The 576,716-nt window shown below is 40.5% G+C and overlaps 2 protein-coding genes, 2 long non-coding RNA genes and 4 pseudogenes across 7 annotated transcripts; 3 read left to right on the top strand and 5 right to left on the bottom strand.

Moving 5' to 3' along the window:
- Window positions 1-66,637: 66,637 nt before the first annotated feature.
- LOC102555832 (uncharacterized) lies at window positions 66,638-71,888 on the bottom strand (annotated as a pseudogene).
- A 9,429-nt stretch (window positions 71,889-81,317) lies between these two features.
- Window positions 81,318-93,957, top strand: LOC120100095 (uncharacterized). The gene is made up of 3 exons (XM_063276779.1): window positions 81,318-82,623; window positions 83,290-83,512; window positions 93,200-93,957. The coding sequence occupies exons 1-3, from the start codon at window positions 82,380-82,382 to the stop codon at window positions 93,219-93,221; spliced, it is 489 nt and encodes a 162-aa protein (XP_063132849.1). The 5' UTR covers window positions 81,318-82,379; the 3' UTR covers window positions 93,222-93,957.
- An 18,582-nt stretch (window positions 93,958-112,539) lies between these two features.
- On the bottom strand, window positions 112,540-136,916 carry LOC120100087 (uncharacterized). 2 transcript variants are annotated; one of them, XR_010058962.1, is made up of 8 exons: window positions 136,780-136,916; window positions 132,069-132,175; window positions 126,947-130,768; window positions 121,743-121,877; window positions 117,919-118,028; window positions 116,640-116,826; window positions 113,511-113,748; window positions 112,540-112,733 (listed from the first exon to the last, which is right to left on the bottom strand). It is a non-coding gene; the product is annotated as an uncharacterized LOC120100087 (long non-coding RNA). The 2 variants fall into 2 exon arrangements; XR_010058957.1 differs by having other exon boundaries at window positions 126,947-132,175.
- Window positions 129,663-137,981, top strand: LOC134482598 (uncharacterized). 3 transcript variants are annotated; one of them, XR_010058970.1, is made up of 3 exons: window positions 129,663-129,775; window positions 131,780-131,868; window positions 136,953-137,981. It is a non-coding gene; the product is annotated as an uncharacterized LOC134482598 (long non-coding RNA). The 3 variants fall into 3 exon arrangements; XR_010058967.1 differs by having other exon boundaries at window positions 135,697-137,981; XR_010058966.1 differs by having other exon boundaries at window positions 131,780-137,981.
- A 10,848-nt stretch (window positions 137,982-148,829) lies between these two features.
- Window positions 148,830-436,127, bottom strand: Cd99l3 (CD99 molecule like 3). Its single transcript, XM_039095378.2, has 7 exons — window positions 436,022-436,127; window positions 429,024-429,080; window positions 428,643-428,729; window positions 426,656-426,721; window positions 155,341-155,412; window positions 154,885-154,971; window positions 148,830-153,033 (listed from the first exon to the last, which is right to left on the bottom strand). Exons 1-7 carry the CDS (start codon window positions 436,125-436,127, stop codon window positions 152,543-152,545), a joined length of 966 nt encoding a protein of 321 aa, XP_038951306.1. The 3' UTR covers window positions 148,830-152,542.
- Hnrnpa1-ps47 (heterogeneous nuclear ribonucleoprotein A1, pseudogene 47) lies at window positions 148,872-150,426 on the top strand (annotated as a pseudogene).
- On the bottom strand, window positions 189,029-203,179 carry Nid2-ps6 (nidogen 2, pseudogene 6; annotated as a pseudogene).
- On the bottom strand, window positions 429,200-437,464 carry LOC134478896 (nidogen-2-like; annotated as a pseudogene).
- Window positions 437,465-576,716: the final 139,252 nt, after the last annotated feature.

Genomic DNA, 576,716 nt, shown 5'->3' with positions numbered 1-576,716 from the left:
AATGTCTTATTGTAAGAAAAAGGATCCTAGGTGGTTCCGATTCAGGAGGTAGTGTCTGTGTCTTTGTGTCTTTGTGTTTTGTGCCGGCTAAACTCTGGGTCTGTATTTGCTCTCGAGTTCTGGAGTTCTGGAGTTCTGGTTTTGCAGCTGCTCCCATCTCAGGCTGAGAGGGAGGATCGTGTCTCAGGAGAGACGCAAATGTGAGCGGTAGATGTGCCAGGGACTCACCGATTGCGCTGCCCTGGGAGACGTCCCAGGAGGTAAGAAGGGACCCCAGGGACGCCTGGGAGATTCCCGTCTGGGTGCCGGTGAGGATTCGGCGATTCTCATGGATTGGAGAAAAGACCCGCATTTCTGGCTGTCTGTATTTCCAGAGTGGCCCTTGTCTGTGTTTCTTAGGTCTTTGTTTTGTGTTACTTGTGACTTTGACAATGGGAAGATTCTGGTTGGGAAGGAGGAGTGGTGTGGAATCTGCTCCCGTTCATCTGTCTTTGCTGAGCTCATGGAAGCTCCCATCTGAATCAGCTCAGTTTTGTGGCAATCTTGTGGCGGCCGCTTGTTTTTGTTTTGTGCGCACTTTTGTTTTTTTGTCTGTTAATCTTTTGATTGTCTTTCTATGTGACTAAATGCTTTTGCCCTCTTCAGCAGACCTCTATTTTCTGGACTCTCTTCTTGTTTTCTCATCATCCCACTTGGGATGCTTGTTAGTGGCTGTTACAGGAAATCTATAATGTTCACTTGAGTGTGCTTGAGAAACAAGAATTTCAGGTTTGCCCTGGGTTCCTTTGGGATAGGTGTGGGGATAGGCTTGATTTCTATTGCAAATGATATAACATTGCATATGTTAGTACTCCTAACACTTCTTGGGACTGTGCCTCTGGGATCACAACCTGTATAAGTTTAGAAGTTCTAAAAGGCAGTCATGACCTTTGTGTGTAGGTTCAGATAGTGTCCAGATTGGAATCCTGATGCTAAAGACTTAGTAAGACACAAAAGAGAGTTGAGAATTACTTAGGGCTATCTTAAGGCAGAGTTCAGCTAGGTGCTGCAAGGGCATCTGCTGTTTCCCTGTTGCAGAGAGACCCTTACTCAAGTCTTGGGAAATCGCGGACCCCAGACACAGAGAGACCATTTTGGATGTAATAAGCAAAGGCGAGGTTTATTACGGAGACCTATTACAGAGATCTCCGGGCGACACATATCCCACGCAGGAGACAGAGGTGTCGGCCCCGAGAGGCTGGGAAAAGGAGTATTTAAAGGCAGAGGCTGTGAGCACCAGGGGATGGGGGATGTCAAAGGGGAATGCACCTCAAGTTACAAGATTGTTTTATGGCTCCAGGAGATAAGGGGACACCAGAAGGTTTTATGGCCCCCTGGTTCCTGGAACAGAGCTACTAAATCAGGAGAAGGGTAGGGTCTTCAGGTCCTCAATGTTTTTAAAAGTTTGTCAAAATTGATGGAGCATTTGTATTTGAAACACCTCTGGTTAGGCTTGGGCTGCCCGGTTTCTTGGAGTGCTCTCTGCAGGACACAATGGCTGAAAAGCACAAGTAGGGGCTTATCAGGGTCTGGAGGACATCTGGTTAAAGTATGACTCTGAGTAAGCTGGGGGGATGTCTTTGGATGGTTTATGGGTCAGTCCTCGATAGCCTGAGCTGGTTTTTGCATTCCTTTTCTTTATCTTTATGGCCTGCTATTCCTGGCGGCAGGGCTTAGCCCTGAGTTTGTGGCTTTTGGGGCTTACTCTTTTAATTTTATATTTCTAAACCTAGAATTCGTATAATTCTCCTTTCACCTGCAACACAAGGCTTATGGAGATAAAGCTTCAGTTGTGTTAATACAGAATTGTATGCTAGAGTCTTGAAAGTATTTAAAAAAAAAAAAAAGAAAGAAAGAAACCTGGTAAAACATATCTTATTCCAAACAGCAATTAAGTTGGTTATTACAAAATACTGATATTTGGCCTATCACATACAAATTTTTCAGGCGAAGTTGATAATTTTACTCTTTGCATGCTTTTGTATTTCATATAAATTTGTGCATGCAACCCATAGAAAATGCGCTTACTGTATTATAGGTGGTTCATCTAATGAAAAGGCTACATGTATGATTGGATCACTTGTTTATTCTCTTGAGTTTCTGCTGCTTCAGCACAGATTATTAAATTCCGTGCTTTAGCCACTGTTTTTAAAATGTTAAAAAAAAAATCAAGCTTTCAATTCATATACTGATACCCAATGTGCTGCTTGTGGTTTACAATTGATTTCAATTACTTAATGCTTTATTTTTTTTTCAGTTACTACTGTACTTTATTGTGTTCAATCAAATCACCATGTTACAAAAATAGCAAGCTGCCATAATAAAAAATAAGGCTCCTCTATTCAGCACCAGATAGCATCATTTTACTTTCAAGCCTAGAAATTGCACACTTGTATATAAACCAACCGAAGATGAGGATTGATAGTTCATCTTGGTGGATTTTTCCTTTGAATATGAAGTGTCCTTCCTTATCTTTTTTGATGACTTTTAGTTGAAAATTGATTTTATTTGATATTAGAATGGCTACTCCAGCTTGCGTCTTCTGACCATTTGCTTGGAAAATTGTTTTCCAGCCTTTCACTCTGAGGTAGTGTCTGTCTTTGTCTCTGAGGTGTGTTTCCTGTAGGCAGCAGAATGCAGGGTCCTCATTGCGTATCCAGTTTGTTAATCTATGTCTTTTTATTGGGGAGTTAAGGCCATTGATGTTGAGAGATATTAAGGAATAGTGATTATTGCTTCCTGTTATATTCATATTTGGATGTGAGGTTATGTTTGTGTGCTTTTCTTCTCTTTGTTTTGTTGCCAAGACGATTAGTTTCTTGCTTCTTCTAGGGTATAGCTTGCCTCCTTATGTTGGGCTTTACCCTTTATTATCCTTTGTAGGGCTGGATTTGTAGAAAGATATTTTGTAAATTTGGTTTTGTCATGGAATATCTTGGTTTCTCCATCTATGTTAATTGAGAGTTTTGCAGGATACAGTAACCTGGGCTGGCATTTGGGTTCTCTTAGGGTCTGTATGACATCTGTCCAGGATCTTCTGGCCTTCATAGTTTCTGGCGAAAAGTCTGGTGTGATTCTGATAGGTCTGCCTTTATATGTTACTTGACCTTTTTCCCTTACTGCTTTTAATATTCTTTCTTTATTTTGTGCGTTTGGTGTTTTGACAATTATGTGACGGGAGGTGTTTCTTTTCTGGTCCAATCTATTTGGAGTTCTGTAGGCTTCTTGTATGCCTATGGGTATCTCTTTTTTTAGGTTAGGGAAGTTTTCTTCTATGATTTTGTTGAAGATACTTACTGGTCCTTTGAGCTGGGAGTCTTCACTCTCTTCTATACCTATTATCCTTAGGTTTGATCTTCTCATTGAGTCCTGGATTTCCTGTATGTTTTGGACCAGTAGCCTTTTCTGCTTTACATTATCTTTGACAGTTGAGTCAATGATTTCTATGGAATCTTCTGCTCCCGAGATTCTCTCTTCCATCTCTTGTATTCTGTTGGTGAAGCTTGTATCTACAGCTCCTTGTCTTTTCTTTTGATTTTCTATGTCCAGGGTTGTTTCCATGTGTTCTTTCTTGATTGCTTCTATTTCCATTTTTAATTCCTTCAACTGTTTGATTGTGTTTTCCTGGAATTCTTTCAGGGATTTTTGAGATTCCTCTCTGTAGGCTTCTACTTGTTCTCTAAGGGAGTTCTTTATGTCTTTCTTGAAGTCCTCCAGCATCATGATCAAATATGATTTTGAAACTAGATCTCGCTTTTCTGGTGTGTTTGGATATTCCTTGTTTGCTTTGGTGGGAGAATTGGGCTCCGATGATGCCATGTAGTCTTGGTTTCTGTTGCTTGGGTTCCTGCGCTTGCCTCTCGCCATCAGATTATCTCTAGTGTTACTTTGTTCTGCTATTTCTGACAGTGGCTAGACTGTCCTATAAGCCTGTGTGTCAGGAGTGCTGTAGACCTGTTTTCCTGTTTTCTTTCAGCCAGTTATGGGGACAGAGTGTTCTGCTTTCGGGCGTGTTGTTTTTCCTCTCTACAGGTCTTCAGCTGTTCCTGTGGGCCTGTGTCTTGAGTTCACCAGGCAGGTTTCTTGCAGGGGAAAAGTTGGTCCTACCTATGGTTCCAAGGCTCAAGTTTGCTCGTGGGGTACTGCCTAAGTCCTCTCCGCGGCGGCAGCAACCGGGAAGATCTGCGCCGCTCTTTCCGGGAGCCTCTGTGCACCAGGGTTCCAGATGACGTTTGGTGTTTTCCTCTGGCGTCTGGATGTGCACAGAGTGCAGTCTCTTCTGGTTTCCCAGGCATGTCTGCCTCTCTGAAGGTTTAGCTCTCCCTCCCACGGGATTTGGGTGCAGAGAACTGTTTATGCGGTCTGTTTCCTTCAGGTTCCGGCGGTGTCTCAGGCGCAGGGGTCCTGCCGCTCCTGGGCCCTCCCCTACGGGAACCCAGAGGCCTTATACAGTTGCCTCTTGGGCCAGGGATGTGGGCAGGGGTGGGCAGTGTTGGTGGTCTCCTCCGCTCTGCAGCCTCAGGAGTGCCCACCTGATCAGGCGGTGAGGTCTCTCTACTTAATGCTTTATTAAAGGCAGGTTTTCTACATAAAATCAGTGAGTGATGATTTCAGTGTGAATGTCTGACAACTCACTGTCCTTTCCGTGCTCTGACTCAGACAACTAAACAAAACCATAGACCCAGCTCTTTGAAAATGATAATGGAGTTGATAACACTCCCTCCCAAATAGAGGAAGACTCCATTTGCTTACTTTCAACTCCCATCCTCACCTTACCAGCTCAGGGATTTCTATTATGACTGAATCTGGATGCTTATGTTTAGGTAAATAAAGCTGGTGAGGGGCTGGAGTGATGGCTTAGTGGTTAAGAGCACTAAGTACTGTTCCTTTATAGGCCATTTAAGAACTCAAACTGGATTGCCTGGACCCCTTAGCAATAATACCAGGCAGATTATAGGCCTTACATAGGAACAATTAGTCAAAAAATCTCATTCTTTATATCACCAAAACAATAATTTGGTATAAAAGTCAATTTATAAATACAAGTGCTCAATGTCCTCAATTTAATCCTCAAGGACTTATCTTAATAAATAATATTTTAACAATATTTTAATAAATAAAAAAGGGGAGTTTTCCCTGTATGCTAAAATATGCTCCTTTTATTTCAATTTTAAAATTTGAATGCCAAGGAATACTCTGAGTTTATGGCATACTACAACTAGGCATACTTCTGCCTAGGTGAAATAGAAAGATCCACATATTGGCATGATCCTGTTCAGATATTTTATATGGGGAAGAGGGAATCTTTGTGTTTTTTCTACAGGATGCTACAGGAGTGTGCCAGCTGCCTGAGTGGCTGGTGAGACTTGCTGATCCTGGGAGCATGAAGAATCAGCTCTCCTGGTTCGGGTCCCTGGAGTCATTCCTGTGTCCTTGGAGGAATATGGAGGATTCCCACTCATCTTTTGTCATCACAGAAATTCTGGCATTGCTGCAGTCATTGTGTCCCGTCCCACCGCAGCCTGCGCTCCGACCCTCTGTGCACTGCTGCTTGCTGGAAGCTGCTGTGGACTGGGGAACTCTGCCCTGGTTCTGCAGATCTCAGACATGGTTCCATTGCCTGTTGCTTGTTCCAGACAAGAATGACCGACCCTGAACTGTCCTGGGAAAGACCTTGGCACTTTTGCTGCTATTGTAGCAGCCATTACTGCTGCAGCCATTGTGTCTGCAGTGTCTGGAGTTACCCTCCCCCCAATCTATTGTTAGGCAAGCACAGTGGGTGAACTTTCTGGAGTAGTTGCTAACAATTGGGAATTCTAAATTTTATTACAGGAGAGGCTTGACTAGGCCCTTGGTGGTATGGCCATAGCAGCTGAGGAGAACCAGATGAGGTGCCCACTACTTATCGGGAGAGGCTCAATTTCCACAATCTCTTAAATTAATGCCATCTGGCTCCTACTCTTTCGCCCCTGGGCTCAAGTAAGAGGAATGAGAAGATGATCCAATGTAGCTATCCTCAGGGACGGGCAACTTCCTCTGACCCTTGACCAATCTAAGACAGGAACCTTGGGGGCGACAAGGTGATCCTATGACAGATAAGGCTGGGGTTTGAGAGGTCGATCCTAAGACAGAGGTGGCTACACCCCGTTTAAACGTGCGGGCCGGTCAAATGCTCCTCTGCCCAGTTTCTCCCCCAATAACACACACGTATAGCCCAGAATGGTGTGTTACACCATAAGTTCATTCCTAGCCATTGGGGTGCAGTCCTAACTGCAAGAGTGGCTCGCCATGGCCGAGCTGGGCACTCTGTGAGGCATGTCTGATCTCTCTCAGACCACTACTTCCACCTAATGGTCTTTTATAAAAGAAAAATGGGGGAGATGCACGGAGCCATATTGGATTTGGGCCTAGCCGCTTTTTGACTGCATGGTTCAAAGTGACTCTGGGCTGTTTGGCCACAGAGACTCACCCCTAAGATGACTGCCATAAGCCTTAAGATTGTTAGACAAAGCCTCTCCCATGAATTTATGGCACAGGAAGATAACATTCAAGGGATGCCTCAGCTCCCTTAGCAGATACCAGTTATCTCCTCAGTCTACACCCAGTGTCTCCACCACCTGACCTCATCGCCTGACTTCTTTGCCTCCAGCTATCACTGCCTATACCCTCATCTCCCCCTCCTTCATGTTTCACAAAGGTCACTCCCCCTACCTGAAAGCCTTAAAAGGTGTAACGTTCATCCCAATAAATGAGACCTTGACAACAGAATCTTGCTTGGTCTCCTTCTTCTCTCGCCCCCCATTTAGGCCCAAGGGTAGCGCCCCTTCGGGACCCTGAATAACTGGGTCCCTGCTGGCAGGGACACTTTCAATGACTAAATAATCATTTTGGTCAATAATACTTGTCACCATAAAGTTTTTAACTTCTATATTCTCTAAATTGTATATATTCGTGACAGAAGTTTTCCCTGAAAGATAACTTGTGTTTGTAAGTATTTTGCAGTAAAGATGTATTTAGGTTTACCATTTTAGACTTTCTAAAATAAAATAATCACTTTTTTCATTCTGTCTTGCCCAATGTAGATTCCTCACAATTTAGCTAAGGTCTAGATAGATAACTATATAGAAGTGTAAGGAGTTATGTGTAGGTGTGCACATGTGTAAAGGGGGAGGGAGTATAGAGGGGGTGGAGAGAAGGAGGAGGAGGAATTAAAAAGTTACAAGAAAGGCAAGAGAAAGCTGAGTGAGTAGGGAAGGGGTGGGTCTGAGGAAAGTGGGAGGAGGGAGTATGATATGAACACATGGCAGGGCTGTAGAGATGGCTCAGTGGTTAAAAGCCTTGACTGCTCTTCCAGAGGTTCTGAGTTCAATTCCCAGCAACCACATGGTTGCTCACATCCATTTGTAATGAGATCTGATGCCCTCTTCTGGTGGGTCTGAAGAGAGTGACATTGTATTCATATACACAAGATACATTAATTTTAAAAACTACACCTTCTCAAAGAACTAATAAAAATTCTTAAAAAGAAGACTATTGTGGCAGAAGCCCTTGCTAAAATCCGCAGGACTGGATGAAGCATCTTTTCTCTTGGCCATGAGGGAGCAAAGACAAAGCAGTTTAAGTCAAGTTATGGGGGCTGCCAGGTGTACTCATCAAAACACTCCCCAGTGTGATGGTTAGCTTCACCAGCCTTTACACTTAGGCAGAGAGTCTCTATGAGGGATGTCTTGATCAGGTTGGCCTATAGGCATTTCTGAGAGTTTATTGTCTTGCCTGTGAAGGTATGAAGTCTAGCCCTTTGTGAGGGACACTGTTCCCTGGGGTTGGGTCCTGGACTTATGTAAGTATAGAAAGGGGACTGGGTACAGAAGCAAGCATGCCTTTATTTCTCACTGCTCCTGTCTGTGGATGTGATGGGAGTAGCTGCTGCAAGTTCCTACCTTGATGTCCCTAAAACAATGGACTGTGACCTGTATGGTTGTTGTTGCTGTTGTTATTGCAACAACAGAAATAAAATAGGGACGCTCAGCTACATTATCATCCACATCTCCCACCAGGCACTTTGATGATCCACTTGCTCATTCAGATCATGGGCACCAAGGAGGTATTTCTCATGGAGCCATCTGGACTCCAGAGTTGGTTTGTGAAGAATAGCTCACTGGTCCACATTCTTTCTCAGAGTCAAGTGGGCATCGATATCCCAGCCCTCTCTTCTAGTGTCTGATACTTCAATGTCTTAAAGAAAGACTTAGCCTCTTCCATGACTTTACACCAAGTATTCAATGTGCTGTCTTTTCCTAATGAGGACCGATGAGGGAAATACCTCACAAAGTATTACCAAGTCATGTCTTCCCATGATTGCTGTGAGGCACTTGAAAGAATCAAGGTTCCATGTTGCTTTGGGATGACTGAGTACATAAGAAGCTGAAGATCAAGATATGCCTCTGAGTCCTCACTCAAATTCTAGTTCACTCTGCAAGGGATGCTGCAAGGGTAGCTGGGATGAGGGAGTGAAAACAAGGCCCATGAGGAGCAGGTGAGCCAAACATGTCCTAGAGTAGTTCTGAACGTCTAAACACAATGGAAGAAACTGAGGCTAGGCTGAGCATGTAACCAAATTATGGTGACTTTCTCTTAAAAGACCCACTTTCCATATTGCCTATAATCTAGCAGAACTAAAATGCAAAACTATTTCTTTATGTAGAACCCATCAGAGCAAGTTTAGGGACTGGGAAGATGGGTCACTCAGTAAAATCCCTGCTATGTAAGAATGGGGGCAGAGATTTGTATTCTAAGAGCTCAAATAAAAGGTCAGACATGACAATGTACCTTTGTAATTCCTGTACTGAAGGGAAAGGGTGGAGACAAATGGATCCCTGAAGCCTATTGGCCAAGCAGCCTAGCCAATAAGTGAGCTCTGGGTTTCATGAGTGACCTTGTTATAAATAATAAAATGTGGAGAGTTTCTAAATGTTTTTATTCCCGAACAAAGCATCATGACCAAGAAGCAAGTTGGGAAGAAAAGGGTTTATTCAGCTAACACTTCCACATTGCTGTTTAGCACCAGAGGAAATCAGGACAGGAACTCACACAGGGCAGAAATTTGGAGACAGGAGCTGATGCAGAGGCCATGACGGTGTGTTACTTACCGGCTTGCTTCTCCTGGCTTGCTCAGCTTGCTTTCTTATAGAACCCAAGACTATCAGCCCATGGATGGCACTACCCACAATGGGCCCTCTCACCCTTGATCACTAATTGAGAAAATGTCTTACAGCTGGATCTCATGGAGGCTTTTCCTCAAGGAAGACTCCTTTCTCTGTGATAACTCCAGCTTGTGTCAAGTTGATACACAAAACCAGCCAGTACAGAGAGTAATTAAAGACACCCCAGATCAATCTCTAGCCTCCATAGGCACACAAACACATGTGCCCTTGTACTCACACTAACATATACCACACACAATGCACATAACACACACAAAACACACATACTTTGTGTCATGATATTAGTGACTTAGGCTCCACAAAAAAATCATCCAAGAATTGCTTAATAAAATATAAACATTTATCATTTCATACTATCTGAAGATCAGAGAGTTGGGAGCAGTTTGGCTGTTTTAACTTGTCTCCAGCTGCCCATGAATTACAAAAGAACCATGGAACCCATACCACCAGATATGGCCACAATCACTAGAAGGCTCAATTGGACTACAGTGTCTACTTTCAGAATGGTTAACTCACATAGTTACCAAGTTTGTACTAGCTGGCAGGTCTGCCAAGTGACACACAGACCTCTCTCAAAGGTGTTTCTCTCCAAGAGCAATTTATCTGACAGAACATGCTAGAAGCCATAGTGTTTAATACAATATACCCTTAGAATGAGTTGAGTCACACGTTATCCTTTCCTCAATACTTTATTGTTTACACAAAAGAGTTTTCCTATTTGACACAGGACAATAAAGATGTGAGGATCTTGGAGGGCAATGATTGTGGTGGCTTGAGTAGGAACAACCCCTATATACTCATGTGTGTGACCTTGTTGGAATGGGTGTGGCCTTGTTGGAATGGGTGTGGCCTTGTTGCAGGAAGTGTGTCACTGTGGAGGCAGGCCTTGAGGTTTCATATGCTCAAGCTACACCTAGTGTAGCACACCATCTCCTATTATTGCCTGAGGATCAAGATGTGGAACTCCTAGTTCCTTCTCCAACACCATATCTGCCTACATACTGTCATGCTTCTTGCTATGACTAAACCTCTAAACCTATAAGCCAGCCACAATGAAATATTTTCCTTTATAAAAGTTGCTATGGTCATGGTGTCTCTTCACAGCATTGAAACCCTAACTAATACAATGACCATACCACAGAAAATTTAAACCTGTGTGGAAACACAGTTCACTCATTCTTGGGAAAGGAGATTGATTGAAATCCTCAGAAAGTCCAGTCTCACCCAAGTTTCAAATCCATCATCCTGTATTTGAGCCACAATAGCAATGACTGGACTACCATCTTTTGGTTCTCTGCACATCACTGCCAACAAAACTTCTGAGTGTGCTCCAAGCTGAGACTGGCAAGAACATGAAGCAAAGCAAGACCACAGCCCTTCCCTCCATCTTTCCTTTGACTCGTGGGGAGCATGTGGCAGCACATGCAATAGGACCACAAGGTTAAGACTGCTCCTAATCAATAAATCAATCAATCAAAGCTAAGGGATAATGGAAGCTCAGTGAAGTCCAGCTCTCATACAAAGACCAAAGGCCCAATTTGCCAGCATGTCATAGAAGATAAAGGATGGCACCAGCCTCAGAGACTTGAATCTAGACAGTGGCATGCAGAAAAACTGTCTGGTAATGACAAAGTCACTCTCACACTGTGGTGGCCAAGGTCAGAGGTGGTACTTGCCCCATCTCCTGTCAAGAAGCAAGTCTTTGTATTAACTGGAGTCAACATCTGTAGAGCAAAGACTATACTCATCAGTTGTTATCTCCAGTTGTCAAAACTTCCTCTTTTAAAGATACCAGGTGATTGGATTAGGGTCCACCATAATGACCTCACTTGACCTTAATCAGCCTTGGCCTGCCTTAATGTACCTGTTCATATTCTGAGGTACTGGGGGTTAAGGCCTCAACATCTGGATTTGGATGAAGAGAGATAATTCAGATGTCTTGGATCTGTTATAACTGAAAGAACCATCAAACATTTGTCTTCAAAGTAGTTCATCTTTTTACACTGTGTGTGTGTGTGTGTGTGTGTGTGTGTGTGTGTGTGTGTGTGTGTCTGCAGAAGCCAAAAGATGGGTATCAGATCCCCTGGAGCTAGAGTAACAGGCAGTTTTTAGACACCCATGAGGGCCCTGAAAACCAAGTCAGGATCCTCTAGAAGAACAATAAGCACTTATAATCCCTTAGCCATCTCTCTGGTCCCAGTCATCACTGTTAAACATTGTAAAGTTTTGTCCTTGGTCAACTAAATCTGCCAACTTAAGCAGCAATGGTTGTATGGTTGTGAACATTATTTCTTTTCAGCTTTTGATAAGACCAACAATTTCTTTTTTTTCTAAACACAAAATAAAAGGGAAAACGCCTCTAATTTAAAAAAATGGTTCTGATAAGTACAAGATATGAATATTAATAAGAATGAGATTTATTCACAGCTATGATATAAATAATGGACTTAACCTGGCACTCATTAAAGAATCGAGGCGACAATCCTGGTCCTAATTAAAATAAAATAGATCCCAGTGTCCTTCTGTAAACACTGGCAGAAGGCAGTGTGTCCATGATTATTTTCTTATGACTCTCATTAACCCCGGATTAGACCTCCTATCATCTTCCATGGCTCAGTCTAAAACCGCTAACAATTGGAAGAATAATTTAAAATTCAATTTCATGAAGTAAGCAAAAATGAGATGGAATTCCTTGTGCTCATGTGTGTGCATCTGGGAGAATCTTGAGAACTATAATGACAAGAAATCAGCTTATGAGCTTTCAGTGATGTTCCATTGGCTCAAAATATTTTCTCACCATAGTACTTCCAAAAGGGCACACAGATAAAGATGTACAATGTATTGTGAGTTACACTTTCTAAGTGATCTCTGGCTTCCTTTGATTTTTTTTCCTATGACACACTCTCAAGGTTGTAATCAAACCTTCCTTAGAGCCTCTCCCCTGCCCTATTCAATTCTCCACTCTCATATTAACATGTGTGGAAGTTACAACCCTCCATTTTTGAACTAAAACATGTCTTTTATCTTTCAGGATGCCTGTCCTCTGGACAATGAGAAATGGTACCTTGAACTGTTTCAGGAATCCACTGTGGGTGTTGAAACATTCCCAGAAGGTCCTCTCTCTCTCTCTCTCTCTCTCTCTCTCTCTCTCTCTCTCTCTCTCTCTCTCTCTCATTTGACCAGAATTATTTCCTTCTTTAGATGAGTCATAAAATTAAGAAGAGGCTAAGAGCCAGGCTACCAGAGACTGAGACACCAACCAAAGAGCAAGTAGGCATGAATTGTACCTAGCCCCACCCCATGCACATATGTAGCAGATACGCAATTTGATCTTCATGTGGGTCCCCCAACAACCAGAGCAGGGGCTTACCCTGACTCGGTTGCCTGTTTGGGAATCCCGGTTCCCTAACTGGGCTACCTTGTCTGGCCTTAGTGGGAGACGATATTCCTAGTCCTATAAAGACTTGATATGTCAGGGTAAGGGAATGCCCAGGGGTTCCACTTCTCAGAGAAGGGGAAGGGGTGGGAGAAGGAACTTTGGAAGGGGGAATTTGGAGGAAGGAGGCAGATATTAGCATGTAAAGTGAGTGAATGAATAAATAAATAAATAAATAAATAAATAAATAAATAAATAAATAAATAAATAAATTTGTGGAAAAAAGCAGTATGGAGAGTCCAAAAACCACCTTCTATACAGGTACAGGAAGCAAGAATGAAGTCACATGGCACACACTGCACTTTCCGGCTGGACTTGAGAACACACTAGAGGCAGCTTGGGAAACCAGGATAAAAACTTCAGGTCCCACCTACCTAACGACTTTATCTCCTGGATTGAGGAATCAACAGATCCTGTGACTTCTCTATCATCCCTGGTCTCTGGAGAGTCAGAAGATCTCTGCCACAGGCCTGGCAGAAGGCAAGAGTGAAGGCAGATTAGAACACTATTTGCAGGAACACACCCAGTAAGAGGAGCTGAGCCTCTGAATGAAGTCACTGCACAGGCAGAAAGGTCAAACTTGCAGATAATCTGTGACAGAGCTGGTTGGATGTGGGGAGAGATACGGTGACTCCAGCCCAGCTGTCTGTGCTTCTGTTTGGCACACAGACTGAAAAGGGAAGAGGGAGGGATTTGGAGATTGATTTCTGACTTAGGTTGTATTAGAAGCTCCTTTTAGCGAATGCAGCTGAGCTAAAACTGTAGAGGCAGGCATGATCCAGACAGTGCTGGAGCCAGGCCACCCATGCCTTGCCAAGCTCTATTTTGGGGCAGCATCCAGGAGTGAGTTCTGTTAGTAATTCATCACACAACTGAATCCCTATCTCTGCCTTTGGATCTTTGAATGCATACTTTCCGTTCTGGGGTCTTATCGTGTCATTGTCTATCAGAGCGATGTCCCCAGGAATAGCTGTGCTGTCCCTGTTTCATCATCTATTCTAGATATCTCTAATGTTCAATCTCTGCTGTCTCAAATTTCAATCTCCAGGCATATGAGTTCTGGGAAGTCTGCACTGTCACTTTTACCATGCAAACCAGTGCTGGTCATAGAACTGTACAGAATGAAGTGCCTTGGGAGTCTGCTAGGCACCCGCATACCCAACTTGGAAAATTTCGAAGTTAACACTTTATGAAACATAGCTAGGGTCTTTGGTTACAGACATTGGTAGTTAGATGGTTCTCTCTCCAGTCCTCCCTGGCTAGTGGACAGTCTCTCCATCTCACGTGGCTGCTCAAGTGACCAACAGTTAGCAACTGCTGCAGTCAACTTGACAACAGAGCCTTCACCCTTCCCCCAGGTGCCACTCCACAGCAAGACCTTCCTGTGTGCTTTTTGCTTAACTCTGCTCTCTGCAGAATGTAGGCCAGGACACAATGGGAATGAGCAGGTAAAGAAACAGAACTGTCAGTTTGCTTTTAATTATTTGAGTGTGTAGGAAAACCAGGAAGGCAGCATCCCTTTGGGAAGATGTATACCAACTCATACTGGTTGTACAGACTAGGTAGCATTATTTCCACAAGAGCCAACAAGGAGTTATACAGCATGTATAATTTTAGCATTTGAATTTTAAAATTCATGATCAGGCAAGCAATTCAACATATACTACTTTTAATGGCCTTGTTTACAGATTTTTAATATAATTCAGCTACTTTTAGAAAATATTCACTTCATACTTCATTTACAATTCATTGATAAGAATTCACTGGTCATTCATAGACACACTCTTCTTTTCCTCCAACTTTATCCTGTTTATTATCTCTCCATTGATTGCCTCCTTTCTTTGACTAGCTGTACTAAAAGCCAACACTTTCTATAGCATCCTGAAAATAGGGTCCAGTTAAGCCTCTTGAGGGACCCAGTCAAAATATAACACCCCTTCCCCCCATAACATGGCAGTAAGTTCAACAGAAATTATTGCCCTTGGTCATTTGGAGAGAGTGTATTAATAAAGACACCAAGTACCAGAGAGATGAGCTACCAGTCAGCTATGGGTTGGGCTCTGACATGTCTGCAGATGTAGAGATGACTTTGTGTAGAGGGACACACATAGGAATCCATTATTGTACAGAATGGGACATTTATTTACTTAACACTATAGCCTACCCACTATCTATCCATGTATCTGGGGATGCATCCTACAACAAGAAGGTGCTTTCTTGTCTCCATGGATCCTCTCAAGCTGTGAGTTCATGAGCCTCTGCTTCTCAGGGCCAGTAGCTCCAAGAAGACACAGGCCCACAGATGACCTAACGGACCTATCGCTGATGGAGATACCTGCTTCCACCCTGCCATTGGCCCCTGCCTTCCACATGCTGACTACACTCTAATCATTGGATCTAAGGCCACTCAGCACGTCTATGTGTAGCTCGGCTCCCAGGTGACAGATGGCCCACTAGAAGTCCTGTTACCCCATCCCTAGAAGCAGCTGTAGATCTCTGGGTGATCTCCTGGGGTTCCCATCTTCAAGGTATCATCTCTACATGAGAACCTGGTTACCCCAGTTCTGCCTACAGCTGAAGAGAGCTGGAGTTAGCCCAGAACTGCCCCTCCCTCCTTAAATGAGCAGTCTTAGTTTTTTTGGTTATTTTTTTTAAATTGCAAACTACAGGAAGAAATATGTTGTACACCATTTCAATTTTTTAATATAAAGATAAGTATGAAAACATTTCAGGGGCAGTGTAATGATTCAGTGAGTAAAGGTGTTAGCTGTCAATCATGAGGACCTGGTCCCAGGCAACCACTGGTAGGAGGAGAGAACAGAATCTGACCAGCGTTTGATCATGCCACACTTTATGTATATGCACATAAACAAATCAATTTAACTTAAAAAAAAAAACTAGAGATGAACCTGTGTCAAAGTTCCTGTGTTGTAAGTGCCTTTAATCCCAGCACTTGAGAGACAGAGGAAGGCAGATCTCTGTGGATGCAAAGCCAGCCTGGGATACATAGTAAGAACTTGTCTCAAAAAAAAAGTTATTTTATGGGCTTAATATAAAGAAAAAAAACCTATAATGAATTAGTTTCAAAGATTTATTTGTGGTAATCATAGTTACAGGGAAAGAAAATGGGTATTTCTTCATTTTATTGGCATATAATAAGTGTATAAAACAATGGATTTTATTATGGCATTTTCATAATATTATATAATCCTGTCATTATCAACACCAAGTATGGGGCTGGAGAGATGGCTCAGCAGTTAAGAGCACTGACTGCTCTTCCAGAGGTCCTGAGTTCAATTCCCAATGACCACATAGTGGCTCACAACTATTTGTAATGGGATCAGATGCCCTCTTCTGGTGTGTCTTTGGGAGTGACAGTGTACTCACATATACATAGAATAAATAAATAAATAAATCTTAGAAAAACACAAAACAGCAAGCTTCTTTCTTGTGCCTCCCCTTTCCTGTTGGTCATTTTCTTTCCAAATAATACCTCCCCACCTTGTATTTCCATGTTTTGTTTTTTGTAAATCTAGCATCCACACATGAGTGAAAATGTGCAATATTGGTTACTCTGAGTGTGACTCATATCACTTACCATGGGAGGGTCCAGTGTCATCTTTGGACACCTATGTGGAATCTGTCTCTTGGTTACTAGGCACAATGCTATGATGGACATCAGGACTCAGCTATCCCCACGATATGTGACTTACATCCCTCCATGTTACATCCGAGGCAGTGGCATAACTGGGTGGTAGGTAGTTTCACTTTCAGTTTTGAGAACTCTTCATAATTATTTCCATAGGGTCTGTACTAATTTACATCCCTAAGAAGGTTACTCTTTAACTCTGGTAAATGTTTGGTTAAAGGTCACTAGAGTGCTAACTCAGCTAACAGTCAACTAGTGGTTAGGCAACCGGCTTCCTTGATCAAGTCTTAATCCCTTAAAAGTGTATCAGACAATCACGTAGATGTTTTTCTTGGGAACAGTTTCTTTCTAGAAAGATGTTTTGAATCATTTAGCACACCAAGGCTTCCATCTCAGTGGAGACTGGGGACAATTTTCTCAATATAATTATGAGAGACCAAATCTTTTGGGTTCAGACTCCATCTTAGAGAACCTCAACTCGAGTTAACTAACAGGCTGGTACCTAGCACCAGTTTCCAAGTTACTCCCCAACAAATCTTTACCCTCAGGATACAAGCCCAGCTCCGCCCCCGGCACTTCACTTCCTAACAACCACCAGTCAGGAGGAAAGCAGAAGTTACGTTTATGGTTTGGCTCTCAGCGCCAGCCAATTATGTTAAAGGCCATAATGCCAACCCCCCCCCCCCCCGACAGTTGTGTATCAGGCTAGATACCCACTTCTTGTCTTTATAAATGCTTGCCTAAAACTAGGCTCAGGGCTCCACCTCCTTGCTGTGTCAGGGTTGGCAGGGGAATAAAGAGACTCTGATACTATTGCATCGGAATCGGCTCCGTGGTGGTCTTTTGTGTTTCACGAACATTTCCTGGCACAATCACAACTGAGAAACAAATATTTGTATTGTTGAAATAGATGTCACAAGAAATATTTGTCCAATGCAAAGAACTGGTTTTTTTTTCTCTCACTTTCTAATGCTTAAAATATGGCTTTAAGGTTGGGGAGATGGTCCAGTGGGTACAAGCAGTTGTCACACAAAACCGACAACCGGAGGGAGTTTGGTCCCTGGATCCCACAGTGGAGGACAAGAATGGACTCCTGAAAGTTGTTATCTGACTTCGTGTGCACTGTGCCACACAACAATGGTACCAATAGTAATAAAGCAACATAAAGCTTTAAAAATTTAAATATCTTTTGCTTATGAACATGAAGATGCCTTATTTGCAGTAAGAGAAAACACACCTGTGAGTGATCCTGTTTGTAAAAGCTAAGGTGGGGGCTTGCTCTCAAATGTCATCTTTGTACCCCAATAATGCCCTTTGAACTTGCTATCCTTTAGTTTGGAGGTTTTAAAGTGCCTCCCAGCCTGATGTCATATTATTTGGCTGTCAAATGGCTTCTAGGAAGCATACTTGAGAGCTTATAATAGAGGTCAATATTTAAAGACAAGGAAGTTCATGGCAGCTCTGCGCATAATCCCTGGAAACCAGAAGTAACCAAAATGATCACCATTAGGAGAGTGATTGGTACAGAGAGAACCGTGAGACGGTGGTAGAAAGGAAGGCTAACTCGGGATTGTCAAAAGATCAGGCTTCAGATACACAAACCAGAAAGACTCGCAGTCGGGCTGAGAACAAAAGAAGCTGTACCCGAGCAAAGATACGCTGCTTGAGTCAATTTACATGAAGCCAAAGAGCAGACAAAACCAAATCGATGGTGACAGGGTTAAGAATGGGGGTTGCCAGGGCTGGAGAGATGGCTTAGCCTGCAGGAGTCATCCACTCTTTCTAGCAACCTGGGTTCAATTGCCAGAACCTAAATGGCGGTTCCCTACTCCAGTTCCAGAGGACAGAGTGCCCTCTTCTGGCCTCTGTGGGCATTGCATGCATTTGACACATCTATACATGCAGGCAAAATACCCATGCACATAAAATAAAATTTTATTGAAAACAAAAATAAAAAAGAATAGAGGTTACCTCTGGGTAGTGGAAGGACAGGATGATATCTTATGGAAGTTATGGTCCTTGCTTTAGTGTGACGTAATCCCACTTGACTATTTTTTGCTTTTATTTCCTGGACTTTTGTGGTCATGCACAAAACAGTCTTTTCCAAAGCCAATGCTGAAAGGGCCTTCTTTGTGCTTTCTCTCAGAACTCTTAGAGTTTCAAATCTTACATTTCACTCTAATACACTCTGAGTCAGTGTTTCGTAGGATGCGGGATGAGACTCTGACTTCCTCACCTATCCAGTGATATCCCCAATGACATTAGGTCAGGTTTTTATCACTGTGAACCAACACCAGAAGAAAACAAGTCAAATGGGTGCAAGCTTAACCTTAGTTTATATCTTTATAGGTTTTAGTCCAAGGTCAGATGGCTTCATCCCTTTGAGCTTGAAGTGAGGCAGAGTATCATGGTGCATAGAAGACACTGTTCACCTCAAGGAAGCAGAGAGAGAGAGAGAGAGAGAGAGAGAGAGAGAGAGAGAGAGAGAGAGAGAGAGAGAGAGAGAGAGAGAGAAGAGGACAAGATACAACCTTCAAAGGTCCACATTCCCAGCATGTTTCCCTTAGTAAATCTCAGCCCCTGATAGATTGTTCATCTATAAATCCATTTTGGACTGTTCTTCATTAGAGTTAGTGCCTGACTGATCCAACTATCTCTCAACAGAATCACCAAGTCCATGACCACCGGGATTGTCACCCAATCAATATATGGGAGGTGTGTGTGTGTGTGTGTGTGTGTGTGTGTGTGTGTGTGTTTGGAAGTCCCGTGAGTATGTATGGTGAATGATGGCACCAGGACCAGCTGCAGGGAGGTAGATCAACTTTACTTGGGGTGATTCAAGGCTTATATAATCTTGGAGACTGGGGGTAAAAACATCCAGAATGGGCAAAAGTCCTTGGCTGAAGGCTCATGGTATCAAAATGCCTCATTAGCATGGGGAAGCATTTTAGGAATTTCAGATACTTACTGATAGGGTTCTTATTGGGAGAAAGGAAGTTGAACCTGTAATCTAATTAAGGTTATGTGACATTCTGCAGGTAGAGGAGTATGGGGTTTATTAATTTCACAGATAGGGTCAGAGAAGGGAAGTCCTGCCATTGAAAGGAATTTTCCATTATGTGCTGAGTCAATGGTAGACTTAATTAGCAGTGTTTTCCGACACAAGTCTTCAAAGCATGATCCTGTTGGGCTAATGAGAGAGGACTTGCCATGTGTTCCTACCACTGCCCTGTCGCTGGTGCGTGTTGCTGCTGCTGACCTCTAAGTGTGTAAGCTTACAAGTTTATGTCTGGGCTCCCTGCTCTATCCCACTGGCCTGTAGGTCTTTGAGCAGTGCACTACTCTTGTGGTCAGCATGGCTTTGCAATGGACTTTGAGGTCAGATAGTGAGACAGCCTTAACCTTACTTATTTTGCTTGATAGCTTTGGCTCTCTGAGGTCTTTTGAGGTTTCATATGAATTTTGGGGTCTTTATTTTTTCTATTTCTGTGAAAAAGATTTGATTTTCATAGAAATTTCATCCAAGCTGTAGCTTGTTTTAGGTTAATGAACACTTCAATGATATGAATCCTTCCACCCTGTGAACACAAGAGTAGAGTTTCACATACCTGCATTTCCTTCATCAGTGTTTTATATTCTTTTACTTCTTTTTTAAAAAATTATTCTTCTCACTGAGATAGAATTATATCATTCTCCCCTGATTCTTTTCTCCCTCCAGCCCTTCCCAGCTACTTTCCCTCTAACCACCTGCATCTCACTCACGTTGATAGCCTTTTCTCTTCCAGTATGACTGTAACAAGCCATCTTAGTTAGGGTTTTATTGCTGTAAACAGACAGCATGACCAATGCAAGTTTTATAAAGGACACCACTTAACTTGGGGCTGGCTTACAGGTTCAGAGATTCAGTCCATTGATCATCAAGACAGGAACATGGCAACATCCAGACAGGCATGGTACAGGCAGAGCTGAGAGTTCTACATCTTCATCCAAAGGAAGCCAAGAACAGACTGTGTATCCTCAGGCAGCTAGGAGGAGGGTCTCCAAGCCCACACCCGTAGTTACCCACTTCCTCCAACAAGGTCATGCCTTCTAATGGTGCCACTCCCTGGGCCAAGCATATGCAAACCATTACACATGTATAGGTGTGTGTGCACAAATATAAATACAAGCTGCTTAGTCCATTTTTACTGTTTGTGTGCACATGATTTCAAGGCTGATCACTCTGCATTAAACAACCAATAGCCGGGCTCATCCTTGGGAGAGGCTAATTCTTCTCTCAGAAGTCATTACTTGCCTATAATTCTTTGTCTAGGGGTGTGACCCCATGAATTTTTCCTCTTCCAGAGTAGCATGTCTGTAGATGTTGTCATTGTTCTGGTCTTACCTATGTACTCACTTCTGGGAGAGACTGTTTCACAGCAGACTTCCTGGTCCTTTGGCTCTTACAATCTTTCTACACCCCCCTCCCCACTTCCTTGATGCTCCCTAAGCTTTGAAGCCTTTGAGGGATTGTTATAGATGTCCCTAGGACTGAACATTCTATAGTCACTTATCAGGATTTTTGATCAGTTATAAGTGTGCATGGTTGTTTTCTCTATTTCCTTTTTGGACAGTTCACTGTCAGGATGCAATACGAGAAAGCCGGTGATTTTTGTGTATTGTTTCCAATGAATGTGTGCAAGAGTTTCAAAAGCTTTTTATGAAACCTTCAGAGAATGAATAGATGATAGATCATACATACCATATATACATACATACATACATACATACATACATACATACATACACACACAACTGTGTATAGCTGTTTTGTATGTATACATACATATGACATGTCATCTGCAAACAGAAAGCAGCATTTCTGCTTTAGAAACTTTTAATTTAAATTGATGTCATCTACATGGAACTAAACACAGAAAAAGGTGGTACTTTTTATATTATATGTCAAGAAACAAAAGGAAATTCTTTATTGATATATATTTATGAACAACTTTTAGGACTGTAAGTATAGTGAGTTGACTGTTGAGTTTACTTGATAGAGTGTAGAATTTCAGTCCTTGCCCCCAACCCCATACTTCCAGAAATAAGACTTGAAATATATTTACAAATACCTTGGCCATGTAGCTAGGCTCTTTTTTGACTAGAATCATAACTAAAATAACCCATTTATTTTAATCTACATTCTGTCACATGTGCTCAGAAACCATGAATCTGTCTCATTACATCTTTCCAGGTGAGTCCCCCATTCTCGGCTCTATCCCAGAATTCTTTCTGCCTCCTGGATGTCTCACCTCCCATTTCCTGCCTAAACCATAGGCTATAGGTTTTTTAATTGACAGCTGATACAACACACAAGATATTCTCTCTACAATAGAGTTTTCCAATCCATCATGTTAGGAACTTTTATAAGAACCCCTTGCATGAGGTTTTATCATGTGAATACTTGCTGACTGTATTTACTCACTTCATTTTCACAAAAGATCTGGTGGAGCAAAGGTTCTGACACGATTATTCTGGTTTTAGACATAAACAAATATAGGCTAAAAAAATACAAGAAAAAGGTTCAGAGTTGATAATAGATTCATGAATGTGTCAGGACTAGCACTCAAATCTTCTAAATTCAAGTTCAAGTTTCTCCCATAGCAACTGTCATTACCTCCCTCCCCAGTGACAATCTCTCATGGGGTCTCCCTTTGGCTCTTCTTCCTTGGGGAAATGTCTTCCTGGTGGGAGTCATGCCACATTACATGTGAGACAACACGTTTCTTCTCCATTGTCACAGTTGGTTCCTTCCTCTCAACAAACTCAGGAAAAGAATATCTAGCTCTCTTTACATGTGCAATAACTGATCCTTGGGGAAATGTCATAACCTCCCTGGGTCACATGGCAAATAAATAGGGTGACTCAACCCCAGGCTGCCTGTCACCTGTGTCCTGCAATGATATGTGTCTGACTCCTTTCCCCAAACTTTATAGAAAGGTATCTTCCATAAGTCCATAAGACTATGGTCCACCTGCCTGTTTCATTCCTGTTCTTCAGCCTACGACCATAATTGTTACCTGTCATAGCTAGTCTTCAGATCCAAGGAAAGGAAATTCCCGAGAGATTTCCTTTGCCACCCAGATGCTTCTGGATTCAGGGGAAACAGAGTTTAAAGACTAGAGACTAGACTCAAATAAGCCCAGACAGATTTATCTGCAGAATTAGAAGGGAGAACGTGCCATATTTCCACACAAACAGGACAAACTAAAGTGCAAATTTCACCTTCATAGTAGGATGACATGTGTTAGAAATTGAATCTACACTTCGGGACCAAGTGTTCTGAAATGGAAAATTCAACTGACAGTCCAAGTGTCACTTTCTCACCTGTGGCAGAAGCAGCTCAAGACTGAGGTCTCACTGGCTCTCCACAATCTACTGGTGAGAAAAGAAAGTTCCTTCTAGTCAGGAGATAGCTTGGTACCCATTGCTCAAGATCAGGAGGAGTTTGGAGTCAAAGCTAATCTGTGACCACTACCAGCTCAGCTGGAATCAGGTGGTTTCGTACCATTCCTGAACACAGCCAGTAACAATAGCACCAAGTAAGTTGCTATGAACAACTCCCCACCCCATTTCACGGTTAGGATGAGAACTTACTCTTCCTTTGTCCGTCTGGATCTTCTCCCAACCCTTCACTTCTAGTTGGGACCAAGATATCCAGTCATGGCTTCTCTCTACAGCCTGACAATGTCCAAAACAGAACAAAGCCAGCCAGCCTAAAAAGTCCTCACTCCAAGGACTTAAAAGTCCAAGCAAAAATCCCGCATTTTTTCCCTCATACTCTGAAATTAGCACATCCTAGGGTCCCCCACTATAAGGAAGTTTTTTTAAATCAGTCTATCAACTATTAGAGTGTTCTTGAAGGCCTTTGTGTAAAGAATAATGTCCCCAGCCACCTGCCATTCTGTTGCTAGGTCACTGAGATGCCTATTGAGTTTAGAAAAATGAAATGAACCACATGAATTCAAACTTAACAACTGAGAATTCTATGTAATGTCACACAAAACAAAGTCAGAATGTCAGTGAAAAAGGCAAGAGCCTTTTTCTACAATTATGAATATTTTACTTTTTAAAGATTTTTTTATTGGGCTGAGAGATGGCTCAGTGGTTAAGAGCACTGACTGTTCTTCCAAAGGTCCTGAGTTCAAATCCCAGCAACCACAAGGTGGTTCACAAACATCTGTAATAATATCTGATGCTCCCTTCTGGTGTATCTGAAGATAGCTACAGTGTACTTATATATAAGAAATAAATAAATCTTCTTTTAAAAAAAGATTTTTATTTCAACTATGTTTATGTAAGCATGTGTGCACCTGAACACAGTACCGTTGGAATCCTCTAGAGGGAGCTGGGTCCTGTGGAGCTAGAGTTACAAGTGGCTGTGAGCCAGAAATAATAGTCAGCTGGAGTCAGCTGGAATGACTTACCGTTTCACCATTAGGATGAAAACCTGCTGCTTCTTTGTCAGTCTAGGTCTCTTCCCACTGCTTTACCTCTGGGTAGAAATTACCAAGATGTCCAATCATGGTATTGTCCCTATTGGCTGACAGTATCTAAAACAGAGCAAAGCTAGACAGCCGTTACCCCTCCCAGAGAGTCATCACTTGGCCCAAGCAAAAGTCCTGCAATTTCTCTCTCACACTCTCTAATTAACACACCCGATGGTATGTCTCCTCCATTACTATAAGGAGGTTTTCGTTTTTGCTTTTGTTTTTTGAAATAAGTCCTTCACCTACTGGAGCGTTCTGGAATCAAACTCCTGGGAGCTACTATTGTGGGTTCTGGTAATCAAACAGGGCTCTGCAAAAGCAATATGGGCTCTGAATTGTTGAGCCATCACGTCATTCTCTCACGAGCGCCTCCATAAAGCATAGTTTATTTCCAGCTTCTATACCATTAGAAACTTAAGATAAAGCTGAAGAGTGTCCAGACTGTAGGGAGGAGCAGCAGAAACCCTGACCCAACACAGGTAAGGAAGGAAAAGCTAGGCTGCCCACTGTTCCAGGCAGGTCGCAGTGAGTAGGCAGGCAGACAGGATTCTTGCCTCCCAGAGAAGACAGAAAGCAAAAACACAGGATAGGAATAAGCAAGAAAGAACAAGACTAGAGAATTGTGTGGGAGGAACTCACTGAGAACATTCCAAAGAGTTCAGTCAATGAAAAATGAGCTGTCATTGGGTCTGTGAATCATATGTGAGTAGCAATTTAGTTAGCACTTGGAATTGACTGCTGATGGAACGTTACATGGTATCATCAGCTGGAATTCAAGCTATGCCATCTTTTGACCACAGTTCTAAACAAAGGTGCTGACTCCCCTCCTCAGGGAAATGTAGGAAATTTCTCAAGAAAGTGGACTTCTGAACTGCCAACATTTCTGGAAAATATTATTTAGTGGCTTATAGGACTGTACACTTCTAAAGACAATATTTAAGAATATAAATGATTTAGGTGCCACTCTCTGAGGTGGTAATTTTCCATGTAGTCAGTCAAAATCACCTCACTTTGTGCCCTAGAATTGCACAATATGGAGGGTCAGTGTGGTTACTCACTCGTTGCCACCACAGCAAGAATGCTTACATATGTTAGAGGCATTTCTGCTGCCTGAGGAGACTGTAAAACATAACTGTAGTGTCTTCATGACAACAGCTTTAAATAACAGTGTCACAACAAATAAGCTGGAATAGAGGGTTCAGAGGAAATCGATACTAGGAAGCAGTCTGTGGGATCAGGGGGATCCTTTAGTCATTGCAGTGAAAGCCTGGCAGTGTCCCCAACGTTAATAAGCTGATGTTCATCCATTGCCCTTTGCTCACAAACAGGAGCACTGGGGCCTGAAATGGACCGGGGTTGCCTAGTAAAGTCAGCTTTAGCTTACTGTAACAAAGAGCAGAGATAAGTCACTTAATACAGAGGAGAACCAGGCACGGAGGAGACAGGAAAGCTCGAGATTTCCCCACGACCCACATACCAACACCAGGCATGGTGGTGTACATTTGAAATGTCAGCTCTACACCAGCAGACAAAGGGGATCCCTGGGACTTGCTGGCCAGCCAGGTTAGTCTAATTGGTGAGTTCTACCTTTAGAGAGAGATTCTGACTCAAAAAACAAAACAAAACAAACAAACAAACAAAACACCCCAAACAAAAAACAACAACAAAACAAAACAAAAAAAAAAGAGGCTGAATAATGTGACGCTTAACTAGAGAGAGACACCCAGACCTGTGTTTAGTTTAGGGTTGTATATTATGAACTTAGTAGGACATGAGAGTGGTGAGTGAGTTTTAAGGGAAAACTGCTACAGTCAAAAATGACATGTTTGCAAAAATAGCTCTCGCAAGCAAAATCTATTAATCTCAAAGACATCAGGATGCTGTGGTCAAACTGCCCTGCTGAAATAAGCATCGGGTGACTTCTGGGAAATGCAGAACAGAATATCTACATCCGTATTCCCAAAGGAGCTGGTTTCCATATACATTGTTTATTTTGATCTCTTAGGTGACTCCATCTTGGGGCAGGTTTACAGCTCAGTCTTCCAATGAATGCATCGATAGTCTATAGCTATTTGTTACTGGACCAGGGCTTGAATCAGGAGACAGAAAGACTAGATGTGGCTGACTGGCATTATACAGTAGTTTGAACTTCAGGAGAGCCTGAGGGCTGATGTGGGGAAACTCAGACAAGAGGAGTATGGCTTGGTTACCTGGTCTTGAACACATTTGAGATTGTTAAGTTTATGGGATCAATAATTGTTTCTGTTGTAACTGTAAAGCTGTGTATGATTTTTAGCTTAAACAGAAGGGGAAGATTTAGAGGAACGTGACTGCTCTGGCAAGGGATCATATCCAAAGACCCAGTTCTCCATAATCTGGCTGGAATGCAGACATGCCACATACCTTTAATTCCTCTGACTGGAATACGGACACACCCTAAGTGCACACCTTTAAGTTAAAATTAGTTTGTAGAACAATGCAGCTGTGCTTGAAAGGGACATCTAAATGAGGGGCAGATGAATAAAAGAAAGAAAGGGACATCTAAATGAGGGGCAGATGAATAAAAGAAAGATTAGACAGAATGAATCAGAGGTGGGATATGCCCACTCTCATGAGAACAGCATAGGAAAGAAGCTATTTAAGAGCATCATAGGGGAAATCAGTCAGTGAGGGTGGTTCACTTGAGTCCAGAACAGTCAGTTGGGGGGTCAGTGCAGTGAGTGCAGTACAGTGTAGTTGAGTTTCTTTATGGGTTTATGCAGTTCAGTGCAGGTCAGCAAAGGCAGTTGGAACTAGAGAATAACAAGGAGCCAGAAGATCCCAAAGACCATTTTTGACATCACAGGATAAATCAAGGCAGGCATCAAGGTGTGGTGTCAGCTATTGGGATCAGTGCAGATGACCTTTGACAATTTAACTCTCTCTTGCTATTATGGGAACAAAAGCTGATGGCTTCTGACAGTTTAATCCCTGCTGATAGTAGCAGGGACTAAGAAAAGATCTTAGTTATTTGGGCTCTATACTTTGGCTCATGGAGCTCCCATTGATCAGGTAAGTAGCTTGGAGTTTGTTAATCCTTCATGAGTCAGAGAGAAGGGAAAAGAAACAGTCAGGCACAGAGACATGCACATTGGATCAAGCAGAAAAGGGCTACACCAAAACTTTATTATTGTTTTCAGTTTTTTATATCTGTTAAGCCAAAAGGTTCTTTATGTATGGAAAAGTTACCTCATAGTTAAAATGTTACACAAAACGGGAGTTAGAGAGGGATGTTGATAGCAAGGTCAAAGCAGTGTTTCATTCTACAAGCTCATTGTAAGTTCAATGCAACAGTTTCACATGTCTTTGTTTTATAATAATGCATACCATTGGCTTTATCTGACCAAGAATGAATGTTTTTCCTTAATCACAAATCTCTTCCAAGCCTTTTAGTGCTCTTTTTAGTGTATTTACAATGAAAGCTCATTGTATTCCTTATTATGCAGCTTTTACTTCTTATTCCACAAGTACAGGGCACATTCTATTCTTGATTCTAACTTTATTACATCATTCTGGCAAAACAACTAAATCTATCCCCCTAAACTTTCATCATAAAATTCTCTGAAACAAATTAGAGATTTTATAAAGTCATTAATTCATATAAACAGCATAAAATGCATAAAAGTTCATCTTCATGTCAATCTGCAGGAAATTTACCCAATAGAGTGGGATATCACCCAGGAAAAGTAATCACACCAGGCTATAGGCAGTGAGGGTCTCCCAGTGTCCACTCATGCCAATGAGTACGGCAATGACAAACATGAGAAAGCACATCAGTAGCAAGAAGCAATTCTGAGACAAAGTCTTTGGGGCCATGCATCACCAGAGCTCAACCATCACAACTGAGCATTTTAGTGGGCCATCTCCAGGGAGCTTACTTGCCCACAGCAGCTGTTCCTGCATGGTGTCCATTAAGAAGATCGCAACAGATTGCCAGAGTGAGTTTGAGAACAAGCAAAGAAATTCACTCAGAAGCCAAGAGAAGCAAATTTGAATCAGTCAGCTTGGAGAGGAGTTTGAGCCTGAACAGTTGAATTGGACCAGCCAGCCAGGGTTCAGAAAGAACTAGAATGAGCTTATTCAGCAGTATGTCTCCAAGACTATAATTACATAAGATGAATAAAAGTTACTTTTATATTGGGGTATTGGTTGTGGAGCTAGGGGAACACCAGAGAGGACAAAGTGTCTGACTGTAAGAAAAGTGGAAGAGTTTTTGCTTGAGATCTCAGTCTAAAAGGGGAGTAGGGCTAGTTATTACTAGAAAATAAATGGGTGAGAGAAATGCTGTTGATAACACCTAGTAAAGGAGCAGGAATCCTGGGGATATGGCATTGGCCATTAATATCACTATGGAGATCTGTGGGGGAAAGGTTTTATCATAGTAATATGTCCACCTGGCTCAATATCTAAAACAAATGAAATAGGTTTACCACCTGGACTGTTGCCTTAGGCTCTTCTCCATTGTGGTGGGAAGAGCATTATTGGGACAAGTTCTAGGGAACTATCAGTCTTTAGCCACCAGGCCCAGAAGATCTCCCATAGTATTCTGTGAGGGGGGTTTAGGGAGGGGCTGGCCAACCTTTCATGGCAAGGATGGACAGTTGATCATCCAGTGTTTCTCTGCTCTGCCTTGTGAACAAGATTTTGGCAGTGGGTGAGGTGAAGGACAGGGATTGAACAGGTGTCCCTACCTGAGGGCTAGGATCTCTTAGGGTGAGGAGCTCCACCTGGCATGACAGCATGACCTTTGGCTGAAGGTAAGGTCCTGAAAACAGGTTAGCCCAGAAAGGACACAGACAAAGAACAGACTAGCTGGAGATAAACAATTACCAAAAAGGAGATGAGATCAGAGACTCAAGGAAGCAGGACGGGAGAATTCCAAATCAGTGTTGAGTAAAGAAGACAGCCACTAGCAGGAGGTCTGTGGTAGTCAGAGGCCCCATTGGTAGTTTGCTAGTCAAATCGGAAATGTTGGAGAGTAAAAGTGACCTGGGGGCAATCATGTACATACTCTATCTGATTCACCACACCATATGTGAGGCTTCAGGAGAGAAGACTACCAGAGCCATGCTGAAGCCAAAAGACAAAGCTTTAATTTAGGCATGAATTGCTGGGCTGTCTCCAAGTAAATGGAAAGCAGCCCTGAATAAAGAAAGTTTGCATTTTATGGGGTGATTTTTTTTTCTTTTTTTCGGAGCTAGGGACCGAACCCAGGGCCTTGCTAGGGCCTTGCTCTTGCTAGGCAAGCGCTCTACCACTGAGCTAAATCCCCAACCCCTTATGGGGTGATTTTATTGGAAGGGGAAAGTGCTGGGGAACATTAAGGGAACAAGAAAAATAGCTGTAGGGAGTAAACATCTGATATGAGGAGACTTCAATTGGTTAAGATGGCAGAATGCTATGATCAAGGCATTCCACTGAGATAATGGTCAAATGACTTCTGAAAATAACAGAATGTTCACCTCCTGCTTCCCCAAAGGAACTGGTTCCAACACTGGTCATCTACCTTGGTGACTCCATCTTGGGTCAGCCTAAGTGATTAAGGCTTGTTAGAAGGCAGGGTAACTCTATGGAAAAAAAGTAGGTCATCAGAAGTTGTTTGCCTTCAGAGCTTTCAGGGTCTAGATTAGTATATTGTAATAGGGCCTTTGGAAGGCACTCTAAAAGTTGAGATGGGTTTTCTTGTTTGTCCTGGATGACCTCCTGAAGTTTTTCAAAATTTACTGGTTTTAAGGCTGCCCCATGGAGACCAGCCAGGAGGCAGGTTATGAATCTGTCTCTGAGTAAACTGTTACCTGTGGAGTTATAATTCCATCGACGATTTTGGTCAGGTACTGTCTCAGATTCGATTGGATGTGTTCTCTATCTGTTTGATGAGTCTTCTCTGCTGTATTTTTGCCTCCTCCCAAACAAGCCTGTGTTCATCAGGAAATGAATTATTAGTACGGATTATATGTACATTGTGGGAAGTCAAGCTATAAGATTGGGTAATGTACTGAAACTCTTTAATAAAGGCAGAGGAGTTAGAGGTATAGAATCCCAGCCTGTTTTCTACTTGAGAAAGTTCACTTAGTAAGAAAGGAACATGTACTCTGATTAGACCATCTGCCCCAGCAACTTCCCTTGTGGGGTTTGGTTGTGGTAAATATTTGGGCATAAGCGACCTCTTTCCATTTTCCAGACTGCTGGTGGTGTCTATGAAGATCCCTTAAAATAATTGAATCTGGGGCTAGAGAGATGGTTCAGGGATTAAGAGCAGACTGCTGTTCCAGAGGTCCTGAGTTCAATTCCCAGCAACCACATGGTGGCTCATAACCATCTGTAATGGGATCTGATGCCCTCTTCTGGTGTGTCTGAAGACAACACTGTACTCACCTACATAAAATAATGGATCTAGAATACCATTAGCCAGCCATTTAGACCCATCATCTAATGGGTCCTGAATCCAAACCTTATTGCAGAGGCATACCAGCTCTGATGCCCCTCAAGTCAGGTATTAACTTTAGAGATTGGAGATTTTTCAGGAGACATCCCAGTGGGGAGCCTGGAGGCATGGTCAAAGATGATGATGAGGCACCCATTGGGTGATGAGGATGGGATGTTATTGAACTGTTCACACCAGAGCATGAGAAAGAGTTCAACAATGAATTACAAATGCACAGCCAGACTAGATGTCCACGTCATCACGTGAACACCTAGAGGCTTTGATGACTACTTTTAAGAGGGGAGTTACTCAAGGATCAAAGTCCTATTTTGTACCTCAGATAGGAGGTTGGTCACACGGACCACGAAACACCAACCCCCTAAGTCCATAGAGGTTGGTCAGATCTTTCGGGGGAATGGACCCTCCTTGCCGACTGGAAGGAGAAACTTACCAATTCACCAATGCTTGTGTGATAAAGTCTGGTGATCTGTTAGCAGGAAGAGTGAGGCTATGAGATTGGTGAACCTGTTCGAATGAGGTTCAGCCCGTGGGGCTTAAACCACGTGGCAGTAGCTAGCCCACATGGTGGAGGTCTGTGTGCCCCAAGGTTACAGCGGCTTACATGGTGGAAATTCATGTGCCCCGTGACAGTGGCAGCAGTGGGTGGTGGCCTGTGGCAGCAGTGGCAGAAACCCATACATTGGTGGTGACAGTGACAGCCCATGTGGAAGTGGCGGTGGTGGCAGCAGCCCACTTGGCAGGGGCAGCAGTGATCGGGTCAGTCGAGGTCACCACCCATGGGCATGGCAGCAGACACTGCGGTCATACCTGGGTGGTCTGTTAGAAGACTGCTCTTATCCGGACAGATCACACTATGTAGACATAGCTCTACAAGAGTTTTATTGGAGGGAATCGGGGAAAAGAAGGAAGAAAGAAGGTGGTGAAGAAAAAGAGGCAAGGAGATTGGGTCCCTGCCTTTTATTCGGGCTGTGATGCAATCACCTGCACCACCTTGCACAGGTGAGGTAAACAGGTGAGGCGAGCAGGTCAGGTGCAAGTTGGGAATGTGTGGTGGTTGCTGTGGCAACAGACGCATGAAGTTCCTTGTTACCTAGGGATGACATCATTGCTGGATTTGTGGGCAACTGTAGACAGCTTCTGATGCCAACACAAAGGAAGTACCTCGGTTGACCTCTGGCCTCTATGTGCTTTTGCACATACATCAGTACAATAAGAAATCTTTTATCTTGCTTCACAATTTCAGAGTTTTCAATCTATAACAAATTGCCTCCTTTACTTTGGGGTCTGTGTGAGTTAGAACAAAGCTGCTCACCTCCTAGATGCCAGGAAACAAAAGGAAGAGAGAAGAAGACAACAAAGCCCCAAGCTCCCCTATTTGGGCATGCTCCCAATAACCTAAAGCCTCCTACCAGACCCCATCTCTTAACTTCCCAAGAGCATATCACAAAGCTTCATGACTCTAACACAAGGAACTCCTGTGGGGATAGCCCCATCCCAGGTGCAAAGCCTGGCTTTGACAATTTTTATTAGAATAAGAAAACAGACTTTTGTAATGGAAAAGAAATCCCAGCTAATGTAACTTGAGAATCACCTAGGGCTGCTGCTCAGCTTCCTTTGTTTAGCTATCCAGGATGCCAGCCAAGGAATAGAACTGCTGTGCATGGGCAGGTCTTCTTTCTCACTGAAGGAAATCAAGATAACGCATACCGGCACACCCTAAGGCCCATGTCCAAGAGGTTAGATTGCTAAATTGACATTCAACAGTAATTATTGCATGAACCATCTGTTCTGAGAAATCTGTTTCACCTTTCTTTTTTCAAAGTCTTATGCATTCCAGTCTAACTTTGATCTCACTGTGTAGCTGAGGATGACCATGAATTTCTTATCCTCTGGTCTCCACCTTCTTATATCAAATATAGCCAAATCTAATTTATGTGGTCCTAGGATGAAACTTAGGCACTCTACCAACTGAGTTACATTCCTTAGGCTCCTTCATTCACCCCACTGTTCCCACCTCACCTCCCATTTGTTTTCTTCCCCTAATTGCAATCTACCTCGTAGAAATTAAAATTAAAATATTTATGTATCCCAGTCTCACTATCAGACTATTGAAAAAAATGGTCCCCAAGTAAATGGGAACATTACCAGGGATCTAATGCTGGGAAAAAGAAAAGGTGCTAATCACAGAGGTAACTTTCTGTTTTCACAGAGTTCTAACAACTTATCAGACTTCCCTGAAGGTTGAGACTGAAGCCCAGGCAATGGTGAGTTCTTGGGACCACACCTTGACTTTAAGTTTGATCCCACTCAGCCCCCAGTAAGTGGACTGGACTTCCTTGTCTCTCTTTCCCATAGGATGACACCAAATAATTATTTCACTTTTAGCCCCCTCTTCATTCTTTCTACTGTCAGTTTGGCTTTTTTCCTCCCTTGCTTTTTGAGGATGGTTGACCAAACTTGACTTCTTAGAGTAAAGATAGTAACCCTAAGTTCAGTAACTCCCTGTACTGGCTGGCTTTGTGTGTCAACCTGACACAGCCTAGAGTCTTCATAGAGAAGGGAGCCTCAGTTGGGGAAAGGTCTCCATAAGATCCAGCTGTAGGCACTTTCTGAATTAGTGATCAATGGAAAAGGATCCAGCCCACTGTGGGTGATGCCATCCCCTGAGCTGGTGGTCTTTGGTTTTATAAGAACACAGGCTGAGCACACCATGGAAAGCAAGACATTATGCAACACCCTCTATGGCCTCTGCCTCACTTCCAGCCGTCAGGTTCCAGCCTTGTTTGCGTTCCTGTCATGACGTCCTTCAATGATGGATTGTGATGTGGAAGTGTAAGCCAAATAAACCCTTTCCTCTCCAATTTGCATTTTGGTCATGGTGTTTCAAGAAAACCCTGACTAAGACATCACCACTCCACTTTGTCCCCACCCCCCATATATATTTCCATAAATAATAGTCTTTGGCAGGTACAGAAAACACCAGAGCCCAGGAGGTGACATGTTTTTACCAGAATGAAGTCAATGATGTGAATTTTCATGATCCTTTGAAAGCATCTTAGATCATGTCACAATTTATACCAAGTGTGACAGGGGCTCCATATTAAGATTGTTGGTGTTTAAATCTTAGCCTGCATCCAGACAGAACACACTAAACCAACGTGGTTCCACGTGGAAAGGTTTAATGAGAGAAGAAGAGTAGAAGCGGGGATAAGTAAAGGAGGCTGACTATGGGCATGTGGAGGGAAGGGGGGATGGGGAGAGAAGGGACAGGGACAAAGAGGGCATGAGAACAGAGAAGAGGAAAGAGCAAGAGCAAGAGAGAGCAAGAGGGAGAGGAGGGGGCAAGCAGCCCCCTTTAGAGTCAGGCACAGCTGGCTGTTGCTAGGCAACTGTGGGGGTGGAGCTTAGACAGAATACCAACAAGGATCCTTTCTGAGACTCCACAAAATCAAGACAACTCCATGCTTTTCTGTGTTTTTCAGTTCAGAGCAGCATAAGTCAACATTGCTCAATCTACATCCTCCCCAATATGTTGGCATTACAATGTCAGCCCCACTCACAGACTTTGTTTTTTGTGTTCTCCCTGGAGTCAAAAATCACCCTTCAACTGCTTCTTCCTATTCTTCATTTTTTTTTTTTTGTGGGAGTGGTATACAGTGAATGGATCTTAGGGCCTTCCTTGCATACAGAGGTAAGCACTTTGCCATTGAGTTGTATCCTTAGCCCTAGAACTTTTCCTTTCTACATATTTTTACAAAAGAGACACAAGTTAGACAAACACACAACATTTATGGAGACCCTAGAATCTCTAACAGTCACAGTTTATGGAGAACATTGTGGAGTTGGCCTTTCACTTACCCTGAATTCCATGCAACCGTCTCTTACCCTCAGCTCATCCAGGGAAGCAGTGAGTCCCTTCCTACACTCAGTCCCTCTTCTCTGGCAGAGCAATGTGGCTCTCAGTTAAGTGGATGATCTTTTCACCTAAGGAGAATAATGATACCTGAGTTCAAGACTGTCAGCCATGAAATTATTTGAATTATAGTCTAGAAGTGGTCAGACAACTTTTCCATGGTGGTTACAGTGAACAATTACATCTCCTTGTCTAGGAAGCTGCTTATACTAGGAGAATTTCATCTGTCTGGATGCATGCCCAAATCCAGGAAAATAAATAATCCAGAATTTACTGTTGCTTGTAGTTTTATGGCACGTACATTTTCCTGGTACCAAGGCCAAGCAACCAGCCCACTCTAGGCTCCATTTTGTTCCATCTGGCTTACCTGGATCAGCACCACCAGCACTGGCCTGATCTCTTCCTCTACTGGCCTTTGCTCTGGGAGAAGTCGCTTTACCCTTCCACTCCCAAGACACTAGAATCTGTGGATAAAGGACACATAGACAGCTTTATTATTTTAGAACTTGCCAGCTAGCACACTTGCTGGGCTCAGATATATCCTGCCTGAAAAGGCATGCCCTTATTAATTATTATCTGTTTCTCCTTTTGCCCTAAACTTAGTGACTTGTATCAGACAGCCTCCACCAATATCCTTGGCCATCCACCCACAGAGGAGGGCTGGTTCTAGCTGCCCCCAAGATCTTACATGAGTATTGCATACTCCTTGTTCCAAAACATGACAGAAAAGCCCCTCTCCTTCCTTGTGTCTCTTTTTCCTCCTGGGATCTGGAAGTCACACCTGTAGCTTCAACACAGCAATTGACTCCTTGCCTTCTTTATTGACAAGATCAAGAACCAATTAGGGAAATAGGTCTAGTAGAAGCACCTCCCCTTACAATTTGCACCACATAGACAATGCCCCTGTGTTCTACCTTGTCTCTTTCTTTGGCTGTTCATTCCTTCTAACTCAAGAAAGGATGTTCTTGAGCTAATTTGTCATAATCTGTGTCAGTCAGGAACACCATTGAGAAGTGTTGACACGAAGCCATGGATTTGCTGGCAGAGGGGCCTGCTGTAGAATCATCCATCCCAGCTGTCAGCTACTAAGGAAACAACTTTTCCTGGAGAACTGCCAAGAATGGTAATTTCACCACCACTGAAATATATTTTCAACACTCATCTATGCCTAGATGAAAGAAGAGAAGAGCCTTTCCCCCAGATAACTAGTTTGCTCCCTCTTGAGCAAACACCTGCATGTTACTTAAAGATTATTAGATACTACTAGGTATGAAAATTTTTTTCTAGAAGGGAGAATATATAGGAGGTGATGACACATGCCTATCTCAATTTTGTGGGATGAACTATGATCCCTAGCATGTGTCAGCTTGAGGCAAGAGGATAGTCTTGAGGTAAAGGACTACATAAAGAGATCTTGCCTCGAAACAAACAACAAACAAAAGAGACAAGGTGGCTCTTTATTGTAATCAATACCAGCCAGGCCTTGGGATCCAACAGTCTTGGCTTAAAGAGTAGCTTGTGCACTATAAATTTCCTTGTCCAAGTTTTTAGCCTCTGTACATATGATGCCAGTCATCATTAAGAACAAATAGATAGATATTCAACTCAAGTTGGAAGAGGTGAGTTTAGACTCAAAATAGATGACAGTGTTGAAACTTAGAGACACTGATGCTGTTCCTGTGTAGTCTGCCAGTCTTCTCCCCCAGCCCCACTTAGGACTCATTTTTTGGTCACTACACAGGTTTTAGTTCCTATCATCTTGACATATATAATTGGATGTATATATAAAAAGGAAATATCAATTCAGAAATTATTGTCCTGGCAGGAAGCATGGAGGCAGACAAGGCAATGGAGAAGTTGAGAGTTCTACATCTTGATTTACAAGCAGCAGAAATGAATGCCACACTAGGCCTAATCTGAGCATCTGAGACCTCAAAGACCACTCCCACAGCAAGTCAGTTCCTCCAACAAGGCCATCTCAACTTCAGGAAAGCTATATCTTGTAATAACACCACTCCTTATGGACCTATGAGGGCCATTTTTATTCAACTCACCACAGTGGCAATGGACCAGGATATGGAAAGATGGTGGATTTAGTAGTGGAGGAGGATATGGAGGTTACAATAAAGGAGAAAATTTTAGTGGATGTAATTATGATGCTGGTGGGAATGGTGAAAAATTTGTAAATTATAGAGGAAAGCAACAGTCAAATTATGGACTCATGAAGAAGGTGCAGTTTTGGTTGAAGAGCTGTCAGGAAAGCTCCAGGTTACTTTGAGTCATTTTAAAGGCATTAGAGGAATTGGAAAAATCTGCTACAGAGGAAACAATTGTCCATAGTGAGAAAGACTACTGCAGCTTAAACAGGAAACCCTTCTTGTTCAGGACTATCGTAGCCATATTTTGGAAAAAAATAGTGCAGCTCCTGATTCATGCAATATAGTAACAATATTAAGTGTGTCTTCCTAAGGTTTTATTTTGTGTGTGTGTAGCTTTGTCTTTTTTCTTTTCATTATGTCAGATACATTGCCATGTGAATTGAGATAGTGGTACTGGGAATTTTAAAAGTAAGAATTTTTTAACTTAAAAAAAAAAGAACAAAATTGCACCCACTTTCCTGACACAAAAGAAATCCAGACAAGTGTTTAGTGTTTTGCAATATATCAAGGTGCATAAATGCTGGCCTATGGCAGGCTCATTCCAAGAATCTTGGCATATATGTGATGCTCAGAGGAAGTTGTATCTCTTGAATGTAAAAGGAAAGAAGGATTTGTATTTGTCCCCAGATTAAATTCAGAGGTGCTCTGTAGCAGAAACAGCAGGACTGCCTCTATATAAATGCCAGGGGATGCACAGCTGCAAACCCATCTCCTGCAGGAGGACCTAATTGAGGACTGCCTGAGAGACCAAGGATTGCTGGTGCAGACAATGCCAATCAATCGGGAACTGCTGTTTAGAAGAGATGCTTTCTTGGGACAAATGGAGTGTGGATGGAGGGTATTAAAGGAGTTAATTAGCAGCTGTTCATATGAGCTTACTGTGGCATTTCTTACCTGCTCCCAAAGTCTGTGTCATTGATTCTGCACCAACTTACCCCCAACCCACAAGGGCAGGCAGGTAGGGCTGGGAGGCAAGTATTTCAGGGCATAGGCAACATCTATGCCCAGTGTGGTCGATGGACTACTTCATCATCCTCATTTTGTGGATGCTTGTGAACCTCCTTTTCTGGGGCCTCGTTTTTGCCTCCTGCAGCAAGAACAATGCTTGTGGTTCGACATGATCTGCTCTTCTCTTTGCAGTGCTGCTGTTATGCCCCCTTCCATTGCTTCTTCAGTGAGGTGGCCCCTTAGTGTTTTATGTTGTGGGTCCCTTGAAGGTGAGTACGTGGACCTCATTTTTGTTTTCTTTGTCTTTTCTGTCTGTCCGCCCCAGTGACCTTACTTTTGGTCTCGGTTCTGTTCGAGGGTGAGCATGTGGCAGCCATCTTTTTGCTTTTCTTTGTCTTTGGGTGAGTGTGCTGTGGTGAGCATGCAGCAGCCATCTTTTCTGTCTTCTTTATCTTTGTCTGCTCATTTTCACTTTTAGTCTGGATTCATCCTGGAATCTGACACAGGGGCTGCTTTCCTAGGTGGCGATAGAAGGGTTCGCCTCCCAAATGCCTTTTCCTTCATGGGTACACCGTCCAGGCATAAGGCCTATGAGCTGTACCTGAGGGAGTCCCTGGCTTAGCACACCATGACTTTTGTTGCCTTTTTCTGTCATATTTGTCACATCTGTTTCTTGTTTCTGTTGTGCCTGTCATCATGGGTTCCCTCCCCTCTACCATCAAGGAAACCCAGATTAGGGCTTTGAAAACCCTTCTAGTTACTCGTGGTCTCAAGGTTAGGACTCACGACCTGGACCAATTTTGGGAGGAGGCTGCTATTTTGGTCCCATGGTCACTGGAGAACATGTGGGATCCTGACCTCTGGATGTGTGTTCTCTTCCTTCTCAAAAGCTCCAGGTACAGCCTCGGATTACCCCTCCCTTGTCCTTTGTCCCCATACTCCTTGCAGTCATGGCCAGTCTTAAGAATTCTTCCTCAGAGAATCACTGCCAGGATCAGGCTAATATTCACCTTTCCTTTACTGACCCTGTGCCACTCTTTCCCAGCAAACAGGTTGATTTTAGTGATGAGGATAAGGGTACTTCTACTCCAGCCCTCCAGTCATCAGGCTCTAAGCCATCCTTTAGCACCACTACCCAAGGGTCCCTTAACTGCCCTTGTGAGACTTCCTATCCCTTGGGAGCACCGTCAGCCTACACTAGTAATTCCAACATGAGGTTGACATCAGCCAAATAATGTTACCTTGATCAGTTCCCAGCAAATCTTGAAAAATTTGCCACCTATGCCCATTGGTGCTACTCACTGAGTGGTCCAAAAATTGAACCTCTTTTCCTCAAATCTTTGCTTCTGTTTGAGAATGAGCTCATTTAACAAGAAATTAGGATAGAGATGATCAGTATTGTCCACAACATAATTACACTTGGGACATCTATTATTTTCCTCCAAGCTCTGATGAGTACACTTTGTAGAGCAAAAGCTGCAGCCACATTTTGTCATGTATGTCTTCTCAATCATATCAAATCAGATGGGGGCTGTGTGATGGAGAGGTGTAAAATTTGCTGGGGACTACCCAATATTATCATCTAACCTCACACTTGTTATGTAGAGGTTTGCCTCACATGTTGCTTCCAATATTACTATATTAACAGAGATCCCATTATATTCCAATATGACCTCATTATGAGCTATTGGGATTATATGGCCCCTCTAATTGTCTTGATTTATGCCCCCTTACTCTCCTAAAGGTTGGCCATCTTTTTAATGGGACAGTATTAAGAAGGAGGATGTTTGATCCCTCATGGATAGCCACTTATGATGGGAGGAATTGTCATACTATAATTATTTTGTTTAAGTGTCTCACACAGCATATCTCCAGGCAGAGTTCCATAAATAAGGTGATCCTCCAGGTGCTGATGGCTTTTGGAAATTGCGATTGCAGCCCTCCTAAGGAAGTAATCAAAGCATGGATGGTAGAGATCTGAGAGATCACTATGCAGACTGTTCTTTGTCTCCCCCTTGTGTGACATGCCTCTGGAGTGATATCTCCTTGAGGGCTGGTAGCCAATGACAGGTAAGACCCTGGAAGACAGGACAATCTAAGACAGGCAGTGTCTAGTATACTGGGAATCCTTTGAGGTACGGTGAATAATGTTGAAACAATGGCACCCTGGATTCCACTAGGCTTTCAAAATGTAAAAGCAAAAGGGTGGAAATGTAGTGGTGTTTCCTCTATGTAAAAACACTGGAGACCAAGTAGCTGCAAAAGTATCTCCTGCAGGAGGACCTAATTGAGAACTGCCTGAGAGAACAAGGATTGCTGGTGCAGACAATCCCCATCAATAGGGAACTGCTGTTTAGAAGAGATGCTTTCTTGGGACCAGTGGGGTGCAGATGGGTATTCAAGGAGCTTGCAGCAGTTCATATGAGCTTACTGTGGCATTTCTTACCTGCTCCCAGAGTCTGTGTCATTGACTTTGCACCAACTCACCCCCAACCCCCAAGGGTAGATAGAGTCAGGCTGCGAATTGTCCAAAGCACAGGCAACCATGCTCATTAGCTAAGAAGCATGAAAGAGGAAACACTTTTAGCATATATAGTGCCAAAAGGTGTTTTTCAGACTACCTGGAGGAAAAAAGGTCTTTCCTAGCACTGGACCCTGAATCTTATAATACTGACCAGCTGGCAAGATGTGCCCTGACAGTAGGGACAATAGTGGCCCAACATTTACTGGGTAATCAACTGCTTCCTCATATGAAGCTTGTTCCACATGAAGTATTTTGTGCCTTTTACTATAAACCTGGTCAACCACCTATGACTGGAGAGATTATAAGCCTTAAGGGAAGAACCTACTGTTAATGTTTTTCTAAATGGTTGTGAATTATAAATATTTATGTTTATACCTGTAGGCTTGTATTGCTCACAATTTTACAGAAATTTTCTTTTCTGCAGTGGGTAAAAGATAATGACAGAGGCCCATTGGTGATGGCCCAAGCCTTTAATCGCCATCCTGGTCTACAGAGCAAGCTCTACAATAGCCATGACTACACAAGCAAACCCTGTCTTGAAAAACCAACAAAACCAAAAGTAGATAATGCAGAGACTATAACTAGTCAAAGAGTAAGTATAAATGACTGAGTGCCCAGCTATGAGTGAACTATCTTATCAGCCTCCACCACTTACTGGGATTTCTGGGACATGGCTCTACTTGGAACATCATTTTCAACAGGTTTACCACATAGTGTGTGGGTAGACTGAAGCGGAAACCCAGAATTGGCTCACCTCCAAAGAAAATTTACCTAAATTAGAAACTTGAATATAGCTATTCACTCTCTGGACTTGGGGTCTAAATGGATCATTAATTAGAGCCAAAACCCATGACACTGCCTCAGACATGATGTCTAAGAGAGGCCCTTCCTGACAAGGAACTATGTTCCTGGGTGCCAGCCCAGCTTCTAGTACACCAAATGTAAGCCACGAAGGAGAGAAGAAGGGATAGATGCAAGACTGGAGTCAGACTCTGGTCTGAGGCCCCATGCTCCTCCTCTCCCAGACAGTACTGCCTAGGAAGATTCTTCCCAAATTCCAGATTCACATCTATCTCTATTCCGAGTCTCTTTGTAAAGTGGATTGCACCTAACCCAACTCAGAATCACTGTGGAACATACTAAAACCAATTTAGATGAAAATGTCATAAAAAGCCACAGGAAGAGTTTGTATAAGAAAGGAAATTAACATTTTCCTAGTATCTGTTATAAGCCTAGAAGACAAAATCCTTTCACATAATCTACTTAGTGTAATAGAGATTATTGTGAAGTATTCAGCAGTGAATTACTCTTTTCGTTTATTGCATTTTGCTTTTTATTTTACTCTTTAGTTTGTTGAGACAGGGTCTCAGGCTAGCCCCCAATTGCTGTGCAACCCAGAACAATTTTCCTGATCTTTATGCCTCTGCCTCCCTTATGCTGGGTTTACCCACGCTCCATCACATCTGGACTTGTTTATCTTGTTGATGAAACAGTTGCATCCTACGAAGCTGTCATTCCTTAACTGGCCAAATGGCTACTCAAAGCCTGTGTCTGGGAAGGACAACATTAGAGTTTGGAGTTGGGTGTGAACATTTACAATGTCCAGCCTTTCATCACCTAGCTGAATGTCAGGAGCCCAAAGACAGCATGATTAACCCAGCACTGGGTAATCTTGTATCAGTTTAGTATCAAGGATGAGAGTTCTTGACTTATAACAGGCTCTTTGAGAGGCAGAAGCAGGCAGATCTCTGTGAATCCGAGGCCATCTTAGTCTACACAGTGAGTTCTAGGACAGCCAGAGCTATACAGTGAGACCTTGTACCAAAAAAGAAAAGAAAAAAATCAACATTTTTATTTATCTTAAAATTGAAACCATCATCATCATCATAGTTTGCAAACAGGTTCTGTTCCAAGGTTCTTTGGCAAGACTCATAGGTTATTTCTATATCTGTGAAATGAGCCAATTCAAGTCAGATTAGATTGTATATAGGCAGGCTTATTGGGAAGCTATTCTTTGGAGAATTCACTGTCCCGTAAGATTGAGGTCAGGGGTGTAGCCATGGGGAGAAGGTGGGGAAGAAAAAGAGAGAAAGGGTTCTTGGGCAGACAGAGAAGAGGAGGAGGAGGGAGGAGGAGGAGGAAGAAGGAGGAAAGGAGAAGGAGGAGAGGAGGAGAAGGAAGAGTACAAATTGTCTGGATTACATAGGGAGGAGACTGGGGAAAGGAGACCCCAGTCCTCAGTCTGAAAAGTTTAGGATCAGAGGACAGGGTATACCAGGTAGGGACTGAAGGATCCTGGGAGAAACTGGAGGCCAGGTCTGCTTTGGTATGTAAAATATGCACTTCAGTCCCTTGTACCAGAGTCTGAAACCAAACAAAGATATTTTCTGAAGCTGTTTACCATCAAAAAGGATCCTAAAAATGGGAGCCTTGGGCCTAGCTAGCTCTTCCAGGGATATACCTCAGAGTGCCCACAAACTCATGCACCTAGAGTGCTAAGCACTTAGGACCCTAGAATCTGAGGCTCTCCTTCTCTCTCCTCTGCCAACTTACACACACACGCACACACACACACACACACACACACACACACACACACACACACACACACACACACACCAAGAGACCAAGCCTGAAACTTGAGAAGGTCTCCAATTTAATAATAAAGAGCCAATTTGCACTGTCTGTGTGCCAAATTTTCTACCAGTGGAGCCTCCTTATGTTGCCTCTCCCACAGGTATTTCTTGCACTCACCAATTGGCTGTGGGCCATTTGCATTAGAAATCCAGAAAAGATGTGAATTACAAATTGAATTGAAAACGAAGGTTTCCTAAGTTTGCCACATTCCTCCCAATTATGGAGAATTTCATTAAACAGTTCACACAGACCTCCCAGCCATTCCTGAAGATACTGCTAAAGACAAACAACATCAGGCAAAAATGTCAAGGAATTTACAGAAGAGACTGACGGTCGCTGACCTCTGAAGGCTGCACATCCACCTAAGGAGTTTGCTAAACCACTCATCTATTAGATTCATCAAGCTTCATACGTGGTCATCGAAAACTGAAGGGACTTCTGCAAGGGGCAACGTACAAAATACTTGATTTAGGACACTTGGTTGATCAGGTAATCTCAGACTATGCCATCTGCCAGGCTATGAACCCCTCAGACCCCAATCCAAGAGCTGCTCTAGGAACAAGAATCAGAGGTCAACAGACAGGGGCTAATTGGGAAATAGACTATATAGAAATTGTGATGGTTTACATGTGTTTGGCCCAGGGAGTGGCACGATTAGAAGGTGTGACCTTGTTGGAAGAAGTGTGTCACTGTGGGGGTGGGCTTGGAGACCCTCCTTCTAGCTGCCTGAGGATGCTCAGTCTGTTCCTGGCTTTCTTCAGGTGAAGATGTAGAACTCAGCTCCTCCTGTACCATGCCTGCCTGGATGCTGCAATGCTTCCATGCTCCTGCCTTGATGCTAATGAACTGAACCTGTAATCCAGCCCAGATTAAATGGTGTCCTTTATAAAACTTACATTGGCCATGGTGTCTGTTCACAGCAATGAGACCCTAACTAAGACAGAAATAAAACCAGGAACATATGGATACAAGTATTGGCTAGTTTTATAGTTAACTTTTCAAGAGGGGTAGAAGAATCCTACCCTACAAATAAGGAGACTACCAACATAGTGACAAAGAAGCTTCTGGAAGACATCTTACCCAGGTGTGGTTTGCCTACCCTGCTTGAGTTGGACAAGGGCACAGGTTCTGGGGACCAATTGGAAATACATTGTGCATACAGGCCCCAGAGTTCAGGGCACATAGAGAGGATGAACTGGACCCTGAAGGAAGTCTTGATCAAATTAACCCCTGAAACTGGTGGTGGCTGGGAGTCTCTCATACCTTATGCCTTGTATAGGGCTAGGAACAACCTATATATACTTTAGGTTCCCTCTCTTTGAGATCCTATATGGTAGGCCCCCTTCCATGCTGCCTAACTTCCAGTCTGATATTTTAGCTGAATACATTTAGCTGAATACAACCAATATATGTTTTTTGTTTTTGTTTTTGTTTTTTTTTGGGGGGGGGGACAAATACCAAGTTTATTTCACAAACACTAGGAAGATGGGCTGGATGGGGGTTGGGAGGGCATGGGTGCACAGCTGTACACAGTCATCATCAGTAGCCCACTCCCCACACTGGGGTTCAGTCTGGACTGCAATGCCCCCAAAGTCAACAGGCAACAAGAAGTGAGTGCAGGAGGGCCCTGAACACCTGGCCCCAGTTTTTAAAATCCTTGGATGCCCTCCATAGGGTCCAGAAGCAACTCTAGCCTGCTATCTGCCAGGTTTATGAGTCTGCTCCTCCCCTAACCCCCATTGTTTTGAACCAGGTGAAGTCTGGATTAAGAGATTAAGAGACATAACCACAAGACTCTGAAACCTCACTGGAAAGGACCTCACACCGTAATCCTGACCACACCCATGGCTGTTAAGGTAGACAGAATCAGGACATGGATATACCACTCCCATGTTAAACCTGCCAAGAGAGAGGACATCCAGCAGTTGAGGTCCCAGTAGAGAAGACTCCCATACAAACTGACACAGGAAGGATGGAAGGTCACCCCACACACTATCAATCGCTGAAACTGCTACTCTAGTGCTCCTGATCATGCTTGCTTGCTGCTTACATCTTGCTGCACCAGTCCCCTTACTATTAGGGTACCTGTAAGGCATGATGCAACAAGTTCACAGTGGCTGGCAAGAGGTCTGGTTGGATTGCCAGTTTTTAATTCCTCTTTCCATGGTTATCAGACATGGACTCTGCAATAGAAGTAAGGTAGCCATAGCCTATTCCCATTTCTGCAATCATACTGTAACCCCTGTTGTTATAGGATACATGCTGCCCCAGAGAATGCTAGATGGGCTTGTTGTACCTTGGGGCTTACTCCATGAATTTATGGCCTGGTTGTAAATGCAACTGAGGATTGTTTTTGTTCTAATAGAGCTTTTACCCAGAGTGATTTATTACTCTGGGGAGGATGTCATCAACCAGCTAGTACCTCCAAACAACTGGGTTAAAAGGGTGGCCATTTCTGCTGTGTACCTATGTTCTCTTCTTGGCATAGAGCTGGCTGGAGATGCTAGTGTAGGGACCTAAGCCTAATACTCCAAGATACAAATTACAAAGCCCCACAAATGATGATAGAATCAGACATACAGGAGATAGAAAAGTCCTTCTCAGCCCTGCAGGATTCCATGTCCTCCCTGGCAGAAATAGTCTTACAGAAGAGGCCTAGACTTGCTGTTCCTCCAGCAGGGAGGACTCGATGGAACCTTAGGTGAGGAATGTTGTTTCTACACTGACCACTTAGGAGTGGTCAAAGAAATCCATGGCCTTAGTCAGAAAGAGACTACAAGACAGATCCTATTAGTGTTTGCTTTGACTTGTGTGGTCCCTTTACTTAGGTTTGCTAAGGAACAAATTTATTAAACATCTCAAGGATTTGAGATGGCCCAAAACTGAAGGGGGAACTGAGAAGGCTAGGCTGATTCCATGATAGGCTTCCAATTGGCAGTTTAAGAGACCAGGCCAAAGAACCTGGCAAGTCCAGGCAAGTCAATTACTGATAGAAAAAGCCCCAGGATCCAGGCTCCATACCCAATAATAGTTCTAGAATGCCTAGAGATAGAGCAAACTAAGGCCACCTACTCAGGCATTCCTCAACCACAGTTACCAGCTTCCACACCCAGGTAATGATTCCAGAATGCCTAGAGATCTTAGTCTATGTAAGATTAAACTCATCCACTCCAGACTCCAATGTGCTTTAAAACAAGTCTGCAAGCTCACTTGGTTGTCTTTCTATCTATCCAGTTGGACTTCTGCAGAATAAAACACTCTACATTTACATATTATTTCAGTCTGGGGTATCATTCTCCAGGGAATCATGGACCCTTACACCTCGAGATGCTCATCAAAGGAATGGCACTCTTCCCAGTGGTTATGTAGTTCATTTTATACCTCCATAAGAGAATGCTTGAAGATAAGGAAACTTTTTTCTCCTTTGAGACAATATCTCACTATATAGTACTGCTAGCCTGGAACTCAATGTGCCCACACCTGGCGGGCCTTGACTCACAGACATCTGCCTGCCTTTCCTTCCTAAGTACTAGAAGTAAAGCTATGTACAATAAAAACCACTGTGTTTATTTATTTACTTAATTGTGTGATGATGTATGTATGTATGTATGTATGTATGTATGTATGTGGGGAGGAGCCCCACACTAGTCCTAGGAAATGAGTAATCTATAAAAAATGGACATTGAATTCCTATAGTTGTATAAGATAAGAAAGCAAGTTCAACATGGTTCCTATGGTACAGGACAGGAAGACAAGTGAACATGAACACTAAGGAGAACTTGCACTCATAGCCTCAAGCCTCCTCTAATCAACATGAATACATTCATGAAGGCTCCATGCTAATGTTGTAAATGCCTCTTAACTACCACCTCCCACACTGCTGAACCAGGAATAAAATCTCCAGTAGATGTGGAGCTGTGTTCACACTGTGGCAGATGGTAGAGAAGGATGGCTCTTGACCATCTTTCCTGTCAAAATAAAGGAATAAAGGAAAGACTGGTGCTACTGTCCCACCCTGATCTGACACTCCCTGCTGCATACCTTAGGAAGGTTTCCCAAGGGAAGGAAGTGTCACACATACATCAGAATATAAGACCCTTAGAAGATATGAAATTAGCCTAAACTCATGCTGCTATTGAGCTACTTATACAAATGAGGGATTTCCTTGTGCCATTTGGGCACATAGATCTTAGTCACACACAGTTGACCCAGAGAACCATTCATTCACTTCATCTTCTGGCAAAACCACTTTGTTTACAAGCATTCACCTCCATTCCACAGAGCTGTGAAGGTCTGTAGGGTTGAATTTTTTAAAGCCTACTTTTAATGGGGGATTTTTAATCGCTTTAACCTCCCTTCTAGCCCACCACCCATCAGAGGTAATGGAGAAGAAAGGTTATTAGGATACAGGGAAGTGGACTTGTTTAGAAATTGTTCTTTGGAGCAAATCCAATTTGCTTTGTCTGGAAACCAGCAGTTCAGTTTACAGGATTCAGTAGCTGCAGCTCGGTCCACTCACAAATACTTCAGGAATATATCAGTAGGCCAGTTTTATAGTGTTGGGATAGAAAACATGATTCAGCAGTGGTGACAAGGCCAAGTAGAAACAGCCAGGTTTAACCGAATTGGCAATAGTGAGCAGGAGTGACCAGGACCAACAGGGACACCGAGAGAAGGTCTTTGTCATGCTTCTTTCAATGAAGTGCAAATCAGTGAAGGTACAAGACCAACAATGTGCTGTAAGGCTTTCTATGTAAGTCCTTGTCACTGTCCCTTGAGTCCTAAGGGTCTGTTGTCTGCTGTGTGGTGTGGGATGACTGCTGAGAGTAACATACATGACACCACCCTCATGGAGCTCCTGGCTAGTAAGAGGTGATGCAGAGAGACTAAACCTTGAGATCAGAATCAGAGCAGCCTTTGAGGCAGTGATATCTAGAGCTGCCTCCATATTATGCTCATCATAATAGTGAACAGTCTGGTCTTAGTCAATGTGATGCAGACTAGAGTAATTGGAGAAGAGGAAATCTCAATTGAGGAAATGACTTTGTAAGATAAGGCTCTAGTCAAACCGGTATGGTATTTTCATTATTAGTGATTGGTGTGGGAGGGCCTAGTTTCTATTAACCTGGTCCTGAGTTCTAATAAAAAAAGCAGGTTAGGCAGAACACTAAGCAGCACTCCTGCATGGCATCTGCATCAGTTCCTGTCTCCAGGTTCCTGACTTTCTTCTATGATGAACAGCGATGTGGACTCATAAGCCAAAGCAACCATTCCTTCTCCAATTTGCTTCTGCTCACAGTATTTTATCACAGCAATAGTGACTCTCACAAGCTTATCACAGATATTTGGAACTGTGGGGTCATTCAGCTCACATTGGTCAGCTATAAGAACATGTATTATCAAGGCTGGCATGCAGCCATACCAAGTAAGTGCTTGTAAGGAATGAACCAACACTCTGGCCCAGCCCTGTGATAGAGTGGATACTGATCACATTGGAAGTTCAAGCCTCAACACATTGTTTCCCACCCACACCTAAGAGGTGGTGATTACCCATGGTAACCATGCCAAGGATATTACGAATTGGCCCTTCATAATTTACCAACTGGTAGAGGTGAACTTGCAGCCCTTTTGCTGTTGGCTATCAGCCTCTCCTCCTCGTGCAGGTGAAATCATGACACAGGTTAGGGAAATTAATGACAGGCACACCCTGAGTTTGGATTTAAAAGAAGTCCATAACTTAAAAGCATCACAGTGATGCACCCTAGCACAGTGGTTCTCAACCTGTGGGTCGTGACCACTTTGGTAAATTTCTATCTTCAAAAATATTTACATTATAATTCAAAACAGGAGATACCGCCCAGGCCTGAAGGGACCCGATCAACAGCTCCCTGCACCCAAATCCCGTGGGAGGGAGAACTAAACCTTCAGAGGTACAGACACGCCTGGGAAGCCAGAAGAGACTACACTCTGCCCACATTTCTGACTCCAGAGGAAAACACCTAATGCCATCTGAGACCCCGGTGAACAGGGGCCACCGGGAAAGGCAGCGCAGGCCCTCCTGATTGCTGCCCTCACGGAGAGCTCAAAAGCAGCCCCCAAGGTGCAACTTCAGCCTTGGGACCACAGGTAAGACCAACTTTTCTGCTCCAAGCGACCTGCCTGGTAGACTCAGGACACATGCCCACTGGAACAGCTGAAGACCAGTAGACAGGAAAGAGTACATGCCTGAAAGCAGAACACTCGGTTCCCACAACTGGCTGAAAGAGAACAGGAAAACAGGTCTACAGCACTCCTGACACACAGGCCTATAGGAAGGTCTAGCCACTGTGAGAAATAGCAGAGCAAGGTAACACCAGAGAAAACCTGAAGGTGAGAGGCAAGTGCAGGAACCCAAGCAACAGAAACCAAGACTACATGGCATCATCGGAGACCAATTCTCCCACCAAAGTAAATACTGAATATGCAAACACACCAGAAAAGCAAGATCTAGATTTAAAATCACATTTGATCATGATGCTGGAGGACTTCAAGAGAGACATGAAGAACTCCCTTAGAGAAATGCAGGAAAACATAAATAAACAACTAGAAACCTATAGAGAGGAATCACAAAAATCCCTGAAAGAATTCCAGGAAAACACAATCAAATAGGTGAAAGAATTAAAAATGGAAATAGAAGCAATAAAGAAAGCACAAAGGGAAACAACCCTGGATATAGAAAACCAAAGGAAGAGACAAGGAGCCACAGATACAAGCATCACCAACAGAATACAAGAGATAGAAGAGAGAATCTCAGGAACAGAAGATTCCATAAAAATCATCAACACAAATGTCAAAGATAATGTGAAACGGAAAAAGCTACTGGCCCAAAAAATACAGGAAATCCAGGACTCAATGAAAAGATCAAACCTAAAGCTAATAGGTATAGAAGAGAGTGAAGACTCCCAGCTCAAAGGACGAGTAAATATCTTCAACAAAATAAATAGAAGAAAACTTCCCTAACCTAAAGAAAGAGATGCTCATAAACATACAAGAAACCTACAGAATTCCAAATAGATTGGACCAGAAAAGAAACTCCTCCGGTCACAAAATAGTCAAAACACCAAATGCACAAAACAAAGGAAGAATATTAAAAGCAATAAGAGAAAAAGGTCAAGTAACATATAAAGGCAGACCTCTCAGAATCACACCAGACTTCTCACCAGAGACTATGAAAGCCAGAGGATCCTGGACAGATGTCATACAGACCTTAAGAGAACACAAATGACAGCCCAGGTTACTGTATCCAGCAAAACTCTCAATTAACATAGATGGAGAAACCAAGATATTCCATGACAAAATCAAATTTACACAATATCTTTCTACAAATCCAGCACTACAAAGGATAATAAATGGTAAAGCCCAACACAAGGAGGAAAGCTACACCCTAGAAAAAGCAAGAAACTAATCGTCTTGGCAACAAAATAAAGAGAAGAAAAACACACAAACATAATCTCACATCCAAATACGAATATAACAGGAAGAAACAATCACTATTCCTTAATATCTCTCAACATCAATGGACTCAAATCCCCAATAAAAAAACATAGATTAACAAACTGGATATGCAATAAGGACCTACATGCTGCTGCCTACAGGAAACACACTCAGGGACAAAGACAGACACTACCTCAGAGGGAAAGGCTGGAAAACAACTTTCCAAGCAAATGGTCTGAAGAAGCAAGCTGGAGTAGCCATTCTAATATCGGATAAAATTGATTTTCAACCAAAACTCATCAAAAAAGATAAGGAAGGACACTTCATATTCATCAAAGGAAAAATCCACCAAGTTGAACTCTCAATCCTAAATATATATGCTCCAAATAGAAAGGCACCTACATACATAAAAGAAACCTTACTAAAGCTCAAAGCACACATTGCACCTCACACAATAATAGTAGAAGATTTCAACACCCCACTCTCATCAACGGACAGATCATGGAAACAGAAATTAAACAGAGACATAGACAGACTAAGAGTCATGAAGCAAATGGACTTAACAGATATTTATAGAACATTCTATCCTAAAACAAAAAAATATACCTTCTTCTCACCACCTCAAGGTACTTTCTTCAAAATTGACCATATAATTGGTCATAAAACAGGCCTCAATAGATACAGAAAAATAGAAATAATCCCATGCGTCCTATCAGGCCATCACAGGCTAAAGCTGGTCTTCAACCACAATAAGGGAAGAACGCCCACATATACATGGAAATTGAACAATGCTCTGCTCAATGATAACCTGGTCAAGGAAGAAATAAAGAAAGAAATTATGGACTTCTTAGAATTTAATGAAAATGAAGGTACAACATACCCAAACTTATGGGACACAATGAAAGCTGTGCTAAGAGGAAAACTCATTGCACTGAGTGCCTACAGAAAGAAACAGGAGAAAGCATATATCAGCAGCTTGACAGCATAGCAAAAAGCTCTAGAACAAAAAGAAGCAAATACACCCAGGAGGAATAGAAGGCAGGAAATAATCAAACTCAGAGCCGAAATCAACCAAGTAGAAACAAAAAGGACCATAGAAAGAATCAACAGAACCAAAAGTTGGTTCTTTGAGAAAGTCAACAAGATAGATGAACCTTTAGCCAGACTAACCAGAGGACACAGAGAGTCTGTCCAAATTAACAAAATCAGAAATGAAAAAGGAGACATAACTACAGAATCAGAGGAAATTCAAAAACTATCAGATCCTACTACAAAAGCCTATATTCAACAAAACTTGAAAATCTGCAGGAAATGGACAATTTCCTAGACAGATACCAGGTACTGAAGTCAAATCAGGAAGAGATAAACCATTTAAACAACCCCATAACTCCTAACGAAATAGAAGCAGTCTGGACCAAAAAGAGCCCAGGTCCAGATGGGTTCAGTGCAGAATTAAACTAAACATTAAACTAAATGGAGAGAAACTTAAAGCAATCCCACTAAAATCAGGGAGTAGACAAGGCTGCCCACTCTCTCCCTACTTATTTAATATAGTTCTTGAAGTTCTAGCCAGAGCAATCAGACAACAAGAGATCAAAAGGATACAGATTGGAAAAGAGGAAGTCAAAATATCACTATTTGCAGATGATATGATAGTATACTTAAGCGATCCCAAAAGTTCCACCAGAGAACTACTAAACCTGATAAACACCTTCAGCAAAGTGGGTGGGTATAAAATTAACTCAAATAAATCAGTAACCTTTCTCTACACAAAAGAGAAACAAGCCAAGAAAGAAATTAGGGAAATGACACCCTTCATAATAGTCCCAAATAATATAAAATACCTCGGTGTGACTTTAACCAAGCAAGTAAAAGATCTCTATGATAATAACTTCAAGCCTCTGAAAAAAGAAATTAAAGATCTCAGAAGATGGAATGATCTCCCATGCTCATTGATTGGCAGGATTAACATAGTAAAAATGGCCATTTTACCAAAAGCAATCTACAGATTCAATGCAATCCCCATCAAAATACCAATCCAATTCTTCAGAGAGTTAGACAGAACAATTTGCAAATTCATCTGGAATAACAAAAAACCCAGGATAGCTAAAACTATCCTCAACAATAAAAGGACTCCCGGGGGAATCACTATCCCTGAACTCAAGCAGTATTACAGAGCAATAGTGATAAAAGCTGCATGGTATTGGTACAGAGACAGACAGATAGACCAGTGGAATAGATTTGAAGACCCAGAAATGAACCCACACACCTATGGTCATTTGATTTTGACAAAGGAGCCAAAACCATCCAATGGAAAAAAGATAGCGTTTTCAGCAAATGGTGCTGGTTCAACTGGAGGTCAGCATGTAGAAGAATGCAGATTGGTCCACGCTTATCACCCTGTACAAAGCTTAAGTCCAAGTGGATCAAGGACCTCCACATCAAACCAAATACACTCAAACTAATAGAAGAAAAAGTGGGGAAGCATCTCGAACACATGGGCACTGGAGAAAATTTCCTGAACAAAACACCAATGGCTTAAGATCAAGAATTGACAAATGGGATCTCATAAAACTGCAAAGCTTCTGTAAGGCAAAGGATACTGTTGTTAGGACAAAATGGCAACCAACAGATTGGGAAACAATCTTTACCAAGCTTACAACTGATAGAGGCCTTATATCCAAAATATGCAAAGAACTCAAGAAGTTAGACTGCAGGGAGAGAAATAACCTTATTAAAAAATGGGGTTCAGAACTAAACAAAGAATTCACAGCTGAGGAATGCCGAATGGCTGAGAAACACCTAAAGAAATGTTCAATATCTTTAGTAATAAGTGAAATGAATATCAAAACAACCCTGAGATTTCATCTCACCAGTGAGAATAGCTAAGATCAAGCACTCAGGTGACAGCAAATGCTGGCGAAGATGTGGAGAAAGAGGAACACTCCTCCATTGTTGGTGGGATTACAGACTGGTACAACCATTCTGGAGGTTCCTCAGAAAATTGGACATTGAACTACCTGAAGACCCAGCTATACCTCTCTTGGGCACATACCCAAAAGGTGCCCCAACCTATAACAAAGACACATGCTCCAATATGTTCATAGCAACCTTATTTTTAATTGCCAGAAGCTGGAAAGAACCCAGATGCCCTTCAACAGAGGAATGGATACAGAAAATTTGGTACATCTACACAATGGAATATTACTCAGCTATCAAAAACAATGACTTTATGAAATTCATAGGCAAATGGATGGAACTGGAAAATATCATCCTGAATGAGGTAACCCAATCACAGAAAAATACACATGGTATGCACTCATTGATACGTGGCTATTAGCCCAAATGCTCAAATTACCTAGATGCAGAGAGCACATGAAACTCAGGAAGGATCACCAAAATGGGAATGCTTCACTCCTTCTTTAAATGGGGAACAAGAATACCTCTGGGAGGGAATAGAGAGGGAAAGTTTAGAACAGAGGCTGAAGCAATGTCCATTCAGAGCCTGCCCCACATGTGGCCCATACATATACAGCCACCAAACTAGATAAGATGGATGAAGCAAAGAATTGTGGGCGGACAGGAACCAGATGTAGATCTCTCCCGAGAGACACAGCCAGAATACAGCAAATAAATAGGTGAATGCCATCATTAAACCACTGAACTGAGAACGGGACCCCCGTTGAAGGACGTAGACAAAGGACTGAAAGAGCTTGAAGGGGCTTGAGACCTCACATGAACAACAATGCCAAGCAACCAGATCTTCCAGGGACTAAGCCGCTACCCAAAGACTGTACATGAACTGACCCTGGGCTCCAACTTCATAGGTAGCAATCAATAGCGTCGTAAGAGGTCCAGTGGAAGGGGAAGCCCTTGGTCCTGCTACGACTGAACCCCCAGTGAAGGTTATTGTTGGGGGGAAGGTGGTAATGTCAGGAGGATGGCGAGGGGAACACCCATAGAGAAGGGGAGGGGCAGGGGGACGGGTTAGGGTGATGTTGGCCTGGAAACCAGGAAAGGGAACAACAATAGAAATGTAAATAAGAAATACCCAAGTTAATAAAGATAAAAAAATTCAAAACAGTAGTAAGTTAGCTACTAGTTACAAAGTGGTAACAAGAATAATTTTATGAGTGATTATGACCCTCCCTCATGGATCGTCAGCTGATATTGGTCCACAAATCAAAGGGAGCACAGACACTGGGACCAACTGCAGGGAGACAGTTCCACTTTACTTGGGATAATTCAAGGCTTATATCAGGATATATAGGATGGGCAAAGGTCATTGGCTGAAGGCTTACAGTGCCAAAATGCCTCATTAGCGTGGGGAAGCATTTCAGAAATGTCAGGTACTAACTGATCGTGTACTTATCAGGAGAAAGGAAATAGACCCTGTAATCTTAACCAAGGCTACACCACATTCTGCAAGTAGAGGTGTCTGTGTGCCAAGGTAGAGGGTTGAACTCCCCAGACAACATCAATGAATGGGTAGTCCTTCCACTGACGGGAGTCCTCTATAATTCGCAAGCTCAGAAGGCTATCTGGTCAATGGTAGATTTCAGCCTTTATTACCATGGCAACAGGTAAGGATCACCACAGCATGAGGAACTAACTTAATTCAAGGGTCACAGCATTAGAAGGTTGAGAACTATTGTCCTAGCACATGCTTTCCTGAACGACTGTCTTCAGCTAAGCACCCAGAATTCAGTTAAGTGTTATTTTCTCCTGGCCTGTGGTGTTGAGACAGTAACTGTCCCAGTTGACCTTGAAATCCATGCCCTAGCATAAGAATTGTATTTGACCTTTCTAAAAGAAAGGACAAGCCAGAAAAGAATGCTTCAGGATCCATCAAAAGCTTTTCTAAGATGGGCACAGCTTGCAGAGTATTTGATGATTCTGTAGAGAGCATTTAGGACTCACTAGTAAGAAATTAGCTATGGGAGAATGGAAAGCAATCACCAAGAGATGAGCTGATTTTAGCTCATAGGTTCCGACTCAAATTACATTGTCTTCACGAGACACTGGTCTACCACAGAGTTTCTCAGAGTGAGGCTCAACTATGATCTCAACAGGGTGAACTGGGCCAGAGCCAAGAGAGTCTGAATAAATTTCCCTTTCAAATTTTTCTTTTCTCAGTGATATTTGGCCCTTGTCTAGGTGGGAGGAGCTTAATGATTTGCTAAGAAGCTGTAGGGAGTCACAAGACAAGGTGAACTGTCATCTGAAGACTTGCTGTTTTTAAAAGTTATTAACCTTTTCACTCCTGTATTTGTTCATTCTCCTATTCAAATATACCATGGCATTTCAAATGTCCAACCACACAGAGGTAAAATAAATAGCCCCTTTCCTCATGGTGTTTTCAATCCATCAAAAAATATTTTTGTCAACAATACAGATTCTAGAGCCTACTGAAGAAATCTCATGTAACCAAAGAATCGTTTGGGAGAGGTCTCTAAACCTCTTGGGATAGGTGACTATCCTACTTGCTTTCTATTGCTTTGTACCCATGACCAAAAACAACTTAGTGAGAAAAGGGTTATTCAGTTCATGCATCCTGATAATTATCCATCATGGAGAGATGATGGGCAGGAGCAGAGGCAGGAAACATGGAGGGAAGTTTGCTTACTGATCTCCTCTTCATACTTAGCTCAGCTTGCTTTCTTACACAAATCCTGGACCATCTGACCAAGGGTGGCATCACCCACAATGAGCTGGGCAACCAATAATCAAGGAAATACCCCCATAGACATGCTCACAGGATAATCAGATAGAGTCAATTACTTAATTAATATTCCCACTTTATATACAAGTCTATGATTATTTCAAGTTGATAGGAACTAGCCAGCATAGTGACCAGAAAAAACTGAGTCATAAGTTGGGCTGGGGTAGAAGATTGGCAGACTACACAAGAGACAGCATCAGTGTCTCTAAGCTTTAACACTGTCTTCCATAAATTGGGAGAAGGCATATGTCCACCATTCCTGATGTCATCCCAGTGACATGCCTAGGAATGTTAGGGAGCAAACGGCTAGCACAGCACCCAACACTCACATCCCACTCTGGTTGCTCACACTGGCAGGCTTGACTTTCCTCATGGTGTCTGCTGGATTTCAGAAGAGTCCTTCCTGTTCTTACCCATTCTCCTTGACAACAAGAAGAATGTCATCCAACAGCCTGAATTAGAAGGGAGCCAGCAGCCAAGCAAAAGTGCAAAGCTCAGCAGTGGTGATACAAATAGGAATGGCCCCCGTAGACTCATGTGTTCGAATGTTTGGCTATAGGGACTGGCACTATTAGGAGGTGTGGCCTCGTTGGAGTTGATGTGGTTTGTTGGAGGAAGTGTCAATGTGGGGTGGGTTTTGAAGTCTCAGAAGTTCTTCCATTTACTTCCTGCTGTCTGCAGGTCAAGGACTCTCAGCTCCTACTCTAGCACCATGTCTGCCTGCCTGACGCCATGCTTCCCAACATAATAATAATAGACTAAAACTCTGAACTGTATACTCAAATAAATGTTTTCTTTTATAAGAGGTACTGTGGTAATGATGTCTCTTTACAGCAATAGAAACCTTAACTAAGACAAATAGCTTGATAAGTCTCAGGGCATATCAATAAGTAGAACAGTCCACAAGCTTCAAATTAGATTTCTTCATCCCTATGCCAGCCTTTCAATCACCAATGTGTTTTGAAGGGCTGGATTCTAGTCTTTGTTTCTACCGTCCTGTCCATCACTTCACAGTTCTCTGCACAGCCTTTACTATGTTTAGTCTTTCCAATAACTTGAGAGGCAAGCAAGGTGGCTATTCATAGTTCCTCCTTTTTTCTTTGAAAATGCATTTGTGATGGCTGATGAAATGGCTCAACAAAGGTAAAGCAATTGCTGCAAACACCCGACAAGCTGAGTTCCATCCCTGAGACCCACATAAAGGTAGGAGAGAACTGACCCCACAGAGTTTTTCTTGATCTCCACACACTTGCCATGGCATGCATATGCACACACACACACACACACACACACACACACACACACACACACTCATACACACATACACACAAGCACACACATAAACAAAAATGTACTCATACAAACACATACTCATATATACACACACACACACTCTCGCACACACAAGCACCATCACCACCACCATACCATGCACACATATAAAAATATGTAACTAATATTAAAAATATGTTTCTATATTGTCAAGGGGCAGAGACTAACTCTCTTGCTTGGGTCACATGTTGATTGGTTATAACAAAAATGCTAGGGTCATAGACCATCCTAGGCTTTTCCCTGGTTAAGAAGCATCCAAAATTAAACTGAAGAAGATGAATGAATCCAAACCAGATGTCATTTCCCCCCTTTAGTTATCAAATGAGACTCTAAGTGTTTCTCTGGTGTTGCCAAGATTGACAGAATGCACAACTGAGCACTTTTTTTAACTCTTAAAAAGCCAAGAATTACAGCCCAAAGAAGCCATCTGCGAGAGAAAAATTCCTTTAATGTTTTTAGTTCTTGTATTCACAATCATTTTACTCCATAGTCCAGCTAAATTCGTTTTCATATAAATATGATTTAGAAATTTAGTTAATTCACAAAAATATGAATTAGTTAATTTAGCCTACACTTCTTTTTCACTGAAATTGACCTTCTACACTAATGCATCAGGTCAGTGCAGCTTCCTGCGTGCTTGTCACTCAGCAGAGAACAAACTGATATGCAGCATTTATACATCACTTATATCTCTAGCCACACACTTCCTGAACTGACACATATGTCTCAAAGAGAAAGTTGTAACGCCACACATAGGGTTCACAATGAGCACCAAGAAGAGAATTATTTAAAGCACTGACTTTATATATATATATATATATATATATATATATATATATATATATATATATATACACATATTATCCCTTTTGATATATGTAGTACATATATCTGGCAGGATCTCACGTATCCCAGCTCATTATATGAGCTGAAACTGGACTGGAACTCATGCTTCTGCCTCCCCTTCTCAGAATGCCGGGATGGGATTACAGGCACGCATCACCACCACCAGGAAAAACATAGTGATTGTTTGTGCTCCCTAAGGGGAAGGCCTTTTATGGCGGCCAGTTGGCACTAGATCCAAGAGTTCCCAGAAAGATCAGACAGGTACCAAGCAAAAAAACTGCCAGCCAAAAAGGAAAACAGGAGATTCATCTGCTCTGTGCTTTAACAACTGTGTGAATTTTCCCAATAGCATGGAAGGATGAGGAATTTACTGTATGCCTCCAACACATCCAATCACGTAGCAACCACTGTGCACGTCCACTGGTGATTTGTAAGAGGCATTGAAAAAGCATCCTTGCTGTTTTCAGTAGCTGTATCTTCTCAGGTTTGTGAAATCTTTTCTGTGTTTGAGTTGCCCCCCCCCTTTCCTTCTACCCTTATATCAGCTGGTTGTAGCTAATAAAAATCTCTAATTTCCTGAACATGAGGGGTGGAGATCAAAATAGGACCCAAGAGATTGCTCAAGAGGTAAAGATTCTTGACACCAGGACCAATGACCTGGATTCAATCCCTGGGAATCCACATGATAAAAGAGAGAACTGACTCCTCTGACCTGCACATTTATACCATGCCAGGCACACACACACACACACACACACACACACACACACACACACACACACACACACAGAGAGAGAGAGAGAGAGAGAGAGAGAGAGAGAAACACACAGATACACACACACACAGAAACACACATACACACACACAACTGCAACTTTTTAAAGACTGGGAGAACAGTTGATGGAAACTTCTGTCATCTATGAGAGGCTCCATTTGCATTTATTTGCTTCACTTTTGAGACATTACATAATTTATCCCATTATAAAAGGTCACCTTCAAAATCTCTTTATTCCCTTTATGTAATTTCAATGGAAAACAGCATATATCAACATAAGTTATTATTCTATAGACAGACATGTATAGGAAGCAAGAGTCACAGGCATAATTTCGGGATCATGAGGTTATTTTTTCTATAAAAGTTGATTATAGTTCTGCTTTTCAAACAGTATCATCTCTCACAGTTTAAAATGGTTCAGATATTCTTTTATCTACAATGGTGACCTGTCTGTAAGATACAATGGCTCAGTAGTGACACACAAGTTGTGGGAGCAACCAACCAATTGTCTGGAATTAAGACCCACTCCACGACATAGAACTCATAGCCAATATTACTTTATAGCCAAGCACCTGGGACTATTTGGTTTTCTGTTAGATTCATGGCCTACATAGTCTCAGGTTATTGGCTACCAAGCAGTGTTGGAGATGTGTTCAATATCACCCAGCCATGGACCAAAGGGAAAACCAAATACTACTACTCTGCTAAAAGAATGCACCAATATAGCCAGGTATAATGACACATGCATTGAATTCCAGCACTTGGGAGGGCAGAAGAAGACTGATCTCTGTGAGTTCAAGGACAGCCTGGTTTACAAATCAAGTTCCATAGCAGTCAGGGCTGTTACACAGAGAAACCCTATCTCACTTAAAAAATAAAAAAGACTTCTAATGGCATTCTGTTATACTTATAGAATAGTTTTACACTTAGTCATCATCAGAGAGACTGGGTTGGAGAGATGGCTCAGTGGTTAAGAGCACTGGCTGCTCTTCTAAAGGTCCTGAGTTTCAATTCCCAGCAAACACATGGTGGCTCACAGCATCAGAGAGACTTCCTTCTGCAGCATATGGGAAGAAATACATAGACCTACAACTGGATAATGTGCAGAGTAAGAGACCTTGCAAGTCTCAATTTTACTTGGGATGTCTTCATCAAATCCCTCCCCTCAGGGCTCAGAGAATTCTGCAGGAGACAGAAAGATTGTAAGAGCCAGGCAAAATCCAAGGCCTTCTAGACATATGTAAGAACTTAGGAAGACTGTAGCAGCTTGCACAGGGCCTACATAAGTCTAAGTCAGATGGGGTTCCAGTGCTGAGAGGGGAAGTAGACACAAGCCTCCATCCCTTACCTGGAAGCTCCCTCCAACCTTTAACCACTAAAAGAGGAAAAATTAGTTCCCTCTAATGGAATCTCATTGGGTACACAACACCACACTTAAGGGCAGGCCCCATGCCCAGCAGTAGATGACTTAAACAAAATGAGTTCAGTGGTAATGTGGGAGGATCCTAGGTTTTGTTTTGCCTTAGAATGCATTGTCTGGGTTGTTGTTGTTGTTGTTGTTGTTGTTGTTGTTGTTGTTATTGTTGTATTGTTATTGCTGCTGCTGTTGTTATTCTGGGACTTGTTTGTTTTCTTCTTATGATTTTTTTTTTGCTTATATATTATGGTTTCTGACTTTGTTTCTATAGGTTCTCTCTCTCTCTGTCTCTCTCTCTGTCTCTCTGTCTCTCCCCCCCCCGTGTGTGTGTGTGTGTGTGTGTGTGTGTGTGTCTGCATCTGTATTTCTTGTGTTTTTTGTGTGGCTTTCTTTTTTGGACCTGAGCCCAGGTCCAAAATAAAATAAATAAATAAATAAATCAAACAATTAACCTAGGCTGGCAGGAGAAGTAGCTGATACTAAAATCTAGGTCCTTAATTGTTCTTGATTTGGTCAATAAAGAAGGCGAAAGCCAACTGCTGGGAGAAGGTAAAGGTGGGACTTCCAGGTCCCAGGAGGAACAGAAGGGAAACAGGGAAGGAGGGGCTTTTGGGGAGGTTTTGGAACAGGAGGCAGGTTACAGCCATGTAAGATCTTGGGAGGCTGGAAACGGTTGGCTGAAATAGGTTAACTGATTAAGAGCTCAGCAATTGTGCCATTTGGTTAGTTTTGAAATAATAAGCTGTCTAGTGTTTTTCTTCCATGGAGCTAAGGTAGGCAGGAAAAGGAAGGAAGCTGGAACAATAGCTGGTGGATTGGAGAAGCTAACCTAAAGGGGCTGGTGGAGTACTGGACAGCAGCTCTGGGGTTGGGGCTAGGGGAACTGGGAGAGATCAGAGGGAGGGCCAAGGCACCAGGCAAGAAGGAAGCATGTTTTAAAAATTACATGCAATACATAACTCAGCAGATCATTCACTCCCCAGGACTTACATTGAAGAAGGAAAAAAAATGACTCTCACAAGTTATCTTCTGACTGCCACATATTGTGCAGTGGCACAATTAAGTCAACATATGTATACACACACACACACACACACACACACACACACAATCTGAACGTTTTAAATAATTGATCTCAAAGCGTAGCTATAACCATTTGTTCCATGCCTGCCAGTTATTTCATATAGTTGCTCAATAAGCCCGCCAGTCATTGACACAGAGAAATAACTTGACTCAGAGCAAGGTCATACTGATCACATTCCTTGATATGATTGACAATCTTAAGAAATCCCACAAAGCCTTTATGAACTGTTATGTCTCAAATGACTTGAGTCAGAGTCAACCACCAGGCAGCACTTCCTGCATCTGAAAATGAGCTTGGTTTTTGTGGATTTTTATTCCTTTAAAAGCTGATAAAGAAGGATGTTCAGTGCCATGGCTCAGTGCCTGAATTCTGAGCTAGGATCCTGATCTCTCAGCATTAAGCTTGGCGTTCAATAAACTATCCGTGTCTGATTGAGATTGGTATTTCTATGGTTTCTGCGATGACTCCTGAACCCCAACATGACTGGAGAGATGGCTCAGATTGCTCAACAGTTCAGAGCACTTTCTCTTGTTTTGGCTCAGTTCCCAGTACCCACAATGAATGGCTCACAACTGCCTATGGTTCCAGCTCCATGTGTCTGTTGCCTTCTTCTGCCCAACCCCAGGTACCCACACATGTATGACATACACACACACCCATAAATTAGAATAAAATAGATAGTTTTTAAGATTGAAATAGTGAATAACTCTTGAGGAACAACACCCAAAATTATCCTTTGGCTTCCATGCATGCCAACAGACACACACACACACACACACACACACACACACACACCCCTAAGTAACTTTTTTTGTGATGCATTTTCTCCATGAATGTACTTGGAAGACTATAACTTTACAAACTCACATTGTAGATTAGGTTTTATCTAAAAAGACAACAAATCAATACCAGAAAAATGGTCTGACTCTCCAAGATCATACAAGATCATACTGACCTTACCAAGTAGATCTTCTGCTACCACAAAACAAAAAGAGCAATGACTTAGTAAATAGCTATCACAAGCCAAGCACTATGCTAAGTCTAGTTCATGCACTGTCTGATTCAGGCTTCACAACAATGTTTTGAGGGAAGTGTTCTCACATTTACTTTCTAGGTGGGAGCGATCTCTGAGAGATGTGTAGGAACACATACCCCACATCACATGAACAGAGGTTTTGACCATAGCCCAATTCTAGAACCCATGCTTGAAATCACTATTAATTTTACTGTCTTTATAAGATTATGTACACATATACACTACTGCAGACATATGGCCATATATGTAGACACGATAAACCAAAAAGCAAGATAAAGTATTTTTTACACACTTTGAGATAATAATAATGCCATTCTAGTTGTACATACTGAGGGTGGGAGAGGCAAGGTGAGTAGGTGCCTGTTATTCACGTTGTCTTCTTAATGCTATCTCTTTCTATGTTACAAAAACGGTGAAGCTAAAACTGCATTTTCCAGGTTCCTTTGCCATCAAACTCCTGGATAAGATTCAGATTCCATCAAACAAATACAGTAGAATAGGAGCAAGGCCAGGCACTGGTTTCCCTGGTGGGCACACATGGTTATAGAGACATGGGATTTCCCCCACAATAACATTGGCAGTCATCCTAGGCTGTGGTCACAGCATTGAGGTTCTCAGTATCAGTTACAGGCAGATTCTCATAGACACAATGTGAGTCCAGAACATCGGCAGCTGTGGCTTCTGGCTGTGGGGACTACTTGACCACTGTGGTTTCCTAGTCTTGCTTGGTGGTTTTCTGTAACTGGTAGAAGTAGTTGGGAGGGATTTGTAAGATGGTAGAAGACACTCAGGTATAGTTTGTTAGAGCTGCTAGGAAATCATCTGTGGGAAATTGAAAAATAAAAAGGCAGTTACTAGGAGAAGAAAATGGTACCCATATATTTCTGCTTTAATTAGAAAACTGAGGCTGGATGGTGGTGGTGTGTACCTTTAATACCAGCACTCAGGAGGCAGAGGAAGAGGCATCTCTGTGAGTTAGGCCAGCCTGGTCTACAGAGTTCCAGGACAGCCAAGGCTACACAGAGAAACTCCGTTTCAAAATAAAGCAAAGGAAAGCAAAGCAAAGCAAAGCAAAAAAAACGAAAAGTGAAATAGAGAAGTTGATAAAATAGGATAAAACAGTGTGGAGAGCTTTTGGTGCCTCTCATAGAAATTTTGGCAAGTACCTGTCACTGGGCTCAAGAAGCAGGCTCAGATAAGAATATTCACATTTGGGCTATTGCAAGGATCAAGGTAAACACAGCTAAGGAATGTGTGACTTTCCTTTTGTCTTGGTAATCCTGATAATCCCCAGAACCAGGGACTCCAGGGGCTTTGCTTATTGCTCTGTTTGATTACTACCTGGTGTGATCTCTTTCTACTTTGCCTTGCTTGAACACTGTGTCTTTGATCTGAGAACTGAATGTACCTAGATTGATATAAAAGCAGACAGAGAAAAAGTAAAGCTTCTTCAGCCTCAGCACTAGCTGGAGTCATGTTATAGTTTTGTCTAATTGTCTTTTATTTTCAATCCCTACTCTCTCCCTCAAGACCCTGTTGACTGACTGAGCTAACTTGGTCAAAACAGAAAGTCAAATTCAGAACTACAAGAGACAAGTGCATTTGAGGCAGCACTCTGCTCCCACTAAGAGGGAACTTATTATAGACTGCAGGAAACAGAGGCTTAGAAAATTTTCACTGTACTTTCAATAACAGACATTCTAAAGAACTGGAAGAAGTGCTGGACCCAAGACAGTAGTAGAGCCCAAAGAGGGAGAAAGATGCTGGGTAACCTCTCTCCCTTTGGTACTGTGTGATTATTACTTCCACACGGGACCAAAAGGCCCCACAGCGTTATCATTTCAGGAGCCCGAGATTCTCTGGGAGTCATATTCTTGGGAAACTGAGGGAAGGTGTCATAGGACAGACCATACACTGAAACTGGCCTCATGAATATAGCCAGGCTATTGGAAAGAAACTTTAAATGGGGACCATGCACACTCCGGGAGTTGAATATTTTCTGGTATGAAATAGAGTCTACGAAGGGACTTTTGCACAGGCTCCAAGCAGAGCATTTCTCTGGACGCTGGGGAGGACCCACTGAAAGAGCGTACCCCTAAACGGGGAGCTGCGTCTCTCGCTCCGATCGCAGGATGAGGTGCCCCCAGGAATCACGAGTAGCCGGTCTTGATGTAACAGCAAGAGGTAGCTTTATTAGCGGGATCCTGGGTCGATACAGGAGACAGAGGAATCGACCCCGAGCCTCCAAACTCGGGGGTTTATATAGGGGAGGTTAGGGGCATTCTCGATGTTACACATGATTGGCCAATTCAAATGGTGCACAGTTACTTTCGGTGTGAAATTACATCAGCAAGGAGTACGTGCGATCTAGCAGCCCAGCAGCACGGGCAGGGGGGCTTATCTCACTCAGGGGGGTGAAGGAAGAGGAGGGGGTGGCTACAGATGGCTGATAGCTGGTTTGGCAAGTCCGGCCCTGCACATCCGGACTCTGACAATGAGTAACCTTTATGAAACTCTAATTCTACATTCCTCTCTTCTTCTTGTGAGTAGTTCAAATCTTGGAACTACATAACAGGCTCAGCATCTAGGGGCTCGTCACCTCGTACAGCCTGATATTGTTGTCTTAGCATAAGGACATGTACAGCACTAATCCGCTCTCTTACAAAGGTCAAGATTAATAATGCAGGGCCCTAAAGTGAACAGGAGGAGCAGAATCATCAAGGGACCTGCTAAGGCAGACAACAGGGTGGTGAGCCATGGGGACTTATTGAACCAACTTTGGAACCAGCTATCAGTGGCTTCTCGTTCTCGTCATCTCTTATCTAACCTTTCTCTAAGTTTAGCCATAGAGTCTTTAATAATCCCCGAATGATCAATATAAAAGCAACACTCTTCCCTCAGGGCAGCACACAATCCTCCTTCTTTTAGGAATAATAAATCTAACCCTCTTCTGTTCTGGAGCACGACCTCTGACAAGGAGGTTAGGGATTCTTCTAGATGACTAATGGACTTTTCCAGGGCCTCAATGTCCTCAGAGATAGCAGAATTTAGGGCTGTTAGGCCTTGCTGTAATTGTTGTGGCCCAGTGATTAAAGCAGCAGAGCCGGTGCCTACCCCAGCAGCCACCCCCAAGCCTAGGAGTACAGCCACAGTCAACGAGATAGGCTCTCTTTTGATTCTAGGGGTATGTTCATATAAAGACAGGAATTCTCCGGGAGGATGATAATAGATCCTCGGGACCAACTGGACCATAACACAGTAATCTGAAATGTTATTGATCACTGAATCAGCCAGGCAGGGAGTGAGGCCAGAGCTGCGGGCCCACCAATACCCTGGGGGAGGAATTAAGTAAGAGGTCATGCTGGGGGAAATGTTGACGGGGAATACATATCGACATAGATGGCTGTGGGTGGAAGGAACCTTACCTACGCAGGTCCCTTCTCCTGATAGTTCAGTCAAGGTTAATCTGGGCTTGTCGGTGTGGAGGCAGGCTTCTGGGTTTGTTTCCTTTGTAAAATTGGCGTAGGTTGCTATTCCCTCATAGTAAGGGGGCTTGTTGAAAGACAGAGCCAGCATTCTGTAGTCAAGTTAGGGTTGGAGTGGTTCAAAGCCTGGAAAGTCCCCTGGATCAACTTAAACATACGTTCTTGGGCACTGGGTAAGTGGGAGGCCAGGTGATCTTGTGTGGTTGTATCCCCAGTGGGCGCAAAAGTCTCAGGTTTTAGCGTAGTAGTAACTTTAGATCTGGCCCTAGCGAGAGGTCTCTGGTTCTTGAGGACGGGGTTAGGACCTATAACTTTGGGGCTAACAGGCTCCACCTTGAGTCTAATATCTAGTAGGACTCCAGGATCTGGCCCAGCCGCGTAGAGATGCAGCCCCCAGCGTCGGGCCTGGAGCCAGTGTTTGGTATACTTTCTCCCCACTTCAGTAAAGGTAATGTTAAGGGTGGCGACCTTGTTCTTAGCCCACTTGACATCTATAGAACCCCAGGTAGACGTGGGATTCCAATCTGTCTGCCCGGTAGTCTCACAGCCCCAATAATAGCAGAAAAAACGTGATTCGTCCCCACACTTCCACATATCAGATCTAAGGGGCCTGTTCTTTGGGCAAACATAGAAGGGGGTCTTAGTTAGTTCTGTCCTAGCCCCAGGAGTCCGACAGCCGGCATCGGGTTTCGGGGGTGGAGCGCGCGCGGCTCCTGGTCCTCCGAACCGTGGGGAGGTGTACATGTGTGGTGAAAAATCTAGCATGTCATTTACCTCGTCAGGGGCCAGAGCCTCTAAGCCCCACCCTGGTGCCCCCGCAGCCAGCTTACACCAGGACGGGTACAGTGGTGGCCACCAGGTCCGGAGGGGATGTTTACCGGTGACGGACCACACCAGGTTTCCGGTTGAAGAGAAAACCTGCCAAGTTAGTTGCTGGGGAGAATGTGGATCCTTATTCGATGTCCCCACCCGGGACGAGACGGCGGCGAAGGCGAAGCTTAAGAGGGTGAGGAGTCTTTTCCACAGTCCATTCATCTTCAGGAGTCTTGGGAGCTCTTTTGGCGTGCGATGCGTGAATCCACGCGGCTATTCCGTCAACCTTTATAGCGGTTGGGGTGGTGAGTAGAACCGAGTAGGGTCCTTTCCAGCGAGGTTCAAGGTTGCCGACTCGATGACGTCTGACCAGAACCAGATCTCCAACCTGGAAACCGTGGGGGATCTCGGGGCTCTCCGTCCAGTAGGTCTCCTTCAGCAAGTCCCACACCTGGAGCCTGACAATCTCAAGAGCCCTGAGGCGGGTAAGGAGGGGTTGAGAAAGAGGGGGGTCAGGATCGTGTACTCCCCCCAACTTCACCTATAGGGGGCGGGCTGCCCCATAGGATCTCATATGGTATCAGCTTAAACCTCCCAGGAGTGTTCCGAGCACGGAATAAGGCGAAGGGGAGGAGGGCTGTCCTATCTTTCCCGCCGGTCTCCAAGGCCAATTTAGTTAAGGTCTCTTTTAGGGTTGTATTCATTCTTTCTACCTGTCCTGAGCTCTGGGGTCTGTAAGCACAATGTAATTTCCAATTAATCCCCAGTTGACTGGCCAGCCCCTGACTTACCTGGGCAACAAAAGCAGGTCCATTGTCAGACCCGATTACCTTAGGGAGTCCAAACCGCGGAAAGATCTCTTCCAGTATCTTCTTAGCCACCACTTGAGCTGTTTCCGAGCGGGTAGGGAATGCTTCCGCCCAACCTGAGAAGGTGTCTATGAACACTAATAGATATTTGTTACCATATCTGGCTGGAGTTATTTCTGTAAAGTCAATTTCCCAATGAGCCCCCGGCCTATCTCCCCTGAGCCTCTTGCCATGGAGAGACGGGGGTCTATTGGAGTTGACAAGGGCACATGCTTGACAACTCTGTACAACCTCTTGAACTATGTCTGGCAGTCTCTGGACGTGGTATTCAGAGGACTTCACGAGCTCTATCAGTTTTCTCGTACCTAAGTGGGTCAGACGATGGAGATTAGCAACGAACTCACGTCCTTGCTGGTCTGGAAGAACTTGTTTGCCGTCTGTTGTCTCTGCCACACCGTAAGGAGAGAAGCCTTGGATCCAGTCTGAACGGTGAAACTCTTCTAATTCTTCTGGGGTATATTGAAAACTGGAGTCTCTCAGGTTTGGAGGGAGCTCTTTACCTACTACCGGCAGGATCACAGCCCCAAGTGCGGCCTGTTTGGCAGTGGCGTCCTCCATACGGTTGCCCTTTGCCACAGCATCCTGTCCCCTCTGGTGCCCGGGACAGTGAATGATGGCCACCTTTCTTGGGAGGTGTACAGCCTCTAGGAGGCTGAGGATATCGTCTTTATTTTTGACCTCTTTTCCTGTGGACGTCAAGAGTCCTCTCTGCCGGTTGATGGCCCCGTGTACATGGGCAGTGGCAAAGGCGTAGCGGCTGTCAGTATAGATGTTAATATTTTTTCCTTCAGCCAGTCTCAATGCCTGAGTGAGGGCTATTAATTCTGCCTTCTGGGCTGAGGTGCCTTCTGGTAGTCCACTGGACCAAATAGTCCTTTTCCCATCTACCACTGCCACTCCAGCCCTTCTTTTTCCTTCCACCAGAAAACTGCTGCCATCTGTGTACCAGGAAGGGCAGCCTGGCAGGGGGACATCAGTCAAATCCTCCCTGACACCAGAGGCCTCAGCCAGGATGTCAGCACACACATGTATTGGTTTCTGCTCTGTTGCCTCAGGGAGCAACGTGGCTGGGTTCAGGATGACGGGGGCCCCAAACAAGACCCTATCATTTAACAGGAGGCTCTGGTAGTGAGTCAGGCGGGCATTGGTTATCCACCTGTCAGGGGGCTGTCGGATGACACTCTCTAAGGCGTGTGGGGCTATGATCGTCACTGGCTGGCCTAATGTTAGTTTATCAGAGTCTTTTACCAGAATGGCTACTGTCGCGATGATCTTGAGGCAGGATGGCCAGCCACTAGCCACTGGGTCCAGTTTCTTAGAGAGGTATGCCACGGGCCGCCTCCAGGGGCCCAAGGTCTGGGTCAACACTCCCTTCGCCACCCCCGCCTTCTCGTCCACAAACAACATAAAAGGTTTGGTTAAGTCCGGTAGGACCAGAGTGGGTGCGGTCAATAAGGCCTGTTTGATGGCATCAAAAGCCGCTTGGTGCTCACGCTTCCACTGGAACTCAGTCTCTGACCTGGTCAAGGAGTGGAGTGGGGCAGCCAGTGCAGTGAACCCAGGAATCCATAGTCGGCAGAACCCGGCAGTGCCTAGGAATTCTCTCACCTGTCGAGGTGTTTGAGGTGTTGGTATCTGGAGCACAGTCTTCTTCCGGGCCTCAGTGAGCCACCGCTTTCCATCTCGGAGGATGTAGCCCAGGTAGGTCACTTCGGTGCGACGCAGCTGTGCCTTCTTTGCTGACGCCCGGTATCCCAAACGGCCTAATTCAGATAGTAATTGTTCAGCTCCTTTTTGGCACTCACCTTGGGTTTCAGCACTCAGAAGTAGATCATCAACGTATTGAAGAAGAGTCAGGTGTGGGTTATTGGTCCTGAAAATCGTCAGGTCCCAATGTAGGGCCTCATCAAAGAGGGTAGGTGAATTCTTGAAGCCCTGTGGCAGTCTGGTCCAGGTCAATTGTCCAGAATGTCCCGTCTCTGGATCCTTCCATTCGAAGGCAAACAGGTGTTGGCTAGAGGAATGTAATCTCAGACTGAAGAAAGCATCCTTAAGATCTAGGACGGTATAGCATGTCCTCTTCGGTGGCAGAGAGCTAAGGAGGGTATAGGGATTAGGCACTATAGGATGTACATCTTCTACCCGTTTATTAACTTCCCTCAGGTCCTGGACAGGTCGGTAGTCTTGTGTTCCCGGCTTCTTCACTGGGAGCAGTGGGGTGTTCCAGGGGGACCGGCATGTGGTTAGGATGCCCAACTGTAAAAATTTGTTTATGTGGGGCCGGATCCCTTCCCTCACCTCCTTGCTCATAGGGTACTGGGATACGGTGATAGGGGTGACACCTGACTTGACGGTAATCACTATGGGGGGTACTTGGGAAGCCATCCCAACTCCCCCTGTTTCCGCCCAGGCCTCAGGGAACCTTGAAAGCCACCATTGGGGGTTGTCCATCTTGTTACCTTTTTCATGTATTCGATATTCATCAGCCAGGTTAAAAGTTAGAGTCCATACTGGCCTGGAGGGGTGCCATTTCACTTGGGGTCCGTCTGGAGAGAACTGTATTTCGGCATTCATCTTGGTCAGCAAATCTCTTCCGAGCAAGGGGGTGGGACACTCAGGGATCACTAGAAAAGAATGTGATACTCGGCCGGTCCCTAGGTAAACTCGGCGGGCTGTTGTCCATTTGTGTATTTTCGTGCTGGTTGCCCCCACTACTATACTGGTCTTGTTTGTAAGTTTCCCCATAGGGTGTTGTAGAACTGAAAACTTCGCCCCCGTATCAACTAGGAAATCCACGGGGGTTCCCTCCACATCTAAAGTTATCCTAGGCTCGGGGAGGGAATACGAGCCCCGACTATCCTAGTCATCTTCATTTCTCAGGGCTAGGGTCTTAGGACCTCGCATTTTTTTCTTCGAGTTTGGGCAATCCCTGGCCCAATGTCCTTTCATCTTGCAGAGGCGACATTGGTCTTTGTCCAACATCCTGTTCCAGTTCGGTGTGGCCCATTTATCTCGGTTGTGTGGGTTGCCCAGGTTCTCTGTCTTCCTTCCTACATTTCTGTTTCCTTCAGGTACTACCGCGGCCAGTATATGAGTCAAATTCTGGTCCCTGCGTCTATCTCTCTCATCCTCTCTCTCTTCCCTTTCCTTTTTCTCTCTCTCTCTCTTCTCTTCTTCCGTCTCTCTCTTATGGCACACTTTCTCTGCCTCTTTGACTAAATCTCTTACAGTAAGATCTTGCAAGCCCTCTAATCTTTGTAACTTACGCTTGATATCTGGATAGGACTGGCCTATAAAGGACATAGCTACTGCTGCCTGTTGTCCCTCTGACATAGGGTCAAAGGGGGTGTATCTCCGGTATGCCTCTAGAAGTCTCTCTAGAAACAAAGAAGGGGCCTCTGTGGGTCCCTGGAGTACCTCTCTTACCTTAGCCAAATTGGTGGGGCGACGAGCTGCCCCCTTGAGACCTGCCACCAGAGCCCGGCGGTATGTGGTCAGCCACTCCCTATCTTCAGCTGTGTTGTAGTCCCAAGGTGGGCGGTCAAGGGGAAAGGCGGCATCAATGAGGTTGGGCATCTGGGTAGGGGTCCCATCTGGCCCTGGGACATGTTTCCGGGCCTCGAGGAGGATCCGCTCCTTCTCCTCTGTGGTGAAAAGAACCTGTAGAAGCTGTTCACAGTCGTCCCACGTGGGCTGATGGGAGAACATCAGAGACTCTATGAGGTTAATTAAGCTAGAAGGATTCTCAGAGAAGGGATCATGGTTAGTTTTCCAGTTATAAAGGTCAGCAGAGGAAAAAGGCCAATACTGCAAGGGTTGTAGATCTGGGGGATCGACAGGGGGGCCATAAGCTCGGAGCGGGAAGGTGGGGACGGAAGAAGGCCCCTCTGGGCTGGCCCCTCGGTGACTTCTGGTCCCTGCGGCGGGGCCTTCCGGTTTGTCAGTGTCATGTTGATAAGGAGGGGGTGCACTGGGTGTCGACGGGGTGGCCTATCTTCTTCAGGAGGGCCCTCGATGTCGGGGTAAATCTTAGGGACTGTCTTCTTCTCCGTCCGGGACTCCTGCGCTACCAATATGTGAGAGGACGAAGGGGACGAAGAGGGGGGTGGCCGGGACCAAGACCTCAGCCACGAGGGAGGATCGGAAGCTAGATTCTCCCATACTACGATATAAGGGACCTGGTCCGGATGAGATCCGGGCCCCGGCTGAAAAACAATTCTTCTGATGGACGAAATAATTGCCTGGTCTAGAGTGCCCTCTGGTGGCCAGCCTACTCCAAATGTTGGCCATTCAGAGGTGCAGTAAGTCTGCCACTGTCCCTTTTTCACAGCCACAGACAAATTTTGGGCTCTTGTTTTTACTTCTGACCAATGATTCAAAGTTTGGCTCAACGGAGTGGACTTGGACTGTCCCATGGTAAAGAAGAAAAGAACCAAACCAAAAAATGAAATTAAAAAAAGAAAAAATAGTGCGTGTATGCACACGTGCCCGAGTTTGGACTTATATATCCAGCCAAACGCAACCTCGGACGGCGTTGGGTCTTGAATCCACCGCCCGGGCAGGAGAAGTTCTCCGTCCCCTTGATTATAGAAGGTCACAGTCTGATCTCCTTGACTCCCAACTGCCGGGTCCTCCCAACAAAATTTGGCTCGCGGAACGTCTCCCAGAGCCTGCGCAATCGGGGCATCCCCTTGTGCGCTATCTAGAAAGAAAAAGGGAGGAAAAGAAAAGAGAAAAAAGAAAGCTGTTTGGAGTAGAAAACCTCTTCTACTCCCAGACGCCCCGCGCCGGATAGGAATACTCTTCTACCCCGGAGTAGGAAACATCTTCTACTCCCAGGCGTCTGTGCTGGGTAGGGAACCTCTTCTACCCGAGTGCACCCTCAAGCTAGCCTTTACACTGGGTGGGGATACTCATCCACCCGACTGTTCGGAGTAGGAAACCTCTTCTACCCCCAGACGTTTGTACCGGTACCGAGAAATGCAAAATCCGTAACATGCAACTCACATCCACATGCGCTCACACACTCAGCGGCCGCTTTCTAGCACTCACACCAACGTACCTCCAAGTGGCATTCGGGGCTCCAGGGGGTCACACTCCAATCTCGCTGGGGCCTCCAAATGAAAGAGCGTACCCCTAAACGGGGAGCCGCGTCTCTCGCTCCGATCGCGGGATGAGGTGCCCCCAGGAATCACGAGTAGCCGGTCTTGATGTAACAGCAAGAGGTAGCTTTATTAGCGGGATCCTGGGTCGATACGTGTCCCACACAGGAGACAGAGGAATCGACCCCGAGCCTCCAAACTCGGGGGTTTATATAAGGGAGGTTAGGGGCATTCTCGAGGTTACACATGATTGGCCAATTCAAATGGTGCACAGTTACTTTCGGTGTGAAATTACATCAGCAAGGAGTACGTGCGATCTAGCAGCCCAGCAGCACGGGCAGGGGGGCTTATCTCACTCAGGGGGGTGAAGGAAGAGGAGGGGGTGGCTACAGATGGCTGATAGCTGGTTTGGCAAGTCTGGCCCTGCACATCCGGACTCTGACAATGAGTAACCTTTATGAAACTCTAATTCTACACCACCTGCAGGACAGAACCTGCACTTACAACTAGAATGCTTAAGGAACAATCAGAGAAATGAGCAGCCTCTGAGACTCCTCCAAAGGCCTAGATCAGCATCTGTAATACAGTCTCTCAAAAAAAGGCCCTGGGGGAGAAAATAAGTGTCCACTGCACAGGAATTCTCACACAACAGAGAAATTTCTAGAAGCCAGGCAAGGAACTCTAAGAGACCTGAGACTAAATCCAGTAATCAGGCTCACTAGTTCTTTCCTGCCTTGCTTCACATCTGTTTCTCCTTTGTCTAACCGCCAAGGTCAATTTGGCTCTGTTATCACCCTATATCATATTTTACACTCCCTTTTTATCCCTTTCCCCCCCATTTCCCTTAAAAACAAAAGCAAAAAGCAAACAAAATGAAAACAAACCAAAACCAAAACCAAAACAAAACCCAAAAAACAACAAAACCAAACAGACACTGGCATGGTTTGCCAGCTCTCTGTATCAAAGACTCTTCAAAGATGGGACCATTCTTACATAATCTGATTGTATGGTTTTCTCTTTCTTTTCTCCATCTATCTTCAGCCAAAACTCACTGATATCTCCCTGATATTGATCACTATCATTTTTGTTTCCACTCATAAACACACAGGATTGCAGGTGTAAAATAATATCAACTGGACACAATTTGTAATACCAGGAAAGCAAGTCTTTTTTCTCTCTCTCTCCCTATTGTGCAGCCTTGTCTGTCCTGGACCTTGTTACATAATAGACAAAGCTGGCTTCAAACTCACAGAGATCTGCCTGCCTCAGTCTTCCATGTGCTGTGCTTAAAGGTGTATGCCACCACACCTAAGACAGTCCAAATTGAGGAACTGACTATAGCAGATTGGTTTGTGGGCATGTCTGTGAGGGGATTGTTCTGATTGTTAATTGATGTTGGAAACCCCCTCCCTCAGCGTGGGCAGCATCATTCCCAAGTCAGGGTCTGTAGGTGTGACGTCACTAGCTGGTTTAAGTTAAAAGCTAAGATGTTTTATGTTGGGATATTTTTTATTACAATCGCGGAAATGAAACTAGAACAAGAGGTGGCTATTTTCAGTTCTTAGTGTTTTCATAGTTGGCATACCCCTAGATCATGGCTGTCAGCACAGACAGCATTCTATCATCAGGGGAGCATGGGGGACAGAAATGAGAAAAAGAGAATTCAAATTGTGGGAGATATGAATGTTCTGCAAGTTGAAGTTGAACAGAAGAAGGCAAGAGCATTCCTTTGAGATAAAGATTGCCAACACAAAGAAATATGAAATATCTTGACAGTAATGAGGATGGATGGCACTCTCTAGAAGAGCAATTTTACCATTTACCATTGTGAGAGACAGAAAAAAAATGAATGTAAAGGAGAGGAAAATTAACATCATTAACTCCTTAGTTAAATACAAATCAAACAATAATTATCACATGCCTGCCCTTCAGGCAAAGCAATTTCATTAAAATGCCCATTGTTAGCCTTTTGTCTTGTGTTCATACACTCTCAGGTAATAAGAAATCCAGTCTGTGTAAAATGATCATCCAGTACACACACGGCAAGAGAAGTATATGCTATTTATCATTGTTACTTGTTTATTAGTTTGTTAGGAGGAAAGGACATCTTCACCAAAATGTTTTAGAAAAAACACTCAAATAAGTTTATTTCTAGCAGAAATATCTCCTGGCTCTCTTCCTTTGCTGTTGCTAGGTCACGTGGTGTCTGCCAGCCAGAGCTGAATTATGCCATTTCTAAGCAAAAAAAAAAAAAAAAATGCTCCCCTGGCATGTAAACAGCCAGTCATCCCATGAGGTGACTCTGGTAATAAGGGTTTCACTGTTTGGTTGGGCTTTTAAAGGTACAATTCTCCTGACTCTTTGCGTGTGTCCCTAACATTTGCTTTTGCATATTAGCATCAAAGTCAGCAACTTACACCCCCCCCCCAAACAAAGTGTTACTATAATTCACACAGACTAGGCATATTAAATATTCAGGTCTATTTAAAATTATTAAGTTTCTGCTAGAATCATGAAGATGTCTCATAACATCTGATGAGTTCAGTGGGGAGCAGCTTTTAAAAGGGGGCTGTTCTGAAAACTCGATTAAGCTTCTTTGTTGGCTTCTGTTTGTGGAGCCTGAGAGCCAACCCAGGCATTTGTGCGTGCCAGACAAGTGCTCTGGCACTAAACTCCAGCCTCAGATCAATTGTTCATAAAGACTAAAATTAATATGTATGTCTAATTGTGAAAGGCACTAAATGGTTTATTTATCTACTATAATTACAATCTAGGATCACAAGAGCTGACTTCCTGAAATCTATAAAACACAGAAAGGATAAAAAATGAAAGAGAACTTGATGTGGTTCTGACATTCATTTTGTCTAAAGTACAATGCGTGTTCACCAAAACCATGGTTTTTCTGCTTCATACCTAAAAATAGTACAACTTGGAAATAATTCTACTTTTAGGTATGTAAACCCTAAACTACAGGGTTTACAGGCTATTAGGTAACTCATAGCTGAAGCAATGCCGGTCACCTGCTTTGACTTCTGTACTGTCCATTTATTATTTTCCTCATCTTTTCTTTCTTTTTTACTTACTGACACAGATTCTTTTTATATAACCCTGGCCATTCTGGAACTCACTATGTAGACCAGGCTGTCCTTGAGCACTCAGAGATCCACCTGCCTTAGTCACCCCTTTTAAGGCTAGGGTTACAGAAGTACCACCACACCTTCCTCGATGTTTCTAATGATGCTTCCTCAAATAAAATATTGTTAGAGTATTGTCTGCATGTTATACTTCTATAATTTCAAGCTTTATAAAATGTAAGACCTGACGAGATAAGAATAGTTGAATTAAAGAAAAAGAATCAACTAGCCACACCCACAAGCACCAGCAATGAAAACTGGGGGTAGGTGACTAACTTTTCCTCTGACTCTATGATTGGCTGCTAAGCAGAGTAGAAACCAATTAACTGAGATGCAACCACATATCTGAGTCACTGTTCTGTTACTGTGAAGAGACACCATGACCACAGCAACTCTTAAAAAGGAAAGTATTTAACTGGGGCTGGATTACAGTTTCAGAAGTATAGCCCATTATCAGCATAGCAGGAAGCATGGTGGCACATAGGCAGACATGGTCCCAAAGAAGGGGTTCTACATCCAAATTCACAAGCAGCAGGAAGAGAGAGCTACTGGACCTGGGCTTGAGCTTGTAGAAATGCAGAGCCTACTCCCCAACCCCCAGTGACATACATTCTCCTGATCCTTTCAACTAGTACCACTCTCTGGTGACCAAACATTCAAATCTATGGCCTATGGGTTTATTCTTATTCAACCTACCATAAGGCAGTTTTCTGGATTGCAGCCCCCAATTTGCTTGTTTGTGTTTGTGAAACCAGGGATTGAACCCAGGCATTTGAGCATATGAGACAAGTGTTCTACTATTGAACTGTAGTCCTAGTCCAATTATTTTTAAAGCCTAAAACTAGGTTCTCTGACAGCAAAATTATAAAGTCTTTTTAAAATGGAAAGACTTTTATATCTAGTAAAATTTTCCCTTGGTTAGTAATCTGTAGTCATTCTTATTTATGGTCATGGCAAACTATAGTAAACTTAGCTGTCTGTCCATGTTAGGTTCTGTCAACTTGACACAGCTAGAGTTATCTCAGAAGAGGAACTTTGATCAAGAAATTTCTCCATTGGATTGGTCTGTAGACAGACACTCTACAAGGCATCTTCTTGATTAATGACTGGTACGGGAGGACTAGCCCATTGTGAATAATGCTAGCCCTGGCAGATATCCTGAGTGATATAAGAAAGCAGGCTGAGCAAGCCATGTGGAAGCAAGAGCCAGGAATCAGTCTTCTTCTGTGGCTTCTGCTTCAGTTCCTGCATTCAGGTTCCTGCCATGAGTTCCTTCCTTGACTTCCCTTCATGATGGACTGTGTGTTATAAGATGAAATAAACTATTTCCTTCCCAACTTGACCTGGCCTTTTATCACAGCAATAGAAATATCTAACTGATGTACTGTCTAAATCACACGTTCTAGTTTGCTTTCTGATGTTGAGATAAAATACCAGAGTAGGATGGAGATGGGAGATGGGGGTGAATCAATTTAGTTAGGATTTTATTGCTGTGAACAGACACCATGACCAAGGCAAGTCTGGTAAAGGACAACATTTAATTGGGTCTGACTTACAAGTTCAGAGTTTCAGTTCATTATCATTAAGGTGGGAGCATGTCTGCAAGTGACCTGCCTGGTGAACTCAAGACACAGGCCCACAGGAACAGCTGAAGACCTGTACAGAGGAAAAACTACATGCACGAAAGCAGAACACTCTGTCCCCATAACTGGCTGAAAGAAAACAGTAAAACAGGTCTACAGCACTCCTGACACACAGGCTTATAGGGACAGTCTAGCCACTGTCAGAAATAGCAGAACAAAGTAACACTAGAGATATTCCGATGGCGAGAGGCAAGCGCAGGAACCCAAGCAACAGAAACCAAGACTACATGGCATCATCGGAGACCAATTCTCCCACCAAAACAAACATGGAATGTCCAAACACACCAGAAAAGCAAGATCTAGTTTCAAAATCATATTTGATCATGATGCTGGAGGACTTCAAGAAAGACGTGAAGAACTCCCTTAGAGAAACACAGGAAAACATTAATAAACAAGTAGAAGCCTACAGAGAGGAATCGCAAAAATGCCTGAAAGAATTCCAGGAAAACATAAATAAACAAGTAGAAGCCCATAGAGAGGAGACACAAAAATCCCTGAAAGAATATCAGGAAATCATAAATAAACAAGTAGAAGCCCATAGAGAGGAGTCACAAAAATCCCTGAAAGAATTCCAGGAAAACACAAACAGTTGAAGGAATTAAAAATGGAAATAGAAGCAATCAAGAAAGAACACATGGAAACAACCCTGGATATAGAAAACCAAAAGAAGAGACAAGGAGCTGTAGATACAAGCTTCACCAACAGAATACAAGAGATGGAAGAGAGAATCTCGGGAGCAGAAGATTCCATAGAAATCATTGACTCAACTGTCAAAGATAATGTAAAGCAGAAAAAGCTACTGGTCCAAAACATACAGGAAATCCAGGACTCAATGAGAAGATCAAACCTAAGGATAATAGGTATAGAACAGAGTGAAGACTCCCAGCTCAAAGGACCAGTAAATATCTTCAACAAAATCATAGAAGAAAACTTCCCTAACCTAAAAAAAGAGATACCCATAGACATACAAGAAGCCTACAGAACTCCAAATAGATTGGACCAGAAAACAAACACCTCCCGTCACATAATAGTCAAAACACCAAACGCACAAAATAAAGAAAGAATATTAAAAGCAGTAAGGGAAAAAGGTCAGGTAACATATAAAGGCAGACCTATCAGAATCACACCAGACTTCTCGCCAGAAACTATGAAGGCCAGAAGATCCTGGACAGATGTCATACAGACCCTAAGAGAACACAAATGCCAGCCCAGGTTACTGTATCCTGCAAAACTCTCAATTAACATAGATGGAGAAACCAAGATATTCCATGACAAAACCAAATTTACACAATATCTTTCTACAAATCCAGCACTACAAAGGATAATAAATGGTAAAGCCCAACATAAGGAGGCAAGCTATACCCTAGAAGAAGCAAGAAACTAATCGTCTTGGCAACAAAACAAAGAGAATGAAAGCACACAAACATAACCTCACATCAAAATATGAATATAACGGGAAGCAATAATCACTATTCCTTAATATCTCTCAACATCAATGGCCTCAACTCCCCAATAAAAAGACACAGATTAACAAACTGGATACGCAACGAGAACCCTGCATTCTGCTGCCTACAGGAAACACACCTCAGAGACAAAGACAGACATTACCTCAGAGTGAAAGGCTGGAAAACAATTTTCCAAGCAAATGGTCAGAAGAAGCAAGCTGGAGTAGCCATTCTAATATCAAATAAAATCAATTTTCAACTAAAAGTCATCAAAAAAGATAAGGAAGGACACTTCATATTCATCAAAGGAAAAATCCACCAAGATGAACTCTCAATCCTAAATATCTATGCCCCAAATACAAGGGCACCTACATATGTAAAAGAAACCTTATTAAACCTCAAAACACACATTGCACCTCACACAATAATAGTGGGAGATTTCAACACCCCACTCTCATCAATGGACAGATCATGGAAACAGAAATTAAACAGAGATGTAGACAGACTAAGAGAAGTCATGAGCCAAATGGACTTAACGATATTTATAGAACATTCTATCCTAAAGCAAAAGGATATACCTTCTTCTCAGCTCCTCATGGTACTTTCTCCAAAATTGACCATATAATTGGTCAAAAAACGGGCCTCAACAGGTACAGAAAGATAGAAATAATCCCATGCGTGCTATCAGACCACCACGGCCTAAAACTGGTCTTCAATAACAGTCAAGGAAGAATGCCCACATATACTTGGAAATTGAACAATGCTCTACTCAATGATAACCTGGTCAAGGAAGAAATAAAGAAAGAAATTAAAAACTTTTTAGAATTTAATGAAAATGAAGGTACAACATACCCAAACTTATGGGACACAATGAAAGCTGTGCTAAGAGGAAAACTTATAGCGCTGAGTGCCTGCAGAAAGAAACAGGAAAGAGCATATGTCAGCAGCTTGACAGCACACCTAAAAGCTCTAGAACAAAAAGAAGCAAATACACCCAGGAGGAGTAGAAGGCAGGAAATAATCAAACTCAGAGCTGAAATCAACCAAGTAGAAACAAAAAGGACCATAGAAAGAATCAACAGAACCAAAAGTTGGTTCTTTGAGAATATCAACAAGATAGATGAACCCTTAGCCAGACTAACGAGAGGACACAGAGAGTGCGTCCAAATTAACAAAATCAGAAATGAAAAGGGAGATATAACAACAGATTCAGAGGAAATTCAAAAAATCATCAGATCTTACTACAAAAACCTATATTCAACAAAACTTGAAAATCTTCAGGAAATGGACAATTTCCTAGACAGATACCAGGTACCGAAGTTAAATCAGGAACAGATAAACCAGTTAAACAACCCCATAACTCCTAAGGAAATAGAAGCAGTCATTAAAGGTCTCCCAACCAAAAAGAGCCCAGGTCCAGACGGGTTTAGTGCAGAATTCTATCAAACCTTCATAGAAGACCTCATACCAATATTATCCAAACTATTCCACAAAATTGAAACGGATGGATCACTACCGAATACCTTCTACCAAGCCACAATTACTCTTATACCTAAACCACACAAAGACACAACAAAGAAAGAGAACTTCAGACCAATTTCCCTTATGAATATCGACGCAAAAATACTCAACAAAATTCTGGCAAACCGAATCCAAGAGCACATCAAAACAATCATCCACCATGACCAAGTAGGCTTCATCCCAGGCATGCAGGGATGGTTTAGTATACGGAAAACCATCAACGTGATCCATTATATAAACAAACTGAAAGAACAAAACCACATGATCATTTCATTAGACGCTGAGAAAGCATTTGACAAAATTCAACACCCCTTCATGATAAAAGTCCTGGAAAGAATAGGAATTCAAGGCCCATACCTGAACATAGTAAAAGCCATATACAGCAAACCACTTGCTAACATTAAACTAAATGGAGAGAAACTTGAAGCAATCCGACTAAAATCAGGGACTAGACAAGGCTGCCCACTCTCTCCCTACTTATTATATAGTTCTTGAAGTTCTAGCCAGAGCAATCAGACAACAAAAGGAGGTCAAGGGGATACAGATCGGAAAAGAAAAAGTCAAAATATCACTATTTGCAGATGATATGATAGTATATTTAAGTGATCCCAAAAGTTCCACCAGAGAACTACTAAAGCTGATAAACAACTTCAGCAAAGTGGCTGGGTATAAAATTAACTCAAATAAATCAGTTGCCTTCCTCTATACAAAAGAGAAACAAGCCGAGAAAGAAATTAGGGAAACGACACCCTTCATAATAGACCCAAATAATATAAAGTACCTCGGTGTGACTTTAACAAAGCAAGTAAAAGATCTGTACAATAAGAACTTCAAGACACTGAAGAAGGAAATTGAAGAAGACCTCAGAAGATGGAAAGATCTCCCATGCTCATGGATTGGCAGGATTAATATACAAAAAATGGCCATTTTACCAAAAGCAATCTACAGATTCAATGCAATCCCCATCAAAATACCAATCCAATTCTTCAAAGAGTTAGACAGAACAATTTGCAAATTCATCTGGAATAACAAAAAACCCAGGATAGCTAAAGCTATCCTCAACAATAAAAGGACTTCAGGGGGAATCACTATCCCTGAACTCAAGCAGTATTACAGAGCAATAGTGATAAAAACTGCATGGTATTGGTACAGAGACAGACAGATAGACGAATGGAATAGATTTGAAGACCCAGAAATGAACCCACACACCTTTGGTCACTCCAGGAGTCTTCCTGAACACCTATATTAAGTTTTACCATGTTCTATGATCTCTCCCTCCCCCTATGTTTTGAGCCAGATTTTAAGTCTAATCACATGAACATGAATACTATCTGGTACATTTTATACTTCAACACTTTATAAAAGTCAATAAAAGTACTTGTGAGATAAATCCTCCTGCTGACATTATGTGTATCTGAGTATCCTACCAACCTAAGACAGTCAAAGATGGTGCAGAATTGAGGATCCAAAGCCGGTGGACCTCTTGATTAGAGGCTTCTCTTTCTAACCTTTGCCTTTCAAAGGGATTCTGATTGTCACAGAATTATGAGTCTTATGGCTCACTGCTCCCATTTTGAACTTACCACCATGTTTCTCTTATAGATACACACTCTCTTAGTTGCAAACTAAATATCAAGACTCCTACTACACATGAATTGCCCTGGTATAAAGGAGAGTGCTCAGAGGATGAAGTGCCTTTCCTTGTATTTGATAATATAAACAAGGCCACACCTTTGAATGACATAGAAAAGAAGGTAAATTACACTATTCCAAGTACAGAATTCACACAAAGCCTGAAAAACATTTCAGAAGAGTTGCAGAAACAGCTATATAACATGGAACCAGAGAACAGAGGTAAGTATGGGGCACTATGAAATGATAAAGGCTATTAATAAGCTCCAGGAAGGGTGTAGCACATATAAGAAGTGAGCTGTGGATGCGTAAAAGAGCTGAACATTGATCAAAGCTGTAAGTACATGGTACTTAATGTTAAGAAACAGCAAGCCAAGAAAGTAAAGAATATAGGTCTCTAAATATGCAGAGAAAGACTTGATCATTGAAGGGGTTGATGGCTATATAAAAGGGAAGAAGATGATGATTATGTTTGCCATTTGCAGGACATCGAACCTTGAAGGCCATTATGATGTCTCTATATAATCAAGGCCAACTCAGTAAAGCATTCTGGGAAATCACCTGTGGTGAAAAGCATCACTTCATGTTCGATTCAAATAGCATTACTTGGATTATGCCTCCAACTGAGGACAGAGGCACCATAGAAAAATGGAAGACTAACAGAGAATTAGAACAAGGTCTCTGGAAGTTCTCCATGGGAGATTCCCCTCACTGGTTCAAGAACTTCTTTAAAAACTGCAAGGAAATGCCAAGTAAGTAGGTACATTTCCACAAGGAAACATGCAGAGAACAGGCAGTTTTCTTGAAAAGTTTGATGACTTCCCTATGTGGATGTCACATGTGCATAATGGAAAATCTGAAAAACTGAATACTAATTTGTTGGTGGTATTTCTGTCTGTGGATCCAGTGATGAGCACAAAGATTTCTCTTTGCCATCTTAACCCCCAATGTTTTTCATTCCCTATTAACCAGTGATCCAGGCTCTACATGGCCTGCCAGTGAGCTCCTCGTCTGTGTGCATCATTGTATACTTCCAGCCTTTTCTTGCTCCACTGTAGCTGCCCTTCTACCAGCCCTAACATCACTTTTGAAGGCTTTATTATCTTTTTTGGCTCAATTAAACACAAAAAAATTGTGACACAGTACAATTATGTCACATTGTCTGATGTTTCAGTAGACATTTGCTTTCTTTGATAGTGAAACAAACTCTGAAAGACTGAGTATTAATTTGTTGGTGGTTTTTTGTCTGTGGAGCCAAACTCTGTAAGGACATCTTACACACACATTCTACTCATCTTTCTAGCCAGGGTCTGGGAAAATAGTTATCACACATGAGTTCCTTGTGCTACCCAGAGAGAAGTTGCTGATGGAGGTGTAATGTCAGCATCATTTATATTTTTTTCTGATTTTTTTTACAGGATCAACAGTAAAGGTCCCAGATACCACCCAGCCTACATTTGCCACCCAGATTCCACCTACAGGGAATAGCATCCAAGTCATGGCTTACCCCCAGATTCCATCTATAGAAATAAGCACCCAGCCTACATTTACCACCCATGGTCAAAGTATTATGTTTTGGGTGACTGTAGTTCTAGCAATCTTCACTGCATTGCCTAGGGTTGCTACAATAGTGAAAAAAAGGTAAGAAAAGGGCTGGGCTCATTCTTCTTGGTTTATTAATCAGGTAAGGACATAGGAGCCCATTTCCAATGGTCTAATCCAAGCCACTCTCTATCACAGTCTATTTGTTGCAGTTTAGTGGAATTTAATTACCTATGTGACCACATTTCTTTTTGTGTGTTGTCACTGATGGCCACAAACTACAGCCAAATATGCTAACTCACTAAGTACCACAAAAGGGAGATTGAAGTGAAATATTAATTACTGTGTCTTGGGTACTTGGACAGCAAAAGGGATGCAGTATGATAATATCTATCTATAAGACCACCTCATATACAGATCTGTTAATTCTTTTTCTCCAGCAAAATTCTCATATTTTTGAACCAGTTAATGTCACAGCAGAAGCAGGAGAAATTGCCAGAAGTTGTGATTTGCTATCACATAGCATTGTGACCACAAGAACACAGATCCACAGTTTTGCTCAACAATAGGGACTTTGAGTGGACTTGTAAGATAATGCTTTATCAAGTAATTTCTCAATGCAGCTCATCAACTTTGTCGTCAGATGTTTAGAGTTCAGTTTTCCTTTACCTAATGGACACATGAGTAAACACAAGTAGAAGCAATTTTCAAAATTTTGTCTTTTGGAGGCTGGAGTAGTGGCACATCTGTTAGGAATACTGACTGCTCTAGCAAAAGACCCACATTCAATGCCCAGCATCTACATGGTAGCTCACAACCACATGTAACTCCATTGCTACAAATCAACAACCTTTCCTGGCTTCTATGTATTCTGTACACACATGTTGCATGGTTGTACACTCAGGCATTTGAACATACATACAAAATATAATCTTTTAAAAGGCATTTAGATTTTTGACATTGGGATTGATGTCTGACACTGGACATTCAGGACTTGTAGCAACTATGTTCCTTTTTTAAAAAATTAGTGATATGTTTCATTTAACCAACTACCTCTAAAATGTTACATCAACATGGAACCAATATAAAGCATGAAGGAGATATTTTAGATCCTTTTCCCTCTTCAGGATCAGCTCTTTAAATAATAATGGAATTAGATTAAACTCAGGTCAAATGTTGACAAGCCCTCTTACAAAAATGCCATCTTGGTATCCTATACTTTATATAAAATAATTTAGCTTATTCTTTGAGATGGTCATGCGAATATATAATATATTTTCATCATATTTGTTACTCATTCATGCTCTCTTTCTCTCAATTCTACTCTGAAATGTCCCCTTCCTACTTTATGCCTCTTCTTCTTTTGTTTTTGATTTGAAATTTTTTTAAGATTTTTTTTAATTAACTTGAGTATTTCTTATTTACATTTCAAGTGTTATTCCCTTTCCCTGTTTCCGGGCAAACATCCCCCTAATCCCTCCCCCTCCCTTTCTTGATAGATGTTCCCCTCCCCATCCTCCCCCAATTGCTGCCCTACCCCCAACAATCTAGTTCACTGGGGGTTCAGTCTTAGCAGGACCCAGGGCTTCCCCTTCCACTGGTGCTCTTACTAGGATATTCATTGCTACCTATGGGGTCAGAGTCCAGGGTCAGTCCATGTATAGTCTTTAGGTAGTGGCTTAGTCCCTGGAAGCTCTGGTTGCTTGGCATTGTTGTACATATGGGGTCTCGAGCCCCTTCAAGCTCTTCTAGTTCTTTCTCTGATTCCTTCAACGGGGGTCCTATTCTCAGTTCAGTGGTTAGCTGCTGGCATTCGCCTATGTATTTGCTGTATTCTGGCTGTGTCTCTCAGGAGAGATCTACATCCAGCTCCTGTCGGCCTGCACTTCTTTGCTTCATCCATCTTGTCTAATTGGGTGGCTGTATATGTATGGGCCACATGTGGGGCAGGCTCTGAATGGGTGTTCCTTCTATGTCTGTTTTAATCTTTGCCTCTCTATTCCCTGTCAAGGGTATTCTTGTTGCCCTTTTAAAGAAGGAGTGAAGCATTCACATTTTGATCATCCATTTTGAGTTTCATTTGTTCTAGGCATCTAGGGTAATTCAAGCATTTGGGCTAATAGCCACTTATCAATGAGTGCATACCATGTGTGTTTTTCTGTGATTGGGTTACCTCACTCAGGATGATATTTTCCAGTTCCAACCATTTGCCTACGAATTTCATAAACTCGTTGTTTTTGATAGCTGAGTAATATTCCATTGTGTAGATGTACCATATTTTCTGTATCCATTCCTCTGTTGAAGGGCATCTGGGTTCTTTCCAGCTTCTGGCTGTTATAAATAAGGCTGCGATGAACATAGTGGAGCACGTGTCCTTTTTATATGTTGGGGCATCTTTTGGGTATATGCCCAAGAGAGGTATAGCTGGAACCTCAGGCAGTTCAATGTCCAATTTTCTGAGGAACCTCCAGACTGATTTTCAGAATGGTTTTACCAGTCTGCAATCCCACCAACAATGGAGGAGTGTTCCTCTTTCTCCACATCCTCGCCAGCAACTGCTGTCACCTGAGTTTTTTAACTTAGCCATTCTCACTGGTGTGAGGTGAAATCTCAGGGTTGTTTTGATTTGCATTTCCCTTATGACTAAAGATGTTGAACATTTCTCTAGGTGTTTCTCAGCCATTCGGCATTCCTCAGCTGTGAATTCTTTCTTTATCTCTGAACCCCATTTTTAATAGGGTTATTTTTCTCCCTGCGGTCTAACTTCTTGAGTTCTTTGTATATTTTGGATATAGGCCTCTATCTGTTGTAGGATTGGTAAAGATCCTTTCCCAATCTGTTGGTTGCCGTTTTGTCCTAACCACAGTGTCCTTTGCCTTACAGAAGCTTTGCAGTTTTATGAGATCTCATTTGTCGATTCTTGATCTTAGAGCATAAGCCATTGGTATTTTGTTCAGGAAATTTTTTCCAGTGCCCATGTGTTCGAGATGCTGCCCTAGTTTTTCTTCTATTAGTTTGAGTGTATCGGGTTTGATGGGGAGGTCCTTGATCCACTTGGACTTAAGCTTTGTACAGGGTGATAAGCATGGATCAATCTGCATTCTTCTATATGTTGACCTCCAGTTGAACCAGCACCATTTGCTGAAAATGCTACCTTTTTTCCATTGGATGGTTTTGGCTCCTTCGTCAAAAATCAAGTGACCATAGGTGTGTGGGTTTATTTCTGGGTCTTCAATTCTGTTCCATTGGTCTATCTGTCTGTCTCTGTACCAATACCATGCAGTTTTTATCACTATTGCTCTGTAATACTGCTTGAGTTCAGGGATAGTGATTCCCCCTGAAGTCCTTTTATTGTTGAGGATAGTTTTAGCTATCCTGGGTTTTTTGTTATTCCAGATGAATTTGCAAATTGTTCTGTCTAACTCTTTGAAGAAATGAATTGGTATTTTGATGGGGATTTCATTGAATCTGTAGATCGCTTTTGGTAAAATGGCCATTTTTATTATATTAATCCTGCCAATCCATGAGCATGGGAGATCTTTCCATCTTCTGAGGTCTTCTAAAATTTCTTTCTTCAGAGGCTTGAAGTTCTTATTGTACAGATCTTTTACTTGCTTGGTTAAAGTCACACCGAGGTACTTTATATTATTTGGGTCTATTATGAAGGGTGTCGTTTCCCTAATTTCTTTCTCGGCTTGTTTCTCTTTAGTGTAGAGGAAGGCTACTTACTGATTTATTTGAGTTAATTTTATACCCAGCCACTTTGCTGAAGTTGTTTATCAGCTTTAGTAGTTCTCTAGTGGAACGTTTGGGATCACTTAAATATACTATCATATCATCTGCAAATAGTGATATTTTGACTTCTTCTTTTCCGATCTGTATCCCTTTGACCTCCTTTTGTTGTCTGATTGCTGTGGCTAGAACTTCAAGAACTATATTGAATAAGTAGGGAGAGAGTGGGCAGCCTTGTCTAGTCCCTGATTTTAGTGGGATTGCTTCAAGTTTCTCTCTATTTAGTTTAATGTTAGCAAGTGGTTTGCTGTATATGGCTTTTACTATGTTTAGGTATGGGCCTTGAATTCCTATTCTTTCCAGGACTTTTATCATGAAGGGGTGTTGAATTTTGTCAAATGCTTTCTCAGCATCTAATGAAATGATCATGTGGTTTTGTTCTTTCAGTTTGTTTATATAATGGATCACGTTGATGGTTTTCCGTATATTAAACCATCCCTGCATGCCTGGGATGAAGCCTACTTGATCATGGTGGATGATTGTTTTGATGTGCTCTTGGATTCTGTTTGCCAGAATTTTATTGAATATTTTTGCGTCGATATTCATAAGGGAAATTGGTCTGAAGTTCTCTTTCTTTGTTGGGTCTTTGTGTGGTTTAGGTATAAGAGTAATTGTGGCTTCATAGAAGGAATTCGGTAGTGCTCCATCTGTTTCAAATTTGTGGAATAGTTTGGATAGTATTGGTATGAGGTCTTCTATGAAGGTCTGATAGAATTCTGCACTAAACCCGTCTGGACCTGGGCTCTTTTTGGTTGGGAGACCTTTAATGACTGCTTCTATTTCCTTAGGAGTTATGGGGTTGTTTAAATGGTTTATCTGTTCCTGATTTAACTTTGGTACCTGGTATCTGTCTAGGAAATTGTCCATTTCCTGCAGATTTTCAAGTTTTGTTGAATATAGGCTTTTATAGTAAGATCTGATTATTTTTTGAATTTCCTCTGAATCTGTAGTTTTGTCTCCCTTTTCATTTCTGATTTTGTTAATTTGGACACACTCTCTGTGTCCTCTCGTTAGTCTGGCTAAGGGTTTATCTATCTTGTTGATTTTCTCAAAGAACCATCTTTTGGTTCTGTTGATTCTTTCTATGGTCCTTTTTGTTTCTAGTTGGTTGACTTCAGCTCTGAGTTTGATTATTTCCTGCCTTCTACTCCTCCTGGGTGTATTTGCTTCTTTTTGTTCTAGAGCTTTTACGTGTTCTGTCAAGCTGGTGACATATGCTCTCTCCTGTTTCTTTCTGCAGGCACTCAGAGCTATGAGTTTTCCTCTTAGCACAGCTTTCATTGTGTCCCATAAGTTTGGATATGTTGTACCTTCATTTTCATTAAATTCTAAAAAGTCTTTAATTTCTTTCTTTATTTCTTCCTTGACCAGGTTATCATTGAGTAGAGCATTGTTCAATTTCCATGTATATGTGGACATTCTTCCCTTATTGTTATTGAAGACCAGTTTTAGGCCGTGGTGGTCTGATAGCACGCATGGGATTATTTCTATCTTTCTGCAATTGTTGAGTCCCGTTTTTTGACCAATTATATGGTCAATTTTCTAGAAAGTACCATGAGGAGCTGAGAAGAAGGTATATCCTTTTGCTTTAGGATAGAATGTTCTATAAATATCTGTTAAGTCCAGTTGGCTCATGACTTCTCTTAATCTGTCTAAGTCTCTGTTTAACTTCTGTTTCCATGATCTGTCCATTGATGAGAGTGGGGTGTTGAGATCTCCTACTATTATTGTGTGAGGTTCAATGTGTGTTTTGAGCTTTATTAAGGTTTCTTTTACGTATGTAGTGCCCTTGTATTTGGAGCATAGATATTTAGGATTGAGAGTTCATCTTGGTGGATTTTTCCTTTGATGAATATGAAGTGTCCTTCCTTATCTTTTTTGATGACTTTTAGTTGAAAATTGATTTTATTTGATATTAGAATGGCTACTCCAGCTTGCTTCTTCTGACCATTTGCTTGGAAAGTTGTTTTCCAGCCTTTCACTCTGAGGTAGTGTCTGTCTTTGTCTCTGAGGTGTGTTTCCTGTAGGTAGCAGAATGCCGGGTCCTCGTTGCGTATCCAATTTGTTAATCTATGCCTTTTTATTGTGGAGTTGAGGCCATTGATGTTGAGAGATATTAAGGAATAGTGATTATTGCTTCCTGTTACATTCATATTTGGATATGAGGTTATGTTTGTGTGCTTTTCTTCTCTTTGTTTTGTTGCCAAGACGATTAGTTTCTTGCTTCTTCTAGGATATAGCTTGCCTCCTTATGTTGGGCTTTACCATTTATTATCCTTGTAGTGCTGGATTTGTAGAAAGATATTGTGTAAATTTGGTTTTGTCATGGAATATCTTGGTTTCTCCATCTATGTTAAATGAGAGTTTTGCAGGATACAGTAACCTGGGCTGGCATTTGTGTTCTCTTAGGGTCTGTATGACATCTGTCCAAGATCTTCTGCCTTCATAGTCTCTGGCGAAAAGTCTGGTGTGATTCTGATAGGTCTGCCTTTATATGTTACCTGACCTTTTTCCCTTACTGCTTTTAATATTCTTTCTTTATTTTGTGCGTTTGGTGTTTTGAATATTATGTGACGGGAGGAGTTTCTTTTCTGGTCCAATCTATTTGGAGTTCTGTAGGCTTCTTGTATGCCTATGGGTATCTCTTTCTTTAGGTTAGGGAAGTTTTGTTCTATGATTTTGTTGAAGATATTTACTGGTCCTTTGAGCTGGGAGTCTTCACTCTCGTCTATACCTATTACCTTTAGGTTTGATCTTCTCATTGAGTCCTGGATTTCCTTTATGTTTTGGACCAGTAGCTTTTTCCGTTTTACATTATCTTTCACAGTTGAGTCGATGATTTCTATGGAATCTTCTGCTCCTGAGATTCTCTCTTCCATCTCTTGTAATCTGTTGGTGAAGCTCGTATCTACGGCTCCTTGTCTCTGCTTTTGGTTTTCTATATCCAGGGTTGTTTCCATGTGTTCTTTCTTGATTGCTTCTATTTCCGTTTTTAATTCCTTCAACTGTTTGATTGTGTTTTCCTGGAATTCTTTCAGGGATTTTTGTGACTGCTCTCTATGGGCTTCTACTTGTTTATTTATGTTTTCCTGGAATTCTTTCAGGGATTTTTGTGACTCCTCTCTGTAGGCTTCTACTTGTTTATTAATGTTTTCCTGTGTTTCTCTAAGGGAGGTCTTCATGTCTTTCTTGAAGTCCTCCAGCATCATGATCAAATATGATTTTGAAACTACATCTTGCTTTTCTGGTGTGTTTGGATATTCCGTGTTTGCTTTGGTGGGAGAATTGGGCTCCGATGATGCCATGTAGTCTTGGTTTCTGTTGCTTGGATTCCCGCGTTTGCCTCTCGCCATCAGATTATCTCTAATGTTACTTTGTTCTTCTATTTCTGACAGAGGCTAGATTGTCCTATAAGCCTGTGTGTCAGGGGTGCTGTAGACCTGTTTTCCTGTTTTCTGTCAGCCAATTATGGGAACAGAGTGTTCTGCTTTCAGGCGTGTAGTTTTTCCTCTCTACAGGTCTTCAGCTGTTCCTGTGGGCCTGCATCTTGAGATCACCCGGCAGGTCGCTTGGAGCAGAAAAGTTGGTCTTACCTGTGGTCCCGAGGCTCAAGTTTGCTCTTGGGGTGTTGCCTACGAGCTCTCCGCGGGGGTAGCAACCAGGAAGATCTGCGCCGCCTTTTCTGGGAGCTTCCGTGCACCAGGGTTCCAGATGGCGTTTGGTGTTTTCCTCTGGAATCAGTAATGTGTGCAGAGTGCAGTCTCTTCTGGTTTCCCAGGCATGTCTGCCTCTCTGAAGGTTTAGCTCTCCCTCCCACAGGATTTGGGTGCAGAGAACTGTTTATCTGGTCGGTTCCTTCAGGTTCCGGCGGTGTCTCAGACGCAGGGGACCCGCTGCTGCTGTGCCCTTATCCAAGGGAACCCAGAGGCCGTATACAGTTTCCTCTTGGGCCAGGGATGTGGGCAGGGGTGGGCAGTGTTAGTGGTCTCTTCCGCTCTGCAGTCTCAGGAGTGCCCACCTGTCCAGGCGGTGAGGGCTCTCTCCCACGGGGTTTGGGAGCAGAGAGCTGCTTTGGGCAGGGATCCGTGGGTCTGCTCTATTTCTTATATTTGTTCCGTAGATGTGGGGGAAACGGCTCATGCGGTACAAACACCAGCCCGGGTGTGAGAAATGCTCATTGCTAAGAACAAAGTTGGAAACGACTTTCAAATCTGAATGTATACCTCTCTGCTAGGCTGCCCTTCAATACTTCTTTGGCTCTTATGAGCCTGGGTTCTTCCCAGGTGGAGAGGAGAGCTTACGCAAAAGCTTTAATCGATTTGAATTTTTTATAACACATTAGTGCTGCTAGAATATGCACATTGGTGTAGAGACATCTTCTGGAGTATGAACAACCTATCACTGGCCATACCCCAAAAGAAAAATGACACTCAATCTCTAGCAGTCACCAGGGGCCAATTGTTCCCCAGCTAAATGTCAGGTCTGCTCACCCCTCCCTTATCCATAGTGGAATTTTAACTGGCCTGAGCTTCTGCAGGTAACTGTGAGTTCAAAGTGTAATGTCCATTTTATGTCCAGAGGACATTTTGCCACACTCCTCTCCATCCTCTGGCTCTCAAATTTTATCAGTTCCCTTTATTGAAGTCTTGCCGACTCATGAAGCTGAAGTTAATATCAATGTCTCATGTAGGGTAAGCATCCATAGTTACTTTTTCTCAGCATTGTGAATAATTCTGAGGCATACATTAACTGCTCCCCACTGCAAAAATAGAACCCTTGGAGGAGAGCAGCCAGAGACCATGGTTATAAACATAAATATTTAGAAGTCAGTTTGATTGTGTGACAATTTCTAGGACAATAGAGGGTTTACCACTAGGGCCTATAACAGCTCAGCCATGGGTTTCTGCAGGTTTACAGAACCAAGCATGGATTCCCCTTTTGTGGACCAGGCCTCAGATCCAATGAGAAAGCAATTACCTAAACCATAACAGTCACAGTGTTTATTTATAATTTTACATCACAGAGACTAGATATATAGATTATAGCTATAGACAATAATTGCAAGTTTTTTAGTGGAATTTATTTTAGAAGTTCCAAATCTGGGGCAGGTGAGATGACTCAGCAAGTAGAGGCATTTGCTATCAAAGACTGACAACCTGAGCTCACTCCTGAGGACACACGAATACATGTGGATGGAAAGAACTGACTCTGGGGTGGTGGTAGTACCTACCTTTAATCCCAGCCTTAGAGAGGCAAATCTCTGAATTCAAAGTTTGTCTGGTCTATAGAATGAGTTTTAGGATAGCCAGGACTAAATAGAAAAACTGTCTCTAAATAAAAACAGACAAAAAAATAGAACTACCATGTGACCCAACTATATCATTCCAGGGTTATATACCTGAAATTCTGTAAGTCAACAATCACACATAATATTATTAAAGATTACAGAAGTTTCTGGTATCATCTGAGATGGTCTTGGGCACCTTCCTGTTATCCTAGCACTTGAGAGATGGAAGCAAGAAGATTGCTTGGGTGTGTGTTTAGATATAACACTCACTGAATAACAATAGCAAATCTTATACCTAGAGCCCATCAGTACATTAGTAGCTGCAGGCTTAGGACCGCCCTTAAGACAAAATGATTGAAATAATTAGACTATTCAAGGAGTTGTCATTGTGGAACTGACCTGTAATCTCAGCACTCAGGAGGCCGATGCAGAAGGAACACCAAGTTCAAGGTCACCCTGGGCTTCATAGTCACATCTTGTCAAAAGAACAAACAAAACCATATCAGAAACTAGGTCTAAGGATTTAACTTATTCTCATCTGGATACCTGAAGAGGCCACCTAACCTTGAAATGGTTATGGCCCCTACAAACTTGACCCTGGGTTGTTTGTGTCTCAGGGAACCTGCAAGCAGAGGACTCCTAACCATCTTAAGGCTTCAGCTCCATCCACACTGCTAATGTCTCCTCCTTTAATCACTGTCTGACAGGTCATATGCTGCTTCATGGTAATGTGGATCTGCATCTCATCTGCTGGATCCTGGGTCCTACACCTCACCTCTGCAGTTCACTCAGTCCTGAGGCCTGGTGCAGCCCTGCAGCTCTTCAGTTCTCCACAAACTTCCTTAACCTCTAATCACCTGCATTGAGTCTGTGTGATGAGAATCCCTCTGTCTCTACCTCAAGTCTAGACTCTGTGAACGCTAATGGCAACTCCTTCACTCTTTAAAGACATTCTGTGATCTAAGTACATATGATAACTTTGTGGTGTTCAATGTGATATCAGAGTTTATATTAGTAATTAACACTAGAGTAAAAAACCCATGTTGGCTAGGTACCAGTTGTCAAAGATAATTAGGACTACTTGGCAATTACAGCCAGTGAATTGGATGGAGCTGGTAAATTAAGACAAATATGTGAACGTGTGTTTTCCTGGCAAAGCTCACTGATTCGGAATTTCACATATATATAATATAAAAATTCAGTGAGCAAATAGTCTATTGGCAAAGAAGTTGGAAATACACAAATATTTTTCAAACAAATGAAATGTCTAATGATAGAAAATTCAGCATCCTTCCAAAACCCTGGTCAACAGAGACAAAGTTTGCTCCACTGACCCAATGCCTGCCTCATACTGCAGTGCAACCTCACACCGTTCAGGATGAGATGTGACCAAGGTGTTAGAAACAGCCTCTCAGGAGGAGTGGGTTAGCAAATTTAATTGTAAGACAGAAAATAAAAGCAAACATCAGATCACACATCTATGATTATTACTGTATACGATAGGTATAGATTTATACCATACTTCAAATTTATACTTTTCAAAAGAAAATTAAGGAAATATTAACTTGGGTAAGAAAAATGAGTAATGGACTAAAGAGAAGACAAATCCTCAAATAGTGCTGCCTCTAGGGATGCACAGGATCACAGACCTGAGCAGGAACACATGACAGTAACAGTCCTAGACTAGCTGGCACTGCCATGCCACGAACTACAAGGGGGTATGGCATAGGCATAGCAATGTCACATTCAGTGGCTGAAAATGATATAAACGTTTTAGTGAGGAATGGGAGACAAAGAGACAACTCAGTCATACAGTGCTTGCTCTTGACAAGCATGCGGACCTGAATTCCCGCCTCAGACCCCATGCACACTGTGGGGCCACATGCTTGTAATAACACTGTAGGGAACAGAGAGAGACAAGTGCATCTCTAGGGCTTCCTCCTCAGCCAGAGTAGTTGAGTTGGTCAGTTGCAATAAACACTAGCTCACAATTCAGTGCATTGTGAGTGGTGTCCTGAGGAGTGACATCTGAAGGTCATGTGCAGCCTCCATATATATGAGTATATGAACAAGCATGCACACATGTGTATATATACACAGGAAAAAGATAGACTCTGGACAAAATCACAGCTAGTGACTTCTCCAGAGGCAATATTTCTGATATGGAATGGTGAGTTTTAATACTATTTATAAGATATTACCCAGCCTCATCTTCAGGGCCATTTTTATGTTCATATTGGACCAAATAAGAGGGAAAGAGCTCCCATCTTCTTAGATAATAAGTTTCACAGCACCATTGTTCAACCACTGGCCTGAGGTGCCAGGGTTGGTATAATTCACTGTCTACTTGTAGGATTTATTGCAAGGAACTGAGTCAGACTCCAAGCAATAGACTCTGGGTACTAAAAGAGGATATTTTGATTTTATTTTCATTGGAGGTATTCTTTGAATCTACACTTCTGCCTTGAAATATGAGCAGAGTATTTCATGGATAAATGATGCAGATGTTTCCTGTTGGAAGAGCTGTATTGCTGAGAATGGACACTGAGAGCTCTGGTTGGGGTTGCAGAGTGGGTACAGGGTATGGTCAAAAGACCATAAAATTTAAGAAGGGATTGACCTACATTTTGGAGAGGGGAAGAGTTGTTGCATGAGGTTGAAGGCCAGGCTCTGATGTCACTCAGAGGTCAAGTGGTCCTCGCTGCTGACAGTAGTGTTGGTGTAAATGGCAGGGATGGATGGCCCTTCCACAGCACTATCTTAGTGACTTCTAATCTAGACAATAGACATCATACTGGAGGATTAAGTGAGATCAGCCAAAGACACCACAAGTTTAAAACTAGAAGTAGGTTGTGAGCAGGAATAAATAGTTGTAACCCACAGTGATTAAAGGGGAAAACTACCCTTTGGTGGTTTCAGTACAGGGAGGAGGTATGACAGTAGAGACTGAGGAGGAGAAGAAAATCCAGAAATGTAGAAGTAAGGACTTCATAAGTGAATATAAAGACCTCAGATTAAATCTTTTTTTCTTTATTAACTTGAGTATTTCTTATTTACATTTCGATTGTTATTCCCTTTCCCAGCTTCTGGGCCAACATCCCCCTAGCCTCTCCCCCTCCCCTTCTATATAGGTGTTCCCCTCCCCATCCTCCCCCCATTACCACCCTCCCCCCAACAATCACGTTCACTGGGGGTTCAGTCTTAGCAGGACCCAGGGCTTCCCCTTCCACTGGTGCTCTTACTAGGATATTCATTGCTACCTATGAGGTCAGAGTCCAGGGTCAGTCCATGTATAGTCTTTAGGTAGTGGCTTAGTCCCTGGAAGCTCTGGTTGCTTGGCATTGTTGTTCATAAGGGGTCTCGAGCCCCTTCAAGCTCTTCCAGTCCTTTCTCTGATTCCTTCAATGGGGGTCCCATTCTCAGTTCAGTGGTTTGCTGCTGGCATTCGCCTATGTATTTGCTGTATTCTGGCTGTGTCTCTCAGGAGAGATCTACATCTGGTTCCTGTCAGCCTGCACTTCTTTGCTTCATCCATCTTGTCTAATTGGGTGGCTGTATATGTATGGGCTACATGTGGGGCAGGCTCTGAATGGGTGTTCCTTCTGCCTCTGTTTTAATCTTTGCCTCCCTATTCCCTGCCAAGGGTATTCTTGTTCCCCTTTTAAAAGTGAAGAATTAGCTTCTTGTTTTCCTGGAAGGTATAAAACCTTGAACACAGAAAACCTCTCCATGCTTTGTGTTTTGCAAAGTGGGTTTAGATGCACAGCATTATCAAGTCACACTGTCATTGTTTAATGCACCTTTTCACACCGAGCTTCAATACCCTGGTGACATTGTTTGTATAATGCAATAGTTCATGTTTTCCTCACAAATTTAAAATAATTCAGTATGTTAGATTTGCTTGTATATTATGAATTAAAAGAAATTTGAGCTAAGATTGTACATTTTCTTACTTCTCAGTAAATTTAAGTTAAACCTTTTGCAGGAAGGACGTTAATATGTAGACATTACCACAGAGCATCTATCTGAAGGTGGAACACAAATGTACTGAATCAAAGACACAGGCTAAAGCTGAGACAGGCCACAGAACGACACAAAAACAACATTACATGTGTGAAAAGGGGTTCTCAGGAAGACCTCAACCCACAAAAGCTAATTGACTAAGTAGAACCTTAGAACTGTGAGATGCTGGAATGACACAGGTCCCAAGATATACTGTCTTTGGCCATCTTTAGCCCACTTAGGGGACATTATAGCCTACCCCGGTTGGCGCCCTAACATTATTGTGACTATTAGATATATTTCTAGAATGTATGAACCGACCCTCTAGACTCACCCTAACCAAAAGCTAAGAATTTTATTAAATAATATCAGTGGTGGCAGGCGTATTTTTTAATATATGGGCAGGGCAAATTAACTTGATTACAAGTGCAACTCAGATGTAGCAGGCATAGTTTTCACAATATAGGCAGTGCAAGTTTTCTCAAATGAAGCTGCTTTTTCTAAGCCAATTCTCTTCGTTCCAAGTGGGACTCCTCTGTAGCAAATGTAGTTTTCAAGACATAGTTTAAGGAAGGGTTGGTGAATGGAATTGCAGTTCCTTGGCGATTTAACTTCATTCCAAGTGGGACTCAGTTGTAGCAGGCGTAGTTTTCAAGATATAGGCAGGGCAAGTTTTCTACAATGGAGCTGCAGTGTTAAGCAAATAATCTTCGTTACTAGCGGGACTCATTTGTAGCAGGTAGAATTTTCACGACATAGACTAAGGAAGCTTTTGGCGAATGGAATCGTAGTTTCTTGGTAAATTAACTTCGTTCCATGTGGGACTCAGTTGCTGCAGGCATAGTTTTCAAGATTTAAGCAGTGGAAATTTTCTCAAATGAAGCTTTGTTTCTAAGTGAATTTTCTTCTTTCCAAGGGGGACTCATTTGTAGCATGCATAGTTTTCAAGATATAGACTAAGGAAGCGTTTGATGAATGGAATCATAGTTTCTTAGCGAATTAACTTCGTTACAAGTGGGACACAGATGCTGAGGGGTAGTTTTCAAGATATAGGCAGGGCACCTTTACACGAATGTAGCTGGAGTTTCTACGCCAAGTCTCTTCGTTCCAAGCGGGACTCATTTATAGCAGGTGTAGTTTTCAAGATATAGAGTAAGGAAGGGTTCGGCGAATGGAATCGTAGTTTCTTAGCGAATTAACTTCGTTACAAGTTGACATAGTTGTTGCAGGCGTAGTTTTCAAGATTTAGGCAGTTAAAGTTTTCTGGAATGGAGGTGGAGTATCTAATCGAATTCTCTTTGTTCCAAGAGGGACTCATTTGTAGAGGGCGTAGTTTTCAAGATGTAGACTACAGAAGCTTTTGGCGAATGGAGCTGCAGTTTCTTTGCGAATTAACTCTTTCCAAGCGGGAGTCATTTGTAGCACGCGTAGTTTTCCAGTAATAGTGTAGGGAAGGGTTTGGCAAATGGAATGTCAGTTTCTTGTAGAATTAACTTCATTCCATGCGGGACTCATTTGTAGCAGGCGTAGTTTTCAAGATATAGACTAAGCAAGCATTGGACGAATGAAATCGCAGTTTCTTGGCGAATTAACTTCGATCCAACTGGGACTCAGTGGTGGCAGGCATAGTTTTCAAATATAGTCAGAGCAAGATTTCACGAATGGAGCCGCAGTTTCTAAGCAAATTCTGTTCCTTCCAAGGGGGACTCATTTGTAGCAGGCATAGTTTTCAAGATATAGACTAAGGAAGCGTTTGTCGAATGGAATCAGTTTCTTAGCGAATTAACTTTTTTACAAGTGGGACACAGATGCTGCAGGTGTAGTTTTCAAGATATAGGCAGGGCAAGTTTACACCAATGTAGATTGAGTTTCTACGCCAATTCTCTTCGTTGCAAGCGGGACTCATTTGTAGCAGGTGTAGTTTTCAAGATATAGAATAAGGAAGGGTTCGGTGAATGGAATCGTAGTTTCTTAGCGAATTAACTTCGTTACAAGTTGACACAGTTATTGCAGGCGTAGTTTTCAAGATTTAGGCAGCTAAAGTTTTCTGGAATGGAGCTCGAGTTTCTAATTGAATTCTCTTTATTCCAAGCGGCATTCATTTGTAGTGGGCATAGTTTTCAAGATATAGACTACAGAAGCTTTTGGCGAATGGAGCTGCAATTTCTTTTCGAATTAACTTTGTTCCAAGCGCGAGTCATTTGTAGCACGCGTAGTTTTCAAGGAATAGTGTAGGGAAGGGTTTGGCGAATGGAAGGGCAGTTTCTTGGCTTATTAACTTAGTTCCATGCGGGACTCATTTGTAGCAGGCTTAGATTTCATGATATAGACTAAGCAAGCATTGGACGAATGAAATCGCAGTTTCTTGTGGAATTAACTTCGTTACAAGTTGACACAGTTGTTGCAGGCGTAGTTTTCAAGATTTAGGCAGTTAAAGTTTTCTGCAATGGAGCTGGGGTTGCTAATTGAATTCTCTTTTTTCCAAGCGGGACTCATTTGTAGCGGGCCTAGTTTTCAAGATATAGACTACAGAAGTGTTTGGCGAATAGAGCTCCAGTTTCTTGGCGAATTAACTTCATTCCAAGTGGGACTCATTTGTAGCAGGTATAGTTTTCAAGATATAGCCAGGGTTAGTTTTCGCGAATGGAGCTGCAGTTTCTTGTCGAATTCTCTTTGTGCCAAGCAGGACTCAAGTGTAGCTCACGTAGTTTTCAAGATATAGAATAAGAAAGGGTTTGGCCAATGGAATGGCATGTTCTTTACGAATTAAATTGGCTCCAAGCAGGAATCTTTTGTACCAGGCGTAGTTTTCAAGATTCGGCAGTTAAAGCTTTCTGGAATGGAGCTGGAGTTTCTAATCTAATTCTCTTTGTTCCATGCGGGCTCATTTGTAGCAGGCATAGTTTCAAGATATAAACTACAGAAGCTTTTGGCGAATGAAGCTGCAGTTTCTTTGCGAATTAACTTCGTTCCATGCAGGACTCATTTGTAGCAGGCGTAGTTTTCAAGATATAGACTAAGCAAGTATTGGACGAATGAAATCGCAGTTTTGTGTGGAATTAACTTCGTTCCAAGTGGGACTCAGTTGTAGTGGGTATAATTTTCAAGATATGGCCAGGGTTAGTTTTGGCAAATGGAGCCACAGTTTCTAAGCGAATTCTCTTCGTTCCAAGCGGGACTCATTTGTAGCACGCGGAGTTTTCAAGATATGGAGTAAGAAAGGGTTTGGCGATTGGAATGGCAGTTTCTTGGCGAATTAATTTCATTCCAACTGGTACTCAGTGGTGGCAGGCATAGTTTTCAAGATATAGTCAGAGCAAGATTTCGCGAATGGAGCAGCCGTTTCTAAGCAAATTCTCTTCGTTACAAGCGGGACTCATTTTAAGCAGGCGTAGTTTTCAAGATATAAACTAAGGAAGCGTTTGGCGAATGGAATTGCAGTTTCTTGGTGAATTAACGTGTTTCCATGTGGGACTCAGTTGTAGCAGGTACAGTTTTCAAGATATAGCCAGGGTTAGTTTTTACGAATGGAGCCGCAGTTCCTAAGCGAATTCTCTTCGTTCCAAGCGGGACTCATTTATAGCAGGTGTAGTTTTCAAGACATAGAGTAAGGAAGGGTTCGGCGAATGGAATCGTAGTTTCTTAGCGAATTAACTTCGTTACAAGTTGTAACAGTTGTTGCGGGCATAGTTTTCAAGATTTAGGCAGTTAAAATTTTTTGGAACGGAGCTGGAATTTCTAATCGAATTCTCTTTGTTCCAAGCGTGACTCATTTGTAGCGGGCATAGTTTTCAAGATGTAGACTACAGAAGCTTTTGGCGAATGGAACTGCAGTTTCTTTGCGAATTAACTTCGTTCCAAGCGGGAATCATTTGTACCACACGTAGTTTTCAAGAAATAGTGTTTGGCGAATGGAATGGCAGTTTCTTGGCGATTAACTTGGTTCCATGCGGGATTCATTTGTAGCAGGCATAGTTTTCAAGACATAGACTAAGGAAGCGTTTTGAGAATGGTATTACAGTTTCTTGGTGAATTAACTTGTTTCCAAGTGTGATTCACTTGTAGTAGGCATAGTTTTCAAGATATAGGCATTGTAAGTTTACCCAAATGGAGCTGCATTGTTTAAGCGAATTCTCTTTGTTCTAAGCGGGACTCATTTGTAGCAAGTGTAGTTTTCAAGATATATAGTAAGAAAGGGTTCTGGCAATTGGAATGGCAGTTGCTTGGCGAATTAACTTCGTTCCATGCGGGACTCATTTGTAGCAGGCGTAGTTTTCAAGATATAGACTAAGGAAGCATTGGATGAATGAATTCGCAGTTTCTTGTCGAATTAACTTCATTCCAAGTGGGACTCAGTTGAAGCAGGCATAGTTTTCAAGCTATAGCCAGGGTTAGTTTTCGCCAGTGGAGCCGCAGTTTCTAAGCAAATTCTCTTCCTTCCAAGGGGGACTTATTTATAGCAGGTGTAGTTTTCAAGATATAGAGTAAGGAAGGGTTCGGCGAATGGAATCGTAGTTTCTTAGCGAATTACCTTCGTTAAAAGTTGACACAGTTGTTGCAGGTGTAGTTTTCAAGATTTAGGCAGTTAAAGTTTTCTGGAATGGAGCTGGAGTTTCTAATCGAATTCTATTTTTTTCCAAGCAGGACTCATTTGTAGCGGGCGTAGTTTTCAAGATATAGACTACAGAAGGTTTTGGCGAATGGAGCTGCAGTTTCTTGGTGAATTAACTCTTTCCAAGCGGGAGTCATTTGTAGCACGCGTAGTCTTCAAGACATAGAGTGAGGAAGCATTGGATGAATGAAATCGCAGTTTCTTGTCGAATTAACTTCGTTCCAAGTGGGAGACAGTTGTAGCAGGTATAGTTTTCAAGACATAGCCAGGGTTAGTTTTCGCGAATGGAGCCGCAGTTTCTAAGCGAATTCTCTTCGTTCCAAGAGGTACTCATTTGTAGCACGCATAGTTTTCAAGATATAGAGTAAGAAAAGGTTTGGCCAATGGAATGGCATGTTCTTTACGAATTAATTTGGCTCCAAGCGGGAATCATTTGTACCAGGCGTAGTTTTCAAGAAATAGGCAGGGGTAGTTTTCGTGAATGGAGCTGCAATTTCTAGCAAATTCACTTTCTTTCACGTGGCACTCATTTGTAGCAGGCGTAGTTTTCAAGACACAAACTAAGGAAGCTTTTGGTGAACGGAATCGTAGTTTCTTAGTGAATTAACTTCGTCACAAGTGGGACACAGTTGCTGCAGGCATAGTTTTCAAGAGTTAGGCAGCGCACATTTTCTCGAATGGAGTTGGATTTCTATTCGAATTCTTTTCGTTCCAAACGGGACTCATTTGTAGCAAGCGTAATTTTCAAGATATACTGTTGGAAGAATTTGGCGAATGGAATCGCAGTATCTTGGCGAACTAACTTCGTTCCAAGAGTTACTCAGTTGTAGCAGGCATAGTTTTCTAGATATAGAATAAGGAAGCATTTGACAAATGAAATCAGTTTCTTGTCGAATTAACTTCGTTCCAAGTGGGACTCACTTGTAGCACGCATAGTTTTCAATATATAGGTTAAGGAAGGGTTTGGCGAATGGAAGAGCTGTTTGTAAGCTAATTCTCTTTGTTCTAAGTGGGACTCATTTGTAGCAGGCATAGTTTTTTAGATGTAGACTAAGGAAGCATTTGACAAATGGAATTGCAGTTTCTTGGCGAATTAACTGCGTTCCAAGTGTGACTCAGTTGTAGCAGTTGTAGTTTTCAATATAGGCAGTGCAAATTTTCGCAAATGTAGCTGCAGTGTTTAAGCAAATTCTTGTCGTTCCAAGTGTGATGCTTTTGTAGCAGGCGTAGTTTACAAGACATAGACTAAGGGAGCGTTTGGCGAATGGAATCGCAGTATCTTGGCGAACTAACTTCGTTCCAAGAGTTACTCAGTTGTAGCAGGCGTAGTTTTCATGATGTAGGCAGTGACAGTTTTTGCAAATGGAGCTCCTGTTTCTAAGCGAATTCTCTTCATTCCAAGCGGGACTCATTTGTAGCAGGAGTAGTTTTCACGATCGAGACGAAAGAAGGGTTTGGCGAATGGAATCACAGTTTCTTGGCGATTATCTTTGTTCCAAGTGTTAGTTATAGCAGGTATAGTTTTCAAGACATAGGCAGGGCAAGTTTTCACGAATGGAGCTGCTTTTTCTAAGCGAATTCTCTACATTCCAAGTGGGACTCATTTGTAGCAGGCATAGTTTTCAAGACATAGACTAAGGAAGCTTTTGGCGAACGGAATCATAGTTTCTTAGCGAACTAACTTCATTACCAGTGGGACACAGATGCTTCAGGCGTAGTTTTCAAGATATAGGCAGTGCGAGTTTTCTTGAATGCATCTGGTGTTTCTAAGCCAATTGTCTTCGTTCCAAGCAGGACTCATTTGTAGCAGGTGTAGTTTTCAAGATAAACACTAAGGAAGCATTTGAGGAATGAAATCACAGTTTCTTGTCAAATTAACTTCGTTCCAAGTGGGAGTAAGTAGCTGCAGGCGTAGTTTTCAAGATTTAGGCAGTTCAAGTTTTCTCGAATGGAGCTGGAGTTTCTAAGCCAATTCTCTTCGTTCCAAGCGGGACTCATTTGTAGCAGGCGTAGTTTTCAAGATATAGACTAAGGAAGCATTTAGCGAATGCAATTGCAGTTTCTTGGCGAAATAACTTCGTTCAGTTGCAGTAGGTGTAGTTTTCAAGACATAGGCAGGGCAAGTTTTTGCAAATGGAGCTGCTGTTTCTAAGCGAATTGTCTTCGTTTCAAACGGGACTCAGTTGTAGCACGCGTAGTTTTCAAGATATAGAGTAAGGAAGGGTTTGGCGAATGCAATGGCAGTTTCTTGGTGAATTAACTTCGTTCCAACTGGGACTCAGTTGTAGCTGGCATAGATTTCAAGATATAGGCAGGGCAAGTTTTCGCAAATGGAGCTGAAGTTTTAAACGAATTCTCTTCATTCCAAGCGGGACTCTTTTGTAGCACGCGTAGTTTTAAAGATATATAGTAAAGAAGGCTTTAGCGAATGGAATCGCAGTTTCTTGGCAAATTAACTTTGTTCCAACTGGGACTCTTTTGTAGCAGACAGAGTTTTCAAGATATAGACTAAGGAAGCGTTTGGCAAATGGAATCGCATTTTGTTGGCAAAGTAACTCCATTCCAAGTGGGACTCAGTTGTAATAGGCATAGTTTTCAACATATAGGCAGTGCCAGTTTTCGCAAATGGAGCTGCACTTTCTATGCGAATTCTCTTAGTTCAAAGCAGAACTCATTTGTAGGAGGCGTAGTTTTCAAGATATAAACGAAGGAAGTGATGGCGAATGAATTTGCAGTTTCTTGGTGAATTAACTTCGTTCCAAGTGAAACTCAGTTGTAGCAGGCGTAGTTTTCAAATTATAGGCAGGACAAGTTTTCTCGACTGGAGCTGCAGTTTCTTTTTTTCCCCATCTCCCGAGCTGCAGTTTCTAAGTGAATTCTCTTTGTTCGAAGCGGGACTCATTTGTAGCATGCGTAGCTTTCAAGATATAGACTAAGGAAGCATTTTGAAAGGAAGGGTTTGGAGAATGGAATCACAGGTTCTTGACGAATTAACTTTGTTGCAAGCGGACTCATAGGTAGCAGGCGTAGGTTTAAAGATATATACTAAGGAAGTGTTTGGCAAATGGAATCGCAGTTTCATTGCAAATTAACTTCGTTCCAATTGGAACTCAGTTTTAGCAGGCATAGTTTTCAAGATATAGACTAAGGAAGCGTTTCGCGAATAGAATAGCAGACTCATGGCATATTAACTTCGTTCCCAGTGGGAGTTAGTTGTAGTGGGCATAGTTTTCAAGATATAGATTAAGAAAGCGTTTTGTGAATGAAATCGCAGTTTCTTGGTGAATTAACTTTGTTCCAACATGGACTCAGTTGCAGCAGGCATAGTTTTCAAGATATAGGCTGTGCAACATTTCGCAAATTGAGCTGCAGTTTTAAGCGAATTCTCTTCTCCAAGAAATGTCGATTCCATTTGCCAAACGCTTCCTTAGTTTATATCTTGAAAAGTATGCCTGCTACAAATGAGTCCCACTTGGAACAAAGAAAATACCTTTAGAAACTCCAGTTCCATTCGAGTAAAATTGCCCAACCTATTCTTTGAAAACAACTCCTGCTACAACTGAGTTCCACCTCGACCGAAGTTAATTGGCCAAGAAACTGTGATTCCATTCGCCAAACGATTCCTTACTCTATATCTTGAAAACAATGCCTGCTAAAAATGAGTCCCGCTTGGAACGAAGAGAATTCGCTTAAACACTGCTGCTCAATTCGCGAAAACTTGCCCTGCCTATATTTTGAAAACTATGCCTCCTACAACTGAGTTCCAGTTGCAACGAAATTAATTCACCAAGAAATTGCGATTCCTTCGCCAAGTGCTTCCTTAGTCTATATCTTGAAAACTACACCTGCGACAAATGAGTCCTGCTTGGAACGAAGAGAATTCGCTTAGAAACTGCAGTTCCAATTGAGCAAACTTGCACTGACTAAATCTTGTAAATTATGCCTGCAGCAACTGAGTCCCACTTCAAATGAAGTTAATTGGCCAAGAAACTGCGATTCCATTCACCAAACGCTTCCTTAAACTATGTCTTGAAAACAATGCCTGCTAAAATGAGTCCCGCTTGGAACGAAGAGAATTCCCTTAAACACTGCTGCTCAATTCGCGAAAACTTGCCCTGCCTATATTTTGAAAACTATGCCTCCTACAACTGAGTTCCAGTTGCAACGAAATTAATTCACCAAGAAATTGCGATTCCTTCGCCAAGTGCTTCCTTAGTCTATATCTTGAAAACTACACCTGCAACAAATGAGTCCTGCTTGGAACGAAGAGAATTCGCTTAGAAACTGCAGTTCCAATTGAGCAAACTTGCACTGACTAAATCTTGTAAATTATGCCTGCAGCAACTGAGTCCCACTTCAAATGAAGTTAATTGGCCAAGAAACTGCGATTCCATTCACCAAACGCTTCCTTAAACTATGTCTTGAAAACAATGCCTGCTAAAATGAGTCCCGCTTGGAACGAAGAGAATTCCCTTAAACACTGCTGCTCCATTCGCGAAAACTTGCACTGCCTATATTTTGAAAACTATGCCTGCTCCTACTGAGTCCCAGTTGGAAAGAAGTTAATTTGCCAAGAAACTGTGATTCCATTCACCAAATGCTTCCTTAGTATATATCTTGAAATTATACCTGTTAAAATGAGTCCCGCTTGGAATGAAGAGAATTTGCTTAGAAACTGCAGCTCCATTCAAGAAAACATGCCCCGCCTATCTCTTGAAAAGTATGCCTACTACAATTGAGTTCCACTTGGAACTAAGTTAATTCGCCATGAAACTGTGATTCCATTTGCAAAACGCTTCCTTAGTCTACATCTTGAAACTACACATGCTACAACTGAGTCCCACTTGTAACCAAGTTAATTCACCAAGAAATTGCGAATCCATTCGCAAAACACTTCCTTAGTCTATATCCTCAAAACTATGCCTGCTACAAAAGAAACCCACTTGGAACGAAGAGAATTTGCTTAGAAACAACTGCTCCATTCGCGAAAAAATTGCCCTGCCTATATTTTGAAAAGTATGTCTGCTACCACTGAGTCCTAGTTGGAACCAAGTTAGTTCGCCACGAAACTGCGATTCCATTCGTCAAATGCTTCCTTAGACTATATCTTGAAAACTACGCATGCTACAAATGAGTCCTCCTTGGAACGAAGAGAATTCGCTTAGAAACTGCAGCTCCATTCGCGAAAACTTGCCCTGCTTATATCTTGAAAACTACGCCTGCTAACATTGAGTCCCAGATGGAACGAAGTTAAATCGCCAAGAAACGGTGATTCCATTCGCCAAATGATTCCTTAGTGTATATATTGAAAACGACGCCTGCTACAAAAGATTCCCGCTTGGAACGAAGAGCATTCTCTCAGAAACTGCAGCTCCATTCGCGAAAAATACCCCTGCCTATATTCTGAAACTACGCCTGCTACAACTGAGTCACACTTGGAAAGGTGTTAATTTGCCAAGAAACTGTGATTCCATTCGCCAAACGCTTCCTTAGTCTATATCTTGAAAACTACACCTGCGACAAAGGAGTCCCACCTGGAATGAAGAGAAGTTGCTTAGAAACTGGAGCTCCAATCAAGAAAACTTGCCCTGCCTATATCTTGAAAACTATGCCTGCTTCAATTGAGTCCCATTTGGAACGATGTCAATTCCCCAAGAAACATGCGATTCCATTCGCCAAACACTTCCTTATTCTATATCTTAAAAACTACACGTGCTACAAATTAGTCCCGCTTTGAACGAAGAGAATTTTCTTAGAAACAGCAGCTCCAGTTGCAAAAATTTGTACTGCCTATATTGTGAAAACTATGCCTGCTACAACTGAGTCGCACTTGTAACCAAGTTAATTCACCAAGAAACTGCGATTCCTTTCGCCAAATGCTTCCTTAGTATATATCCTCAAAATTACGCCTGCTACAAATGAATCCTTCTTGGAATGAAGATTTTCGCTTAAACACTGCAGCTCCATTGGCAAAAACTTGCCCTGCTTACATATTGAAAACTACACCTGCTGCGATTGGCTCCCACTTGAAACGAAGTTAATTCGCCAAGAAACTGCGATTCCATTTGTCACAAGCTTCCTTAGTGTATTTCTTGAAAACCTCGAGTGCTACAAATTACTCCCGCTTGGAACGAAGAGAGTTCGCTTAGAAACAGCAGCTCCATTCGCTAAAACTTGCACTGCCTAAATCTTGAAAACTAAGCCTGCAGCAACTGAATGCCACTTGTAACGAATTTAATACGCCAAGAAACTGCGATTCCATTTTTCAAACGCTTCCTCAGGCTATATCCTGAAAACTACGCGTGCTACAAATGAGTCCCGCTTGGAACAAAGAGAATTCGCTTAAGCACTTCAGCTCCATTTGCAAAAACTACCCCTGCCTATATCTTGAAAACTATGCCTGATACAACTGAGGCCCACTTGGAACGAAGTTAATTCGCCAAGAAATTGCGATTCCATTCGCCAAACGCTTTCTTAGTCTATATCTTGAATACTTCACCTGCTACAAATTAATCCCGCTCGGAACAAAGAGAATTCTTTAAGAAACTCTAGCTCCATTTGAGAAAATTTGCCCTGCCTATATCTTGAAAACTACACCTGCTACAACTGACTTCCACTTGGAATGAAGTAAATTTGCCAAGCACTGCGATTCCATTCCACAAACGCTTCATTAGTGTATATCTTGAAAAGTACACCTGTGACAAATGAGTCCCGCTGGAACGAAGAGAATTCTCTTAGAAACAGCAGTTTCATTTGGCAAAAATAGCCCTGCCTATATGTTGAAATCTACGCCTGCTACAACAGAGTCCCACTTGAAACCAAGTTAATTCGCCAGGAAACTTTGATTCCATTCGCCAAACGCTTCCTTAATCTATGTCTTGAAAACTACGCCTGACACAAATGACTCCCGCTTGGAACGAAGAGAATTCGCTTAAACACTACAGCTCCATTTGGGAAAACTTGCACTTCCTATATCTTGAAAACTACGCCTGCTACAAGTGGTTCCACTTGGAACGAAGAGAATTCGCCTAGAAACTGTGATTCCATTTACAAAAACTTTCCCTACTTATATCTTGAAAACTACGTGTGCTACAAGTGAGTCCTGCTTGGAACGAAGAGAATTTGCTTACAAACTGCAGCTCCATTTGTGAAAACTTTCCCTGCCTATATCTTGAAAACTACGCCTGCTACAAGTGGTTCCCAGTTGGAATGAAGAGAACTTGCCAAGAAACTGCGATTCCGTTCACTAAATGCTTGCTTTGTCTTTATCTTGAATTCTACGCCTTCTACAAGCGAGTCCCGCTTGTAACGAAGAGCTTTCGCTTAGAAACTGCAGTTCCATTCACGAACACTTGCCCTGCCTATTTCTTGAATACTACACCTGCTACAAGTGATTCCCACTTGGAACGAAGTTAATTCTCTAAGAAACTGTGATTCTGTTCGCCAAACGCTTGATTTGTCTATATCTTGAAAAGTACGGCTGCAACAAGTGAGGTCCGCATATCACGAAGAGACTCGGCTTAGAAACTGCAGCTCCATTCGCTAAAACTTGCCCTGCCTATGTGTTGAAAACTACGCCTGCTACATGTGAGTTACACTTGGAACAGAGAGAATTCACTTAGAAACTGCAGCTAAATTCGCAAAAAATTTCCCTGCTTATATCTTGAAAACTGCGCTTGCTACAAGTCAGGCACGTTTGGATGGAAGAGAAATGCTTGGAAACAGCAGGTCCTTTCGTGAAAACTTGCCCTGCCTATAACTTGAGAATTATGCCTGCTACAAGTGAGTACTGCTTGGAACGAAGAGAATTCATTTCGAAACTGCAGCTCCATTCGAGAAAACTTGCTCTGCCTATATCTTGAAAACTACGCCTGCTACAAGTGGTTCCCACTCGGAACGAAGACGGTTTGCCAAGAAACTGCGCTTCCGTATGCTAAATGCTTGCTTTGTCTATATCTTGAAATTATGCCTGCTACAAGTGAGTCCCGCTTGTAACGAAGAGCATTCACTTAGAAACTGCAGCTCCATTCGCGAAAACTTTCCCTGCCTATATCTTGAAAACTACGCCTGCTACAAGTAAGTCCCCGCTTGGAGTGAAGAGAATTCGCTTAGAAACTGCAGCTCCAGTCGCGAAAACTTTCCTTGCCTATATCTTGAGAACTATGCCTGCTACAAGTGAGTACTGCTTGGAACAAAGAGAATTCTCTTACAAACTGCAGCTCCATTCGCGAAAACTTTCCCTACCTATATCTTGAAAACTACGCCTGCTACAAGTGGTTCCCAGTTGGAATGAAGAGAATTTGCCAAGAAACTGCGATTCCATTCACTAAATGCTTGCTTTGTCTATATCTTGAATACTACGCCTTCTACAAGCGAGTCCCGCTTGTAATGAAGAGCTTTTGCTTAGAAACTGCAGCTCCATTTGTGAAAACTTTCCCTGCCTATATCTTGAAAACTACGCTTGCTACAAGTGAGTCCCGCTTGGAACAAAGGAGAATTTGCTTAGAAAGTGCAGCTCCATTCGTGAAAACTTGCCCTGCCTATATTTTTCTAGGGTGTAGCTTGCTTCCTTATGTTGGGCTTTACCATTTATTTTCCTTTGTAGGGCTGGATTTGTAGAAAGATATTGTGTAAATTTGATTTTTTCATGAAATATCTTGGTTTCCCCATCTATGTTAATTGAGAGTTTTGTAGGATATAGTAACCTGGCCTGGCATTTGTGTTCTCTTAGGGTCTGTATGACATCTGTCCAAGATCTTCTGGCTTGTCCCCTTCGATTCATTCCATTGTAATATTTCCTACTTGTTTAGAAATGTGGTACAAAACAAGAGTCCATTGAGTATGACCAAAGACGAGCACGGCAAGTCATTGGTTCGATAATAGTTGATAAGTAACTAGATGTTGGGCAGCACACACTGCAAGGAATTCTAGGTTATAGAATGATTGTCATCCTTGTAGATATAAGGCACTGATTGCTAAATATTCTTCACTTAACTCAGTATGGTAAGCATTCTCTTAATACTACAAATTTCAACTTTTAATGTTTCAGACTATAGTCAATTAAGGCTAATTGCAGGTGTGGAAAGAAGAAAAATTAAGTAGTCAAAAATGAAGGAATTAAATATTTATATTTAATTTATTTTACATTATACTATGAAAATGAATTTACCTTGTCAGAGAGGAGTGAAAATGTATGACTTGGACAAGTCAAAGGACTTGCACTGACAATCCTAAAGAGAAATAATAAGACATAATATGTTGAATTTTAAAAGAGTCCTTAGGTTTCTGAGAAACCAAATGAAGACCCAGAACTATGTTCAATTCTGTGGTAAAAAAAATCCACTTAAGTCTAATCAAAGGACAGTTGTTTACAACTGAGCTGTTAGTGTCACTTATTGCAACTATTCTGATATCTTGGCCATACTGGTTATTGTCATATTTCATAGGTGTTGCAGGTGAGTAAAACTATCATTTGCTTCCTTAACATGTCAACCTTCCTACTATTTTATCTACCTTAAAACAGTGACGTATAGATAGAGCCTTCTAAGACATATCCATCTACAATCAGTTGATTGCTGAGACATCCCTGTAAGATTTATTTAGGAACAGGCACTTAAGCCGCCAAATTTGACAGAAATCCAAGTGCTACCTAAAGCATTTATATATTGGAAAAAGTCACATGAAATACTTTAATAATTGGAAGAATTTCTCTCAAAATTAATGAAATGATGGCTGGTGCAAGAAATCTAGTCAGATTTATGGAACTAGTGATGTCATAAACCTTAAAATTTATCACATTAATTTACTAAATCTGCCACGCTTCTTACAGGATTCTAAATATTAGTATTATATCTACCAACAAGTGGGGCCATCATCCCTCATCAAAGAAGCCTCTTTGTACAGAAAATGGAGACCATTACAGAAAAGAAAAACTGGACACAAAGTGCTTTGTGTAAAATGCAGCACCTGTGAGTACATGCACATTATAGAGAAAATCTCTACAGCTCAGGGAACATTGTAAAAGAGGGATTACAAATACTTTAAGAGCCACCATACTTGAAAGTCTGTTTTCAAATTGCCTGTCATAAAAATGGGTGCAAAAACACAATGTTAGCGATATCAATGCACTAGTAAAACCGTGGAAAAAATTCATGTGTCAAAAGTTATAGGCATCTAAAGATGACCGTCAGAAGGTTAATTTTTATGGAAATGACCTGCATATGGATTGTCTAATACACACTGTACATCATGGAAACTAAATCACAAACACAAGAAAATGGACTCAAGATGTATCCATATTTTTAGGATACAAATGTACATAAATAAACACATATATAAAACAATATTGATGAGTTTGAGATTGCAGTGACTGAAGGGAGAAAAGTCAGCCTATAGTGCTATAATTCATTTTTTAATAATGCATAGGTGAAACACCTGTGTGGGGGGAAGGGGAGGAAATGGGGGCTTATGGACAGGAAACCAGGAGGGGGATAACCTTTGAAATGTAAGTAAAGAAATATATCTAATAAAAATATTTTAAAAATTTAAAATAATAATAGGAATAAATGAAAACATTTTGAAATTATTATAGTTGGGAGTTCAGGAGGGACCAAGAAAGAGTAAATATGGAAATTATCAATTATATTACTGGAGGTTTTCTCTAAGATTTGCATATCTCAAAATTGTATTTCAGACCATTTCCACATAGACAATGAATAAAGAATATTTCATGCTGAGGTCTCAGGTTATGCAGAGAGATAAAACATATGTACTGTATGCTTCTGTATATTTCTGAGTGTATGTAATGTATAAGGATGAATATATGTGTGTATGAGTGCATGTGTGTGTGTAAAGCATGTTTATTTACATTTGAAAAGAACATCCAGTATTGGTCTTTCTCAGTTTGGTTTTTTTTTTTTTTTTTTTTTTTTTTTTTTTTTGGCATAAGGTCTCTTTTGATCATTGCTGAACAACATGTCAGGAATATCTGGCCAATAAGCTTTTGTTAACTACTGTCTCCAACTCCCACCTCCATCCAGGTAGAAGCTTCTGGTCTAGAGATGCTTGTGCAACAATACTCAGTTTTGTTTGTGTTCTAAAGTATGTTTCGCTGACCCAAATTCATGTCACAAAGCCTGTATCTCAGTTGCTTAAGCACTGATCTTTTCAGGTGATTTTGTATAATCTAACAACTGTGATCCATCTCTAACTTCATCATGTGTGATGATTAAATTTGATTCGTAATGGAATTTTATTTAGAACTTTGTATGGCACAGAATTCTGGGCACAATTCTGAGGGGTTATTTAACGTCATTAGTTTTGGCTGCACTTTAGAAACTGAGGTGGGAAAGCAAGTACTATAACTGGGCTGTAGAGGCAGAGACAGAAAAATGCCACTTTCCAAAGACTATGGAGAATCATGAACAAGGCACATTGGAGTGTAAACAATAACACTTTTATTTATTATAACATTTATTATGATAGCATATGAATGCTGAAGCAGGATCTTGTAATAATTGTTCTGCTATGATTAAGGGGAAGGTAGAAGGGAACATTAAAATAGAATGACCTTATAATGTCTTCAGTCACCTTCTATCACTTATATGTGGTAGTTGTTCTGTTCTGTCCTGTTAAATGAAACATAAAATGTTATTGTTAGACAAACATTCTCAGATGATAGATTCACTTCACTTCAGATAAGAGTAATCTTTCAGTATATTTTCTTAACTCTATACAAATAATTACTTGCATTATCAATGTATAGGAATTTGAGTGGTACTACCATATTAATCAGGTGCGTTTTAGCCTCCTTATATTTCTTCACATAGGTTTTGTAATGGATCCTGTGCATTTTAATATTTATGCCAATGCTAAGCATTTGGCAAGATTGTCTCTCATAGGAAATTAAACAAACATTATTATTTTTGCATTAAAATCAAAAAGCATGTTGACAGTGGTACAGGACTTAAACATGCAGAATCTCTAGTGGATGTATAAATTAAAACATTGTTTCTAAATGATCTTATCAAAAATAATAATTTCATATGCATGAATCCTCTATGACTTAAAGACCATAGGAAGAACGGCAATATTGTGGGATTCTTACAAAGGCTGAATAAATAGTCTGTCATACTTACATGTGGTATATATAGTACATAAGTATTTGTGTGTGTGTCTGTCTGTCTGTTTGTGTGTGTACATATAAATTATATATACATATATATTGGTTTGTATATACATATGCATAAATTTAAGTATAATTTAATTAAAGTGGTGTTTAAAAAGTTTTTCCATACTCTAATATCATTTTGGGTCCAAAACTGCTCTCATATTTACAAATTTATGAAATAAGTGAATGATGTCATCCTTCCATTTATATGATGACTAAATAAATCTTGACTCACCTGTAGGACCTTCCTCCTGCAGAGCAATGGATGAAATTTTTAATTTTTCACCATTATCTCATGTTTTCTTATTGTGGCCAGCTAGGAATTCTTTCATAATAGGTGATTTGCCAGAAGAGTTTATTGAATCTGCACAGGTCTTTAAATCCTCAGATCTTCTGTCAATATGTTTATTAAATATATTATCATTTCCAAATATTTGATGATAGTTGTTGATCATGATTTGTATAATGGACATCTGTAACAACACAAGGCAAAACAAGATTGTCATTTCACATGGGTTACAAAATTGAAATTTAAAAATGAAATCCAAAACTATGAGGAAAATAACAGTTGCCACAGATAGGAACGCATGATATGAAGTTTCTGAAATGGAGACTCTAAGTTCTCTGCATTTTACCAAAACTTGTCAAAATTTAAGGCATACTGCAAAGAATAGAAGAACTACTTAACCAAAGCAACATTTCAAACCTGATGTGCTGCCAAACACTGTGAGTTAATCTAATTAATGACTGTCTTTTGTTGACATTTTTAGGGGGTAGGGGGATTGGGGGTTTCTGTTGGGATGTTTTGAATGGGATACCATTCTAGTTCCAGGCATGGCAATACCCTCTTTGTGACAACTTTCTGGTGGCTTAAGTCCCTTGGCCCTCCTGATAAAAGTATGCCATTGCCTATAATTTGGAATTACAAAATACAGGTGCCCATTTTCAATGTACTTTCTCTGCTACATTTTTGCTTCCCAAGACAAGAGATACCAGGTTTCAGCCTGCTTTTTGTTTTTTTGTTTTTTGTTTTTTTTTTTTTCTTTCTGCAGACATGCTCCTCTGTCATGACATTGAAGTGCTATGCTCTCTTGGCATTTCTTTTTTTTTTGGTTTAATATTCTTTTTTTTTTTTATTAACTTGAGTATTTCTTATACACATTTCGAGTGTTATTCCCTTTCCCGGTTTCTGGGCGAACATCCCCCTAATCCCTCCCCCTCCCCTTCTTTATGGGTGCTCCCCTCCCAATCCTTCCCCCATTGCCGCCCTCCCCCCAACAATCTAGTTCACTGGGGGTTCAGTCTTAGCAGGACCAAGGGCTTCCCCTACCACTGGTGCTCTTACTAGGCTATTCATTGCTACCTATGAGTTTGGAGCCCAGGGTCAGTCCATGTATAGTATTTGGGTAGTGGCTTAGTCCCTGGAAGCTCTGGTTGGTTGGCATTTTTGTTCATATGGGGTCTCGAACCCCTTCAAGCTCTTCCAGTCCTTTCTCTTATTCCTTCAATGGGAGTCCCTGTCTCAGTTCAGTGGTTTGCTGCTGGCATTCGCCTCTGTATTTGCTGTATTCTGGCTGTGTCTCTCAGGAGCGATCTACATCCGGCTCCTGTCGGCCTGCACTTCTTTGCTGCATCCATGTAGTCTAATTGGGTGGCTGTATATGTATGGGCCACATGTGTGGCAAGCTCTGAATGGGTGTTCCATCTGCCTCTGTTTTAATCTTTGCCTCCCTATTCCCTGCCAAGAGTATTCTTGTTCCGCTTTTAAAGAAGGAGTGAAGCATTCGCATTTTGATCATCGGTCTTGAGTTTCATATGCTCTGTGCATCTAGCGTAATTCAAGAATTTTGGCTAATAGCCACTTATCAATGAGTGCATACCATGTGTGTTTTTCTGTGATTGGTTTACCTCACTCAGGATGATATTTTCCAGTTCCCTCCATTTGTCTATGAATTTCATAGTCATTGTTTTTGATAGCTGAGTAGTATTCCATTGTGTAGATGTACCACATTTTCTGTATCCATTTCTTTGTTGAAGGGCATCTGGGTTCTTTCCAGCTTCTGGTTATTATAAATAAGGCTGCTATGAACATAGTGGAGCATGTGTCTTTTTTATATGTTGGGGCATCTTTTGGGTATATGCCCAAGAGAGGTATAGCTGGGTCCTCAGGTAGTTCAATGTCCAATTATCTGAGGAACCTCTAGACTGATTTCCTGAATGGCTTTACCAGTCTGCAATCCCACCATCAATGGAGGAGTGTTCCTCTTTCTCCACATCCTCACCAGCATTTGCTGTCACCTGAGTTTTTGATCTTAGCCATTCTCACTGGTGTGAGGTGAAATTTCAGGATTGTTTTGATTTGCATTTCCCTTACGAATAAAAATGTTGAACATTTCTTTAGGTGTTTCTCAGCCATTCGGCATTCCTCAGCTGTGAATTCTTTGTTTAGCTCTGAACCCCATTTTTTAATAGGGTTATTTGACTCCCTGCGGTCTAACTTCTTGAGTTCTTTGTATTTTTTCGATATAAGCCCTCTATCAGTTGTAGGATTGGTAAAGATCTTTTCCCAATCTGTTGGTTGCCATTTTTTCCTAACCACAGCGTCCTTTTCCTTACAGAAGCTTTGCAGTTTTATGAGATCCCATTTGTCGATTCTTGAACTTAGAGCATAAGCCACTGGTGTTTTGTTCAGGAAATTTTCTACAGTGCCCATGTGTTCGAGATGCTTCCCCACTTTTTCTTCTATTAGTTTGAGTGTATATGGTTTGATGTGGAGGTCCTTGAGACCTGAGGAACTTAAAACTGCACCTGAATACATTAGTGGTAAAGTAATTGAAAGTATACAAAATAATATACACCAATTTGTCAGCTACATATACACACACAAATATCCACACACATTTGAAATATATATATATGATATGTACTTTTATATGACTATTATTTCACTTGATGTGAATATTTAATAATATAATAGTCTAATTACTGTGAAACACAACTATTATATACTCCAAAAATAGGACTGGAATGAAAAAAAAAACAAGCAAAACATGGGTAAATAGGATTTTTTTAAACTTCACTCTAGTCTTCTTTGACTACCATTATATGTGAAGCATTCTGTTGGCCAAAATCAATATCTATGAAGAAAGAACAAAAGAAAGACTGAAATGATTCACTCATTTTAAACTACATTAACCATCTTTCTTCCCAAATCTTCCTGAAACAGAACAATATATATTCCACTCCACTCCAGAAAATGGAATCCTAGGGTTTCCTTTTACAGAAATGATCTTTCCAAAGTGTTCCTACTTCCTGCATTACAATGAGAATTTTGTTCCCAAAGGCAAAAGTCAGATTCCCTTACCTTTCTTGATACATCACTCCCAAACCATGCGTCCTTTGTAGTCTGATCCCACAAAACATAAGGAGCTATCCGGATAGATAACCTGTTAGTGTCTAAATTATTCGTGGATGAGTCTCTTACTATGACTAATATGCAAATGAGATGCTTTAGAAGGATAAAGTTTGCCTGAGGAATTTTCAGTAGAAGTCTAAACAAAGAAAAGGGATAATTTTATTTTAGACCATCTGAAAACTAATGTTAGTTACAAAACTAACTATGAAGAAAACAGGGAAAATGTAGACCAACTCATAGTATAACCAGAATTCAAAAGAGGTATAATATACAGCTAGAGTACTACATAAAATATTTTCTGCAAATCATTGTACTGTATAAAATCATGGGAACATTTTAAAAGTATGAATGATTTTCTATGTAATAGATATTTGACTGCTTCCTACAGAAGCCAGAGGAAGGTGTCGGGATATTGGTATTAGAATGAATGAGATTGATGCAGACCATGTGTGTTCTGTGTATGAAAACATCTAGTGTTATTAAACATCAATCCATCTTCCCAAGCACCATGGAGTGGAGACACATTTAATATCTAATGTAGTATAAATCCATGTAACATTCTTGTGACACTCTAGAACATAAGGAGCAGAAAGCCCTCTAGTGACCTCACACAATGCGATTATAAAAGCTTCACTACAGCAAGACAGAGATGCATTGCGCCTGGGTAGCATGTGGAGCTCAATGCTCCTGTTACACACAAAATCATTCTCTGAAGTATTGCACAGAAAAAAGATTCAAAGAAGTCAGAGCTATACCTGACCTAGACTATTCGAGGTAGTTATATCTGAGAAAGAAGTATTCACTAATAGCTTCATGTTCTAACCAATGACATATATTTAGCATCTGGTATATTCACAGTAACATGGTAATAATACTAGGATGCAAATAATACACAGGTATTATACACACCTCCTTCTTTTAATTTGTTTCACACAGGAACTAAACCAATACTCTAGGCTGACCTGCACACAAGGTGTTGCATAGACTGTCTTCTAAACTGTGACAGTTATAAAGGAGAAGACACCCAGGAGGGATTACAGACATGATTCAACACTCTAGTTTGAGAAATGAACGTGTTTAAAAAGTGACAATACGTGTCTGTGCTAAGGAAACCTCTTGGCATGGGACATCACTCCAGCTTATAATACTGTAAACACAAGCCTATGACCTTACAAAAAACACTGCTTCTATATTGGTACAGTTCCCCAAGTGCTTTCTGTATCATTACCTTTGGATGGCATTGATTTTTCCAACCAGAGTTCCTTCATCTGGGATGTTAAGTCAATTCTCATATAAGTCAGAAGTAAGTAAACTTCCTTCAGTGTTTGCAATGAAGTCCTTTTTTAAAATGAAAATAAAAAAGTAATGGTCAATATACACTTTAGAAAGAACATGAAAAGCATTTTTGTTTAAAATTAACAGTTTAGACAAGTGATTCTCAACTTGGGAGTTATAATCCATTAGGGGTTCACATATCATATATCTTCCATGTCATAAATTCTCTCCATTTTTCTTTATAATTCTTACCAATAGCAAAATTTTAATTGTGAGAAAGCAGCAAAATGATGTAGTGGTTAGTAATCACCAAACCATAAGGAAATATATTAGTGTTACAGTATTAGGATGGCTGAGAATCATTGGTTGAAAGCATATTACATAAAAGACTCCCAAACTTCTATCTCCCCAGAATCTTGGATCAAATGTGGAACCTATATGCAGGACCTTGTGTTTTCTTCCCTAAGACTAGAATCAATGAAGCAGTGTCCTAGTTGCTATAGCAATGAAATAAACCTATGGTCTGTTCAAATTGCCTCTCCTGACTTCTAGTCCACACCATGACTTGCAATCATAGATCTGCACTCCACTTCCCAGCCCAAAGCTCTCTCTGCCTTGAAAAATGCCAGATGCTATGTGGAATATCCAGACAGGAACCTATCATAACTACCCTCTGAGAGGCTCCACCCAGCAGCTGACTGAAACAGGCTCAAGGGCTTGTATGGAAGAAATGGGGGAGAGATTCCATGACCTGGAGGAGATAGGAACTCCACAGGAAGAGCTACAGAATCAACTGAGCAGCACCACTGGGAGCTGTCAAAGGCTGAATTAACATCTAAATATCCTGCAGAAGCTGTAGCATGACCTACAGCACAATTTCTAGCAAATGTAAAGCTTAGTCTCCTTGTGGGTCCCCGAACTTGTGGAGCAGGGGCTATCTGTAAGCTGTTGACTGTGAAAACCTGTCCCCACCTGGCCTTAGGGGGAGAAGATGTGCTAAACCTGAAGAGAGTTGATGTGCCTGGGTAGGAGGACAACCCAAGGGTCCCAATGCAGCTCACAGAAGGGGAGAGACCCTGTGAGGGGAGAATAGGTAGGGGGCAGTATACAAGACATAAAATGAACAAACAAAAAAATGTAAAATGATGACGACGATGACGATGACGACGATGATGATGATAATGGTTTAAAAATCCACCAAAACAATCAAACCAAAACCAAAGTCCTCTTCTTGGAATAGGCAACTATCAAAAAATGACAGCACCCAAAATTAACTCATCCTGACGGTATAATTGTTGAATCTGTACTTTAGGCTCACACAGCGTAAAGCTGTTGTATACACGTACACCTTGCTTACAGACCCAGCAGGAATAGTGGTGAAGCTTACTTATTTTCCATGTGAGAAGGTCTCACAGTTTCATGTCTTTTTCCTAAAGACATTAAAAAATGCTGAGAAAGCATTTGACAAAATTCAACACCCCTTCATGATAAAAGTCCTGGAAAGAATAGGAATTCAAGGCCCATACCTAAACATACTAAAAGACATATACAGCAAACCAGTTACTAACATTAAACTAAATGGAGAGAAACTTGAAGCAATCCCACTAAAATCAGGGACTAGACAAGGCTGCCCACTCTCTCCCTACTTATTCAATATAGTTCTTGAAGTTCTAGCCAGAGCAATCAGACAACAAAAGGAGATCAAGGGGATACAGATTGGAAAAGAAGAAGTCAAAATATCACTATTTGCAGATGATATGATAGTTTATTTAAGTGATCCAAAAAGTTCCACCAGAGAACTACTAAAGCTGATAAACAACTTCACCAAAGTGGCTGGGTATAAAATTAACTCAAAGAAATCAGTAGCCTTCCTCTACACAAAAGAGAAACTAGCCGAGAAAGAAATTAGAGAAACGACACCCTTCATAATAGACCCAAATAATATAAAGTACCTCGGTGTGACTTTAACCAAGCAAGTTAAAGATCTGTATGATAAGAACTTCAAGCCTCTGAAGAAAGAAATTGAAGACTTCAGAAGATGGAAAGATCTCCCATGCTCATGGATTGGCAGGATTAATATAGTAAAAATGGCCATTTTACCAAAAGCGATCTACAGATTCAATGCAATCCCCATCAAAATACCAATCCAATTCTTCAAAGAGTTAGACAGAACAATTTGCAAATTCATCTGGAATAACAAAAAACCCAGGATAGCTAAAACTATCCTCAACAATAAAAGGACTTCAGGGGGAATCACTATCCCTGAACTCAAGCAGTATTACAGAGCAATAGTGATAAAAACTGCATGGTATTGGTACAGAGACAGACAGTGGACTAGAATTGAAGACCCAGAAATGAACCCACACACCTATGGACACTTGATTTTTGACAAAGGAGCCAAAACCATCAAATGGAAAAAAGATAGCATTTTCAGCAAATGGTGCTGGTTCAACTGGAGGTTAGCATGTAGAAGAATGCAGATCGATCCATTCTTATCACCCTGTACAAAACTTAAGTCCAAGTGGATCAAGGACCTCCACATCAAACCAGATACACTCAAACTAATAGAAGAAAAACTAGGGCAGGATCTTGAACACATGGGCACTGGAAAAAATTTCCTGAACAAAACACCAATGGCCTAGGCTCTAAGTTCAAGAATCGACAAATGGGATCTCATAAAACTGCAAAGCTTCTGTAAGGCAAAGGACACTGTGGTTAGGAAAAACAGCAAGCAACAGATTGGGAAAAGATCTTTACCAATCCTACAACAGATAGAGGGCTTATATCGAAAATATACAAAGAACTCAAGAAGTTAGACCGCAGGGAAACAAATAACCCTATTAAAAATGGGGTTCAGAGCTAAACAAAGAATTCACAGCTGTGGAATGCCGAATGGCTGAGAAACACCTAAAGAAATGTTCAACATTTTTATTCATAAGGGAAATGCAAATCAAAACAACCCTGAGATTTCACCTCACACCAGTGAGAATGGCTAAGATCAAAAACTCAGGTGACAGCAAATGCTGGTGAGGATGTGGAGAAAGAGGAACACTCCTCCATTGTTGGTGGGATTGCAGACTGGTAAAACCATTCTGGAAATCAGACTGGAGGTTCTGCTCTAAAATACCTAAGAAATTGGCAGTAATGCTCATGTGTCAGACAGGATAAATTTGTTCACAAACAGCATAAATTCCTATCACAGCTATAGTGCTAAAAGTGATGTTGGATACTAAAGATGTTTCCAAAGAAGTTTAATAACTCATTTAAAATAGATTAAGCCATATTATATGGCATTTAAATATACTCCACTAGGATAAATGATGTTAATATATATATATATATATATATATATATATATATATATATATATATATATATAAGTGTGTTCATCTAATTCATTGATCATTTAAAGGAAGAGCCTACAGATATTTTTAAGTATTGAGTAATTTCAGAGGCAATGATATTAAGGGAGATTCCAGAGAAATGTGGAGTCTTAAAGAAGCTGCAAGACTTTACAGTTGGGTAATTAGTGGGGCACTTCCATAGAATTATTTCCTCCAACATACTGGTGGGTTTGAATCTCTGATGCAGTCAGTGCAAAACATGGGAATGGTATTTCTTCTCTTTTTCTTTCAATTACATTATTCAAAATACAGTAGAACTTATTTCTGTTTTAAAAAGATGTTACTCTCATAGATTGGTTATCTAAACATTCCTCAGTTTGATTAAAAGCTTACTGAGGAAAAAGGTGCTATAGAAAGCCAAAATGATACTCACAAGTATTGGAGCAGGCAGCTTTCTGTCGACATAAATGCTTGTAAGATTTTTGCCAAATAAGCATTTCTTTCTTGGTGGTGTTGTATCAGAAAAAACTGGTGGCTAGGTATATATATATATAGCCTTTCTGTTTCTCTGCATATAAGAAAGAAGGGAAATCATTTTTGAAACTGAACTCTCTTTAACCTTGTATATCCTTTGCATTTATCACACCAAATCAAAAAGAGATATGTGTTAAAGTACTAGAAGCATAGAAAACATCAAGAAGACACATAATAGTCAAAGGCTAACTGAACATAGAAATAAAAATATGAAAAGCTATGAATGAAAAAGACAAAGTCACACATAACATTAACTACATTAGACTAATACCTGAATTTTCAATGGATATTCTAAAATATAGTGGGCCTGCATCAACGTTCTCCATGGTTTCAAAGAATACAGATACTAGACTAGACTTTATTACTGAGCAAAAGCATCATTCATATCAACAAAAGAGGAGAAACATTACATAGTTTAAGCACCACTAAGTCATTTCTCATCATCAATCTTGGTCTACAAAAGGCAAACAGCAGGCTGAATATAACGTACATATACACAAGAGGACAGAAATGATAAATAACCCTGTAGTCATTCGAAAAAGAGGGGGAAAAGTATGTGTCAACAAAAAAATAACAAAGAACCATAAATACTGCTCATTAATAACTCTAAGCATTAACTGTCTCACACCAATAATATACAGACTATCAGTTTGGGTCAGAAAGCAGGTTTCATCATTCTCCTGCATCCACAAAATACACTTGTTTTAGATAAAATCGCATACTCGTGTTTACGATGCAATTGACTATATTCCTTTGTCTAGGTTTCAGGTGCCATTTAGTTTTCCATGTTCATTGGTGTTGCCTTGTTCAGTTAATGTTTAGGAAGTGATGTTGGTGAGGCTTTATGGGTGAGGTCAAGGGAACATGGCAGAAGACTGGGAGGAAAGAAGTTTAAAAAATCACTTCTACAATATTGTTTCTCCTAATAACATCAAGACTGTTATAAATTTTATCAAGCTTTCAAAGGATAGAATCAAAATGTTACTACAGGATGGTCTAGAATTTTAATTTTTAAATCTCATTGATTCATGAACATGTGGGAATCTTTCCATTATCTGATATCTGCTCAATTTATAAGACATTTTGCCTTGTTTTGGGTTGAATTTTTTTTCATTTTTTTCTTTTGTTTTTGGTTTTGTTTTTTTAATCATAAAAGCCTTTTATTTCTTGGTTAGAATTTTCCCAAGAAACTTAATAATTTTAAAAGTTACTGTTAATGACAGGTTTTCATTGATTTACTTTTCGGTAAGTTTGTGATTTTTACAAAGAAGGAGTACTCACTTTGTGTGTTAATCTTGTATGTTACTACTTTTGAAAGAATTTACAAGATATCTGATTATTCTTATGGAATATTTAGGCTCACTTATGTATACTATCATATTATTTTCAAAAAGACATACTTTGAATTCTGCATTTCTAATATATGTCCCCTTGGTCATATGCAGTTTTAATATTATCTTATTTGTTTACATATGCTCTATGAAACAAGAGTAAATTGAGTATGACCAAAGATCAGCAAAGGAAGCCATTGGTGTCATAATATTTCATAAATAACTTGATGAGGAGCAGCACACACTATAAGGAAATTCTAGGTGATAGAATCATTATCATCCTTTCAGACATAAGGCACTCACTGTTAATTATTCTTCAATTAACTCAATATGGTAAGCACTCTTATTGCTAGAAATTTCAACTTTTGATGTTTTAGACTATTGTCAATTAAGGCTACTTGCAGATGTGGAAAGAAGAAAACTAAAATAACCAAAAAGAAGGAATTGTATATTTATATAACATTTATATCATATTACTTTAGGAAAATGAATTTATCTTGTCAGAGAGGAGTGAAAATGTGTGACTTGGACAAGTCAAAGGACCTGCACGGATGATCCTAAAGAGAAATAACAAGATACCAAATGTTGAACTTTAAAAGCATACTTAGGAATAACATTTTTTTCTGAGAAACCAAATGAAAGACCCAGAACCATGTTCAATTCTATGGTAAAGAAAATACATTTAAGTCTAAACAAAGAACAGTTGTTTTGAACTGAGCTCTTAGTGTCACTTATTGAACCTATTCTGCTATCTTGCCATACTGGTTATCATCGTACTTTATAGGTATTACAGGTGGGTACCACTATCAATTGCTTCCCTAACGTGTCAACTTGCCTACTGTTTTATCTACCTTAGAACTTTGACTTAAACCTAGAGGCTTCTAAGACATATCCAGGTAGATTGCTGAGATGCCTTGTAAGATTTATTTGGCAACTGGCACTCAAGCCACCAACCTTGAGAGAAATCCAAGTGCTACCTGACGCATCCATATTTTGGGGGAAAGCCACAGGAAGTACTTTAACAATTTGTAGAATTTCTCTCACCAAGATTGAAATCATGGCTGGAGCTAGAAATCTAGTCCGATTTATGTATCTAGTTTGGTCATAAACTTTAAAATTGATGACATTAATTTAATAAATTAGCGACGTTCCTTACAGCATTAAATATTAGTCTTATATGACCAACAATTGGGGCCATCATCCTACACCAAAGAAGCCTCTTTGTATAGAAAATGGAGACCATTACAGAAAACAAAAACTTGGACACAATGAAGAGATAATTGCATTACAAAAAATCTAGCACCAGTGAATACATGTACACTAGAGCTAAATGCTCTGTAGCTCAGGGACTATTGTAGAGGCCTTACAAATACTGTAAGACCCAGCATACTTGAAAGTCTGTTTTGAAATTGCCTCTCATAAAAATAGGTGCAAAATCAGAATAATAGCAATGTCAATGCAGTGTTAAGGCAATGGTCAAAATTTTGCTTGTCAAAAGTTATAGGCAGCTAATTATGACTGACAGAATATTAATTTTTCCAGAAATGACCTGCATATGGATTGTCTAATACACACTGTATATCATGGAAACCATATTCACAAACAGAACAAAATGAACTCAAGTAATATTCATATTGGTAAAGATAAATATATACCTACATACATATATATATAAACATGTACAAAACAATATTGAAATGAATATGAAAGTACAGTGACTGTGATGGACTTAAGGGAGAAAAGTCAGGCTACAGTGCTATAATTCAATTTTTGATAAAAATTTAAAATAATACTAGTAATAAATGAAAACATTGTAAACTTATAGTAATGGGAGTTCAGGAAAGACCAAGAACAGCAAATATGGAAATTATCAATTTCTTTACTGGAGGTTTTCTCTAAGATTTCCATTTCTCACATTTGGATTACAGACACTTTTGAGATAGACAAACCATGAATAAACAATATTTCATGTTGAGGCCTCAGGTGATGAAGAGAGATATAACAAATATGCTGTATGCTTCTGTGCATTTCTCAGTGCACGTAATGCATGCATGTGTGTGTGTGTGTAAAAAAAAAGCAGATCACATCACTGGTGATGTATATTTAGAGATTAATTAGAGCTTTGAGCTTATTAACATATGAGGAGCCTCCAGTATTGGCCTTTCTCTCTGTCTCTTTTTTTTGGGGGGGGGAGTGTCTTTTTTTTTTTTTTTTGGTCTTTTTTTTTCGGAGCTGGGGACCGAACCCAGGGCCTTGTGCTTCCTAGGCAAGCGCTCTACCACTGAGCTAAATCCCCAACCCCTGGGGGGGGGAGTGTCTTTTGATCATTACTGAACAATATGTCAGAAATATCTGTCCAATAAGCTTCTGTTACTGTATCTGACTGCCATCTTTATTGAGGTAGAAACTTCTCGTTTAGAGATGATTGTGCTACAATACCTACTTTTGTTTGTTTTTTAATGTATGTTTTGATGACCCAAATTCATGTCACAAAGTCTAAATCTCAATTGCTTTAGACACTGGATTATCTTTTCAGGTCATTTTGTATATCCTAAAACCATGATCCACCTCTAAGTTCATCATGTGTGATGATTAATTTTGATTGTTAATGGAATTTTATTCATAACTTTCTATGGCACGGGATTCTATGCAGAATTCTGAGGGATTATTCAGTGTCATTAGCTTCTGGCCACACATTGATAACTGAGGTGGGAAAATTAGTATTATAACTGGGCTGTAGAGGCAGAGACTGAAAATTTTTCCAAAGACTGTGTAGGACCATGAACAAGGCACATTGGAGTGTAAGCAATAACCCAATTTACTAACATTTGTTATAATAGCAAACAATATGAAATATGCAGCATAAAATAAGTACAATGAGTGGAAACTATTTGTAACTAATACGGTGAAATATAAAACTAACATAGGATCTTGGAATAATTCTTCTAATATGATTAAATGGGAGGTAGAAGGGAACATTAAAATACAATGACCTTAGACCATCTTAAATCACCCACTACCACTTATATGTGGTAGTTGTTCTGTTTTGTCCTACTAAATGAAACATAAAGTGTCATCATCAGACAAATATTCTCAGATGATAGATTCACATCACTTAAGATAAGGGTAATATTTGGGTGTATTTTCTTAACTCTATAGAAAGAATTACTTCAGTTAAAAATGTATTTGAATTTGTGTGCTGCCACCTGATAATCAGGTGAGTTTAACCTCTTTATCATACCTCTCATAGGTTTTGTAGTGGATCCTGTGCAAATATTTTTACCAATGATAAGATTTTGACAAATATTGTTTCTCATAGGAAATTAAACAAACATTAGTATTTTCATGCTAGGAAACCAAAGCATGTTTACAGTGATGCAGGGCTTAATCTTGCAGAATGTTTAATCAATTTTTAAATCAAATCATTGTTTCTAAATGATCTTATCAAACATAATAATTTCATATGCAAGAAATTCTCTAACTTAAGGAGCATGGGAAGAAAGAGGGGAAAATATAGCAGACAATATTGGTGGATACTCTAAATAAAGAATGTGTCATACATACCTGAATGATGTATCCAGATGTATTTCAGTATATGTGTATATATATACATACATATATATATATATGATGTTTAAAAACTTTTCCCATACTCTCTCAAATAATCATTTTGTGTCCCAAAGCTTCTCTGATATACACAAATTTATGACATCATGAAATGATTTGATCAAATGATTCCATTCATTTGATGAATAAATAAATCTTGTCTTACCTGTAGGACCTTCTTCCTACAGTGCAGCATATGAAATATTAAATTTTTCATCAATATCATTGGTTTTCCAGTTGTGGCCAGCTATGGCTTTTATCATAATAGGAGATTTTCCAGAATAATTTATTAATTCTTTGTATGTCTTTAAGTCTTCAGACCTTTTGTCAATGTGTTTACTAAATATATCATCATTTCCAAATATTGGATCATAGTTGTCAATCATAATTTGTATGAGACATCTGTAACACCACAAGGCATAAACAAGATTGTCATTTCACATAGTTTACAAAATAAATTTAAAAATGAAAAGAAATACTAGGAGGAAAATTACAGATAGGAACCCATGCAATGAAGTCTTGAAATGGAGACCCTAAGTCTTTTGCATTTTTATACAACTTGTTAAAATTTCATGCATATTGCAAAGAACAGAAGAATTACTTAACCAAAGCAACATTTCAGAACTGATATGCTGCAAAAAAACTGTGAGTGTACCAAATTAATGACTGCTGTGTGTTACTCTTTTGTGTGTGGGTGGGGGTAGCTGTTTATTGTGATGTTTTGAATGGGATGCCTCTCTAGTTCCAGGCATCGCAATACCCTCTCATTGACAATTTTCTGGTGCCTTGGTCTGCCTGGTGAAGAGTGCCACTGCTTAGAATTTGTAGTTACAAAAGGTAGGTGCCCATTTTCAATGTACTTTCTCTGCTACATTTTTGCTTCCCAAGATAAGAACCATCAGGTCTCAGCTTCCTGTTTGTTTTTTCTTCTTTTCTGCAGTCGTGCTCCTCTGTCATGACACTGAGGTGCTATACTCGCTCAGCATTTGTAGGTCCCAAATAACCACCTACTTCAATAAGTTTCCCTGGTCATGTAGTTTTATTTTTTATTGTTTATTTCATTCATTTACATTTCAAAACTTATCCCCCTTCACAGTTCCCTTCCACAAATCCTATATCTCCTCCCCTGCCTCTATTGCAGTTTTCTCTCACTTGACTACACACTCCTGCCCCAACAACCTAGCATTCCCCTACCCTAGGCCATCAAGCCCCTCAGGACTAAGCAGCTCCCCTCCTAGTGATGCCAAATAAGACAATCCTCTGGTACATATCCAGCTGGAGCCATGGTCCCCCCATGTGCACTCTTTGGTTGGTCTTTTAAATCCTGATGTTTTATTAAGGCAATAGAAATGTGACTGAGAGAAGTTGGTGAGAAGAGGGAGTCTTAATTGAGAAAATGCCTCCATCAGATGGACCTATTGTATAGTGAAGCCTAAGGGATATTGTCCTGATTAACCTTGGAATTTGTAGGGCCCAGATCTCCAGGATGGTGCCACCCTTGAGTTATTAGTCAGAAAAGGAAAGATATGAGATACAAGGTAGGAGGCAGTGCTCCTACTAGGCTTCTGCTTCAGTTCTTGCCTCCCTGTTTTATTTTTGGCTCTGACATTTCTCAGTATTTAACTGGTAACTGCAAGTATATTGTGGAGTGTAACCTGTCTTCCATTAGTTGCTTTTCATCAGTGTTTTGTCACAGCAATTGTAGAAAATTATGACACTTCCTAAATTGAACAACGCTGGTAAGTTACTTTTCTTCTGAGATGATGACTTAGGTTAGGCAAACTCTATTCATCACATATGTTTCTTCTCACCATGCACCTGTTTATTTTTGAGCACTCCTGCACAGGATAGTCTTATTTTATATGCAGATTGTACAGGATAGTTTTGCTTCTTTGTTTTCATACCTGACCACACAGAAGAATATTTGAAAAGAACTGTCCATAAAGGAAGAATCTTTAATAGTTATTAAGAGTGAAAAATACATTTTATTGTTTCATTTGGACTAAACATGCAGTTTGATATAGTCTTGGATTTTAGGTTTCCAGTACCTTGGTAATTAGAAATTAACTAAACAAGCTACGTTTCTAGTTCAAGCCAAGTACAGTCCTGAGCAAGAATCTTATTCAAGCTATCCCTTGGGCTATCATCCTCCATTGTGAGTAACATCATGGTATCTTCTTTCCTGTGGACCTAATACCTGGGAGCTACTAGTTAACATGTACCTTGCTTTCTGTCATATTTACATTTTCTTTATCTTTTATCCTTTTCAAAATATGTGTCCTTTATTAATTCTCTGAAATTTCTAATCATGCTACCAAGTAACTCTCATTTCATTTTTCAATCCTTCCATATATCCTTTGGAAACAATCCCCCCTCACTAAATTTCAAAAATTAAAATTAAATAAAAATTTAAATTTAATTTTAAAAAATTAAACTAAAATTTAAAAAATTAAAAATACAGTGTGTGAGATGTGTTGTGCTGTAAGTGGTCACACATTATACCCTCTTGTCCAAACAGATTTTCTTGCAAATGTATAGTGAAATAAGTCTGGTTTAAGCTCTCTGCATTTTTCTATACTCTCAATACTGGAACGTCCTGGAGATGCCTCTCCCTCTATATCCTGGTATCTTGCTGTAGCCTTTAATCATTGTGATCCTTCAGCTTTGAATCTGCAGGATCTCCCCCATCATATGCTCCAGCAGCAGGATCTAGGGCCCCTATATATATGTAGCAGATATGCAGCTTGATCTTCAGGTATGTCCCCTACCAGTTGTATGTACACATGCAAACTCACACTCATACACACACTCACACACACACACACATGTCCCCTAGCCAGTATGCAGACTGGCTCTGACTCTGTAGTCTACAACTGGATTGCTTTCTTTTATCAGTGCTGCTTGTATGGCTTCAGTGGAAGGTGATTCACTTATTCCTGTTGTGAACTGATGTATGAGAGTGGGTTGGTGTCAATGGAAGGTCTACACTACTGAGGTAAAGAAGAATGGAGGGAAAAACAGGTTGTAAAGATGGGACTTGGAGGAAGGGACTACAATCAGGATATAAAGTAAATAAATGAGTGAAGAATATTGATGTATATGCGTTTATAATAAAATTAACAGCTACAGTATACTTGAGGATCATAAAACTGTACCTGAAATAGGTTAGTGCTAAAATAATGGAAAGCATACAAAATAATATACACCAATTATTCATCATTACATATGTATATACATATACTAATACATGCACATGTACAAGTACACTTACACGTATATGTACACATGCAAAAACACTCATACACACACATATATGTATATACATACACACACACATATGCAATGTGCTTTAATATGACCAGCAATTCACATGATGTGAATATTTAGTGATATCATGGTCTCACCACTGTGAAACACAACTATTCTATACTCCAAAAATAGGGCTACAGTGGAAAAAACAAACAAAACCTAGGTAATCCAGATCTTTTAAAATTTCACTCTAGTCTTCTTGGATTACCATTATATGTACAGATTATTGTTGGCTAAAACATCAATATCTAAATCAATACCTAAGAAGAAAGAAGGAAAGAACAGTAGAAAGAAATGATTAACTTACTTTAAACTACATTAAAAATCTCCCTTCCCAAATCTTCCTGAAATAGATCAATACATATTCTACTCCACTCCATAAGAATGCAATCCTAGGGTTTCCTGTTAGAGAAATCATCTTTGTAAAGTATTCTCAATTATTGAATAATAATTAGACTTTTGTTCCCAAAGGCAAATTTCAGATCCTCTTACCTTTCTTAAGACGTCACTCCCAAATAATGAATCTCTCGAAGTCTGACCCCACAGTACATGTGGAGCTATGCGCAGAGATAACCTGTAACTGTCTAAATTATTCATGGAAGAATCTTTTATTATTACTAATACACATATGAGATGTTTTAATACTATAAAGTTTGGTTCTAGGATCTGTTGCAATAGGCTAAACAAAGAAAAAAGGAGAATTTTAGGTTAGACCAACTTGAAAATAATGTAAGTTAGAAATCTAACTACAAAGAACAAATAGGGTAAATGTTTTGTAGACCAACTCACAGTATAATCAGAATTCAAAAGAAGGAAGAATATATAGCTAGAGTATTACATAAAATATTTTCTGCAAATCACTTTTCTGTACAGAATCACAGAAAAAACATTTTTCAAATTATTTATGAATTTCATTGTACTAGAAGAATTTCATTCTACCCACAGAAGCCAGAGGAACATGTCAGGATCCCTCGTAACAGAATGAATGAATATTGTTGCAAACCATGTATATTCTCTGTGTGAAACCATCCAGTGTTATCAAACAGCAAACCATCTTTCTTGCCACCATGGGGACACATTTAATATCTAATGTATTATGAATCGATGACACACCCTTATAACAATCTAGAACATAAGGAGCAAAATCACACTCTGGACTCTACTCAATGTCCTGGTATTAGAATGAATGAAGATTTTTGAAAACCATGTGTATTCTGTGTATGAAAACATCCAGTGTTATTAAACAGCAAACCATCTTTCCAACCATAATGGAGTGGAGACACATTTAATATCTAATGTAGTATAAGTCCATGTAACACTCTTGGGACACTCTAGAACATAAGGAGCAGAAAGCACACTTGTGACCCTACAAAATGCAATTATAAAAGCTTTGCTACAGCAAGCCAGAGATGCAGGGCTCCTGGGTTGCAATGGGAGCTCAAAGCTCTGGTTAAGTATGAAATCATTCTATGTATCACAGAAAAATGATTCAAAAAGTCAAAGCTATACCTGATCTAGACTTCTCTAGGTAGTTATAGTTGAGAAAGAAGAATTCAGTAAGAGATTCCTGTTCTAATCAATGACACATATTGACCATGTGAACTATTCATAATACCATGGTAACAATTCTAGGATGCAAGTAACCCACAGGTATTATACACACTTACTTCTTTTAATTTGTCTCACACAGGAACTAAACCAATACTCTAAACTGACCTGAACACGTGTTACATAGACTGTCTTCTAAATCATGACATTTATAAAGGAGAAGGCTCCCAGGTAAGATTATAGACATGGTTCAACATGCTAGCTTGAGAAATGGGTATGTTTAAAAAGTGACAATACATGTGTGACCTAAGGAAACCTCTTGGCATAGAACATCATTCCAGTTTGTAATCCTGTAAACACAAGCCTATGTACCTTACAAAAGCATTGCTTATATATTGGTGCAGTTCCCCAAGTGTTTACTGTATCATTACCTTTGAATGCCATTAATTTTTCCAGCCAGAGTTCCATCTGGGATGCTAAGCCAATTTTCATAAAAATCCAAGGTTAGTAAGCTTCCATCGATGTTAATAATAAAATCCTTTTTTATTGAAAATAAAACAAAAATAGTAATGGTCAATGTACATTGTAGAAAGTACTTGAAAAACATTTTTGTTTAAAATTAGCAGTTTAGACCAGTGATTCTCAACTTGTGGGTCATAATCAATACGGGGTCACATATATTTTTCGTATCAGATATTCCATCCATTTTTCTTTATAATCAAATCAGGAGCAAAATTTGAATTATGAAGAGAAGCAAAATGAAGTAATGGTTAAGAGTCACAAAGCCATGAGAAAATATATTAGTGTTACAGGATTAGGGAGGCTGAGAATCATTAGTTGAGATCATGCAGGATCTTATTTTTCTTCTTCCCTAAGACTAGAATCAATGAAGCAGAGTCCTAGTTGCTATAGCAATGAAGTAAACCTACCATCTGTTCAAATTGCCTCTCCTGGCTTCTAGACTACAACACTCCTTGCAATCATAGATCTCCACTCCACTTCCCAGCTTATGTAGTCCTGGCTGACCCAAACTCACAGAGATCCTCCTCCTTCATCTTCCCAGTGTCGGGATTACACACATGTGCCACCATGACTAGAATGTCTCTCCTTGAAATCTGGATATGTTTTACATGTTAATGTTGGTGTTGTACATACAGTATACTTAAAGACTGCAATTTGGAGATTTTCTTGTTTATGAAGCTTTCTCTGGAGCCTTTCCCTATTTTTAACATGCCTGCCTGTTCACACGGATTTGTAGATGTCCTACCACATGAGTTCCTTCCCCATTACTAAATCACATGCCTGAGAATCAACTTAATGAAGTGGTGTATGTTGGCCAAAAATTGGAGGCCACAGTCCACCATGGCAGGTTGAGCAGCTGTCTATATTTTATCCTCTCTGAGAGTGCAGAAAGCAATGAATACTTATGCTCCACCCCCTTTCTCTTTATATACAGTCAAGGCCTATTGATTGATCAGTGCTGTTCACTGTTAAGATTTATTGTCCAACTAGCCTGACCCCAGTAATCTCTCAGGGTATCCAGAAGGTTATGTAATCAAGGTATGGTACATTTCTTCAGGCTCTTCTTTTTTTGTTTTTCTTTGTGGGTTTTTTTTTTTTTTTTTTTTTTGAGACAGTGTCTCACTCTGGGCTGAAGTTGGTCTTCACCTTGACTTATTCTGTGCCTCCAGGTTGTTAGAATTACAGGGCCTAACCACCACATTTGCCTGGAAATCTCCACAGACCTAAATCTATTTGTTTCTTGGTGATCAAAAAGAGAATGTAACAATGGTCAAGCTAGGCCCAATGTCTTTGCTCCCTTCCTACTGCCTGCTGATTGGAATGTAGAAGTCTCAGCTATCTCTCTAGTACCATGGCTTCCTGTGTTCCCACCCACCCCATGACAATAATAGACTAGACCCCTAAATATGTTAAGCCAGTCCCAATTAAAACTTTTCCTCTGTAAGAGTTGTCATGGTCACGGTGTCTCTTCATAGCAATAGAACATTGACTACGACACTGGTACTATGTCTGATCTTAAACAACTGTAAACTCAACCAGGCATGATATTAGTAGAACATCCAGGTGAGATGATGTTGGGGCTACAAGCTCACAGAGAACCCCAACCAACAGATACCTGTAAGGTCTCATGGGCAGGTCTCTGTTTTCTTTAGTGTCCTCTTTCCGTCTATCTTACTGATTTTTATTCTCCCCATGAACAGTGTAAAAATACATTGCCTTTACTTCTAAGTCATCCTTAGCGTTCTCTTTAAGTCCTGAGTTTATGGGACAAGGTTTCTTACTAGAATCTTCACCTTTCGTGTATTTCTAATCTCTGGACACTTGGGCCCTGAAGAACAAAATAAGAACCAGGTTCTCAGAGACTCAAAGAGAAGAAATGAAGTCCATGAACTCAGTGAAAATTTTTACCAACCCAAAGTCAAACTGATTCAAATCAACGCTGGCCCACTAAATTATCAGAGCATCTTCAAGAGAGAAAGCTCCCAGGACTGGGGACAAAAGTTGAAACTTGAACTTTTAATCTCATTTCAGATGAAAGTGATGTGGTCTGGGAGTCAGAGGCAGGAGGGTCTCTAGGTTGTGTTAAGTCTGAGCTGTGCATTGAGAGCCTTTCTCAAAAGAACAGCCATAAGGAAGTGACATGGAAACAAGCTGTCATCTCAGGGGATGTGACTTTACATGATTTGGTAACTTAATCCTAGGAAAAGAAACTCAGATATGGGGTGACAGTCTAATGGCAGAACCTTGTCTAGCACAGACAAATAGAAGGACAGGAAGGAGGGAGGAAGAAGGGCCAAAGATGAGCGATGCTACAGGCATTCAAATGTTAAGAATGCTATCCCTAAGAACTGGAGGAAAGCTAGCTTTCCCACACTGTAGCAGTGCTTACAGTTTACTGCAGTTCAGAAACTGGAGATGATTGTCCCTGTGTTGCTGTACAGAAAGGACTGGAACAGTAGCAAAGACAGTGGCTGTGCCCATTTCATGGGTGCTTTAGAGCAAGACACCTTCTGGAGAGGTTTCCAAATAAAAATGTCCAAGTGGTACTTCTGAGCTTAAAATTTCATAGCTTAGGTAAAAATCAGATTTTTCTTATTTCCAAATGAAGTTTTGAAGGTTTTCAAGTTGTTCCTCTAGAGGGTGCCCAAGTGCTTGAATATTCTGACAGTGAACCTCCACAGGCATCTCCCCAGTGGTCAAGGTTTAATATGGAAACAGTTAGTTATTTTTACACAGTTCTTTTTGCTTGTGTGTGTGAGCTGTCCCTTGTCGACAATAGCTTTCTGTTTTCCTCAATGAGGAGTGTTGCTCATTTGTGAGCCTTCATTAACTCAAAATGAAATGGTTAAAAATATTTATCCTGTTAGAATAGGCTGCATCTTTTACACAACCCATTAAAAAACAACAACAACGATAACAAGACTCTGGCTTTTGAGATGACGTATACTAATTCACATTGTTTACCTAGCTGTAGTGCTATATGAACACTACTTAAAAGGCAAAATAAACTTGGTTTGTATTTAAAAAAAAAGGTTTCAGAGCTGCAGAGGAACAGCCTTGAAAGATGCTACTGACATGGAGACTCCAGGCTCAGCCTCAGCCCATGAAGAAGATAACAGAACACAGAAAGCTTCCTGTTCCTGCTAGCGCTGTGGCAGCGCATACGTGCCCTCCTGATGCATGGGGAACTGAGATAGGAGAGCCTGGAGTTTGAGGCTACAAAGGGAGGCACTGTGCTTTCTCATTACCAAGCCTAGTATAGGACAAATCAGCACAACTCAGAAATCGGTCTCTCCCGCTCTTGCAGTTGCAAAGGGAAATGGGATGTAGCTTTGGACAGTTCTCAAGTTCCATCTGGGTCTCCCCTCTCCAGCTCTGAGTCCAGTCTCGCCAGTTTGTTGGATGTGAATTCTATGATCCCAAATTAATGTGCAAAATCTTTTTTCCTATAATTCAGCTTTTCATCAAAGCCACTAAGAACCAGAAGCTAAACAAAAAGCCACAGCTTCTTAAGAACTTTTTACTTTTGTTTTCAAGGGCCCAGGTCACCATCAAGGAGACTAAAGCTGGGGTAGGAAGAGCATGAGAATATCTCAGAGGTATTGGGCCTGTACTGGGAAGATCTTTTCAGATACCCCTGGAATGCTCTGAACTCACAGGCAGGGGATTTAGAGGTGGGACTCTTTATCCTAGTAGCTAGATGTGGAAATGGCACTTCCAAGTCCTATTTGGGGATGGCTTGCCCAGGGAGCTTGGCTCAGTGGAGTGTAGAATGAATGCCAACATTAACAATAATTCTGGTCCAAGTGCAAATGTCTGCATCAAGTCCTCAAAAAAATCCTTTTATGGTCCATTTGTTTGGACACACCCTGGTTCCAAACCTTGTTTTGCCTCAGGACCCACATTCTTAGAAACATGCTAGCTTGCTGAAGACATGGACTGCTTCTGCCTTCTGTCCTGCAACACTGACTAGATGCTAAGATTCATTCTTAGGCACTGTGACATTTGAGCCTTTGCAAAATGTATTATGTTTATTCATGCCCCCCCTCTCTTTGTGTGTGTGTGTGTGTGTGTGTGTGTGTGTGTGCGTGCACTTGTGCACATGAATTCCACTGTTCACTGTGTGGCATCAGTGGATAACTTTTGGGAGGAGTTCTGTCCTTTGGACCTGATTCCAGAGATCACACTCAAGTCACCAAGCTTGGTAGCAAGTTCCTTTACCTGATGAGCTTGTTGGTCCAGTCTGAGCTTTCACTGAACCCTTAGCCCCTCTTTCCCCATCAGCCACAGGAAAGCAATCTCTGCAGTGTTACTTTTGGTCCTACGTGACTTTCTTAGGTCCCAACAACTAAACATTTTACTTAGAATTCAACATAGTAACTAAATTGCTAAATTTAATAGGAATTACAGAATGTGGGCTTTTCTGATTCTGTATTGCTTTCCATATTCTTAATTATACAGTATAGAAGACAGTAAAACAGTCATCATTAGGACCTATTTGGCTTCCTTAAGATATATTTTCAGGAAGATTTTACAAAGTTTGGATGTTTAATTTGCTCCTCAAATACCAATTTTCAAACTAGGAAGTGAGTGTTCTATGAACTTCACATGAGAACTTACGCAATAGATTTTTTTAAAAACGCTTTTCAGTCATTTGAAAGCTGTTTCTACCTCCTTCTTTGCAGGTCTCCGAATTCCTGGGAGGCCTTTTGTTTTCCTAATGAGAAATCAGACTGTGGTGGAGCAGTGGATGCACTGACACTGTCTCTCCTCTTGCTGTGCCTTCCATGCAGATGCCTGAAGCCTTGGAGGAGCTGAATGGTTCAGTTTCCTTGTATCTTCCAGAGGAGAAAAAAACACCATCCAGAATCCTTGTGACAAGCACTTGTTTGCGATTGAGCAAGTGTCATGTTGCCTGTCATCTGAAAAGCAGCAGAGAAGCATCATCATTGTGTCCCCACTCTAAAAACAAAATGCAAGTCTCTGGGCATGCTGGTGGCATCCCACACTCCCCCTGACCTGCTGGCTCATCCTGCTGCATAGAACATCATCTGCACTTGGAACTCCTCGGTCTCCACCAATGGTTCTTCAAGTCTCAAGTCATGTACATTTTCGGATCGTTGAGCTCCTCTGCAGGATACTGGTGCTACTAAGGCTGGAGACGGTAAGACATGTGCACATCCAGTGTATCCTCAAAGGCTTCAGTCCTTCATGAGTTCTAGGTTACCTTCATGGTTCTCATTTTTCTTGCTATTCTCTATGACCAGAGATCTACTCAGACTGCCTTTCTAGCAGGTCCTCAATGAGGTTCAGGCTCAAAACAAAAACCAAGAATAGTGACTGATGGTGCTGGAGGATAGCAAACATCCAATAGCCAGCAACATAGAAACTTCACAGAACTCTGTGGACTGTGTGGATGACAGTGCACATCCTTTAAATCTAATCTCCAGGTTTCAGTGACTTCTGTTTGCTACAGTGAATGGTGTGAGCCTTGTCTAGTTTACTACCAGGCACAGATGGAGTTCTTAGAACTCCTTTTGAAAACATTTAGACATGTGTAGAAATCAGGAAGTAAAGATTGAGTGTTTTGAAAGACACGAGTCCTGCCAATGTAACTATGCAAGCCCAGTGTTAACTTCCTCCATGACGTTCACCTTTCCTTCATGTTTACCTTCGCCTTCCTTTGAAGAATGACCTACAGCAAGTAACTTGCCTTCCAAAGCCTCTGACTTACAGATCCATAAAGAAAACTATGAATTTTAGATTTCAAGTACTAAGTATTAGTCAGAGTTCTTCAAAGAAATAAAAGAAATAGAACCAATTGTATATGTCTCTCTCTGCATGTGTGTTCTGTATACATAGTCATATGATGCACAAATGTTTTTTTTCAATAGTGTATTTCACACTCAAGCTACAAAACTGCCTAGGAACAGTTTTCTCAGTCTGTATTCCAGCCCTTGACTTACATGTGGCTCTCTATGTGTGTCTACTTGTAAAGTCAGTGTTATGTTTGAAAGAAATCTCAAAACTGTAGAGCTCACAGTTGAGATCTAGTCAGCCTGACAGCCTGAGAATTAAAAATGTCACTGACAGATCAATCCCCCAAATCAAGCTAGGAATCAACCTTCACCTATATTCCTCTTTCTATTCAGCCAGCAACTGGCCAGATGTCACACATACATACACACATACACACACACATACACACACACACACACACACACACACACACACACACACAGAGGAGGAGTTATGTCCTTTAGTCCACCAGTGTGGATGCTAAGTTCTTTAGAACACTCTTCCAGATACTGTAAGACATACTATTTAGTCAGCTCCTGGGCATCCCATGTCTGACCAAGTTGATGTGCAATTACTAATCACATGATGTTCCCCAAATACAATGGCCTCAAGAACAGGAACTGAAAATTAGCAAAGCTTTATGTCTCAGTTCTAAAGCTGAGGGTATCAATATATTTTCTGTTAAGAAATCCTAGACTATGTATAAACTAAACTTGTACTGAGATGCTGATGCTACAACGAGAAGTGGTAAGAAGTCACTTTTGAACTACAAAATGAGGATTCCAATTTACTAATCCAGCCTGATGGTCTACCTGGAGAAGTAGAGACAGAAAGTCAACCATCCAGTCATATGTCTGAAACACAGAACACAGTAGAACTGCTACCTCTCTCTGTCCAATACTGGAAACAAACAAACAAATAAACAAACAAAACTGGTGACTTGAATATGTGGCGACTGAAAGCACGAAGCCCAGAAGTGTAATTGATAAGATATGAAGTTCTAAGAATGTAAGACTCGGGGTTGGGGATTTGGCTCAGTGGCAGAGCGCTTGCCTAGGAAGCGCAAGGCCCTGGGTCCGGTCCCCAGCTCCGAAAAAAAGAACCAAAAAAAAAAAAAAAAAAAGAATGTAAGACTCAGCTCTGTGACAAGTCCACCTTTAAGTAGGGATTACTCACGGAGACCCAAAGCCACCTGTCAGGCAGACAAACTTCCCTGAACCTGATATCAGGATATGCCCTGCTTAAATGTTTGCCGTAAGCAAAAGTCAGGGGCTTCATACTGGCTGTCTCACATTACTAGGATGCATATCCTAGGGTTTGAGGGGTTGTCATTGAGGAAGTGATGTAGACAGAGCTTGTTCATCAGAAACTAGACTGTCCACACACCTCTGTGAGAATCCTCTCACGATGCACTACTGAGCTGGGGTGGAGACTAGCAAGATAAAGGCAGAGGGGGTTGGGGGGGGATCTCAAATTTTCTCTGGTATCTATTAAAGTCAGCAGAGTCTGGCCACCATGTAGTCATGTAGTGACAAGCTAGAGACAATTACATAGAAATAGTGCCACAGAGGCTTTTGTTATAAGGGGAACATGAAAACAGCAAGGATATAAAAGCATTTGGAAAGTAAACACAGGGGAAACAGCATCAGAGCCTGCATATCCTCCTCATTCCCCCAACCACATGGGATGAGATGGTATGAGATGAAGATGCCACTTTGGGAGGCAGCATTGAGGATGATACTGGCCTGCAGTTTACAGCTTGAAGGAAAACTAGAGAAGTTTCATACCCACTCCGTCCATGCTCTGCAGAGTTTAGCAGTGGGGTGGATAGAACTGCTGTGGGAAATGAGCCTGCAGGGTTCATAAGTAAATTCTGCTTGCTTTATTTTGCTAGAAAACCCTCTGCACTCCAGTCCCCAAGCAAAGAAACATATAAACATATAATCCAAACATTTTAAATAAATTGGTTCTTCCTCTCTCTCTCTCTCTCTCTCTCTCTCTCTCTCTCTCTCTCTCTCTCTCTCTCTCTCTCTTTCTCCTTTTCTTGGAGGCTGGATTTTTCAGTGATGCACAAACTTTTCCTGAGTAACCTATAGATCAGCCTGGTTTGAAAGTCAAGTGATCTGCCCACCTACCTCTGTCTCCAGAGTGCTGGGATTAAAGGTGTGCTACCATTTCTTGTTCTCTGACACTTTTCATTGTTGTCAAAAGATAAAATAGAATTCATTTTTATTTATTTTTTGAGTGAAATTTTGCTGCCTACCAAAACTTGTTTGCCTTTCGAAGTAGTTTATCGGTAAGTCTAGAATGAAATAAAAATGAATTGCTGAGAATGGGAAAGCTACAGATGGCTTTCCTAGGTTTTGCTTTGATGTTCTACTGGAAATACGATTGTGGTGACGAAAGAACTTACTGGGGCTTCCTTTATCCAGACAGGAAAACCCAAGAAGATCTCAGGCAATTCTGTTTCTTTTGTGTTCAGGAAGGAGAGGTGTCTTATTATCTTTAGTGTGATGTTTTCTACCATTTTGTACAAGGAGCTTTCCTACATGTTGTATTTTGGTTCTCAAGTTGGAGCATATTTTTACTTAGCATTTGTCCTTGGCAAATGGTGTTTTGTAATTCCTTTTATATATCACTCTCAACCTTGTGTCATAGGATTGTAAGCCTTGTGCCTGACACTTAAAAATGAACATGAAACCCTACTTGTTTTTTAACATTTGTTCTAAAACTTAATAATAATTGGTGAATTCCATAGTATGGACTATGCTCCAGGACTCTTTGCTAAGTGGTTTCCCATTTAATATCCCAAAGCACTATTTAAATTTGGCGTAAGGACAAAGGAACAGGTTTGTAGAGATAACAGTACTTGATTGGCTCACATGGTATAAAAGGAACCAGAATTTTTACTTCCCTTTGATTCATAACCCAGGTCCTAACACTTTTGTGAGCTACATTTTAAAAGGACAACTTTTGCATTTTTGCCATATATTTGTAAGTGTGTGTTCCTCCAAATTACTGGCAGTATTTCATTATTTCTGCCCAAGAGGATGTTGTCTGATTCCTGGCAGATGTAGTGGCTGGTGTTTGCAGGATGATGGGATTTGGACTCCAAGCCTTATGATCGCACAGCAAGTTCTTTTAACCAGGAAACCATGTGTCTAGCCACCAGATCTGTAGTTTATAAACAAGTGAATATAGAGTTAAACATGGACACTAAGAGAGGAGAAACACACATGCAAGCATGAAAGGCATGTGAGAAGGAGAGGCAGATGTGGGGAAACGAACCAAACAGAAGTGAGCGGGGGCCAAAAACAGATGATTTGAAAAACCTTTAATTAATTTATTAATCCGTTAATTGATACATTATCATATTCTGTGTGCATATGCCTATATGTCTTAGTGTGCATATATGGAGGTCAGAGGACAATGAGTGAGGATGTCATCCAACTACCACATGGGTTTTAGTGATAGAACTTGGATCCCCATGGTTGATGACAAGTTCCTTATCCCCCTTTTTAAAATTATACTTATTTTGTGTGTGTGTGTGTGTGTGTGTGTGTGTGTGTGTGTGTGTGTGTAGAGGGGCAGGAGTTGTGAGGGTAGATGTTGTAGAAATTATTTAATCCCAACCCAGGTTTTCTCCCCTGCCTCTGACCACTTAGTTCCCAGATAAAAGACACCCACAAGCTTTATATTTACATTAAGCCTTAATCAGCACAGGAGCTGGGCAGATATGGATCCTCTGGCTGTTATGTCTGTTTCCCAGCTAATAATCCCACTATATAATTTGCTGTGCTTCATCTGGGCTGCTCTTAACTCCAATTAGCCAACCCACCTGACCCATGGTGTCTTCCTCCTCCCTTCACCTTCTTTATTCCTCATGGTTCTTCTTGGATGCCTCAAGTCCTGGGATGCTAAACCCTCCCTGTGCCCAGCTGTTGACTGTTGGGATCCTTCTTCGTCTATCAGAAATAATTTGGGGACACAAGTTTACATCACTTGGGTCTACATGTGGACTCTCTTGTCTCTGGGACAATCAGGCCGTGGAGGCCTACAGTTAGCATTACAATACAGAGCAACAGACCAAACCACAAAGCATGGAGGTCAGGGCCATCTGGTAGGAGTCAGGTTTCTGAGTAGGTCCCAGGTATTGAACTGATTATGTCAGGCTTGGCCACACAAGAACCTTTATCCATTGAGCTATCTTCCTGGCTCATGATAAACCTTTTACAGGCTAGTTTGGTCCTGTGGCTCTGCATATGTGAGCTTGCATGTGTGCAGGCCAGAGGACAACCTTGGGGTTTACTCTTCAGGTGCCATCCACCAGATTTTATAAAATGGGAGTTTTCATTTGACTAGGAATAGGACAGGTCAGCCTGGCTGACTGGCTAGGGATATGGAGTCTGTGTTCCCCCAGCAAAAGTGTGTGCCATCAAACCAGGTTTCTTTATTGTTGTTGTTATTTTAATTGGCTTCTTGTGTTTGGACTGAAGTTTATCATCTGAGTTTCTGGCTCCATTGCTTTCCATGTAAGCAGGAGAGGACAAAAGAAAATGTCTGTGATTGATGTGTGTATTCTATATGATTGTCCTTGAGTCTAGTATAAAAGTGAACCAGAATGTTGCTTTCTGGCTCAGTCTTGCTTGGTTACACTCAAGGTTTAAGAGGAACTTCTTGAAGGTTTAGTTATACAACAAAGGCTCTACAATTCTCTAAAGTCCCTGATTCTTACATCTGAGATTACTAAGAATTTACTTAATTTCATTTTTCCCATTTTAGGCACAGTCTGAATTATGTAGCTGAAATGTGGAATAAATTATTAATAGTAAAATTATTAAGTGTTTTTAAGTTAATTAGGACACAGGCCAAACTATTGGAAAAGACTGGATCTGGTGCAAATATTGAGAGTTTTCCCTTGCCTGTGATAGCCAATCCACAGAGGGCAGCATTTCTCTGGCTATTCAGGGCCACAGGTCCCTCTGTCTGCTTAGCCATTCTCTAGGGATTAGGGTTGACACTATTTTTCTTTAATTTAGAGAAATGTCATGAGGCGACTGCTCCTAGCTTGCCAGCTGCAGGGCACCCTAGGATGGCTCGGCCACTCTCAGCACACTGAGATACAGAGGAGGCAATTCCTCAAGCAGAGGATCCTGGTGCTCTGTCTCCCAAATAAGCTGGGAATCTGAGGACGTGGACTTCATGGTCATTTTCTCATGAGAAAGTAACTTTGTTTATACCTTAATTAGACAGCAGCACCTCTAACACGTCTAAGAGTTGGACTGCTGACAGATTCTGCAAGGAGGTTTGGGTCACTTTGATCCAGTATGTGCTATTGCTAGAGAAATAGCAGCTGGTGAGAACTAGAAACGGTGGGAAACTTTTATCCTGCTTTGCCTTTAAAAGAAGTTGAAACTGAATAAACTGTGCATTGGCTGACTGGGCTGTGTAACTCTTGTCCAGGTTAATGCGACCCTCACTTGGGACTTCAATGTACCAGACTATAGCAGTGAATTAATTAAACAACTTTGGCTCCTTAGTACAGTCATGGCACCTGCCCAAGTGTTCTCTGGTTTCGAGAATGAAAGACACATTTCTAATTCTCCTCACAGCTACCATACATCTCCCTTCTACCCAGCATCCCAGGTTTAACACCTTTTAAATCTATGTTTTATCTTTGCTGCCCTGTTACCTTCTGGGAAACACCCCACTCCCCCAATAGGGTCCAGTTCCCTTCTACCAACATCATAGGATGCTTTCTCTCCCGTAGCTCTTAAATCTGATCCTTCTAACTCTGGATCATGGTGACTCTCTTCATCCTCTCCTCTCTCCCAATCCCTTGACCTGTTTATCTTTCTGCTCAGCCATTGGCTATGGCAACTCTTTATTATCAGTTGAAGCCCTCAGGGGCACTCAGGTCTAGAAGTGAGGCTTTTTGGGGACAAAATAAGAGAATTCCCAACACCAGATGTTGACAGTTTACACATACATTCTTGATATTGAATAAAGCAACTATCTTTGAGAATATAGGAATTTGATCCTCAGTACTAGGGAGGGTAAACATAAAAGAAGAAAATGGCAGACATTTTGCCTATGGACTCTGTTCATGTTTCTGGCTAGAACTTAGTCACATGCAAACTCTTGGTTTGAGAGACACCTAGGAAATATAATTCATAGTTGCCAACTCTGTACTCTATTAAAGATGTAGGAAATGTGAAGGGAAGATAGAAAATAATAGGACAGACTCTCTCAAAATTCTCTGTGGCCTGTGGGTTTGTACTCCAGGGACCCTGGAGGCCTGCTCTAACCAGAGACACAGGAGGCCCACAATAAACAGAGACAGTACTACCTGACTCCCAGGAGACCAGCTGTCACCCAGCTCACAGAGCTCTACATTCCTCCAGTCAGGCTGGATCCAGTCAGAGACATGAATGACAGTTAACACCAGAGATAAACATAGGGAAGAGGCAAACTCCAGGTCATAAACAACAGAACCCAATGCAAAATCTGCTGCTCACTCAGAGGACCTATAGTGTGCTTAACCATCATCTGTAAGAGGGTATCTAGTGGCGTCTGCTGGCCACTGAGGGAACTGCATGCAGAGGGACCACAGACAAAAGTCAGCCAAAGAACAATTCATCAAAATAAATAAGAGTGGATACACTTTTCTTTCAAAAAGTCATACAAATGTATGGTCAAGGCAAACAACACCCAAGAGAACACAATAATGCAATATTTCATAACAACCCCAGAGTGCAAAGAAACAGCATAAAAACAATCTCTAAAACCTATAATAATTCTATATGTATTTCTTGAAATAGCAGTTGGAGTAAGCAACCAGGCTGTAGTGTTCTTATAAGTTCCATAGTCTCATCAACCCTTTGTAAAAATCTCCACCTGTTTGATTTTTCCTTAATCACAAATATGTGTGAGTTAGAATCCTGTGTCTCTCTGTGATCGAACTGTAAACAGTAGTCAATGTAACACTGGCAATCATTAACCACAATCTTTAAGTTTCCCTTGTAACACAAGAGCACAGCCATAACTTTGGAAAGCAGAACTCACCCTCCAACAAACAATCTATTCTCTAAAATCCAGTCTCTCCAAAACTCCAAGTCCATTCCTCGAGCTATAAAGTATGACTGCCAAGTCTTGCATATGAACGAGCAATGGTGCAGGCTCTAATACCTCACCAAAGAGACATTGTCCTAAATTCTTTTATAAGTCTTGTTTCCATGATAAGAGTTATATTAAAATATGATCCCAATCTAGACCTGTTTCCCTATGTTGGCTCATGCCACGTGTTGTCTAGAATGACTCCAGTTTTAAGCCAACTTTCTGTTACCAATGTTACAAATTTTTAACCATACCCAATAACTTAAAAGCCAGTCACCTATAGCCAAGACATGTAGAGCGCATTATACATTTAAAACCAAACAGAAAAAAATGAAGTGACAACACATATCTTTAGTATTTAGATCAAACATCATTTTTACTTTTTCTAGCTGTCATTTTAAAAGAAGCACCTTGTTACCTGTTGAATCCAATAATCACAGTCAAAGATTTCTCTAAGAGAGACAGCTAACAGCTCCATTACCATAGAAGCTTTGAAGCTGCTGGCACCTTTAAGATCAGCTAGTGTAAACATTTAGCCAGCCCCCTGGGGAGCTTCCCCAGTGGACAGACCTAGACTCCCAGCTACATTCCTCCATTGATGCCAGATCCAGTCAGAGACAAGCATGACTGTGACACCAGAGATAACCAGTTATCTATGATGCAGGTCTCCAAAGGTCAATTTAAACTGCTTTTTATTTATTTGTTCCTTTCTTGAAAGGACTTAAAACTAAATCAAGGGAGGAATCAACCAGCATTTAAAGTTTTAACCATGTTTTTCTTTTAAACATGAAACACAAAACATTCAAGCAACTAGAAGCAAAACCCAGCCATAAACTGACATACATGGACAGCTTGGAGCACCAAGGACAGACAATAGATATAGAGGGAAGGAGTTAGATGGTGTTCCACCAAACGGTCCCAGATATCGTACTTAAAGGAAATAAGAGCCAGAAATAAGTGGGTGTGGCTGTGGCCCTGCTGGAATGGGTGTGTCCCTGGCTGGAGTGGGTGTGACCCTGGCTGGAGTGGGTTTGGCCCTGCTGGAGAGGGTTTGGCCCTGCTGGGGTGGGCATAGCCCTGTGGGTGTGGGTTGTCTCTCAGTGCTCTGCTAGCAGCCTTCAGATGAGGATGGAGAACTCTCACCTCCTCCTGCACCATCCTGCCTGGACACTGCCCTGCTCCTGCCATGATGATGATGGAATGAACTTCTGACCCTGTAAGCCAGCCCCAGTCACATGTTGTCCCTGTGAGAGCTGCCTCGGTCATGCTGTCTGTCCGCAGCAGTAAAACCCTAAGTAAGTCAGAAGTTGATACCAAGGCCTGGGTATTACTGATACGCCTCACCATACTTTATTTGGAAGAATGTGAATTTTGGGACTTCGGATTTGGAAAGCCACGAAATGGTTTGAGTGGGGCCCAATGAGCTATCCTGGCAGGAAGACTTTGTGGCTGTGAGTGATTTTAACTGCATAGACCTGGCACAGGCTTCAGGGAGAATAATTTCAGTGTGTGGCCTGGAGATTGTTTTTGTGGTGTTTTGGTGAAGAATGTGGCTGCTTTTTGCCCCTGTCTGAAGAGTCTGCCTGAGGCTAAGGTGAAGACTCAGATTCATTGCACAGTCAAAGGACGTCTCAGAAAAGCCCAGCAGAGACTGTGTTCTCTGGTTAAGTCTCAGGAGGAGAATTTTGCGCAAGTGCAGTGAGATTAGTAAAGAAACAATATATAATATATTGTTCGGGTATTAAAGGGGCACCCACAAGTTAAACAAAGCCATGTCTGGACCCAGCACAGAGGCCCTAGCAGATGCTGAGCGGATGCCAATGCCCACAAGTACTCAAGACAGTTAAAAACTATGACTGTGTGAAATCTTCTATACGCCCATATACAAGCGTTCACAGCAGCACAGTTCTTTCATGAAGCCTTCGGTCTGGCAGTCCATCCACTGAAAATTAGGGAAGTAAAATGTTTGGTAATATATGGAAAAGGGCTCGGTGATATGAATTATTATAGAACGATGAGGAGAAACTTGGTCAAGGGCATGAACATGAGATCACGATGTATACGGACTTTCTAAAAACACATATATTCAAAGACATGAAACTGTGACCAGGACAAATCCCCTGTTCTGATTGAATTTGCAAAGATTACAAAACTATGATGCTTGCCCGATTGAGGCTACAGGGACCTTGTCGCTATAGCAACCACCTTTACTTGGATGGGCCACATAGAATAAGAGGAATTACTTCAGTGAGGAAGTTGTGCTCTGTGGTTTGAATAAATCTTGTCCCCACAGAACCTTGGGGTAAAAACCGTGATGCTTCTGTTCGGTGCCACAAGAGCAGGCTGTGTTGCCTTATGGGTCTGTGCCCATTTACCCTTTTGTTTTTCTGCCATGTTAGGCTGCAACGTGAGTCCTTCACCAGATATAGCCACCCATCTTGGTCACCCGGCTCCCAGAACTTGGAGGTAAATAAACATCTTTCCTTTATTAATGTTACTATTAATTATTAATTATCTATTATTCTTATAGGGAAAGACAATGGGTTAAGAAATTATGAGTAAGCTCTGCTGTTAACAGAAGTGTCAGACTTTCAGCAGCTCAGAAACAAAGACGACAATGCACACACACACACACACACACACAGACACACACACAGACACACACACACACACACACACACACACACACACACACACACACACGTCAGCCTCGAGTCTTGTGGAGCCACTTCCTGGGAGAGGCAGGGACATGAGGCAGGAGTCTGCCCCTCTCTGAGGGCCACCTAGGTTGTGCCTCCCATAGAGTGCCTGACACATCTGGTTATCAAGGACACAGAGAATCATGGGATGGTGGAGTGATTATGTCGACAACTGCTGGGGATGTTGTGAGTGTCCCAGGCTTCCAGCAAGAAACAGCAAGGGCTTCTAACTATTTTTAAAATGTGCTCTTATTGTCTCAAAAAATAGCAAGAGAGTTATGATGTTTTTAAAGTCAATAAATAAAGCTACGCCAGGTGGCGCCACCCTTTAACCTAGAGAGCTAAGTCAAAAACCTGTGACATCCAGGCAAGCTGGGGCTGTAAAACAAAATCCTGCTGAGAAAAAAAGTAATAAGAACAGAAAAAAAGTAATAAAAAGGGGGAAAATATTGCTGTAAAAAACTTATAATTACTAAAAAAAAGTAATAGAGAAAATACTGCGGCAAAAACAACCTTATAATTGCTAAATAAGATCAAACAGAAAAATTACTCCAAAATGTACCATCTGGGTTAACGACCAGGGAATATAGTATTCCTGCAGTTGCAAAATCTCTCACAGCCATGTTCATCCATTTCATACCACAAAACTGAGAGTATTCTGTAGGTAATGCGCTGTTATCTACATCAAAACACGCAATGTTATACATGAAGAGCAGCTCAACAACTTCCCTATGTTCATGCTGCACTCCCTGATCTGTTGGAGCGACTGTGGGTGTCCGATATGTCTCCTCACCATGGAACAGTATTTCCCCACGTTAAAGCCAGAAATATTGTGGAAACAACTCCAAAGAAACCTCTTTGGACCTTCTCTAATCCACACTAACAAAAGAACAAGGCCATTTGCAAAAAATGGCAACAGTGTGAGTCCTGAAAATTCAGAGGAGGAAGAACAGAGGGTTTGCAAGCCACTCACTTCAAGAAATGCTGGAGGGGCGTGACCCCGCCCCGATGGGCGGGCGGCGCGTGGATAGAACATCACGTGGTTACTAGCCCCGCCTCTTCCTCTCGGTCCCATATTGAACTCGAGTTGGAAGAGGCGAGTCCGGTCTCAAAATGGAGGTAAAACCGCCGCCAGGTCGCCCCCAGCCTGACTCCGGCCGTCGCCGCCGCCGCCGGGGGGGAGGAGGGCCATGATCCAAAGGAACTAGAGCAGCTGAGGAAGCTGTTTATTGGTGGTCTGAGCTTTGAAACAACAGATGACAGCTTAAGAGAACATTTTGAGAAATGGGGCACACTTACAGACTGTGTGGTAATGAGAGATCCTCAAACAAAACGTTCCAGAGGCTTTGGTTTTGTGACCTACTCTTGTGTCGAAGAGGTGGATGCTGCAATGTGTGCTCGGCCACACAAGGTTGATGGACGTGTGGTGGAACCAAAGAGAGCTGTTTCTAGAGAGGATTCTCTAAAGCCTGGTGCCCATTTAACGGTGAAGAAGATTTTTGTTGGTGGTATTAAAGAGGATACAGAAGAATATTATCTGAGAGACTACTTTGAAAAGTATGGCAAGATTGAAACCATAGAAGTTATGGAAGATAGGCAGAGTGGGAAAAAGAGAGGATTTGCTTTTGTAACTTTTGATGATCATGACACAGTTGATAAAATTGTTCAGAAATACCACACTATTAATGGGCATAATTGTGAAGTGAAAAAGGCCCTTTCTAAACAAGAGATGCAGTCTGCTGGATCACAGAGAGGTCGTGGAGGTGGATCTGGCAACTTTATGGGACGTGGAGGAAACTTTGGTGGTGGCGGAGGAAACTTTGGGCGTGGAGGAAACTTTGGTGGAAGAGGAGGCTATGGTGGTGGAGGTGGTGGCAGCAGAGGCAGTTATGGAGGTCGTGATGGTGGATATAATGGATTTGGAGGTGATGGTGGCAACTATGGTGGTGGTCCTGGTTACAGTAGTAGAGGAGGTTATGGAGGTGGTGGACCAGGATATGGAAACCAAGGTGGTGGATATGGTGGTGGAGGAGGAGGATATGATGGTTACAATGAAGGAGGAAATTTTGGTGGAGGTAACTATGGTGGTGGTGGGAACTATAATGACTTTGGAAATTATAGTGGACAGCAACAATCTAATTATGGACCCATGAAGGGGGGCAGTTTTGGTGGAAGAAGCTCAGGCAGTCCCTATGGTGGTGGCTATGGATCTGGAGGTGGAAGTGGTGGATATGGTAGCAGAAGGTTTTAAAATAAAACAAACAAACGGCTACAGTTCTTAGCAGGAGAGAGAGCGAGGAGTTGTCAGGAAAGTTGCAGGTTACTTTGAGACAGTCGTCCTAAATGCATTAGAGGAACTGTAAAAATCTGCCACAGAAGGAACGATGATCCATAGTCAGAAAAGTTACTGCAGCTTAAACAGGAAGCCCTCCTTGTTCAGGACTGTCATAGCCACAGTTTGCAAAAGTGCAGCTATCGATTAATGCAATGTAGTGTCAATTAGATGTACATTCCTGAGGTCTTTTATCTGTTGTAGCTTTGTCTTTTTCTTTTTCTTTTCATTACATCAGGTATATTGCCCTGTAAATTGTGGTAGTGGTACCAGGAATAAAAAATTAAGGAATTTTTAACTTTAAAAAAAAAAAAAAAGAAATGCTGGAGGACTCAGGTACACACTCGCAGTGTGTCAACAATGTTGTCTTGAGGAAAAAATACACAACGGATAACATATTACTTGACAAATCCACCCCAGAACGACTGAAGCTACGTTGTAAAGACTTGAGTCGAGGAAGTTTGCTAATTGAGTTTATAATGTATGGAAATTATGTGACGCTTCCCCTTCCCTCCCCATCATGAGCTTGGTTTTCAGTGGAAGGGACGGTGTCTGTGAATGTCACCCGTGCTCCCGTGTCGCCCTTTGATCTTCTTTTCCGACACTTACAGTGATGGGTGACGGAGGGAGTAACCGTAGCCAACAATTAATTATTCTTTACAAGATGAGCTCCAATGTGAGCCCAATTAAAGAATTTCCGGACACCTCTTCCTTGCTAAAACAAGTACATTTAATGAAGAGAAGCCCCCAGCCTGTCACTCAGGCTTTCATTCCCGTGCACACTTACAGAGGTAACCCCTGCCCTTCTCTCCCCATCTGGAAATACCAATTGTCACCCTTTAAATGCTCCATGTCCTCCTGACCCCTGGAAGTTTAACTTAGAGGCTTTTATGGCTTTTTCCTCGAGATGACACTATCTGGAAAGGTGTTTCTGGGGACAAACATGACTGCAGGCCATTTTAAGCAACAGAACACTGTTCCCATATGCAAGGCACAGCGCTTGCAAGAATGAAGCAAATGCTCAACTTCAGCCTGGACTTGGAAAGAGGGGTCTTGATGGACTCAAAGCTTGAATTCTCTGGACCCTGCTACAATTTGTCCATCATAACATTGAATAATAAACAAAGCGTTTCAAACGTCACAACATTCCAAAATCTTGTCAAAAGTGATTATTTGAAAGGTCACAACTGTGGCATGTGACACCTATGGGTTCCAACAGGATGAACTTCACCACACAAGCCTCAGACATCTCACCCCATCCAAGCTTAAGATCCCATCTGACAGATGTGTGAAGAAAGGTTTCAGTCACAAACAGCTGTGGAAACTGCAAACATGAGGCTTGGGAAGGACATGACTGTTCTTGGGGCAGCATGCAGAAGAGATTTTCTGATAATCTCTCCCTGGTTGTGTTAAGAGCTATTGAAATCTACACATGTGATAAAATTTCACACACACACACACACACACACAGACACAGACACACATACACACACAGGCACACATGCACATAGATACACACAGAGGCACACACTCACACAGACACACAGACATACACACACACACATAGGCACACACACAGACATAGACACACACACACACACACACAGACACACATTCACATAGGTGCACACACAGAGACATAGATACACACAGACACACACACAGACACACAGACATACACACACATGCATACACACACACACACACACACACACACACACACAAACAATGAGATCTAACATAATTTCCAAAATGTCAATAGGTGACTTTATTTCACAGATAACAACTTCAATAGGTGACTTTATTTCACAGATAAGAACTTCCGATTTAGAACAACCATCTCTATAGTTCTACAATGGAGGCTCCTTGGGGGAGGCTGGGTGAAGATTCTGTAGGAGTCTTCCTGAACCATTTTAAAACTCTGACCGGTGCTACATTATTTTTTTAATATTAAGGACTTTTGGTTTGTTTTTTTTTTCAGTTGGTTGTTTTTGTTTTGTGTTTTGTTTTGTGTGTCAGACTGGATTGAAAATTCTAGACAGTCTGATCCTGTGGTTTAATTTTCCTACACATTTAAACACAGTTAAACCTCAGGGATGGCTACCTTGAAATTCTGTTGCAAAGTAGCAAAGCTCCCATGATCTTTAAGGTAAGAATGGATTCTATCAACTGATAAACAGGCCTCGGGGCTCAGACCCACCAGCAAGGAACGATGTGCGACTTTTTGTCTTTTTTTTTTTTTAATTTTTCATTAGATAATTTTTTTATAAATTGCTTTTTGTATTAATTTTTCTTTTTTTAATTTTTTATTAGATATATTTCTTTACTTACATTTCAGATGTTATTCCCCTTGCCCCCTTCCTGTACATCAGCCCCCATTCCCTCCCCTTCCCCTCCCCCAACTTTTTGTCTTTTTAATTGAAAATAGTTTCTTTGCTCACACGATACACCCCAAGGAGAGTTTCCACTTCCTGGGATCTAATAGGAGGGAAGTGTTTCCCCTGGGAAGGGGAAATGGAATCCAAAGGAATTTTGTGAACATCTGATTTGCTAGGGGCTTCTTTAAAATGTGTGCCATGTTAAGTTTAAACCCTTGCACTGCATGGAAAACTGGCTTACGTGGTGCACCTAGGTAGTGGGGACACCAGCTCAGGCTTAAAGAGCAACAGAGCAAATGGGTAGCATCCCAGGATGGCTCACAAATGAGCCCCCACCCGCAAGAGTGAGAGCCCACTGCACATGACAAGTGCACATGTCGAAGCCTGATTTGCCAGAGGCTGAGAGTGACATGTTTGCCTGGCGGCTGGATGGTTAGCATTTTAAGGAGAATCCATGTGTTGCCAGACAAAGCAACATTCCTACCTTTATTCTTGTCAGGTTTGTATTCCCCGTCTCCCAAGATATCTTCAAGATCCTTGTCTGACCAACCTACAGAAAAACCACACATTTCAGTGGCCAAAAGAAAAAAATCTCAGCAGCAAACATTTGGATTAGTTAAAGTTGTCCATGACATGTGAGTGTTCTTCATGGAACTGAGAGTGTGGTTCAGTGGCACAGCAGATGTAAGGTCTCAGAACCACACCTTGTGCTCATACTAAGGATCGATGGAGAAGGGGAGAAGGAGGAGGAAGGGAAGGAGGTTGAGGGAAATGAACAAGGAAGAAAGGGGGTAGGCAAAATTTCAACCACCCCTCAGACAGCTCACTGCCGATGTATATGTTCTGTAGAACGTCCAATCATCTTGAGCGTTTGTGCGACCACAGAGAGAAGAAATACAATCCTATAATTAAGTTCAGATGAGATGCCATCCCCCTGCCTGGATGGCAGCTCTCTGAGGTCTGACTCTATAGAAGACTCTGCTTCTTAACTGAACCAAGGAGATTAATGCCTTTCTGCAAAAATAAGTCTCAACTTTCTCACAATCTGCGACACAATCACAGATGACTAATACGAGAAGCAGAATCATTATTAATCATAGTTCAGTAATTAAGTACACATCTTCCTGAATGTCTTATGCTCTGTGTGCAAAGTGTGCTTAAAGCCGTCCTGCTGTATTCCAGAGGACAGGGGGGTGATTTGCTAAGCCCCTGGCGTCACTGTTCCTTCTCTTACTTGGCTTTGTCTGTTTTGTGTCATGAGACCACTTTTGCCAGGCAGAATGAATGTCGTACCAACTGGATGACTTGGGAAGCATTTCTTACAACTGAATGAAATGAATCGATCAGTCCAGGACAGCCACTGATGGTGCTTGTCGACAAGATTTCGAGCGAAGCCTTTATAAGCTACCATGGTTCTTTTCCAGTGGTATGGGTGGTGTTAGCAGCAAGTTAGATTTTTTTATTATAGCATGCAGCATTACACGGAAGTTTTATAAACCATAAGAGAACGAGGTTTTCTAAAAGACTAACCTGCAATGCTAGAAAACTACAAATGGGCACAAGTCCATTGAACGGGTGTTGTAATTCCAACGTGAAATTTCCCTATAGGCTCATGTGCTGGGACTCTTGAGGCCTGCTTTTGGAAATACATCACTGAAAGTTGACATCTGAGTTTTACTAGCCCACTTCCTGTCTCTGTCTCTGCACTTCCTGTGTGTGGATACAAAGCGAGCAGCAGAGTCATATCGGAGCCTCATCGCTTCTAAAATGATAAGCTGAAAGAATACTTCCTCTTCTCTTTGCTTGCTAGGTCCTTGTTCAGGGCAACCAGAAAAGTAATGAAAGGAGAACTAAGTGAGGAAAGGTTACTAAACACTTTTTAAAATGTATCATTCATTTATATATCTGTTTTAAACCCTTTTGAATTTAATTGTATTTAAGTGGGTTGCATATCTCAATATGAGAATCCAGGTATCTCCTAGAAAGACTGACATTCTAGAAATTTTTAAGAAGTATAAAATAATGCCACTTTCTGACAAGTTGTTTTTCTCTCGACACACAGATTCATACAATGTGCTATTTATGTTAATATGTATTGGTTTAGTATTATCATTTTATACGAACAATACTGATTTTTTAAAAAAATTAAATATATAGATGATAAACAGATATAGATATGACACACACAGACAATAGTTATTGAGATTTCCAATAATGCGGAGAATCCCAAGACCAAAATATATCAGTATTACCGTTGTGGGGTTCTCCTACAGTTTGACGTGGCCCATATCTGGCCCAGATCTACAGTACCCTGTACGTCTCAGAACGCCACTGCAGGTATAAGACAAACCATACCAGGAGCTATAGCACTGGCCTGCGATGTTGAGCATCTAGAACTTACCTCCTCTTTCTCCTGTACTTGGTGTTTTGGGGCCATCTAGATCGTTCCAATCATCCAAGGAGTCTTCCAAGTCAAATCCATCAAGTTCTGGGGATCACAGAACAAAAGAGATAATCACTGCTGTACTGGGTAGTTTTTATGTCGGCATGAGGTAGAGCCATCTGCAAGGAGGGAACCGTGTTTAAGAAAAGACCTCCATAAGCTCAGGCTGTTAGGCATTTTCTCAGTGATCAATCAGTGGGAAGGACACGGTACACCATGGAAGGTACCATCCCTATGCTGGTGGTACCCTTATTTTATTCATAAGCCAAATAAAATAAACCCTTTCTTTTCCATGTTGGCTTTGATCGTGGTGTTTAATTATCACCATAGAAACACAAACTAGGATACCCACTGAAACAGGTAGCTGATGTGAAAAATCCTTCCTTCCTTTTTTCCTCTGAGAGCTTGTCTTACCCGTAGGATTTGACAGTGCTCTAGTTGTTCCTGGCCTTCTCGCTGTAGTAGTGGTGATGTGGTCCCATCTCTCTGAAAGTAGGAGGGAAAAAAGCAATAAAAAAATAAATAATAATAAAATGTATACCTACATCATAGTTTAAGGAAGTCACACTGTGAATAGACCATCGTTAGTACTTATTAAAGCTCCTATACAAACTCATGACTACCTGGAGAAAGATGGCAAAGAGATAGAACAGGTTTAAGTGAGGGAGATTCTAACCATTCTTCATAGGTTGGGGACAGAGACACACACATCTCACCACTTGACCAGAGCTAGAACATGAGCCCAGATCTGCTGCACACATGGAGTAGGGAATTTTAGATGATCCCGGAGACCTTTGAGCTATGGTTTCCTCTACTGTTAGTGCAAGAACTGAACAGCAGATTATGATGCCCAGAGATGAATGAGCTGGTGTTGTCTGTAGTGTGCAGAGAATTGTTTTCTAAGCTAGCATTTATGTGATGTACAGAGAACTTTACAAACTGAAAGTGGTTAAAGAAAATTTGATGATCATGCTATACCGTACATTAAAATCAACTAAAAGTGGATCAAAGATCTAAAAAGCTAATTTCTAAACACTCAGCAGAAAACATTTTGGAAAAAATATATCCGGTTCATGTCAGCCTGCACTTCTTTGCTTCATCCTCCTTATCTTGTTTGGTGGCCACATATGGGGTAGGCTCTGAATGGCCGTTCCTTCAGACTCTGCTCTAAACTTTGCCTCCCTATCCCCTGCTAAGGGTACTTTTGTTCCCCTTTTAAAGAAGGAGAGGAGCATCCGCATTTTGGTCATCCTTCTTGAGTTTCATGTGATCTATGGCGATGCACTCTTTTAATCACAGTACTCCGGAAGAGAGGCAAAAGGATCTCTGAACTTGAAAACAGCCTGGTCCACAGAGTGAGTTCCAGGACAGCCAAGAGAAACCCTCCATTAAAGAAACAACAACAAAAACAAAAGGGGAAAGAAATGAAAAGAAAAAACAACAAGGATTTCCAAACAACTCACTTGCACCATCACAGAACAACAAACAAATGGGTGTTGTAGTCAAACGTGATATGACCCTACAGGCCAATTGTTGGGAATACGTCACTGGAAGGTGACATGTAAGGTTTACTAGTCCACTTCAGTGTGGTCACATGGGGCCCAGGTTAAGAGTAAAGAAGATCTACTGTGGCATTTTGTGAGTGATGGATTGGACACTGCCTTGTCATCACTATTACATGTCGATGCTATGGAACTCATTTCAGCAGTGTCTCAGAAAGCAAAGTATTTAAAGCAGAGGTGAGTGAAATTACTATAAACGTAGAGTAAACCTAAAGGTATAAAACCAAGAAGATCCAATTAAAGACACACACCAGATTGGCAACATCAGCTCCCACACTCTCTATGTTCAAGGAAAGCCTATAGAAGTCCCACTGATTGTTTCTTTCCAGAAAGAGTCAAATTTGATCTAAACTTTTTGGGGAAGGCAGAACCTGAGATTGTCTTTTTTAAACCTTAAAAAGAATAAAGTGGGATGAATCACTCTACCTAATATTTCATAGTCAACATTTATCAAAGATGTGGCAGGTAGATAGATATAGGCAACAGAACAGAATGAAGAGCTCAAAAGACCTCAGATCTGCTCAAGTGATTTTTTTTATACATATGCAAAGCAACTCAAGGGAGCAAGAAATCTATTCAACAAAGGGTGCTGAAATAATTAAACTTCCAAAACAAAAAGCAATGAGTTTCATTTTATATAATAGTAACTGCAAATGAATAGGTTCCATTTGCTTAAATATTAAACCATTCAATTTTCAGAAGGAAGTGTTTCAGAATTGAATGCTTAGTAAAGAGTTCAGATATTTGACAACAGAAACATGGCCCATAAGAGGAAAAGTTGTTACGAAGCTGGAAAGAGCAGGCCACCTGGTACACAGCCACGATCCAGGAAGCTGAGGTGGGAGGACCTGGCATTTGAGATCCAGCTAGGACTGCTTGCCAAGATAGTAAGATTCAGTTTCAAAAGAGGGAGGAAGAGGAAGAAGTGGCACAGGAATAGGATGTGTAGAAAGGAGGGAGGACAAAGGATTCTAGACAAGAAAACCATCAGGAAGCTTTAATGGAACTAAGGTTCTTGTGGGCTGGTGGGGTAGCTCAGAAGCAAGCATGCATTTACGTAGAGGTCCTAGGTTTTTCCTCAGAACAAACAGGGAAAAACAAGGGGGAGGAGAGGAATGAAAGGAAATCTGGAGTTGGCTTTTTGACAAAAGAAAACAAGATTCAAAACTTGATCTAATGACCAAAATTATAAATGGGAGAGGAGGCATTGCAACTAATACTAAATAAGTACAAAGGAAACTGCAATGGACAATGTATTCCAACAAATCAGACATGCTAGAGGAAATGAATAGAGTTCTAGAAGCACACAAACTATTAAAGTGATTATGAAAAATATAAAAATATATAAAGTGATTATGAAAAATATAACTGGAGGGAGTTCTCTGCACCCAAATCCCGTGGGAGGGAGAGCTAAACCTTCAGAGAGGCAGACAAGCCTGGGAAACCAGAAGAGACTGCTCCCTGCACACACATCTCGGATGCCAGAGGAAAAAGCCAAAGACCATCTGGAACCCTGCTGCACTGAAGCTCCCGGAAGGGGCGGCACAGGTCTTCCTGGTTGCTGCAACTGCAGAGAGCCCCTGGGCAGCACCCCACGAGCGAACCTGAGCCTCGGGACCACAGGTAAGACCAAATTTTCTGCTGCAAGAAAGCTGCCTGGTGAGCTTGGGACACACGGAAGCAGAATTTCTCTAGGACCGGGCACGTTCTGTGTTTACCGGAAGTCCCACACCCGCGGATCCCGGCCCGCAGCAGCTCTCTGCTCCCAGACCCCGTGAGAGAGAGACCCAACCGCCTGGTCAGGTGGGCACTCCTGAGGCTGCAGAGCGGAAGAGACCACCAACACTGCTCACCCCTGCCCACATCCCTGGCCCAAGAGGAAACTGTATAAGGCCTCTGGGCTCCCGTGGGGGAGGGCCCAGGAGCGGCAGGACCCCTGCCAGAGACACCGCTGGACCCTGAAGGAAACAGACCGGATAAACAGTTCTCTGCACCCAAATCCCGTGGGAGGGAGAGCTAAACCTTCAGAGAGGCAGACAAGCCTGGGAAACCAGAAGAGACTGCTCCCTGCACACACATCTCGGACGCCAGAGGAAAAAGCCAAAGACCATCTGGAACCCTGGTGCACTGAAGCTCCCGGGAGGGGCGGCACAGGTCTTCCTGGTTGCTGCTGCTGCAGAGAGCCCCTGGGAAAAACCCCACGAGCGAACCTGAGCCTCGGGACCAAAGGTAAGACCAAATTTTCTGCTGCAGAAAGCTGCCTGGTGAACTCAAGACACAGGCCCACAGGAACAGCTGAAGACCTGTAGAGAGGAAAAACTACACGCCCGAAAGCAGAACACTCTGTCCCATAACTGACTGAAAGAGAGGAAAACAGGTCTACAGCACTCCTGACACACAGGCTTATAGGACAGTCTAGCCACTGTCAGAAATAGCAGAACAAAGTAACACTAGAGATAATCTGATGGCAAGAGGCAAGCGCAGGAACCCAAGCAACAGAAACCAAGACTACATGCCATCATCGGAGCCCAATTCTCCCACCAAAACAAACATGGAATATCCAAACACACCAGAAAAGCAAGATCTAGTTTCAAAATCATATTTGATCATGATGCTGGAGGACTTCAAGAAAGACATGAACACACTTAGGGAAACACAGGAAAACATTAATAAACAAGTAGAAGCCTACAGAGAGGAATCGCAAAAATCCCTGAAAGAATTCCAGGAAAACACAATCAAAAAGTTGAAGGAATTAAAAATGGAAATAGAAGCAATCAAGAAAGAACACATGGAAACAACCCTGGATATAGAAAACCAAAAGAAGAGACAAGGAGCTGTAGATACAAGCTTCACCAACAGAATACAAGAGATGGAAGAGAGAATCTCAGGAGCAGAAGATTCCCTAGAAGTCATTGACTCAACTGTCAAAGATAATGTAAAGCAGAAAAAGCTACTGGTCCAAAACATACAGGAAATCCAGGACTCAATGAGAAGATCAAACTAAAGGATAATAGGTATAGAACAGAGTGAAGACTCCCAGCTCAAAGGACCAGTAAATATCTTCAACAAAATCATAGAAGAAAACTTCCCTAACCTAAAAAAAGAGATACCCATATACATACAAGAAGCCTACAGAACTCCAAATAGATTGGACCAGAAAAGAAACACCTCCCGTCACATAATTGTCAAAACACCAAACGCACAAAATAAAGAAAGAATATTAAAAGCAGTAAGGGAAAAAGGTCAAGTAACATATAAAGGGAGACCTATCAGAATCACACCAGACTTCTCGCCAGAAACTATGAAGGCCAGAAGATCCTGGACTGATGTCATACAGACCCTAAGAGAACACAAATGCCAGCCCAGGTTACTGTATCCAGCAAAACTCTCAATTAACATTGATGGAGAAACCAAGATATTCCATGACAAAACCAAATTTACACAATATCTTTCTACAAATCCAGCACTACAAAGGATAATAAATGGTAAAGCCCAACATAAGGAGGCAAGCTATACCCTAGAAGAAGCAAGAAACTAATCGTCTTGGCAACAAAACAAAGAGAATGAAAGCACACAAACATAACCTCACATCCAAATATGAATATAAAGGGAAACAATAATCACTATTCCTTAATATCTCTCAATATCAATGGCCTCAACTCCCCAATAAAAAGACATAGATTAACAAACTGGATACGCAACGAGGACCCTGCATTCTGCTGCCTACAGGAAACACACCTCAGAGACAAAGACAGACACTACCTCAGAGTGAAAGGCTGGAAAACAACTTTCCAAGCAAATGGTCAGAAGAAGCAAGCTAGAGTAGCCATTCTAATATCAAATAAAATCAATTTCCAACTAAAAGTCATCAAAAAAGATAAGGAAGGACACTTCATATTCATCAAAGGAAAAATCCACCAAGATGAACTCTCAATACTAAATATATATGCCCCAAATACAAGGGCACCTACATACGTAAAAGAAACCTTACTAAAGCTCAAAACACACATTGCACCTCACACAATAATAGTGGGAGATTTCAACACCCCACTCTCATCAATGGACAGATCATGGAAACAGAAATTAAACAGTGATGTCGACAAAGAGAAGTCATGAGCCAAATGGACTTAACAGATATTTATAGAACATTCTATCCTAAAGCAAAAGGATATACCTTCTTCTCAGCTCCTCATGGCACTTTCTCCAAAATTGACCATATAATTGGTCAAAAAACGGGCCTCAACAGGTACAGAAAGATAAAAATAATCCCATGCGTGCTATCGGACCACCACGGCCTAAAACTGGTCTTCAATAACAATAAGGGAAGAATGCCCACATATACGTGGAAATTGAACAATGCTCTACTCAATGATAACCTGGTCAAGGAAGAAATAAAGAAAGAAATTAAAAATTTTTTAGAATTTAATGAAAATGAAGATACAACATACCCAAACCTAAGGGGCACAATGAAAGCTGTGCTAATAGGAAAACTCATAGCGCTGAGTGCCTGCAGAACTAAACAGGAAAGAGCATATGTCAGCAGTTTGACAGCACACCTAAAAGCTCTAGAACAAAAAGAAGCAAATACACCCAGGAGGAGTAGAAGGCAGGAAATAATCAAACTCAGAGCTGAAATCAACCAAGTAGAAACAAAAAGGACCATAGAAAGAATCAACAGAACCAAAAGTTGGTTCTTTGAGAAAATCAACAAGATAGATAAACCCTTAGCCAGACTAACGAGAGGACACAGAGAGTGCGTCCAAATTAACAAAATCAGAAATGAAAAGGGAGACATAACTACAGATTCAGAGGAAATTCAAAAAATCATCAGATCTTACTATAAAAACCTATATTCAACAAAATTTGAAAATCTTCAGGAAATGGACAATTTCCTAGACAGATACCAGGTATCGAATTAAATCAGGAACAGATAAACCAGTTAAACAACCCCATAACTCCTAAGGAAATAGAAGCAGTCATTAAAGGTCTCCCAACCAAAAAGAGCCCAGGTCCAGACGGGTTTAGTGCAGAATTCTATCAAACCTTCATAGAAGACCTCATACCAATATTATCCAAACTATTCCACAAAATTGAAACAGATGGAGCCCTACCGAATTCCTTCTATGAAGCCACAATTACTCTTATACCTAAACCACACAAAGACACAACAAAGAAAGAGAACTTCAGACCAATTTCCCTTATGAATATCGACGCAAAAATACTCAATAAAATTCTGGCAAACCGAATTCAAGAGCACATCAAAACAATCATCCACCATGATCAAGTAGGCTTCATCCCAGGCATGCAGGGATGGTTTAATATACGGAAAACCATCAACGTGATCCATTATATAAACAAACTGAAAGAACAGAACCACATGATCATTTCATTAGATGCTGAGAAAGCATTTGACAAAATTCAACACCCCTTCATGATAAAAGTCCTGGAAAGAATAGGAATTCAAGGCCCATACCTAAACATAGTAAAAGCCGTATACAGCAAACCAGTTGCTAACATTAAACTAAATGGAGAGAAACTTGAAGCAATCCCACTAAAATCAGGGACTAGACAAGGCTGCCCACTCTCTCCCTACTTATTCAATATAGTTCTTGAAGTTCTAGCCAGAGCAATCAGACAACAAAAGGAGATCAAAGGGATACAGATCGGAAAAGAAGAAGTCAAAATATCACTATTTGCAGATGACATGATAGTATATTTAAGTGATCCCAAAAGTTCCACCAGAGAACTACTAAAGCTGATAAACAACTTCAGCAAAGTGGCTGGGTATAAAATTAACTCAAATAAATCAGTTGCCTTCCTCTCTACAAAAGAGAAACAAGCCGAGAAAGAAATTAGGGAAACGACACCCTTCATAATAGACCCAAATAATATAAAGTACCTCGGTGTGACTTTAACCAAGCAAGTAAAAGATCTGTACAATAAGAACTTCAAGACACTGAGGAAAGAAATTGAAGAAGACCTCAGAAGATGGAAAGATCTCCCATGCTCATGGATTGGCAGGATTAATATAGTAAAAATGGCCATTTTACCAAAAGCAATCTACAGATTCAATGCAATCCCCATCAAAATACCAATCCAATTCTTCAAAGAGTTAGACAGAACAATTTGCAAATTCATCTGGAATAACAAAAAACCCAGGATAGCTAAAGCTATCCTCAACAATAAAAGGACTTCAGGGGGAATCACTATCCCTGAACTCAAGCAGTATTACAGAGCAATAGTGATAAAAACTGCATGGTATTGGTACAGAGACAGACAGATAGACCAATGGAATAGAATTGAAGACCCAGAAATGAACCCACACACCTACGGTCACTTGATTTTTGACAAAGGAGCCAAAACCATCCAATGGAAAAAAGATAGCATTTTCAGCAAATGGTGCTGGTTCAACTGGAGGGCAACATGTAGAAGAATGCAGATCGATCCATGCTTATCACCCTGTACAAAGCTTAAGTCCAAGTGGATCAAGGACCTCCACATCAAACCAGACACACTCAAACTAATAGAAGAAAAACTAGGGAAACATCTGGAACACATGGGCACTGGAAAAAATTTCCTGAACAAAACACCAATGGCTTATGCTCTAAGATCAAGAATCGACAAATGGGATCTCATAAAACTGCAAAGCTTCTGTAAGGCAAAGGACACTGTGGTTAGGACAAAACGGCAACCAACAGATTGGGAAAAGATCTTTACCAATCCTACAACAGATAGAGGCCTTATATCCAAAATATACAAAGAACTCAAGACGTTAGACCGCAGGGAAACAAATAACCCTATTAAAAATGGGGTTCAGAGCTAAACAAAGAATTCACAGCTGAGGAATGCCGAATGGCTGAGAAACACCTAAAGAAATGTTCAACATCTTTAGTCATAAGTGAAATGCAAATCAAAACAACCCTGAGATTTCACCTCATACCAGTGCGATTAGCTAAGATCAAAAACTCAGGTGATAGCAGATGCTGGCGAGGATGTGGAGAAAGAGGAACACTCCTCCATTGTTGGTGGGATTGCAGACTGGTAAAACCATTCTGGAAATCAGTCTGGAGGTTCCTCAGAAAATTGGACATTGAACTGCCTGAGGATCCAGCTATACCTCTCTTGGGCATATACCCAAAAGATGCCTCAACATATAAAAGAGACACGTGCTCCACTCTGTTCATCGCAGCCTTATTTATAATAGCCAGAAAATGGAAAGAACCCAGATGCCCTTCAACAGAGGAATGGATACAGAAAATGTGGTACATCTACACAATGGAATATTACTCAGCTATCAAAAACAACGAGTTTATGAAATTCGTACGCAAATGGTTGGAACTGGAAAATATCATCCTGAGTGAGCTAACCCAATCACAGAAAGACATACATGGTATGCACTCATTGATAAGTGGCTATTAGCCCAAATGCTTGAATTACCCTAGATCCCTAGAACAAACGAAACTCAAGACGGATGATCAAAATGTGAATGCTTCACTCCTTCTTTAAATGAGGAAAAAGAATACCCTTGGCAGGGAAGGGAGAGGCAAAGATTAAAACAGAGACTTAAGGAACACCCATTCAGAGCCTGCCCCACATGTGGCCCATACATATACAGCCACCCAATTGGACAAGATGGATGAAGCAAAGAAGTGCAGACCGACAGGAGCCGGATGTAGATCGCTCCTGAGAGACACAGCCAGAATGCAGCAAATACAGAGGCGAATGCCAGCAGCAAACCACTGAACTGAGAATAGGTCCCCTATTGAAGGAATCAGAGAAAGATCTGGAAGAGCTTGAAGGGGCTCGAGACCCCAAAAGTACAACAATGCCAAGCAACCAGAGCTTCCAGGGACTAAGCCACTACCTAAAGACTATACATGGACTGACCCTGGACTCTGACCCCATAGGTAGCAATGAATATCCTAGTAAGAGCACCAGTGGAAGGGGAAGCCCTGGGTCCTGCTAAGACTGAACCCCCAGTGAACTAGTCTATGGGGGGAGGGCGGCAATGGGGGAGGGTTGGGAGGGGAACACCCATAAGGAAGGGGAGGGGGGAGGGGGATGTTTGCCCGGAAAGCGGGAAAGGGAATAACACTCGAAATGTATATAAGAAATACTCAAGTTAATAAAAAAAAAAAAAGAGAGAATATAAAAAAAAAAATACACAACCCAGAAATAAACTCGAACGTAACTCTTACGGAGAGTTGAAAATGCTCAAAGGGTTAAGGATAGTGTCTTCAGGAATCACTGGTGGGAAAACACAAAAGAATAAAATTAGACCTTTATTCCAACACAGTAACTGAATCATAATTAATTTGCAATTTATTAAATGCGATACCCAATCCTGAAGAGCTACTAAAAGAAGTAGCGGCCATTGGTCTGGCTTATGGTTTCCTGAAGAGCATTCCCAAAGCATAGGCAAAAAAGCAAACTGCAGCAGTGAGGCGGAGCATACAGGGCAAGGGCTCACTCCACAAGTGGAAAGCCCTGGGTTTAATTCCCAGCACCACAAAACAAGGAGACTAACATGTGTCCAACCAAAATGCTTCACCACAGCTAAAGAATGTCCCATGCAATTAAGTGACATTTTCCACAAAGAAATGATGTTTATGGCCAACTGATGAATTAAAAGATAATGTACGACAAGTCTAATCTTTGAGGAAACAAAAATTGCAAGTGCAATGAAGCCAGCTTTAGTCCTAGCCTATGGAAAATGGTATGGACACTCCTGAAAAGTAAGCATAGAATTATCCTATAATCCAGTTATATGAAGCTTGGGAACTGAGGTTGGTAAATCAGAGGCATCTGCACGCTCGTGCTCAGTGCACAACTATTCACAGTAGCCAAGGTATGGGGGAAAAAAACTCAAGCTTTATCTAGGTAAATGAATACAGGAAACGTTATTAGACTAGGGAAATGGCTTGGTGATAGCACACTTACTTGGTGTGTGCAAAAGGCCCTTTATTTTTGAGATTATGACTACAACACTTCTCCCTTCCCTCCCTCCAAATCTTCCCATATACTCCTCCAAACAGCACTGTGAGCACCACTTAAATGGAACCACCCACTGTACCATACTCAACCTGCCCAAAGCTACAAGGTCATGTGGACCGTGTCCACAACCTGGCGATTACTGCTAGTGCCAAGCTTACAAATGCACCGAAAAGGTTTCTGAGCCAAAAGCTTAGAGCCCAGTAGCCAACTCTTGCTTCTTTTCAGAGTCCTTTACATATTACTTCCAAATCCTGAACATGGGATTCAGTATTATCAAGTTCAACTCTTATAATCTTCCTCCCACAGTGACACAGGGGAGATTAAGGTCCCCTCTGGGATTCTGAGCCATACTGACAACAGGACTTAAAAACAGACTCATGAAGAACCACAAGGATGATTTATTAGAGTTCAGAAGAAGAACCCCAGGACTGGCAAGCTATAAAGCCCTAGCAGCTCCCAGAGGACGAGAAAGGAGAAGGGCCAAGCCGTGCTGTTTAAGCTGCCATGGAGGTTAGGCTCATGGCCAGCAAGCAGCCACATGTGGGGTTACAGGTTTTAAGGAAAGAGTAGGGAGGCCCAAAATGCTGGGGATAAAGACCCCAGTACTAAGGAAAGAACACTTAGAAAAGAGATAGAAAATGTGAAAAATATGTATGCTTTTCTGACTTGGTCATAGGGTAGACTTAGGACCTTTTACATGACTGGTCGGTAAGCCTCTGCACAATGGTGGTGGGATCGTGGGAAAGAAAAGTACAGTGTTTCATTTTAAAAACCATTCTATCTTTTCAGTAAGGTTTTAGTTGGTGAGCCAATCTTTCTATGGTGATCCCTTACCAAAGGGATCGAACCAGTCTCCACTCAGACCGGAGATCTTATCCTCTTGACCGACACTAACCTACCGTAAACCAGTAGAGATGGACAGTTCTCTCTCTAGCCCTGGGCCCAAAGCACTACCCCAGAAACACACACTTGAATGCTAACCCGACTTACAGAACAAGCAGCCCATTAAGCAGTTTTCCCTGAGATACCAGTCTGGAAATAATGCGACATTACTTCGCCTGTTTTATTGCTCCGCTCCCCTTGTCACATTCTGGTCCATCCAATTACTGCTGCTCATAAGGAGATTCAAGACTTGTGTGTGAGCTGGATGATGGCTTAGGGGCAGCTAATTTGAAAGAGAAAACCTTTCCTCAGCAAAGGGAAAGAGTGATATAATGCACCTACGTAGGCAAGAAATATATATAGATATATCTTTCATTTATTTAATATATGTTATTAATATGATACACACACACACACACATAAAATCAATGAGTGTGCGAGAATCCTTGGAGATCAGAAGAGGGTATCGGATCCCCTAAAACTGGACTTAGAGGCATCTGCGAGTTATCCTGTGGATGCTGGGAACTGAATCCAGGTCCTCTCCAGAGCCTCTCTACTCCCAGGAACTGGGAGTCAGCAGACGTTCTACTAGAGGCGCAAGGCAAGCCTGGTATGCACAGCGATTTCAAGTACAGCTTGGTGTACCTGTCAAGTCCTAGGCCAGCCAGGGCTACACGCTGAAACCCTACCTCAAAGAAGAGGAGGAAGGTATATAATGAAAGAGGCCTTTTGAAGATAGAAACGGACTGGAGTGAAGCAGCTCTAGCCAAGGCAAGGATTTTAGTTCCAGTCCAGCTACAACCTACCCTGTTGAAAGATAAAAGTTTTAAAATTTCCCCCCTAGACACAAAGTTTAGAGCAGAAAAAAAAAAAAAAGAAAACAGGTTAGGCCCCAGAATTGTATGTTCCAAGAAGCCTCTCCTAGGGCTATAGAATAATTACATTGGCCAGCTCAACAGCTTTCTCCCAGAAACTAGCTGACCATAAATCCTAGAGAACAATTTTGAGAAGCAGGAAACAACTTCTCCTAGGAACTAGCAGACCATGAAGTTAAACAATCTGAGAAGTAAGAGACAGCTTCTCCTAGGAAACAATCTTGAGAGACAGAGAGTTCTTCCTTGTGATTTTTCACTGTTATTCTATGACGCCATCCCTGCCCCCTCGGGTTGTGGTTTCTCCCTTTAAATACCTCTTCTCCCAGCCTCTTGGGGTCGAATCCACTGCCTCTGCGTGGGATACGAGTCTCGACCCCAGTGCACTGGTTGCTATCGATAAACCTTATGTAATTACAACAAGGACGGTCTTGTGTGAGTTCTTGGGGGGTTGCGTCATCCCGAGACTTGAGTGAGGGTCTCCCCACTCCGGGGGTCTTTCACTGTGACTCTTTACTGCACACCGTTTACTTTAAGGACTTTTGTCCTTTCCAACAGCTCAAAGTATGGTCCTCCATAAAGCCAGTCACTGCTAATTCCTTCCTAGAGTAAGAACGTAGACTCGTAGGGCATATAAAACTTAACAAAATGCCTCTGGTTCCTTGGGCTACCTCTAAATTGTTCAGAGAGCTCTATAGCTGCAGCTTTGGTGAGCCATCACCCATGCTGGCGTAGAACTTCAAAACCAAACTTTGTAGATGTATGTGCAGGTGTGTGTGTGTGTGTGTGTGTGTGTGTGTGTATGTTTCTATGTTTGGGTTCACACACACCTTTGTGGGTATTTGAAGGCCCTTCTTTTTTGAGACAGAATCTTTCATACATACACAGAACATAGCAATTAAGTCAAGTCAGCTTGCTACTCAGTGCCAAGGATCTGCTCTCCCCCTTTCACCAACAATGAGAGCACAAGTGTGTGCCACTAGCATTGGCTTGTCACGTGACTGTTCGGTATTGAGCTCAGACTCCTGTGCTTATGCAGCAATCACTTTACGGACTGAATCCTCTCCCCAGCCTCTTTGGTGAGCTTTTGGTGATGCAGCTGCCTTTCAGTCACACAGGTTCTTCTCACTAACTAAGCCTCAATAAATTAATTGATTTACCAAGCTAATAGATATGCCAAAGTGGACGAAAGCCCGTGAAGCCTCACTCTACACAAAGAACTACATGCAAATAAGAAATAGTGAGAGAGAGATAGTCTTCCCCGGGGAAGAGCAGGTCAATTTTTACCCAATACCAAGTAGTCAGCACTGAAAACATAAACATACAAGCAACATCAGACAGGTTGAATAGGTTATATTTATGTATGTAGGAAAATCTATACATAGTTGCATGTAACAACAATTAATGAAAAAGGAGGTCGTAGACTTGAAAGAGAGCAAGCAAGAATAGATGGGAGTTATTTTAACATTTTATTTTATTTTCATCCCGTGTATGTGTGAATGCCCAAGGCAACCAGAGGCATCAAAGCCTGTGAGCTAGAATTCCAGGCAGTTGTGAACCATCTGCCAAGGGTACTAGGCACCAAACTCAGTTCTTCTGGAAGAGTGAAATACACTTCCAAATACTGAGCCATCTCTCCAGCCCACATGCAAGGGTTTGGTGGGAGGAGAAGTGGAGGGAATGGAGAAATGTTGGGATGATGTTATAATTTCAAAAGTAAAAGAGATCATTTTTAAAACACACTTAAAGCATCATGTCCCTTTTCCCCTCCCCCCACCAACCAGAATGATTTTGTCCTGGCTATCACCCCACATCCCTTTAGATCCCGGGGTAGATGAGTTCTAACATTTCTGCACAAAGAATGCCCAAGAGGCCTAAGGCAAGACATCTGTGGTAGAGCCGCTGAGACACAACCCCACTGTACACTCAACATGTTTGTCACACCTAGACCTGCATTGTGAGGAACATAGACATTACCAAATGAGACACATGCAAAAACATGAATACCAGACCTGTGAAAAATAGCAGAACCCAGGCTACAAAAGAAGAAGACTGCATGCACAGTCCATTTAGCTTACTGTGTGCTCATTAACCACCACTTAGTGGAAGGAAAAAGTACTTAAGCCCCTGCAATGGGTCTGAGTCATTTCAGCTGACCCCTCACTTAACACACATATTGTGGAATTTTCATTTTTGTTTTTCATAAGATCTTATACTGTTTTTAAAACCATATATGGAAGTTGTCTAGATATGATCTTTTCTGAGAATCTATTGTGGTTTTACGTAAAATAAAAACAGTGTGACATCATGACACAATGGTAATGATATAATGTTCAATTTCCTGTAATGCACGCAATCCCTCAAGGGTGTTCTCATTTCGAGTGTCAGGGCATACACAGTTGATACTTTACGAGGCAGAAATCACTATAAAATGTAACTAAGCTATCTTCTAAGTTATTGGAGATACAGTTATTATCTTCTATTATCTGGACTGGCTCAAAGTGAAATCTAGGGTCATGATAAGAAAGGAAGAGTGATAATCAGACAACATGTGGTCAGTGGATCAGGGGAAGGAGCCATGATCCATAAGATGAAGACACATTTCACAAAACAAAAAGAAACAAAACAAACAATACGAACAAACTCAGGAAAGGCAAAGAAACTAGAGCCTTCAGAGGAGGACAACACTGTTAAAGCTGAACTTTATTCTAGTGGGAATCTTTCAGCCGCCTAATACCCAAAATGTAAATGGATGGATTTGTGTTGCTTTAGGCATCTAAGTTCAAAGCAGAAATAGAGAGACTATTTCCCCCTTTCTCCTATGTATATAACAATCCATCACAGGCCTGGAGAACAGTAAGAACATTGTATTCTTTGCCTGAAAGAAGTTTCCACAGCAGGTGACATCTGTTTAAAATAAACCACGTGCTCGCCTTTGTTCTCCTGAGGTCTGCAGTATTCATTGGGAAATCTTTCCACATCCTATTCTGCTAACTCTTGAATGTCACACTTTTAACAAGCAATTATTCTTTTTGTAAAAAAAAATGGAGTCCTACTTACAATTATGTATATTCTAACTGGGCAATGTGACTGGCAAAGGCCTTAATTGAGGTTCATAATTCACACCTAGTGTATTATTAGGCCTTTGCTACACATTGGCATTTGTGAACATTGAACCATGGCCCTGTCGTCTGCACAGCTTCTTGCAATTACTGTGATTACAAAGGACTTGTGAAAGCTGAGTTGACAAAGGATGGCATTCCACTCACCTGAGGGACACATCCTTTGCTCACACTAACCTAAACCCAGAAGAAAGGCTTCCAAGACATCACATCTATGAACAGGAAACTGGTTAGCTGTTCTTATATTTTAGTGAGATACAAAGTAGTTAAGAATGGCGGGGGGGGGGTGGAAGGGGAGGAAGGATTCCATTCAATCCAGGAGCACTCAGGAGCATGGCTCTGCTGATATTTTGAACTCTGGGGAATTCTACTCTGGGGAATTGTAAAAAAAATTATTATTATTTCTTTTCAAATTTTAAGTTATCCAGTTGATTGTACAGTTATCTTCTGCATAAAGACCAGAAACCCTGACAACCTGAGCTCGATTCCTTGAACCGATGGAGAGGTGAGAGAGTATCAACTCCATAACTTTTCTTGGACTTCCACAGGCACCATGATATATATCAATCTCTCTTTGTGTGTGTGTGTCTCTGTGTCTCTCTCTCTTCTTACACATATACATACACATACACATAAATGTACACACTCTCGCATGTACACATACACACACACACACACACGCGCGCGCGCGCGCGCACACACACACACACACACACGCACACTCACACTAAATTACCCAAAAGCTCTCAGCTGCTCCTGACACCATGGCTTCTCTCTGCCATCATGGACTCTAACCTTCTGGAAACATCATCCTAATTTTATTTTTAATTTGTTTTGGCCATGGTGTCTTTCAAAGCAATAAAGAAGTAAATAATACATACTGTCATGTATTCAGTCTTTAATGGATCAAATGTTGCTGTGTGGCCAGTTGTTAATGTAGTACTTTAACTCCACTGTGTCCCAGTAGCCCTAAGAAAGCAGTGCAACACAGATACCTACAGTGTCCAAACATAAGAAGTAGTCTGACAACACTTCCTAAAAGCTGCCCGGAAGCCAGTCTTCTCCTATCTGCCCTCAGAAGATGTTGAACTCTCAGCTTCTCCAGCCCCACATCTGTGTGGACGCTGCCCTGAACCGCCCTGATGATAACGGACTGAACCTCTGAACCTGTAAGCTAGCCCCACTTTGTTCTAAAAGCAGGAACCATAGAGGTTGGCAAGGTAAAAGACAATGGACAAATGGGTTCTGTCTTTGATTAGAGTACTGAACACTCCTTGAAGGAGGAGATAGTGAAGATACACTACTTTACACCTATCCTGTGATCAAAAATTATTACACAGATCAATAAGGAGGCAACACAGAGTCATTGATAGAGTGTTTGTCTAGCACACACAAGTCATGGTTTCCAGCCTCAGTACTCAAAAGAATGGAAAGAAGGGAGGGAAAATGGAGGAAGGTGTGGTTGAAACATTAGAAACTGTAGCGTGTCAAATGACTAGCTTTCCAGTATCTGTTTCTCCCACAATGACCTGCTCCTCCTCACACTGTACACAGTGTACTAATGAACGCTTATGAACAGATCATAAGCACAAAAACACATGTGTGAAACTATGCTTGGAGACAAAGCACGTTATAATGTGGGATGCCTTCAGGTATGGTTTCTAAAAGCAAAGATAGATCATCTTCGATTGGTCCTTTAGATTTTATCTAATACCTGTCTATGGTTTCCATGTCCTCGTTACATGGGTACATGGGTATGTTACCTTCTTCATCTTCAAGATTTTCCCAGCATTCTCTGCTGACTTAACAGTCAGCCTGTAAGAGAGGATGTGTGCTCCTGGCACTGTTTGTTGCCAGCCAAGGTAGGTTGGTGTGCACTCATGTGTTCTTTCTTCGCACTCAAGGGAGAGGAAAATGGACTCCCATTTTGGAGTGTTTTCCTTAGAACTATCTGCAAAAGCAAAGAGACTCTTAAAACTCCCTCCAGTGCATTTGTATCTTTGGCCTTTTGCAAGAAGGGGAGAGAAGGAAGAGAAAGGACGACTGACTGAGAAGGTTGTTCTCATTCCCACTGCTGGCGAGGGGTTTGATTTCCTAAGTATTAATCAAAATCACTCTTGATTATAGCAAAAACAACCTTTGCTATAATTTTAATGAAATTAATGAGAATATATGGTAATTCTGAGCAATCTTGCTCTAGAGATTAAAGAACAGCCTGCCAGGAAACATAGGAATAAAGCTTTCAGATCAAAATTTGCATAATTAAGTTTCTTCCCTACACTGCCCACCCCCACCCCCAGCATCACTAGCTGTGCTAAGTTCTATGAAAAAAGATGTTTAAAGTCAAGTTTGCAAAGCCTCTAGCCTGGGTTTCCCCCTGAGCCAGAACATCCTTTTCCAATACTGTTTTCATGTTTTTACAACTCATGCCTGCCAGACTAACAGATAGCCAATGACGATTGACCAAAATTACAGAGTGCAGAGGGTTTGAGCCCTCCTCTTAAATTCTTAAGTGAATGAAAAAAAAAAAAAAAAACAAGACCTTCTCCGTCAGGAAACTGCTTTCCTGCCACGTTGGTACCATACAAATCTGTGTGCCCTGCTCTATGGAAGTGTCCTGCCAAGTCATAGCCTAAGCAACATATCAAAGCCCCAAATGACAAGCATTGTTTAAGAATACTAGACAGAAAGGCTCGCCCCTCCAGTACTACTCCCTCAACAGAGGCTGTGAAGGCCTCAGCCCAGTCTACCGCATGCCCCCTCTATCAGCACAACAAACTTTGGTCATTTCAGGAGGGTATGTGTTTGTTCCAAGAGTACAGACAAAGCAGTAGTTGCCTGTTTCCTGAGAATGTAAGGACACTCAGGACAGTGCACACATTACAGGTGTTTGTGCCCTTGGCCCCACCCTCAAAAAGATCTTTAACATTTCAAAAAATCCTGTAAAATGTCAACAGGCCCATTTCCCCCCTTCAATGAGTAGTTCTTGGCTTTGTGATAAGGCTATAGCAGAAAGGTTAACAGTCTTTGATCAGAGGGAACAGAAATCATCATTTTTCATTATATGCCTCTATACAAAGAAAAAGCAGAGAAGAGGAAAATGTGAGGAAAAGCTGGCCCTGTTTACAGAGAACTTCAAGCTGGATGCCACACACATCTGTATAATTAAAACATTATGTCCTCAAGCATGCATGTCTGTATCCTTGGTCTGTCCAAACACCTGGGAAACAGTAAAAAAAAAAAAAAAAAAAAGAAAGAAAGAAAAAAAAAAGAGCACATGGGTGTCCACAGACACTAGCTAGAAAGAGGAGGCATTCCAAAGTGCTTCTACCATTTTTCTGTGTTTCAGTCAACATTTATTAGTGATTCAAAGCTCTTCTTCAGTGAATTTGTTTTTATGATTTAAGTCACTTCTGTTTCTCTGGAAGTTCCTCTTAATCTTAGGAAGAATGGAATGTGCCATGCATTGCTACTGAGAGTGTAACATGGTAGGAACATTTTAGAAACCCCCAGAAGTTTCTTAAGACATTAGACATATATGTGCTCCATTAGTCAGGAATGCCCCTCCTTGGTCTCTCAGACATGTTTCATTTGTAATAAAAACAAAGCAACTCAAACATCTATTCTCAGGATAAACACGTGGGATATGGAAAATTACCCAAGAACAATAAAAAGGGTGATGCTGGCCAATCACATATCACTTGTAACACTACTGAGCAGACAGCAACACAGCTATCTTCCATTGCATGACAAGCAGAAGTGCAGGATCACTGGGGCAATCCAGTCTGCTGAAAGGAATACAAGAAGAAACTGGGTGGGGAGAGAGGAGAAGGAAAGAAGAGAGAAGTAAAACTAGAGAAAGGTAAGGACAGGTCATCTCCTATGATGCAGTCCAGCTACGCAGTGGGCTATCAGTCAGGTGCAAAGGCACAGAGTCCTGAGCCATGCTGCAGCTAGAATGCACCTTGACAGCATGTGTAAGTGCAGTCTCTGTGCCTGGGATTACCTGATGGTAGGGACCAAGCAAGTTCTGAACCAAGTGAGGAACAGCCCAGCCCATCTCTCCACTCTCTGACTTCTAGTCTTGTGGCTGGGACAAACACTTGACAGAAGCAACTTACAGAGGAAGGCCTCACACTGACTCCAGTCTTAGAGGATAAAGTGCATCATGGTGAGGGAGGCCTAACAGAGTGGCTCGGTAAGGGACCACAAGAGTCAGCAGATGACATGTCTCACATATTAGTGGATCAGGAGTTCTGCAGCTCCCATCTGCATCAGTGATGCCCTGTATAATGTGTGCCGAGAAGAAGGATGAAAAATTGCCAAGTATTCAGGGTGTGAGGTGGAGAGAGGGAGGTCTTATGTCTTAAGGAACATAAATATATGTGGCTTCCAACCAAAACCTAAGCCTGACTGCCCAAGCATGAAACCAGCTGTGCACATGAGCATGAGGAACTGGGCGCTACGATTCCAATGTCAGAAAAGCCTATTCTATTTCAAACAGTCAAACAGGGTTAGGGAGATCGCTCAGTAACGTTAATGCTGCACAAGCATAAGAGCCTGAATGAGTTCAGGTGTGCAGCAGCCATATAAAGGTCGGATGTGGTGGTGCTCGGCTGTAAATCTAGCACTGGGTATGTTACCTGGCTTACAACCACCCGCACTCCAGTTCAAGGAGATCTGGCGCCCTCTTCTGGCACTGCATTCTAGTGATGCACTTACATATGAGCAGCCAAAACAGACATAAAAGGGCAAATAAATAAATATATTTTTTTAAAGTAGAGAACAATTGAAGACACATGGTGTTGCCCTCTACCCATGACATGTATGCAGATATTTTCAGAATTACCGAGTCACAGGATCTCAAAAGTTTGCCAACATAACTACAGGGTCACAGAGTAGTAAGAAGGAACAGAAGAGATTTCTTGTGCTTCGCTCAGTTTCCTCCAAAAGCTTCCTTGCCATAATGTTATGGCAAGACATAGTCTATCATCACAACAAAAATACTGAAATTCACACAACCGTACACTGGGTTTAGACTTCCGCCGTTTTACCTTCGCTCTTTGGAGAATGTTTGCTCAGCCATACTTTTGTCAAATGTGTCATGTGACCCCACCACAGTCCAGGCAAAGAACAGTTATATCACAATAATGGCCCCTTCTCCTCACCTCCGATTAACACACATACTTGTCTCTACCTCTCCTAGGTCTCCATCCACTACCCACCTCAGAACCCAAATGATCACTAATTTGTTTTTTGCCTCCATAGTGAGGAAATTCCAACCAAGTCATATTTGTGGCATCATACTACTTGACGTGTTCAACACTGTCTGAGTCCATTCACCCCAACTGTGAAGCCATCTCTCCCAACGGAGTGCACCAAGTGATTGTTACAGTTCATTCCATTGTCGGGAACATATGAGTTCATTCCAGTATCAGGCAATTTCAAATAAAGCTGTTATGAAAATTCATGAATAAGAAGCCTGGTGAGGCAGAGAGCTACCATATAAAAGGAATCAGAGAATAAGAAGACACACAAACCATCTTCTTACTTCAACTTCCCCACTATGCCTGGTTCTAAACAAAATCACTATAGCTCTGTGCTTGTGAATGGAAAATTTGGTATTTATCTGTTATTCCTTCCACTGAACTGAAAAACACCTACCCTCTTGCACGTCCTAGGGATATAACAGTAAATAAAACAGACCAAAAAACCTGTTTGTGTACGAATCATATATTCAACTGGACTTAATGGATAGTATTCTATAACTACACATTTCAAAAACTTGGTCAAAACCAAGCATTCTGGCACATTCCTAGGCTACACAGCAAAACAAAACATGGGTGGAGGAATGTAGCTCAGTCAGTGAAGTGTTCCCTGTCTCCCTCTCTCCGTCTCCATCTGTCTCTGTGTCTTTCTGTCTCTCTGTCTTTGTCTCTCTGTCTTTGTTTCTCTATCTTTATCTCTATCTTTCGGCCTCTCTAGCTCTCTCTTTCTCATGTGTGTGTGTTTTTGTGTGTGCATGCGTGTATAGACTAGAGACTATGGGTCATCCATCATCAGAAGCTGTTCATGTTATACATGCACACACAAAACTTTAAAAAGTAGTTAAGGGTGTTGCTGCTAATTTCAGATATATGAAAAAAATCTTAAGTTTTCTCAGGCAACAATATTCATGAGTTAGAGAAATGGAGGAGGAGGAAAAGATCCTATTCATAACAGGAATCTATACTATACAATGCTTGGCAACAGCCCTGTGAGAAATGAAAATGAATAAGATTATGAAAACAAACCCAAAGTTAAAAGAATTACATAGCTCACATTTGAATGGGAAATGTGAATAATGTAAAAGAAAATTACATCTTTTAAGATTTTTTAAATTATGCATATAGGGGCCGAGGGGTTAAATCTGTATTAGTGCAGTCCCTACAGAGAGGGCCTCAGATCCTCTGGACATGGAGCTATGGTGGTTGTAAGTGACCTGACCGGGGTGCTGGCAACTGATTTCCAGTCTCTGCATGGCTGCTTATATCTGTAACTCCAGTGTCAGGGGATCGAACACCTTCCTGACCTCTGCGGGCGCAAAGCACCACATGATACACATCCATGCATGTAGGAAAAATATTTCCAGTGATAAAATAGTAAAAAGTAAATCTAAAACAATATTTTAAAGCCCAAGGTAGGCCAGGCATAGTGGGGCAGGCCTCCAGTGGCAGCACTGTAAACACTAAGGCAGAGGATTGAGATTTCATGGCAGACTGAGCTACACAGGAAGATCTCTAAAAAATAAAAAATCAATGGCAGTGGGGAGGAATCCTAATAGCATTTAAAACTTTGAAAATTTTATTCTCAGCTGTACGTGGCAGAAACTTGCAGGTAAGTAGATCTCAAAAACAAAGCATAATTTTAGAAAGACAAGGTTGGGGCTGTGCATAGAACTCTGAAGCATTTGGCTAGTAAGCGACTATGCTAGGTTCAATCCCTTGTTTATATTATATTCTCCTGATTTTGTTGTACTAGATTATAAACTGAGAGCAAAGAAGAATATTTTACGTCCTTGTCTATTAACACAAAGTACGTGACTTGATAAACAAAAGATACTGACTTTTTAAAATAAGTCAATAAAGAAATTATCAGTCCTTTCATATACTACTTAAGATTACGGCAAACAATGGGAATGACTTGGATAGATAGAAAGAAAGACTGACAGATCAATAGATAGATATTGTAATGATAATAAAAAAATGAAAAAATACAGCAAAGAAAACAGGAAAAAAGAGCATTGTGAGCAGGAACCGGGAGAAAATATACACAAGGAACTGAGCCAAAGTCTTAACTATCTTAGACAACCCCGTAGTAATCAGAAGCATGTAAATTAAATATAATTACAAATATATAATTATAATGTCATTGTATAATAAATGTGTAAATCTTGTGGGTTTAGATCATGATAAAGTTGACAAGTGCTGCAAGGCCATTACACAATGGCTCCTTTAGTACACTGCTGGCAGCCAGAACCAAAACAGCCACTTCAGGAGACAGTTGAGTATCATTTCATAACAATAAAGTGATAAACACTGTGCACAGCAGAAACCACACTCCTGAGTATCATTTTGCAAAAGGAAGCATCAAACTTTTTGGTCTTACAACTCTAGATGCTAAAACACTTGAAGACCTTCATGTACTTTTTAAATATGGTTTCTGACTATTGATATCTATCATATTACAGGTTAAAATATATTTTAAGGCATAAGACAGAGTACATCTTCCACTAGTCATCAAAGCACATTTTTTCTTAAAACTTTTGTTATAAAAGATTTTCAAATTAAACAACAAACAACAACAAAAACAAAAATAAAATAAAAGTCATCAGGCACTGAGACTGGCAAGACCTAACATCTACCCATCTCAGTGACTTGCTATACAGTTAGGACAGCCCAAGCTCACCAGAGTCCAGGAGAGGTCTCAGATGAGTGCGGCTGATACCAACCCACAGAGATGGCCCCTGACCTCAATTCTTCCAACACATCTGTCCTGAGGCAGCAGGGAAAACAGAAAACTTTGATGTTTGAGTATATTGAAATCAAGAGAGGGAACTACAAAAAAAAAAAAACAACAACAACAAAAAAAACCATCTGCAAGCTGTCTGAAACCTTTTATCCTAGCATTTCAGAGCAGAAGCAGGAGGGGCTTATAAGTTCAAGCCTGACATACACACAGAGATCTTGTCTCTGAAAAACTCTGCCAAGGTCTAGGCTGTGTCATAGCAGTAGAGCATCTGAGTGATATGTACAAGGCTCTCCTCCTTCCCAGCCCTAGAACCACACACATACAGAGATATCTCAAGAGTCATGAGATAGACATCTTTGTCAATATCACTGGTGCTCCACCAGTAGAAATCTACTGCCCGGCACACACTGGGTGCTCTCTGCAGTCGTCTTCAGGTTGCAAGGCAAGTGAGCAGGGTGCTGTACTTGCTGGGTAAAGGCAAGAGATTATGTGCCAAACATCTTACACCACACAGGATAACACCCACGTTTCCCTTGCTTACAAGATATCTACTATCAATCAACCAACTTTCCTTTTCCTGTTATTGCCCCACCACTACTTCCTGGAACCCAGAACCTCATATATGCTAGACAGGTTTCTCACACTATGCTACCCCAACCCGCATACAACTTCCAGGCTAAAATTCAAAGGCCTGGTGCTAAGGAACTGCTCTGCAGTCTGCATCTAGAAACAGGCAAACCTACGTAACTTTTCTCTGTCATAGACAAGGACCCCCAGGTTGCCCCAGCTCCTGATCTAGACTTCTGAAGACCGATGCTCTGCCAATTCCACTAAGGGACCTGTCCCACTGGACATTGTACTCTCTGTATGAAGCCTCGACCATAGAGAAAATTCTAGAAAAATCTTTGGATCCAACTAGCTCACGCCCAACCCCAATGGAGAGGGAACGTGACAACCAACAGTTGACAGACACATCATGGCCTCATTCAAAGGGCTAGAAATAAAGAGATGTGCAGGTCACCAAATACCTCTAATGGTCATTGCTACTCAAAGAACTAAAGGGACCAGTTTCATGCTAGAGGTATACAGTCACTGCCACTGGGAAGACTGGGGAAAACTTTATGGGTGCAGCATTTCAGCTGGACCCTACAACTCCATGAGTTTGTGCCTGTTGAGAAACTGGGGTAAAGTTCATTGGACACTCCTCCACTTTCATGGTGGAATATGTACCGTTACCTAGACTCTCCACCATCCTATGGGACTTACAATGTGCAGAGTTCAATGAAAGCAACACTGTGTGACTGTGAAGGCCACAAAGGGCAGATATGCAGATGTATGGAAAAGTGGGTCAAGGTTTCATATACCACTGGGTAGCCGCTAATTGGCTGTGTAGCTGAGGCTACCCTTGAAGTCCTGGTTCTCCTGCCTCCACCTCCTGAGTGTTGAGATTGCAGACATTCACCAGAAATCCAATGGTGATCTTATATATACCTACTTTAGAACAACAAATCCTCAGTCACTGGACCTCTGAGCGGGCTACTGGGAGAGCTGAGTCTAGAATAAACAAAGGTTCAGGAGTTTCTGTGCCAGGCTTTCTGGGAACAAAGAGCAGCAGAGGAACAGCATTCAAAATGTACAAAGTGACAGTAGACACAAAGTTGGAAAAGCCAAACCATCAATGAGGAAGCACAACTGGAGATAGGAAAGTCAGTGTGTCTAGAAAGTCTACTCTCAGAACCCAGTGAAGCTCCTGGCTTCAGGCCCCTCTGAGCAGTCTTTTCGTTGTCATCTCACACTGTGTTACTTTAACACCATTTCTCACGCTGTGGAGACCCCCAACCATAACTTTAGTTTTGTTGCTACCCACAAATATCCATTCAAATGTCTTCTGTACACTTGATACAGGTACCTGGTGTCTGTCTTGTATTGAAAAATGAAGACATGGCCTATACCACCAAAGGAGGGGCTGAAAACTTATCAAACGTCTTAAGAATGAGGCTCTAGACCCTGTGGAGGATTAGCTGACAAAATGGTGACCCCAGAACCACAGAGGGAAAGAAAATTCTCTCTGTCCTCATGATGCCCAATTCCCAGGACTGATGAAGGCACTCAAGGAGCTTGAAGCCAATCCCACAGTCTTTCTGGGGCACATCTATAAAGCTTGATACCCCCAAATCAGTGCACAAGTTCCTGTTAGGAACCCAGCCTGGCCACTCGGCATAATTAGCACTGGGGTCATTGTGCTCTTACCCACAATTATGTACACCTTATTCTGGTTGGCTGTTTGCTGAGCGGAGTCTAGCCCCAAATTCAAGATCCTCCTGACTCAGCTCGTGGAGCACTGAGATTAAAAGGCATGTGTCACCACATAGGGTATAATTAGGAAAGCATTTTTTCTCTATTGGACGTGATGTGGTATTTTGGACTCCTTTCCTTTCCGTAGGCTAGCCTGGACCTCATCACGTAATCTAGACTGCTCTCAAACTCACAGCAATCCTTCTGCATCATCCCCAAATGCTGGGATTATAGACATAGGCCAACACATCCAGCTTACCTTTTAAAAAACTTACATTTATCTACTCATTCCTTTCTTTTTGTGGGACTGAAGATAGAACCTAGGGCCTTGCACATGTTAAATATATATTCTACCTGACAATGAGCGACATCTTCAGCCTTTGGGGATTATTTTAAATGAATATAGAATTCATATAACACAAGTCACCCTTTCAATGTGTCTAATCCAATGATTTTTATGATTCTTTAAGAACGTACAGCATTACCTTTCTCTATTTCTAGAAGGATTATGTTACTTCCCAAAGCCTTTGCCCTTTAAGCTGTCACTTGCCATCATCCCCTTCCCCCTTTTTGTTTGTATAGGTGTGAGATCTCTGACCATTTCATGTAAACAACACTGTCAGGATTTGCAAAGTGTATTTATTAAAATGTTGCTGGTAACATCGAAGAAGTAAGATTAATAAGTACTAATCTGAAAGGGGCTATTGGAAGGCAGATCCTTTGCTAAGCACTTTAGACACATTTATTTAATCCTGATAACTGCCACACCAGGAGAAAAGGGCCATCATCCCCATGGATTACTGAAGAAATGAATAGTAACGTCCCCAAAAGGTTGCTAAAGCCTTTAGAGCTACACGTTGCTTATGTAGGACCAACAGTCCTACTGTTACTGACCAGTTCTTTTATTTTGTTTTTAACATTAACGTATAAAGTAGTGGGCTTCATTATGACATTTCATACTTCACTCATGCTCACCGTCCCCATTATCCACTACTTAGTCTCCTTCTGATTTCACATCTGAGAAAAAGGTTCTATTTATCTTTTCCCTATTAACCTCCTCCTTTTCTTGCCACATTACTATTCCCTTACCTCTTCTCAACAGTTCGGCTTTATCTTCATGTCTTATAAATATAAATATATACATGGATACACATATAGACTTAGCACATGAGAGGAAAAACATGGGTATTTGTTTTTTTGGGTGACGTATTTTACTTAACATGATCATATTCACTTCTATCCATGATTATATTCAGTTCTACCCATTTTCCAGCAAGGAATATAACTTTTTTTGTTCACAGATGAATGAAATCCATTGTGAGGCTGGTAAAATGGTTCAGTAGGTAGAGTCACTTGCCATCAAGCCTGATAACCTGAGTTTGATCCCTGGGACCTGTAGGGTGGACGAAGACAATCAAATAAAGAAACCTGTCCTTTGACTTCCATGTGTACCCTACAGTGTGGCTAGACATATATACCCCAATAGTAAAATAATAATAAAAATAATGATAATGATAATCGTCTCAAAACTTTATTATGTACATTTATGTACCACATTGTCATTAGCTACCTGTCAACTGATGGGCGTCTAGACTGATTCCATTCCCTAGCTATTGGGAATGATCACAAACATGGTGCACAGCTATCTTCATGGTCTGTTGACCTAAGCTCCTTTAGGTATATGCACAGGAGTGGTGAAGCTGAATCATATGGGAGTTCTATTCACAGATTTTGAGGAACCGCATACTAATTTCCACCGTGGCTGCACCAATGTTGAGTAAGCCGCCCCCACCCCATCCTCATCAAAACCATTCTAAGCTCAAGCATTTTTAATTTGCATTTCCCCAAAGACCTAGGATATTGAACATTTCCTCAAATATTTATTAGCCATTTGTAGTTTGTCCATTGAGAGCTGTCTATCTGACTGGATGGTCCTGACTATGGCGAGATAGAATTGCAAAGCAGTTTGAAACAAGTCACTATGTACGGTGAGTGTCAGAGCAGATAACTATGGTAACCTTCCCAGGTTGGTATGTGGCATACATGTGTGTGATGCACCTGTCGTCAAAAGATGTTTCAGAAGCGGTAGAACACATTACCATTAACTCCCCTTTGTCTCTATAGAGTTACATTTTAATCACCCTTTCAACTTTTGAGAGCTAAAATGTGTTGCTACTTCCTAGCGCCTGGAGGGACTTTGGAACCCTCCAGGAGTTCCAAAGTGCTTCTGGAACCTTTTGCATGCCTTCTAGGGTTGTTCAGGTACAACCCATTAGTGAGGACCAGGAACAAGAATAAAGGGACACTGGGGCAGAGCTCCCTGGACCCCACTACAGAAAAATTAGGTCCCGACCTTTAAAGCAAAGATACTTCTGGTTCAGTATTCTTAGGTCACACGAAACAAAACAAAGTGTTACAGAGCGGCGTTCTTATCTGGTTGAACCCTGCTATTCTTTCTGATGTGTAGCCACAGTCCCCTTACTTGGAAGTGAGGATTATCTAACCTAAACAATTGTAGTGCTGATTCAAACCAAGATGCATGTCAGACATGGTGGCACGTAAGTGTAACTCCAAGTCTCAGGTGGGAGAGGCAAGAGAATCAGGAATGTAAGCCTAGGTCTCAGGAAGCAGAGGCAGGAGGATCAAGAGTTCAAGGCCAGCTTTGAACACAGAGCAAATTTGAGACTCTGTCTTTTAAAAAAAGGAAGCAAGCAAACAAGGATGGAAGAAATATGATGGGCACAAAAACACGCAGGGAGTAGTACTTGATCTAAGATGGACACATTCCTGAACCAGAGACGTCTTTTGCTAATATTAGTCATTTTATGAACTGATTGAACGGGTTTAGAAAACTCGTTTTCAGAAAGCCACAGAAGGTTAGAAGTGGGGCAACCTCCAGGTCTAAATGAATTATGCCACGTGTTTTAAGATGGTGACTGTGGAGTCATAGAATCCTGGGAGCAAACCCTAGCCGCCAATTAATCACTGTATGACTTCGCCTCTACCAGCTTCTCCCATCTCTCTCACTTCAAAGCAGGAAAAGCTAAGGGCATTCAGTCTAGTTTCAAAACCTCCATGCTATAAGATGCAATTATCTACCATGCACAGGGCTTCGTGTTTCAACTCAGCAATGAAAAACTATTGACATTTACAGTCTCAGTCATCTCCCGCAGTGCGTGGGACACAAACCTCAAGGTGGGCTACTGGATACTTTTCTCTACAAAAGGCCACTAGACAATAAAAATTTTATCCCCAAAGGGAGACTAAAATCATAAGCCACTCTTTATCCCTGTGATTGTTTGCTTTCTTCCCTCCATAGCAGTCCATGACATAGATCTGATGTTTGTGCTGGGTTTCTTCCTCTACCATATTGTCATTGCAGAGACACAAGTGTTGGCTGTCTTCACCCTCTGCAGCATCAGTTCCTACAACTCAGAACCCAGACTGGCCATTTCTCTGTAGCTCACTGAAAGGTTCTTGTACCAACACCAGCAGAGTTGCCTTAGGAAAATCATTTCTGTATTCATTCATTCATTCATTCATTCATTCATTCATTCATTCATTTATCATAATGACCTGGGTAAGGAGTTCTCTTTCCCAGTGTTCCTTATATGGGACATAAACCTTGCTAGAAGTCAGTGCTAAGGCCAAGTTTGGTTTGCCTAAACCTATGTTTCTCACTGGTCGGGTTTGCCTTCAGTTTTAGAAAGCTCAAAGCATAATGCTGCTTTGAATCAACTACAATTGCAGTGTTTTCTTGAAGCTATTTTTCCCCTCCTGATGTGGAGATGGGACATAATAAATGAAAGAAGACTCTGCTGGTCCAGGCTTAAGATGCTATTATGAATCACAGATTGTATTTATCATAAGAGGACACTACTCAGACTTGAATGTGCCTGAAAATTCTGGGGATCTGATTACTAGCTAAATAAATCACTGAATCTGTCTCAATAACTCAGAACTGCTGCATTTCTAACCTCAGACCCCAGGTAATGCCACCGAGGCATGGTCTACAAATTGAGTTGGACAAGGTGAAAGAAACGTGTTCCCTTGATTCAGCACAATTTCTGTGTCCACCTCCTCCACAGAATATGACCAAAGTCTCTAGAAGTGTAGGGACAGACACAAAAAGCACGTAGGATGCTGTTAAGAAGTACAAGTTGCCCCCACCCTAATTTCCCTTTGTCTCTCTACTAACCCTCCGAGTTCCCGATGAAAGTGGCCAGAAAGTCTCCTGGGAAGCTCTCCAGATGCTTTTGCTGCAGGTGGCCTCAAGGCCAATTTTCAAAATGACTGCTTTTTCCAAGGTTTTTCCCAAGGTAAACTGCTGGGGACAGCTGTTATCACTGATACTTGGCTAGGATTTTAACATCCTAGTGTTTTCATACCAGCCCTAAGAAGGTCCCATCCCTCATCTTCAATGCAGAGTTGGTTCAGTTCCAGAAAATCTTAGACCCTCAGCCCTACGCCCAGAGCAACCAGGTCTCCCTATTCCTACCCCGACCCCACACCTCAGGCCAGCCAGATAGAGACAAAGCCTCTCATGCACAGAGCGACCCCCAGGCACCAGGGCAGGGTCCCCGGGTGCCCCAGCCCTCACTCACCTTACCTGTCTAGACCAGGATGGCCAAGGAGAAAACGAGGTAAACGAGGAGAGCAGTGAGGCTGGCCACCATGGCTGGGAGCAGGTGCAGGGCCCCAGAGGAGGACAGTTATCCCAGGAGGGCCTGAGAAGTGGGTGGGGAGGAGGGGCCGGAGAGGAGGAGCCTATCACAGCTGCAGGACCCCGCCAACAGCTAGAACCACTTTAGCAGCTTGGCCGCAGTCTGGGGGTGGGAAATGGGGGAGAGGGCGGAGGTGGGGCTAACAGACACACTTGGGTCGCCTGATCCAGATTGGGTGGTGTGTCTCCTTGCTGCCCACAGGCCCCTCCCCATCCTGCGTCGCTATGGGAATGTCAGAAGTGGCCTGTGAGTATCAGAAGCCAGGGGGTGAGAAACAGCAGCGGAAATGATGCTCAGAAATGGCCACCTGTGAGACCACCACACCCTGGCCCAGAGCTTGCGACCTTGGGCCGCACCTTCCTCCTCTACTTCAGTTCTCCCAGCTGCGAGGACCCCAGCACCTCAGCAGCGCTTGCTACTCCAGGTTGAAAGCTGCAACAAAATCCCTGCCCCATACTAAAAGAACTGGTCTGTTTGTGTAGCTGCTGGGAACCAGGTGGAAGCTGAGGATCAGGGCAGGCAACAGGGAGGGTGAGCTCAGTCCAGAGTAAAAGCTGTAGGGAACAGTTCCTGAGGCTTGAGTTAGGGATGGCCTTAGTGAAGGGAAAGTTCACAGCTGCTCAGTCTACTGAGACTAACAAATGCACTGCAGTCTTTCCCCATGAATCTCTCTCTCTGCAAATGGAGCCCACCTCCCTGGCGGTGAGAATGCAGATACTCTCTGCTGTGACAACCAAAAACCTACTGCAGCCTGGAATTGAAAGCTCCCAATATGAGCAGGGCTGCAGCCAGCTCTCAGGACAAAGAAACACTGCTCAGGGTAGCAGCATGGAACCTGTCTATACCATCATGCTGCATAAGCTGCCCTGGGTGCCACTTCAGAGCACCCCTCCTATTCCTATTCCCATGGGGCGGAAACAACACATATACTGAAAGATCCCACGCAGAGAGACCCTTACTCAAGTCTTGGGAAATCGCGGACCCCAGACACAGAGAGACCATTTTGGATGTAATAAGCAAAGGCGAGGTTTATTACGGAGACCTATTACAGAGATCTCCGGGCCCACACATATCCCACGCAGGAGACAGAGGTGTCGACCCCGAGAGGCTGGGAAAAAGAGTATTTAAAGGCAGAGGCTGTGAGCACCAGGGGATGGGGGATGTCAAAGGGGAATGCACCACAAGTTACAGGATTGTTTTATGGCTCCAGGAGATAAGGGGACGCCAGAAGGTTTTATGGTCCCCTGGTTCCTGGAACAGAGCTACTAAATCAGGAGAAGGGTAGGGTCTTCAGGTCCTCATTATTTTTAAAAGTTTGTCAAAATTGATGGAGCATTTGTATTTGAAACACCTCTGGTTAGGCTTGGGCTGCCCAGTTTCTTGGAGTGCTCTCTGCAGGACACAATGGCTGAAAAGCACAAGTAGGGGCTTATCAGGGTCTGGAGGACATCTGGTTAAAGTATGACTCTGAGTAAGCTGATAGCCTGAGCTGGTTTTTGCATTCCTTTTCTTTATCTTTATGGCCTGCTATTCCTGGCGGCAGGGCTTAGCCCTGAGTTTGTGGCTTTTGGGGCTAACTCTTTTAATTTTATATTTCTAAACCTAGAATTCGTATAATTTTCTTTTCAATACATATACACAGGCAGGCAGGCGAGCACAGACACACACACACAAACACAGACACACACACACACCCTAATGAAAACAATATTAAAAAGAAGAGAAATTTTCTGAGCCTTCAACAAAATCCTAATTCCCTGACTCAGCAAATCCAATCCTATATGCTTCAAGGGGAAGTTAAAATTTATTGGGAAGGGTGCTCTCTATTCAGAAAATAAGGTTCAAACAGCATCTGTCTTCAAACTACACAACAGAGCTGTGGGGAACTCAAGTCCATCCACTACCAGAAGCGCGGATTTCCTACCTTTAGCTGGTACTAGAAGGTCTCAGCCCGATGTCAACAGCTGCCCAGAGTAAGCCCACAGCTGCCAGATAAACCTCCAGGACACCAGTGTTTCCTCTCAACATAAATAATAACAATTACATGTTTCTATGCTTCACACAGCTCACTAAACATTCTTTCTTAAGTGCTAGGCTTTCCCACACATGAACACACATAAATATTTTTTAAATAAAATTTAAAAGAATTTTTCTCCTCTAAGACTTAAAAGCTTCCAGTTGGACAATCTCCCCCTGAACGTCTTTTTCATAAACATTCTAGCATTCAGATGTCAGCATTGACTACATTTGGCAGCTGATTAAATACCACAGATCATGTCCCTCCTGGGTTATGCTGTTACCCTCAGTTCCCAGTGACTGGTTCCATTTCAGGCTTTTCTGAGCTCTTAAACAGCCACACACAACCTTTGACACTGTGACACATTGTCATCTACAAAGTTCACCCTTCAAGAACCATGACCGAGTTGCAAAAGAAAACTCTCTGAAGGTTTTAGATCAGTTTACAGTTTTGTGCTGGGCCATAGCCTGCTCTTCAGGTTTCAGACAACTGTATACAGACCTATTTTCCAATAACTGTGTGCTCTTCCTGGGCCAGGAAAATACATACCCCAACAAAAGGCCACTCAGAAACACATCTGTAACACAAAATCCCTTTGAGGAAAATTTGATTCCTGCCTTTAAATCTCTTTAGATAGAAAGAACTCACACTGAATATTTTTGGAGATTGTTAGAATTTGAAAGTTCTAGAACCGTTAAAAGAAATCCACGCCTTTGGCTTTACAAGAACAAATGCTCATCAAACTTCATCAAGGAGAAAAGGAGCCAGGAGGCAAAAGCTTTTTTTTTTTTTTTAAAGTTTTTTTTTTTAGTTTTTTTTTTTTTTAATTAACTTGAGTATTTCTTATATACATTTCAAGTGTTATTCCCTTTCCCGGTTTCCGGGCAAAATCCCCCTCCCCCCTCCCCTTCCTTATGGGTGTTCCCCTCCCAACCCTCCCCCCATTGCCGCCCTCCCCCCATAGTCTAGTTCACTGGGGGTTCAGTCTTAGCAGGACCCAGGGCTTCCCCTTCCACTGGTGCTCTTACTAGGATATTCATTGCTACCTATGGGGTCAGAGTCCAGGGTCAGTCCATGTATAGTCTTAGGGTAGTGGCTTAGTCCCTGGAAGCTCTGGTTGCTTGACATTGTTGTACTTTTGGGGTCTCGAGCCCCTTCAAGTTCTTCCAGTTCTTTCTCTGATTCCTTCAACGGGGGACCTATTCTCAGTTCAGTGGTTTGCTGCTGGCATTCGCCTCTGTATTTGCTGCATTCTGGCTGTGTCTCTCAGGAGAGATCTACATCCGGCTCCTGTCCGTCTGCACTTCTTTGCTTCATCCATCTTGTCTAATTGGGTGGCTGTATATGTATGGGCCACATGTGGGGCAGGCTCTGAATGGGTGTTCCTTAAGTCTCTGTTTTAATCTTTGCCTCTCCCTTCCCTGCCAAGGGTATTCTTTTTCCTCATTTAAAGAAGGAGTGAAGCATTCACATTTTGATCATCCGTCTTGAGTTTCGTTTGTTCTAGGGATCTAGGGTAATTCAAGCATTTGGGCTAATAGCCACTTATCAATGAGTGCATACCATGTATGTCTTTCTGTGATTGGGTTAGCTCACTCAGGATGATATTTTCCAGTTCCAACCATTGAGGCAAAAGCTTTTTAATGAGACTTTCTGTTTTCAGTTTCTCTGTTTTCCAGCCCAGCTGTTCACTCTCTCCCCCTCCCCCACCCCATCCTCCAGTTTGATATGTTTTAAATCCTCTAAAGATTAGTAACGATGGCCATAATTGTCTTCTAAGGAACCGACTAATGCAGGCACTCAAAACATAACATATACTAACAACAAATCCTGGCAATACGTTTATAAATGAAAATCAGAGACTTGGGGGTAAAATAAGTTGCCTTAGCATGGCCAAGATTCAAACTTGACAACAACGCTCCTACCCTAACTATTACTCTATACTCTGTTAAACACAAAGTGTTTTCTTCCCTCCTGAACTATTTCTCCAAACAACTCCTGAACCTGCAGAAAATGTCCCACCAGGACCAGAAGGTCCTCTTTGCTAGGTTAATGTTTTTGTCAAAACACTGACAGAAAAACTGTGAAGTTGAAATGCTGTGGAGAGAGGTGTGACCACGTCCTCCTTGCAGAGATCATTGAGCAGGGAGAGGGGGAGAAAGGTGTGGGGGAGGATGAATCTAGGTCCAGTTTCCCAGTCCATCAGGGTGGATGAAAAGTTGTTCCCTCTGGGCATTCCCCTGCCTTCTTCCTGCTACCTTTAGTGCTAGTGAGTCACAGAACCAGGATAAGGTGGTTCAGGGGAGGTGAAGGCCACAGTTGTGGGGACAAGAACCAGAAGTAATAGCAGACACAGGTGTCTACACCATGTTCTCTCCCTAAGGCTCTTCAGCATGTTTGCCTAAGCCTGCACAGGTAACTACCACAGTCAAAGCTAAATGGCTGTACCCTCCATCCTGCAATGCCTATGAAGCCTCAACATGGCTCACCTTCTCTGAACTTGCAAACCAAAATTTTTCATTACACTTGGGAGGAGAGCTGGCTGCATAATCCAGGCTGGCATAGAATTCTCTATATGGCCCAGGCCACTCTTGAACCTAGACAATCTTTCTGTCGCAGCCTGCCCCAGCCTGCCCCCGCCTGCTCCAGGCTGCCCTAGCCTGCCCTAGCTTGCCCTAGCCTGCCCCAGCCTGTCCCAGCCTGCCCGGTACAGGGATGGGCCCAGGTAAATGACCATGTCTAGTTTGTCCACTCTGCTATATTTTCTTTAAACAAAACCTCAAATGCCCAGTTTTTCAATGCACTTGCCTTGAGCTGTAGAACTCACGTGGTCCTCCAGTCCTACCATATACCTCCCTCCACTCAGGGGTGGCATGTGACTAGACTCGGGGTAATTAGGAAGGATTTCTCCTTACAAAGGAGCGACGGGAACATCTGGCTCTGAAGGCACTGGATAGGACTGGGTGTTTCTGTTCCCAAGGTCTTTCCTGCCTGGAGTTAGGAAAGCTGCATCTGCCTGTGGAGGAGCTGGGGTTCTGGTGCCCATTGGATCCAAAAGCAATGCTGGGTCCTTGAAATCCAGGACCTCTACCTCTCCCACAGGTGGCCCCTGTTTGATTTGATGGACCAAAGATGCCGATTCTGTTTCCAGGTAGGATGGCCAGTTACCAGGGGCTGGGTGTGGCAAAGGAGAAGCGTGATCAGAATCTGGAGACAGGGTGCCAACATCCACACAGCTCGGATTAGCCTTTGATTTGAAAGACACATCAATACATCCATTCTGCTGTGGCCTTCCAGGGCCTCCCCTGGTTCAATTGGTGGGTAGTGTACATCCTCTCCATTCTCATTGTAATAATTGAAACTGTCCTCAGTATAGATCTCCAGGGCTGCAGCATGGTTGAACGAGTGCTCCAGCACTGTTGAAAGAGTGCTCCAGCACTGAGGAGCAGACTGTGGAATGGTCACCTCTGACCTTAGCTGGACAGACATTGTCCAGGGCCAGCCTGCTGCTGATGTGAAAAGCCCACACCCCAGGAATCCCCAGGTTGCTTAGTCTAAGAACAGAGGAAAGAGTGGATTATAACCAGTCCATTCATCCTCCTTCAGAATTTATTTTGAAATCAAAAGACTTTAACGATCAAAGTCAAACTTTGCCTGCTATGTCAAACAGAAGCAAAGCTTCTAAGTAACTGAGATAAATACCATACAGGAACTTTGTTATGAGCTGCCTTTTGTCTGGCATTGTGTATGGAACACTAAGTCATCAGGTTATATGTCTGCTCCAGAAGCCCAAATCAAATATTCTGTCAAAACCTGGCTGTCTTGAGAGCAAACATGGAATGCAAGAATATTTTATGCTTTCTCTACGTGAATGAAAACTTAAATCAGACTCAAGCTTACTTAGGCTTACAATTCCTAAAACACTTAAATAGTACTGATTTCTACAAGCCGTGCCTACACCGGTGCTTATCAGTCTTCACTGGGCTCTGCAAGATAGGGGTGGTAGCTGTGCTAGATCTTAGTGAGGAAAAAGTTGGTTTTGAGAGGTTAGCTAATCTTCAGATCATACAGCCAAAAGTTGGCAAAGTCAGGGCAAGAATTTCATGCTAACAAGAAACTTTGTCTTCCAAACATCTCTGTGTACTGTGATTCACATGGACTAATGTATTAATGACAGAGGATGATAGATCTATGAGTACTTTTAATGACCAAGTCTAAAACAATTTTTGAGCAAAAGTTCAACTTGGGTGAGATACAAATGTATTAGTCAAAATGAGGCTCAGTATTTGGGAACAGATCTTCATTTTCTCTGTAGAGTAGACCATGAACCCCTCTTAGTTCCCAAGAATCTCTTTTCTCAGAGGAGTCTCACCAGACAGTCCCAGCTATCCTGAAACTCAAGATCTTCTGCTGGGATTTGGCACTACTTTTCCAGCTCAGTCACATACTATCTCAGTGTCAATGGTATGCTTGCTGTGAAGAGGACAGCCATGCGTAAGACGACTCCTAACCCTAAGAGAAAGCTCGGGTTAGGAAGGCTCTGGAAGGCTGAAGGAACACCCATTCAGAGCCTGCCCCACATGTGGCCCATATATATACACCCACCGAACTAGATAAGATGGATGAAACAAAGAAGTGCAGGCTGACAGGAACTGGATGTAGATCTCTCCTGAGAGACTCAGCCAGAATATGGCAAATACATAGGTGAATGCCAGCAGCAAACCACTGAACCTAGAACGGGACCTCCCCATAGAAGGAATCAGAGAAAGGACTGAAAGAGCTTGAAGGGGGTTGAGACCCCATATGAACAAAAATGCCAACCAACCAGAGCTTCAGGTGACTAAGTCACTACCCAAAGACTGACCCTGGGCTCCAACTGCATAGGTAACAATGAGTAGCCTAGTAAGGGCACCAGTGGAAGGGGAATCCCTTCATCCTGCCAAGACTGAACCTCCAGTGAACGTGATTGTTGCGGGGAGGGTGGTAATGGGGGAGGATGGGAGGGGAACACCCATATACAGTGGGAGTGGAAAGATGTTAGGGGGATGTTGGCCTGGAAACCAGGAAAGGGAATAACAGTTGAAATGTAAATAAAAAATACCCAATTTAATAAAGAGGGAGGAAAAAAAAGACTCTGGAAAGCGGGACCTAGCCAACGATATCAATCCTGTGTTTGCATGAAAGACCAAAGCTCAAATTGTCCCAAACTATGTAATTTCCTCAAAAGTCCACAATCAAGAATAAGAGGGAATGGCTAAAGAGAAGTATTAAGATCCACTGAATCATATAACGAGATCTTTGTTCACTGGGGCAAGTATTCATCATTCTAGTCTAGGTTTCTACTGCAATAATGAAGAGAGTTGAGGTTCTCTTCAGTTCTCTTTCTCTCTCTCATTCTGTGCACTGTCCACTAGCCACTACCTCTACCCAAGTGTATTCATGATACTCTACTGTACTGGCTGGATTTCGTCACCCTGATGCAGACCTGAGAAGAGACTGCCTCAATCACACAGGCCTGAAGGCAAGTCTGGGGGAGGGGCGTTTTCTTGGTTAATGATTGGTGGGAGGAAGAGCAGTTCACTATGGGTGATACTACCCTAGGGTACCATCTCTGGTTGTGTAAGAAATTAGTCTGAGTAACACAGAGGAACCAAGCCAATAATAATGTTCCTCCATGGCTTCTGCTCCAGTTCCTGCCTCCTTCTAGGTTCCTGTCTTGTTTTAGTTCCTGACTTGGCTCCTCTAATGCACTGTGTGACCCAGGACAGTAAACCAAATAAACCCTCTCCTCCCCAAGTCAGGTCAGTGTTCGTCCCTTCTGTGATTTGTTATATTCAATTGCTAAGGTTTCTTTTCATTTTTTTGAGACACAGTCGCATGTAGCTGAGGATAACCTTGAGCTTCTATTCCTCCTGCCTGCACCTCCCAAACACTGGGATACCAGCTGTGATACTAAACTCTGTTTGTGTGGCACCAAGGTCAAAACTCTGGGCTTTGTGTCAGCAAGGCAAGTGTTCTACCAGCAGAGCTTCAACTCTTGCCCTCAGTTGGTGCTTATAGAAATTAGGGTTGCAAATAAAACACACCACAGAAGACAAAACTCCAGGCTGATAAAATGACTCAGCAGGGAAAGCCACTTATCTACAAAAGCTGAGAGCTATACCCAGAATCCACGTGGTAGTGGGAGAGCACAAACTCTGACAAACTGAATTCCGACCCAGACACCTCCCTAACAGCTGCCTCCAACCCCCAACTCCCACACAGTAATGTAATTTTAAAAACTGAAACCAATCAGTAAGAAGAGACCCTGGAGCCCCAGCCCATCCCACAGCAGGGGTATTGCAGCTGGGAAACCTCTTGAGTTTGGAAGTGGACAGCTTCAAAGCTTCAAAGAGTAGGAAAATACAAATCATGCAAGCGTGGAGCTAAATAAATGCCTTCTAATGAGACATAAATCAATATCCTGGCGTTTGCCACACTGCCTGGGGGGAATCTAAACAGTTAATTTACCCTCCACACTGAGGTCATTTTGAATGCTCACAGATAGAATTTGTCTCCTAGAAAGAAAAACTGTATCACAAAACAGAACAGCCATGCTGGCCTGCCTGTGACTAATCCTTTCCCAGGAACTACTCTCTTCTCTACCTGAATATGCATATGTTTCAGAAGAGGCCTGCAAACATGAATAATGTATGACCTCTCTTGGAAGAAGAGATTCCAGGACTAGGAAAATGTTCTTCTTCTGGAGGGATACAACAAAGTATCCAGAGGTAGCTAGGACCATGATCCTGAGCTACTTTGTTTACAAATGTTGTCCTCAATGCTGGGCATGTGTGATGCAATGTTTCAACCCTTAAGACAACGATACTGACAGAATCTGGAGGAAAGAAACCTAGGAGACAGTGTTAAGTATGGAAACACTGAATGGGAAGCAAAACCCACAGTGAAAGGGGAGGTAGCAGAGTTGTCACTCAGAGTAGTGGTAGGATAATTCTGACTTGCATTTTATGTTATTCCATTGCCTGTAGTTTGTCTCATTTTATTAAGCGTGAGGCACACCAAATCTGTCAATCACTCTGGTCATGTCTCACGCTTCTTCTTTCTGGCACACGCCTGTGTCATAAAAATCGTAGTATTTCAAGCACTCAGCCCTCCTTCCAAGGGGCTCTAGGTACAACCTGGGGAGAGAGAGTCTTTAAGCTAGAGGGTAAGAGGTTAGAGGAGAAAGGATAGAGGCCAACTGCTAAGTCTGTTCTAGAGTCTAGACTACACAGCGGGTGAGATGGAGACCAAGACCCTGTACGGATCACAGAACAGGATGGGACACTTGTATGTAGAGCCCTTGGAAATAGGGCTGAGTGCTTGAAATACTATGATTTTAAAGGCAGATCCCCTGGACAACAACAGCATCTGGGAAGGACCAAGAATCACAGAGTATTAGAATGAGAATTGGTACCTGCATAGCCATAAGAAGCTGCTGTGCCTGTGTGTGTGTGTGTGCAAAAAACATGTGAGGAGAAAGTTGTGTTTCCCTACTAGAGCCATAAAGGCCTTCATACACGTGCTCACACACATGCATGCGCATGCATGCGCGCGCGTGCACACACACACACACACACACACACAGACACACACACACAAACACTGTCATTCATTCACTCCGGTTCTTCACTGTCTCCTTTGATGCTTTCCAGAAATATCAAAATTGCAGGAGAGTGGCAGAATGAGCTGTAACCCTGAGTGACTGATAAAATGAATCAAAATACAAACAACCAGGTAACATGAAATCCAAGTAAGAAACACCCTATCTACTCTGCATAAGAGATCACCCCTGTATCCATACTTCAGAGTTGTATTGACTATGGCTTGGCCACTTAACTCTGACATAAGCACCTTTCATAAATTCAGTAAGACTATTTGTAAAACTGGGAAGATAGTTATACTTACCGCCTATAAGCTGAGAGAGTTTTAATTAAGATAATATCTGCAAGTGTTTTATCACAATGCTCTGCAGATAAAGTGATCAGCAAATTTTTGCTCTGTCACTCTATCTGCCCACGATCTAGTTTTAGTTTGACTGAGAAGCAACTATGGGAAGCCACAAAGTAACTCCTGTGGGCTAAGCTGGTATTGCAGAATACAAAGACAAAAGAGCCCACCTGAAGTCAATAGTCTCATAGGAGCACCAACTGGACAGACACCTGCAGAATAGCCTACTGCAGCACTAGCAGAATAACCCACTGGGGAGACTAAGAAATGGATATGTCTCTGGCAACGGTGTGGGTAAACCAATCAGCATGATTTCAGGTGATGATGCCAGGCGAAACCTGAGATGACTAAAAGCCTCATCTACCTCCCCCCATTATAGTACTCATAATTTAATCCTTAACAATACCTGTTTGAAAGACTGAATCATGATGCCTCCTCTCCAGAAATCATTAACCTGAAAAGCTTCCACTGAGGCAGTTAGTTATGACTGGATATTTTTGTGTAGCCCCAAGAACAATGTTTTTCACAGCAAGCCCCAGTAGTTCTGCAAAAACATATAATCACTGCTGCTTCTGGTTTCTATGCCTGACAGATAGTGCAGGAAAAAGAAAGAATCTTTTACATCTTGGAGAGCCTTAAGCTCCAGAGGTCCAGCTTAGCTCTTGGTTTTGAACCAGCGCCTTTCTTAGAAGCCACCAAAGGTTTCTGGCCACTAGATATAGTGTCCCTACTAATGTCCTTCCAGTGCATAGCACAGTCACACACTCCACATTACTCACGGGTAGAGATTCTTCACCGACTGCTCACTGTTAGTCAGGCTGAAATACAGGGCTTTTCTCTTCAGGTCATCTGCTTCCCCTTGGCAGAAGCCACCTTCGCAGGAAGCTGCAGCTGGACACTGTAGGATTCTTTGGGGCGAGTTCCAAAAACTGAAGACCATTGGCAGGATAGAGAAAGAGGGCATAGGAATCACATTCATCAGATGCCAGAACGGCTTGGAGAGTGTTCAGCTGTGGACAAAAAGGAATTGCAGACACCCTTAAACAAAGAAATAAACAAAAGAAGAAAATCAGAACACAGGTAAGGTATTCCAACAAGGGGGCAGAGGCCAGATCCCTTGCCTTGAAATCCGAGTTCAGTTCCAGGAACCAATGTAAAAGGAGAGAACTGGTACCGGGAGGATCTCCTCCCAATCTCTGCATGTGCACACATGAATCATACAAAACCACATACCATACATGTCCTACACACATACCATACACATACCCCACATATATATCATGCACACACTAGTGGCCTCAATGCAGTATGCAAATACCGTACAAACACCACACACTCACACACAACCTGCACACACCATATGCATATAAACACACCATACAGACACACAAAAGCACACACATCATGCACATACACACATCATACACATAAACCATACACAGACACACACATCACACACACATATACAAACACACACATAATGCACAAATGCAGACATACATACACATCATGAACATGCAGACACACAATTTCATATACAACATAAACATAGATTATTTACGTACACACACAATACATAGACATACATATTCACATGTAGCACATAAACATATACATACACATACATGCACACACACAGAGAGAATAACATGAAATAAAAAAACCAAGTCCTTACATAAAGGAGTTCTACCACAAGATCATTACATGGCAGGAACAACACATTGCCTTGGTTAATTCTCATGACAACCCTAAAAAGTCAGCACTACCATGTCAATCTACAGCTTAGAAAATGAAGACTGAGGGCTTGTGTCTTCCAAGACCACTGTTGCAAGTGTTTTCTGCCTTGTGCCTGACTACACAAGTACCTGGAAGGTGTAATGAAAGAATTACTGTGCCTATGGGTGTTGCTCATTCATGAAGGACTTACTTAGCTAACCTTCATGAGGACTTGTGTTCAAGTCCCAGAACTGCAAAATTGAAGGAAGAGCTGGGAAAATGGTTCAGTGTGAGGAGTTGCTATTCAAGCATGAGGACCTGAGTTTGATCCCTAGAATACACACTGAACAAAAACAGTCATGGTGTCTGTCAGTCCCAGATCTGTAGTTCCACAGGACGGAAGGCAGCTCCGAGAACCTTGTCACCCAGCAATCAATCCTAGATTAGCTGCTGAGTACTGTGTCAGAGGGAGGCGTGCCTGAAAATGATTTGAAAGGGAGCTGGATAGAGTGCTCAACAGGTTAAAGGCGCTTACCTCAGAAGCCTGATAACCAGAGTTCAATTCCCAGACCCCATGAAGGAGGATTAGCAGAGAGCTGACTCTGAAGTTGTGCTGTAACTACCACAGTGTCAAAGCATGCACATATATGCAGAACAAATAAATAATTTTTAAAAGGTGGAGAGTGCCTAAGGAATGGCACTCAAAATTCTTCTCTGGTCTGCACACACATGCATCTCCACACAAATGTGAGCCATGCATGAATGTCTGTGTGTGCCTGCACGTGCGCCCACATGCGCAGGCACACACACAGATACAGGTACAGCATGCACGGACACCAAAAGGAAACTGTCAAAGACCATTTCTAATGAAATATTGCTAATGAAATGAGAATCCTAAGTAGTAAACTCATCTCTCTGGGGCTGTAACCTTCATGTCAAATAAACACTAAAACACTTGGGACCCACCACAGCCTCAAGACCCCGGAGCCTCAGTGTAAATGCTTCCTGCTCTAAATGTTGTTTTTGTTTGTTTGTTTTTTCTGTTGCAAGAGGCTAGCTAATTCAGCTGAATTTTCCTTGGGAGCAGCAGAGCAGTAATTTCAAAGTGAGGTTATCATCAGAAGCATCCTTCACAGCAACTTCACTCCAGTTCACACTTCCTTTGAATATGGCTCCAAGAACTGTCCTAGCACCAAAGCCACAATGAACACTAAAACGCTAACCTTATTTATTAGATGTCTTCAGAAAAAGCGCAACGATTGTTACTGTAACTACTTATATGATTCGTGTACAGAAAATGGGTCTTGCATGAAAAGTGTAAGAAAGGGGAAAAGTATGTCTTCTAAGGTGACTTTGCCTCACTTAAGGCAGATTTGGAAATTATTTTCTCTTCTGTGATATAAACAGTAATTACTGTACTTATCCTGTGGGACTGTGTAGAGAAGACAGTATAAAACAGTCCTGCAAGAAGGTAAGGAGAGGGGGCAGAGGGATGGCTCCCTGGTTGAGATCATTGGCTCTTCCCCCAGAGGACCTATGTTCATTTCCCAGCACTCACATGACAGCGCACAACTGTAGGTAATCCGGTCCAGGGTATTCCACCAGCACTGCATGCAACTGTGTGTAAGCATATGACCCATATGCATAAACACAATTTTAAAAATTTAAAGAGAAGTCTGATGGTATGAACAAACAGACTATTTAACAGTTGTCTAAGTAGTTTGCCCTTCGACCCTTACTAACTAAGTTCACCAGAAAGACTGTGGCTCAGTCTGCACTCTGGGTTCAGTTCAAATGGGTAGGTTGTGATGCTGCACACCTACTATCTCAGCACAGGTCAGTCAGGTCAAGGATCAGAGATAAAAGATCATCCTCCATTATGAGGTTTGAGGCCAACCTGAGATGCATGGCGGGGGGGGGGGGGAGCGGGGATCAAAAGCAAAACAAAAGGAACAACATAAACGTCAGACTCCCCCAACTTCAAATTGTTCAAGGCTGCCTACTTCCAGGAACCAATTGCAGTCCTCAGAGGGGACAACGTCTCTACCCTTGAGTGCTCCTGCATCAGATCCCAACACCCTGCTCTTCTGAAAGACACTGTGCCTGCCATGCCCCTAGTACATTAACCTCCAGTGCACAGGCTGATACATGCTCTGCCTTCTATCCTGGAGAAATTGCTTGCTCACTGAAACCTACCCAAATGGAATCCCTGAATCAGGATGGGTTAGGAGGAAGCTCTAGCTGGAGAGTCTACCATATTACCACAACAAAAGGTTATCAATGGTGTTCCTACTAAATGTAAGAGAGGCCTTTCAGAGTAAGAGCATTCCGCTTAGAGTCTATGTCTATTTCAGTGCCGATATAAGGAAACTGTGTAAAAATAGTTTCTGAATTAACATATCGACTATGTTTAGATAGAGATCATATATGATATATATGACTCTCTGCATATATAACCCTAACCCTAACCCCTTACTCCTAACCCTAACCCCCTAGCTCCTAACCCTAACCCTGTGACATAAAGTTTTTTAACATTACAGGAGAAGCTGGGAAGGCAGCACACCCTATGTAGTGCTTGCTGTGCGTGCATGAAGTCCTGAATTGAATGGCAGCACCCAGATGAAAAGCAGGTCGTGGCAGCACACTTGTAATCTCTGCTCTGGAGAGAAAAACAAGCAGATCCCTAGGGCTCACTGGCCAGCAAGCCTAGCCTAACTGGGGAGCCCCAGGTCCCAGAGAGACCCTGAGTAGAAAGACAAGATGGCTCCCAAGCAAAGACATTTAAAGTTGACCTCTGGTTCCCACATGCATATGCACACATGTGCATGCACACCCACACTCTCACTCATAAATGAAAAATTTTTAAAAAAGACCATAAGAAAATAGAAATATTAGAATTGGTGACCCAGTTGCTTGTATTAGAAAAGTTTATTTTTTTCCACTATAAGCTTGTTATACATGATATTAGATAAACGTTTTAAAAAGAATGTATAAATGAATGACTGAGTGAATGAAACTTAACAGTGGGGACCGTCTTCTCTAGCCCTCTAGCTGGCTGGCCTGCCCCAAGGAGGCAGTGTTTGAGTTGAAGGTATTCTGTTGAACTGTAATTGAGATGTCAAACCCAAGGCATTACAAGGCTAGTCAGTAAACAAAACTGGATGTTAACCTGTCAAGTAAGAAACTGTAGCTTCAAACAATGTTTATTTCTCCATTTCTGCTGGTGCAGGCTTTAGGAAAATATGTCTCTTCCTTTAAGTTCACAGAACAAACACAGCCACTGTCAGTGACAAGAACAAGTGTCAGTGGCAAGCTCTTAGGGAAGACATCACTTCTGTAGCTCAGAGGCTCTAGGGGAGTTAAAGCAAACACAGATTTGCTCCAGGTCTATGGCATTTTACACCCAGGTGGAATTTCACAAGAGGACTCTGTCTCTACCTACACCAGGAATGAGGCCATTTACCCTCACCCACCCACACCCGCTTCACATGTTGCCAAGACCAAAGCCAGAGCAGAGTTGGTGTTTTCTCCAGGGAGACCGCAAAGCAGGCTCCTGCAGACAGAAGTATGTAAACTGTTACAAAGGCAATGTGGAGAAAGCTACAAGGAACTTACTAAGAAGTTCATGGCATGCTTGCTCACTTTCCTGTGATGTCAGCTAAGGCTGTGCAGTGTTTTGACACATTAAAAGTGTTGGCTTTGAGGAAGTGGTTCAGCAGTTAGGAGCACCTTGTAGTCCTTGCAGCATGCTACTCAAATCTCTGTATCCATTCTCAGTCAAGGAGTTCACAACTGCCTGTATGTAACAACTCCAGCTTCAGGGGGCCCAAGCCCTCTTCTGGCCCTACCAACACAAGCAGACACAGAGAAAGATAAACACACACACACACACACACACACACACACACACACACACACACACAAACAAACAAACACGAATAAAAAAAAACCTTATAAAGCATTTTATAGTATTGATTATAGTAAAAACGTCACGGGAGCAACCTTAGTGACCACTAGGAAGGGTGAGATTTTATACGGTTGTAATAAATGTTACAGAAATACATTGACCAGAGCATACTATACAGCAGAACAAGCAAGTGAAACAGTAATATGGGCACTGTGGACCCACTGTTGTCAACGGCAACAATATGCTAAAGAAATAACTAGAAATGTACACACGAACCTACGGGTTATTTTTGGTTTCTCCAAGACAGGGTTTCTCTGTATTCTGTCCTGGAACTCACTTTGTAGACCAGGCTCGCCTAGAACTCACATAGATCTGTTTGCCTCTCTGACTCTGCTGGGATTGAAGGCAAGTGACACCACACCCAGCTCATACAAAAAAAAAAAAAAAAAAGTGTTCCTTTTTAAATTTCCCAAATTTTTAATTTTTTTCAATGAATGTCTCCTAGCCAATGCCTTAGTTTCCGGTTCAAGCCCAACCCTTCTGTTTACTCAGCTGCAGAGTACCCCTCACTTACCTCTCTAGACCACGCAGCCCCAAGACTGTCCTCCTCCTAGGGGCCCACTTGTTCCCAGGTGGCCAGGAAGAAGTGGGTAGTGGGGAAGCTGGACCTGGTCAGCAGGAAGCCTGTGCACAGGTAGCAAGCAGCCAGACACAGCACAGCCCAGGAGGTGTCCTCCATACAGGATCCGGCCACTGCTCTGACTCGAGTGGATGTCAGCCAGGAATGGGGCGATGGCTAGGAAGTCAGTAGGAAAATCATCAACGACATATTAAGTCTCCCTGGGTAAGTCCTGGGTGGAGATGATGCCATTGGTGCCCACCTACAATAAGACCACAGGGCGGTGAGACAGTTCAGCAGGTAAGGGCACTCTGCCATCAAATCTGACGACTTGAGTTTTAGGACCCGACAGAAGGTGGGATAAAAAAAAACAAAAGAAAACAAAAAAAAAAACAAAAAACAAAAAACAAAAAAACAAAAAACTGGTTGTTCTCTGCTCTTCACCCGCATGAGGTGGCACGTGAATCCCGCCCCACATAAACGTTTTTAAAAGGGCAAAACAGTGGTAGCTCAATCCCAAGGGCAGCCACCAGTCGAACGCACCTACGGTCCGAGTTCTAATAGAGTCAAGAAGACTCCCTTCTCTTTGCAGGTTGAGACACATCCAGGGTAACAAACTCAACTTTGGTGACAGTCCTCAAGTGCACTGCGACCCACAGGTGCGGCCTCTCTGGAACCCGCTCATCTTTCTCCACCCCTGCACACCTTGGGCGCCCTGTCCTTAATTAGATTCCTATGTCTGCATGCACAGCCTCCCACCGCCCCTAAACGCAAACCGCACTAGCCGCCTCAACTTCATCTTCCTGCGTGGGAAGTCGAAGTAGAGGGGGACGGTTCCAGCTCTCCCTTGAAATGATCCTTATTCCTCCACAGTAGGGATCAAGAAGCTGCAGCGCCGCTGCTAAGCCTGGTCCCCAGCGGCGATGACAGTTAAACATGGAGGTTAGTTGCTCCACACCCTGGGAAGAAACTACGACCCCACACCAAGCCGCGCACCTCTGGGAGCTGAACTTACGTAGAGGTTGCTGAACTGGACACCATAGAAGTGTAGAGGTACTGCTAGCTTCACAGCCGCGGAGCTTTCATCGTCGCCCTCCCGAGGCAGCCTGTCTCCCCATGATTCCCCTTAAGGAAAGAGCTCTTCAGGACGCAGACCTCCGGCTCTGGACAGCAGCACCAGCACCAGCACCAGGAGCAGCGATAGCGGTGATGGCGGTGCCAGCCGCCTGGCTGTCAGGTCCCAAGACATGCTCACTCCTCCCTGGCTCTACCCTCCACACCCTGAGTCTCTGCAGGCCACAGTGCCCACCAGATGCCCACACGGACCTTCGGCCCGCAATGCGGGCCCAACCACCGCACTGATTGGCTACAGCTCTCGGCCACTGACCAATCAGCGAGTCTGAGAAAGTTTGCCAGCGGCCACTAAAACTAGTTCTCATTAGGTTTTCTAAGACTGCTGTAGATTGGTGAAGCAGCCGGGAAGGTGAGACTGTTGGCCAGATCCGGTCTGGGCTGTCCCAACTACTCCTGGGCTACCCACAACTTTCCAGTATGGGTTATGGCTCTGCAGGAGGTGACCTCATGGGCTGGAGGGACACTAGGCGCGCGGGCAGCTGTAGGCTGTAAGCGACTGTGCACGCTAGGTTGGCAGAGCGAGGGAGGGTAATGAGATTACACACTGGAGTGTGCTCCCTGCCCTGGCGTCCCGGGTACCCCTCTTGCAAGAGGCCAGGCCCTCTGATAGATTCAAAGGACCTTCGTCTCTATCCCGGGACTGCTCAGCCCCACCCTCATTTCCTGCTGAGAAGCATGGCTTTGTGAAAGGCTGACTCCCAAGTTCTATCCCCAATCACTGGCTAACCTTTGGGAGGACACTGCCACCCTCGGAAATGTCCTCCCCAGCTGTTTACCTTCCCTGGGGCAAACCACCCCAGCGCAGACTGTGGATCCCACTTTGTGTGACACCATTCAATTGGAGCCTGGAGTGAAGCTGCCTGGCGCCAGGGCGGGACAACTGAGTGTTTTCTCCCAAAGCCTGGGAGTAAAGGAACTACACTAGCAGGAGGCCACAGAGTCCATAACCCCAGCTGCCCTGTAGGCCTGGAAAACCTCACAACTTGGAAAGCAGCTGCACCTGTGTTGGGGAACCCCCTCCACCATAAACATCCCCTCTGCTCTAAGCCTCGGGAGCCAGATGAAATTTTATTACCATTTTATTATCAGGAGCGTGAAATTTCCCACATACAGCCAGTTTTCTCTCAGCTAGGCCCACCCCCCACCCACGGGCTCCATAGAAGTAAAGGTAGTTTTTAAAAAAGCCTTAGAGATACTTTAAAGGACTCCCAAAACCAGCTTTCTCGTTGTGTTTATCCCAGCCATGTAATTCTTAATTATTTTTATGTTATTTAATATATTTCTTTACTATTTGGCCCCAAGGGGCCAAATACTAAAATCCTTGAAAATACCAGACTGATAGGCTCCGAATCAACACAACAGAAAAGGCCCAGAGCAGTTTGTCCCCACAAGCTGGAGAGAGCTATGTTTTCTCCCTCTGAAAACAAACTGAAGCTTGCACTTTTTTTTCTCATTTGCCCCCCTGTGACCAAGTATTTACATTTTGCTGAGGACAAAATGATGTCTCAGAGGCAGGAGGCGATTTGACTTGTCCAAAGTCACCTTATTTACTCTTCCACCCACCATACATTCTGCCTCTGGCTCAGCATCCCTCCATTCAGCATAACAATAGCTCTAACATTGACTGGAGGTCTAGCCTACAAATTAGAGGCAAACCAAAATCCAAGATGGAATCCCCACAGCTTGATTTCCTAGTGTTCTCTTTCTTGTCTAAACCCCCATCCTCCCATGCACTCCTACTCTCCAACAACCCACCCCTGCCAACCTGAGAAGGATAGGCTTGCTTGTGAATTCTGACCAAGAGAATGGGGCCATAGTGATCAGAATTCACTTCAATGGCCTTTCTGGCTTGCCAGTCAACACCATATCTCCACTGGTTCTGAAGAAGCCATATACTGCATTAGGAGGGCAACACATAGTAAAGAGCTCCAGAGATCCTCTGGTCACCAGCCAGCAAGAACCAAACTCTGCCAAGAGACGTATAAATGAGCTTGTGGAGTCTTGAGATAGCACCACAACGCTGGTTGACTTTGGTTGCAGCCATGTGATAGACCCTTGAAGCAAGGGCCTCATTTAAGCCATAACACATTCTTAATTCATAATGACCCTGAGAATTACTAAATATGTGTTGTCTTAAGGCATTTCATTTGAGAGGAGTTGCTGGACATCAATAGATAACCAAATCAGGAGGACACTGTGCTAAGGAAACTAAGCTAATGGCAGGGAACAGCATGCAGCCAGATATGATATTAGAGAAGGAGCTAAGTGTTCTTCATCTTGATCTGAAGGCTGTCAGCAGAAGGGTTGAATCACACTTGCCAGACTTGTGCACATATGTGAGACCACAAAGCCTACCATCACAGTGACATACTTCTGCTAACAAGGCTACACATCCACCAAAAAGCCATAATTCCTAATAGTGTCACTTCTCAGTCTTCATTCAAACTACCACACTGTCCATCTGTTTGTTTGTCAGCATCCATATTGTACGCATTAACTATCAATCATCTACACTCAATCTATTAGACCATTGTATATAATTTGCCAGTCTATGACCTAAATGTCATCTACCTTTTTATTATCGATCTATCAATTTTACGTCAGTGAATATCTGACAAAGACATACAGTTTGTGTTCTATGTGTCCTGCTTTACACTAGACATTTTTTGGAACACCATACAGAACAACTTGCTCAAGTACAATGACTTACCAGCATCATGTAACATATAGTTATTATAGAGGCTGTTGAATTTTTTTTCATGTTAAAATATTCCACCTGGAACAGCCACCTGAGAAAACTGCATGCAAGGGAACTAAAAAGTTGAGGGAGCTCAGTTAGAGGAGTAACAAAATGGTTATGATTTTTCATAATGATTATATACTATGTAAATAAGACCAATAATAAATTAAAGGAACATCACTTGTCATTTGTGTAGCGATAGCCTCTGAATTGTAAATGCTGTAGGCACTAATATATCTGAATTCTCTGTAACAAATTGGACCATCAAAACCTATAATAAATTTTATTGTCTTATTTTTCTGCCTGACAGATTTGTTTATTCTTTCCTCTATGTTTCTCCTACTCATCAGCTTTGACTTCTAGCATAGGCAGAGGTAGGAGCGAGAATAAATTAAACCATGTTGTGAAAGCAGGATGACAACAACCATGGTGGGGGCATGGGGTATCTTTGCCAACACTAGGAAGGACATGAAAATTGAAGCTGGTAGTGAGGTAGCAACAAGTCTTCACTAGGCATGGTTCATTTTTCTTGTTATTTCATAGGAAAAATAACTGTGGGTGGAGGTACCATGAAGGTGGTTTTCAACGTGTTTGTTGAACAGTGTACAGCATCCCATCTGGGTTAGTAACAATTGTAATGGTTTGAATAGTTTTGATGCAGTGAGTTGCACTATTAAAACCAGTTATGGCCTTATTGAAGTAGGTATGTCACTGTGGGTATGGGCTCTAGTATGTGTGTCCCAGTTTCCTGGAAACCAGTATTCTCCTAGTGGCCTTCAGATAAAGTTGTATAATTCTCAGTCCCTCCTACATGTCTACGAATGGCTTGATGATGTGGACTAAACCTCTGAACCTGTAAACCACCCCCAATTAAATGTTGTCATTTTAATAGTTGAGTTGATAATGGTGTCTGATGAACAGCTCTAAAACACTCATTTATTTACTTTTTTATTAATGATTTAATTCAATTTAATTTATTTAATGTATCAGTGCCCTTTTGCATATACTCTGCCTGCCTGAGTAGGACACCAGATCCCATTACAGATGTTTGTGAGCTACCATGTTGTTGATGGGAACTGAACTCTAGACCTCTGAAAGAGTAGCCAGTGCTCATAATCCCTGATTTGCCTTACCAGTCCCCTAAAACACTAATTTAGACAGAAGTTGACACAAAAAACTAGGCTATTGTTGTGATTGGCCTGATCATGCTTTTGCTTAGAAGAATGTGGATTCTGGGACTTTGGATTTAGAAAGTATTGGAGTGCTTTAAATGAAGCTTAATGGCCTATCCTAGAAGGACTGTGAAAGACTTTGTTGTCAAAAGTGATTTTAACTGTGCAGACCTGGCCAAAATGGTTTCATTGGAGAATTTCAGTATTTGGTACAGAGACAGTTTTTGTGTCATTTTGGTGAAGAATCTGGCTGGCTGCATTTGGCCACTGTAAGAAGAGTCTGCCTGAAGTTAAGGTGCAAAGATTTAGATTAATTGCTTTGGATAGGCAAATCTCAAAATAGCCAGGTATAAATTCTGTTGTGTGGTTCCTAAAGCTTACTTTTATGAAGAACATTTTAATGAAAAAGAGCAAACTGAGAAAGGAAAAATACAAAATATATGGTTCAAATATTAGAGGCGCACCAAGAAGCACAATAGAAGTGTATCCTATGTCCTAGGCAATAACAGATTAAGAGATTTTAGGGCAAGATCCCACCCAGCTAAGATTAGATCCAGGCATGGCAGTATACACCTTTAATCCCTGGATACAGAACCATCTAGATATCTGTGTTCAAGGTTAATTTACAGAACAAGTTCTAGGACAACTATGCATAAACAGTGAGGAAGTTGGAAAACAGAAAGCTGTAACAGCATAAGGGGTGGGGATTTGAGTGGGTGGGGACATGTTCCAGCCATAAAACTTAGCAGCACAAGGCATCCTTATCTACATGGTTCCGTGGAATTAAAGTACAGAAGGGACTATTGCAACAATTGTTGGTGGTTAGCGGTGCTAATAAGTTAGTGGTGATTATAAAGACACCAGCATTACTGAGGTGAAGTCTGGCAGTAGTTTTCTGAAAGGACAAAAAATTTGTGTTCCAAAGATAGCGAAGATTGTACCTTATGCTGTAGCTGGACTTGGTAACTTGTAAGAATCACCTAGGTAGTACATTTTGAATATATGAAGGGGTCATGAAGAGTAGGTAAGACCAGGGACAGTCATTTGTGAAGGTGCAGTATCAGTTACAGTTCATGGACAAATACTTAAGTGGTCATGGGAAGATGTTGAGGTTTGGCACTATAAAGAGACATTATAAGAGTCTATTGGTGAAGCATAGTTGAAACAGAAGATCGCTGAGTATTGGAGATGCCAGTACCATGAGATTGCCATCCATAACAGCAATAGTACCTGAGTTGAGTCAAGGAGACCATAGAGTGCCACAGAGGGCAGAACTGAAGAAGTAAGCCAAACCCTTTGGAAGAGACCAGAAGATCATGTTTGGATCCCACACATTGGAACAAGAATCTGTGAGGTTGACTTATAGTACTCAAAATGTTAAAGATGCTATGGACATGGGATACCTTCCAAGAAAAGCTGCTAATATCAAGAGAAACCAGCCCAGGAGAAAGAATTTTGTCACAGTCAACAAAAATGAAAAAGGAGTTTGATATCTGAAGACTGCTTTGACATTAGACATGGAGATATTTGGTGTATGGCCAGCTGGTTTCCAGTCTTGAGTTGGATATCAGAGGTAAGTAATAAGATAAATCTCAGAAGACTTTTTGAACTTTGGACTTCTAACATTATTGAGACTGTCATAGTGTATGGGATTTTTGAAGTTGGCCTAAATATTTAAGCATTATGTTATGGCAATTTATGGCACCATATACTCAGGTGTTTGAAAAGACCTAAGTGGGCCACGGAGTATAATATAGTAGTTTGAATATGTATGGCCAAAGGAATGTCATTATTTGAAGGTATGGCCTTGCAGTATGTAAGTCACTGTGGATGTGGGCTTTAAGACCTTCTCCTTCTGACTGGAAGCCAGTCTTTTCTTAGTAGCCTACAGATGATATGTAGAACTCTCATCTTTTCTTGCATCATGCCTTCCTGGACACTGCCATGTTCCCACTGTGATGATAATGGACTGGACCTCTGAACCTATAAGCCAACCCCAATTAAATGTTGTCCCTATAAGAGTTGGCTTGGTCAAGGTGTCTTTTGACAGCAGTAAAACCCTAACTAAGTAAGACACCTTTATTTGAGCCAACTGAAGTCTGTGGTGTGTGGGGGGGGGGGGCAGGGGGTGTAATAAAATGCATTGATAGGCCAAATTTATTCATTAAAGTATTAAAAGAGGAAAAATACTAGGTGATAAGTCAACAAACTTGTTTCTGTGTTGCAATAATAAGAGTTTAACTTACTATGTCCTACATGTACTTTTAAAAAGCGAGCTAAAAAAAAGGGAGAAAGAGTAAAGTTTTTCATACATAAGCATAAGGATCTGAGTTTAGAACCCCAAAGGAAGCTGGGAACACCATTCTATACACAAGTCTGTAATTCAGGCCTGGGTGCAACAGACAGAGCTTTACTGACACAGTGGATGGTGTTAGAGAGAAAGTGCCCAATTCTGACATACTTCTAGCTTTGATGTGTGTGCATGCATGCACATACAAACACACACACACACTCACAGACACAAACACAATATTTAAATGAATAAATGCAATAAAAACAATTTTCAAATACACCTTCTGTTAATGGAGATCAAAAACATAATGCAAAACCCCAGGAACAGTTCTGTCTGAACATTTCATTATTACACTCTTCATTGTTTTCTACATATGTGTAATCATGTACAGAGGTCTGTATCTCTTATAGTTACCTGCCATTCTCTAAAGTTTTCTGAAATTGTTGTAAAGACCTTCTGAGATTTGACTAAAGAATAGCTTAGTTCTAGAAGAAAAAGGCTTTGCTACTGTAAGTAGACCCATCTAAGTGCTGGCCATTGAAGTGAGATCACATGGCTTGGAACTAACCATAGCTGTGAAAAGCTCAAAGAGTCTCCTCTTTGGACAAACGAGTATAATGTTAAATGAACAACTAAATTAAACATTTACCATGAAGAAAGATTCAATCTGATGAACTGGTTTAGTGTTCTTATCAATAATTTTCACTGTCAACTTGATTTAATCTGGAATCAACTAAGAAACATAGGGCTATGGGCATTTCTCGGGAGGTTAGCCTATCTCTTTCCCATATCTAAGCATGATATACTTTCATAGACATTATTATATTTAATGTGCTCACCTTGCATTTTTAAGAGAATAAAGCCTTACAGAGTTAATAGATTATTAGTGAAATTATAGCTCAGGAGAAAGATAATGAAAAGTTAATTCTGTAAAAGATCCTATTCATTCCAGGAGCTCTGCATGAGACAAGTACTCATTCCATGACACTGAGCTAAAACCTTCTCTGAAGTATAGTTTCTTTTGGATGCCAGAAAAAAAAAGTGCAGCTACTTGTCAGAGAGTACTAAGTCTCAAGGGAAAGTTGTTTTTAAATTTGTCTTGCTGCATTTATATCCAAGTATCAAAGAAAAAGTATAGTATAACCTATTGATAAATTCAGTCACATGCTTCAGATAAATCATAGCCTCCAGGAAGAACTGTGGCTGTTAAGACTTCTCAAAGTGACTGTAGGGTGGCTACAAATTTCATCCACTTTCAGCATGATAAATGAACCTCTGGGATCAGAAGGACTGCTTAGATGTGTTAGGCATGAAATAATCACAGGCTTGTTCCTTCTTTGAATTGTGCAACTAAGAATACAAAAGGGGAAGTTTTTTTTTAAATATGTGAAAGTAGTAACTTATCCAGCAAGACCAAATTAAATATAGGGTATATGAAAAGACCTTTGTCAAGATAGAAGCTGCTGTGATAAGATGTAAAAAGGGGCTGCCAAAGGCTCTGCATGCATTCTTAGAAGCCAGGAAAGATCTGAAGGGTGAGGAGCAGAGCTCAGAAAAAGTCAAAGAACAGTGGTCAAGAGTGGGCTATTATTACTTGATATATGATCACTTGGTCCCTATCAAATTTGGTAGCTATTATTTCTTCATATTATATGTTGCTTCTTGTTTATAAGCTTCTTAGTTTGTAGTCTTTTACTTTCTAAAACACTGAAAAAAATTAACTGAAATATGATGGGTCAAATGTTTTTTATTGATGTATATGTTTTTGTTTTTTTTTTTTTTTTGGTTCTTTTTTTGGGAGCTGGGGACCGAACCCAGGGCCTTGCGCTTCCTAGGCAAGCGCTCTACCACTGAGCTAAATCCCCAACCCCAATGTATATGTTTTTGTATTCCTGCATCTTCATATGTCTGTTTTTTCTATCTTTCTCTCTTTGTGTTTTATGAGTTGGTTCTCCTCTCTGTCTCCTTCCCTGCCATTCTGTCTCCCTCTGTCCCTCTGTGTTGTTATCGTGCCAAAGTCCTTTTCTACTGTGAATTCATGCTTTCACATTTTATTGTTTGCTCTGAAATCAGTATGACAACTGGCATTGTCAGAGCTGGGGGTGTCTCTGCCAAAAGTTGGGGTAGGACATGAGACTTGAAGCTATTGGTGAGGTAGCAGAAACTCTTTACAAGGCATTTTTATTTCCCTTGTCTACTCAGAGAAAAAAGTAACTTGAGAATATTTAACACAATTTAAATCTTTTTGAGAATTTTTTAGAAGCTTCTAAACTAGACTATAAATTATATTTTCACTTTATTAAATTGAAATTTGCACGCATCTATCATATGTTAATTTTAAATTTCATTAGCTTTTGGTTAGAGAGAATACATAGAACACTCAATATATTGAGGTATTCTATGTTATATATTTCACTATTTCATATACTTTGGAGAAAAATGATTTTTCATAAAGTATATTCTAACTAGAATTTCCACTTCTCCAAATCCTCCCAGATCCTCTTCTCCTTTCCACCCATGCAAATCTTCACCCTTTCTTGCTGTCTCACTAGAAAACCATTAGGGACTAAGTAATTATCATCATCATCGTTGTCGTCGTCGTCGTCGTCGTCGTCGTCGTCGTCATCATCATCATCATCATCATCATCATCATCACCACAACCACCTACCACAATCCCCCACTTGCCAGGAGCAGAAAACCAAGCAGTCAAGACATCTACCACATCTTTTCTGAGTTCCAAGTTCTGGTCCACACCTTTACATGCAATCCTGCACCTAATTCCACAGCTATGCCTCGCACCTTGGAAGCCTGTGCCCCCTGGCAGAAACAATCCCTGAGGCTTGCTCCTCTCTGGGAGTACCCTGAAAGCCAATAAAACAGACAACAAGATGGTGAAAGGCAAGCACAAGCACATACTCAACAGAAGGTAGTGCAATATGGCAACATCAGAACCTAGTACTACTACAACAACAAATTCTGGTTACCATAACACACCTGAAGAGCAAGACTATGACCTTTAATTTCATGAAAATGATAGTCTTATAATGAGAAAATAAATAAATAGCTTAAAGAAATTCAGAAAAATACAATGAAAAATATAAATGCCATTAAAGAGGAAGCAAATGAATCCATTAAAGAAATAGAAAAAATGCAATCAAACAGTTAAAAGAAACTAATGAAAAGTCCAAGACCTGCAAATAAAATTAGAATCAATAAAAAAAATACAAACAGGCAACTTTGTAGATGGAAGACTCACAAAAGAGAACCGAATCTACAAATGCAAGCACCACCAACAGATGACAAGAGACAGAATACAGAATCTCAAATTAGAACATACATTAGAAGAAACAAACATACATCAGTCAAAGATAATACCAAATCTTAAAAGTTTCTAACCCAAAACATTCAAGGAATTTCATGACAGAACCAAATTGAAATAATATCTTTTGAGTAATGTATGGATATCTCAAGCTGGCAGGGTTGGCTTCATGGGGAGGCATCTCTAAGACATACCAGAGACTTGGAATGGAGAAGGCTTTGACGACTCAATGAGGTGACCATAGATGAGACACATATCTCTGGGGATATGGAACCTTCTGAAACAAGGCATGTTGTGGAGGGATAAGAGCAACAACCCATCCACAAAACATTTGACTCAAAGTTTGTCCTGTCTATAAGAAATGCTGAGACTAAGAATGAAACAGAGACTGAGGGAATGTGTGGGAGCCATATTGGATTTGGGCCTGATTGCTTTGTCACTGTGTGGCACAAGAAGTTTACATTCACAGAATGTTGTCAGCCTGAACAAGACCCTTCTGGGTCTCCAACAAGGTTTGACCCCTGCTGAGCCCTGCCCTTGCATGTGGAAGCCTTTTGTCCCCAACTGGGAACAGTCTGGCCAGGTACTTCTCACCTGAGTCAGAATTAGGCTGGCCTTCCTGGTTATTTCCCTAATTTATTCAGGCCACATAGTCGGTCCTTTGTTACCGAAGTCTCAGCCAGGGTTCCCCACTGTGCTTGACAGATACCTGCTAAGTGGTGTTCTTTGGATATATAGTTTGGTCAATAAAGAAACCAGAAGCTCTCTTCCTCTTCTGGCTTGACAGGAATAACCTGTGTGTGTGTGCTTCTTTCATCCCGCAGGCTTTCGCCCGATTCTCAGTACTGTGTCGGTGCTGGCGCCGACAGGAATGGGCAACTAAAACTAGCCCAACTCGGTGCCCATCCCATGTACAAGCACCAGTCCTAGACCATTAAAGATTCTATGTTATGCTTGAAGGCAGGAGCCTAGCAAAACTATCCTCTGAGAGGCTCCACTCAGCAGCACAGAGACACGCAGACTAACATTGGGTAGAGTTAAGGTGTGCCTATGGAAGAGTTGGATGAGGATCCCAAAGGGGATAGAAACTAAAGAGGAAGTCCACTAGAGTCAACTAAAGTTTAAATTTAGAGACTCTCAGAGACTGAGCTACGAAAGAAATATTCATGGGTTTAACCAAGGCCCCCCCCCCCCACACACACAAACATATATAGCAGATGTATAGTTCAGTCTTCCTGTGTGTTACCCAACAACTGGAATGTGAGCTGTCCCTAAAGCTGTTGCCTGTCTGTTAAGTTTCTTCCCTAAACTGGACTGCTTTGTATGGCCACAGTGGAGAAACAGGAGAAGCAACACCTAGTCCTGTCTTGATAGGTCAGGATAAGGGGATACTCAGGGGCTCCCTACCCTCTCAGAGAGGAAGAGATGGGATAGGAGTAGGGAGAGTGTAAGGGAAGATAGGCAAGGGGCAGCAATTCAGATATAAACTAATGCATATATTAATTAATGGAAAAATAATATGAACAAACATGAATAGAAGAAAACAAATTAATTTTTAAAAATTGGAGCCAAAAATGTCCAAGAAACATACATGACTTAGAGACATACATGTTGGCAAACAGAAACCTCAAAAAGAAAGAACATCAGGAATCACAATATATTAGTAAAAAAAAAACTGTTGGGGAAAAAGAAACAAAAATAGATAAAGCATTATAAGGCACTCCCTCCTATCTCCATACCCTCAAAAAATTTCCATTGAGCTACCTTTTTTCAGGTCTCCTGAAAGCTATATAAATTCTTTAAATTAAAAGCTCACCTTTTTAAAATATTATAGATTGATTTATTTAACTTTTATTGTTATGAGTAGTTGCCTACATGTATGTTTATTAGTCATATAAGTTTCTGGTATCTGTGTAAGTCAGAAAAAATATCGGACTGTCTGGAATTGGTGTGATAAATGCATCTGAGTTGCCCAATGTGAATACTGGGATCCAACTTTGTTGCAAGAACGAGTTGCAAAGCAAATTCTCATACATACCCAGCTGGCTGGTGGAAGGAGAAACTGCCTAATAGCCTGGAAGAAACAGAGACTAGTCAAACTTTCTAGAAGGTTCACGGTCAACCTTATCTGCCTGCCAACAAGAGGCTTAGACTGATGGAACCACCAGGAAAAGACACCCTTTGAGCCATTTTGCTGCCAGTTATGTGTGCGATGCCTTTTAGACTTCCAGCTCTTATGAGTTGTCACCAATGTTTGGGTAGGCTATGGTTTCTTTGACTCTTTTCCTGCTCCCGAAATAAATCCTCATCAATGTTCCTGAAAATATTCCCAACAACAACACTCTTTGGTTCATTGAGATAAACGCCTGTTAATAACCTATATGGGACAAGTAGATATTTGTAAATATTTCCCCACAAAAAATAATTTACGTTTTTGTTGCCACTTAATCCTGTATTTTGAGAATACAGGAACCTTAAAGATGCAAAGTAACTTAACTATCTGTAAGCAGGCCTTCACTATAATATTTACAAAGCCTTATTTCAATCTTCATGGACAAACTTACGTTCAGATATTACAGTAGAACAATGACTTTAACCTTTATATTTCATCATCTTGAACAATTTGGCAGTGTTTCTATCCCACTGCACTCCAATAAATCTGAGCACTGTAGGTTCCATAAATGTTTTAGCTTTATTTAGACCATTGGAGTTCCATGCCTACACACATAAATCAGTGTGGCCAGGGACAGAACTATTTTTCACACACAAAAATTTGTTATCTATGTTTGTAAATGCCTATGCTTTTTTCTTGCTTTTATTTACTAATTAGTGTGGGGGTGGGTCCTTACACCAGTGTGCGTGTACACGTGTGTAGAAGTACATAGATCACGCTTGAATGGAAAGGTCAGAAGATACTTTTTGGAAGCTGGTTATTTTCTTACACTTTGTGTTCAGGGATTTGAATTTAGATAATAGACTTGTGGAAGTCTCTTTACCCACTGAGAAATATCGTTATATCTCATTTGCATTTCTTTTATGTCTCTTTCTGCATTGCTATGGGTATAACCCAGTTCTTTGCACAGAAACAACAATTTTAGCTCCATGAACTACCACCAATACCGAAGCTTCAGAAGTATGCTTTTTACTGTTTTGAAGACACGTTTACCTGTGTAGGTCTGACTGCCTAGAACCTGGCCAGTCTCAAAATTAAGCAAATCTGTCTGATTCTGCCTTGTGAGTAGTACTATTAAAGACATGCAACAACAGGCCCAGTCAATAATGCTTGCTTTAAATTTTACCTCCAATACTCAGGATACTGAGAAAGAAGAATCACAAGTACAAAGTCACTCTTGACTACATAGTGAACTTGAGGCCATCCTGGATTATAAGGGACTTTGTCTCAAAATATGTAGCATAGGTTAAACAAAATATATAGCCAACAAAATCGTTGGAGTTGTGTGTGTTGTTATTAATATCATTGTTGTTAAATATCGGCCTGCACCCATCGGGATAGAGCACACCAAACCAACACGGCTCCATGTGTAGAGATTGAATGGGAGAACAAGACAAGGGGAAGGGTCGAGAGAAAGAATAGAAAAGAGAGGAGGAGGGTAGAAGAAGTCAGCCTTTTATTTGGAATATGACATAACTACGTCCAGGTGGAGTTGAGAATTGAGCCAAAAGATCTTCTGGAAATGTATGGCTGTTGCCATGGCAACAGTGACCAAACATTATCTCTGTTAGAGTTAAAGGCAATTCCTGATAACAATATATCTCCCATTTTATTATTATAAAAAGAAGGGGAAAAAAAAGGGAGGGAGAAGCTGATGGTGAAAGGGGAATGGGGTGCCTTGTCTCTTAGGCTACTTCCTACTCTCTTGGGGCGTCGTCAATGTCAGGGTACAGCTGACTTTCACTATCAGGGCCCACTTGGTAAATGTTTGCATTAGGCTCCTTAGTGGACAGTGGCTGGTAATCCTGTACCACGAACTATTTAATAAATTGATCAGAATTTTTTTTTATCGGTCATTGAAGGAATGCAGAGACAAGATTAGCGAAGCAGGGAGTGAATAGTAACACCAGAAAGATGACTAGAGAGGGTGTTATGAAAGGGAGTATCCACTTCCCTATAGGGTTTTAAAAAGTCCAGGAACTGGAGAAAAAGGCAGAATGACAGGTTGGTGCCATTTATGAGGGGGGATGTTTGTCCAGTCTTAGAGTTAGCTATTTTCTTGTTGCCCAGGGTCTGTCGAATTGTTGGAGGATAGGTCAGAAGGAACAGGTCCAATAGAAGCATATGTGTCTGTGAGAGGAAACTGGAACATCTGGCGGTTGCTTCTCTGGAGCTGTCCTGGGTGTAGTAAGTTCCTGGACTTGCAAGATGCTGGAACACACCTATATATTTATTATAGGCAGAGAATAAGTTTAAACATGTTTAGGAGAAAGGAAAAGTTTTTCCCTTAGGTGTACATTTGAAACCCAGAGGAATCCCACCCTTTAAAATAGGTAGTAAGTGGGAACTTTAGGCAGATTTATTTGTCAGGGTGGAGTCTATTTGGTCCTTGAGAGGTAGTCCTGGGTGGGCTTCCTGTAGCTTATAAGTTTACAAAACAGATAACAGCATGAGTCAACAACATGAACATTTTTAAAGATCTCCAGAGCAAGAAAGAGGCTTGAGCACATGGGTGAAGACCTGCGCAGCCGGGACACTGGTGCTCACAGAGAGAGTTAGATTTTATGAGGGTCTTATGGTTCGCATGTGAGTGGGAAAGCAGCCCTCACAGACAGGTTTCCTGAGGAATGGGGTCAGGCCTGCTTTTTCATGGACACAAACCAGGAGCTAAAACAATGAGGAAGGGAGGAGGGGGAGGCCTGGGGATGAGGACAGACAGAATTACTGTTGTTTGCTTAGTGTAAATTAGACCAAAACATCCCAGGAAATGGGGACAGGCAGCAAAGACCTAAAGACCAGTGGTTGTGACTAGGGATAAATTTCCCTGACCAGTTCTCTGGCTATATTTAGAGCTGGTGCTCCTGAGACAGAGAACAGTCTATCCAGGCCCACCCTGGCATTAAATTGTCTGAGAGAGAGAGAGAGAGAGAGAGAGAGAGAGAGAGAGAGAGAGAGAGAGAGAGAGAGGGAGAGAGAGAGAGAGAGGGAGAGAGAGAGAGTCTCGCTTAAGGGAAAAGGTCCTAGAATGAGAGTTAATAAAAAGTTCATCCCCAGAGGCAGCACAGGTTCAAAAGTTCAAGAACACTCCCCTGAAACCATGTGTACACAATAGAAAGTCAAGCTCTGAGGTAAAGAAAACACAAAGAGATTGAGAAGGTACTGCTCACTACCACGTGCTTGAAGAGGGCTCTCTCCTTGGTGGGCAGCTGTAAGCAGGACATCATAGAGATGGGGAGGCCTGCTGAAGTGGTGGAAGTCCTGAGGTCCACAGCAGCCAGTAGGAGGTGGTCCGATGACGTAGATGTTGTGGCAGCAGCTGCAATCGAATCCCTATGATGCACTTGGAAGCAGCAGCAGATGTAATGGCAGGGCCAACAGCAGGACGCACAGTGGCAGTCTCGGGTCATGAGCACAGAAGTGGCCTGCATGTGCATTCATCCCCTCCACAGTCAGCGCAAACGCACAGCCAGCCCATGTTGAGGAGCAACCGCAACTGCATCCCTGTCCCAGTGTGGAGTGCGGTCACTGCAAGAATGCTGTGGGAGCACACAGTTCCTTCCATCTCCACCAAGGCTCCGTGCCTTAGGCCCGTGGGGGCCCAGGGTGGACTGGGGGTTGCTCTGGGCGGCAGAGGCATGCAGTGGGAAAGGCCTATCCTCCACCCTGTGGTCAGCGGCGGGGTGGCAGGGACTCCAGGCCATGTGGGCAGGGGGAGATCAAAATCCTCACGCAGGGCATCTGAATCACAGCACCAATGTAAAGTTTCCTGGTTCGATCCCAGGTTCGGCACCAATTTAGGTTTTAAATCTCTGCCCGTGCCCAGACAGAACACACCCAGTCACCATGGTTTTACATGGAGAGGTTTAATGAGAGAAGAGTAGAAGAGAGGAAAGGTGGCTGGCCAAGGACACATGGGTGGTAGGGGAAAGAGCATCGAAGAATACAGAGTAAGAGAGAAGTAAGAGAGGGTAAGAGAGGGCAAGCAGCCCTTTAACACTGTCAGGTACAGATGGCCAGGAAGTGTGGGCTAAAACATACCTAGTGGTTCCCAGGTAGCTGGGGTGGGGGAAAGTGGGATTGGAGCTTAGAATACCAACAGTATGTGAAGCTTTACATTTGGGACCTATAGGCAGACGCTTGGGTAATTCCTTTATATAGTCTTATGATAGATAAACACATTCAAAGATGGATGAAACACTATGTGAGAAACCTCATTAATGTTAAAGCTTAGCATCTTGTAAGAGATTTATGCATTTTTACTCATTTTATTAAAAATATGAAATACCTTTAAAAACTTACTGTACCAATAAATCCTAAGAAAGTCATAGTACAAAATATATAATTTAAGCAACTTCAATGGCCAGAAAATTCTAGATGTTTTTCAGATGTATTTACAAATACTTATTAATTAAAAACAAAACAAAAATAAGGAAAATGTTTTGAAGAATAGAATGGAAAATAAAAATTTCAAAATTCTACTATTTAAATAAAAACGCACTTATAATTCTATTTTTAAACTAAAATAAAAATGAACCACAAATGAAATATTAACAAATTTAGAGACACGCTGCTCTGATACATAGCTGGAAAATTTAAGACATGAAAAATAACATCTTCAAAAGAACAACTTAATCCACACATTTACCCATATGTCTACTCATTATCTATCTCTATATATCATCTATGGTCTATGTAATTATCATATCTTAGTTACTTTTTAGTATTAGGATAAAGCACCATTACTAAAACTAATCATGGTGGAGTTCATTTCATATTATGTTTTCAGACAGGGTGTCTATAATATTGGTAGAGGTATGACCTCAAGTACCTGGACCAGTAAGCTAAGAGTTCATAAACTACAAAAAGGCATACTGGAAGTGAAATGAGACCCCCAGTCCTATTAACAAGTCTCCACCTCTTAAAGGCTTCATAACCTCCCAAACATCACCACCAGCTGGGGGACAAATGTTCAGATGTGTGAGCCAACAGGGGACATTTGTCTTTCACATCAACACACCTAATCTGTTCCAAACCATTTCTCAGGATGAAAAAGAGGTAGAAGAAATGAAGAACTAGGATTGATTTACAATTCAAATGAACAGGTGGTTATATGAATGCAAGAGGGAGTTTGCTGCAGGTGAAATCTTTTATATTTCTAGAGAGAGTTAACCAGTCCGCTCACTCTTCTTGTTAAATCAGTTATGTGGAGATTTTTGGTTTGTCTGTTTGTTTATGTGTTTGTTGTTCACATCTTGCAACATCATTCTTTCAGAGCAACAACCACTATTTGCTAGTTCATCTTGCAGGTTCCTTATTTTGTTTTGTTTTTCTCATTAGTGCTTTGTTCTGATTGACCGTTGTTCACGTTTGTTCATCCTATCTTTTTAAAGTCATACTCTACATTTGCACTTCTATGCACTAAGATATATTCTTGACGAAATGATGGCTAGTAGCAGATTCTTTGTGGTATGTTACTTTAGATAAATATGCTAATTTATCTTTAGGTTTTTCTGTGTAGTCTAACTGGTTGAAACCCATCTAAATTATCCAAGTCTTTTTGCAAATGGCTATTTGCAATTGCCATTAAGGCACGTTGAAATTTCAAACTAAATGATGGTAAATTGATCTGCTCCAATTTCAGTGAATTATTACTGACCCTTCATGTCATAGAAGCAGTTACTGCTAGAGTAGTTATCTATTACTGCTACCATAGTACCAGTAGTGACCAGTGTAGCTGGGAGATGGAGGCAAGAACTAGTGCGTTCTTAACCCAAGCTAAGTCTGAAAAGTAGGACTGGAAACCAGAAGCATCTGATTAACATGTGAAAGTTGCTAGTGACTGAGGATTGGAGAGTCCTCCAAACCTGGCAAAATTTGCATGAGAAAATCCCAAACCTCTAATGGGGAGAATGCCAGTGCTATGTAAATGACCCCTAGATGCTTTCTATCCACCTGCCTGAATAGTTTTATAGCTTCTAACTTTCCCAGCACCTCTGGCCATTTCTCTTCTTGAGAGCCCTTTTCTCTTCTTAACACACAGTCTCTAATTTTAATCAATTTTTATGTGTTGCTGATCTAATTATTTGTTTGGAACCAAAGAACCTAAATATTTCAGTATTATTTTCCACACTCCAGTCTTTTACTCCAATATCAAGGCTACACATACTCTCCTACACATTCCATCTAAGCAACATAGCTATTAAAAATCTATGTATACACTGTCTTAGTTTTCAACACAGAATACTTAGTTACCAACATGAATACTAAATCTAGAATAAATTTAGGAGCACATCAATGGTCATTCATCAGGGTAGTCATGAAGATTATAAGTAGCAAGTGTTTAGTTCATGAATAGCTCTATACTTGTTTCATGTTGCTTCTCTGAGATTCAAATGTAATTTAAACTGAGATTGCATTTCTTTTTCAATATTTCTAAGATGGTATAAAATAAATCATGCTATTTTCAAATATGTGTACATATATGTGCCTAAATGTGAATGTGAACATATGTATACAGGTTGCCATGGAGAGAAAAGAAGGCAGAACACACACACAGACACACACACACACATATACAATATTATATATCATATAGTATTTATTGTATAGTATGTAGTATGTATCATGTAGTATGTACTGTGTAGTAGGCAGGATTCAGGATGCAATATATATATATATACCATTATCACATAACATATATAATATAAAATATAATCAACATATATATATGCATGTATGTACATATATAAACAGTTTACCTGACTCACTACTAAAGTTTAAAAATATCCTTGCCATTATTTTATAACTTTCTATAAATTCTGAGGTGCACACTGACAGGCTTGCTAAAGAATAAATAAATACATATCCTTCAATTTCTGTTTCTCAGTACGATTGGGAATACAAGGAAACCAAGGTCATGTGCTTATGGATCTAAGTGTCCCACATTTCTTTGGTAGGTGTGGATTCTGTAGGCAGGAGGAGGATCATTGTAGTCGGGGAATGGCTGGGCAGAAGAGGGGACTGCCAGGTGGAGATTAAACGTGCAGCAGGAGGAAGGTTTGACTATTCGAACACACAACTCTTCAAAGGATGCCTTTTTCAGTGGAAGCTAAGTTCTGTGCAGGAAGTATGGGCTCCTGATGCCCATCATCAAAGGACATGGCTTCTGCTCAAGTCCATATTAAATGTCAGGATCTAAACCACAAAGATCACTAGCAGAATGTATAGATGATTTTTGTGAAAATATCAAAACAAAACAAAAATCAATCAATCAAACAAATAAACAACAACAACAACAAAAACCCCTAAGAACTCTATTGGGCTCTGTATATATTCAGTAGATAGACTCTTTCCATAGTATCTGTGAAGCCAGAGTTCCCTCTCTAGCATCACCTTAACCAAGCTTGGAAGGACATGGATGCTGTTCTATTTCTAGGCACATGGAGGCAGAAGGATCAGGAATATAATGACATTCTTTACTACTGAGAGTTTTCATGGTCCTTATGAGCTATGCTTGATCAAGGGTATAAATCAAACAAAAGAAAAACTTTAAGTAAGTACTTGTTATTTAAGAAATATTTATCTGGCCAATTTCAGCCTTGGTCAATTTCAAAGTTAGCCACTCTGATCTAATGAAATTGTAGCATTTATTTGTTAATTAGTCAGATGAAATCAATTTCTATAGTTCTTAAGCCATTTCCTACTTTGGTAGTCAGTACCCAGAATCAGTACCTAAGCAATCTAGAATGATACGATATCTATTTTGTGTCAAAGTCAAAGTCGCAGCCTGATTATTTTTCTCTATTTTTTTCCTCACTATAGACTGTAAGGATTTGTAAATTCAGTGTGTTTTTGCTTAGAATTGCTCTTTTTAAGAACCATATTAAGATAAAAAGGCCTGACTTGGGCTTGCAATACATTGTTTTTTGCCTGGTTTAGTTTCATTTGTCTAGATACAGATAAATGTGTAATCCTTATCAATAAAATGAAAATGTTCTTACTTTCTATTAATAATGCTTGACTTTATCATTTGAGTATTAATGGTCCCCTAAATGCTCATACGTTTGGGTCCTTGACTCTCAGATGGTAGTGCTGGTTTGAAGGTTTTGGAACCTTTTCAAGGTAGATTCTTGTTGCAGAGAGTGTCCCTTTGGGACTCATAGACTGACCTATTTCATATTCACTTTTTGCTTTCTGAGTATTGACATAATGTGAACAGCTGCTGAATGATCATGATACAATGCCTTCTCTACCACAGTAAGAGATTTCCCTAATATTGTGAGCATATATATAGATATAGATATAGACATAGATATAGACATAGACATAGACATAGATATAGATATAGATATAGATATATGTGTGTATGTATATGTGTATGTGTGTGAATGTGTCTGTATGTATATATGTGTGTGTGTCTGTATGAAGTGTTATATATAGAATGTAAAACCCATGAAAAACTGGGTAAACAGTATCCATTATTACTCTTCTGCATCATCTTCATAATTCTTTTTTAAAGTTTGTTTTATTAATACTTAATGCTTGTCTGCATATGGGTCAGTGCACACATGAATGCAGTGTTTATGGATACCAAAGAAGGATACTTCAGCTGGAGTTCTAGATGTTTGCATGGTGCCAGAGGTAGTTGTTAAGAATGCAACTCATATCAGAATGTAGCATGTGCTCTTAATCACTGAGTGATCTCTCCAGCTACACCCATGATTCTACTGTATAATACTCTTTTATTTTATATAAGCATTGATATAAATACACTTTTGTTGGACAGAGTTCTAGAAACATGTTCTTAGACTTCGTTACTTTGTGTCAATTCTTCATCTTTCCTTCCTCAAACTACCATCACCCTCTTCTCTTTCTTTCCTTGTCCTATTATTGTTGCACTCTTTTATGTTGGCAGCTATATTGATTTAAGAGTCAATAGCAATTCTTCAGGATATTTTTCTTACACTATGAAAAGGATAACTCTGGTATACTGTTGAGAAACACATGTTTTATGGATGAGTAAAAACAGTATTTTCAATATCTGAAATTGAGTGGAGTTTCTTTTTCCACACATTGACTGCTAGACAACTAATCTGTTGGGAACAGTAGTTATTAGATGATTTGTACTCTGCAACATGACCAGAGGTAATGACTCATTCTCAAACAAGTTATTACAAGCTATGGTTCCTTGGCAGCTGCTCAGTCAATATTATGCTGCTTTAGTAAACATCTCCTTTATTCTTATGTCCAAATGCCACAAAACATGAGGAAAAATGAAAACATAATGAAATAAAAATTCCCCCTTTTCACACCAGCCAACTTGCTAGCTATTCACCTTAATTGAAAGTTGCAAAGTGATTTGAATGAGATGAGATTCTGCCCTAAATTTTTCTGGATCAAACGGAGGGTGCCTTGGCACACCTACTGAGCTTACATTCCTAAGTGATTGGGACATAACTTGTTCAAGAGGAAATCTGGACATTATTCATGATTTATGGCTAACCTTACAAAATGATAATCTATGTCAAGTGTTCTGCATTAGTGACTAAATTATTCTTTGGTTATGCAGAATCCCTGATCTTTGATGAGGGCTCTTCAAAGCTAGTAGTCTCAAATGCAGTTAAGGTGCATCTTTGATTCTCATGACAGCCTTGGGGATTTTATGGAATACCTTTTATGGAAGATGTCTACTAAGAATATTAATAGATGATCACTGTGTAAACATTAAATAGGCTTTCACCAGTTGGTATTGTGGCCATTACCTTCATTAGCTGATAGTACTGCATGTATTTTTAAATAAATGTGGAATTCTAGAAGAGAACAAAGCCTCTTTCCCAGAATCTACCACAATCATAATCATTTTCTACTACCATAGGTCACTGAGAACAATTATGCATAAACCAATGACACTGGTTTTATTAGTTACTTAACATAATAGTAGGTCCACAGAGAAGAAGCTGACAAAAAAATTTTCCTTCTAGTCCAGTGGTATCTATGACAGTTATAGGTTTACAGCAAGAGACAACCATCATGAATCATCAATATTAGCGAATCATCAATATTAGGGTGCTGCAGGGTCAGGTCTCAGGCAGACATGCTGAGGCTCTGAAGCATTAGCACACTAAAGTACAATGGACAGTACAATGGAATCATGAAGGAAACTGGAACTTTTGGATCAATAGAACAATGGGAAATTCTTATTTGTATAGACTTTCAGGGGTAGGGTAGGCTCCTCCAAATGCCAGAAGTTATAAGACCTTCATAAGATTAATGTTGGAATTCAAAGTTTTCTTTTCTTTCTCAGAGGTGCAAGGTATGTAAAGAGCCTTTTGAGGCCATTTACTTGGTTCTAGACACATGGCAGGAATTTGATATTATCAGGACAAAAGAAAGAAGCCCAGGGTAGGAATCTGGCTTTGGGCTTGGCATCAGGAAATGGGCCTTGATAAAGAATATTTACATTTGAGTTGATGCAAAACTCAGAGCAAGCTCAGCTGCAGCTTGTGTGCCAGTCCTTTTGTCTTGGTCATCCAGACCAGCCCCCAGAAAGGTGGTTACAGAATTTTGATTATTACCTTACTTCTTCCTCAAATCAGGACAGATCTTAGAGTGGTATAAAAGCAGATTGGAAAATGAAATATCTGCTTCAGCCTCAGAACTGGCCAGAGTCATGTTATAGTTTTGTCTGTCTTTTTTTTTTTTCAATCCTCACTCCTGCCCTGGAGAACCTGTTGACTGACTGAGCTGGCTTGCTTGTAAGCCTCAAAGTGAGATTTAACTACCTGAAGACCCCACCCCCCAAGTCAGGGAAATGAATGAAGTTCTATGCAAATGCAAGAGATCAGGATCCACCTTCCATCAGCCTTTCCTGGCCAGTGACTGGAAGGTGACCCTCAATGGCTATAGCAAACAGATTTTATACTTTAAGAGGTACAGGTTACATCAGCAAGTTTACAGTTTAAACTGATATGACATATCTTTGAGCTCTATCTGGGAAAAGAGGGTCAAGTGACTGTCCGTCAGTACATTCTGTAGATTTTCAAAAATGTCCCTGCTCCTCCCAAGAACTGTGGATGGAGAATGGAACTTGACCTAGCCTTGACCTGAGGCAGGAAGCTGGTGCTTGGCCTAATCTCGATCTTACACTTCTGTAAGAAGTAGGGCATTTCATGCTGAAAGGCAAAGGAAGACTGCAGGGCTGCAGCCTGCTTTATCAATTCTCTTTCCAGGGAGGAAGATGGCACATGTGTAAAAAACAGAGAAAGGCCGAGAGCTAGAGGCCTTGTGATTTAAACTTTTTCAATAGCATTTTTGTTTGATTGTTTTCGCTAATACAAAGGGGAGACTTTGTGGTTAATCATCAGCTTGAGAACAAAAATAAATATATCAAAAGTAGAGTTACTGAAGGGAAAATTATACAGATTTGGGGTTTAAAATTATGGAGTTGGAAGAGTGTGTTCCAGGGTTCACAGACTCAGGACTAAACACTGTGAAAAGCAAGTCCAGGCAGCCTCGCCCTGCCGCTAGAACTAACAGACCATAAAAGGAAAGGAATGCAGAACAGACCAGGAGTACCAGATCTGACTCACAGGCCACCTGGCAGGAAGAGATAAGCCCCCAGCCCCCAACATCCGGGACGCCCCAAACCTGCCAATGTGTGTAGCTATACCTTTTTACCTCATCATGTGAAATAGCCAATCATATGTGAACATGTCTACGTGCCTTGTTTGAATCCACCAATCCCTGTAACTATGCATCTGCTTCTGTCCACCCGCTTCTGCTTCCCCAAACCCTATAAAAGCCCCATGCTGGAGCTGCTGGGCGCGCAAGTCCTCCAAAGAGACTGTGTGCCCGCAGGTACCTGTGTTTTCCAATAAACCCTCTTGCTGATTGCATCCAAGTGGACTCGGCTCGATCATTGGGCGCTTGGGACTCCTCCTGAGGGAAGGGTCCTCTCTGGGGGTCTTTCATTACCACAGTCATTTTGATCCAATAGTTTAAAGTAGCCACTGATGACGATATAGTGACCTATTTCATCTTATTTTTGGAATTTATTACATGGCATGATAGTGTATCAGAATGCAGACAACAGGCTATCTTAAGCCTCCAGCTTCAACATTACTACTACCATCACTCCTAAAACCATCTGTTCCTGCTACTAAGTTTCTTTAGCAACAAAAGCATAAGTAACTGTTTTTTTCCATTATCAAGCTCTCTGTCTCTCTCTGTCTCTGTCTCTCTGTCTCTGTGTCTCTGTGTCTCTGTCCCTGTGTCTCTGTGTCTCTGTCTCTCTCTCTGTCTCTCTCTCTATATATATATATATATATAAATACACACTCTCATCAGTAGACAGAGACACAGAGACAGTAACAGAAGTTATAGTAACAGAAGTTATAAACCAAACAGATATCTATAGAACATTTCATCCTAAAACAAAGATATCTCTATCTCTATCTCTATCTCTATCTCTATCTCTATCTCTATCTCTATCTCTATATCTATGTCTTTATCTATATATATCTCAGCATCACAGGGTAACTTCTCCTGAATTGACCATATAATCTGTCAATAAACAGGCCTCGACATATACAAGATTAAAAGTAACCCCATGCATCCTAACAGATCACCACAGGCTGAGGCTGGTCTTCAATAACAAAAAAACAAAGAAACAAACAAATAAAAAGCAAGACAAAACAACGACAATGCACACCTATAATTTCTACAAGAAATAGAAACAAATACACCGAACAGTATTAGATAGCAGGAAATAATCAAACTCGGGCTGTAATCAACCAAATAGAAACAAAAATAACTATACCAAGAATCAACAAAATAAGGAACTGGTTCTTTTTTAAAATCAACAAGATATATAAACCCAGACTAACCAGAATAACCAGATTAACCAGAGGGTACAGAAGAAGTAGCCAAAATAACAAAATCAAAAATGAAAAGGTAACATAACAACAAAAACTGAGGAAATTCAAAAAAACATCAGATCTACAAATGCCTATACTCAGTAAATTTGGTTAATCCGAATGAAATAGATGATTTTCTAGACAGACGAAAGCACCAAAATTATAGAAGCAGTTATTTAAAGTCTCCCAACTGAGAAGTGCCCAAGGCCAGATGGATTTAGTGCAGAATTCAATCAGAGCTTCATAGAAGACCTTATACCAATACTCCCCAAACTATTCCCCAATATAGAAACAGAATGAACACTACATAATTCATTTTCTGAAGTCACAGTCACACTTATACCTAAACCTCACAAAGACTCAATAAAGAACAAAAATCAGACCATTTTCCTTTGTGAATATCGATGCAGAAATACTCAATAAAATTTTTGCAAAATGAATCCAAGAATACATCAAAAAGATCCTTCATCATGATCAAGTATGTTTTATCCCAGGGATGAAGGGATGATTCAATATACGGAAATCTATCATTGTAATCCAATATATAAACAAACTCAATGAAAAAAAAATTACATGATCATCTCATTATATGCTGAGCACTCATTTGACAAGTTAAACACTACTTCATGTTAAAAGTTTAGGAAAGTTGGGGATTTAGCTCAGTGGTAGAGCACTTGTCTAGCAAGCACAAGGCTCTGGGTTCGGTCCCCAGCTCCGAAAAAAAAAAAAAGAAAAGCAAAAAAGTTTAGGAAAGATGAGGAATGCAAGACCCATATCTAACCATACTAACAGCAATATTCAGCAAACCAGTAGCCAACATTAAATTAAATGGAGAGAAACTTGAAGCAATCCCACTGAAATCACGGAGTAGACAAGTCTGTCCACTCTCTGTCTATTCAATATAGTACTAGAAGTCCTAGCCAGAGTAATTAGGCAACAAAAGGATGTCAAAGGGATACAAATTGGAAAAGAAGACAAAATATCACTACTTGAAGAATATATATTAGTATATTTAAGTGACTCCAATACTTCTAGAAGAAAACAACTAAGCCTGAAAAATAACTTCAGCAAAGTGGCTGGGTATAAATTAACTCAAACAAATCAGTAGGCTTCCTCTACTCAAAAGATATACAGGCTGAGAAAGAAAAGACACTGCTTACAAGAGTCACAAATAATATAAAATACTTTGGTGAGACTCTAACCAAGTAAGTGAAAAATCTGTATGACAAGAATTTCAAGTCTCTGAAGAAAAATTGAAGAAGATCTCAGAAGATGGAAAGATCTCCCATGAACATGAATTGGCTAGATTACTATTGTAAAAATGGCCATCGTGCCAAAAGCAATCTACAGATTCAATGCAGTCCCCACCAAAATTACAATTCTTCATAGAGTTTGAAAGAGCAATTTGCAAATATATTTGGAATAAAAACAAACAGACAAACAAACAAACAAACAAACAAACAAACAAAAGGGGATAGTTAAAACCTTACTCAAGGATAAAAGAACTTGTGGGGAAATCACCATCCTAGCAAACAGGGTATATTACATACCAATAGTGACAAAACCTGTTTGGCACTGGTACAAAGATAGGAAGGTAGACAAATGGAATAGAATTGAAGAACAAAATATGAACCTACACAACTATGTTCACTTGATCTTTGACAACGTTGCTAAAATCAAACAGTGGGAAAAAAGGTAGGATTTTCAACAAATGGTGTTGGTTCAACTGGTGGTCAGCATGTAGAAAAATGTAAATCCATCCATCCTTATTTCCCTGTACAAAGCTTAAATCCAAGTGGATCAAGGACCTCCACATAAAACCAGATATACTCAAACTAATGGAAGATAGAGTGGGGAAGAACTTCAAATACATGGGTTCTGGGGAAAATTTCCTAAACAGAACACCAATGGCTTATGCTCTAAGATCATGAATTGACAAATGAGACTTCATAAATTTGCAAAACTTGTGTAAGGCAAAGGACACTCTCATTAAGATAAAATAACAACAAACAGATTGGGAAAAGATCTTTACCAATCCTACATCCAATGAAGGGCTTATATCCAATATATACAGAGAACTCATGAAGTTAGACTGCAGAGAATCAAATATCCTTATTAAAAAAATCATGTACAGAGCTAAACAAAAACTTCTGAACTGAGGAATATAGAATGTCTAAGAAGCACCTAAATAAATGTTCAAAATCCTTAGTCATCAGAGAAATGCAAATCACAACTACCCTGAGATTCTACCTCACACCAGTAAGAATGATTAAGATAAAAAACTCAGGTGACAACTGATGATGACATGGGTATAGAGAAAGAGGAACATTCCTCTATTTTGGCTGTGACCGGAAGTTGGTGCAATCATTCTGGAAATGTCTGGAGGCTTCTCAGAAAAGTGGACATAGTACAACCTGAGGAACCAGCTATCCCACTACTGGGCATATACCCAAAAGATGCTCCAATATAAAACATCGTAACATGTTCCACCTCATTGATAGCTGCCTTATTTATAATATAAGGTGGAAAGAATCCAGTGTGTGGTTTAATTACACAATGGAGTACTACTCAGCTTTAAAAATCCATGACCTCTTGAAATTCATAGGCAAATGATTTGAACTAGAAAATATCATTCTAAGTGAGGTAACCCAACCCAGAAAAACACAAATGGTATGCACCCACTCCTAAGTGGATATTAGCCCAAAAGCTCAGATTACCTAAGTACAATCCACAGAAGATGTAAAGCTCAAGAAGAAGGATGACCAAATTGTGGGTCCTTTAGTCCTTATTAGAAGGTGGGGCAAAAATAGTAATAGGAGAAAATACAGAGAAAAAGGTGGAGCAGAGACTAAAAGAAAGTGCATCCAAAGACTGCCCTGTCTGAGGATACAGCCCATTCACATACAGTCTTCAAACCCAGAAAATATTGCTAATGCCAAGAAGTGCATGTTGACAATAGCATGATATAGCTATCTCCTAAAAGTCTCTGCCAGAGCATGACACATACAGAGGCAAATGCTCTCATCCAACCATTGAACTTAGAAAGGGACCCTCATTGTAGGACTTAGAGAAAGGATTGGAAGAGTTGAATGGGTTTGAAACCTCATAAGAACAACAATATCATCCAACCAGATCTCCCAGGGACTAAACTGCCATCCGAAGCATCCTCGAGGAGAGAGCCATGGCTTCAGTTGCATATGTAGCAAAGGATGGCATTGTTGGGCATCAATGGGTGGAGAAGCCCATGGTCCTGCCAAGGCTTGACTCCCCAGTGTAAGGCAATGTCAGGACAGGGAAGCAAGAAGGGATGGGTGGATGGGTGCCGGAACACCTTCATAGAAGAAGGGAGAGTGAGGATGGCATAGGGGAGTTATGGACAAATAAAATATATTCAAGTAAAAGTAGAAAAAATAGAAAAGAACAATTAAAACAACTCCTTAAATGGTTAACATGTCTATACATGTAGGTAAATAGGAGTCTACCCATATTTTAAGATGGCAAAGGAGACAGTTTCAAAATGAAGACAAGTACACGAAGTTTTTTCCTAAATTACCCACCCAATATACATCTACAGTTCCAAGGGAAGAGTGAATGCATTTAGTAAAATCTGTCACTCAGTTTGTAGTATAAAAATGATTGTACTCAAATGATATTTACAGAAATTTAAGCTAGCTAAATATCCCTCAAGGACATAAAAATTGGTCTTACATATGGATCTACATGATACTTTCAGTCAAGCTAAGTGAATAAGGCTTGAATTATTGCTCTTTTGAAGTTTACCTCACTTGCACAAAGAGTTAGATTGTACCCCAGATCATATAAATCAGGAGTATAGTTTTCACCTATAATCCCAACACTTAGATAGAACCATAGTGATCAATAATTAAAGCTACCCTCTGAGTACAAGGCTATCCTGTGATTCATGAGACTCCCTTTGAAAAATAAGAACCACTACATAAATAACTATATTTTTTTTACTTTCAACCTCTATCGTGACCCCTTCTCAAATTCATGGCTTATTTTTCAGTTATTAATTGTTACACATACATACATACATACATACATACATACATACATACATGCATACATACATACGCACACACATACACACCCCTATACCCTGACACACACATTGATCACTTGACCATTGTAGGCAACTTGGTAAGGTAGAGTGGGTCTGAGAGTCCAGAAACTTGGTTACATATGTGAGACTGTAGGTTCCTTTCTGCTCCCTGCCAGATTTTTGGCCTGGAACACGTGCCATACTCTCTACAAAGGTCCCATAGTTGAAAATGAGGTTCTCAATCCTAATGAGCAACCTAGAGGCCCTGAATGTTTACTGTATAAGCTACTTTTCCTGAACATTTCACATTGCAAAAAGTATTTAATCTTTGGGCCACCCTGAGAAGTTGCTATGCATCCATTTTTCCATGTAGATAGTCAATAAATTGTATGTATAAACATAGTCTATCTCTTTCATCAAGAACCACTGTGGACAGCATAGAGCAGGCCTTATCCTAAAGATCTATAGTCTATGATTCCCATAGAAGTCCTCCCTGTGCTTACTGACAACTGACACCAAACTACTTAAAATCACCAATGAGCTAAGCCGGAGCTCCCATTTCAGCAGCCCTAAGATAGAAGTTGTCCTCAGCCCAAGGGCCCCCAATTATCCTGGCTTCAATATAGCCTGTGAATGCCCACTCCCACATACACACACTTCTGTGTGGTTATCCAGTGGCCACTACAGGCTTAGAAGTAAGGGAACCTCAGCTTTGCACCCTATCCCCATCTTTCTTTCATGCTCTGTGCCATGTGTGGCACTTCCCTGAATTCAGCACCAGACTGCAGATAAAAGCAGTCAAGGCCACTACTAAATGCCTCTCCAGCTGACTTGCCGAGTACCCCTATGGCAGGATGGAACACAGACCACACACACACACACACACACACACACACACACACACACACACCACGCACACACAACACACACACACACAGAGTGAGAGAGAACAAAGACACACAGACACTCATACATATGAATACATAAAACTTGCTGCATTCCATTAGTGCTGCTTGTGTGGTTATGTGATTATGTGTTTAGACCTAAACACTTTGAATTAGCTTATGTATCTTGAGTCTTATACCAAGAGAAAACAGATTCTCCCTCTCTTGCTATCAATTAATTGAATAGAGCTATTTATTTTTGTGGTTTGCCTTGGAGTTATCTGTATTTTAATGCTAATTTCACTGCCTCAAGGACAGCTACCTAGTCACATATTCAGGACTCAGGTGACTTCACCAGAAACTTCTCCCTATTGAATTTGTAAAATACAGATGAGGAGCAGGTACAGGATACAAGGAGGCCTGGCATTGGATGAGACGGAAGGATGGGCAGGAAAGAAGTATGAAGGAAGAAGAGGAGACTGGAACGGAAAGGAGGAAGAGACAGGATGGACAGGGAGAGGAGCCAAAGAACAACAATGGAGGCTGATGTTAAGATTCTGCTCTGTGTATATACAGGTTCTTATTAATGTCCTTAAGGGATGGATGTGTATTGGGCTTTGTATGTTTAGGTGGGCAATTATATCTTATCAATCGGGACAAAGGTTATTGTGTTGTGTTTTCTTTTATGTGACAGTTTGAGTGTAGGAAAGTGGCTGGAGACACTGAGCCACCGCCGAAGAATTGGCATGTGTTTCCGCCAAAATATCTAGCAGATATCTTGGGGCACTGCAGTGCTGAAGCTAGCGAGGTAAAAGACAGGCATACTTTTATATATAGATACACAACAACAGTTTACCAAGAGTTAATGAGATTTATCCCATCATGTTTTTATATCAGCAGATATTGTCATAATACAGGTATTGTTTAAATGATCTTATTGTTAATTTTTCATTACCTCCCTGTCACACATGAAAGAGATTTTCTCATCACAGAGATCCTTGTCCTTGGATCTTACAATTTTTCCATGCCGTCTTCTTTAATGTTTCCTGAGCCTGAAGTATAGAGTTTCTATTGCAGGTATGTCAATGGTGGTTGAGTACTTCAGTGTCAGCTGTTCTTTTAATTTACATATGTTTTAGACTTTTTAATTTTCTTTATTTGTCGCAAATAGATCTACAATTTTCTGTGGCTATAAGGGTTTGCATACAGAATAGAGGTGGACATTGTGCTGATTTAGAAATGTGGCTATAGTAGGTTCTCATCTAATGCCCATGCCAACCACAACCACACATCTTTGCCTAAACATATAGTATCAGGCATTATTGCATGGACTGGGACAAAATCCATGAAGATAATTTTTTCTAGGATATAAATGCCACTGTTGGGCCTTTGAGGATATCTGGGTCTTCTGGCCATTGGTTCAATTCATGGAATTTATTGCTGAGTAAGACTATTTCTTGCTTTTCTCCATTTGTGGCTTACATTGCATCAGATATTGTGAGAGGTAATGTTCAGGGAGTCTTTTCTAGGTCAATTCTCACTCAATTCCTTAAGTCTTGTGTTCCAAATACATAGTGTCTTCAACAATAAGTTCTTACCTTTATTTACTGGGAAGCAATAAAAGGTAATGACAATATCCTATACTATAAAGAGTCTCTCAAACTTCCTGACCAATGACTGAAGGATATCCCGTCCCTCATACTGGCATTTTAAATTTAGTCTATAGCACTTGGTGAAGCATTATCACCATGAGACATAGTTTCATTTAAATTATTTGCAATAATTATTCCTTTAAATTATTCTCTCTCTCTCTCTCTCTCTCTCTCTCTCTCTCTCTCTCTCTCTCTCTCTCTCTCTCTCTGTGTGTGTGTGTGTGTGTGTGTATTCAGTGTTAGTCTGGTGTTACTTTGGTTACTATGTATTCCCAGTGCTAAATTCTGTATCTCTGGTTTCCCCAAGACAAGTGAATTCTTATGTACACCAATTTTGTTATGTAAACACTGCTCTCCAATTTAAATGTTAATGAAAGGTTAGATCCTATGACTGGGCAGTAGAGAGAAAAAGGGGGATTTGATAATTGAGTAAGGGGTCTCACGAGAGACCATGGGAGGAGAAGAAAGAAGGAGAAGCACACCATGAGAGGGAATGGACATGAGCATGTAATCAAGAGAAGCATGTAACAAGGGAAATAGATTGGTTTGCAATTTAGAATAGTGAGAAAACCTGACATATCTAGTCTTACTGTTTGTAAATAAAATACTGGGATTATGTATCTTTTGGTCAGGCTAGCTACAGTAAATAATTATTTTAAAATGTTTATGTCGGGTGGGGTGGCCTGTCAAAGTAAATATAAATATTTTCTATGTTTTTTCAATCATCTTTAATATTCTTCATTCATCTTTCCCTCTCCTAATTAAAGTCCCCTCTATGCATGGGGAGGGTAGAACACAGGTATCTAGGGGAAATGGGAGATTGCTCTCATTTTGTCTATAGATTGTTAGAGAGTTATATTATGGATGGCATTTTAAATATTTTTTTTTTATTTTTTATTTTTTTTATTAACTTGAGTATTTCTTATATACATTCCAAGTGTTATTCCCTTTCCCTGTTTCCGGACAAATATCACCCTCCCCCCTCCCCTTCCTTATGGGTGTTCCCCTCCCAAACCTCCCCCCATTGCCACCCTCCCCGCATAGTCTAGTTCACTGGGGGTTCAGTCTTAGCATGACCCAGGGCTTCCCCTTCCACTGGTGCTCTTACTAGGATATTCATTGCTACCTATGGGGACAGAGTCCAGGGTCAGTCCATGTATAGTCTTTAGGTAGTGGCTTAGTCCCTGGAAGCTCTGGTTGCTTGACATTGTTGTACTTTGGGGTCTCGAGCACCTTCAAGCTCTTCCAGTTCTTTCTCTGATTCCTTCAACGGGGGACCTATTCTCAGTTCAGTGGTTTGCTGCTGGCATTCGCCTCTGTATTTGCTGTATTCTGGCTGTGTCTCTCAGGAGCGATCTACATCCGGCTCCTGTCGGTCTGCACTTCTTTGCTTCATCCATCTTGTCTAATTGGGTGGCTGTATATGTATGGGCCAGCTGTGGGGCAGGCTCTGAATGGGTGTTCCTTCAGTCTCTGTTTTAATCTTTGCCTCTCCCTTCCCTGCCAAGGGTATTCTTTTTCCTCATTTAAAGAAGGAGTGAAGCATTCACATTTTGATCATCCGTCTTGAGTTTCCTTTGTTCTAGGGATCTAGGGTAATTCAAGCATTTGGGCTAATAGCCACTTATCAATGAGTGCATACCATGTATGTCTTTCTGTGAGTGGGTTAGCTCACTCAAGATGATATTTTCCAGTTCCAACCATTTGCGTACGAATTTCATAAACTCGTTGTTTTTGATAGCTGAGTAATATTCCATTGTGTAGATGTACCACATTTTCTGTATCCATTCCTCTGTTGAAGGGCATCTGGGTTCTTTCCAGTTTCTGGCTATTATAAATAAGGCTGCGATGAACATAGTGGAGCACGTGTCTCTTTTATATGTTGAGGCATCTTTTGGGTATATGCCCAAGAGAGGTATGGCTGGATCCTCAGGCAGATCAATGTCCAATTTTCTGAGGAACCTCCAGACTGATTTCCAGAATGGTTTTACCAGTCTGCAATCCCACCAACAATGGAGGAGTGTTCCTCTTTCTCCACATCCTCGCCAGCATCTGCTGTCACCTGAGTTTTTGATCTTAGCCATTCTCACTGGTGTGAGGTGAAATCTCAGGGTTGTTTTGATTTGCATTTCCCTTATGACTAAAGATGTTGAACATTTCTTTAGGTGTTTCTCAGCCATACGGCATTCCTCAGCTGTGAATTCTTTGTTTAGCTCTGAACCCCATTTTTTAATAGGGTTATTTGTTTCCCTGCGGTCTAACTTCTTGAGTTCTTTGTATATTTTGATATAAGGCCTCTATCTGTTATAGGATTGGTAAAGATCTTTTCCCAATCTGTTGGTTGCCGTTTTGTCCTAACCACAGTGTCCTTTGCCTTACAGAAGCTTTGCAGTTTTATGAGATCCCATTTGTCGATTCTTGATCTTAGAGCATAAGCCATTGGTGTTTTGTTCAGGAAATTTTTTCCAGTGCCCATGTGTTCCAGATGCTTCCCTAGTTTTTCTTCTATTAGTTTGAGTGTGTCTGGTTTGATGTGGAGGTCCTTGATCCACTTGGACTTAAGCTTTGTACAGGGTGATAAGCATGGATCGATCTGCATTCTTCTACATGTTGCCCTCCAGTTGAACCAGCACCATTTGCTGAAAATGCTATCTTTTTTCCATTGGATGGTTTTGGCTCCTTTGTCAAAAATCAAGTGACCGTAGGTGTGTGGGTTCATTTCTGGGTCTTCAATTCTATTCCATTGGTCTATCTGTCTGTCTCTGTACCAATACCATGCAGTTTTTATCACTATTGCTCTGTAATACTGCTTGAGTTCAGGGATAGTGATTCCCCCTGAAGTCCTTTTATTGTTGAGGATAGCTTTAGCTATCCTGGGTTTTTTGTTATTCCAGATGAATTTGCAAATTGTTCTGTCTAACTCTTTGAAGAATTGGATTGGTATTTTGATGGGGATTGCATTGAATCTGTAGATTGCTTTTGGTAAAATGGCCATTTTTACTATATTAATCCTGCCAATCCATGAGCATGGGAGATCTTTCCATCTTCTGAGGTCTTCTTCAATTTCTTTCCTCAGTGTCTTGAAGTTCTTATTGTACAGATCTTTTACTTGCTTGGTTAAAGTCACACCGAGGTACTTTATATTATTTGGGTCTATTATGAAGGGTGTCGTTTCCCTAATTTCTTTCTCGGCTTGTTTCTCTTTTGTATAGAGGAAGGCAACTGATTTATTTGAGTTAATTTTATACCCAGCCACTTTGCTGAAGTTGTTTATCAGCTTTAGTAGTTCTCTGGTGGAACTTTTGGGATCACTTAAATATACTATCATGTCGTCTGCAAATAGTGATATTTTGACCTCTTCTTTTCCGATCTGTATCCCCTTGATCTCCTTTTGTTGTCTGATTGCTCTGGCTAGAACTTCAAGAACTATATTGAATAAGTAGGGAGAGAGTGGGCAGCCTTGTCTAGTCCCTGATTTTAGTGGGATTGCTTCAAGTTTCTCTCCATTTAGTTTAATGTTAGCAACTGGTTTGCTGTATATGGCTTTTACTATGTTTAGGTATGGGCCTTGAATACCTATTCTTTCCAGGACTTTTATCATGAAGGGGTGTTGAATTTTGTCAAATGCTTTCTCAGCATCTAATGAAATGATCATGTGGTTCTGTTCTTTCAGTTTGTTTATATGATGGATCACGTTGATGGTTTTCCTTATATTAAACCATCCCTGCATGCCTGGGATGAAGCCTACTTGATCATGGTGGATGATTGTTTTGATGTGCTCTTGAATTCGGTTTGCCAGAATTTTATTGAGTATTTTTGCATCGATATTCATAAGGGAAATTGGTCTGAAGTTCTCTTTCTTTGTTGTGTCTTTGTGTGGTTTAGGTATAAGAGTAATTGTGGCTTCATAGAAGGAATTCGGTAGGGCTCCATCTGTTTCAATTTTGTGGAATAGTTTGGATAATATTGGTATAAGGTCTTCTATGAAGGTTTGATAGAATTCTGTACTAAACCCGTCTGGACCTGGGCTCTTTTTGGTTGGGAGACCTTTAATGACTGCTTCTATTTCCTTAGGAGTTATGGGGTTGTTTAACTGGTTTATCTGTTCCTGATTTAACTGCGATACCTGGTATCTGTCTAGGAAATTGTCCATTTCCTGAAGATTTTCAAGTTTTGTTGAATACAGGTTTTTATAGTAAGATCTGATGATTTTTTGAATTTCCTCTGAATCTGTAGTTATGTCTCCCTTTTCATTTCTGATTTTGTTAATTTGGACGCACTCTCTGTGTCCTCTCGTTAGTCTGGCTAAGGGTTTATCTATCTTGTTGATTTTCTCAAAGAACCAACTTTTGGTTCTGTTGATTCTTTCTATGGTCCTTTTTGTTTCTACTTGGTTGATTTCAGCTCTGAGTTTGATTATTTCCTGCCTTCTACTCCTCCTGGGTGTATTTGCTTCTTTTTGTTCTAGAGCTTTTAGGTGTGCTGTCAAGCTGCTGACATATGCTCTTTCCTGTTTCTTTCTGCAGGCACTCAGCGCTATGAGTTTTCCTCTTAGCACAGCTTTCATTGTGTCCCATAAGTTTGGGTATGTTGTACCTTCATTTTCATTAAATTCTAAAAAGTTTTTAATTTCTTTCTTTATTTCTTCCTTGACCAGGTTATCATTGAGTAGAGCATTGTTCAATTTCCACGTATATGTGGGCATTCTTCCCTTATTGTTATTGAAGACCAGTTTTAGGCCGTGGTGGTCCGATAGCACGCATGGGATTATTTCTATCTTTCTGTACCTGTTGAGGCCCGTTTTTTGACCAATTATATGGTCAATTTTGGAGAAAGTACCATGAGGAGCTGAGAAGAAGGTATATCCTTTTGCTTTAGGATAGAATGTTCTATAAATATCCGTTAAGTCCATTTGGCTCATGACTTCTCTTAGTCTGTCTACATCTCTGTTTAATTTCTGTTTCCATGATCTGTCCATTGATGAGAGTGGGGTGTTGAAATCTCCCACTATTATTGTGTGAGGTGCAATGTGTGTTTTGAGCTTTAGTAAGGTTTCTTTTACATATGTAGGTGCCCTTGTATTTGGGGCATAGATATTTAGGATTGAGAGTTCATCTTGGTGGATTTTTCCTTTGATGAATATGAAGTGTCCTTCCTTATCTTTTTTGATGACTTTTAGTTGAAAGTTGATTTTATTTGATATTAGAATGGCTACTCCAGCTTGCTTCTTCTGACCATTTGCTTGGAAAATTGTTTTCCAGCCTTTCACTCTGAGGTAATGTCTGTCTTTGTCTCTGAGGTGTGTTTCCTGTAGGCAGCAGAATGCAGGGTCCTCGTTGCGTATCCAGTTTGTTAATCTATGTCTTTTTATTGGGGAGTTGAGGCCATTGATATTGAGAGATATTAAGGAATAGTGATTATTGCTTCCCGTTATATTCATATTTGGAAGTGAGGTTATGTTTGTGTGCTTTCATTCTCTTTGTTTTGTTGCCAAGACGATTAGTTTCTTGCTTCTAGGGTATAGCTTGCCTCCTTATGTTGGGCTTTACCCTTTATTATCCTTTGTAGTGCTGGACTTGTAGAAAGATATTGTGTAAATTTGGTTTTGTCATGGAATATCTTGGTTTCTCCATCTATGTTAATTGAGAGTTTTGCAGGATACAGTAACCTGGGCTGGCATTTGTGTTCTCTTAGGGTCTGTATGACATCTGTCCAGGATCTTCTGGCCTTCATAGTTTCTGGCGAGAAGTCTGGTGTGATTCTGATAGGTCTCCCTTTATATGTTACTTGACCTTTTTCCCTTACTGCTTTTAATATTCTTTCTTTATTTTGTGCGTTTGGTGTTTTGACAATTATGTGACGGGAGGTGTTTCTTTTCTGGTCCAATCTATTTGGAGTTCTGTAGGCTTCTTGTATGCCTATGGGTATCTCTTTTTTTAGGTTAGGGAAGTTTTCTTCTATGATTTTGTTGAAGATATTTACTGGTCCTTTGAGCTGGGAGTCTTCACTCTCTTCTATACCTATTATCCTTAGGTTTGATCTTCTCATTGAGTCCTGGATTTCCTTTATGTTTTGGACCAGTAGCTTTTTCCGCTTTACATTATCTTTGACAGTTGAGTCAATGATTTCTATGGAATCTTCTGCTCCCGAGATTCTCTCTTCCATCTCTTGAATTCTGTTGGTGAAGCTTGTATCTACAGCTCCTTGTCTTTTCTTTTGATTTTCTATGTCCAGGGTTGTTTCCATGTGTTCTTTCTTGATTGCTTCTATTTCCATTTTTAATTCCTTCAACTGTTTGATTGTGTTTTCCTGGAATTCTTTCAGGGATTTTTGCGATTCCTCTCTGTAGGCTTCTACTTGTTCTCTAAGGGAGTTCTTTATGTCTTTCTTGAAGTCCTCCAGCATCATGATCAAATATGATTTTGAAACTAGGTCTTGCTTTTCTGGTGTGTTTGGATATTCCGTGTTTGCTTTGGTGGGAGAATTGGGCTCCGATGATGCCATGTAGTCTTGGTTTCTGTTGCTTGGGTTCCTGTGCTTGCCTCTCGCCATCAGATTATCTCTAGTGTTATTTTTCTGCTATTTCTGACAGTGGCTAGACTGTCCTATAACCTGTGTGTCAGGAGTGCTGTAGACCTGTTTTCCTGTTTTCTTTCAGCCAGTTATGGGGACAGAGGGTTCTGCTTTCGGGCGTGTAGTTTTTCCTCTCTACAGGTCTTCAGCTGTTCCTGTGGGCCTGTGTCTTGAGTTCACCAGGCAGGTTTCTTGCAGGGGAAAAGTTGGTCCTACCTGTGGTTCCAAGGCTCAAGTTTGCTCGTGGGGTACTGCCTGAGTCCTCTCCGCTGTGGCAGCAACCGGGAAGATCTGCGCCGCTCTTTCCGGTAGCCTCCGTGCACCAGGGTTCCAGATGGCGTTTGGTGTTTTCCTCTGGCGCCTGGATGTGCACAGAGTGCAGTCTCTTCTGGTTTCCCAGGCGTGTCCGCCTCTCTGAAGGTTCAGCTCTCCCTCTCACGGGATTTGGGTGCAGAGAACTGTTTATCCTGTCTGTTTCCTTCAGGTTCCGGCAGTGTCTCAGGCGCAGGGGTCCTGCCGCTCCCGGGCCCTCCCCTACGGGAACCCAGAGGCCTTATACAGTTGCCTCTTGGGCCAGGGATGTGGGCAGGGTTGGGCAGTGTTGGTGGTCTCCTCCGCTCTGCAGCCTCAGGAGTGCCCACCTGATCAGGCGGTGAGGTCTCTCTCCCACGGGTTTTGGGAGCAGAGAGCTGCTGCGGTCTGGGATCCGCCGGTGTGGGACTTCTGCATTTTAAATATTTTATCAATCCTCCAATTCTTCCATGTACTGAACAATAGCAGCCCAAGAAAGGTTCTAGAAGTAGCCTGGATCATTGTAAATGATTTGACTCATAGTGTAAAGAGCTGTGTTCAACAATTATTTATGTTAAGACAGTAGTAGGCAGGATTGGACACATGGTTCAGTGGGCAGAATCAAAACATGATGCCTTGGCTTTTGGTACTGAGCAAATATGAAGACCCAGATTATGCATGTCTGTAAATTAGCAGTATGCATGGGTGCAAAGGGAGCAGAGACAAGTATACCCCTAAAATTTGCTGGACTTATGGTCTAGCTGAGTCTGGAAACTCTAAAGCCATTCTCAAAAGATAGATAGCTAGATGATAGCTAGCTAGCTAGCTAGATAGATAGATAGATAGACAGACAGACAGACAGACAGATAGATAGATAGATAGATAGATACATAATGAAAATAAGATGTGCTGTGCTTGATTCTCATCTCCAAACTTGTCATACATATATACATGAACTTTGTACACGAAGGCATACACATGTATAAAACACAAACACACACACACACAGAAGAAAGTGACAGTCACACATGTATGTATATGTATTAATCAGGATTGTCACTGAAAGGTATTTCAGAAGTTATCAAAGCTTTGATAAGAATGGGATTGTCTCAAGTATATGCTGAAGGAATATCCAAATAATCACTTTGTCTAAGACAAAGGGAACATCATAAATGTTTTCCTATCTTGGCTGATCTTACCCTGAGAGAATGTTATACAGCTAGTTATAAAATTATACAATGTAAGGTACATAAATCAATTCATTTTTGTATGATAAAGAAAAAAGAAATTTACTTAAATAGAATTACTTGATTTCTGGAGTCTTGAGTTCCTTGTATATATTGAATATTAGCCCTCTATAGGATGTAGGATTGATAAAATCTTTTTGCAGAGTGTTGTCTGCCATTTTGTCCTAATGACAGTGTCCTTTACTTATAGAAGTTTTGCAATTTTATGAGGTTCCATTTGTCAATTCTTGATCTTAAAGCATAAGCCATTGGTGTTCTGTTCAGGAAAATTTCCCCAGTGCCACGTGTTCAAGAATCTTCTGAAATTTATCTTCTACTAGTTTCACTGTATCTGGTTTTATGTGGAGGTCTTTGATCCAAATGGACTTCAACTTTGTACAAGGAGATAAAAATGGATTGATTTGCTTTCTTCTACATGCTGATAGTCAGTTGAACCAGCATTATTTGTTGAAAATGCTGTCTTTTTGCCACTGGATGGTTTTTAGCTCCTTTGTCAAAGATCAACTGACCATAGGTATGTGAGTTCATTTCTGGGTCTTCAATTCTATTCCACTGTACCTGCCTACTCTGTACCAATGCCATGGAGTTTTATCACTACTGTTCTGTAATATATCCTGAGGTCAGTGATGATGATTCCACCAGATGTTCTTTTATTCTGGGGAATAGTTTTTGTTATCCTCAGTTTTTTGTTATTCCAAATGAATGGGCAAATTGCAAATCCTAACCCTGTGAAGATTGAGTTGGAATTTTGATGGGCATTGCTTATGACAATATGACCATTTTTAAAATTTTAATCCTGCCAATGCATGATCATGAGAGATCTTTCCATCTTCTGAGATCTTCTTCAATTTCTTTCTTCAGAGACTTGAAATTCCTTTCATACAGATCTTTAACTTGCTTGATTAGAGTCATACCAAGATATTTTGTATTATTTATGAATATTTTAAAGGGTGTCATTTACCCAATTCTTTTCTCAGCCCATTTATCCTTTGAGTATTGGAAAGCTATTGATTTATTTAAGTTAATTTTATATCTAGCCACTTTGCTCAAGTTGTTTACCAGGTGTAGGAGTTCTCTGGTGGAAATTTTGGGGTTCCTTAAGTATACTATCATATCAATTGCAAATAGTGATATTTAAATTTCTTCCTTCTAATTTGTATCCCTTTGACATCCTTTTGTTGTCTAATTGCTCTGAATAAGACATCAAGTACTATGTTGAACAGGTAGGCTTTGTTTCATCCCTGAGTTTCAGTGGGAGGTTTTGTTTCATCCCTGAGTTTAGTGGGATTATTTCAAGTTTCTCTCCATTTAGTTCAACGTTGGCTACTCATTTGCTATATACTGTTTTTACTATGTTTAGGTATGGGTCTTGAATTCCTGGTATTTCCAAGAAGTATGCAATTCAAAGTGGCAAGCCTGAAGCATTAAATGATCTCAACAGGTTGTATTTATAGCTGTATATGCATATACATAATAATAATAAAGTATCAAAGGCCCTGAATTTGAGGAGTGTAGGGTAGGTCATGGAAAAATTTGGAAGTAGGAGAAGTTAAATGATGAAAATTTATCACTCGTATATGAAATTCTCAAAAATTAAAGAAAAAATTTAAAAGAAAATTATTTTGTATACAACTGGACATGATCTTATTAAGAAAATTGAGTCAATTGGTGCACTTACATACACTAACACACACACACACACACACACACACACACACACACACAGACACACACACCACAGCACATGTACCTGCAGAAGTTTAAAACTGTCTAGGTCAGAATGGAGATCAACAGAAAGGAGAACATGAGAGAAAAGGAATGGTATGATGTAAGAGTAAAAAAAATATGTTCAACATATTAAAATATATATATATAAAAAATTGAAATAATGTCATTTTAATATACTATATGGCTGTGCTAGAATTGAAAAAAATAAGAACAATTCATTAAAAATTGATTAACACATCTATTTGATATTATTTCACTGGAAAATAGTTCCCCCCCCCTAAAATAGACCTAGCTATTCAGACTCCCACAATACTCCTTCATAGGATTTATGTCTGTAGCAGCCAGATGCTACTGGAGACTTACAAGCGTCATTGAGACAACTCAGAGCATGTTTCCCTAGTGCAATAGCTGGTGTGTATGTGTGTGAGTGTGTGTGTGTATGTGTGTGTGTGTGCGTGTTTATGTATGTGTGTGGTGTGTGTGTGTGTGTGGTATGTGTAGTGTGTGTATGTGTTTGTGTGTCTGTGTGTATGTTTGTGATGTCTGTATATGTGTGCCTGTGTGTCTGTGTTTTGTATGTATGTATGTATGTATGTATGTATGTATGTATGTATGTATCCTAGTATAGTTTCTAGTGTGTTTCTGGCTGCATGTACACACATGTATGTGTGAATCTGGAGGCCAGTGGTTGATGTCAGATGTCTCACTCATTGTCCATCTTCATGTTTGAGACAGGGTATCTCTCTGGACCTAGTCTTCCCCCTTTTTTTATTGGATTATTTCATATTTACATTTCAAATGTTATTCCCTTTCCCCCACCCAACCACCAACCCCTCCTGTCTCCCTGCCATGACATTCACTTACACGGGGGGTTCCAGCCTTGGCAGGACCAAGGACTTCTCCTCCCTCTGGTGATCAACAAGGCCATCCTCCTCTACATATGCAGCTGGAGTCATAGGTCTGTCAATGTGTAGTCTTCGGATGGTGGTTTAGTCCCTCAGAACACTGGTTGGTTGGTATTGTTGTTCTTATAGGGTCGCAAACCCCTTCAACTCCTTCAATCCTTTCTCTAACTTCTCCAATGGGCACCCCATTCTCAGTTCAATGGTTGGCTGTGAGCATTTGTCTCTGTGTCATGCTCTGGCAGAGCCTCTCAGGAGACAGTTCTATCAGGTTCCTGTCAACACACACTTCTTGACCTCAGCAATATTGCCTGAGTTTGGTGGCTGTGTGTATATTGCCTGGATCTTCAGGTGGCACAGGCTCTGAATGGCCATTCTTTCAGTTTCTGTTCCAAATTTTATGTCCATATCAAGTAGACTTGCTGGCCAGTGAGACCCAAAGTATGTTCATCACACCTTTCCCAACATTGAGGTTATAAGTGATTGCTTTCCTTGCCTGGATTTTATTGAAGAACAGGGAAGTTGTACTCTAGTCCTTTTAGTTGATTGATAGACACTATCCATTTTCCATTTTCACAATCCCCTGATGGCTGACATTTGTCCTCCCCTCCAAATCTGAACAGGTATAGCAACTTCTTCATCTACCTAGGGATGTAAAAAGCCCAAGTGCCAGTGCTGGCTCTTATTGAAATACTATACTAGTTCAGAATTGCATGATGTAAAAAACTCATAACATCTCTAGTTCCATTTCCTGGTGTTATCTTTTCTTTGGAGGGTGGGGTATGGCTGTCTGGCAGACAATAAAGAAAAGATTTATCTCTGAAATCTTGCAGTCTCTAAGTTTTACTACTTTCATTAGTGTAATAATTACATCATCCCATTTTCTCATGTCATAGTTTTACTGAATTTATATTTTCATTTCCAATGAAGAAGGAGAAATTTGCACACAGTGGTGCTATATGCTTGAGGCAGCAGAAAGTTCCACTGGAGAATCATGGGACAGTCTCTGCCTGGATTGAGCTTAACAAACAAAAATTCCTAAGCTACCTGTTTAATTGAAGAATAAACAGAATTTGAAAAAATTATTCCAAGAGTCAAGTCTCAAAATTGTCTCTAGAAATCCTCTCTAGAGAAAATTTTTCCAATGTAGAAGAAATTAAAATTCTAAGCAAGGAAACATTCAAGAACAGCCATAAATCTCAGAGGGTTGTAAGGTGAGAACAACAATTCACAAAGCAATACCAGGAAATGCTCCAATAATGAGAAAGAAAAGAAGCAAGACAGTGGAAGGGGGTCAAGGGAAACCATGTTTTTCTTTTGATTGAACATGCAAGCTCTGGAGTATGTGCTTCAAAACTTCCCAAGAGATCAAAGAAGAAATTACAGCCTGCAGAGCAATTGCTTGGGAAGAAACAAAGAAGGTTGCGATAAACAGAAAGATGTCTGGGGGCTTGACCTTCTGTTTTAACCCTGCTCATCCTGCATCTCAGAGCATTCTCCTGCAGTGGAACCAACAACACAGTTTTTCACAGTCTATGTAAGTAAGAGACTGCTCTGACCAGTAAGTAGTATTCTTGTTAGAACTGAACAATGATCCTGGGAAGAGAAAAGTGATAACCTCAAAAATCAAGAAGAAGGCACTTTATGGAGGGAAGTGTCTTCTTTCCATGACACCTTTTCTATGCAGAGGAGAGATTTTGCTCTCATTTTTTCTTTTAGTGTCTATTTTATCACCTTTCCTTCAACTAAAACCTAATTATTGTACATTTGCCTTTTTATATCTTTGAATCACATACCTGTGAGTTTAAAAAAAAAATAGATGAATACCGTTTTTCAACACAACTTAAATGTTCTGTGTAGTACCCACAATGGTTGAATTTGAACTGAAAATGTAAAGACATGCTTCATGCCATCATTTCCTAAGCAATTCAGAGTAGGAATTATTTATGTAGCATTTTCATTGTATTAGACACCACGATTTATTCAGAGATGACTAAATATACAAAGAAATATGGGTATTGATTCTACATAAATATTACATGATTCTATATGAGGTACATGAGGGTCACTGGGTTTTCTTTTGTTTGTTTTGTTTTGGTTTATTTTGTTTTGTGATTGTATCATTTTAGGAGACAATTTCCTTCAGAAACTAAAATAAGAGAATATATTCCTAATATGTAGTCAGTAAAACATTTGTTAAAGTTAATTTTAAAATATTTTTGAGAATTTCTACCAAAAGAATGACATATTTTTTCATGCCTCCCTCCACCCTCAACTCTTTTTATCTCACTCACACATTCACTCAAATTAATAACCTCATTTCTAATTATAGATAGATAGATGATAGATAGATAGATAGATAGATAGATAGATAGATAGATAGATAGATAGATAGATAGATAGATAGATAGATGATTGCAGACCAATGAGTGTGTTTAATGTTACTGTTGACTTTGGATAATCTAGACTGAGGCTTGTCCCTGGAGAAAACTAATTCCACTTCTCCCAGAAGCTGTTACTTAACTCTAATTTTGTATCAATAGCAGTGGTTCTCAATCTGTGTGTCATAACCCCATTGGCAAAAGTCTACCTTGAATAGTATTTACTTTATGATTAATAACAATAGCAAAATTACAGTTATGAAGAAGCAACAAGTATAAATTTAGGGTTTGAGGTCAGCACAACATGAGTGACTATATTAAAGGGTTACAGCATCAAGAAATCTCAGAAACAGTGATCCATGAATAGGACCATATGAGATTTCCTATACACTGGCATGGCAATTGATATTCAGGTCTTGTTTAGGTGACCACTTTGAGATGCCATATTCTCAGATTAAAGAAAATAGCAATTATAGTTTTTCCTCTTTGGTCTCTGGCCTAATTAACCCTGGGTAGTTAACTAGTTTTCTAGCAATCAACATGATTTCCCTTCTATTGAGTAGCCCTTGAATATAAGGACACAACTGTTAATTGCTTCCAAAAATATAAGCAGTGCTTTTGTAGTCTTTAAGATATCTGTGCTGTGCAGGTAATTATTATGGTTTATATCTGGTTAGAACTATTGATTACTTTTCTACCTTGGTACTTGCTTGGCAGCTTCAAATAATGTTAGTCCCAGGAAGGATGCCTTTAGTTCAATATTTGCTCAATTCTTTCAAGTTCTGCTTTCAAAGTATGTGTTATGTTCAGCAAGTTCTGAGGTTCAATCAAGTACAATGAAAATATATACTATTTTTGTATCCATATATATATGTATATACATTATATACACTCACATATATACAAATATATTGTATATTATATATAGTAATTTGTATATATACTTTTTATATATGCATATGTACTCTGTATTATATATATATGTGTGTGTGTGTGTGTGTGTGTGTGTGTGTGTGTACATCTATATCCCCAGAGTTCATTGTTTAAACCAAGATAAAATGGTTTAAACTTCTTCCTGTCTCTGCTCACCAAGTGCAGAGATTAAGACCACTTACATTATTTGAGAGTCTCTCTAAATTTCTCTGATCAGTGATTTAAAAGGAGGCTCCCATGAACTGTTTCTGTTGTTTCTGTTTAAAGATAGTTTAGATGATTTTCTTTAATATTCACACTAATTTGTGCTTCTCTTCCTTGTTTTATGAGCTCAATAGATCCTTGAATTAAGTACTAGCTGCGGTGATAAAACATATTAACCAAATCGTCTCAAGAAATGAAGGAAGCGTTTATTTACATAGACGGTTAAAGGAAATAGTACATCATGATAGAGAAAGCATGGCAGCTCAGATGTGAGTCATCTGGGTACATGCTTAACTATATATGGTCAGGATGCAGAGAGATGATGGCTAATACTTATGTCTTTGTCTCCTTTTGCATGGAGACCAGGATACCAAACCAGGGGATTATGTTACAAAAAATAGGCAGGTATTCTCAAGTCAATTAACACTGTCTGCTAGGGGGAAAATCCCTAGATGATCTGTTTCATGAGCTAGAAAATTCCTCTTTCTTTAAACTAATTTATGATGTCTTTTAAAGTCTCTTGTAACCTAAAGAACTTTCCATGTTGCAAAGTTGCTTATATTTTTTTGCCTTATTTTACCTCTAAGATCCCAAATTTCTGTGAGACTAAGTAACATAGTTCCAGTGTGGGAGGCTTCATTCTGGCTCTGCTTGCCTATTGCCTCCATGGCAGCTCCAGAATAAATATCTATGTCTCCTTGTTAAGAAGCTTACAAAAGAATTTTATGGCAGATATGGGGCATAACCAGGCACAGTAAATTTTAGTATTGTTTAGACATTAAGACAGAAGTGTAAAGGCAGAATGTGGGGTGATGAGTCTATATACTAAGGAAGAAAAGAAGCAGTAGAAAAGTAAGATCTTTAGGGATAGTAGTAACAACATACAAGAGACAAGCAAAGTTATATCTCAAGTTTAGTGGAGAAAAGGTACAGAGGCTATTGTAGGTAGGAAGGTTGAGCGAGGCCAAATAGGTGAGAATATCCAGGTTACAGAAAAGAGCACTAAAGAATGAAAGAGTCATACCTCTACCTCCACAAAGAATTTCTTCAAGAACAACTTGGAGACACTGAAGTATGTAGATATTCCTGTCCTATTGTAAAATGTTTCAGAGTTTGTATGTGATCCATATGTGTCATCTATGCTTTAAATCCTCTCTAAATTACTCTTAATACAATGTTAGTAGACATTATGTTTATTGCTTAAGAAACAATGGGAAGGAAAACAATATATATTTGGTATAAACATATACTTTTACAAATATTTCAGTTCATGTTTTGAGGACTGATCATATTTTACAGCATATAATATAATAAATAAGAAAGGTCTAAAACCTACATAAAAGAGTGTATGTCCTTGTGGAGAACATGAGAGACAACTGTGAGGGGTTAGTTCTTTCTTTCCACTTTTATAGGGCTTGAGGAGAAGGCATTCCATATTTCTAAGAAAGAGCCTTCGCCTACTGAGCTATCTCACTGGGAAACTGTTCGTTTTACATCTTACATTTTATTACATTATTTATCATAAAATATAGACAGAAAAACATAATACATTATTCAAAAGTCACAACTTTACTTCCTCTAGAGGAGAGAGAGATTTATATGGGTATGAGTCTGACTTCATGTATTTCTTAACATTGAACTCATTGTAGATGGTCAATAAATATTTCGTCTCTCTACCGGAACAGTGTTCTTTGAAGAACATAGTTATACACAAGAAAAGCAAAAAAAAAAAAAACATTTTGAATACCATGATGCAGCAAAGAGTTTACAAATATATGCATCTACGTGCATTCTCCCAGTGTTGATGATGATGACTAAGCTAAGTGTACGGACTAAAGGAGGCAGACTGTGAATCAGGACTTTATATGGAGGAGAAAGGCCATGTCACCCAGATTTACAGTGGTCCCATCTAGACAGAAGAGAGTTTATCTGGCTCCATCTCCTACATGGTTATTTTGAATGATGATCTTCAAAGAATACTGGTTAACTGCACTAATTCTTATTAAATTTTATATTTGATCAGGCATCTATTACTCATTATGTCCTCCTCTAGAAGAGAGAAAGAGAGATTTATATGGGGATGATTCTGAGTTCATGTATTTTAGCTTACCCACTTACTAATATTCTGTCAGTTTTCCTCCCTAAGTGTCTACTTAGGACATTCTTTACTCGATGTGGCTGATAAGTTAATGGGAGTTCTCTGCAGCAGTGAGCATTGCCAAGTTGATGATGGAATACCCTGTATTCCTAGTCCTTTTTAAAAAATCCCACATGGAACATAAAATATTCACAGAAAAATTTAAATGAATTTAGATAAGAGTCTCACATATGTCAGAATTAGAGGAACTGGAATAAACAGAGGCTTCAACTAAATACAAAGTACAAAAATTTGGAGGGGGAAGGTTATTAGGCTCAGATATTCAGTCTCTGTCTCTTTCTCTGATTCTGCCTCTCTCCCTCTCCCTCTCCCCTCTCCCCTCTCCCTCTCGCTCTCCCTCTCCCCATCGCCTCTCTCTCCCTCTCCCTCTAGTCTCTGTGCGTAGCATGGTATATATTGGTGTGTATATACAAAGATGAACATGTACTTTAAGTGTTTGTGCACATGCGTTGGAGATGAGAGATCCATGCCTGACATCTTCCTTGACAATTCTCCAACTTACTAGTTAAGGTAGGATAATTCATTGAACATTTTATTAAATAAGGGAGGTGTTTTTGAACCTTATTATTTAAGATATAGTATTTTGCCCAACATTTCATTATTTAAGCAGGGTCCCTTGTTGAATCTTCTTATATAAGTCAGGTTCTTTTGTCAAATATGAAAGGAAGGTATCCTGGCAAGACTGTCTGAACTGTGAGCACTAAGTCCTAGATTTATGTTCAGTGAAAAATTCAGTCTAAGGTAGAGAACAGGTAGAGACTAGATATTATTAGCCTCCCTTGCCTCTATTTCCAGGTGCCCCTCCCTCGTAAACACATTGTACCCACATATAAGCACACTTACATCCATGTGCTTGTGAGTTCACTCCACACTCACATATACATTGAGGAAACAAATAAGAGATGTTTCTTTTGGGTATGATGTTGCTATTTGCTCAGGGTGTAGTTGTGAGTGTCATGATGCTTCAAGTCCTGGTAGAAAACTGAAGGGAAAATGAACATAAAGAAGAAAGACCAGAGAAATCTGAGGAATTAAAGAATCTTTTGGTGATCCATGTAATTTTATGAAAATGATATTTATCTCTATAAGAGTAGCATTGATTTCTCCCTTAAAATGTGTCGGCATATCGTTTTGGTTATCTTTCACATTGCTGTGTCCTAACACCTCATAAGACACAGTACAATAGGGGAAGGGTTTATGCTGGCTCACAGGTCCAGGGTGTGCAACTTATCATCATGGGTAACATATGATAGCCTTATAGATGTTAGTAGAGATTTATTTCCATGGTGACTCTAAATCCCGTCAATTTTACAGTAAAGGTGAATCATCATATGAACCAAATTTTGAACATAAACATAATTTGGAGTGTCTTGACTCCATCCTTATAAGATTTTCTACATATCTTGTATGAAGGGGCACACATGTGAATATGTGTGAATGAATATCTCATAACTATAACCTGGACTCTACCTCATTCACTAAGTCTACCATAAGGCACCAGCTAGTAATAAGAAAAATATATTTTGAGTTGTTTGACTTGTGTTTATATGAGTGTGAGCACATGTGTATCAGGTGTCATGTGAAGGCCAGAGATCAAAATCAGATATGAGGCCTTCTTCATCCACCTTCTATATTCATTTATTTTTGAAACATGGCTTCTCACCAAACCTACAACACACTGATTGGCTAAACTGCCTGGGAAGTAGAATCTGGAAATTCCTATGCCCCTACCTCCTCAATGCCAGAACTACACACTTAGAATTATTTTTTTCACATGGGCTCTGTTTATCAGATTACAGGTCTGCATGGTTGTACAGGGGACACTTTACTCATTTAGCTTTCTTACCAAACTCTGACTTGCTGTCTTCTGCCTCCCAAATTTCTGGAGGCACTTCTCTGCACTTCTCAGACTTCTCTGCCACTGTAAGGGGGCAGAAGTCTCTGCTTTTCACAGTGTTTTCTAGAAATGGATGTTGTGCTAATTTTACACAAAGCCATTTTCTCACCTTACACCTATACCGTTCTTAATGTTTCAGACTTTTTTAAAATAACAGAGTTGGGGTGATGACTCAGTAGATGAGCCACTCTAAAGAAGCTTGAAAAGCTGATTCCAGTTGCTGAAAGCACTTAAACCTGGACAGTATCACACATCTGAGATGTAAGTGACCCTGCTGGGAGAAGAGACCCAAACTAAAATATCCCTGGAAGCTTGTGGGCCAGTGAGTTGGATGGATAAACAATGATGGGAACCTGTCTCAAATAGGGTGTGAGGCAAGTGATACCAAGCACAATTAAGTCAACATATGTATACACACACACACACACACACACACACACACACACACACACACACACACAGAGTATATACTCACTGATAAGTGGGTATTAGCCCAAAATTCATATTGCCCAAGATACAATACACAGACCACATGAAGCTCAAGAAGAAGGACAACCAATGTGCAGACTCTTCAGTCCTTCCTAAAAGAGGAAACAAAAATATTTGTAGGAAAAGTTATGGAGAAAAAATTTTGAGCAAAGACTGACAGTATGGCCATATAGAGCCTGCCCCAACTGGGGACCCAGCCCATATACACAATATTATCAAACCCAGATAATATTGCTGATGCCAAGAAGTACATGGTGACAAGAGCCTGATATAGCTGTCTCCTGAGAGGCTTTATCAGAGCATGACAAATACAGAGGTAGATGTTTGCTACCAACCTTGAGCTGAGAAAATGCTCCCCATTGGAGGAGTTAGATAAAGGAGTAAAGGAGCTGGATGTTTTGCAACCCCATAAGAACAATAATATTCCAGTTCCCTGCATTTGCTTATGAATTTCATAAAGTCATTGTTTTTGATAGCTGAGTAATATTCCATTGTGTAGGTATATCACATTTTCTGTATCGATTCATCTATTGAAGGGCATCTGGGTTTTTTCCAGGTTCTGCCTATTATAAATAAGGCTGCTCTGAACATAGTGGAGCATGTGTCATTGTTATGTGTTCGGGCATCTTTTGGGTATATGCCCAAGAGAGTTAGAGCTGGGTCCTCAGGTAGTTCGATGTCCAATTTTCTGAGGAACCTACAGACTGATTTCCAGAATGGTTCTACCAGTCTGCAACGCCACAAACAATGGAGGAGTGTTCCTCTTTCTCCACATCCTTGCCAGCATTTGTTGTCACCTGAGTTTTTGATCTTAGCCATTCTGACTGGTGTGAGGTAAAATCTCAGGGTTGTTTTGATTTTCATTTTCCTTGTGAATAAAGAGGTTGAACATTTCTTTAAGTGTTTCTCAGCCATTCGGCATTCCTCAGCTGTGAATTCTTTGTTTAGCTCTGAACCCCATTTTTAATAGGGTTATTTGTCTCCCTGCAGTCTAACTTCTTGAGTTCTTTGTATACTATGGATATAAGCCCTCTATCACTTGTAGGATTGGTAAAGATCGTTTCCCAATCTGTTGGTTGCCGTTTTGTCCTAGCCACAGTGTCCTTTGCCTTAAAGAAGCTTTGCAGTTTTTATGTGATCCCATCTGTCGATTCTTGATCTTAGAGCATAGGCCATTGGTGTTTTGTTCAGGAAATTTTCTTCAGTGCCCATGTGTTCGAAATGCTTCCCCACTCTTGCTTCTATTAGTTTGAGTGTATCTGGTTTGATGTGGAAGTCCTTGATCCACTTGGACTTAAGCTTTGTACAGGGTGATAAGCATAGATCACTATGTATTATTCTACATACTGACCTCCAGTTGAACCAGCACCATTTCCTGAAAATGCTCTTTTTTCCATTGGATGGTTTTGGCTCCTTTGTGAAAAATCAAGTGACCATAGGTGTGGGTTCATTTCTGGGTCTTCAATTCTATTCCACTGGTCTATCTGTCGGTCTCTGTACCAATACCATGCAGTTTTTGTCACTATTGTTCTGTAATACTGCTTGAGTTAAGGGATAGTGATTTCCCCAGAAGTCCTTTTATTGTTGAGGATAGTTTTAGCTATCCTGGGCTTTTTGTTATTCTAGATGAACTTGCAATTTGTTCTGTCTAACTCTCTGAAGAATTGGATTTGTATTTTGATGGGGATTGCATTGAATCTGTAGATCGCTTTTGGTAAAATGGCCATTTTTACTATATTTATCCTGCCAATCCATGAGCATGGGAGATCTTTCCATCTTCTGTGGCCTTCTTCAATTCTTTTCCTCAGAGGCTTGAAGTTCTTATCATACAGATCTTTTACTTCCTTGGTTAAAGTCACACCGAGGTATTTTATATTATTTGCAACTTTTATGAATGGTGTCGTTTCCCTAATTTCTTTTTCAGCTTGTTTCTCTTTTGTGTAGAGGGGGGCTACTGATTTATTTGAGTTAATTTTATACCCAGCCACTTTGCTGAAAGTGTTCATCAGGTTTAGTAGTTCTCTTATGGAACTTTTGGGATCACTTAAATATACTATCATATCATCTCCAAATAGTGATATTTTGACTTCTTCTTTTCCTATCTGTATCCCCTTGATCTCATTTTGTTGTCTGATTGCTCTGGCTAGAACTTCAAGAACTATATTGAATAAGTAGGGAGAGAGCATATTTTCTGTATCCATTCCTCTGTTAAGGGTCATTTGGGCTATTTCCAACTTTTGTCTATTATAAATAAGACTGGTATGAACATACTAGAGCATGTGTCCTTGTTATAGGTTGGGGCAACTTTTGGGTATATGCTCAAGAGTGTTATAGCTGGGTCCTCTGGTACTATTATGTGCAATTTTCAAAAGAACCTGCAGATGATTTCCAGAGTGGTTATACCAGCTAGGAATCCCAGTGACAATGGAGAAGTATTCTTCTTTACATCCTCACCAGCATCAGTTGTCAACTCAGTTTCTTATCTTAGCCATTCTCACTTTTGTGAGGTGAAATCTCAGGGTTGTTTTCATTTGCATTTACCCGATGACTAAGAATGATGAACATTTCTTTAGATACTTCTAAGCCTTTCAAATTCCTCAGCTGAGAATTCTTTGTTTAGCTCTGTCTACAATTTTTAATAGGATTATTGGATTCTAAGGAGTCTAACTTCTTTAGTTCTGTATATGTGTTGAGTATTAGTCCTTTATCAGATGTAGGAATGGTAAAGATCTTTTTCTAATCTATTTGTTGGTGCTTTGTCCTAATTACGGTGTCCTTTGCCTTACAGAAACTTATTTATTTATTTATTTATTTATTTACCTTTTTCGGGTACTTTTTTATTTTATTTATATTTAAAAAGTTATTTCTTTCTCAGTTTCCCATCAATAAACACCCTAACTGATCCTCTCCTTTCTTTTATGAGGGTATTACCCTACCCAACCACCCAACCCTTCCTGCCTCACAGCCCTGACATTCTCCTGCACTTGGGAGTCCAGCCTTGGCAGGACCAAGGGCTTGTCCTCTTATTGGCGCCCAACAAGGCCATCCTTGTGGAAAGCCACGATAGCATTCGCCATTACAAGATGGTGCCGGCTTCCGCTGTGCCCCACGTGGAAAGCCGAGATAGCATTCGCCATTACGAGATGGCGCTGGCTTCCACTGCGCCAACCCGACTTCCTTTCAGGAAACTAGCTGTGTGCGCATGTGCAAGAGTGTGTTCACGCCAAGTCTTTGCCCACCCCAGGGCGTGCCAGTGAGATCATAGGTAAGCGACCAATCAGGCGTGGACGCGCCGTGCTAGGGTTTTATAAGCAGCGCCTTTCTGGGCCCCGGGTCTCTCCTCTTCAAGATGTAATAAACGCTTTGCTCCAGAAGGATCCTGGTGTCTGCGCGTCATTCCTGCTGGAGAGACGTTGGGCGCGGGACACCACATCCTCTGCTACATTTACAGCTGGAGCTATGTGACTGTTCATGTGTACTCTTTAAATGTTTGTTTAGTCACCCGGAGCTCTGATTGGTTGGTATTGTTTTTCTTATGGGGTTGCAGAGCCCTTCAACTCCTTCACTCCTTTCTCTACCTCCGTCAATGGGGACCCTGTTCTAAATTTTATGATTGGCTGTGATCATTTATCTCTGTATTTGCCATGCTCTGGTAGAGCCTCTCAGGAGGAACCTAAATCTGGCTCCTGTGAGCATGCACTTTTTGTTCTCAGCAATATTGGATGAGATAGGTGCCTATATGTATGTGGGCTGGGTCCCCAGGTGGGGTGGGTTTGAATGGCCATTGCTTCAGTGTCTGCTCCAAGCTTCAACGCCATATCTACTCCTATGAATATTTTTGCTCCTCCTTCTAAGAAGGGCTGAAGCATCCACACTTTGTTCATCCTTCTTCTTGAAGTTCATCTGGTCTGTGGATTGAACCTTTGGTAATCCGAGCTTTTGGGCCAATATCCTTTTATCAGTGAATGCCTACCATGTGTGTTTTTTGTGATTGGGGTACCTCACTCAGGATGATATTTTATTTTTCAATCCATTTGCCTATGAATTTCATGAAGTCATTGTTTTTAATACCTTGGTAGTACTCCATTGTGTAAATGTTCCACATTTACTGTATCCATTCCTCTGTTGAGGGATATCTGAGTAATTTCTAGATTCTAGCTGTTATGAATAAGGCTGCTATGAACATAGTATAGTACCTGTCTTTGTTATATCTTAGCGCATTGTGGGGGTATATGCCCAAGAGTGCTATAGCTGGGTCCTCAGGGAGTAGTATATCCAATTTTCTGAGTAACCTCCAGATTGATTTCCAGAGTAATTGTACCAGTTTGCAATTGCGCCAGCAATGGAGGCATGTTCTATTTCTCCACATGCTTACCAGCATCTGCTGTCACTGGAATATTTGATCTTAGCCATTCTGACTGGTGTGAGGTGGAGTCATATGGTTATGGTGATTTGCATTACCCTGATTACTAAGGATGTTGAACATAATGAAGTCTCATTTATTGAATCTTGATCTTTAATCATAAGCCTTTATTGTTCTTTTTAGAGAATTTCCCCAGTGCCCATATGTTGTTGTAAAAATATAAAAATTAAAAGAATAGTTGTCTATTATCCCCACTAGGTCCGGCACCACAGTGCCCCAAGATATCTGCTAGATATCTTGGAGGAAACACATCCCAGCTGCACACTTTCCTACACTCAAACCCTCACATAAAAGAACACACAACACAATAATCTTAGATCCAATTGATAAGATATAATTTCCCACTTAAACTTACAAATCCCGGTACCATCCATCCCTTGAGAACATTAATAACAACCTGTAAATACACAGAGCAGAATCTTAACATCACCTGCTGTGGCTTCTCACCCTCTCCTCTCCTGTCTCTTCCTCTATCTCCCTGTCTCCTCCTCTTCCTACAAACTTCTCTCCCACCCATTCTTCTCCTCCAATGACAGGCCTCCTTCTATCCTGTACCTATCCCTCACCTGTACTTTACAGATTCAATGGGAAGAAGGTTCTGGTGAAGTCACCAGATTCCTGAGCACATGACAAGGCAGCTGTCCTTGGGGCAGTAGAATTAGCATCAAAACACAGATAACTTCAGGGCAAACCTCAAAACTCTTATGTCCAGGGTTGGGGATTTGGCTCAGTGGTAGAGCACTTGCCTAACAAGCACAAGGCCCTGGATTTGGTCCCCAGCTCTGAAAAAAAGAAAAGAAAAAAAAACTCTTATGTCCAAGGCTCTCCTCCACTTTATCTTCTATCAGTTTGAGTGTATTTGGTTTGATGTTGATATCCTTGACTCGCTTGGACTTGAGCTTTGTACAGGACAATAAGGATGGATCAATTTGCATCCTGACCATCAGGTGAACCAGAACAATTAGTTGAAATTGCTCTCTCTTCTCCACTGGATGGTTTTAGCTCTTTTTTCAAAGATCATCAGTGATAACTGGATTCCTTTGCTAACTAGCATGGGTAGACAGAACCCACCTGTGGACACACCACATTAGTTAAGGAAGATGCATGTGTGGGTTCATTCCTGGGTCTTCAATTCTATTTCATTGGTCTACCTGCTTGACTCTCTGCCAATACCATATTGTTTTTATTACTATGGCTCTGCAATACAGGTTGAGGTCGGGATGGTAATTTCCCCCAGAATTTCTTTTATTGTTAAGGATAGTTTTCCCTGTCCTGGGCTGTTTGCTATTCAAAATTAATTGGTAAATTGCTCTTTCTAACTCTATGAAGAATTTGGTTGGATATTTGATGGGGATTGCATTGATTCTGAAAATTGCTTTTGGCAGGATTGCCATTTTTACGATATTAATCCTGCCATTCCAAGAGCATGGGAGATCGAACGATCGTCTGAGATTTTGTTCAATTTCTTTCTTCAGAGACTTGAAGTTCTTGTCATACAGATCTTTCACTTTCTTGGATATAGTCATATTGAGATGTTTTATATTGTTTGCAACTATTGGGAATGGTGTCATTTCTTTAATTTCTCTCTCAGCCTCTTCATCCTTTAAGTAGAGGAAGGCAACTGATTTGTTTGAGCTAATTTTATATCCAGAGACTTTTGCTGAAGTTGTTGATCTGGCTTAGTAGTGACCTGGTTTAATTTTTGCGGTCACTTAAGTATACTATTATATCATCAGCAAACTGATATTTTGATTTCTTCCTTTCCAATTTGTATGTGTTTGACCTCCTTTTGTTGTCTTATTGTTCTGGCTAGGACTTTGAGTACTATATTGATTAGTTAGGGAGAGAGTGGGAAGACTTGACTAATCCCTTATTTTATTGGGACTGTTTCAACTTTCTCTCCATTTAGTTTGATGTTGGATACTAATTTGATGTATATTGCTTTTATTATGTATAGGTACGGGCTGTTAATTCCTGACTTCTCCATTACTTTTAATATGAAATTTTGTTTAATTTTGTCAAATGCTTTCTCAGCATCTGTTGAAATGATCATATGTTCCCCCCTTCAAGTTTGTTTATCTATTGGATTATTTTAATGGATTTCCAAATACTGAGCCATCCCTTCATCGCTGCGGTGAAGCCTACTTAATGATGATGATCATGTTGATGTGTTCTTGGATTCAGTTTCTCACAATTTTATTGACTATTTTTGTATCAATATTCATAAGGGGAATTGGTGTGAAGTTCTCTAGCTTTGATGCGTCTTTGTGTGATTTAGGTATAAGCATAAATGTAGCTTCAAATAGAAGGAATTAGGTAGTGTTCCTTCTTTTTATTTTGTGGAATAATTTGACCGGTATTAGTATGAGACATTCTATGAAAGTATGATAGGATACGGCATTCAACCCATCCGGTCTTGGTTTTTTGTTTTTTGTTTTTTTGTTTGTTTTGTTTTGTTTTGTTTTGTTTTTTTGGTTGGGAGATTTTAATGACTGTTTCTATATCTTTAGGAGTTTTCAGACTATTTAGACAGTTTATCTAATTGGGATTTAACTTTTGTGTCTGTTATCTGTGTAGAAAATTATCCATTTCTTCCAGATTTTCCAGTTTTGTAGAGTACAGGCACTTGTAGTAGGATCTGATGATTTTTTTTTTAATTTCTTCAGTTTGTTTTGTTACATCTGCTTTTCATTTCTGATTTTGTTATTCTGGATATTCTCTGTGTGCTCTCTTGTTAGTCTGGCTAAGGGTTTATCTGTCTTGTTGATTTCTCAAAGAACCAGCTCCTGTTTTTTCTGATTCTCTGTATTGTTCTTTTTGTTTCTACTTGTTTTATTTCAGCCTTGAGTTTGATTATTTTCTACTGTCTACTCCTCTTGGGTGCATTTGTTTCTTTATATTCTAGAGTTTTAAGTGCGATGTCAAGCTGCTATATATATTCGCTCCAGTTTACTTTTGGGCGTATTCACATCTATGAGTTTTTCTCTTAGCATGGCTTTCATTACATCACAAATGTTTGTGTATGTTGGGCCTTCATTTTTATTAAATTCCAAAAAGTCTTTAATTTCTTTATTTCTTTCTTTACCAAGTTATCATTGAGTAGAGCATTGTTTGGCTTCTTTGTGTATGGGGACTTTCTTTTTTGTTGTTGTTGTTATTATTTTGTTTTCTGTTTTTATTGAAGACCTGCCTTAGTGTGTGGTGATCTGATAGGACCCATGTGGTTATTTCAATCTTCTTGTATCTCTTGAGGCTTGATTTGTGACCAATTATGTAGTCAATTTTGAACAAGGTACCATGAAGTACTGAGAAGGTATATTCTTTTGTTTTAGGATGAAATGTTCTATAAATATCTGTTAAATTTGTTCAAAACTTCTGTTAATTTTTCTGTGTCTCTGTTTAGTTTCTGTTTCCGTGGTCTGTCCATTGTTGAGGGTGTGTTGTTGAAGTATCCCACTACTATTGGGTGAGATCCAATATGTGCTTTGAGCTTTAGTAATGTTCCTTTTAAGAATATAGGTGCCCTTGAATTTGGAGCACAGATATTCAGGACTGAGAGTGCACCTTGGTAGAATTTTCCTTTGATGAGTATGAAATGGTCTTCCTTATTGTTCTTGACAACTTTTGGTTGACAGCCAATTTTATTCGATATTAGAATGATTGCTCCAGCTTGTTTCTTGGAACAATTTGCTTGAAAATTTCTTTTCCAGCCTCTTATTCTGAGGTAGTGTCTGTCTTTATCAGTAAGGTGTGTTTCTTTTATGCAGTAAAATGCTGATCATCTTTATATATCCATTCTCTTACTCTATTTTTTTTATTGAGAAATTGAGTCCATTGATGTTAAGACATATTAGCAATTTATGATTGTTGTTTTCTGTTATTTTTTTGTTGTTGTTGGATTTGGAATTATGTTTATGTGGCTCTCCTCTTTCGGGTGAGTTGAAATTAAATTACTTTCTTTTGATTTCTCCATTTTATTTTCCCTACTTGTCTTGGAGTTTTCCATCTATCATTGCTTTTAGGGCTCCATTTGTGGAATATATAATTTAAATTTGATTTTGCATTGAATATGTTGCTTTCTCCATTTTTGTTGATTTAGAGTATTATTTTCTATAGTAGCCTTGCCTGGCATGTGTTTTCTCTTAGATGTTGCATGATAAACTTTGAGGATCTTCTCACTTTCATTGTCTCTGGTTAGAAGTCTGATGTAATTCTTATAGGTCTGAATTCACATATTACTTGAAGTTTTTCCCTTACTGCTTTTAATATTCTTTCTTTGTTTAGTGCATTTGAAGTTTTGAGTAATATGTGACAGGAGGAATTTCATTTCTGGTCTAATCTATTTGGAGTTCTGTAGGCTTCTTTTATGTTTATGGGCATCTCTTTATTTGAGTTAGGGAAGTTTTCTTCTATAACCTTGTTGAAGGTAATTACTGGATCTTTAATTAGGGAGTCTTTGCTCTCTTTTATACCTTTTATCCTTAGGTTTGAATTTCTCTTTGTGTTCTGGATTTTCTAGATATTTTTGGTTAGGAGTTCTTTGTGTTTTGCATTTACATTAACATAGTTGTGTCTATGTTTTCTCTGGTATATTCTTACCCTGAAATTCTCTCTTCTATCACTTGTGTTCTGCTGGAAATGTTTGCATCTATGGGTATTGATTTCTTTCCTAGGTTTTGTATCAACAGGGTTGTTTCCTTTTGTGATTTCTTGATTATTTTTATTTCCATTTTTAGATCCTGTATAATTTTGTTTAGTTCCTTCACAGTTTTGGATGTGCTTTCCTATAATTCTGTAAGAGAGTTTTGTATTTCCTATTTAATTTCTTTGACCTGTTTATCTTATTTGTCCTGAATTTCTTTAAGGAAGTTATTTATGTCCTTCTTAAAGCCCTCATGGTTTGTGATTTTTAAATCAAAGTCTTGTTTTTCTAGTGTGTTGGAGTTTCTTGGCCTTGCTATGGTGGAGGAGTTGGTTCTGAGGATGCCAATTGGCCTTGGTTTCTGTTGCTTAGGTTCCTGTCCTTGCCTCTCACTGTCTGGTTGTCTCTGGAGTTAGCTGGCCTTGCTATCTCTGACAGTGGCTTCACCTTCCTGCAAGCCTGCAAGCACTCCTGGAGACTTGCTTTCTCCCAGTGTGATCTGGGTACAGAGAACTGTGTCACAAGACACAGGCAGAAAGAAGAAAGATCCTGTCCCAGGCTGTTCCTTGGTTCCTCTCTACAGAGGGGTCCTGGCAGTTTCCTCTTGGGCCAGGAATGTGAGCAGAAGTTGTTGTCTGTCTTACTAGTGCTCTCAGAATTGTCTATACTTCTGAGAATCCAGCTGTGTCACAGAGTCAGCTCTTCTAATGACGTTCTTGTGTAACATCTTTATTTATTGAGGAGTTAGATTATTTCTCAGATCATGTTTGTGTTACTTCTTTCATAATTAAAAAATAATTTAATTGCTATATATTTGTTAGTATGTGTGTTTGAGTACAGGCTCACACAGAGGCCAGAGAGAGCACTGTATCATTGAAAATCTGCCATACAAATGATTGTAAATTATCTGACTTATTTTTTCTCCAAGAGCAACATGCACTATTAAATACTGATCGATTTCTTTTTTTTAATATTTATTTATTTATTATATATAAGTACACTGTAGCTGTCTTCAGATACACCAGAAGAGGGCATCAGATCTCATTACAGATGGTTGTGAGCCACCATGTGGTTGCTGGGAATTGAACTCAGGACCTCTGGAAGAGCAGTCAGTGCTCTTAACCACTGAGCCATCTCTCCAGCCCCATTGATCAATTTCTTGAATCCCATGTACCAGTATATTATCTGTTTCTCTCGTGCATAATTCACACTATGATTTTAGACATCTGTTTTTGCCAGAATATCACAATAGACAGAAGGATTACAAATCGTCATCACCATGTAGAGGATAGGTTCTCCTAGATACATTGAGTGAACTCTGGGAAGAGAATAAACCACAAACGTTTAAATAACTGTTTATTATCTAAGAGCAATCAGGGAAGGGATCCAGCTCAACTCTCAAAATGATTTCTGTATGGACATAAGAACCTGAACCCCTTGAAACAAATCTGAAGCTGATGTTAATCATTTGTAATCCAAGAATTACAAATCCAAAAGTGAAGACAGGCAGATCCTTAAGGCTCACTAGACAGCCCAGCTAGCTCACCTTGTGAGCCACTGGCCAATTGAATACTGTCTCTAAAGGACAAGGTGCAAATCACCCGAAGAATAATACGTGAGATTAATCTCTAGTAACAAAGGTGCATGTACAGCTTACCCATTTGTAGCTGCACATAGACATTAGCACACACACACACACACACTCAGTGCTCACACATGCATGCATAGCAAAGTGAAAAAGAGAGATTGCTTGATGGTGCCTGATTTTATCAGTGAATCCCTTAATGGACTCCTTCCTTCTAGATAATGAAATTTTTAAAGTGGAATGACTGAGCGTGTTCTGAATGGTGCCAAACAACAAGCTGGGACAGTGATTCTGGAAGCTGAAGAAAGTTTCCACCTGGCACTGAGTAGAAAGAGGTAAGTGATTTTAGGAGACTAAATTATAAACCTCATAAATAGGAATACTGCCATTCAAAGGAAGCCTGGAAAATGTACCTCATCTTCTCAACAAAGTGAGGACATAGTCAGAAGTTATTATCTGATATCAGCTGGATACTGAGTCCTTTTGTCCTTTGATGCTGAACTCTGAGCCTAGAGAATTGAGAGCAATGCCTTGTTTTTAAGCATCTATAGACTATTTTGTTACAAAGAAGCTAGAATGGACTAAAACAAATTTTAGTTCTTAGCACTTTTCCAGCTATTAGAAGTCTGTGTGTGTGTGTGTGTGTGTGTGTGTGTGTGTGTGTGTGGTGTGGTGTGTGTGTGTTCAGTCATATACCAACATGCATGGAAATGTATTTGTGTGGAAAGCAGAGGACAAATTTTGATGGATTCTTGAGGCACTGTTCACCTTGTATTCTGAGACAGGATTCTTCAGTCCCCTGGAATTCTTCAAGTACAATAGATATCCACCAAGTAAATCCTGAGAATTTATCCCTTTGAGTGCATAGTTAAATAAGATTGCCTGACTGGCTAGCAAACCCTGGTGATTTCGTTGCTGTATATTTTTTTTAAATTAAATATTGCAAAAGAGATGGGGTAGCCAATGTAATCCATCACTTAACACTGTTTTTCCTCATGCAAACAGATTCCTTTTATTCCCCTCCCATGGTTTTGAAGGCTGCTGAGTAGGTTTCTGTCAAAGGAGAAAAACTGGAGCTTTATTCCATGTTGCTGCCCTGTTATTGACAGGTGATTGCAGAAGGTTCTTATCCCTGTTCCCATCAGCATTGTTCGGAAAATAGAAGCAAAGCTTATAGGTATTCTTCGTTGGGTTTTCTATGTCCCTGCCTCTCCAGAAAGAGGGTTGGGTGATAGCTTGTTTGTTCTCTGGATTCATCTTTGTAAATACTCCCAGGTATAATCTCAAAACACAGAGTAAAATTCCTTTGTGTTTCATAATGTATGTGCAAAAATTCAGATCATGTCTCACCAATATCTCACTCATCTAATTGCTCAGAAAATTCACAAATAGCATTCCTACCTGGTTTAATTTTATTATACAAATGACTTCAACTGTGAAGTTAATTCTAGTGCAAATATGCACAATAAAAGGAAAACACAGATATTAAAATGTAATGTTAATGAAATTTTATAAAGATTTTTTTCTTGGTAGTATGTGGGAAACAAGTTACAAAGTATTTTTATTTCCTCCTTTGGGTTGTGGTCAATGAAATTTAGGAAGTATTTAAGGAAGATCATCCTCAGTGCTGGCAACATTGAAACCAATTTAGGCAATATATGTGTGAGGGTCAATCCTGACAGTCAATTTGACTGGATAAGGAGTAAAGTTAAAAAAAAAAAAGCTGCTGGGGACTCCCTTGAGATATTTTTCTCTCCCATGCTCATGGATTGGCAGGATTAATATAGGAAAAATGGCCATTTTACCAAAAGCGATCTACAGATTCAATGCAATCCCCATCAAAATACATATCCAATTCTTCAGAGAGTTAGAACAATTTGCAAATTCATCTGGAATAACAAAAAACCCAGGATAGCTAAAACTATCCTTAATAATAACATGACTTCTGGGAGAATCACTATCCCTGAACTCAAGCAGTATTAGAGAGCAATAGTGATAAAACTGCATGGTATTGGTACAGAGACAGACAGATAGACCAGTGGTATACAATTGAAGACCCAGAAATGAACCGACACCTATGGTTACTTGATTTTTGACAAAGGAGCCAAAACCATCCAATGGAAAAAAGATAGCATTTTCAGCAAATGGTGCTGGTTCAACTGGAGGTCAGTATGTAGAAGAATGCATATCAATCCATGCTTATCAACCTGTACAAAGCTTAAGTCCAAGTGGCTCAAAGACCTCCACATCAAACCAGATACACTCAAACTAATAGAAGCAAAAGTGGGGAAGCATCTTGAACACATGGGCACTGAAGAAAATTTCCTGAACAAAACACCAATGGCTTATGCTCTAAGATCAAGAATTGACAAAGGGGATCTCATAAAACTGCAAAGCTTCTGTAAGGCAAAGGACACTGTTGTTAGGACAAAACAACAACTAACAGATTGGGAAAAGATCTTTACCAATCCTACAACTGATAGAGAGCTTATATCCAAGGTATACAAAAACTCAAGAAGTTAGACTACAGGGAGACAAATAACCCTCTTAAAAATGGGGTTCAGAGCTAACAAAGAATTCACAGCTGAGGAATGCCGAATGGCTGAGAAACACCTAAAGAAATATTCAACGTCTTTAGTCATAAGGGAAATGCAAATCAAAACAACCCTGAGATTTCACCTCACACCAGTGAGAATGGCTAAGATCAAAAACTCAGGTGACAACAAATGCTGGCAAGGATGTGGAGAAAGAGGAACACTCCTCCATTGTTGGTGGGATTGCAGACTTGTACAACCATTCTGGAAATCAGTGTAGAGGTTCCTCACAAAAGTGGACATTGAACTACCTGAGGACCCAGCTATACCTCTCTTGGGAATATACCCAAAAGATGCTCAAGCATATACCAAAGACACATGCTCCACTATGTTCATAGCAACCTTACTTATAATAGCCAGAAGCTGGAAAGAACCCAGATGCCCTTCAACAGAGAAATGGATACTGAAAATGTAGAACATCTACACAATGGAATATTACTTATCTATCAAAAACAATGACTTTATGAAATTCATAGGCAAATGGATGGAACTGGAGAATATCATCCTGAGTGAGGTAATCCAATCACAAAAAAACACACATGGTATGCACTCATTGATAAGTGGCTATTAGTCCAAATGCTTGAATTACCCTAGATTCACAGAACACATGAACCTCAAGAAGAATGACCAAAATGTGACTGCTTCACTTCTTCTTCAAAAGGGGAACAAGAATTCACGTGGGAGGGAATAGGGAGGCAAAGTTTAGAACAGAGGCAGAAGGAAGACCCATTCAGAGCCTGCCCCACATGTGGCCCATACTTACACAGCCACCAAAGTAGATAAGATGGAGGAAGCAAAGAAGTACAGGCTGGCAGGAACTGGATGTAGGTCACTCCTGAGAGACACAGCCAGAATATACCAAATACATAGGCGAATGTCAGTAGCAAACCACTGAACTGAGAACGGGACCCCCGTTGAAGGAACCAGAGAAAGGACTGAAGAGCTTGAAGGGCTGGAGACCACATTTGAACAACAATGCCAAGCAACCAGAGCTTCCAGGGACTAAGCCATTACTCAAAGACATGGACTGACCGTGGGCTCCAACCTCATAGGTAGCAATGAATAGCCTAGTAAGAGCACCAGTGGAAGGGGAAGAAGCCCTTGGTCCTGCCATGCCTGCACCCCCAGTGAAAGTGATTGTTGGGGGGAGGGCTGTAATGGGGGGAGGATGGGGAGGGGAACACTCATATAGAAGGGGAAGGGTTAGGGGGATGTTGGCCCGGAAACCGGGAAGGGGAATGACAATCGAAATGTAAATAAGAAATACTCAAGTTAATAAAGATAAAAAAATTAAAAAAAAAAATAAAGTGGCTAAACCTGTCCTAAGGTGAATGACATCTGGTGCCTGCTCAGATTGAAGAAGGATAGAAAATTTGCCTTTTGACTGCTTGCCTTATTCTTGATGGGCTCTTATACCTGACACTGCTTCATATCTTCTTAGACATTAGAACAGTACTTTTGGTCTTCAAATGCACACTGATTCAGCAGCAGTCCAGGGACTTTCTAGGCCTTCAGTACCATATTGTGACTGCAGAGACATCTACCCCTAGTGACTCTCTGATTCTCAGCCTCTGGGTTTGAATGAGTCATTGTTGGGACTACTCAGACCAGACTGCATAAACAGTCTAAAAAAAAGAAAACCTACAACATATTCACACTATTGGGTGTATTCCTGTAGAAAAGCCTTGATTAATATAGTACCCATAGTCACCTCATATAAGAAAAAAGAGAGGCCTTTTTTTAAAATGAAAGAATGAACATGTTACTTCTTCCCTGTAGCATCACAATGAGGAGAGAATCCATTAAATTTCCAATTTTAGAGAATTTTGGTGTGAGATACACATTTCTGTGGTCCCTTGATGCATTCCGTTCACTAAAGGTGATAATGTTTCTTTTTTTCATTTTAAAATCTGATTAATCAAAAATTTTAAATGTTTTTTCATTTGAATTTTCACTTTACCACATCTAGAAATAACCTAGCATTGGCCTTTATTCTATTAAGATCATTTTCCTATTCAGGGTTGTTTTATTTTGTATTGTTTTGTTTTGTTTTATTTTATTTTGTTGTGTGTTTTTTTCAACCTTTCCACAAGGTAGAGAAGAGAAGCAGAAACCTCTTCTCATCTGAGAAGAGAAACCTCAATTGAAAAAATGCCTTGATCAGACTGGGCATGTCTATGGGGCATTGTATTGATTGTAGGCATGTGTAAGGACCTAGACTGGTGTGCACACTCTCACCACTACTTACCAGTTTCCTAATGTATAAGAAAAAACATGGAGCAAGACACGGAAAGCAAACTTTTATGCAGCATTCTTTCATAGTCTCTGCTTAAGCTCCTGCCTCCTAGTTCCTGCTCTGCTTGTGTTCCATCCTTGCCTACTCTTGATGATGGATGATTAGGGTATGTAAGACACATCCTTCCCAAGTTGGTTTGCTCAGAATTTTTTTCATAGCGAAAGAATTTAAATTAAGATAGCCACTCATGTAATGTAACATATACTTGTCTATCTTATCATATCAATTCTCCCACCAAAACAAACATGGAATATCCAAACACACCAGAAAAGCAAGATCTAGTTTCAAAATCATATTTGATCATGATGCTGGAGGACTTCAAGAAAGACGTGAAGAACTCCCTTAGAGAACAAGTAGAAGCCTACAGAGAGGAATCACAAAAATGCCTGAAAGAATTCCAGGAAAACATAATTAAACAAGTAGAAGCCCATAGAGAGGAGTCACAAAAATCCCTGAAAGAATTCCAGGAAATCATAAATAAACAAGTAGAAGCCCATAGAGAGGAGTCACAACAATCCCTGAAAGAATTCCAGGAAAACACAATCAAACAGTTGAAGGAATTAAAAATGGAAATAGAAGCAATCAAGAAAGAACACATGGAAACAACCCTGGATATAAAAAACCAAAAGAAGAGACAAGGAGCTGTAGATACAAGCTTCACCAACAGAATACAGGAGATGGAAGACAGAATCTCAGGAGCAGAAGATTCCATAGAAATCATTGACTCAACTGTCAAAGATAATGTAAAGCAGAAAAAGCTACTGGTCCAAAACATACAGGAAATCCAGGACTCAATGAGAAGATCAAACCTAAGGATAATAGGTATAGAAGAGAGTGAAGACTTCCAGCTCAAAGGACCAGTAAATATCTTCAACAAAATCATAGAAGAAAACTTCCCTAACCTAAAAAAAGAGATACCCATAGACATACAAGAAGCCTACAGAACTCCAAATAGATTGGACCAGAAAAGAAACACCTCCCGTCACATAATAGTCAAAACACCAAACGCACAAAATAAAGAAAGAATATTAAAAGCAGTAAGGGAAAAAGGTCAAGTAACATATAAAGGCAGACCTATCAGAATCACACCAGACTTTTCGCCAGAAACTATGAAGGCCAGAAGATCCTGGACAGATGTCATACAGACCCTAAGAGAACACAAATGCCAGCCCAGGTTACTGTATCCTGCAAATCTCTTATTAACATAGATGGAGAAACCAAGATATTCCATGACAAAACCAAATTTACACAATATCTTTCTACAAATCCAGCACTACAAAGGATAATAAATGGTAAAGCCCAACATAAGGAGACAAGCTATACCCTAGAAGAAGCAAGAAACTAATCGTCTTGGCAACAAAACAAAGAGAAGAAAAGCACACAAACATAACCTCACATCCAAATATGAATATGACAGGAAGCAATAATCACTATTCCTTAATATCTCTCAACATCAATGGCCTCAACTCCCCAATAAAGAGACATAGATTAACAAACTGGATATGCAACGAGGACCCTGCATTCTGCTGCCTACAGGAAACACACCTCAGATACAAAGACCGACACTACCTCAGAGTGGAAGGCTGGAAAACAACTTTCCAAGCAAATGGTCGGAAGAAGCAAGCTGGAGTTGCCATTCTAATATCAGATAAAATCAATTTTCAACTAAAAGTCATCAAAAAAGATAAGGAAGGACACTTCATATTCATCAAAGGAAAAATCCATCAAGATGAACTCTCAATCCTAAACATCTATGCCCCAAATGCGGTGGTCTCCTCCGCTCTGCAGCCTCAGGAGTGCCCACTTGATCAGGCGGTGAGGTCTCTCTCCCACGGGGTTTGGGAGCAGAGAGCTGCTGCGGTCCGGGATCCGCCGGTGTGGGACTTCCGGTAAACACAGTAAGTGCCCGGCCTTAGAGGAATTTTGCCTCTGTGTGTCCTGAGTTCACCAGGCAGGTTTCTTGCAGGGGAAAAGTTGGTCCTACCTGCAGTTCCAAGGCTCAAGTTTGCTCGTGGGGTACTGCCTAAGTCCTCTCCGGTGTGGCAGCAACCGGGAAGATCTGCGCCGCTCTTTCCAGGAGCCTCCGTGCACCAGGGTTCCAGATGGCGTTTGGTGTTTTCCTCTGGCGCCTGGATGTGCACAGAGTGCAGTCTCTTCTGGTTTCCCAGGCGTGTCCGCCTCTCTGAAGGTTCAGCTCTCCCTCCCACGGGATTTGGGTGCAGAGAACTGTTTATCCTGTCTGTTTCCTTCAGGTTCCGGCAGTGTCTCAGGCGCAGGGGTCCTGCCGCTCCCGGGCCCTCCCCTAAGGGAACCCAGAGGCCTTATACAGTTGCCTCTTGGGCCAGGGATGTGGGCAGGGGTGGGCAGTGTTGGTGGTCTCCTCCGCTCTGCAGCCTCAGGAGTGCCCACTTGATCAGGCGGTGAGGTCTCTCTCCCACGGGGTTTGGGAGCAGAGAGCTGCTGCGGTCCGGGATCCGCCGGTGTGGGACTTCCTTGTATGACTTTTTGAAAGAAAAGTGTATTCACTCTTATTTATTTTGATGAATTGTTCTTTGGCTGACTTTTGTCTGTGGTCCCTCTGCATGCAGTTCCCTCAGTGGCCAGCAGACGCCACTAGATACCCTGTTACAGATGATGGTTAAGCACACTATAGGTCCTCTGAGTGAGCAGCAGATTTTGCATTGGGTTCTGTTGTTTATGACCTGGAGTTTGCCTCTCCCCTATGTTTATCTCTGGTGTTAACTGTCATTCATGTCTCTGACTGGATCCAGCCTGACTGGAGGAATGTAGAGCTCTGTGAGCTGGGTGACAGCTGGTCTCCTGGGAGTCAGGTAGTACTATCTCTGTTTATTGTGGGCCTCCTGTGTCTCTGCTTAGAGCAGACCTTCAGGGTCCCTGGAGTACAAACCCACAGGCCTCAGAGAATTTTGAGAGAGTCTGTCCTATTATTTTCTATCTTCCCTTCACATTTCCTACATCTTTAATAGAGTACAGAGTTGACAATTATGAATTATATTTCCTAGGTGTCTCTCAAACCAAGAGTTTGCATGTGACTAAGTTCTAGCCAGAAACATATGAACAGAGTCCATAGGCAAAATGTCTGCCATTTTCTTCTTTATGTTTACCCTCCCTAGTGCTGAGGATCAAATTCCTATATTCTTAAAGATAGTTGCTTTATTCAATATCAAGAATGTATGTGTAAAGTGTCAACATCTGGTATTGGGAATTCTCTTATTTTGTCCCCAAAAAGCCTCACATCTAGACCTGAGTGCCCCTGAGAGCTTCAACTGATAATAAAGAGTTGCCATAGCCAATGGCTGAGCAGAAAGATAGAAAGACAGGTCAAGGGTTTAGGAGAGAGGAGAGGATGAAGAGAGTCACCATGATCCAGAGTTAGAAGGATCAGATTTAAGAGCTACGGGAGAGAAAGCAGCCTATGATGTAGGTAGAAGGGAATAGGACCCTATTGGGGGAGTGGGGTGTTTCCCAGAAGGTAACAGGGCAGCAAAGATAAAACATAGATTTAAAAGGTGTTAAACCTGGGATGCAGGGTGGAAGGGTGAAGTATGGTAGCTGTCAGAAGAATTAGAAATGTGTCTTTCATTCTCGAAACCAGAGAACACTTCGGCAGGTCCCATGACTGTACTAAGGAGCCAAAGTTGTTTAATTAATTCACTGCTACAGTCTGGTACATTGAGGTCCCAAGTGAGGGTCGCATTAACCTGGACACGAGTTACACAGCCCAGTCAGCCAATGCACAGTTTATTCAGTTTCAACTTCTTTTAAAGGCAAAGCAGGATAAAAGTTTCCCACCGTTTCTAGTTCTCACCAGCTGCTATTTCTCTAGCAATAGCACATACTGGATCAAAGTGACCCAAACCTCCTTGCAGAATCTGTCAGCAGTCCAACTCTTAGACGTGTTAGAGGTGCTGCTGTCTAATTAAGGTATAAACAAAGTTACTTTCTCATGAGAAAATGACCATGAAGTCCACGTCCTCAGGTTCGCAGCTTATTTGGGAGACAGAGCACCAGGATCCTCTGCTTGAGGAAGTTGCTTCCTCTGTATCTCAGTGTGCTGAGAGTGGCCGAACCATCCTAGGGTGCCCTGCAGCTGGCAAGCTAGGAGAAGTCACCTCATGACATTTCTCTAAATTAAAGAAAAATAGTGTCAATCCTAATCCCTAGAGAATGGCTAAGCAGACAGAGGGACCTGTGGCCCTGAATAGCCAGAGAAATGCTGCCCTCTGTGGATTGGCTGCCTACCTTTGGGCTATCACAGGCAAGGGAAAACTCTCAATATTTGCACCGGATCCAGTCTTTTCCAATAGTTTGGCCTGTGCCCTAATTAACTTAAAAACACTTAATAATTTTAGTATTAATAATTTATTCCAAATTTCAGCTACATAATTCAGACTGTGCCTAAAATGGGAAAAATGAAAGGAAGTAAATTCTTAGTAATCTCAGATGTAAGAATCAGGGACTTTAGAGAATTATAGAGCCTTTGTTGTATAACTAAACCTTCAAGAAGTTCCTCTTAAACCTTGAGTGTAACCAAGCAAGACTGAGCCAGAAAGCAACATTCTGGTTCACTTTTATACTAGACTCAAGGACAATCATATAGAACACAAACATCAATCACAGACATTTTCTTTTGTCCTCTCCTGCTTACATGGAAAGCAATGGAGCCAGAAACTCAGATGATAAACTTCAGTCCAAACACAAGAAGCCAATTAAAATAACAACAACAATAAAGAAACCTGGTTTGATGGCACACACTTTTGCTGGGGGGACAGAGACTCCATATCCTCCCTAGCCAGTCAGCCGGGCTGACCTGTCCTATTCCTAGTCAAATGAAAACTCCCATTTTATAAAAACTGGTGGAAGGCACCTGAAGAGTAAACCCCAAGGTTGTCCTCTGGCCTGCACACATGCAAGCTCACATATGCAGAGCCACAGGACCAAACTAGCCTGTAAAAGGTTTATCATGTGCCAGGAAGATAGCTCAATGGGTAAAGGTTCTTGTGTGGCCAAGCCTGACATAATCAGTTCAATACCTGGGACCTACTCAGAAACCTGACTCCTACCAGATGGCCCTGACCTCCATGCTTTGAGGTTTGGTCTGTTGCTCTGTATTGTAATGGTAACTGCAGCCGTCCATGGCCTGATTGTCCAGAGACAAGAGAGTCCACATGTAGACCCAAGTGATACTATGTAAACATATGTCCCCAAATTATTTCTGATAGATGAATAAGGATTCCAACAGTCAACAGCTGGGCACAGGGAGGGTTTAGCATCCCAGGACTTGAGGCATCCAAGAAGAACCATGAGGAATAAAGAAGGTGAAGGGAGGAGGAAGCCACCATGGGTCAGGTGGGTTGGCTAATTGGAGTTAAGAGCAGCCCAGATGAAGCACAGCAAATTATATAGTGGGATTATTAGCTGGGAAACAGACATAACAGCCAGAGGATCCATATCTTCCCAGCTCCTGTGCTGATTAAGGCTTAATGTAAATATAAAGCTTGTGGGTGTCTTTTATCTGGGAACTAAGTGGTCAGAGGCAGGGGAGAAAACCTGGGTTGGGATTAAATAATTTCTACAACATCTACACTCACAACTCCTGCCCCTCTACACACACATACACACAAAATAAATGTAATTTTAAAAAGGGGGATAAGGAACTTGTCATCAACCATGGGGATCCAAGTTCTATCACTAAAACCCATGTGGTAGGAGGATGACCTCCTCACTCATTGTCCTCTGACCTCCATATATGCACACTAACACATATAGGCATATGCACACAGAATACGATAATGTATCAATTAATAGATTAATAAAGTAATTAAAGGTTTTTGAAATCATCTGTTCTTGGCCCCTGCTCACTTCTTTCTTTGGTTTACACAGCTCGCTTCCCCACATCTGGCTCTCCTTCTCACATGCCTTTCATGTTTGCATGTGTGTTTCTCCTCTCTTACTGTCCATGTTTAACTCTATATTCACTTGTTTATAAACTACAGATCTGGTGGCTAGACACATGGTTTCCTGGTTAAAAGAACTTGCTGTGCGATCATAAGTCTTGGAGTCCAAATCCCATCATCCTGCAAACACCAGCCACTACATCTGCCAGGAATCAGACAACATCCTCTTGGGCAGAAATAATGAAATACTGCCAATAATTTGGAGGAACACACACTTACAAATATATGGCAAAAATGCAAAAGTTGTCCTTTTAAAATGTAGCTCACAAAAGTGTTAGGACCTGGGTTATGAATCAAAGGGAAGTAAAACTTCTGGTTCCTTTTATACCATGTGAGCCAGTCAAGTACTGTTATCTCTACAAACCTGTTCCTTTGTCCTTACGCCAAATTTAAATAGTGCTTTGGGATATTAAATGGGAAACCACTTAGCAAAGAGTCCTGGAGCATAGTCCATACTATGGACTTCACCAATTATTATTAAGTTTTGGAACAAATGTTAAAAAACAAGTAGGGTTTCATGTTCATTTTTAAGTGTCAGGCACAAGGCTTACAATCCTATGACACAAGGTTGAGAGTGATATATAAAAGGAATTACAAAACACCATTTGCCAAAGACAAATCCTAAGTAAAAATATGCTCTAATTTGAGAACCAAAATACAACATGTAGGAAAGTTCCTTGTACAAAATGGTAGAAAACATCACACTAAAGATAATAAGACACCTCTCCTTCCTGAACACTACAAGAAACAGAATTCCCTGAGATCTTCTAGGGTTTTCCTGTCTGGGTAAAGGAAGCCCCAGTAAGTTCTCTCGTCACCACAATCGTATTTCCAGTAGAACATCAAAGCAAAACCTAGGAAAGGCATCTGTAGCTTTCCCATTCTCAGCAATTCATTTTTATTTCATTCTAGACTTACCGATAAACTACTTCGAAAGGCAAACAAATTTTGGTAGGCAGCAAAATTTCACTCAAAAAATAAATAAAAATGAATTCTATTTTATCTTTTGACAACAATGAAAAGTGTCAGAGAACAAGAAATGGTAACACACCTTTAATCTCAGCACTCTGGAGACAGAGGTAGGTGGGCAGATCACTTGACTTTGAAACCAGGCTGATCTATAGGCTACTCAGGAAAAGTTTGTGCATCTCTGAAAAATCCAGCCTCCAAGAAAAGGAGAGAGAGAGAGAGAGAGAGAGAGAGAGAGAGAGAGAGAGAGAGAGAGAGAGAGAGAACCGATTTAATGAAATGGTTTGGATTATCTGTTTATATGTTTCTTTGCTTGGGGACTGGAGTGCAGAGGGTTTTCTAGCAAAATAAAGCAAGCAGAATTTACTTATGAAGCCTGCAGGCTCATTTCCCACAGCAGTACTATCCACCCCACTGCTAAACTCTGCAGAGCATCGATGGAGTGGGTATGAAACTTCTCTAGTTTTCCTTCAGGCTGTAAACTGCAGGCCAGTAGCATCCTCAATGCTGCCTCCCAAAGTGGCATCTTCATCTCATACCATCTCATCCCATGTGGTTGGGGGAATGAGAAGGATATGCAGGCTCTGATGCTGTTTCCCCTGTGTTTACTTTCCAAATGCTTTTATATCCTTGCTGTTTTCATGTTCCCCTTATAACAAAAGCCTCTGTGGCACTATTTCTATGTAATTGTCTCTAGCTTGTCACTACATGAGTACATGGTGGCCAGACTCTGCTGACTTTAATAGATACCAGAGAAAATTTGAGATCCACACCCCAACCCCCTCTGCCTTTATCTTGCTAGTCTCCACCCAGCTCAGTAGTGCATCGTGAGAGGATTCTCACAGAGGTGTGTGGACAGTCTAGTTTCTGATGAACAAGCTCTGTCTACATCACTTCCTCAATGACATCCTAGTAATGTGAGACAGCCAGTATGAAGCCCCTGACTTTTGCTTAGGGCAAACATTTAAGCAGGGCATACCCTGATCTCAGGTTCAGGGCAGTTTGTCTGCCTGACAGGTGGCTTTGTGTCTCCATGAGTAATCCCTACTTAAAGGTGGACTTGTCACAAGCAAGAGACCAGAGCTGAGCCTTACATTCTTAGAACTTCGTATCTTATCAATTACACTTCTGGGCTGCGTGCTTTCAGTCGTCACATATTCAAGTCACCAGTTTTGTTTGTTTATTTGTTTGTTTGTTTCCAGTATTGGACAGAGAGAGGTAGCAGTTCTATTGTGTTCTGTGTTTCAGACATATGACTGGATGGTTGACTTTCTGTCTCTACTTCTGCAGGTAGACCATCAGGCTGGATTAGTAAATTGGAATCCTCATTTTGTAGTTCAAAAGTGACTTCTTCCCACTTCTCATTGTAGCATCAGCATGTCAGTACAAGTTTAGTTTATACATAGTCTAGGATTTCTTAACAGAAAATATATTGATACCCTCAGCTTTAGAACTGAGACATAAAGCTTTTCTAATTTTCAGTTCCTGTTCTTGAGGCCATTGTATTTGGGGAACATCATGTGATTAGTAATTGCACGTCAACTTGGTCAGGCATGGGATGCCCAGGAGCTGACTAAATAGTATGTCTTACAGTATCTGGAAGAGTGTTCTAAAGAGCTTACCATCCACACTGGTGGACTAAAGGATATAACTCCTCCTCTGTGTGTGTGTGTGTGTATGTGTGTGTGTATGTGTGTATGTATGTGTGACATCTGGCCAGTTGCTGGCTGAATAGAAGGAGGAATATAGGTGAAGGTTGATTCCTAGCTTGATTTGGGGGATTGATCTGTCAGTGACATTTTTAATTCTCAGGCTGTCAGGCTGACTAGATCTCAACTGTGAGCTCTACAGTTTTGAGATTTCTTTCAAACATAACACTGACTTTACAAGTAGACACACATAGAGAGCCACATGTAAGTCAAGGGCTGGAATACAGACTGAGAAAACTGTTCCTAGGCAGTTTTGTAGCTTGAGTGTGAAATACACTATTGAAAAAAACATTGTGCATCATATGACTGTGTATACAGAACACACATGCAGAGAGAGACATATACAATTGGTTCTATTTCTTTTATTTCTTTGAAGAAGTCTGACTAATACTTAGTACTTGAAATCTAAAATTCATAGTTTTCTTTATGGATCTGTAAGTCAGAGGCTTTGGAAGGCAAGTTACTTGCAGTAGCTCATTCTTCAAAGGATGGCGAAGATAAACATGAAGGGAAGATATATGTCGTGGAGGAAGTTAACACGGGCTTGCATAGTTACATTGGCATGGCTCGTGTCTTTCAAAGCACTCAATCTTTACTTCCTGATTTCTACACATGTCTAAATGTTTTCAAAGGGAGTTCTAAGAACTCCATCTGTGCCTGGTAGTAAACTAGACAAGGCTCACACCATTCACTGTAGCAAACAGAAGTCACTGAAACCTGGAGATTAGATTTAAAGGATGTGCACTGTCATCCACACAGTCCACAGAGTCCTGTGAAGTTTCTATGTTGCTGGCTATTGGATGTTTGCTATCCTCCAGCACCATCAGTCACTATCCTTGGTTCTTGTTTTGAGCCTGAACCTCATTGAGGACCTGCTAGAAAGGCAGTCTGAGTAGATCTCTGGTCATAGAAGATAGCAAGAAAGATGAGACCCATGAAGGTAACCTAGAACTCATGAAGGACTGAAGCCTTTGAGGATACACTGGATGTGCACATGTCTTACCGTCTCCAGCCTTAGTAGCACCAGTATCCTGCAGAGGAGCTCAATGATCTGAAAATGTACATGACTTGAGACTTGAAGAACCATTGGTGGAGACCGAGGAGTTCCATGTGCAGATGATGTCCTATGCAACAGGATGAGCCAGCAGGTCAGGGGGAGTGTGGGATGCCACCAGCATGCCTAGAGACTTGCATTTTGTTTTTAGAGTGGGGACACAATGGTGATGCTTCTCTGCTGCTTTTCAGATGACAGGCAACATGACACTTGCTCAATCGCAAGCGAGTGCTTGTCACAAGGATTCTGGATGGTGTTTTCTTCTCCTCTGGAAGATACAAGGAAACTGAACCATTCAGCTCCTCCAAGGCTTCAGGCATCTGCATGGAAGGCACAGCAAGAGGAGAGACAGTGTCAGTGCATCCACTGCTCCACCACAGTCTGATTTCTCATTAGGAAAACAAAAGGCCTCCCAGGAATTCGGAGACCTGCAAAGAAGGAGGTGGAAACAGCTTTCAAATGACTCAAAAGCGTTTTTTTTTAATTTTTTTTAAAAAGATTTTATTTATTGTATATGAGTACACTGTAGCTGTCTTCAGACACCAGGAGAGGGCATCAGATCTCATTACAGATGGCTGTGAACCACCATGTGGTTGCTGGGAATTGAACTCAGGACCTCAGGAAGAGCAGTCGGTGCTCTTAACCGCTGAGCCATCTCTCCAGCCCCCTCAAAAGCGTTTTTAAAAAAATCTATTGAGTGAGTTCTCATGTGAAGTTCATAGAACACTCAGTTCCTAGTTTGAAAATTGGTATTTGAGGAGCAAATTAAACATCCAAACTTAGTAAAGTCTTCCTAAAAATATATCTTAAGGAAACCAAATAGGTCCAAATGATGACTGTTTTACTGTATAGAAGACTCTTAATTAAGAATATGGAAAGCAAAAAAGAATCAGAAAAGCCCACATTCTGTAATTCCTATTAAATTTAGCAATTGAGTTACTATGTTGAATTCTAATTAAAATGTTTAGCTGTTGGTGCCTAAGAAAGTCACTTCGGACCAAAAGTAACCCTGCAGAGATTGCTTTCTTGTAGCTATGGGGAAAGAGGGGCTAAGGGTTCAGTGAAAGCTCAGACTGGACCAACAAGCTCATCAGGTAAAGGAACTTGCTACCAAGCTTGGTGACTTGAGTGTGACCTCTGGAATCAGGTCCAAAGGACAGAACTCCTCCCAAAAGTTATCCACTGATGCCACACAGTGCACGGTGGAATTCATGTGCACAAGTGCACACACACACACACACACACACACACACACACACAAAGAGAGGAGGGGCGTGAATAAACATAATATATTTTGCAAAGGCTCAAATGTCACAGTGCCTAAGAATGAATCTTAGCATCCAGTCAGTGTTGCAGAACAGAAGGCAGAAGCAGGCCAAGTCTTCAGCAAGCTAGGATGTTTCTAACAATGTGGGTCCTGTGGCAAAACAAGGTTTGGAACCAGGGTGTGTCCAAACAAATGGAACATAAAAGGATTTTTTGAGGACTTGATGCAGACATTTGCACTTGGACCAGAATTATTGTTAATGTTGGCATTCATTCTACACTCCACTGAGCCAAGCTCCCTGGGCAAGCCATCCCCAAATAGGACTTGGAAGTGCCATTTCCACATCTAGCTACTAGGATAAAGAGTCCCACCTCTAAATCCCCTGCCTGTGAGTTCAGAGCATTCCAGGGGTATCTGAAAAGATCTTCCCAGTACAGGCCCAATACCTCTGAGACATTCTCATGCTCTTCCTACCCCAGGTTTAGTCTCCTTGATGGTGACCTGGGCCCTTGAAAACAAAAGAAGTAAATAGTTCTTAAGAAGCTGTGGCTTTTTGTTTAGCTTCTGGTTCTTAGTGGCTTTGATGAGAAGCTAAATTATAGGAAAAAAGATTTTGCACATTAATTTGGGATCATAGAATTCACATCCAACAAACTGGCGAGACTGGACTCAGAGCTGGAGAGGGGAGACCCAGATGGAACTTGAGAACTGTCCAAAGCTACATCCCATTTCCCTTTGCAACTGCAAGAGCGGGAGAGACCGATTTCTGAGTTGTGCTGATTTGTCCTATACTAGGCTTGGTAATGAGAAAGCACAGTGCCTCCCTTTGTAGCCTCAAACTCCAGGCTCTCCTATCTCAGTTCCCCATGCATCAGGAGGGCATGTATGCGCTGCCACAGCGCTAGCAGGAACAGGAAGCTTTCTGTGTTCTGTTATCTTCTTCATGGGCTGAGGCTGAGCCTGGAGTCTCCATGTCAGTAGCATCTTTAAAGGCTGTTCCTCTGCAGCTCTGAAACTTTTTTTTAAATACAAACCAAGTTTATTTTGCCTTTTAAGTAGTCTTCATATAGCACTACAGCTAGGTAAACTATGTGAATTAGTATACATCATCTCAAAAGCCAGAGTCTTGTTATCGTTGTTGTCGTTTTTTAATGAGTTGTGAAAAAGATGCAGCCTATTCAATCAGGATAAATATTTTTAACCATTTCACTTTGAGTTAATGAAGGCTCACAAATTAGCAACACTCCTCATTGAGGAAAACAGAAAGCTATTGTCGACAAGGGACAGCTCACACACACAAGCAAAAAGAATTGTGTAAAAATAACTAACTGTTCCCATATTAAACCTTGACCACTGGTGAGATGCCTGGGGAGGTTCAGTGTCAGAATATTCAAGCACTTGGGCACCCTCTAGAGGAACATCTTGAAAACCTTCAAAACTTCATTTGGAGAGGGTCACTGTCAGAATATTCAAGCACTTGGGCACCCTCTAGAGGAACAACTTGAAAACCTTCAAAACTTCATTTGGAAATAAGAAAAATCTAATTTTACCTAAGCTATGAAATTTTAAGCTCAGAAGTACCACTTGGACATTTTTATTTGGAAACCTCTCCAGAAGGTGTCTTTCTCTAAAGCACCCATGAAATGGGCGCAGCCACTGTCTTTGCTACTGTTCCAGTCCTTTCTGTACAGCAACACAGGGACAATCATCTCCAGTTTCTGAACTGCAGTAAACTGTAAGCACTGCTACATTGTGGGGCAGGTAGCTTTCCTCCAGTTCTTAGGGATAGCATTCTTAACATTTGAATGCCTGTAGCATCGCTCATCTTTGGCCCTTCTTCCTCCCTCCTTCCTGTCCTTCTATTTGTCTGTGCTAGACAAGGTTCTGCCATTAGACTGTCACCCCATATCTGAGTTTCTTTTCCTAGGATTAAGTTACCAAATCATGTAAAGTCACATCCCCTGAGATGACAGCTTGTTTCCATGTCACTTCCTTATGGCTGTTCTTTTGAGAAAGGCTCTCAATGCACAGCTCAGACTTAACACAACCTAGAGACCCTCCTGCCTCTGACTCCCAGACCACATCACTTTCATCTGAAAGGAGATTAAAAGCTCAAGTTTCAACTTTTGTCCCCAGTCCTGGGAGCTTTCTCTCTTGAAGATGCTCTGATAATTTAGTGGGCCACCGTTGATTTGAATCAGTTTGACTTTGGGTTGGTAAAAATTTTCACTGAGTTCATGGACTTCATTTCTTCTCTTTGAGTCTCTGAGAACCTGGTTCTTATATTGTTCTTCAGGGCCCAAGAGGCCAGAGATTAGAAGTACACCAAAGGTGAAGATTCTAGTAAGAAACCTTGTCCCATAAACTCAGGCCTTAAAGAGAACGCTAAGGATGACTTAGAAGTAAAGGCAATGTATTTTTACACTCTGTTCATGGGGAGAATAAAAATCAGTAAGATACCGGAAAGAGGACACTAAAGAAAACAGAGACCTGCCCATGAGACCTTACAGGTATCTGTTGGTTGGGGTTCTCTGTGAGCTTGTAGCCCCAACATCATCTCACCTGGATGTTCTACTAACATCATGCCTGATTGAGTTTACAGTTGTTTAAGATCAGACATAGTACCAGTGTCGTAGTCAATGTTCTATTGCTATGAAGAGACACCGTGACCATGACAACTCTTACAGAGGAAAAGTTTTAATTGGGACTGGCTTAACATATTTAGGGGTCTAGTCTATTATTGTCATGGGGGGGGGTGGGAACACAGGAAGCCATGGTACTAGAGAGATAGCTGAGACCTCTACATTCCAATCAGCAGGCAGTAGGAAGGGAGCAAAGACATTGGGCCTAGCTTGACCATTGTTACATTCTCTTTTTGATCACCAAGAAACAAATAGATTTAGGTCTGTGGAGATTTCCAGGCAAATGTGGTGGTTAGGCCCTGTAATTCTAACAACCTGGAGGCACAGAATAAGTCAAGGTGAAGACCAACTTCAGCCCAGAGTGAGACACTGTCTCAAAAAAAAAAAAACCCACAAAGAAAAACAAAAAAAGAAGAGCCTGAGGAAATGTACCACACCTTGAGTACATAACCTTCTGGATACCCTGAGAGATTACTTTGGTCAGTCTAGTTGGACAATAAATCTTAACACTGAACAGCACTGATCAATCAATAGGCCTTGACTGTATATAATGAGAAAGGGGGTGGAGCATAAGTATTCATTGCTCTGTGTTCTCAGAGAGGATAATATGTAGACAGCTGCTCAACCTGCCATGGTGGACTGTGGCCTCCAATTGTTGGCCAACATACACTACTTCATTAAGTTGATTCTCGGGCATGTGATTTAGTAATGGGGAAGGAACTCATGTGGTAGGACATCTACAAATCTGTGTGAACAGGCAGGCATGTTAAAAATAGGGAAAGGGTCCAGAGGAAGCTTCATAAACCAGAAAATCTCCAAATTGCAGTCTTTAAGTATACTGTATGTACAACACCAACATTAACATGTAAAACATATCCAGATTTCAAGGAGAGACATTCTAGTCATGGTGGCACATGTGTGTAATCCCGACACTGGGAAGATGAAGCAGGTGGATCTCTGTGAGTTTGGGTCAGCCAGGACTACATAAGCTGGGAAGTGGAGTGGAGATCTATGATTGCAAGGAGTGTTGTAGTCTAGAAGCCAGGAGAGGCAATTTGAACAGATGGTAGGTTTACTCCACTGTTATAGCAACTAGGACTCTGCTTCATTGATTCTAGTCTTAGGGAAGAAGAAAAATAAGATCCTGCATATAGGTTCCACTTTTGAGCCAAGATTCTGGAGCCATGGCAGTTTGGGAATCTTTTAGGGAACTACGATCTCAACCAATGATTCTCAGCCTCCCTAATCCTGTAACACTAATATATTTGCTCATGGCTTTGTGACTCTTAACCATTACTTCATTTTGCTTCTCTTCATAATTCAAATTTTGCTCCTGATTTGATTATAAAGAAAAATGGATGGAATATCTGATATGGAAAATATATGTGACCCCGTATTGATTATAACCCACAAGTTGAGAATCACTGGTCTAAACTGCTAATTTTAAACAAAAATGTTTTTCAAGTACTTTCTACAATGTACATTGACCATTACTATTTTTGTTTTATTTTCAATAAAAAAAGGATTTTATTATTAACATCGATGGAAGCTTACTAACCTTGGATTTTTATGAAAATTGGCTTAGCATCCCAGATGGAACTCTGGCTGGAAAAATTAATGGCATTCAAAGTAAACACTTGGGGAACTGCACCAATATAGAAGCAATGCTTTTGTAAGGTACATAGGCTTGTGTTTACAGGATTATAAACTGAAATGATCCCAAGAGGTTTCTATCCCAAGAGGTTTCCTTAGGTCAGACATGTATTGTCACTTTTTAAACATTCCCATTTCTCAAGCTAGCATGTTGAACCATGTCTGTAATCTTACCTGGGAGCCTTCTCCTTTATAAATGTCATGATTTAGAAGACAGTCTATGTAACACCGCGTGCTCAGGTCAGTTTAGAGTATTGGTTTAGTTCCTGTGTGAGACAACTTAAAAGAAGTAAGTGTGTATAATACCTGTGGGTTACTTGCATCCTAGAATTGTTACCATGGTATTGTGAATAGTTCACATGGTCAATATGTGTCATTGATTAGAACAGGAATCTCTTACTGAATTCTTCTTTCTCAACTATACCTACCTAGAGAAGTCTAGATCAGGTATAGCTTTGACTTTTTTGAATCATTTTTCTGTGTGATACATAGAATAATTTCATACTTAACCAGAGCTTTGACCTCCCATTGCAACCCAGGAGCCCTGCATCTCTGGCTTGCTGTAGCAAAGCTTTTATAATTGCATTTTGTAGGGTCACAAGTGTGCTTTCTGCTCCTTATGTTCTAGAGTGTCACAAGAGTGTTACATGGATTCATACTACATTAGATATTAAATGTGTCTCCACTCCATTATGGTTGGAAAGATGGTTTGCTGTTTAATAACACTGGATGTTTTCATACACAGAACACACATGGTCTTCAAAAATCTTCATTCATTCTAATACCAGGGCATTGAGTAGAGTCCAGAGTGGGATTTTGCTCCTTATGTTCTAGATTGTTATAAGGGTGTGTCATCGATTCATAATACATTAGATATTAAATGTGTCCCCATGGTGGCAAGAAAGATGGTTTGCTGTTTGATAACACTGGATGTTTTCACACACAGAATATACATGGTTTGCAACAATATTCATTCATTCTGTTACGAGGGATCCTGACATGTTCCTCTGGCTTCTGTAGGTAGCAGTCATACATCTAGTACACTGAAATTCATAAATAATTTGAAAAATGTTTTTTCCGTGATTCTGTACAGAAAAGTGACTTGCAGAAAATATTTTATGTAATACTCTAGCTATATATTCTGACTTCTTTTGAATTCTGACTATACTGTGAGTTGGTCTACAAAACATTTACCCTATTTGTTCTTTGTAGTTAGATTTCTAACTTTCATTATTTTCAAGATGGTCTAACCTAAAATTCTCCTTTTTCTTTGTTTAGCTTTTGCAACAGATGCCAGAACCAAACTTTATACTATTAAAACATCTCATATGTGTATTAGTAATAATAAAAAATTCTTCCATGAATAATTTAGACAGTTACAGGTTATCTCTGCGCATAGCTCCACATGTACTGTGGGGTCAGACTTCGAGAGATTCATTATTTGGGAGTGACGTCTTAAGAAAGGTAAGAGGATCTGAAATTTGCCTTTGGGAACAAAAGTCTAATTATTATTCAGTAATTGGGAATACTTTACAAAGATGATTTCTCTAACAGGAAACCCTAGGATTGCATTCTTATGGAGTGGAATAGAATATGTATTGATCTATTTCAAGAAGATTTAGGAAGGGAGATTTTTAATGTAGTTTAAACTAAGTTAATCATTTCTTTCTACTGTTCTTTCCTTCTTTCTTCTTAGATATTGATTTAGATATTGATGTTTTAGCCAACAATAATCTGTACATATAATGGTAATCCAAGAAGACTAGAGTGAAATTTTAAAAGATCTGGATTACCTAGGTTTTGTTTGTTTTTTCCATTGTAGCCCTATTTTTGGAGTATAGAATAGTTGTGTTTCAGTGTGGTGAGACCATGATATTACTAAATATTCACATCATGTGAATTGCTGGTCATATTAAAGCACATTGCATATATATATATGTGTGTGTGTGTGTATAAATATATGTCTGTGTGTGTGTGTATGAATGTGTGTTTGCATGTGTACATATACGTGTAAGTGTACTTGTACATGTATTTCTATATGTATATACATATGTAATGATGAATAATTGGGGTATATTATTTTGTATGCTTTCCATTATTTTAGCACTAACCTATTTCAGGTACAGTTTTATGATCCTCAAGTATACTGTAGCTGTTAATTTTATTATAAACACATATACATCAATATTCTTCACTCATTTATTTACTTTATATCCTGATTGCAGTCCCTTCCTCCAAGTCCCATCTTTACAACCTGTTTTTCCCTCCATTCTTCTTTACTTCAGTAGTGTAGACCTACCATTGACACCAACCCACTCTCATACATCAGTTCACAACAGGAATAAGTGAATCACCTTCCACTGAAGCCATACAAAGCAGCCCAGATAAAAGAAAGCAATCCAGTTGTAGACTACAGAGTCAGAGCCAGTCTGCATACTGGCTAGGGGACATATGTGTGTGTGTGTGTGTGTGAGTGTGTGTATGAGTGTGTGTTTGCATGTGTACATACAACTGGTAGGGGACATACCTGAAGATCAAGCTGCATATCTACTACATATATATAGGGGCCCTAGATCCTGCTGCTGGAGCATATGATGGGGGAGATCCTGCAGATTCAAAGCTGCAGGATCACAATGATTAAAGGCTACAGCAAGATACCAGGATATAGAGGGAGAGGCATCTCCAGGACGTTCCAGTATTGAGAGTATAGTAAAATACAGAGAGCTTAAACCAGACTTACTTCACTATACATTTGCAAGAAAATCTGTTTGGACAAGAGGGTATAATGTGTGACCACTTATGGCACAACACATCTCACACACTGTATTTTTAATTTTTTTTAAATTTAGTTTAATTTTTTTAAATTAAATTTAAATTTTTATTTAATTTTAATTTTTGAAATTTAGTGAGGGGGGATTGTTTCCAAGGGGTATATGGAAGGATTGAAAAATGAAATGAGAGTTACTTGGTAGCATGATTAGAAATTTCAGAGAATTAATAAAGGACACATATTTTGAAAAGGATAAAAGATAAAGAAAATGTAAATATGACAGAAAGCAAGGTACATGTTAACTAGTAGCTCCCAGGTATTAGGTCCACAGGAAAGAAGATACCATGATGTTACTCACAATGGAGGATGATAGCCCAAGGGATACCTTGAATAAGATTCTTGCTCAGGACTGTACTTGACTTGAACTAGAAACGTAGCTTGTTTAGTTAATTTCTAATTACCAAGGTACTGGAAACCTAAAATCCAAGACTATATCAAACTGCATGTTTACTCCAAATGAAACAATAAAATGTATTTTTCACTCTTAATAACTATTAAAGATTCTTCCTTTATGGACAGTTCTTTTCAAATATTCTTTTGTATGGTCAGGTATGAAAACAAAGAAGCAAAACTATCCTGTACAATCTGCATATAAAATAAGACTATCCTGTGCAGGACTGCTCAAAAATAATCTGAGGTGCATGCTGAGGAGAAACATATGTGATGAATAGAGTTTGCCTAACCTAAGTCATCATCTCAGAAGAAAAGTAACTTACCAGCGTTGTTCAATTGAGGAAGTGTCGTAATTTTCTACAATTGCTGTGACAAAACACTGATGAAAAGCAACTAATGGAAGACAGGTTACACTCCACAATATACTTGCAGTTACCAGTTAAATACTGAGAAATGTCAGAGCCAAAAATAAAACAGGGAGGCAAGAACTGAAGCAGAAGCCTAGTAGGATCACTGCCTCCTGCCTTGTATCTCATATCTTTCTTTTTCTGACTAATAACTCAAGGGTGGCACCATCCTGGAGATCTGGGCCCTACAAATTCCAAGGTTAATCAGGACAATATCCTTTAGGTTTCACTATACAATAGGTCCATCTGATGGAGGCATTTTCTCAATTAAGACTCCCTCTTCTCACCAACTTCTCTCAGTCGCATTTCTATTGCCTTAATAAAACATCAGGATTTAAAAAACCAACCAAAGAGTGCACATGGGGGAACCATGGCTCCAGCTGGATATGTACCAGAGGATTGTCTTATTTGGCATCACTAGGAGGGGAGCTGCTTAGTCCTGAGGGGCTTGATGGCCTAGGGTAGGGGAATGCTAGGTTGTTGGGGCAGGAGTGTGTAGTCAAGTGAGAGAAAACTGCAGTAGAGGCAGGGGAGGAGATATAGGATTTGTGGAAGGGAACTGTGAAGGGGGATAACGTTTGAAATGTAAATGAATGAAATAAACAATAAAAAAAATAAAACTACATGACCAGGAAAACTTATTGAAGTAGGTGGTTATTTGGGACCTACAAATGCTGAGCGAGTATAGCACTTCAGTGTCATGACAGAGGAGCACGACTGCAGAAAAGAAGAAAAAACAAACAGGAAGCTGAGACCTGATGGTTCTTATCTTGGGAAGCAAAAATGTAGCAGAGAAAGTACATTGAAAATGGGCACCTGACTTTTGTAACTACAAATTCTAAGCAGTGGCACTCTTCACCAGGCAGACCAAGGCACCAGAGAATTGTCAATGAGAGGGTATTGCGATGCCTGGAACTAGAGAGGCATCCCATTCAAAACATCACAATAAACAGCTACCCCCACCCACACACAAAAGAGTAACACACAGCAGTCATTAATTTGGTACACTCACAGTTTTTTGCAGCATATCAGTTCTGAAATGTTGCTTTGGTTAAGTAGTTCTTCTGTTCTTTGCAATATGCATGAAATTTTAACAAGTTGTATAAAGATGCAAAAGACTTAGAGTCTCCAGTTCGAGACTTCATTGCATGGGTTCCTGTCTGTAATTTTCCTCCTAGTATTTCTTTTCATTTTTAAATTTATTTTGTAAACTATGTGAAATGACAATCTTGCTTTTGCCTTGTGGTGTTACAGATGTCTCTTATACAAATTATGATTGACAACTATGATCAAATATTTGGAAATGATGATATATTTAGTAAACACATTGACAAAAGGTCTGAAGACTTAAAGACATACAAAGAATCAATAAATTATACTGGAAAATCTCCTATTATGACAAAAGCCATAGCTGGCCACAACTGGAAAACCAATGATATTGATGAAAAATTTAATATTTCATATGCTGCACTGCAGGAAGAAAGTCCTACAGGTAAGACAAGATTTATTTATTCATCAAATGAATGGAGTCATTTGATCAAATCATGTCATGATGTCATAAATTTGTGTATATCAGAGAAGCTTTGGGACACAAAATGATTATTTGAGAGAGTATGGGAAAAGTTTTTAAACATCATACACACACACACACACACACACACACACACACACACACACACATATATGTACTCATATACTGAAATACATGTGGATACATCATTCAGGTATGTATGACACATTCTTTATTTAGAGTATCCACCAATATTGTCTGCTATATTTTCCCCCCTTTCTTCCCATGGTCCTTAAGTTAGAGAATTTCTTGCATATGAAATTATTATTTTTGATAAGATCATTTAGAAACAATGATTTGATTTAAAAATTGATTAAATATTCTGCAAGATTAAGCCCTGCATCACTGTCAACATGCTTTGATTTCCTAGCACGAAAATACTAGTGTTTGTTTAATTTCCTATGAGAAACAATATTTGTCAAAATCTTATCATTGGTAAAAATATTTGCATAGGATCCACTACAAAACCTATGAGAAGTATGATAAAGAGGTTAAATACACCTGATTATCAGGTGGTAGCACACAAATTCAAATACATTTTTAACTGAAGTAATTCTTTCTATAGAGTTAAGAAAATACACCCAAATATTACCCTTATCTTAAGTGATGTGAATCTATCATCTGAGAATATTTGTCTGATGATGACACTTTATGTTTCATTTAGTAGGACAAAACAGAACAACTACCACATATAAGTGGTAGTGGATGCTTTAAGAAGGTCTAAGGTCATTGTATTTTAATGTTCCCTTCTACCTCCCATTTAATCATATTAGAAGAATTATTCCAAGATCCTATGTTAGTTTTATATTTCGCCGTATTAGTTACAAATAGTTTCCACTCATTGTACTTATTTTATGCTGCATATTTCATATTGTGTGCTATTATAACAAATGTTATTAAATTGGGTAATTCCTTACACTCCAATGTGCCTTGTTCATGGTCCTACACAGTCTTTGGAAAAATTTTCAATCTCTGCCTCTACAGCCCAGTTATAATACTAGTTTTTCCAACTCTGTTACCAATGTGTGGCCAGAAGCTAATGACACTGAATAATCCCTCAGAATTCTTCATAGAATCCCGTGCCATAGAAAGTTATAAATAAAATTCCATTAACAATCAAAATTAATCATCACACATGATGAACTTAGAGGTGGATCATGGTTTTAGAATATACAAAATGACCTGAAAAGATGATCCAGTGTCTAAAGCAATTGAGATTTAGACTATGTGACATGAATTTGGGTCATCAAAACATACATTAAAAAACAAACAAAAGTAGGTATTGTAGCACAATCATCTCTAAACGAGAAGTTTCTACCTGAATAAAGATGGCAGTCAGATACAGTAACAGAAGCTTATTGGACAGATATTTCTGACGTATTGTTCAGTAATGATCAAAAGACACTCCCCCCCCCAAAAAAAAGAGACAGAGAGAAAGACCAATACTGGAGGCTCCTCATATGTTAATAAGCTCAAAGCTCTAATTAATCTCTAAATATATATCACCAGTGATGTGATCTGCATGTGTTTTACACACACACACACACACACACACACACACACACACACACACACACACGCACGCATGCATTACATACACTGAGAAATGCACAGAAGCATACAGCATATTTGTTATATCTCTCTTCATCACTTGAGGCCTCAACATGAAATATTGTTTATTCATGGTTTGTCTATCTCAAAAGTGTCTGTAATCCAAATTTGAGAAATGGAAATCTTACAGAAAACTCCAGTAAAGAAATTGATAATTTTTCATATTTGCTGTTCTTGGTCTTTCCTGAACTCCCATTACTGTAAGTTTACAATGTTTTCATTTATTACTAGTATTATTTTAAATTTTTATCAAAAATTGAATTATAGGACTTAGCCTGACTTTCCTCCCTTAAGTCCATCACAGTCGCTGAACTTTCTTCTTTTTTTTGGAGTTGGGGACTGAACCCAGGGCCTTGGGCTTGCTAGGCAAGAGCTCTACCACTGAGCTAAATCCCCAATCCTGTCACTGAACTTTCATACTCATCTCAATATTGTTTTGTACATGTATATATATATATATATATATATGTATGTAGGTATATATTTATCTTTACAAATATGAATATTACTTGAGTTCATTTTGTTCTGTTTGTGAATATGGTTTCCATGATATACAGTGTGTATTAGACAATCCATATGCAGGTCATTTCTGGAAAAATTAATATTCTGTCAGTCATAATTAGCTGCCTATAACTTTTGAGAAGCGAAATTTTGACCATTGCCTTAACACTGCATTGACGTTGCTATTATTCTGATTTTGCACCTATTTTTATGAGAGGCAATTTCAAAACAGACTTTCAAGTATGCTGGGTCTTACAGTATTTGTAAGCCCTCTACAATGGTCCCTGAGCAACAGAGCATTTAGCTCTAATTTACATGTATTCACTGGTGCTGGATTTTTCGTAATGCAATTATCTCTTCATTGTGTCCAAGTTTTTGTTTTCTGTAATGGTCTCCATTTTCTATACAAAGAGGCTTCTTTGGTGTAGGATGATGGCCCCAATTGTTGGTACATATAAGACTAATATTTAAATGCTGTAAGGAACGTCACTAATTTATTAAATTAATGTCATCAATTTTAAAGTTTATGACCAAACTAGCTACATAAATCGGACTAGATTTCTAGCTCCAGCCATGATTTCAATCCTGGTGAGAGAAATTCTACAAATTGTTAAAGTACTTCCTGTGGCTTTCCCCCAAAATATGGATGCGTCAGGTAGCGCTTGGATTTCTCTCAAGGTTGGTGGCTTGAGTGCCAGTTGCCAAATAAATCTTACAAGGAATCTCAGCAATCTACCTGGATATGTCTTAGAAGCCTCTAGGTTTAAGTCAAAGTTCTAAGGTAGATAAAACCGTAGGCAAGTTGACACGTTAGGGAAGCAATTGATAGTTGTACCCACCTATAATACCTATAAAGTACGATGATAGCCAGTATGGCAAGATAGCAGAATAGGTTCAATAAGTGACACTAACAGCTCAGTTCAAAACAACTGTTCTTTGATTAGACTTAAATGTATTTTCTTTACCATAGAATTGAACATGGTTCTGGGTCTTTCATTTGGTTTCTCAGAAAAAAATGTTATTCCTAAGTATGCTTTTAAAGTTCAACATTTGGTATCTTGTTATTTCTCTTTAGGATCATCCGTGCAGGTCCTTAGACTTGTCCAAGTCACATATTTTCACTCCTCTCTGACAAGATAAATTCATTTTCCTAAAGTAATATGATATAAATGTTATATATATATACAATTCCTTCTTTTTGGTTACTTTAGTTTTCTTCTTTCCACATCTGCAAGTAGCCTTAATTGACAATAGTCTAAAACATCAAAAGTTGAAATTTCTAGCAATAAGACTGCTTACCATATTGAGTTAATTGAAGAATATTTAACAGTGAGTGCCTTATGTCTGCAAGGATGATAATGATTCTATCACCTAGAATTTCCTTATAGTGTGTGCTGCCCCTCATCAAGTTATTTGTGAAATATTATGGTACCAATGGCTTCCTTTGCTGATCTTGGTCATACTCAATTTACTCTTGTTTCATACAGCATATGTAAACAAATAAGATAATATTAAAACTGCATATGACCAAGGAGACATATATTAGAAATGCAGAATTCAAGGTATGTCTTTTTGAAAATCATATGATAGTAAACATAAGTGAGCCTAAATATTCCAGAAGAATAATCAGATATCTTGTAAATTCTTTCAAAAGTAACAACATAAAAGATTAACACACAAAGTGAGTACTCCTTCTTGTAAAAATCACAAACTTACTGAAAAGTAAATCAATGAAAACCTGTCATTAACAGTAACTTTTAAAAGTATTAACTTTCTTGGGAAAATTCTATCCGAGAAATAAAAGGCTTTTGTGATTAAATAAAAAAACAAAAACAAAAGAAAAAAATGAAAAAGAAATTCAACCCAAAACAAAACAAAATGTCTTATAAATTGAACAGATATCAGATTATGGAAAGATTCCCACATGTTTATGAATCGGTGAGATTTAAACAGTAAAAATTCTAGACCATCCTATAGTAACATTTTGATTTTATCCTTTGAAAGCTTGATAAAATTTATAACACTCTTGATGTTTTTAGGAGAAATAATATTGTAGAAGTGCTTTTTTAAACTTCTTTCCTCCCAGTCTTCTGCCATGTTCCCTTGACCTCACCCATAAAGCCTCACCAACATCACTTCCTAAACATTAACTGAACAAGGCAACACCAATGAACATGGAAAACTAAATGGCACCTGAAACCTAGACAAAGAAATATAGGCAATTGCATCGTAAACACGAGTATGCGATTTTATCTAAAACAAGTGTATTTTGTGGATGCAGGAGAAAGATGAAACCTGCTTTCTGACCCAAACTGATAGTCTGTATATTATTGGTGTGAGACAGTTAATGCTTAGAGTTATTAATGAGCAGTATTTATGGGTCTTTGTTATTTTTTTGTTGACACATACTTTCCCCCTCTTTTTCGAATGACTGCAGGGTTATTTATCATTTCTGTCCTCTTGTGTATATGTACGTTATCTTCAGCCTGCTGTTTGCCTTTTGTAGACCAAGATTGATGATGAGAAATGACTTAGTGGTGCTTAAACTATGTAATGTTTCTCCTCTTTTGTTGATATGAGTGATGCTTTTGCTCAGTAATAAAGTCTAGGCTAGTATCTGTATTCTTTGAAAACATGGAGAACGTTGATGCAGGCCCACTATATTTTAGAATATCCACTGAAAATTCAGATATTAGTCTAATGTAGTTAACGTTATGTGTGACTTTGTCTTTTTCATTCATAGCTTTTCGTATTTTTATTTCTATGTTCAGTTAGCCTTTGACTATTATGTGCTTACTTGATGTTTTCTATGCTTCTAGTACTTTAACACATATCTCTTTTTGATTTGGTGTGATAAATGCAAAGGATATACAAGGTTAAAGAGAGTTCAGTTTCAAAAATGATTTCCCTTCTTTCTTATATTCAACAAACAGAAAGGCTGTATATATACATACCAAACCACCAGTTTATTCTGATCCAACACCACCAAGAAAGAAATGCTTATTTGGCAAAAATCTTACAAGCATTTATGTCGACAGAAAGCTGCCTGCTCCAAAACTTGTGAGTATCATTTTGGCTTTCTTTTTTTTTTTTTTTTCATTTTGGCTTTCTATAGCACCTTTCTCCTCAGTAAGCTATTTAATCAAACTGAGGAATGTTCAGATAACCAATCTATGAGAGTAAGATCATTTTAAAACAGAAATAAGTTCTACTGTATTTTGAATAATGTAATTGAAAGAAAAAGAGAAGAAATACCATTCCCATGTTTTGCACTGACTGCATCAAAGATTGAAACCCACCAGTATGTTGGAGGAAATAATTCTATGGAAGTGCCCCACTAATTACCCAGCTGTAAAGTCTTGCAGCTTCTTTATGACTCCACATATCTCTGGAATCTCCCTTAATATCATTGCCTCTGAAATTACTCAATACTTAAAAATATCTGTAGGCTTTTCCTTTAAATGATCAATGAATTAGATGAACACACTTGTATATATATATATATATATATATATATATATATATACATATACACACACACATATATATATATATATATAAACATCATTTATCCTAGTGGACTATATTTAAATGCCATCTGATATGGCTTAATCTTTTTTAAATGAGTTATTAAACTTCTTTGGAAACATATCTTTATTATCCAACATCGCTTTCAGCACTATAGCTGTGATAGGAATTTATGCTGTTTGTGAACAAATTTATCCTGTCTGACACATGAGCATTACTGCCAATTTCTTATGTATTTTAGAGAAGAATTTTCTGGTAACCTTGTTTGTATTCATGTAATCAATTTAACGTGGAGTAAACCCATGCATGGTAGTCATGTTTACAGAGTAAATTATGGAAGAATGATAGAAATATGCTTGGGTTTTTAAATGTGAAAGCATCTGTACACATAGTTGAAATTAAGAAGTCACAGAATAAGGATATAAAAGTCTCAGAAATATGGTGAAAAATATTTCTTCAAAACACAAAAGTTAGGATTCATAATACAGGCCAGGACAAACAGTAAGTAAAATAGTGAGTTGATCTCTGGAAGGGAAATGTCCCAATATTTACTTAAGATGCCAGGCTTGAGAAAGATATTGATAGAAGGAAACACAAAGTAATAGAGGACCATTCACCACAATGCTTTGGGGAACAGAAGTCCAACAAAACCATGATGTTACAAATGAAAAAATGGATTAGGGAAGAAAATGTATTTGGAAGCTAAAACAGAAACAAGTTCAATGACTACTTTATTCCTCTCAGTAATAGCTGTGCATCCAAAACTGTCCTTGCTCAGGTTCACAATAAAAGACATATTTGTGCTTCAGGTGTGGAGCTCTAATACTACATCCTTATCCCACACAGGATATGTTATCCATAATTGCAGGTAAAGGACGAGAATCAGATCACATATTCGAAATTCTACCTGAAAATTCACATTGGTGCCTCAGAGAGAGGATTGACAGTGAACAACTCATTGAATGGATTAAGGAATTCATGCTTGTAATAGCATCTGTCGTGAAGGTAAGGAAGGTTTTCACGTCACCAACATTAAGCATCCCTCTAGAGATGCATATGTGCTTTCTGTCCTTAAGATTACATGAGGATGACTGTTTCTAAGAACTATGGACACGTGACCTCTTGATAAGAGGCATGGCAGGTAAAAGTCTGACAAACCCAAAGATTCATCATAAAGACACAGGTGAAGAGCTTCTGTTGGAAGTTAACATCCTCATATATCAGATGGGCTTTAGTTGGGCATTATAAATATTCCCACTGATTTCACCTCTGAACATACCCTGTGAATTAATAGCTGAACAAGTTATAATGGTGGTAAAAATATGCTTTATCAAATGAATGTATTAAATAATACCAAAAAATATCCTTCAAAAATAACAGTTCAAATTGACAAGTCCAACACTCACCTACAATAGGCTATCGATGTTGAATATTACCCTCCATCTTGTATATACAAGAAGTCATTTTCCTTCTCAATCAAAAAATAATCCAGCACTTTCACTTTAGCCAGATATTGCCATTCTAATTCCATGACAAATATTCAAGTATTAGCCTAACCTACTTTTAACTTGTCTAACACACTAACACTCCTAACTTGCCAGGGAGCTGCAGTGACTCTAGAGCAATTATCATTTTCTTTTTAACTTGGTCCATGATCTGATTTCACCTTTCAGAAGTCTGTGAAGCTATGGCCCAGACATAAATAGTAAAAATAATGCTCTGGGATTAACTATGCTTACTAACAGTAGGCAAAGGTACTGAATGATCCTTCCTTGGCCTTTGAGCTTGCCAAGTGTGTCTGATTCTCATTGCCAGAAACTTAAGACCTTACTGAAGTTAGCCATGTGTATTCAAAGCAATTTACAGGTACAAGGGCACCTGGGATTCTTCCACTTTTATGGCTTTCATTGTACAACATGAATGTTCATTGTTGTATTTCATGCAAAAGACAGTTTCTGTTCTTCAAACAATCTGATGCTTACAACTAAATTTAAATAGTTGAATATTTACAAATTTTAAGAAAAAGACATGAAACTGTGAGACCTTCTCCCATGGAAAATAAGTAAGCTTCACCACTATTCCTGCTGGGTCTGTAAGCAAGGTGTACTTGTATACAACAGCTTTACGCTGTGTGAGCCTAAAGTACAGATTCAACAATTATATAGTCAGGATGAGTTAATTTTGGGTGCTGTCATTTTTTGATAGTTGCCTATTCCAAGAAGAGGACTTTGGTTTTGGTTTGATTGTTTTGGTGGATTTTTAAAGCATCATCATCATCGTCATCGTTGTCGTCATCATTTTACATTTTTTTGTTTGTTCATTTTATGTCTTGTATGCTGCCCCCTACCTATTCTCCCCTCACAGGGTCTCTCTCCTTCCCTGAGCTGAATTGGGACCTTTGGGTTGTCCTCCTACCCAGGCACATCAACTCTCTTCAGGTTTAGCACATCTTTTCCCCCTAAGGCCAGGTAGGGACAGGTTTTCACAGTCAACAGCTTACAGATAGCCCCTACTCCACATGTTGGGGGACCCACAAGGAGACTAAGCTTTACATTTGCTAGAAATTGTGCTGTAGGTCATGCTGCAGCTTCTGCAGGATTTTTAGATGTTAATTCAGCCTTTGACAGCTCCAAGTGGTGCTGCTTAGTTGATTCTGTAGCTCTTCCTGTGGACTTCCTATCTCCTCCAGGTCATGGAATCTCTCCCCCATTTCTTCCATACAAGCCCTTGATTGATCCATAAGATCCAATTTTTGGCTGTGGCTCTACATAGTGTGTTTCAGTCAGCTGCTGGGTGGAGCCTCTCAGAGGGCAGTTATGATAGGTTCCTGTCTGGATATTCCACATAGCATCTGGCGTTTTTCAAGGCAGAGAGAGCTTTGGGCTGGGAAGTGGAGTGCAGATCTATGATTGCAAGTCATGGTGTGGACTAGAAGTCAGGAGAGGCAATTTGAACAGACCATAGGTTTGTTTCATTGCTATAGCAACTAAGACGCTGCTTCATTGATTCTAGTCTTAGGGAAGAAAACACAAGGTCCTGCATATAGGTTCCACATTTGATCCAAGATTCTGGGGAGATAGAAGTTTGGGAGTCTTTTATGTAACATGCTTTCAACCAATGATTCTCAGCCATCCTAATACTGTAACACTAATATATTTCCTTATGGCTTGGTAATTACTAACCACTACATCATTTTGGTGCTTTCTCACAATTAAAATTTTGTTATTGGCAAGAATTATAAAGAAAAATGGAGAGAATATATGACATGGAAGATATATGATATGTGAACCCCTAATGGATTATAACTCCCAAGTTGAGAATCACTAGTCTAAACTGCTAATTTTAAACAAAAATGCTCTTCAAATTCTTTCTAAAGTGTACATTGACCATTACTTTTTCATTTTCATTTAAAAAAAGGACTTCATTGCAAACATTGAAGGAAGTTTACTTACTTCTGACTTATATGAGAATTGACTTAACATCCCAGATGAAGGAACTCTGGTTGGAAAAATCAATGCCATCCAAAGGTAATGATACAGAAAGCACTTGGGGAACTGTACCAATATAGAAGCAGTGTTTTTGTAAGGTACATACGCTTGTGTTTACAGTATTATAAGCTGAAGTGATGTCCCATGCCAAGAGGTTTCCTTAGCACAGACACGTATTGTCACTTTTTAAACACGTTCATTTCTCAAACTAGAGTGTTGAACCATGTCTGTAATCCCACCTGGCAGTCTTCTCCTTTATAACTGTCACAGTTTAGAAGACAGCTTATGCAACACCTTGTGTGCAGGTCAGCGTAGAGTATTGGTTTAGTTCCTGTGTGAAACAAATTAAAAGAAGGAGGTGTGTATAATACCTGTGGATTATTTGCATCCTACTATTATTGCCATGTTACTGTGAATATACCACATGCTAAATATATGTCATTGATTAGAACATGAAGCTATTACTGAATACTTCTTTCTCAGATATAACTATCTCGAACACTCTAGGTCAGGTATAGCTTTGACTTCTTTGAATCTTTTTTCTGTGCAATACTCCAGAGAATGATTTTGTGTGTAACAGGAGCATTGAGCTCCACATGCTACCCAGGTACCATGCATCTCTGTCTTGCTGTAGTGAAGCTTTTATAATCGCATTGTGTGAGGTCACTAGAGTGCTTTCTGCTCCTTATGTTCTAGAGTGTCACAAGAATGTTACATGGATTTATACTACATTAGATATTAAATGTGTCTCCACTCCATGGTGCTTGGGAAGATGGATTGATGTTTAATAACACTAGATGTTTTCAGACACAGAACACACATGGTCTGCAACAATCTCATTCATTGTAATACCAATATCCTGACACCTTCCTCTGGCTTCTGTAGGAAGCAGTCAAATATCTAATACATAGAAAATCATTCATACTTTTAAAATGTTCCCATGATTTTATACAGTAAAATGATTCGCAGAAAATATTTTATGTAGTACTCTAGCTGTATACTATACCTCTTTTGAATTTTGGTTATACTATGAGTTGGTCTACAAAACATTTGCCCTGTTTTCTTCATAGTTAGTTTTGTCACTAACATTAGTTTTCAGATAGTCTAAAATAAAATTATCCCTTTTCTTTGTTTAGACTTCTACTGAAAATTCCTCAGGCAAACTTTATCCTTCTAAAGCATCTCATTTGCATATTAGTCATAATAAGAGACTCATCCATGAATAATTTAGACACTAACAGGTTATCTATCCAGATAGCTCCTTATGTTTTGTGGGATCAGACTACAAAGGACGCATGGTTTGGGAGTGATGTATCAAGAAAGGTAGGGGATCTGACTTTTGCCTTTGGGAACAAAATTCTCATTGTAATGCAGGAAGTAGGAACACTTTGGAAAGATCATTTCTGTAAAAGGAAACCCTAGGATTCCATTTTCTGGAGTGGAGTGGAATATATATTGATCTGTTTCAGGAAGATTTCGGAAGAAAGATGGTTAATGTAGTTTAAAATAAGTGAATCATTTCAGTCTTTCTTTTGTTCTTTCTTCATAGATATTGATTTTGGCCAACAAAATGTTTCACATATAATGGTAGTCAAAGAAGACTAGAGTGAAATTTAAAATAATCCTATTTACCCAGGTTTTGCTTGTTTTTGTTTTTCATTCCAGCCCTCTTTTTGGAGTATATAATAGTTGTGTTTCATAGTAATTAGACTATAATATTATTAAATATTCACATCAAGTGAAATAATGGTCATATAAAAGTACATATTATATACACATATATATACATATATAGATATATAGATTTCATATGTGTGTGCATATTTGTGTGTGTGTGTATGTAGGTGACAAATTGGTGTATATTATTTTGTATACTTTCAAATACTTTACCACTAATGTATTCAGGTGCAGGTTTAAGTTCCTCAGGTGTCAAGGACCGCCACATCAAACCAGATACACTCAAACTAATAGAAGAAAAAGTAGGGAAGCATCTCGAACACATGGGCACTGGAGAAAATTTCGTGAACAAAACACCAATGGCTTATGCTCTAAGATCCAGAATCAACAAATGGGATCTCATAAAACTGCAAAGCGTCTGTAAGGCAAAGGACACTGTGGTCAGGGCAAAATAGCAACCAACAGATTGGGAAAATATCTTTACCAATCCTACAACAGATAGATGGCTTATATCCAAAATATACAAAGAACTCAAGAAGTTAGACCGCAGGGAGGCAAACAACCCTATTAAAAAATGGGGTTTAGAGCTAAACAAAGAATTCACAGCTGAGAAATGGTGAATGGCTGAGAAACACCTAAAGAAATGTTCAACATTTTTAGTCATAAGGGAAATGCAAATCAAAACTACCCTGAGATTTCACCTCACACCAGTGAGAATGGCTAAGTTCAAAACTCAGGTGACAGCAAATGCTGGGAAGGATGTGGAGAAAGAGGAACACTCCTCCATTGTTGGTGGGATTGCAGACTGGTAAAGCCATTCGAGAAATCAGTCTAGAGGTTCCTCAGAAAATTGGACATTGAACTACCTGAGGACCCAGCTATACCTCTCTTGGGCATATACCCAAAAAATGCCCCAACATATAAAAGGCACGTGCTCTAATATGTTCATAGCAGCCTTATTTATAATAACCAGAAGCTGGAAAGAACCCAGATGCCCTTCAACAAAGGAATGGATACAGAAAATGTGGTATATCTACACAATGGAATACTACACAGCTATCAAAAACAATGACTTTATGAAATTCATAGGCAAATGGAGGGAACTGGAAAATATCATCCTGTGTGAGGTAAACCAATCACAGAAAAACACACATGGTATGCACTCATTGATAAGTTGCTACTAGCCCAAATGCTTGAATTACGCTAGATGCACTGAACACATGAAACTCAAGACGGATGATCAAAATGTGAATGCGTCACTCCTTCTTTAAAAGGGAAACAAGAATACCCTTGACAGGGAATAGGGAGTCAAAGACTAAAACAGAGGCAGAAGGAACACCCATTCAGAGCCTGCCCCACATGTGGCCCATACATATACAGCCACCCAATTAGACAAGATGGATGCAGCAAAGAAGTGCAGGCCAACAGGAACCGGATGTAGATCTCTCCTGAGAGACACAGCCAGAATACAGCAAATACATAGGTGAATGCCAGCAGCAAACCACTGAACTGAGAAGGGGACTCCCATTGAAGGAGTAAGAGAAAGGACTGGAAGAGCTGGAAGGGGCTCGAGACCCCATATGAACAACAATGCCAACCAAGCAGAGCTTCCAGGGACTAAGCCACTACCCAAAGACTATACATGAACTGACCTTGGGCTCCAACCTCATAGGTAGCAATGAATAACTTAGTAAGAGCACCAGTGGTAGGGGAAGCCCTTGCTCCTGCTAAGACTGAACCCGCAGTGAACGTGACTGTTGGGAATAGGACTGTAATGGGGGGAGGATGGGGAGGGGAACACCTATATTGAAGGGGAGGGGGAGGGGTTAGGGGGATGTTGGCCCAGAAACAGGGAAAGGGAATAACTATCGAAACATAAATAAGAAATACTCTAGTTAATAAAGAAAAAAATCTTTATTCACTAATTTATTTATTTTATATCCTGATTACACTCCCTTCCTCCAAGTCCCATCTTCACGACCCCTTCTTCCCTCGACTTTCCTTCATCTTAGTAGTGTAGAACTTCCACTAACACCAACTCACTCTCATACACCAATTCACAACAGGAATAAGTGCATCTCCTCCCATTGAAGCTAGACAAAGCAGCCCAGCTAAAAGAAAGCAATCAAGTGGTAGACAACAGAGTCAGAGCTAGCCCGCACACTAATACTTAGGGTACATACCTAAGATCAAGCTGCACAACTGCTACATATATGTAGGGGGCGTAGATCCTGCTGCTGGAGCATATGAAGGGGGAGGTCCTGCAGATTCAAAGCTGAAGGATCACAATGATTTAAAGGCTTTAGCAAGCTAGGATATATAAGAAAAGGCGTGTCTGGGAGGTTCCGGTATTGATGGTGTAGCAAAATCTAGAGGGCTTGAAGCAGACCAGTGACTTATTTCAATGTACATTTGCAAGTAAACCTGTTAGGACAAAAGGGTATAATTTGTGACATAGTATAGTACAACACATCTCACAGACTGCATTTCTTAAAAGGATTTTAATTTTTTGTTTGATTTTTAATTTAACTTTAAAACTTTAATTTTAATTTTTGAAGTTTTGCAAAGGGAGATTGTTATCAAGAGATAGTTGGAAGGATTGAAAAATAAAATGAGAGTTACTTGTGAGCATGATGATAAATTTAAAGAGATACAAAAACAGACATATATTTTGAAAAGGATAAAAGGCAACAAAAGAATAAAAAAAGAAAGAAAGCAGGGTACATTTTAACTAGTAGTTTCCAGGGATTAAGTCCACAGGAAGGACAAATTAGTGATGTCACACACATGAATAGTATTCTCACCCAGGACTCAACTTGGCTTGGACTAGAAACCTACCTTTTATAGGTAATTTCTTATTACCAAGCTCCTGGAAACGTAAAATCCAAGCCTGTATCAAAACGCACGTCCAAATGAAGCAACAAAATTCATTTTTCACTCCTAATAACTATTAGTGATTCTTCTGTTATGGGCAGTTCTTTTCAAATATATTCTTTTGTATGGTCAAGCATGAAAACAAGCAAAACTATTCTGTACAAGCTGCATATAAAATATGACTATCTTGGGCAGGACTGCTCAAACATAAACTTAGCTGCATGCTGGTAAGAAATATGTGATGAGTAGAGTTGACTTAACCTAAGCCATCATCTCAGAAGAAAAGTAACTTATCAGTGTTGCTCAATTTAGGAAGTGTTATAATTTCTATGATTGCTGTGACAAAACACTGATAAAAAGCAACTTATGGAAGACAGGTTACACTCCATGATATACTTGGAGTTACTAGTTAACTCCTGAGAAATATCAGGGCCTAAACTGAAGCAGGGCAGGAACCTGGATTTAAGAACTGAAGTAGAAGGTGAGTAGGAGTTCTGCCTCTTGCCTTGTACCTAATATCTTTCATTTTCTGACTAATAGCTCAAGGGTGGCACCATCCTGGAGATCTGGGCCCTACAAATTCCAAGGTTAATCAGGACAATATCCCTTAGACTTCTCTATACATTAGGTCAATCTGATGGAGGCACTTTCTCCATTAAACTCCGTTTTCTCACCAACATCTTTTCTCAGGCACATTTGTTTTCCCTTAATAAAACACTAGGATCTAAAACACTAAATAAAGATTGCACATGGGGGAACCTGTGGCTCCAGCTGAATATGGCAGAGGATGGCCTTATTTGGCATCACTAGGAGGGAAGCTGCTTAGTCCTAAGGGAGCTTGATGACCCAGGGTTAGGGAATGTTAGCGTGTTGAGGCCAGAGTGTATAGGTGAGGGAGGGAGCATTGTAATAGAGGCAGGGGGAGGAGATACAGGGTTTGTGGAGGTGAACTATGAAGGGGATAACGTTTGAAATATAAATAAATAAAATAATCAATACAAAATAAAACAATATGACCAGGGAAACTTATTCAAGTAAGTGGTTGTTTGGGACTTAGAAATGCTGAGAGAGTATAGCACGTCAATGTCATGACAGAGGAGCATGTCTGCAGAAAGGAAAAAAAAACCCAGCAAGCTGAAACCTGATGTCTCTTGTCTTGGGAAGCAAAAATGTAGCAGAGAAAGTACGCTGAAAATGGACACCTGTATTTTGTAATTCCAAATTATAGGCAATGGCATACTTTCATCAGGAGGGCCAAGGGACTTAAGCTACCAGAAAGTTGTCACAAAGAGGGTATGCCATGCCTGGAATTAGAATGGCATCCCATTCAAAACATCCCAACAGAAATCCCCAATCCCCCTACCCCTAAAAATGTCAACGAAAGACAGTCATTAATTAGACTAACTCACAGTGTTTGGCAGCACATCAGGTTTGAAATGTTGCTTTGGTTAAGTAGTTCTTCTATTCTTTGCAGTATGTTAAATTTTGACAAGTTTTGGTAAAATGCAAAGAACTTAAGAGTCTCCATTTCAGAAACTTCATATCATGCGTTCCTATCTGTGGCAACTGTTATTTTCCTCATACTTTTGGATTTCATTTTTAAATTTCAATTTTGTAAACCATGTGAAATGACAATCTTGTTTTGCCTTCTGTTGTTCCAGATGTCCATTATACAAATCATGATCGACAACTATCATCAAATATTTGGAAATGATGATATATCTAATAAACATATTGACAGAAGATCTGAGGATTTAAAGACTTGTGCAGATTCAATGAACTCTTCTGGCAAATCACCTATTATGAAAGAATTCCTAGCTGGCCTCAACAAGAAAACAGGCGATAATGGTGAAAAATTAAAAATTTCATCCATTGCTCTGCAGGAGGAAGGTCCTACAGGTGATCCAAGATTTATTTAGTCATCAAATGAATGGAAGGATGGCATCATTCACTTATTTCATAAATTTGTAAATATGAGAGCAGTTTTGGGCACAAAATGATATTAGAGTATGGAAAAACTTTTTAACCACCACTTTAATTAAATTATACTTAAATTTATGCATATGTATATACAAACCAATATATATGTATATATAATTTATGTGTATACACACAAACAGACAGACACACACACGCACAAATACTTGTGTACTATATATACCACATGTAATACCACAAGTATGACAGACTATTTATTCAGCCTTTGTAAGAATCCCACAATATTGCCGTTCTTCCTATGGTCTTTAAGTCATAGAGGATTCATGCATATGAAATTATTACTTTTGATAAGATCATTTAGAAACAATGTTTTAATTTATACATCCATTAGAGATTCTGCATGTTTAAGTCCTGTACCACTGTCAACATGCTTTTTGATTTTAATGCGAAAATAATAATGTTTGCTTAATTTCCTACGAGAGACAATCTTGCCAAATGCTTAGCACTGGCATAAATATTAAAATGCACAGGATCCATTACAAAAGCTATGTGAAGAAAGATAAAGAGGCTAAAACGCACCTGATTAATATGGTAGTACCACTCAAATTCCTATACATTGATAATGCAAGTAATTATTTGTATAGAGTTAAGAAAATATACTGAAAGATTACTCTTATCTGAAGTGAAGTGAATCTATCATCTGAGAATATTTGTCTAATAATGACATTTTATGTTTGATTTAACAGGACAGAACAGAACAACTACCACATATAAGTGGTAGAAGATGACTGAAGACATTATAAGGTCATTCTATTTTAATGTTCCCTTCTACCTTCCACTATATCATAGCAGAACAATTATTACAACATCCTGCTTCAGCATTCATATGCTATCATAATAAATGTTATAATAAATAAAGAGTTATTGCTTACACTCCAATGTGCCTTGGTCATGATTCGCCATAGTCTTTGGAAAGTGGCATTTTTCTGTCTCTGCCTCTACAGCCCAGTTACAGTACTTGCTTTCCCACCTCAGTTTCTAAAGTGCAGCCAAAACTAAGGACATTAAATAATCCCTCAGAATAGTGCCCAGAATTCTGTGCCATACAAAGTTCTATATAAAATTCCATTACCAATCAAATTTAATCATCACACATGATGAAGTTAGAGATGGATCACGGTTGTTAGATTATACAAAATGACCTGAAAAGATCAGTGCTTAAGCAACTGAGATACAGGCTTTGTGACATGAATTTGGGTCAGTGAAACATACTTTAGAACACAAACAAAACTGAGTATTGTTGCACAAGCATCTCTAGACCAGAAGCTTCTACCTGGATGAAGGTGGGAGTTGGAGACAGTAGTTAACAGAAGCTTATTGGCCAGATATTCCTGACATGTTGTTCAGCAATGATCAAAAGAGACCTTATGCCAAAAAAAAAAAAAGAAAGAAAAAGAAACTGAGAAAGACCAATACTGGATGCTCTTTTCAAATGTAAATAAACATGCTTTACATTTATACACACACACGCACTCATACACACATATATTCATCCGTATACACTCAGAAATATACAGAAGCATACAGTATATTTGTTTTATCTCTCTGCATGACCTGAGACCTCAGCATGAAATATTCTTTATTCATTGTCGATGTGGAAATGGTCTGTAATACAATATTGAGATATGCAAATCTTAGAGAAAACCTCCAGTAATATAATTGATAATTTCCATATTTACTCTTTCTTGGTCCCTCCTGAACTCCCAACTATAATAAGTTCAAAATGTTCTCATTTATTAGTATTATTATTTTAAATTTTTAAAAATATTTTTATTAGATATATTTCTTTACTTACATTTCAAAGGTTATCCCCCTTCTAGTTTCCTGTCCATAAGCCCCCATTTCCTCCCCTTCCCCCCACACAGGTATTTCACCTATGCATTATTAACAAATGAATTATAGCACTATAGGCTGACTTTTCTCCCTTCAGTCACTGCAATCTCAAACTCATCAATATTGTTTTATATATGTGTTTATTTATGGATATTTGTATCCTAAAAATATGGATACAACTTGAGTCCATTTTCCTGTGTTTGTGATTTAGTTTCCATGATGTACAGTGTGTATTAGACAATCCATATGCAGGTCATTTCTGTAAAAATTAACCTTCTGATGGTCATCTTTAGATGCCTATAACTTTTGACACATGAATTTTTTCCACTGCTTTACTAGTGCATTGATATTGCTAACATTGTGTTTTTGCACCCATTTTTATGACAGGCAATTTGAAAACAGACTTTGAAGTATGGTGGCTCTTAAAGTATTTGTAATCCCTCTTTTACAATGTTCCCTGAGCTATAGAGAGTTTTCGCTATAATGTACATGTACTCACAGGTGCTGCGTTTTACACAAAGCACTTTGTGTCCAGGTTTTCTTTTCTGTAATGGTCTCCATTTTCTCTACAAAGAGGCTTCTTTGATGAGGGATGATGGCCCCACTTATGGTAGATATAATACTAATATTTAGAATCCTGTAAGAAGCGTGGCAGATTTAGTAAATTAATGTGATAAAGTTTAAGGTTTATGACATCACTAGTTCCATAAATCTGACTAGATTTCTTGCACCAGCCATGATTTCATTCATTTTGAGAGAAATTCTTCCAATTGTTAAAGTATTTCATGTGACTTTTTCCAATATATAGATGCTTTGGGTAGCACTTGGATTTCTGTCAAAGTTGGCGGCTATAGTGCCTGTTCCTAAATAAATCTTACAGGGATGTCTCAGCAATCAACTGATTGTAGATGGATATGTCTCAGAAGCCTCTATCTATACGTCACTGTTCTAAGGTAGATAAAATAGTAGGCAGGTTGACATGCTAAGGAAGCAAATGATAGTTTGACTCACCTGCAACACCTACGAAATATGACAATAACCAGTATGGCCAAGATAACAGAATAGGTGCAATAAGTGACACTAAGAGCTCACCTGTAAACAACTGTCCTTTGATTAGACTTAAGTGAATTTTTTTTACCATAGAATTGAACATAGTTCTGGGTCTTCATTTGGTTTCTCAGAAACATAAGGACCCTTTTAAAATTCAACATATTATGTCTTATTATTTCTCTTTAGGATTGTCAGTGCAAGTCCTTTGACTTGTCCAAGTCATACATTTTCACTCCTCTCTGACAAGGTAAATTCATTTTCATAGTATAATGTAAAATAAATTAAATGTAAATATTTAATTCCTTCATTTTTGACTACTTAATTTTTCTTCTTTCCAATTAGCCTTAATTGGAATTAGCCTTTGCAATTAGCCTTAATTGACTATAGTCTGAAACATTAAAAGTTGAAATTTGTAGTATTAAGAGAATGCTTACCATACTGAGTTAAGTGAAGAATATTTCACAATCCGTGCCTTATATCTACAAGGATGACAATCATTCTATAACCTAGAATTTCCTTGCAGTGTGTGCTGCCCAACATCTAGTTATTTATCAATTATTATAGAACCAATGACGTGCCATGCTCGTCTTTGGTCATACTCAATGGACTCTTGTTTTGTACCACATTTCTAAACAAGTAGGAAATATTACAACAGAATGAATCGAAGGGGACAAGCCAGAAGATCCTGGACAGATGTCATACAGACCCTAAGAGAACACAAATGCCAGGCCAGGTTACTATATCCTACAAAACTCTCAATTAACATAAATGGGGAAACCAAGATGTTTCATGACAAAACCAAATTTACACAATATTTTTCTACAAATCCAGCCCTACAAAGGAAAATAAATGGTAAAGTCCAACATAAGGAAGCAAGCTATACCCTAGAAAAATATAGGCAGGGCAAGTTTTCACGAATGGAGCTGCAGTTTCGAAGCAAATTCTCTTCGTTCCAAGTGGGACTCACTTGTAGCAAGCGTAGTTTTCAAGATATAGGCAGGGAAAGTTTTCACAAATGGAGATGCAGTTTCTAAGCGAAAGCTTTTCGTTACAAGCGGGACTCGCTTGTAGAAGGCGTAGTATTCAAGATATAGACAGAGCAAGCGTTTAGCGAACGGAATCGCAGTTTCTTGGCAAATTCTCTTCATTCCAACTGGGAACCATGTGTAGCAAGCGTAGTTTTCAAGATATAGGCAGGGAAAGTTTACGCGAATGGAGCTGCAGTTTGTAAGTTAATTCTCTTTGTTCCAAGCGGGACTCACTTTTAGCAGGCGTAGTTCTCAAGATATAGGCAAGGAAAGTTTTCGCGACTGGAGCTGCAGATTCTAAGCGAATTCTCTTCACTCCAAGCGGGATTTACTTGGAGAAGGCGTAGTTTTCAAGATATAGGCAGGGCATGTTTTCGCAAATTGAGCTGCAGTTTCTAAGCGAATGCTCTTTGTTAAAAGTGGGACTCACTTGTAGCAGGCATAATTTCAAGATATAGACAAAGCAAGCGTTTAGCATATGGAATCGCAGTTTCTTGGCAAACGCTCTTCGTTCCGAGTGGGAACCACTTGTAGTTGGCGTAGTTTTCAAGATATAGGCAGAGCAAGTTTTCTAGAATGGAGCTGCAGTTTCAAAGTGAATTCTCTTCGTTCCAAGCAGTACTCACTTGTAGCAGGCATAATTCTCAAGTTATAGGCAGGGCAAGTTTTCACAAAGGGACCTGCAGTTTCTAAGCATTTCTCTTCGATCCAAACGTGCCTGACTTGTAGCAAATGCAGTTTTCAAGATATAAGCAAGGGAAATTTTTCGTGAATTTAGCTGCAGTTTCTAAGTGAATTCTCTCTGTTCCAAGCATAACTCACATGTAGAAGGCGTAGTTTTCAACACATAGGCAGTGCAAGTTTTAGCGAATGGAGCTGCAGTTTCTAAGCGAATTCTCATGGTGCCAAGCGGGACTCACTTGTAGTAGGCGTAGTTTTCAAGATATAGACAAAGCAAGCGTTTGGCAAACGGAAACGCAGATTCTTGGCGAATTCTCTTCTTTCCAAGTGGAACCACTTGTAGCAGGCGTAGTTTTCAAGATATAGGCAGGGAAAGTTTTTGTGAATTGGATCACAGTTTCTAGGCAAATTCTCTTCGATCCAAGTGGAACCACTTGTAGCAGGCGTAGTTTTCAAGATATAGGCAGGGCAATTTTTCGTGAATGGAACTGCAGTTTCTAAGCCAATTCTCTTCGCGACACGCGGACCTCACTTATTGCAGCCGTACTTTTCAAGATATTGACAAATCAAGAATTTGGTGAACAGAATCACAGTTTCTTAGAGAATTAACTTCATTCCAAGTGAGAATCACTTGTAGAAGGCGTAGTATTCAAGACATAGGCAGGGCAAGTGTTCATGAATGGAGCTGCAGTTTCTAAGCAAATTCTCTTCGTTCCAAGCGGAACTCACTTGTAGCAAGCGTAGTATTCAAGATATAGGCAGGGAAAGTTTTCACAAATGGAGCTGCAGTTTCTAAGCGAAAGCTCTTCATTACAAGCGGGACTTGGTTGTAGAAGGTGTAGTATTCAATATATAGACAAAGCAAGCGTTTAGCGAACAGAATCGCAGTTTCTTGGCAAGTTCTCTTCATTCCAACTGGGAACCACTTGTAGCAGACATAGTTTTCAAGATATAGGCAGGGAAAGTTTTCGCGAATGGAGCTGCAGTTTCTAAGAAACTTCTCTTCGTTCCAAGCGGGACTCATTTGTAGCAGGCGTAGTTTTGAAGATATAGACTAAGGAATCGTTTGGTGAATGGAATCGCAGTTTCTTGGTGAATTATCCTCGTTGCAAGTGGGACTCAGATGCAGCGGGCGTAGTTTTCAAGATATAGGAAGTGCAAGTTTTCTCAAATGGAGCTGTAGTGTTTAAGCGAATTCTCTTCATTCCAAGCGGGACTCATTTGTGTCAGGCATAGTATTCAAGACATAGATTAAGGAAGCGTTTGGCGAATTGAATCGAAGTTTCTTGGCAAATTAACTTGGTTACAAGTGGGACTCAGTTGTAGCAGGTGTAGATTTTAACATATGGGCAGGGCTAGTTTTCCCAAATGGAGCTGCTGTTTCTAAACGAATTCTCTTCGTTCCAACGGGACTCATTTGTCACAGGCGTAGTTTTCAAGATAAAAGGAAGCGTTTGCCGAATGGAATCTCAGTGTCTTGGCGAATTAACTTCATTCCAAGTGGAAGTCAGTTGTATCAGGCGTAGTTTTCAAGATATAGGCAGGGCAAATTTTCTCAAATGGAGCTGCAGTTTCTTAAAGAATTCTCTTTGTTCCAAGCGGGACTAATTTGTAGCAGGCGAAGTAGTCAAGATATACACTAAGGAAGCATTTGGGGAATGGAATTGCAATTTCTTGGTGAATTAACTTCGTTCCAAGTGGGCCTCAGTTGTAACAGGCATAGTTTTTAAGATATAGGCAGGGGTAGTTTTCGCAAATTGAGCTGAAGTGCTTAAGCGAATTCTCTTCATTCCAAGTGGGACTCATTTGTAGCATGCGTAGTTTTCAGGATATAGCCTGAGGAAGCGTTTGGCAAATGGAATCGCAGTTTCTTGGCAAATTTAATTCGTTACAAGTGGCATTCAGTTCCTGGAGGCATAGTTTTCAAGATGTAGGAAGTTCAAGTTTTAGCAAATGGAGCTGCTGTTTCTAAGCGAACTCTCTTCGTTCCAAGTGGGAGTCATTTGTAGCACGCGTTGTTTTCAAGATATAGACTAAGGAAGCTTTTGGCTAAAGGAATCGCAGTTTTGTGGCGAATTAACTTCGTTCCAACTAGGACTCAGTGGTAGCAGGCGTAGTTTTCAAGACATAGGCAGGGCAAGTTTTCGCGAATGGTGCTGACGTTTCTAAGCGAATTCTGTTCATTCCAAGCGGGACTCAAGAGTAGACGGCGAGGTTTCAAGATATAGATTAAGAAAGTGTTTCATGAATGTAATCGCACTTTCTTGGTGAATTAACTTGGTTCCACAAAGGACTCATTTGTAGCAGGCGTAGTTTTCAAGATATAAACTAAGGAAGTGCTTGGCGAATTGAATCACATGTTTCTTGGGGAATTAACTTCGTTCCAAGTGGGACACAATTGAAGCAGGCATAGTTTTCAAGATATAGGCAGGGCAATTTTTCTCGATTGGAGCTCCAGTTTCTAAGCTAATTCTCATCATTCCAAGCAGGACTCATTTGTAGCACGTGTAGTTTTAAAGGTATAAACTAAGGAAGTGTTTGGCGAATGGAATCGCATGTTTCTTGGGGAATTAACTTCGTTCCAAGTGGGACTCAATTGAAGCAGGCATAGTTTTCAAGATATAGGCAGGGCAAGTTTTCTATTGGAGCTCCAGTTTCTAAGAGAATTCTCTTCATTCCAAGTGGGACTCCTTTGTCACGGGCGTAGTTTTGAAGATATAGACTAAGGAAGCATTTGGTGAATGGAATCACAGTTTCTTGGCGAATTAACTTGGTTACAAGTGGGGCTCAGTTGTAGCAGGCATAGTTTTCATGATATAGGCAGTGCAAGTTTTTGCAACTGGAGCTGCTGTTTCTAAGAAAATTTTCTTCATTCAAAGCGGGACTCATTTGTAGCACGTGTAGATTTTAAGATATAGACTAAGGAAGTGTTTGGCGAATGGAATCGCACGTTTCTTGGGGAATTAACTTCGTTCCAAGTGGGACTCAATTGAAGCAGGCAGTTTCCAAGATATAGGCAGGGCAAGTTTTCTCGATCAGAGCTCCAGTTGATAAGCGACTTCTCCTCGTTCCAGGCGGGACTCCGTTGTAGTAGACATAGTTTTCAAGACATAGACTAAGGAAGCATTTGGCGAATGGAATCACAGTTTCTTAGCGAATTAACATCTTTCCAAGTGTGAATCATTTGTAGCAGGTGTAGTTTCAGAATATAGGCAGGGGTATTTTTTCGCAAATGGAACTGCAGTTTCTGAGAGAATTCTCTTCATTCAAAGCGGGAATCATTTGTAGCACGCATAGTTTTCAAGATATAGACAAAGGAAGCGTTTGGCGAATTTAATCGCAGTTTCGTGGTGAATTAGCTTCGTTCCAAGTGGGACTCAGTTGTAGCAGGAGTAGTTTTCAAGATATTGGCAGCGCAATTTTTCGCGAATGAAGCTGCAGTTTGTAAGTGAATTCTCTTCGTTCCAAGAGGGAATCATTTGTAGCAGTTTTCAAGATATTGATTAAGAAAGCGTTTGGCAAATGGAATCGCAGTTTCTTGGAGAATTAACTTCGTGCCAGGTGGGACTCAGTTGTACCAGGCGTAGTTTTCAAGATATAGGCAGGGTAAGTTTTTGTGAATGGAAGTGCAGTTTCTAAGCGAATTCTCTTCGTTCCAAGCGGGAGTCATTTGTAGCACGTGTAGTTTTAAAGATATAGATTAAGGAATCGTTTGGGAAATGGAATTGCAGTTTCGTGGCGAATTAATTTCATTTCAAGTGGAACTCAGTGGTAGCAGGCGTAGTTTTCAAGACATAGGCAGGGCAAGTTTTCACGAATGGAGCTGCAGTTTATAAGCGAATTCTCTTCATTCCAAGCGGGACGCAATTGTTACAGGAAAAGATTTCAAGATATATACTAAGGAAGCGTCTGTCGAATGGATTCGCAGTTTCTTGGCGAATTAACCTAGTTACAAGGCAGACTCAGCTGTAGCAGGCGTAGTTTTCATGATATAGGCAGTGCAAGTTTTACCAAATGGAGCTGCTATTCCTAAGCAAATTCTCTTCGTTTCAAGCGGGACCCCTTTGTAGCATGCGTAGTATTCAAGATATAGACTAAGAAAACTTTTGGGAAAAGGAATCGCAGTTTCTTGGCGAATTTACTTTCTTCCAACTGAGACGCAGTGGTAGCAGGCCTAGTTTTCAAGACATAGGCAGGGTAAGTTTTCAAGAATGGAGCTGCAGTTTCTAAGTGAATTCTCTTTGTTCCAAGCGGAACTCATTTGTAGAAGGTGTAGTTTTCAAGATGTATACTAAGGAAACATTTGGTAATGGAATAGCACTTGGTGGCGCATTAAATACGTTCCAAGTGTGATTCAGTTGTCGCAGGCGTAGTTTTCAAGATACTGCCAGGGCAGTTTTTGGGAAAGGAACTGCAGATTTTAAGCGAATTCTCTTTGTTCCAAGTCAGTTGTAGCAGGCATAGATTTCAAGATATAGGCAGGGTAATATAAGCATTTTCCCTTCGTTCCAGAGGGACTCATCTGTAGCAGGTGTAGTTTTCAATATATAGACTAAGGAAATATTTGGCGAATGGAATCGCCTATTCATGGCAAATTAACTTCGTTCCAACTGGGAACCAGTGGTAGCAGGCTTAATATTCAATATATAGGAAGGGCAAATTTTTGTGAATGGAGCTTCATTTTCTATGCGAATTCTCTTCGATCTACGCAGTATTCAATTGTAGCACGGATAGTTTGAAGCTGGCATAGTTTTCAGGATATATGCTAAGCAAGCGTTTGGGGGAATGGAATCGCAGTATCTTGGTGAATTAACTTGGTTACAAGTGGGACTCATTGTAGCAGGTGTAGTTTTCAAGATATAGGCAGGGTAATTTTTTGTGAATGGAGGTGCAGTTTCAAAGGGAATTCTCTTCGTTCCAAGCGGGACTCCTTTGTCGCAGGCGTAGTTTTCGAGATATAGACTAAGGAAGCATTTCGCGAATTTAATCGCAGTTTCATGGAGAATTAACTTCATTCCAAGTGGGACTCAGTGGTAGCAGGCGTAGTTTTCAATATATTGGCAGGGCAAGTTTTCGTGAATAGAGCTGCAGTATTTAAGCCAATTCTTTTCCTTCCAAGAGGGACTCATTTGTAGCAGGCATAGTTCTCCCTTAGAGACTAAGTTAGCATTTGGCGAATGGGATCGCACTTTCTTGAAGAATTGACATCGTTCCAACTGGGATTCAGTTGTAGCAGGCGTAGATTTCAAGACATAAATTTACGTAGCGATTTGCGAATGGAATCGCTGTTTCGTTGCGAATTAACTTCTTTCCAAATGGGACTCAAGAGCAGCAGGCATAGTTTTCATGTTAGAGGCTGTAAAGTTTCGCAAATGGAGCTGCCGTTTCTAAGCGAATTCTCCTCGTTCCAAGCGGGACTCCTTTGTCGCAGGCGTAGTTTTCAAGATATAGACTAAGGAAGCTTTTGGCGAATGGACCTGCAGAGACTTGGCAAATTAACTTCGTTCCAAGTGGAAGGCAGTTGTAGCAGGCATAGTTTTCAAGATATAGGCAGGACAAGTTTACTCGAATGGAGCTGCAGTTTCTCACAGAATTTTCTTCGTTCCAAGCGGGACTCATCAGTAGCATGCGTAGTTTTCAAGATATAGACTAAGGAAGCTTTTGAGAAAAGGAATCGCAGTTTCTTGGCTTATTAAATTCGTTCCAAATGGGAGTCAATTGAAGCAGGCAAAGTTTTCAAGATAAAGGTAGGGCAAGTTTTGGAGAATGGAGCTGGAGTTTCTAAGTGAATTCTCTTCGTTCCAGGCGGGCCTCATTTGTAGCATGCATAGTTTTCAAGATATAGACTAAGGAAGTATTTGGTGAATAGAATCGCCAATTCATGGCTAATTACATTCCTTTCAACTTGCACGCAGTGGTAGCAGGCATAATTTACAAGATATAGGGAAGGCAAGTTTTCTTGAATGGAGCTGCAGTTTCTAAGTGAATTCCCTTCGTTCCAAGCGGGACTCCTTTGTCACAGGCGTAGTTTTCGAGATATAGACTAAGGAAGCGTTTCGCGAATTTAATCACAGTTTCATGGAGAATTGACTCGTTCCAAGTGGGACTCAGTTGTAGCAGGCATAGTTTTCAATATATTGGCAAGGCAATTTTTTGTGAATGGAGCTGCAACATTTAATCAAATTCTTTTCATTCCAAGAGGGACTCATTTGTATCAGGCATAGTTTTCCCCTTAGAGACTATGCTAGCACTTGGCGAATTGGATCGCACTTTCTTGAAGAATTGACTTCGTTCTAATTGGGATTCAGCTGTAGCAGGCGTAGTTTTCAATATATTGGCAGGGCAAGTTTTCCTGAATGGAGCTGCAGTATTTAAGCGAATTCTTTTCCTTCCAAGAGGGACTCATTTGGAGCAGGCATAGTTCTCCCTTAGAGACTAAGGTAGCATTTGGCGAATGGGATCGCACTTTCTTGAAGAATTGACATCGTTCCAACTGGGATTCAGTTGTAGCAGGCGTAGTTTTCAAGATATAAATTTACGTAGCGATTTGCGAATGGAATCGCTGTTTCGTTGCGAATTAACTTCTTTCCAAATGTGACTCAGTAGCAACAGGCGTAGTTTTCATGGTAGAGGCTGTAAAGTTTCGCAAATGGAGCTGCCGTTTCTAAGCGAATTCTCTTCATTCCAAGCGGGACTCCTTTGTCGCAGGCGTAGTTTTCAAGATATAGACTAAGGAAGCTTTTGGCGAATGGACCTGCAGAAACTTGGCAAATTAACTTCGTTCCAAGTGGAAGGCAGTTGTAGCAGGCATAGTTTTCAAGATATAGGCAGGTCAAGTTTACTTGAATGGAGCTGCAGTTTCTCAGAGAATTTTCTTCGTTCCAAGCGGGACTCATCTGTAGCACGCGTAGTTTTCAAGATATAGACTAAGGAAGCTTTTGAGAAAAGGAATCGCAGTTTCTTGGCGTATTGAATTCGTTCCAAGTGGGAGTCAATTGCAGCAGGCAAAGTTTTCAAGATAAAGGTAGGGCAAGTTTTCGAGAATGGAGCTGGAGTTTCTAAGTGAATTCTCTTCGTTCCAGGCGGGTCTCATTTGTAGCATGCATAGTTTTCAAGATATATACTTAGGAAATATTGGGCGAATAGAATCGCCGATTACTGGCTAATTAAAATCTTTTCAAATTGGACACAGTGGTAGCAGGCGTTTATTTCAAGATATACGCAGGGCAAGTTTTCTCGAATGGAGCTGCAGTTTCTAAGCATATTCCCTTCGTTCCAAGAGGGACTCATCTGTAGTAGGTGTAGTTTTCAAGATATAGACTAAGGAAATATTTGGCGAATGGAATCGCCTATTCATGGCCAATTAACTTCTTTCCAACTGGGAACCAGTGGTAGCAGGCTTTGTTTTCAAGATATAGGAAGGGCAAGTTTTTGCGAATGGAGCTTCATTTTCTAAACGAATTCTCTTCGTTCTACGCACTATTCAATTGTAGCACGCGTAGTTTGAAGCTGGCATAGTTTTCAAGATATATACTAAGGAAGCATTTGGCGAATGGAATCGCAGTATCTTGGTGAATTAACTTGGTTACAAGTGGGACTCAATTGTACCAGGCGTAGTTTTCAAGATATAGATAGGCAGGGTAATTTTTTGTGAATGGAGTTGCAGTTTCTAAACAAATTCTCTTCGTTCCAAGCGGGAATCTTTTGTCGCAGGCGTAGTTTTCGAGATATAGACTAAGGAAGCATTGCGCGATTTTAATCGCAGTTTCATGGAGAATTAACTTCGTTCCAAGTGAAACTCAGTTGTAGCAGGCGTAGTTTTCAATATATTGGCAGGGCAAGTTTTCGTGAATGGAGCTGCAGTATTTAAGCGAATTCTTTTCCTTCCAAGAGGGACTCATTTGGAGCAGGCATAGTTCTCCCTTAGAGACTAAGGTAGCATTTGGCGAATGGGATCGCACTTTCTTGAAGAATTGACATCGTTCCAACTGGGATTCAGTTGTAGCAGGTGTAGTTTTCAAGATATAAATTTAGTAGCAATTTGCGAATAGAATCGCTGTTTCGTTGCGAATTAACTTCTTTCCAAATGTGACTCAGTAGCAACAGGCGTAGTTTTCATGGTAGAGGCTGTAAAGTTTCGCAAATGGAGCTGCCGTTTCTAAGCGAATTCTCTTCGTTCCAAGCGGGACTCCTTTGTCGCAGGCGTGGATTTCAAGATATAGTCTAAGGAAGCTTTTGGCGAATGGACCTGCAGAGACTTGGCGAATTAACTTCGTTCCAAGTGGAAGGCAGTTGTAGCAGGCATAGATTTCAAGATATAGGCAGGAAAGTTTACTCGAATGGAGCTGCAGTTTCTCAGAGAGTTCTCTTCGTTCCAAGCGGGACTCATCTGTAGCACGCGTAGTTTTCAAGATATAGACTAAGGTAGCTTTTGAGAAAAGGAATCGCAGTTTCTTGGCGTATTAAATTCGTTCCAAGTGGGAGTCAATGGAGCAGGCAAAGTTTTCAAGCTATAGGTAGGGCAAGTTTTCAAGAATGGAGCTGCAGTTTCTAAGTGAATTCTTTTCATTCCAGGCGGGACATATTTGTAGCACGCATAGTTTTCAAGATATAGACTAAGGAAGTATTTGGTGAATAGAATCGCCAATTCATGGCTAATTACATTCCTTTCAACTTGCACGCAGTGGTAGCAGGCGTTTATTTCAAGATAAAGGCAGGGCAAGTTTTCTCGAATAGAGCTGCAGTTTCTAAGTGAATTCCCTTCGTTCCAAGAGGGACTCATCTATAGCAGGTGTAGTTTTCAAGATATAGGCATGGTAATTTTTTGTGAATGGAGGTGCAGTTTCTAAACAAATTCTCTTCATTCCAAGCGAGACTCCTTTGTCGCAGGCGTAGTTTTCGAGATATAGACTAAGGAAGCATTGCGCGAATTTAATCGCAGTTTCATGGAGAATTAACTTCGTTCCAAGTGGGACTCAGTTGTAGCAGGCGTAGTTTTCAATATATTGGCAGGGCAAGTTTTCGTGAATGGAGCTGCAGTATTTAAGCGAATTCTTTTCCTTCCAAGAGGGACTCATATGCAGCAGGCATAGTTGTCACATTAGAGGCTAAGTTAGCATTTGGCAAAAGGGATCGCACTTTCTTGAAGAATTGACTTCGTTCCAACTGGGATTTAGTTGTAGCAGGTGTAGTTTTCAAGATATAAATTTACGTAGCGATTTGCGAATGGAATCGCTGTTTCGTTGCGAATTAACTCCTTTCCAAATGGGCCTCAGTAGCAGCATGCGTAGTTTTCATGGTAGAGGCTGTAAAGTTTCGCAAATGCAGCTGCCGTTTCTAAGCGAATTCTCTTCGTTCCAAGCGGGACTCCTTTGTCGCAGGCGTGGATTTCAAGTTATAGTCTAAGGAAGCTTTTGGCGAATGGACCTGCAGAGACTTGGTGAATTAACTTCGTTCCAAGTGGAAGGCAGTTGTAGCAGGTATAGTTTTCAAGATATAGGCAGGTCAAGTTTACTTGAATGGAGCTGCAGTTTCTCAGAGAATTTTCTTTGTTCCAAAGCGGAACTCATCTGTAGCACGCGTAGTTTTCAAGATATAGACTAAGGAAGCTTTTGGGAAAAGGAATCGCAGTTTCTTGGCGTATTAAATTCGTTCCAAGTGGGAGTCAATTGCAGCAGGCAAAGTTTTCAAGATAAAGGTAGGGCAAGTTTTCGAGAATGGAGCTGGAGTTTCTAAGTAAATTCTCTTCATTCCAGGCGGGTCTCATTTGTAGCATGCATAGTTTTCAAGATATATACTTAGGAAATATTGGGCGAATAGTATCGCCGATTACTGGATAATTAAAATCTTTTCAAATTGGACACAGTGGTAGCAGGCGTTTATTTCAAGATATACGCAGGGCAAGTTTTCTCGAATGGAGCTGCAGTTTCTAAGCATATTCCCTTCGTTCCAAGAGGGACTCATCTGTAGTAGGTGTAGTTTTCAAGATATAGACTAAGGAAATATTTGGCGAATGGAATCGCCTATTCATGGCCAATTAACTTCTTTCCAACTGGGAACCAGTGGTAGCAGGCTTTGTTTTCAAGATATAGGAAGGGCAAGTTTTTGCCAATGGAGCTTCATTTTCTAAACGAATTCTCTTCGTTCTACGCAGTATTCAATTGTAGCACGCGTAGTTTGAAGCTGGCGTAGTTTTCAAGATATATACTAAGGAAGCGTTTGGCGAATGGAATCGCAGTATCTTGGTGAATTAACTTGGTTACAAGTGGGACTCAATTGTACCAGGCGTAGTTATCAAGATATAGATAGGCAGGGTAATTTTTGTGAATGGAGTTGCAGTTTCTAAACAAATTCTCTTCGTTCCAAGCGGGACTCCTTTGTCGCAGGCGTAGTTTTCGAGATATAGACTAAGGAAGCATTGCGCGAATTTAATCGCAGTTTCATGGAGAATTAACTTCGTTCCAAGTGGGACTCAGTTGTAGCAGGCGTAGTTTTCAATATATTGGCAGGGCAAATTTTCGTGAATGGAGATGCAGTATTTAAGCGAATTCTTTTCCTTCCAAGAGGGACTCATATGCAGCAGGCATAGTTCTCACCTTAGAGACTAAGTTAGCATTTGGCAAAAGGGATCGCACTTTCTTGAAGAATTGACTTCGTTCCAACTGGGATTTAGTTGTAGCAGGTGTAGTTTTCAAGATATAAATTTAGAGCGATTTGCGAATGGAATCGCTGTTTCATTGCGAATTAACTCCTTTCCAAATGGGCCTCAGTAGCAGCAGACGTAGTTTTCACGGTAGAGGGTGTAAAGTTTCGCAAATGGAGCTGCCGTTTCTAAGCGAATTCTCTTCGTTCCAAGCGGGACTCCTTTGTCGCAGGCGTAGTTTTCAAGATATAGACTAAGGAAGCTTTTGGCGAATGGACCTGCAGAGACTTGGCGAATTAACTTCGTTCCAAGTGGAAGGCAGTTGTAGCAGGCATAGATTTCAAGATATAGGCAGGAAAGTTTACTCGAATGGAGCTGCAGTTTCTCAGAGAATTCTCTTCCTTCCAAGCGGGACTCATCTGTAGCACGCGTAGTTTACAAGATATAGACTAAGGAAGCTTTTGAATAAAGGAATCGCAGTTTCTTGGCGTATTAAATTCGTTCCAAGTGGGAGTCAATTGCAGCAGGCAAAGTTTTCAAGATATAAATTTACATAGCGATTTGCGAATGGAATCGCTGTCTCGTTGCGAATTAACTCCTTTCCAAATGGGACTCAGTAGCAGCAGGCGTAGTTTTCATGTTAGAGGCTGTAAAGTTTCGCAAATGGAGCTGCCTTTTCTAAGCGAATTCTCTTCGTTCCAAGCGGGACTCCATTATCACAGGCGTAGTTTACGAGATATAGACTAAGGAAGCGTTTCGCGAATTTAATCACAGTTTCATGGAGAATTGACTCCTTCCAAGTGGGACTCAGTTGTAGCAGGCATAGTTTTCAATATATTGGCAGGGCAATTTTTCGAGAATGGAGCTGCAACATTTAATCAAATTCTTTTCATTCCAAGAGGGACTCATTTGTATCAGGCATAGTTTTCCCCTTAGAGACTAAGTTAGCATTTGGCGAATTGGATCGCACTTTCTTGAAGAATTGACTTCGTTCTAATTGGGATTCAGTTGTAGCAGGCGTAGTTTTCAAGATATAAATTTACGTAGCGATTTGCGAATGGAATCGCTGTTTCGTTGCGAATTAACTTCTTTCCAAATGTGACTCAGTAGCAACAGGCGTAGTTTTCATGGTAGAGGCTGTAAAGTTTCGCAAATGGAGCTGCCGTTTCTAAGCGAATTCTCTTCGTTCCAAGCGGGACTCCTTTGTCGCAGGCGTAGTTTTCAAGATATAGACTAAGGAAGCTTTTGGCGAATGGACCTGCAGAAACTTGGCAAATTAACTTAGTTCCAAGTGGAAGGCAGTTGTAGCAGGCATAGTTTTCAAGATATAGGCAGGTCAAGTTTACTTGAATGGAGCTGCAGTTTCTCAGAGAATTTTATTCGTTCCAAGCGGGACTCATCTGTAGCACGCGTAGTTTTCAAGATATAGACTAAGGAAGATTTTGAGAAAAGGAATCGCAGTTTCTTGGCGTATTAAATTCGTTCCAAGTGGGAGTCAATTGCAGCAGGCAAAGTTTTCAAGATAAAGGTAGGGCAAGTTTTCGAGAATGGAGCTGGAGTTTCTAAGTGAATTCTCTTCGTTCCAGGCGGGTCTCATTTGTAGCATGCATAGTTTTCAAGATATATACTTAGGAAATATTGGGCGAATAGAATCGCCGATTACTGGCTAATTAAAATCTTTTCAAATTGGACACAGTGGTAGCAGGCGTTTATTTCAAGATATACGCAGGGCAAGTTTTCTCGAATGGAGCTGCAGTTTCTAAGCATATTCCCTTCGTTCCAAGAGGGACTCATCTGTAGTAGGTGTAGTTTTCAAGATATAGACTAAGGAAATATTTGGCGAATGGAATCGCCTATTCATGGCCAATTAACTTCTTTCCAACTGGGAACCAGTGGTAACAGGCTTTGTTTTCAAGATATAGGAAGGGCAAGTTTTTGCCAATGGAGCTTCATTTTCTAAACGAATTCTCTTCGTTCTACGCAGTATTCAATTGTAGCACGCGTAGTTTGAAGCTGGCGTAGTTTTCAAGATATATACTAAGGAAGCGTTTGGCGAATGGAATCGCAGTATCTTGGTGAATTAACTTGGTTACAAGTGGGACTCAATTGTACCAGGCGTAGTTATCAAGATATAGATAGGCAGGGTAATTTTTGTGAATGGAGTTGCAGTTTCTAAACAAATTCTCTTCGTTCCAAGTGGGACTCCTTTGTCGCAGGCGTAGTTTTCGAGATATAGAATAAGGAAGCATTGCGCGAATTTAATCGCAGTTTCATGGAGAATTAACTTCGTTCCAAGTTGGACTCAGTTGTAGCAGGCGTAGTTTTCAATATATTGGCAGGACAAGTTTTCGTGAATGGAGCTGCAGTATTTAAGCGAATTCTTTTCCTTCCAAGAGGGACTCATATGTAGCAGGCATAGTTCTCACCTTAGAGACTAAGTTAGCATTTGGCGAAAGGGATCGCACTTTCTTGAAGAATTGACTTCGTTCCAACTGGAATTTAGTTGTAGCAGGTGTAGTTTTCAAGATATAAATTTAGTAGCGATTTGCGAATGGAATCGCTGTTTCGTTGCGAATTAACTCCTTTCCAAATGGGCCTCAGTAGCAGCAGGCGAAGTTTTCACGGTAGAGGCTGTAAAATTTCGCAAATTCAGCTGCTGTTTCTAAGCGAATTCTCTTCGTTCCAAGCGGGACTCCTTTGTCGCAGGCGTGGATTTCAAGTTATAGTCTAAGGAAGCTTTTGGCGAATGGACCTGCAGAGACTTGACGAATTAACTTCGTTCCAAGTGGAAGGCAGTTGTAGCAGGCATAGTTTTCAAGATATAGGCAGGACAAGTTTACTCCAATGGAGCTGCAGTTTCTTAGAGAATTCTCTTCGTTCCAAGCAGGACTCATCTGTAGCACGAGTAGTTTTCAAGATATAGACTAAGGAAGCTTTTGGGAAAAGGAATCGCAGTTTTTTGGCGTATTACATTCGTTCCAAGTGGGAGTCAATTGCAGCAGGCAAAGTTTTCAAGTTATAGGTAGGGCAAGTTTTCGAGAATGGAGCTGCAGTTTCTAAGTGAATTCTTTTCGTTCCATGCGGAACGCATTTGTAGCACGCATAGTTTTCAAGATATAGACTAAGGAAGTATTTGGTGAATAGAATCGCCAATTCATGGCTAATTACATTCCTTTCAACTTGCACGCAGTGGTAGCAGGCGTTTATTTCAAGATATATGCAGGGCAAGTTTTCTCGAATGGAGCTGCAGTTTCTAAGCATATTCCCTTCGTTCCAAGAGGGACTCATCTGTAGTAGGTGTAGTTTTCAAGATATAGACTAAGGAAATATTTGGCGAATGGAATCGCCTATTCATGGCCAATTAACTTCTTTCCAACTGGGAACCAGTGGTAGCAGGCTTTGTTTTCAAGATATAGGAAGGGCAAGTTTTTGCGAATGGAGCTTCATTTTCTAAACGAATTCTCTTCGTTCTACGCACTATTCAATTGTAGCACGCGTAGTTTGAAGCTGTCGTAGTTTTCAAGATATATACTAAGGAAGCGTTTGGCGAATGGAATCGCAGTATCTTGGTGAATTAACTTGGTTACAAGTGGGACTCAATTGTACCAGGCGTAGTTATCAAGATATAGATAGGCAGGGTAATTTTTGTGAATGGAGTTACAGTTTCTAAACAAATTCTCTTCGTTCCAAGCGGGACTCCTTTGTCGCAGGCGTAGTTTTCGAGATATAGAATAAGGAAGCATTGCGCGAATTTAATCGCAGTTTCATGGAGAATTAACTTCGTTCCAAGTGGGACTCAGTTGTAGCAGGCGTAGTTTTCAATATATTGGCAGGGCAAGTTTTCGTGAATGGAGCTGCAGTATTTAAGCGAATTCTTTTCCTTCCAAGAGGGACTCATATGCAGCAGGCATAGTTGTCACCTTAGAGACTAAGTTAGCATTTGGCAAAAGGGATCGCACTTTCTTGAAGAATTGACTTCGTTCCAACTGGGATTTAGTTGTAGCAGGCGTAGTTTTCAAGATATAAATTTACTTAGCGATTTGCGAATGGAATCGCTGTTTCGTTGCGAAATAACTCCTTTCCAAATGGGCCTCAGTAGCAGCAGACGTAGTTTTCACGGTAGAGGGTGTAAAACTTCGCAAATGGAGCTGCCGTTTCTAAGCGAATTCTCTTCGTTCCAAGCGGGACTCGTTTGTCGCAGGCGTGGATTTCAAGATGTAGTCTAAGGAAGCTTTTGGCGAATGGACCTGCAGAGACTTGATGAATTAACTTCGTTCCAAGTGGAAGGCAGTTGTAGCAGGCATAGATTTCAAGATATAGACTAAGGAAGTATTTGAGAAAAGGAATCGCAGTTTCTTGGCGTATTAAATTCGTTCCAAGTGGGATTCAATTGCAGCAGGCAAAGTTTTCAAGCTATAGGTAGGGCAAGTTTTCGAGAATGGAGCTGCAGATTCTAAGTGAATTCTTTTCCTTTCAGGCGGGACTCATTTGTAGCACGCATAGTTTTCAAGATATAGACTAAGGAAGTATTTGGTGAATAGAATCGCCAATTCATGGCTAATTACATTCCTTTCAACTTGCACGCAGTGGTAGCAGGCGTTTATTTCAAGATATAGGCAGGACAAGTTTTCTCGAATGGAGCTGCAGTTTCTAAGTGAATTCACTTCGTTCCAGGAGGGACTCATCTGTAGCAGGTGTAGTTTTCAAGATATAGACTAAGGAAGCTTTTGAGAAAAGGAATCGCAGTTTCTTGGCGTATTAAATTCGTTCCAAGTTGGAGTCAATTGCATCAGGCAAAGTCTTCAAGATAAAGGTAGAGCAAGTTTTCGAGAATGGAGCTGGAGTTTCTAAGTGAATTCTCTTCGTTCCAGGCGGGTCTCATTTGTAGCATGCATAGTTTTCAATATATATACTTAGGAAATATTGGGCGAATAGAATCGCCGATAACTGGCTAATTAAAATCTTTTCAAATTGGACACAGTGGTAGCAGGCGTTTCTTTCAAGATATACGCAGGGCAAGTTTTCTCGAATGGAGCTGCAGTTTCTAAGCATATTCCCTTCGTTCCAAGAGGGACTCATCTGTAGTAGGTGTAGTTTTCAAGATATAGACTAAGGAAATATTTGGCCAGTGGAATCGCCTATTCATGGCCAATTAACATCTTTCCAACTGGGAACCAGTGGTAGCAGGCTTTGTTTTCAAGATATGGGAAGGGCAAGTTTTTGCCAATGGAGCTTCATTTTCTAAACGAATTCTCTTCGTTCTACGCACTATTCAATTGTAGCACGCGTAGTTTGAAGCTAGCGTAGTTTTCAAGATATATACTAAGGAAGCGTTTGGCGAATGGAATCGCAGAATCTTGGTGAATTAACTTGGTTACAAGTGGGACTCAATTGTACCAGGCGTAGTTATCAAGATATAGATAGGCAGGGTAATTTTTGTGAATGGAGTTGCAGTTTCTAAACAAATTCTCTTCGTTCCAAGCGGGACTCCTTTGTCGCAGGCGTAGTTTTCGAGATATAGACTAAGGAAGCATTGCGCGAATTTAATCGCAGTTTCATGGAGAATTAACTTCGTTCCAAGTGGGACTCAGTTGTAGCAGGCGTAGTTTTCAATATATTGGCAGGGCAAATTTTCGTGAATGGAGATGCAGTATTTAAGCGAATTCTTTTCCTTCCAAGAGGGACTCATATGCAGCAGGCATAGTTCTCACCTTAGAGACTAAGTTAGCATTTGGCAAAAGGGATCGCACTTTCTTGAAGAATTGACTTCGTTCCAACTGGGATTTAGTTGTAGCAGGTGTAGTTTTCAAGATATAAATTTAGTAGCGATTTGCGAATGGAATCGCTGTTTCATTGCGAATTAACTCCTTTCCAAATGGGCCTCAGTAGCAGCAGACGTAGTTTTCACGGTAGAGGGTGTAAAGTTTCGCAAATGGAGCTGCCGTTTCTAAGCGAATTCTCTTCGTTCCAAGCGGGACTCCTTTGTCGCAGGCGTAGTTTTCAAGATATAGACTAAGGAAGCTTTTGGCGAATGGACCTGCAGAGACTTGGCGAATTAACTTCGTTCCAAGTGGAAGGCAGTTGTAGCAGGCATAGATTTCAAGATATAGGCAGGAAAGTTTACTCGAATGGAGCTGCAGTTTCTCAGAGAGTTCTCTTCCTTCCATGCGGGACTCATCTGTAGCACGCGTAGTTTACAAGATATAGACTAAGGAAGCTTTTGAATAAAGGAATCGCAGTTTCTTGGCGTATTAAATTCGTTCCAAGTGGGAGTCAATTGCAGCAGGCAAAGTTTTCAAGATATAAATTTACATAGCGATTTGCGAATGGAATCGCTGTCTCGTTGCGAATTAACTCCTTTCCAAATGGGACTCAGTAGCAGCAGGCGTAGTTTTCATGTTAGAGGCTGTAAAGTTTCGCAAATGGAGCTGCCGTTTCTAAGCGAATTCTCTTCGTTCCAAGCGGGACTCCATTATCACAGGCGTAGTTTACGAGATATAGACTAAGGAAGCGTTTCGCGAATTTAATCACAGTTTCATGGAGAATTGACTCCTTCCAAGTGGGACTCAGTTGTAGCAGGCATAGTTTTCAATATATTGGCAGGGCAATTTTTCGAGAATGGAGCTGCAACATTTAATCAAATTCTTTTCATTCCAAGAGGGACTCATTTGTATCAGGCATAGTTTTCCCCTTAGAGACTAAGTTAGCATTTGGCGAATTGGATCGCACTTTCTTGAAGAATTGACTTCGTTCTAATTGGGATTCAGTTGTAGCAGGCGTAGTTTTCAAGATATAAATTTACGTAGCGATTTGCGAATGGAATCGCTGTTTCGTTGCGAATTAACTTCTTTCCAAATGTGACTCAGTAGCAACAGGCGTAGTTTTCATGGTAGAGGCTGTAAAGTTTCGCAAATGGAGCTGCCGTTTCTAAGCGAATTCTCTTCGTTCCAAGCGGGACTCCTTTGTCGCAGGCGTAGTTTTCAAGATATAGACTAAGGAAGCTTTTGGCGAATGGACCTGCAGAGACTTGGCAAATTAACTTCGTTCCAAGTGGAAGGCAGTTGTAGCAGGCATAGTTTTCAAGATATAGGCAGGTCAAGTTTACTTGAATGGAGCTGCAGTTTCTCAGAGAATTTTATTCGTTCCAAGCGGGACTCATCTGTAGCACGCGTAGTTTTCAAGATATAGACTAAGGAAGCTTTTGAGAAAAGGAATCGCAGTTTCTTGGCGTATTAAATTCGTTCCAAGTGGGAGTCAATTGCAGCAGGCAAAGTTTTCAAGATAAAGGTAGGGCAAGTTTTAGAGAATGGAGCTGGAGTTTCTAAGTGAATTCTCTTCGTTCCAGGCGGGTCTCATTTGTAGCATGCATAGTTTTCAAGATATATACTTAGGAAATATTGGGCGAATAGAATCGCCGATTACTGGCTAATTAAAATCTTTTCAAATTGGACACAGTGGTAGCAGGCGTTTATTTCAAGATATACGCAGGGCAAGTTTTCTCGAATGGAGCTGCAGTTTCTAAGCATATTCCCTTCGTTCCAAGAGGGACTCATCTGTAGTAGGTGTAGTTTTCAAGATATAGACTAAGGAAATATTTGGCGAATGGAATCGCCTATTCATGGCCAATTAACTTCTTTCCAACTGGGAACCAGTGGTAGCAGGCTTTGTTTTCAAGATATAGGAAGGGCAAGTTTTTGCCAATGGAGCTTCATTTTCTAAACGAATTCTCTTCGTTCTACGCAGTATTCAATTGTAGCACGCGTAGTTTGAAGCTGGCGTAGTTTTCAAGATATATACTAAGGAAGCGTTTGGCGAATGGAATCGCAGTATCTTGGTGAATTAACTTGGTTACAAGTGGGACTCAATTGTACCAGGCGTAGTTATCAAGATATAGATAGGCAGGGTAATTTTTGTGAATGGAGTTGCAGTTTCTAAACAAATTCTCTTCGTTCCAAGTGGGACTCCTTTGTCGCAGGCGTAGTTTTCGAGATATAGAATAAGGAAGCATTGCGCGAATTTAATCGCAGTTTCATGGAGAATTAACTTCGTTCCAAGTTGGACTCAGTTGTAGCAGGCGTAGTTTTCAATATATTGGCAGGACAAGTTTTCGTGAATGGAGCTGCAGTATTTAAGCGAATTCTTTTCCTTCCAAGAGGGACTCATATGTAGCAGGCATAGTTCTCACCTTAGAGACTAAGTTAGCATTTGGCGAAAGGGATCGCACTTTCTTGAAGAATTGACTTCGTTCCAACTGGGATTTAGTTGTAGCAGGTGTAGTTTTCAAGATATAAATTTAGTAGCGATTTGCGAATGGAATCGCTGTTTCGTTGCGAATTAACTCCTTTCCAAATGGGCCTCAGTAGCAGCAGGCGAAGTTTTCACGGTAGAGGCTGTAAAATTTCGCAAATTCAGCTGCTGTTTCTAAGCGAATTCTCTTCGTTCCAAGCGGGACTCCTTTGTCGCAGGCGTGGATTTCAAGTTATAGTCTAAGGAAGCTTTTGGCGAATGGACCTGCAGAGACTTGACGAATTAACTTCGTTCCAAGTGGAAGGCAGTTGTAGCAGGCATAGTTTTCAAGATATAGGCAGGACAAGTTTACTCCAATGGAGCTGCAGTTTCTTAGAGAATTCTCTTCGTTCCAAGCAGGACTCATCTGTAGCACGAGTAGTTTTCAAGATATAGACTAAGGAAGCTTTTGGGAAAAGGAATCGCAGTTTTTTGGCGTATTACATTCGTTCCAAGTGGGAGTCAATTGCAGCAGGCAAAGTTTTCAAGTTATAGGTAGGGCAAGTTTTCGAGAATGGAGCTGCAGTTTCTAAGTGAATTCTTTTCGTTCCATGCGGAACGCATTTGTAGCACGCATATTTTTCAAGATATAGACTAAGGAAGTATTTGGTGAATAGAATCGCCAATTCATGGCTAATTACATTCCTTTCAACTTGCACGCAGTGGTAGCAGGCGTTTATTTCAAGATATATGCAGGGCAAGTTTTCTCGAATGGAGCTGCAGTTTCTAAGCATATTCCCTTCGTTCCAAGAGGGACTCATCTGTAGTAGGTGTAGTTTTCAAGATATAGACTAAGGAAATATTTGGCGAATGGAATCGCCTATTCATGGCCAATTAACTTCTTTCCAACTGGGAACCAGTGGTAGCAGGCTTTGTTTTCAAGATATAGGAAGGGCAAGTTTTTGCGAATGGAGCTTCATTTTCTAAACGAATTCTCTTCGTTCTACGCACTATTCAATTGTAGCACGCGTAGTTTGAAGCTGTCGTAGTTTTCAAGATATATACTAAGGAAGCGTTTGGCGAATGGAATCGCAGTATCTTGGTGAATTAACTTGGTTACAAGTGGGACTCAATTGTACCAGGCGTAGTTATCAAGATATAGATAGGCAGGGTAATTTTTGTGAATGGAGTTACAGTTTCTAAACAAATTCTCTTCGTTCCAAGCGGGACTCCTTTGTCGCAGGCGTAGTTTTCGAGATATAGAATAAGGAAGCATTGCGCGAATTTAATCGCAGTTTCATGGAGAATTAACTTCGTTCCAAGTGGGACTCAGTTGTAGCAGGCGTAGTTTTCAATATATTGGCAGGGCAAGTTTTCGTGAATGGAGCTGCAGTATTTAAGCGAATTCTTTTCCTTCCAAGAGGGACTCATATGCAGCAGGCATACTTGTCACCTTAGAGACTAAGTTAGCATTTGGCAAAAGGGATCGCACTTTCTTGAAGAATTGACTTCGTTCCAACTGGGATTTAGTTGTAGCAGGCGTAGTTTTCAAGATATAAATTTACTTAGCGATTTGCGAATGGAATCGCTGTTTCGTTGCGAAATAACTCCTTTCCAAATGGGCCTCAGTAGCAGCAGACATAGTTTTCACGGTAGAGGGTGTAAAGTTTCGCAAATGGAGCTGCCGTTTCTAAGCGAATTCTCTTCGTTCCAAGCGGGACTCCTTTGTCGCAGGCGTAAATTTCAAGATATAGTCTAAGGAAACTTTTGGCGAATGGACCTGCAGAGACTTGGCGAATTAACTTCGTTCCAAGTGGAAGGCAGTTGTAGCAGGCATAGTTTTCAAGATATAGGCATGTCAAGTTTACTTGAATGGAGCTGCAGTTTCTCAGAGAATTCTCTTCCTTCCAAGCGGGACTCATCAGTAGCACGAGTAGTTTTCAAGATATAGACTAAGGAAGCATTTGGGAAAAGGAAACGCAGTTTCTTGGCGTATTAAATTCGTTCCAAGTGGGAGTCAATTGCAGCAGGCAAAGTTTTCAAGCTCTAGGTAGGGCAAGTTTACGAGAATGGAGCTGGAGTTTGTAAGTGAATTCTTTTCGTTCCAGGCGGGACGCATTTGTAGCACGCATAGTTTTCAAGATATAGTCTAAGGAAGTATTTGGTGAATAGAATCGCCAATTCATGGCTAATTACATTCCTTTCAACTTGCACGCAGTGGTAGCAGGCGTTTATTTCAAGATATAGGCAGGGCAAGTTTTCTCCAATAGAGCTGCAGTTTCTAAGTGAATTCACTTCGTTCCAGGAGGGACTCATCTGTAGCACGCGTAGTTTTCAAGATATAGACTAAGGAAGCTTTTGAGAAAAGGAATCGCAGTTTCTTGGCGTATTAAATTCGTTCCAAGTTGGAGTCAATTGCATCAGGCAAAGTTTTCAAGATAAAGGTAGGGCAAGTTTTCGAGAATGGAGCTGGAGTTTCTAAGTGAATTCTCTTCGTTCCAGGCGGGTCTCATTTGTAGCATGCATAGTTTTCAATATATATACTTAGGAAATATTGGGCGAATAGAATCGCCGATAACTGGCTAATTAAAATCTTTTCAAATTGGACACAGTGGTAGCAGGCGTTTCTTTCAAGATATACGCAGGGCAAGTTTTCTCGAATGGAGCTGCAGTTTCTAAGCATATTCCCTTCGTTCCAAGAGGGACTCATCTGTAGTAGGTGTAGTTTTCAAGATATAGACTAAGCAAATATTTGGCCAGTGGAATCGCCTATTCATGGCCAATTAACATCTTTCCAACTGGGAACCAGTGGTAGCAGGCTTTGTTTTCAAGATATAGGAAGGGCAAGTTTTTGCCAATGGAGCTTCATTTTCTAAACGAATTCTCTTCGTTCTACGCAGTATTCAATTGTAGCACGCGTAGTTTGAAGCTGGCGTAGTTTTCAAGATATATACTAAGGAAGCGTTTGGCGAATGGAATCGCAGTATCTTGGTGAATTAACTTGGTTACAAGTGGGACTCAATTGTACCAGGCGTAGTTTTCAAGATATAGATAGGCAGGGTAATTTTTTGTGAATGGAGTTGCAGTTTCTAAACAAATTCTCTTCGTTCCAAGCGGGACTCCTTTGTCGCAGGCATAGTTTTCGAGATATAGACTAAGGAAGTATTGCGCGAATTTAATCGCAGTTTCATGGAGAATTAATTTCGTTCCAAGTGGGACTCAGTTGTAGAAGACGTAGTTTTCAATATATTGGCAGGGAAGTTTTCGTGAATGGAGCTGCAGTATTTAAGCGAATTCTTTTCCTTCCAAGAGGGACTCATATGCAGCAGGCATAGTTGTCACCTTAGAGACTAAGTTAGCATTTGGCAAAAGGGATCGCACTTTCTTGAAGAATTGACTTCGTTCCAACTGGGATTTAGTTGTAGCAGGCGTAGTTTTCAAGATATAAATTTACTTAGCGATTTGCGAATGGAATCGCTGTTTCGTTGCGAATTAACTCCTTTCCAAATGGGCCTCAGTAGCAGCAGGCGTAGTTTTCACGGTAGAGGGTGTAAAGTTTCGCAAATGGAGCTGCCGTTTCTAAGCGAATTCTCTTCGTTCCAAGCGGGACTCCTTTGTCGCAGGCGTAAATTTCAAGATATAGTCTAAGGAAACTTTTGGCGAATGGACCTGCAGAGACTTGGCGAATTAACTTCGTTCCAAGTGGAAGGCAGTTGTAGCAGGCATAGTTTTCAAGATATAGGCAGGACAAGTTTACTCCAATGGAGCTGCAGTTTCTTAGTGAATTCTCTTCGTTCCAAGCGGTACTCATCTGTAGCACGAGTAGTTTTCAAGATATAGACTAAGGAAGCATTTGGGAAAAGGAAACGCAGTTTCTTGGCGTATTAAATTCGTTCCAAGTGGGAGTCAATTGCAGCAGGCAAAGTTTTCAAGCTCTAGGTAGGGCAAGTTTTCGAGAATGGAGCTGCAGTTTGTAAGTGAATTCTTTTCGTTCCAGGCGGGACGCATTTGTAGCACGCATAGTTTTCAAGATATAGACTAAGGAAGTATTTGGTGAATAGAATCGCCAATTCATGGCTAATTACATTCCTTTCAACTTGCACGCAGTGGTAGCAGGCGTTTATTTCAAGATATAGGCAGGGCAAGTTTTCTCGAATAGAGCTGCAGTTTCTAAGTGAATTCACTTCGTTCCAGGAGGGACTCATCTGTAGCACGCGTAGTTTTCAATATATAGACTAAGGAAGCTTTTGAGAAAAGGAATCGCTGTTTCTTGGCGTATTAAATTCGTTCCAAGTGGGAGTCAATTGCATCAGGCAAAGTTTTCAAGATAAAGGTAGGGCAAGTTTTCGAGAATGGAGCTGGAGTTTCTAAGTGAATTCTCTTCGTTCCAGGCGGGTCTCATTTGTAGCATGCATAGTTTTCAATATATATACTTAGGAAATATTGGGCAAATAGAATCGCCGATTACTGGCTAATTAAAATCTTTTCAAATTGGACACAGTGGTAGCAGGCGTTTATTTCAAGATATACGCAGGGCAAGTTTTCTCGAATGGAGGTGCAGTTTCTAAGCATATTCCCTTCGTTCCAAGAGGGACTCATCTGTAGTAGGTGTAGTTTTCAAGATATAGACTAAGGAAATATTTGGCCAGTGGAATCGCCTATTCATGGCCAATTAACATCTTTCCAACTGGGAACCAGTAGTAGCAGGCTTTGTTTTCAAGATATAGGAAGGGCAAGTTTTTGCGAATGGAGCTTCATTTTCTAAACGAATTCTCTTCGTTCTACGCAGTATTCAATTGTAGCACGCGTAGTTTGAAGCTGGCGTAGTTTTCAAGATATATACTAAGGAAGCGTTTGGCGAATGGAATCGCAGTATCTTGGTGAATTAACTTGGTTACAAGTGGGACTCAATTGTACCAGGCGTAGTTATCAAGATATAGATAGGCAGGGTAATTTTTTGTGAATGGAGTTGCAGTTTCTAAACAAATTCTCTTCGTTCCAAGCGGGACTCCTTTGTCGCAGGCGTAGTTTTCGAGATATAGACTAAGGAAGCATTGCGCGAATTTAATCGCAGTTTCATGGAGAATTAACTTCGTTCCAAATGGGCCTCAGTAGCAGCAGGCGTAGTTTTCACGTAGAGGCTGTAAAGTTTTGCAAATGCAGCTGCCGTTTCTAAGCGAATTCTCTTCGTTCCAAGCGGGACTCCTTTGTCGCAGGCGTGGATTTCAAGATGTAGTTTAAGGAAGCTTTTGGCGAATGAACCTGCAGAGACTTGACGAATTAACTTCGTTCCAAGTGGAAGGCAGTTGTAGCAGGCATAGTTTTCACGATATAGGCAGGTCAAGTTTACTCGAATAGAGCTGCAGTTTCTCAGAGAATTCTCTTCCTTCCAAGCGGGACTCATCTGTAGCACGCGTAGTTTTCAAGATATAGACTAAGGAAGCTTTTGAGAAAAGGAATCGCAGTTTTTTGGCGTATTAAATTCGTTCCAAGTGGGATTCAATTGCAGCAGGCAAAGTTTTCAAGCTATAGGCAGGACAAGTTTTCTCGAATGGAGCTGCAGTTTCTAAGTGAATTCCCTTCGTTCCAAGAGGGACTCATCTGTAGCAGGTGTAGTTTTCAAGATATAAGCAGGGTAATTTTTTGTGAATGGAGTTGCAGTTTCAAACAAATTCTCTTCGTTCCAAGCGGGAATCCTTTGTCGCAGGCGTAGTTTTCGAGATATAGACTAAGGAAGCATTGCGCGAATTTAATCGCAGTTTCATGGAGAATTAACTTCGTTCCAAATGGGCCTCAGTAGCAGCAGGCGTAGTTTTCACGGTAGAGGCTGTAAAGTTTTGCAAATGCAGCTGCCGTTTCTAAGCGAATTCTCTTCGTTCCAAGCGGGACTCCTTTGTCGCAGGCGTAGTTTTCAAGATATAGTCTAAGGAAGCTTTTGGCGAATGGACCCTCAGAGACTTGGCAAATTAACTTCGTTCCAAGTGGAAGGCAGTTGTAGCAGGCATAGTTTTCAAGATATAGGCAGGTCAAGTTTACTTGAATGGAGCTGCAGTTTCTCAGAGAATTTTCTTCGTTCCAAGCGGGACTCATCTGTAGCACGCGTAGTTTTCAAGATATAGACTAAGGAAGCTTTTGAGAAAAGGAATCGCAGTTTCTTGGCGTATTAAATTCGTTCCAAGTGGCAATCAATTGCAGCAGGCAAAGTTTTCAAGATAAAGGTAGGGCAAGTTTTCGAGAATGGAGCTGGAGTTTCTAAGTAAATTCTCTTCGTTCCAGGCGGGTCTCATTTGTAGCATGCATAGTTTTCAAGATATATACTTAGGAAATATTGGGCGAATAGAATCGCCGATTAATGGCTAATTAAATTCTTTAGAAATCGGACACAGTGGTAGCAGGCGTTTATTTCAAGATATACGCAGGGCAAGTTTTCTCGAATGGAGCTGTAGGTTCTAAGCATATTCCCTTCTTTCCAAGAGGGACTCATCTGTAGTAGGTGTAGTTTTCAAGATATAGACTAAGGAAATATTTGGCGAATGGAATCGCCTATTCATGGCCAATTAACTTCTTTCCAACTGGGAACCAGTGGTAGCAGGCTTTGATTTCAAGATATAGGAAGGGCAAGTTTTTGCGAATGGAGCTTCATTTTCTAAACGAATTCTCTTCGTTCTAGGCACTATTCAATTGTAGCACGCGTAGTTTGAAGCTGGCGTAGTTTTCAAGATATATACTAAGGAAGCGTTTGGCGAATGGAATCGCAGGATCTTGGTGAATTAACTTGGTTACAAGTGGGAATCAATTGTACCAGGCGTAGTTATCAAGATATAGACAGGTAGGCTAATTTTTGTGAATGGAGTTGCAGTTTCTAAACAAATTCTCTTCTTTCCAAGCGGGATTCATTTGTCGCAGGCGTAGTTTTCGAGATATAGACTAAGGAATCATTGCACGAATTTAATCGCAGTTTCATGGAGAATTAACTTCGTTCCAAGTGGGACTCAGTTGTAGCAGGCGTAGTTTTCAATATATTTGCAGGGCAAGTTTTCGTGAATGGAGCTGCAGTATTTAAGCGAATTCTTTTCCTTCCAAGAGGGACTCATATGCAGCAGGCATAGTTGTCACCTTAGAGACTAAGTTAGCATTTGGCAAAAGGGATCGCACTTTCTTGAAGAATTGACTTCGTTCCAACTGGGATTTAGTTGTAGCAGGTGTAGTTTTCAAGATATAAATTTAGTAGAGATTTGCGAATGGAATCGCTGTTTCGTTGCGAATTAACTCCTTTCCAAATGGGCCTCAGTAGCAGCAGGCGTAGTTTTCACGGTAGAGGCTGTAAAGTTTCGCAAATGGAGCTGCCGTTTCTAAGCGAATTCTCTTGGTTCCAAGCGGGACTACTTTGTCGCAGGCGTAGTTTTCAAGATATAGACTAAGGAAGCTTTTGGCGAATGGACCTGCAGAGACTTGGCAAATTAACTTCGTTCCAAGTGGAAGGCAGTTGTAGCAGGCATAGTTTTCAAGATATAGGCAGGTCAAGTTTACTCGAATGGAGCTGCAGTTTCTCAGAGAATTCTCTTCGTTCCAAGCGGAACTATCTGTAGCACACGTAGTTTTCAAGATATAGACTAAGGAAGCATTTGGGAAAAGGAAACGCAGTTTCTTGGCGTATTAAATTCGTTCCAAGTGGGAGTCAATTGCAGCAGGCAAAGTTTTCAAGCTATAGGTAGGGCAAGTTTTCGAGAATGGAGCTGCAGTTTGTAAGTGAATTCTTTTCGTTCCAGGCGGGACGCATTTGTAGCACGCATAGTTTTCAAGATATAGACTAAGGAAGTATTTGTGAATAGAATCGCCAATTCATGGCTAATTACATTCCTTTCAACTTGCACGCAGTGGTAGCAGGCGTTTATTTCAAGATATAGGCAGGGCAAGTTTTCTCGAATAGAGCTGCAGTTTCTAAGTGAATTCCCTTCGTTCCAAGAGGGACTCATCTGTAGCACGCGTAGTTTTCAAGATATAGACTAAGGAAGCTTTTGAGAAAAGGAATCGCTGTTTCTTGGCGTATTAAATTCGTTCCAAGTGGGAGTCAATTGCAGCAGGCAAAGTTTTCAAGATAAAGGTAGGGCAAGTTTTCGAGAATGGAGCTGGAGTTTCTAAGTGAATACTCTTCGTTCCAGGCGGGTCTCATTTGTAGCATGCATAGTTTTCAATATATATACTTAGGAAATATTGGGCAAATAGAATCGCCGATTACTGGCTAATTAAAATCTTTTCAAATTGGACACAGTGGTAGCAGGCGTTTATTTCAAGATATACGCAGGGCAAGTTTTCTCGAATGGAGCTGCAGTTTCTAAGCATATTCCCTTCGTTCCAAGAGGGACTCATCTGTAGTAGGTGTAGTTTTCAAGATATAGACTAAGGAAATATTTGGCCAATGGAATCGCCTATTCATGGCCAATTAACATCTTTCCAACTGGGAACCAGTGGTAGCAGGCTTTGTTTTCAAGATATAGGAAGGGCAAGTTTTTGCCAATGGAGCTTCATTTTCTAAACGAATTCTCTTCGTTCTACGCACTATTCAATTGTAGCACGCGTAGTTTGAAGCTAGCGTAGTTTTCAAGATATATACTAAGGAAGCGTTTGGCGAATGGAATCGCAGTATCTTGGTGAATTAACTTGGTTACAAGTGGGACTCAATTGTACCAGGCGTAGTTATCAAGATATAGATAGGCAGGGTAATTTTTTGTGAATGGAGTTGCAGTTTCAAACAAATTCTCTTCGTTCCAAGCGGGAATCCTTTGTCGCAGGCGTAGTTTTCGAGATATAGACTAAGGAAGCATTGCGCGAATTTAATCGCAGTTTCATGGAGAATTAACTTCGTTCCAAATGGGCCTCAGTAGCAGCAGGCGTAGTTTTCACGGTAGAGGCTGTAAAGTTTTGCAAATGCAGCTGCCGTTTCTAAGCGAATTCTCTTCGTTCCAAGCGGGACTCCTTTGTCGCAGGCGTGGATTTCAAGATGTAGTCTAAGGAACCTTTTGGCGAATGAACCTGCAGAGACCTGACGAATTAACTTCGTTCCAAGTGGAAGGCAGTTGTAGCAGGCATAGATTTCAAGATATAGGCAGGACAAGTTTACTCGAATGGAGCTGCAGTTTCTTAGTGAATTCTCTTCGTTCCAAGCGGGACTCATCTGTAGCACGCGTAGTTTTCAAGATATAGACTTAGGAAGCTTTTGAGAAAAGAAATCGCAGTTTCTTGGCGTATTAAATTCGTTCCAAGTGGGACTCAATTGCAGCAGGCAAAGTTTTCAAGCTATAGGTAGGGCAAGTTTTCAAGAATGGAGCTGCAGTTTGTAAGTAAATTCTTTTCGTTCCAGGCGGGACGCATTTGTAGCACGCACAGTTTTCAAGATATAGACTAAGGAAGTATTTGTGAATAGAATCGCCAATTCATGGCTAATTACATTCCTTTCAACTTGCACGCAGTGGTAGCAGGCGTTTATTTCAAGATATAGGCAGGGCAAGTTTTCTCGAATAGAGCTGCAGTTTCTAAGTGAATTCCCTTCGTTCCAAGAGGGACTCATCTGTAGCACGCGTAGTTTTCAAGATATAGACTATGGAAGCTTTTGAGAAAAGGAATCGCTGTTTCTTGGCGTATTAAATTCGTTCCAAGTGGGAGTCAATTGCAGCAGGCAAAGTTTTCAAGATAAAGGTAGGGCAAGTTTTCGAGAATGGAGCTGGAGTTTCTAAGTGAATACTCTTCGTTCCAGGCGGGTCTCATTTGTAGCATGCATAGTTTTCAATATATATACTTAGGAAATATTGGGCAAATAGAATCGCCGATTACTGGCTAATTAAAATCTTTTCAAATTGGACACAGTGGTAGCAGGCGTTTATTTCAAGATATACGCAGGGCAAGTTTTCTCGAATGGAGCTGCAGTTTCTAAGCATATTCCCTTCGTTCCAAGAGGGACTCATCTGTAGTAGGTGTAGTTTTCAAGATATAGACTAAGGAAATATTTGGCCAATGGAATCGCCTATTCATGGCCAATTAACATCTTTCCAACTGGGAACCAGTAGTAGCAGGCTTTGTTTTCAAGATATAGGAAGGGCAAGTTTTTGCGAATGGAGCTTCATTTTCTAAACGAATTCTCTTCGTTCTACGCACTATTCAATTGTAGCACGCGTAGTTTGAAGCTAGCGTAGTTTTCAAGATATATACTAAGGAAGCGTTTGGCGAATGGAATCGCAGTATCTTGGTGAATTAACTTGGTTACAAGTGGGACTCAATTGTACCAGGCGTAGTTATCAAGATATAGATAGGCAGGGTAATTTTTTGTGAATGGAGTTGCAGTTTCAAACAAATTCTCTTCGTTCCAAGCGGGAATCCTTTGTCGCAGGCGTAGTTTTCGAGATATAGACTAAGGAAGCATTGCGCGAATTTAATCGCAGTTTCATGGAGAATTAACTTCGTTCCAAATGGGCCTCAGTAGCAGCAGGCGTAGTTTTCACGGTAGAGGCTGTAAAGTTTTGCAAATGCAGCTGCCGTTTCTAAGCGAATTCTCTTCGTTCCAAGCGGGACTCCTTTGTCGCAGGCGTGGATTTCAAGATGTAGTCTAAGGAAGCTTTTGGCGAATGGTCCTGCAGAGACCTGACGAATTAACTTCGTTCCAAGTGGAAGGCAGTTGTAGCAGGCATAGTTTTCAAGATATAGGCAGGACAAGTTTTCTCGAATAGAGCTGCAGTTTCTAAGTGAATTCCCTTCGTTCCAAGAGGGACTCATCTGTAGCAGGTGTAGTTTTCAAGATATAAGCAGGGTAATTTTTTGTGAATGGAGGTGCAGTTTCTAAGCAAATTCTCTTCGTTCCAAGCGGGACTCCTTTGTCGCAGGCGTAGTTTTCGAGATATAGACTAAGGAAGCATTGCGCGAATTTAATCGCAGTTTCATGGAGAATTAACTTCGTTCCAAGTGGGACTCAGTTGTAGCAGGCGTAGTTTTCAATATATTGGCAGGGCAAGTTTTCGTGAATGGAGCTGCAGTATTTAAGCGAATTCTTTTCCTTCCAAGAGGGACTCATATGCAGCAGGCATAGTTGTCACCTTAGAGACTAAGTTAGCATTTGGAAAAAGGGATCGTACTTTCTTGAAGAATTGACTTCGTTTCAACTGGGATTTAGTTGTAGCAGGTGTAGTTTTCAAGATATAAATTTAGTAGCGATTTGCGAATGGAATCGCTGTTTCGTTGCTAATTAACTCCTTTCCAAATGGGCCTCAGTAGCAGCAGACGTAGTTTTCATGGTAGAGGCTGTAAAGTTTCGGAAATGGAGCTGCCGTTTCTAAGCGAATTCTCTTCGTTCCAAGCGGGACTCCTTTGTCGCAGGTGTAGTTTTCAAGATATAGTCTAAGGAAGCTTTTGAGAAAAGGAATCGCAGTTTCTTGGCGTGTTAAATTCGTTCCAAGTGGGAGTCAATTGCAGCAGGCAAAGTTTTCAAGATATAAATTTACGTAGCGATTTGCGAATGGAATCGCTTTTTCGTTGCGAATTAACTCCTTTCCAAATGGGCCTCAGTAGCAGCAGGCGTAGTTTTCACGGTAGAGGCTGTAAAGTGTCACAAATGCAGCTGCCGTTTCTAAGCGAATTCTCTTCGTTCCAAGCGGGACTACTTTGTCGCAGGCGTGGATTTCAAGATATAGTCTAAGGAAGCTTTTGGCGAATGGACCTGCAGAGACTTGGCGAATTAACTTCGTTCCAAGTGGAAGGCAGTTGTAGCAGGCATAGTTTTCAAGATATAGGCAGGACAAGTTTACTTGAATGGAGCTGCAGTTTCTCAGAGAATTTTCTTCGTTCCAAGCGGGACTCATCTGTAGCACGCGTAGTTTTCAAGATATAGACTTAGGAAGCTTTTGAGAAAAGAAATCGCAGTTTCTTGGCGTATTAAATTCGTTCCAAGTGGGACTCAATTGCAGCAGGCAAAGTTTTCAAGCTATAGGTAGGGCAAGTTTTCAAGAATGGAGCTGCAGTTTGTAAGTAAATTCTTTTCGTTCCAGGCGTGACGCATTTGTAGCACGCATAGTTTTCAAGATATAGACTAAGGAAGTATTTGTGAATAGAATCGCCAATTCATGGCTAATTACATTCCTTTCAACTTGCACGCAGTGGTAGCAGGCGTTTATTTCAAGATATAGGCAGGGCAAGTTTTCTCGAATAGAGCTGCATTTTCTAAGTGAATTCACTTCGTTCCGAGAGGGACTCATCTGTAGCACGCGTAGTTTTCAAGATATAGACTAAGGAAGCTTTTGAGAAAAGGAATCGCTGTTTCTTGGCGTATTAAATTCGTTCCAAGTGGGAGTCAATTGCAGCAGGCAAAGTTTTCAAGATAAAGGTAGGGCAAGTTTTCGAGAATGGAGCTGGAGTTTCTAAGTGAATACTCTTCGTTCCAGGCGGGTCTCATTTGTAGCATGCATAGTTTTCAATATATATACTTAGGAAATATTGGGCAAATAGAATCGCCGATTACTGGCTAATTAAAATCTTTTCAAATTGGACACAGTGGTAGCAGGCGTTTATTTCAAGATATACGCAGGGCAAGTTTTCTCGAATGGAGCTGCAGGTTCTAAGCATATTCCCTTCGTTCCAAGAGGGACTCATCTGTAGTAGGTGTAGTTTTCAAGATATAGACTAAGGAAATATTTGGCCAATGGAATCGCCTATTCATGGCCAATTAACATCTTTCCAACTGGGAACCAGTGGTAGCAGGCTTTGTTTTCAAGATATAGGAAGGGCAAGTTTTTGCGAATGGAGCTTCATTTTCTAAACGAATTCTCTTCGTTCTACGCACTATTCAATTGTAGCACGCGTAGTTTGAAGCTAGCGTAGTTTTCAAGATATATACTAAGGAAGCGTTTGGCGAATGGAATCGCAGTATCTTGGTGAATTAACTTGGTTACAAGTGGGACTCAATTGTACCAGGCGTAGTTATCAAGATATAGATAGGCAGGGTAATTTTTTGTGAATGGAGTTGCAGTTTCAAACAAATTCTCTTCGTTCCAAGCGGGAATCCTTTGTCGCAGGCGTAGTTTTCGAGATATAGACTAAGGAAGCATTGCGCGAATTTAATCGCAGTTTCATGGAGAATTAACTTCGTTCCAAATGGGCCTCAGTAGCAGCAGGCGTAGTTTTCACGGTAGAGGCTGTAAAGTGTCAAAAATGCAGCTGCCGTTTCTAAGCGAATTCTCTTCGTTCCAAGCGGGACTCCTTTGTCGCAGGCGTGGATTTCAAGATGTAGTCTAAGGAAGCTTTTGGCGAATGGTCCTGCAGAGACCTGACGAATTAACTTCGTTCCAAGTGGAAGGCAGTTGTAGCAGGCATAGTTTTCAAGATATAGGCAGGACAAGTTTTCTCGAATAGAGCTGCAGTTTCTAAGTGAATTCCCTTCGTTCCAAGAGGGACTCATCTGTAGCAGGTGTAGTTTTCAAGATATAAGCAGGGTAATTTTTTGTGAATGGAGGTGCAGTTTCTAAGCAAATTCTCTTCGTTCCAAGCGGGACTCCTTTGTCGCAGGCGTAGTTTTCGAGATATAGACTAAGGAAGCATTGCGCGAATTTAATCGCAGTTTCATGGAGAATTAACTTCGTTCCAAGTGGGACTCAGTTGTAGCAGGCGTAGTTTTCAATATATTGGCAGGGCAAGTTTTCGTGAATGGAGCTGCAGTATTTAAGCGAATTCTTTTCCTTCCAAGAGGGACTCATATGCAGCAGGCATAGTTGTCACCTTAGAGACTAAGTTAGCATTTGGAAAAAGGGATCGTACTTTCCTGAAGAATTGACTTCGTTTCAACTGGGATTTAGTTGTAGCAGGTGTAGTTTTCAAGATATAAATTTAGTAGCGATTTGCGAATGGAATCGCTGTTTCGTTGCTAATTAACTCCTTTCCAAATGGGCCTCAGTAGCAGCATGCGTAGTTTTCACGGTAGAGGGTGTAAAGTTTCGGAAATGGAGCTGCCGTTTCTAAGCGAATTCTCTTCGTTCCAAGCGGGACTCCTTTGTCGCAGGCGTAGTTTTCAAGATATAGTCTAAGGAAGCTTTTGGCGAATGGACCTGCAGAGACTTGGCGAATTAACTTCGTTCCAAGTGGAAGGCAGTTGTAGCAGGCATAGATTTCAAGATATAGGCATGTCAAGTTTACTCGAATGGAGCTGCAGTTTCTCAGAGAATTCTCTTCGTTCCAAGCGGGACTCATCTGTAGCACGCGTAGTTTTCAAGATATAGACTTAGGAAGCTTTTGAGAAAAGAAATCGCAGTTTCTTGGTGTATTAAATTCGTTCCAAGTGGGACTCAATTGCAGCAGGCAAAGTTTTCAAGCTATAGGTAGGGCAAGTTTTCAAGAATGGAGCTGCAGTTTGTAAGTAAATTCTTTTCGTTCCAGGCGGGACGCATTTGTAGCACGCATAGTTTTCAAGATATAGACTAAGGAAGTATTTGTGAATAGAATCGCCAATTCATGGCTAATTACATTCCTTTCAACTTGCACGCAGTGGTAGCAGGCGTTTATTTCAAGATATAGGCAGGGCAAGTTTTCTCGAATAGAGCTGCATTTTCTAAGTGAATTCACTTCGTTCCAAGAGGGACTCATCTGTAGCACGCGTAGTTTTCAAGATATAGACTAAGGAAGCTTTTGAGAAAAGGAATCGCTGTTTCTTGGCGTATTAAATTCGTTCCAAGTGGGAGTCAATTGCAGCAGGCAAAGGTTTCAAGATAAAGGTAGGGCAAGTTTTCGAGAATGGAGCTGGAGTTTCTAAGTGAATACTCTTCGTTCCAGGCGGGTCTCATTTGTAGCATGCATAGTTTTCAATATATATACTTAGGAAATATTGGGCAAATAGAATCGCCGATTACTGGCTAATTAAAATCTTTTCAAATTGGACACAGTGGTAGCAGGCGTTTATTTCAAGATATACGCAGGGCAAGTTTTCTCGAATGGAGCTGCAGGTTCTAAGCATATTCCCTTCGTTCCAAGAGGGACTCATCTGTAGTAGGTGTAGTTTTCAAGATATAGACTAAGGAAATATTTGGCCAATGGAATCGCCTATTCATGGCCAATTAACATCTTTCCAACTGGGAACCAGTGGTAGCAGGCTTTGTTTTCAAGATATAGGAAGGGCAAGTTTTTGCGAATGGAGCTTCATTTTCTAAACGAATTCTCTTCGTTCTACGCACTATTCAATTGTAGCACGCGTAGTTTGAAGCTAGCGTAGTTTTCAAGATATATACTAAGGAAGCGTTTGGCGAATGGAATCGCAGTATCTTGGTGAATTAACTTGGTTACAAGTGCGACTCAAATGTACCAGGCGTAGTTATCAAGATATAGATAGGCAGGGTAATTTTTTGTGAATGGAGTTGCAGTTTCAAACAAATTCTCTTCGTTCCAAGCGGGAATCCTTTGTCGCAGGCGTAGTTTTCGAGATATAGACTAAGGAAGCATTGCGCGAATTTAATCGCAGTTTCATGGAGAATTAACTTCGTTCCAAATGGGCCTCAGTAGCAGCAGGCGTAGTTTTCACGGTAGAGGCTGTAAAGTTTTGCAAATGCAGCTGCCGTTTCTAAGCGAATTCTCTTCGTTCCAAGCGGGACTCCTTTGTCGCAGGCGTGGATTTCAAGATGTAGTCTAAGGAAGCTTTTGGCGAATGGTCCTGCAGAGACCTGACGAATTAACTTCGTTCCAAGTGGAAGGCAGTTGTAGCAGGCATAGTTTTCAAGATATAGGCAGGACAAGTTTTCTCGAATAGAGCTGCAGTTTCTAAGTGAATTCCCTTCGTTCCAAGAGGGACTCATCTGTAGCAGGTGTAGTTTTCAAGATATAAGCAGGGTAATTTTTTGTGAATGGAGGTGCAGTTTCTAAGCAAATTCTCTTCGTTCCAAGCGGGACTCCTTTGTCGCAGGCGTAGTTTTCGAGATATAGACTAAGGAAGCATTGCGCGAATTTAATCGCAGTTTCATGGAGAATTAACTTCGTTCCAAGTGGGACTCAGTTGTAGCAGGCGTAGTTTTCAATATATTGGCAGGGCAAGTTTTCGTGAATGGAGCTGCAGTATTTAAGCGAATTCTTTTCCTTCCAAGAGGGACTCATATGCAGCAGGCATAGTTGTCACCTTAGAGACTAAGTTAGCATTTGGAAAAAGGGATCGTACTTTCTTGAAGAATTGACTTCGTTTCAACTGGGATTTAGTTGTAGCAGGTGTAGTTTTCAAGATATAAATTTAGTAGCGATTTGCGAATGGAATCGCTGTTTCGTTGCTAATTAACTCCTTTCCAAATGGGCCTCAGTAGCAGCATGCGTAGTTTTCACGGTAGAGGGTGTAAAGTTTCAGAAATGGAGCTGCCGTTTCTAAGCGAATTCTCTTCGTTCCAAGCGGGACTCATCTGTAGCACGCGTAGTTTTCAAGATATAGACTAAGGAAGCTTTTGAGAAAAGGAATCGCAGTTTCTTGGCGTATTAAATTCGTTCCAAGTGGGAGTCAATTGCAGCAGGCATAGTTTTCAAGATATAGACTAAGGAAGTATTTGGTGAATAGAATCGCCAATTCATGGCTAATTACATTCCATTCAACTTGCACGCAGTGGTAGCAGGCGTTTATTTCAAGATATAGGCAGGACAAGTTTTCTCGAATAGAGCTGCACTTTCTAAGTGAATTCCCTTCGTTCCAAGCGGGACTCATCTGTAGCACGCGTAGTTTTCAAGATATAGACTATGGAAGCTTTTGAGAAAAGGAATCGCAGTTTCTTGGCGTATTAAATTCGTTCCAAGTGGGAGTAAATTGCAGCAGGCAAAGTTTTCAAGATATAGGCAGGGTAAGTTTTCTCGAATGGAGTTGCAGTTTCTAAGTGAATTCCCTTCGTTCCAAGAGGGACTCATCTGTAGTAGGTGTAGTTTTCAAGATATAGACTAAGGAAATATTTGGCGAATGGAATCGCCTATTCATGGCCAATTAACATCTTTCCAACTGGGAACCAGTGGTAGCAGGCTCTGTTTTCAAGATATAGGAAGGGCAAGTTTTTGCCAATGGAGCTTCATTTTCTAAACGAATTCTCTTCGTTCTACGCAGTATTCAATTGTAGCACGCGTAGTTTGAAGCTGGCGTAGTTTTCAAGATATATACTAAGGAAGTGTTTGGCGAATGGAATCGCAGTATCTTGGTGAATTAACTTGGTTACAAGTGGGACTCAATTGTACCAGGCGTAGTTATCAAGATATAGATAGGCAGGGTAATTTTTTGTGAATGGAGTTGCAGTTTCTAAACAAATTCTCTTCGTTCCAAGCGGGAATCTTTTGTCGCAGGCGTAGTTTTCGAGATATAGACTACGGAAGCATTGCGCGAATGGAATCGGTGTTTCGTTGCGAATTAACTCCTTTCCAAATGGGACTCAGTAGCAGCAGGCGTAGTTTTCACGGTAGAGGCTGTAAAGTTTCGCAAATGGAGCTGCCGTTTCTAAGCGAATTCTCTTCGTTCCAAGCGGGACTCCTTTGTCGCAGGCGTGGATTTCAAGATGTAGTCTAAGGAAGCTTTTGGCGACTAGACCTGCAGAGACATGGCAAATTAACTTCGTTCCAAGTGGAAGGCAGTTGTAGCAGGCATAGTTTTCAAGATATAGGCAGGTCAAGTTTACTCGAATGGAGCTGCAATTTCTCAGAGAATTATCTTCGTTCCAAGCAGGACTCATCTGTAGCACGCGTAGTTTTCAAGATATAGACTAAGGAAGCTTTTGAGAAAAGGAATCGCAGTTTCTTGGCGTATTAAATTAGTTCCAAGTGGGAGTCAATTGCAGCAGGCAAAGTTTTCAAGCTATAGGTAGGGCAAGTTTTCGAGAATGGATCTGCAGATTCTAAGTGAATTCTTTTCCTTCCAGGCGGGACTCATTTGTAGCACGCACAGTTTTCAAGATATAGACTAAGGAAGTATTTGGTGAATAGAATCGCCAATTCATGGCTAATTACATTCCTTTCAACTTGCACGCAATGGTAGCAGGCGTTTATTTCAAGATAAAGGCAGGACAAGTTTTCTCGAATAGAGCTGCAGTTTCTAAGTGAATTCCCTTCGTTCCAAGAGGGACTCATCTGTAGCAGGTGTAGTTTTCAAGATATAGGCAGGGTATTTTTTGTGAATGGAGGTGCAGTTTCTAAGCAAATTCTCTTCGTTCCAAGCGAGAATCCTTTGTCCCAGGCATATTTTTCGAGATATAGACTAAGGAAGCGTTTCGCGAATTTAATCACAGTCTCATGGAGAATTGACTTCGTTCCAAGTGGGACTCAATTGTAGCAGGCATAGTTTTCAATATATTGGCAGGGCAAGTTTTCGTGAATGGAGCTGCAACATTTAATCGAATTCTTTTCATTCCAAGAGGGACTCATTTGTATCAGGCATAGTTTTCCCCTTAGAGACTAAGTTAGCATTTCGCGAATTGGATCGCACTTTCTTGAAGAATTGACTTCGTTCTAATTGGGATTCAGCTGTAGCAGGCGTAGTTTTCAATATATTGGCAGGGCTAGTTTTCGTGAATGGAGCTGCAGTATTTAAGCGAATTCTTTTCCTTCCAAGAGGGACTCCTTTGTAACAGGCATAGTTCTCCCTTAGAGACTAAGTTAGCATTTGGCTAATGGGATCGTCCTTTCTTGAAGAATTGACATCGTTCCACCTGGGATTCAGTTGTAGCAGGCGTAGTTTTCAAGATATAAATTTGCGTAGCGATTTGCGAATGGAATCGCTGTTTCGTTGCGAATTAACTTCTTTCCAAATGGGACTCAGTAGCAGCAGGCGTAGTTTTCATGGTAGAGGGTGTAAAGTTTCGCAAATGGAGCTGCCGTTTCTAAGCGAATTCTCTTCGTTCCAAGCGGGACTACTTTGTCGCAGGCCTAGTTTTCAAGATATAGACTAAGGAAGCTTTTGGCGAATGGACCTGCAGAGACATGGCAAATTAACTTCGTTCCAAGAGGAAGGCAGTTGTAGCAGGCATAGTTTTCAAGATATAGGCAGGACAAGTTTACTTGAATGGAGCTGCAGTTTCTCAGAGAATTTTCTTCGTTCCAAGCGGGACTCATCTGTAGCACGCGTAGTTTTCAAGATATAGACTAAGGAAGCTTTTGAGAAAAGGAATCGCAGTTTTTGGCGTATTAAATTCGTTCCAAGTGGGAGTCAATTGCAGCAGGCAAAGTTTTCAAGATAAAGGTAGGGCAAGTTTTCGAGAATGGAGCTGGAGTTTCTAAGTGAATTCTCTTCGTTCCAGGCGGGTCTCATTTGTAGCATGCATAGTTTTCAATATATATACTTAGGAAATATTGGGCGAATAGAATCGCCGATTAATGGCTAATTAAAATCTTTTCAAATTGGACACAGTGGTAGCAGGCGTTTATTTCAAGATATACGCAGGGCAAGTTTTCTCGAACGGAGCTGCAGTTTCTAAGCATATTCCCTTCGTTCCAAGAGGGACTCATCTGTAGTAGGTGTAGTTTTCAAGATATAGACTAAGGAAATATTTGGCGAATGGAATAGCCTATTCATGGCCAATTAACATCTTTCCAACTGGGAACCAGTGGTAGCAGGCTCTGTTTTCAAGATATAGGAAGGGCAAGTTTTTGCCAATGGAGCTTCATTTTCTAAACGAATTCTCTTCGTTCTACGCAGTATTCAATTGTAGCACGCGTAGTTTGAAGCTGGCGTAGTTTTCAAGATATATACTAAGGAAGTGTTTGGCGAATGGAATCGCAGTATCTTGGTGAATTAACTTGGTTACATGTGGGACTCAATTGTACCAGGCGTAGTTATCAAGATATAGATAGGCAGGGTAATTTTTTGTGAATGGAGTTGCAGTTTCTAAACAAATTCTCTTCGTTTCAAGCGGGAATCTTTTGTCGCAGGCGAAGTTTTCGAGATATAGACTAAGGAAGCATTGCGCGAATGGAATCGGTGTTTCGTTGCGAATTAACTCCTTTCCAAATGGGACTCAGTAGCAGCAGGCGTAGTTTTCACGGTAGAGGCTGTAAAGTTTCGCAAATGGAGCTACCGTTTCTAAGCGAATTCTCTTCGTTCCAAGCGGGACTCCTGTGTCGCAGGCGTAGTTTTCAAGATATAGACTAAGGAAGCTTTTGAGAAAAGGAATCGCAGTTTCTTGGCGTATTAAATTCGTTCCAAGTGGGAGTCAATTGCAGCAGGCAAAGTTTTCAAGCTATAGGTAGGCCAAGTTTTCGAGAATGGATCTGCAGATTCTAAGTGAATTCTTTTCCTTCCAGGCGGGACTCATTTGTAGCACGCACAGTTTTCAAGATATAGACTAAGGAAGTATTTGGTGAATAGAATCGCCAATTCATGGCTAATTACATTCCTTTCAACTAGCACGCAGTGGTAGCAGGCGTTTATTTCAAGATAAAGGCAGGACAAGTTTTCTCGAATAGAGCTGCAGTTTCTAAGTGAATTCCCTTCGTTCCAAGAGGGACTCATCTGTAGCAGGTGTAGTTTTCAAGATATAGGCAGGGTATTTTTTGTGAATGGAGGTGCAGTTTCTAAGCAAATTCTCTTCGTTCCAAGCGGGAATCCTTTGTCGCAGGCATAGTTTTCGAGATATAGACTAAGGAAGCGTTTCGCGAATTTAATCACAGTCTCATGGAGAATTGACTTCGTTCCAAGTGGGACTCAGTTGTAGCAGGCATAGTTTTCAATATATTGGCAGGGCAAGTTTTCGTGAATGGAGCTGCAACATTTAATCGAATTCTTTTCATTCCAAGAGGGACTCATTTGTATCAGGCATAGTTTTCCCCTTAGAGACTAAGTTAGCATTTCGCGAATTGGATCGCACTTTCTTGAAGAATTGACTTCGTTCTAATTGGGATTCAGCTGTAGCAGGCGTAGTTTTCAATATATTGGCAGGGCTAGTTTTCGTGAATGGAGCTGCAGTATTTAAGCGAATTCTTTTCCTTCCAAGAGGGACTCCTTTGTAACAGGCATAGTTCTCCCTTAGAGAATAAGTTAGCATTTGGCTAATGGGATCGTCCTTTCTTGAAGAATTGACATCGTTCCAACTGGGATTCAGTTGTAGCAGGCGTAGTTTTCAAGATATAAATTTGCGTAGCGATTTGCGAATGGAATCGCTGTTTCGTTGCGAATTAACTTCTTTCCAAATGGGACTCAGTAGCAGCATGCGTAGTTTTCATGTTAGAGCCTGTAAAGTTTCGCAAATGGAGCTGCCGTTTCTAAGCGAATTCTCTTCGTTCCAAGCGGGACTACTTTGTCGCAGGCCTAGTTTTCAAGATATAGACTAAGGAAGCTTTTGGCGAATGGACCTGCAGAGACTTGGCAAATTAACTTCGTTCCAAGAGGAAGGCAGTTGTAGCAGGCATAGATTTCAAGATATAGGCAGGTCAAGTTTACTCGAATGGAGCTGCAGTTTTTCAGAGAATTTTCTTCGTTCCAAGCGGGACTCATCTGTAGCACGCGTAGTTTTCAAGATATAGACTAAGGAAGCTTTTGAGAAAAGGAATCGCAGTTTCTGGGCGTATTAAATTCGTTCCAAGTGGGAGTCAATTGCAGCAGGCAAAGTTTTCAAGATAAAGGTAGGGCAAGTTTTAGAGAATGGAGCTGGAGTTTCTAAGTGAATTCTCTTCGTTCCAGGCGGGTCTCATTTGTATCACGCATAGTTTTCAAGGTATATACTTAGGAAATATTGGGCGAATAGAATCGCCGATTAATGGCTAATTAAATTCTTTTCAAATTGGACACAGTGGTAGCAGGCGTTTATTTCAAGATATACGCAGGGCAAGTTTTCTCGAATGGAGCTGCAGTTTCTAAGCATATTCCCTTCGTTCCAAGAGGGACTCATCTGTAGTAGGTGTAGTTTTCAAGATATAGACTAAGGAAATATTTGGCGAATGGAATCGCCTATTCATGGCCAATTAACATCTTTCCAACTGGGAACCAGTGGTAGCAGGCTTTGTTTTCAAGATATAGAAAGGGCAAGTTTTTGCGAATGGAGCTTCATTTTCTAAACGAATTCTCTTCGTTCTACGCAGTGTTCAATTGTAGCACGCGTAGTTTGAAGCTGGCGTAGTTTTCAAGATATATACTAAGGAAGTGTTTGGCGAATGGAATCGCAGTATCTTGGTGAATTAACTTGGTTACAAGTGGGACTCAATTGTACCAGGCGTAGTTATCAAGATATAGATAGGCAGGGTAATTTTTTGTGAATGGAGTTGCAGTTTCTAAACAAATTCTCTTCGTTTCAAGCGGGAATCTTTTGTCGCAGGCGAAGTTTTCGAGATATAGACTAAGGAAGCATTGCGCGAATGGAATCGGTGTTTCGTTGCGAATTAACTCCTTTCCAAATGGGACTCAGTAGCAGCAGGCGTAGTTTTCACGGTAGAGGCTGTAAAGTTTCGCAAATGGAGCTACCGTTTCTAAGCGAATTCTCTTCGTTCCAAGCGGGACTCCTGTGTCGCAGGCGTAGTTTTCAAGATATAGACTAAGGAAGCTTTTGAGAAAAGGAATCGCAGTTTCTTGGCGTATTAAATTCGTTCCAAGTGGGAGTCAATTGCAGCAGGCAAAGTTTTCAAGCTATAGGTAGGCCAAGTTTTCGAGAATGGATCTGCAGATTCTAAGTGAATTCTTTTCCTTCCAGGCGGGACTCATTTGTAGCACGCACAGTTTTCAAGATATAGACTAAGGAAGTATTTGGTGAATAGAATCGCCAATTCATGGCTAATTACATTCCTTTCAACTAGCACGCAGTGGTAGCAGGCGTTTATTTCAAGATAAAGGCAGGACAAGTTTTCTCGAATAGAGCTGCAGTTTCTAAGTGAATTCCCTTCGTTCCAAGAGGGACTCATCTGTAGCAGGTGTAGTTTTCAAGATATAGGCAGGGTATTTTTTGTGAATGGAGGTGCAGTTTCTAAGCAAATTCTCTTCGTTCCAAGCGGGAATCCTTTGTCGCAGGCATAGTTTTCGAGATATAGACTAAGGAAGCGTTTCGCGAATTTAATCACAGTCTCATGGAGAATTGACTTCGTTCCAAGTGGGACTCAGTTGTAGCAGGCATAGTTTTCAATATATTGGCAGGGCAAGTTTTCGTGAATGGAGCTGCAACATTTAATCGAATTCTTTTCATTCCAAGAGGGACTCATTTGTATCAGGCATAGTTTTCCCCTTAGAGACTAAGTTAGCATTTCGCGAATTGGATCGCACTTTCTTGAAGAATTGACTTCGTTCTAATTGGGATTCAGCTGTAGCAGGCGTAGTTTTCAATATATTGGCAGGGCTAGTTTTCGTGAATGGAGCTGCAGTATTTAAGCGAATTCTTTTCCTTCCAAGAGGGACTCCTTTGTAACAGGCATAGTTCTCCCTTAGAGAATAAGTTAGCATTTGGCTAATGGGATCGTCCTTTCTTGAAGAATTGACATCGTTCCAACTGGGATTCAGTTGTAGCAGGCGTAGTTTTCAAGATATAAATTTGCGTAGCGATTTGCGAATGGAATCGCTGTTTCGTTGCGAATTAACTTCTTTCCAAATGGGACTCAGTAGCAGCAGGCGTAGTTTTCATGGTAGAGGCTGTAAAGTTTCGCAAATGGAGCTGCCGTTTCTAAGCGAATTCTCTTCGTTCCAAGCGGGACTACTTTGTCGCAGGCCTAGTTTTCAAGATATAGACTAAGGAAGCTTTTGGCGAATGGACCTGCAGAGACTTGGCAAATTAACTTCGTTCCAAGTGGAAGGCAGTTGTAGCAGGCATAGTTTTCAAGATATAGGCAGGTCAAGTTTACTTGAATGGAGCTGCAGTTTTTCAGAGAATTTTCTTCGTTCCAAGCGGGACTCATCTGTAGCACGCGTAGTTTTCAAGATATAGACTAAGGAAGCTTTTGAGAAAAGGAATCGCAGTTTCTGGGCGTATTAAATTCGTTCCAAGTGGGAGTCAATTGCAGCAGGCAAAGTTTTCAAGATAAAGGTAGGGCAAGTTTTAGAGAATGGAGCTGGAGTTTCTAAGTAAATTCTCTTCATTCCAGGCGGGTCTCATTTGTAGCATGCATAGTTTTCAAGGTATATACTTAGGAAATATTGGGCGAATAGAATCGCCGATTAATGGCTAATTAAAATCTTTTCAAATTGGACACAGTGGTAGCAGGCGTTTATTTCAAGATATACGCAGGGCAAGTTTTCTCGAATGGAGCTGCAGTTTCTAAGCATATTCCCTTCGTTCCAAGAGGGACTCATCTGTAGTAGGTGTAGTTTTCAAGATATAGACTAAGGAAATATTTGGCGAATGGAATCGCCTATTCATGGCCAATTAACTTCTTTCCAACTGGGAACCAGTGGTAGCAGGCTTTGTTTTCAAGATATAGGAAGGGCAAGTTTTTGCCAATGGAGCTTCATTTTCTAAACGAATTCTCTTCGTTCTACGCAGTATTCAATTGTAGCACGCGTAGTTTGAAGCTGGCGTAGTTTTCAAGATATATACTAAGGAAGTGTTTGGCGAATGGAATCGCAGTATCTTGGTGAATTAACTTGGTTACAAGTGGGACTCAATTGTACCAGGCGTAGTTATCAAGATATAGATAGGCAGGGTAATTTTTTGTGAATGGAGTTGCAGTTTCTAAACAAATTCTCTTCGTTTCAAGCGGGAATCTTTTGTCGCAGGCGAAGTTTTCGAGATATAGACTAAGGAAGCATTGCGCGAATGGAATCGGTGTTTCGTTGCGAATTAACTCCTTTCCAAATGGGACTCAGTAGCAGCAGGCGTAGTTTTCACGGTAGAGGCTGTAAAGTTTCGCAAATGGAGCTACCGTTTCTAAGCGAATTCTCTTCGTTCCAAGCGGGACTCCTGTGTCGCAGGCGTAGTTTTCAAGATATAGACTAAGGAAGCTTTTGAGAAAAGGAATCGCAGTTTCTTGGCGTATTAAATTCGTTCCAAGTGGGAGTCAATTGCAGCAGGCAAAGTTTTCAAGCTATAGGTAGGCCAAGTTTTCGAGAATGGATCTGCAGATTCTAAGTGAATTCTTTTCCTTCCAGGCGGGACTCATTTGTAGCACGCACAGTTTTCAAGATATAGACTAAGGAAGTATTTGGTGAATAGAATCGCCAATTCATGGCTAATTACATTCCTTTCAACTAGCACGCAGTGGTAGCAGGCGTTTATTTCAAGATAAAGGCAGGACAAGTTTTCTCGAATAGAGCTGCAGTTTCTAAGTGAATTCCCTTCGTTCCAAGAGGGACTCATCTGTAGCAGGTGTAGTTTTCAAGATATAGGCAGGGTATTTTTTGTGAATGGAGGTGCAGTTTCTAAGCAAATTCTCTTCGTTCCAAGCGGGAATCCTTTGTCGCAGGCATAGTTTTCGAGATATAGACTAAGGAAGCGTTTCGCGAATTTAATCACAGTCTCATGGAGAATTGACTTCGTTCCAAGTGGGACTCAGTTGTAGCAGGCATAGTTTTCAATATATTGGCAGGGCAAGTTTTCGTGAATGGAGCTGCAACATTTAATCGAATTCTTTTCATTCCAAGAGGGACTCATTTGTATCAGGCATAGTTTTCCCCTTAGAGACTAAGTTAGCATTTCGCGAATTGGATCGCACTTTCTTGAAGAATTGACTTCGTTCTAATTGGGATTCAGCTGTAGCAGGCGTAGTTTTCAATATATTGGCAGGGCTAGTTTTCGTGAATGGAGCTGCAGTATTTAAGCGAATTCTTTTCCTTCCAAGAGGGACTCCTTTGTAACAGGCATAGTTCTCCCTTAGAGAATAAGTTAGCATTTGGCTAATGGGATCGTCCTTTCTTGAAGAATTGACATCGTTCCAACTGGGATTCAGTTGTAGCAGGCGTAGTTTTCAAGATATAAATTTGCGTAGCGATTTGCGAATGGAATCGCTGTTTCGTTGCGAATTAACTTCTTTCCAAATGGGACTCAGTAGCAGCAGGCGTAGTTTTCATGGTAGAGGCTGTAAAGTTTCGCAAATGGAGCTGCCGTTTCTAAGCGAATTCTCTTCGTTCCAAGCGGGACTACTTTGTCGCAGGCCTAGTTTTCAAGATATAGACTAAGGAAGCTTTTGGCGAATGGACCTGCAGAGACTTGGCAAATTAACTTCGTTCCAAGTGGAAGGCAGTTGTAGCAGGCATAGTTTTCAAGATATAGGCAGGTCAAGTTTACTTGAATGGAGCTGCAGTTTTTCAGAGAATTTTCTTCGTTCCAAGCGGGACTCATCTGTAGCACGCGTAGTTTTCAAGATATAGACTAAGGAAGCTTTTGAGAAAAGGAATCGCAGTTTCTGGGCGTATTAAATTCGTTCCAAGTGGGAGTCAATTGCAGCAGGCAAAGTTTTCAAGATAAAGGTAGGGCAAGTTTTAGAGAATGGAGCTGGAGTTTCTAAGTAAATTCTCTTCATTCCAGGCGGGTCTCATTTGTAGCATGCATAGTTTTCAAGGTATATACTTAGGAAATATTGGGCGAATAGAATCGCCGATTAATGGCTAATTAAAATCTTTTCAAATTGGACACAGTGGTAGCAGGCGTTTATTTCAAGATATACGCAGGGCAAGTTTTCTCGAATGGAGCTGCAGTTTCTAAGCATATTCCCTTCGTTCCAAGAGGGACTCATCTGTAGTAGGTGTAGTTTTCAAGATATAGACTAAGGAAATATTTGGCGAATGGAATCGCCTATTCATGGCCAATTAACTTCTTTCCAACTGGGAACCAGTGGTAGCAGGCTTTGTTTTCAAGATATAGGAAGGGCAAGTTTTTGCCAATGGAGCTTCATTTTCTAAACGAATTCTCTTCGTTCTACGCAGTATTCAATTGTAGCACGCGTAGTTTGAAGCTGGCGTAGTTTTCAAGATATATACTAAGGAAGCGTTTGGCGAATGGAATCGCAGTATCTTGGTGAATTAACTTGGTTACAAGTGGGACTCAATTGTACCAGGCGTAGTTATCAAGATATAGATAGGCAGGGTAATTTTTGTGAATGGAGTTGCAGTTTCTAAACAAATTCTCTTCGTTCCAAGTGGGACTCCTTTGTCGCAGGCGTAGTTTTCGAGATATAGAATAAGGAAGCATTGCGCGAATTTAATCGCAGTTTCATGGAGAATTAACTTCGTTCCAAGTTGGACTCAGTTGTAGCAGGCGTAGTTTTCAATATATTGGCAGGACAAGTTTTCGTGAATGGAGCTGCAGTATTTAAGCGAATTCTTTTCCTTCCAAGAGGGACTCATATGTAGCAGGCATAGTTCTCACCTTAGAGACTAAGTTAGCATTTGGCGAAAGGGATCGCACTTTCTTGAAGAATTGACTTCGTTCCAACTGGGATTTAGTTGTAGCAGGTGTAGTTTTCAAGATATAAATTTAGTAGCGATTTGCGAATGGAATCGCTGTTTCGTTGCGAATTAACTCCTTTCCAAATGGCCCTCAGTAGCAGCAGGCGTAGTTTTCTCGGTAGAGACTGTAAATATTTCAAATGGAGCTACCGTTTCTAAGCGAATTCTCTTCCTTCCAAGCGGGACTCCTTTGTCGCAGGCGTAGTTTTCAAGATATAGACTAAGGAAGCTTTTGGTGAATGGACCTGCAGAGACTTGGCGAATTAACTTCGTTCCAAGTGGAAGGCAGTTGTAGCAGGCATAGTTTTCAAGATATAGACTAAGGAAGCGTTTGGCAAATGGAATCGCAGTTTCTTAGCAAATTTATTTTGTTCCCATTTGGACTCAGTTGTAGCAGGCATAGTTTTCAAGATATAGGCAGGGTAATTTTTTGTGAATGGAGTTGCAGTTTCTAAACAAATTCTCTTCATTCCAAGTGGACTCATTTGGGGCAGGCGTAGTTTTCAAGATATAGCCTATGGAATCGTTTGGTGAATGGAATCACAGTTTCTTGGTGAATTAACTTCATTCCAACTGGGACTCAGTGTTAGCAGGCGTAGTTTTCAAGATATAGGCAGTGCAAGTTTTCATGATTGAGCAGCTGTTTCTAAGAAAATTCTCTTCGTTCCAAGTGGGACTCATTTGTAGCAGGCATAATTTTCAAGATATAGGCAGGGCAAGTTTTTCTGAACGGAGCTAAAGTTTCTCAGTGAATTGTCTTCGTTCCAAGCCTGACTAATTTGTCACAGACGTAATTTTCAAGATATAGAATAAGGAAGCATTTGGCAAATGGAATCGCAGATTCTTTGCAAATTTACTTCGTTCCCATTGGGACACAGTTGTAGCAGGCGTAGTTTCCAAGATATAGTCAGGGCAGGTTTTCACCAATGGAGCTGCAGTATTTGAGCAAATAATCTTCGTTCCAAGCGGGATTCATTTATAGCAGGCGTACTTTTGAGGCTATAGACTAAGGAAGCATTAGGAGAATGGATCCGCAGTTTCTTGGTGAATTTACTTGTTTACAAGTGGGAATCAGTTGCAGCAAGCATAGTTTCAGGATAGAGCCAGGGCAAGTTTTGGCGAATGGAGTAGCTGTTTCTAAGCAAATTCACTTCTGTCCTAGTGGGACTATTTGTGGCAGGTGTAGTTTTCAAGATATAGACCTAGGAAGCATTAGGCGAATAGAATCGCAGTGTCTCGGCAAATTAACTTGTTCCAAGTGGAACTCAGTTGTAGCAGGCATAGTTTTCAAGAGATAGGCAGGGCAAGTTTTCTCTAATTAGGTTAGAAGCTGCAGCTCCATTTGCGAAAACTTGCACTGCCTATATCTTGTAAACAACGCCTGCTATAATTGAGTCGCTCTTGGAATGGAGTAACTTTGCCAAGAAACTGTGATTCCTTTTTCCAAAAGCTTCCTTAGTCTATACCTTGAAAACTACACCTGGTACAATTGAGTGTCGCTTGGAAGGAAGTTAATTCGCCAAGAAACTGCAATTTCATTTGCCTAAACCTTCCTTACTCTATATACTATGCGTGCTACAATTGAATACCACGTAGAACGAAGAGAATTCGACTAGAAAATGAAGCTCCATTCGAGAAAACTTGCCCTTCCTATATCTTGAAAAAAACGCCTGCTACCACTGTGTCCAAGTTGAAAGTAATTTAATTAGCCATGAATCGGCGATTCTATTCGCCAAATACTTCCCTTCGTCTATATCTTGAAAACTATGCGTGCTACAAATGAGTCCCGCCTGGAACGAAGAGAATTCACTTAGAAACTCCAGCTCCATTCTCGAAAACTTGCCCTACCTATAGCTTGAAAACTTTGCCTACTGCAATTGACTCCCACTTGGAACGAATTTAATACGCCAAGAAACTGCGATTCCTTTTCCCAAAAGCCTCCTTAGTCTATATCTTGAAAACTACCTGTCCTACAGATGAGTCCCGCTTGGAACGAAGAGAATTCTCTAAGAAACTGCAGCTCCATTCCAGTAAACTTGTCCTGCCTATATCTTGAAAACTATGCCTGCTACAACTGCCTTCCACTTGGAACGAAGTTAATTCACCAAGTCTCTGCAGGTCCATTCGCCAAAAGCTTCCTTAGTCTATATCTTGAAAACTACGCCTGCGACAAAGGAGTCCCGCTTGGAACGAAGAGAATTCGCTTAGAAACGGCAGCTCCATTTGCGAAAAATTTACTGCCTCTACCGTGAAAACTACGCCAGCTGCTACTGAGTCCCATTTTGAAAGAAGTTAATTCGCAATGAAACTGCGATTCCATTCGCAAATCGCTACGTAAGTCTATATCTTGAAAACTATGCCGGCTACAACTGAATTTCACTGTGAACGAAGTCAATTCTTCAAGAAAGTGCCATCCCATTCGCCAAATGCTAACTTAGTCTCTAAGGGAGAACTATGCCTGCTACAAATGTGTCCATCTTGAAACGAAAAGAATTTGCTTAAATACTGCAGCTCCATTCACAAAAACTTGCCCTGCCAGTATGTTGATAACTACGCCTGCTACAACTGTGTCCCACTTGGAACGAAGTTAATTCTCTATGAAACTGTGATTAAATGCGCGAAACATTCCTAGTCTATATCTCGAAAGCTATGCCTGCCACAAAGGAGTCCGCTTGGAACGAAGAGAATTCGCTTAGAAACTGCACCTCCATTCACAAAAAATTACCCTGCCTATATCTTGAAAATTATGCCTGCTACAATAGAGTCCCACTTGCAACCAAGTTAATTCACCACGATACTGCGATTCCATTTGCCAAAAGCTTCCTTAGTATATATCTTGAAAACTACGGCAGCTTCAAACTACGCGTGCTACAATTGAATACTGCATAGAACAAAGAGTATTCGCTTAGAAAATGAAGCTCCATTCGCAAAAACTTGCCCTTCTTATATCTTGAAAACAAAGCCTGCTACTACTGGTTCCCAGTTGGAAAGAAGTTAATTCGCCATGAATAGGCGATTCCATTCGCCAAATATTTCTTTAGTCTATATCTTGAAAACTACAACTGTTAAAGATGAGTCCCTCTTGGAACGAAGGGAATTCACTTAGAAACTCCAGCTCCATTCTCAAAAACTTGCCCTAACTTTATCTTGAAAACTTTGCCTGCTGCAATTGACTCCCACTTGGAACGAATTTAATACGCCAAGAAACTGCGATTCCTTTTCCCAAAAGCTTCCTTAGTCTATATCTTGAAAACTACGCGTGCTATAGATGTGTCCCGCTTGGAACGAAGAGAATTCTCTAAGAAACTGCAGCTCCATTCGAGTAAACTTGTCCTGCCTATATCATGAAAATTATCGACACCCGCGGATCCCGGCCCGCAGCAGCTCTCTGCTCCCAGACCCAATGGGAAAGAGACCTCACTGCCTGGTCAGGTGGGCAATCCTGAGGCTGCAGAGCGGAAGAGACCACCAACACTGCCCACCCCTGCCCACATCCCTGGCCCAACTGTATAAGGCCTCTGGGCTCCCGTCAGGGATGCCCAGGAGCGGCAGGACCCCTGTCTGAGACACCTCCGGAACCTGAAGGAAACAGACCGGATAAACAGTTCTCTGCACCCAAATCCCGTGGGAGGGAGAGCAAAACCTTCAGAGAGGCAGACAAGCCGGGAAGCCAGAAGAGACTGCTCTCTGTACATACATCTCCGACGCCAGAGGAAAACACCAAAGGCCATCTGGAACCCTGGTGCACTGAAGCTCCCGGAAAGGGCGGCGCATATCTTCCTGGTTGCTGCCGCTGCAGAGAGCCCGTGGGCAGCACCCCACGAGCAAACTTGAGCCTCGGGACCACAGGTAAGACCAACTTTTCTGCTGCTAGAAAGCTGCCTGGTGAACTCAAGAAACAGGCCCACAGGAACAGCTGAAGACCTGTAGAGAGGAAAAACTACACGCCCGAAAGCAGAACACTCTGTCCCCATAACTGACTGAAAGAGAGGAAAACAGGTCTACAGCACTCCTGACACACAGGCTTATAGGACAGTCTAGTCACTGTCAGAAATAGCAGAACAAAGTAACACTAGAGATAATCTGATGGCGAGAGGCAAGCACAGGAACCCAAGCAACAGAAACCAAGACTACATGGCATCATCAGAGCCCAATTCTCCCACCAAAACAAACATGGAATATCCAAACACACCAGAAAAGCAAGATCTAGTTTCAAAATCATATTTGATCATGATGCTGGAGGACTTCAAGAAAGACATAAAGAACTCCCTTAGAGAACAAGTACAAGCCTACAGAGAGGAATCGCAAAAATCCCTGAAAGAATCACAAAAATCCCTGAGAGAATTCCAGGAAAACACAATCAAACAGTTGAAGGAATTAAAAATGGAAATAGAAGCAATCAAGAAAGAACACATGGAAACAACCCTGGATATAGAAAACCAAAAGAAGAGACAAGGAGCTGTAGATACAAGCTTCACCAACAGAATACAAGAGATGGAAGAGAGAATCTCAGGAGCAGGAGATTCCATAGAAATCATTGACACAACTGTCAAAGATAATGTAAAGCAGAAAAAGCTACTGGTCCAAAACATACAGGAAATCCAGGACTCAATGAGAAGATCAAACCTAAGGATAATAGGTATAGAAGAGAGTGAAGACTCACAGCTCAAAGGACCAGTAAATATCTTCAACAAAATCATAGAAGAAAACTTCCCTAACCTAAAAAAAGAGATACCCATAGGCATACAAGAAGCCTACAGAACTCCAAATAGATTGGACCAGAAAAGAAACACCTCCCGTCACATAATAGTCAAAACACCAAACGCACAAAATAAAGAAAGAATATTAAAAGCAGTAAGGGAAAAAGGTCAAGTAACATGTAAAGGCAGACCTATCAGAATCACACCAGACTTTTCGCCAGAAACAATGAAGGCCAGAAGATCCTGGACTGATGTCATACAGACCCTAAGAGAACACAAATGCCAGCCCAGGTTACTGTATCCTGCAAAACTCTCAATTAACATAGATGGAGAAACCAAGATATTCCATGACAAAACCAAATTTACACAATATCTTTCTACAAATCCAGCACTACAAAGGATAATAAATGGTAAAGCCCAACATAAGGAGGCAAGCTATACCCTAGAAGAAGCAAGAAACTAATCGTCTTGGCAACAAAACAAAGAGAATGAAAGCACACAAACATAACCTCACATCCAAATATGAATATAACGGGAAGCAATAATCACTATTCTTTAATATCTCTCACATCAATGGCCTCAACTGCCCAACAAAAAGACATAGATTAACAAACTGGATACTCAACGAGGACCCTGCATTCTGCTGCCTACAGGAAACACACCTCAGAGACAAAGACAGACATTACCTCAGAGTGAAAGGCTGGAAAACAATTTTCCAAGCAAATGGTCAGAAGAAGCAAGCTGGAGTAGCCATTCTAATATCAAATAAAATCAACTTTCAACTAAAAGTCATCAAAAAAGATAAGGAAGGACACTTCATATTCATCAAAGGAAAAATCCACCAAGATGAACTCTCAATCCTAAATATCTATGCCACAAATACAAGGGCACCTACATACGTAAAAGAAACCTTACTAAAGCTCAAAACACACATTGCACCTCACACAATAATAGTGGGAGATTTCAACACCCCACTCTCATCAATGGACAGATCATGGAAACAGAAATTAAACAGAGATGTAGACAGACTAAGAGAAGTCATGAGCCAAATGGACTTAACGGATATTTATAGAACATTCTATCCTAAAGCAAAAGGATATACCTTCTTCTCAGCTCCTCATGGTACTTTCTCCAAAATTGACCATATAATTGGTCAAAAAACGGGCCTCAACAGGTACAGAAAGATAGAAATAATCCCATGCGTGCTATCGGACCACCATGGCCTAAAACTGGTCTTCAATAACAATCAAGGAAGAATGCCCACATATATTTGGAAATTGAACAATGCTCTACTCAATGATAATCTGGTCAAGGAAGAAATAAAGAAAAAAAATTAAAAACTTTTTAGAATTTAATGAAAATGAAGGTACAACATACCCAAACTTATGGGACACAATGAAAGCTGTGCTAAGAGGAAAACTCATAGCGCTGAGTGCCTGCAGAAAGAAACAGGAAAGAGCATATGTCAGCAGCTTGACAGCACACCTAAAAGCTCTAGAACAAAAGGAAGCAAATACACCCAGGAGGAGTAGAAGGCAGGAAATAATCAAACTCAGAGCGGAAATCAACCAAGTAGAAACAAAAAGGACCATAGAAAGAATCAACAGAACCAAAAGTTGGTTCTTTGAGAAAATCAACAAGATAGATAAACCCTTAGCCAGACTAACGAGAGGACACAGAGAGTGTGTCCAAATTAAAAAAATCAGAAATGAAAAGGGAGACATAACAACAAATTCAGAGGAAATTCAAAAAATCATCAGATCTTACTATAAAAACCTATATTCAACAAAACTTGAAAATCTTCAGGAAATGGACAATTTCCTAGACATATACCAGGTACCGAAGTTAAATCAGGAACAGATAAACCAGTTAAACAACCCCATAACTCCTAAGGAAATAGAAGCAGTCATTAAAGGTCTCCCAACCAAAAAGAGCCCAGGTCCAGACGGGTTTAGTGCAGAATTCTATCAAACCTTCATAGAAGACCTCATACGAATATTATCCAAACTATTCCACAAAATTGAAACAGATGGATCACTACCGGATACCTTCTACGAAGCCACAATTACTCTTATACCTAAACCACACAAAGACACAACAAAGAAAGAGAACTTCAGACCAATTTCCCTTATGAATATCGACGCAAAAATAGTCAACAAAATTCTGGCAAACCGAATCAAAGAGCACATCAAAACAATCATCCACCATGACCAAGTAGGCTTCATCCCAGGCATGCAGGGATGGTTTAATATACGGAAAACCATCAACGTGATCCATTATATAAACAAACTGAAAGAACAGAACCACATGATCATTTCATTAGACGGTGAGAAAGCATTTGACAAAATTCAACACACCTTCATGATAAAAGTCCTGGAAAGAATAGGAATTCAAGGCCCATACCTGAACATAGTAAAAGCCATATACAGCAAACCAGTTGCTAACATTAAACTAAATGGAGAGAAATTTGAAGCAATCCCAATAAAATCAGGGACTAGACAAGGCTGCCCACTCTCTCCCTACTTATTCAATATAGTTCTTGAAGTTCTAGCCAGAGCAATCAGACAACAAAAGGAGGTCAAGGGGATACAGATCGGAAAAGAAGAAGTCAAAATATCACTATTTGCAGATGATATGATAGTATATTTAAGTGATCCCAAAAGTTCCACCAGAGAACTACTAAAGCTGATAAACAACTTCAGCAAAGTGGCTGGGTATAAAATTAACTCAAAGAAATCAGAAGCCTTCCTCTATACAAAAGAGAAACAAGCCGAGAAAGAAATTAGGGAAACGACACCCTTCATAATAGACCCAAATAATATAAAGCACCTCGGTGTGACGTTAACCAAGCAAGTAAAAGATCTGTACAATAAGAACTTCAGGACACTGAAGAAGGAAATTGAAGAAGACCTCAGAAGATGGAAAGATCTCCCATGCTCATGGATTGGCAGGATTAATATAGTAAAAATGGCCATTTTACCAAAAGCGATCTACAGATTCAAAGAAATCCCCATCAAAATACCAATCCAATTCTTCAAAGAGTTAGACAGAACAATTTGCAAATTCATCTGGAATAACAAAAAACCCAGGATAGCTAAAGCTATCCTCAACAATAAAAGGACTTCAGGGGGAATCACTATCCCTGAACTCAAGCAGTATTACAGAGCAATAGTGATAAAAACTGCATGGTATTGGTACAGAGACAGACAGATAGACCAAGGGAATAGAATTGAAGACCCAGAAATGAACCCACACACCTTTGGTCACTTGATTTTTGACAAAGGAGCCAAAACCATCAAATGGAAAAAAGATAGCATTTTCAGTAAATGGTGCTGGTTCAACTGGAGGTCAACATGTAGAAGAATGCAGATCGATCCATGCTTATCACCCTGTACAAAGCTTAAGTCCAAGTGGATCAAGGACCTCCACATCAAACCAGACACACTCAAACTAACAGAAGAAAAATTAGGGAAGCATCTGGAACACATGAGCACTGGAAAAACTTTCCTAAACAAAACACCAATGGCTTACGCTCTAAGATCAAGAATCGACAAATGGGATCTCATAAAACTGCAAAGCTTCTGTAAGGCAAAGGACACTGTGGTTAGGACAAAACGGCAACCAACAGATTGGGAAAAGATCTTCACCAATCCTACAACAGATAGAGGCCTTATATCCAAAATATACAAAGAACTCAAGAAGTTAGACCGCAGGGAAACAAATAACCCTATTAAAAAATGGGGCTCAGAGCTAAACAAAGAATTCACAGCTGAGGAATGCCGAATGGCGTAGAAACACCTAAAGAAATGTTCAACATCTTTAGTCATAAGGGAAATGCAAATCAAAACAACCCTGAGATTTCACCTCACACCAGTGAGAATGGCTAAGATCAAAAACTCAGGGGACAACAGATGCTGGCGAGGATGTGGAGAAAGAGGAGCACTCCTCCATTGCTGGTGGGATTGCAAACTGGTACAACCATTCTGGAAATCAGTCTGGAGGATCCTCAGAAAATTGGACATTGAACTGCCTGAGGATCCAGCTATACCTCTCTTGGGCATATACCCAAAAGATGCCCCAACATATAAAAAAGACACGTGCTCCACTATGTTCATTGCAGCCTTATTTATAATAGCCAGAAGCTGGAAAGAACCCAAATGCCCTTCAACAGAGGAATGGATACAGAAAATGTGGTACATCTACACAATGGAATATTACTCAGGTATCAAAATCAACGACTTTATGAAATTCGTAGGCAAATGGTTGGAACTGGAAAACATCATCCTGAGTGAGCTAACCCAATCACAGAAAGACATACATGGTATGCACTCATTGATAAGTGGCTATTAGCCCAAATGCTTGAATTACCCTAGATGCCTAGAACAAATGAAACTCAAGACGGATGATTAAATTGTGAATGCTTCACTCCTTCTTTAAAAGGGGAACAAGAATACCCTTGGCAGGGAAGAGAGAGGCAAAGATTAAAACAGAGACTGAAGGAACACCCATTCAGAGCCTGCCCCACATGTGGCCCATACATATACAGCCACCCAATTAGACAAGATGGATGAAGCAAAGAAGTGCAGACCGACAGGAGCCGGATGTAGATCGCTCCTGAGAGACACAACCAGAATACAGCAAATACAGAGGCGTATGCCAGCAGCAAACCACTGAACTGAGATAGGACCCCCGTTGAAGGAATCAGAGAAAGAACTGGAAGAACTTGAAGGGGCTCGAGACCCCATATGTACAACAATGCCAAGCAACCAGAGCTTCCAGGGACGAAGCCACTACCTAAAGACTATACATGGTCTGACCCTGGACTCTGAACTCATAGGTAGCAATGAATATCCTAGTAAGAGCACCAGTGGCAGGGGAAGCCCTGGGTCCTGCTAAGACTGAACCCCCTGTGAACTAGACTGGTGGGGAGAGGGAGGCAATGGGGGAGGGTTGGGAGGGGAACACCCATGAGGAAGGGGAGGGAGGAGGGGGATGTTTGCCCGGATACCGGGAAAGAATATAACACTCGAAATGTATATAAGAAATACTCAAGTTAATAAAAAAAAAAAAAAGAAAATTAACCCAACTACAACTGACTTCCACTTGGAACGAAGTTAATTCGCCAAGTCATTGCAGTTCCATTCGCCAAAAGCTTCCTTAGTTTATATCTCGAAAACTACGCCTGCGACAAAGGAGTCCCGCTTGGAACGAAGAGAATTCGCTTAGAAACGGCAGCTCCATTTGCGAAACTTTACAGCCTCTACCGTGAAAACTACGCCTGCTGCTACTGAGTCCCATTTGGATAGGAGTTAATTCGCAAGGAAAGAGCAATTCCATTCGCAAATCGCTACGTAAATTTATATCTTGAAAACTACGCCTGCTACAACTGAGTCCCAGATGGAACGAAGTCAATTCTTCAAGAAAGTGCGATCCCATTTGCCAAATGCTAACATAGTATCTAAGGAAGAACTATGCCTGCTACAAATGAGTCCCTCTTGGAAGGAAAAGAATTCGCTTAAATACTGCAGCTCCATTCACGAAAACTTGCCCTGCCAATATATTGAAAACTAAGCCTGCTACAGCTGAATCCCAACTGGAACGAAGTCAATTCTTCAAGAAAGTGCGATCCCATTAGCCAAATGCTTACTTAGTCTCTAAGGGGAGAACTATGCCTGATACAAATGAGTCCCTCTTGGAACGAAAAGAATTCGATTAAATGTTGCAGCTCCATTCACGAAAACTTGCCCTGCCAATATATTGAAAACTACGCCTGCTACAACAGAGTCCTACTTGGAACGAAGTTAATTCTCCATGAAAATGCGATTAAATTCGCGAAACACTTCCTTAGTCTACATCTCGAAATCTACGCCTGCGACAAAGGAATCCCGCTTGGAACGAAGAGAATTTCCTTAGAAACGCCAGCTCCATTTGTGAAACTTTACAGCCTCTTCCGTGAAAACTACGCCTGCTGCTACTGAGTCCCATTTGGAAAAGAGTTAATTCGGAACGAAACAGCGATTCCATTCGCAAATCGCTACATAAGTCTGTATCTTGAAAACTACGCCTGCTACAACTGAATCCCAATTGGAATGGAGTCAATTCTTCAAGAAAGTGCGATCCCATTTGCCAAATGCTTACTTAGTCTCTAAGGGGAAAAGTATGCCTGATACATATGAGTCCCTCTTGGAACGAAAATAATTCCATTAAATGCTGCAGCTCCATTCATGAAAACTTGCCCAGTCAATATATTGAAAACTACGCCTGCTACAACTGAGTCCCACTTGGAATGAAGTTAATTCTCCATGAAACTGCGATTAAATTCGCGAAACGCTTCCTTAGTCTATATCTCGAAAACTACACCTGCGACAAAAGGTGCCGCTTGGAACGAAGAGAATTTGCACCTCCATTCACAAAAAATTACCCTACCTATATCTTGAAAACTACACCTGCTACAATTGAGTCCCATTTGTAACCAAGTTAATTCACCAAGATACTGCGATTACATTCCCCCAAATGCTTGCTTAGCATATATCTTGAAAACTACGCAAGCTACATACTTTGCGTGCTATAATTGAATACTGCGTAGATCGAAGAGAATTCGCATAGAAAAAGATGCTGCATTCTCAAAAACTTGCCCTTCCTATGTCGTGAAAATTAAGCATGCTACCACTGGTTCCCAGTTGGTACGAAGTTAATTCGCCATGAATAGGCAATTCCATTAGCCAAATATTTCCTTAGTCTATATCTTGAAAACTACACCTACTACAGATGAGTCCCTCTTTGAACGAAGGGAATATGCTTAGAAACTGAAGCTCCATTCGAGACAACTTGCCCTGCCTATATCTTGAAATAAACACCTGCTACCACTGCGTCCAAGTTGAAAGGAATTTAATTAGCCATGAATCGGTGATTCTATTCGCCAAATATTTCCATAGTCTATATCTTGAAAACTATGCCTGCTACAACTGCCTTCCACTTGGAACGAAGTTAATTTGCCAAGTCTCTGCAGGTCCATTCGCCAACAGCTTCCTTAGACTATATCTTGAAATCCACGCCTGCGACAAAGGAGTCCGGCTTGGAACGAAGAGAATTCGCTTAGAAACGGCAGCTCCATTTGCGAAAATTTACAGCCTCTAACATGAAAACTACGCCTGCTGCTACTGAGGCCCATTTGGAAAGGAGTTAATACGCAACGAAACGGCGATTGCATTCGCAAATTGCTACGTAAATTTATATCTTGAAACCTACACCTGCTACAACTAAATCCCAGTTCCAAGTCAATTCTTCAAGAAAATGCGATCCCTTTCGCCAAATGCTAACTTAGTCTCTAAGGTGAGAACTATGCCTGCTACATATGCGTCCCTCTTGGAAGGAGAAGAATTCGCTTAAATACTGCAGCTCCATTACCGAACACTTGCCCTGCAAATATATTGAAAACTATGCCTGCTACAACTGAGTCCCACTTGGAACGAAGTTAATTCTCCATGAAACTGCGATTAAATTCGCGCAATGCTTCCTTAGTCTATATCTGGAAAACTACGCCTGCGACAAAGGAGTCCCACTTGGAACGAAGAGAATTTGTTTAGAAACTGCAACTCCATTCACAAAAAATTACCATGCCTATCTATATCTTGAAAACTACGCCTGGTACAATTGAGTCCCACTTGTAACCAAGTTAATTCACCAAGATACTGCGATTCCATTCGCCAAACGCTTCCTTAGTATATATCTTGAAAACTACGCCAGCTTCAAACTACGTGTGCTACAATTGAATAGTGCGTAGAACGAAGAGAATTCGTTTAGAAAATGAAGCTCCATTTGCAAAAACTTGCCCTTCCTATATCTTGAAAACAAAGCCTGCTACCACTGGTTCCCAGTTGGAAAGAAGTTAATTGGCCATGAATAGGCGATTCCATTCGCCAAATATTTCCTTAGTCTATATCTTGAAAACTACACCTACTACAGATGAGTCCCTCTTTGAACGAAGAGAATTCGCTTAGAAACTGCACCTCCATTCACAAAAAATTACCCTGCCTATATCTTGAAAACTACACCTGCTACAGATGAGTCCCTCTTGGAACGAAGGGAATTCACTTAGAAACTGCAGCTCCATTCGAGAAAACTTGCCCTGCGTATATCTTGAAATAAACGCCTGCTATCACTGTGTCCAAGTTGAAAAGAATTTAATTAGCCATTAATCGGCGATTCTATTCGCCAAATATTTCCTAAGTCTATATCTTGAAAACTATGCATGCTACAAATGAGTCCCGCCTGGAACGAAGAGAATTCACTTAGAAACTCCACTCCATTCTCGAAAACTTGCCCTACCTTTATCTTGAAAACTTTGCCTGCTGCAATTGACTCCCACTTGGAACGAATTTAATACGCCAAGAAACTGCGATTCCTTTTCCCAAAAGCTTCCTTAGTCTATATCTTGAAAACTACTCGTGCTACAGATGAGTCCCGCTTGGAACGAAGAGAATTCTCTAAGAAAATGCAGCTCCATTCGAGTAAACTTGTCCTGCGTTATTTGAAAACTATGCCTGCTACAACTGCCTTCCACTTGGAACGAAGTTAATTCGTGAAGTCTCTGCAGGTCCATTCGCCAAAAGCTTCCTTAGACTATATCTTGAAATCCACGCCTGCGACAAAGGAGTCACGCTTGGAACGAAGAGAATTCGCTTAGAAACGGCAGCTGCATTTGCGAAACTTTACAGCCTTTACCGTGAAAACTATGCCTGCTGTTACTGAGGCCCATTTGGAAAGGAGTTAATTCACAACGAAACAGTGATTCCATTCGCAAATCGCTACGTAAATTTATTTTTTTCATCTTCTTTTGTTTGTTTTATTATTGAGAGAGAATCTTGAATAGCTCTAACGCAATATCAAAACCAGGAAATAGATTCACTAGTACAAGCCATACAGCTTACTCAGATTTCAAATGTACACCCATACTGCATTTGTACCTGTGTGCAGTGTGCGTTTTCATCGTACGTCCTATGTATAGGTTCTTTTAAAACAATGACAAAAATACAGATGCTTTATTGAACAGCTGCAGACTATCCCCTGGGCTAAGCGGTAGATATCCAGGACCCAGCAGCAAGGTCAGCACAACCTCTGAACCTCTCTTTCTGACTGCAATAGGGCGAGCCCATCACCCTCTCATGCATGCCTTGCGATTTCGGGGGAGAGGCTGGTGCCATCCATAAATTCACACACCTGTGGGCATTGTCTCTGCGAAACGGTCCTGCCCAGCATGTCCATTACTGTAGCCAGCTGCCTGCAACTTGTGGCGATCTGACAGAGAGGCTTATGTGTAGATTCTTAGAACCACTTTATCTCCTAACTCGAGAGTAGATTCGCCCATTCGAAGTGGTCATTTCAAGGCCTTTCAGGGAACTTACTAACGTGTGAAACCGTTGCCTGGTCTTGATTAGGATCCCTTCATAATAATGCAAAGTTCTGTACAGGTTAAATGTAGTAGAGGACTAGACCAGGTTGAGGTTGAGTTAAATGAAACAAGAGGCCAGGAATGGATGGTTGTGTACCTGACGGACGGGTGCCCGAGGGTCCGTTTAACCTTTCTCTGTAACTCTATGTTTGAAATAGTCATAACAAACAAAAGTTGAAAATGCACAGCCATATTTTTAAAAAGGAACCAAGTAGACTGTTAAGCCAGCCTTAATATTCCGTGGTGGAACATGTATGATCTGAAATAACGGCTTTGAACAGAAGTATGCATTGACGCTTTACGGAGCGCACACTCTGTCCTTCAGACTAGTCTCCGTGGAGAGAATATTGCTGATACACCCAGTAGTGTCACGTGGTCTGATGTTTGTTGCTGGAGGTCTGTAAAGTGAGGAAAGGCTGTCATTTAGAGATGTTTTAATCTGAGGAAAGTGGACAGTCAGCTCCTGGGAGACGGACTGGAGCAGGGGTTTTGTTTTCTTTGTGAGGATGGAAGGAAGTAGAGTAATATTCACACGTCAGCCCATCCCCCTCCCTCCTGGTGCTTTGGGATCCCAGGAGCATGGGGCTTTTCTTCAAAGCTTTGTACTCAAATCTGCTTAAATCACTGCCATTACTGACAGCATCATTCCCGGGCCACAGATAAAGTTTTTTGGGAATAAAGTTGTAGTGGTTGTTTTTTTTCTTTGGTTCTTTTTTTTTTCCGGAGCTGGGGAACGAACCCAGGGCCTTGCGCTTCCTAGGTAAGCGCTCTACCACTGAGCTAAATCCCCAGCCCCATAGTGGTTGTTTTTTTAAGCTAGTTTTTCCCCTTTGCATATTAATTTAATTAACGACATGTTGAAAAGAGAAAAGCATTTTCCTTCATGTTTTCCACCGCTTCTGATTTCTTTTTTTTGGGGGGGGGTGAAGGGTTTCTTTTTTTATTAGATTTTTTTTTCAGTTACTACTGTACTTTATTGTGTTCAACCAGATCACCATGTTACAAAAATAGCAAGCTGCCATATTAAAAAATAAGGCTCCTCTATCCAGCACCAGATAGCATCATTTTACTTTCAAGCCTAGAAATTGCACACTTGTATATAAACCAATCGAAGATGAGGATTGAGAGTTCATCTTGGTGGATTTTTCCTTTGATGAATATGAAGTGTCCTTCCTTATCTTTTTTGATGACTTTTAGTTGAAAATTGATTTTATTTGATATTAGAATGGCTACTCCAGCTTGCTTCTTCTGACCATTTGCTTGGAAAGTTGTTTTCCAGCCTTTCACTCTGAGGTAGTGTCTGTCTTTGTCTCTGAGGTATGTTTCCTGTAGGCAGCAGAATGCAGGGTCCTCATTGCGTATCCAGTTTGTTAATCTGTGTCTTTTTATTGGGAAGTTGAGGCCATTGATGTTGAGAGATATTAAGGAATAGTGATTATTGCTTCCCGTTATATTCATATTTGGATGTGAGGTTATGTTTGTGTGCTTTTCTTCTCTTTGTTTTGTTGCCAAGACGATTAGTTTCTTGCTTCTTCTAGGGTATAGCTTGCCTCCTTATGTTGGGCTTTACCCTTTATTATCCTTTGTAGTGCTGGATTTGTAAAAAGATATTGTGTAAATTTGGTTTTGTCATGGAATATCTTGGTTTCTCCATCTATGTTAATTGAGAGTTTTGCAGGATACAGTAACCTGGGCTGGCATTTGTGTTCTCTTAGGGTCTGTATGACATCTGTCCAGGATCTTCTGGCCTTCATAGTTTCTGGCGAAAAGTCTGGTGTGATTCTGATAGGTCTGCCTTTATATGTTACTTGACCTTTTTCCCTTACTGCTTTTAATATTCTTTCTTTATTTTGTGCGTTTGGTGTTTTGACAATTATGTGACGGGAGGTGTTTCTTTTCTGGTCCAATCTATTTGGAGTTCTGTAGGCTTCTTGTATGCCTATGGGCATCTCTTTTTTTAGGTTAGGGAAGTTTTCTTCTATGATTTTGTTGAAGATATTTACTGGTCCTTTGAGCTGGGAGTCTTCACTCTCTTCTATACCTATTATCCTTAGGTTTGATCTTCTCATTGAGTCCTGGATTTCCTGTATGTTTTGGACCAGTAGCTTTTTCCGCTTTACATTGTCTTTGACAGTTGAGTCAATGATTTCTATGGAATCTTCTGCTCCCGAGATTCTCTCTTCCATCTCTTGTATTCTGTTGGTGAAGCTTGTATCTACAGCTCCTTGTCTTTTCTTTTGATTTTCTATGTCCAGGGTTGTTTCCATGTGTTCTTTCTTGATTGCTTCTATTTCCATTTTTAATTCCTTCAACTGTTTGATTGTGTTTTCCTGGAAATCTTTCAGGGATTTTTGCGATTCCTCTCTGTAGGCTTCTACTTGTTCTCTAAGGGAGTTCTTCATGTCTTTCTTGAAGTCCTCCAGCATCATGATCAAATATGATTTTGAAACTAGATCTTGCTTTTCTGGTGTGTTTGGATATTCCATGTTTGCTTTGGTGGGAGTATTGGGCTCCGATGATGCCATGTAGTCTTGGTTTCTGTTGCTTGGGTTCCTGCGCTTGCCTCTCGCCATCAGATTATCTCTAGTGTTACTTTGTTCTGCTATTTCTGACCGTGGCTAGACTGTTCTATAAGCCTGTGTGTCAGGAGTGCTGTAGACCTGTTCTCCTGTTTTCTTTCAGCCAGTTATGGGGACAGAGTGTTCTGCTTTCGGGCGTGTAGTTTTTCCTCTCTACAGGTCTTCAGCTGTTCCTGTGGGCCTGTGTCTTGAGTTCACCAGGCAGGTTTCTTGCAGGGGAAAAGTTGGTCCTACCTGTGGTTCCAAGGCTCAAGTTTGCTCGTGGGGTACTGCCTAAGTCCTCTCCGCGTCGGCAGCAACTGGGAATATCTGCGCCGCTCTTTCCGGGAGCCTCCGTGCACCAGGGTTCCAGATGACGTTTGGTGTTTTCCTCTGGCGTCTGGATGTGCACAGAGTGCAGTCTCTTCTGGTTTCCCAGGCGTGTTCCCCTCTCTGAAGGTTTAGCTCTCCCTCCCACGGGATTTGGGTGCAGAAAACTGTTTATCCGGTCTGTTTCCTTCAGGTTCCGGGGGTGTCTCAGGCGCAGGGTCCTGCCGCTCCTGGGCACTCCCCTACGGGAACCCAGAGGCCTTATACAGTTGCCTCTTGGGCCAGGGATGTGGGCAAGGGTGGGCAGTGTTGGTGGTCTCCTCCGCTCTGCAGCCTCAGGAGTGCCCACCTGATCAGGCGGTGAGGTCTCTCTCCCACGGGGTTTGGGAGTAGAGAGAGCTACGTAAATTTATATCTTGAAAACTACACCTGCTACAACTAAATCCCAGTTGGAACGAAGTCAATTCTTCAAGAAAGTGCGATCCCTTTCGCCAAATGCTAACTTAGTCTCTAAGGTGAGAACTATGCCTGCTACATATGAGTCCCTCTTGGAAGGAAAAGAATTCGCTTAAATACTGCAGCTCCATTCACGAACACTTTCCCTGCCAATATATTGAAAACTACGCCTGCTACAACTGAGTCCCACTTGGAACGAAGTTAATTCTCCATGAAACTGCGATTAAATTCGCGCAATGCTTCCTTAGTCTATATCTGGAAAACTACGCCTGCGACAAAGGAGTCCCACTTGGAACGAAGAGAATTTGTTTAGAAACTGCAACTCCATTCACAAAAAATTACCCTGCCTATCTATATCTTGAAAACTACGCCTGGTACAATTGAGTCCCACTTGTAACCAAGTTAATTCACCAAGATACTGCGATTCCATTCGCCAAACGCTTCCTTAGTATATATCTTGAAAACTACGCCAGCTTCAAGCTACGCGTGCTACAATTGAATACTGCGTAGAACGAAGAGAATTCGTTTAGAAAATGAAGCTCAATTCGCAAAAACTTGCCCTTCCTATATCTTGAAAAGAAAGCCTGCTACCACTGGTTCCCAGTTGGAAAGAAGTTAATTTGCCAAGTCTCTGCAGGTCCATTCGCCAAAAGCTTCCTTAGACTATATTTTGAAAACCACGCCTGCGACAAAGGTGTCCCGCTTGGAACGAAAAGAATTCCCTTAAATACTGCAGCTCCATTCACGAAAACTTTCCCTGCCAATATATTGAAAACTACGCCTGCTACAACTGAGTCCCACTTGGAACGAAGTCAATTCTCCATGAAACTGTGATTAAATTCGCGAAACGCTTCCTTAGTCTATATCTCGAAACTACGCCTGCGACAAAGGAGTCCCGCTTGGAACGAAGAGAATTCGCTTAGAAACTGCACCTCCATTCACAAAAAATTACCCTGCCTATATCTTGAAAACTACACCTGCTACAGATGAGTCCAAGTTAATTCACCAAGATACTGCGATTCCATTCGCCAAACGCTTCCTTAGTATATATCTTGAAAACTACGCCAGCTTCAAGCTACGCGTGCTACAATTGAATACTGCGTAGAACGAAGAGAATTCGTTTAGAAAATGCAGCTCCATTCTCGAAAACTTGCCCTACCTATAGCTTGAAAACTTTGCCTGCTGCAATTGACTCCCACTTGGAACGAATTTAATACGCCAAAAAACTGCGATTCCTTTTCCCAAAAGCTTCCTTAGTCTATATCTTGAAAACTACGTGTGCTACAGATGAGTCCCGCTTGGAACGAAGAAAATTCTCTGAGAAACTGCAGCTCCATTCGAGTAAATTTGTCCTGCCTATATCTTAAAAACTATGCCTGCTACAAATGACTTCCACTTGGAACGAAGTTAATTTGCCAAGTCTCTGCAGGTCCATTCGCCAAAAGCTTCCTTAGACTATATCTTGAAAATCACTCCTGCGACAAAGGAGTCCCGCTTGGAATGAAGAGAATTCGCTTAGAAATGGCAGCTCCATTTGCGAAACTTTACAGCCTCTAACATTAAAACTACGCCTGCTGCTACTGCGTCCCATTTGGAAAGAAGTTAATTCGGAATGAAACTGCGATTCCATTCGCAAATCGCTACGTAAATCTGTATCTTGAAAACTACGCCTGCTACAACTGAATCCCAGTTGGAAGGATGTCAATTCTTCAAGAAAGTGCGATCCCATTCGCCAAATGCCAACTTAGTCTCTAAGGGAGAACTATGCCTGCTACAAATGAGTCCCTCTTGGAACGAAAAGAATTCCCTTAAATACTGCAGCTCCATTCATGAAACTTTCCCTGCCAATATATTGAAAACTACGCCTGCTACAGCTGAATCCCAATTAGAACGAAGTCAATTCTTCAACAAAGTGCGATCCAATTCGCTAAATGCTAACTTAGTCTCTAAGGGGAAAACTATGCCTGATACAAATGAGTCCCTCTTTGAATGAAAAGAATTCGATTAAATGTTGCAGCTCCATTCACAAAAACTTGCCCTGCCAATATATTGAAAACTATGCCTGCTACTACTGAGTCCCACTTGGAAGGAAGTCAATTCTCCATGAAACTCTGATTAAATTCGAGAAACGCTTCCTTAGTCTATATCTTGAAAACTACGCCTGCGACAAAAGAGTCCCGCTTGGAACGAAGGGAATTCACAGAGAAACTGCAGCTCCATTCGAGAAAACTTGCCCTACCTATAGCTTGAAAACTTTGCCTGCTGCAATTGACTCCCATTTGGAACGAATTTAATACGCCAAGAAACTGCGATTCCTTTTCCCAAAAGCTTCCTTAGTCTATATCTTGAAAACTACTCGTGCTACAGATGAGTCCCGCTTGGAACGAAGAGAATTCTCTAAGAAACGGCAGCTCCACTTGAGTAAACTTGTCCTGCCTATATCTTGAAAACTATGCCTGCTACAGCTGACTTCCACTTGGAACGAAGTTAATTCGCCAAGTCTCTGCAGGTCCATTCGCCAAAAGCTTCCTTAGGCTATATCTTGAAAACCACGCCTGCGACAAAGGAGTCTCGCTTGGAACGAAGAGAATTCGCTTAGAAACGGCAGCTCCATTTACGAAACTTTACAGCCTCTACCGTGAAAACTACGCCTGCTGCTACTGAGGCCCATTTGGAAAGGAGTTAATTCGCAACGAAACAGCGATTCCATTCGCAAATCGCTACGTAAGTTTATATCTTGAAAACTACGCCTGCTACAACTAAATCTCAGTTGGAACGAAGTCAATTCTTCAAGAAAGTGCGATCCCATTCGCCAAATGCTAACTTAGTCTGTAAGGTGAGAACTATGCCTGCTACAAATGAGTCCCTCTTGGAAGGAGAAGAATTCGCTTAAATACTGCAGCTCCATTCTCAAAAACTTGCCCTGCCAATATATTGAAAACTATGCCTGCTACAACTGAGTCCCACTTGGAACGAAGTTAATTCTCCATAAAACTGCGATTAAATTTGCGAAACGCTTCCTTAGTCTATATCTCGAAAACTACGCCTGTGACAAAGGAGTCCCACTTGGAACGAAGAGAATTTGTTTAGAAACTGCAACTCCATTCACAAAAAATTACCCTGCCTATCTATATCTTGAAAACTACGCCTGGTACAATTGAGTCCCACTTGTAACCAAGTTAATTCACCAAGATACTGTGATTCCATTCGCCAAACGCTTCCTTAGTATATATCTTGAAAACTATGCCAGCTTCAAACTACGCGTGCTACAATTGAATACTGCATAGAACGAAGGGAATTCGTTTAGAAAATGAAGCTCCATTCGCAAAAACTTGCCCTTCCTATATCTTGAAAACAAAGCCTGCTACCACTGGTTCCCAGTTGGAAAGAAGTTAATTCGCCATCAATAGGTGATTCCATTCGCCAAATATTTCCTTAGTCTATATCTTGAAAACTACACCTACTACAGATGAGTCCCTCTTGGAATGAGGGGAATATGCTTAGAAACTGCAGCTCCATTCTGAAAACTTGCCCTGCATATATCTTGAAATAAAGGCCTGCTACCACTGTGTCCAATTTGAAAAGATTTTAATTAGCCATTAATCGGCGATTCTATTCGCCCAATATTTCCTAAGTCTATATCTTGAAAACTATGCATGCTACAAATGAGTCCCGCCTGGAACGAAGAGAATTCACTTAGAAACTCCAGCTCCATTCTCTAAAACTTGCCCTACCTTTATCTTGAAAACTTTGCCTACTGCAATTGACTCCCACTTGGAACGAATTTAATACGCCAAGAAACTGCGATTCCTTTTCTCAAAATCTTCCTTAGTCTATATCTTGAAAACTACGCGTGCTACAGATGAGTCCCGCTTGGAACGAAGAGAACTCTCTGAGAAACTACAGCTCCTTCGAGTAAACTTGTCCTGCCTATATCTTGAAAACTTTGCCAGCTACAATGCCTTCCACTTGGAACGAAGTTAATTCGCCAAGTCTCTGCAGGTCCATTCGCCAAAAGCTTCCTTAGTCTATATCTTGAAAACTACACCTGCTACACATGAGTCCCTCTGGAATGAAGGGAATATGCTTATATTACCCTGCCTATATCTTGAAATCTATGCCTGCTACAACTGACTTGGAACAAAGAGAATTCGCTTAAAATCTGCAGTTCCTTTCCCAAAAACTGCCCTGCCAGTATCTTGAAAACTATGCCTGCGACAACTTAATCACACTTGGAACGTATTTAATGCGCCACCAAGTGCTATTTCATTACCAAATGGTTCCTTAGTATACATCTTGAAAACTACACCTTCTACAAATGAGTTCCGCTTAGAACAAAGAGAATTCACTTAGAAACTGCAGCTCCATTCTCGAAAACTTACCCTGCCTATGTCTTGAAAACTAGGCCTGCTACCACTGAGTCTCAGTTGGAAGAAAGTAAATTCGCCAAGAAACTGCGATTCCTTTTCCCAAAAGTTTTCTTAGTCTATATCTTGAATACTACGCATGCTACAAAGGGGTCCCGCTTGAAACGAAGAGAATTCGCTTAGGAATAGCAGCTCTATTTGGTAAAACTTGCACTGCCTATATCATGAAAACTACGCCTGCTACAGCTGAGTCTGCCTTGTAACTAGGTTAATTCGCCAAGAAACTGCGAATCCATTCGACAGACGCTTCCTTAGTATATATCTTGAAATCTCTTCCTGTAACAATTGCGTCCCGCTTGGAATGAAGAGAATTCGCTTATAAACTGCAGCTCCATTCGTGAAAACTTGCCCTGCCTATGTCTTGAAAACTACGCCTGCTACCACTGAGTTCCACTTGAAATGAAATTAATTCGCCACGAAACTGCAATTCCATTTCCCAAACGATTCCTTAATCTATATCTTTAAAACTACACGTGCTACAAATGACTCCCGCTTGGAACGAAGAGAATTCGCTTAGAAACTGCACTTCCATTCACAAAAACTTACCCTGCCTATATCTTGAAAACTACGCCTGGTACAACTGAGTCCCACCTGGCACGAAGTTAATTCTCCAAGAAACTGCGATTCCATTTGCCAAACGCTTTCTTAATCAATATCTTGAAAACTGCTACAAATGATTCCCTCTTGGAACGAAGAGAATTCACTTACAAACTGCAGCTTCATTCGCGAAAAATTGCGCTGCCAATATCTTGAAAACTACTCCTGCTACAACTGAGTCCCACTTGGAACGAAGCTAATTCACCACGAAACTGCGATTAAATTCGCCAAACGCTTCCTTTGTCTATATCTTGAAAACTATGCGTGCTACAAATGATTCCCGCTTTGAATGAAGAGAATTCTCTCAGAAACTGCAGTTCCATTTGCGAAAAAATACCCCTGCCTATATTCTGAAACTACACCTGCTACAAATGATTCACACTTGGAAAGATGTTAATTCGCCAAGAAACTGTGATTCCATTTGCCAAATGCTTCCTTAGTCTATGTCTTGAAAACTATGTCTACTACAACGGAGTCCCGCCTGGAACGAGCAGAAGTCGCTTATCAACTGGAGCTCTGATCGAGAAAACTTGCCCTGCCTATATCTTGGAAACTGCCTGCTTCAATTGAGTCCCACTTGGAACGAAGTTAATTCCCCAAGAAACGTGCGATTCCATTCGCCAAACACTTCCTTAGTCTATATCTTAAAAACTACACGTGCTACAAATGAGTCCCGCTTTGAATGAAGAAAATTTTCTTAGAAACAGCAGCTCCAGTTGCAAAAACTTGCACTGCCTATATCATGAAAACTATGCCTGCTACAACTGAGCCCCACTTGTAACCAAGTTAATTCGCCAAGAAACTGTGATTCCATTCACCAAATGCTTCCTTAGTCTATATCTTCAAAACTACGCCCGTGACAAAGGAGTCCCACTTGGAATGAAGAGAATTCTCTTAGAAACTGGAGCTCCAATAGAAAACTTGCCCTGCCTATATCTTGAAAACTATGCCTGCTTCAATTGAGTCCCACTTGGAACGAAGTTAATTCCCCAAGAAACATGTGATTCCATTCGCCAAACACTTCCTTAGTTTATACCTTTAAAACTACACGTGCTACAAATGAGTCCTGCTTGGAATGATGAGAATTAGCTTAGAAACTGGAGCTCCAATCGAGAAAAATTGCCCTGCCTATATCTTGAAAACTATGCCTGCTTCAATTGTGTCCCACTTGGAACGAAGTTAATTCCCCAAGAAACATGTGATTCAATTCGCCAAGCACTTCCTTAGTTTATATCTTGAAAACTACGCCTGCTACAAATGAGTCCTTTGTGGAACCAAGTTAATTCACCAAGAAAGTGCGATTACATTCGTGAAACACTTTCTTAATCTATATCTTGAAACCTCGCCTTCTACTCTTGAGTCCCGCTTGGAATGAACAGAATTCGCTTAGAAACGTCAGCACCATTCGCGAAAACTTGCCCTGCCTATGTCTTGAAAACTACGCCTGCTACCACTGAGTCCTAGTTGGAACGAAGTTAATTCGCCACAAAACTGCGATTCCTTTAGCCAAAAGCTTCCTTAGTCTATATCTTGAAAACAACGCATGCTACAAATGACTCCCACTTGGAACGAAGAGAGTTTGCTTAGAAACAGCAGCTCCATTTGCTAAAACTTGAACTTCCTAAATCTTGAAAACTATGCCTCCAGGAACTGAATGCCACTTGTAAGGAATTAAATTTGCCAAGAAACTGCGATTCCATTTGCCAAACGCTTCCTCAGGCTATATCCTGAAAACTAGGCATGCTACAAATGAGTCCCACTTGGAATGAAGAGAATTCGCTTAAGCACTTCAGCTCCATTTGCGAAAACTACCCCTGCCTATATCTTGAAAACTATGCCTGTTACAACTGAGGCCCACTTGGAACGAAGTTAATTCACCAATAAATTGCAATTCCATTCCCCAAATGTTTCCTTAGTGTATATCTTGACTACTTCGCCTGCTACAAATTAGTCCCGCTTGGAACAAAGAGAATTCTTTAAGAAACTGCAGCTCCATTCGAGAAAATTTGCCCTGCCTATATCTTGAAAACTACGCCTGATACAACTGACTTCCACTTGGAATGAAGTTAATTCGCCAAGACACTGAGATTCCATTCGGCAAACGCTTCCTTTTATCTTGAAAACTACGCCTGTGACAAATGAGTCCCGTTGGAACGAAGAGAATTCGTTTAGAAACAGCAGCTCCATTTGGGAAAACTAGCCCTGCCCATATGTTAAAATCTACGCCTGCTACAACTGAGTCCCACTTGTAACCAAGTTAATTTGCCAAGAAACTTCGATTCGATTCGCCAAACGCTTCCTTAATCTATGTCTTGAATACTATGCCTGACACAAATGAGTCCCACTTGGAATGAAGAGAATTCGCTTAAACACTACAGCTCCATTTGGGAAAACTTGCACTTCCTATATCTTGAAAACTACGCCCGCTGCATCTGAGTCCCACTTGCAACGAGGATAATTCACCAAGAAACTGCGATTCCATTCACCAAACGATTCCTTAGTCTATATCTTCAAAACTACGCCTGCTACAAATGAGTCCCGCTTGGAACGAAGAGAAGTTTCTTAGAAACTGCAGCTCCATTCGCGAAAACTTTCCCTGCCTATATCTTGAAAACTATGTCTGCTACAAGTGGTTCCCAGTTGGAATGAAGAGAACTTGCCAAGAAACTGCGATTCTGTTCGCTAAACGCTTGCTTTGTCTATATATTGAATACTACACCTTCTACAACCAAGTCCCGCTTGTAATGAAGAGCTTTCGCTTAGAAACTGCAGCTCCATTTGTGAAAACTTTCCCTGCCTATATCTTGAATACTACGCTTGCTACAAGTGAGTTCCGCTTGGAACGAAGAGAATTTGCTTAGAAACTGCAGCTCCATTCATGAACACTTGCCCTGCCTATGTCTTGAATACTACGCCTTCTACAAGTGATTCTCACTTAGAATGAAGTTAATTCTCTAAGAAACTCTGATTCTGTTCACCAAATTCTTGATTTGTCAATATCTTGAAAAGTACGGCTGCAATAAGTGAGGTCCGCTTGTCGCGAAGAGAATTGGCTTAGAAACTGCAGTTCCATTCACGAAAAATTGCCCTGCCTATATCTTGAAAACTACGCCTGCTATAAGTGGTTCCACTTGGATCGAAGAGAATTTGCCTAGAAACTGTGATCCAATTCACAAAAACTTTCCCTGCCTATATCTTGAAAACTACGCCTGCTACAAGTGGTTCCACTTGGAAAGAAGAGAATTCGCCAAGAATCTGCGTTTCCGTTTGCCAAACGCTTGCTTTGTCTATATCTTGAAAACTACGCCTACTACAAGCGAGTCCCGCTTGGCACCATGAGAATTCGCTTAGAAACTGCAGCTCCATTCGCTAAAACTTGCACTGCCTATGTGTTGAAAACTATGCCTTCTACATGTGAGTTATGCTTGGAACAGAGAGAATTCACTTAGAAACTGCAGCTAAATTCACGAAAAATTTCCCTTGCTTATATCTTGAAAACTGCACTTGCTACAAGTCAGGCACGTTTGGATCGAAGAGAAATGCTTAGAAACTGCAGGTCCATTTGTGAAAACTTGCCCTGCCTATAACTTGAGAATTATGCCTGCTACAAGTGAGTACTGCTTGGAACGAAGAGAATTCACTTTGAAACTGCAGCTCCATTCTAGAAAACTTGCTCTGCCTATATCTTGAAAACTACGCCAACTACAAGTGGTTCCCACTCGGAACGAAGAGCGTTTGCCAAGAAACTGCGATTCCATATGCTAAACGCTTGCTTTGTCTATATCTTGAAATTATGCCTGCTACAAGTGAGTCCCACTTTTAACAAAGAGCATTCGCTTAGAAACTGCAGCTCAATTTGCGAAAACATGCCCTGCCTATATCTTGAAAACTATGCCTTCTCCAAGTAAATCCCGCTTGGAGTGAAGAGAATTCGCTTAGAAACTGCAGCTCCAGTTGTGAAAACTTTCCTTGCCTATATCTTGAGAACTACGCCTGCTAAAAGTGAGTCCCGCTTGGAACAAAGAGAATTAACTTACAAACTGCAGCTCCATTCGCGTAAACTTTCCCTGCCTATATCTTGAAAACTACGCTTGCTACACCTGGTTCCCAGTTGGAATGAAGAGAATTTGCCAAGAAACTGCAATTCCGTTCGCTAAACGCTTGCTCTGTTTATATCTTGAATACTACGCCTTCTACAAGCGAGTCCCGCTTGTAACGAAAAGCTTTCGCTTAGAAACTGCATCTCCATTTGTGAAAACTTTCCCTGCCTATATCTTGAAAACTACGCTTGCTACAAGTGAGTCCCACTTGGAACGAAGAGAATTTGCTTCGAAACTGCAGCTCCATTCGTGAAAACTTGCCCTGCCTATATTTTTCTAGGGTGTAGCTTGCTTCCTTATGTTGGACTTTACCATTTATTTTCCTTTGTAGGGCTGGATTTGTAGAAAAATATTATGTAAATTTGGTTTTGTCATGAAACATCTTGGTTTCCCCATTTATGTTAATTGAGAGTTTTGTAGGATAGTAACCTGACCTGGCATTTGTGTTCTCTTAGGGTCTGTATGACATCTGTCCAGGATCTTCTGGCTTGTCCCCTTCGATTCATTCCGTTGTAGTATTTCCTACTTGTTTAGAAATGTGGTACAAAACAAGAGTCCATTGAGTATGACCAAAGACGAGCACGGCAAGTCATTGGTTCTATAATAATTGATAAATAACTAGATGTTGGGCAGCACACACTGCAAGGAAATTCTAGGTTATAGAATGATTGTCATCCTTGTAGATATAAGGCACTGATTGTGAAATATTCTTCACTTAACTCAGTATGGTAAGCATTCTCTTAATACTACAAATTTCAACTTTTAATGTTTCAGACTATAGTCAATTAAGGCTAATTGCAAAGGCTAATTCCAATTAAGGCTAATTGGAAAGAAGAAAAATTAAGTAGTCAAAAATGAAGGAATTAAATATTTACATTTAATTTATTTTACATTATACTATGAAAATGAATTTACCTTGTCAGAGAGGAGTGAAAATGTATGACTTGGACAAGTCAAAGGACTTGCACTGACAATCCTAAAGAGAAATAATAAGACATAATATGTTGAATTTTAAAAGGGTCCTTAGGTTTCTGAGAAACCAAATGAAGACCCAGAACTATGTTCAATTCTATGGTAAAAAAAATTCACTTAAGTCTAATCAAAGGACAGTTGTTTACAGCTGAGCTGTTAGTGTCACTTATTGCACCTATTCTGTTATCTTGGCCATACTGTTTATTGTCATATTTCGTAGGTGTTGCAGGTGAGTCAAACTATCATTTGCTTCCTTAGCATGTCAACCTGCCTACTATTTTATCTACCTTAGAACAGTGACGTATAGATAGAGGCTTCTGAGACATATCCATGTACAATCAGTTGATTGCTGAGACATCCCTGTAAGATTTATTTAGGAACAGGCACTATAGCCGCCAACTTTGACAGAAATCCAAGTGCTACCCAAAGCATCTATATATTGGAAAAAGTCACATGAAATACTTTAACAATTGGAAGAATTTCTCTCAAAATGAATGAAATCATGGCTGGTGCAAGAAATCTAGTCAGATTTATGGATCTAGTGATGTCATAAGCCTTAAAATTTATCACATTAATTTACTAAATCTGCCACGCTTCTTACAGGATTCTAAATATTAGTATTATATCTACCATAAGTGGGGCCATCATCCCTCATCAAAGAAGCCTCTTTGTAGAGAAAATGGAGACCATTACAGAAAAGAAAAACTGGACACAAAGTGCTTTGTGTAAAACGCAGCACCTGTGAGTACATGTACATTATAGCGAAAACTCTCTATAGCTCAGGGAACATTGTAAAAGAGGGATTTCAAGTACTTTAAGAGCCACCATACTTCAAAGTCTGTTTTCAAATTGCCTGTCATAAAAATGGGTGCAAAAACACAATGTTAGCAATATCAATGCACTAGTAAAGCAGTGGAAAAAATTCATGTGTCAAAAGTTATAGGCATCTAAAGATGACCGTCAGAAGGTTAATTTTTACAGAAATGACCTGCATATGGATTGTCTAATACACACTGTACATCATGGAAACTAAATCACAAACACAGGAAAATGGACTCAAGTTGTATCCATATTTTTAGGATACAAATATCCATAAATAAACACATATATAAAACAATATTGATGAGTTTGAGATTGCAGTGACTGAAGGGAGAAAAGTCAGCCTATAGTGCTATAATTCATTTGTTAATAATGCATAGGTGAAATACCTGTGTGGGGGGAAGGGGAGGAAATGGGGGCTTATGGACAGGAAACTAGAAGGGGGATAACCTTTGAAATGTAAGTAAAGAAATATATCTAATAAAAATATTTTTAAAAATTTAAAATAATAATACTAATAAATGAGAACATTTTGAACTTATTATAGTTGGGAGTTCAGGAGGGACCAAGAAAGAGTAAATATGAAAATTATCAATTATATTACTGGAGGTTTTCTCTAAGATTTGCATATCTCAATATTGTATTACAGACCATTTCCACATCGACAATGAATAAAGAATATTTCATGCTGAGGTCTCAGGTCATGCAGAGAGATAAAACAAATATACTGTATGCTTCTGTATATTTCTGAGTGTATACGGATGAATATATGTGTGTATGAGTGCGTGTGTGTGTATAAATGTAAAGCATGTTTATTTACATTTGAAAAGAGCATCCAGTATTGGTCTTTCTCAGTTTCTTTTTTTTTTTTTTGGCATAAGGTCTCTTTTGATCATTGCTGAACAACATGTCAGGAATATCTGGCCAATAAGCTTCTGTTAACTACTGTCTCCAACTCCCACCTTCATCCAGGTAGAAGCTTCTGGTCTAGAGATGCTTGTGCAACAATACTCAGTTTTGTTTGTGTTCTAAAGTATGTTTCACTGACCCAAATTCATGTCACAAAGCCTGTATCTCAGTTGCTTAAGCACTGATCTTTTCAGGTCATTTTGTATAATCTAACAACCGTGATCCATCTCTAACTTCATCATGTGTGATGATTAAATTTGATTGGTAATGGAATTTTATATAGAACTTTGTATGGCACAGAATTCTGGGCACAATTCTGAGGGATTATTTAATGTCCTTAGTTTTGGCTGCACTTTAGAAACTGAGGTGGGAAAGCAAGTACTATAACTGGGCTGTAGAGACAGAGACAGAAAAATGCCACTTTCCAAAGACTATGGCGAATCATGAACAAGGCACATTGGAGTGTAAGCAATAACACTTTTATTTATTTTACCATTTATTATTATAGCATATGAGTGCTGAAGCAGGGTGTTGTAATAATTGTTCTGCTATGATTAAGTGGAAGGTAGAAAGGAACATTAAAATAGAATGACCTTATAATATCTTCAGTCATCTTCTACCACTTATATGTGGTAGTTGTTCTGTTCTGTCCTGTTAAATCAAACATAAAATGTCATTATTAGACAAACCTTCTCAGATGATAGATTCACTTCACTTCAGATAAGAGTAATCTTTCAGTATATTTTCTTAACTCTATACAAATAATTACTTGCAATGTATAGGAATTTGAGTGGTACTACCATATTAATCAGGTGCGTTTTAGCCTCTTTATCTTTCTTCACATAGGTTTTGTAATGGATCCTGTGCATTTTAATATTTATGCCAATGCTAAGCATTTGGCAAGATTGTCTCTCGTAGGAAATTAAACAAACATTATTTTTTCGCATTAAAATCAAAAAGCATGTTGACAGTGGGACAGGACTTAAACATGCAGAATCTCTAATGGATGTATAAATTAAAACATTGTTTCTAAATGATCTTATCAAAAATAATAATTTCATATGCATGAATCCTCTATGACTTAAAGACCATATGAAGAGCAGCAATATTGTGAGATTCTTACAAAGGCTGAATAAATAGTCTGTCATACTTACATGTGGTATATATAGTACACAAGTATTTGTGCGTGTGTGTGTCTGTCTGTTTGTGTGTATACACATAAATTATATATACATATATATTGGTTTGTTTATACATATGCATAAATTTAAGTATAATTTAATTAAAGTGGTGGTTAAAAAGTTTTTCCATGCTCTAATATCATTTTGTGCCCAAAACTGCTCTCATATTTACAAATTTATGAAATAAGTGAATGATGTCATCCTTCCATTCATTTGATGACTAAATAAATCTTGGATCACCTGTAGGACCTTCCTCCTGCAGAGCAATGGATGAAATTTTTAATTTTTCACCATTATCGCATGTTTTCTTGTTGAGGCCAGCTAGGAATTCTTTCAACTAGGTGATTTGCCAGAAGAGTTTATTGAATCTGCACAAGTCTTTAAATCCTCAGATCTTCTGTCAATATGTTTATTAAATATATCATCATTTCCAAATATTTGATGATAGTTGTCGATTATGATTTGTATAATGGATATCTGGAACAACAGAAGGCAAAACAAGATTGTCATTTCACATGGTTTACAAAATTGAAATTTAAAAATGAAATCCAAAACTATGTGGAAAATAACAATTGCCACAGATAGGAATGCATTATATGAAGTTTCTGAAATGGAGACTCTTAAGTTCTCTGCATTTTACCAAAACTTGTCAAAATTTAAAGCATACTGCAAAGAATAGAAGAACTACTTAACCAAAGCAGCATTTCAAACCTGATGTGCTGCCAAACACTGTGAGTTAATCTAATTAATGACTGTCTTTCATTGACATTTTTAGGGGATAGGGGGATTGGGGATTTCTTTTGGGATGTTTTGAATGGGATGCCATTCTAGTTCCAGGCATGGCATACCCTCTTTGTGACAACTTTCTGGTGGCTTAAGTCCCTTGGCCCTCCTGATGAAAGTATGCCATTGCCTATAATTTGGAATTACAAAATACAGGTGTCCATTTTCAGTGTACTTTCTCTGCTACATTTTTGCTTCCCAAGACAAGAGGCATCAGGTTTCAGCTTGCTGGTTTTTTTTTCCTTTCTGCAGACATGCTCCTCTGTCATGACATTGAAGTGCTATACTCTCTCAGCATTTCTAAGTCCCAAAGAACCACTTACTTGAATAAGTTTCCCTGTTCATATTGTTTTATTTTTTAATGATTATTTTATTTATTTATATTTCAAACGTTATCCCCCTTCACAGTTCACCTCCACAAACCCTGTATCTCCTCCCCCTGCCTCTATTACAGTGCTCCCTCCCTCACCTATACACTCTGGCCTCAACACCCTAGCATTCCCTAACCCTGGGTCATCAAACTCCCTTAGGACTAAGCATCTTCCCCCCTAGTGTTGCCAAATAAGGCCATCCTCTGCTACATATACAGCTGGAGCCACAGGTTCCCCCATGTGCAATCTTTATTTAATGTTTTAGATCCTAGTGTTTTATTAAGGCAAAACAAATGTGCCTGAGGAAAGAAGTTGGTGAGAAAACGGAGTTTAATGGAGAAAGTGCCTCCATCAGATTGACCTAATGTATAGAGAAGTCTAAGGGATATTGTCCTGAATAACCTTGGAATTTGTAGGGCCTAGATCTCCAGGATGGTGCCACCCTTGAGCTATTAGTCAGAAAATGAGAGATATGAGGTACAAGGCAAGACGCAGAACTCCTACTCACTTTCTACTTCAGTTCTTAAATCCAGGTTCCTGCCCTGCTTCAGTTTAGGCCCTGATATTTCTCAGGAGTTAACTAGTAACTCCAAGTATATCATGGAGTGTAACCTGTCTTCCATAAGTTGCTTTTTATCAGTGTTTTGTCACAGCAATCATAGAAATTATAACACTTCCTAAATTGAGCTACACTGATAAGTTACTTTTCTTCTGAGATGATGGCTTAGGTTAAGTCAACTCTACTCATCACATATTTCTTACCAGCATGCAGCTAAGTTTACGTTTGAGCAGTCCTGCACAAGATAGTCATATTTTATATGCAGCTTGTACAGAATAGTTTTGCTTGTTTTCATGCTTGACCATACAAAAGTATATATTTGAAGAGAACTGCCCATAACAGAAGAATCACTAATAGTTATTATGAGTGAAAACTGAATTTTGTTGCTTCATTTGGACATGCACTTTGATACAGGCTTGGATTTTACGTTTCCAGGAGCTTGGTAATAAGAAATTACCTATAAAAGGTAGGTTTCTAGTCCAAGCCAAGTTGAGTCCTGGGTGAGAATACATTCATGTGTGTGACATCACTAATTTGTCCTTCTTGTGGACTTAATCCCTGGAAACTACTAGTTAAAATGTACCCTGCTTTCTTTCATTTTTTACTCTTTTGTTGCCTTTTATCCTTTTCAAAATGTATGTCTGTTTTTGTTTCTCTTTAAATTTATCATCATGCTCACAAGTAACTCTCATGTTATTTTTCAATCCTTCCAACTATCTCTTGATAACAATCTCCCCTCACAAACCTTCAAAAATTAAAATTAAATAAAGTTTTAAAGTTAAATTAAAAATCAAACAAACATTAAAATCGTTTTAAAAAATGCAGTCTGTGAGATGTGTTGTGCTATACTATGTCACAAATTATACCCTTTTGTCCAAACAGGTTTACTTGCAAATGTACATTGAAATAAGTCACTGGTCTGCTTCAAGCCCTCTAGATTTTGCTACACCATCAATACCAGAACCTCCCAGACATGCCTCTTCTTTTATATCCTAGCTTGCTGTAGCCTTTAAATCATTGTGATCCTTCAGCTTTGAATCTGCAGGACCTCCCCCTACATATGTTCCAGCAGCAGGATCTAGGCCCCCTACATATATGTAGCAGATGTGCAGCTTGATCTTAGGTATGTACCCTAAGTATTAATGTGTGGGCTAGCTCTGACTCTATTGTCTACCACTTGATTGCTTTCTTTTAGCTCGGCTGCTTTGTCTAGCTTCAATGGGAGGAGATGCACTTATTCCTGTTGTGAATTGATGTATGAGAGTGAGTAGGTGTTAGTGGAAGTTCTACACTACTAAGATGAAGGAAAGTCGAGGGAAGAAGGGGTCGTGAAGATGGGACTTGGAGGAAGGGACTGTAATCAGGATATAGAATAAATAAATTAGTGAATAAAGATTTTTTTCTTTATTAACTAGAGTATTTCTTTTTTTCCCTTTTTTTATTAACTTGAGTATTTCTCCCCTTCCTTATGGGTGTTCCCCTCCCAACCCTCCCCCCATTGCCGCCCTCCCACCCACAGTCTAGTTCACTGGGGGTTCAGTCTTAGCAGGACCCAGGGCTTCCCCTTCCACTGGTGCTCTTACTGGGATATTCATTGCTACCTATGAGGTCAGAGTCCAGGGTCAGTCCATGTATAGTCTTTAGGTAGTGGCTTAGTCCCTGGAAGCTCTGGTTCCTTGACATTGTTGTACATATGGGGTCTCGAGCCCCTTCAAGCTCTTCCAGTTCTTTCTCTGATTCCTTCAACGGGGGTCCTATTCTCAGTTCAGTGGTTTGCTGCTGGCATTCGCCTCTGTATTTGCTGTATTCTGGCTGTGTCTCTCAGGAGCGATCTACATCCGGCTCCTGTCGGTCTGCACTTCTTTACTTCATCCATCTTGTCTAATTGGGTGGCTGTATAGGTATGGGCCACATGTGGGGCAGGCTCTGAATGGGTGTTCCTTCAGTCTCTGTTTTAATCTTTGCCTCTCCCTTCCCTGCCAAGGGTATTCTTTTTCCTCATTTAAAGAAGGAGTGAAGCATTCACATTTTGATCATCCGTCTTGAGTTTCGTTTGTTCTAGGGATCTAGGGTAATTCAAGCATTTGGGCTAATAGCCACTTATCAATGAGTGCATACCATGTATGTCTTTCTGTGATTGGGTTAGCTCACTCAGGATGATATTTTCCAGTTCCAACCATTTGCCTACGAATTTCATAAACTCGTTGTTTTTGATAGCTGAGTAATATTCCATTGTGTAGATGTACCACATTTTCTGTATCCATTCCTCTGTTGAAGGGCATCTGGGTTCTTTCCAGTTTCTGGCTATTATAAATAAGGCTGCAATGAACATAGTGGAGCACGTGTCTCTTTTATATGTTGAGGCATCTTTTGGGTATATGCCCAAGAGAGGTATAGCTGGATCCTCAGGCAGTTCAATGTCCAATTTTCTGAGGAACCTCCAGACTGATTTCCAGAATGGTTTTACCAGTCTGCAATCCCACCAACAATGGAGGAGTGTTTCTCTTTCTCCACATCCTCGCCAGCATCTGCTGTCACCTGAGTTTTTGATCTTAGCCATTCTCACTGGTGTGAGGTGAAATCTCAGGGTTGTTTTGATTTGCATTTCCCTTATGACTAAAGATGTTGAACATTTCTTTAGGTGTTTCTCAGCCATTCGGCATTCCTCAGCTGTGAATTCTTTGTTTAGCTCTGAACCCCATTTTAATAGGGTTATTTGTTTCCCTGTGGTCTAACTTCTTGAGTTCTTTGTATATTTTGGATATAAGGCCTCTATCTGTTGTAGGATTGGTAAAGATCTTTTCCCAATCTGTTGGTTGCTGTTTTGTCCTAACCACAGTGTCCTTTGCCTTACAGAAGCTTTGCAGTTTTATGAGATCCCATTTGTTGATTCTTGATCTTAGAGCGTAAGCCATTGGTGTTTTGTTCAGGAAATTTTTTCCAGTGCCCATGTGTTCCAGATGCTTCCCTAGTTTTTCTTCTATTAGTTTGAGTGTGTCTGGTTTGATGTGGAGGTCCTTGATCCACTTGGACTTAAGCTTTGTACAGGGTGATAAGGATGAATCGATCTGCATTCTTCTTCATGCTGAACCCCATTTTTTAATAGGGTTGTTTGTCTCCCTGCGGTCTAACTTCTTGAGTTCTTTGTATTTTTTGGATATAAACCCTCTATCTGTTGTAGGATTGGTAAAGATGTTTTCCCAATCTGTTGGTTGCCATTTTGTCCTAACCACAGTGTCCTTTGCCTTACAGATGCTTTGCAGTTTTATGAGATCCCATTTGTTGATTCTGGATCTTAGAGCATAAGCCATTGGTGTTTTGTTCACGAAATTTTCTCCAGTGCCCATGTGTTCAAGATGCTTCCCTACTTTTTCTTCTATTAGTTTGAGTGTATCTGGTTTGATGTCGAGGTCCTTGAGACCTGAGGAACTTAAAACTGCACCTGAATACATTAGTGGTAAAGTAATTGAAAGTATACAAAATAATAAACACCAATTTGTCACCTCCATACACACACACACACACAAATATGCACACACACATATGCAATATATATACATATATATGATATGTACTTTTATGTGACCATTATTTCACTTGATGTGAATAATTAATAATATTTTAGTCTAATTACTGTGAAACAGAACTATTATATACTCCATAAAGAGGGCTGGAATGAAAAAAAAAAACCAACAAGCAAAACCTGGGTAAATAGGATTATCTAGTGTTATTAAACATCAATCCATCTTCCCAAGCACCATGGAGTGGAGACACATTTAATATCTAATGTAGTATAAATCCATGTAACATTCTTGTGACACTCTAGAACATAAGGAGCAGAAAGCACTCTAGTCTTCTTTGACTACCATTATATGTGAAACATTCTGTTGGCCAAAATCAATATCAATGAAGAAAGAACAAAAGAAAGACTGAAATGATTCGCTTATTTTAAACTACATTTACCATCTTTCTTCCCAAATCTTCCTGAAACAGATCAATATATATTCCACTCCACTCCAGAAAACGGAACCCTAGGGTTTCCTTTTACAGAAATGATCTTTCCAAAGTGTTCCTACTTCCTGCATTACACTGAGAATTTTGTTCCCAAAGGCAAAAGTCAGATCCCCTTACCTTTCTTGATACATCACTCCTGAACCATGCATACTTTGTAGTCTGATCCCACAAAACATAAGGAGCTATCTGGATAGATAACCTGTTAGTGTCTAAATTATTCGTGGATGAGTCTCTTATTATGACTAATATGCAAATGAGATCCTTTAGAAGGATAAAGTTTGCCTGAGGAATTTTCAGTAGAAGTCTAAATAAAGAAAAGGGATAATTTTATTTTAGACTATCTGAAAACTAATGTTAGTGACAAAACTAACTATGAAGAAAACACGGCAAATGTTTTGTAGACCAACTCATAGTATAACCAAAATTCAAAGAGGTTTGGTATACAGCTAGAGTACTACATAAAATATTTTCTGCGAATCATTTTACTGTATAAAATCATGGGAACATTTTAAAAGTATGAATGATTTTCTATGTATTAGATATTTGACTGCTTCCTACAGAAGCCAGAGGAAGGTGTCAGGATATTGGCATTACAATGAATGAGATTGTTGCAGACCATGTGTGTTCTGTGTCTGAAAACATCTAGTGTTATTAAACATCAATCCATCTTTCCAAGCACCATGGAGTGGAGACACATTTAATATCTAATGTAGTATAAATCCATGTAACATTCTTGTGACACTCTAGAACATAAGGAGCAGAAAGCACTCTAGTGACCTCACACAATGCGATTATAAAAGTTTCACTACAGCAAGACAGAGATGCATGGTACCTGGGTAGCATGTGGAGCTCAATGCTCCTGTTACACACAAAATCATTCTCTGGAGTATTGCACAGAAAAAAGATTCAAAGAAGTCAAAGCTATACCTGACCTAGAGTGTTCGAGATAGTTATATCTGAGAAAGAAGTATTCAGTAATAGCTTCATGTTCTAATCAATGACATATATTTAGCATGTGGTATATTCACAGTAACATGGTAATAATTGTAGGATGCAAATAATCCACAGGTATTATACACACCTCCTTCTTTTAATTTGTTTCACACAGGAACTAAACGAATACTCTACGCTGACCTGCACACAAGGTGTTGCATAAGCTGTCTTCTAAACTGTGACAGTTATAAAGGAGAAGACTGCCAGGTGGGATTACAGACATGGTTCAACACTCTAGTTTGAGAAATGAACGTGTTTAAAAAGTGACAATACATGTCTGTGCTAAGGAAACCTCTTGGCATGGGACATCACTCCAGCTTATAATACTGTAAACACAAGCGTATGTACCTTACAAAAACACTGCTTCTATATTGGTACAGTTCCCCCAAGTGCTCTCTGTATCATTACCTTTGGATGGCATTGATTTTTCCAACCAGAGTTCCTTCATCTGGGATGCGAAGTCAATTCTCATATAAGTCAGAAGTAAGTAAACTTCCTTCAATGTTTGCAATAAAGTCCTTTTTTTAAATGAAAATAAAAAAGTAATGGTCAATGTACACTTTAGAAAGAATATGAAGAGCATTTTTGTTTAAAATTAGCAGTTTAGACTAGTGATTCTCAACTTGGGAGTCATAATCCATTAGGGGTTCACATATCATATATCTTCCATGTCATATATTCTCTCCATTTTTCTTTATAATTCTTGCCAATAGCAAAATTTTAATTGTGAGAAAGCACCAAAATGATGTAATGGTTAATAATTACCAAACCATAAGGAAATATATTAGTGTTACAGTATTAGGATGGCTGAGAATCATTGGTTGAAAGCATGTTACATAAAAGACTCCCAAACTTCTATCTCCCCAGAATCTTGGATTAAATGTGGAACCTATGTGCAGGACCTTGTGTTTTCTTCCCTAAGACTAGAATCAATGAAGCAGTGTCTTAGTTGCTATAGCAATGAAACAAACCTATGGTCTGTTCAAATTGCCTCTCCTGACTTCTAGTCCACACCATGACTTGCAATCATAGATCTGCACTCCACTTCCCAGCCCAAAGCTCTCTCTGCCTTGAAAAACGCCAGATGCTATGTGGAATATCCAGACAGGAACCTATCATAACTGCCCTCTGAGGGGCTCCACCGAGCAGCTGACTGAAACAGACTATGTAGAGCCACAGCCAAAAATTGGACCTTATGAATCAATCAAGGGCTTGTATGGAAGAAATGGGGGAGAGATTCCATGACCTGGAGGAGATAGGAAGTCCACAGGAAGAGCTACAGAATCAACTAAGCAGCACCACTTGGAGCTGTCAAAGGCTGAATTAACATCTAAAAATCCTGCAGAAGCTGCAGCATGACCTACAGCACAATTTCTAGCAAATGTAAAGCTTAGTCTCCTTGTGGGTCCCCCAACATGTGGAGCAGGGACTATCTGTAAGCTGTTGACTGTGAAAACCTGTCCCTACCTGGCCTTAGGGGGAGAAGATGTGCTAAACTTGAAGAGAGTTGATGTGCCTGGGTAGGAGGACAACCCAAAGTTCCCAATTCAGCTCAGGGAAGGAGAGAGACCCTGTGAGGGGAGAATAGGTAGGGGGCAGCATACAAGACATAAAATGAACAAACAAAAAAATGTAAAATGATGACGACAACGATGACGATGATGATGATGCTTTAAAAATCCACCAAAACAATCAAACCAAAAGCAAAATCCTCTTCTTGGAATAGGCAACTATCAAAAAATGACAGCACCCAAAATTAACTCATCCTGACTGTATAATTGTTGAATCTGTACTTTAGGCTCACACAGCATAAAGCTGTTGTATACAAGTACACCTTGCTTACAGACCCAGCAGGAATACTGGTGAAGCTTACTTATTTTCCATGGGAGAAGGTCTCACAGTTTCATGTCTTTTTCTTAAAATTTGTAAATATTCAACTATTTAAATTTAGTTGTAAGCATCAGATTGTTTGAAGAACAGAAACTGTCTTTTGCATGAAATACAACAATGAACATTCATGTTGTACAATGAAAGCCATAAAAGTGGAAGAATCCCAGGTGCCCTTGTACCTGTAAATGGCTTTGAATACACATGGCTAACTTCAGTAAGGTCTTAAGTTTCTGGCAATGAGAATCAGACACACTTGGCAAGCTCAAAGGCCAAGGAAGGATCATTCAGTACCTTTGCCTACTGTTCGTAAGCATAGTTAATCCCAGAGCATTATTTTTACTATTTATGTCTGGGCCATAGCTTCACAGACTTCTGAAAGGTGAAATCAGATCATGGACCAAGTTAAAAAAAAAACAATGAAAATTGCTCTAGAGTCACTGCAGCTCCCTGGCAAGTTAGGAGTGTTAGTGTGTTAGACAAGTTAAAAGTAGGTTAGGCTAATACTTGAGTATTTGTCATGGAATTAGAATGGCAATATCTGGCAAAAGTGAAAGTGCTGGATTATTTTTTGATTGAGAAGGAAAACGACTTCTTGTATATACAACACAGAGGGTAATATTCAACATCGATAGCCTATTGTAGGTGAGTGTTGGACTTGTCAATTTGAACTGTTATTTTTGAAGGATATTTTTTGGTAAGTCTTATTTAATACATTCATTTGATAAAGCATATTTTTACCACCATTATAACTTGTTCAGCTATTAATTCACAGGGTATGTTCAGAGGTGAAATCAGTGGGAATATTTATAATGCCCAACTAAAGCCCATCTGATATATGAGGATTTTAACTTCCAACAGAAGCTCTTCACCTGTGTCTTTATGATGAATCTTTGGGTTTGTCAGACTTTTACCTGCCATGCCTCTTATCAAGAGGTCACGTGTCCATAGTTCTTAGAAACAGTCATCCTCATGTAATCTTAAGGACAGAAAGCACATATGCATCTCTAGAGGGATGCTTAATGTTGGTGACGTGAAAACCTTCCTTACCTTCATGACAGATGCTATTACAAGCATGAATTCTTTAATCCATTCAATGAGTTGTTCACTGTCAATCCTCTCTCTGAGGCACCAATGTGAATTTTCAGGTAGAATTTCAAATATGTGATCTGATTCTCGTCCTTTACCTGCAATTATGGATAACATATCCTGTGTGGGATAAGGATGTAGTATTAGAGCTCCACACCTGAAGCACAAATATGTCTTTTATTGTGAACCTGAGCAAGGACAGTTTTGGATGCACAGCTATAACTGAGAGGAATAAAGTAGTCATTGAACTTTTTTTCTGTTTTAGCTTCCAAATACATTTTCTTCCCTAATCCATTTTTCCCCAATTTGTAACATCATGGTTTTGTTGGGACTTCTGTTTCCCAAAGCATTGTGGTGAATAGGCCTCTATTACTTTGTGTTTCCTTCTATCAATATCTTTCTCAAACCTGGCATCTTAAGTAAATGTTGGGACATTTCCCTTCCAGAGATCAACTCACTATTTTACTTACTGTTTGTCCTGGCCTGTATTATGAATCCTAACTTTTGTGTTTTGAAGATATATTTTTTCACCATATTTCTGAGACTTTTATATTCTTATTCTGTGACTTCTTAATTTCAACTATGTCTACAGATCCTTTCACATTTAAAAAACCAAGCATATTTCTATCATTCTTCCATAATTTACTCTGTAAACATGACTACCATGCATGGGTTTACTCCACTTTAAATTGATTACACGAATACAAACAAGGTTACCAGAAAATTCTTCTCTAAAATACCTAAGAAATTGGCAGTAATGCTCATGTGTCAGACAGGATAAATTTCTTCACAAACAGCATAAATTCCTATCACAGCTATAGTGCTGAAAGAGATGTTGGATACTAAAGATATGTTTCCAAAGAAGTTTAATCACTCATTTAAAAAAGATTAAGCCATAGTAGATGGCATTTAAATATAGTCCACTAGGATAAATGATGTCAATATATATATAAAAAAACCAGTGTGTTCATCTAATTCATTGATCATTTAAAGGAAAAGCCTACAGATATTTTTAAGTATTGAGTAATTTCAGAGGCAATGATATTAAGGGAGATTCTAGAGATATGTGGAGTCATAAAGAAGCTGCAAGACTTTACAGTTGGGTAGTTAGTGGGGCACTTGCATAGAATTATTTTCTCCAACATACTGGTGGGTTTGAATCTTTGATGCAGTCAGTGCAAAACATGGGAATGGTATTTCTTCTCTTTTTCTTTCAATTACATTATTCAAAATACAGTAGAACTTATTTCTGTTTTAAAATGATCTTACTCTCATAGATCGGTTATCTGAACATTCCTCAGTTTGATTAAATAGCTTACTGAGGAGAAAGGTGCTATAGAAAGCCAAAATGATACTCACAAGTTTTGGAGCAGGCAGCTTTCTGTCGACATAAATGCTTGTAAGATTTTTGCCAAATAAGCATTTCTTTCTTGGTGGTGTTGGATCAGAATAAACTGGTGGCTTGGTATGTATATATATAGCCTTTCTGTTTCTCTGCATATAAGAAAGAAGGGAAATCATTTTTTAAAATTGAACTCTCTTTAACCTTGTATATCCTTTGCATTTATCACACCAAATCAAAAAGAGATATGTGTTAAAGTACTAGAAGCATAGAAAACATCAAGTAGGCACATAATAGTCAAAGGCTAACTGAACATAGAAATAAAAATACGAAAAGCTATGAATGAAAAAGACAAAGTCACAGATAACGTTAACTACATTAGACTAATATCTGAATTTTCAGTGGATATTCTAAAATATAGTGGGCCTGCATCAACGTTCTCCATGTTTTCAAAGAATACAGATACTAGCCTAGACTTTATTACTGAGCAAAAGCATCATTCATATCAACAGAAGAGGAGAAACATTACATAGTTTAAGCACCACTAAGTCATTTCTCATCATCAATCTTGGTCTACAAAAGGCAAACAGCAGGCTGAAGATAACGTACATATACACAAGAGGACAGAAATGATAAATAACCCTGTAGTCATTCGAAAAAGAGGGGGAAAAGTATGTGTCAACAAAAAAAATAACAAAGACACATAAATACTGCTCATTAATAACTCTAAGCATTAACTGTCTCACACCAATAATATACAGACTATCAGTTTGGGTCAGAAAGCAGGTTTCATCATTCTCCTGCATCCACAAAATACACTTGTTTTAGATAAAATCGCATACTTGTGTTTACGATGCAATTGCCTATATTTCTTTGTCTAGGTTTCAGGTGCCATTTAGTTTTCCATGTTCATTGGTGTTGCCTTCTTCAGTTAATGTTTAGGAAGTGATGTTGGTGAGGCTTTATGGGTGAGGTCAAGGGAACATGGCAGAAGACTGGGAGGAAAGAAGTTTAAAAATTCACTTCTACAATATTATTTCTCCTAAAAACATCAAGAGTGTTATAAATTTTATCAAGCTTTCAAAGGATAAAATCAAAATGTTACTACAGGATTGTCTAGAATTTTTACTGTTTAAATCTAACTGATTCATAAACATGTGGGAATCTTTCCATTATCTGATATCTGTTCAATTTATAAGACATTTTGTTTTGTTTTGGGTTAAATTTCTTTTTCATTTTTTTCTTTTGTTTTTGGCTTTGTTTTTTTAATCACAAAAGCCTTTTATTTCTTGGATAGAATTTTCCCAAGAAACTTAATACAGTTAAAAGTTACTGTTAATGACAGGTTTTCATTGATTTACTTTTCAGTAAGTTTGTGATTTTTACAAAGAAGGAGTACTCACTTTGTGAGTTAATCTTGTATGTTGCTACTTTTGAAAGAATTTACAAGATATCTGATTATTCTTCTGGAATATTTAGGCTCACTTATGTTTACTATCATATGATTTTCAAAAAGACATTCTTTGAATTCTGCATTTCTAATATATGTCCCCTTGGTCATATGCAGTTTTAATATTATCTTATTTGTTTACATATGCTGTATGAAACAAGAGTAAATTGAGTATGACCAAGATCAGCAAAGGAAGCCATTGGTAGCATAATATTTCACAAATAACTTGATGAGCGGCAGCACACACTATAAGGAAATTCTAGGTGATAGAATCATTATCATCCTTGCAGACATAAGGCACTCACTGTTAAATATTCTTCAATTAACTCAATATGGTAAGCAGTCTTATTGCTAGAAATTTCAACTTTTGATGTTTTAGACTATTGCCAATTAAGGCTACTTGCAGATGTGGAAAGAAGAAAACTAAAGTAACCAAAAAGAAGGAATTGTATATTTATATAACATTTATATTATATTACTTTAGGAAAATGAATTTATCTTGTCAGAGAGGAGTGAAAATGTGTGACTTGGACAAGTCAAAGGACCTGCACGGATGATCCTAAAGAGAAATAAACAAGATACCAAATGTTGAACTTTAAAAGCATACTTAGGAATAATATTTTTTTCTGAGAAACCAAATGAAAGACCCAGAACCATGTTCAATTCTATGGTAAAGAAAATACATTTAAGTCTAATCAAAGAACAGTTGTTTTGAACTGAGCTGTTAGTGTCACTTATTGAACCTATTCTGCTATCTTGCCATAGTGGCTATCATCGTACTTTATAGGTGTTACAGGTGGGTACAACTATCAATTGCTTCCCTAATGTGTCAACTTGCCTACTGTTTTATCTACCTTAGAACTTTGACTTAAACCTAGAGGCTTCTAAGACATATCCAGGTAGATTGCTGAGATGCCTTGTAAGATTTATTTGGCAACTGGCAATCAAGCCACCAACCTTGAGAGAAATCCAAGTGCTACCTGACGCATCCATATTTTGGGGGAAAGCCACAGGAAGTACTTTAACAATTTGTAGAATTTCTCTCACCAGGATTGAAATCATGGCTGGAGGTAGAAATCTAGTCCGATTTATGTAGCTAGTTTGGTCATAAACTTTAAAATTGATGACATTAATTTAATAAATTAGCGACATTCCTTACAGCATTTAAATATTAGTCTTATATGTACCAACAATTGGGGCCATCATCCTACACCAAAGAAGCCTCTTTGTATAGAAAATGGAGACCATTACAGAAAACAAAAACTTGGACACAATGAAGAGATAATTGCATTACGAAAAATCCAGCACCAGTGAATACATGTACATTAGAGCTAAATGCACTGTAGCTCAGGGACCATTGTAGAAGAGGGCTTAAAAACACTGTAAGACCCAGCATACTTGAAAGTCTGTTTTGAAATTGCCTCTCATAAAAATAGGTGCAAAATCACAATAATAGCAACGTCAATGCAGTGTTAAGGCAATGGTCAAAATTTCGCTTCTCAAAATTTATAGGCAGCTAATTATGACTGACAGAATATTAATTTTTCCAGAAATGACCTGCATATGGATTGTCTAATACACACTGTATATCATGGAAACCATATTCACAAACAGAACAAAATGAACTCAAGTAATATTCATATTTGTAAAGATAAATATATACCTACATACATATATACATACATACATACATACATACATACATATATATAAACACGTATAAAACAATATTGAAATGAGTATGAAAGTTCAGTGAGTGTGATGGACTTAAGGGAGGAAAGTCAGGCTACAGTGCTATAATTCAATTTTTGATAAAAATTTAAAATAATACTAGTAATAAATGAAAACCTTGTAAACTTACAGTAATGGGAGTTCAGGAAAGACCAAGAACAGCAAATATGAAAATTATCAATTTCTTTACTGGAGTTTTCTGTAAGATTTCCATTTCTCAAATTTGGATTACAGACACTTTTGAGATAGACAAACCATGAATAAACAATATTTCATGTTGAGGCCTCAGGTGATGAAGAGAGATATAACAAATATGCTGTATGCTTCTGTGCATTTCTCAGTGTGCGTAATGCATGCATGCGTGTGTGTGTGTGTGTGTGTGTGTGTGTGTGTGTGTAAAACACATGCAGATCACATCACTGGTGATATATATTTAGAGATTAATTAGAGCTTTGAGCTTATTAACATATGAGGAGCCTCCAGTATTGGTCTTTCTCTCTGTCTCTTTTTTTTTGGGGGGGGAGTGTCTTTTGATCATTACTGAACAATACGTCAGAAATATCTGTCCAATAAGATTCTGTTACTGTATCTGACTGCCATCTTTATTCAGGTATAAACTACTCGTTTAGAGATGATTGTGCTACAATACCTACTTTGTTTGTTTTTTAATGTATGTTTTGATGACCAAATTCATGTCACAAAGTCTAAATCTCAATTGCTTTAGACACTAGATTATCTTTTCAGGTCATTTTGTATATTCTAAAACCATGATCTACCTCTAAGTTCATCATGTGTGATGATTAATTTTTATTGTTAATGGAATCTTATTTATAACTTTCTATGGCACGGAATTCTATGAAGAATTCTGAGGGATTATTCAGTGTCATTAGCTTCTGGCCACACATTGGTAACTGAGGTGGGAAAACTAGTATTATAACTGGGCTGTAGAGGCAGAGATTGAAAATTTTTCCAAACACTGTGTAGGACCATGAACAAGGCACATTGGAGTGTATGCAATTACTCCAATATGCAGCATAAAATAAGTACAATGAGTGGAAACTATTTGTAACTAATACGGTGAAATATAAAACTAACATAGGATCTTGGAATAATTCTTCTAATATGATTAAATGGGAGGTAGAAGGGAACATTAAAATACAATGACCTTAGACCTTCTTAAATCATCCACTACCACTTATATGTGGTAGTTGTTCTGTTTTGTCCTCCTAAATGAAACATAAAATGTCATCATCAGACAAATATTCTCAGATGATAGATTTACATCACTTAAGATAAGGGTAATATTTGGGTGTATTATCTTAACTCTACAGAAAGAATTACTTCAGTTAAAAATGTATTTGAATTTGTGTGCTACCACCTGATAATCAGGTGAGTTTAACCTCTTTATCATACCTCTCATAGGTTTTGTAGTGGATCCTGTGCAAATATTTTTAGCAATGATAAGATTTTGACAAATATTGTTTCTCATAGGAAATTAAACAAACATTAGTATTTTTGTGCTAGGAAACCAAAGCATGTTGACAGAGATGCAGGGCTTTATATTGCAGAATATTTAATCAATTTTTAAATCAAATCATTGTTTCTAAATGATCTTATCAAAAATAATAATTTCATATGCAAGAAATTCTCTAACTTAAGGACCATGGGAAGAAAGGGGGGAAATATAGCAGACAATATTGGCGGATACTCAAAGAAAGAATGTGTCATACATACCTGAATGATGTATCCAGATGTATTTCAGTATATGAGTACATATATGTGTGTGTGTGTGTGTGTGTGTGTGTGTGTGTGTGTATGATGTTTAAAAACTTTTCCCACACTCTCTCAAATAATCATTTTGTGTCCCAAAGCTTCTCTGATATACACAAATTTATGACATCATGAAATGATTTGATCAAATGACTCCATTCAATTGATGAATAAATAAATCTTGTCTTACCTGTAGGACCTTCTTCCTGCAGTGCAGCATATGAAATATTAAAATTTTCATCAATATCACTGGTTTTCCAGTTGTAGCCAGCTATGGCTTTGGTCATAATAGGAGATTTTCCAGAATAATTTATTGATTCTTTGTATGTCTTTAAGTCTTCAGACCTTTTGTCAATGTGTTTATTAAACATATCATCATTTCCAAATATTTGATCATAGTTGTCAATCATAATTTGTATAGGAGACATCTGTAACACTGCAAGGCAAAAGCAAGATTGTCATTTCACATAGTTTACAAAATAAATTTAAAAATGAAAAGAAATACTAGGAGGAAAATTACAGATAGGAACCCATGCAATGAAGTCTCGAAATGGAGACTCTAAGTCTTTTGCATCTTTATACAACTTGTTAAAATTTCATGCATATTGCAAAGAACAGAAGAACTACTTAACCAAAGCAACATTTCAGAACTGATATGCTGCAAAAAACTGTGAGTGTACCAAATTAATGACTGCTGTGTGTTACTTTTTTGTGTGTGGGTGGGGGTAGCTGTTTATTGTGATGTTTTGAATGGGATGCCTCTCTAGTTCCAGGCATCGCAATACCCTCTCGTTGACAATTTTCTGGTGCCTTGGTCTGCCTGGTGAAGAGTGCCACTGCTTAGAATTTGTAGTTACAAAAGGTAGGTGCCCATTTTCAATGTACTTTCTCTGCTACAGTTTTGCTTCCCAAGATAAGAACCATCAGGTCTCAGCTTCCTGTTTGTTTTTTTCTTCTTTTATGCAGTCGTGCTCCTCTGTCATGACACTGAAGTGCTATACTCGCTCAGCATTTGTAGGTCTCAAATAACCACCTACTTCAATAAGTTTCCCTGGTCATGTAGTTTTATTTTTTTATTGTTTATTTCATTCATTTACATTTCAAACGTTATCCCCCTTCCACAAATCCTATATCTCCTCCCCTGCCTCTATTGCAGTTTTCTCTCACTTGACTACACACTCCTGCCCCAACAACCTAGCATTCCCCTACCCTAGGCCATCAAGCCCCTCAGGACTAAGCATCTCCCCTCCTAGTGATGCCAAATAAGACAATCCTCTGGTACATATCCAACTGGAACCATGGTTCCCCCATGTGCACTCTTTGGTTGGTCTTTTAAATCCTCATGTTTTATTAAGGCAATAGAAATGCGACTGAGAGAAGTTGGTGAGAAGAGGGAGTCTTAATTGAGAAAATGCCTCCATCAGATGGACCTATTGTATAGTGAAGCCTAAGGGATATTGTCCTGATTAACCTTGGAATTTGTAGGGTCCAGATCTCCAGGATGGTGCCACCCTTGAGTTATTAGTCAGAAAAAGAAAGATATGAGATACAAGGCAGGAGGCAGTGCTCCTACTAGGCTTCTGCTTCAGTTCTTGCCTCCCTGTTTTATTTTTGGCTCTGACATTTCTCAGTATTTAACTGGTAACTGCAAGTATATTGTGGAGTGTAACCTGTCTTCCATTAGTTGCTTTTCATCAGTGTTTTGTCACAGCAATTGTAGAAAATTATGACACTTCCTAAATTGAACAACACTGGTAAGTTACTTTTCTTCTGAGATGATGACTTAGGTTAGGCAAACTCTATTCATCACATATGTTTCTCCTCAGCATGCACCTCAGTTTATTTTTGAGCAGTCCTGCACAGGATAGTCTTATTTTATATGCAGATTGTACAGGATAGTTTTGCTTCTTTGTTTTCATACCTGACCATACAAAAGAATATTTGAAAAGAACTGTCCATAAAGGAAGAATCTTTAATAGTTATTAAGAGTGAAAAATACATTTTATTGTTTCATTTGGAGTAAACATGCAGTTTGATATAGTCTTGGATTTTAGGTTTCCAGTACCTTGGTAATTAGAAATTAACTAAACAAGCTACGTTTCTAGTTAAAGTCAAGTACAGTCCTGAGCAAGAATCTTATTCAAGGTATCCCTTGGGCTATCATCCTCCATTGTGAGTAACATCATGATATCTTCTTTCCTGTGGACCTAATACCTGAGAGCTACTAGTTAACATGTACCTTGCTTTCTGTCATATTTACATTTTCTTTATCTTTTATCTTTTTCAAAATATGTGTCCTTTATTAATTCTCTGAAATTTCTAATCATGCTACCAAGTAACTCTCACTTCATTTTTCAATCCTTCCATATATCCCTTGGAAACAATCCCCCCTCACTAAATTTCAAAAGTTAAAATTAAATAAAAATTTAAATTTAATTTAAAAAAATTAAACTAAATTTAAAAAAAATTAAAAATACAGTGTGTGAGATGTGTTGTGCCATAAGTGGTCACACATTATACCCTCTTGTCCAAACAGATTTTCTTGCAAATGTATAGTGAAGTAAGTCTGGTTTAAGCTCTCTGTATTTTACTATACTCTCAATACTGGAACGTCCTGGAGATGCCTCTCCCTCTATATCCTGGTATCTTGCTGTAGCCTTTAATCATTGTGATCCTGCAGCTTTGAATCTGCAGGATCTCCCCCATCATATGCTCCAGCAGCAGGATCTAGGGCCCCTATATATATGTAGCAGATATGCAGCTTGATCTTCAGGTATGTCCCCTACCAGTTGTATGTACACATGCAAACTCACACTCATACACACACTCACGCACACACAAATATGTCCCCTAGCCAGTATGCAGACTGGCTCTGACTCTGTAGTCTACAACTGGATTGCTTTCTTTTATCTGGGCTGCTTTGTATGGCTTCAGTGGAAGGTGATTCACTTATTCCTGTTGTGAACTGATGTGTGAGAGTGGGTTGGTGTCAATGGTAGGTCTACACTATTGAGGTAAAGAATAATGGAGGGAAAAACAGGTTGTAAAGATGGGACTTGGAGGAAGGGACTGCAATCAGGATATAAAGTAAATAAATGAGTGAAGAATATTGATGTATATGTGTTTATAATAAAATTAACAGCTACAGTATACTTGAGGATCATAAAACTGTACCTGAAATAGGTTAGTGCTAAAATAATGGAAAGCATACAAAATAATATACACCAATTATTCATCATTACATATGTATATACATATACATATAGAAATACATTTACAAGTACACTTACACGTATATGTACACATGCAAACACACATTCATACACACACACATATATATTTATGCACACACACACACATATATATATATGCAATGTGCTTTAATATGACCAGCAATTCACATGATGTGAATATTTAGTAATATCATGGTCTCACCACACTGAAACACAACTATTCTATACTCCAAAAATAGGGCTACAATGGAAAAAACAAACAAAACCTAGGTAATCCAGATCTTTTAAAATTTCACTCTAGTCTTCTTGGATTACCATTATATGTACAGATTATTGTTGGGTAAAACATCAATATCTAAATCAATATCTAAGAAGAAAGAAGGAAAGAACAGTAGAAAGAAATGATTAACTTACTTTAAACTACATTAAAATCTCCCTTCCCAAATCTTCCTGAAATAGATCAATACATATTCTACTCCACTCCATAAGCATACAATCCTAGGGTTTCCTGTTAGAGAAATCATCTTTGTAAAGTATTCCCAATTACTGAATAATAATTAGACTTTTGTTCCCAAAGGCAAATTTCAGATCCTCTTACCTTTCTTAAGACGTCACTCCCAAATAATGAATCTCTCGAAGTCTGACCCCACAGTACATGTGGAGCTATGCGCAGAGATAACCTGTAACTGTCTAAATTATTCATGGAAGAATTTTTTATTATTACTAATACACATATGAGATGTTTTAATAGTATAAAGTTTGGTTCTGGCATCTGTTGCAAAAGCTAAACAAAGAAAAAGGAGAATTTTAGGTCAGACCATCTTGAAAATAATGAAAGTTAGAAATCTAACTACAAAGAACAAATAGGGTAAATGTTTTGTAGACCAACTCACAGTATAGTCAGAATTCAAAAGAAGTCAGAATATATAGCTAGAGTATTACATAAAATATTTTCTGCAAATCACTTTTCTGTACAGAATCATGGAAAAAACATTTTTCAAATTATTTATGAATTTCAGTGTACTAGATGTCTGACTGCTACCTACAGAAGCCAGAGGAACATGTCAGGATCCCTGGTAACAGAATGAATGAATATTGTTGCAAACCATGTATATTCTGTGTGTGAAAACATCCAGTGTTATCAAACAGCAAACCATCTTTCTTGCCACCATGGGGACACATTTAATATCTAATGTATTATGAATCGACGACACACCCTTATAACAATCTAGAACATAAGGAGCAAAATCCCACTCTGGACTCTACTCAATGCCCTGGTATTAGAATGAATGAAGATTTTTGAAAACCATGTGTGTTCTGTGTATGAAAACATCCAGTGTTATTAAACAGCAAACCATCTTTCCAACCATAATGGAGTGGAGACACATTTAATATCTAATGTAGTATGAATCCATGTAACACTCTTGTGACACTCTAGAACATAAGGAGCCGAAAGCACACTTGTGACCCTACAAAATGCAATTATAAAAGCTTTGCTACAGCAAGCCAGAGATGCAGGGCTCCTGGGTTGCAATGGGAGGTCAAAGCTCTGGTTAAGTATGAAATTATTCTATGTATCACACAGAAAAATGATTCAAAAAAGTGAAAGCTATACCTGATCTAGACTTCTCTAGGTAGTTATAGTTGAGAAAGAAGAATTCAGTAAGAGATTCCTGTTCTAATCAATGACACATATTGACCATGTGAACTATTCACAATACCATGGTAACAATTCTAGGATGCAAGTAACCCACAGGTATTGTACACACTTACTTCTTTTAAGTTGTCTCACACAGGAACTAAACCAATACTTTAAACTGACCTGAACACGCGGTGTTACATAGACTGTCTTCTAAATCATGACATTTATAAAGGAGAAGGCTCCCAGGTAAGATTACAGACATGGTTCAACATGCTAGCTTGAGAAATGGGAATGTTTAAAAAGTGACAATACATGTCTGACCTAAGGAAACCTCTTGGGATAGAACATCATTCCAGTTTATAATCCTGTAAACACAAGCCTATGTACCTTACAAAAGCATTGCTTCTATATTGGTGCAGTTCCCCAAGTGTTTACTGTATCATTACCTTTGAATGCCATTAATTTTTCCAGCCAGAGTTCCATCTGGGATGCTAAGCCAATTTTCATAAAAATCCAAGGTTAGTAAGCTTCCATCGATGTTAATAATAAAATCCTTTTTTTATTGAAAATAAAACAAAAATAGTAATGGTCAATGTACATTGTAGAAAGTACTTGAAAAACATTTTTGTTTAAAATTAGCAGTTTAGACCAGTGATTCTCAACTTGTGGGTTATAATCAAAATGGGGTCACATATATTTTCCATATCAGATATTCCATCCATTTTTCTTTATAATCAAATCAGGAGCAAAATTTGAATTATGAAGAGAAGCAAAATGAAGTAATGGTTAAGAGTCACAAAGCCATGAGAAAATATATTAGTGTTACGGGATTAGGGAGGCTGAGATCATTGGTTGAGATCGTAGTTCCCTAAAAGGTTCCCAAACTGCCATGGATCCAGAATCTTGGCTCAAAAGTGGAACCTATATGCAGGATCTTATTTTTCTTCTTCCCTAAGACTAGAATCAATGAAGCAGAGTCCTAGTTGCTATAGCAGTGAAGTAAACCTACCCTCTTCAAATTGCCTCTCCTGGCTTCTAGACTACAACACTCCTTGCAATCATAGATCTCCACTCCACTTCCCAGCTTATGTAGTCCTGGCTGACCCAAACTCACAGAGAACCTCCTGCTTCATCTTCCCAGTGTCAGAATTACACACATGTGCCAGCATGACTAGAATGTCTCTCCTTGAAATCTGGATATGTTTTACATGTTAATGTTGGTGTTGTACATACAGTATACATAAAGACTGCAATTTGGAGATTTTCTTGTTTATGAAGCTTCCTCTGGACCCTTTCCCTATTTTTAACATGCCTGCCTGTTCACACGGATTTGTAGATGTCTACCACATGAGTTCCTTCCCCATTACTAAATCACATGCCCGAGAATCAACTTAATGAAGTGGTGTATGTTGGCCAACAATTGGAGGCCACAGTCCACCATGGCAGGTTGAGCAGCTGTCTACATATTATCCTCTCTGAGAACGCAGAGCAATGAATACTTATGCTCCACACCCTTTCTCATTATATATAGTCAAGGCCTATTGATTGATCAGTGCTGTTCACTGTTAAGATTTATTGTCCAACTAGACTGACCAAAGTAATCTCTCAGGGTATCCAGAAGGTTATGTAATCAAGGTGTGGTACATTTCTTCAGGCTCTTCTTTTTTTGTTTTTCTTTGTGGGTTTTTTTTTGAAACAGGGTCTCACTCTGGGCTGAAGTTGGTCTTCACCTTGTCTTATTCTCTGTCTCCAGGTTGGTAGAATTACAGGGCCTAACCACCACATTTGCCTGGAAATCTCCATAGACCTAAATCTATTTGTTTCTTGGTAATCAAAAAGAGAATCTAACAATAGTCAAGCTAGGCCCAATGTCTTTGCTCCCTTCCTGCTACCTGCTGATTGGAATGTAGAAGTCTCAGCTATCTCTCTAGTACCATGGCTTCCTGTCTTCCCACGCCCCCATGACAATAATAGACTAGACCCCTAAAAATGTTAAGCCAGTCCCAATTAAAAATTTTCCTCTGTAAGAGTTGTCATGGTCACGGTGTCTCTTCATACCAATAGAACATTGACTACGACACTGGTACTATGTCTGATCTTAAACAACTGTAAACTCAACCAGGCATGATGTTAGTAGAACATCCAGGTGAGATGATGTTGGGGCTACAAGCTCACAGAGAACCCCAACCAACAGATACCTGTAAGGTCTCATGGGCAGGTCTCTGTTTTCTTTAGTGTCCTCTTTCTGTCTATCTTACTGATTTTTATTCTCCCCATGAACAGAGTGTAAAAATACATTGCCTTTACTTCTAAGTCATCCTTAGCGTTCTCTTTAAGGCCTGAGTTTATGGGACAAGGTTTCTTACTAGAATCTTCACCTTTGGTGTACTTCTAATCTCTGGCCTCTTGGGCCCTGAAGAACAATATAAGAACCAGGTTCTCAGAGACTCAAAGAGAAGAAATGAAGTCCATGAACTCAGTGAAAATTTTATCAACCCAAAGTCAAACTGATTCAAATCAACGCTGGCCCACTAAATTATCAGAGCATCTTCAAGAGAGAAAGCTCCCAGGACTGGGGACAAAAGTTGAAACTTGAGCTTTTAATCTCCTTTCAGATGAAAGTGATGTGGTCTGGGAGTCAGAGGCAGGAGGGTCTCTAGGTTGTGTTAAGTCTGGGCTGTGCATTGAGAGCCTTTCTCAAAAGAACAGCCATAAGGAAGTGACATGGAAACAATCTGTCATCTCAGGGGATGTGACTTTATATGATTTGGTGACTTAATCCTATGAAAAGAAACTCAGATATGGGGTGACAATCTAATGGCAGAACCTTGTCTAGCACAGACAAGTAGAAGGACAGGAAGGAGGGAGGAAGAAGGGACAAAGATGAGCGATGCTACAGGCATTCAAATGTTAAGAATGCTATCCCTAAGAACTGGAGGAAAGCTACCTGCCCCACAATGTAGCAGTGCTTACAGTTTACTGCAGTTCAGAAACTGGAGATGATTGTCCCTGTGTTGCTGTACAGAAAGGACTGGAACAGTAGCAAAGACAGTGGCTGCGCCCATTTCATGGGTGCTATAGAGCAAGACACATTCTGGAGAGGTTTCCAAATAAAAATGTCCAAGTGGTACTTCTGAGCTTAAAATTTCATAGCTTAGGTAAAATCAGATTTTTCTTATTTCCAAATGAACTTTTGAAGGTTTTCAAGTTGTTCCTCTAGAGGGTGCCCAAGTGCTTGAATATTCTGACAGTGACCCTCTCCAAATGAAGTTTTGAAGGTTTTCAAAATGTTCCTCTAGAGGGTGCCCAAGTGCTTGAATATTCTGACACTGAACCTCCCCAGGCATCTCACCAGTGGTCAAGGTTTAATATGGGAACAGTTAGTTATTTTTACACAGTTCTTTTTGCTTGTGTGTGTGAGCTGTCCCTTGTCGACAATAGCTTTCTGTTTTCCTCAATGAGGACTGTTGCTCATTTGTGAGCCTTCATTAACTCAAAGTGAAATGATTAAAAATATTTATCCTGTTAGAATAGGCTCCATCTTTTTCACAACCCATTAAAAAACAACAACAACGATAACAAGACTCTGGCTTTTGAGATAACGTATACTAATTCCCATTGTTTACCTAGCTGTAGTGCTATATGAACAGTACTTAAAAGGCTAAATAAACTTGGTTTGTATTTAAAAAAAAAGGTTTCAGACCTGCAGAGGAACAGCCTTGAAGGATGCTACTGACATGGAGACTCCAGGCTCAGCCTCAGCCCATGAAGAAGATAACAGAACACAGAAATCTTCCTGTTCCTGCTAGCGCTGTGGCAGCGCATATGTGCCCTCCTGATGCATGGGGAACTGAGATAGGAGAGCCTGGAGTTTGAGGCTACAAAGGGAGGCACTGTGCTTTCTCATTACCAAGCCTAGTATAGGACAAATCAGCACAACTCAGAAATCGGTCTCTCCCGCTCTTGCAGTTGCAAAGGGAAATGGGATGTAGCTTTGGACAGTTCTCAAGTTCCATCTGGGTCTCCCCTCTCCAGCTCTGAGTCCAGTCTCGCCAGTTTGTTGGATGTGAATTCTATGATCCCAAATTAATGTGTAAAATATTTTTTCCTATAATTCAGCTTCTCATCAAAGCCTCTAAGAACCAGAAGCTAAACAAAAAGCCACAGCTTCTTAAGAACTTTTTACTTCTTTTGTTTTCAAGGGCCCAGGTCACCATCAAGGAGACTAAACCTGGGGTAGGAAGAGCATGAGAATGTCTCAGCGGTATTGGGCCTTTACTGGGAATATCTTTTCAGATACCCCTGGAATGCTCTGAACTCACAGGCAGGGGATTTAGAGGTGGGACTCTTTATCCTAGTAGCTAGATGTGGAAATGGCACTTCCAAGTCCTATTGGGGATGGCTTGCCCAGGGAGCTTGGCTCAGTGGAGTGTAGAATGAATGCCAACATTAACAATAATTCTGGTCCAAGTGCAAATGTCTGCATCAAGTCCTCAAAAAATCCTTTTATGGTCCATTTGTTTGGACACACCCTGGTTCCAAACCTTGTTTTGCCACAGGACCCACATTGTTAGAAACATGCTAGCTTGCTGAAGACTTGGCCTGCTTCTGCCTTCTGTTCTGCAACACTGACTGGATGCTAAGATTCATTCTTAGGCACTGTGACATTTGAGCCTTTGCAAAATATATTATGTTTATTCACGCCCCCCTCTCGTTGTGTGTGTGTGTGTGTGTGTGTGTGTGTGTGTGTGTGCACTTGTGCACATGAATTCCACCGTGCACTGTGTGGCATCAGTGGATAACTTTTGGGAGGAGTTCTGTCCTTTGGACCTGATTCCAGAGGTCACACTCAAGTCACCAAGCTTGGTAGCAAGTTCCTTTACCTGATGAGCTTGTTGGTCCAGTCTGAGCTTTCACTGAACCCTTAGCCCCTCTTTCCCCATAGCTACAAGAAAGCAATCTCTGCAGGGTTACTTTTGGTCCTAAGTGACTTTCTTAGGTCCCAACAGCTAAACATTTTAATTAGAATTCAACATAGTAACTCAATTGCTAAATTTAATAGGAATTACAGAATGTGGGCTTTTCTGATTCTTTTTTGCTTTCCATATTCTTAATTAAGAGTCTTCTATACAGTAAAACAGTCATCATTTGGACCTATTTGGTTTCCTTAAGATATATTTTTAGGAAGATTTTACGAAGTTTGGATGCTTAATTTGCTCCTCAAATACCAATTTTCAAACTAGGAAGTGAGTGTTCTATGAACTTCACATGAGAACTCACTCAATAGATTTTTTTAAAAACGCTTTTGAGTCATTTGAAAGCTGTTTCAACCTCCTTCTTTGCAGGTCTCCGAATTCCTGGGAGCCCTTTCATTTTCCTAATGAGAAATCAGACTGTGGTGGAGCAGTGGATGCACTGACACTGTCTCTCCTCTTGCTGTGCCTTCCATGCAGATGCCTGAAACCTTGGAGGAGCTGAATGGTTCAGTTTCCTTGTATCTTCCAGAAGAAAACACCATCCAGAATCCTTGTGACAAGCACTCGCTTGCGATTGAGCAAGTGTCATGTTGCCTGTCATCTGAAAAGCAGCAGAGAAGCATCATCATTGTGTCCCCACTCTAAAAACAAAATGCAAGTCTCTGGGCATGCTGGTGGCATCCCACACTCCCCCTGACCTGCTGGCTCATCCTGCTGCATAGGACATCATCTGCACATGGAACTCCTCGGTCTCCACCAATGGTTCTTCAAGTCTCAAGTCATGTACATTTTCAGACCATTGAGCTCCTCTGCAGGATACTGGTGCTACTAAGGCTGGAGACGGTAAGACATGTGCACATCCAGTGTATCCTCAAAGGCTTCAGTCCTTCATGAGTTCTAGGTTACCTTCATGGGTCTCATCTTTCTTGTTATCTTCTATGACCAGAGATCTACTCAGACTGCCTTTCTAGCAGGTCCTCAATGAGGTTCAGGCTCAAAACAAGAACCAAGGATAGTGACTGATGGTGCTGGAGGATAGCAAACATCCAATAACCAGCAACATAGAAACTTCACAGGACTCTGTGGACTGTGTGGATGACAGTGCACATCCTTTATATCTAATCTCCAGGTTTCAGTGACTTCTGTTTGCTACAGTGAATGGTCTGAGCCTTGTCTAGTTTACTACCAGGCACAGATGGAGTTCTTAGAACTCCCTTTGAAAACATTTAGACATGTGTAGAAATCAGGAAGTAAAGATTGAGTGCTTTGAAAGACACGAGCCCTGCCAATGTAACTATACAAGTCCGGTGTTAACTTACTCCATGACGTTCACCTTCCCTTCATGTTTATCTTCGCCTCCCTTTGAAGAATGACCTACAGCAAGTAACTTGCCTTCCAAAGCCTCTGACTTACAGATCCATAAAGAAAACTATGAATTTTAGATTTCAAGTACTAAGTATTATTCAGAGTTCTTCAAAGAAATAAGAGAAATAGAAGCAATTATATATGTCTCTCTCTGCATGTGTGTTCTCTATACACAGTCATATGATGCACAATGTTTTTTTCAATAGTGTATTTCACACTCAAGCTACAAAACTGCCTAGGAACAGTTTCCTCAGTCTGCATTCCAGCCCTTGACTTACATGTGGCTCTCTATGTGTGTCTACTTGTAAAGTCAGTGTTATGTTTGTAAGAAATCTCAAAACTGTAGAGCTCACAGTGGAGATCTAGTCAGCCTGACAGCCTGAGAATTAAAAATGTCACTGACAGATCAATCCCCCAAATCAAGCTAGGAATCAACCTTCACCTATATTCCTCTTTCTATTCAGCCAGCAACTGGCCAGATGTCACACACACACACACACACACACACACACACACACACACACACACACACAGAGGAGGAGTTATATCCTTTAGTCCACCAGTGTGGATGCTAAGCTCTTTAGAACACTCTTCAAGATACTGTAAGACATACTATTTAGTCAGCTCCTGGGCATCCCATTCCTGACCAAGTTGACGTGCAATTACTAATCACATGATGTTCCCCAAATACAATGGCCTCAAGAACAGGAACTGAAAATTAGCAAAGCTTTATGTCTCAGTTCTAAAGCTGAGGGTATCAATATATTTTCTGTTAAGAAATCCTAGACTATGTATAAACTAAACTTGTACTGAGATGCTGATGCTACAATTAGAAGTGGGAAGAAGTCACTTTTGAACTACAAAATGAGGATTCCAATTTACTAATCCAGCCTGATGGTCTACCTGGAGAAGTAGAGACAGAAAGTCAACCATCCAGTCATATGTCTGAAACACAGAACACAATAGAACTGCTACCTCTCTCTGTCCAATACTGGAAACAAACAAACAAATAAACAAGCAAAACTGGTGACTTGAATATGTGACGACTGAAAGCACGCAGCCCAGAAGTGTAATTGATAAGATATGAAGTTCTTAGAATGTAAGACTCAGCTCTGGACTCTTTCTTGTGACAAGTCCGCCTTTAAGTAGGGATTACTCACGGAGACCCAAAGCCACCTGTCAGGCAGACAAACTTCCCTGAACCTGAGATCAGGGTATGCCCTGCTTAAATGTTTGCCCTAAGCAAAAGTCAGGGGCTTCATACTGGCTGTCTCACATTACTAGGATGCATATCCTAGGGTTTGAGGATTTGTCATTGAGGAAGTGATGAGACAGAGCTTGTTCATCAGAAACTAGACTGTCCACACACCTCTGTGAGAATCCTCTCACGATGCACTACTGAGCTGGGTGGAGACTAGCAAGATAAAGGCAGAGGGGGTTGGGGTGTGGATCTCAAATTTTCTCTGGTATCTATTAAAGTCAGCAGAGTCTGGGCACCATGTACTCATGTAGTGACAAGCTAGAGACAATTACATAGAAATAGTGCCACAGAGGCTCTTGTTATAAGGGGAACATGAGAACAGCAAGGATATAAAAGCATTTGGAAAGTAAACACAGGGGAAACAGCATCAGAGCCTGCATATCCTTCTCATTCCCCCAACCACATGGGATGAGATGGTATAAGATGAAGATGCCACTTTGGGAGGCAGCATTGAGGATGCTACTGGCCTGCAGTTTACAGCTTGAAAGAAAACTAGAGAAGTTTCATACCCACTCCATCAATGCTCTGCAGAGTTTAGCAGTGGGGTGGATAGTACTGCTGTGGGAAATGAGCCTGCAGGCTTCATAAGTAAATTCTGCTTGCTTTATTTTGCTAGAAAACCCTCTGCACTCCAGTCCCCGAACAAAGAAACATATAAACAGATAATCCAAACTTTTTAATTAAATCGGTTCTTCCTCTCTCTCTCTCTCTCTCTCTCTCTCTCTCTCTCTCTCTCTCTCTCTCCTTTTCTTGGAGGCTGGATTTTTCCGTGATGCACAAACTTTTCCTGAGTAGCCTATAGATCAGCCTGGTTTCAAAGTCAAGTGATCTGCCCACCTACCTCTGTCTCCAGAGTGCTGGGATTAAAGGTGTGCTACCATTTCTTGTTCTCTGACACTTTTCATTGTTGTCAAAAGATAAAATAGAATTCATTTTTATTTTTTTTTGAGTGAAATTTTGCTGCCTACCAAAATTTGTTTGCCTTTCGAAGTAGTTTATCGGTAAGTCTAGAATGAAATAAAAATGAATTGCTGAGAATGGGAAAGCCTTTCCTAGGTTTTGCTTTGATGTTCTACTAGTAATACGATTGTGGTGACGAGAGAACTTACTGGGGCTTCCTTTATCCAGACAGGAAAACCCTAGAAGATCTCAGGGAATTCTGTTTCTTGTAGTGTTCAGGAAGGAGAGGTGTCTTATTATCTTTAGTGTGATATTTTCTACCATTTTGTACAAGGAGCTTTCCTACATGTTGTATTTTGGTTCTCAAATTGGAGCGTATTTTTACTTAGGATTTGTCCTTGGCAAATGGAGTTTTGTAATTCCTTTTATTTATCAGTCTCAACCTTATGTCATAGGATTGTAAGCCTTGTGCCTGACACTTAAAAGTGAACATGAAACCCTCCTTGTTTTTTAACATTTGTTCCAAAACTTAATAATAATTTGTGAATTCCATAGTATGGACTATGCTCCAGGACTCTTTGCTAAGTGGTTTTCCATTTAATATCCCAAAGCACTATTTAAATTTGGCGTAAGGACAAAGGAACAGGTTTGTAGAGATAACAGTACTTGATTGGCTCACATGGTATAAAAGGAACAAGAATTTTTACTTCCCTTTGATTCATAACCCAGGTCCTAAAACTTCTGTGAGCTACATTTTAAAAGGACAACTTTTGCAATTTTGCCATATATTTGTAAGTGTGTGTTCCTCCAAATTACTGGCAGTATTTCATTATTTCTGCCCAAGAGGATGTTGTTTGATTCCTGGCAGATGTAATGGCTGGTGATTGCAGGATGATGGGATTTGGACTCCAAGCCTTATGATCGCACAGCAAGTTCTTTTAACCAGGAAACCATGTGTCTAGCCACCAGATCTGTAGTTTATAAACCAGTGAATATAGAGTTAAACATGGACACTAAGAGAGGAGAAACACACATGCAAGCATGAAAGGCATGTGAGAAGGAGAGGCAGATGTGGGGAAGCAAGCTGTGTAAACCAAAGAAAGAAGTGAGCAGGGGCCAAGAACAGATGATTTCAAAAACCTTTAATTACTTTATTAATCTGTTAATTGATACATTATCGTATTCTGTGTGCATATGCCTATATGTGTTAGTGTGCATATATGGAGGTCAGAGGACAATGAGTGAGGAGGTCATCCTCCTACCACATGGGTTTTAGTGATAGAACTTGGATCCCCATGGTTGATGACAAGTTCCTTATCCCCCTTTTTAAAATTACATTTATTTTGTGTGTGTGTGTGTGTGTGTGTGTGTGTGTGTGTGTGTGTGTGTGTGTGTGTAGAGGGGCAGGAGTTGTGAGTGTAGATGTTGTAGAAATTATTTAATCCCAACCCAGGTTTTCTCCCCTGCCTCTGACCACTTAGTTCCCAGATAAAAGACACCCACAAGCTTTATATTTACATTAAGCCTTAATCAGCACAGGAGCTGGGAAGATATGGATCCTCTGGCTGTTATGTCTGTTTCCCAGCTAATAATCCCACTATATAATTTGCTGTGTTTCATCTGGGCTGCTCTTAACTCCAATTAGCCAACCCACCTGACCCATGGTGGCTTCCTCCTCCTTTCACCTTCTTTATTCCTCATGGTTCTTCTTGGATGCCTCAAGTCCTGGGATGCTAAACCCTCCCTGTGCCCAGCTGTTGACTGTTGGAATCCTTATTCATCTATCAGAAATAATTTGGGGACACAAGTTTACATAGTATCACTTGGGTCTACATGTGGACTCTCTTGTCTCTGGGACAATCAGGCCGTGGACGCCTGCAGTTACCATTACAATACAGAGCAACAGACCAAACCTCGAAGCATGGAGGTCAGGGCCATCTGGTAGGAGTCAGGTTTCTGAGTAGGTCCCAGGTATTGAACTGATTATGTCAGGCTTGGCCACACAAGAACCTTTACCCATTGAGCTATCTTCCTGGCTCATGATAAACCTTTTACAGGCTAGTTTGGTCCTGTGGCTCTGCATATGTGAGCTTGCATGTGTGCAGGCCAGAGGACAACCTTGGGGTTTACTCTTCAGGTGCCATCCACCAGTTTTTATAAAATGGGAGTTTTCATTTGACTAGGAATAAGACAGGTCAGCCCGGCTGACTGGCTAGGGAGGATATGGAGTCTCTGTCCCCCCAGCAAAAGTGTGTGCCATCAAACCAGGTTTCTTTATTGTTGTTGTTATTTTAATTGGCTTCTTGTGTTTGGACTGAAGTTTATCATCTGAGTTTCTGGCTCCATTGCTTTCCATGTAAGCAGGAGAGGACAAAAGAAAATGTCTGTGATTGATGTGTGTATTCTATATGATTGTCCTTGAGTCTAGTATAAAAGTGAACCAGAATGTTGTTTTCTGGCTCAGTCTTGCTTGGTTACACTCAAGGTTTAAGAGGAACTTCTTGAAGGTTTAGTTATACAACAAAGGCTGTATAATTCTCTAAAGTCCCTGATTCTTACATCTGAGATTACTAAGAATTTACTTAATTTCATTTTTCCCATTTTAGGCACAGTCTGAATTATGTAGCTGAAATGTGGAATAAATTATTAATACTAAAATTATTAAGTGTTTTTAAGTTAATTAGGGCACAGGCCAAACTATTGGAAAAGACTGGATCCGGTGCAAATATTGAGAGTTTTCCCTTGCCTGTGATAGCCCAAAGGTAGGCAGCCAATCCACAGAGGGCAGCATTTCTCTGGCTATTCAGGGCCACAGGTCCCTCTGCCTGCTTAGCCATTCTCTAGGGATTAGGGTTGACACTATTTTTCTTTAATTTAGAGAAATGTCATGAGGCGACTTCTCCTAGCTTGCCAGCTGCAGGGCACCCTAGGATGGTTCGGCCACTCTCAGCACACTGAGATACAGAGGAAGCAACTTCCTCAAGCAGAGGATCCTGGTGCTCTGTCTCCCAAATAAGCTGCGAACCTGAGGACGTGTGCACGGAGCCATATTGGATTTGGGCCTAGCCGCTTTTTGACTGCATGGTTCAAAGTGACTCTGGGCTGTTTGGCCACAGAGACTCACCCCTAAGATGACTGCATTAAGTCTTAAGATTGTTGGATAAAGCCTCTCCCATGAATTTACGGCACAGGAGTATAACATTCAAGGGATGCCTCAGCTCGAGCAGATACCAGTTATCTCCTCAGTCAACACCCAGTGTCTCCACCACCTGACCTCATCGCCTGACTTCTTTGCCTCCAGCTATCACTGCCTATACCCTCATCTCCCCCTCCTTCATATTTCACAAAGGTCACTCCCCCTACCTGAAAGCCTTAAAAGCTGCAATGTTCATCCCAATAAACGAGACCTTGACAACAGAACTTTTGCTTGGTCTCCTTCTTCTCTTCACCCCCATTTTGGCCCACAGGTAGAAAGCCTCTTCGGGACCCTGAATAACTGGGTCCCCGCTGGCGGGGACAGACGTGGACTTCATGTCATTTTCTCATGAGAAAGTAACTTTGTTTATAGCTTAATTAGACAGCAGCACCTCTAACACGTCTAAGAGTTGGACTGCTGACAGATTCTGCAAGGAGGTTTGGGTCACTTTGATCCAGTATGTGCTATTGCTAGAGAAATAGCAGCTGGTGAGAACTAGAAACGGTGGGAAACTTTTATCCTGCTTTGCCTTTAAAAGAAGTTGAAACTGAATAAACTGTGCATTGGCTGACTGGGCTGTGTAACTCGTGTCCAGGTTAATGCGATCCTCACTTGGGACCTCAATGTACCAGACTATAGCAGTGAATTAATTAAACAACTTTGGCTCCTTAGTACAGTCATGGGATCTGCCGAAGTGTTCTCTGGTTTCGAGAATGAAAGACACATTTCTAATTCTTCTGACAGCTACCATACTTCACCCTTCCACCCAGCATCCCAGGTTTACTACCTTTTAAATCTATGTTTTATCTTTGCTGCCCTTTTACCTTCTGGGAAACACCCCACTCCCCCAATAGGGTCCTATTCCCTTCTACCTACATCTTAGGCTGCTTTCTCTCCCGTAGCTCTTAAATCTGATCCTTCTAACTCTGGATCATGGTGACTCTCTTCATCCTCTCCTCTCTCCTAAACCCTTGACCTGTCTTTCTATCTTTCTGCTCAGCCATTGGCTATGGCAACTCTTTATTATCAGTTGAAGCTCTCAGGGGCACTCAGGTCTAGAAGTGAGGCTTTTTGGGGACAAAATAAGACAATTCCCAACACCAGATGTTGACAGTTTACACATACATTCTTGATATTGAATAAAGCAACTATCTTTGAGAATATAGGAATTTGATCCTCAGTACTAGGGAGGGTAAACATAAAGAAGAAAATGGCAGACATTTTGCCTATGGAGTCTGTTCATGTTTCTGGCTAGAACTTAGTCACATGCAAACTCTTGGTTTGAGAGACACCTAGGAAATATAATTCATAGTTGTCAACTCTGTACTCTATTTAAGATGTAGGAAATGTGAAGGGAAGATAGAAAATAATAGGACAGACTCTCTCAAAATTCTCTGAGGCCTGTGGGTTTGTACTCCAGTGACCCTGGAGGCCTGCTCTAACCAGAGACACAGGAGGCCCACACTAAACAGAGACAGTACTACCTGACTCCCAGGAGACCAGCTGTCACCCAGCTCACAGAGCTCTACATTCCTCCAGTCAGGCTGGATCCAGTCAGAGACATGAATGACAGTTAACACCAGAGATAAACATAGGGAAGAGGCAAACTCCAGGTCATAAACAACAGAACCCAATGCAAAATCTGCTGCTCACTCAGAGGACCTATAGTGTGCTTAACCATCATCTGTAAGAGGGTATCTAGTGGCGTCTGCTGGCCACTGAGGGAACTGCATGCAAAGGGACCACAGACAAAAGTCAGCCAAAGAACAATTCATCAAAATAAATAAGAGTGGATACACTTTTCTTTCAAAAAGTCATACAAATGTATGGTCAAGGCAAACAACACCCAAGAAAACACAATAATGCAATATTTCATAACAACCCCAGAGTGCAAAGAAACAGCATAAAAACAATCTCTAAAACCTATAATAATTCTATATGTATTTCTTGAAATAGCAGTTGGAGTAAGCAACCAGGCTGTAGTGTTCTTATAAGTTCCATAGTCTCATCAACCCTTTGTAAAAATCTCCACCTGTTTGATTTTTCCTTAATCACAAATATGTGTGAGTTAGAATCCTGTGTCTCTCTGTGATCGAACTGTAAACAGTAGTCAATGTAACACTGGCAATCATTAACCACAATCTTTAAGTTTCCCTTGTAACACAAGAGCACAGCCACAACTTTGGAAAGCAGAACTCACCCTCCAACAAACAATCTATTCTCTAAAATCCAGTCTCTCCAAAACTCCAAGTCCATTCCTCGAGCTATAAAGTATGACTGCCAAGTCTTGCATATGAACGAGCAATGGTGCAGGCTCTAATACCTCACCAAAGAGACATTGTCCTAAATTCTTTTATAAGTCTGGTTTCCATGATAAGAGTTATATTAAAATATGATCCCAATCTAGACCTGTTTCCCTATGTTGGCTCATGCCACGTGTTGTCTAGAATGACTCCAGTTTTAAGCCAACTTTCTGTTACCAATGTTACAAATTTTTAACCATACCCAGTAACTTAAAAGCCAGTCACCTATAGCCAAGACATGTAGAGCGCATTATACATTTAAAACCAAACAGAAAAAATGAAGTGACAACACATATCTTTAGTATTTAGATCAAACACCATTTTTACTTTCTCTAGCTGTCATTTTAAAAGAAGCACCTTGTTACCTGTTGAATCCAATAATCACAGTCAAAGATTTCTCTGAGACAGCTAACAGCTCCATTACCATAGAAGGTTTGAAGCTGCTGGCACCTTTAAGATCAGCTAGTGTAAACATTTAGCCAACTCCCTGGGGAGCTTCCCCAGTGGACAGACCTAGGCTCCTAGCTACATTCCTCCATTGATGCCAGATCCAGTCAGAGACAAGCATGACTGTGACACCAGAGATAACCAGTTATATATGATGCAGGTCTCCAAAGGTCAATTTAAACTGCTTTTTATTTATTTGTTCCTTTCTTGAAAGGACTTAAAACTAAATCAAGGGAGGAATCAACCAGCATTTAAAGATTTAACCATGTTTTTCTTTCAAACATGAAACACAAAACATTCAAGCAACTAGAAGCAAAACCCAGCCATAAACTGACATACATGGACAGCTTGGAGCACCAAGGACAGACAATAGATATAGAGGGAAGGAGCTAGATGGTGTCCCACCAAAAGGTCCCAGATATCGTACTTAAAGGAAATAAGAGCCAGAAATAAGTGGGTGTGGTTGTGGCCCTGCTGGAGTGGGTGTGTCCCTGGCTGGAGTGGGTGTGACCCTGGCTGGAGTGGGTTTGGCCCTGCTGGAGAGGGTTTGGCCCTGCTGGGGTGGGCATAGCCCTGTGGGTGTGGGTTGTCTCTCAGTGCTCTGCTAGCAGCCTTCAGATGAGGATGGAGAACTCTCACCTCCTCCTGCACCATCCTGCCTGGACACTGCCCTGCTCCTGCCATGATGATGACGGAATGAACTTCTGACCCTGTAAACCAGCCCCAGTCACATGTTGTCCCTGTGAGAGCTGCCTCGGTCATGCTGTCTGTCCGCAGCAGTAAAACCCTAAGTAAGTCAGAAGTTGATACCAAGGCCTGGGTATTACTGATAGGCCTCACCATACTTTTATTTGGAAGAACGTGAATTTTGGGACTTTGGATTTGGAAAGCCACGAAATGGTTTGAGTGGGGCCCAATGAGCTATCCTGGCAGGAAGACTTTGTGGCTGTGAGTGATTTTAACTGCATAGACCTGGCACAGGAGGCTTCAGGGAGAATAATTTCAGTGTGTGGCCTGGAGATTGTTTTCGTGGTGTTTTGGTGAAGAATGTGGCTGCTTTTTGCCCCTGTCTGAAGAGTCTGCCTGAGGCTAAGGTGAAGACTCAGATTCATTGCACCGGCAAAGGAAGTCTCAGAAAAGCCCAGCAGAGACTCTGTTCCCTGGTTAAGTCTCAGGAGGAGAATTTTGGGCAAGTGCAGTGAGATTAGTAAAGAAACAATATATAATATATTGTTCGGGTATTAAAGGGGCACCCACAAGTTAAACGGAGCCATGTCTGGACCCAGCACAGAGGCTCTAGCAGATGCTGAGCGGATGCCAATGCCCACAAGTACTCAAGACAGTTAAAAACTATGCCTGTGTGAAATCTTCTATATGCCCATATACTGACGTTCACAGCAGCACAGTTCTTTCATGAAGCCTTCGGTCTGGCAGTCCATCCACTGAAAAATAGCAAAGTAAAATGTTTGGTAATATATGGAAAAGGGCTCGGTGATATGAATTATTATAGAACGATGAGGAGAAACTTGGTCAAGGGCATGAACATGAGATCACGATGTATACCGACTTTCTAAAAACACATATATTCAAAGACATGAAACTGTGACCAAGACAAATCCCCTGTTCTGATTGAATTTGTAAAGATTACAAAACTATGATGCTTGCCCAATTGAGGTTACAGGGACCTTGTCGCTATAGCAACCACCTTTACTTGGATGGACCCCAAGAAAAAGAGGAATTACTTCAGTGAGGAAGTTGTGCTCAGTGGTTTGAATAAATCTTGTCCCCACGGAAACTTGCAGTAAAAACCGTGATGTTTCTGTTCGGTGCCACAAGAGCAGGCTGTGTTGCCTTATGGGTCTGTGCCCATTTGCCCTTTTGTTTTTCTGCCATGTTAGGGTGCAACGTGAGTCCTTCAACAGATATAGCCACCCATCTTGGTCACCCTGCTCCCAGAACTTGGAGGTAAATAAACATCTTTCCTTTATTAATATTACTATTAATTATTAACTATCTATTATTCTTATAGGGAAAGACAATGGGTTAAGAAATTATGAGTAAGCTCTGCTGTTAACAGAAGTGTCAGACTTTCAGCAGCTCAGAAACAAAAACGACAATGCACACACACACACACACACACACACACACACACACACACACTTCAGCCTCGAGTCCTGTGGAGCCACTTCCTGGGAGAGGCAGGGACATGAGGCGGGAGTCTGCCCCTCTCTGATGGTCACCTAGGTTGTGGCTCCCATCTAGTACCTGACACATCTGGTTGTCAAGGACACAGAGAATCATGGGATGGTGGAGTGATTATGTCGACAACTGCTGGGGACATTGTGAGGGTCCCAGGCTTCCACCAAGAAACAGCAAGGGCTTTTAAATATTTTTAAAAAGTGCTCTAATTGTCTCAAAAAATAGCAAGAGAGGTATGGTGTTTTTAATTCGATAAATGAAGCTAAGCCAGGTGGCGCCACCCTTTAACCTAGAGAGCTAGGTCAGAAAGCTTGTGACATCCAGGCAAGCTGGAGCTGTAAAACCAAACCCTGCTGAGAAAAAAAGTAATAAGAACAGAAAAAAAGTAATAAAAAGGGGGAAAATATTGCTGTAAAAAACTTTTAATTACTTAAAAAAAGTAATAGAGGAAAATATTGCTGCATAAAAAACCTTATAATTGCTAAATAAGATCAAACAGAAAAATTACTCCAAAATGTACCATCTGGGCTAATGACCAGGGAATATAGTATTCCTGCAGTTGCAAAATCTCTCACAGCCATGTTCATCCATTTCCTACCACAAAACTGAGAGTACTCTGTAGGTAATGCACTGTTATCTACATCAAAACACCCAATATTATACATGAAGAGCAGCTCAACAACTTCCCTATGTTCATGCTGCACTCCCTGATCTGTTGGAGCGACTGTGGGTGTCTGATGTGTCTCCTCACCATGGAACAGTATTTCCCCACGTTAAAGCCAGAAATATTGTGGAAACAACTCCAAAGAAACCTCTTTGGACCTTCTCTCATCTATACTACAAAAAGAACAAGGCCATTTGCAAAAAATGGCAACAGCGTGAGTCCTGAAAGGTCAAAGGAGGAGAAAGAACAGAAGGTTTGCAAGCCACTCACTTCAAGAAATGCTGGAGGACTCAGGTACACACTCGCAGTGTGTCAACAATGTTGTCTTGAGGAAAAAAATACACAACGGATAACATATTATTTGACAAATCCATGCCAGAACGACTGAAGCTACATCGTAAAGACTCAAGTCGCCGAAGTTCGCTAATTGAGTTTATAATGTATGGAAATTATGTGATGCTTCCCCTTCGCTCCCCATCATGAGCTTGGTTTTTGGTGGAAGGGACGGTGTCTGTGAATGTCACCCGTGTTCCCGTGTCGCCCTTTGATCTTCTTTTTCGACACTTACAGTGAAGGGTGATGGAGGGAGTAACCATAGCCAACAATCAGTTATTCTTTACCAGATGAGCTCCAACGGGAGCCCAATTAAACAATTTCCGGACACCTCTTCCTTGCTAAAACAAGTACATTTAATGAAGAGAAGCCCCCTGCCTGTCACTCAGGCTTTCATTCCTGTGCACGCTTACAGAGGTAACCCCTGCCTTTCTCTCCCCATCTGGAAATACCAATTGTCACCCTTTAAATGCTCCGTGTCCTCCTGACCCCTGGAAGTTTAACTTAGAGGCTTTTACAACTTTTTCCTCGAGATGACACCATCTGGAAAGGTGTTTCTGGGGACAAACATGACTGCAGGCCATTTTAAGCAACAGAACACCATTCCCATATGCAAGGCACAGCGCTTGCAAGAATGAAGCAAATGCTCAACTTCAGCCTGGACTTGGAAAGAGGGGTCTTGATGGACTCAAAGCTTGAATTCTCTGGACCCTCTACAATTTGTCCATCATAACATTGAATAATAAACAAAGCGTTTCAAACGTCACAACATTCCAACATCTTGTCAAAAGTGATTATTTGAAAGGTCACAACTGTGGCATGTGACACCTATGGGTTCCAACAGGAACGTACTTCACCACACAAGCCTCAGACATCTCACCCCATCCAAGCTTAAGATCCCATCTGACAGATGTGTCAAGAAAGGTTTCAGTCACAAACAGCTGTGGAAACTGCAAACATGAGGCTAGGGAAGGACATGACTGTTCTGGGGGCAGCATGCAGAAGAGATTTTATGATAATCTCTCCCTGGTTGTGTTAAGTGCTATTGAAATCTACACATGTGACAAAATTTCACACACACACACACACACACACACACACAGGCACACATGCACATAGATACACACAGAGGCACACACTCACACAGACACACAGACATACACACACACACATAGGCACACACACAGACATAGACACACATACACATAGGCACACACACAGAGACATAGACATACAGAGACACACACAGACACACACACACACACACACAAAATGAGATCTAACATAATTTCCAAAATGTCAATAGGTGACTTTATTTCACAGATAACAACTTCAATAGGTGACTTTATTTCACAGATAACAACTTCCAATTTAGAACAACCATCTCTATAGTTCTACAATGGAGGCTCCTTGGCCGAGGCTGGATGAAGATTCTGTAGGAGTTTTCCTGAACCGTTTTAAAACTCTGACCGGTGCTACATTATTTTTTTAATATTAAGGGCTTTTATTTTTCAGTTGGTTGTTTTTGTTTTGTGTTTTGTTTTGTGTGTCAGACTGGATTGAAAATTCTAGACAGTCTGATCCTGTGGTTTAATTTTCCTACACATTTAAACACAGTTAAACCTCAGGGATGGCTACCTTGAAATTCTGTTGCAAAGTAGCAAAGCTCCCATGATCTTTAAGGTAAGAATGGATTCTATCAGCTGATAAACAGGACTCGGGGCTGAGACCCAGCAAGGAACGATGTGGGACTTTTTGTCTTTCTTTTTTTTTTTTTAATTTTTCATTGGATAATTTTTTTATAAATTGCTTTTTGTATTAATTTTTCTTTTTTAATTGTTTATTAGATATATTTGTTTACTTATATTTCAGATGTTATTCCCCTTCCTGCCTTCCTGTCCATCAGGCCCCAGTCCCTCCCCTTCCCCTCCCCCAACTTTTTGTCTTTTTAATTGAAAATAGTTTCTTTGCTCATAGGATACACCCCAAGGAACGTTTCCACTTCCTGGGATCCAATAGGAGGGAAGTGTGAATCTTCCTGGGAAGGGGAAATGAAATCCAAAGGAATTTTGTGAACATCTGATTTGCTAGGGGCTTCTTTAAAATGTGTGCCATGTTAAGTTTAAACCCTTGCACTGCATGGAAAACTGGCTTACGAGGTGCACCTAGGTAGTGGGGACACCAGCTCAGGCTTAAAGAGCAACAGAGCAAATGGGTAGCATCCCAGGATGGCTCACAAATGAGCCCCCACCCGCAAGAGTGAGAGCCCACTGCACATGACAAGTGCACATGTCGAAGCCTGATTTGCCAGAGGCTGAGAGTGACATGTTTACCTGGCAGCTGGATGGTTAGCATTTTAAGGAGAATCTATGTGTTGCCAGACAAAGCAACATTCCTACCTTTATTCTTGTCAGGTTTGTATTCCCCGTCTCCCAAGATATCTTCGAGATCCTTGTCTGACCAACCTACAGAAAAACCACACATTTCAGTGGCCAAAAGAAAAAAATCTCAGCAGCAAACATTTGGATTAGTTAAAGTTGTCCATGACATGTGAGTGTTCTTCATGGAACTGAGAGTGTGGTTCAGTGGCACAGCAGATGTTAGGTCTCAGAACCACACCTTGTGCTCATACTAAGGATCGATGGGGAGGGGGAGAAGGAGGAGGAAGGGAAGGAGGTTGAGGTGAATGAACAAGGAAGAAAGGGGGTAGGCAAAATTTCAACCAGCCCCTCAGACAGCTCACTGCCGATGTATATGTTCTGTAGAACGTCCAATCATCTTGAGCGTTTGTGCGACCACAGAGAGAAGAAATACAATCCTATAATTAAGTTCAGATGAGACACCATCCCCCTGCGTGGATGGCAGCTCTCTGAGGTCTGACTCTATAGAAGACTCTGCTTCTTAACTGAACCAAGGAGATTAATGCCTTTCTGCAAAAATAAGTCTCAACTTTCTCACAATCTGCGACACAATCACAGATGACTAATACGAGAAGCAGAATCATTATTAATCATAGTTCAGTAATTAAGTACACATCTTCCTGAATGTCCTATTCTCTGTGTGCAAAGTGTGCTTAAAGCCGTCCCGCTGTATTCCAGTGGACAGGGGGGTGATTTGCTAAGCCCCTGGCGTCACTGTTCCTTCTCTTACTTGGCTTTGTCTGCTTTGTGTCATGAGACCCCTTTTGCCAGGCAGAATGAATGTCGTACCAACTGGATGACTTGGGAAGCATTTCTTACAACTGAATGAAATGAATCCATCAGTCCAGGACAGCCACTGATGGTGCTTGTCAACAAGATTTCGGGCAAAGCCTTTATAAGCTACCATGGTTCTTTTCCAGTGGTATGGGTGGTGTTAGCAGCAAGTTAGATTTTTTTATTATAGCATGCAGCATTACACTGACGTTTTATAAACCATAAGAGAACGAGGTTTTCTAAAAGACTAACCTGCAATGCTAGAAAACTACAAATGGGCACAAGTCTATTGAATGGGTGTTGTAGTTCAAACGTGAAATTTCCCTATAGGCTCATGTGCTGGGACTTTTGAGGCCTGCTTTTGGAAATACATCACTGAAAGTTGACATCTGGGTTTTACTAGCCCACTTCCTGTCTCTGTTTCTGCACTTCCTGTGTGTGGATACAAAGCGAGCAGCAGAGTCATATCGGGGCCTCATCACTTATAAAATGATAAGCTGAAAGAATCCTTCCTCTTCTCTTCGCTTGCTAGGTCCTTGTTCAGGGCAACCAGAAAAGTAATGAAAGGAGAACTAAGTGAGGAAAGGTTACTAAACACTATTTAAAAGGTATTATTCATTTATATATCTATTTTAAACCCTTTTAAATTTAATTGTATTTAAGTGTGTGTGTGTGTGTGTGTGTGTGTGTGTGTGTGTGTGTGTGTGTGTGTGTAGGTCAGAGGACAGATGTCAAGTTGCATATCTCAATATGCGAATCCAGGTATCTCCTAGAAAGATTGACATTCTAGAAATTTCTAAGAAGTAAAAAATAATGCCACTCTCTGACAAGTTGGTTTTCTCTCGACACACAGACTCATACAATGTGCTATTTATGTTAATATGTATTGGTTTAGTATTATCATTTTATACGAACAATACTGATTTTTTAAAAAAATTAAATATATAGATGATAAACAGAGATGTATATGACACACACAGACAATAGTTATTGAGATTCCCGATAATTCGGAGAATCCCAAGACCAAAATATATCAGTACTACCATTGTGGGGTTCTCCTACAGTTCGACATGGCCCAGATCTGGCCCAGATCTACAGTACTCTGGACCTCTCAGAACGCCATTGCAGGTATAAGACAAACCATACCAGGAGCTATAGCACTGGCCTGCGATGTCGATCATCGAGAACTTACCTCCTCCTTCTCCTGTACTTGGCTTTTTGGGGCCATCTAGATCACTCCAGTCATCCAAGTTGTCTTCCAAGTCAAACCCATGAAGTTCTGGGGACCACAGAACAAAAGAGATAATCACTGCTGTACTGGGTAGTTTTTATGTCGGCATGAGCTAGAGCCATCTGCAAGGAGGGAACCGTGTTTAAGAAAAGGCCTCCATAAGCTCAGGCTGTTAGGCATTTTCTCAGTGATCGATCAGTGGGGAAGGACACGGTACACCGTGGAAGGTACCATCCCTACGCTGGTGGTCATAAGCCAAATAAAATAAACCCTTTCTTTTCCATGTTGGTTTTGATCGTGGTGTTTAATTATCACTGTAGAAACACAAACGAGGATACTCACTGAAACAGGTAGCTGATGTGGAAAATCCTTCCTTCCTTTTTTCCTCTGAGAGCTTGTCTTACCCATAGGATTTGATGGTGCTCTAGTTGTTCCTGGCCTTCTCTCTGTAGTAGTGGTGATGTGGTCCCATCTCTCTGAAAGTAGGAGGGAAAACAGCAATAAAAAATAAATAATAATAAAATGTATACCTACATCATAGTTTAAGGAAGTCACACTGTGAATAGACAATCGTTAGTACTTATTAAAGCTCCTATATAAACTCATGACTACCCAGAGAAAGATGGCAAAGAGATAGAACAGGTTTAAGTGAGGGAGATTCTAACCATTCTTCATAGGTTGGGGACCGAGAGACCCACATCTCACTACTTGACCAGAGCTAGAACATGAGCCCAGATCTGCTGCACACATGGAGTAGGGAATTCTAGACGATCCCCGAGACCTTTGAGCTATGGTTTACTCTACTGTTAGTGCAAGAACTGAACAGCAGATTATGATGCCCAGAGATGAATGAGCTGGTGTTGTCTGTAGTGTCCAGAGAATTGTTTTATAAGCTAGCATTTATGTGATGTACGGAGAACTCCTTTACAAACTGAAAGTGGTTAAAGAAGAAAATTTGATGATCATGCTATACCGTACATTAAAATCAACTAAAAGTGGATCAAAGATCTAAAAAGCTAGTTTCTAAACACTCAGCAGAAAACATTTTGGAAAAAATATATCCGGTTCCTGTCAGCCTACACTTCTTTGCTTCATCCTCCTTATCTTGTTGGGGGCCACATATGGGGTAGGCTCTGAATGGCCGTTCCTTCAGACTCTGCTCTAAACTTTGCCTCCCTATCCCCTGCTAAGGGTACTTTTGTTCCCCTTTTAAAGAAGGAGTGGAGCATCCGCATTTTGGTCATCCTTCTTGAGTTTCATGTGATCTATGGCGATGCACTCTTTTAATCACAGTACTCCAGAACAGAGGCAAAAGGATCTCTAAACTTGAAAACAGCCTGGTCCACAGAATGAGTTCCTGGACAGCCAAGAAAAACCCTCCATTAAAGAAACAACAACAAAAAAAGGGGGGGGGGAAGAAATGAAAAGAAAAAACAACAAGGATTTCCAAACAACTCACTTGCACCATCACAGAACAACAAATAAATGGGTGTTGTAGTCAAACGTGATATGACCCTACAGGTCAATTGTTGGGAATACGTCACTGGAAGGTGACATGTAAGGTTTACTATCCACTTCAGTGGGGTCACATGGGGCCCAGGTTAAGAGTAAAGGAGATCTACTGTGGCATTTTGTGAGTGATGGATTGGACGCTGCCTTGTCATCACTATTACATGTCGATGCTATTGAACTCATTTCAGCAGAGTCTCAGAAAGCAAAGTATTTAAAGCAGAGGTGAGGGAAATTACTATAAACGTAGAGTAAACCTAAAGGTATAAAACCAAGAAGATCCAAATAAAGACACACACCAGATTGGCAACATCAGCTCCCACACTCTCTATGTTCAATGAAAGCCTATAGAAGTCCCACTGATTGTTTCTTTCCAGAAAGAGTCAAATTTGATCTAAACTTTTTGGGGAAGGCAGAACCTGAGATTGTCTTTTTTTAAACCTTAAAAAGAATAAAGTGGGATGAATCACTCTACCTAATACTTCATAGTCAACATTTATCAAAGATGTGGCAGATAGATAGATACAGGCAACAGAACAGAATGAAGAGCTCAAAAGACCTCAGATCTGCTCAAGTGATTTTTTTTATACATATGCAAAACAACTCAAGGGAGCAAGAAATCTTTTCAGCAAAGGGTGCTGGAATAATTAAACTTCCAAAACAAAAAGCAATGGGTTTCATTTTATATAAAACTAACTGCAAATGGATAGGTTCCATTTGCTTAAATATTAAACCATTAAATTTTCAGAAGGAAGTGTTTCAGAATTGAATGCTTAGTAAAGAGTTCAGATATTCGACTACAGAAACACGGCCCATAAGAGGAAAAGTTGTTACGAAGCTGGAAAGAACATGCCACCTGGTACACGGCCACAATTCAGGAAGCTGAGGTGGGAGGACCTGGCATTTGAGATCCAGCTAGGACTGCTTGCCAAGATTGTAAGATTCAGTCTCAAAAGAGGGAGGAAGAGGAAGAAGTGGCACAGAAATAGGATGTGTAGAAAGGAGGGAGGACAAAGGATTCTAGACAAGAAAACCATCAGGAAGCTTTAATGGAGCTAAGGTTCTTGTGGGCTGGTGGGGTAGCTCAGAAGCAAGCATGCATTTACTTAGAGGTCCTAGGTTTTTCCTCAGAACAAACAGGGAAAAACAAGGGGGAGGAGAGGAAAGACAGGAAATCTGGAGTTGGCTTTTTGACAAAAGAAAACAAGATTCAACTTGTTCTGATGACTCAAAATTATAAATGGGAGAGGAGGCATTGCAACTAATACTAAATAGGTACAAAGGAAACTACAATGGACAATGTATTCCAACAAATCAGACATGCTAGAGGAAATGGATAGAGTTCTACAAGCACACAAACTATTAAGGTGATTATGAAAAATCAAAATATAACTGGATGAATGATAATTAGAATAATTAACAACCTCCCAACAAAGAAATATCCAGGTAAGAGAAGGCTATAAAAATGAATTCAAAGAAAAGTTAAAGCTAATCCTTCTCAAATCCTTGCAGATCTGAAGAGGAGGAAATCGAAATTCACTTCATGAGAACAGCATGACCCTCACGGAAAGCCAGACAAGAATGCCAAAAACAAGCAAAACTATATGAATAGAGGCAAAAATCAAGGAAACATTACATTTGCAAAGAGAATGAACAGCACATTTAAAAGATTGCACCCTATAATGAAAACTGGATTTATGCCCGGGACACAGGATTGCTCAACATAAATTAAATCATTAAACAGTAAAAGTATGAAGCATAAACATCATGTGATCATGTCAGTAGGTATAGAAAGATAAATTGACAAAATTTAACATCTTTTTGATGACAGTCCTCCACATATCAGCCATAGAAGCTAGAGTGGTTAGCGGGAGTTGTCAACTCAATGAGTTCTAGAACCTCCTGAGAGACAGGCCTCCAGCAGTATGGTAGGAGATCATCTTGACTCGGTAAACTGTGTTGAAAAGAAGCACCTACGGCAGATGACATGGTTCTTCGGTCTGAGATTCTAGCCTGCACACGGGTGATGGAGTGAGCTGAGTGTACCCCATCATTGCTCAAACTGGGCAAAAATAACGCTCCCTTAAGCGGCTTCCACCCTGGCGTTTTCTTACATCAACTAGAAAAGTAACTAAGATGAAAGCAATGTCACCCAATGGAATGAGGACCACACAGGATGAGGGACCAGGGCACATAGTCAAGGGGGAAACACTGAAAGATTTCCTTCTAACCTGAGGAACAAGACAACCGTGTCCAATGTACCAATTCTATTCAATGCAGTACCAGCAGTCCTAGCAAGAATGAGGAAAGGATATTGAAAACGGTCTGTAGGTGGCAGGACTGTATGCACAGAAGATCCACGAGAACCAAGTGTGGTGGTGCCCACTTATGATCCCAGAATCTGACAGGCAGACTCAGGAAGAGGAGGACTTGGAAGGCAGCCTGAATTATATAACAAGTTTCAAATCAGCCTGGGCTACAGATACGGAAAAATAGACAAACTGAAAAAAGAAACACTGGCATATTCATGGTTTTGAAGATGAACAAAGTAGTCATAAACCAAAGAATGTAGATGGCAAAAGGAGTGAAATCACTCCTCCACAAAACCTCCAAGAGGAATGCTGCCACACAGGCACTAGTGCTTTGTGCCACTGAACTATCCCTGCAGGCTCCCTGATCATATCTGCTGCCAGTAACGAAACTTGGAATTTAAGACAGAGTTTTCTGAACACTTGCTGGTGGCTGTGATATGAAAAGCTTTTCAATATCTAGATGGTTTTTTAAATCATTGTTTTACTCATCATTTATTTGTTTATTTGTTTTTGGACAAGAGCTCTTGCTGTTGTAACCCTGAGTATCCTGGAACTTGCAACACAGAACAGGATTATCGTCAAACTTTTGGTATTCTCCCCAAAAGTTTGCCTCCACAGTGCTGGGATTACATGTGGTGCCACCCCGTATGACTTACTGAATGCTTTGTTCAATAGATAGGTGTGATTCTGTAATATAGTACATTGTGCATTGGTTGGGGTATCAGTGTTTCCAAGTGACCAGTGCACAGCGCTAACACACTGTGAATGATCCATTCAAAGAATAGGAGAGTCCAATGGAAGAGCTGGAGGAAGGACTGAAGGACCAGAAGAAGACATGGAGTCCAAAGAACCATGAACACCTTGGAGCTCTCAGGGTCTGAACCGCCAACCAGGGAGGATGCACTTCTGGCCCTAGGTCCCCACACATATGTAGCAGATATGCAGCTCGTTCATGTGGGTACCCAAACAACTGAGGCAGAGGCTGTCCCTAAAGCTGTTGCCTGCCTGTGAATCCTGTTTCCCTGGCTGGGCTACCTTACTAGCCTCAGTGGAAGAGGATGAATCCAGCCCCAAAGAGGCTAGATGTTCCAGCTAGGTGTGGGGGGTGGGGAGTGGGGGCGGATACCCTGGGGCTCCACCCTCTCTGAGGAGAAGGGGAGAGATAGAGGGAGAGACTGTGTAAGGGAGCAGGGAAACTGGCAGCAATTTGGACAAAAAGGGAGTAAATAAATAAATAAGAAAATACTAAAGATAAAAAGCACATTGAGTTCTTTCCCCTTTCCTCCTACACAACTGCATGAGTCTGGATTTTCTCTGCATGTTGTACTGAACCTAAGGAACTTATAACTGCTCAGTCCAGATGCAGATATTAAAAATCCAGGTGGAGTGGTAACACACATCTGTAGTCCCAGCACAGGGGTTGAAGGGTGGGGAGGTAGAGGAAGGTAGACAGATCTCTGTGAATTTGAGGCCAGTCTGGTCTGTCTAGTAAAGTGTGGTCTACATAGTGATTCCTAGGTCTGTCTCACAGTAACACAGACACATACACACACACAGACACACATACACACACTAACACACACAGATACACGCACAGACACACAAACATACACACACACATGCACACACAGAGACATGCACGCACACACAGACACACACACAGAGGCCCACACAGACAAAGACATGCACACGCACACACACACACACACACACACACACACACACACACACACACAAGAATCCAGATGCATTCTATTGAAGCCAGACATTACAGAAAACTATAAAATAATGTCATTCATTAACCTAAATTATCTTTTCACCTTATAAGCACAGTTATTTCTCATAAAAACCCACCACATAAGTCAATGCATATGGCTTTTTATTTTCCTCAGATTAATATCAGTTTTTAGTTCTAAGTTTTCAGATGAGATGTATTTATAGATGTGACCCACAAACACAAACTCTCCCGAGATCTTCAAAAACTTAAGAGAATTTCAAGAAAACATCTGAATATCTTCGTTGAAGACTTCTCCTTTGGCCTCAGGTTGCCCCACTCTGACTCAGCAAACCCAATCCTATATGCTTCAAGGGGAAGTTAAAATTTATTGGGAAGGGTGCTCTCTATTCAGAAAATAAGGTTCAAACAGCATCTGTCTTCAAACTACACAACAGAGCTGTGGGGGAACTCAAGTCCATCCACTACCAGAAGCCTCGGATTTCCTACCTTGAGCTGGTACTAGAAGGTCTCAGCCCCATGTCAACAGCTGCCCAGAGTAAGCCCACAGCTGCCAGATAAACCTCCGGGACACCAGTGTTTCCTCTGAACATAAATAATAACAATTACATGTTTCTATGCTTCACACAGCTCACCAAACATTCTTTCTTAAGTGCTAGGCTTTCCCACACATGAACTTGTACACATAAACACACATAGATATTTTTTTAAATAAAATTTAAAAGAATTTTTCTCCTCTAAGACTTAAAAGCTTCCAGTTGAACAATCTCCCCCTGAATGTCTATTTCATAAACATTCTAGCATTCAGATGTCAGCATTGACTACATTTGCCAGCTGATTAAATGCCACAGATCATGTATGTCCCTCCTGGGTTATGCTGTTACCTTCAGTTCCCAGTGACTGGTTCCATTTCAGGCCTTTCTGAGCTCTTAAACAGCCACGCACAACCTTTGACACTGTGACACATTGTCATCTACAAAGTTCACCCTTCAAGAACCATGACCGAGTTGCAAAAGAAAACTCTCTGAAGGTTTTAGATCAGTTTACAGTTTTGTGCTGGGCCATAGCCCGCTCCTCAGGTTTCAGACAACTGTACATAGACCTACTTTCCAATAACTGTGTGCTCTTCCTGGGCCAGGAAAATACAACCCCCAACAAAAGGCCACTCAGACACATCTGTAACACAAAATCCCTTTGAGGAAATTTTTGATTTGTGCCTTTAAATCTCTTTAGATAGAAAGAACTCACACTGAATATTTTTGGAGATTGTTAGAAGAATTTGAAAGTTCTAGAATGTTTAAAAGAAATCCACGCGTTTGGCTTTACAAAAACAAATGCTCATCAAACTTAATCAAGAGACTTTCTGTTTTCAGTTTCTCTGTTTTCCAGCCCAGCTGTTCACTCTCCCCGCCCCCTTCCTCCAGTTTGATATGCTTTAAATCCTCTAAAGATTAGTAACGATGGCCGTAATTGTCTTCTAAGGAACCGACTACTGCAGGCACTCAAAACATAACATATACTAACAACAAATCCTGGCAATATGTTTATAAATGAAAATCAGAGACTTGGGGGTGAAATAAGTTGCCTTAGCATGGCCAAGATTCAAACTTGACAATAACGTTCCTACCTTAACTATTACTCTATACTCTGTTAAACACAAAGTGTTTTCTTCCCTCCTGAACTATTTCTCCAAACAACTCCTGAACCTGCAGAAAATGTCCCAGCAGAACCAGAAGGTCCTGTTTGCTAGGTTAATGTTTTTGTCAAAACACTGACAGAAAAACTGTGAAGTTGAAATGCTGTGGAGAGTGGTGTGACCACTTCCTCCTGGCAGAGATCGTTGAGATAGGTGTAGGGGAGGATGAATCTAGGTCCAGTTTCCCAGTCCATCGGGGTGGATGAAAAGTTGTTCCCTCTGGGAATTCCCCTGCCTTCTTCCTCCTACCTTTAGTGCTAGTGAGTCACAAAACCAGGATAAGGTGGTTCAGGGGAGGTGAAGGCCACAGCTGTGGGGACAAGAACCAGAACTAATAGCAGACACAGGTGTCTATACCATGTTCTCTCCCTAAGGCTCTTCAGCATGTTTGCCTAAGCCTGCACAACTAACTACCACAGTCAAAGCTAAATGGCTGGACCCTCCATCCTGCAATGCCTATGAAGCCTCAACATGGCTCACCTTCTCTGAATTGCAAACCAAAATTTTTCATTACACTTGGGAGGAGAGCTGGCTGTATAATCCAGGCTGGCCTAGAATTCTCTATATGGCCCAGGCCACTCTTGAACCTAGACAATCTTTCTGTTGCAGCCTGCCCCAGCCTGCCCCAGCCTGCAGTAGCCTGCCCTAGCCTGCCCTAGCCTCCCTAGCCTGTCCCAGCCTGCCCAGTACAGGGATGGGCCCAGGGGAATGACCATGTCTAGTTTGTCAACTCTGCTATATTTTCTTTAAACAAAACCTCAAATGCCCAGTTTTTCAATGCACTTGCCTTGAGCTTTAGAACTCACGTGGTCCTCCAGTCCTACCACATACCTCCCTCCACTCAGGGGTGGCATGTGACTAGACTCGGGGTAATTAGGAAGGATTTCTCCTTCCAAAGGAGCGACGGGAACATCTGGCTCTGAAGGCACTGGATAGGACTGGGTGTTTCTGTTCCCAAGATCTTTCCTGCCTGGAGTTAAAAAAGCTGCATCTGCCTGTGGAGGAGCTGGGGTTCCGGTGCCCATTGGATCCAAAAGCAATACTGGGTCCTTGAAATCCAGGACCTCTACCTCTCCCACAGGTGGCCCGTGTTTAATTTGATGGACCAAGAAAGCCGATTCTGTTTCCAGGTAGGATGGCCAATTACCAGGGACTGGGTGTGGCAAAGGAGAAGCGTGATCAGAATCTGGAGACATGGTGCCAACATCCACACAGCTTGGATTAGCCTTTGATTTGAAAGACACATCAATACATCCATTCTGCTGTGGCCTTCCAGGGCCTCCCCTGGTTCAATTGGTGGGTTGTCTACATCCTCTCCATTCTCATTGTAATAATTGAAATTGTCCTCAGAACAGATCTCCAGGGCTGCAGCATGGTTGAAGGAGTGCTCCAGCACTGAGGAGCAGACTGTGGAATGGTCACCTCTGACCGTAGCTGGACAGACATTGTCCAGGGCCAGCCTGCTGCTGATGTGAAAAGCCCACACCCCATGAATCCCCAAGTTCCTTAGTCTAAGAACAGAGGAAAGAGTGGATTATAACCAGTCCATTCATCCTCCTTCAGAATTTATTTTGAATTCAAAAGACTTTAATGATTAAAGTCAAACTTTGCCTGCTATGTCAAACAGAAGCAAAGCTTCTAAGTAACTGAGATAAATACCATACAGGAACTTTGTTATGAGCTGCCTTTTGTCTGGCATTGTGTATAGAACACTAAGTCATCAGGTTATATGTCTGCTCCAGAAGCCCAAATCAAATATTCTGTTAAAACCTGCTGTCTTGAGAGCAAACATGGAATGCAAGAATATTTTATGCTTTACGTGAATGAAAACTTAAATCGGACGCAAGCTTACTTAAGCTTACAATTCCTAAAACACTTAAATTTTACTGATTTCTACAAGCCGTGCCTACACCAGTGCTTATCAGTCTTCACTGGGCTCTGCAAGATAGGGGTGGTAGCTGTGCTAGATCTTAGTGAGGAAAAAGTTGGTTTTGAGAGGTTAGCTAATCTTCAGATCATACAGCCAAAAGTTGGCAAAGCCAGGGCAAGAATTTCATGCTAACAAGAAACTTTGTCTTCCAAACATCTCTGTGTACTGTGATTCACATGGACTAATGTATTAATGACAGAGGATGATAGATCTATTAGTACTTTTTAATGACCAAGTCTAAAGCAATTTTTTTTTATTAACTTGAGTATTTCTTATATACATTTCAAGTGTTATTCCCTTTCCCGGTTTCCGGGCAAACATCCCCCTCCCCCCTCCCCTTCCTTATGGGTGTTCCCCTCCCAATCCTCCCCCCATTGCCGCCCTCCTCCCATAGTCTAGTTCACTGGGGGTTCAGTCTTAGCAGGACCCAAGGCTTCCCCTTCCACTGGTGCTCTTACTAGGATATTCATTGCTACCTATGGGGTCAGAGTCCAGGGTCAGTCCATGTATAGCCTTTAGGTAGTGGCTTAGTCCCTGGAAGCTCTGGTTGCTTGACATTGTTGTACTTTTGGGGTCTCGAGCCCCTTCAAGCTCTTCCAGTTCTTTTTCTGATTCCTTCAACGGAGGACCTATTCTCAGTTCAGTGGTTTGCTGCTGGCATTCGCCTCTGTATTTGCTGTATTCTGGCTGTGTCTCTCAGGAGCGATCTACATCGGGCTCCTGTCGGTCTGCACTTCTTTGCTTCATCCATGTTGTCTAATTGGGTGGCTGTACATGTATGGACCGCATGTGGGGCAGGCTCTGAATGGGTGTTCCTTCAGTCTCTGTTTTAATCTTTGCCTCTCCCTTCCAAGGGTATTCTTTTTCCTCATTTAAAGAAGGAGTGAAGCATTCACATTTTGATCATCCGTCTTGAGTTTCGTTTGTTCTAGGGATCTAGGGTAATTCAAGCATTTGGGCTAATAGCCACTTATCAATGAGTGCATACCATGTATGTCTTTCTGTGATTGGGTTAGCTCACTCAGGATGATATTTTCCAGTTCCAACCATTTGCCTACGAATTTCATAAACTCGTTGTTTTTGATAGCTGAGTAATATTCCATTGTGTAGATGTACCACATTTTCTGTATCCATTCCTCTGTTGAAGGGCACCTGGGTTCTTTCCAGTTTCTGGCTATTATAAATAAGGCTGCGATGAACATAGTGGAGCACATGTCTCTTTTGTATGTTGAGGAATCTTTTGGGTATATGCCCAAGAGAGGTATAGCTGGATGCTCAGGCAGTTCAATGTCCAATTTTCTGAGGAACCTCCAGACTGATTTCCAGAATGGTTGTACCAGTCTGCAATCCCACCAACAATGGAGGAGTGTTCCTCTTTCTCCACATCTTCGCCAGCATCTGCTGTCACCTGAGTTTTTGATCTTAGCCATTCTCACTGGTGTGAGGTGAAATCTCAGGGTTGTTTTGATTTGCATTTCCCTTATGACTAAAAATGTTGAACATTTCTTTAGGTGTTTCTCAGCCATTCGGCATTCCTCAGCTGTGAATTCTTTGTTTAGCTCTGAACCCCATTTTTTAATAGGGTTATTTGTTTCCCTGTGGTCTAACTTCTTGAGTTCTTTGTATATTTTGGATATAAGGCCTCTATCTGTTGTAGGATTGGTAAAGATCTTTTCCCAATCTGTTGGTTGCCGTTTTGTCCTAACCACAGTGTCCTTTGCCTTACAGAAGCTTTGCAGTTTTATGAGATCCCATTTGTCGATTCTTGATCTTAGAGCATAAGCCATTGGTGTTTTGTTCAGGAAATTTTTTGCAGTGCCCATGTGTTCCAGATGCTTCTCTAGTTTTTCTTCTATTAGTTTGAGTGTGTCTGGTTTGATGTGGAGGTCCTTGATCCACTTGGACTTAAGCTTTGTACAGGGTGATAAGGATGGATCGATCTGCATTCTTCTACATGTTGCCCTCCAGTTGAACCAGCACCATTTGCTGAAAATGCTGTCTTTTTTCCATTGGATGGTTTTGGCTCCTTTGTCAAAAATCAAGTGACCATAGGTGTGTGGGTTCATTTCTGGGTCTTCAATTCTATTCCATTGGTCTATCTGTCTGTCTCTGTACCAGTACCATGCAGTTTTTATCACTATTGCTCTGTAATACAGCTTGAGTTCAGGGATAGTGATTCCCCCTGAAGTCCTTTTATTGTTGAGGATAGCTTTAGCTATCCTGGGTTTTTTGTTATTCCAGATGAATTTGCAAATTGTTCTGTCTAACTCTTTGAAGAATTGGATTGGTATTTTGATGGGGATTGCATTGAATCTGTAGATTGCTTTAGGTAAACAGGCCATTTTTACTATATTAATCCTGCCAATCCATGAGCATGGGAGATCTTTCCATCTTCTGAGGTCTTCTTCAATTACTTTCCTCAGTGTCTTGAAGTTTTTATTGTACAGATGTTTTACTTGCTTGGTTAAAGTCACACCGAGGCACTTTGTATTATTTGGGTCTATTATGAAGGGTGTCATTTCCCAAATTTCTTTCTCGGCTTGTTTCTCTTTTGTATAGAGGAAGGCAACTGATTTATTTTGAGTTAATTTTATACCCAGCCACTTTGCTGAAGTTGTTTATCAGCTTTAGTAGTTCTCTGGTGGAACTTTTGGGATCACTTAAATATACTATCATGTCATCTGCAAATAGTGATATTTTGACCTCTTCTTTTCCGATCTGTATCCCCTTGATCTCCTTTTGTTGTCTGATTGCTCTGGCTAGAACTTCAAGAACTATATTGAATAAGTAGGGAGAGAGTGGGCAGCCTTGTCTAGTCCCTGATTTTAGTGGAATTGCTACAAGTTTCTCTCCATTTAGTTTAATGTTAGCAACTGGTTTGCTGTATATGGCTTTTACTATGTTTCGGTATGGGCCTTGAATTCCTATTCTTTCCAGGACTTTTATGATTAAGGGGTATTGAATTTTGTCAAATGCTTCCTCAGCATCTAATGAAATGATCATGTGGTTTTGTTCTTTCAGTTTGTTTATATAATGGATCACGTTGATGGTTTTCTGTATATTAAACCATCCCTGCATGCCTGGGATGAAGCCTACTTGATCATGTTGGATGATTGTTTTGATGTGCTCTTGAATTCGGTTTGCCAGAATTTTATTGAGTATTTTTGCGTCGATATTCATAAGGGAAATTGGTCTGAAGTTCTCTTCGTTGTGTCTTTGTGTGGTTTAGGTATAAGAGTAATTGTGGCTTCGTAGAAGGAATTCGGTAGTGCTCCATCTGTTTCAATTTTGTGGAATAGTTTGGATAATATTGGTATGAGGTCTTCTATGAAGGTTTGATAGAATTCTGCACTAAACCTGTCTGGACCTGGGCTCTTTTTGGTTGGGAGACCTTTAATGACTGCTTCTATTTCCTTAGGAGTTATGGGGTTGTTTAACTGGTTTATCTGTTCCTGATTTAACTTCGATACCTGGTATCTGTCTAGGAAATTGTCCATTTCCTGAAGATTTTCAAGTTTTGTTGAATATAGGTTTTTATAGTAAGATCTGATGATTTTTTGAATTTCCTCTGAATCTGTAGTTATGTCTCCCTTTTCATTTCTGATTTTGTTAATTTGGACGCACTCTCTGTGTCCTCTCATTAGTCTGGCTAAGGGTTTATCTATCTTGTTGATTTTCTCAAAGAACCAACTTTTGGTTCTGTTGATTCTTTCTATGGTCCTTTTTGTTTCTACTTGGTTGATTTCAGCTCTGAGTTTGATTATTTCCTGCCTTCTACTCCTCCTGGGTGTATTTGCTTCTTTTTGTTCTAGAGCTTTTAGGTGTGCTGTCAAGCTGCTGACATATGCTCTTTCCTGTTTCTTTCTGCAGGCACTCAGCGCTATGAGTTTTCCTCTTAGCACAGTTTTCATTGTGTCCTATAAGTTTGGGTATGTTGTACCTTCATTTTCATTAAATTCTAAGAAGTTTTTAATTTCTTTCTTTATTTCTTCCTTGACCAGGTTATCATTGAGTAGAGCATTGTTCCTTTTCCACGTATATGTGGGCATTCTTCCCTTATTGTTATTGAAGACCAGTTTTAGACCGTGGTGGTCCAATAGCATGCATGGGATTATTTCTATCTTTCTGTACCTGTTGAGGCCCGTTTTTGGACCAATTATATGGTCAATTTTGGAGAAAGTACCATGAGGAGCTGAGAAGAAGGTATATCCTTTTGCTTTAGGATAGAATGTTCTATAAATATCCGTTAAGTCCATTTGGCTCATGACTTCTCTTAGTCTGTCGACATCACTGTTTAATTTCTGTTTCCATGATCTGTCCATTGATGAGAGTGGGGTGTTGAAATCTCCCACTATTATTGTGTGAGGTGCAATGAGTGTTTTGAGCTTTAGTAAGGTTTCTTTTACGTATGTAGGTGCCCTTGTATTTGGGGCATAGATATTTAGGATTGAGAGTTCATCTTGGTGGATTTTTCCTTTGATGAATATGAAGTGTCCTTCCTTATCTTTTTTGATGACTTTTAGTTGAAAATTGATTTTATTTGATATTAGAATGGCTACTCCAGCTTGCTTCTTCTGACCATTTGCTTGGAAAATTGTTTTCCAGCCTTTCACTCTGAGGTAATGTCTGTCTTTGTCTCTGAGGTGTGTTTCCTGTAGGCAGCAGAATGCAGGGTCCTCATTGAGTATCCAGTTTGTTAATCTATGTCTTTTTGTTGGGCAGTTGAGGCCATTGATGTGAGTGATATTAAAGAATAGTGATTATTGCTTCCCGTTATATTCATATTTGGATGTGAGGTTATGTTTGTGTGCTTTCATTCTCTTTGTTTTGTTGCCAAGACGATTAGTTTCTTGCTTCTTCTAGGGTATAGCTTGCCTCCTTATGTTGGGCTTTACCATTTATTATCCTTTGTAGTGCTGGATTTGTAGAAAGATATTGTGTAAATTTGGTTTTGTCATGGAATATCTTGGTTTCTCCATCAATGTTAATTGAGAGTTTTGCAGGATACAGTAACCTGTGCTGGCAGTTGTGTTCTCTTAGGGTCTGTATGACATCAGTCCAGGATCTTCTGGCCTTCATAGTTTCTGGCGAGAAGTCTGGTGTGATTCTGATAGGTCTGCCTTTATATGTTACTTGACCTTTTTCCTTTACTGCCTTTAATATTCTTTATTTTGTGCGTTTGGTGTTTTGACAATTATGTGACGGGAGGTGTTTCTTTTCTGGTCCAATCTATTTGGAGTTCTGTAGGCTTCTTGTATGTCTATGGGTATCTCTTTTTTTAGGTTAGGGAAGTTTTCTTCTATGATTTTGTTGAAGATATTTACTGGTCCTTTGAGCTGGGAGTCTTCACTCTCTTCTATACCTATTATCCTTAGGTTTGATCTTCTCATTGAGTCCTGGATTTCCTGTATGTTTTGGACCAGTAGCCTTTTCCGCTTTACATTATCTTTGACAGTTGAGTCAATGATTTCTATGGAATCTTTTGCTCCTGAGATTCTCTCTTCCATCTCTTGTATTCTGTTGGTGAAGCTTGTATCTATAGCTCCTTGTCTCTTCTTTTGTTTTTCTATATCCAGGGTTGTTTCCATGTGTTCTTTCTTGATTGCTTCTATTTCCATTTTTAATTCCTTTAACTGTTTGATTGTGTTTTCCTGGAATTCTTTCAGGGATTTTTGTGTCTCCTCTCTATGGGCTTCTACTTTTTTATTTATGTTTTCCTGGAATTCTTTCAGGCATTTTTGCGATTCTTCTCTGTAGGCTTCTACTTGTTCTCTAAGGGAGTTCTTCATGTCTTTCTTGAAGTCCTCCAGCATCATGATCAAAAATGATTTTGAAACTAGATCTTGCTTTTCTGGTGTGTTTGGATATTCCATGTTTGTTTTGATGGGAGAATTGGGCTCTGATGGTGCCATGTAGTCTTGGTTTCTGTTGCTTGGGTTCCTGCGCTTGCCTCTCGCCATCAGATTATCTCTAGTGTTACTTTGTTCTGGTATTTCTGACAGTGGCTAGACTGTCCTATAAGCCTGTGTGTCAGGAGTGCTGTAGACCTGTTTTCCTCTCTTTCAGTCAGTTATGGGGACAGAGTGTCCTGCTTTCGGGTGTGTAGTTTTTCCTCTCTACACGTCTTCAGCTGTTCCTGTGGGCCTGTGTCTTGAGTTCACCAGGCAGCTTTCTTGCAGCAGAAAATTTGGTCTTACCTGTGGTCCCGAGGCTCAAGTTCGCTCGTGGGGTGCTGCCCACGGGCTCTCTGCAGCGGCAGCAACCAGGAAGACCTGTGCCACCGTTTCCGGGAGCTTCAGTGCACCAGGGTTCCAGATGGTCTTTGGCTTTTTCCTCTGGCATCCGAGATGTGTGTGCAGAGAGCAGTCTCTTCTGGTTTCCCAGGTAAAGCAATTTTTGAGCAAAAGTTCAACGTGGGTGAGATACAAGTGTATTAGTCAAAATGAGGCTCAGTATTTGGGAACAGATCTTCATTTTCTCTGTAGAGTAGACCATGAACCCCTCTTAGTTCCCAAGAATCTCTTTTCTCAGAGGAGTCTCACCAGATAGTCCCAGCTATCCTGAAACTCAAGATCTTCTGCTGGGATGTGGCACTACTCTTGCCAGCTCAGTCACCTACTATCTCAGTGTCAATGGTATGTTTGCTGTGAAGAGGACAGTCATGTGTAAGACGACTCCTAACCCTAAGAGAAAGCTCGGGTTAGGAAGGCTCTGGAAGGCTGAAGGAATGCCCATTCAGAGCCTGCCTGACATATGGCCCATATATATACACCCACCGAACTAGATAAGATGGATGAAACAAAGAAGTGCAGGCTGACAGGAACTGGATGTAGATCTCTCCTGAGAGACTCAGCCAGAATATGGCAAATACATAGGTGAATGCCAGCAGCAAACCACTGAACCGAGAACGGGACCTCCCCATTGAAGGAATCAGAGAAAGGACTGAAAGAGCTTGAAGGGGCTTGAGACCCCATATGAACAAAAATGCCAACCAACCAGAGCTTCAGGTGACTAAGTCACTACCCAAAGACTGACCCTGGGCTCCAACTGCATAGGTAACAATGAATAGTCTAGTAAGGGCACCAGTGGAAGGGGAATCCCTTCATCCTGCCAAGACTGAACCTCCAGTGAACGTGATTATTGGGGAGAGGGTGGTAATGGGGGGAGAATGGAGATGGGAACACCCATATAGAGTGGTAGGGGAAAGATGTTAGGGGGATGTTGGCCTGGAAACCAGGAAAGGGAATAACAATTGAAATGTAAATAAAAAACACCCAATTTAATAAAGATGGAGAAAAAAAAAAGACTCTGGAAAGCGGGACCTAGCCAATGATATCAATCCTGTGTTTGCACGAAATACCAAAGCTCAAATTCTCCCAGACTATGTAATTTCCTCAAAAGTCAACAATCAAGAATAAGAGGGAATGGCTAAAAAGAAGTATTAAAATCCACTGAATCATATAACGAGATGTTTGTTCACTGGGGCAAGTATTCATCATTCTAGTCTAGGTTTTTACTGCAATAATGAAGAGAGTTGAGGTTTTCTTCAGTTCTCTATCTCTCTCTCATTCTGTGCACTGTCCACTAGCCACTACCTCTACCCAAGTGTATTCATGATACTCTGCTGTACTGGCTGGATTTCGTCACCCTGATGCAGACCTGAAAAGAGACTGCCTCAATCACACAGGCCTGAAGGCAAGTCTGGGGGGAGGGGCGTTTTCTTGGTTAATGATTGGTGTGAAGAAGAGCAGTTCACTATGGGTGATACCACCCTAGGGTACCATCTCTGGTTGTGTAAGAAATCAGGTTGAGTAAGACAGAGGAACCAAGCCAATAATAATGTTCCTCCATGGCTTCTGCTCCAGTTCCTGCCTCCTTCTAGGTTCCTGTCTTGCTTTAGTTCCTGCCTTGGCTCCCCTAATGCACTGTGTGACCCAGGACAGTAAACCAAATAAACCCTCTCCTCCCCAAGTCAGGTCAGTGTTTGTCCCTTCTGTGATTTGCTATATTCAATTGCTAAGGTTTCTTTTCATTTTTTTGAGACACAGTCGCATGTAGCTGAGGATAACCTTGAGCTTCTATTCCTCCTGCCTGCACCTCCCAAACACTGGGATACCAGCTGTGATACTAAACCCTGTTTGTGTGGCATCAAGGTCAAAACTCTGGGCTTTGTGTCCGCAAGGCAAGTGTTCTACCAGCAGAGCTTCAACTCTTGCCCTCAGTTGGTGCTTATAGAAATTAGGGTTGCAAATAAAACATACCACAGAAGACAAAACTCCAGGCTGATAAAATGATTCAGCAGGAAAAGCCACTTATCTACAAAAGTTGAGAGCTATACCCAGAATCCATGTGGTAGTCTGAGAGCACAAACTCTTACACACTGGATTCCGACCCAGACTCCTCCCCACCAGGTGCCTCCAACACCCAACTCCCACACAGTAATGTAATTTTAAAAACTGAAACCAATCAGTAAGAAGAGACCCTGGAGCCCCAGCCCATCCCACAGCAGGGGTATTGCAGCTGGGAAACCTCTTGAGTTTGGAAGTGGACAGCTTCAAAGCTTCAAAGCTTCAAAGAGTAGGAAAATACAAATCATGCAAGCATGGAGCAAAATAAATGCATTCTAATGAGACATAAATCAATATCCTAGCATTTGCCACAGTGCCTGGTGGGAATCTATACAGTTAATTTACCCTCCACACTGAGGTCATTTTGAATGCTCACAGATAGAATTTGTCTCCTAGAAAGAAAAACTGTATCACAAAACAGAACAGCCATGCTGGCCTGCCTGTGACTAATCCTTCCCAGGAACTACTCTCTTCTCTACCTGAATATGCATATGTTTCAGAAGAGGCCTGCAAACCTGAATAATGTATGACCTCTGTTGGAAGAAGAAATTCCAGGACTAGGAAAATGTTCTTCTCCTTGAAGGGGTACAGCAAAGCATCCAGAGGGAGCTAGGACCATGATCCTGAGCTACTTTGTTTACAAATGTTGTCCTCAATGCTGGGCATGTGTGATGCAATGTTTCAACCCTTAAGACAATGATACTGACAGAATCTGGAGGAAAGAATCCTAGGAGACAGTGTTAAGTATGGAAACACTGAATGGGAGGCAAAGCCCATGCTGAAAGGGGAGGTAGCAGAGTTGTCACTCAGAGTAGTGGTAGGATAATTCTGACTTGCATTTTATGTTATTCCATTGTCTGTAGTTTGTCTCATTTTATTAAGCGTGAGGCACACCAAATCTGTCAATCACTCTGGTCATGTCTCATGCTGCTCCTTTCTGGCACACTCCTGTGTCTTAAACATCGTAGTATTTCAAGCAATCAGCCCTCCTTCCAGGGGGCTCTAGGTACAACCTGGGGAGAGAGAGTCTTTAAGCTAGAGGGTAAGAGGTTAGAGGAGAAAGGATAGAGGCCAACTGCTAAGTCTGTTCTAGAGTCTAGAGTACACAGCGGATGAGATGGAGATAAAGACCCTGTATGGATCACAGTAATGGAGGGGACACTTGTATGTAGAGCCCTTGGAAATAGGGCTGAGTGTTTGAAATACTATGCTTTTTAAAGGCAGATCCCCTGGACACCAACAGCATCTGGGAAGGACCAAGAATCACAGAGTATTAGAATGAGAATTGGTACCTGCATAGCCATAAGAAGCTGCTGTGCATGTGCATGTGTGTGCCCGTATGTCTGTGCCTGTGTGTGTGTGCAAAAAGCATGTGAGGAGAAAGTTGTGTTTTCCTACTAGAGCCATAAAGGCCTTCATACACGTGCTCACACACACGCATGCGCATGCACGCGCGCATGCACACACACACACACACACACACACACACACACACACACACACAGGCAGACACAAACACTGTCATCCATTCACTCCGGTTCTTCACTGTCTCCTTTGATGCTTTCCAGAAATATCAAAATTGCGGGAGAGTGGCAGAATGAGCTTTAACCCTGAGTGACTGATAAAATGAACCAAAATACAAACAACCAGGTAACATGAAATCCAAGTAAGAAACACCCTATCTACTCTGCATAAGAGATCACCCTTGTATCCATACTTCAGAGCTGTATTGACTATGGCTCGGCCATTTAACTCTGACATAAGCACCTTTCATAATTTCGGGAAGACTATTTGTAAAACTGGAAAGATAGTTATACTTACCGCCTATAAGTTGAGAGAGTTTTAATTAAGATAATATCTGCAAGTGTTTTATCACAATGCCCTGCAGATAAAGTGATGAGCAAATTTTTGCTCTGTCACTCTATCTGCCCACGATCTAGTCTTAGTTTGACTGAGAAGCAACTATGGGAAGCCACAAAGTAACTCCTATGGGCTAAGCTGGTATTGCAGAATACAAAGACAAAAGAGCCCACCTGAAGTCAATAGTCTCATATGAGCACGAACTGGACAGACACCTGCAGAATAGCCTACTGCAGCACTAGCAGAATAACCCACTGGGGAGACTAAGAAATGGAATTGTCTCTGGCAACGCTGTGGGTAAACCAATCAGCATGATTTCAGGTGATGATGCCAGGAGAAACCTGAGACGACTAAAAGCCTCATCTACCTCTCCCCCATTATAGTACTCATAATTTAATCCTTAACAATACCTGTTTGAAAGACTGAATCATGATGCCTCCTCTCCAGAAATCATTAACCTGAAAAGCTTCCACTGAGGCAGTTAGTTATGACTGGATATTTTTGTGTAGCCCTAAGAACAATGTTTTTCACAGCAAGCCCCAGTAGTTCTGCAAAAACATATAATCACTGCTCGTTCTGGTTTCTATGCCTGACAGATAGTGCAGGAAAAAGAAAGAATCTTTTACATCTTGGAGAGCCTGAAGCTCCAGAGGTCCAGCTTAGCTCTTGGTTTTGAGCCAGTGCCTTTCTTAGAAGCCACCAAAGGTTATTATCAAATGGTTTCTGGCCACTAGAGATAGTGTCCCTCCTAATGTCCTTTCAGTGCATATCACAGTCACACACTCCACATTACTCATGGGTAGAGATTCTTCACCGACTGCTCACTGTTAGTCAGGCTGAAATACAGGGCTTTTCTCTTCAGGTCATCTGCTTCCCCTTGGCAGAAGCCCACCTTAGCAGGAAGCTGCAGCTGGACACTGTAGGATTCTTTGGGGCGAGTTCCAAAAACTGAAGACCATTGGCAGGATAGAGAAAGAGGACATAGGAATCACATTCATCGGATGCCAGAACAGCCTGGAGAGTGTTAAGCTGTGGACAAAAAGGAATTGCAGACACCCTTAAACAAAGAAATAAACAAAAGAAGAAAATCAGAACACAGGTAAGGTGTTCCAACAAGGGGGCAGAGGCCAGATCCTTTTTAGGATTTCCCCATGTTGATTTTGAACATAATCTCCTTTAGAATCCCATCTTCAAATAACAAATATAATTTTGTAAACCATGTGTCATTTTTTTAAATCTTTTCTACCAATTTAGATCAATAGTTAAATAATGCATAAATGAAACACTGGTTTAAAATCTTTAGGATTGCAGGGAAGAGGATGAAGAAGAACTAACTAACACTAAGGATATTTGAAAAAGTCATATGAAGGGCCAGAGAGACGGACAGTTAAGGGCACAGGCTGCTCTTCCAGAGGTCCTGGGTTCAATTCTCAGCACCTACTCACCCATGGTAACTCACCTCTGCTTGTAACTTCAGTTCCAGGACTTCTGACAGCCTCACACAGACATACAAGTAGGTAAAACATCCACGAACATTAAAATACAAAAGCCATATGAAAAGCTACTTGCCAACTTACAACGAACGTTTAAAGGGAATTGACTTGTAAGGTGGGTAATTCTCCTTCCATTGGCTACAAGTTCTCAAAAAGGCCAGAGCCAGATGTAGGACACCTCGCTCTCAAGTTGTTGGTCGAGGATGTCACAGAGATTATACCAGAGTTGTCAATTCTCATTGCTCAGGGCTACCCATCAGAATGTGATGGTAAGATCCTATAGCAGATAACACCACACAAGTAGGTCAAAGAACTTGAAGAAATCACACAGACCTGCCTGCACAGTACTTAGCAGGAAGCTTCCACCCCTGCTAGCTACCCTTTATGATGCTAGAAGATGTGATGCAGACTATTCTGACTCTACTGTGACTACTCAGGGCTATATAACAAAAGCCCAGGCAGGATGTCCTCATGGGTGTGCCATGAATGGCAGGAATGTTGTGAGGATCACCAATCACTTTCTGGGTGGATTGAAGGTCTGCACTACAAGAGGAAACTTTTGCCTGACATTGTAAATCTGGTCAAGAAACCATGGTGGAGAGGCTCATAAACCCGGGGAGTGAACCATAACTACTATTTTCTTAAATGGATATATAGTATCAAACTATACCAGTTACAAGATCATAGATTAACACAGCTCTCGGTGGTCATTGGGGGGAGGATCTTCATACAGTGGATGGTAGTTAATACACATTCATAACTAGTCCGAACTCTCTGTGGAGAGCTCAGCCACAGATGCTCCCACCATATCAAGTTCCCTCAACACTCAGGGAATATTGGAAAGAAAAGAGGTGGAAAGAGTTTAAGAGCCAAAGGTCGGAAGGAATTGGGTCAAAACAATGACATGTGCTCATGATATGGTCGTTGAACTCCCAAACTCAGTGAAGTTGGTGTCCAGCAGAAGAGCAAACCACTCAAGATTCCAGCACAGATGTGGTAGGGCACTGAAGCCCCTGCCTGTAGCTGAGAAGATTCTGACAGTTGAGAACTGCTAGGGGAGGGTTTCCTTTAGGGGTGTGGTCCCTAGTGAGTGGACCATGCTGCAGTGGTGGCCCCTCACCCATGAGTAGGCTTCACTGTATTCAAGGGATTCTTAGAACAAATATAGGGGGTGAAGTGGATATTCTGAAATATACTGTATCAATATATGAAATTCTCAACAAATAACATTAAAACACTGTATTTAGAAGTGTTAAGGTTGTAAGCTTCTCCAGCCCAAACTCTTTTGAGAGTTCTGGACAAGGAACAAAATTGACTTGCTCATTCCTATACCCTCAGATTTATTTTGTGTCTCAACGGCTTTCACATCCATATATCATATTAGCATCCATGCATGCACCCACCCATGCATCCATTCATCTATGCATCCATCCATCCATGCATCCAACCATCCATGCATCCATCCATTTATGCATCCATCTAGCAGGCATCCAGCAAGCTATGCATCCATCCATCTATGCATCCATCCATCCATCCATCTATGCATTCAGCCAGCATGCATCCAGCCAGCCAGCTATGCATCCATCCATCCATCCATGCATCCAACATCCATGCATCCAGCAAGACATGCATCCATCCATCCATCCATCCATCTATGCATCCAGTCAGCATGCATCCAGCCAGCCAGCTATGCATCCATCCATCCATGCATCCAACATCCATGCATCCAGCAAGACATGCATCCATCCATCTATGCATCCACCCATTGCCTACTGCAGGCAACACTCAGTCAGGAAGCAGCTGATCAAAAGTCATCCTTACTGATCTCACAGCCAAACTCCCTTTCCTCTTCAATCTCTTTACAATACGAGTTATCTTGTCACATTGCAGATGAAGAAAGAAACCCAGGGGCTTGCTTAAGGTCGGGCAATGATTAAGGGTGGAAGCCAGCCAGACCCAACAGCTCATCCCCTGCAATAGACAGTCACCTGAACTCTACCAAACAAGCCATTCCAGGACACATGCTCTGACCCAATCTCCCTTCCCTGGCTCAGCTCCACTAAGCCCTCCACACAGTGTTTAAGGGTCCCCACTCCTACTAAGTGCTTTGATGCTGTGTTCATATTTCCCTGCAGCAAGAAAATCCTAACCAGCAAGCACTGCCTCCTGGGGGTCGAGGACTGTGATTCCCTGTGGAACCCCTTCCATCCTTCAGCACCCACTTTGTTGGTTTTCCAGTATGTATTTGGCTCCTGTTGGTTGTCTGGTTTGGCTTTGGCCTCCACTCACTAAACCATCTGAATATTAATTCATTGGGGTTGGGTACCCGCTAAACCACATTATGTTTCATGCTGCAGCCAGGACAGAGCCAAAAAACTATGCCACAAGAGCCTGCATTATAGGAGAGGAAAACAGCCAGGAGTGGAATTTTAGGAGAGTGACTGGGGACAGGCATGGTGGCAGAGGCCACAGAAAAAGGAGAGTGTCCAGGACATCAGAGTGGGGGTGGGGTAGCATCACAGTGGCAGCCAGTGAATGAAGATAAACACTGTGGGAGCCAAAGCAGACCTAGATGAGAGTTTGAGTCTGAATTAACACCAGGGTGACTGTAGAATTATTCCATGATATTTTGTTTACTGAGTTTCAAAGGGACCTTTTCTGCCATTACCACCTTCTTCCACCAAAGAATTAGTTAAGGGATGCTCCACTGTCTTAGACGCTGTAGTTGGCTTCTCTCACTAGACCATATATGTTTTACAATTTAATAGGGAACTAGGGAGACATTTCTCTTACAAATACTCGCTTTATAAACAAGGTGGATGACAAGAAGGAAAAGAAATCACTTATTGGTATCATTACATCTTCACTTTGCTAAACAAGACAAACTGACACAGCAAGAACCTCAAAACTGAATACAAGGAATGAATGTGTCCTTGTGTTTTTTTCTGTCTTGTTCTAGAACATCTCAAATGTCACTTTTACCTTTCTGACACATAATGCTAAAGTACAGCTTTGAGGTTTGGGTAATAAGACAAAGAATTGCAGATATTAATATGGTTTCAAGGAAAAAAGAACTCTGTAGCTCCTCTGTATTCTCTAAATGGAAGAGTCTGCTTACGTTCCTTGTTTTTTAAAAAAAAAGTTCATGAATTCAGTCCCCACATTCTACATTTGTTGCAGCTGTAGTCCTCAATTATGTCATCGCGGGAATTGATCCTCCCCAGAAAGGTCAAAACCTCTAAGTTTCCAATTCAGGTACACGCAGAACATGCGTCATCCATCATCAGTCTGGGTAGGGCCAGAGGCTGCCAAAGCTTTATTTCAGTCACAAGAAAGTTCAAGTAGGAGATGAAAAGCCGAACTAATAATCCCATCCTTAAATAACCAACTGTGGAGGCTCCTGATATGATGGCCACAATCAACATCACAAGATAAGGGAGAACCAAGGTTCTAAATTTAGAGAAATTCCCTATGATAAGGGCTGTCTACATGTGGAGATCAGAAATCAGTGGGGAGGAGGTCTGGGAAGAAGTGAGGAGGCTGTGATGGGAGAGCCTGACTTTTAACCTGGAGATGTGCACATGTAGTGCCTTACTTGTTCTATGTCATTTCTGTGTCACCTTTTGGCGAAGCACTCACTTCAGATGGCAAGTTTTTCATTTCCTCATCTCCACTAAAACAGGCAAATAACGGAGGAGAAAACAACAAAAACTTCCTTTTAATACAGTTTATGATCCCAAAGTACATTCCGGAAGAGTTGACCTGCTTGAAATCTGCCACACATGAACCCCTTGTCAGGGCTACAGACTTCCACACAGAATCGCTAAGAGGCCACTTCATAGTCCCTGAAGAGCCCCTCTATAGAGACACCTTCTGTCTGACTTTTTTCCAAAGGGAAAGGCCCTCACATTCCCAGATACAAGTTTTCCAAGAGTCCTCCACACAGGTTCTGAAGGTAACCCCTCAGCTGCACTGCCAAAACCTGTACAAGAGTCATGGCCTCCCAACTTCCCCAAAGAGAAAGAGAGAGTGCCAGCTAGGAGAGGAGCTTGCCACAGGGTGGGGAGCAGTGCAAAGAGGATCAGGTCAGAGTTGCCCAGCTGCAAGGTCTCCAGTTTCCTGTTCAGACAGAAAACCAGAAGGCTTCTCAAACATACCATCCAACAAGGGTAAAACATCAACCAGCAGAATGTCATCTTTACAACAAGGGATTTGTCTATCCAGCCTTACCAAAATGATAACAAAATAAGAAATGAGGTGATTCCTTCCTGGGGGACAAAGTTCAATGCTCAGTCTTCCTTAAGGACACATTCTCTGGAGGTGTAAGGCCACTGATTCTGGCCTCCGATGTTTGGTGTGAACACCAACCACCACTTTGTATGTTATTTTTTTCCCCATTCCCATGGGGACACTGATGTGCTTGGGGTGTTCCAAATTCACCCCGGTACTGCAGAGTCAAGAGAATGCCTAATGCTTTCACGATGACATAGTGTATCCTCTTTCATATGTAGTCTTCAAGGACACCTAAGCAGTTTTGTTCAACCCATTTTCATATATCTAGTTATTCTCTATCCTCTCTGTCTTCACTGACATGTGGTAAATTACACACATACACTTTCTGTGGACTCTAGCTCCATAAATTAAAAACTCCAGCTAAATCCAAAGTTCTTGATCAACAACTGTCACCTCTGCACCAACTCAACACCCACCATTCCATGTTAAAGCGTGCAGGGACCAGCTGTGATGCATACTATTAGCTGTCAATCTGACAGTATCTACAACCATCCAGGAAATAGTCACCAGGCATGTCTCTGATAAAGTATCTTGATTAGATTAATTAAGGAGGAAAGACCCACCCTAAATATAGACACCATTATTCCCTGGGCTCAGGCTTGCATTGCATACAAAGAGAAAAGGAAGCTTAGAAACAACACCCATTTTTCTCTGCTTCCTGACTACAGATACAATGTTTCCATCCTTTTCTGAAGCAACCTCCACGCTCCCATCCTTCTCCCAGGATGCAGCCCAGACTAAGGAAAGCTCTCCTACCACTCATACTCAGTTCCCATTCCTGTGGTCCTTCCAACCCAAATGAAATTCCTCAACAACAAAAACCTTCGACATACTATCTAACTCAATTCTAGATAACACCCTCCTCCCCAGTGAGAACACAACAGCCTTCCCCTGACACCAAAAACACACAGAGCAACAACGACAACAACAACAACAAAAAAACAAAAACAAAAACAAAAAACAAAAACAAAAAAACGGTACCCATCATTTCTCAGATCTTCCGGACATAACCTCTTTGCTCTATGAAGTGACAGTTTAAGAAATCTCAGATTAACTAAATGAACAAACATTTTATTTGTTCATTTTTTTAATGCAGTTGCACCATGCCATTCTTGCATGCCAGGTAGAACACTCTGTCATACCCAATGTGAACATCCTGGAGGGAATGAAGAGAGCAGAAACATTTCACAGTGTAAAGATATTATTCCTCTGATGTCATTTCCAGTGCCTAATATTAACATTACTATACCAGATGTAAGAAAACTATGTAGAGCCTGCCCCACATGTGCCCCATACATATACAGCCACCCAATTAGACAAGATGGATGAAGCAAAGAAGTGCAGGCAGACAGGAGCCGGATGTAGATCTCTCCTGAGAGACACAGCCAGAATACAGCAAATACAAAGGCGAATGCCAGCAGCAAACCACTGAACTGAGAACATGATGCCTGTTGAAGGAATCAGAGAAAGAACTGGAAGAGCTTGAAGGGGCTCGAGACCCCATATGAACAACAGTGCCAAGCAACCAGAGCTTCCAGGGACTAAGCCACTACCTAAAGACTATACATGGACTGACCCTGGACTCTGAGCTCATAGGTAGCATTGAATATCCTAGTAAGAGCACCAGTGGAAGGGGAAGCCCTGGGTCCTGCTAAGACTGTCCCCCAGTGAACGTGATTGTTGGGCGGAGGGTGGCAATGGAGGGAGGATGGTGAGTGGAACACCCATAAAGAAGGGGAGGGGGAGAGGTTAGGGGGATGTTGGCCCTTAAACCGGGAAAGGGAATAACACTCGAAATGTAAATAAGAAATACTCAAGTTAATAAAAAAAATAAATAAAATAAAATAAACAAAAAAAAAAAGACAGAAAAAGAAAACTATGTAGAGATCACAGAATCTTCCAGGTAAAGGAGATTGGTGTGTGCCAAAATCTACCTCAAAAATTAAAAAAAAAAAATCTATCAAAGCAAGAGTTCAATCCCAGGGCCTTCAAAGTATTCAGAAGAGCCTTCCACAGGAGTAATTGAAAACACATCCTGTGCTCAAAACCTCATCGAACGGAACAAGTCCTGAAGCCCATTCAGCCTATGGCAATATCTGAAGAACAATATGGATGTTTGGAAAAGTTAAAAGACAAGAAAGCCACAGAATTTTCCCCACCAAATTCCCCTACAAAAAGATAAGAAAAACAAAGGGGAAAAAACCCAAAACAGTAATTTGGAAAACCCTCCATTTAAAAAGTACTTATAGAGAGAAGGCTCAAAAGGTAAATAAATCCCTTGCCTTGAAATCCGAGTTCAGTTCCAGGAACCCATGTAAAAGGAGAGAACTGGTACCGGGAGGATCTCCTCCCAATCTCTGCATGTGCACACATAAATCATACAAAACCACATACCATACATGTCCTACACACATACCATACACACACCCCACATATATATCATGCACACACAAGTGGCCTCAATGCAGTGTGCACATACCGTATAAACACCTCACACTCACACACAACCTGCAAACACCATATGCATATAAACACACCATACAGACACACACAAGCACACACATCATGCACATACACACATCATACACATAAACCATACACAGACACACAAATCACACACACATACCCAAACACACACATAATGCACAAATGCAGACATACATACACATCATGAACATGCAGACACACAATTTCATATACAGCATAAACATAGATTATTTACATACACACAATACATAGACATACATATTCACATGTAGCACATAAACATATACATACACATACATGCACACACACACAGAGAATAAAATGAAATAAAAAAACAAGTCCTTACATAAAGGAGTTCTACCACAAGATCGTTACATGGCAGGAACAACACATTGGCTTGGTTAATTCTCATGACAACCCTAAAAAGTCAGCACTACCATGTCAATCTACAGCTTAGAAAAGGAAGACTGAGAGCTTGTGTCTTCCAAGACCACTGCTGCAAGTGTTTTCTGCCTTGTGCCTGACTACACAAGTACCTGGAAGGTGTAATGAAAGAATTACTGTGCCTATGGGTGTTGCTCATTCATGAAGGACTTACTTAGCTAACCTTCATGAGGACTTGTGTTCAAGTCCCAGAACTGCAAAATTGAAGGAAGAGCTGGGAAAATGGTTCAGTGGTTCAGTGTGAGGAGTTGCTATTCAAGCATGAGGACCTGAGTTTGATCCCTAGAATACACACTGAACAAAAACAGTCATGGTGTCTGTCAGTCCCAGATCTGTAGTCCCACAGGAAGGAAGGCAGGTCCAAGAGCCTTGTCACCCAGCAATCAATCCTAGATTAGCTGAGTACTGGGTCAGAGGGAGGCGTGCCTGAAAATGATTTGAAAGGGAGCTGAATAGAGTGCTCAGCAGGTTAAAGGCGCTTACCTCAGAAGCCTGATAAACCAGAGTTCAATTCCCAGACCCCATGAAGGAGGATTAGCAGAGAGCTGACTCTGAAATTGTGCTGTGACTACCACAATGTCAAGGCATGCACATGTATGCAGAACAAATAAATAATTTTTAAAAGGTGAAGAGTGCCTAAGGAATTACACTCAAAGTTCTTCTCTGGTCTGCACACACATGCATCTCCACACAAATGTGAGCCATGCATGAATGTCTGTGTGTGCCTGCATGAGCGCACACATGCACAGACACACACAGAAACAGCTACAGCATGCACGGACACCAAAAGGAAACTGTCAAAGACCGTTTCTAATGAAATATTCTAATGAAATGAGAATCCTAAGTAGTAAACTCATCTCTCTGGGGCTGTAACCTTCATGTCAAATAAACACTAAAACACTTGGGACCCACTGCAGCCTCAAGACCCCGGAGCCTCAGTGCAAATGCTTCCTGCTCTAATTTTTTTTTATTTGTTTGTTTTTTCTGTTACAAGAGGCTAGCTAATTCAGCTGAATTTTCCTTGGGAGCAGCAGAACAGTAATTTCAAAGTGAGGTTATCATCAGAAGCATTCTTCACAGCAACTTCACTCCAGTTCACACTTCCTTTGAATATGGCTCCAAGAACTGTCCTAGCACCAAAGCCACAATGAACACTAAAACACTAACCTTATTTATTAGATGTCTTCAGAAAAAGCGCAACTATTGTTACTGTAACTACTTATATGATTCTTGTACAGAAAATGGGTCTTGCAGGAAAAATGTAAGAAAGGGGAAAAGTATGTCTTCTAAGGTGACTTTGCCTCACTTAAGGCAGATTTGGAAATTATTTTCTCTTCTGTGATATAAACAGTAATTACTGTACTTATCCTGTGGGACTGTGTTGAGAAGACAGTATAAAACGGTCCTGCAAGAAGGTAAGGAGAGGGGGGCAGAGGCATGGCTCCCTGGTTGAGATAGATCATTGGCTCTTCCTCCAGAGGACCTATGTTCATTTCCCAGCACTCACATGACAGTGCACAACTGTAGGTAATCCGGTCCAGGGTATTCCACGGGCACTGCATGCAACGGTGTGTAGGCATATGTCCCATGTGCATAAACACAATTTTAAAAATTTAAAGAGAAGTCTGATGGTGTGAACAAACAGACTATTTAACAGTTGTCTAAGTAGTTTGCCCTTCGACCCTTACTAAGTTCACCAGAAAGACTGTGGCTCAGTCTGCACTCTGGGTTCAGTTTCCATCAAATGGGTAGGTTGTAATGCTGCACACCCACTATCTCAGCACAGGTCAGTCAGGTCAAAGGATCAGAGATTCAAGATCATCCTCCATTATGAGGTTTGAGGCCAACCTGAAATGCATGGTGGGAGGGGGGGGGATCAAAAGCAAAACAAAAGGAACAACATAAATGTCAGACTCCCCCAACTTCAAAACGTTCAAGGCTGCCTACTTCCAGGAACCAATTGCAGTCCTCAGAGGGGACAACGTCTCTACCCTTGAGTGCTCCTGCATCAGATCCCAACACCCTGCTCTTCTGAAAGACACTGTGCCTGCCATGCCCCTAGTACATTAACCTTCAGCACACAGGCTGATACATGCTCTGCCTTCTATCCTGGAGAAATTGCTTCCTCACTGAAACCTACCCAAATGGAATCCCTGAATCAGGATGGGTTAGGAGGAAGCTCTAGCTGGAGAGTCTACCATATTACCACAACATAAGGTTATTAATGGTGTTCCTACTAAATGTAAGAGAGGCCTTTCAGAGTAAGAGCATTCCGCTTAGAGTCTATGTCTATTTCAGTGCCGATACAAGGAAAATGTGTAAAAATAGTTTCTGAATTAACAAATATCGACTATGTTTAGATAGAGATTATATATGATATATATGACTCTCTGCATATATAACCCTAACACTAACCCCTTACTCCTAAACCTAACCCCTAGCTCCTAACCCTAACCCTGTGACATAAAGTTTTTTAACATTATAGGAGAAGTTGGGAAGGCAGCACACCCTATGAAGTGCTTGCTGTGTGTGTATGAAGTCCTGATTTGAATGGCAGCACCCAGATGAAAAGCAGGTCGTGGCAGCACACTTGTAATCCCTGCTCTGGAGAGAAAAACAAGCAGATCCTTAGGGCTCACTGGCCAACAAGCCTAGCCTAACTGGGGAGCCCCAGGTCCCAGAGAGACCCTGAGTAGAAAGACAAGATGGCTCCCAAGCAAAGACATTTAAAATTGACCTCTGGTTCACACATGCATATGCACACATGTGCATGCACACCCACACTCTCACTCACAAATGAAAAATTAAAAAAAAAGACCGTAAGAAAATAGAAATATTAGAATTGGTGACCTAGTTGCTTGTATTAGAAAAGTTTATTTTTTTCCACTATAAGCTTGTTATACATGATATTCGATAAACCTTTTAAAAAGAATGTATGAATGAATGACTGAGAGAATGAAACTTAGCAGTGGGGACTGTCTTCTCTAGCCCTCTAGCTGGCTGGCCTGCCCCAAGGAGGCAGTGTTTGAGTTGAAGGTATTCTGTTGAACTGTAATTGAGATGTCAAACCCAAGGCATTACAAGGCTAGTCAGCAAACAAAACTGGATGTTAACCTGTCAAATAAAAAACTGTAGCTTCAAACAATGTTTATTTCTCCATCTCTGCTGGTGCAGGCTTTAGGAAAACATGTCTCTTCCTTTAAGTTCACAGAACAAACACAGCCACTGTCAGTGACAGGAACAATGGGCAAGCTCTTAGGGAAGACATCACTTCTGTAGCTCAGAGGCTCTAGGGGAGTTAAAGCAAGCACAGATTTGCTCCAGATCTATGGCATTTTACACCCAGGTGGAATTTCACAAGAGGACTCTGTCTCTACCTACACCAGGAATGAGGCCATTTACCCTCACCCACCCACGCCCGCTTCACATGTTGCCAAGACCAAAGCCAGAGCAGAGTTGGTGTTTTCTCCAGGGAGACTGCAAAGCAGGCTCCTGAAGACAGAAGTATGTAAACTGTTAAAAAGGCAATGTGGAGAAAGCTACAAGGAACTTACTAAGAAGTTCATGGCATGCTTGCTCACTTTCCTGTGATGTCAGCTAAGGCTGTGCAGTGTTTTGACACTTTAAAAGTGTTGGCTTTGAAGAGGTGGCTCAGCAGTTAGGAGCACACTGTAGTCCTTTCAGCATGCTAGCTCAAATCTCTGTATCCATTCTCAGTCAAGCAGTTCACAACTGCCTGTATGTAACAACTCCAGCTTCAGGGGGCCCAAGCCCTCTTCTGGCCCTACCAACACAAGCAGACACAGAGAAAGACAAACACACACACACACACACACACACACACACACACACACACACACACACACGATTAAAAAAAAACCCTTATGGTGTTGGGGATTTAGCTCAGTGGTAGAGCGCTTGCCTAGCAAGCGCAAGCGCAAAGCCCTGGGTTCAGTACCCAGCTCCGAAAAAAAGAAAAAAAACAAAACAAAACAAAACCTTGTAAAGCATTTTATAGTATTGATTACAGTAAAATAGTTACGGGAGCAACCTTAATGACCACTAGGAAGGGTGAGATTTTATACGGTTGTAATAAATGTTACAGAAATACATTGACAAGAGCATACTATACAGCAGAACAAGCAAGTGAAACAGTAATATGGGCACTGTGGACCCACTGTTGTCAACGGCAACAATATGCTAAAGAAATGGCTAGAAATGTACACACGAACCTACATGTTATTTTTGGTTTCTCCAGACAGGGTTTCTTTGTATTCTGTCCTGGAACTCACTTCTGGCTCGCCTAGAACTCACAGAGATCTGTTTGCCTCTCTGACTCTGCTGCGATTGAAGGCGAGTGACACCACACCCAGCTCATACAAAAAAAAAAAAAAAAAAAAAAAAAAAGAAAAGGTGTTCCTTTTTAAATTTCCCAAATTTTTAATTTTTTCGATGAATATATCATTAGAAATATTTGTGTACTTATAGGTGATTCCAGAAAAAAGAAAAAAAAACCTGTAAAATGCCTCAGGGCATTAAGTTCCCTCAGGGTCTTTGGTATCTGCACCTTAGTCCCCCATTTTACTAAGCGATTTTCTTAGTGTTGAGGAGGGGAATCAAGGGAATGTCTCCTAGCCAATGCCTTAGTTTCCGGTTCAAGCCCAACCCTTCTGTTTACTCAGCTGCAGAGTACCCCTCACTTACCTCTCTAGACCACGCAGCCCCAAGACTGTCCTCCTCCTAGGGGCCCACTTGTTCCCAGGTGGCCAGGAAGAAGTGGGTAGGGGGGAAGCTGGACCTGGTCAGCAGGAAGCCTGTGCACAGGTAGCAAGCAGCCAGACACAGCACAGCCCAGGAGGTGTCCTCCATACAGGATCCGGCCACTGCTCTGACTCGAGTGGATGTCAGCCAGGAATGGGGCGATGGCTAGGAAGTCAGTAGGAAAATCATCAACGACATATTAAGTCTCCCTGGGTAAGTCCTGGGTGGAGATGATGCCATTGGTGCCCACCTACAATAAGACCACAGGGCGGCGAGACAGTTCAGCAGGTAAGGGCACTCTGCAGTCAAACCTGAGGACTTGAGTTTTAGGACCCGACAGAAGGTGGGATAAAAAAAAACCTGGTTGTTCTCTGCTCTTCACACGCATGAGGTGGCAGGTGAATCCCGCCCCACATAAACGTTTTTAAAAGAGCAAAACAGTGGTCGCTCAAGTCCCAAGGGCAACCACCAGTCAACGCACCTACGGTCCGAGTTCTACTCGAGTCAAGAAGATTCCCTCCTCTTTGCAGGTTGAGACACATCCAGGGCAACAAACTCAACTTTGGCGACAGTCCTCAAGTGCACTGCGACCCACAGGTGCGGCTGCTCTCGAACCCGCTCATCTTTCTCCACCACTGCACACCTTGGGCGCCGTGTCCTTAATTAGATTACTATGCCAGCATGCACAGCCTCCCACCGCCCCTAAACGCAAACCGCACTAGCCGCCTCAACTTCATCTTCCTACCTGGGAAGTCGAAGTAGAGGGGGATGGTTCCAGCTCTCCCTTGAAATGATCCTTATTCCTCCACAGTAGGGATCAAGAAGCTGCAGCGCCGCTGCTAAGCCTGGTCCCCAGCGGCAATGACAGTTAAACATGGAGGTTAGTTGCTCCACACCCTGGGAAGAAACTAGGACTCCACACCAAGCCGCGCACCTTTGGGAGCTGAACTTACATAGAGGTTGCTGAACTGGACACCATAGAAGCGTAGAGGTACTGCTAGCTTCACAGCCGCGGAGCTTTCATCGTCGCCCTCCCGAGGCAGCCCCACGACTCCCGGTAAGGAAAGAGCTCTTCAGGACGCAGAGCCCCAGCTCCGGACAGCAGCACCAGCACCAGGAGCAGCGATAGCGGTGATGGTGGTGCCAGCCGCCTGGCTGTCAGGTCCCAAGACATGCTCACTCCTCCCTGGCTCTGCCCTCCACACCTCGAGTCTCTGCAGGCCACAGTGCCCGCCAGATGCCCACACAGACCTTCAGCCCAGAATGCGGGCCCAACCACCGCACTGATTGGCTACAGCTCTCGGCCACTGGACCAATCAGCGAGTCTGAGAAAGTTTGCCAGCGGCCACTAAAACTGGTTTTCATTAGGTTTTCTAAGACTGCTGTAGTCTGGTAAGGTGAGACTGTTGGCCAGATCTGGTCTGGGCTGTCCCAACTACTTCTGGGCCACCCACAACTCTCCAGTATGGGTTATGGCTCTGCAGGAGGTGACCTCATGGGCTGGAGGGACACTAGGCACGCGGGCAGCTGTAGGCTGTAAGCGACTGTGCGTGCTAGGTTGGCAGAGCGAGGGAGGGTAATGAGATTACACACTGGAGTGTGCTCCCTGCGCTGGCCTCTGGTCCCGGATACCCCTCTTGCAAGAGGTCAGGCCCTCCGATAGATTCAAAGGACCTTCTTCTCTATCCCAGGACTGCTCCGCCCCACCCACATTTCCTGCTGAGAAGCATGGCTTTGTGAAAGGCTGACTCCCAAGTTCTATCCCCAATCACTGGCTAACCTTTGGGAGGACACTGCCACCCTCTGAAATGTCCTCCCCAGCTGTTTACCTTCCCTGGGGCAAACCATTCCAGCACAGACTGTGAATCCCACTTTGTGTGACACCATTCAATTGGAGCCTGGAGTGAAGCTGCCTGGCGCCAGGGCGGGACAACTCTGTGTTTTCTCCCAAAGCCTGGGAGTAAAGGAACTACACTAGCAGGAGGCCACAGAGTCCATAACCCCAGCTGCCCTATAGGCCTGGAAAACCTCACAACCTGGAAAGCAGCTGCACCTGTGTTGGGGAACCCCCTCCACCATAAACATCCCCTCTGCTCTAAGCCTCGGGAGCCGGATGAGATTTTATTACCATTTTATTATCAGGAGCGTGAAATTTCCCACATACAGCCAGTTTTCTCTCAGCTATGCCCACCCACCACAGGCTCCTTAGAAGTAAAGGTAGTTTTTAAAAAGGCCTTAGAGATACTTTAAAAAACTCCCAAAACCAGCTTTCTCGTTGTGTTTATCCCAGCCATGTAATTCTTAATTATTTATATATTATTTAATATATTTCTTTATTATTTGGCCCCAAGGGGCCAAATACTAAAATCCTTGAAGATACCAGACTGACAGACTCCAAATCAACACACAGAAAAGGCCCAGAGCAGTTTGTCCCTGCAAGCTGGAGAGAGCTATGTTTTCTCCCTCAGAAAACAAACTGAAGCTTGCACTTTTTTTTTCTCATTTGCCCCCCTGTGACCAAATATTTACATTTTGCTGAGGACAAAATAATGTCTCAGAGGCAGGAGGCGATTTGACTTGTCCAAAGTCACCTTATTTTCTCTTCCACCCACCATACATTCTCCCTCTGGCTCAGCATCCCTCCATTCAGCATAACAATAGCTCTAACATTGACTGGAGGTCTAGCCTACAAATTAGAGGCAAACCAAAATCCAAGATGGAATCCCCACAGCTTGATTTCCTAGTGTTCTCTTTCTTGTATAAACCCCCATCCTCCCATGCACTCCTACTCTCCAACAACCCACCCCTGCCAACCTGAGAAGGATAGGCTTGCTTGTGAATTCTGACCAACAGAATGGGGCCATAGTGATCAGAATTCACTTCAATGGCCTTTCTGGCTTGCCAGTCAACACCATGTCTCCACTGGTTCTGAGGAAGCCATAGACTGCATTAGGAGGGCAACACATAGTAAAGAACTCCAGAGATCCTCTGGTCACCAGCCAGCAAGAACCAAACTCTGCCAAGAGACCTATAAATGAGCTTGTGATTCTTGAGATAGCACCACAACCCTGGTTGACTTTGGTTGCAGCCATGTGATAGACCCTTGAAGCAAGGGCCTCATTTAAGCCATAACACATTCTTAATTCATAATGACCCTGAGAATTACTAAATATGTGTTGTCTTAAGGCATTTCATTTGAGAGGAGTTGCTGGACATCAATAGATAACCAAATCAGGAGGACACTGTGCTAAGGAAACTAAGCTAATGGCAGGGAACAGCATGCAGCCAGATATGATATTAGAGAAGGAGCTAAGTGTTCTTCATCTTGATCTGAAGGCTGTCAGCAGAAGGGTTGAATCACACTTGCCAGACTTGTGCACATATGTGAGACCACAAAGCCTACCATCACAGTGACATACTTCTGCTAACAAGGCTACACATCCACCAAAAAGCCATAATTCCTAATGGTGTCACTTCTCAGTGTTCATTCAAACTACCACACTATCCATCTGTTTGTTTGTCAGCATCCATATTGTACGCATTAACTATCAATCATCTACAATCAATCTATTAAACCATTGTATATAATTTGCCAGTCTATGACCTAAATGTCATCTACCTTTTTATTATCGATCTATCAATTTTAGGTCAGTGAATATCTGACAAAGACATACAGTTTGTGTTCTATGTGTCCTGCTTTACACTAGACATTTTTTGGAACACCATACAGAACAACTTGCTCAAGTACAATGAGTTACCAGCATCATGTAACATATAGTTATTATAGAGGCTGTTGAATTTTTTTTTCATGTTAAAATATTCCACCTGGAACAGCCACCTGAGAAAACTGCATGCAAGGGAACTAAAACGTTGAGGGAGCTCTCAGTTAGAGCAGTAACAAAATGGTTATGATTTTTCATAACGATTATATACTATGTAAATAAGACAAATAATAAATTAAAGGAACATCCCTTGTCATTTGTGTAGCAATAGCCTCTGAATTGTAAATGCTGTAGGCACTAATATATCTGAATTCTCTATAACAAATTGGACCATCAAAACCTATAATAAATTTATTGTCTTATTTTTCTGCCTGACAGATTCGTTTATTCTTTCCTCTATATTTCTACTACTCATCAGCCTTGACTTGTAGCATAGGCAGAGGTAGGAGAGAGAATAAATTAAACCATGTTGTGAAAGCAGGATGACAACAACCATGGTGGGGGCATGGGGTATCTTTGCCAACACTAAGGAAGGACATGAAAATTGAAGCTGGTAGTGAGGTAGCAACAAGTCTTCACTAGGCATGGTTCATTTTTCTTGTTATTTCATAGGAAAAATAACTGTGGGTGGAGGTACCATGAAGGTGGGTTTCAACATGTTTGTTGAACAGTGTACAGCATCCCATCTGGGTTAGTAAAAATTGTAATGGTTTGAATAGTTTTGATGCAGTGAGTTGCACTATTAAAACCAGTTATGGCCTTATTGAAGTAGGTATGTCACTGTGGGTATGGGCTCTAGTATGTGTGTCCCAGTTTCCTGGAAACCAGTATTCTCCTAGTGGCCTTCAGATAAAGTTGTACAATTCTCAGTCCCTCCTACATGTCTACGAATGGCTTGATGATGTGGACTAAACCTCTGAACCTGTAAACCACCCCCAATTAAATGTTGTCATTATAATAGTTGACTTGATAATGGTGTCTGATGAAGAGCACTAAAACACTCGTTTATTTATTTTTTTATTAATGATTTAATTCAATTTAATTTATTTAATGTATCAGTGCCCTTTTGCATATACTCTGCCTGCCTGAAGAGGACACCAGATCCCATTACAGATTTTTGTGAGCTACCATGTTGTTGATGGGAACTGAACTCTAGACCTCTGGAAGAGTAGCCAGTGCTCATAACCTCTGATTCGTCTTACCAGTCCCCTAAAACACTAATTTAGACAGAAGTTGACACAAAAAACTAGGCTATTGTTGTGATTGGCCTGATCATGCTTTTGCTTAGAAGAATGTGGATTCTGGGACTTTGGATTTAGAAAGTATTGGAGTGCTTTAAATGAAGCTTAATGGCCTATGCTAGAAGGACTGTGAAAGACTTTGTTGTCAAAAGTGATTTTAACTGTGCAGACCTGGCCAAAATGGTTTCATTGGAGAATTTCAGTATTTGGTACAGAGACGGTTTTTGTGGCATTTTGGTGAAGAATCTGGCTGACTACATTTGGCCACTGTAAGAAGAGTCTGCCTGAAGTTAAGGTGCAAAGATTTAGATTAATTGCTTTGGATAGGCAAATCTCAAAATAGCCAGGTATAAATTCTGTTGTGTGGTTACTAGAGCTTACTTTTATGAAGAACATTTTAATGAAAAAGAGCAAACTGAGAAAGGAAAAATACAAAATATATGGTTCAAATATTAGAGGGGCACCAGGAAGCAGAATAGAGGTGTATCCTATGTCCTAGGCGATAACAGATTAAGAGATTTTAGGGCAAGATCCCACCCAGCTAAGATTAGATCCAGACATGGCAGTATACACTTTTAATCCATGGATACAGAACCATCAAGATATCTGTGTTCAAGGTTAATTTACAGAACAAGTTCTAGGACAACTATGCATAAACAGTGAGGAAGTTGGAAAACAGAAAGCTGTAACAGCATAAGGGGTGGGGATTTGAGCGGGTGGGGACATGTTCCAGCCAAAACAATTAGCAGAACAAGGCAGACTTATCTACATGGTTCCGTGGAATTAAAGTACAGAAGGGACTATTGCAACAATTGTTGGTGGTTAGTGGTGCTAAGAAGTTAGTGATGATTATAAAGACACCAGGATTACTGAGGTGAAGTCTGGAAGTATTTTTCTGAAAGGACAAAAAATTTGTGTTCCAAAGATAGTGAAGATTGTACCTTATGCTGTAGCTGGACTTGGTAACTTGTAAGAATCACCTAGGTAGTACTTTTTGAATATATGAAGGGGTCATGAAGAGTAGGTAAGACCAGGGACAGTCATTTGTGAAGGTGCAGTATCAGTTACAGTTCATGGACAAATACTTAAGTTGTCATGGGAAGATGTTGAGGTTTGGCACTATAAAGAGACATTATAAGAGTCTACTGGTGAAGCATAGTTGAATCAGAAGATCGCTGAGTATTGGAGATGCCAGTACCATGAGATTGCCATCCATAACAGCAATAGTACCTGAGTTGAGTCAAGGAGACCATAGAGTGCCACAGAGGGCAGAACTGAAGAAGTAAGCCAAACCCTTTGGAAGAGACCAGAAGATCATGTTTGGATCCCAGACATTGGAACAAGAATCTGTGAGGTTGACTTATAGTACTCAAAATGTTAAAGATGCTATGGACATGGGATACCTTCCAAGAAAAGCTGCTAATTGAAAGAGAAACCAGCCCAGGAGAAAGAATTTTGTCACAGTCAACAAAAATGAAAAAGGAGTTTGATATCTGAAGACTGCTTTAACATTAGACATGGAGATATTTGGTGTATGGCCAGCTGGTTTCCAGTCTTGAGTTGGATATCAGAGGTAAGTAATAAGATAAATCTCAGAAGACTTTTTGAACTTTGGACTTCTAACATTATTGAGATTGTCATAGTGTATGGGATTTTTGAAGTTGGCCTAAATGTTTAAGCATTATGTTATGGCAATTTATGGCACTATACACTCAGGTGTTTGAAAAGACCTAAGTGGGCCACGGAGTATAATATAGTAGTTTGAATATGTATGGCCAAAGGAATGTCATTATTTGAAGGTATGGCCTTGCAGTATGTAAGTCACTGCGGATGTGGGCTTTAAGATCTTCTCCTTCTGACTGGAAGCCAGTCTTTTCTTAGTAGCCTACAGATGATATGTGGAACTCTCATCTTTTCTTGGTTCATGCCTTCCTGGACACTGCCATGTTCCCACTGTGATGACAGCCTGGACCTCAGAACCTATAAGCCAACCCCAATTAAATGTTGTCCCTATAAGAGTTGGCTTGGTTATGGTGTCTTTTGACAGCAGTAAAACCCTAACTAAGTGAGACACCTTTATTTGAGCCAACTGAAGTCTGTGGTGTGTGTGTTGGGGGGGGGTTATTAAAATGCATTGATAGGCCAAATTTATTCATTAAAGTATTAAAAGAAGAAAAATGCTAGGTGAAAAGTCAACAAAGTTGTTTCTGTGTTGCAATAATAAGACAGTTTAACTTACTATGTCCTGCATGTACTTTTAAAAAGCGAGCTAAAAAGAAGGGAGAAAGAGTAAAGTTTTTCATACATAAGCATAATGATCTGAGTTTAGAACCCCAAAGGAAGCTGGGAATACCATTCCATACACAAGTCTGTAATTCAGGCCTGGGTGCAACAGACAGAGCTTTACTGACACAGTGGATGGTGTTAGAGAAGAAAGTGCTTAATTCTGACATACTTCTAGCTTTGACGTGTCTGCATGCATGCACATACAAACACACATACTCACAGACACAAACACAATATTTAAATGAATAAATGTAATAAAAACAATTTTCAAATAAACCTTCTGTTGATGCAGATCAAAAACATAATGCAAAACCAGGATCAGTTCAGTCTGAACATTTCATTATTACATTCTTCATTGTTTTCTACATATGTGTAATCATGTACAGAGGTCTGTATCTCTTATAGTTACCTGCCATTCTCTAAAGTTTCTGAAATTGTTGTAAAGACCTTCTGAGATTTGACTAAAGAATAGCTTAGTTCTAGAAGAAAAAGGCTTTGCTACTGTAAGTAGACCCATCTAAGTGCTGGCCATTGAAGTGAGATCACATGGCTTGGAACTAACCATAGCTGTGAAAAGCTCGAAGAGTCTCCTCTTTGGACAAATGAGTATAATGTTAAATGAACAACTAAATTAAACATTTACCATGAAGAAAGAATCAATCTGATGAACTGCTTTAGTGTTCTTATCGATAATTTTCACTGTCAACTTGATTTAATCTAGAATCAACTAAGAAACATAGGGCTATGGGCATTTCTCGGGATGTTAGTCTATCTCTTTCCCATATCTAAGCATGATATACTTTCATAGACATTATTATATTTAATGTGCTCACCTTGCATTTTTAAGAGAATAAAGCCTTACAGAGTTAATAGATTATTAGTGAAATCATAGCTCAGGAGAAAGATAATGAAAAGTTAATTCTGTAAAAGATCCTATTCATTCCAGGAGCTCTGCATGAGACAAGTACTCATTCCATGACACTGAGCTAAAACCTTCTCTGAAGTATAGTTTCTTTTGGATGCCAGAAAATAAAAAGTGCAGCTACTTGTCAGAGAATACTAAGTCTCAAGGGAAAGTTGTTTTTAAATTTGTCTTGCTGTATTTATATCCAAGTATCAAAGAAAAAGTATAGTATAACCTATTGATAAATTCAGTCACATGCTTCAGATAAATCATAGCCTCCAGGAAGAACTGTGGCTGTTAAGACTTCTCAAAGTGAATGTAGGGTGGCTACAAGTTTTCATCCACTTTCAGCATGATAAATGAACCTCTGAGATCAGAAGGACTGCTTAGATGTGTTAGACATGAAATAATCACAGGCTTGTTCCTTCTTTGAATTGTGCAACTAGGAATACAAAAGGGGAAGTTTTTTTTTTTAATATGTGAAAGTAGTAACTTATCCAGCAAGACCAAATTAAATATAGGGTATATGAAAAGACCTTTGTCAAGATAGAAGCTGCTGTGATAAGATGTAAAAAGGAGCTGCCAAAGGCTCTGCATGCGTTCTTAGAAGCCAGGAAAGATCTGAATGGTGAGGAGCAGGGCTCAGAAAAAGACAAAGAACAGTGGTCAAGAGTGGGCTGACACAACTATTAGTACTTGATATATGATCACTTGGTCCCTGTCAAATTTGGTAGCTATTATTTCTTCATATTATATGTTGCTTTTTGTTTATAAGCTTCTTAGTTTGTAGTCTTCTACTTTCTAAAACACTGAAAAAAATTAACTGAAATATGATGGGTCAAATGTTTTTTATTGATGTATATGTTTTTGTATTCCTGCATCTTCATATGTCTTTTCTTTCTATCTTTATCTCTTTATGTTTTATGAGGTGGTTCTCCTCTCTGTCTCCTTCCCTGCCATTCTGTCTCCCTCTGTCCCTCTGTGTTGTTATCGTGCCAAAGTCCTTTTCTACTGTGAATTCATGCTTTCACATTTTATTGTTTGCTCTGAAATCAGTATGACAACTGGCATTGTCAGAGCTGGGGGTGTCTCTGCCAAAAGTTGGGGTAGGACATGAGACTTGAAGCTATTGGTGAGGTAGCAGAAACTCTTTACAAGGCATTTTTATTTCCCTTGTCTACTCAGAGAAAAAAGTAACTTGAGAATATTTAACACAATTTAAATCTTTTTGAGAATTTTTTTAGAAGCTTCTAAACTAGACTATAAATTATATTTTCACTTTATTAAATTGAAATTTGCACTCATCTATCATATGTTAATTTTAAATTTCATTACCTTTTGGTTAGAGAGAATACATAGAACACTCAATATATTGAGGTATTGTATGTTATATATTTCACTATTTCATATACTTTGGAGAAAAATGTTTTTTATTAAAAATGATTTTTCATAAAGTATATTCTAACTAGAATTTCCACTTCTCCAAATCCTCCCAGATCCTCTTCTCCTTTCCACCCATGCAAATCTTCACCCTTTCTTGCTCTCTCACTAGAAAACCATTAGGGACTAAGTAATTATCATCATCATCATCATTATCACCATCATCATCATCACCACCACCACCTACCACAATCCCTCACTTGCCAGGAGCAGTAAACTAAGCAGTCAAGACATTTACCACATCTTTTCTGAGTTCCAAGTTCTGGTCCATACCTTTACATGCAATCCTGCACCTAATTCCACAGCTATGCCTGGCAGCTTGGAAGCCTGTGCCACCTGGCAGAAACAATCCCTGAGGCTTGCTCCTCTCTGGGAGAAACCTGAAAGCCAATAAAACAGACAACTAAATGGTTAAAGGCAAACACAAGCACACTCTCAACAGAAGGTAGTGCAATATGACAATATCAGAACCTAGTACTACTACAACAACAAATTCTGGTTATCATAACACACCTGAAGAGCAAGACTATGACCTTTAATTTCATGAAAATGATAGTCTTATAATGAGAAAATAAATAAATAGCTTAAAGAAATTCAGAAAAATACAGCAAAAAATATAAATGCCATTAAAGAGGAAGCAAATGAATCCATTAAAGAAATAGAAAAAATGCAAACAGTTAAAAGAAACTAATAAAAAGTCCAAGACCTGCAAATAAAAATAGAATCAATAAAAAAAATACAAACAGGTAACATTGTAGATGGAAGACTCACAAAAGAGAACCGAATCTACAAATGCAAGCACCACCAACAGATAACAAGAGACAGAATACAGAATCTCAAATTAGAACATACATTAGAAGAAACAAACAAACAATACTTCAGTCAAAGATAATACCAAATCTTAAAAGTTTCTAACCAAAAACATTCAAGGAGTATCATGACAGAACCAAATTGAAATAATATATTTTGAGTAATGTATGGATATCTCAAGCTGGCAGGGTTGGCTTCATGGGGAGGCATCTCTAAGACATACCAGAGACTTGGAATGGAGAAGGCTTTGACGACTCAATGCAGGTGACCATAGATGAGACACATATCTCTGGGGATATGGAACCTTCTGAAACAAGGCATGTTGTGGAGGGATAAGAGCAACAACCCATCCACAAAACATTTGACTCAAAGTTTGTCCTGTCTATAAGAAATGCTGAGACTAAGAATGAAACAGAGACTGAGGGAATGGGCAACTAAAACTAGCCCAACTCGATGCCCATCCCATGTACAAGCACCAGTCCTAGACCATTAAAGATTCTATGTTATGCTTGAAGACAGGAGCCTAGCAAAACTATCCTCTGAGAGAGTCCACTCAGCAGCACAGAGACACGCAGACTAACATTGGGTAGAGTTAAGGTGTGCCTATGGAAGAGTTGGATGAGGATCCCAAAGGGGATAGAAACTAAAGAGGAAGTCCACTAGAGTCAACTAAAGTTTAAATTTAGGGACTCTCAGAGACTGAGCTACGAAAGAAATATTCATGGGTTTAACCAAGACCCCCCCCCCACATATATATCAGATGTATAGTTCAGTCTTCCTGTGTGTTACCCAACAACTGGAATGTGAGCTGTCCCTAAAGCTGTTGCCTGTCTGTTAAATTTCTTCCCTAAACTGGACTGCTTTGTATGGCCACAGTGGAGAAACAGGAGAAGCAACACCTAGTCCTGTCTTGATAGGTCAGGATAAGGGGATACTCAGGGGCTCCCTACCCTCTCAGAGAGGAAGAGATGGGATAGGAGTAGGGAGAGTGTAAGGGAAGATAGGGAAGGGGCAGCAATTCAGATATAAACTAATGAATATATTAATTAATGGAAAAATAATATGAACAAACATGAACAGGAGAAAACAAATAAATTAATTTTTAAAAATTGGAGCCAAAAATGCCCAAGAAACATACATGACTTAGAGACATACATGTTGGCAAACAGAAATCTCATAAGGAAAGAAAATCAGGAATCACAATATATTAGTAAAAAAAAACTGTTGGGGAAAAACAAACAAACATAGACAAAGCATTATAAGGCACTCCCTCCTATCTCCATACCCTCAAAAATTTTCCATTGAGCTACCTTTTTTCAGTTTTCCTGAAAGCTATATAAATTCTTTAAATTAAAAGCTCATCTTTTTTAAACATTATAGATTGATTTATTTAACTTTTGTTGTTATGAGTAGTTGCCTACATGTATGTTTATTAGTCATATAAGTTTCTGGTATCTGTGGAAGTCAGAAAAAATATCGGACTGTCTGGAATTGGAGTGATAAATGTTTCTGAGTTGCCCAATGTGAATACTGGGATCCAACTTTGTTCTGAAGAACGAGTTGCAAAGCAAATTCTCATACATACCCAGCAGGCTGGTGGAAGGAGAAACTACCTAATAGCCTGGCAGAAACAGAGACTAGTCAAACTTTCTAGAAGGTTCACGGTCAACCTTATCTGCCTGCCAACAAGAGGCTTAGACTGATGGAACCACCAGGAAAAGACAGCCTTTGAGCCGTTTTGCTGCCAGTTAGGTGTGCGATGCCTTTTAGACTTCCAGCTCTTATGAGTTGTCACCCATGTTTGGGTAGGCTATGGTGTCTTTGACTCTTTTCCTGCTCCCGAAATAAATCCTCATCAATATTCCTGAAAATATTCCCAACAACACTCTTTGGTTCATTGAGATAAACGCCTGTTAATAACCTATATGGGACAAGTAGATATTTGTAAATATTTCCCCACAAAAAATAATTTACGTTTTTGTTGCCACTTAATCCTGTATTTTGAGAATACAGGAACCTTAAAGATGCAAACTAACTTAACTATCTGTAAGCAGGCCTTCACTATAATATTCACAAAGCCTTATTTCAATCTTCATGGACAAACTTATGTTCAGATATTACAGTAGAGCAATGACTTTAACCTTTATATTTCATCATCTTGAACAATTTGGCAATGTTTCTATCCCACTGAACTCCAATAAATCTGAGCATTGTAGGTTCCATAAATGGTTTTACCTTTATTTAGAGCATTGGAGTTCCATGCCTACACAGATAAATCAGTGTGGACAGGGACAGAACTATTTTTCACACACAAAAATTTGTTATCTATGTTTGTAAATGCCTATGTTTTTTTCTTGCTTTTATTTACTAATTAGTGTGAGGGTGGGTCCTTACACCAGTGTGCGTGTACATGTGTGTAGAAGTACATAGATCACGCTTGAATGGAAAGGTCAGAAGATACTTTTTGGAAGTTGGTTATTTTCTTACACTTCGTGTTCAGGGATTTGAATTTAGATAATAGACTTGTAGAAGTCTCTTTATCCACTGAGAAATATCTTTATATCTCATTTGCATTTCTTTTATGTCTCTTTCTGCATTGCTATGGGTATAACCCAGTTCTTTGCACAGAAACAACAATTTTAGCTCCATGAACTACCACCAATACCGAAGCTTCAGAAGTATGCTTTTTACTGTTTTGAAGACAGTTTTACCTGTATAGGTCTGACTGCCTAGAGCCTGGCCAGTCTCAAAATTAAGCAAATCTGTTTGATTCTGCCTTGTGAGTCTATGAAAGACATGCAACAACAGGCCCAGTCAATAATGCTTGCTTTAAATTTTACCTCCAATACTCAGGATATTGAGAAAGAAGAATCACAAGTACAAAGTCATTCTTGACTACATAGTGAACTTGAGGCCATCCTGGATTATAAGGGACTTTGTCTCAAAATATGTAACATAGGTTAAACAAAATATATAGCCAACAAAATTGTTGGAGTTGTGTGTGTGTTGTTATTAATATCATTGTTGTTAAATATCGGCCTGCACCCATCGGGATAGAGCACACCAAACCAACACGGCTCCATGTGTAGAGATTGAATGGGAGAAGGAGACAAGGGGAAGGGTCGAGAGAAAGAAGAGAAAAGAGAGGAGGAGGGTAGAAGAAGTCTGCCTTTTATTTGGAATATGACATAACTACTTCTAGGTGGAGTTGAGAATTGAGCCAAAAGATCTTCTGGAAATATATGGCTGTTGCCATGGCAACAGTGACCAAACATTATCTCTGTTATAGTTAAAGGCAATTCCTGATAACAATATATCTCCCTTTTTATTATTAGAAAAAGAAGGGGAAAAAAAGGGAGGGAGAAGCTGATGGTGAAAGGGGGATGGGGTGCCCTGTCTCTTCGGCTACGTCCTACTCTCTTGGGGCGTCTTCAATGTCAGGGTACAGCTGACTTTCACTATCAGGGCTCACTTGGCAAATGTTTGCATTAGGCTCCTTAGTGGACAGTGGCTGGTAATCCTGTAACAGGAACTATTTAATAAATTGATCAGAATTTTTTTTTTATCGGTCATAGAAGGAATGCAGAGACAACATTAGTGAGGCAGGGAGTGAATAGTAACACCACAAAGATGACTAGAAAGGGTGTTATGAAAGGGAGTCTCCACTTCCCTATAGGGTTTTCAAAAGTCCAGGAACTGAAGAAAAAGGCAGAATGACAGGTTGGTGCCATATTTGAGGGAGGGATGTTTGTCCTGTCTTAGAGTTGGCTATTTTCTTGTTGCCCAGGGTCTGTCGAATTATTGGAGGATAGGTCAGAAGGAACAGGTCCAATAGAAGCATAAGTGTCTGTGAGAGGAAATTGGAACATCTGGCGGTTGCTTCTCTGGAGCTGTCCTGGGTGTAGTAAGTTCCTGGACTTGCAAGATGCTGGAACACACCTATATATTTATTATAGGCAGAGAATAAGTTTAAACATGTTTAGGACAAAAGAAAAGTTTTTCCCTTAGGTGTACATTTGAAACCCAGAGGAATCCCACCTTTTAAAATAGGTAGTAAGAGGGAACTTTAGGCAGATTTATTTGTCAGGGAGGAGACTATTTGGTCCTTGAGAGGTAGTCCTGAGTGGGCTTCCTGTAGCTTATAAGTTTACAAAACAGATAACAGCATGAGTCAACAATATGAACATTTTAAAAGATCTCCAGAGCAAGAAAGAGGCTTGAGCACATGGGTGAAGCCCTGCGCAGCCGGGACACTGGTGCTCACAGAGAGAGTTAGATTTTATGAGGGTCTTACGGGTCGCATGTGAGTGGGAAAGCAGGCCTCACAGACAGGTTTCCTGAGGAATGGGGTCAGGCCTGCTTTTTCGTGGACACAAACCAGGAGCTAAAACAATGAGGAAGGGAGGAGGGGGAGGCCTAGGGATGAGGACAGACAGAATTATTGTTGTTTGCTTAGTGTAAATTAGACCAAAACATCCCAGGAAATGGGGACAGGCAGCAAAGACCTAAAGACCAGTGGTTGTGACTAGGGATTAATTGCTCTGACCAGTTCTCTCGCTATATTTAGAGCCGGTGCTCCTGAGACAGAGAACACCATATCCAGGCCCACCCTGACATTAAATTGTCTCAGAGAGAGAGAGAGAGAGAGAGAGAGAGAGAGAGAGAGAGAGAGAGAGACAGAGAGAGAGAGAGAGAGAGAGAGAGAGAGAGAGAGAGAGAGAGAGAGAGAGAGAGAGAGAGAGTCTCGCTTAAGGGAAAAGGTCCTAGAATGAGAGTTAATAAAAAGTTCATCCCAAGAGGCAGCACAGGTTCAAAAGTTCAAGAACACTCCCCTGAAACCATGTGTACACCATAGAAAGTCAAGCTCTGATGTAAGGAAAACACACAGAGATTGAGTAGGTACTGCTCACTAACACGTGCTTGAAGAGGGCTCTCTCCTTGGTGGGCAGCTGTAAGTAGAACATCATAGAGATGGGGAGGCCTGCTGAAGTGATGGAAGTCCTGAGGTCCACAGCAGCCAGTAGGAGGTGGTCCGATGACATAGATGTTGTGGCAGCAGCTGCAAATCGAATCCCTATGATGCACTTGGAAGCAGCAGCAGATGTAATGGCAGGGCCCAACAGCAGGACGCACAGTGGCAGTCTCGGGTCATGAGCACAGAAGTGGCCTGCATGTGCATTCATCCCCTCCACAGTCAGCGCAAACGCACAGCACAGCCCATGTTGAAGAGCAACCGCAACTGCATCCCTGTCCCAGTGTGGACTGCGGACACTGCGAGGATGCTGTGGGAGCACACACTTCCTTCCATCTCCACCAAGGCTCCGTGCCTTAGGCCCGTGGGGGCCCAGGGTGGGCTGAGGGTTGCTCTGGGCAGCAGAGGCATGCAGTGGGAAAGGCCTATCCTCCACCCTGTGGTCAGTGGTGGGGTGGCAGGGACATCAGGCCATGTGGGCAGGGGGAGATCAAAATCCTCAGGCAGGGCATCTGAATCACAGCACCAGTGTAAAGTTTCCTGGTTCGATCACAGGTTTCGGCACCAATGTTAGGTTTTAAATCTCTGCCCGTGCCCAGACAGAACACACCCAGTCACCATGGTTTTACATGGAGAGGTTTAATGAGAGAAGAGTAGAAGAGTGGAAAGCTGGCTGGCCATGGACACATGGGTGGTAGGGGAAAGAGCATCGAAGAATACAGAGCTAGAGAGAAATAAGAGAGGGTAAGAGAGGGCAAGCAGCCCTTTAACACTGTCAGGTACAGATGGCTGTTGCCAGGAAGTGTGGGCTAAAACATACCTAGCGGTTCCCAGGTAGCTGGGGGTGGGGGAAAGTGGGATTGGAGCTTAGAATACCAACAGTATGTGAAGCTTTACAATTGGGACCTATAGGCAGACGCTTGGTTAATTCCTTTATACAGTCTTATGATAGATAGTCAGATACATTCAAAGGTGGATGAAACACTATGTGAAAAATCTCATTAATGTTAAAGCTCAGCATCTTGTAAGAGATTTATGTATTTTTACTCATTTTATTGAAAATATGAAATACCTTTAAAAACTTACTGTACCAATAAATCCTAAGAAAGTCATAGTACAAAATATATAATTTAAGCAACTTCAATGGCCAGAAAATTCTAGATGATTTTCAGATGTATTTACAAATACTTGTTAATTAAAAACAAAACAAAAATAAGGAAAATGTTTTGAAGGATAGAATGGAAAATAAAAATTTCAAAGGTCTACTATTTAAATAAAAACATACTTATAATTCTATTTATAAACTAAAATAAAAATGAACCACAAATGAAATATTAACAAACTTAGAGACACGCTGCTCTGATACATAGTTGGAAGATTTTAGACATGAAAAATAACATTTTCAAAAGAACAACTGATTACCGATTAGACACATCTTTTTTTTCTTTCTTTTTCTTTTTTCTTTTTTTCGGAGATGGGGACCGAACCCAGGGCCTTGCACTTGCTAGGCAAGTGCTCTACCTCTGAGCTAGATCCCCAACCCCGACTAGACACATCTTAACATGGTTTATACAAATTAATGGTGGCTCAGCATTCCTATTGAAGGAAATTTAATTCTCAAGAGCCTTTGATCTTTAAGAATAAAGATGACTGGTCATTAATCATTCATAAATCTATTAATATTTGTTTTCCTCATCTTTAATCCACACATTTACCCATATGTCTATTCATTATCTGTCTATCTCTATATATCATCTATAGTCTATGTAGTTATCATTTCTTATTTACAATTCGAATGTTATTCCCTTTCCCGGTTTCCAGGCAAACATCCCCCTAATCCCTCCCCCTCCCCTTCTTAATGGGTGTTCCCCTCCCCACCCTCCCCCATTGCCACCCTCCCCCCAACAATCAGGTTCACTGGGGGTTCAGTCATAGCAGGACCAAGGGCTTCCACTTCCACTGGTGCTCTAACAAGGCTATTCATTGCTACCTATGCAGTTGGAGCCCAGGGTCAGTCCATATTTAGTCTTTAGGTAGTGGCTTAGTCCCTGGAAGCTCTGGTTGCTTGGCATTGTTGTTCATAAGGGGTCTCGAGCCCCTTCAAGCTCTTCCAGTTCTTTCTCTGATGACTTCAAAGGGGGTCCTATTCTCAGTTCAGTGGTTTGCTGCTGGCATTCACCTCTGTATTTGCTGTATTCTGGGTGTGTCTCTCAGGAGAGATCTACATCCAGCTCCTGTCTGCCTGCACTTCTTTGCTTCATCCATCTTGTCTAAATGGATGGCTGTATATGTATGGGCCACATGTGGGGCAGGCTCTGAATGGGTGTTCCTTCTGTGTCTGTTTTAATCTTTGCCTCTCCCTTCCCTGCCAAGGGTATTCTTTTTCATTTAAAGAAGGAGTGAAGCATTCACATTTTGATCATCCGTCTTGAGTTTCGTTTGTTCTAGGGATCTAGGGTAATTCAAGCATTTGGGCTAATAGCCACTTATCAATGAGTGCATACCATGTATGTCTTTCTGTGATTGGGTTAGCTCACTCAGGATGATATTTTCCAGTTCCAACCATTTGCCTACGAATTTCATAAACTCGTTGTTTTTGATAGCTGAGTAATATTCCATTGTGTAGATGTACCACATTTTCTGTATCCATTCCTCTGTTGAAGGGCATCTGGGTTCTTTCCAGTTTCTGGCTATTATAAATAAGGCTGCAATGAACATAGTGGAGCACGTGTCTCTTTTATTTGTTGAGGCATCTTTTGGGTATATGCCCAAGAGAGGTATAGCTGGATCCTCAGGCAGTTCAATGTCCAATTTTCTGAGGAACCTCCAGACTGATTTCCAGAATGGTTTTACCAGTCTGCAATCCCACCAACAATGGAGGAGTGTTTCTCTTTCTCCACATCCTCGCCAGCATCTGCTGTCACCTGAGTTTTTGATCTTAGCCATTCTCACTGGTGTGAGGTGAAATCTCAGGGTTGTTTTGATTTGCATTTCCCTTATGACTAAAGATGTTGAACATTTCTTTAGGTGTTTCTCAGCCATTTGGCATTCCTCAGCTGTGAATTCTTTGTTTAGTTCTGAACCCCATTTTTAATAGGGTTATTTGTCTCCCTGCGGTCTAACTTCTTGAGTTCTTTGTATATTTTGGATATAAGCCCTCTATCAGTTGTAGGATTGGTAAAGATCTTTTCCCAATCTGTTGGTTGCTGTTTTGTCCTAACCACAGTGTCCTTTGCCTTACAGAAGCTGTGCAGTTTTATGAAATCCCATTTGTCGATTCTTGATCTTAGAGCATAAGCATTGGTGTTTTGTTCAGGAAATTTTTTCCAGTGCCCATGTGTTCGAGATGCTGCCCTAGTATTTCTTCTATTAGTTTGAGTGTATCTGGTTTGATGTGGAGGTCCTTGATCCACTTGGACTTAAGCTTTGTACAGGGTGATAAGCATGGAGTGATTTGCATTCTTCTACATGTTGACCTCCAGTTGAACTAGCACCATTTGCTGAAAATGCTATCTTTTTTCCATTGAATGGCTTTGGATCCTCTGTCAAAAATCAAGTGACCATAGGTGTGTGGGTTCATTTCTGGGTCTTCAGTTCTGTTCCATTGGTCTATCTGTCTGTCTCTGTACCAATACCATGCAGTTTTTATCACTATTGCTCTGTAATATTGCTTGAGTTCAGGGATAGTGATTCCCCCTGAAGTCCTTTTATTGTTGAGAATAGTTTTAGCTATCCTGGGTTTTTTGTTATTCCAGATGAATTTGCAAATTGTTCTGTCTAACTCTTTGAAGAATTGGATTGGTATTTTGATGGGGATTGCATTGAATCTGAAGATCGCTTTTGGTAGAATGGCCATTTTTACTATATTAATCCTGCCAATCCATGAGCATGGGAGATCTTTTCATCTTCTGAGGTCTTCTTCAATTTCTTTCTTCAGAGTCTTGAAGTTCTTATTGTACAGATTTTTTACTTGCTTGGTTAAAGTCACACCGAGGTACTTTATATTGTTTGGGTCTATTATGAAGGGTGTCGTTTCCCTAATTTCTTTCTCGGCTTTTTCTCTTTTGTGTAGAGGAAGGCTACTGATATATTTGAGTTAATTTTATACCCAGCCACTTTGCTGAAGTTGTTTATCAGCTTTAGTAGTTCTCTGGTGGAACTTTTGGGATCACTTAAACATAGTATCATATCATCTGCAAGTAGTGATATTTTGACTTCTTCTTTACCAATCTTCATCCCCTTGATTTCATTTTGTTGTCTGATTGCTCTGGCTAGAACTTCAAGAACTATGTTGAATAAGTAGGGAGAGAGTGGGAAGCCTTGTCTAGTCCCTGATTTTAGTGGGATTGCTTCAAGTTTCTCTCCATTTAGTTTAATGTTAGCAACTGGTTTGCTGTATATGGCTTTTACTATGTTTAGGTATGGGCCTTGAATTCCTATTCTTTCCAGGACTTTTATCATGAAGGGGTGTTGAATTTTATCAAATGCTTTCTAAGCATCTAATGAAATGATCACGTGGTTTTGTTCTTTCAGTTTGTTTATATAATGGATCACGTTGATGGTTTTCCGTAAATTAAACCATCCCTGCATGCCTGGGATGAAGCCTACTTGATCATGGTGGATGATTGTTTTGATGTGCTCTTGGATTCGGTTTGCCAGAATTTTATTAAGTATTTTTGCATCGATATTCATAAGGGAAATTGGTCTGAAGTTCTCTTTCTTTGTTGGGTCTTTGTGTGGTTTAGGTATAAGGGTAATTGTGGCTTCATAGAAGGAATTCGGTAGTGCTCCATCTGTTTCAATTTTGTGGAATTGTTTGGATAGTATTGGTATCAGGTCTTCTATGAAGGTCTGATAGAATTCTGCACTAAACCTGTGGGGACATAGGCTGTTTTTGGTTGGGAGACCTTTAATGATGGCTTCTATTTCCTTAGGAGTTATGGGGTTGTTTATCTGGTTTATCTGTTCCTGATTTAACTTCGGTACCTGGTATCTGTCTAGGAAATTGTCCATTTCCTGCAGTTGTTCGAGTTTTGTTGAATATAGGCCTTTATAGTAAGATCTGATGATTTTTTGAATTTCCTCTGAATCTGTAGTTATGTCTCCCTTTTCATTTCTGATTTTGTTAATTTGGACACACTCTCTGTGTCCTCTTATTAGTCTGGCTAAGGGTTTATCTATCTTGTTGATTTTCTCAAAGAACCAACTTTTGGTTCTGTTGATTCTTTCTATGGTCCTTTTTGTTTCTACTTGGTTGATTTCAGCTCTGAGTTTGATTATTTCCTGCCTTCTACTCCTCCTGGGTGTATTTGCTTCTTTTTGTTCTAGAGCTTTTAGGTGTGCTGTCAAGCTGCTGACATATGCTCTTTCCTGTTTCTTTCTGCAGGCACTCAGCGCTATGAGTTTTCCTCTTAGCACAGCTTTCATTGTGTCCCATAAGTTTGGGTATGGTATACCTTCATTTTCATTAAATTCTAAAAAGTCCTTAAATTCTTTCTCTATTTCTTCCTTGACCAGGTTATCATTGAGTAGAGCATTGTTCAATTTCCACGTATATGTGGGCATTCTTTCCTTATTGTTATTGAAGACAAGTTTTAGGCCGTGGTGGTCTGATAGCACGCATGGGATTATTTCTATCCTTCTGTACCTGTTGAGGCCTGTTTTTTGACCAATTATATGGTCAATTTTTGAGAAAGTACCATGAGGAGCTGAGAAGAAGGTATATCCTTTTGCTTTAGGATAGAATGTTCTATAAACATCTGTTAAGTCCATTTGGCTCATGACTTCTCTTAGTCTGTCTACGTCTCTGTTTAATTTCTGTTTCCATGATCTGTCCATTGATGAGAGTGGGGTGTTGAAGTCTCCTACTATTATTGTGTGAGGTGCAATGTGTGTTTTGAGCTTTAGTAAGGTTTCTTTTACGTATGTAGGTGCCCTTGTATTTGGGGCATAGATATTTAGGATTGAGAGTTCATCTTGGTGGATTTTTCCTTTGATGAATATGAAGTGTCCTTCCTTATCTTTTTTGATGAATTTTAGTTGAAAATTGATTTTATTTGATATTAGAATGGCTACTCCAGCTTGCTTCTTCTGACCATTTGCTTGGAAAGTTGTTTTCCAGCCTTTCACTCTGAGGCAGTGTCTGTCTTTGCCTCTGAGTTGTGTTTCCCGTAGGCGGCAGAATGCAGGGTCCTCGTTGCATATCCAGTTTGTTAATCTTTGTGTTTTTATTGGGGAGTTGAGGCCATTGATGTTGAGAGATATTAAGGAATAGTGATTATTGCTTCCTGTTATATTCATATTTGGATGTGAGGTTATGTTTGTGTGCTTTCATTCTCTTTGTTTTGTTGCCAAGACGATTAGTTTCTTGTTTCTTCTAGGGTATAGCTTGCCTCCTTATGTTGGGTTTTACCATTTTTATCCTTTGTAGTGCTGGATTTGTAGAAAGATATTGTGTAAATTTGGTTTTGTCATGGAATATCTTGGGTTCTCCATCTATGTTAATTGAGAGTTTTGCAGGATACAGTAACCTGGGCTGGCATTTCTGTTCTCTTAGGGTCTGTATGACATCTGTCCAGGATCTTCTGGCTTTCATAGTCTCTGGTGAAAAGTCTGGTGTGATTCTGATAGGTCTGCCTTTATATGTTACTTGTCCTTTTTCCCTTACTGCTTTTAATATTCTTTCTTTATTTTGTGCATTTTGTGTTTTGACTATTATGTGACGGGAGGTGTTTCTTTTCTGGTCCAATCTATTTGGAGTTCTGTAGGCTTCTTGTATGCCTATGGGTATCTCTTTTTTTAGGTTAGGGAAGTTTTCTTCTATGATTTTGTTGAAGATATTTACTGGTCCTTTGAGCTGGGAGTCTTCACTCTCTTCTATAGGTATTATCCTTAGGTTTGATCTTCTCATCGAGTCCTGGATTTCCTGTATGTTTTGGTCTAGTAGCTTTTTCCGCTTTACATTATCTTTTTTTTTTTTTTTTATTAACTTGAGTATTTCTTATATACATTTCGAGTGTTATTCCCTTTCCCGGTTTCCGGGCAAACATCCCCCTCCCCCCTCCCCTTCCTTATGGGTGTTCCCCTCCCAACCCTCCCCCCATTACCGCCCTACCCCAATAGACTAGTTCACTGGGGGTTCAGTCTTAGCAGGACCCAGGGCTTCCCCTTCCACTGGTGCTCTTACTAGGATATTCATTGCTACCTATGGGGTCAGAGTCCAGGGTCAGTCCATGTATAGTCTTTAGGTAGTGGCTTAGTCCCTGGAAGCTCTGGTTGCTTGGCATTGTTGTACTTTTGGGGTCTCGAGCCCCTTCAAGCTCTTCCAGTTCTTTCTCTGATTCCTTCAATAGGGGACCTATTCTCAGTTCAGTGGTTTGCTGCTGGCATTCGCCTCTGTATTTGCTGTATTCTGGCTGTGTCTCTCAGGAGCGATCTACATCCAGCTCCTGTCGGTCTGCACTTCTTTGCTTCATCCATCTTGTCTAATTGGGTGGCTGTATATGTATGGGCCACATGTGGGGCAGGCTCTGAATGGGTGTTCCTTCTGTGTCTGTTTTAATCTTTGCCTCTCCCTTCCCTGCCAAGGGTATTCTTTTTCCTCATTTAAAGAAGGAGTGAAGCATTCACATTTTGATCATCCGTCTTGAGTTTCGTTTGTTCTAGGGATCTAGGGTAATTCAAGCATTTGGGCTAATAGCCACTTATCAATGAGTGCTTACCATGTATGTCTTTCTGTGATTGGGTTAGCTCACTCAGGATGATATTTTCCAGTTCCAACCATTTGCCTACGAATTTCATAAACTCGTTGTTTTTGATAGCTGAGTAATATTCCATTGTGTAGATGTACCACATTTTCTGTATCCATTCCTCTGTTGAAGGGCATCTGGGTTCTTTCCATTTTCTGGCTATTATAAATAAGGCTGCGATGAATATAGTGGAGCACGTGTCTCTTTTATATGTTGAGGCATCTTTTGGGTATATGCCCAAGAGAGGTATAACTGGATCCTCAGGCAGTTCAATGTACAATTTTCTGAGGAACCTCCAGACTGATTTCCAGAATGGTTTTACCAGTCTGCAATCCCACCAACAATGGAGGAGTGTTCCTCTTTCTCCACATCCTCGCCAGCATCTGCTGTCACCTGAGTTTTTGATCTTTGCCAATCGCACTGGTGTGAGGTGAAATCTCAGGGTTGTTTTGATTTGCATTTCCCCTATCACTAAAGATGTTGAACATTTCTTTAGGTGTTTCTCAGCCATTCGGCATTCCTCAGCTGTGAATTCTTTGTTTAGCTCTGAACCCCATTTTTTAATAGGGTTATTTGTTTGCCTGCGGTCTAACTTCTTGAGTTCTTTGTATATTTTGGATATAAGGCCTCTATCTGTTGTAGGATTGGTAAAGATCTTTTCCCAATCTGTTGGTTGCCGTTTTGTCCTAACCACAGTGTCCTTTGCCTTACAGAAGCTTTGCGTTTTATGAGATCCCATTTGTCGATTCTTGATCTTAGAGCATAAGCCATTGGTGGTTTGTTCAGGAAATTTTTTCCCGTGCCCGTGTGTTCCAGATGTTTCCCTAGTTTTTCTTCTATTAGTTTGAGTGTGTCTGGTTTGATGTGGAGGTCCTTGATCCACTTGGACTTAAGCTTTGTACAGGGTGATAAGCATGGATCGATCTGCATTCTTCTACATGTTCCCCTCCAGTTGAACCAGCACCATTTGCTGAAAATGCTATCTTTTTTCCATTGGATGGTTTTGGCTCCTTTGTCAAAAATCAAGTGACCATAGGTGTGTGGGTTCATTTCTGGGTCTTCAATTCTATTCCCTTGGTCTATCTGTCTGTCTCTGTAACAATACCATGCAGTTTTTATCAGTACTGCTCTGTAATACTGCTTGAGTTCAGGGATAGTGATTCCCCCTGAAGTCCTTTTATTGTTGAGGATAGCTTTAGCTATCCTGGGTTTTTTGTTATTCCAGATGAATTTGCAAATTGTTCTGTCTAACTCTTTGAAGAATTGGATTGGTATTTTGATGGGGATTGCATTGAATCTGTAGATTGCTTTTGGTAAAATGGCCATTTTTACTATATTAATCCTGCCAATCCATGAGCATGGGAGATCTTTCCATCTTCTGAGGTCTTCTTCAATTTCTTTCCTCAGTGTCTTGAAGTTCTTATTGTACAGATCTTTTACTTGCTTGGTTAAAGTCACACCGAGGTACTTTATATTATTTGGGTCTATTATGAAGGGTGTCGTTTCTCTAATTTCTTTCTCGGCTTGTTTCTCTTTTGTATAGAGGAAGGCAACTGATTTATTTGAGTTAATTTTATACCCAGCCACTTTGCTGAAGTTGTTTATCAGCTTTAGTAGTTCTCTGGTGGAACTTTTGGGATCACTTAAATATACTATCATGTCATCTGCAAATAGTGATATTTTTATCTCTTCTTTTCCGATCTGTATCCCTTTGATCTCCTTTTGTTGTCTGATTGCTCTGGCTAGAACTTCAAGAACTATATTGAATAAGTAGGGAGAGAGTGGGCAGCCTTGTCTAGTCCCTGATTTTAGTGGGATTGCTTCAAGTTTCTCTCCATTTAGTTTAATGTTAGCAACTGGTTTGCTGTATATGGCTTTTACTATGTTTAGGTATGGGCCTTGAATTCCTATTCTTTCCAGGACTTTTATCATGAAGGGGTGTTGAATTTGTCAAATGCTTCCTCAGCATCTAATGAAATGATCATGTGGTACTGTTCTTTCAGTTTGTTTATATAATGGATCACGTTGATGGTTTTCCGTATATTAAACCATCCCTGCATGCCTGGGATGAAGCCTACTTGATCATGGTGGATGATTGTTTTGATGTGCTCTTGAATTCGGTTTGCCAGAATTTTATTGAGTATTTTTGCGTCGATATTCATAAGGGAAATTGGTCTGAAGTTCTCTTTCTTTGTTGGGTCTTTGTGTGGTTTAGGTATAAGAGTAATTGTGGCTTCGTAGAAGGAATTCGGTAGGGCTCCATCTGTTTCAATTTTGTGGAATAGTTTGGATAATATTGGTATGAGGTCTTCTATGAAGGTTTGATAGAATTCTGCACTAAACCCGTCTGGACCTGGGCTCTTTTTGGTTGGGAGACCTTTAATGACTGCTTCTATTTCCTTAGGAGTTATGGGATTGTTTAACTGGTTTATCTGTTCCTGATTTAACTTCGATACCTGGTATCTGTCTAGGAAATTGTCCATTTCCTGAAGATTTTCAAATTTTGTTGAATATAGGTTTTAATAGTAAGATCTGATGATTTTTTGAATTTCCTCTGAATCTGTAGTTATGTCTCCCTTTTCATTTCTGATTTTGTTAATTTGGACGCACTCTCTGTGTCCTCTCGTTAGTCTGGCTAATGGTTTATCTATCTTGTTGATTTTCTCAAAGAACCAACTTTTGGTTCTGTTTGTTCTTTCTATTGTCCTTGTTGTTTCTACTTGGTTGATTTCAGCTCTGAGTTTGATTATTTCCTGCCTTCTACTCCTCCTGGGTGTATTTGCTTCTTTTTGTTCTAGAGCTTTTAAGTGTGCTGTCAAGCTGCTGACATATGCTCTTTCCTGTTTCTTTCTGCAGGCACTCTGCGCTATGAGTTTTCCTCTTAGCACAGCTTTCATTGTGTCCCATAAGTTTGAGTATGTTGTATCTTCATTTTCATTAAATTCTAAAAAGTTTTTAATTTCTTTCTTTATTTCTTCCTTGACCAGGTTATCGTTGAGTAGAGCATTGTTCAATTTCCACGTATATGTGGGCATTCTTCCCTTATTGTTATTGAAGACCAGTTTTAGGCCGTGGTGGTCCGATAGCACGTATGGGATTATTTCTATCTTTCTGTACCTGTTGAGGCCCGTTTTTTGACCAATTATATGGTCAATTTTGGAGAAAGTACCATGAGGAGCTGAGAAGAAGGTATATCCTTTTGCTTTAGGATAGAATGTTTTATAAATATCTGTTAAGTCCATTTGGCTCATGACTTCTCTTAGTCTGTCGACATCACTGTTTAATTTCTGTTTCCATGATCTGTCCATTGATGAGAGTGGGGTGTTGAAATCTCCCACTATTATTGTGTGAGGTGCAATGTGTGTTTTGAGCTTTAGTAAGGTTTCTTTTACATATGTAGGTGCCCTTGTATTTGGGGCATAGATATTTAGGATTGAGAGTTCATCTTGGTGGATTTTTCCTTTGATGAATATGAAGTGTCCTTCCTTATCTTTTTTGATGACTTTTAGTTGGAAATTGATTTTATTTGATATTAGAATGGCTACTCCAGCTTGCTTCTTCTGACCATTTGCTTGGAAAGTTGTTTTCCAGCCTTTCACTCTGAGGTAGTGTCTGTCTTTGTCTCTGAGGTGTGTTTCCTGTAGGCAGCAGAATGCAGGGTCCTCGTTGCATATCCAGTTTGTTAATCTATGTCTTTTTATTGGGGAGTTGAGACCATTGATATTGAGAGATATTAAGGAATAGTGATTATTGTTTCCCTTTATATTCATATTTGGATGTGAGGTTATGTTTGTGTGCTTTCATTCTCTTTGTTTTGTTGCCAAGACGATTAGTTTCTTGCTTCTTCTAGGGTATAGCTTGCCTCCTTATGTTGGGCTTTACCATTTATTATCCTTTGTAGTGCTGGATTTGTAGAAAGATATTGTGTAAATTTGGTTTTGTCATGGAATATCTTGGTTTCTCCATCAATGTTAATTGAGAGTTTTGCTGGATACAGTAACCTGGGCTGGCATTTGTGTTCTCTTAGGGTCTGTATGACATCAGTCCAGGATCTTCTGGCCTTCATAGTTTCTGGCGAGAAGTCTGGTGTGATTCTGATAGGTCTCCCTTTATATGTTACTTGACCTTTTTCCCTTACTGCTTTTAATATTCTTTCTTTATTTTGTGCGTTTGGTGTTTTGACAATTATGTGACGGGAGGTGTTTCTTTTCTGGTCCAATCTATTTGGAGTTCTGTAGGCTTCTTGTATGTCTATGGGTATCTCTTTTTTTAGGTTAGGGAAGTTTTCTTCTATGATTTTGTTGAAGATATTTACTGGTCCTTTGAGCTGGGAGTCTTCACTCTGTTCTATACCTATTATCCTTAGGTTTGATCTTCTCATTGAGTCCTGGATTTCCTGTATGTTTTGGACCAGTAGCTTTTTCCGCTTTACATTATCTTTGACAGTTGAGTCAATGATTTCTATGGAATCTTCTGCTCCTGAGATTCTCTCTTCCATCTCTTGTATTCTGTTGGTGAAGCTTGTATCTACAGCTCCTTGTCTCTTCTTTTGGTTTTCTATATCCAGGGTTGTTTCCATGTGTTCTTTCTTGATTGCTTCTATTTCCATTTTTAATTCTTTCAACTGTTTGATTGTGTTTTCCTGGAATTCTTTCAGGGATTTTTGCGATTCCTCTCTGTAGGCTTCTACTTGTTTATTAATGTTTTCCTGTGTTTCCCTAAGTGTGTTCATGTCTTTCTTGAAGTCCTCCAGCATCATGATCAAATATGATTTTGAAACTAGATCTTGCTTTTCTGGTGTGTTTGGATATTCCATGTTTGTTTTGTTGGGAGATTTGGGCTCCGATGATGGCATGTAGTCTTGGTTTCTGTTGCTTGGGTTCCTGCGCTTGCCTCTCGCCATCAGATTATCGCTAGTGTTACTTTGTTCTGCTATTTCTGACAGTGGCTAGACTGTCCTATAAGCCTGTGTGTCAGGAGTGCTGTAGACCTGTTTTCCTCTCTTTCAGTCAGTTATGGGGACAGAGTGTTCTGCTTTCGGGCGTGTAGTTTTTCCTCTCTACAGGTCTTCAGCTGTTCCTGTGGGCCTGTGTCTTGAGTTCACCAGGCAGCTTTCTTGCAGCAGAAAATTTGGTCTTACCTGTGGTCCCGAGGCTCAAGTTCGCTCGTGGGGTGCTGCGCAGGGGCTCTCTGCAGCAGCAGCAACCAGGAAGCCCTGTGCCGCCCCTTCCGGGAGCTTCAGTGCACCAGGGTTCCAGATGGTCTTTGGCTTTTTCCTCTGGTGTCCGAGATGTGTGCAGGGAGCAGTCTCTTCTGGTTTCCCAGGCTTGTCTGCCTCTCTGAAGGTTTAGCTCTCCCTCCCACGGGATTTGGGTGCAGAGAACTGTTTATCCGGTCTGTTTCTTTCAGGTTCCAGCGGTGTCTCAGGCAGGTGTCCTGCCGCTCCTGGGCCCTCCCCCACGGGAGCCCAGAGGCCTTATACAGTTTCCTCTTGGGCCAGGGATGTGGGCAGGGGTGGGCAGTGTTGGTGGTCTCTTCTGCTCTGCAGCCTCAGGAGTGCCCACCTGACCAGGCAGTTGGGTCTCTCTCTCACCGGGTCTGGGAGCAGAGAGCTGCTGCGGGCCGGGATCCGCGGGTGTGGGACTTCTGGTAAACACAGAACGTGCCCGGTCCTAGAGAAATTCTGCTTCCGTGTGTCCCAAGCTCACCAGGCAGCTTTCTTGCAGCAGAAAATTTGGTTTTACCTGTGGTCGCGAGGCTCAGGTTCGCTCGTGGGGTGCTGCCCAGGGGCTCTCTGCAGCGGCAGCAACCAGGAAGACCTGTGCCGCCCCTTCCGGGAGCTTCAGTGCACCAGGGTTCCAGATGGTCTTTGGCTTTTTCCTCTGGCGTCCGAGATGTGTGTGCAGGGAGCAGTCTCTTCTGGTTTCCCAGGCTTGTCTGCCTCTCTGAAGGTTTAGCTCTCCCTCCCACGGGATTTGGGTGCAGAGAACTGTTTATCCGGTCTGTTTATTTCAGGTTCTGGCGGTGTCTCAGGCAGGTGTCCTGCCCCTCCTGGGCCCTCCCCCACGGGAGCCCAGAGGCCTTATACAGTTTCCTCTTGGGCCAGGGATGTGGGCAGGGGTGAGCAGTGTTGGTGGTCTCTTCCGCTCTGCAGCCTCAGGAGTGCCCACCTGACCAGGCGGTTGGGTCTCTCTCTCACCGGGTCTGGGCTACATTATCTTTGACAGTTAAGTTAATGATTTATATGGAATCTTCTGCTCCTGAGATTCTCTTCCATCTCTTGTATTCTGTTGGTGAAGCTTGTATCTACAGCTCCTTGTCTCTTCTATTGGTTTTCTATATCCAGGGTTGTTTCCATGTGTTCTTTCTTGATTGCTTCTATTTCCATTTTTAATTCCTTCAACTGTTTGTTTGTGTTTTCCTGGAATTCTTTCAGGGATTTTTGTGACTCCTCTCTATGGGCTTCTACTTGTTTATTTATGTTTTCCTGGAATTCTTTCAGGTATTATTTTGATTCCTCTCTGAAGGCTTCTACTTGTTTATTAATGTTTTCCTGTGTTTCTCTAAGGGAGTTCTTCACGTCTTTCTTTTTTTTTTTTTTTTTTTTTTTTCCTCTTCCCTTAAGAAATATTCTTTTTTTTTTTTTTTTTTTTATTAACTTGAGTATTTCTTATATACATTTCGAGTGTTATTCCCTTTCCCGGTTTCCGGGCAAACATCCCCCTCCCCCCTCCCCTTCCTTATGGGTGTTCCCCTCCCAACCCTCCCCCCATTGCCGCCCTCCCCCCATAGACTAGTTCACTGTGGGTTCAGTCTTAGCAGGACCCAGGGCTTCCCCTTCCACTGGTGCTCTTACTAGGATATTCATTGCTACCTATGGGGTCAGAGTCCAGGGTCAGTCCATGTATAGTCTTTAGGTAGTGGCTTAGTCCCTGGAAGCTCTGGTTGCTTGGCATTGTTGTACTTTTGGGGTCTCGAGCCCCTTCAAGCTCTTCCAGTTCTTTCTCTGATTCCTTCAATAGGGGACCTATTCTCAGTTCAGTGGTTTGCTGCTGGCATTCGCCTCTGTATTTGCTGTATTCTGGCTGTGTCTCTCAGGAGCGATCTACATCCGGCTCCTGTCGGTCTGCACTTCTTTGCTTCATCCATCTTGTCTAATTGGGTGGCTGTATATGTATGGGCCACATGTGGGGCAGGCTCTGAATGGGTGTTCCTTCAGTCTCTGTTTTAATCTTTGCCTCTCCCTTCCCTGCCAAGGGTATTCTTTTTCCTCATTTAAAGAAGGAGTGAAGCATTCACATTTTGATCATCCGTCTTGAGTTTCGTTTGTTCTAGGGATCTAGGGTAATTCAAGCATTTGGGCTAATAGCCACTTATCAATGAGTGCATACCATGTATGTCTTTCTGTGATTGGGTTAGCTCACTCAGGATGATATTTTCCAGTTCCAACCATTTGCCTACGTCTTTCTTGAAGTCCTCCAGCATCATGATCAAATATGATTTTGAAACTAGATCTTGCTTTTCTCGTGTGTTTGGATATTCTGTGTTTGCTTTGGTGGAAGAATTAGGCTCCGATGATGCCATGTAGTCTTGGTTTCTGTTGCTTGGGTTTCTGTGCTTGCCTCTCGCCATCAGATTATCTCTAGTCTTACTTTGTTCTGCTATTTCTGACAGTGGCTAGACTGTCCTATAAGCCTGTGTGTCAGAAGTGCTGTAGACCTGTTTTCCTGTTTTCTTTCAGCCAGTTATGGGGACAGAGTGTTCTACTTTCGGGCATTTAGTTTTTCCTATCTACATGTCTTCAGCTGTTCCTGTGGGCCTGTGTCTTGATTTTACCAGGCAGGTCGCTTGCAGCAGATAAGTTGGTCTTACCTGTGGTTCCGAGGCTCAAGTTTGCTCGTGGGGTGTTGCTTATGAGCTCCCCGTGGTGGTAGCAACCAGGAAGATCTGCACAGCCCTTTCCGGGAGCTTCTGTGCACCAGGGTTCCAGATGGCATTTGGTGTTTTCCTCTGGAGTCAGAGATGTGGGCCGAGTGAAGTCTCTTCTGGTTTCCCAGGCTTGTCTGCCTCTCTGAAGGTTTAGCTCTCCCTCCCTCAGGATTTGGGTGCAGAGAACTGTTTATCCGGTCGGTCCCTTCAGGTTCTGGTGGTGTCTGCTAATTTCTAATAGAAGAATTCTCCCCAGCTTCAGAGGTTTACCTTTGGCTTAGCTTAGCTTAATCCTTTACTGAAATTTCTGTCTTTTGTTTATTATATAATTTTCTCTTTAACTAAGTCATTAATTGCAAATTCTCTTTAATTTTTTGAAGTAAAATCATTTTCCGGTTACGAGAATAGCCTTTAATCACTAAGTGTTTAACGTGATAGTGTAGAGATCACTGGAATTTAAAAAAAACATACAGAAGAAAAAAGAGACAGACAGACAGAAAGAGAGAGAGAAAGAAAAAAGAAAGAGAGAAAGAAAGAAAGAAGAAAAAAAGGAAAGAAAAGCCAAGCTGACCATGGTAGCATATGCTCATAATACCAGAACTATGAAAGTGGCCTATACCAGCATAAGAAAACGACTGGCCAGCTATCCTAGAGTTTTCCCATTTGGGTAAAAATCTATGGTAGACAGCACATAAAAAACAAAGCCTAAGTTTTTCCACTGAATTCAAATTGCATGTGTATGTTCTGTCTGTCTGTCTGTCTGTCTGTCTGTCTGTCTCTCTCTCTCTCTCTCTCTCACACACACACACACACACACACACACACACACACACACACACACAAAGAATTCCATATACATATATCCTGAATTAGATCTGCAGAGACAGTGTTTGAAATAAGGTCTCCTTTACAAGTCCTGGAGTAATGGACATATGATTGTCAGTAAGAATGAAAAGAAAGTTGTTATTTAAGCCAGTTCAACATCCAAATGTCCAGAGACTAACCTCTAGCTTCACTTATGACTCAGTTTCATGTCATAGTCTCATTTCTTGGTGATAACAATGTCCATAATTGGACGGGTTTATCCCTTAATTGATCCATTCAATACCCTTCTGTGCTAATTCTTTATTGCCAAATATACTTCATCAATAGAAAGATGCACAATGGAATATTACTCAGCTATCAAAAACAACGAGTTTATGAAATTCGTAGGCAAATGGTTGGAACTGGAAAATATCATCCTGAGTGAGCTAACCCAATCACAGAAAGACATACATGGTATGCACTCATTGATAAGTGGCTATTAGCCCAAATGCTTGAATTACCCTAGATCCCTAGAACAAACGAAACTCAAGACGGATGATCAAAATGTGAATGCTTCACTCCTTCTTTAAATGAGGAAAAAGAATACCCTTGGCAGGGAAGGGAGAGGCAAAGATTAAAACAGAGACTGAAGGAACACCCATTCAGAGCCTGCCCCACATGTGGCCCATACATATACAGCCACCCAATTAGACAAGATGGATGAAGCAAAGAAGTGCAGACCGACAGGAGCCGGATGTAGATCGCTCCTGAGAGACACAGCCAGAATACAGCAAATATAGAGGCGAATGCCAGCAGCAAACCACTGAACTGAGAATAGGTCCCCTATTGAAGGAATCAGAGAAAGAACTGGAAGAGCTTGAAGGGGCTCGAGACCCCAAAAGTACAACAATGCCAAGCAACCAGAGCTTCCAGGGACTAAGTCACTACCTAAAGACTATACATGGACTGACCCTGGACTCTGACCCCATAGGTAGCAATGAATATCCTAGTAAGAGCACCAGTGGAAGGGGAAGCCCTGGGTCCTGCTAAGACTGAACCCACAGTGAACTAGTCTATGGGGGGAGGGCGGCAATGGGGGGAGGGTTGGGAGGGGAACACCCATAAGGAAGGGGAGGGGGGAGGGGGATGTTTGCCCGGAAACCGGGAAAGGGAATAACACTCGAAATGTATATAAGAAATACTCAAGTTAATAAAAAAAAAAAAAAAGAAAGATGCAGTAACAGAAGGTCCTTAAGAAAATATTAGAACAAAGTCTTATTTTCTCTATTACTATACTGAGTCAACTGATGCTCTTCTATTTATTGTTCTAGTTTGCTTTCTGCTGCTGTGATGAACACCATTACCTAAAGTAAATTTGAAGAAGAAATAATATTTCTGAATTATATTTCCAGGTCACAATTAAGCATTGAGTGAATTTAACAAAAACAAACAAACAAACAAAAAACAAAAAACAAAAACAAAACAAAACAAAACAAAAAAACCCAAATAGGAACTGAAGCAGAGTGCAAGGAGGAATGCCACTTACTGGCTTGCTTACAGGCATTTTATTAGCTATCCTTTTTATATAGCATCAGCCTCCCTAACTAGTGATGTTGCTGTCCACAGTGAACTGAGCCCTCCCATATCATTACTAATCAAGACAACATTTCACAAACATATACAGAGACCAATATGATCCAGTTAAGCAATTACGTGAGGTTCCCTCTTCCCCGGTTAATCTCAGATTTTTATAATTGAAAAGGAAGCTGAATAAGGATAACCTTCTAATTTTATTCAAGATCCATTTTGTGCCAGTTATTTCCATATATTCCATTTATAATTTAAAGATTGTGAAAAACTTCCCATGTTGTATATCTATTGCATTGACTCACTATTACTTTCACCATGAACTCTGTAAAGCATGCTCTCTTCTAAGGTTGTGTTTCACTGACTCCCCCTCTAAAGGAATATGATGATGCATATTGTCTACTTGATAGGATCTAGAATCCACTAGGAGAAAAATCTCCAAGAATATCTATGAATGAAATTTTAGATTGGGTTAATTTAGGTGAAGAGAAACTCCCTGTGTTTGGACCATGACATTCCACGGGCTGGGTCCTGGAATAGACAATCTAAATGTGAGCCCTCACCTTTTTTGACACCTGACTGTAAATGCAGTATGAACAACTGCCTCATGATCCCATGGCTATGTTTTCCCAATATGATAGCCTTTGTCCTGAAACCATGTGTCAACATAAATCCTTATTTCTGATATTTACTTTATCAGATATATTTTCTGTATTTGGTCTTGGAAATGAAAAAAAAAAGTATCTAGTAAAAAGAAACATTGGCTTACTGGGAACTTCTTGACCTGTTGTACCAGTTTCTCCTTGGCCTTCAACAACATTCATTTTTTCTGAGGAGGCATATAATCTAAACCCCAGCATTCCTTATTGCTTTTTGAGGAAAGTTCCTCTATTTGTGTACAAATCTTTAAATATAATTAACTTTTTACCTATATTTATCTCAACTCCTCCTCCAACCTCCTATACCTTGTACCATCTTTTAACTTTGTTTTTCCAAAATAATTTATGTGCCATACTCCTACCAAATATTCAGTATTCTGTGTGGCAGTATGTTCTCTGTATACTACTTCTGGGTTGTCCTTCATATTCCAAAATGTCTCCAAGGAGTACTTCACTTCAATCAGCACCTCCATCCTTCTCTTACTTCCTATAACCTATCTTATATACATTACATTTACAGTTGGCTTATGTTTATTTTCATTCCTCCCCTCCTTGCCAGTTATTTCCTCAACATTACCTGTAAATTTTTGCCTGGGTATATATCCAACTTTTACTGTGTTTTTTTTTTTTAACTCAGCAGCTACCTGAGGCAGAAAAAAAAAATCACATTACATCCCAACTGAGTGTACTTTAAATTTATTATTTGTACTCTAACAAGGTACCTATGTAATTTACTCTTTCGCTATCCAAAATGAATCTTTACCCTGGTCTTCATTTCTTAAAATACCAAAATCATTTCTCCCTGCAACTCCAGCTCCTCACTCTTTTCTCAGAAAATGGATGGAAACAATGAATGTCTGCCACCCATGTCACCAAATCTATCAACCCCTGTTCTCTTTCTCTAATCAGGTTTCCCCTATAGGAAATAAATTCAAATCCTATCCAGGAAGATAGCTCCATTTGTGACCTATGCCCTGTATATTCTGGTCTCTGATGTGCTTCCTCATGTAAGTTTTCCTATTTAATTTCATTGTATCTCTATTGTCTCACCCACATGGGTTTGAAACTGTATCTAATAAGTACTAAACAGAAATTAAAGATTCTCTGAATTTACATTACTTCTTAGGTACCAGACACTCACCTTCTGCTTTTACGTAAAATGATCAGGATTTTATGGCGTATTTGTTTCCATCTTATCCTTGCTGCAGTTGTTCCTCACTGCCCTAAGTTGCCTTTGTCTATCAATCTGACTGAATTAATACTTCTAAGCTTTCACCTTATTCTCTCTTTGGCACTGGCTACACTTGATGACTCCATAGCTTTTTTGTTTTTTTTTTTAATTTATTTAATACTTAAAAATAATTATTTGGTTTCCAGGCAAACATCCCCTTCCCCCCTCCCCTTCCTTATGGGTGTTCCCCTCCCAACCCTCCCCCCATTGCCGCCCTCCCCCCAACAGTCTAGTTCACTGGGGGTTCAGTCTTAGCAGGACCCAGGGCTTCCCCTTCCACTGGTGCTCTTACTAGGGTATTCATTGCTACCTATGAGGTCAGAGTCCAGGGTCAGTCCATGTATAGTCTTTAGGTAGTGGCTTAGTCCCTGGAAGCTCTGGTTGCTTGGCATTGTTGTACATATGGGGTCTCGAGCCCCTTCAAGCTCTTCCAGTTCTTTCTCTGATTCCTTCAACGGGGGTCCTATTCTCAGTTCAGTGGTTTGCTGCTGGCATTCGCCTCTGTATTTGCTGTATTCTGGCTGTGTCTCTCAGGAGCGATCTACATCCGGCTCCTGTCGGTCTGCACTTCTTTGCTTCATTCATCTTGTCTAATTGGGTGGCTGTATATGTATGGGCCACATGTGGGGCAGGCTCTGAATGGGAGTTCCTTCAGTCTCTGTTTTAATCTTTGCCTCTCTATTCCCTGCCAAGGGTATTCTTGTTCCCCTTTTAGAGAAGACTCCATAGTTTTTAATTAAGTTATTTATTTATTTTTACATCAAAAGTGTTGACCCCTTTTCAGTCGCCCTTTATAGAGTCTCTCCTCAATCTCCACTATATGCATCTTTAAGCAAATACAATCACTTGTGTAAAATATTTTTCTGTTAATTATTACTGTGTGTACATCTATGCTTACATGTGAATGTGTGTGATTTAGATGTAGTAGTCTATGTGCTGCATTAAAAATGTGGAGGGCAGAGGACTAATTTGTGGATTTGGTTCTTTCTTCACATATTTTTATGAATTCTGGGGATGAAATTCAAGTTACCAGGCCTGTGTGGCAAGTGCCTTTTTCTTTCCAACCATGAGCATACAATTACTCATGCATTTACTACTAGTTTTGTGGCACTTTTTATTTTCTAACCACTGACTTGTACAGCTGCACAAGGCTCAAATTTGAAAGACTTCTAACCAACAATCACAGCCTATGTGGATTTCCCATTCTTTCTTTGTGTGCAAGTACTTGTGTGAGTGCATGCACATGTGCATTCACCTGTCTGTGGAGGACAAAGGAGCAATCTAGCTGACATTCAGCAGCTTTGATTCACCTTGTTTTGTTACTTAAGGATTTTCATGAGCCTCAAATTCTCCAAGTAGGCTAGACTGACTGGCTACTGAATTTCATGGAAGTATAAGTCTATTTATTATAACCTGTTTTAAGCTCCCTCTCCTCAGAAGTACGGCATGTATAATACTGTGAAATATTAATGAAATTCTTTCTTTTCTGCAAAAGAGTATTACATCAGTTTCTCTGTCCTTAAGTAATTACAGTTAGCCTTTTTATATATTAAGCAAAGTATCTGTCTCAGTATAACTTTCCAGTTATTCTCCATTTATTATAATGGGAATGGTGTTTGAGTGTGTCTGTGTTCACTTAGGTATAGATGTACACGTGAGTGGCTGCACATGCACATTCATTCATGTAGAGGATAGAGATCAACTTTCAGAGTTGTTCGTCATGAGCTCTAGTCACCTTATTTGGGGAGAAAAATTTCTCACTTTGTTATGTAGCTTGGCAGTTTAGCTATATTGTTTACAAGAAGTCCCCCAGGACTTCACATGTCTCTGCACTTCTATGACTAAGATTACAAGTATGAATTACCATTCTCAGCTTTTTACATGGGTTTGGTTGCAGATCAGACATGGATCTTCATATGTATGTAGGTGACAGTGGATACTAGCTGAAGATACAGAAAAAAACTCAACAATGTACCTTATAGTAAGCATGGAAGTCCTTGTGTTAAAAAATAAGCACTAAGGGAACCAGCAATGTTAAACACACAGAATTGTCTCTTCAAAGGGAGAGAGTTATAACCTGTTTTAAGCCAAAAATTTTGGAAAATGATATAGTTAATAGTCTGGGGAACTTTACATTATCTTTATAGCTAAAACCACACCAAATAATCCCCCAGATCTTGGTCATGAGCTTGTTTTCTCAGTTAATCTAGCAAAACTATCTTTAGATTTATGCCACTTATACTTTACAGAGAGATTTGTGTAATAATGTCTTAAGCATTGTTTTGTATGTAAGGTTGAGTTAATTTTCACCAAATTTCCAAATAATGCTATGCTTAAATATGTCTAAACCTAAATACTCTGGAAGATTAACCGAAACCTGCTACTGAGTCTTATTGAACCGAATTGTTGAAACAAATTACCTTCTTACTTCCAACAAGTCTGTTACTGTGGTGGCTATGGTGGTCACAGAGATTGTCATGTTGCATAGTTCCCATTTTTTCTTCTGTAACAGCACGGGAAGAATACCTATCCCTCTTATATTATACTAGATATTTAAAGCGACAAATACATTCCCAGGTTGTCCATATATTCTGACCAATGCTAGAGTAGAAAACAAACAAGCAAACAAACAGTTTCAAAGTTCCTAAACTTTAAGATCTAAACTTTAAGAATGTGTCCAGCACAATAGAATTTCCAAACTGTGATGGGTTATATATCAGAATCATCATGTAGTGAATGAATCATACTTCTAACTCTCCCCAGTTCTCCTGCAACATTCTCCTATCTGTGGTAGATCTTCTTGGTTCTTAAAGCACTACTCTTCAAGATATTTTCCCTATATTTTCTAGATCCTTGCTGCCTTCTTCCAAATTAGTCCTAGTAGTTAGATTAATTTTCAGTTCTCTCCAGACTTCAGTGCTAGAAATCATCCCTTGGTGTAATACAGAATGCATCAGTGAGTCCTCATCACCTCTAGATGTGTGATTTTTGCTCAATGAAAAGAGTGAACGTCTCAGAGGCAAGACTTTAGCAATCTTATAAAAATATCAAGTTCTGGGATAAAATTCCACTTCACATGTGTCTATCATTCTGTTTTTCAATTTCAACTGAGCTATTGCTTTCTTGATTCTAGATCTTCTTATTATTATACATCTAATTTATATTGTGCCATTAATTAGATTTAAAGTACCACAATTTTGGTAATACATTTCCTTTTATAATCTAGATTTATGTCAAATTTGCTATGTAGCCAAAAATGGCTTTGGATTCCTTCCTTTTTCTTTTCTTTTTTTTTTTTTTTTTTTTTTGGTTCTTTTTTTCGGAGCTGGGGACCAAACCCGGGGCCTTGCGCTTCCTAGGCAAGCGCTCTACCACTGAGCTAAATCCCCAACCCCGATTCCTTCCTTTTTCAATTTCTATGATTACAGCCAGGTACTATCAGCCTCATTTATAAGCTGCTGAAGATCAAATCCAGACTCTTATGAATTCTTAGCAATTATTCTACTAAATAAGCTACACCCCACACAGTGTCATACTTCACTGTTTCTACTTTTCTTAACATATTAGGACAGCACCTTTAACTTAATCAATCAACTGTCATTAATGATTACAAATTGTAAGGATATAACATTATCATTTTCCATATGTCCATCAGCCTTGATGCAGTCATTAATGGGGACAAGTATAAAGATTTACTTGAATCTGACTCCACATAAGTTACTTTCAATGCTGGGTTCCCAAAGTTGGGGAGCAAAGAATTAAGCAGCACATTGTTTAACAGATGCATAGATGCTAAGTTGGTTTGACTTTTAAATGAAAGAGTGTTGTCCTCCTTAAAACCAAACCACCTGGAGACATGTTGGAAATGTTAATGTATTCTGATCATTTTAACTGAAAAGAAGGCCACAATCTATAATTAAATGTGTTTAGTTAGAATTTTGGATTATTGCTTAAAAATAAATAAGAGAAGGTGGGTAAGGGATTGGAGTTCCATCTAAAGATTTTGAAGGAAAGGTACAGGCATGCTGCCATTAAGGCCTGTGGAGAAATCTCAGAAGTAGGTGAGTTTGTGTGTTCTTCCCTATGTTCATGAAGACTTTGATAGGTTATATTCCTACCTGAAATCTTCCTAAGTCATAAAATAGAAGACAGATCTGTTTTACAAATGCTTACAAATCACAAATCACCTGTGGTGTGTGTGAGTGAGTGAGTGAGTGAGTGAGTGTGTGTGTGTGTGTCTGTGTGTGTGTGTGTGTGTGTGTGTGTACCAAAAGAAAATTCAGTTTCAATCAGAATAAAATTTCAAATCAAATTTCATTTGCTTAATATACCTCTTTTTTTGTTGGAGTTATTCTCTATTAAGAAGTAATTTGATGAATAGACGATTGTTCCTGGAGTTGTAAGAATGACATAAATATAGATTGCACACATATTCTCCCTCCAGATTGTTTGAACAATTCCCTGCTGATACCTCTTCAGTGCAAGTCCATCCCTTCTTCATGGTTATAATCAAGTCTGCAAGGATCAAATATACAAATTGGAAGAGAGGGAATATATCAGATTATTGAAGATAATTTTTAAGATGGAGGAGGTGTTTCTATCGATAAAGTCCTACATTGCAAGCATGAGGACCTGAGTTTGATCACCATTATCTAAATAATAAAAAAAATTGCATGGTGTGGTATCAGGAGATTTTAATCACAGAACTAGGGAAGGGGAAAGAGGAAAACTATTGATATTAGCTAGCCAAATAGCCTTGCCCAATTGGTGAGGAGCAGGACAATGAAAGAACCTACATAAGAAATGTCCTGAGAAACAACACCTGAGGTTAATTTCTTGCCATTACATATACATGTGCACATGTGTGATCCTGACATCACACACACACACACACACACACACACACACACACACACAAACACACTCACACACACTTGATTTTCCAATCTAAGGTGATATGATAAGATAGACAAGTGTATGTTACATTACATGAGTGGCTGTCTTAATTTAAATTCTTTTGCTATGAAAAAAATTCTGAGCAAACCAACTTGGGAAGGATGTGTCTTACATACCCTAATCATCCATCATCAAGAGTAGGCAAGGTTGGAACACAAGCAGAGCAGGAACTAGGAGCCAGGAACTTAAGCAGAGACCATGAAAGAATGCTGCATAAAAGTTTGCTTTCCGTGTCTTGCTCCATGTTTTTTTCTTATACATTAGGAAACTGGTAAGTAGTGGTGACAGTGTGCACACCAGTCTAGGCCCTGACACATGCCTACAATCAAAACGATGCCCCATATACATGCCCAGTCTGATCAAGGCTTTTTGTCAATTGAGATTTCTCTTCTCAGGTGAGAAGAGGTTTCTGCTTCTCTTCTCTACCTTGTGGAAAGGTTGACAAAACACACAACAAAATAAAATAAAACAAAACAAAACAACACAAAATAAAACAACCCTGAATAGAAAAATGATCTTAAAAGAATAAAGGCTAATTCTAGGTTATTTCTAGATGTGGTGAAGTGAAAATTCAAATGAAAAAACATTTAAAATTTTTGATTAATTAGATTTTAAAATGAAAAAAGCATTATCACCTTTAGTGAAAGGAATGCATCAAGGGACCACAGAAATGTGTATCTCACACCAAACTTCTCTAAAATTGGAAATTTAATGGATTCTTTCCTCATTGTGATGCTACAGGGAAGAAGTAACATGTTCATTCTTTCATTTAAAAAAAAAGGCCTCTCTTTTTTCTTATATGAGGTGACTATGAGTACTATATTAATCAAGGCTTTTCTACAGGAATACACCCAATAGTGTGAATATGTTGTAGGTTTTTTTTTTTTAGACTGTTTATGCAGTCATGTCTGAGTAGTCCCAACAATGACTCATTCAAACCCAGAGGCTGAGAATCAGAGAGTGGTTTAGTCACTAGGGGTAGATGTCTCTGCAGTCACAATATGGTACTGAAGGCCTAGAAAGTCCCTGGACTGCTGCTGAATCAGTGTGCATTTGAAGACCAAAAGTACTGTTCTAATGTCTAAGAAGATATGAAGCAGTGTCAGGTATAAGAGCCCATCAAGAATAAGGCAAGCAGTCAAAAAGGCAAATTTTCTATCCTTCCTCAATCTGAGCAGGCACCAGATGTCATTCACCTTAGGATGGGTTTAGCCACTTTATTTTTTTTTTTATTTTTTTTATCTTTATTAACTTGAGTATTTCTTATTTACATTTCGATTGTTATTCCTCTTCCCGGTTTCCGGGCCATCATCCCCCTAACCCCTACCCCTCCCCTTCTATATGGGCCTCCCCTCCCCAACCTACCCCCATTACAGCCCTCCCCAACAATCACTTTCACTGGGGGTTCAGTCATGGCAGGACCAAGGGCTTCGTCCCCTTCCACTGGTGCTCTTACTAGGCTATTCATTGCTACCTATGAGGTTGGAGCCCAGGGTCAGTCCATGTATAGTCTTTGGGTAATGGCTTAGTCCCTGGAAGCTCTGATTGCTTGGCATTGTTGTTCATATGTGGTCTCGAGCCCTTCAAGCTCTTCCAGTCCTTTCTCTGGTTCTTTCCATGGGGGTCGTGTTCTCAGTTCAGTGGTTTGCTACTGGCATTCGCTTATGTATTTGCTGTATTCAGGCTGTGTCTCTCAGGAGAGATCTACAGCCAGCTCCTGCCAGCCTGTACTTCTTTGCTTCCTCCATCTTATCTAGTTTGGTGGCTGTGTAAGTATGGGCCACATGTGGGGCAGGCTCTGAATGGGTGTTCCTTCTGCCTCTGTTCTAAACTTTACCTCCCTATTCCCTCCCACGTGAATTCTTGTTCCCCTTTTGAAGAAGGAGTGAAGCATTTACATTTTGGTCATTCTTCTTGTGTTTCATGTGTTCTGTGCATCTAGGGTAATTCAAGCATTTGGACTAATAGCCACTTATCAATGAGTGCATACCATGTGTGTTTTTTGTGATTGGGTTACGTCACTCAGGATGATATTCTCCAGTTCCATCCATTTGCCTATTAATTTCATAAAGTCATTGTTTTTGATAGATAAATAATATTCCATTGTGTAGATGTTCTACATTTTCAGTATCCATTCCTCTGTTGAAGGGCATCTGGGTTCTTTCCAGCTTCTGGCTATTATAAACAAGGCTGCTATGAAGATAGTGGAGCATGTGTCTTTGGTATATGCTTGAGCATCTTTTGGGTATATTCCCAAGAGAGGTATAACTGGGTCCTCAGGTAGTTCAATGTCCAGTTTTGTGAGGAACCTCTAGACTGATTTCCAGAATGGTTGTACCAGTCTGCAATCCCACCAAAAATGGAGGAATGTTCCTCTTTCTCCACATCCTCACCAGCATTTGCTGTCACCTGAATTTTTGATCTTAGCCATTCTCACTGGTGTGAGGTGAAATCTCAGGGTTGTTTTGACTAGCATTTCCCTTATGACTAAAGATGTTGAATATTTCTTTAGGTGTTTCTCAGCCATTCGGCATTCCTCAGCTGTGAATTCTTTGTTAGCTCTGAACCCCATTTTTAAGAGGGTTATTTGTCTCTCTGTAGTCTAACTTCTTGAGTTTTTGTATACTTTGGATATAAGCCCTCTATCAGTTGTAGGATTGGTAAAGATCTTTTCCCAATCTATTAGTTGTCGTTTTGTCCTAACCACAGTGTCCTTTGCCTTACAGAAGCTTTGCTGTTTTATGAGATCCCATTTGTCGATTCTTGATCTTAGAGCATAAGCCATTGGTGTTTTGTTCAGGAAATTTTCTCCAGTGCCCATGTGTTAGAGATGCTTCCCCACTTTTGCTTCTATTAGTTTGAGTGTATCTGGTTTGATGTGGAGGTCTTTGAGCCACTTGGACTTAAGCTTTGTACAGGTTGATAAGCATGGATTGATATGCATTCTTCTACATACTGAACTCCAGTTGAACCAGCACCATTTGCTGAAAATGCTATCTTTTTTCCATTGGATGGTTTTGGCTCCTTTGTCAAAAATCAAGTGACCATAGTTGTGGGTTCATTTCTGGGTCTTCAATTCTATTCCACTGGTCTATCTGTCTGTCTCTGTACCAATACCATGCAGTTTTTATCACTATTGCTCTGTAATACTGCTTGAGTTCAGGGATAGTGATTCCCTCAGAAGTCATTTTATTGTTAAGGATAGTTTTAGCTGTCCTGGGTTTTTTGTCATTTCAGATTAATTTGCAAATTGTTCTGTCTAACTCTCTGAAGAATTGGATTTGTATTTTGATGGGGATTGCATTGAATCTGTAGATCGCTTTTGGTAAAATGGCCATTTTTCCCATATTAATCCTGCCAATCCATGAGCATGGGAAGGAAAAATATCTCAAGGGAGTACCCAGCACCTTTTTTTTTTAACTTTACTCCTTATCCAGTCAAATTGACTGTCAGGATTGACCTTCACACATATACTGCCTAAATTGGTTTCAATGTTGCCAGCACTGAGGATGACCTTCCTTAAATACTTCCTAAATTTCATTGACCATAACCCAAAGGAGGAAATAAAAATACTTTGTAAGTTGTTTCCCACACACTACCAAGAAAAAAAATCTTTATAAAATTTGATTAACATTACATTTTAATGTCTGTGTTTTCCTTTTTTGTGCATATTTGCACTAGAATTAACTTCACAGTTGAAGTCATTTGTATAATAAAATTAAACCAGGTAGGAATGCTATTTGTGAATTTTATGAGCAATTAGATGAGTGAGATATTGGTAAGACATGATCTGAATTTTTGCACATACATTATGAAACACAAAGGAATTTTACTCTGTGTTTTGAGATTATACCTGGGAGCATTTACAAAGATGAATCCAGAGAACAAACTACCACCCAACCCTCTTTCTGGAGAGGCAGGGACAGAGAAAACCCAACTAAGAATACCGATAAGCTTTGCTACTATTTTCTGAACAATGCTGATGGGAACAGGGATAAGAACCTTCTGCCAATCACCTGTCAATAACAGGGCAGCAACATGGAATAAAGCTCCAGTTTTTCTCCTTTGACAGAAACCTACTCAGCAGCCTTCAAAACCATGGGAGGGGAATAAAGGGAATCTGTTTGCATGAGGAAAAACAGTGTTAAGCGATGGATTACATTGTCCCCCTCACCTCTTTTGCAATATTTAATTAAAAAAATATACAGCAACAAAATCCCCAGGGTTTGCTAGCCAGTCAGGCAATCTTATTTAACTATGCATTCAAAGGGCTAAATCCTCAGGATTTACTTGGTGAATATCTATTGTATTTGAAGAATTCCAGGGGGACTGAAGAACCCTGTCTCAGAATACAAGGTGAACAGTGCTTCAAGAATGGCATCAAATTTGTCCTCTGCTTTCCACACAAACAAATTTCCATGCATGTTGGTATATGACTGAACACACACACACACACACACACACACACACACACACACAGACTTCTAATAGCTGGAAAAGTGCTAAGAACTAAAATTTGTTTTAGTCCATTCTAGCTTCTTTGCAACAAAATAGTCTATAGATGCTTAAAAACAAGGCATTGCTCTCAATTCTCTAGACTCAGAGTTCAGCATCAAAGGACAAAAGGACTCAGTATCCAGCTGATATCAGATAATAACTTCTGACTATGTCCTCACTTTGTTGAGAAGATGAGGTACATTTTCCAGGATTCCTTTGAATGGCAGTATTCCTATTTATGAGGTTTATAATTTAGTCTCCTAAAATCACTTACCTCTTTCTACTCAGTGCCAGGTGGAAACTTTCTTCAGCTTCCAGAATCACTGTCCCAGCTTATTGTTTGGCACCATTCAGAACACTCTCAGTCATTCCACTTTAAAAATTTCATTATCTAGAAGGAAGGAGTCCATTAAGGGATTCACTGATAAAATCAGGCACCATCAAGTAATCTCTCTTTTTCACTTTGTTATGTATGCATGTGTGAGCACTGAGTGTGTGTGTGTGTGTGTGTGTGTGTGTGTGTGTGTGTGTTTATGTCTATGTGCAGCTACAAATGAGGAAGCTGTATATGCACCTTTGTTACTAGAGATTAATCTCACATATTATTCTTCGGGCAATTTGCACCTTGTCCTTTAGAGACAGTATTCAATTGGCCAGTGGCTCACAGGGTAAGCTAGATGGGCTGTCTAGTGAGCCTTAAGGATCTGCCTGTCTTCACTCTCCCAATTCTTGGATTACAAATGATTAACATCAGCTTCAGATTTGTTTAAAGGGGTTCAGGTTCTTATGTCCATACAGAAATCATTTTATGAGTTGAGCTGGATCCCTTCCCTGATTGCTCTTAGATAATAAACAGTTATTTAAGCGTTTGTGGTTTATTCTATACCCAAAGTTCACTCAATGTATCTAGGAGAACCTATCCTCTACATGGTGATGAAGATTTGAGAGCCTTGTAATCCTTCTGTCTATTGTGATATTCTGGCAGAAATAGATGTCTAAAATCATAGTATGAATTATGCTTGAGAGAAACAGATAATATACTGGTACATGGGATTCAAGAAATTGATCAGTATATAATAGTGCATGTTGCTCTTGGAGAAAAAATAAGTCAGATAATTTACAATCATTTGTATGGCAGATTTTCAATGATACAGTGCTCTCTCTGGCCTCTGTGTGAGCCTCTACTCAAACACACATACCAACAAACATATAGCAATTAAATTATTTTTTTAATTATGAAAGAAGTAACACAAACATGATCTGAGAAATAATCTAACTCCTCAATTAATAAAGATGTTACACAAGAACGTCATTAGCAGAGCTGACTCTGTGACACAGCTGGATTCTCAGAAGTACAGACAATTCTGAGAGCACAAATAAGACAGACAACAACTTCTGCTCACATTCCTGGCCCAAGAGGAAACTGCCAGGACCCCTCTGTAGAAGGGAACCAAGGAACAGCCTGGGACAGGATCTTTGTTTCTGCCTGTGCCTTGTGTCACAGTTCTCTGTACCCAGATCACACTGGGAGAAAGCAAGTCTCCAGGAGTACTTGCAGGCTTGCAGGAGGGTGAAGTTACTGTCAGAGATAGCAAGGCCAGCTAACTCCAGAGACAACCAGACAGTGAGATGCAAGGACAGGAACCTAAGCAACAGAAACCAAGGCCAATTGGCATCCTCAGAACCAAGTCCTCCACCACAGCAAGGCCAGGATACTCCAACACACTAGAAAAACAAGACTTTGATTTAAAAATCACAAACCATGAGGGCTTTAAGAAGGACATATATAACCTCCTTAAAGAAATTCAGGACAAATAAGATAAACAGGTCGAAGAAATTAAATAGGAAATACAAAACTCTCTTACAGAATTATATGAAAGCACATCCAAAAATGTGAAGGAGCTAAACAAAATTATACAGGATCTAAAAATGGAAATAAAAGTAATCAAGAAATCACAAAAGGAAACAACCCTGTTGATACAAAACCTAGGAAAGAAATCAATACACATAGATGCAAACATTACCAGCAGAACACAAGAGATAGAAGAGAGAATTTCAGGGTAAGAATATACCAGAGAAAACATAGACACAACTATGTTAATGTAAATGCAAAACACAAAGAACTCCTAACCAAAAATATCTAGAAAATCCAGAACACAAAGAGAAATTCAAACCCAAGGATAGAAGGTATAAAAGAGAGCAAAGACACCCTAATTAAATGTCCAATAAATAGCTTCAACAAAGTTATAGAAGAAAACCCCTAACTTAAAGAAAGTCATGCCCATAAACATAAAAGAAGCCTATAGAACTCCAAATAGATTAGACCAGAAATGAAATTCCTCCTGTCACATACTAATCAAAACTTCAAATGCACAAAACAAGGAAAGAATATTAAAAGCAGTAAGGGAAAAACTTCAAGTAACATGTGAATTCAGACCTATAAGAATTACATCAGACTTCTAACCAAAGACAATGAAAGTGAGAAGATCCTCAAAGTTTATCATGCAACATCTAAGAGAAAACAAATGCCAGGCAAGGCTACTATAGAAAGTAATACTCTAAATCAACATAAATGGAGAAAGCAACATATTCAATGCAAAATCAAATTTAAATTAAATATTCCACAAATGTAGCCCTACAAGCAATAATAGATGGAAAACTCCAAGACAAGTAGGGAAAATAAAATGGAGAAATCAAAAGAAAGTAATTTAATTTCAACTCATCCAAAAGAGGAGAGCCACACAAACATAATTCCAAATCCAACAAAAAAAAATAACAGAAAACAACAATCATAAATTGCTAATATGTCTTAACATCAATGGACTCAATTTCTAAATTAAAAAAAAAGAGTAAGAGAATGGATATATAAAGATGATCAGCATTTTACTGCATAAAAGAAACACACCGCAGTGATAAAGACAGACACTACCTCAGAATAAGAGGCTGGAAAAGAAATTTTCAAGCAAATTGTTCCAAGAAACAAGCTGGAGCAATCATTCTAATATCGAATAAAATTGAATATCAACCAAAAGTTGTCAAGAACGATAAGGAAGACCATTTCATATTCATCAAAGGAAAATTCTACCAAGATGCACTCTCAGTCCTGAATATCTGTGCTCCAAATTCAAGGGCACCTATACTCTTAAAAGAAACATTACTAAAGCTCAAAGCACATATTGCATCTCACCCAATAGTAGTGGGATACTTCAACAACACACCCTCAACAATGGACAGACCACGGAAACAGAAACTAAACAGAGACACAGAAAAATTAACAGAAGTTTTGAATAAATTTAACAGATATTTATAGAATATTTCATCCTAAAACAAAAGAATATACCTTCTCAGTACCTCATGGTACCTTGTTCAAAATTGACCATATAATTGACCAAATCAAGCCTCAAGAGATACAAGAAGATTGAAATAACCACATGGGTCCTATCAGATCACCACACACTAAGGCAGGTCTTCAATAAAAACAAAAAACAAAATAATAACAACAACAACAAAAAAGAAAGTCCCCATACACAAAGAAGCCAAACAATGCTCTACTCAATGATAACTTGGTAAAGAAAGAAATAAAAAAATTAAAGACTTTTTGGAATTTGATAAAAATGAAGGCCCAACATACACAAACGTTTGTGATGTAATGAAAGCCATGCTAAGAGAAAAACTCATAGATGTGAATACGTCCAAAAGTAAACTGGAGTGAATACATATAAGCAGCTTGACATCACACTTAAAACTCTAGAATATAAAGAAACAAATGCACCCAAGAGAAGTAGACAGTAGAAAATAATCAAACTCAAGGCTGAAATAAAACAAGTAGAAACAAAAAGAACGATACAGAGAATCAGAAAAAACAGGAGCTGGTTCTTTGAGAAAATCAACAAGACAGATAAACCCTTAGCCAGACTAACAAGAGAGCACACAGAGAATATCCAAAATAACAAAATCAGAAATGAAAAGCAGATATAACAAAACAAACTAAAGAAAGTAAAAAAAAATCATCAGATCCTACTACAAGTGCCTGTATTCTACAAAACTGGAAAATCTGGAAGAAATGAATAATTTTCTACACAGATAACAGACACGAAAGTTAAATCCCAATAAGATAAATTGTCTAAATAGTCTGATAACTCATAAAGATATAGAAACAGTCATTAAAAGTCTCCCAACCAAAAAAAAACAAAAACAAAAACAAAAACAAAAAACCCAAGACCGGATGGGTTGAATGCCGTATCCTATCATACTTTCATAGAATGTCTCATACTAATACCGGTCAAACTATTCCACAAAATAAAAAGAAGGAACACTACCTAATTCCTTCTATTTGAAGCTACATTTATGCTTATACCTAAATCACACAAAGACCCATCAAAGCTAGAGAACTTCACAAGAATTTCCCTTATGAATATTGATACAAAAATACTCAATAAAATTGTGAGAAACTGAATCCAAGAACACATCAACATGATCATCATCATTAAGTAGGCTTCACCATAGCGATGAAGGGATGGCTCAGTATTTGGAAATCCATTAAAATAATCCAATAGATAAACAAACTGAAAGGGGGGAACATATGATCATTTCAACAGATGCTGAGAAAGCATTTGACAAAATTAAACAAAATTTCATGTTAAAAGTGATGGAGAAGTCAGGAATTAACAGCCTATAGCTATACATAATAAAAGCAATATACATCAAATTAGTATCCAACATCGAACTAAATGGAGAGAAAGTTGAAACAATCCCAATAAAATCAGGGATTAGACAATGCTCCCACTCTCTCCCCAACTAATCAAAGTCCTAGCCAGAACAATGAGACAACAAAAGGAGGTCAAACACATACAAATTGGAAAGGAAGAAATCAAAATATCAGTTTGCTGATGATATAATAGTATACTTAAGTGACCCCAAAATTTAAACCAGGTAACTCCTAAGCCAGATCAACAACTTCAGCAAAAGTCTCTGGATATAAAATTAGCTCAAACAAATCAATAGCCTTCCTCTACTTAAAGGATGAAGAGGCTGAGAAAGAAATTAAGGAAATGACACCATTCCCAATAGTTGCAAACAATATAAAACATCTCAATATGACTATATCCAAGAAAGTGAAAGATCTGTATGACAAGAACTTCAAGTCTCTGAAGAAAGAAATTGAACAAAATCTCAGAAGATCTTTCAATCTCCCATGCTCTTGGAATGGCAGGATTAATATCGTAAAAATGTCAATCCTGCCAAAAGCAATTTTCAGAATCAATGCAATCCCCATCAAATATCCAACTAAATTCTTCATAGAGTTAGAAAGAGCAATTTACCAATTAATTTTGAATAGCAAACAGCTCAGGACAGGGAAAACTATCCTTAACAATAAAAGAAATTCTGGGGGAAATTACCATCCCGACCTCAACCTGTATTGCAGAGCCATAGTAATAAAAACTATATGGTATTGGTAGAGAGTCAAGCAGGTAGACCAATGAAATAGAATTGAAGACCCAGGAATGAACCCACACATGCATCTTCCTTAACTAACGTGGTGTGTCCACAGGTGGGTTCTGTCTACCCATGCTAGTTAGCAAAGGAATCCAGTTATCACTGATGATCTTTGAAAAAAGAGCTAAAACCATCCAGTGGAGAAGAGAGAGCAATTTCAACTAATTGTTCTGGTTCACCTGATGGTCAGGATGCAAATTGGTCCATCCTTATTGTCCTGTACAAAGCTCAAGTCCAAGCGAGTCAAGGATATCAACATCAAACCAAATACACTCAAACTGATAGAAGATAAAGTGGAGAAGAGCCTTGGACATAAGAGTTTCCTTTTTTCTTTTCTTTTTTTCAGAGCTGGGGACCAAACCCAGGGCCTTGTGCTTGCTAGGCAAGTGCTCTACCACTGAGCCAAATCCCCAACCCTGGACATAAGAGTTTTGATGTTTGCCCTGAAGTTATCTCTGTTTTGATGCTAATTCCACTGCCCCAAGGACAGCTGCCTTGTCATGTGCTCAGGAATCTGGTGACTTCACCAGAACATTCTTCCCATTGAATCTGTAAAGTACAGGTGAGGGGCAGGTACAGGAGAGAAGGAGGCCTGTCATTGGAGGAGAAGAATGGGTGGGAGAGAAGTTTGAACGAAGAGAAGGAGACAGGGAGAGAGAGGAAGAGACAGGAGAGGAGAGGGTGAGAAGCCATGGCAGGTGATGTTAAGATTCTGCTCTGTGTGCTCTGTGTATTTACAGGTTGTTATTAATGTTCTCAAGGGATGGATGGTACCGGGATTTGTAAGTTTACGTGGGAAATTATATCTTATCAATTGGATCTAGGATTATTGTGTTGTGTGTTCTTTTATGTGAGGTTTTGGGTGTAGGAAAGTGTGCAGCTGGGATGTGTTTCCTCCAAGATATCTAGCAGATATCTTGGGGCACTGTGGTGCCGGACCTAGTGGGGATAATAGACAACTATTCTTTTAATTTTTATATTTTTACAACAACATATGGGCACTGGGGAAATTCCCTAAAAAGAACAATAAAGGCTTATGATTAAAGATCAAGATTCAATAAATGCGACTTCATTATGTTTAACATCCTTAGTAATCAGGGTAATGCAAATCACCAAAACCATATGACTCCACCTCACACCAGTCAGAATGGCTAAGATCAAATATTCCAGTGACAGCAGATGCTGGTAAGCATGTGGAGAAATAGAACATGCCTCCATTGCTGGCGCAATTGCAAACTGGTACAATTACTTTGGAAATCAATTGGAGGTTACTCAGAAAATTGGATATACTACACCCTGAGGACCCAGCTATAGCACTCTTGGGCATATACCCCCAAAATGTGCTAAGATATAACAAAGACAGATACTATACTATGTTCATAGCAGCCTTATTTATAACAGCCAGAATCTGGAAATTACTCAGATATCCCTCAACAGAGGAATGGATACAGTAAATGTGGAACATTTACACAATGGAGTACTACCAAGGTATTAAAAACAATGACTTCATGAAATTCATAGGCAAATGGATTGAAAAATAAAATATCATCCTGAGTGAGGTACCCCAATCACAAAAAACACACATGGTAGGCATTCACTGATAAAAGGATATTGGCCAAAAAGCTCGGATTACCAAAGGTTCAATCCACAGACCAGATGAACTTCAAGAAGAAGGATGAACAAAGTGTGGATGCTTCAGCCCTTCTTAGAAGGAGGAACAAAAATATTCCTAGGAGTAGATATGCCGTTGAAGCTTGGAGCAGACACTGAAGCAATGGCCATTCAAACCCACCCGACCTGGGGACCCAGCCCACCTACATATAGGCACCTATCTCATCCAATATTGCTGAGAACAAAAAGTGCATGCTCACAGGAGCCAGATTTAGGTTCCTCCTGATAGGCTCTACCCCGAGCATGGCAAATACAGAGATAAATGATCACAGACAATCATAAAATTTAGAACAGGGTCCCCATTGATGGAGGTAGAGAAAGGAGTGAAGGAGATGAAGGGGTTTGCAATCCCATAAGAAAAACAATACCAACCAATCAGAGCTCCGGGTGACTAAACATTTAAAGAGTACACATGAACAGTCACATAGCTCCAGCTGTAAATGTAGCAGAGGATGGCCTTGTTGGGCGCCAATAAGAGGACAAGCCCTTGGTCCTGCCAAGGCTGGACTCCCAAGTGCAGGAGAATGTCAGGGCTGTGAGGCAGGAAGGGTTGGGTGGTTGGGTAGGGTAATACCCTCATAAAAGAAAGGAGAGGATCAGTTAGGGTGTTTATTGATGGGAAACTGAGAAAGAAATAACTTTTTAAACATAAATAAAATAAAAAAGTACCCAAAAAGGTAAATAAATAAATAAATAAATAAATAAATAAATAAATAAATAAAAATAACAAAGTTTCTGTAAGGCAAAGGACACCGTAATTAGGACAAAGCACCAACAAACAGATTAGAAAAAGATCTTTACCATTCCTACATCTGATAAAGGACTAATACTCAACACATATTCAGAACTAAAGAAGTTAGACTCCTGAGAATCCAATAATCCTATTAAAAATTGGGGACAGAGCTAAACAAAGAATTCTCAGCTGAGGAATTTGAAAGGCTTAGAAGTATCTAAAGAAATGTTCATCATTCTTAGTCATCAGGTAAATGCAAATGAAAACAACCCTGAGATTTCACCTCACAAAAGTGAGAATGGCTAAGATAAGAAACTGAGTTGACAACTGATGCTGGTGAGGATGTAAAGAAGAATACTTCTCCATTGTCACTGGGATTGCTAGCTGGTATAACCACTCTGGAAATCATCTGCAGGTTCTTTTGAAAATTGCACATAGTAGTACCAGAGGATCCAGCTATAACACTCTTGAGCATATACCCAAAAGTTGCCCCAACATATAACAAGGACACATGCTCTAGTATGTTCATAGCAGCCTTATTTATAATAGACAAAAGTTGGAAATAACCCAAATGACCCTTAACAGAGGAATGGATATAGAAAATATGCTCTCTCCCTACTTATTCAATATAGTTCTTGAAGTTCTAGCCAGAGCAATCAGACAACAAAATGAGATCAAGGGGATACAGATTGGAAAAGAAGAAGTCAAAATATCACTATTTGCAGATGATATGATAGTATATTTAAGTGATCCCAAAAGTCCCATAAGAGAACTACTAAACCTGATGAACACTTTCAGCAAAGTGGCTGGGTATAAAATTAACTCAAATAAATCAGTAGCCTTCCTCTACACAAAAGAGAAACAAGCTGAGAAAGAAATTAGGGAAATGACACCATTCATAAAAGTTGCAAATAATATAAAATACCTCGGTGTGACTTTAACCAAGGAAGTAAAAGATCTGTATGATAAGAACTTCAAGCCTCTGAATAAAAGAATTGAAGAAGACCTCAGAGGATGGAAAGATCTCCCATGCTCATGGGTTGGCAGGATTAATATAGGAAAAATGCCATTATACCAAAAGTGATCTACAGATTCAATACAATCCCCATCAAAATATCAATCCAATTCTTTGGAGAGTTAGACAGAACAAATTGCAAGTTCATCTAGAATAACAAAAAGCCCAGAATAGCTAAAACTATCCTCAACAATAAAAGGACTTCTGGGGAAATCACTATCCCTGAACTGAAACAGTAATACAGAGCAACAGTGATAAAAACTGCATGGTATTGGTACAGAGACAGACAGATAGACCAGTGGAATAGAATTGAAGACCCAGATATGAACCCACACCTATGGTCACTTGATTTTTGACAAAGGAGCCAAAACCATCCAATGGAAAAAAGATAGCATTTTCAGCAAATGGTGCTGGTTCAACTGGAGGTCAGTATGTAGAAGAATGCATAGTGATCTATGCTTATCACCCTGTAAAAAGCTTAAGTCCAAGTGGATCAAGGACTTCCACATCAAACCAGATACACTCAAACTAATAGAAGCAAAAGTGGGGAAGCATCTCTAACACATGGGCACTGGAGAAAATTTCCTGAACAAAACACCAATGGCTTATGCTCTAAGATCAAGAATCGACAAATGGGATCTCATAAAACTGTAAAGCTTCTTCAAGGCAAAGGACACTGTGGCTAGGACAAAACAGCAACCAACAGATTGGGAAAAGATCTTTACCAATCCTACAAGTGATAGAGGGCTTATATCCAAAGTATACAAAGAACTCAAGAAGTTAGACTGCAGGGAGACAAATAACCCTATTAAAAATGGGGTTAAGAGCTAAACAAAGAATTCACAGCTGAGGAATGCCGAATGGCTGAGAAACACCTAAAGAAATGTTCAACCTCTTTATTCACAAGGAAAATGAAAATCAAAACGACCCTGAGATTTTACCTCACACCAGTCAGAATGGCTAAGATCAAAAACTCAGGTGACAACAAATGCTGGCGAGGATGTGGAGAAAGAGGAACACTCCTCCATTGTTTGTGGCATTGCAGACTGGTAGAACCATTCTGGAAATCATTCTGTAGGTTCCTCAGAAAATTGGACATTGAACTACCTGAGGACCCAGCTATAACTCTCTTGGACATATACCCAAAAGATGCCCCAACAAATAACAAAGACACGTGCTCCACTATGTTCAGAGCAGTCTTATTTATAATAGCCAGAAGCTGGAAAAAACCCAGATGCCCTTCAACAGATGAATCGATACACAAAATGTGATACAACTACACAACGGAATATTACTCAGCTATCAAAAACAAAGACTTTATGGAATTCATAAGCAAATGCAAGGAACTGGAAAATATCTTCTTGAGTGAGGTAACCCAATCACAGAAAAACACACATGTTATGCACTCATTGGTAAATGGCTATTAGCCCAAATGCTTGAATTACCCTAGATGGACAGAAAACATGAAACTCAAGAAGGATGACCAAAATGTGAATTCTTCACTCCTTCTTTAAAAAGGGAACAAGAATGCCCTTGGGCAGTACTAGGGATGCAAAGTTTAGAACAGAGGCAGAAGGAACACCCATTCAGATCCTGCCCCACATGTGGCCCATACATATACAGCCACCAAACTAGATAAGATGGATGAAGCAAAAAAGTGCAGGCCAACAGGAACCAGATGTAGATCTCTCCTGAGAGACACACCCAGAATACAGCAAATACATAGGCGAATGCCAGCAGCAAACCACTGAACTGAGAATGGGACCCCCGTTGAAGGTATCAGAGAAAGGACTGGAAGAGCTTGAAGGGGCTTGAGACTCCATGTGAACAACAATGCCAAGCAACCAGAGCTTCCAGGGACTAAGCCACTACCCAAAGACTATACATGGAGTGACCCTTGGCTCCAACCTCATAGTTAGCAATGAATAGCCTAGTAAGAGTACCAGTGGAAGGGGAAGCCCTTGGTCCTTCCAAGACAAAACCCCCAATGAAAGTGATCGTTGGGTGAGGGTGGTAATGGGGGGATGATGGGGAGGGGAAGCCCATATAGAAGGGGACGGGTAGGGGTTAGGGGGATGTTGGCCCAGAAACCGGGAAGGGGAATAACACTCAAAATGTAAATAAGAAATACTCAAACTAATAAAGATTAAAAAAATATTTCTTAGGAATTATTCTCCCAAAAGCACGTGCCATTCATACATGATTTCCTTCCTTAGCACCAAGAGTTGGGGAGGAGAGAGAGACCATTAAAAAAAAAAAGAAAAAAGAAAATGTGGTACATTTATACAATGGAGTACAATTCAGCTATTAAAAACAATGACTTCATGAAATTCATAGGCAAATGGTTGGAACTGGAAAATATCATCCTGAGTGAGCTAACCCAAGCATGTGTGTGTTAAGTGGGTATTAGCCCAAAATTTATATTACCCAAGATACAATACACAGACCACATGAAGCTCAAGAAGAAAGACAACCAATGTGCAGACTCTTCAGTCCTTCCTAAAAGGGGAAACAAAAATATTTGTAGGAAAAGTTATGGAGAAAAAATTTTGAGCAAAGACTGACAGTATGACCATTCAGAGCCTGCCCCAACTGGGGACCCAGCCCATATATACAGAGCCATCAAACCCAGATAATATTGCTGATGCCAAGAAGTACATGCTGACAAGAGCCTGATATAGCTGTCTCCTGAGAGGCTCTACCAGAGCATGACAAATACAGAGGTAGATATTTGCTACCAACCTTGAGCTGAGAAAATGCTCCCCATTGGAGGAGTTAGAGAAAGGATTAAAGGAGCTGGATGTTTTGCAACCCCATAAGGACAATAATACCAACCAAACAGGGCTCCTAGGGACTAAACCACCATCCAAAGGGTACACATGGATAAACACATGTCTCCAGCTGCATATGTATCAGCGGATGGCCTTGTGGGGCACCAATGGGAGGAGAATCCCTTGGTCTTGCCAAAGCTGGATCTCCACTCTAGTGTAGGGGAATGTCAGTGAAGGGAAACTGGAAGTGGTGGTTGGTTGTGTGGGGGTACACCTTCATAGAAGTGGGGGAAGAATGAATGCAACAGGAGGGTTATGGATGGGAAACTGGGTAAGGGTATAACATTTGAAATGTAATTAAAAATATATCTAATGAAAAAAGAAAGACATAAACAGAAGAGTACTCTGTGCAAACAAAAAGTCATGAACATAAGCTAGAGGTAAAGAAGAAGATTTAACTAGAACTCAGAAGCAATACAAAAAAAGTAGAGGATTACAATTTATTGACGATTTTCTGTGTTCATGGCAGAAGATATCCATCATGTGATATGTAGGAAAATATACACTTTCACAATGCCTCCTAAGACTGAAAAATATAGTCAAATTTAAAATCCGCAAAAGTTACTAAAAGAGAATGAATTTATAGAAGGGTAATTAAATAATGAGGAAATCCTAAACATAAGAAGTAACTATCTTTGAGCATCATAAATCGGGGAGAGTTGAATAAGTGCGATATGGTTGTAACATTAAATGCTACAAAGACGTATATTTTGTTGGCTGTTTATACGTAAATTGATACAACTTTCTCAAAAAATAAAAACAAAGCTAAATACATAAATAAAGAAAACAATAAACAAAAACAATCAATCAACAACAACAAAACAATGAGGAAGGATGGCTCCTCAGCTCCTCAGGCATGACAGCAAATTTTGTGATCTGGTCTCCACATTCATGCATGAACATGGATCCAACGTGCAAAAACACACACATACACACACACACACACACACACACACACACACACAAACACATGAGAGAGAGAGAGAGAGAGAGAGAGAGAGAGAGAGAGAAAGAGAGCAAAACTAACAAAAACATAATAATCCTTGAGTATTTTTTTTATGGAGAAAAGAATAATGTAACAGGAATTTGAAGCATGTCCTGGAAGAATTTAAATGGCAAACAGAAAACCTAGTAGGTGGAGTGTGACATGGAGGTTTAGAACAATCTATTCCTATGCAATCAGTCTTGTAGCAGTAGAAGGGTCCCGCATAAAATGCTGTACGTCATTGTTGTTATCAAATGTCATGTGTTCTTAACATTTCCCATGTGTGTACTAGTTTGTTCTGTGAGGCTCTTATTTCCTGGCTGCCACATTATGGTCACATGGTTCAACAATGAATTGCTATTATTGTATCCCTTCAGTCATAACTACAAAATTTCTAGATGAGAGGTAAACACATACAGTTAGTCAAATGCCTTGGGCCATACACTAAATTTTTATATAGTTATGGTTACTCTTTATGTATTAATATAGCATTTCAGATTTTAATATAGAATTTCCTGTTATTTTTTAAGTCTCTATCAATATGTGTATTGCTATGTGTTTTTTTCACACCGTCCTCATCTTCTAAAGACCTGCATTTCTCATGAATTACCAAAGATGTTCCATGAATGTATCTATCATAATCTTACTTTGCCTTTGTGTATAAAGTTTTAATTCATACAAACATTACAATTTTCATCATCACAGGATCTCATCTCAATAGAGGATCAATCCAGAACAGGGGTAAAAATTAACAAGGATAATAAATTTGTATCTTTGTGTGTGTGTGTGTGTACATGTGTGTGTGTGTACATGTCTGTATGTGCGTGTGTATGTGTTGTGTGCATGTGTATGTGCATGTGTGCATGTGTAGTGCATTTATGTATGCACGTGTGTGCACAAACATATGTGTGCATGAGTATGTGAATCCATATTTGAATACAGACTAACATGTACATTGTGTCATGGTTTACATGTAGTTTCAGAGGACAAACTCATTTGAGAGATGGAAACATAAGTGCTTGGTAACACTCGCCTCACACCCTATTTGAGACAGGTTCCCATCATTGTTTATCCATCCAACTCACTGGCCCATAAGCTTCCAGGGATATTTTAGTTTGGGTCTCTTCTCCCAGCAGGGTCACTTACATCTCAGATGTGTATTACTGTGTCCAGGTTTAAGTGCTTTCAGCAACTGGAATCAGGTTTTCAAGCTTGTTTAGAGTGGCTCATCTACTGAGTCATCACCCCAACTCTGTTATTTTAAAAAAGTCTGAAACATTAAGAACGGTATAAGTGTAAGGTGAGAAAATGGCTTTGTGTAAAATTAGCACAACATCCATTTCTAGAAAAAACTGTGAAAAGTAGAGACTTCTGCCCCCTTACAGTGGCAGAGAAGTCTGAGAAGTGCAGAGATTTACCTCCAGAAATTTGGGAGGCAGAAGACAACAAGTCAGAGTTTGGTAAGAAAGCTAAATGAGTAAAGTGTCCCGTGTACAACCATGCAGGCCTGTAATCTGATAAACAGAGTGAAAAAATAATTCTAAGTGTGTAGTTCTGGCATTGAGGAGGTAGGGGCATAGGAATTTCCAGATTCTACTTCCCAGGCAGTTTAGCCAATCAGTGTGTTGTAGGTTTGGTGAGAAGTCATGTTTCAAAAATAAATGAATATAGAAGGTGGATGAAGAAGGCCTCATATCTGATTTTGATCTCTGGCCTTCACATGACACCTGATACACATGTGCTCACACTCATATAAACACAAGTCAAACAACTCAAAATATATTTTTCTTATTACTAGCTGGTGCCTTATGGTAGACTTAGGGAATGAGGTAGAGTCCAGGTTATAGTTATGAGATATTCATTCACACATATTCACATGTGTGCCCCTTCATACAAGATACGTAGAAAATCTTATAAGGATGGAGTCAAGACACTCCAAGTTATGTTTATGTTCAAAATTTGGTTCATATGATGATTCACCTTTACTGTAAAATTTACGGGATTTAGAGTCACCATGGAAATAAATTTCTACTAACATCCATAAGGCTATCATATGTTACCCTTGATGATAAGTTGCACACCCTGGACCTGTGAGCCAGCATAAACCCTTCCCCTATTGTACTGTGTCTTATGAGGTGTTAGGACACAGCAATGTGAAAGGTAACCAAAACGATATGCCGACACATTTTAAGGGAGAAATCAATGCTACTCTTATAGAGATAAATATCATTTTCATAAAACTACATGGATCACCAAAAGATTCTTTAATTCCTCAGATTTCTCTGGTCTTTCTTCTTTATGTTCATTTTCCCTTCAGTTTTCTACCATGACTTGAAGCATCATGACACTCACAACTACACCCTGAGCAAATAGCAACATCATACCCAAAAGAAACATCTCTTATTTGTTTCCTCAATGTATATGTGAGTGTGGAGTGAACTCACAAGCACATGTATCTAAGTGTACTTATATGTGGGTACAATGTGTTTACGAGGGAGGGGCACCTGGGAATAGAGGCAAGGGAGGCTAATAATATCTAGTCTCTACCTGTTCTCTACCTTAGACTGAATTTTTCACTGAACATAACTCTTGCACCCCAAATTTTATCTCCATTTACATAGATAATTGCAAGTGGACCACTCTTCCTGCATAGCTTGTGAATATCCAATCATTGGCCCTTTTGTGTCTACCCTATGTGTACAGATGTTTCTGGTTTCCTTTCATTACCATAGAAAGCAGACTTTACCATTTCCTGGCAAATGCTACATACAGTTGCAGCAGCAATACCCTGTTCTGTCTTCACTCAGAGGATTGGTGCCTTCATGAATATAAGAGGCTGAGAGAAGCTAAGGATTCAAGCTCAATATGTAAGCCGTATAGTTCAGTGTCTCAGAGCTTTCAAGATGTAAAACTGCTCTTTTGAAATATTAATGACAATCTACAAAACTAAATAAAAACTTAATACAGAAAAAAATGAAGAAAAAGAACATTAAATACAAAACTATGTGAGAAATCTATTCTAGAGATAATAAAAACAAATAGAATTTTCCTAGTTAGGACATAAATTATTTATGTAAATGTATAATTAAATATAATAATAATAATAATGAAGTACTAAATAGTTGATGAAACCTCTACTATGTCCATGTGTGGTATTTCTGATTTCCTCATTATCCACAGTAAATTGGTCATAAAATCCTTTATCGTAAGACAACTCAATGAACACAAAACAGCAAAAGAGAAAGTAAATTTTTCAAAATATCTCAGAGAATGAAAGTGAGGAAGTGGCTCAGTGGGTAAGGGAACTTGAGACATAAGTTTAGAGACAAGAAACCAAATCACCAGCATTCACATGCCACATGGAGTATGGTGACAACATGCTTTTAACCTCAATAATGGCATATCTAAACAGGCAGATCCTGAAAACCTTTTTACCTACTCAGTGAAGCCTGAAATCTTCAAATTAAGAACACAGCCTCAAGAGAAATGGTTGTGGTATAGAGTCAGAAACATGATGTCTTCCTCTCACGTGCAAGAGCATCCGTTCACACCCATTAAACGTACAGGTTTATGCCATGAACATGCACATACAAAACAAATAATTCTTCAAAATATATAATAGTAATTAAACTGGACTCAAATAATTAACAAATGCATTGCTTTAATATCAAATATGAGGGGCTATCTTTGAGTAAAATAATATTTCTTTTTCTCACTAATGAGATTTCCTGTTTGCTTCTATAGAGAGAAAAATAGGCACTTTGAAGTTTGCATATTCCTAACTACAGAACTGCGTGAAGGTATAAATAGTGAGCTTTTTTCAAGGTTCCTTAAAGAATTATGATTAATGGTGCTGAATTTGTCGATATATCTCCCTTATAGTTTCATTATACAATTTTGAACCAATATTGTCAAATGAGACTAATTTTCTAAATATTGTGCTTGATATAATCAATAATTATTAAGGCCAAGTAACTTGGTAAAGATGAAACGTACATAACCTAAGTCCAAGAATAATCATGAAAACAGGTCTACTTCAGTACTAAATCTACATTTTTAATAACTGCTCTCTCTCTGTGTGTGTGTGTGTGTGTGTGTGTGTGTGTGTGTGTGCGTGCGTGCGTGCGTGCGTGCTTGTGTGCACTCATGTACATTTGTCTGTGTGGAGCATCATGTGTATGTTTACTTGAATTTGATTCTTCAAGATATATGTAAAGTACTGTGCCTTTATCTATTGATCCACCTTACTAGACTGACAAGTTCTACACCTATTCTTGGAATTGTCCTTTTAATCTTATGAACTTGTCAAATATTATAATTATTTTATAAAATTGAGGTGCAGGTAAATAAATTAATAAATCCATCATGTGCCAAGATATCATCTCTGTTCACAGTTCTAATTTGATTATGTATTTCCTAGAGTCAACTAAGCTCCAAGAAAGAAGCAAGGTGGTCTTTGTTCAGAGAACAGCAGTAAAGGGCTTTAAAGTATTAGCTGTAAACATTTGTCTCTATTTTTCATTAGATAGAAATCTTTTTATATCTTTATATGTTAAATGTTGCTGGACTAAAAAAAACAGTGTTATTTGAGTTATTATAAAATAAAAGATCAGCAAGTAACAGAGCACAAGATCACAAGAAACAGACAGAGATGAATAGCAGGGCTTGGCTCATTTCTCATTTTTTTCAATCCAAGATCAAACCTCATGGAATGGTTTTATCGGCATTCATGATGGGTCTTCCTACCTCATTTAATTCAATCCAGAAGCCTTATGACAGACATGGTTGGAGATTCATTTGACTTGTTTCCAAAGGCGTTCTACATGCTGCCGTGAGGATATTATGAACACCTCCAGGTATAGCTTATCTCCACATTGGTGGCCTAGGAAACTAGAATTTTAATTGTTTGCTCTTTTCTGCTTTTTCTCTCTATGGTTTCACCTTTGGAACTTGAAGATTTTCTTAATAGAACAAAGAACCTTGAACCATAATTTCCATTACTTCAGCACTTTAGATGGATTAGAGATTGACAAGTACTCAGTCTTTAGAAGGAGCTATTCATTTAGTCTTTTTCTTTCTGAAATATAGAATGAAAAAGAACAAATATGTGATTTGTTCTTATTCAACATTTGAGTTACAAATTGTTATTAAAACAACAACATAATTATATTGGATTCGTTATGTAAAAAAAGAAAAAAGTCTGGTAACTATGAGAATCCATACATTCACTCTAAGCATATGTTTTAGAATAGCATACATAACTAACAGCTCCTTTCTTCGAGCAAATTTCTCTTTGTTGTTCTTAAACTAGAGATTCATGAAGTAAAAAATGAGTTAGAATTACTGCAAAACAGATGTGTTTCTTCCATTGTTTTCTTCTCTGTGTCCTTTGAAACAGTCTAAGTCTCTTTGTCCTGAATCTTACAGGAATCCAATGGCACTTCATTTTTCCCAACTGTCATCCTAATCATATTCCATTACTCAGAAGATTATGTTCAAATTGTTTTCTTGGACTCCAACCTCCTACACATTACTTATATTTCAAGTTCCTTGCTTTAAATTATTTAATAATTAAGCAAATTAATGAGTAGGTTCTAGTATTGTCGAAAATGTAGGAAAAAATCAAACCTTAATTATGGACTATGTAACAAGACTACAGAATGTTCAAATCTGTGGATAATGAAAAGGCTCAGTGCATCAAGTGCTTGCCAAGTAACTTCACGTTGCCATTACCCTGTGAAAGTTGGGCGTGGAAATACATCTGTGTAACTTCAGAACTAGAAAAGAGAGATATAAGAGGACTTAGTGCTCACAGTTCAGACAGTCTTGCCAGGATATCTTCCTTTCAGATTTGACAAAAGAACCTGACTTATATAAGAAGATTCAGCGAGGGACCCTGCTTTAAATAATGAAATTTTGGGCAAAATAATATATCTTAAATAATAAGGTTCAAAAACACCTCACTTATTTAAGAAAATGTTCAATGAATTATCCTACCTTAACTAGTAAGTTGGAGAATTGTCAAGGAAGATGTCAGGCATGGATCTCTCATCTCTAACACATGTGCACAAACACTTAAAGCACATGTTCATCTTTGTATATACACACCAATATATACCATGCTATGCACAGAGACTAGAGGGAGAGGGAGAGGGAGGGGAAGAGGGAGAGGGAGAGGGGAGAGGGGAGAGGGAGGAGAGAGGCAGAACCAGAGAAAGAGACAGAGACTGAATATCTGAGCCTAATAACCTTCCCCCTCCAAATTTTTGTACTTTGTATTTAGTTGAAGCCTCTGTTTATTCCAGTTTCTCTAATTCTGACATATGTGAGACTCTTATCTAAATTCATTTAAATTTTTTGTGAATATTTTATGTTCCATGTGGCATTTTTTAAAAAGGACTAGGAATACAGGGTACTCCAGCATCAACTTGGCAATGCTCACTGCTCCCATTAACTTATCAATGCTCCCAGAGAACTCCCATTAACTTATCAGCCACATCGAGTAAAGAATGTCCTAAGTAGACACTTAGGGAGGAAAACTGACAGAATATTAGTAAGTGGGTAAGCTAACATACATGAACTCAGAATCATCCCCATATAAATCTCTCTTTCTCTCTTCTACAGGAGGACATAATGAGTAATAGATGCCTGATCAAATATAAAATTTAATAAGAATTACTGCAGTTAACCACTATTCTTTGAAGATCATCATTCAAAATAACCATGTAGGAGATGGAGCTAGATAAACTCTCTTCTGTCAAGATGGGACCACTGTAAATCTGGGTGACATGGCCTTTCTCCTCCATATAAAGCCCTGATTCACAGTCTGCCTCCTTTAGTCCCTACACTTAGCTTAGTCATCATCATCAACACTGGGAGAATGCACATAGATGCATATATTTGTAAACTCTTTGCTGCATCATGGTATTCAAAATGTTTTTTTTTGCTTTTCTTGTGTATAACTATGTTCTTCAAAGAACACTGTTCCAGTAGAGAGACGAAATATTTATTGACCATCTACAATGAGTTCAATGTTAAGAAATACATGAAGTCAGACTCATACTCATATAAATCTCTCTCTCCTCTAGAGGAAGTAAAGTTGTGACTTTTGAATAATGTATTATGTTTTTCTGTCTATATTTTATGATAAATAATGTAATAAAATGTAAGATGTAAAACTAACAGTTTCCCAGTGAGATAGCTCAGTAGGCGAAGGCTCTTTCTTAGAAATATGAAATGCCTTCTCTGCAAGCCATTTAAAAGTGGAAAGAAAGAACAAACCCCTCACAGTTGTCTCTCATGTCCTCCACAAGGACATTAAGTCACATACACTCTTTTATGTAGGTTTTAGACCTTTCTTATTTATTATATTATATGCTGTAAAATATGATCAGTCCTCAAAACATGAACTGAAATATTTGTAAAAGTATATGTTTATACCAAATATATATTGTTTTCCTTCCCATTGTTTCTTAAGCAATAAACATAATGTCTACTTACATTGTATTAAGAGTAATTTAGAGAGGATTTAAAGCATAGATGACACATATGGATCACATACAAACTCTGAAACATTTTACAATAAGACAGGAATATCTACATACTTCAGTGTCTGCAAGTTGTTCTTGAAGAAATTCTTTGTGGAGGTAGAGGTATGACTCTTTCATTCTTTAGTGCTCTTTTCTGTAACCTGGATATCCTCACCTATTTGGCCTTGCTCAACCTTCCTACCTACAATAGCCTCTGTACCTTTTCTCCACTAAACTTGAGATATAACTTTGCTTGTCTCTTGTATGTTGTTACTACTATCCCTAAAGATCTTACTTTTCTACTGCTTCTTTTCTTCCTTAGTATATAGACTCATCACCCCGCATTCTGTCTTTATACTTCTGTCTTAATGTCTAAACAATACTAAAATTTACTGGGCCTGGTTATGCCCCATATCTGCCATAAAATTCTTTTGTAAGCTTCTTAACAAGGTGACATAGATATTTATTCTGGAGCTGCCATGGAGGCAATAGGCAAGCAGAGCCAGAATGAAGCCTCCCACACTGCAACTATGTTACTTAGTCTCACAGAAATTTAGGATCTTAGAGGTAAAATAAGGCAAAAAAATATAAGCAACTTTGCAACATGGAAAGTTCTTTAGGTTACAAGAGACTTTAAAAGACATCATAAATTACTTTAAAGAAAGAGGAATTTTCTAGCTCATAAAACAGATTATCTAGGGATTTTCCCCCTAGCAGATGGTGTTAATTGACTTGAGAATACCTGCCTATTTTTTTGTAACATAATCCCCTGGGTTGGTATCCTGGTCTCCATGCAAAAGGAGACAAAGACATAAGTGTTAGCCATCATCTCTCTGCATCCTGACTATATATAGGTAAGCATGTAACCTGATGCCTCACATCTGAGCTGCCATGCTTTCTCTATCATGATGAACCATTTCCTTTAACCGTCTATGTAAATAAACGCTTCCTTCATTTCTTGAGAAGATTTGGTTAATATGTTTTATCACCGCAGCTAGTACTTAATTCAAGGACCTATTGAGCCCATAAAACAAGGAAGAGAAGCACAAATTAGTGTGAGTATTAAAGAAAATCATCTAAACTATCTTTAAACAGAAACAACAGAAACAGTTCATGGGGGCCTCCTTTTAAATCACTGATCAGAGAAATTCAGAGAGACTCTCAAATAATGTAAGTGGTCTTAATCTCTGCACTTGGTGAGTAGAGACAGGAAGAAGTTTAAACCATTTTATCTTGGTTTAAACAATGAACTCTGGAGATATATATGTGTACACACACACACATATGTATATATTACAGAGTATATATGCTATATATAAAAAGTATATATATACAAATTACTATATATAATATACAATATATTTGTATATATGTGAGTGCATATAATGTATATACATATATATATGCATACAAAAATAGTATATATTTTCATTGTACTTGATTGAACCTCAGAACTTGCTGAACATAACACATACTTTGAAAGCAGAACTTGAAAGAATTGACCAAAGATTGAACTAAAAGCATCCTTCCTGAGACTAGCATTATTTGAAGCTGCCAAGCAAGTACCAAGGTAGAAAAGTAATCAATAGTTCTAACCAGATATAAACCATAATAATTACCAGCACAGCACAGATATCTTAAAGACTACAAAAGCACTGCTTATTTTTTGGAAGCAATTAACAGTTGTCTCCTTATATTCAAGGGCTACTCAATAGAAAGGAAATCATGTTGATTGCTAGAAAATTAGTTAACTATCCAGGGTTAATTAGGCCACAGACCCAAGAGGAAAAACTATAATCGCTACTTTCTTTAATCTGAGAATATGGCATCTCAAAGTGGTCACCTAAACAAGACCTGAATATCAATTGCCATGCCAGTGTATAGGAAATCTCATATGGTCCTATTCATGGATCACTGTTTCTGAGATTTCTTGATGCTGTAACCCTTTAATATAGTCTCTCATGTTGTGCTGACCTCAAACCCTAAATTTATACTTGTTGCTTCTTTATAACTGTAAATTTGCTATTGTTATTAATCATAAAGTAAATACTATTCAAGGTAGACTTTTGCCAAAGGGGTTATGACACACAAATTGAGAATCACTGCTATTGATACAAAATTAGAGTTAAGTAAGTAACGGCTTCTGGGAGAGGTGGAATTAGTTTTCTCCAGGGACAAGCCTCAGCCTAGGTTATCCAAAGTCAACAGTAACATTAAACAGACTCATTGGTCTGCACTTACCTATCTATCTATCTATCTATCTATCTATCTATCTATCTATCTATCTATAATTAGAAATGAGGTTATTAATTTGAGTGAATGTTTGAGTGAGATAAAAAGATTTGAGGGTGGAGGGAGGCATGAAAAAATATATCATTCTTTTGGTAGAAATTCTCAAAAATATTTTAAAATTAACTTTAACAAATGTTTTACTGACTACATACATATATTAGCTATATATTCTCTTATTTTAGCTTCTGAAGGAAATTGTCTCCTAAATTGATACAATCACAAAACAAAATAAATCAAAACAAAACAAACAAAAGAAAACCCAGTGACCCTCATGTACCTCATATAGAATCATGTAACATTTGTGTAGAATCAATACCCATGTTTCTTTGTATATTTAGTCGTCTCTGAATAACTTGTGGTGTCTAATACAATGAAAATGCTACATAAATAATTCCTACTCTAAATTGCTTAGGAAATGATGGCATGAAGCATGTCTTTACATTTTCAGTTCAAATTCAACCATTGTGGGTACTACACAGAACATTTAAGTTGTGTTGAAAAACGGTATTCATCTATTTTTTTAAACTCACAGGTATGTGATTCAAAGATATAAAAAGGCAAATGTACAATAATTAGGTTTTAGTTGAAGGAAAGGTGATAAAATAGACACTAAAAAAAAAGAATAAGAGCAAAATCTCTGCTCTGCATAGGAAAACTATCATGGAAAGAAGACACTTCCCTCCATAAAGTGCCTTCTTCTTGATTTTTGTGGTTATCATTTTTCTCTTCCCAGGATCATTGTTCAATTCTAACAATACTACTTACTGGTCAGAGCAGTCTCTTACTTACATAGAGTGTGAAAAACTGTATTGTTGGTTCCACTGCAGAAGAATGCTCTGAGATGCAGGATGAGCAGGGTTAAAACAGAAGGTCAAACCCCCAGACATCTTTCTGTTTATCACAACCTTCTTTGTTTCTTCCCAAGCAATTGCTCTGCAGGCTGTAATTTCTTCTTTGATCTCTTGGGAAGTTTTGAAGCACATACTCCAGAGCTTGCATGTTCAATCAAAAGAAAAACACGGTGTCCCTTGACCTCCTTCCACTGTCTTGCTTCTTTTCTTTCTCATTATTGTAGCATTTCCTGGTATTGCTTTGTGAATTGTTGTTCTCACCTCACAACCCTCTGAGGTCTATGGCTGTTCTTGACTGTTTCCTTGGTTAGAATTTTAATTTCTTCTACACTGGAAAAATTTTCTCTAAAGAGGATTTCTAGAGACAACTTGGAGACTTGACTCGAATTAATTTTTTCAAATTCTGTTTATTCTTCAATTTAACAGGTAGCTTAGGAATTTCTGTTTGTTAAGCTCAATCCAGGCAGACTGTCCCATGATTCTCCAGTGGAACTTTCTGCTGCCTCAAGCATATAGCACCACTGTGTGCAAATTTCTCCTTCTTCATTGGAAATGAAAATATAAATTCAGTAAAACTATGACATGAGAAAATGGGAAGATGCAATTATTACACTAATAAAAGTAGTAAAACTTAGAGACTGCAAGATTTCAGAGATAAATCTTTTCTTTATTGTCTGCCAGACAGCCACACCCCACCCTCCAAAGAAAAGATGACACCAGAAAATGGAACTGGAGATGTTATGAGTTTTTACATCATGCAATTCTGAACTAGTATAGTATTTCAATAAGAGCCAGCACTGGCACTTGGGCTTTTTACATCCTTAGGTAGATGAAGAAGTTGTTATACCTGTTCAAATCTGGAGGGGAGGACAAATGTCAGCTATCAGGGGATTGTGAAAATGGAAAATGGATAGTGTCTATCAATCAACTAAAAGGACTAGAGTACAACTTCCCTGTACCTCAATAAAATCCAGGCAAGGAAAGCAATCACTTATAACCTCAATGTTGGGAAAGGTGTGATGAAGATACTTTGGGTCTCACTGGCCAGCAAGTCTACTTGATATGGACACAAAATTTGGAACAGAAACTGAAAGAATGGCCATTCAGAGCCTGTGCCACCTGAAGATCCAGGCAATATACACACAGCCACCAAACTCAGGCAATATTGCTGAGGTCAAGAAGCGTGTGTTGACAGGAACCTGATAGAACTGTCTCCTGAGAGGCTCTGCCAGAGCATGACACAGAGACAAATGCTCACAGCCAACCATTGAACTGAGAATGGGGTCCCCATTGGAGAAGTTAGAGAAAGGATTGAAGGAGCTGAAGGAGTTTGCGACCCCATAAGAACAACAATACCAACCAACCAGTGTTCTGATGGACTAAACCACCATCCGAAGACTACACATTGACAGACCTATGACTCCAGCTGCATATGTAGACGAGGATGGCCTTGTTGATCACCAGAGGGAGGAGAAGTCCTTGGTCCTGCCAAGGCTGGAACCCCCCATGTAAGTGAATGTCATGGCAGGGAGACAGGAGGGGTTGGTGGTTGGGTGGGGGAAAGGGAATAACATTTGAAATGTAAATATGAAAAGTATCCAATAAAAAAAAGGGGGGGAAGACTAGGTACAGAGAGATACCCTGTCTCAAACATGAAGATGGACAATGAGTGAGACATCTGACATCAACCACTGGCCTCCAGGTTCACACATACATGTGTGTACATGCAGCCAGAAAAACACTAGAAACTATACTAGGATACATACATACATACATACATACATACATACATACATACATACATACAAAACACAGACACACAGGCACACATATACACACAACACAAACATACACACAGACACACAAACACACACACACACTACATATACCACACACACACACCACACACATACATAAACATGCACACACACACACACACAAAGACACACACACATACACACACACACTCACACACATACACACCAGCTATTGCACTAGGGAAACATGCTCTGAGTTGTCTCAATGATGCTTGTAAGTCTCCAGTAGCATCTGGCTGCTACAGACATAAATCCTATGAAGGAGTATTGTGGGAGTCTGAATTGGATGATAGATAGGTCTATTTTAGGGGGGGTACTATTTTCCAGTGACATAAAATGAAATAGACGTGTTAATCAATTTTTAATGAATTGTTCTTATTTTTTTTTCAATTCTGGCACAGCCATATAGTATATTAAAATGACATTATTTCAATATTTTATATATATTTTTTAATATGTTGAACATATTTTTTTACTCTTACATCATACCATTCCTTTTCTCTCATGTTCTCCTTTCTGTTGATCTCCATTCTGACCGAGACAGTTTTAAAGTTCTGCAGGTACATGTGCTGAGGTGTGTGTGTGTGAGTGTGTGCGTGTGTGTGTTAGTGTATGTAAGTGCACCAATTGACTCAATTTTCTTAATAAGATCATTTCCAGTTGTACACAAAATAATTTTCTTTTAAAATATTTTCTTTAATTTTTGAAAATTTCATATATGAGTGATAAATTTTCATCATTTACCTTCTCCTCCTTCCAAATTTTTCCATGACCTACCCTACACTCCTTCTCAAATTCAGGGCCTTTGATACTTTATTATTATTATGTATATGCATATACATCTATAAATACAGCCTGTTGAGATCATTTAATGCTTCAGGCTTGCCACTTCGAATTGCATACTTTGCATTGCATCATTTACCAGGGAGTTCATCACTGTAACATATTCATTCTCTTCATTCTCTCTCCCTCTCCCTCTCCCTCTCCCTCTCACTCTCTCCCTCTCTCCTTCTCTCCCTCTCTCCCTCTTCCAGTGAGGTATGGGGCTGTGAGAAATTTCACAAAGTATTCTCTTTAACTGCTCTAAATATCCTTAACTACACAAGTGTATCTGCCACCCCTCATCAAAAAAGCTTCTTTTTGCAGCAGAAAGAGACAATTACAAGAAGCCACATCTAGCCAAACTGCAGAGAACAACTGATTGTGGGTTACCCAGCTCCAATTGTACATTTACAAGACTACCCTGGCACCAAAGTCTCAGGAAACATTATGAAAAAGGAGTGGGAGAAAGCTGTGAGACAGTGCTTTATGCAAATGATATGGAAATTGTATCCATAAAATATCAGTATGGTTTCATTATCAAGATCTGATAAATGAAAACCCAAATTGATATTGATAATACTTTTTTTTTTTTGGTGACTGGAAAACTTTGTTTTGTTTGTGTCACATTTCCCTTAATTTGTATTCCATTGTCTGTGTTAACACTCCTAACAAAGACACACACACACACACACACACACACACACACACACACACACACACACACACACACCAATAAAATCAAAGTGAATTAGGCTTGGATTTAAAGCCAACAATGTTTTAAATATTTTTTTCTTTTTTTCCGGAACTGGGGACCTAACCCAGGGCCTTGCACTTGCTAGGCAAACGCTCTACCACTGAGCTAAATCCCCAAACCCTAAAATTTTTTCAATGACTAATTTTTTATTGATTTATTCATTTTTTTCTGGGAGAAATGCATGTATATAATGCTATGTCTCATGTACAGAGTTGATTAATATGAACCACTTTTGCATTTCATGTGCAGCTGAACTATTTATATGACATTCCTGTGGATTTCACTGTCTTTGTTTCCGAACCTCTGGGATTACAGATTCCAGCTTCCACAGACACTATTTCACAGCACCTGTGATTAAAGACAAGTGATATGGGAAGTTCTTTTACTTGCTCAGCTACTTCAATAACTACAACATCCTTCCTTAAATGAAATGAAATCTAAATTCTTAATGTAGATTAAAATGATAAAAACTAAATTAACATCTTCCTCAGTTGATCTCTTTTTACTTTTTATATAAAATATGATTCTATAATCCAAGTGCAACTATCATGTTCATTATGTGATGGATTATGTGAAGATTGTGAAAAAACCAGGAATAAAAAAAGAACACAATCAAGGTTGGTGACATGTGTAAATTGGAATCATGTTTACATATAATGCAAGAAACCCTAGGTTGGATCTCTAGGAACATCTTCACCGGAAATGGTACTGTGTCATCAGAATAATGACATCCATTCTTACACAGCAATTTTGAGTAAAACTTGGGATATATGAGATGCTGTCTTTAAACCAAAAACAAACAAAATGTTGGAGCTAGTAAGATGATGCAGTGGGTTAAAGTACCACAAAATTGTTATAATCTAAGTAAGACACATAATACAAAACATTGCTAATCACTTTAGGAGATGTGAGATGGAGATAATTTTGTGCAGTACAGTGGAAAAACAGCAGAGACCTGTCAAAAACAAACTGGAAGGATTAAAATTGGAGGTTATTTTTTAATATCTGTACAGGCAGAGTAAGAATACATTTGTGCATGTGCACACACACACACACACACACACATAAAATATAAAAGGGAAGAAAGAAAAAAGAAAATAAAATCAATTACTTCAATTCTGAGACTGCAGGACAGACTGCCTCCTCTGCATACCTCTGCCCACATCCCTGGTCCAAGGCAAAACTGCACAGTGCCTCTGGAGACAGGCATATAGGAACAGACAGTCACCAATACCCATGATTTTGGTCTGTGCCCAGGACTGAATTGAACTGGTCAAACAGCTCCCTGCACCCAAATCCCACGGGGGAGAGAGCTGGAACCTCAGAAGTGTGGATACTCCTGAGAAGTCAGAGAAGACTACCCTCTTCCCACAGACCAGACAGAAGAGGGAATTGCATAGTGCTAACTGTGACCACTGGGTGCAAGGACCTAGGAGCAATCAGGCCTAGGACCCTTTGATTCCTGCCCCTGCCTAGAGCTGGAAGACAATCTCCAGAAGCACCACCACACCTGAGAGCAGAGGTAAGATCCACTTTTCTGCTACCAAATGACTTGCCTGGTGGATTAAGGATACAGAAAGGCAGAAGTCCTTGGGGTCACAGCACTTCCTGTTTCTGACTCTGCACAGAAGTGAACTGATACCATCCCACAGTTCCCTGCACCCAAATCAGAGCACCTGTTCTCAGAAAGGCTGAAAGAAAACAGGAAAACAGTTCTCCTGCAGTGCTGACACAGAAGCCTACAGCAGGGTCAAGTCACTCTCAGAAACAGCAAGACAAAAAAACAGCAGAGACAAAGGAATGGCTAGAAACCCAATCAAGCACAGGAACATAATCAACAGAAACCAATAATACTTGGCATCAGCAGAGCCCAGTTGTCCCACCAAAGAAAACAGTGGATATCCAAACACACTAGAAAAGCAAGATTGAGTTTTAAATTCACATTTTTTGATACTGATGGAGGACTTTAAGAAAGACAAAGAACTCCCTTAAAGAAATGCAGGAAAACACAAGTAAACAAGTAGAAGCTCTTAAAGAAGAAACACAAAAATCCCTGAAAGAATTACAGAAAAACACAAACAAGCAGGTGAACGAATTGAAAATGGAAATAGAAATAATAAAGAAAGCAAAATCGGAGATAACCCTGGATATAGAAAACTTAAGGAAGAGACAAGGAGCTGTAGATACAAGCATCACCAACAGAATACAAGAGATAGAAGAGAGAATCTCAGGGGGAGAAGAAGCCATAAAAAAAAAACTGTCAAAGATAATGTAAAACGTAAAAAGCTCCTGGCCAAAAAAAACATACAGGAAATTCAAAACACAATGAGAAAATCAAGTGTAAAGACAATAGGTATAGAAAAAAGTGAAAACTCCCAACTTAAAGGGCCAGTAAATATATTGAACAAAATTATAGAAGAAAACTCCCCTAAACTAAAGAAAGAGATGCCCATAAACATACAAGAAGCCTACAGAACTCCAAACAGATTGGACCAGAAGAGAAATTCCTCCCATCGCATAATAATTAAAACACCAAATGCACAAAACAAAGAAAGAATATTAAAGTTGTGAGGGAAAAAGGTCAAGTGACATATAAAGACAGATCTATAAGAATTATACCAGACTTATCACCAGAGACTATAAAAGCCAGAAGATCCTAAATGGATGTCATACAGACCCTAAGAGAACAGAAATGCCAGCCCAAGTTACTGTATCCACCAAAACTCTCAATTAAGATAGGTAAAGAAACCAAGATATTCCATGACAAAACCAAGTTTATGCAATATTTTTCTAGAAACCCATCCCTACAAAGTGTAATAGGTGTAAAACTCCAAAACAAGGAGAGAAACTATACCATATAGAAAGCAAGAGTATATTTTCCTTTCAATGAAATGAAAAGAGAGACAAACAAACGTAATTCCACCTCTAACAATGAAAATAACAGGGAATAGAAATCACTATTCCTTATTACAGAGCAACAGTGATAAAAGCTGCATGGTATTGGTACAGAGACAGACTGATAGATAGTCCAGTGGAATAGAATTGAAGACCCAGAAATGAACCCACACACCTATGGTCACTTGATTTTTGACAAAGGAACCAAGACGATCCAATGGAAAAAAGGTAGCATTTTCAGCAAATGGTGCTGGTTCAACTGGACGACAGCACGTAGAAGAATGCAGATTGATTCATGCTTATCACCCTGTACAAAGCTTAAGTTGAAGCGGATCAAGGCCCTCCACATCAAACCAGATACACTCAAACTGGGGTTGGGGATTTAGCTCAGTGGTAGAGCACTTCCCTAGCAAGCGCAAGGCCCTGGGTTTGGTCCCCAGCTCCGAAAAAAAGAAAAGAAAAAAAAAAAAAAGTAACCGCCAGATACACTGAAACTAATAGAATAAAAAGTGGAGATGCATCTCGAACACATGGGCACTGGAGAAAATTTCCTGAACAAAACTCAAATGGCTTATGCTCTAAGGTCAAGAATTGACAAATGGGATCTCATAAAACTGCAATGCTTCTGTAAGGCAAAAGGCAGTGTTGTTAGGACAAAATGACAACCAACAGATTGGGAAAAGATCTTTACCAATCCTACAAGTGATAGAGGGCTTATATCCAAAATATACAAAGAACTCCAGAAGTTAGACCACAGGGAGACAAATAACCCTATTAAAAAATGGGGTTCAGAGCTAAACAAAGAATTCGCAGCTGAGGAATGCCAAATGGCTGAGAAACACCTAAAGAAATGTTCAACCTCTTTATTCACAAGGAAAATGAAAATCAAAACAACCCTGAGATTTCACCTCACACCAGTCAGAATGGCTAAGGTTAAAAACTTAGGTGACAACAAACCCTGGGGAGGATGTGGAGAAAGAGGAACACTCCTCCATTGTTTATGGCATTGCAGACTGGTACAACTATTCTGGAAATCAGTCTGCAGGTTCCTCAGACAATTGGACATTGAACTATCTGAGGACCCAGCTATAACTCTTTTGGGTATATACCCAAAAGATGCCCCAACAAATAACAAAGACACGTGCTCCACTATGTTCATCACAGCCTTATTTATAATAGCCAGAAGCTGGAAAGAACCGAGATGCCCTTCAGCAGAGGAATGGATACAGAAAATGTGGTACATCTATACAATGGTATATTGCTCAGTATGTTTGTTCCTTCTTCTAAGAAGGACTGAAGCATCCACCTTTTTGTCTTTTTTCTTCTTGAGCTTCATGTAAGCTGTGAATTGTACCTGGGTATTCCAAGCATTTGGCTAACATATATGGTATGCATTATATATTCTTTTGTGATTGGGATATCTCTCTCAGGATGATATTTTCTACTTCATTCCCTTTGTCTAAGAATTTAATGAAGTCATTGTTTTTAATAGCTGAGTAGGATTCTATTAGGTAAATGTACTGCATTTTCTGTATCCATTCTTCTTTGAATGACATCTGGTTCTTTCCAGCTTTGGGCTATTATAAACAAGGATGCAATGAACACAGTGGAACATGTGTCCTAGTTATATATTGGACATTTGCCCAGAAGTGGTGGAGGTGGTCTTCAGGTAGTGCTATGTCCAATTTTCTGAGGAAATGCCAGACTGATTTCCAGAGTGGTTGTACCAGCTGGAAGTCCCCCAAAAATAGAGGAAGTGTTCCTCTTTTCCACATTCTTGTAAGTATCTGCTGTCTCCTGAGTTTTTGATCTTAGCAATTCTGACTGGAATAAAGTAGAATCTCAGGGCTGTTTTGATTTTCATTTCCCTCAAGATCATATCTTTAGTTGCTTCTTGGCCTTTTGTTATTCCACAGATGAAATTTTTTTGTTTAGCTCCGTATCGCTTTTTTTAATAGCAAACCAGGAGCTGGTTCTCTGAGAAAATCAACAAGATAGACAAACTTTTAGCCAGACTAACCAGAGGGCATAGGGACAGTATCCAATTATGAAAATCAGCAGTGAAAAAATAAACATAACAAAAGAAACTGAGGAATCAAAAAATCATCAGATCCTAGTACAAAAGCCTATTCTCAGCAAAATTGGAAAATCTGGAAGAAATGGACAATTTTCTAAACAGATACCAGGTACCAAAGTTAAGTCAGGATCAGATTAAACTATCTAAACCATCCAATAAGTCCTAAAGAAATAGAAGCTTTCCTTTAGAGATACCCAAACAATAAAAGCCCAGAACCAGATGGGTTTAGTCCAGAATTCTATCAGACCTTCTTAGAAGACATAATACCAATTCTTTCCAAACTATTCCACAAAAGAGAAGATGAAGGAACACAACCCAATTCATTCTGCGAAGCCTCAATTTTGCTTATTCCTAAATCACACGAAGATGCAAGAAAGAAAAGGAACTTCAGACCAATTTTTCTTATGAACATAGATGCCAAAATACGCATTAAATTCTTTCGAACTGGACTCCAGAATACATCAAAATGATCATCCATCATGTTCAAATAGTCTTCATTCCAGAGAAGCAGGGATGGTTAAATTTAAGGAAAGTCATCAACATAATCCATTACAAAAACAAACCCAAGCAAAACCAAAAAAAAAAAAAAAAAAAAAAACACATGAACCTCTCTTCAAATGCTGAGAAAGCATTTGAAAATTTTCAACACCCGATCATGATAAAAGTCTTGGAAATACCAGGAATTCAAGACCCATACCTAAACATAGTAAAAACAGTATGAAGCAAATGAGTAGCCAACGTTGAACTAAATGGAGAGAAACTTGAAACAATCCCACTAAACTCAGGGATGAAACAAAACCTCCCACTGAAACTCAGGGATGAAACAAAGCCCACCTGTTCAACATAGTACTTGATGTCCTATTCGGAACAATTAGACACCAAAAGGATGTCAAAGGGATACAAATTATAAAGGAAGAAATTTAAATATCACTATTTGCAATTGATATGATAGTATACTTAAGGAACCCCAAAATTTCCACCAGAGAACTCCTACACCTGGTAAACAACTTGAGCAAAGTGACTAGATATAAAATTATCTTAAATAAATCAATAGCTTTCCAATACTCAAAGGATAAATGGGCTGAGAAAAGAATTGGGTAAATGACACACTTTAAAATAATCATAAATAATACAAAATAACTTGGTATGACTCTAATCAAGCAAGTTAAAGATCTTTATGAAAGGATTTTCAAGTCTCTGAAGAAGGAAATTGAAGAAGATCTCAGAAGATGGAAAGATCTCCCATGCTCATGCATTGGCAGAATTAAAAGTTTAAAAATGGTCATATTGTCATAAGCAATGCCCATCAAAATTCCAACTCAATCTTCACAGTGTTTGGAATTGCAATTTGCACATTCATTTGGAATAACAAAAAACTGAGGATAACAAAAACTATTCCGCAGAATAAAAGAACTTCTAGGGAATCATCATCACTGACCTCAACATATATGACAGAACAGTAGTGATAAAACTACATGGCATTGGTACACAGTAGGCAGGTACAGTGGAATAGAATTGAAGACCTAGAAATGAACCCACATACCTATGGTCAGTTGATCTTTGACAAAGGAGCTAAAAACCATCCAGTGGCAAAAAGACAGCATTTTGAACAAATAATGCTGGTTCAACTGGCTATCAGCATGTAGAAGAAAGCAAATCAATCCATTTTTATCTCCTTGTACAAAGTTGAAGTCCATTTGGATCAAAGACTTCCACATAAAACCAGATACCAGTGACACAAGTAGAAGATAAATTGGGGAAGATTCGTGAACATGTGGCACTGGGGAAAATGTCCTGAACAGAACACCAATGGCTTATGCTTTAAGATCAAGAATTGACAAATGGAACCTCATAAAATTGCAAAACTTCTATAAGTAAAGGACACTGTCATTAGGACAAAATGGCAGCCAACACTCTGCAAAAAGATTTTATCAATCCTACATCCTATAGAGGGCTAATATTCAATATGTACAAGGAACTCAAGACTCCAGAAATCAAGTAATTCTATTTAAGTTAATTTCTTTTTTCTTTATCATACAAAAATGAATTGATTTATATGCCTTACATTGTATAATTTTATAACTAGCTGTATAACATTCTCTCAGGGTAAAATCAGCCAAGATAGGAAAACATTTATGATGTTCCCTTTGTCTTAGACAAAGTGATTATTTGGATATTTCTTCAGCATATACTTTGATAGAGATCCCCTGGACCAGACATTTTACTGAATGGAAGATGTTCTGGACATTCATCCTTGACTTAGCATAATCACTATGACTCTGGTAATAATAGTAATAGTAGTAAGAATAGAATTTTATATGCACCTGTAAGAGCACAAAACACCCTATACAGACATTCACTTTATCCCACTTGACCTCAGTTGTCAGGGACCAGACTGCCAGATTAAGCAAAGCTAGTGCCCTGCCCTGAGCAGATTTCTGAGAAGGGCTTGACCTTTTCAAAGAAAGAACATGTTCCCAGAAGACTGTTGCCTCATTGTCTAAGGAGAATATCTTGCAGTTTAATGATTTACCTTATGTCCTTGGGGACTTCCCAGTACTCCCCCCGCCCTAAGCTTCAGTTCCTGCTTCAATTCCTGCTTCAGAGCTTTAAATGTTGTACATTCCTCTCAATAAACAGACCTTGACAAGGACACTGCTTGGTCTCACTCCTCTTTCTCGCCCTTTCTCCCGCAGGTATGGGTCCCTCTCGGCCCCCACAAATAACTGGGTCCCCACTGGTGGGAGCACTCAGTGTTAAGTTGCTTACAGTTGAAATCCTAGACTCTTGCTATTTATAGAAGGGGATTAAGGGAGAAATAGGGCTTGTTGCTAGGCTCTTTCCTCTATGGTTCAAGGGTCCCTCAGTAGCTGGGCAAAAATGCTCTGAGCTCACTAACTTTTTGTGCACCAGGGACAAAAGGAAAAGAAAGAAAGTCAGGGGCCAGGAGTCACATACACAGGAAAAAAAAAAAAGCCCCACCACAAATATCTTCTTCTAGATGAAGAAGAGTAAGAAAAGCTCCAATAAACCAACTGTCCTCCCTCCCTTCCTTCCTTCCTTCCTTCCTTACTTCTTTCCTTTCTTTCTTTCTTCCATTTTTTCTTTTTTAAAATTTTTTATTAGATGCATTTCCTTACTTACATTTCAAAGGTTATACCCCTTCCCGGTTTTCTGTCCATAAGGCCCCATTTCCACCTCTCCCCCTCCCCATACCAGTATTCCCTCCATTCATGCCCCTTATTGCCACCCCCCATATTCCCCTGCACTGGGGATCCATCCTTGGCAGAAGCAAGAGCTTCCCTTCCCCTGATGCCCCAACAAGGCTATTTCTGCTGCATATGCAGTTGGAGCGCTGGGTCAGTCCATGTACAGTCTTTCGGTAGTGGTTTACTCCCAGGGAACTCTGGCTGTTGGCATTGTTATCTTCATGAGGTTGTAAGCTCTTTAAACTCTTTCAGTACTTCCTCTAATTCCTTCCCAAGGGGGTCCTATTCTCAATTCGGTGCTTTGCTGCTAGCATTGACCTCTGTATGGGACATCCTCGGGATGTGACTCTCAGGAGAGATCTATATCCAGTCCCTTTCAGCATGCATTTTCTAGCTTCATCAATCTTATCTAGTTTTGATGGCTGTATTTGTGTGGTCCACATATGGGGCAGGCTCTGAATGACCATTCCTTGAGTCGCTGCTCTAAACTTTGCTTCCATATTCCCTCCTATGAATATTTTTCCCCATTTTAAGAAGGATTGGGAGCATCCACATTTTGATCATCCTTGTTCTTGAACTTCCTGTGGTCTGTGGATTGCATCTTGGGTAATTTGAGTTTTTTGGCTAATATCCACTTACCAATGAGTGCCTATCAAGTGTTAAACCTTTATTTCTATTTTCATTACCTCATGTAAATATCAGGTAGAACAATTACAATAATATAATTGATTACATAATTTTTAAAATACTTTTACATTCCTTTAAGTTCATAGAAAATTTAAGGAAATAGTTATTATCATAAGTCAATATGTGCCAAAGGCCAGCCTCAGCTTGTTTTGGAGCATTAAAAAAAAATCTTAAAGTCAATCTTGGTGTACAAGCTGGCAGTTCTGGGTTTTGCTTCTGCTGGTTCTCCAGACTGGTTATTAAGATAGCTCAGCTTTTACAAACCAATGCCCAACTTTTGTTTACATATCAATTAAATTATTCATTTTGGGTGCCCTTTTGACTATACCATGAATCAGCATTTTATGACCTTAGCCCCTTAATTCTTAGGAAAAAAAAGTAATTTTTTTTAACAAAGCAATTGAGAGCTTTACTTGACTTTGAAATGTGGGAGGATATCACAGGTGAGGCAGGTACAAGGTAGAATGAAGCCTGTCGTTGGACAAGAAGGAAGGATGGCCGAGAGAAAAGTTTGAGGGAAGGAGAGGAGACTGGAACAGAAAGGAGAGAGGAATAGACTGCAGAGTAAGAAAATGGAGGTTGATGTTAAGATTCCATGCTGTACCTTTACATGTTGTTATGAATGTTCTTAAGGGACGATATGAACAGGGCTTTGTATGATTAGATGGGCAATTATATCTGATCAATTGAATCAGAGATTATTGTGTTGTGTGTTCTTTCTTGTAGCGATTTAAGTGTAAGAGAGTGTGCAGAGGCTAATAACACTGAGCAGTCATGGAATTATGATGTATATTTCTGCCATGCTGGCAGCCTGCCTTGGGAACTGAATGAGTCAAAAGATTGTAGCCAGGCTCAGAAAGAGGCCTTCGCCAGTGTGATAGAAAATGGAGCAAAGCGGGTGAGAGGCTTCGCTGACTGAGATGAAGATGTCTATCAGATATCTTGGGGCACTGCGGTGCTGGACCTAGTGGGGTAAAAGAAAACCATTTTTATAATTTTACAACATTGAAAGCACAGACAATATGATAACTGGGTGGGATCCTGACCTGAACCTGGATTCTCACCATGCCTGGGCATAAACTTACTCTGTTCCAGGCTGAACTTGAATTCAGGATTTGTCTACCTTTCTATCTTTCTGACAAGCTAGCTGATTAGCACAGCTGCCTTTGTTCTTTTAGGTTCATGAAGCCCCTCACATAATCCATATTGTATCATACTACATTTGGACAGCTATGAAATCCTGTTTATATATCTTGTACTCAAGTGTGTAGAGTTCTTTCCCATACCCTTAAGGGCAATCCTGAAGGTTTCCACTGCTAAGGGCATAAGACACACCCTAGCCTTCAGTACTCCTGCTTTTTCTAATTATCATGGGTCATTAACCTTGGCAGAGAGATTGATTCCTGATAAACTTGGCATGGAGAATATTTTGCAAAGGAGGAATATAAAATAAATTGTGAACCTTATTATACAAACAAGCTTTATGACTAACAACCATCAGCACTCATGGAGGTCTATGTCCTGCTGGCTCTGCTTCATGGATGGGGGTGGGGTGGCAGATGGGAATGTGTCACTGTGTATCTTCCACAGTAGTTATACAAGACTTGGCAAATAAGACTTAAAGAATAACATCAGAGTTGTTTACATGCCTTTTCATTAATAGCATTACTTGTCTATATATTCCATATCTATTATTAGCTCAATAAACTCTAAGTTTAAAACAGTAATTTTATGTAACAATTCAGCACAGTTTTGTAAAGAGATATATCACCTTTTTTTTGATTAGTTAATTTTCATGGTTATATAAACTAGTCAATATTTTAGGTTTTTAGCTAGCTACATTCAGTAACAGTTAGGTAGCTGAGAGAGAGAGAGAGAGATGAATGCTAGTATTCAGTTCATTTTTTACTCTTTATTCAGTCCAGAAAACCATGTCATAAGATGATTTTCCCGAAATTTTCCAATTTCTAATCTTTCTCATTGTTGTGACTAGTTTTAATGTCAAATAAATAAGAATCACTCCAGATTTTCCTAACCATGGGCAGGACCTATAGATGCATTCTTGGAAAAAAAAAAAAAGACATGGCAGAAGGAAGAACATGCTTTGTCTTGTTAACTTTGTTTTACTCTTCTTGCATAGGTAATTTACTATGTTGTTCTTGCTGACTTTTCATTCATTGGTGTCTATCTAGAATTTCTAGGCTTCCATTATGGACTAAGTATCAGTGGTCTTCAGGAAAACTCTCAGGTTTTTGGTGCCAGATTGGGGCTGCTGAGATAACATATAACTACCTGGTCTAGGTGGGATTTAGCTATTATTTGTATTTTAAGTTAGATTGACCATATATTGTATATATTGTTTACTCTCTATGTTCATCCTACTGTTTCTGCTCATCTAATGAACTCTAGTATACTTATAGACATGGCTAGAGACTTGACTTTTTTCTGATTATGTCAAGTTGGCAACGAATATAAATCAGATGAGTGTTCATGAATTCGCCTCCATCACCGTTTGCCATTCTCTTGTGTCAACCATGAAGTTTTTTTCTTCTTCTTCCCACAAAACAAGCACATGAGTGACCATAGCATCCAAGGATATGCTTTGGAAACTTTAGGTTACCTCCTATTTCTACCAGAACTCTGTAAATAGTTTAAATTCTCAGTCATCATTATTATTCAGGGCAAGGGAGACATTCCTTACTCCACTAAGCCCATTGTGAGGTTGGGCTAAAATTAAAATGTTTTTTTTTTTATTTTAAAGGAATTATTCTGGTCTGATGTGTTGTGTGTTGAGCAAAGACAAAAAACTTGGTTATTTATTTCTGACCTGTGTTGTCTAGTTATATGTAAGGTTAGCTAACGTTCCAGGTATCCACTAGTTGCTATGTTTTTTACCCTATGTATAATAGAATATATATAGAATATATACTAAAGGCGGCGCAGATCTTTCTGGTTGCTGCCGCCACGGAGAGCTCATAAGCAACACCCTAAGAGCAAACTTGAGCCTCGGGACTGCAGGTAAGACCAACTTACTGCTGCAAGCGACCTGACTGGTGTCCTTGGGACACCCAGAGGCAAAATTCCTCTAGGTCCGGACATTTCCAGTTTTTAGCGGGAGTCCCAATCTCTTGCTCCCTGCCTCCAGCTCACTGTTCCCAAACCCCGTGGGAGAGAGAGCTCATCGCCTTGTCAGATGGGCACTCCTGAGACTGCAGAGCAGAAGAGACCACCAACACTGCCCACCTGTGCCCACATCCCTGGCCCAAGAGAAAACTATATACGGCCTCTGGGTTCCCTTGGATAAGGGCACAGGAGCAGGAAATCCGCTGCGTCTGGGACACCGCCTGAACCTGAAGGGACCGACCAGATAAACAGTTCTCTGCACCCAAATCCCGTGGGAGGGAGAGCTAAACCTTCAGAGAGGCAGACATGCCTGGGAAACCAGAAGAGACTACACTCGGCCCACATCTCTGACTCCAGAGGAAAACACCAAACGCCATCTGGAACCCTGGTGCACGGAAGCTCCCAGAAAGGGTGGCACAGATCTTTCTGGTTGCTGCCACCACGGAGAGCTCATAAACAACACCCCACAAGCAAACTTGAGCCTCGGGACCACAGATAAGACAAACCTTCCAGCTCCAAGCGACCTGCCTGGTGAACTCAAGACACAGGCCCACAGGAACAGCTGAAGAACTGTAGCTAGGAAAAACTACACGCCCAAAAGTAGAACACTCTGTTCCCATAACTGGCTGAAAGAAAAAAGGAAAACAGGACTACAGCACTCCTGACACACAGGCCTATAGGACACTCTAGCCACTGTCAGAAATAGCAGAACAAAGTAACACTAGAGATAATCTGATGGCGAGATTAAAATGATTTTTTCTTTTATTTTAAAGGGATTATTCTGATCTGATGTGTTGTGTGTTGAGCAAAGACAAAAGACTTGGTTATTTATTTCTGACATGTGTTGTCTACCTATATGTAAGGGTAGCTAAGGTTCCAGGTATCCACTAGTTGCTATGTTTTTTACCCTATGTATACTAGAATATATATATATATATATATATATATATATATATATATATATAGAGAGAGAGAGAGAGAGAGAGAGAATATATACTAAAGGAACCCAAACAACAGAAACCAAGACTACATGGCATCATCGGATCCCAATTCTTCCAGGAAAGCAAACACAGAATATCCAAACAAACCAGAAAAGCAAGATCTAGTTTCAAAATCATATTTGATCATGATGCTGGAGGACTTCAAGAAAGACATGAATAACTTCCTTAGAGAAACACAGGAAAACATAAATAAACAAGTAGAAGCGTACAGAGAGGAATCACAAAAATCCCTGAAAGAATTCCAGGAAAACATAAATAAACAAGTAGAAGCCTATAGAGAGGAGTCACAAAAATCCCTGAAAGAATTCCAGGAAAACACAATCAAACAGTTGAAGGAATTAAAAATGGAAATAGAAGCAATCAAGAAAGAACACATGGAAACAACCCTGGATATAGAAAACCAAAAGAAGAGACAAGGAGCTGTAGATACAAGCTTCACCAACAGAATACAAGAGATGGAAGAGAGAATCTCAGGAGCAGAAGTTTCCATAGAAATCATTGACTCAACTGTCAAAGATAATGTAAAGCAGAAAAAGCTACTGGTTCAAAACATACAGGAAATCCAGGACTCAATGAGAAGATCAAACCTAAGGATAATAGGTATAGAAGAGAGTGAAGACTCCCAGCTCAAAGGACCAGTAAATATCTTCAACAAAATCATAGAAGAAAACTTCCCTAACCTAAAGAAAGAGATAGCCATAGGCATACAAGATACCTACAGAACTCCAAATAGATTGGACCAGAAAAGAAACACCTCCTGTCACATAATAGTCAAAACACAAAACGCACAAAATAAAGAAAGAGTATTAAAAGCAGTGAGGGAAAAAGGTCAAGTAACATATAAAGGCAGACCTATCAGAATCACACCAGACTTTTCGCCAGAAACTATGAAGGCCAGAAGATCCTGGACTGATGTCATACAGACCCTAAGAGAACACAAATGTCAGCCCAGGTTACTGTATCCTGCAAAACTCTCAATTAACATAGATGGAGAAACCAAGATATTCCATGACAAAACCAAATTTACACAATATCTCTCTACAAATCCAGCACTACAAAGGAAAATAAATGGTAAAGCTCAACATAAGGCAAGCTATACCCTAGAAGAAGCAAGAAACTAATCGTCTTGGCAACAAAACAAAGAGAATGAAAGCACACAAACATAACCTCACATCCAAATATGAATATAACGGGAAGCAATAATCACTATTCCTTAATATCTCTCAACATCAATGGCCTCAACTCCCCATAAAAAGAAATAGATTAACAAACTGGATATGCAACGAGGACCCTGCATTCTGCTGCCTACAGGAAACAAACCTCAGAGACAAAGACAGACACTACCTCAGAGTGAAAGGCTGGAAAACAATTTTCCAAGCAAATGGTCAGAAGAAGCAAGCTGGAGTAGCCATTCTAATATCAAATAAAATCAATTTTCAACTAAAAGTCATCAAAAAAGATAAGGAAGGACACTTCATATTCATCAAAGGAAAAATCCACCAAGATGAACTCTCAATCCTAAATATCTATGCCCCAAATACAAGGGCACCTACATATGTAAAAGAAACCTTACTAAAGCTCAAAACACACACTGCACCTCACACAATAATAGTGGGAGATTTCAACACCCCACTCTCATCAATGAACAGATCATGGAAACAGAAATTAAACAGAGACGTAGACAAACTAAGAGAAGTCATGAGCCAAATGGACTTAACAGATATTTATAGAACATTCTATCCTAAAGCAAAAGGATATACCTTCTTCTAAGCTCCTCATGGTACTTTCTCCAAAATTGACCATATAATTGGTCAAAAGACGGGCCTCAACAGGTACAGAAAGATAGAAATAATCCCATGCGTGCTATCAGACCACCACGGCCTAAAACTGGTCTTCAATAACAATAAGGGAAGAATGCCCACATATACGTGGAAATTGAACAATGCTCTACTCAATGATAACCTGGTCAAGGAAGAAATAAAGAAAGAAATTAAAAACTTTTTAGAATTTAATGAAAAGGAAGGTACAACATACCCAAACTTATGGGACACAATGAAAGCTGTGCTAAGAGGAAAACTTATAGGGCTGAGTGCCTGCAGAAAGAAACAGGAAAGAGCATATGTCAGCAGCTTGACAGCACACCTAAAAGCTCTAGAACAAAAAGAAGCAAATACACCCAGGAGGAGTAGAAGGCAGGAAATAATCAAACTCAGAGCTGAAATCAACCAAGTAGAAACAAAAAGGACCATAGAAAGAATCAACAGAACCAAAAGTTGGTTCTTTGAGAAAATCAACAAGATAGATAAACCCTTAGCCAGACTAACGAGAGGACACAGAGAGTGCATCCAAATTAACAAAATCAGAAATGAAAAGGGAGACATAACTACAGATTCAGAGGAAATTCAAAAAATCATCAGATCTTACTATAAAAACCTATATTCAACAAAACTTGAAAATCTACAGGAAATGGACAATTTCCTAGACGGATACCAGGTACCGAAGTTAAATCAGGAACACATAAACCAGTTAAACAACCCCATAACTCCTAAGGAAATAGAAGCAGTCATTAAAGGTCTCCCAACCAAAAAGAGCCCAGGTCCAGACGGGTTTAGTGCAGAATTCTATCAAACCTTCATAGAAGACCTCATACCAATATTATCCAAACTATTCCACAAAATTGAAACAGATGGAGCACTACCGAATACCTTCTACGAAGCCACAATTACTCTTATACCTAAGCCACACAAAGACACAACAAAGAAAGAGAACTTCAGACCAATTTCCCTTATGAATATCGACGCAAAAATACTCAATAAAATTCTGGCAAACCGAATTCAAGAGCACATCAAAACAATCATCCACCATGATCAAGTAGGCTTCATCCCAGGCATGCAGGGATGGTTTAATATATGGAAAACCATCAACGTGATCCATTATATAAACAAACTGAAAGAGCAAAACCACATGATCATTTCATTAGATGCTGAGGAAGCATTTGACAAAATTCAACACACCTTCATGATAAAAGTCCTGGAAAGAATAGGAATTCAAGGCCCATACCTAAACATAGTAAAAGCCATATACAGCAAACCAGTTGTTAACATTAAACAAAATGTTGAGAAACTTGAAGCAATCCCACTAAAATCAGGGACTAGACAAGGCTGCCCACTCTCTCCCTACTTATTCAATATAGTTCTTGAAGCTCTAGCCAGAGCAATCAGACAACAAAAGGAGATCAAGGGGATACAGATCGGAAAAGAAGAGTTCAAAATATCACTATTTGCAGATGACATGATAGTATATTTAAGTGATCCCAAAAGTTCCACCAGAGAACTGCTAAAGCTGATAAACAACTTCAGCAAAGTGGCTGGGTATAAAATTAACTCAAATAAATCAGTTGCCTTCCTCTATACAAAAGAGAAACAAGCCGAGAAAGAAATTAGGGAAACGACACCCTTCATAATAGACCCAAATAATATAAAGTACCTCGAGTGACTTTAACCAAGCAAGTAAAAGATCTGTACAATAAGAACTTCAAGACACTGAGGAAAGAAATTGAAGAAGACCTCAGAAGATGGAAAGATCTCCCATGCTCATGGATTGGCAGGATTAATATAGTAAAAATGGCCATTTTACCAAAAGCAATCTACAGATTCAATGCAATCCCCATCAAAATACCAATCCAATTCTTCAAAGAGTTAGACAGAACAATTTGCAAATTCATCTGGAATAACAAAAAACCCAGGATAGCTAAAGCTATCCTCAACAATAAAAGGACTTCAGGGGGAATCACTATCCCTGAACTCAAGCAATATTACAGAGCAATAGTGATAAAAACTGCATGGTACTGGTAGAGAGACAGACAGATAGACCAGTGGAATAGAATTGAAGACCCAGAAATGAACCCACACACCTATGGTCACTTGATTTTTGACAAAGGAGCCAAAACATCCAATGGAAAAAAGATAGCATTTTCAGCAAATGGTGCTGGTTCAACTGGAGGGCAACATGTAGAAGAATGCAGATCGATCCATGCTTATCACTCTGTACAATGCTTAAGTCCAAGTGGATCAAGGAACTCCACATCAAACCAGACACACTCAAACTAATAGAAGAAAAACTAGGGAAGCATCTGGAACACATGAGCACTGGAAAAAAATTCCTGAAGAAAATACCAATGGCTTATGCTCTAAGATCAAGAATCGACAAATGGGATCTCATAAAACTGCAAAGCTTCTGTAAGGCAGAGGACACTGTGGTTAGGACAAAATGGCAACCAAAAGATTGGGAAAAGATCTTTACCAATCCTACGACAGATAGAGGCCTATATCCAAAATATACAAAGAACTCAAGAAGTTAGACCGCTGGGAGACAAATAACCCTATTAAAAATGGGGTTCAGACACAGTGAACTAGTCTATGGGGGGAGGGCGGCAATGGGGGGAGGGTTGGGAGGGGAACACCCATAAGGAAGGGGAGGGGGGAGGGGGATGTTTGCCCGGAAACCGGGAAAGGGAATAACACTCGAAATGTATATAAGAAATACTCAAGTTAATAAAAAAAAAATGGGGTTCAGAGCTAAACAAAGAATTCACAGCTGAGGAATGCCGAATGGCTGAGAAACACTTAAAGAAATGTTCAACATCTTTAGTCATAAGGGAAATGCAAATCAAAACAACCCTGAGATTTCACCTCACACCTGTGAGAATGGCTAAGATCAAAAACTCAGGTGACAGCAGATGCTGGCGAGGATGTGGAGAAAGAGGAACACTCCTCCATTGTTGGTGGGATTGCAGACTGGTAAAAACATTCTGGAAATCAGTCTGGAGGATCCTCAGAAAATTGGACATTGAACTGCCTGAGGATCCAGCTATACCACTCTTGGGCATATACCCAAATGATGCCTCAACACATAAAAGAGACACGTGCTCCACTATGTTCATCGCAGCATTATTTATATTAGCCAGAAACTGGAAAGAACCCAGATGCCCTTCAACAGAGGAATGGATACAGAAAATGTGGTACATCTACACAATGGAATATTACTCAGCTATCAAAAACAACGAGTTTATGAAATTCGTAGGCAAATGGTTGGAAATGGAAAATATCATCCTGAGTGAGCTAACCCAATCACAGAAAGACATACGTGGTATGCACTCATTGATAAGTGGCTATTAGCCCAAATGCTTGTATTACCCTAGATCCCTAGAACAAACGAAACTCAAGACGGATGATCAGAATGTGAATGCTTCACTCCTTCTTTAAATGAGGAAAAAGAATACCCTTAGCAGGGAAGGGAGAGGCAAAGATTAAAACAGAGACTGAAGGAACACCCATTCAGAGCCTGCCCCACATGTGGCCCATACATATACAGCCACCCAATTAGACAAGATGGATGAAGCAAAGAAGTGCAGACCGACAGGAGCCGGATGTAGATTGCTCCTGAGAGACACAGCCAGAATACAAAAAATACATAGGCGAATTCCAGCAGCAAACCACTGAACTGAGAATAGGACCCCCGTTGAAGGAATCAGAGAAAGAACTGGAAGAGCTTGAAGGGGCTCGAGACCCCATATGTACAACAATGCCAAGCAACCAGAGCTTTAAGGGACTAAGCCACTACCTAAAGACTATACAAGGACTGACCCTGGACTCTGACCTCATAGGTAGCAATGAATATCCTAGTAAGAGCACCAGTGGAAGGGGAAGCCCTGGGTCCTGCTAAGACTGATCCCCCAGTGAACTAGATTGTGGGGGGGAGGGCGGCAATGGGGGGAGGGTTGGGAGGGGAATACCCATAAGGAAGGGGAGGGGGGAGGGGGATGCTTGTCTGGAAACTGGGAAAGGGAATAACACTTGAAATGTATATAAGAAATACTCAAGTTAATAAAAAAAAAAAAGAAAAAAAACTTTATTTTAATATTGCAGGAGCACACAATTGAGGGATTTTAAAGATTTTAAAGAAAATTTTGGAGTTTTATAGGAAGAAAATGAGAATAAAAATTATTTTTAAGGAAAAAAAAAGACTGAACCCCCAGTGAACGGGATTGTTGTGGGGAGGGTGGTTATGGGGGAGGATGGGGTGGGGAACACCCATATAGAAGGGAAGGGGGAGGGGCTAGAGGGATGTTGGCCTGGAAACCGGGAAAGGGAATAACATTTGAAATGTAAATAAGAAATACCCAAGTTAATAAAGATGGGAAAAAATAAAAAAATTAAAAAAAAAAGAAAGAACACATGAAAACAACCCTGGATATAGAAAACCAAAGGAAGAAACAAGGAGCCATAGATACAAGAATCACCAACAGAATACAAGAGATAGAAGGGAGAATCTCAGGAGCAGAAGATTCCATAGAAATCTTCGGCTCAACAGTCAAAGATAATGTAAAGCAGAAAAAGCTACTGGTCCAAAACATACAGGAAATCTAGGACTCAATGAGAAGATCAAACCTAAGGATAATAGGTATAGAAGAGAGTGAAGACTCCCAGCTCAAAGGACCAGTAAATATCTTCAACAAAATCATAGAAGAAAACTTCCCTAACCTAAAAAAAGACATACCCATAGGCATACAAGATACCTACAGAACTCCAAATAGATTGGACCAGAAAAGAAACACCTCCCGACACATAATAGTCAAAACACCAAACGCACAAAATAAAGAAAGAATATTAAAAGCAGTAAGGGAAAAAGGTCAAGTAACATATAAAGGCAGATCTATCAGAATCACACCAGACTTTTCGCCAGAGACTATGAAAGCCAGAAGTTCCTGGACAGATGTCGTAGAGACCGTAAGAGAACACAAATGCCAGCCCAGGTTACTGTATCCTTCAAAACTCTCAATTAACTTAGATGGAGAAACCAAGATATTCCATGACAAAACCAAATTTACACAATATCTTTCTACAAATTCACCACTACAAAGGATAATAAATGGTAAAGCCCAACATAAGGAGGCAAGCTACACCCTAGAAAAGCAAGAAACTAATCGTCTTGGCAACAAAACAAAGAAAAGAAAAGCACACAAAAATAACTTCACATCCAAATATGAATATAACAGGAAGCAATAATCACTATTCCTTAATATCTCTCAACATCAATGGTCTCAACTCCCCAATAAAAAAGAAACATATATTAACAAACTGGCTATGCAATGAGGACCCTCCATTCTGCTGCCTACAGGAAACACACCTCAGAGACAAAGACAGACACTACCTCAGAGTGAAAGGCTGGAAAACAACTTTACAAGCAAATGGTCAGAAGAAGCAAGCTGGAGTAGTCATTCTAATATCAAATAAAATCAATTTTCAACTAAAAGTCATTAAAAAGATAAGGAAGGACACTTCATATTCATGAAAGGAAAAATCTACCAAGATGAACTCTCAATCCTAAATATATATGCCCCAAATTCAAGGGCACCTACATACATAAAAGAAACCTTACTAAGCTCAAAACACACACTGCACCTCACACAATAATAGTAGGAGATTTCAACACCCCACTCTCATCAGTGGACAGATCATGGAAACAGAAATTAAACACAGACGTAGACAGACTAAGAGAAGTCATAAACCAAATGGACTTAACAGATATTTATAGAACATTTTATCCTAAAGCAAAAGGATATACATTCTTCTCAGCTCCTCATGGTACTTTCTCCAAAACTGACCATATAATTGGTCAAAAAACGGGCCTCAACAGGTACAGAAAGAGAGAAATAATCCCATGCGTGCTATCAGACCACCAGGGCCTAAAGCTGGTCTTCAATAACAATAAGGGAATAATGTCCCCATATACGTGGAAGTTGACCAATGCTCTACTCATCGATAACCTGGTCAAGGAAGAAATAAAGAAGGAAATTAAAGACTTCTTAGAATTTAATGAAAATGAAGGTACAACATACCCAAACTTATGGGACACAATGAAAGCTGTGCTAAGAGGAAAACTCATAGATCTGAGTGCCTGCAGAAAGAAACAGGAGAGAGCATATGTCAGCAGCTTGACAGCATACCTAAAAGCTCTAGAACAAAAAGAAGCAAATACACCCAGGAGGAGTAGAAGGCAGGAAATAATCAAACACAGAGCTGAAATCAGCCAGGTAGAAGAAAAAGGACCATTGAAAGAATCAGCAGAACCAAAAGTTGGATCTTTGAGAAAATCAACAAGATAGATAAACCCTTAGCCAGACTAACGAGAGTTCTCAGAGAGTGTTTCCAAATTAACAAAATCAGAAATGAAAAGGGAGACATAACTACAGATTCAGAGGAAATTCAAAAATCATCAGATCTTACTATAAAGGCCTATATTCAACAAAACTCGAACAACTGCAGGAAATGGACAATTTCCTAGACAGATACCAGGTACCGAAGTTAAATCAGGAACAGATAAACCAGTTAAACAACCCCATAACTCCTAAGGAAATAGAAGCCATCATTAAAGGTCTCCCAACCAAAAACAGCCTAAGTCCACACAGGTTTAGTGCAGAATTCTATCAGACCTTCATAGAAGACCTCATACCAATATTATCCAAACTATTCCACAAAATTGAAACAGATGCAGCACTACCGAATTCCTTCTATGAAGCCACAATTACCCTTATACCTAAACCACACAAAGACCCAACAAAGAAAGAGAACTTCAGACAAATTTCCCTTATGAATATCGACGCAAAAATACTCAATAAAATTCTGGCAAACCGAATTCAAGAGCACATCAAAACAATCATCCACCGTGATCAAGTGGGCTTCATCCCAGGCATGCAGGGATGGTTTAATATACGGAAAACCATCAACGTGATCCATTATATAAACAAACTGAAAGAACAAAACCACATGATCATTTCATTAGATGCTGAGAAAGCATTTGACAAAATTCAACACCCCTTAATCATAAAAGTCCTGGAAAGAATAGGAATTCAAGGCCCATACCTAAACATAGTAAAAGCCATATACCGCAAACCAGTTGCTAACATTAAACTAAATGGAGAGAAACTTGAAGCAATCCCACTACAATCAGGGACTAGACAAGGCTGCCCACTCTCTCCCTACATATTCAATATAGTTCGTGAAGTTCTAGCCAGAGCAATCAGAAACAAAAGGAGGTCAATGGGATACAGATCGGAAAAGAAGAAGTCAAAATATCACTATTTGCAGATGATATGATAGTAGTATATTTAAGTGATCTCAAAAGTTACACCAGAGAACTACTAAAGCTGATAAACAACTTCAGCAAGTGGCTGGGTATAAAATTAACTCAAATAAATCAGTAGCCTTCCTCTACACAAAAGAGAAACAAGCCGAGAAAGAAATTAGGGAAACGACACCCTTCATCATAGACCCAAATAATATAAAGTACCTCGGTGTGACTTTAACCAAGCAAGTAAAAGATTTGTACAATAAGAACTTCAAGACTCTGAAGAAAGAAATTGAAGAAGTCCTCAGAAGATGGAAAGATCTCCCATGCTCATGGATTGGCAGGATTAATATAGTAAAAATGGCCATTTTACCAAAAGTGATCTACAGATTCAATGCACTCCCCATCAAAATACCAATCCAATTCTTCAAAGAGTTAGACAGAACAATTTGCAAATTCATCTGGAATAACAAAAAACCCAGGATAGCTAAAATTATCCTCAACAATAAAAGGACTCCAGGGGGAATCACTATCCCTGAACTCAAACAGTATTACAGAGCAATAGTGATAAAAACTGCTTGGTATTGGTACAGAGACAGACAGATAGACCAATGGAACAGAATTGAAGACCCAGAAATGAACCCACACACCTATGGTCACTTGATTTTTGACAAAGGAGCCAAAACCATCCAATGGAAAAAAGATAGCATTTTCAGCAAATGGTGCTGGTTCAACTGGAGGTCAACATGTAGAAGAATGCAGATCGATCCATGCTTATCACCCTGTACAAAGCTTAAGTCCAAGTGGATCAAGGACCTCCACATCAAACCAGATACACTCAAACTAATAGAAGAAAAACTAGGGAAGCATCTGGAACACATGGGCACTGGAAAAAAATTCCTGAACAAAACACCAATGGCTTATGCTGTAATATCAAGAATCGACAAATGGGATCTCATAAAACTGCAAAGCTTCTGTAAGGCAAAGGACACTGTGGCTAGGACAAAATAGCAACCAACAGATTGGGAAAAGATCTTTACCAATCCTACAACACATAGAGGCCTTATATCCAAAATATACAAAGAACTCAAGAAGTTAGACCCCAGGGAGACATATAACCCTATTAAAAAATGGGGTTCAGAGCTCAACAAAGAATTCACAGCTGAGGAATGCCGAATGGCTGAGAAACACCTAAAGAAATGTTCAACATCTTTAGTCATAAGGGAAATGCAAATCAAAACAACCCTGAGATTTCACCTCACACCAGTGAGAATGGCTAAGATCAAAAACTCAGGTGACAGCAGATGCTGGCGAGGATGCAGAGAAAGAGGAACACTCCTCCATTTTTGGTGGGATTGCAGACTGGTACAGCCATTCTGGAAATCAGTCTGGAGGTTCCTCAGAAAATTGGACATTGAACTACCTGAGAATCCAGCTATACCTCTCTTGGGCATATACCCAAAAGATGCCCCAACATATAAAAAAGTCATGTGCTCCACTATGTTCATCGCAGCCTTATTTATAATAGCCAGATGCTGGAAAGAACCCAGATGCCCTTCAACAGAGGAGTGGATACAGAAAATGTGGTACATCTACACAATGGAATATTACTCAGCTATCAAAAACAATGACTTCATGAAATTCATAGAGAAATGGATGTAAATAGTAAATATCATCCTGAGTGAAATATCCTGATCACAGAAAATCAAATATGGTGTACACTCACTGATAAGTGGATATTTGCCCAAAAGCTCGGATTACCCAAGATACAATCCACAGCCCTCATGAAGCTCAAGAAGAAGGATGACTAAAGCATGGATGCTTCAGTCCTTCTTAAAAGGGGGAACAAAAATATTCATAGGAGGAGATATGGAGACAAATTTCAGAGCAGAGATTGAAGAAATGACCATTCAAAGCCCCCCCCACCTGGGGATTCAGCCCATATACATACACCCACCAAACAAAACAATATGGCTGATGCCAAGAAATGTGTGCTGACAGGAGTCTGATACAGCTGTCTCCTGAGAGGCTCAGTCAGAGCATGAAAATACAGACAGGGATTCTTGCAGCCAACCATTGAACTCAGAACAAGGTCTATATCGGAGGAGTTAGGGAAAGGATTGAAGGAGCTGAAGGGGTTTGCAACCCCATAAGAACAGCAATACCAACCAACCAGAGCTCCCAGGGACTAGACTATCCAAAGGGTACCCATGTATAGAACCGTGGCTCCAGCTGCATATGTAGCAGAGGATGGTCTTGTTGGGCACTAATTTGAAGGTACTTTGAAAACAATCCTGTGTTGGAAATTTTATTAAAACTTTTGAGTCAAGAGATAGAGGGGTAGCTTAACTCACAATATATTTGTCATGTAATTGAGGAAGGACTTGGATCCTTCAGAATGTAGTCTAATATCTGGGCATTTGGTTTTATATTCATAAACCAATTAAGAGAAGGAAGTCAGGTAGAAGCAGATCTCAGGGGACTCAATGGAATGTTAGTTTATTATTTTTAGTGAAACTCCAGGCCCATGAGTAAACCTGTTTCAAAGATAGAAAGCACTTGAGGAGTGACATTCAAAGTTGTCCTTTGGCTCCCACATGTAAACGTATACACACTATTCTGCACCTCCAAACTTTGACTTGAAACCTCCATCACATACAAAAGTATGGGCCATGCCTCTGCTCCTGCCTCTGCCTTTCTGATGAGTGTAACATAACATGGTGATTTGATGATCATTTTTCATATTAAGCATTTATAAGACATGAATGAAGACTTCACAGCTACTGTCTAATGATAAGATAGTACATCATATTTTTATTGTAAAAGGTCTCCTTAAATTTCTGATTTGAAAATTCAACAGACAGGATAAAACTACATCCACGTCCAAGAACAGTCAGATGACAAATGCCTCTTAAAAGTGGTTCACAGGCAAAGTATGAGTTCTTTTTCTCTCCTCCAAATAAAATCTCCCTCTCTTGACCTCTGTATTATTTTTTTTCTTTTAAGAGCACAAAAGGAAGGCTTTCATAAGATGTCAGGTATGAATGACATGATCTGTGAAACCTCAATGATTAGAACAGTGAGACAACCCAGGATTGTTCTCTATGAATAACCCAGATTGTGGTATTTTATAAACGCAATGCAAGCATCCTCACTTTAGCCTTCCTTCTTATTTAGTTCATTCAAGTGTTTGGGGTATATCATGCCTATTCTCATCATTTTGGATAATATCAACTTATCAGTGAGTATATGGTGTGCATGTCCTTTGGAACCTGGATTACCTCACTCAGGCTGATGTTTTCTAGTTCCATGCATTCTGATATCCTTGTATTTAATAGTTAAATAATATTCCACTGTGTAAATATACCACATTTTCTGTATCCATTCTGCAGTTCATATCTGGATTGCTTCCAGTTTCTAGTTATTACAAATAAATAAGCTAGGAACTTATTGGATCACTTTTCCTTGTGGTATAGTGAAACATCTTTAGACTATTTGCCTAGGAGCATTAAATCTGAGTTTTTAAGTAGAACTAGATGCATTTGCTAACAAATTCTTATTTGATTTCCAGAGTGATTTTAACAGTTTGTAATCCCACCATCAATGACAGAATGTTCCTCTTTCTCCAGATCTTCACTTGTATATACTGTCATCTGAGTTTTTAATCTTAGCCATTCTGCTTGGTATAAGGTGGAATCTCAAGGTCCTTTTGATTTGCTTTCCCCTGATCCATTTCCTCTGTTGACAATATTCTAATTCTATACCCCACTTTTATTTGTTTTTGTAGTCTAACTCCATGAGTTCTTTCAATATTTTAGATATTAGTCCTCTCTCTGGTGATGGGTTAGTTAAGATCTTGTCAGAATCTCTATGCTACCATTTTGTCTCATTAAGCATCCTTTGCCTTACAGATGCTATTTAATTTAATGAGGGTCCATTTATTAAGTCTTGACGTTAGTTCCTGAGCCATTGGTGTTCTCTTTAGGAAATGTTCTTTTGTGGCAATGCAGTCAAAGTCCTTTCCCACTTTCTTTTCTATTATATTAAGAGTGCCTCGTTTTACCTTGAGGCCTTTGATCCTTTTGGACTTTAGTTTTATGTGGGAATATGAATATGGATTTATTTACATTCTTCTACATGTAGACATCTAATTTGACCAAAACCATTTGTTCAAAACACACTCCTTCTTTAAATGTATGGTTTTGACTTCTTTGTCAAAAATCAGGTGTCTGTAGGTTTCTGGGTTTATTTCTCGGTATTCAACTCAATTCAATTGATTTACCTGCCTGTTTCTATACCAATACAATGCAGTTCTAAGTACTGTTGCTTTATAGTATAGTTTTAGGCCAGAGATTGTGACACCAACCTGTTCAGAATCATTTTGGTTATCCCCTATGATTTTTTTCTTCCATATGAAGTTGCAGAGTAAGGAGAGAGAGGAGTGTGAGATGGCTGGGGGGCAGGGGACTGTATCAGACATGGGGAAAGACAGGAGTGAGATCAAGAGGGCCAGGAGAATAAGTGGAAATATTCTACCACGGTCCCAGGTGCGTGGGGGGGCACTCTAGGAAGACCCAAACACCCAAGAAGAGGGCAGTTCTCAGGAGTAAACAAATGTGACCTTAGCCAAAATGACCAACAGTAGAGATATGGACCCTGAGGAGACCATCTCCAGTAGACAGGCGGTAGGATGTCATACAGGATAAGGCAAAGGCAGGTATAGGATAGAATGAGGCCTCTCATTGGACAAGAAAGAAAGATGGGTGGGAGAAAAGTTTGAAGGAGGAGGAGACTGGAAAGGAAACGACCGGAGACTGGAGGGATGGTAGAGTAGCCATGGGAGAACATGGAGACTGACATTAAGATAACACTCTGTGTATTTACAGGTTGTTATGAATATTCTTTTTTTTATTAACTTGAGTATTTCTTATTTACATTTCGAGTGTTATTCCCTTTCCCGGTTTCCAGACAAACATCCCCCTAATCCCTCCCCCTCCCCTTCTCTTTGGGTGTTCCCCTCCCCATCCACCCCCCATTGCCACCCTCCCCCCAACAATCACGTTCACTGGGGGTTCAGTCTTAGCAGGACCCAGGGCTTCCCCTTCCACTAGTGATCTTACTAGAATATTCATTGCTACCTATGAGGTCAGAGTCCAGGGTCAGTCCATGTATAGTCTTTAGGTAGTGGCTTAGTCCCTGGAAGCTCTGGTTGCTTGGCATTGTTATTCATAAGGGGTCTCGAGCTCCTTCAAGCTCTTCCAGTTCTTTCTCTGATTCCTTCAACGGGGGTCCCGTTCTCAGTAAAGTGGTTTGCTGCTGGCATACGCCTCTGTATTTGCTGTATTCTGGCTGTGTCTCTCAGGAGCGATCTACATCTGGCTCCTGTCGGTCTGCACTTCTTTGCTTCATCCATCTTGTCTAATTGGGTGGCTGTATATGTATGGGCCACATGTGGGGCAGGCTCTGAATGGGTGTTCCTTCAGTCTCTGTTTTAATCTTTGCCTCTCTCTTCCCTGCCAAGGGTATTCTTGTTCCCCTTTTAAAGAAGGAGTGAAGCATTCACATTTTAATCATCCGTCTTGAGTTTCATTTTTTCTAGGCATCTAGGGTAATTCAAGCATTTGGGCTAATAGCCACTTATCAATGAGTGCATACCATGTGTGTTTCTCTGTGATTGGGTTGCCTCACTCAGGATGATATTTTCCAGTTCCAACCATTTGCCTACGAATTTCATAAAGTCATTGTTTTTGATAGCTGAGTAATATTCCATTGTGTAGATTTACCACATTTTCTGTATCCATTCCTCTGTTGAAGGGCTTCTGGGTTCTTTCCAGCTTCTGGCTATTATAAATAAGGCTGCTATGAACATAGTGGAGCACGTGTCTTTTTTATATGTTGGGGCATCTTTTGGGTATATGCCCAAGAGAGGTATAGCTGGATCCTTACAGGTTGTTATGAATATTCTTAAGGAAAGGATGTATATAGGGCTTTATATGTTTAGGTGGGCAATTATATCATATTAATTGGATCAGAGGTAATTGTGTTATGTGTTCTTTCTTGTGGTGAATTAAGTTTTAAGAGTATGTGGCAGCTGGAACACAAAGCAGTCACAGAGTTGGGATGTGTGCTTCTTTCAAGATATCTACCAGATATATTTGGGCACTATGGTGCCGATTCTAGTAGGGATAAAATACAGCCCCCCTTTTTAAATAATTTTACAGCAACAGCAGATAGGATCCCCAGTGCCAGAATGGGGACCCAAGCTCACCTACAAAACTACTGACACAAATTCGGTCCTGACTAATAGAAATGTGGGGACAAAGATGGAGCAGAGACTGAAGGAACGGCTGACCATTGACTGGTTCATTTTGAGGCCCATTCCATGACCAGGCACCAACCTCTCACACTGTTAATGATGATACAATGTGTTTACAGGCAGGAGTCTAGCCTAGAGGCCTAAAAGAGAGTCTACCCAGGCAACTAACTGAGAAAGATGCAAATACCCATAGACGAACATTGGCCAAAGGTCTAGGAGACCTATGGAAGTTAGGGGGAGGGAGAGCTAAACCTACAGAGAGGCAGACACGCCTGGGAAACCAGAAGAGACTGCACTCTGCACACATCTCTGACGCCAGAGGAAAACACCAAACGCCATCTGGAACCCGGGTGCACGGAGGCTCGCGGAACTGACAGCGCAGATCTTCCTGGTTGCTGCAGCCAAGAAGAGCTCATAGGCAGCCCCCCACGAGCAAACTTGAGCCTCGGGAGCACAGGTAAGACAAAATTTTCGGCTGCAAGTGACCTGCCTGGTGAACACCAGACACAGGCCCACAGGAACAGCTGAAGGCCTGTAGATAGGAAAAACTACACGCCTAAAAGCAGAACACTCTGTCCCCATAGCTGGCTGAAAGAAAACAGGAAAACAGGTCTACAGCACTCCTGACACACAGGCTTATAGGACAGTCTAGCCACTGTCAGAAATAGCAGAACAAAGTAACACTAGAGATAATCTGATGGCGAGAGGCAAGCGCAGGAACCCACGCAACAGAAACCAAGACTACATGGCATCATCAGAGCCCAATTCTCCCACCAAAGCAAACACAGAATATCCAAACACACCATAAAAGCAAGATATAGTTTCAAAATCATATTTGATCATGATACTGGAGGACTTCAAGAAAGACATGAAGAACTCCCTTAGAGAACAAGTAGATGCCTACAGAGAGGAATCGCAAAAATCCCTGAAAGAATTCCAGGAAATCATAAATAAACAAGTAGAAGCCCATAGACAGGAGTCACAAAAATCCCGAAAGAATTCCAGGAAAACACAATCAAACAGTTGAAGGAATTAAAAATGGAAATTGAAGCAATCAAGAAAGAACACATGGAAATAACCCTGGATAAGAGACAAGGAGCTGTGGATACGAGCTTCACCAACAGAATACAAGAGATGGAAGAGAGAATCTCAGGAGCAGAAGATTCCATAGAAATCATTAACTTAACTGTCAAAGATAATGTAAACCAGAAAAAGCTACTGGTTCAAAACATACAGGAAATTCAGGACTCAATGAGAAGATCAAACCTAAGGATAATAGGTATAGAAGAGAGTAAAGACTCCCAGCTCAAAGGACCAGTAAATATCTTTAACAAAATCATAGAAGAAAACTTCCCTAACCTAAAAAAAGAGATAACCATAGGCATACAAGAAGCCTACAGAACTCCACATAGATTGGACCAGAAAAGAAACAGCTCCCGTCACATAATAGTCAAAACACCAAACACACAAAATAAAGAAAGAATATTAAAAGCAGTAAGGGAAAAAGGTCAGGTAACATATAAAGGCAGACCTATGAGAATCACACCAGACTTTTCGCCAGAGACTATGAAAGCCAGATGATCCTGGACAGATGTCATACAGACCCTAAGAGAACACAAATGCCAGCCCAGGTTACTGTATCCTGCAAAACTCTCAATTAACATAGATGGAGAAACCAAGATATTCCATGACAAAACCAAATTTACACAATATCTTTCTACAAATCCAGCACTACAAAGGATAATAAATGGTAAAGCCCAACATAAGGAGGCAAGCTATACCCTAGAAGAAGCAAGAAACTAATCGTCTTGGCAACAAAACAAAGAGAAGAAAAGCACACAAACATAACGTCACATCCAAATATGAATATAACAGGAAGCAATAATCACTATTCCTTAATATCTCTCAACATCAATGGTCTCAACTCCCCAATAAAAAGACATAGATTAACAAACTGGATACACAACGAGGACCCTGCATTCTGCTGCCTACAGGAAACAAACCTCAGAGACAAAGACAGACACTGCCTCAGAGTGAAAGGCTGGAAAACAACTTTCCAAGCAAATGGTCAGAAGAAGCAAGCTGAAGTAGCCATTCTAATATCAAATAAAATCAATTTTCAACTAAAATTCATCAAAAACGATAAGGAAGGACACTTCATATTCATCAAAGGAAAAATCCACCGAGATGAACTCTCAATCCTAAATATCTATGCCTCAAATACAAGGGCACCTACATACGTAAAAGATACCTTACTAAAGCTCAAAACACACATTGCACCTCACACAATAATAGTAGGAGACTTCAACACCCCACTCTCATCAATGGACAGATCATGGAAACAGAAATTAAACAGAGACGTAGACAGACTAAGAGAAGTCATGAGCCAAATGGACTTAACAGATATTTATAGAACATTCCATCCTAAAGCAAAAGGATATACCTTCTTCTCAGCTCCTCATGGTACTTTCTCCAAAATTGACCATATATTTGGTCAAAAAACAGGCCTCAACAGGTACAGAAAGATAGAAATAATCCCATGCGTGCTATCGGACCACCACGGCCTAAAACTGGTCTCCAATAACAATAAGGGAAAATGCCCACATATACGTGGAAATTGAACAATGCTCTACTCAATGATAACCTGGTAAAGGAAGAAATAAAGAAAGAATTTAAAGACTTTTTAGAATTTAATGAAAATGAAGGTACAACATACCCAAACTTATGGGACACAATGAAAGCTGCGCTAAAAATACAGAGGCGAATGCCAGCAGCAAACCACTGAACTGAGAATATGTCCCCCGTTGAAGGAATCAGAGAAAGAACTGGAAGAGCTTGAAGGGGCTCGAGACCCCAAAAGTACAACAATGTCAAGCAACCAGAGCTTCCAGGGACTAAGCCACTACCTAAAGACTATACATGGACTGACCCTGGACTCTGACCCCATAGGTAGCAATGAATATCCTAGTAAGAGCACCAGTGGAAGGGGAAGCCCTGGGTCCTGCTAAGACTGAACCCCCAGTGAACTAGACTATGGGGGGAGGGCGGCAATGGGGGGAGGGTTGGGAAGGGAACACCCATAAGGAAGGGGAGGGGGGAGGGGGATGTTTGCCCAGAAACCGGGAAAGGGAATAACACTTGAAATGTATATAAGAAATACTCAAGTTAATAAAAAAAAAAAAAAAGAAAGAAAGCTGTGCTAAGAGGAAAACTCATAGCGCTGAGTGCCTGCAGAAAAAAACAGGAAAGAGCATATGTCAGCAGCTTGACAGCACACCTAAAAGCTCTAGAACAAAAAGAAGCAAATACATCCGGGAGGAGTAGAAGGCAGGAAATAATCAAACTCAGAGCTGAAATCAACCAAGTAGAAACAAAAAGGACCATAGAAAGAATCAACAGAAACAAAAGTTGGTTCTTTGATAAAATCAACAAGATAGATAAACCCTTAGCCAGACTAACGAGAGGACACAGAGAGTTTGTCCAAATTATCAAAACCAGAAATGAAATGGAGACATAACTACAGATTCAGAGGAAATTCAAAAAATCATCAGATCTTACTATAAAAGCCTATATTCAACAAAACTTGAAAATCTGCAGGAAATGCACAATTTCCTAGACAGATACCAGGTACCGAAGTTAAATCAGGAACACATAAACCAGTTAAACAACCCCATAACTCCTAAGGAAATAGAAGCCATCATTAAAGGTCTTCCAACCAAAAACAGCCTATGTCCACACAGGTTTAGTGCAGAATTCTATCAGACCTTCATAGAAGACCTCATACCAATATTATCCAAACTATTCCACAAATTTGAAACAGATGGAGCACTACCGAATTCCTTCTATAAAGCCACAATTACTCTTAAACCTAAACCACACAAAGACCCAAAAAAGAAAGAGAACTTCAGACCAATTTCCCTTATGAATATCGACGCAAAAATACTCAATAAAATTCTGGCAAACCGTATCCAAGAGCACATCAAAACAATCATACACCGTGATCAAGTAGGCTTCATTCCAGGCATGCAGGGATGGTTTAATATACGGAAAACCATCAACGTGACCAATTATATGAACAAACTGAAAGAACAAAACCACATGATCATTTCATTAGATGCTGAGAAAGCATTTGACAAAATTCAACACCCCTTCATGATAAAAGTCCTGGAAAGAATAGGAATTCAAGGCCCATACCTAAACATAGTAAAAGCCATATACCGCAAAGCAGTTGTTAACATTAAACTAAATGGAGAGAATCTTGAAGCAATCCCACTACAAGCAGGGACTAGACAAGGCTGCCCACTCTTTCCCTACTTATTCAATATAGTTCTTGAAGTTCTAGCCAGAGCAATCAGACAACAAAAGGAGGTCAAGGGGATACAGATCGGAAAAGAAGAAGTCAAAATATCACTATTTGCAGATGATATGATAGTATATTTAAGTGATCTCAAAAGTTACACCAGAGAACTACTAAAGCTGATAAACAACTTCAGCAAGTGGCTGGGTATAAAATTAACTCAAAATAAATCAGTAGCCTTCCTCTACACAAAAGAGAAACAAGCCGAGAAAGAAATTAGGGAAACGACACCCTTCATAATAGACCCAAATAATATAAAGTACCTCGGTGTGACTTTAACCAAGCAAGTAAAAGATTTGTACAATAAGAACTTCAAGACTCTGAAGAAAGAAATTGAAGAAGTCCTCTAAAGATGGAAAGATCTCCCATGCTCATGGATTGGCAGGATTAATATAGTAAAAATGGCCATTTTACCAAAAGCAATCTACAGATTCAATGCACTCCCCATCAAAATACCAATCCAATTCTTCAAAGAGTTAGACAGAACAATTTGCAATTTCATCTGGAATAACAAAAAACCCAGGATAGCTGAAATTATCCTCAACAATAAAAGGACTCCAGGGGGAATCACTATCCCTGAACTCAAACAGTATTACAGAGCAATAGTGATAAAAACTGCTTGGTATTGGTACAGAGACAGACAGATAGACCAATGGAACAGAATTGAAGACCCAGAAATGAACCCACACACCTATGGGCACATGATTTTTGACAAAGGAGCCAAAACCATCCAATGGAAAAAAGATAGCATTTTCAGCAAATGGTGCTGGTTCAACTGGAGGTCAACATGTAGAAGAATGCAGATCGATCCATGCTTATCACCCTGTACAAAGCTTAAGTCCAAGTGGATCAAGGACCTCCACATCAAACCAGATACACTCAAACTAATAGAAAAAAAAAACTAGGGAAGCATCTGGAACACATGGGCACTGGAAAAAAATTCCTGAACAAAACACCAATGGCTTATGCTCTAATATCAAGAATTGACACATGGGATCTCATAAAACTGCAAAGCTTCTGTAAGGCAAAGGACACTGTGGGTAGGACAAAACGGCAACCAACAGATTGGGAAAAGATCTTTACCAATCCTACAACAGATAGAGGCCTTATATCCAAAATATACAAAGAACTCAAGAAGTTAGACCACAGGGAGACAAATAATCCTATTAAAAAATGGGGTTCAGAGCTAAACAATGAATTCACAGCTGAGGAATGCCTAATGGCTGAGAAACACCTAAAGAAATGTTCAACATCTTTAGTCATGAGGGAAATGCAAATCAAAACAACCCTGAGATTCCACCTCACACCAGTGAGAATAGCTAAGATCAAAAACTCAGGTGACAGCATATGCTGGCCAGGATGTGGAGAAAGAGGAACACTCCTCCATTGTTGGTGGGATTGCAGACTGGTACAACCATTCTGGAAATCAGTCTGGAGGTTCCTCAGAAAATTGGACATTGAATACCTGAGGATCCAGCTATACCTCTCTTGGGCATATACCCAAAAGATGCCCCAACATATAAAAAAGACACGTGCTCCACTATGTTCATCGCAGCCTTATTTATAATAGCCAGAAGCTGGAAAGAACCCAGATGCCCTTCAACAGAGGAATGGATACAGAAAATGTGGTACATCTACACAATGGAATATTACTCAGCTATCAAAAACAATGACTTTATGAAATTCGTAGGCAAATGGTTGGAACTGGAAAATATCATCCTGAGTGAGGTAACCCAATCACAGAAAAACACACATGGTATGCACTCATTGATAAGTGACTATTAGCCCAAATGCTTGAATTACCCTAGATGCCTAGAACAAATGAAACTCAAGATGGATGATCAAAATGTGAATGCTTCGGGTTTCGAATTTAGCTCAGAGGTAGAATGCTTGCCTAGCAAGCGCAAGGCCCTGGGTTTGGTCCCGAGATCCGAAAAAAAGAAAAGAAAAAAAAAAGTGAATGCTTCACTCCTTCTTTAAAAGGGGAACAAGAATACCCTTGGCAGGGAATAGAGAGGCAAAGATTAAAACAGACACAGAAGGAACACCCATTCAGAGCCTGCCCCCCATGTGGCCCATGCATATACAGCCATCCAATTAGACAAGATGGATGAAGCAAAAAAGTGCAGGCCAACAGGAGCCGGATGTAGATCTCTCCTGAGAGACACAGCCAGAATACAGCAAACACAGAGGCGTATGCCAGCAGCAACTGAACTGAGAACAGGACCCCTGTTGAAGGAATCAGAGAAAGACTGGAAGAGCTTGAAGGTGCTCGAGACCCCATATGTACAACAATGCCAAGCAACCAGAGCTTCCAGGGACTAAGCCACTACCTAAAGACTATACATGGACTGACCCTGGACTCTTACCTCATAGGTAGCAATGAATATCCTAGTAAGAGCACCAGTGGAAGGGGAAGCCCTGGGTCCTGCTAAGACTGAACCCCTAGTGAACTAGATTGTTGGGGGGATGGCGACAAGGGGGGGAGGATGGGGAGGGGAACACCCATAAAGAAGGGGAGGGGGAGGGGGATGTTTGCCCGGATACTGGGAAAGGGAATAACACTCGAAATGTATATAAGAAATACTCAAGTTAATGAAAAAAAAAAAAAAAACCAACAACATCAAGGTTTTCAAAAGCACCCGCTTTGATTAGATCAATTTTGCCACCACCTTCTTCTTCGGCAGGGGTTCCCAGGACAATTACCTACAAGGAAATGCAGACGTTAGCAAAGAGATTCCTAGCCGGAAAATGTTACATGGGTTTTATTTAGTGTGTGTGTCCACTCAGAGTAGGTGTTTAAGTCCTTAACCCCTGAAGAGAAGTTATAGTCGGACATTTATACCATGAGTTAAAATACATGGTACAGAATCACAAATTTTAATTTGTATTGTTACAGTTATCTGGTGTGAATACATGCCAGAAATGCTATAGGAAAATTTCCCCAATTTTATATTCAACTTAAATTAAGTTATAATAAAGACCTAAAAGAGTAGAATTCTATGTACTTCAACATTTTCGAGGACTTATCTGTTAAAGTTTCTTCGTGGCTAAGCCTGTTAGCATATGTGTATAACAGGTATAATTAGTCATAAACTTTACTGGTGAGGACCTTCCAAGGGGCCTGTCACCCTCACAAGAAACCTGTGAGGTAGTCAGTAATCTGTATCATTTCGGGCAGGCTGTAGGCTTCCTGGCTTACAGAGCCAGCCTTCAGAGCTACAGTTCTTAGATGGCTCTCCTGGGCTTCTGGCTGGAACTCTGATTCCTCACTGAGAAACCACTTCAATCTTTATTAATCTTACTAATCTTTCATCGATGAGCATTTAGCAATCTCAGTGCCATGGTAAGAAATTGCCAACTATTACACAAACTTGCTAATTCGATTCCACCAGTTCAACCAGGAAGATTGAATGGTCACCAAACACCTAATCAAATAAAAGAGAACTTGACAGAATAAACATTTTACTTTGATACTTAAGCTTAACTTCTTCACACAATTTTTAAGAAAGCGAAGACAAATCATCTGTATAAAATGAATGTATTGTTAAAGTCATGTATAAAAATACAATGATAAAAAAAAACCACTACACTCACAAAAATAGAAAAAATTAGGGTTTATCAAGTAACATAGAGAAAATATCATTGTATTGCCATAAAAATTTACTTAATCTTGTATGTTTTAGAAAAGTTAGAAGGCATAAAAGGTTTGACTCTTCAGGCCTTTTTTTGGTTTTAGAAAAGAGTTTAATTTAAGAAACATGTCTACCTGCAGCATGGTCTTTATACTGGAAGCACAAATTCTTATTTTATTCTTTTCATGGCTATTTATACACATCATGGTGATTAATTTTGTTGTCAACGTGACAGGATCTAAAATCACCTAGGAGACAAACTTCAGGAAATATCTGTAATGTGGGTTCTGAATTTCATTGATTAATGGGGAAAGACTCCACCTATGTATAGGCAACATCAGCATTCACCTCTTTCTACTTGCTGACAATAGAGGGTGGGTTACTAGCTGTGTATTATTACTTCTCCTGTGCAGTGTATCATGAACTCTAATCTCAAATAAGCCATTTATTTGTTAAGTAGTCTTTTTCAGATATTTTGGCATAAGAACAGGCAAAGGAAAAAAGATATTTCATCTGTAATTTGTCATAATTATACAGGTAGGATGTTAGAAAGAAACATGGTCCTTTGTCCTCATGTCCAATGATAGTGGCAAGCTGGATCCTTAGATAATCCCAATTTGGTCCTAACAAATAATCCTTGGCCCTAAGGTAAAAACTATCTTTAATCTAGTTCTAGATTATATTTGATATTAAAAACTATATTGGACCCACAGGTAAGCTTGCATACATCTATTTCTTGCCCTTGGCTTTATCTTCTCTGTAAAGTATGGCATGGGTATGTCTGAATATATGTTTCCTCTTTATGTGGTAGAATCTTTAAATAGAAGAACCTAGCTTTATGATAACACATACTGCTCTTTTTTTTTTTTTATCTTTATTAACTTGAGTACTTCTTATTTACGTTTCGATTGCTATTCCCCTTCCCGGTTTCCAGGCCAACATCAACCTAACCCTTCCCCTTCCCCTTCTATATGGGCTCTCCCTCCTCATCCTCCCCCCATTACTACCCTCCCCCCAACAATCACGTTCACTAGGTGTTCAGTCTTGGGAGGACCAAGGGCTTCCCCTTCCACTGGTGCTCTTACTAGGCTATTCATTGCTACCTATGAGGCTATAGTCCAGGGTCAGTCCATGTATAGTCTTTAGGTAGTGGCTTAGTCCCTAGAGGCTCTGGTTGCTTGGCATTGTTGTTCATATGGAGTCTCGAGCACCTTCAAGCTCTTCCAGTCTTTCTCTGATTCCTTCAACATGGGTCCTGTTCTCAGTTCAGTGGTTTGCTGCTGACATTCGCCTATGTATTTGCTATATTCTGGGTGTGTCTCTCAGGAGAGATCTACATCCAGTTCCTGTCGGCCTGCATTTCTTTGTTTCATCCATCTTATCTAGTTTGGTGGCTGTATATATATTGGCCACATGTGGGGCAGGCTCTGAATGGGTGTTCCTTCTGACTCTGTTCTAAACTTTGCCTCCCTATTCCCTGCCAAGGGTATTCTTGTTCCCCTTTTAAAGAAGGAGTGAACACATACTGCTCTTATTTTGTGTGTGTGTGTGTGTGTGTGTGTGTGTGTGTGTGTGTGTGTGTGTGTGTGTGTATGTGTGATATATACATGATAAAGTATGGGTATGTTTGCTGACAGAGGACAGAGGAAGATATAATGCATCTTTCTCTACCACTCTTTCTTTTTCCCATGATACAGGGATACTCTGCCCTAAATTTTATAGACATATTAATAAATCTTTTTCCATAGCTACTCAATTTGAACACATTACTTGTACGGGAATTTCCCTTAATTAATTGATTGGTTAATAAAGATGAAAAGAAGCCAATCATTGAATGAAAAGGAGGAGGTGAGTCTTCTGGGTCCTAGAGAGGAAAAGGGGACTAAGGAAGAAGAAACAGGCTTTATACAGGGAGGCAAGAGTGAGAGGACGCAGGATATAGACTGGGAACTGTTAGTCCTGGTAGCAGCCTCCACCACAAGAAGATTCCTAACATAGAATAATTGGTGAGTTTAGGAGGATAGATTCCACACCAAGTGGTTGTGCCATCTGTTTATTTTAAATAAAGAGTACTGGTGCTTTCCATTCTCAGTGACATAGATGAGCATGAGGGAAAGAACATAGCCAGGCGGCATTCAGCTAGGGTTTTGAATGGGAAGACTGTACAAAAGTCCAAGCTCCAGAGGAGAGGAAACCAGTGGAAAGAGCAGGCTGGCAAGAATGTGCCCGGAACTGGCTATGGGGTGGTGAACTGGCAAGAGAGTGATCTTGGCGATCTGTAGAGGTAGAGCTGGCATTTGTGAGTGAGGCGTTGGCTAGGAAAAACACACAGTCATGGGTCTCAGACTTTGTACCAGGATAGGAACAGAGACTGCCAATGCCAGTACATAGCTGACTTTAGCATGGGTCCATTTTTAAACCTACATGGCTACAATTATTCATATCCTCCAAAGCGTGTGAATAGTCCAATGGACATAGTAAGGTTTTTCAAAATTTGGCTTAAAATGTGTACCTTGTTCCATCAGCTATACTATAAAGAGTGTGTAAAAAACAAATCTAGCTATAATCCCAGTAAGGAAAATATATATTATTTATTTGTTTTGACGAGCATTCATTTTTTTCTATGCCTTTTATAAGTTTTGGTATGTCTTGACAGAAATTCATATTAAAAAATGTTCATACCACAACTTTTGGTCTCAATTACTCTTCTAGTTTTCTTTATGTGCTATGAAAAACATTAGAACTAAAAGCAACTTGGGAAAGAAAGAGTATATCTAGCTTAGACATTTAAGTCAAACCCCATCATTTAGGGAAAGGTTGAAGTAGGCTCTTAAAACAGTAACAATGGAGGCAGGCTGCTTGGGGGCTCACTCTGGTTTGCTCAGGCTCATACTTAACTAACTTTATAATACATCCTGGGTGAACCTATAGAGAGATTGGTGCCACCAATAATAGACTGAGTCTTTCTAAATCAATGAGCAAAGCAGTCTCTTACAGACAGGATGTTGAAGACAGATTATTTCATTGAGACGTCTTTTTTGGATGAATCTTGGTCGTGTCAAATTGACAGGGCTAGGGAGGTCATATACTTCCTCTATGTCCACAAATGCACACTGATCTGTTTTATAAATTGGTAGGTTTTTTCAGGAATACATGTTTAATAAACTTAGAAGAAAACTATTAATAACTTTATAGAACTATCACCCTACTTAGAAAATCTCATCATTAGCAATTTTCTGAGGAACCAACACAAGACAAGGGAATTATGGCATTTGAACACACACACACACACACACACACACACACACACACACACACACACACACACATATACACACACGAATTGATAATAAAGAGACAAAGTTCTGATTTTTCTCTAAGAAGACACCATTAGATTATATAGAGCTGAATATTATATTTTATGAGCACAGTCAAATAAATTGGTTTTCCTGAAACTTGTAAAGTTACAGTCTGAACTTACTTATCAAATACTTTATATACATGCTAGTTGTGTATCTGTGAGAATTGGCTACTGAAAAATGTCTAGGTTTCTTTTGGAGATCCTACCTGACATCAGTGTTGTTAGTGAGCTAATGATCATTAAGACAATTTCAGCAACTAACCGAAATACTATAATATTTGAGTTTTCAGAGTACTCAGGATATGTACCGGAGACAAAAATAAGATTAATTTACTTAATATTTGTATGCAACAAGTTTTAAAAAGTTTTATTTTTTTTTTACATTTATGGGTACATATATATGGATGTGGACAGATGAGAGCAGTTGCTCAAAAAATTCAAAAGTGGACCTTGGATTTTTCACAGTTGAATTTACAAACTCTTGCAATCCACTAAGTGTGATTGCTACAAACTGAACTAGAGTCCAGTGAAAAGCTGCAAGCACTCTCAACTACCAAGTGATCTCTCCACTTCTTATATAGTATACTTTCAATTATCACCTGAGGCATTATTAAATCTTTCACTGAAAATAGCATGAGCATTCTTCTTACCAGAGGAATCTTTGCTTAAATTTGTTTTTGACAAAATGTGTAAGAAAAGCTATTCATGTTTCCACAGTCACCAAAATAGCTGAAACACACACACACACACACACACACACACACACACACACACATACACACACACACACACACACCCTGTTTCTCTCCCTTATACATTCAACCAATGTTGTGTTGAGACCATTGAGTGCAACCATTGATTGTAAAAGTTTAAATTCGGGGTTGGGGATTTGGCTCAGTGGTAGAGTGCTTACCTAGGAAGTGCAAGGTCCTGGGTTCGGTCCCCAGCCCCTAAAAAAAAAAAAAGTTTAAATTCACAGAGGAAGGAAGGAAGATGGAGGAAGACAAAGATGATCCAGATTCTGTGTGGATTTAAACAGCCCACAGGTAGCTATGAATATCTTATAAGGGATGGATAATTGCAGGACAATTTGCCTTATCTAGTTCCAGAGGGAGAAGACTTCATCATGGCTAAGAAGTATCACAGTAGGACGAAAAGCTGCAAGATCACATCTTGTAACAGAAATCCAGAGCAGACAGAGAGAACCAGAAGTAAGCTGCCTCAGGCTCCTGTCACCATAGCCAGAGCTGCTCTGACTGCCCTGCCTTCCCCTCTTCCATGAGACGGGTGTCCTAACTGGCCACTACAAACAAACCATGGATAAGTTGCTTTAGTCAAATATGTTGTCACAGCAATGAGAAGAATAACGAATACCATCATCTCCCTGAAGCAAGAAGTGCTGGCCACCTCAACAGATTCCTGACTTTTCACAAAGCATTCATTCACAAGAAAGAAGTGAGTCTCTGATATCATCAAAAGACCAAAGCTGTTAAAAGTCAATATTTGTACAGTTTCCAGGGATGACAAGTTCAGGTTGAAAAGAGAGCATCAAAGTTAGTTATTAAAAAGCTCTTAATGTTGCACAAAGCCATTTTCACTACAAAACCTTAATTAAAAGTTGCCACTTCATTATGTATGTGCCACCCAGATTTTAAAGAACTAATAACAACCCTGAGGAAAGAAAAGTTATCAAGTTATCTACTGCAGCCTCCTGGTGAGCAGACTGACCCTGAGGTTGCAGGTTTGTCTGGCAAACTCCAGCCCAGGGAAGATGAGCTAAGAACACTTGAGAGAGAAGGATCCCAATCTGGGCCATCTCCATAGTTCCCAAAGCAAAGAGCAAGGATTCATGGGATTCTTACATTGCTAGCTCTTGGAGGGTGGAAGCAGGAAAAGCAAAGTGCTCAAGGTCATCTTTGGCTACGTCGGTGTGTTTGAGGCCAGGCCGAGCTTTGTAACACCTTATCTCAGAAAGCAAACATGCAAAAGAAAATCCCAGAAAACAAACAAATGAGCCACATAGGCACTCACAACACCTCCAGAATCCTGACAGGACAGGAGAAATGAGCTGCATAGGCACTTATAACTCCTCCAGCATCCTGACAGGACGGGAGAAATGTCTTTCCACCTGGACATCTATTGCAGGAAAGCTACAGACCATGAACTTTCACATTTTGATGAGCAGAGAGAAAAATTGAGGATGTATCCTGGTGTCCATGAAGCAGGTCAGCCAACATCTGTGCAGCTGCTGGTGGGAGGTGGTGGGAAAAGGCATTGTGGGAAGCTATGTGACCAGTGAGACTTAGGATAGGAAAACATCCAGTCTGTAAAACTGAATTTTGGATTCCCAAATACGGAGTCAAAAAAAAAAAAAGAAAGAAAGAAAGAAAGAAAGAAAGAAAGAGAAAGAAAGAAAGAAAGAAAGAAAGAAAGAAAGAAAGAAAGAGAGAGAGAAAGAAAGAGAGAAAGAAGAGGAAAAAAGAAAAAAAGAGGTCAGGTTTAGGGCTTTTGGTCTTTCAGTGATTTGAGTGAAGTCCTTGATCCCTTTGGAGTTGACTTGTGTTCAGGGTGAGAGATATGGATCTACTTTCATTTCTCTGTATGCTTCTATTCACACCATCTGTCTGTCAAGATGCTGACTTTTGGGGTTGGGGATTTAGCTCAGTGGTAGAGCGCTTGCCTAGCAAGCACAAGGCCCTGGGTTCGGTCCCCAGCTCCGAAAACAAAAAACAAAACAAAACAAGATGCTGACTTTTTCCCCAGTGTGTAATTTTGTTTTCTTTGTCAAAAACAAGGTGTTTTTACATGTATGGAATTACGTCTGGACCTGAGTGTTCAATTCTCTACATTGATCAATGTGTCTATTATGTCAATAATATGCTTTTTTTTATTACTGTAAGCTTTGTAATACAACTTAAAATCTGGGGAAAAAGTTTAAATCTGCTGTAATGACATGTATTCTGTGTTTTTCTACAGTTTACCATACAAAGTTATCCCTTTTACCATTTCCATGGACATAAATATCAATAATTTATCAATTAAATTCAAATACATTCATTTAATCAAATTCAGGTTGGTCTACCAAATCAACTGCAAGACCTCAACTCAAATATGAGGGATGATTTCTACCACAAAAATCATAACTTTTAACAACTTATGACATCTATAATTTATTATTTGAGTATGTGCTTAGACAATATCCCCTGTAAACTTAGCTTGGCTTAAAACTCATGAACAATATAATGTAGCAGTTTGATCCAGTTCTTCCACACAGCGCCATGCTCCGAGAACTAAGACTCAGACTCAAGATATATTTACAAATACCTTGACTATATAGTGAGGCTCTTCTCTAACTAGATCACAATTTAGAAGAACTGACTTATTTTAACCTACATTCTGTAACATGCCTACTTAACCATGTTCAGGTACTATGTGTCTCTCTCCTCACATCTTCCAAAGTGAATCTCCTGCTGCATTCTATCTCAGAATTATGATTTCTCCTAGATTTCCCACTTCTTATTTACCACCTAAATAATAAGCCTACAGATTTATTATTAACAAGTGCCATAGTCATATACACATTAGATATTCTCTCCATAATCCCCCTTGGAAGTACAATAAATGCCTCTTTTTCAAATATAAATTGAATAAAAATATAAAAATTATAATAGTTATAAGGTGTGATATATATTTACAATGTCAAGTCCATAGTATGTGGCAATTAAGAAAAATATCCTATTATCTATCCTATCCTGGTGAGTTCAGAGTTCTGGATCTAAATCAGATTTTATCCTA

The sequence above is a fragment of the Rattus norvegicus genome, chromosome 1, assembly GCF_036323735.1.
Source record: "Rattus norvegicus strain BN/NHsdMcwi chromosome 1, GRCr8, whole genome shotgun sequence".
In the NCBI taxonomy this organism is placed as follows: Eukaryota; Metazoa; Chordata; class Mammalia; order Rodentia; family Muridae; genus Rattus; species Rattus norvegicus.
This window is presented reverse-complemented; position numbering and strand designations above follow the sequence as displayed.

Bases quoted from the DNA above. Each gene is read 5' to 3' on its own strand.
- Cd99l3 (XM_039095378.2), bottom strand. From the start codon at position 436,127: ATGGACTGGGAAACTGGACCTAGATTCATCCTCCCCTACACCTATCTC. The intron at 429,081-436,021 runs GTTTTTCTGTCA...CCTATGGGTAAG, and splicing joins CACAGCATTTCAACTTCACA to ACAAGCTCTCAGAGGAAAAA. The intron at 428,730-429,023 runs GTGAGTATCCTC...TGTGGTCCCCAG, and splicing joins CACATCAGCTACCTGTTTCA to AACTTCATGGGTTTGACTTG.
- LOC120100095 (XM_063276779.1), top strand. From the start codon at position 82,380: ATGATGTCTCTATATAATCAAGGCCAACTCAGTAAAGCATTCTGGGAA. The intron at 82,624-83,289 runs GTAAGTAGGTAC...TTTTTTTTACAG, and splicing joins AAACTGCAAGGAAATGCCAA to GATCAACAGTAAAGGTCCCA. The intron at 83,513-93,199 runs GTAAGAAAAGGG...ACTGTCTGACAG, and splicing joins GCTACAATAGTGAAAAAAAG to GTCATATGCTGCTTCATGGT.